We start from the raw sequence: 519,863 nt of genomic DNA on the forward strand, positions 1-519,863 counted from the left end.
TCATATGTTTTCATCCCCAAATGCTATTTGAGTGTAACCACATGAGCGACTCTAAGGAAAAAACACCCAGTCAACCTACGGAATGATCACAGATAGTAACGATTGTTTTAGCCCACCATGGTATAGCTTGCTGCACAGCCATAGCTACCGGGAACATACTTTCCTACCATTCCCTCCCTTGCTCTCTCCACTCCAGTCACACAGACCTACTTACTATTCTTCTGACATGCCAAACACATTACTACCTGCGGTTCTTCACACCTGCTTTCCCTGTATGTGGCATGTACTTCCTCTGGATATCCACATGGATTTAAAGCTCTGCTCAAACATCAGAGAGAGCTTCCCTGATGAATTTATTTAAAATAGCACCCCATTGCTGTCTCTTACCAAGCTTTGTTTTTCTTCTAAGCATTTACCACCACCTAACATATTTTAGACTCATTTATTATTTGTCTCCTACTAACAAAATGAAAAATTTGCAAGAACAGTGAGACTGCCAGTTTTCACTTGTAGCTCTTTCTTTCACTGCCTGGAGCACTTCCTGGTATATCCTAGGTATTTAATATACATTGGTTAAATGAATAAGTGATATTCCATAGGCGAAGCACTTCCTCTGCATTACACTAGTATGCAGAGAAAAGAAGAAAAGAAAAAAATGTAGGGTCAGGGAGGAGACAAAGAGGCAATCACGTAAAGAAGGTCTATTTCTAGGGCGCCTGGGTGCTCAGTCGGTCGGGCAACCGACTTTGGCTCAGGTCATGATCTCGCAGTCCGTGAGTTTGAGCCCTGCATTGGGCTCTGTGCTGACAGCTTGGAGCCTAGAGCCTGCTCAGATCCTGTGTCTCCCTCTCTCTCTGCCCCTCACCCACTCACACTCTGTCTCACTCTCCTTCAAAAATAAATAAACATTAAGAAGAAGGAGGAGGAGGAGGTCTACTTCTTTGCAAATTCTGACCCAGATGTTCCTCTTTCTTTTGGGCCTTTGCTACTGGGGCTATTATAAATTTCTGTCCATTGCCTCAGTCAACCTGAGGTGAAAATGTCACTATGCATAAACATGAGTTGCTACCTGCATATAAGACAGTCCAAATTCAAATGCATGTTTGCTATATATTCACAGAGACAAATATAGATTCCTAGCAGGTGTTGGAGGCCTAGGCAATTTGTGGGAAAGACTGAGAAAAGTTCAGTGTCAGGGTCTGTCTCCAATGAGACCTCCACAAAAGATGATACTGTAATACTTTTTTTAAAAAGTACAGTTCTGAGGTCTCCTGTGTTCAAACCCTGACGTTGCTCCTTATAGCTATTTGACCTTTAACAAACAATCCTTGTGAGCCTCACCTTCTTCATCTGTAAAACACATCCCATGTGGCCTACAAGATAAAAGCATGGGTTTTATAGTTACACTGACCACAGTTTCAGTCTTGCCCAAACTCTTCCTTAACCACTCAACTTCTTAGTTTTCTCTTAGGTGAAATGGGAACAAGACATTTTCAGAAAGCTAGCATGAGGATCATACGAGATCAGAAATGTAACATAATGGTAGCTAGCACTTATGGAACATTTAGTTACCATTATATTACATTCCTGATCTCATAAAATCTTCTGTTCTAAACACCACCAATCTTATTAGGTAGGTACTAATACTATCCCGTGCCCCAAATCACAGAGCTAACAAGTACAAATGGAGTGGGATTTAAACACAGGCAGACCTAACTCCAGAGCTAAGCCCTTAAACACTCCATTCTATCGCTTCTCTGCATGCTTAGAGCACTATCTAGCACATAGTACACTCTTCAAAAAAAAAAAATTACTATTTTAACTACTGCTAAGGCTATGTATCATCATCATGATCCTCATGAACAACATTCTCATTATCATGTTAATGTCTAGGCACTATTTTCTTGTCCATAGAAGAAAACTCCAGACTCCTGCCTCTGATAAGTCCAAAGTTGGCAGGATGTCCCTACCTGTTCAGTTATAAACCCAGAAACTGAGCAGAACTCCTCAGTGACCCTGAATATGAGCAGATGGGTAAAAGCAGAGCTGTTGCAGTGATATGTTGTCAGTGGGGCGTATTAGCTCCATAGAACCACTTGTGCACATCTCTTCCCAACTCTGTAATTACCTTGGTAGCTGGAAACTGGCCACGATGGGGATGCTCACACCACAAAAGTCAGCAAACACAAGAAATCAAGGCTTTGTTTTTCCCCACAGAGAGCTGGTCGTTAAACATTTGCCTGCACATCACTGCTTTGAAGTCAGATAGGCGTGAGTCTGAATCCTCATGCAATCAAGTGGGATCTCAAGAAAATTACTTAACTTCTCTGAGCCTTACTTTCCTCACATCTTCAACAGAAATGATAGCTCTCTACTGGATTGTTGTGAAGTGTAAATAAAGTACTATTTGTAAAATTCTTGGGAGAACACATGGCACTTAGTAGGTGTTCCCTAAGTGACAGCAGTTATATTAGTTTTATTATTTGCATTGCATTAAATAAAAGTGGACAGCAAAGACCATGATATAAATAAGAATATACAAGTACCAGCTTAGCAGACACGTACTTCACCAGAGTTGGTCTCACCCTTCCCGAAACCATCCTCATCACATCCCAATTCAAGAGATCTGAACTTAAGTGCTTCCTACTCCCTGCTCAAATAACGCGTTCTCATTTGGATCCATTTCTCACGTTACAAGCCCCTGCCCACACCATTCAGTCAGGGTCAGGGTGAACCTTACCTAATTAGTGGCATAATCAAAACAAATATTGTTTCATTTCCCCATGACATGATTAATTCCCATATGCTTCAAGGTTGGGCCTGCTCTTGATGAGTAACCAGAGAGAAAATCACAAAATCACCAACCATTTGAGCTGGAAAATAATTGTGGACTCCTCTTATCCACTTTGCAGATGGAGAGATTGAGTAGGTAGGTGACTTGCCCTCTAGAAATATGTGGCTCCACATCATAAATTTCTTGTAATTTGTAAGAGGCAAATGATGCAAAGGGGATAGTCAAAGGCTTAGTGACCCCTTCAACTCAATCACCAAGGCCTACCCAACCACCCCTCCACTGACACTGCTGGGTTTCAGTATATCAAATTTCATACCACAGAAATTTAAAGGTTTAATGACATCATTTATTCTCCAGTAGAACCACTGCGTTTTACTGAATTCAACAGTTTCAGATCTAGAAGGACCAAGTCTACCGCCCAGCTCATTCTTTGAAAACTTTTTTTTTTGTTTATTTATTTTTGAGCGAGACAGAGCATGAGCAGGGGAGAGGAAGAGACAGAGGGCGACACAGAGAATTCAAAGCAGCTCCAGGCTCTGAGCTGTTAGCACAGAGCTCGATGAGGGGCTTAAACCGTGAGATCATGACCTGAGCCGAAGTTGGCCACTTAACCGACTGAGCCACCCAGGGACCTCTCATTCTTTGAAAACTTTAAGAGCTATATAAATTGAAGGACACCCAACTGCTCTGAATGCTCATAGACTCTCAAGATGTCTAAGCCTTTTCATGCTGCAGCTCCTTAGAGACAATCATTTGTATTAGCATATTAGAGGCTCTAAGAAGAGGCTCACAGTTCAGACAACTTTTAAAATTATTAATCAGATGTTTATTTTTAATTAGCCCAATGTTTTCCAAGTTTTTAATTGTTGTTACTACAGAACTTTTGTACTGAATATCTATAAATCTCAGAGAATATTCAGTATAAGGCCAATTTGATAAAAGCTAATTTAGTCTATCCGTTCAAGTTTAGAAAAGAAACTCAGGTTCTAGATAAAGATCCAGCTCTTCCACCTCCCACTTCTTGCCATGGCCACTCCTTACTGACCCCTTGGTATGCAAATAGGATAGGTCTGGGCTGGGTGACTTCACTGAGGACCTACTCTAGCCAATCACTGAATGAACAAATGAGTGGATGAATGGGTAGATGATAAAAGAAGGGAATAGATGAGGTGAAAGAGTAAAAGAACAAATGAAGAACCAGAAAAATTAATGAGTAAGTACATAAGTAAATGAGAAGGCTGGCCTTCCATTGTGCCATGATTCATGTAGTAATGGCTTCCCCCTAGCAAATGGCACCATACCTTGTTATCACTCACAGGCAATGCATAAGAATATATATATATATGTATATATATATATATATATATACATATATATATATATACACACACACACACACACACACATATGTTCTTACATATATATATATATATATATATATATATATATATATATATATATATATATATTCTTATGCAATGCCTGTGATATATATGTGTGTGTGTATGTATGTATATATATCATATATGCCTTCCTGTTTTTCTTTCTACAGAGGGAGTATAAATTTTACCCTGACGATGGAGAGACAAAGAAGAATGTAAACAGGAGAGGAACATGGTCATATTTATGTTTTAGAAGTACCACTCAAGGGGAAAGAGTTTGATGGGAGCTTCTTGTGTGACCCTCCCCAGTGGAACTGAGAGTAAGCCATTTATTAGTCTTTGCCTCTCCTTCATCTTACCAAAAGAAATCATCAGAACATCTTGAAAAGTAGTGACAATATTAGAACTATCTTAGCAGTGTGGAGTTTGCTTCCACTACCACTTTCACTAATTTCACCTCTTCCTGGCTTTGAAACCTAATAGAGGCGGTAATACTGGAGACATCCACCATTTGGCTTACTTTTCTAGGACTTTCAAATGTAGGTGAGGACAGTACTGGAGAGCTCTTGGGAAGTAAACCCTGGGAGCATGATTTACTAAAACTGACTAACTACATCCCTGACTTATCCTTAGTAGATGCTCAATACTGAATCTGAGCAGTGAAAATTTTAAGACCATTTTATGACCCCCAAAAAACTGCAGAAAATGGGGGGGGGGAGGGGAAGTTATGCTTACTAGTATATGATGTTAGCAACAGACTCAAGGTTGTCTGGTGCCCTGCACAGTGCCTGGCACATAAGAGGTACTCAACAAATAACAGTTGACTATTCGGCACTGAGTTTATAAAGGAAGCAGATTCATTCATGTACTTAGTAAGTGTATACTAAATGCCAACTATGTGCTAGCACATGTTCTGGGTCCTGGGGATACTTCAGTGAGTAAACAAAGCCCCCACCTTCATGAAACTTTCATTTAAGTCAGGTGTGACAAAATTCCATAATGTTAGAGTCAGAAGTTACCTTACAGATAATACAGTTCAACTCTTTCATTGTTTAGATATGGAAATTCAGATCCAGACAGGAGAAAGAAATTCCCCCCAAGATCACCAAACAAGTTAGTAGCCAAACTGAAATTTAAGCATCAATTTCCTGACCGTAAATACATTTAGTGCTTACCCACTCACAACAGTCTGCCTAGGTTAAGGTGGTTCCAGAATGTCTGACATCATGATCTTAAAGAGAAGTCATGGTACCATAAATCACTGTTAATTCATAAAGACATAAATAGTATAGTCCTGGCCCCAGTTTAGCATCTAAATATCCTTAACAATCTCATGTCTTGGCCAATGTTTCCAGTGTACTAGAGTAAATTAATTACTACTACTTTAAGAAAACAAACTCAGTTAACCAGAGATCTGGGATTACCAAAATCAGCAAAAACAGACAGAAAGAGGACTGCCATTTTGTGTTCTTTTCAAAAAGGTGACCAGAAAATAGGAAGTGGATAAGGGCATGGGTTTTGGAATCAAACCATTTTGAATCCCAATCCTGCCTCCAAATAGCTATATAACCATAGGAAACTCACACTCACTAAGTAAACTTACACTCAATTTCCCCACTTGTAAAATGAATTCTCATAGAACTTTTATATGAATTCTATGAAATAATATATGTAGAATATAATAAGGGCTAAAAAAGTGGTCATTCCTTATACCTCCCCACACCTCTTCTTTTGATTGCCAATTTCTCTACTTTAAGACTTGTCAGTGAACTAGAAAATGTTCAAACACTAGTTTTGTAAAACATAAAAATGTAATAGTCCTAAAAAGTCTGAGGAAAATGCCCCTAAACTCATGGCATACACAACAGGCCTGGAATTTAGATTCTTTCATTTGGTGGAGTTTTCATATTTTCAGCCTTTGGTCAGACTTAAATTCCAGGGGGACTACCTCGTCTGATACTTTGGCACCTTCCCTAGTCACAGTTGGAAGCCAGAAGTATAGAAATGAGTAAAATGGAAAAATAATGAAAAACAAGAGTCAATCAAATCTTTTCATTTTTTCTTATTCCTTTAGTAGGATTTAAAAAAAAAATCTTTCAGTCAAAGCTTGGGATCAAGTTTTAGCTCTGCAAAGCTTTTTCCCATGCTTTGATTTAGTAGGGGCTCCTCCTGCCCCATGCTGGCCACATTTTTGAAACCCAAGAGCTCCTTTTGCAGGTAATATCTTATCATCACAGTGATTCTTGTGACTAATTATCTGGTTATGTTCTTTGGAAAGATATATCCATACAAGTCTTGCTAGAGCTGAGAAAAAACAAAGTTTTTGGTTTTCATCAATGTCCTCTGCTTTAATGTTGGTACCAACACAACCACGTGAAAGAGGCAGCCATCTGAATATATACTGCAATAAGCATCAAGATTTTTCAACATCCCTCAAACAAACCGTGTATCTGCAGTTTAATTTCCTTACCATTTAGAAGAGGAGATCACCCTCTCCCATCACACCAGTATCCCTTCCCCAGGCCCCATGCCTGAAGGAAATCACATTTTCTCGTTGGCAGAATCAAAGACACGAAGAGATGTTAATGAGGGAGCTGGACATACACAAGAATTCCAGCTCTTGTGTGCTCCAGAAAATGAACTGATAAAACTCTGATAGGGATACTTGCTAACTGTGGGTTGACATTAACAAAGGAAGAGTAACAAACCTAAATTTAAGGAAAGTAAAAAGAATACTAACAGCATCAGTTAAGGGTTGGGGTGTCCACTCATGGCTGTGCTCTAAGTCCCGTGTACCTTGTCAGAGTCTCCTCCCCACTAGACCTCACCGAGTGATCTCTGGAAAATGAGGGAGCAGTGGACCAGATGGGCGCTAGGGGCCCTCTTAGATCTGATACTCTGTGAGTGGATGAAACAACTTGATGTCCACCACAGGACTCTGGGAGCTGAGCAGTGCTGACAAGTCAGATGGTGCCAAAAGACCATCCATGTGGAGATCATCAGTAGAGTAGTGGATGGGCCAAGATGTAACAGTATATCTCCCCAATTTGCATAATAGTGAGAAAGGAGAACAGGAGGCATTGGAACCACTCGGAGCGCATTGCCACTTTGGAATGTTTTATTCACTACGGAATGTGCTTTCTCCTCCTTGTTCAAAATAGCTATCAGAATGCCTAATTGAAAGATTTTTCTAAGCCCAGTCATGAACATATTTAAAATCCCAGAAGCTAAATTTGGAGGAGGGGGGGGAAATGTGTTTTAAGTAAGCTCTTTGCCTAACATGGGGCTTGAACTCACAACCCTCAGATCAGGAGTCTCATGTTCTATTGACTGAACCAGCCAGGCTCTCCCCTCCAAAAAAATTTTTTTAATTAGAAATCCAACAAAGGAGCAGGTAAAGCATCTCTGGAAAAAAGGGTCACAGCATCAAGCACCAAATGTTGACACTCATAAATGGAAACCAAGAGGAATCAACACAACCCCCAGCTCCCACAGATAGGTACATAGTCCCTAAAATAAAGGTCAGAGATCATAAAGAATAAGAAGGAGGCCATTCATCCTTCATGAAGGTATTAAAAGTGACACAGTAGAGTAGACCTAAAAATGGTCATTTTATTATGGACCTCTGGCTATGATAAAAGTCAGTGTGGAAAAATGAAGAATGCTGCTTTATTTACAAAGGATAAAATCTTCAAAAATTGAATTGAACTTCAGTTTCTTCATCTGTAAACTGGGAATAAGGATACTCCCTGTTTCATGGTAATAGAACTTTTTAGTTGAATTAAGTTTTAGGCAGCATCTCCCTGAAATGCAGAGTATGCTATTTGATGTGATACATGTATAACATCATGATAAAATCCAAGGGTGAAGGGATAAATGATACAGGGGCCCCATTTCCATGAGGACAATGATCAACCCTAAAATTACAGAGACTTAATTAAGGTCATATAATTAAGTGCCTACAGTCTTTCTTCAGGGGACCATAAAATGCTCCCTGTATAAACTTTCTCAATATGATTCCTAAGGCATCTTTGGAATTAGAAGAGAAATAGAAAAGGTATTGTAGTTCTTCATGAATAGGTTAAATCTAGTCTAGCTTAAAGGTTAGACAGACGCCCTCTCACCACCTCTATTTCCAACCAGTTTCTGTTTTAAACACCATGATGAAGATGGGAAACCCACTGGGACTCATGAGCCTCCAAGATCATCAAGCTCAATGCCAAATGCAAATACACTGAGTCCCAGTGGAACTACATTTACTGAGTTCCAAGCTGCACGTCAGGCCCAAAGCTGAACTCAAGCAGAGCATGGTATCCACACCTGTGCTCACCAACTTTAGAGAAGTCAGATATACAATTAAGGAAAATTCAGTAAGGAATATTCTAGAACAATTCCATCTGAAGCAGTCAGAGACAGGGTTACAGAAGGGGTGCCATTTGGGTTATCAAGCAGAGAAGGGAGTAAGAACATCTCAAACAAAAGGAATATCTTGAGCAAAGGCTCAGAGGGGTAAAGGAGCATGGGAACCTGTTCAGTTTCTTGCTTGAAAAAACAGTGAGTCGTCTGGAGGCAAAGACTGTGGAGGATGCAACTAGAGATGTTGGCAAGATCCAAGTCATAAAGGGCCACCCTGTGTGCCAAGGCAAGGAGCTTGGCCTTTGTCCAATAGCCATGGGGAGCCATTGAGAGCTTTCAGACATGGGCTTTAACAGAGCTCCTTCTGGGATACTGTAAAGGCAGATTGTTGGGGGAGATACTAAAGGCAAGGAGGCAAGTTAGGAGGAGTTTTATTGCTATTTTTGTGTGGAACATCTGTTCTGAAAGCAACAATAGAGGACTAAGTCATGTGGCTTAATAACTTTCCACGTGGGCTACTGTGAGGGCTGTTTAGCACCAGATGAGCAGACACATTGAAGAGTCAGGACACAGTAGCATGTGGGAGGCCAGCAGTACAGAATGGTGGTGTTAGAGGGAGAAAGATCCAATAAAAAACCCAGTTCTACAACTTATCAGTTGTAAAACACTGGGAAACTCAGCAAACTTCATGGAGCCAAAGGTTCCTCATGTGTAAGACGGCAATCATAATACCAACCTGGCCAGTCGGTTGTGAGCTAGATGCACACAAGGTCCCTGGCAGAGCATCAGGCACAGAGCAGGTCTTCTATAAGTAGTAGCTGCCATTATTACAGTGGAAAAGCCTTTGGCCAAGATTATTCTCAGAAAAGATCCATTCACCAAGACAGAGGCTTCTTCTGCTGAGCACCAGTAACCAAAGCAAACAGAGCAGTGGGGACGAACACAGAGTTCTTACCTACACAAGAGGCTCAGGTGTCCCTTGCAAAGGAAAGCAAAAACCAGCCTGAGTCTAACAAGCCCATACACACTGATCAGAGCTGCCTATTCTCAGCAGCCCTGGGCACATTCCCATGTAACCTGGTTTGACAAGCTGTACTGGCCCAGTGCCCAGCTTGCAGTCAGAATCTACCAGGCCCAGGGATTATTCGATAATCTCTCTCTCTCTAAGAGGGTAGTTATGGTGCAGAATGGAGGCATCAGTATTTGTTTTAAGCACATATGCATCATTCCTTGATTTCCTATCTCACCTAGAGGCTAAATTACTTCTTCTAGAGAGCAAAAGCACCACCTTCATGGCCCAAAGCTCTGAACATAGCTTCCACAATTAGCACAGCTAATTTACCATCCAGGAACAGTTTTGGTTCTAGAATTATGGCTCATGGTTGCAGATATTCTGATATTCCCAGTTCAGACAGTACTGAGATTCCTGCTCCAAACCTCTTGCTTGGAAAATAAGGGCATTCATGGATGAAGATATTGCTCATTGTCAATTATGATCTCTCCTATCCTTTGACTCTTGTCTTCTCACTTGCAAACACTCTGGAACTTTTGCATGCCCCCATTTCTGAACTGTCTCCTTCCATCTACCACTGTATGTTGCTCAAAGTACCCCACACCCACTGCTGCATCTCACCTGGTAGTCACCCTTCAGCCTCTGGAAACGCCTTTCTGCCTTCCCCATGAAACTGAAATGTTCTGGGCAAGTCACTAGTGACCTTTACAAATCCAACAGGATCTCATTCTACTTGGCCCACTTCAGCATTCTCCACTGTAACCACTGGACACTTGTGAAAAGCTGTCCCTCTTTTGGCTACCTAGCACTCCTCCCACTCTCCTGCCCACCCCCACGCCACTCCCTCCCTCCCACCACCCACCCCCCAGCTCACATTGGCTGACTCTTCTTCCTCTGCCCAACTCTGAGTGCGGGCTTTCTGAGTTTTTTCCCAGGGCCCCTTCTCTTTCCATACGCCCCTCCTCCTAGGAGATACCACAGCAGCCCACCATGGTTCCAGATGCTTCCTACTTCCATAGAACACAGAATCTTCTTTGACTCTAGCTCAACTCTCTCTCTCCTGAGTCAAAAACAGCAAAGCCAACCCCATCATGGAATCCTTGCAGGACCTGTTTGTCCTACATTGGCCTCAAATATTGCTGTCCAAATCGAAACTTCCCTCATCTGCTGATGCTTGTGGCCTTGTTGATGGCACCACCATCCTCTCCAGCCAAGATAGAAAGCTCAGACACTCTTGACTTCTCCTCCTATTTTATTCCACTGTTACTGAGCTGCATCAGTCCTTTCCCTCCTTCCTAACTGCCCCAGCCCCTGGCCAAGAACTCCTGTCTGGGCTTTTGCCTTCACTTCATAACCAGTCTTCCCGCTTCCTTCTTCTTCCTGTCCAGAGGTTCCTCCTCACTGCCATCTTTATAAAGCACAGAGAATATTACCTTCGGGGCAAAAACCCTCACTGCACCCACTGCCACACCATCTCCTTAGCATGGGACCCAACACGCCTCCACAATATAGTAAGAACATACATTTGGGGTTTCTCTCTCCTACTAGATCATAAATTCCTCAATGGCCACAAGTGCTCCTCCGTGGCTGAGTGCCAAACAGCCTGAGCCACAGTAGATGCTCAATACACACTAGGAGAAATGAATGAATTGTCAGGCTGTCAGTATTCCCGGCTTATCCAGCCTTGCTCTCTAAAATCAAAATATCCTTCTCTGATTCTTTTAGGATTAAGAACTCCTTCCGAGAAGTTATGTAAAGTATACCCAAGTATCCCAAATTTTTTAGGAGTGCTGAATGCCCTACCTTAACTTTCTATAGCATTGAGCTGCTTAGAATTGGTTATTTATCCATATCAGGAAAAAAGAAAAACTCTTCTCATTGTGTATTGTGGAAAATAAAAATAATTTTCATGAAAAAAATTTTTTTTTTTTTACTTTAACTTGTTTTAACAGCCAGGGTCCAAACTGAAGAAATAAGAAATCACTCTACTTACTCTACACTCTACAGACAGAATCCAATTAAAGTAATTGATTCTTTAATAATCCAAATGATGGAGAAATTGAGACATTTAAGCAGATGAGGTGAGGTGAGCCAGGAAGCAAGAAGTTGCTACCACTTCCAGGCTAGACTAACAAAAGGGAACTGGGGCCAGTCACCTAGCAGAAGCTGGAGCCTTGGCAGGTGCAGATTTATCATGAAGCTAACGAGGCTTATGCTTTGGGACTTCTTGCCCTCCTGCATCCCTTCTAAGGCTCTAGATCTAATTTTGTATTCTTTTTCCTTAAAAGGGTCCCCCAAATTGTATAAACTTCAGTCTTCACAAAACCTAGATCCTCCACAAACCATGGGGGAAATATTACCACCACTAGAGATGCTGCCCAAGGCTGAGATGGGGAGAAACCCCCTAGATTTTCCTTTCTGTCCACTTTCCAATATCCTGCCAGTACTTCCCATTGGCCAAACTCAGCCACGAGCCAACTTGCATGCAAGCCTGGGAAACACAGACTTTAGGGTCAGCCACCCTATAATATGGAGCAAAGCAGGGAAGGGCAAGGAGTAGATGTGAGAGCAAACAATCCAAGGATTGGCATTTCAGCCTCATTGAGGCTCCCTTTGGTATCCAGTATTAAGGCTGAATAATGGCATACAGAATTGTAAGGGTGTTACCAAGAAATTGCTAAATGACTCTCTCCCAAAGTGTCCTACACGACAATGTATACACAACATACCTGTATCTGCCTTCCAGCCCTGCAGACTCTGAAATTCAATCTTGCATCATCTTACTAAAAGTAGTCCGATTTCAGGAGGACAACTCACACTAACCAAGCTTATGGAAGCTTGAAGCATAAACCTAAAAACTAATATGCCTATATATAAGAATATCCCTGTAATGTGGAGCAGCAGCATGCTTGTATTGACAAAATTAGTTCAATTCTTTTGCTCACTATAGCACACAATTATTGACTATTAACACGCATGGCAGTTAAGCAATATGGATACAAATTAATAATACCCAGCCCCTCCCCATAGGGGCCTGGTGATGAATTTATGGTAACACCATAGACAAATATAGATTGAAAAGAAATTAAAATTCTTATTGAGCACAGACCCACAGCCAGTCTAGTTCACATGATTTGAACACATAATAACATGAGGCTCTGACGGATACAGATGTCGGTCTCTAACCATAGATACAGATCTGGCAGGGAGACTGTACAGAGTTGTTTGTCAGAGCACAGACTCCTCTGGAGAGAGAGCCCGTTTCCATCCCCGACTCAGTTTTTCTATGTCCCACACTGACCACCACCTCTTCTGAGGGGCACGTAAATGCAATATGCCATTCATTTGGTTACGATCAGGTTCAACAGACCTCAGAGACGTTCACTCACACTGGGGCAGACTTCTGAACCATTCTTGCTCTTTGAGAATCTCATAAAAGCTTCAGACTCTCTCTGAAATCCATATACAGTAAAACCTTGGATTGCAAGTAACTCCTGCGAGTGTTCCATAAGACAAGCAAATATATTTTAACTTGACAAATGAGCGTTGTCTTGCAATACAAGTAGTATGTGACAGAGGATGTCACATGATCACAACTGAGCCAATGCTTCTTGAAATTCGCTTTGATATACGAGTGCTTTGGATTACAAGCATTTTCCTGAACGAATTATGCTCGCAAACCAAGCTTTTACTGTACATACAAATTTTGTATATGCTTTCAGAGGGTTCTTTGACTGCATCACCTTCAGTTCTTTTTCCCTAGAGCAGGGCTTGTCAACCTCAGCAATACTAGCACTTTAGATTAAGTAAAGCTCTGTTTGGGGATCTGTCCTATCCATTCTAGGATGCTTAGCAGTGTCCCCAGCCTCTACACACTATATGCAAGTAGCCTACACCCCACCAGTTGTGACAACCAAAAACGTCTCCAGACAATGTTAAATGTTCCCTGGGGGGGAGGGGGGGGGAGGGGGCAAAACTGTCCCAATTGAGAACTACTGCTCTAGAGAGACATTCGCTGCCTCAGCTCTTACTCCATGAACAATGCATGGAGGGTCCAGCTCTAAGAGTAGCCAGCCCCCTGGCACCTGCTCTGTCTAGACTTTAGGCTATCAGTCAGTTCAGCAGACAAGTTACTTTAGAAAGAAGAATGTTTAAAAGCTTCTGAATTCTGGTTCTACCAATGTATATAAGTGTCTGCATGTGGATCAGGGTTGGGAGGGAACTTAAAAACATGCGGTCAGGTTATTTACCAGGATGGAGAGATTTTAAGCTTATTTTGTTTGTTTATTTCCATTTGAGGGGAAAAGAAAAACCATCACTATTGATGTGCATGCATTTACAAAACATGAGATGACTATATCCATTAGCCAATTAATCTAGAGTCCACCTGAAGCTGCTCGTGGTCTTTAGCCATCTGGAGAAGCTCCACATGTTTCTGGTATAGCTGGCATTATTGTCCCTTCTAAAGGATTAGAAACCTGCAGCCCATGCCAATTCTCAAGGCCACCTATAGCCCTTAAAAGATGGCAAAGAAGTCATCATTCCTCCCACCCCATCCCCAACTCAGACTGAGGATTTGGCGTGGGCCAGACACTATGATTTATGTACATCAAATCATTTAAATCTTACAACAAGCTAGAAAAGTAGGTACTGTTGTCCCCACTTTAGAAAAGGACTGAGCCTCAGAGAGGTTTAGTAGGTTGCTTAGAGTCGCATAGCCAGTAAGTGGCAGAGCTGGAATTAAAACCTAGTTCCTCTGACACTAAAACCAATGTTCTTTTCCTGACATTGTCATGTGTCTGGTCCAGTTGCAGATTTTAGCTAAGATTATTTAAGACAGGAAGAAGCGGCCTTTGTGACATGTATGAAAATTAAGACAAACAGCTCAACTCTTTCACTTCAATGGGGAAATGCATCAAAAACAGATATTTGACATCAAATCAACATAACTCCTGATTGACATAATATTTTTGTAAATATCTGAACTCAGAGCGTTGTTGGCTGTCATCTTCAGACTCCCAGTCTTCCCATAATACAGGCAGCTACATGCAGTGCTGAGGGAAGGCAGAAGCCCAAGAATTCCGACTTGGAGGGCTTTTCCTCTACCCCGATCTCCTCATCAACAACTACAAGTCGCTGGCTCTGAGCAGGAAAACATTCATTAGCTTTTAGTTACCAATTCAAACCAGGGACCTCCTCATTCTGCCCACACAACTCCAGAGGAAGTCTGGGACAGGAAGAGAGAGACCAGATTGATGGGGCTAATCCAAAACACAAATAATGTATTTCGTCCCAAATATGTTGAAAAAAACACTTGAAGCCAGGGTGTAATAATAGGTTTTCCTAGTAAGACTGCTTCCATAGAGTTACAAGTGCCCCTTGATTATACTTCTAAGAATATCGAGTCTGGATTTCTTCCTTCCTTTCCTTTTTCTCTTGCTTTCCTTCCTTCCTTCTTTCCTCCCCCAACAGTCACATCCTGACCTCCTCCTTTGCACTAGCCCCTATGCTGGGAACTGGGGGTACTGCGAGGAATAAAACTCACACCCTGTCTTAAAACCTAGTGGAAAAGACTGGCAAATATTCCCAAGGGAGTATGACAGGCACTGGGATGAAGAGAGTTGTGCTACTGCCCCTTCAAAAAGACAGAAACATTCAATACAGTGTGGGGAAATCATTTGTTTGTTTGAAACACTGGAGGTCAGCATCAAAAGAAGCATCTTGGAAGGTATGATATTTGTGCACAACACTGCAACTCTGGGCCTCAAAACTTGTTAGGAAAACATGCCTTTGATAGAATCCTTAAATATTCTATGGTACAAAAATCCTAATAAAAAAGAGATGAGAACAAAGCTATTTTCTTTTTCCTTTAGAGAGCAGAGTGGGAAAGGATAAAGACTATGGTTGATAAGTTATGCTGCTCTTATTCATTACATTCATTAATATTTTATTGTTTTAATTTTCAAATTACTTTTGAATTCATTATCTTAATTTTGCCTTACAACAACCCTAAGAGACAGATCTTATTATTTCCATTGCACTGGTAAAAAAATGGAGGGTCAGAGAGGTTAAGTGGCTCTCTTAAGGGCTCGCAGGTAGCCGAAAGAAGAATGGTTCTCTCAAATTCACCTCTGTCAGCCCATGTCCTGTCCTCTAGACTGCAATGCCTCCATGCGTGCCATGAGTCCTGGGAAAGGAGTAATGTTATTCAACTACAGTCTCCTAGGCATCACACGTGGAGTGGAAGGTGTGTTCAAGAGGCTCTGGGGTGTTGAGAAGACAGTAAAGTGAGTTTTAATGGAAAAGATTGTTCTACTTATAGCGGCTCCAAAAAAAAATGATTCACTCTTCAGGCCTGACATGTTTTGAGAGACAGACATGCCTGTAAATTTGGCCAGACTCGTGGGTGCCAGATGATAATTGACAAAGACCCTAGGGCTTGGCGATCAAGCCAGGACTTCCTCATGTTCTTCACTGGGCTCTCCAGGGGCCAAGTGCAGTGCACAATTAAGTCAGCTGGTTGCAGAGGGGAAGAGATGGGTCATTTTCTCTATGGAGACGTTTTCTTCTTGGCAAGATGCAGAATGACACACTTCAGGCAGCAGGAAGATCATTTCCATAAAAGCCAGCAAGGAGGGAGGGAAATCGCACAGTTACTGAAAGACAAACAAAGCCCAAATACCATAAACAGAGTATGGAGTTCCCAACCAGAGGCACAATTATCTCTTACCTCAAACTTGGACAGGGCTCAAGTGAGCATTATAAGAGATTTTCTCATGCACATGAGTAATTGCCCCACTCATTAAAATGTTATAGATGAGCCTCACTTGGAAAGCAACAAAGTGTGAATTCCAGTGGAGGACCTGGAGGAGGTTTAAAAGGGCCCAAGGAAGTCCTAGCAGAAAGTTTCAAGACAGCCCAACAATCTTCTCGGAGACAATACTGTGACCACAGTGAGAAGAAAGATACAAGGAAGAACAGATATCATTCATATGAACATCAATAGATGCCTGCCATTTTACTACCTTCTATTTAATGAAAACACAAATTCGTAAGTAAACATGAGATTATTTATGTCCATTGCAATGAAGGAAAATGCACTTGTCAGTTTTACTCAGTGTTTATTTAATCACTTGGGACTCTTCTTGGACCAAAGTCGAGACCTGTTAGAAAGAACTGATCGGATGGGTAACAATGTAATTTAAGGAAAATGCAATTCACATGGGATTTAATGGCATGTCAGAAGACCACACTGATATCCTTAACCCACAAGATTTGGGGTACCATCTTCTCATCGTAGATGTCTTCATGATATGTCAAGGCTGCTAGCCACCCAAGAAGTGCACAGACATGAATTTCAGTCTTAGAAGCTCTACTGCAATAGCTCAATAGATCATATCATTAGCTGATCCTGGAATTTTAAATAACCAGATTTGAATCTTTAACTCTACATATCATCCTGTAAACACTGTGACTTTGTTGATAATAGTAACACTCACCAAGATAAAGAGTAAAAAGGAGAGGGGGAAACAAAAATTAATGAGTTTAATATAAGACCTGCTGAACCTGAGACACCTACAAGACATTTCCAGGTGGGACGCATACCAATCCCATAGACAACTGATTACCAACATTTTAAACAGTAGAAACACAAAGAACACAGTCAAAAATTAGAGATGACAAACTTCTCTCTGCTTTCATGTGTGAATGTGCTACTTGATTCCTGCTTCCTTGCTGTTATATGTGTCATTTGTCATCAGATGTAGTAAGTTTACTCCTTTGGATTGCAGCACAAAGACTTCTGAGTTGGAGCAAGCGTACTCCCTGGAAAATTTTAGGCATGTGACACAGACTCACCTTGTCCTTAAAGGGCTAAACAAAGTAAATATTATAAAAAGGTAACACATCTCCATGGGATTTGGTAGGATAAGGGACATCCATTCAGTTACTTTGTATAAAGGACCAATGACCTTTACCAACCATGACAACTCACCTGAATATACACCAAGTATACCAGGACAACCCTGAAAATACAACAGAATGCCCACAAGTGATGAATATCTTTCCAGATCACAGATGGTTCTATTTTGCTTTTTATGATGTTTCTTCTGATTATAAAGTAATATATGTCCATTGTGTCATGTTTGGCAAATGTAAAAAGAACAACAAGAAAACAAAAATCACCTTCAACCATACCAGAGATAACCACTTTTAATAATTGGCTGTATTTCCTCCCTGTTGATTTCTACTCATTATAAACATATGTACTTGGGGGTATATGACACCATTCTGTACATAACATTTTATACCATTTTTTCTTCTTAGCATTATATATTGAATATTATCCCATGATAGTAAATATTTTAATAACATGATTTTTATTGGCTAAATAACACCTTATGATAGGAGTATATCATAACTAATGTAACCGACTTTTCAGGAATGGAAATTTGGTTTGTTTCCAGTTTTTTGTTGGTAAAAATAACAAAATTTTAAAAATCCTCCTCCTTAAATATGGTTATGCTCCTGTATTGGTTGGATGCAGACATGATGGCAGATGCAAAGGGAGTTTTATGACAAGAATATTTATAAAGTAATTGGTGGGTTTAAGGGAAACCAACAAAGATGGTGAGGCAAAAAGGCACAGAGCCAAGACACAATGGGGAAGCCACCACTAGTCAGGCTTAAATAAGCAAAGACGGGAGAGGGTGTTCTGGAGCTACTAGAACCCAGTTAGGTCTGCAGCAGGATGAAGAGCCACAGGACAGGGGATGTTGCCTTGGGTGAGGAAGGCAGCCACTCCCAAACCATGTCCCAGGAGGGAGGGAACACGGAGGGTAGCCTACTACCCTCTTTCCACTTGCTCTCTGACTGCCTTGGCTTCCCAAGAGCAGAATCCAGCAAGCAGACAGAGGGCTAAGGAGCTGAGTTGATGTCATCCATTGAGTTCAACCTCCCTGGGCAGAGAGCAGGGTGAGAAAGGTGTTGGACGTAATCAGAGAGACAAACAGAGAATATCCAGCTAAACATTTTTGCTTATCCCTTTCTAAGTTAGAGACATGAGTCCTATGAAGGTTTAAAATAGAGGCTATGTGGACAGTACCTCTGAAGTTTCACTCTCTGAGTTCCAGATGGCTACAGAGCAGCCCAGCTTGTCTATGTTTGTGCCAAGTCTAGGACTGGGTCAACCCCTCCTCCAAACTTTATTCTGCTGCATCCTCTGAGGAGCCTTTTTGTGTGTGTGCAAAAAGGTGTTTTTATTGAAGCAGGGGAATGGGATCGTGGGCAGGGAGAGCAACCTCGGAACCATGAGGAGAGACTATATACTGTGGAGTTGGGGGAGGTAAAGTCCAGGGGAAGTTTCCAGTGAGTTAGTTAGTTGGTTAGTTCGTTATGTATTTTTAATTTTACTTTTTTTTTTTTAACTTACATCCAAATTAGTTAGCATATAGTGCAACAATGATTTCAGGAGTAGATTCCTTAGTGCCCCTTACCTCTGAGGAGCCTTCTACTACTTGGTCCCTGAGCCAGAGTTTACTGGGACAGCCAGTATATTAGCACATTCAGGAAGTTCTGGAATTAAGCTTGCTGCCTACGTCATTTATACAATGCATCTACGGGCGATCCCTATCACAATTACACAATTATTACACAACTAATAAGTTGATATGACTGAGCTTCTTGCCTGGGTCCCAATTTTTAGTTAATATTCTGTTATAGAGTGGAGCCCTTCTCTTAACACTGGCTACGGGGCTCTGGAAAACAGTGTGGAAGTTCCTCAAAAAATTAAAAATGGAACTACCCTATGACCCAGCAATAGCATTGCTAGGAATTTACCTAAGGAATACAGGAGTGCTGGTGCATAGGTGCACATGTACCCCAATGTTTACAGCAGCATTTTCAACAATAGCCAAATTATGGAAAGAACCTAAATGTCCATCAACTGACGAATGGGTAAAGAAGATGTGGTTTATATATACAATGGAATACTACTTGGCAATGAGAAAGAATGAAATCTGGCATTTGCAGCAACGTGGATGGAACTGGAGGGTATTATGCTAAATGAAATAAGTCAGTCAGAGAAAGACAGATACCATATGTTTTTACTCTTATGTGGATCCTGAGTAACTTAACAGAAGACCATGGGGGAGGGGAAGGGAAAAAAAGTTACAAACAGAGAAGGAGGGAGGCAAACCATAAGAGATTCTTGAATACAGAGAACAAACTGAGGGTTGATGGGGGGGGCGGAGAGGGGAAAGTGGGTGATGGGCATTGAGGAGGGCACTTGTTGGGATGAGCACTGGGTGTTATATGGAAACCAATTTGACAATAAATTATATTAAAAATTTTTGGAATAAAGAAAAAACAAAACACTGGCTACTGGTCTGTGGCCTTGACGTTCTGCCTAATTTTGGCCAGCATCATCTTCCTGGAGGCTGGTGCCTGCTTCCTTTCTAAGCAGTTGGCTGATGTCCTGTCCCAAAATCAACAGACCATCTATAACCATAGCTGTGCCCATGAACTGAGTAAAATCACTACTTGCTACAAATACTTGCTGTCACGCTCTGCTGTCAGATTGAATACCTTTGGCTGTAAGTTTAGCCCAGATGGAAGCAAGTTTAAATTATTTTTAGGTAATGTGTTTGGGGTCAGTCCTACAGTCTGGTTATGATTCTAGACATAGCCCAACAGAGCCTGAATCTTCTTCCCACTGAGGTCCCATTATGTCTTGTAGTTGATTGTGCAATAACTGGTTAAACCCTAAGGTTTACTGTGAGAAAAGACAGTAAAAATCCAGGTTTTGGCTGCTGACTTTTGGTAATGACATCACCTCCCTTATATGGCCTCTAACCCTCAGGTTCAGCAAATGGGGTTTGAAGGTTCTGCTTTAGGACCTGGCAAGTAATTTGGAAAACTATCTTCCCCAATGCAGAAAAATACTTCATTTTTCTTGTCTGATCTACAGCAATGAACTCTTTTCCTGGTTCCTTGGCCATGAAATATGCCTCCTATATTATTATAGGAAGATTTGCCTCCTTGGGGTCTACATCCTGATTGCCTTTGAAGTCAGCAACATCAGAAGTTAATTCCAAGCAGGTCTTCTAGGTCCTGTGCATGGTTTGGTACTTTATAAATTGCATTAGAGGTTAGTTTAAGCTCTTGCAGCCCAACAGACATTGTACTGTGTGCCTCTATTTCTTTGTCTCTTTATTTCCAACAGTACACGTTCAAGTCCTGTCTTTGTTTTGTCAGGTGGGTCCCATTAAAATCTTGTATTAAACTTCGCCTCTTTTGAAGTCCCAGACCTCATCCATCTGTTTTGTTTTTTTTAATGATTTTGTTTAGAATTTTTTCAAAGTTAATGGAAATGTTTGAGGGATGGAAAGTCTGGTTAATTGATCTTTCAGTTAACTGAAGGTTATTGTCAGCCAATATTTTTAGATTTTTGTGTTTCATTTCATCTCACTTCAAATATTGCTCCTGTTTGTTTCAGCTACCCATCCTCCACTGACCAAATTCCCAAATTTCTCTCTTTCTTAAATCCTATTTTGGGGCACCTGGGTGGCTCAGTCGGTTGGGTGTCCGACTTTGGCTCGGGTCACGATCTCATGGTTCATGAGTTCAAGCCCTGCGTCAGGCTCTGTGCTGACAGCTCAGAGCCTGGAGCCTGCTTCAGATTCTGTGTCTCCCTCTCTTTCTGCCCCTCCCCCGCTCACAGTCTGTCTGTCTCTCTCTGTCAAAAATAAATAAACATTTTAAAAAATCCTATTTTGGTCCCTTCTGCTCCCAAAATTGGGATTAAATTCCCAGAAATTAGGCTCCATGGGGACTGGTTGAGGAAAGTAAACTATAGAAGAGATGCAAACAAGGGAGGGCCCCAGAAAGAATATATGCCCAAACTTGTGAATCAAACCTGATAATCATAGACCATATATAAGCATCAAATCTAAAAGTGTATGACTAAGATTATAAAGAAATAGCAAGAGTTTAAGGCCAAAGACAATGGATCATAGAGAAAGCAAATGGAAATGACAGCAAAAAGGACTCCAAAATATCGCTCCAAACACTGATGGGTATTTGACCATCCTTCCCAGGATGCTTCTCAAAGGTCAACTTGTACAAACAACAACAAAACTCAGGCTTGCCGAATGTACTGAGAAACAACCCTTTTCTCACAAAAGGCATTGTTAGGCAATGCCCTTTACTACTATACTTTATTTAGGAAATGCCAATTCCAGCATTGTTGCTTAAAAAGAAATGTTTAACTACCATTGAAAGAAACTTTTGGTAAGTTCCTAAAAAGATGAGGCAGTGATGGAGATTATTAGCTCCAGCATTTGAAGGTTGGATAGCAAGGATGGTTATACCCAATTTATGACAATAATTTACTGAGTTCAATGAGACAGACCCCTGAATCAATACTAAACATGAACAAAAGTATACCCTACCCTAAACTGGGAATGAAGTAATTTAAAAATAGTGATGGTAAATTCACATTGTCTGGGGGATGCTTAAAGCATTATGAGGGAACTGTCAGGGTGTTGTGCAAATAGGAAAATGCATATTCAGTTCCAACATCACAGAAAGAAAGTTTAACCAAAGGAATTTTAAGACGTCAATGTGATCAGAACAGAGAGAATCCAGCCACCAAAGGGGGAAAAAAATTGAGGGTGGAAAGGCAAAAGCAAACTTCATGAAGACGTTCAAGGTTAACAAGATGAAAGGGAGGGGGTTGAGGGGGTGGATTACACAGACGATGGGGATTAAGGAGAGCACTTGTTGTGAGGAGCATGGAAAGCTGTACGCAAGTGCTGAATCACTATTTTGTACACCTGAAATTAATATTACACTGTATGTTAACTAACTGGAATTTAAATAAAAACTTTTTTAAAAAAAGATAAAATGACTCTGAACCCAAATGGTACAGACTAGGTTGGTGAAACTAATCAATCTGGGACATGTTGGAGGAAAATTCAGATGAAACCAGAATGATCTCCTAAGCAACTTCAGGGCAAAAGAATCAAATGCATATTGGAACCTCTGGGTTCTTTGAAGTATATTGGTTGTACTGGGTATTTATGTACTGTCCTTATTTTAGAATGAAAGTTAAAGCACTGTCAACAAGCCTTTTTGTCTTCTTCATAAAGCACCACTCTGAGTATCTTTTATATACAGATACTTGAGCAGGACACACCTGGCTAAGATCACTGAGATTCCGGTGCTCAGAAAAGAGTAAAACCAGATAAAGAACACTCATTATAAATCTCTTAAGACTCTTATTTGTAAATTAGTTAAATAAATTCTGTTTCAAGAGGGAAAATCAAGAGATAAACATCCCTTCTTCCAGATGCTATGAGCAGTTAGAAGAACACATTCTCTCCTCTATTCTTTCTAGATTGCCGGGAAATACAACCAGATGATCTTGGTCTTGACAAATACAAGTACCCCTATGTGCACTTATCCACAAACCTGGGCACAAGTGTGATCACATGTTTATGTCCCCAGTTAATTGTTTGAGCTCCATCTGCACTGGTTAGTACTAGTCCCACACCTACCACCATAGGGATCCATACCCATCATTCCCTTTCTTTCCCAGTGATCAACCCCAGAAGACTGGGCAGGCTTTTCATGGAAACACTCAAAAACCACACAAAATCATATTACATTCCTTATTCCTAGACAGCCTTGTGAGGAAGGCTACCTATTTCTAAGTCGTATTTCTCTAGTAATTGTAGTATCAACCCTTCTAGAGAGACTACTCACAATGACTCACTACAGGGGAAAAAAACAAAAACACAAATAATCTCTTGAATGACCTCCTTTAAACACAACTCTGATTATGCCACTCAGCTTAAAAAGCTTCAGTATCTCTCGAGTATCTACAGAATACAGTTCAAGATATTAACTTGACCTACAAATTCTTCTACAGTCAAATCCCTATCTTTTCAATGACACATTCTGCCACTCAGCCATAAGAAGTCTTCAGCCATGCTGATCTTGCAGGGCTTCAGGAAAGAAGAGGCTTTCTCATGCCTCTGTGTTTTTCTACTTGGTGTTCCTTCTCAATAAAATGCCTCACCATCACCTCCTACACCACTACCATCTTCTGCTTCTTCTCGAACTGAAAAATATATATTCATCCTTCAAGGCTGACCTAAACATCAGCTTAGGAAGTCCTTCCTGGTCATCGGAGGCAAAATCTACACGATACGCAACTATTACACAATTCAGTATTGTATTTATTCTGTTTGTTGTAAGTGCCACAGTTTTTAATATTGTGTAACTGAAGGCCTGTGGAATGCCTGATACAAAGACTACATTCCATTAGTATTTGGGGAAGTGAAAGGATTTTGGAAATATGACATATAAAAAAGAGGTAAAGAAAGTGGGCCTAAAGAACACTCAAGGAAGATATAAAAGCTATTAGTAATACAAACAATAACCTCAGGTAGGTTACCATTTATTTGGGTGTCTGGTATGTGTTGGGCACCATACTAGCTACTTCAGGAACATTTCATTTAATATTCTACAAGTCCCCTGTGAAAGCAATATGTTTATCAACCTCATCCCCATCTCAGAGAGGTAGAAGAAATTACTCAAAATCAGTTTACCAGTAGCATGGCCAGCATTCAAAGCTGGGTGCCTACTGCCAAAGTCCAATCCCTTCACACTATGTAGCATCCTGACCCACATCCTGATGTTAAGATCATTAGTCTTCACCCCTTTTTTCTGCTTTGTAATTAGCTGGTCTTAGATAAGTCATTTCCCCTCTATCTGGATCTCTTGACCCCTCCTTTCTTAAAACCCTCTCCTTGAGAACGGACTGAGGGTTGGTCGGGGTGTGGGAGAGGGGAGAGTGGGTGATGGGCATTGAGGAGGGCACTTGTTGGGATGAGCACTGGGTGTTGTATGGAAACCAATTTGACAATAAATTATATTTTAAAAAAATAAAAATAAAAAAATAAAATAAAAATAAAAACCCTCTCTTACCGCAGAAATGCAATCTATCACAAGTTTTACTTCTACCTCCTGAGTGTGTCTCAAATCTGACCACTCCTCTCCATCCACTACCAAAACCTTAATCCTCTCACCCTTGTCTCTCACCTAAATGTGTGCAGTAAGTTCTTCATTCATCACTGGTGTCCACACCCACTCAGACTGGCCTCCAATTCAAGAATTGCACTATAGCCCAATTGACCCTTAAAAACACAAGCTTATCATGGCTCCCCATTTAGCCCTCAGATAAAGACCAAATCCTTACCATGGCACAAAAGACTCTGGCCCCTACTCGAGTTTCATCCCACCTATCTCCCCACTGTTCCCTGAGCTCCAGCCTTTCATTGTCTCAAACTCCTGCCCTCCTTATTCACAGCCTTTGCAGATGCTGTTCCTCAACCTAAAAGGCTCCTCCCTGCCCTCATCCGCTCTCCACTCTTTTGACCATCTTAGGGATAGCTTCACTCGGGATGCTTTCCCTGACCCCCAAATCAGACAGGCCCCCATTAGATATCTTCACTGTCTACTCTTTATTTCCTCCATAGCATTTATCAGGGTGTTGCTAAATGACATACTGCTGTGATAATTTAACCAGTATCTGTCTGTCTTCCTCACAGGCTGTAACCTCCAGGACAGCAACGTCCAAGTCCACTTTTATTCCTGGGTCCCCATGGTCTGGGGCTTGCCAAAGAATAAGCACACAACAAATTATTTGTTAAATGAACGTTGAAAAAAATGTATGTCAGTTTCCTTATCTGAACAATGAGAAGATTCAACCATGTGATCTCTAAGTTCCCTCCAGCCAGGAGAGCCAACTTCTTAGGACACTAAATCACATTCCTTATTGTGCTGGAAGTCCTAATCAGACCAAGATGGAGGTAGATTTTAGCTCAACAGAACAAAGTGCTTTCTAATAAGAGAAACAACCCAGCAATGCAAGAAGTTTCTGCATAGAGGAATGAAGCTAATCAATTAATAGTTACTTGACCCTCTGCCAGGGATGGTATAGTAATAAGTCCTGTGTCCATTGAGAATGAGAGGAAATGATTTCAACATCTCTTTTAACTCAGAGCCTGTGACTTTGTACCTGTGTGAAATAATCAGACCCAACTCTAAATCCCAGGTGATTAAACAGTAAGATCTTTAAGATTAAATAATAAAATTATATAACCAACCAGGTGACTGAATGGTAAGATATTTTATATGCAAGATCCACATATATTAAAATGAGATTTTTAACCCCAAAGGGAATTTAATTTTTAACCTTTTATCTTAATATATAGTAAACCACCTTGGACATTTGGTAAAAATACAAATTCTCAGACTCCCAATCTGTAGATTTTGATTCATCAAGTCTGGCTATTTTTAATAAGAGCATCCAAGTGATTCAGGTAAGTAAGAAAATTCTTGCATAATGAAAAGAGCTCTGAGCTTGAAGTTAGAAAACTGAGGTTCTAGTCAGAGTTGATGGCTAATTAGCTCTAGGACCCATGTGATCTTTCTAGGTCCCATGACATTAGTATCATCTTGGAAAGAGGAGCGATATTTTTAAATGGCCTAACATGAATTGGCATGGAAGCTGATTCTTAATGATATCATATGCTATATTGATCCTAATTTCACTACCTCTGCAAAGGATTCAAAAGCCCTTGTCTCAAAACCTTAGAATGAATCCATTTAATGTTTTGTCTCCTTCATAGAATGGAGGCATATTTTGCTTCCCTCAAAAATTATGAGAATTTTGGCAAAGATAAATTCAGCCACCTCAGTGACCAACTGTCAAAACAAGGTTTCAGGATTTCAAAAGCTTCTCCCCACAAATGAGCCTCTTAGAACAGATGTGGGATTATAAATGACATCCATCTAAGGTAAAAACCTGCCTTTGTTTTCCCTTCCATTCGCTCTTATTTTGTTCAAGACACTACCACCTTTGGAAAATGCATTTGAAAAGTATTATTAAAGTAGGAATGCAAGAGCCTACCAAAATCATCTTTTTCTGCTTCTATCCTGGAAATTTTTACATTTGATACGCTTTGGAACATTTGAAGGGAATAGTTGGCACTTTTCTCGAAAAGCGTAGACATTGGGAATTCAAGCCTCCTATCAGAGTCCACAATCTTAGCTAAGTTTCATTCATTCTCCCAAGCTTTCATTAACCTCAAGACATGTGGTTCGTTTCTACAGGTGGAGAAGTAATTTTGACATGGCCCCAAACTTCAAGGAGCTTATACTCTAGCACAGCTTCACTCATTGGAACTTTGTGCAATAATGGAAATATTCAATATCTGCACTATCCAACACAGTAAACATTATAGCCAAATGTAATTATTGAACATTTAAAATGTGGCTGGGGAATGGAAATTTTATTGAATTTTAATTAATTTAGTTTTAAATGTAAAGAGTCACATATGTCTGGTAGCTACCAGTTCTAGAATAAAAACAGATACTAGAAGAAGAAAAAGAAGAAGAAGGAGAGGAGAAAGAAAGAGGAGAAGAAGGAGGAGGAAAATGATAAAGAATAGAGTATGCAGAGTATAAGAGTATAATAGGCTACTGATTATCAATCATGGGATGACTAACTTTTCACTGAAATATTTGAGGGTAGGAGTGAAGGTGTTTAGAAGAAGATGAAGAGTGAAGATTTCATTTGAAGAGTAAGGGGTGTTCACCAGATAGAAATAAGGAGAAGGAGCCTTAAAAAAAAAAAAAAAGGAGGAGCCTTTGGGATAGAAGTCACAACCTCATAGAAGCTTGAAAGCATACAATGGGTTTTTAGGATAATGGCTTGCTTTGGTTGAATCACCACATACTTGGGGAAGAGAGAGTGAGAAGGGAGGGCTAATCATGGGACATGACTGGGATGGGGCCAAATCACAAAGGGCATGATGTATAGTTCCGAGGAGTGTGGGCTTTGTCCATAAGCAAACATTTCTCTTGGGTATACTCTAAAGCTTTCCAGTGGTGGTTGATTTGCTTGTTGCTTGTTTGTTTTCCCAGGGATGGAACAAGAACTGGTGTTTTCATTGTCTTTAACTTCCTGCTTGGGCTTCATGCTTGTATTTTCTCATTGCACAACATTTTTGGTTTCTATTTTCACAATGCCCCAGAAAAACATAAATAGCAAAGTTAAGTTTAATTCAGCTGTAGTCTCTTTACTTGTCACAAACAACTACTTCAACCTAACCTTTCCAGGCTACGCATGAACCTCATTTTTCCAGTAGGCACTATCATGCTTGCAGACCTGCCAGGAGCCACCAAAAAGGCTCCAGCTGCTGAGAAATAAAGTGTTCCAGCTCTTTGCAATGTGTAGAAATTAAAGAAATTTATGCAAGGTTCAGTCAAAAATAGCACAACTCTGGAATGACCTGGGAAAGTAAGGGAACAGGACAATGGTCTATGATCCACTGAAGTCTCAGGAAGACTGGATAGTCACTTTTAGATCAGCACTGAAACATTGTTATTTATCAATTACAAAAACAAACAACAAAAAAAACCTACCACCCTTTATTAAGCATCAACTCTGTGTCAAGGCAGTATGCCGAGTACTTTGCCTACAGTATCCCATGTAGTCCTCCTAATACTCTGCAAGCTAAGTCTTCTTATCCCTAGCTCACCTGTAAATAAGGTGAAGCTCAGAAACACTGGATATCATGTTATTTGTCCACAGTCACACAGCAAGTAACCGACAATGTCAGGCTCAAACCCAGGGTAGGCCATGTGTGACTTCTGCTACTGAGAGGCACTGCTGTTACACAACTGGTGAGGCAAGTCAAACTGAAGGCATTCCCACCTCCTCCACTTACCCTGCCTGGTGATCATGGCTAAATCCCTTGACATTTTGGCCTCTGTTATTTCACCCATAACATGGGGATAATGAGATCATCACTTCAATTCTTAAAGGTATTAAAAAAAAAAAGTTCTGAAAATTTACTTTTAAGTGGGAGGTATTTGGAAGTCACTCAATCATCAAAACAACACACGCCAAGCACTTATAATTTACAGAGCCCTCAGCCAAGACCTAAGGATATTAAAGGAATATGAAGACCTCAAGAAACTTTCCACTTAGCAGTTAAAAATCACAACGTTTATAACATGCCACTCACCCAGACAGGAATAATAGTCTTTCCCAAACTTCAGTAAAGCAGTAAGGGGTACTCATCCAGGTTGCCCACTCCTGGCACTAGGATCTTTAAGGTTTTAGGCAGAGACACATAACAAGTACAGGGACCTATACTTGTCTGATGCCCTCCATTTAGCCTCCTTGCTAAGTTAATCATACTATCCAATCTTTCTGTAAAACATATGGACAGACACCTAAAGCACACAGAATAGACAGCAGACTACTCCCCCAAGCCCTCCACCAGTCTGATGTTGGCTTACAAAGAGTCATCTGGATATGCATCCAAGTGCATTTATGCCAATTGTACTTACCAGTAAAATGACATAATTTAATTATTTTTGGAATCTAATAAAATCTGAATGTATAAAGAGTTGCTTTTATTGAAGGAAACTATCAACAAAACTAAAAGGCAGCCTGAGGAATGGAAGAAGATATTTACAAATGACATATTGGATAAAAAGTTAGTTTCCAAAATCTATAAAGAACTTACCAAACTCAATACCAAAAAAAACAAATAACCCCGGTGAAAAATTGGCAGAAGACCTGAATAGACACTTTTCCAAAGAAGACATCCAGGTGGCTGACACATGAAAAAATGCCCAACAACAGTCATCATCAGGGAAATGCAAATCAAAACCACAATGAGATACCACCTCACACCTGTCAGAATGGCTAAAATTAACAACACAAGAAACAAGAGGTGTTGGCAAGGATGCAGAGAAAGGGGAACCCTCTTGCACTATTGGTGGGAATGCAAACTGGTGCAGCCACTCTGGAGAACAGCATAGAGGTTCCTCAAAAAGTTAAAAATGGAACTACTCCATGATCCAGCAATTGCACTGCTAGGTATTTACCCAATAGATACAAAAATACAGATTCGAAGGGGCACATGCAACCCAATGTTTATAGCAGCGCTATCAACAATAGCCAAGCTATAGAGGAGCCCAAATATCCATTGATTGATGAATAGATAAAGAAGATATGGTATACATATACATTGGAATATTACTCAGCCCTCAAAAAGAACAAAGTCTTGCTATTTGCAATGACATGGATGGAGCTAGAGTGTATTATGTTAAGTGAAATAAGTCAGCAGAGAAAGACAAATACCATATGATTTCACTCATATCTGGAATTTAAGAAACCAAACAGATGAACATATGGGATGGGGAAAAAGAGAGAGGGAAACAAACCAAGAGAGACTCTTACAGATAGAGAATAAACTGAGGGTTGATGGAGGGAGGTGGGTGGCTAGATGGGTGATGGGTATTAAGGAGGGCACTTGTTATGATGAGCACTGGGTGCTATATGTAAGTGATGAATCACTAAATTCTACTGAAACCAATATTGCACTGTATGTTAACTAGAATTTAAATAAAACTTTGAAAAAGAGCTACTTTTATGAAAAACTATTTGAATACTTTGAAAAGACTCAATATGGATGAGTCACTAAGTAAATGGCTTTGGAAATAGGTGTGGGGAAGATAACAATAATTGGAGTAAAAATCATAAAGTCTAGAAAGGTATTACACCCAAGTTGCTTCACAAATGTTTTTAAGTTCTTACTCCACATTAAAGAAAGCAGAAGTCCAATTATAGATTGTGCATCATGGCTATGGTTTATGGAAGAAAAATGACTACAGTCAGTGAACCACCCCCCCCCCCAAAAAAAGTTCTGGCCCAACATCAAAAGACTGGCAAAGGCATGTACATGTATGTTGTCTACATTAAAATAAAGTGTTTATGGTATACATGTATCATTTTATCCCCACTTTAACCAACTTGTCAAAAACACCAATCAACTGCTGGTCCCAATCATATCTGATAAGAGGGCTTCTACTGTATTACAAGAGCAGAGCTGTTTTGTTTCATTTTGTTTTTTCAGATTATAGTTTTATGAAGAGGCAAGATTTTTGTTGAGTATGGCCAAGCCTATGCTCTGAAATGAGCTACATTTGGTTGCTCTATTATGGGACATATAATAGGTCCTGATTTCAGTCCCCAAGGCCCTTGCATGTGGCTGGGGAAAATCCCCACCCAGACTGGCTCCAGGGACATCACAGTGTCTAGATCACTGTGCCCTGCAGGTCTAGATGCTCTTTGGTGTCAGCTCTCTGGCTGACATAGATTGTTTCTTTCACTTGATTTGACCTAGGTTGGAGAAGTGTTGTTTTTTTTTTTTTTTTTTTAATCTCTAGGACCATCATTTCTAAATCTTATTGCTAATACTCTTGATCAAATTACTGATTCTTTACAATTGATTTCTATGATGGCAGCAGTTCCCTCTAAATTGCTGTAAGAAATGCTGGCAGCATGTTTCACTCCAAAGTGGCCCCTAATGAGCAATGAATGAACTGTTTCTACTTGGCAAATATTAAACTATTCCATAGGTTTTCATATCCACACATATCTAAGGACTACGTCCTAGTTACTTACTGAGCTATGAAAGATTACTAAAATTGGGCTTTAAATTAATACATTACTAATTAATACGTTACTAAATTAATACATTACTGAACTCTTCAGTTCAGCGGTTACCAAAGAAGTCTGGCTATTTCCACAAAATACAAAGCTCTTATTGTCTGTGTACAATCTCCAATGACTGGAATTCTAGCAATTTTCAGAAAGAATGCATTGTTCCCAAAGCTTTATCATTGGGGTCTTAGGTCAAATATGGTCTTCAGTTCCCTCTGCTCTTATTCTAACTAACAGATGTATAGAACGGCTATTAGGTTTTATTTCCGCTGTTAGGTTCTTGAGAAACCGATTGCACTGTTACCATTTTGACTATTTTCATGAAGATTTACTGTTGATGTCAAGCAAAGTTTTTGAGGATCACTGCTAAGCTTGTTAATCAGAATGGCTGAGGGAAGCTATAGCCAGCTCTGTGTCTCTCTGACCTGGGAATTCTATATTCTTGTCCTTTTAGCAGCTGCCATCTCTCCGTCCTCACCAGTGTTCTCTACACTGTGGATGGTGTGGGAGCTCAATCCTCTTTTGCTTCAAAAATTCCTTTCCTACTCAGAGTCTAAATTTAAAAAAAAAAAATCCTCATTTACAGCTCCATAATATTTCCTGGGTCACACCATTAAATATCTCTTCAACAGCCATTACACTTAAGAACACCATACTCTGTATCTCATGGTCTGTGTGTATATAAACAAAAATTGCCATACCCTGCAAAATTTTTAACTGAGATTAATTTTACTATTGTCTTTTCATAGACAGATTTTCTTATTGAAACAGCACACTCAGCAATTCTCTCCACGCCTTTAGTCTCCTTTGACCTGAGACCATCCCCACTAAACTACCATATTTGATCATTTCGCTCTCCTGCTACAAATAGAAGTAGATAAGGGGTTCCTGGGTGGGTCAATCAGTTAAGCACTCAACTTCGGCTCAGATCTCACAGTTCATGAGTTCAAACCCCACATTGGCCTCGGCACTGAAAGTGCGGAGGCTACCTGGGATTCTGTCTCTCTCCCTTCCTCTCTGCTCACTCGCTCACTCTGTCTGTCTCTCTCAAAATAAACAAACTTAAAACAATAGAAATAGATAAGTTAAGTAATGTATTTTATATGTGTATCTGCTATAAACAGATTAAAGTTTAAGTTTTTTTAGTCCAGAATTCATGCATCCATGATGTAAACCCAATCAAATATTCTCACTTAACTTTCCCCATTCTTACTTTACTAATCTCACTTTACTCACTTTACTAGGGAAAGTAAATAAAGACTACTTATATTAATTTTAATAAAATTATAAATTTTAATAAAATAATAATTATCTTTATTTTAATAAAATCGAACGGCTCCTAGCACCTGATTTTAAGATGTCCTTCCTGCCTTGCTTTTGGTGATCCATCTGAGAGCCCTTTCCCCTGTTGTGTGTGGGCTCCCATCCTACCAAATCTTCAAAGTTAGTCTTAAGGCTAACTCCTATAAGAAACTTATCCAAATTATTGTAAGCAGGAAGTAGTCTTTCTTGTCAACTCCTAATGATGCAATCCCTGACCAGTCCCCTAAACTCTGCACTTTCAGCCTGGCATCTCAATTCACTGCATCTGTCCTTTGGACTGCAAGCTTCTTTTAATTTTTGTTCAAGTTTTTATTTAAATTCCAGTTAGTTAACATACAAATATCTTTGTTGTTTTTTATTTTATTTTATTTTTTTTTAAAGTAGGCTCTACGCCCAATGTAGGACTTCAGCTCATGATCCTGGGACTGAGTCACATGCTCCAGGGGTGCCTGGGTGGCTCAGTCAGTTAAGCATCTGACTTCGGCTCAGGTCATGATCTCATCGGCTTGTGAGTTCGAGCCCCGCATCGAACTCCACACTGACATTGCAGAGCCTGCTTGGGATGCTCTCTCTCCTCTCTCTCTCCTCTCTCTGCCCCTCCCCCATTTGTGTGCACACTCTCTCTCCCAAAATAAATAAATAAACTTAAAAAAAAAAAAGAGTCACATGCTCCACCAACTAAGCCAGACAGGTGCACACGCACGTACACACACACACACACACACACCCTGCAAGCTTCCTGAGGACAGGATTTGTGTGGTGTTTAGCTTCTTATCTTCTGTTGTATCTGCCACTGGGTCTTACAAATAGTAAGCAGTCAGTAAATGAGAAAATGAATGAATGAATCAATTCAATCAACCAATCAATCAATCAATCCAACAAATGTCTAACTAATGGTTCTCTCCTACTATAGCTTCGTTTCTTGACGTTTACTCTTGGATGAACTGACCTTGCTAAGAGTATACAAGGCAGGGCTAAGCAGATTAGCAGAAACTCTCTCTCCTGCCCTTGAGGCAGAGGAGTACAGCCTGACTGCAGGGCAGAGCGAGAACACAAAGTTGTGCCAAGGAAATCCTTCCCACCTACACCTGCAAAGGAAGAAAGGCAGGATTTTATCTGACCTCAGGACCTCACCCTCACACAGGGTGACCATATAATCTGTATCCCAAGTTTCTGACAGTGAAAGAAAGGTTTATTAATGATTATTCTGAGACAATAGGTATGACCCGGGACTGTCCCAAGCAAAAAGGACAAAGGATCACCCCACACTTGGGTACGTTTCATCACCTATGAAGTTGGGATAATAAAACTAACTCAGAGTTTTTCCCACAAGATGAAATGTGACCATGAAAGTCAAGCACATAGTGTGACGTCTGGCACACAAATGGCAGTCAGTAAACAACTGCTCCCTCCCCCACTTCTTAATAAAAGCACTTTATCTTACATATCATTTTTTCTATTCACTGACCTATATAATCTGCTCAATGAACCTTTGTACTAACCAAAGGAGACACCATCATCACCTTTCACTGGGAAGCATGCTGACACACAGGTCAAATGAGTCTCCACTAGAGCCTCAGGTCTTTCACGATGCAGCCAGGACTTACACCCAGGCATATCTGTCTCCAAACTGAAACTCTTTCTACTGCAACACTCAGGCTTTATAAGCGTCACAGATCAAATCTGACTGGGCACCTTGTGACATGTGGCTGAAATCAAGGCACAATGGGCAGAGGGCTCAGAAAAGGACAACCAGATATCCACACTCTTCTCAGTCCTAGGGGAGACCGAGATTCCAGCCCAGAAACACTGGTTTCATCAGCCTCATCCTTTCCAGAAGGAGAATTTCCTGGCTCTGTCATAAGATGTCACACTACATCTCAGAGGTGGCTGCATCGTAGCAGAGGGTGGGAATACACCCCCACTGGTCTAGACAGATTAGGAGCCCAAGATTGATCAGGGAATGGTAATAATTTGGCAGGAGGCAGTTTTCTGGTAGGTTTAACAAGCATGCAAAAACATCAGTTATGTGTACACATCCATAAGCATCCTGGCTCAAGACCAACTGCTCACTTCTGTTCCCAAATGAGACAAAACAATTAGAAAAGCCAGGTATTATCCCTTCTGTTCACACTTCACTTCCAAAAGACAAATGAGAATTTGTCTAACTCATATATTATTCCTTATCTTTATGTTCTTATGTGAACATTTGTCTGATCTTAATTCCCATGAGTGGTACAAACCTTATTAAAGTCCAACCCAATTTATCAATGAATATTTCCTACTTCACAGAGAAGAGGAAAGACTTTCAACACTAGTGCCATATGCCCCTCCTCCTCTAAATTTAAATATAAGAGTACTCATGCTGGGGTGCCTGGTGGCTCAGTTGACTGAGTGTTGGACTGTTGATTTCGCTCAGGTCATGATCTCAGAGTTGTGGGATTGAGCCCTGCACCGGGCTCACACACTGAGTGTGGAGGCTGTTTAAGATTCTCTCTCTCTCTCTCTCTCTCTCTCTCTGTCCCCCTCCTCCCACTCATACAAGTGCATGTGTGCACTCTCTCTCTCCAAAATAAAAATAGAAAACAAAGTACTCATGCTTTCTTATTTCCTTTGCTTGTTTGTCCATCTCCTCACCTCCAGAGCTAGCCCATTGCCCTCTGGACCAGAATTCTTCCAGGACTGTGCTCCATCTGCCATCCCCTCTAATACCTGTTCTCAATTACTTCCACTCTGGCTTCTTCTCCTCAGCCTACAAATAAGCATATGTCTTAGAGATCCCTAAAAACAAACAAACAAACTCTCATTTGCCCCTTCTGGTACCCATCTTGCCTCTTGATTATTCCCTTCACCAAATATATTGACATTGTAATTTACATTAGTTCTGTCTACTAGCTCAATTATCATTCATCTCCAAAGCATTACAATATGGCTACCTTAAAGACTCCACTGAAACATCACCATTGAAACACAGTTTGACAATAAAAACCAATACCTCACTAGCAGCATGAATAAACTTGTCAAATACAATACTCTCGCTTACTTCTTTTTCTCCTTCCTTCAGCATTACAGTCAGAGGCATAGGGGTTATCCTTAGAGTGTTCTCATCACCCCCCACAGCCATCAATCACAAATCTTGTATGAAAAGAACCCCTCAAGGAGAATGAAAGAGTCTGGGTCCCAGCCTAGGACTTGCTACCAATTTATGATTTTATTAGCCACTGACATATCCAAGTCTCAGAATCCTCCACTGTGCAAGTGAGAATTAAGAGGGAGTAAGTTCAACCCAACCTTTGGGTACAATCCACCTGAGTCATGGCCTTCGAGGCCCAATTTGCCTACTGGGTGTCCAAGGACTGTTTACTTTGGAGCCTCATTCCCCTCTAAACACTGTCCATCTCACTTCTCCCTACAATTCTTTTTAATTATTGATAGCACAACTGAATCCACCCATTGTGCTCCCCACAGCCCCAGTTCTGAATGTTCTCAATTGGCTAAGAACTAAGGTTTCCATTTCATCAAAGCATGTTTTCTTTAACAATTCAATTATCGTTGCATTACTGAGCCCTTGTTCTGCTATGGATGAGCGAAATCATAACATTGAGCAGTTTCCCAATGAAGAGCCAAAAAAAAGGCAAAGGAAGTAATATCTGATGACATCCGGTGATTGAGAAGAAACTAAACAACTTCAGAAACTACATTCAGTCAAGACCTGGCACCAAGCTGCAGCTGAACCAAGGTCCAGGTTTCTAGCCACTTATCTTACCTAGCTAGAAGGAGGAGAGATGGCGAACATGGGGCCAATTCCATTTAGATCAGCTTGTATTCATCACACCAGACACTGGGCTTGGTATCAGGCAATGTGATTGGGGAATATAAAGATGAAAAGACATAATCCTTGTTACCAGAGCCTTTACAGCCAAAGAACCAAAAATCCATCTTTTCTTTTGGCAGGTAAGAGTCAGTACATTGGAGCAACAAGGGTTTTGGTCTCAAGCAGACCTGGTTCTGAATTCTGGTAACTCCATTACTTAGTCATGGGTGTTGAAGCAAGTTATTTAACCCCTCTACACCTCACTTTTGCCACCTGTAAAATGGGTTTAATACCTTACAGGCTTGTTAAGAGAGTTAGAGTTAACATTACAAAAAAAAAAAAAAAAAAAAACAGGCTTCTTGGCACAAGGGAAGTGCCATACAAACGATAACAATCAATAGTACTAGTAGGAAAGTAGTCACTTTCTAGGTGTATGAGATGAAACAAATTACTCTGCATCTCCTACCCTCAGCATGTTTAACTTCAAAAGGAGCTAACAGAACCTAGCCCACAGAATTCTGTGCAGGCAAAATTATATAATGCACATGAAATTATACAATAAGCTATAAAATATCAAGGCCCTATAAAATGCTGTCATTGGTGACAAAAATAGGGTAAGGAGTAAGGAAATTCCAATCTCACAGTCTCATGGGTCATTTTCTCTTGTAGCAAAAGCTAATTTTTATTTTCTAAACAAACATTCATATGCCAGTCAACATGCGCCAGTCATCATCCTAGTGGCTCATAATAATAATCTCTCTGGTCTTCAAAATAAACCTTTGAGGGTAGGTCCTTTTACCATCTCCATTTTGAGATGAAGAAACAGAACCTTGAAGAAGCTAAGGGGACACCTGGGTGGCTCAGTTGGTTAAGCATTCGACTCTTGATTTCAACTCAGGACATGATCTCACAGTTCATGAGTTCGAGCCTCACATCAGGCTCTGCACTGACAGCATGGAACCTGCTTTGGATTCTCTGTCTCCCTTTCTCTCTGCCCCTCTCCTGCTCATACTTTCTCTCTCAAAAATAAACATTTTTTAAAAGGGTTTTTTAATAATAAAGAATCTAAAAATAACTCACCCAAGGTTGTATGGATGGTGGGCACTCTTACATACTATGCTTTACTGATAACTGAACTGTCTCTAAAACCCACACTGTGCCTACAGTGAAATGTTCAAATTTGGGGCTCCGAAGCAAATTTCCCCCAAAGGATCTGAAAGCTAGCTACATGGTCCTGTTCTACGCCTCAATTTCCTTCTTCTATAAAATTCCAGAGAAATGTTAACTGCTTCTGCCTGTGGCATGCTGGTTTGTTACTGGTTTTGGTTTGGTTTGGGGTTTGTTTGGTTTTTTTTGTTTTTTTTTTTTTTTGATTTTTTTTTATTTTTGAAGGAGAGAGAGAGAGACATAGCGTGAGCTGGGGAGGGGCAGAGAGAGAGGGAAACACAGAATCCAAAGTGGGCTCCAGGCTCCGAGCTGTCAGCACAGAGCCCAACGTGGGGCTCAAACTCACAAGCCGTGAGATCATGACATGAGCCGAAGTCAGATGCTTAACCGACTGAGCCACCCAGGCGTCCCTGTGGTAGACTGGTTTTTGAAGATTAAATCATACAAACCAATAACATTGCCATCTAGCTTCATCATGCTAATGAAGAAGTTTCCTACATATTTCCTATTAATTGCTATTAATTCTTATGAACTACTTGGTCAGTAGAGAGAGCATTTTGAAAAGTGCAATGATGATCAACAACAACAACAGAAATAGTACAGACACAGGCAAGGGGCATAAGTTCCATTAGTGTCAATAAAGAATACAATAACCCAGCTATGTGAAGGCAGCTGTATGATGCAGGAAGCTCAGTTTCATCATCCCCACTGGAAGAAGAGTTTCCCCAGCCTTCAAGTCTCCATAAAGCTGCTGGTAATAGTACTTGACTGAACCGCCCTTCAAGATATTCCCACTGGCATTCCTATTCATGGGCTAAGACCCACTATGGCCCTCTCTACTGTTCTGCAGACTCTGGCTCCACGTCTGCCTGCTCACCCATGCAGAGAATTGGCAAAACTAGCCCACCTACCCTAAGTCTGGGGTAGGGGAAGGTCAATTTCAGGTACATCACTCTTACCTGAAGTCTCTTCCTGAGGTAGTTAGGGAATGAGTCCTATTTTGTAGCTGAGGAAACCAAGCATCTTCAGAATGGAGTGACCAAGAAGATTGACCAGCAAGGTATGGTGGAAGAGTACAGTCTTGTCCCCCAACATACCAAGACCAAATTCTGCCTGCACTTTGGTTCAAAGTAGGAACTTAGAGAGATGACCTGTATAGGCGACCTCCATAAACCTGATTCCTTACTTGCAGAATATAAAGCATATCAGCCTTCACACAGGGTTGTTGTGAAGGTTGAAATAAGATAATGCATATAAAAGTCCTAGCATTGTATCCAGCACATAATAAGCCCCCACAAAAATGTTATTTTCCTCCTTATTTCTTTCCCCAAATCATGTTATTTGGGAAACAGCTGAAGAAGTATAAGGGCTTTTCAGTCCGGAAAAATGAATCCTCAGAAAAGAACAGAAAGATGGCAAGCAGAGGAGAGGATAGAACAGGAATAGTTTTAGGTAGTTCTCAAAAGACAACTAAAATTGGATGGATAAAAGTTCGGGGTTGGGGTTGAGAGTAAGGATGAGGGTGATATAAAAGGTGACTCACTGTAACAGAGGACTTCCTGGTATTCAGCTGCCCTGAGAGTTTTCTGAGAAAAATCATCCTTCATCTACAAGTTATGACCTTATGAGTAATTTTGTTCATTAGCATTAACAGAAAAATCTGATTACTTCAAAAGGAAAACTTAAAACTCTTCTGCAAGCATAAGAGGCACTAAGAATCAATGCAAAGACACAGTATAAGCCTGCATGCAGATGGTCTCTTTCCCAAATGCTTCACAAAAGACTGTTCTAATTAAAGGGCATGCTTTTGCCTTTCAAGAGAGACAAAGATCTCTAGGAATCTGTGCGAGATTGAGAATCCCAAGCAGACTCGTACTGTCAGCACAGAGCTGGACGCAGGGCTCAAACTCGAGAACTGTGAGATGAAGCCCTGAGCCGAAACCAAGAATCGGGCACTTAACCAACTAAGCCAGCCAGGTGCCCCTACTTCTGTCCATTTTCAAAATCAATTGCAACTTCCTTGGCAAAGATGGCAATTACTTCCTAAAATCTGTTCTCCTCCCATCTCCTCAGTAAATGCAAAACCCTGAATTCCTGAACTTATTCAGAGCAGCCATAGAGTCCGTTAAAGAATTTATTTCCCAGACTTCCTTAAAGGTAGATATGGCCTTGTGACTAAGGCTGACCAATAAAACTTAAGAACTGTGTGGTACTTCAGCAAGTTTCCTTAAAAGGAAGAAGAAAAGTCCTTCTGTCCTCCCTCCTTCCCGCTTTTGGAATATAACAGGTGGAGCTCCAGCCACAATCTTGGACTGTAAATACAAGGGTTGGGATGGACATGCTGTAAGCTGGAATAGTCCAAACTCCTGAGGACTCTGTGCGGCTGCCATACCATCACTGGGCAACATACTCCCAGACTTCATTTATGCAAGAAAATAAACCCTTAACGGGGCACCTGGGTGGCTCAGTCAGTAAGCGTCCGACTTTGGCTCAGGCCATGATCTCGCAGTTTGTGGGTTTGAGGCCTGCGTCAGACTCTGTGCTGACAGCCTGGAGCCTGCTTCAGATTTTGTGTATTTCTCGCTCTCTGCCCCTCCCCCACTCATGCTCTGTCTCTCTCTGCCTCTCAAAAATAAATAAACATTAAAATAAAACTTAAGGGGCGCCTGGGGGGCTCAGTCAGTTAAGCATCTGACTTGGGCTCAGGTTATGATCTCGCGGTTCATGAATTCCAGCCCTGTGTTGGGCTCTGTGCTGACAGCTCAGAGCCTGGAGCCTGCTTTGGATTCTGTGTCTCCCTCTCTCTCTGCCCCTCCCCCACTCATGCTCTCGCGCTCTCTCTCTCTCTCTCTCTCAAAAATAAATAAACATTTAAAAAAAAAAACCTTGGATGTTTGAAATATTTCATAGGGTCTCTGCTAATCCTAAAGGATCCTGCTCCTAAGCCCATTCTAGTTTTTCTGGTTGTAACAACCAAATATCCTGTGACTCACAGAGCTGCCTCTAACACGTAAGTCTGGACAAACAGACAAACTTCCCATGAATAATTAGTACCTTGATACCTTAATCACAAAGCTAACGCTTTCTGCAAGGCTACCTTTTGACTTTTACAGTTTTTTAAATATTTTTCTCTAACAAAACCTACCCATTAACCCTCTTCTGACCCCTATTCAAGGGCTGCCATTTTACTTTCAGAACACAGCTTAGCAAGGTGTTTGCCATCACATTCAATGCTATCTCTAGTTCAAATCCCCTCCCTTCTCTATTTACCCACCTCAGCACTGTTTCTAGTTGGAAAATCTCACAAATAACCAGTTGACACTTGCTTCTGATTCTGGGGCTCCCCCCAGAAAATGCCACAGTTCTTGGATGGAGAGTCATCATGAGAGTGACTCAATCCAAATTCTAAAGCAAACTTCTCCTGCCACAGGACCAAACTTGATGGGAATTTGGGGTGTTGGTCTGACGTACCAACTCCAGGAACGTGACTTTTTACTCAGGCCTAATCACTAACATCACACATAAGACACCAAAATAATTTTATGATGTTCCCAGCTATTTATGGTGAGGTGTAGTAAGTGACATTTCACAAAATGTCTGTCCTACATCTTCGTGTTTGACTTTGTTTTTAAACTGAAGCTGCAGAAGACATTTCATGTGCTGGGCAGCTCACATACCTACAGACTCCCATGTGATTTGTGGGTATGCTTTTTCACTTGAGTATAAATCCATATAAGGTCTTCTTTGCTTTCTAAAAGTCAGAAAACTGTCTCACTCACAGAATCTCTAAAGAACAATTCTGACTCTAGTTACCACATTCCATCTGGTATGTGTTTACCTGCCTGTTGGCTTCCCTCCGCTCTGTCCCCACCCACCGTTCTGCCCCAACCCCACACTCTCAGACCACAAGAGCCCTCAGAGGAGGAAGTCACCTTTTGCCATCTCTATGATATGTGCACAGTAGGAGTTCAACTCACATTATTTGCTTATAAGTTTTTTACTTGAGAAATAATATAAAGATTAAAAAGTTAACCTAGTTAGAAGATTACATATACCGTATTTTTATTACATATAAATATAAAATTAATCTAAAGTGCTAGGAAACCTCTGATATAAAATCTTCCAGAAAATCCCACCTCATTTGAGGAAAGAACACACACACACACACACACACACACACACACACGCATACACACCCTTCTATGAATTTCATTTTATCTTTTTTTTTTTTAACATTTTCTCTTTCACAAACTCACTTTTGCTTCCTTAACTCTTATCAGTAGAAATGTGGAGGTCAAGCTACACTCAAATAAGAATGAGTCCTCCTTAGGCTCCTTCCCTAGAGAGGGCAGGAGGGCACCGGGGATAAGGGGCGACAAATGATGATTGTGTCACAGTCAGACTCCTTCCTCATAAGTTAAGGAAGACTTTACTTAGGACTTTTAAAAACAAATGGGAACTCAAGAGAAAGGCACCTCATCCTATAAAATAAATTGTGGACTGTTCATTATGTCCTTAAGCATAAATACCAGAAAACAAGCTGCAAATAATTTACCAGGCAAGCCACACTGTGGCTCCAGTATTAACTATCAATCTCTCCTTATTAAAAAATTGATGGAGTCCTTATCTAGCCCTGGCTTTGCTCCTCCACTTCTGTTGAGTTCTGCACCTTTTCATCTGCTGACCTCCCTCTTTGCCCCATGCTGGTATACTTCCAGAGAGTCTACCTCCTTACAGGAGAGCTGACAGAGACCTTACAAAAAACTCTGTCTCCTGTCTGCAGTGGTATGCGGTTTAGTCTTTCTCTCGTGCATGTGCTCTCTTTCCTTCTTTCTTTTTAGTAACTCAGTAATTCTGTCATAACATTTTCTGGGCTCCTCTATATCAATCCCTCCCCGAACCACAGCCTGGAAATTTCTCCAGGCAGTAAACTGGGACATTCACAGGGTTCACCTCATTTGTTCCTCATCTCTTAGGGATCAAAGATACTTCATTGCCTAATGTCCAGTATCTTGAAACTGTTGTTTCAGACATTTGTTGTTTCAGACAAATCTGGTTTGGGATGGTTATTTAGGGAAGATGTAGCTAGACTTTTTCCTCCACCTTGATGAGAAGCAAAAGTCCTGTGTTTACTTTAAAAATCAAATCTCAAACAAGATAAAACTAAACAAATAAACTACACGTTTGATTGATTGACAGACGGACGAGCAGACAGATAGAACTGAGATCAGATAAACTTGCCAAGATATCTTTAGAACATATTTTGATATTAATTTGGGCAAATAACTACTAGGTCCTTTCTTGCTTGAAAACAACTTCCTTCTTAAACACAACAAAGCATCACTTGTTTAACAAAGTAAATCATCCTTAAGTCTGTTGTGCTCCAGCTGACAGCCAACATTCAACCATCTTTTCCAACCAAAGAAAGTCACAAACATCCTCACCAAGTCCAAAATGTAATCACACACTGTGTGATTATCTAACCTATCCCTCCTCCGCCTCCTCCTCATTCTTTGAGATGCTTTTTGTGCTTCTCCTGGGTGTTCCCTCTCCTTGGCAGAGAATAACCATTTCTAAGACTGATTGTAAGGGTGAGTTTTGTGCTCCTTGGTTTTTGGTTTTGTTCTGTTTTTCCTTTCAGGTTTTTACTCAGAAAATATTTTTTTATTGTCCTACCTTTGCTTGTGTTCTGGCTCTATTTGAACAGTAATGATGTGTTTGTTTTTTTTTTTTATTTTATTTATTTTGGGAAAGAGCATGCACACATGAGCAGGGGAGGGGCAGAGAGAGACAGAAAGACAGAGGAATACCATGCAGGCTCCCTCGATGTCAGCATGAAGCTTGAGGAGGGACTTGATCCCACAAACCATGAGATCATCACCTGAGCTGAAATCAAGATCTGGACGCTCAACCAAATGAACCACCCTAGCACCCCAGTAATGATGTCTTAATTGTATTAATATGAAATCTCTTTTGCACAGAGGAGTGGAAATATCGGCCACTCTATTAATCCTATGATCCCAGCTCTCCTTTTCCTGCACCCTACTCCTTCAGAGGTCTTATACTGCTTCCTTCTCCAGCTAATTGTCCTTATCGACCTCCGGTTGATTTCTGAGCTTCTTGGCTCTAGGATGGCTCAGGAAACCTCTAAATCCCCAAGACGGTAAATGGGCTCAAAAAGAGTAGAGAACCAAGGACACAGGAGTAGAGCTGTAACAAAAGGCTGGGCCTTTGTTGTTCTACTTTGAGTCACCCAAAGTTCAACATTTAAATTAGTCTATACTCCTGCTACAGGACTTTTAGTTTTAAAACTAGACAGTCCCTTGGGGTGCCTGGGTGGCTCAGTCTGTTGAGTGTTGATTTCAGCTCAGGTCATGATCCCAGGGTCATGGGATCAAGCCCCATGTTGAGCCTCAGCTTAGAGCCTGTTTAGGATTCTCTCTCTCCCTTTGCCCCTCTCCCCTACTCATGCTCTCTCTCACTCTCTAAAATGTTTATAAATATATACATACACACACACACACACACACACACTCACACACACACTAGATAGTCCCATGTACATGAGGATGTTAGTCTATCTAGCACTTTCTGGTTGAATGCCATGTCACTTCTGGTTCACCCTAACAATTAGCCCCAGCTATGAGAGGATATAAAAAGATGATCAAGGCAAAAGATTAATCACAATCATGTTCAAACTGAATATCCCCAATCACTGATTCTCCAAGTATTGCTACTTGAATGCATAATATGACAGTTTGGCAAACATTTCAAATGTCTTTAAGCATATTTATCTTTTTTTTTTTTTGAAATATCCCACAGGTTTATTCCATTTCATTTTTAAATATTACACCTTTCCTTCCAAGATTTTAAGAGAGAAATTTTGGAGCCACTTTAATGGCCAATGTGATGAAACACTTAAAAACTTATCATCCAAATTCCAAACATTTTTTGCTTTGTGCCAAACATAGCATAAATCCTTTGTGGAGAAAAATACCAACATGTACACATATATTACTTAGAAAAGTGTTTATATGCTTGTATGTACATATGTTTGTATGTTAGAAGTTTTCCAAATAACATTTATGTACTTGTTGGTATTTTTCTCCAGAAAAGATCTATGTTTGGCTATGATTTTATTTTTTGAACAGTGTAAAGTGTGTTTAATTCATTTCAACTAACCTATTTTTGCCACTTACGTTCTTCCAACTAATCCTCTATTACTGGTTACTTCATTTTTCCAATGAACCACCTATTATCATACACACAGGTTATTTCAGCTCTTCTTTGTCACAGAGAAGCATGGGAAGTACAAAACCATCCTCCTTGTGCACCAATATTAGACTTCTTTGAAAAAATTATGATTGTAAAATTTTCATTTTTTATTAAATCATCATTGCAGCTACCTCATCATACTGGCAAAGTCTTCTACACCAAACTGATTTGGCAAAATGTTTTTAACTATATCATCCAGAATTCTGAAGTATGAGTTACACACTCATTTTGAGGAGGAAACTGGAGACTGGACAAAGGGCTTAGAGAGGGAAAGAATAGAGATGTGTTGAGATGACTGTTTCTTTAAAGCCATCTGAATTTACTGAGGATGTGAGGGACCATGGCCATTACAGAGAAGTTTCCACAATCTCACACCCCCCACCTCCACCCACCCCTTTCCAGACAGCATCCCAATTTAAACGGACAACATTCTGTCCCCCAACACCCTAAAGACTTAGAACATCTACTTCTCATTTTTATATTAAAAGTTTACATATCCCAAACATTCTCCTTTATATGGCAGTACCCATTTGATAAGTTATGAAGCTTTTAGCTGCCTGTACCCTGACTCAAACTGGCTCAAGCAATATGGAAATTGGGTATCTCACATAACAAAGTCCAGAAGTCATGCAGACTTCTGGGCTCCATGATTCAATGCCAGGTCTGTGCCATCAAAAGCTTCCTTCGTCTCCCTACTCTGGAGCCTCAGCATATCAAATTTGTGCAGAGATTGCCTGACTGCATGGTTGAAAACTGGCTGCCAACAGCAACCAGGCACATTTCCATGTGCATACCCAAAGAAAGAGAAGGAGAGGGTTGGTCTCCCAGTCATGGAATAGAAAGCTTCCATTTAGTCTGTTGTGGCCAATTTAAGACACACATTCTACCCAGAACCAATAACAGTTGCCGGGAAAATGCTGTGTGCTGATAGACCTAGACTCAGAGTAATTGTTTTACCCCCTGAGCTGGGAAAGTGGAAACTAAACAAAATCAGGATTCTCTTAGGAAAAAACAAGAGGCACAAACCAACTGGATCTAATATACCCATGCTGCATTTTCCTTACATGATCCCTTCATTCCATGTTGAGTAAATTACCCAGTCAGCTGCTGACTCTCTACCTCTCTGGGTTTTATAGTTGAATTATAGTATGGTGGTGAACAACTCTGGAATCCCAAGGTCATGGTTCACCCTCTGGTTCTGCCTCTTTCTTCCTTCGTGAAGCTTTATAAGCTTTAGAAAATTATTTGATCTCTCCATGCTTATTTCCACTACTGTAAAATGGATAGTCATCATTCCTATTTTGTGGAGCAGTTATATAGATTCCGTAAGAAAGTCCATGCAGTACCTTACATAAAGTGATGGCTTAGCAAATGTTAGTTTTTCTTGCTAATATGAATATGTTAATTAGATGGTAATCAATCTTTCCAGGGGTTCTCTAAGCATGGTCCCCGAACCAGCAGCATGAGTATCACCTGGTAACTTACAGAAATGCAAATGTTCAGGATTCACAGCAGACCAACTAAATCAGAAACTCTGGGTGTGGGGTCCAGCGGCTGAGTCTTAACATGCTCTACTGGTGATTTTGAAGCATACTCAAGTTTGAGAATGATGGCTCTACACCATCTCTACCTCCAGCTACACCATTTGCACAAAGTGCACCCACCCTTTGCACAAAGTGCTTCCCAATAAATCTACACCATTTGCACAAAGTGCTTCCCAATAAATCTTCACTCTTGGTTTTCTGTCTCCCCGCTAAACTCCTTCCACTATATCTCTATATTCAAGGTTCAGCCCAAACATTACCTTACACTGATGTTACCTCTGCCAGGAATGTTCTTCCTCTAAATGTTTGCAGGGCTTAGTCCTTCTCATTTCTGAGGCCTCAGATCAAATGGTTTCTTTAGAGAAACTTCCCCAGACCACTGAGTCTAAAGTAGCCAGAGTCTCCCCATCACATGACACTCTTCTATTGTTTCCACAGCACTTATGACTAAAGGAATTTGTTATTTATTTGTTTATTAATTAAGTGGTCTCCCACTCACTATGACATAAAAGCAATAAAGGCAGGGGCCTTGTCTACTCACCACTACCTAGATCCTTAGCACCTAGAATAGAGCCTGAAAAGTAGTAGTAGTCACTCAATAAATATTTGTTGTATGAATGAATAAACAAAATGACAGTAAGCTTTCTGTAACACCAACATAAGGGCTGAGCTAGGTCAGGGTTATCACATGACTGAAGTCATCACGTTATGATGCTAACCAGTAGATGCAGAAGTGTCTCTTCTGAGGTCAAAGAATTACAGGTTCCACAAGGTACAGAGAAGGTCACCAGTTCCTTCCCTTCTCCGTGTAGGCAAGTAGGAAACGAGCCAGACAGTTGTATTTATTCTTATCTGTAAACCTATTCAAACCTTTCCTCATGGTCTTGGAGGTTTATTTGTTTAATTACCCTGACAACCCAGAAAGTTCTTCTGCCTCCACATTAAGCCCTATTTCCTGACATTCTGATGTTTCTGGAGACGGAGAGCAATTTGTCCATCCCTACCTCATAATAACCCCTCGTGGCTGTAAAGCGAGTAATGAAATCAATCCTCAGCTTTCTCTTTTCCAAAATGAGTGACTCCAACTCCCTTCAGTGCTCCTCCAAGGGCCCATTTAAAAATGTCTGATGCTATTCTGTGGAGCCTCACCAGATTTTTCCTATTATTTATAAAATGAGGACATTCAAACTGGGAGCAATGATAAGACAGACTTTGAATGTTTCTTCTTCATCAAATTAGAGGTGTGTGCAAACTCTGCCCTGCAGTGACAAAATCTGGAAATACCTATGGCACGGGTTCAAGTCCCCACTTAGCCACTTATAAGCCCTATGCTTTACACACATTGTTTAACCTTTCTGATCCCTATTTTGATCCCTCTAAACTGGGATTCTTACTCTTCAAGATTTTTGTGACAATCACATGAGAAGATGAACATATTAAGTGTGTAAAATGTGAAGTGCTTCACAAGCATAAGCAATTGTTCAAAGACAGAGTGCATGGAGCACCTGGCTGGCTCAATCGGTTAAGGGTCCAACTTCAGCTCAGGTCATGATCTCATTGTTCTTGGGCTCGAGCCCAACATCCAGCTCTGTGCTAACAGCGCAAAGCCTGCTTCAGATCTTCTGTCTCCCCCTCTCTCTACCCCTCCCCCACATGCACTCTCTCTCTTTCTCTCTCTCTCCTCTCTCAAAAATAAACATTTTTAAAATATTTTTAAAAATTCTTTAAAAAAGAACGTTTTCATTTCTCTCTAAAGTCAATGGATGCAGAGGTTGCTATCAATAAATTCTATTGTATATCAAGAAAGAAAAGGTACCGGATCTAAGAGAGAACACTAACCTCATCCCCATTAGCTCTTTCAAGGATCCACTTAAGATAAAACCAGTAGCCATGCTCACAAGTTCCTTTAGTTCATTATCAGAGTGCCACATGCTATTTTTTACTTTCACTGAAAGACCAGCTGCATGGGACTTGTTAGAAAGAGTTCTCTTACATATTAAGAAGTATCAGAATAAACAGTTTTATTTGCAAACAGTCTATTCTCCTATTTAGAAAACAGATTCTTCATCATGGCAAATGCTTTGGCTGTGAGAATGTACCAGCTACAGGGAAAAGAATGACTAACGGCCTCAGCTGCCACACTGAAATCCATCACTTCTTTGTGCTAAGGCCACACGTCCCACAAGCTCCTCCCAGGCAATCACTGAGCTCAACAGGGAGAGCTTGGCTACCGCATTCAGAAAGACAGGCAGTTCCTATACACCAACAATGAAGCAACAGAAAGAGAAATCAAGGAATCGATCCCATTTACAATTGCACCAAAACCCATAAAATACCTAGGAATAAATCTAACCAAAGAGGTGAAAAATCTATACACTGAAAACTATAGGAAGCTTATGAAAGAAACTGAGGAAGACACAAAAAAATGGAAAAAGATTCCATGCTCCTGGATAGGAAGAACAAATATTGTTAAAATGTCAATACTACCCAAAGCAATCTACATATTCAATGCAATCCCTATCAAAATAACCCCAGCATTCTTCACAGAGCCAGATCAAACAATCCTAAAATTTGTATGGAACCAGAAAAGACCTGGAATGGCCAAAGCGATCTTGAAAAAGAAAAACTAAGCAGGAGGCATCACAATCCCAGACTTCAAGCTATACTACAAAGCTGTAGTCATCAAGACAGTATGGTACTGGCACAAGAACAGACACTCAGATCAATGGAACACAATAATGAACCCAGACATGGACCCACAAACGTATGGCCAACTAATCTTTGACAAAGCGGGAAAGAATATCCAATGGAATAAAGACAGTCTCTTCAGCAAGTGGTGCTGGGAAAACTGGACAGCGACACGCAGAAGAATGAACCTGGACCACTTTCTTACACCATACACAAACATAAACTCAAAATGGATGAAAAACCTAAATGTAAAGCAGGAAGCCATCAATCCTTGAGGAGAAAGTAGGCAGAAATCTCTTTGATTTTGGCCGCAGCAACTTCTTACTCAACACGTCTCCAGAGGCAAGGGAAACAAAAGCAAAAATAAACTACTGGGACCTCATCAAAATAAAAAGCTTCTGCACAGTGAAGGAAATAATCAGCAAAACTAAAAGGCAACTGACAGAATGAGAGAAGATATTTGCAAACGACATATCAGATAAAGGGTTAGTATCCAAAATCTATAAAGAACTTATCAAACTCAACACCCAAAAAACAAATAATCCAGTGAAGAAATGGGCAAAGACATGCATAGACACTTCTCCAAAGAAGACATCCAGAGGGCCAACCGACACATGAAAACATGCTCCACATCACTCAACATCAGGGAAATACACATCAAAACCACAATGAGATACCACCTTACACCTGTCAGAATGGCTAACATTAGCAACTCAGGCAACAACAGATGTTGGCAAGGATGCAGAGAAAGAGGATCTCTTTTGCATTGTTGGTAGGAATGCAAGCTGGTGCAGCCACTCTGGAAAACAGGATGGAGGGTCCTCAAAAAACTAAAAACAGAACTACCTTACAACCAGCAACTGCACTACCAGGTACTTATCCAAGGGATACAGGTGTGCTGTTTCAAAGGGACACCTGCACCCCCCATGTTTATAGCAGCACTATCAACAATAGCCAAAGTATGGAAAGAGCCCAAATGTCCATTGATGGATGAATGGATAAAGAAGATGTGGTATATATATACACAATGGAGTATTACTCAGCAATCAAAAAGAATGAAATTTTGCCATTTGCAACTATGTGGATGGAACTGGAGGGTATTATGCTAAGTGAAATTAGAGAAAGACAAATATCTTGAGATTCATTCATATGAGGGCTTTAAGAGACAAAACAGATGAACATAAGGGAAGGGAAACAAAAATAATATAAAAACAGGGAGGGGGACAAAACATAAGATACTCATAAATATGGAGAACAAACAGAGGGTTACTGGAGGGGGTGCAGGAGGGGGGATGGGCTAAATGGTAAATGGGTAAGGGGCACTAAGGAATCTACTCCTGAAATCATTGTTGCACTATATGTTAACTAATTAGGATGTAAATTTAAAAAATAAAATAAATAAAAAATAAAATAAGCATTAAGCATAGAGGAAAAAAAAAAGAAATAGAAAGGCCAGAAAGTTAGTGTAGGCAGTATACTTTTTTTCTAAAAATTGCTTTGTTTAATTTAATGAAATCTGGTTGGAGTTGAACAGAAAAGAATAAGGTATTTTTCCAAAGATTACTAACAATGGTGTAATGTTGGCATATGAGTACAGATAGTCTTAAAAGTACTTCAATTTTAAGATTTTATTTTCAACAATCAGCTGATTATACCTACCTAGTTATTTAAAGTCAATGCTTTTTATTTGTGACAGTGCCCTGGAACCAACATCATAACTAACATAACAATACCTCATTGTTTTTTATAAACACAGTATCTGACTTAAAAAAAAAAAAAAAAAAAAAAAGACAGACATGCAGGATTCCTCTAATTGACTGACTTTGGTTCAAGGTTGTCCCCCATTGCCAAACCTTCCTTGAATGGCACAGCTTCCACCAAATGACCCCACCTCTCTACTTCCCTCACGCAGACCTCCATCGCCATCTGACAGCTCTGTCCACTTCTATAGCTCCCACCCCATTTTGTCTCACAAGTTTTTTACCTAATAAAGCCTTTGGAATCTTTCTTAGAGGCTCCAGACTAGCATTGTAAACAAAACAAAACAATAGTTTTCAGAGAACTTTTGCATCTAAATCACATCTATTCCTTATAAACATCCAATAAATTACACAAAAGGGAAATTGTAGTCCCCACTGTTTGGATGAAGAAATGGGTTAAGTGACTTGACCAAGATCAATTACCTCATTTTTTTCAGTAGATTCTCTATTTGCTGAAAAGAAAGGACTTTCAGAAAAGGATTTGGAATTTGCTTTCCCTTTTGATTATTTTCCTACTTAAACAAAAGCACCCATAATTTATTAAGCAGATATTATGTAAGTGTTTCACACATATTCCACTGTTCATTTAATCCTTACAACTCAAGGAGGTAGGTACTTTTCCCTTTACACATGTGAGGAAACAGCTCCAGGAAGTAATCTCTGCTCAGTGTCACTCACCTATTTAGTAGAGGACCCAGGACGAGACCCTGAGTCTAAATCTAGTGCTATTAGCACAAATAATAATACCTCATATCTGTGGAGCATTTTACTAAGTACATCTATATGCATTAGGAAGTGGGATGGGCACCCAGTGGTAATTCTCCCTGCAGAGGTCTAGACAAGACAAGAGCTAGGAAAGGAGCAGGTGGTGATAGGAGCTGACAAGGTACAGGCAAAGGTGAGGATGATTAACCTTCTCTCAACAGCTTTATCTCAGGTTTCGAAACAGTCATTTCTGACCATCTCTACTCAAGGGCCCTATTTCAAAGAAAGTATGGAGCAGGGAGCAAGTTTTTATTCAAGAAACTGCTAGCAAATATTTTCCCAAGTAACTATCCTAAAATCATTAGGAGATTGAACCCAGCTCCTTCCCACCTACCAGCCATTTGATGGGGAAGAAAGCATTAGTCACTCAAGTTCTCCATGATCCAATTCTTAGCCTCTTCTCTGGCTTCATCTCCCCTCATACTCTCTTTCACTTGACGCTTAACTACAACAGCCTCCAAAGCATGCAGTTACACACCTCTGTACATTCGGCCATGCAGTTCACTGTCTAGTTCACCCTTCCTACTCTTTCTCCAGCTAACTCTTACTCATTCTTCAACAACTCAGCTCAGCCACCACATGGCATGGTCCTGACCTCTCCTAACTCCCCCTCTTGCCCTTGTTTGCTGTCATACCACCATCTGTGTTCAGATCCATTACTGTACCAAATTCTTTCATGCATTCACACTTATTTCCTCAGTGCCAGCAGAGTTGTTCCTTTTTATCCTCCAAATCTTTGTTTGAATGCTGCCTTCTTACAGGTACTTTCCATCTCTACCTCTAGAATTATCATTATCTTCTCCCACTGTTTCCCAATCATTTTCTTCATTGCTATTTCAGAATTTTATAATTAAGGGTATTTATTTATTCATTGATTTGTTTCTTATTTAAATCTTGAATTTGGTGAAATCACATTCTCAACTCCTCAGGCTACTTGAGAGCAAGGATCCAGGCTTATTAAATTGTATCCTTCCAGGATGTTAGGTGCACTAGTATATCTTCAAAGTTGTTGAATAAATGAATGAATAAGAAAAGTTCAGAAAGCACATAAAAGGACAGGGATTTACAAAATAGCAGAGTTTTGGGGTACCTGACTGGTTCAGTCGGTGGAGCATGTGACTCTTGATCTCGGGATTGTGGGTTCAAGCCCCACACTGGGTGTAGAGATTACATAAAAAAATTAAATATTTTTTAAAAATAGGAGAGATTTATAAAAAATGAAATATTACTGTTAGTTTCCATAATTACTTATGTTGTGGGAGCCCTAAGTGTTTTATAAATATTAACTTATACTTTATTCACAGGAAGAACTCATTATCTCTAACTTATAAGCAAAGGAAATAAAGCCAAGTAAAGTGACTTTTCCAAAAGCAATATAATGAGTTAAACAAGGATATTGGTCTTAACTCCAACTATCTTTATTTTATACCCTGTCTCGTTCCCAAAGGATTTGAGATGGCTTTGAAAGACACATAGAGTTACACAATTTAGAGTGTCCACAAAAACAAAACAAGCCAGTTGCTCAGGCAAAGCACAACTATTTCTGGTATAAGGACTGAAAGAAACTTCTCCCTTGAGTCCTCACAAAGGGTAGCAAACCACATCCTCAAATACATCCTCTTTGACATACAGCAGTGGGGCTCACAAGGTTGTTTGCTAGCATTTCTCAGTGTGGGCTGATGGCACAAGGCCAAAGCTCAGATCCATGCAGCAATTCTCCAAGAAGCCAAATCAAGACAGGCCAGGTGTGCAATTCTCCAATGGTCTTAATCCAAAAAGGACATCTGGAGATTCTGGAGGAATCATTTAACTACACACTCTTCATATGCTGGGTTCTGTGAATTTTACTTCTCATGGGAAAACTTCTAATAAATAATAAGTAATAGTGAATTGGAAGTGACAAGCATCCAGATCGCAGTCAACATTGTGGAACTATGGAGAGTTCCATAGGATTTATCAGTCAGATGACCTTTGGAAGTATATATTAGCTAGAGTGTAGGTTCAGCTGCTGTAACAAAGAGGCTCCAATATACAGTGACTTAGATAATACTAAAGTTTATTTCTCTGTGAGGTAACAGTAGTCTAGGTACAGAGGGATCATCCAAGGTAAGTGGGCAGCTTTGCTCCACAGAGTTATGTAGAGACCCAGGCTGGGAGTATGCCCCTACCATCTTCAACAAGCAGCTTTCTCTTAATCCAGGGCTGCTTCTCTGGTTGTCACCATTTTAAAGCCAAAGGAAAGAAATGAAGAGAGTAGAAGGCTAGCAGCTTCCCTATAAAAATGTGACCTAAAAGTTCCACATATCAATTCTGTTTGCATCCCATTGACCAAAATTTAGTGATATGGACAAACCTAGGTGCAAAGGAGACGGAGTGAAATTTCCTTGGGCAGACTCATATCTGCCTAAAACTCAAGGAGAATAATATTACTTCCAGGAAGAATGGAAGAGTGGATAAGGGAAACCATATAATTCTGCAAAGGGAATTCACATCTGCTTAAACAAAATTATCCCCGCATTAAAGGCCAGTGTACTACTTGTCAGAGGAAAATACAGATAGACACCTATTACAGATTCAAGTTTTCTGCATTCACGTGTTCTGTCCAGTACACAGACAATGAAGGATTGAGACCCCAAAGTTCTACATCACATACATGATTATGCTCATTTTATCCAGGAAAAAATTCAAAGTTGTTTTTAAATGCCAACTACGATCATAAAAGAATCAACAGGGCCTCTGTATAATATCAGGTACTAAGAAATGTCATTTCCTTGCTCACTACCTCCAAGGTAAACTAGATGCAATTTACCAATTACAAGGTAAGTGAAGGTAAACAATAAGATGACAATTGTATAGAATTCTTAACACTACGGTGGTCAAATGCCAGAGAACTTTTATCAAAATTCAGGAAATTGGTTTTGGAATAGTTGATATTCAGTGATCTTTTCCTAGCAAGCCGTAGATGACACATCAGTTTGCCTTGTTGAGGTTTTCTTACTTTGAAAGAATAAAAATCCATGATGCAATCAGGATATTGTTATTCTCTCTGTCAAGGGAAGTAGAAAGCATATGTCCTGTCACCCAAGTGGGATGTCACATTATCACCATAAGGTTTATAAAAATGGGGCAGCAGGGGTTCCTGGGTGACTCCGTTGGTTAAGCATCCAACTTGGGCTCAGGTCATGATCTCATGGTTTGTGGGTTCGAGTCCCTCATTGGGCTCTGTGCTGACAGCTTGGAGCCTGCAGCCTGCTTCAGATATGTGTCTCCCTCACTCTCTGCCCCTGCCCCTCCCCCACTCATGCTCTGTTTCTCTCTGTCTTAAGAATAAACATAAAAAATTTAAAAAAAATTTTTTGAACGTTTATTATTTTTGAGAGAGAGAGAGAGAGGCAGAGCATGAGCGGGGGAGGGGCAGAGAGAGAGGGAGACACAGAACCTGAAGCAGGCTCCAGGCTCCAAGCACAGAGCCCAACGCGGGGCTCAAACTCACAAGCCATGAGATCATGACCTGAGCTGAAGTCAGACGCTCAGCCAACTGAGCCACCCAGGCGCCCCGACATAAAAAATTTTTTAAATAAAATGGGGCAGCAGGATATATCACTTACCCATGAAAAATCATCTCCTCCCTCAGTTCCTCTCTCTGCTGACTTACATGGTAGTATTAAGGTTTAGATTCTATAGGAGTATTAGTCCACTGGGGACACAGATTTTTCTCCCACAAGCAATTCTTTCTCCATGAGGTAAAAGTGTAAGAAAAATTCAATGAAAGGTAAAACTCTTAGTTTGTTCTAATTTTCTCCACAAGGTAGTAAAGAATATAATGTTGTCAACAGTGTTTAAAGCTGACCCACTCCTCAGGTAATAGACTGGTCAAAGACATCACATGTACACTTTGTCAGAAGCAAACAGGTATTATAGACATCAGGTTGGTAAACATATAGGCCTATAGTTTGGAATGAGTAGGTGGTTGCCCTATTGAAGATGGAGGGGACTACAAACTACCAGTTGGCATGCTTCTAAGTATACTCTGATTACTAGAACAAACAGCCATTGTCAACCGTGAATAATATGCCTTAAGCATCAGTCAATGTCCTTCCAGCTACGATTTCCTCAAATGTGATGTGTCCATATGGACATACATATGTATATGTATGTGTAAAGAATGATGAGCCCAACAGAGCTAGGTTCTCTTCAAGCGCAATTGGATAAGAGAAGAAAGAAAAGGGCTAACGTCTGTTTAGTACCTCTTTGTGCCAGGGATACTACTATATCCTTTTCTTTGTGTTTACATTTATTTCTCACAAGTATGCTGTGAGGTAGGGATTACTATCATCATCTTAGAGATAAAGAACCTGAATCAGAGACATGTGAAATGATCTGCTCAATGTCACATAATTCATGCACAGAGAAGCTGAAGTTCAACCCAGTCTGACTGCACAATACAAGCTCTTCCAAATAAACCACACTGCTGATCTGAGATTCCATTTATTCCCCACTTACTCTAGGCACCACAACGTTAACCAGAAATGGGGCTTCAGTCTACCCAGTTCATGTAGTGGCACCTAAAAGGGAATTTTAATTCCACCAGAATTTTGCTAATAGGCTCTATGAGAATAAAGACCTTATCTATCTTATTTACTGCTATATACGTCACTTAAAATGGTGCCTGTAACCTCCCCTCAAAAGGTGTTTTTTTAAAATGAATAAATGAGACTATTAACTTCCTTATAACAAGAATAGCATACTATATCTAGAGAAGTCTCAGTGTCTTTACCTATAATTGTATGTATCTCAGCTTGGATCTCTTTAATATGAGAAGACTTTCTGCAATGAATTTCATAAAATTCAATAACTATTTCTATTATCATCAAACTGTCATTTATTGAACATTTGCTATGTTCCTGTTATTGTTCTAGCTACTTACATGCATTATCCCATTTAATCTCACAATAACTCTACAAAGGATATGCCTTTTTCATTCATGAGAAAGTTTAGGTTTAAAATAATTCAGTAACTCAGGGGCGCCTGGGTGGCTCAGTTGGTTAAGGGTCCAACTTTAGCTCAGGTCATGATCTCACGGTTCATGGGTTCTAGCCATGCGTCTGGCTCTGTGCTGGCAGCTCAGAGCCCGGAGCCTGCTTCGGGTTCTTTGTCTCCCTCTCTCTTTGCCCCTCCCCCCGCTCACACTCTGTCCATCTGTCTGTCTGTCTCTCTCTCAGAAATCAATAAACATTAAAAAAATTGTTAAATGATTCAGTATTCAACAGGACTTGACCCAAAACTGCCCAATCCAAAGACCAGCAGGGGAATGAGAAGTTGTAACATCTAAAGCAGATAATGTTTTAAAACTTCCACTTCTATACAACAAAATTATTTCCAATAATTACCACAAAAGAATCACCATTTTCTTCGGTCTTTGGTTTTAAAACAATTCATTCAAAAGAAGAATACATTTCGATTTTAGACCTTATTATTCAAGGTCTGTAGGATATTTCACATATCCATTAGAACTTGCACTTGCCAGGGTCGCCTGGGTGGCTCAGTCAGTTAAGTGTCCCACTTCAGCTCCGGTCATGATCTCATGGTTTGTGAGTTCAAGCCCGCGTCCAGCTCTGTGCTGACAGCTCAAAGCCTGGAGCCTGCTTCAGATTCTGTGTCTCCCTCTCTCTCTGCCTCTCCCCCACTCACATTCTGTGTCTGTCTCTCTCTCTCAAAACTAAAAACATAAAAAAAAAAGTTAATAAAAAGAACTTGCACTTACCAAACAAAATATTTTACCTCGCAGTTCATATGTGGTCTGTTTTAAATTTTAAGCACAAATAAAATCCCTAAGTGGTCATATAAGCTACAGAATAATGTAACTTAAATCCTGTTTCTTCATCTTCATAATCACTGTGCCATCACTGTTAATTTCAAATCTTCAGTTTAAATACAGGACTAGATGTGCTACACTGGAGATGCAAAGTGCACATGAAAGGAGCAGTAAAAATTCCAAACCACTATGAACTGATTCTCAGAACCAACACATGTAGCTGAGTCCACATGTTCTCAGTGAGCACCATTTATATAACTTGGAGTTTTCTGAATTAACTTCCATGTAGAAGACAATGCTCATTAAAAGATAAAATATAAAAATGAGCTCTGGGAAGCTTACATGTATATTAGTAATAGTTACCCTAGTAATTATTCTAAAACTTAGAACAAAAGATTTTTTCGAAGTGTATTTTATCACGGGCATCATTGACAATCACGAGAGTATGTAATGATTAAAAGCAAACCCACTTTTAGTGCTTTCCATCATTGGGTTTTTTTTAAATGTTTATTTAGTTATTAAGAGGTGGGGGGCAGGGGGAGAGGCAGAAAGAGAGAGAGAGAAAGACAGAAGAATCTCAACCAGGCTCCACATTCAGCCCAGAGCCCAACGTGGGGCTCGATCTCATAAATCATAAGATCATGACCTGAGCCGAAATCAAGAATCACTCTACAAACTGAGCCCACCCAGGTATCCCATCGCTATTTTAAAATTCTCTATAGGTAATACACCTCAAGTCACCTGCTTCTGAGGCTGACCCCTCCCAGTGCCACCTACCTTAGTAAGCCACTCCCCAAAACTGCTCTCTGTCTCCCAGTCACCTTTATACTCACTATGTATTACTGGAGTTCAATTATGCTCTTTCCTATTCATCCTTTAAATCCATGCAAATCTCTGCAGGGTAGGAAAACCAGTTCTTCTTCAACACAGAACCCCACGAAGACCTCCCTGCTTTTAGAAGAAAAGAAGAGCTCCTAGTCCCAGCTTTCTTCAAGACCCACCTGTTATTCAGTAAAGCTCCCTGTTGCATTGCTTCCACTGCACCACTTAGAAAAAACTGCCCCCTTGCAGCCACTAAAGTGACAAACTGCCTTCTTTCCTGTATTTGTCAGTGTCCTGCTGTCTGTTCACGCCCTCTTACTTGTAAATTATGTGCATAAACTAGCACAATCTGGAAAAGTGGCAAAATCATTACAGTCACTGTTTATTTGGTAAAAACAAGATCATAATCTTTAATGTCCCTTTCCAATTTCTGAACATATCCAAGAATCCCTTTTAAAAGAGAGCCTGAAATAAAACACCAAATGGACTATAAATTGAGGGAGGGGAATAAGAGATTTAGAATAATTCTGATTAAGTCCAAAATATTTTATGGAAAAAAAAAAAACATTTTGCTTAATTACTTTTTGTGTATTTGTACAGTGTTATTTATATATGCCACATACGTTAGAAAAAATTCTTAGTGTTTATATGATTTCAATAAATATTTCAGAATGAATGAGTTTGTAAAATAGCTATCATTTATACTGAGTTAGAATATTTTGTCATCTGTGGCTATATCTCCTAAAATGATTCACCTAAACTGCAGCCAAATTATTTGTCCTCAGGGAAATTTAATCTCTTGACAATTCTTCTTTACTAATCTTTGTTAATCCCTATAATAAAGTGAGATAGTTAATAATGGGTCATTAACTTCCTTATTTTGGTAATGGTGATATTGAGACATGGTGACAGGGAATAACTCCCTTGAATGCCTCAGGGTGGGTGACAAGAAAGGAGGTGAGGGTAGATCCCAGAGACTTGCTGTCACCAACTAGGAATAAAGCTCCAAGAAGAGTTACGGAATCTCAGGGGTGGAAGGTACCTCAAAGACCATCTCCGACCTTTGTGACACCAGCCTCAGCCAATACTGTGTCCCCACTTGAGCCTTCAGCCTCTCTGAAGTTATCAATACCTCCAAGAACAGTGAGCTCACCACCTCCTGAGTTGAACCCTCCTACTTTGAGACATCTGTGACTATTAAAAAATTCTTCCTCGTATTGAGCTGAACTTTATCACCTGATATCTACTACTCATTGTTCTAAGGCTGAACAGGTCTACTCTCTCTTCTGCTTGACCTACCTTCAAAAATATTAAGGCCACAAGCATTTCACAGTCGATTGATCCAGTTCAACCAGTCCTTGTGGGACGTGGTCTCAAGCCCTCTCACAACCCAAGTCAGCTGCCTTGTACTAACTTGTCCATACAGGAGGGAAGCCTTTGTGGCCACAGGCATATCTCCTGTAAAACTGGACTTTGCTCATTCATCCTTGCTCTTTGTTTCTTTACTCAGAAGTGAAGAAAACACATGACATCATAAACTTTCTGCTCTAAATCATTCCAACCATGCCAACTTTCAAATCTGTTTTCTAGCAACTAAAGTGATCTTGTGGTTAAGATCCACTGATTTAGACAATGTCCTGCAGAGCATAAAATATAATGTGGCTCCTCAGATAGTAAAGGGTGGAACTCCAGTCAGAGGTCACTGCCTTACTAATGAGAAGGGAAGAATTTTCTTTCCTTAAAAAAAACATTTTATGTGACTATTTATAGAATAAATAATCTTAGAGTAATGGTAATGAAAATGAAAATGAAAATGAAAATGAATAAATATACCTAGAATTTCATCAATCACCAAAAATTCCTTTTCACTTTTCTATTTTGCCCACCAATTCTTTCCCACATGCATAAATATATTTACATTTTCATAAGCATGGTGTAAATTCAATTTTGGATCCAGCATGTTAAATCTAACATAAGTTTCATTCATATCACTTCATGGTCTTGTTATTGTAATGATGCACCTTGTATCATTATAATGAGTATATCTCTCAGTATAGATAGTAATTTACTTAACTCATTCTCTGTTATAATACATTTTAAGTGATTTCCAAAATATTTTTATTACAAACAACAATGCCACAAACTTCTTAATGCTAATAGCTTTGTCATCCCTTAGACGAAGTATCATTGTCTCCATTTACAGATTACTAGACCAAAAGACGTAAGCATTTTATGGCTCAAAAAATAGTCTGACAATGAAAACTTTTTTTTTTCATGGACTCGTTAGTCCTATGAGGTAAGAATATCTATCCTTTACTGGGCGTCCAGTATGCACATAACCCTCTGAGGAATTTAAGAAGAGACTTCAGTTTAACCCTCAGTGGAACTAAAAAGGAAGGCTTTGCTTTATCCTGATGGTAGGAATGAGGCTTACAGAAATTATGCAATCTGTCCAAGGTCATTTAGCTAGAAACAGCGAGAGACGGTATCATCAATTTAGAGATTGAGGGTTTGAACCCAAATCTTTCTGGCATTAAAACACATGTTCTCTGAACCTCAATTTGTTCATCTGTAAAATATTTAGTTCATCTGAACTAAATATTCTCTCAAAGCTGTCCAGGTTGAAGTAGGTTTCTGACAGCTTCAGATCACCATGACCCTTTCTGAGCATTAAAACAGAAATTTCCCTCATGGATTATGTGGGAGCTGTTTTAGCACTTCTTTGCGTATAAAAGATGCTGACAGCAGGTACTTTCAACTGAAGCTACCTCATTAGCAGTGGCAGCTCCAGTGTTACCTTCATATCAATAACTCTGATAATGATTGTTTATATTATGTGAATTCCCTCCTTGGATTATTTGAAAATTTTGCAATTTTCCTCAGTCTCTATTAAGTCTCTTGACAAAAAGTACTTCATTTTTTGAAACATACCTACACCATCCTCCTAATTCTACTAGGAACTTACTTTTGGTTTGGTTTGGTTTCTAAATGCTCTCCTGTCATCAAAATAAGTTTTATTTATGTTTAAGTATATACACCTATGGATACTACATAGCATTTACTCTTTAATCACTTGAGGTAATAATCTATATGACGAGATTTTTTTTCTCAGTGCAATCTGTAATCTCAGATTATATGGTTTGGAGGAACAGACTCCCTATCTTTGTAACTTTAGCTGTGGTTGACCATTCATCCTATGTCACACAGCCCATGTATTTAAAACCCATACTCTTACCACCATCCCAAATTCTCTTCCTGGGTAAACTGCCACTCACCAGAAGTATCCAGAAATGACAGGAATGACCATCAGTCCAATAAATGAGAGAGGGAATAGCAGGACAAGTATTTCACATATTACAGGGTTCAATAAACTCTGGTTAAACTGACAAAAAGTGGAAGTTCCAACTCTTTGGACCCCTTTGGTCCCTTTCAATCTAAAGTTTCCCTAGTCATTGCTACATGTATTTTCAATCTACAATTAACAGTACTGGGTTTTTTTGATAACTGTACATGTCACAAGCAAGGTGTTAAATCTGGTGTTTTGAAACAGATCAGAGAAGATATACAAAGCCAGGTGAGGGGCAGAAGATGGGGACATGGAGCACATTCCCATCCTACCTTTAAGCTCACTTCTACCTGCTTTCTTTTTTTTATTTATTTTTTAATGTTTATTTATTTTTGAGAGACAGAGCATGAGCGGGGGAGGAGCAGAGACAGAGGGAGACACAGAATCTGAAGAAACTCCAGGCTCCAAGCTGTCAGCACAGAGCCCGACATGGGGCTCAAACCCACGAACCACGAGATCATGACCTGAGCCAAAGTCGGACGCTTAAACGACTGAGCCACTCAGGCTCCCCTACCTTCTTTCCTTTCCTGAAGAATCCACTGGCTGAGGCAGAGGGTGTTCAGACTGCGAGGGAAGCAGGCCAGGGAATGGAGTAGGGGGAGCAGGAAATGAAAATGCCTGTGTATTTGCTTAAGCCAAACATAAACCAGGTATGCAATATCTTTGCATAACCCTGTTGCTAATAAATTCATAAGCAGTCAGATTGCATGTGGGATCCTGCAAAATAATAGTACAACAGAGACAGTTCTTGCCCTCAAGGGGGTCCTGCTCTGAATTATACAAAAATAGTGCAAACCTGGACTAGAGAGCATAATTTATACCTGCCAGGATATGGAGACAAACTTAAGTGTTCATCAATAAATGAATGAATGAAGAAGATGTGGTATATGTGTGTGTAAACAGACACAGACAGACAGACAGACAGACAGACAGACACACACACACACACACACACACACACACACACAGAGGAATATTACGCAGCCATAAAAAAAGTATGAGATCTTACCATTTGTGACAGAACGGATGGACCTAGAAGATATTATGCTAAGTGAAATAAGCCATACTGAAAAAGACAAATACCATATGATTTCATTCATATGTGGAAACTTAAAAAAAAAATAAATAAATAAAAAGCAGAAGACCTATAAATATAGAGAAAAAACTGATGGCTTCCAGAAGCAAGGGGGTGGGAGAGGGAAAAAATGGGTGAAAGGGAGTGGGAGATACAGGCTTCTAGTTATGGAATAAATAAGTCACAAGAATAAAAGGTACATCCTAGAAAATATAGTCAGTGGCATTTAATAGCATGGCATGAAGACAGATCGTTACACTTGTGGTGAGTAGAGCATAATGGATAGAGATGTGAAATCACGATGTTGTACACCTGACACTGATGTAACACTGTGTGTCAACTATACTCACATTTAAAAACATTTAAGTAACTAATTAATTAACTAAAAGTGGGTTCGAGAGGCAAGCCTGGCCAGGTAAACAAGAGGAGGTGTCCATGACTGGGAAAACAACATTCAGGAAGCCCAGGGTCTGCCCCTGAAAGTGTGGAATTCCCCAAACTTGAACCCAGCCCTATCTGACTCCCATCCATAAAACAGAACTAACTTTAACCACGAGGCAAGATTGTGGTGACTGAGAATTAGGTGAGATAAAGTACAGAGAAAGAGCTCCATGAATTATGAAGAAATAAGCAAATATAAACTAGAATACAGTCTGAAGCTTGGAAGCAGAATTCCCATGAAAATGTCATGTTCAGTCTATGGATTGATAATCCTCACACCTGTCCTGTGAACTCTATGTTAACATTCATTACACATCTACCTACATGCCACCCACATGTACATGAAGTAACTTCAATCCTTCTAAAAACCTGCCAGGTAACTACCATTATTATCAATTTACAGAAAAGAAAACATGATCTGATGAAGATGATAATAGATTTAGAATTTGTTTCGCTATCTAATCATCTTTCCATAATTTTCTTAGTCTGTTTTAGTATTTCTTTCAGCATATTTCCACCAGAAAGTCGAGTTTGGGTATCAATAGCCTAGCCCCAATCAATAATCTACTTTATTTCATTAGCTCATTTAGGTAACATTTATAGAATCCCTACCAGATGTCAGGGATTGTCCCAGGTACTGCAGTTACTGTGTTAAACAGAAAAGAGAAGAACTCTGCTTTTTCCACAGATCATATTCTAGATGAAGAAGACAGCTGATAAATAACTAAACACATACATCAATACTGTTATCACATATTGACAGGTGCTCTGAAAAACATTTAAATGGACATTTGAACAACGACTAAGTGAACAAACAAAACTGTCATTTACTCTATTAAAAATTTTAATACAGATACCATATGTTTTCACTCTTATGTGGATCCTGAGAAACTTAACAGAAGACCATGGGGGAGGGGAAGGAAAAAAAAAGTTAGGGAGGGAGCCAAACCATAAGAGACTCTTAAAAACTGAGAATAAACTGAGGCTTGATGGAAGATGGGAGGGAAGGGAAAGTGGGTGATGGGCACTGAGGAGGGCACCTGTTGGGATTAGCACTGGGCGTTGTATGGAAACTGATTTGACAATAAATTTCATATTAAAAAATTTTATATTATCCCCAACAACAAAAACCATAAAATGGAGTCTGTATACTGCCATCCATCTTATTCTCCTGCCACAGACAAATGATCCATGGGCCAAGACAAAAGCTCCCAATATGAGAGGGAGACAAACACTATTCATGAACATCTTGAGGAAGTGTCCTACAAAACCCATATGGATTCTTGGCTAATGATTCTTAGTTTATTACCATCAAAATTTATTCTGGATTGGTTAATTACATTGTAACCAAAATATGTACTACAATCCTATGACTTTCTAATGATCAGAATAAACTCCAAAACATCAAGCATAGCTCCTGGGGTATGACATATGCAAATCTTTCTGGTATATTGCCCAAGATAATGTGACTAGTGCCTTCAACAAAAATAATTCAACTTCCTCATTTTAAAAAGCACTCTCAATAAGTAACCCTCATTGACAGTTTACTACTCCCTGGGTGGAGAAGTAAAACAGCAAAAGCATAATATTTGGAGATTAGTACCTAGTTTAAGACATATCTCTGCTACTTCCTGGGTGAGTCATCTTCTATAAGCTACTTATGCTCTCTGAGACTCTGTTTCCTCATCTGTAAAATGAGAATAGTAAGACCTATCAATCAACATTTTTGTAAGGATTAAGTAAAAGAATGTGTATCCACACACATTATAAAGGGCAAAACATCATATATGGGGTTATGAGTATTCCTGGGGAGCCCTGCTACAACCCAGATAAGATATGTGTCAATCTGGGAGCCTGAGCAATTATTTATAAATTTTTTTCATCATGAGAAAACAGATGATTTAGGCCTTCTAATATTAAAATGTGTAGCAGAAATGGGAATGCCTTATCTGAGCTCTGCTATGGCACTGCTACTCTGGGCACCTCAATGCCAAGTTAGGTGCTATAACAATCATCATAAGCACTGAGCAAATATTTCATTTATCTCCTAATTCTTTCATTAATTTCCCATCCATCATTAGACATCATACATTCATTCAACAAGTCTACTGTGAGCCCAGTACTGTGCTGGAAACTGTTCAATGGCTGGGTTCACAGTGCAGGAAGTAGATCAGTCAGTGATCCCACTGTACTGTGATGAGGGCAATAGCAACTATTATAACAACTATAAAAGTTAACTCTGTGGCTAAAATGAACAAATCAGGAGACTACAGATGCTGGCGAGGATGTGGAGAAACGGGAACCCTCTTGCACTATTGGTGGGAATACAAACTGGTGCAGCCATTCTGGAAAACAGTGTGGAAGTTCCTCAAAAAATTAAAAATAGATCTACCCTGTGACCCAGCAATAGCACTGCTAGGAATTTACCCAAGGGATACAGGAGTGCTGACGCATAGGGGCACTTGTACCCCAATGTTTATAGCAGCACTTTCAACAATAGCCAAATTATGGAAAGAGCCTAAATGTCCATCAATTGATGAATGGATAAAGATGTGGTTTATATATACAATGGAATACTACTTGACAATGAGAAAGAATGAAATCTGGCTATTTGTAGCAATGTGGATGGAACTGGAGGGTATTATGCTAAGTGAAATACGGCAGAGAAAGACAGACACCATATGTTTTCACTCAAATGTGGATCCTGAGAAACTTAACAGAAGACCATGGGGGAGTGGAAGGGGGGAAAAAAAAGGTTAGAGGGAGGAAGGTAAACCCTAAGAAACTCTTAAATACTGAGAACAAACTGAGGGTTGATGGGGGGTGGGAGAGAGGGGAAAGTGGGTGATGGGCATTGAGGAGGGCACCTGTTGGGATAAACACTGGGTGTCGTATGGAAACAAATTTGACTATATATATAGAGTCAAATTGGTTTCCATCCAATTTGACACTATATATATATATAGTTAACTCTGTTGATCAGGCTTCTGATTGTAAGCAGCAAATACCAACTCTGCCTTATTTAAGTAGAAAAATGATTTATTGGGAGGGAGGAGGGGAATTAACTCACAGAATTTTTGAGAAACTTGGAGAACCAGATGCTGAAAATGAGCAGGAACTAAGAGAGGCTACACAATGGGACCACAGCCAAAATCCCACCACAGGAAAGATCCACTGAGGACACAGTGGCTGGTCCTGTTTCCACAGCCACTCTGGAAAACGCTGCTGCCAAGTTCAACAGGATAAATTCTCAGGCAGTGCACTAACTCTACTCATCAGGCTAGGGAACCTGATGAACCAAGCCCAGGTCCTGGGTCCCAATGGAGAGGAAAAAGCAGCAGTTGGCTTTTCAGCTTTAAAGGTGGATGCAGATGGATACATCTGCAAGACTTCCTGAGACTCATTCTGAGAAAATCCTCCTAATGTAAGGATGGGTTTCAGATGCCAGGCAGCCAAATGTTTACTGAGAACTTCCAATGTGCCAGATACTGGGTTAAGCCACTTACATGCAACACCTCATTTAATCCTCACAGTTGTCCTATAAGACAGGTACTTTACGATCAAACTTTACTGATAAACTGAGACCTAGCAAGAGGAAGAAACCTGCAAAGTTGTACAGCTAATAAGGGGGAGAACCCTGACTCAGACTTGATTTTTGAGAACTGCTCTATATAACAAAGAGAGAAAGAAGTACAAAGGTTCTCAAGGATCACAGACAAGAAGTTCCTGAATTGGACTGGGAAGTGAGGAAAGGCACCCCAGAAGAAGAGGGGCTGTAATCAGATTTAATAGATAAGTTGGAAGGTGTGTGAGAACCTAGGGTAGGGGCTCTGTGAGTTAACAGTCCCCAAGGATATGGAACAACCTATGGAAAGAAAAAGTGGCATGAAACAAATTCAGATATTTTGGAACCAAAGGTCGTTTTTTATGCAGTACAGTTAAGGACAAAAGTACAACAGGAGGGGGTGTAAATGGCAAATATGCTGCCCCAACTTCAGGCATGCTTGTCCCTAGAATAGAATGCCAGAAGAGATTCCAGGTCATTCCATTATTAAAGAGAGCCCATATCTAAATTCAGGCATTAGAGAATGACACTGAAATTGTTTAATGCCTTTGTCTTCACTGAGAAAGCAGAGAGAATGACATGAGCAAAACATCCTGTCAACTCTCAGCACCATTTTCCTAAGGTGATCCTACCATCCCAACCCTACAATCCACAGAGCAAGGGATTTTCCAGGGACAGTAGGAATTCCAAAAAGAGAGTGCTCAACTTAGAGTGATCCTTGGGTCATGATCCAAGTATTTGCTGAGAGTGATCAGTGACCAACTCCTGACAAGTCTGGCCAAGGTCAGGATTTACTGAGACCGTCTACCAGGCAAGATCAGCAAGAAGCAATGTTTAATGCCTTATTCACTCAGTCCAGGCCATTGCCCCAAAGTCTCATCTCACAATTAGCACTAGCACAAACTCAGTGGGTAGACGTGACTAGTTCAAGGGTGCTTTGTCAGATTAAATTTTTAAGCACTTCACTTTATCCACAGAAAGTTATGTCTTTAATTTTATGTAGGAGTATATATCAGCAACTGGCAAATGTTCCCCCAAATCCATTCTTTTCTTCTTCTATTTAGTATTAGAACATGCACATACATGCCACACACACCTCTACTCTGAGGTTTAGCAGAATACATACACAGTCCACCAGAAATGTATTTCCCAGACTCCCTTGCAGCTAGGTACACGCATGTGACTGTGTTTCCCTAATAGTGTGTAGGTCAGTAAATTTCTTGCCTTCCTGTCATTCTTTCACCCTTCCCAAAGGTTAAAACATGGACGTGCTGTTGGCAAAAAATCGACTATGAAGATAAAGACAGCATTCTAGGAGATGGTGGAATAACAATTAAAAAGGAACCCAGGTCTCTGAATGACCTCATGGAGCTGTCTAGCCATCCTGGGCCATCCATCTATAATAGACCTGTTACATGAAAGAGAAATAAGCTTCTATTTTATTTAACAGTATGTTAATAATATATATTACATATTTTAATAGTATATTTAATATATTAACATTATACATACTATATACAATAAAATATAATGCATTAATAGTATAATACAGTATATGAATATTTTTAAAATTAATATAGCATATTGACAGTATAAATAAATAATACATATTTATTTAATCCACTGTGTATTTGGGTTACTGTGATACAGCTTAGCCTTTCCTTAACTACACAGGTTTCACCTGAAGGTATAAACAGAAAGCATGTGTGTTTTTATAAGACATACAAATCTAGGTCCTAATTCTAGCTTTACCACTAATTAATCATCTACAGTCAGTTAATCACCCTAGATCTCATTTTTCTCACATTAAAAGCGCGCAAATGATATCAAATTCTCAGACTATTATAAATAAAGGACTTTGTAAGATTCTGGTACACAATGAGTGCTATCATTGCTACTACTTTTATTATCTTATTTTAGGACACTGATAAGGCCTGTTGCAAATCCCACAGTGCCCTGAGGCATCCAACTTGGAACCTTCCAAATACCTTAGCATTCTCAGGCTCCAATATCCTGTGAACAGTCAAGTTCATCTGATGGAACATGATAGGAATTCAATTAGCTGGCCCTGCACTTCATCCTACTTCTGAACATCTACAGCCTTTCAGCTTGGCACTTTGGATGTCAACTCAGTAACTAGAATGTGAGGGGCAGGCTTTGCAACTGAGAAGTAGACAGTGGGTCCACATTTACTGAACCCCTGCAGGTAGGCAGGCACTCCCTGCCCACAGTCAGTGTTTTAGTGAGAAGCTGCTCCTTTCATCTCTAGGGCATGACTGATTCCATCTCACCAATATGGCTTTTTGAGACCAGCTGAAGCGGTAAACTTGGGTCAAAAGGAGACCCATGGAAGGACTTTATCATTGGCTCTACTACCTTCTTGCATTTTATTGAAGGAGTTTCCAGATTTGCAGCATGGAGGCAGCAATTATACCCTGCAACACTAGTAGCACACCCTGGCCAAGCTGTTAATTCCATTCATGAAATTAAATCTCTGAACCATGTCAGTGCCGAGGAGAAATGAAAAACTGCCAATTCCTCAGAGTTCTTCAAGTATGCTCATATTGTGTGAAGCATGAGCAGTAAAAAGTCCTCTCAAGGACTCCCTCATTCACCCACTCCCACAGAAGTAGCAGACTCTGCCATCTAGAACCCTATGTCTATCAGGCTTTATTTTTTTAACCACTTTATTAAGGTATGATTGACATATAAAAAGTCATACATATTTAACATATACAACTTGATGAGTTTGGAGATAAGTATAAACGCATGATGTAAGCCTTTAGAAGGAACAAATTCTCCTCAGCTCATAAATCTCAGGTAACATCCTAACTGAAATTAATTTTTTCTTTAGACTGCAGAGAAGCCAATTGTGTCTGCTCCTACGCCAGGATAGATATAATAGCTCATTGTTTGCCATTGGTTCTCCAGATTCGATTTATGTTGCCTACTGTTGGCCAACATTGTAAGTAAAACTTCCTTGAGCTCATTGCTAGAAAATACTGTACTGGGTATCAGGACCCAGGCAAGGCTATGGGCAAGATTTCAACAAAGATTCAACAGCCTTTACTGCTGAAAACACTATTCTGATTGAATCCACTCTATATTGCTGAAGCATGAAATACTGTGAGTTTACAAAGAAACAAAACCCCAAATGCTAAACCACTGCAGCCTCTGGCATGCATAGCAGCACCCTTTCAGTTTGCCATTCCCTTCCTGTTTCTATTTCTCTTTTATACATAAAAAGATCCCTGGTGCCATTTTCCCTAGGTCATCCCCAGGAGCTTCATAAGGCAGGAATGAGGCCGTCACACTGACAGTGAAGGAAGTCAGCTCCAGCACTTGCCCGAGGTCACCTGGAAGGTAAGTGGTAAAGTCATGATCTCGCTGTTCACCATCCAAAGTGCCCAGGGTGCTGGGTGTTTTCACTGCTGCAGCTGACAGGTTATCTGTCATGTTTCTCCTTGGCTCATTCACTTTCAAGGCCCAGAACTACACCAGTGCTCATGTTGAGACCTCATTGACAGTGGCAAAACACACACACGTGCGCACGCAGGCACACACCCACACCCACACAAGTCCTTCCATGCAAAGGGTGAGAAATGTCAGTTCCCAAGAAAGGAGAAACTTATTGCACAAAACTCAGCTATCCCCAGAGTTGTGCATGCCGGGAGGTCAGAGGCCAGGAGTGTTCTCAGGAAAGTATGTGTTCTGTGTGGAATGCCTGAACTTGCCGGTTCTCAGGGAAGCTGGACTTCTACCAAGGAGAGTTTTGCCCTGACTCTTGATAACTGTCAGCACATCTCACAGAGACAGGAACTCCTGAGACACAGATGCCAAGCAGCCGGGAACCATTAAGAATAAAACTTGAGCTGCCGAAGGAAACTGGAAACTACGTGATTCCTCTTCTCCAGGTTGCAACCTGCAGACTTTAAGAATGATGTCCCATTTGGGGCGCCTGGGTGGCTCAGTCGGTTAAGCATCCGACTTCAGCTCAGGTCAAGATCTCACGGTTCGTGGGTTCAAGCCCCGCATCGAGCTCTGTGCCTGGAGCCTGTTTCGGATTCTGTGTCTCCCTCTCTCTCTGCCCCTCCCCCACTCACGCTCTGTCTCCCTCTGTCTCAAAAATAAATAAACATTTAAAAAAAAAATGACGTGCCGTTTGTTGTGGATCTGCTCTGGGCCTGGCTCTTAGCACACTTGACTCACTGAGGCCGGACAGTATAGTACAAGGTGTTTCAACCAAGACACTACTAGCATTTTGAACCAGATCATTCTTTGTTGTGGGGGCTGTCTCATGCACTCTGGGATGCTCAGCAGCATCCGTGCCCTCCATGCACTAGGTGCCAGTAGCACTTCTTCTCGCCACTTGTGACAACCCAGATTGTCTCCAGGCATTGCCAAACATCCCCTCAGAGGCACAGTCACCCCAAGGTTAAGAACCACTACTACAGTAGCTAATTCTGTTCACTGTGGAATCAGACAGCCAGAATCCAAATCCTAACACTCTTTCCCTGTTTATCAGGTAACCTGAGAAAATTCCATAGCTTCTCTGTCCCTCAGTGTTTTTTTAAATTTTTTTTTAATGTTTATTTATTTTTGAGACAGAGAGAGACAGAGCATGAGCAGGGAAGGGGCAGAGAGAAAGGGAGACACAGAATCCAAAGCAGACTCCAGGCTCTGAGCTGTCAGCACCGAGCCCGATGCGGGGCTTGAACCCACGAACTGTGAGATCATGACCCGAGCCAAAGTCGGATGCTTAACCGACTGAGCCACCCAGGTGCCCCATGTCCTTCAGTGTTCTTAACCAAAAAGACAGTTGGCATTAATACCCACACATAGTGGTCAAGAAGATTAAATGAGACGTCCCACATGAAGCTTGTATAATCAGGCCTGGCACAGAGAAAGCCAACATTAAGATACACATTTATCATCCTCATTTTTCAGAAAAGGAGAGTGAGGCTCAGAGAAGTGACTGAGAGATCACACAGCCAGCAAGCAGCCCAGCTGGGATGCCAACACAGAACCATGTGATTCTTCACAAGCTCAGTAGCCATCAAGCGGGCTGCTACCATACAGCGGGTCCTGTTCTGGGCTCTGTAGATAAAGCACAAATAAGAGATGATCCCTGAGTTCAAGAAACTCCAAATCCAGCAAAAGAGACAGGCAATTTCACTAATGCCTATTGTAGGCCATGGTAGAAGGGCAGGAAAGTGCAGGAGTTGTTCTTGTGCAGAGGTGAGGCACCCGACTCAGCTCAGGTCGTGGGGGAGGTGACATTCAAAGGGATCCTGAAAGCCTCTAAAACTCTTTCCACTTCTCCACACTGCTTATTTCATCAGATGATAGACAGCTTTCTAGAGAGACTGCAGATATACTTCTGAAGGGTAAAGTCTGCAGTAAGTCTAGGCAGGGACACCAGCCTCCAAATATTTGTGGAAAAGGAAAGAAGCACAGAGTCTTGCTGAGACTGAGTCAGATCTCTTCCTTCAGAATTGCAGAGTGAGTCCGTTGAAAGCTGCCCCTTACCTGGAGTCAGTGCATTCTTGAGCAGCTTGGTAAGAGACGTTAGCACATCCCAGTCACCTGCACTGGGCTCTTTGCTCAATTTCAAAGACAATTAAAACTTACTCAGCATGAATGGGTAGTGATGATGAATAAGTAAAAACCCAAATTGCACGAGAGCAAGTCCTTTTCCTTAAAGAAGCTGATTGCATAAGAAGGAACCATGATCCTTGTGATAGACAAAAGGGTTTCACAAGCAGAGATATTTTAATAGCCCTATATTTCACTTAACGAGCTGACTGCTAAAGGCACACATTCATACTTCCACTCGGCTTAAACACTTGTATCAGGGCTATGTTATTGTACACCTGTATAGAACCCTATTCACTTAGACCTGTCCCATGTGATAGCCCTGAGCCCCTACTAAGAAGGTGGGGAGAGCCAAGTCCCATGGCAGACCTATGAGAACAGGATCCAAAGCCATTTCTTATCATTGATCTCTGATAGGAAAAAGACCCCACTGGCCAGTGCTATGCAAAGTGTGGTCTTTACAGCGGCAGCAGCAACAAAACCAACTGGGAGCTTCTTAGAGATGTACATTCTCAGGCTCCACCCCAGACCTACTGAATCAGAGTCTTTGGGGGTAGGAATCTATATCTCAACAAGCTCTTTACATGATTCTTATGTCAAAGTTTGAGAACCCATGTCACAGACCATCTTCCCTTCACCTGCCCCTTTATTAATTTATTCAACAAGTATTTATTGAATATCTACCCTTTAATAACCTTGCAACTAGATGCTGGGTATATAGTACTGAATAAAATTGGAATGGTTTTTGCACTTGCAGAATTTAAATTCTCTCCTGGGGAACAATGGGAGTTGGTGGCTACTTTTGATGAGAAACCAATAAGGAAATTAAAAACAAACTCTTATTCCTGACAGATATCCAAGTGTAGTCATATCACATCATAAACGTAAGCAGGCTAACCCAGAACAAATATGTAGTAGGCATCAGAGTTATGCTGGATGAAAAACAATGACAAAAACAACGAATGAGAATTAGGTGATCCCTACTGTCCCTTTTTACAGCCCCCTTGCCTACTCTGCACTCCATTGCCTATTACATTCCTATTTCTCCTACATGAGTCTGAGCCCCTCGAGAATGGGCCAATGTGCCACTCGCTCTGGTTTCCCCAGGACTCAGCACAGTACCTGGAACTCACTCAATATTTGCTGAATGAATGAGGAAAGGAATAAACCCCAATTAGCCTGGGAGGTTGCCCAGTGCCCTCTGTGCCCTAGGAACTCCCAAGACAGCCTGCAGCCTGCCCTCCAAGCTAGAAAAGGGCCCCCTTGCTCACCAGTGACTTGCAAGTCTACAAAAATTCTGCAAGCAGGACCCTAATTCTATTTAAAAGCTAGATCCCCACCTAGAGGGTTGTGGAGCAGAGCTTCCTTCAAGGAAGTCAAATCTCTCTGGAAGCATCTGACTCTATGCTGGAAAGCTGCAAGGGAGACTGAAAAGGGAGGGCTGGAGAGATGGGTCTCCCTGGGGAGCTGCTCCAAGGGCAAAATTAGAAATAAGCCTGGGTGGGGGGTAAGACACAGAGAAGTGCTGTTCCCTACCCAGCCTTCCTGGAAAACAGGAACAACAACCAGTTAACACTAACAGTAAGGAGCTCAGATCTCAGAGATTCCATTCAACTGGATACCCTTAGGCAAGCTCATAGTGGCAGATTTTTGCCTCATTTGGACACTTGATGGACTTAAGCCAAACTGTGTATTTACTTAGGAAGAAGAAGAATAAAACATTCAAACATACTCTTCACACTGAAATTGCATTATCCAAAAGCAAGATAAAAAACAGAGTTTCATATCATTTTTCAGCTCTCCAGGAATAAAATCCCCTCTGAGTATGTGGATGTGTGTTTAGGTTTGGATCATCCACTTTCTTAGAAGAAGAACATGATACATGAAAGTGGGAGCTTTCAAACCTAATGAAAGCAAAGATATTCAGGGGCTACAGGAGGGTTCTGAGAGAAGAATAAGAGGGTGCCAAGAGCTGACAGAGCCTCCAAAGTGGATGCCACCCGTGAGCTGCAGTTGAATGGAGGGGGCTTTCTGCTTTCCATCTTGTGCCACAGCAGGATTCTCCTCTGGCTTAAAAGAGTAGGCCGGAAGTTAATACAAGTCTTGCTCACGGCTCAGGTGTGATGACAGGGGGCCCAAGCAAGGCCTACTCTTACCCTCAGTGTGCAGAAGTTTCTAAGACAAAGCATGAGCGAACGCTTTATGGAAGGGAAAGAATGGAAGATGAGGAAAGGAAAGGCGGAAGGGTCCCCCAGCCAACCCCCGCCCCCTTAACTACTACCCGGAACAGGAGTCCCAGGTCTGAGTTCACAGCAGGGATGCTCAAGAGCGCTCTGGGAGAAAGAACCACCGGGACAGGCTAGAGATGACACCAAGGCCCAGGCAGCTCCTACAGGCTCGGGGGACTTGGGTCTCCTAAGGCAACCTAGAGGCCTCATGGGCCCAGAGCAAGTACTTAAGAACGCTTCTGCCTGTCCAGCCCCAGCCTCCCATACAGTGACTCAGGGAGGGACAGTGAACTCCTAGAACCGCGACCCCAAGGGAGAGGAAAAGGAAAAAAGACTGAGATTGAGAAAAAGAGAGTTAATGAGACCCAAAGAAAGAGAGGAGATAAACGGCAAAAGAAAAGTAAAAACAAGAGTCACTGAGGTTGACTGAACGCTGTTTCAAGAGTGTCACATATCTTAACTCATTTAATTAACTCCTTACAACATCCTCTAGTGCAGGTATTATTATTGTCCCCTATTTTATACATGAAGAAATCGAGTTTTAGAGCTAATAAATGAACCAAGATTCAAACCTAAACAGTTTAGTTCCAGAATATGAAAAGGAAAAAGAAGATAGGAAGGGACAAGAATGGGAGAAAGAAAAGGGAAAGAAAAAGAAAGAAAATCTTAACATGGAAGACGCTTCATGCGGTGGATGGATGGACGGATGCCAGGAAACAGACAGAGAAGTGCAGCAAGCCCAACATCTCACTGTTTAATCTGACCAGTGTGACTCTGAAAACTACCAGTCACTGCACAGGGCTGCTCCCAGGTTTGTCGAGCTCTCTTTCTATTCTGTCCAGAGTCTATTACTTCACAAATTTCACTCCCCCAAATCAAACATTTCCAAAAAGTAGGAACTGGCAGAACACGTATAACCTACAAGGTGGGAGTTAGTACTACCCTCCGAGGCTAGAGTCTGAAAATGTGTTCCTTCGATTATTGCACTCGGAGCAAGATAAATGGCTCAAAGGTTTTTAAGTTCCGCTCAAAAGATGGTTGCTGCGTCAGGCCTGGGTCAGGCCCCCTATCAGGCAGGACAGAAGAATGAAGAGGACTCTGGGCTCTTCAGGGGCTCAACAATTGCTTCCACAGTTGATGCAGTGAGCCCTCTATGTATACTTGGAGTAAAGCCCACATTAGCACAGAGCAGAGAACAAACTATGTTGCCTGAGAGGGTTGAGGAAAGCTTCATGTAAGTGGCATTTGTGCTAGACCTTGAAAGATGAGCTGGAGTTTCCCTGGTGAGGAAGAGGACATCAGGCAGTACCAGTAGAGGAAACCACATAAACACAGGCCTGGAGGTATGAGAGTGCAAGGAACCTTCCAGAAAACTGTAAAAAGTTCAGGACAACAAAACTACACAGGGAGGAAGTGGCAGGGAATAACCCCAGTGACAAATGTGGAGGTCTAACAATGATGAGTCTTAACTGCCTCTCTAAGTACATTAGCCTTTGAAGTCAGAGACCCTTTGAGAATCTGGCCAAACTGAATCCTTTCTCCAGAAAAGACACTCACATACAAATATAAAATTTTACATTCAGCATCACAGTGTTCTCACATCTTGGGTTAGATACCCTTGCTGTAGACAATAGGGAGCTGTAGATTGCTTTTAGCAAGACAGCAATATGATCAGATCCATGTATTAAGAGATGACAGGAGTACAGAAAGTAAAAGCTCCTATTTTAGGATCAAACACACCTGGATTTGAGACCCTGCTCTGTCCGTTACGAACCGTAAGACCTCAGGCATGTTGGGTTTAAGAAGTAGCAATTCACTTTCTCATTATAAAATGGTCATAGCTACAGTTCCTACTTCACAAGGCTGTAGGAAAGATAGAGAAAAAAAGTACTCAAGGAGCTTAGAACAGAGCCCCGAGCACAAGGTGAGCACTGGCCCCACAGAAGCTTTTTAAACAATGAACACAGTTCTGGTAAGGGAAGAAGGAGGCTGCAGGGAATGATCCAGGGAAACAAGCTCACCTACCACCCCTGGAGGCACCCAGTCCCAGACCCCAGCTCTGTGTCTACCTGGCAATATTATGCACATTTAGAATCAGTTCTGTACAAAGTAGGCCCATACTTTCTTTATGAATAGAGGGTTCCTGAGCCTCCTGAAGCCAGAAATATGGGATTGGAGAGTGACTGAGCAAAGTAACTCACTCATAGTGTTTCCAAACAGATTTCATAACCAGATTATGCCTAAGATTTAAACTTGGCAACCACAGGTCTATTCTTCAGATTGTGAAACCAATATTCACATAGCTGATGAGGCAGATTCCCAATCAAATGACACAGGTCCCATTGAAGATGCCGACCGTAGATATATCACAGGCACTTCACTCTGTCTCATTCAGCAGGGAAGGGCACAAACCATTGGAGAGAACTCTGCTTACAGAGCACAAATTGTGCCTGGCACAGAGTAGGCACTGGATAAGTATATGTTAAATGAATGAATGAAAATAAAGTTACCACTGGATTTTCCAAAGTGAAAGAGAATGTACTAGAAATGGGGACTTAGGGGGGCACCTGGGTGACTCAGTCGGTTAAGCATCCAAGTTTGGCTCAGGTCATGAGAGCACAGTTCGTGGGTTCGAGCCCCATGCTGGGCTCTGTGCTGACAGCCCAGAGCCTGCAGCCTGCTTCAGATTCTGTGTCTCCCCCTCTCTCTGTCCCTCCCCTCCTTGTGTTCTGTCTCTCAAAAATAAATGAACGTGAAAGAAAGAAAGAAAGAAAGAAAGAAAGAAAGAAAGAGAGGGAGAGAGGGAGAGAGAGAGAGAGAGGGAGGGAGGGAGGGAGGGAGAAAGAAAGAAAGAAAGAAAGAAAGAGCAAGAAAGAAGAAAGAAAGAAAGAAAGAAAGAAAGAAAGAAAGAAAGAAAGAAAGAAAGAAAGAAATGGGGCCTTAGGGTTTATCTAGCTAGTCCAGTCTCCCATTCTGCAGGCATGGAAAGGGACACTCAGAGAGGCACGGTCATGTTCCCAATGACATGACACTTATTACAAGTTGAATTGCACCCCCAAAAAGTCATATATTGAAGTCCTAACCCCCACTTCCTCAGTGCAACTGCACTTGGTTCTTTACAGAGCACATTTTAATCAAGTTAAAATGAGATCATTAGGGTGAGCCCTAATCGAATATGACTAGCATAGAGCCCTACTGAAAAAAGAAACTTTGGACCCAAGCACAGGAAGAACACCATGTAGAGATAAAGTCAGAGATTGGCTTCTACAGGCCAAAGAACGCCAAAGGTTGTCAGCAAACCACCAGAAGCCGGGTAAGAGCATGCAATAGATTCTCTCTCACGGTCCTTAGGGGAAACCAACCTTGTGACACCTTCATCTCAGACTTCCAGTCTCCAGACAGGTGAGACAATACATTTCTGTTGCTTAAGCCACTCAGTGGGTGATACTGTTACAATAGCCCTTAGCAAAGTAATACAGTGCTCTCTCTGCTACAGATCAATAGTTCTGAAGAAAATGGGAGGCCATTCAGCTGACTTTCAATAGGCAAGCCTAATATCATGCTTCTTTGTGAGACAGAAGGTCAACGAATTATAGGCTAGGGATTTGATTATTCATTCATGTGACTAATATTTCCTGAGCACACACAAAGTGCCACCATAGCACAGCTCTGTCCTTGCAGTTGGTGAGCACACACATGAGCCACGGAGGTGGACTCACACCAGGCGACTGAAACACAGCCCTGTCTGGCTCAGAGGATTCCAAGCAGCCAGGTAAAAAAACAAAAAAACAAAAAACCACTTTCACTCTATCTAGGAAAGTCAGGGAAGATTTCACTGAAATGTGACATTTGAAAAGGTCTTAAGTGAGGATGAGGAGTTTCCCAAGCAGAAAAGATGGATAAGGGCATTCTGAAAAACCAAAACCCCACAAGCAAAGATGTGGAGTCCCCACAGCAGGAGTATCTGGAGGGTGTGGCTAGAAGGGGCTCCTACATGAAGAGGAGGCAGAGGGGGCTGTCCATCACAAATGGCTGAGCTTGGGGTGTTACCCTGTACAGAGAGAACACTGGGGCCTTAAGCAGGGCGGTGATGGAATCAGACCAGTTTTCAGGATGTTCACTTTGAGGAAGGAGTCTAGAGGCCAGGAGAGCAAACAATGAGAGGCTCTTATCACCGTCTTGGTGACAGAGAAACTGCAGAGGGGATGAATGGATCCCCAGGCCAAATTAGCAGACTGTGTCGACCTAGGCTCCACAGGATATAAGGCTGCCAATAGCAGGTGACACTGGCCCATGAGGGATGGTGCCCATTGCCTTCTTCCTACCTTCACGAAAGAGAGAGGTGCCCACAGGTTGTCAGATATCACCCCTTTCTTAATTATTCGAGGAAGAAACTCATAAGGAAAACGTCCAGATTTGAGGAGCCCCCAGAAGGCAAAAGATAACGTGAGTTCTGTTCACCTTCAAAGCTCGTGCACACCCAGCTAGATCTGCCTCATCTATGGCAGGTGGTGCTCCACCAAGGGCTCTCTGCCATCCAAAGCTTCTCCAGGTCAATCTACCCTGTCAGTGCCGGGCCTCATAAAAGGAGGCAGCCCCACGCCTGCAGAAAGAAGTGCGGTGTCAGAACTCCAAGCAGGGGAGCCAGGCCCATGAGGGAGTCACGGCAGATCAGGTGGAACTGGAGTCCTCCTAGTCATATCCCACTTTGTCTTGGAGCTCAGAATCTTGGGATTCAAGGGGACTTGGCAGCCTTCTAGCCTAGTAGGCCTCTACAGCCTTCCATCAGCTGCTTGCCCAGCTCATACTTAAAATCCTCCAATAATGGGAAAGACTGGCTCTCACAATCCATTCAATCTTTAGACAGCTGTGACCCTTAAAAAGTCTCCCTTATTTTGAGCCCATGAGACCTTCCTTAATCTACCCCTGAGTGCCCCAGGAGAAAGACTTAGTGCTACTTCTGCTGGACTCTCTTCAAGCATCTGAAGATAGCACTCATACCCTACCCCCCTTCTCCTGGTTAAAGCCATGCAGTGGCTCTAGCCTCCCCCCACGGAGTGACTTTATATCCACCCTCACTCTGTTCATGCTCCTCTGAACTCATGCCAAGGCCAGATCACTTCCAGTTTATCACTTGAGGTTTTTACATTGGAAGGAATCTTATTTCAAAGAGTTCTCCTTACTTCCGGCACCCAAAATCACAATTACTTCTTCAGCATGTCACCACACCTCTGTGCATTCCGAAGACATCTCTGGTCTTTTAATATAAAATGCACAAAGGATACAGATTAGAAGACAGAAGCAGCCATGGGGAAAAAAGGAAAGTTGGGGTAAATGTGTGGAGAAAGCAAAATAAGGGTGACAAATGGGGCTGGTGGGTAGAGATGATCCCTTTTTCTCCAGTCTGCTTTTGAGTGCACACCCAGCATGTCACTGTCATTCTCTGGGAAGTTTCAAAAACGGTGAATTTAAGCATGGTGCGGGGGTGATCATAACTGGGAGTTCAGCTCTTTCATACAGAGATTTGCTTTGTTTAGCAGAAGGACACAGAGTGTTCTCAATTCTGGGGGTAAACATCCCCAGGTAGTGTGCGAGACGATCCAAATAAGAATTTTTTATTTCTGATTGATTTATCTCATGCTTTAAAATTTCTGATTTTTGCATGTGCTAAATTATATGTTATATAATTTATAAGTAAATAAATACATACATATCAGAGATGCATGCTCAATATATTTTTACTGAGGCACTCACATAATCAAAAAGGTTTAAAGAATGCTGCTCCGGGGGTGCCTGGGTGGCGCAGTCGGTTAAGCGTCCGACTTCAGCCAGGTCACAATCTCGCGGTCCGTGAGTTCGAGCCCCGCGTCAGGCTCTGGGCTGATGGCTCGGAGCCTGGAGCCTGTTTCCGATTCTGTGTCTCCCTCTCTCTCTGCCCCTCCCCCGTTCATGGTCTGTCTCTCTCTGTCCCAAAAAAATAAATAAAAAACGTTGAAAAAAAAAATTTTTTTTTTTTAAATAAAAATTAAAAAATAAAAAATAAAAAAAGAATGCTGCTCCGGATGACAGTCAGTTGGCACACAAATGCCTTCTACTGGCTTCGGGGTGGGCAGATGAGAGTATGGCTACTCACAGCAAGGCATCTGCACTGTTGTAAAAACAAGTTATTCTGCACAGGACCTGCTGACTTTTGATAGGTACATTATTAAGAGGGCGTTATTTAAGTTGCATTAATAGTAGTAGCACATCTAGAATGAGGGAGGGGGACAGTCACATTCAACCTTACTTGTCCAGACTATACCTGGAGGACTGTGTTCCATGTTGGAAGTTATATTTAAAAAAAAATAATAATAACTCCAAAATTAGAGTCCTGTCAAAGAACAGTGACAGGATATGTCAAGAACACTTGAAACCATGTTATCTGGATGGAACTGGATGGAAATCGTGTCACTGGGTAGAACTACGGGTGTCCAGCCCGGCTGGAGTGTGGGGTACCTGAGAACTGGCTTCATATTTCTTACAAGCCGTGCAGCGAAGTGAAAACAGACACAGTCTATGTGACGCGAGAGTTAAAGCCAATGGGTGGAATTACAAGGAAGAAAATTTGGGTACAGTCTACAGAAGAACGTTCTGCCATTGCTGCCCCAAGAGAGGGAGCTCCCTGTTACTAGAGACATGCAGACACATGAGGGCTGACTGCGTGTTGAAGATGCTGCAGAACAGACTGTCTTCAGAAGGATGGGTCATGTGAAACTCAAGTTTATAACAAAGTCAGTGCATAGACGACGTGTGGTCCACAGGGTAACTTTAGGTGGTACATGAACCGGTATTTTTCATTTTAATAGTTACAAGGTGATCTCACAGATATCTTTGATTTGGATGAGGCTGGATTTACTTAAGTTAGTTAATGTAAAGAAATTCATCAAGCAAAATACAGTAGGGGGAACACAAAGGCACGGCGAAATTTTTGAATGACTAAAGACAAGAAAACAATGTTGACGATGAAAGACCAAGAAAACTCTTCCCTGCCTCAAGATTCTCTGATATTCCATACTCACCCTCCAACCAGGGATCACTTTTGATTTCTGCCTTTCTCCTTCCAGCAAAGTGCAGGCCCCAAGGCTGGAGTCTCCAGATCCCTTGTGTTCATCTGGCCTCCCAGAACATCCAGTCTTGGCACCCTTCCCTTCCTCCTACCCAGCCAAATAAACCTGTCCTGGATCCTGAACAACCTGCTTTCTTATTATAAGACTAGATGAAATTGATATTTGGGCCCCTCATTTATACCTGGGCTACCCCTTCCCACTTCCATGTCAGGGAATACAGGTTTATTTTAGCAACGGTGTCCTACAGGGTGTATTTGAATCCTGAGAAAAAACTTCTGAGCCAAGAAGAGTGATCATTAAGGCAGTTTTGAAGGCAATGATTTTTAGTCAGAAACAGCCTTAGGACCGCCTCTCCTCCCAATTATGTGCTTAAAATGACATTAGAATCATGCATTCAGCTCTTCAGTTCAGAAAGCATTTTCCACATCCATTTTTCATCCAATACTTACAACAGCCTGACAAGGTATGGGTTATGGTGATTATCCCCATTTTGGGAAAAGGAAATTGAGGCACAGAAAGGTTGCTTAATTTACTCAAGGCCACACAGCTTTCAAACCCACACCCAAATCCTCTTACTCCAAATCCGAAACTCAAATCACTATACCACACTGCCCTCCAGTGTCCCAGAAGAGAGATTCTAGACCATCTACAAAGGCAACAAGAGCAACTGCCATTCTTACATTCTCAACAAAAAAGGGCCCTTTTTAGTTTTTATGCACTATCCGGATTGTGATGTGGGTGGTTAGCCTCAGAATGATTCTGCCATAGCTCACTTCTGCCCCTCAAAGAGCCAAGAAATTTCCACATCTGCTTAATATATGTGACCGATATCTACCTGTCCCCTAGGATGGTTCTAAATGGACTAACATAAACAAAATGTCGGGTATACAATAGAGACACAAGAACTGCATGCTGGGTCTGTTGGCACTCCTTTTCTACCTGAGATTCTGGTTAGAAAAAGCGGTGGGAAACAACTAGCTAAACCTATAAACTAGACTAGAACCGAAACCCAATTTCCAGATCACACATTTCCATTTGAACTAAATGCATGCCTTTTCTTGTTTGGCCTGCAGGAACTTTATAAAATGAATCATTTCAGCAAAATGCATCTTCATATTAGGGAAGGCAGAAACCCAGGAATCTTGGGGGAAAGGCAAAAAATGGATACTATTAAATTCCACTGACTTGGTGCACAGGGTGTCTTAAGCATATTTTTACCATGTGTCCCAGACTTTCCAAGATGGTCCTTATTTCAGATGCTCTGTACCTTGCTCAGACCACGTGGTGCACACTGTGCCAGGCCACATGACTCAATCTGGGGTTAGAAAAAAATGGTCAGTGTCAGTGTATGCCAGACCACAGCCCTCTGGGTGCTCACAGTCTAGAAGAAAGAACATAGAGAAAGAAAAGACCAGTGTGTGAAATAACGCTGTGGGGAAGGGAACTGAGGGATGTCAGCAATTCAGAGCACACCGGAAAAGTCAGAGAAGGCTTCAGAAGGAAGGGGCATTCAGCTTGGATCCTGAAAGTTGACTAGGAATTCACCTGTGGAGAAGAGGTAAAAATGTACCCATCTGCACCCGCGCTCTGCCTGCAATCCTTCGCCCCCACCAGGCGCAAAACTTCCACTCCTTATCTGACCCTGTTGGCTCACATTTCCCACCCATCCCCTAAAATGGCCCCACCCCCCTTTCTTCCCCTCTGATTCCAATCCAACCTATGCCTCCTCCCTCCTCCACATCTTGCTTTCACCATGAATCACAAGGCCCACTCAGATCTTCTTTCCCTCCGAAAGACTCAAAATGGCTTCTTCATGTAAGTCTCTTCCTCCACCCCCAGTCCTCTGTCCTCATAGGACAGCAAAGTGAGGAAAATGCTAGACCCAACAGAGAACAGAGTGTGGAGGTGCTACTGGCTCGTGATTCATGATTCAACAGAGATGAGTGAGAGGCTGTGGTGGGTGTGGGAGCAGTGAAGGCACAAAGAGAAGGAGAAGGATTAATTGAATCAAGCCAAGCTCAACCTTGAAGATCCTGGTTTGGTTTGTTCCCAAAATAGGGTTGAGCTTATGGCTGGTTCCTACTTGTTAGTAACCAGTCCACCCATCCCTTCTCTTAAGTCCTTGTTCATTAATCTTCTTAAAGAAAGCAACTTGACTGTTGGGTTTACTGGCTGTGTGTCAAAAACCTGTTCTTCCACTCAGAGATCTCAAAGGTGAAATGTGCATATAGAAATCTTCAGAAAACTTCCACATAGTAGGAAAATCATTCTATTCTCCCCACCCAGCGTTGTGAGGATCCCACCCATGCTGGTGAAGACCCATAGGCTTAAGCACCAAGAAGCTGCATTTACTTAACTCATTCACTCGTTCATTTATTCATTTATTTTAAAAATATGTATTGACTGTGATCTAGACATGAACTAGATATTGTGAATATAAGCAACAATGAACAAATCAGGTGTGGTCTCTGTCCTCATACAATGACGAGGAAGTTAGATGCACAAATAACTGCAACATATTGTAATCAGTGGTGTAATAGAGACCCTAAGAGCATGCATTGGGAATTACCAAAGGGATTAAAGATATTTTCACAGAGAAAGTAATATCTGCGGTCTCTTTGAGGTCAAGGACTGTGTCCTACTCATCACTGTGCCCCCCCAGCCCCCAGGCATAGCACAGGGTTTTGCTCATCAGAGGTGCTCATAGATGTGTGCCAAATAAATAATCAAGATCTCAATGAGTAGGAGTCACTAGACAAAAAAAAGAGAAAGGAGGTGCATTACAGGAGGAGGGAACCATGATGAAAAGGCTCAATGCATGGGCCTTTGGGGGAAGGACAAGTATTTCAGTATGGGTGTGGCATTGCTAACAGCAAAAGATGAGGCTGGAGAAGGAAGCTGGGCTCAAACTGGGAAATGCTCAGTATGCCATGCAAAGCAGCTAGAACTTCACCGAAGGAACAAGGGGTACATTTATTGGTGTGGGCTCACCATGGTAGATCCATGTGGACATACTTTCTCAATTAAAAACACTATGTCTTGGACTCCAATAAATTGCAGGGGCTTTTCTTTAACAATGAAAGCGTTCATTTGGTAACTTGTGGCCTAGCCCAGGGAGCAAATGCTTCAGGATTTCAATCCAAGTCTGCCCAGTGTCTGTCCATCATCCTGATCTCTCTTACCCAGAGGCCCCCTTTACACCGAGGGCCCAAATCCTCCACCTTATCCTTCAAATGTATCAAAAGTGTCCCTGCTGACTGGCTGCTGCTCCTCTGAATCAGAGCGAGCAGCAGAGATGGAGAGCAAGAGCCAGAGAGACATGTGAATGCTCCCAGGCGTCCCAGTAAGAGCCCCAGTAAGTACACTAAGGCATTAATTACAAATCAGTGTTCTCTAACACTTCAGCCATAAACCAAAACAAAACAAAATGCAAGGATGCTCAGTTTCCCTTTTCTCTTTATACTTTTTAGACAAAACTCATCTGTGTATGTGCATGTGTGTATATATGTGGGGGGAGAGAGAGAGAGAGAGAGAGTGCCACCAGAAAACCTGGGTACAATCCTAGCTCTCCAGCTCACTATGAGACATCAATCAAGTCACTTAAAGTCTATGACTCTCAGTGACATCATCTATGAATGATAATAATGCACTCTCATAGTTACTAGGGGACTGACAGACAAGAAATCTCTAAAGCCTCTGTCAAGGGGTCTGATGCTTAGGACATACCAACACATTTCACGCCTCTCTCGGACTCCCTACTCCTCCCAGTAGAGAAGTACATTATGCCAGATTTACAGGGCTCGGTGTTGCTTCTCTCATAACCTCAGGCTGCAGGAACCCTAAAAGGAAAACCTCGGGGCACCTGGGTGGCTCAGTCGGTTAAGCGCTAGACTTTGGTTCAGGTCATGATCTCATGGTTCATGAGTTCAAGCCCCGCATCGGGCTCTGTGCTGACACAGCTCAGAACCTGGAGCCTGCTTTGAATTCTGTGCCTCCCTCTCTCTCTGCTCCTGCCCTGCTCACACTCTGTCTCTGTCTCTCAGAAAGGGAATAAACGTTAAAAATATATATATTTAAAAAGAAAAAAAAAAGGAAAATCTCACTACTATTTGCTTTACCAGATAGTGATGTGTCATTTCCTAGTGACTGGGGACTGGTGTATCGATAACCAGGAAAATGATACACGTCAAGTCTGTGCTCTTTAGCTGGGTGCACAGGGCCGCCGTATTCTTTCTCTCCCCTTTGTAACCCCCTTTGTAACGCTCCCTTTGGGAGCGTCAGCTCCCACCTCACCCAGCCCACACTTACACTCCTAGGGCTTGTAGACACTGCATGTACATATGTGCCCCGCTGTTCCTTGCATGGTGCTTTCACCTGGGAACGCCCTTCCCACATTGCCCCTGCCGGACTGGATCCTCATCACTCAAATCTCAACTCAGGTGTCGTCTCCTTAAGAAGCATCATGTGAGCTCCTAGATCAAAACAAGACCCCCTTCCCCATGCTCCTTTCACACCTTATGTTCTCTAACCCATCACACACCCCAACACACTGAAAAATCTCTTGTTTTGAGTCTGTCTCCCCAAATAACCTTCAAGACCCTCCAAAACAGAAGCCATGACTTACGTTTCATTTTATCAGCGCATCTCACAGAAATGGGGACAGAGTGACCATACTGCAGAGAGTCATTAAAAGGAGCTGGCAATAAGCATAAAAGGAGTCTTGGAACATCGCTTCCTTGAATGCCCTATTAACTAACCTCTAGCTTCCAAAGGTGACTCCCCTTTCTCCCCCAGTAAACCATATCTCCCTGTATTCGTGCCCTTATATAGTCCTTTCCCCTTGAATCTGGGCTGGCCCTGGGTCTCACTTTGGACTAGCAGAATACAGAGACAGTACCTCTGTCTAACTTCCGAGGCTAGGTCATAAGAAGCCTGGCAACTTCCACGTGGGTTTCTTACAATACTCACTCTAGGCCAGTGGTTCTCAGCCCACGGCAGTTTTGCTTCCCAGATGACAACTGGCAATGTCTAGAGACATTCTTCATTGTCACAAATTGGCAGGGGGAAGAAGGGTTGCTACTAGCATCTAATGGATAGGGGCTGGGAATGTTGCTAACCATCCTACAGTGTGAAGAAAACACCCCACAACAAAATGGCCCAAAATGAGTAGTGCCAAGTCAGAGAAATCCTGCTCTAAGGGAAGCCAGATGCCGTGTAAGAAGTTCTATCCCCTCAGACCGCCACGCCAGAAGTCCCAACTAGTGTAGACAGAGTGCGATCCCGACAGCCTCTAACTACTCCAGCCATGTAGCACAGGTACCAGAAGTAATCTGAAGGGCCAACCCACTCAAGTCCCAGTCCCACTCTCAGTTGAGTCCAGCCCCAGCCACTTTCAGGGGACAGCCACATGAGACACCCCAAATGAAAGGCAGGCCACACACTGAAACACAGTAACATATTGTTTTTGGGGGGCAGGGGGTGGTTTGTTGCACAGCAAAAGTCACGAAAGCACCTGGACTCTGATGTTTCTGTGGCTCCTGCCTTTCCCACATCTCTCACTCCTCTTCCTCCTATTCCGAAGTCTGGGATGGGAAGTCTTCTCACAAAAGTCAGTCAGCTGTTTCCTCAGATGTTTTAGAGATACCCTGCTAGTTGCTTAGATCCTACCATCTGGGGCAGTGGGAATCCTGTAGCACTTTGTAAATGAGGAGCTGGGGCCATTTTCGTTTTACTGGGAACATTCTCCCTGGGAAAAAGGAGACAGGAAAAGTCAGGCTGCTCACATGACAGGTCTCAGGGACAGCACTGACCAAGGTGCGAAGATTCTGCCGGAGAAACAAGAGCGAGCTCTGGCTGAGAATTAGAGTCAGTATAAGGGGAATCTGTGTATAATATAAGGACACACACTGGTGTCCTTGGCTTCCAAACCACACTAATCTACCACCCAATTCAATTCAATTCAATTCAGCAAGCATTTGTTAAATACCTGCTGTGTGCAGAAATTAAGCTTACTCCCATTGGAAGATTCAGAGGTAATGATCTAGTTCCCACATAAAGGGGTTAATATTTCAGTCAAAGGGACTAACATATCAACAGCAAGCTCTAAAACAAAATGACAGGGGTACCTGGGTGGCTGAGTCGGTTAAGTGTCCAACTTCGGCTCGGGTCATGATCTCATGGTTCATGAGTTCGAGCCCCATGTTGGGCTCTGTGCTGATAGTTCAGAGCCTGGAGCCTGCTTCAGATTCTCTCTTTCTGTCTGCCTGTCTGTCTGTCTGTCTGTCTCTCTGCCCCTCCCCGCTCACGCTCTGTTTCTCTCTCTCAAAAAGTACATAAACATTAAAAAAAAATTTTTTAATGACAAAACAAAATCAATGTTCAAGCGAGGTGCCAGCAGGTGAAGGGACTATGGGTTTACACTACTATTTTAATGAAGGGACACTCATGCACCCCACCGTTTGCCAAGCACCCACTATATTCTAGGCACAACACTGCCACCAAAATCCAGCAGTCAGAGGGTGATGACCCAAGGTAAACTTGCAATTCACACTTTCAGAACAGTATGAGGTCCTGGGCATTTAGTAAACAAAGAGCTGTGAAAAGGGTGAGATATTCCAAAAATTAACAAATGACAAGTTGATTTGTATCTCTCTGTTGAGATTCTAAATCTGAGAATGACTCACAAATCTCATACTATCTGTTGCATTTTAAAGATTAAGAAGAATAATCTTTTTGAGAAAGTGGGGGGCAGGGAACCAGTATTTGAAATGTTCCATTTCTCGTGTTCCTCATCTTTCAAAATGTGTGATTCTAAACAAGATGTTCAAGGCCACACTTTCAAAATGGAGGGTGGGCTCCCCTCCAGAAACATGACGGGCACGGAAAGGGAGGAGGAGAATGTCAACTGGGATGGGCTGAGTCATACAGCTACAATGACAAACAGCCATGACTCTCATTGGCTATTAACAACAGGATTTATTTCTTGTTTACCCAGCTTGTCCAGCCCAGTCCAGTAGAAGAACTTGGCTCACCAGTCATATGGTGACCCAGCTAGCTGATGGAGGCCTTCCTTCCTGCCCACGCTTCTACCTCTCCACAGCAAAGCAATGTGGCAAACTGCACACTTGGCCACTACTGATAGATGTCCTTGGTCAAGCTAGTCACATGGTTGGTCACACTTCCGACAGGGACATGCAGTCCTACTATATGCCTTGAAGGGAGAATAACCAGAAATAGTTGATGAACAGCACTGGTAGCTATCATCAAGAGTCATAAATTCAGAGGCGCACCGCACCTTCCCAGAACATCAGTTCTACTGAAAGACTGATCATTCAAAACACTGACTGAACATTAAAACAGACATAGATATGTAATGGGCTGAAGTTCAAAACATGTACAAATTTTCAAGTTAAAATACAAATTTGGAAGGGAATTCAGGCTTCTGGATTCTTAAGACTACAATCTCCAAATTCCCCTCAGTCACTATACTTAGCCATTTTTAGGGGTTCTGTGGAAAAAAAAAATTAAGAAGCGCTAGCTTAGCATAAATATTCCATTTGAAGAAAATGGAAGAAATAGATGCTTTGGAGCACTCAAGATAGGCACTGGGCAATGTTCTAGATTTCTTGACAGTTTAGGCAGAAAGAAAACACAGAGACATCACTCATTTTTTTGGCAACAGAAAGCAAACATATCCACGGACAGAGGTAGGTGTTTTTTCTGGGAATGCACTATATGGGTAATGAAGCCATCTCCAACTGCCATGTGTAAAAGAATAGAAATGCTATTCTTGCATCAACTGCTAACAACTAAAGGAATCACATCAAAGATGAGTCAGTGAAAGTTGGTTGCTCTCTGTGGATCAGACCTAATTGAGAGGTAGGCTTGAGGGGATCTTAAAAGATCAACAATCGCTACACATATCGAGTGCTTATAATGTGCACTGTTTGAGGCCACTATGTGTAATAGCTAACTAAATCCTCAAAACACCCTATGCAGTAGGTGCTATTATTATCTCCATTTTACAGGTAAGGAAATGGAGGCACAGAGACATTTAGATGCCCAAAGTCACAGAGCTCAGAAGCAGTGAAACTGGATTCTAACTCAGGCAGTCTGACTTCAAACTCTCATTCTTACATATCAAACAACTCCACCTCAACTTGATTGATTTTAGCCCATTGGGCATCTTCTGTATTCGGTGAGTTCTGGACAAGTGTTGGAACTCACTCAGCTCCTTATTAAGTTACCCAAGTGGGAACAGGACAAACCGGTTGTGCTATCAATTACAGCAGTCAGTGGGCTTTTACATCTTAATGATCCCAGGGAAACCCTGCCCCCTCCAAGGACACTTCTGGACCAGATTCCCCTTCTGCCCATGCCCAAAGCAGTACAAGTCAGGCGGCCTAGCATGGACATCCAAGGCCAATGTGATTTTTCTGGAGGGAGATTTACGTTTTCTCCAGCTCACTTCCCAGTGATTGATGGAGACCCCAAAGCTCCCACACTACACTAAATGGAAGAGATGACCTCAGCATGGAAACATTTTAGAGGCTATAATGCCAGCTACCCACCCTTTCCGTTAGAGAACTGAGAGAAGTGAACAGAATATAGCCCTAGGAATGCTCTTTACTTTAAAAAGAAGGAAAAACCCACCTTTTTAATTGGAGTTCTTATAAGAGGCTAGCTTCAGAATATCTTCCTTTTATTTGGGATACACTGACCAAGCGTCTAGTACGTGCCAAGTCCGTGCTATATAATGTCCCCACTACCATCACCACCACCATGATCATCCCTGCCCCCAAAAAAGTCCAGAAACTGTACCAGAATCTGTACTTGCTGTCTATTTAATCCCAAACTGACAGTCAGCCGCTGGAATTGAATGAACTGTAACAGGGATAGTGGTGACCATCAGCACTGGGTCAGAAAAGACCCAGAGGGATCAGTAATGTGAGTCTCAGCCCTGTCAGAGGCAGGCAATATATCTATAAGCCCGCTGGAAACAGCACTGAGTATGGAAACAGTGAATCTGAACCAGGATCACGTACTCAGCGGCCATGGGTTAAACCTTGAGAGTAGAGAGACTCTAGTGAACTGGGAAGCACATGTCCCATCTACAGGCATTCCCACTCCCTATCTTCTTTCTTGACAAAAAATAGGCAGCCCAAACAAAACATGTGTTGAGGCAGAACCGATCTGTGAGCTGCCCACTGGTGATTGCTGGTGCTGAGTTCCACTTAAGGTGCCAGCTCTTTGGGCTGCAGGGGGGCTGGCCATGGAGCTTCTCTGAAGTTTGACTTCCTTATCACTCAATGAAAAAAATAATTCAAAGGGGTTATGTGAAGAATTCAATAATGATAATAAAGTCCCTCACATCCACTCAATTTTGAGCTCCTAGTGACTTTTCCACCACTAGCTTGTGACATTAGTTCTGGCACATTATAGGATACTGCATAAATTTTGAATGAATGAAATGCATACCTCTTGTGTGCCAAACATTGCCCTAGATGCTGTACAACTATCTCATTAAAAAGAAAGAGGTTCAGGAGCACCTGGGTGGGTCAGTCGGTTAAGTGTCCACCTTCAGCTCAGGTCATGATTTCACAGTCCATGAGTTTGAGCCCAACGTCTGGCTCTGTGCTGACAGCTCGGAGCCTGAGGCCTGCTTCGGATTCTGTGTCTCCCTCCTTCCCCCTGAGCCCTCTCTCTCTCTCTGCCCCTCCCCAGCTCATGCTCTGTCTCTGTCTCAAAAGTAAATAAATGTTAAAAAAATAATTTTTTAAAGGGGTTCAAATGCAATCCTGTTGGTCATACACCCATGTCTTCCAGTACCATTCCTTGTCTCTTTTTCACCACACATGCAGCCCGTTCTTTAAAATGGGAGTGGGTTTTTAGGCAGGAATTGGCTAAGAGGGAAATGAGGCTGGGGATCATGTCTTATTTTAATTAGCTTGATTGGAAGGGACTTTCCTGTCCTTGTACCAATTTCATTGCTAGCTTCCCTCACTTATTCATTTATTTGCCTCAAACTCTCTAAGCCCCTATTTTGTGCTGGGCCCCATGCTGGGCCAAAGGACAAAGAGGCAGTGCCGTCCATCCTGCCCTCCAGGCACTCACCTTTCAGGGTGCTGAATTTGTAGTACTCTAGACAAGAACACTACAGCCTATACCAAGCCTCCAAATTACAGCAATGTTCTAAGGAGCAGCTGTGGTTTTATTTTTTATTTCCTCAGCACACCCGTCTCTCCACATTTAGTTGATATGCTCTAAAGAACAGGCCCTGACACCTGGGGGTATGTTTTTGAGAAATGTGTGGACCATATGCATACCTAACATGCAACAGGGCCATGGAGAAATTGGTACAATGCGGCTTGGCACCAGCCAGTTTTGTTTTTTTTTTTAATTCCTTAACATCTTGCCTACAAATTGCATCCTCAAGCACTTCAGAGAGTTGAATAACCCCCAAATGCTTATAGCTTATTTCATTATGCTTTATTTGGGGCTTTAAAGGAGGGGGGGACCAGAGAATGTCAGGAACAGTTTAGCAGCATCAGGGCTGATTAGGTTGAAGAGCATTCAAAGAAATTTATTTCTGTATTCCTTTTGTTACCAAGATCATGTGTTTCGCTGAAAGCGATCTTGTGATTGCCTCACAAGTATGCTTCCTAACCTCTCATGAGCCCATTAGCCATTGCTTGGCTGCCTTTTATTAATTTTTTAAAAAGAAAAGGGGGCAGGGGGAAAGACTAAAGAGCACTTAAGGCAGCAGCCAGAGTGAAACAGGCCATGCTCTGGGAATGAGGAAACCTAGCTTCTAGGCCCCTCTATCACTCCTAAGCTGAGTGAGCTCAAGCCACCCATTGCACTTCTCTGGCCTTCAGTTGCCTCCTTTGTTTAAATGCAACAGAAGTGATGATGTCCATCTCTGTGGGCCTGTACTGCTTACAAAGTCCTGCTATATGCATGGTCTCAGGGGCATCAAGTCAGGCCTGGCATGGAATCCCTGCTCAAACTTGTGAGCTATGTGGCCTCAGACAAGTTAACTAACCTCTCTGAATTTCAGTTTCCTTGTAAAATAGGGAAAGAAACAGAAGAGTAGGTGTAAGTCTCAAATTAAACAGGGGATCAAAATTTCTCATTAAAAAGTTATATAAGCATTTAGACTCAACCCTCCTTTGGCCCCGCCTCCCTCTCCACTACCTTCACCAACATTTCCCCAGCTGCTCCACACAAACAAGTGCATGATACAGGTAAAAACAGTGTTCTGTGATGCAAGGACAGCTTTCAGACAAGTCTCTTACCATCTACTTTCAGCCCAATTGCTTTCCTCAATTCCTTATATATAGCAGCTGCCACTTTGAGTTATGCAAATGTTGTCATAATCATCCTCCTCCTCTTCATCATCACCATCCACTGTATGATGCACACAATTGTTCTGGACTCTCATGACTTTGTGATGTAAAGACACCTTTCAATAATAGCCACAGGGAGGTTGTAACTCAGGTGGGTTATAATAGGATATAGCATTCCAATAAATAGCTAACATCAACGTAGTCATTCACCAGAACTTCCACATGCGTTCATTATCCCACTTGAACCTCATAACAGCGTCATGTTATGTTTTATTTTGTTACGCCCATTTTACAAGTAATGAAACAAATTCAGAGAGACGAAGTGACTTGCTCCAAGTCACACAGGTAGTAAGTAACAGATTGCAGATGGAAGCCTAGGTTTTTTGACTCTGTGTCTGGTAACTTTCCACTTTCCCACTCTTCCTCTGACACCACCCAGAGGGCCATACTGCAGACACCTGCCCTAGCTCTGCTTCCAAAAGCCACCCTCACTTGAGGTGGGGGATCCCACACACCTAGCACTTTGCTTCCCTTCCCAGGAAAAGTAAGAGAGGGAAGGAAGGGGATGGTTCTAGCTAGAAGGTTTCTGCCTGCTCTTCCCCCTTAATTTTTTTTCTTGTGACCACTTAAAACAGCTTTTTGGCCTACACTGGCAGAATGGCCCTAACATTTATACATATGAAAGCTTTTTGCTTCCTACTTGTTTTTTTTAAGAGTGGTGTGTTTCTCTTTAGACCAACTTCTGAAGCTAGGCCCAAGGCCATTTTACTCTTCGCTGTCAGACACATGATTCGTCTATACTTCTCACTTTCCAAAACTCAATGGCCACAACCTGGGCAAAAAACTCATAAACCCTCATCAATTTTTTATATTGCTATCGGGAACCAAAATTGCTACTAGGATCACTGGAAAGGCCGTTTTAAACAATGCTGTTCATAAGGAAAGGAAGGAGCCAATTTACTGAGCCCCATCCCCTGTAAGAAGCCATCCCTGTAAGAGGCCATCCATCCTCACAACATTAGAGAAAGAGACCATTACCCCATTTTACAGATGAGGAGAATCACTCAGAGAAGCTTGCCCAGAGTCTCACAGGGAGAGGGACGCAGAAGTAGAAGCCAAACTTGAGTCCAAAACTTAAGCTTTCAGCTGCAGCGCACGGATGCACACTGGTTCTGTGACCTGGGTTAGGTGCTTTCCCCAAAGGCCTCTCCATTTTTAGCTGGTTATACCTAAGGGCAGAAGGAAGGACTCTGTTTCCTGGTAAAGGTAGTTTAGGTAAATTAAGAACTGGGGAGGAGAAAGGATGAGAGAGGTCAAGGAAACCACAGAAATCTCACTAGATCAAGACATAAATACCATGTAGAAGGAACAGTAGAGATTAAACTGAAGAAGGGATAAAGAAAAGACCCGAGGAGCGGCTTGTCTCCAGCCCCTCTGAGAAGCATACTCATCACTCCTACTGCAACTCCTGCTGCTGAGCAGAAGTGGGGGACAATGGCCAGCAAGCCCCACCCTGCTAGATTTGCTCAGGATCTGCCCTCCTTCCCACTACCTTGAATGTAAAACTCACTGTCTGCCCTCCTCCCGGCCCAGCCTTCCAAGGGCATGTGTTACAAGAAGAGGTTGATTTAGTTGGTCTTTTATAATGTTTTCATCCACAGAGATGCCCTGGAAAGCATCCTGTGCTCCCTGTATCCCTTGTACCTCTGAGAGATTACCTCTAATGGGATTCATGAAAAGATACATCTCTTGGTAATGCATCCTCCCAGTTTGTAAAAAGTTATCACTGTTTTACTATGTCTTGCAAAACTTCCACACAGTACTTTCTAAGCACCAGCTCTATTCCAGGCATTATGTTTTTAGGCACAATTTCATTTTAACCCTGTCATAAATGTATTAGTAGTAGTAGTGTTATTCTCCTTTTACAGATGAGATAAATGCACCTTAGAGACTGTGACTCACCTGAGGTCCTCCAAGTAATACAAAAACTCTACTTTGGGTCTTGCAGGTCTAATATCCTTTCCAATATCACTGTGGCTTTCCTGGAGTCAGCTGAGAGAAAAGGACCTTATTCAAAGGTATAACACTGTCTCATGCTACAGACTTATGTAAATGATAATGACTGTATTGGTCTGGGTCATCTGAGAAGTAGGTTCCAAGATGGGATCAAATGCCCCAGAAATGTATTATGAGAAACAGCTGTGAAAAAAGATGGCAAGGGAGTCCAAGGAGGCAGGGAGAGCTGTCTAACCATGATATCGGCCTGACCCTGAGTGGAGAAGATAGGGAAAGAAGGAAAGAAGGAAAGCGGGATAGAAGTATCTCAGACTGCCACTCGGCCCTAAGGAAAGTTTGATCATGCCACTGGGGGAACTCCTCAGGCCAAGTGCCTATCAGAGAGTACCCTATTGCACAGGAACAGGCCTCTGTCAGTATCTCTACCAGGCTCCTCACTTGCCAAGAGTAACTGTGAGAAGAGTGGCTTTGGCCCGAATACAGTGATAAACTTCAGAGCAGCTGGGGGACTGATCAGTCATACTCCCTACAGTCAGAGAGGTACATTCTCATAACTGCCATGGTAATTTTGTACAGAATCAAGTGAAAACATTTAGAGATCTTTTGAAACACTTGTTTTGTGAGGCACTTGAAAGGCCAGGCCAATAGACAAATTACAAAGGTTCATAATGGCCGACAGACCCTAAAGTGATCTCCAATTCCTAGTGTTCACACTCATACATAATCCCCTTCATGAGTATGAGCAGGATCTGTGACTTGCTTCTCACCAATAGAATATAGCAAAGATAAGATGTCACTCCCACAATTACACTGCATTACATAAAACTGTCTCTCCAGAGTCTCTTTTGTCCTACTGGCCCTGAACAAATAAGCTGCTATGTTGTAAACTCCCAAATAGGCCATGTGGTAGGGAACTGTAGGCAGCCTATAGAACCAAGGCCCTCAGCTCCTACAGGCCACAAGGAAATGAACTGTGTCAACAACTTGATCTCGTTACCAAATTCTTCCCCAGTTGGGCTTCCAAATGAGAATGCAGTCCAATAAAAACTCTGACTGCAGTTTTATAAAACTCTGAACTGGATAAGCCAGAGTCAGACAGGTAAGCCACATACACTTGAGATAATAAATGTATGTTTTTTAAACCACTAAGTTTGTGGTAATTTGTGACACAGCAGGACCTAATTAATACAGTCATAAACGTACTTTTAAGTTAGGCACTGTTCTAGGCACAGTTGTCCTAACAGCTTGATTAGGCCCAGTCCTAGGTGGGGACAGTGGGAAGTGAACTAAACAAACATAATGGTTATACCTAAAATACAATATAATTTGCAAAATGTCATAATAGACCTATAAACAGATTTCTGAGTGTGTTCAGTTATAGAAGCAATTATTTCTGCCCTAGAAAGCTAGAGAAAGCCTTATAAATACAACATCTGAACTCTGAAGTACGTTCTAACACAGTGAAATTGTTTCACATTCACAGAAAATTCTACACTTTGGGTTAAAAGGATAGCATCTTTGACATGATGGATGTTCTCTTTTTTTTAATGGCCATTTAAACTCTAAGAGAAGTAGCTTCTCCATCATGGAAGAATGCCATGATTAGGAATATTTTTATATTGGACTTTCTCCTATATACTTCCCTAGCTTAGCAAAAGACACACCTGTGCCTCCCTCCCACATAGGGTGTGAAAGAATTGCTTGTGCTCAACACCCAGAGGAATAAAACAGCTGTTGACCACGTCACTGAGGAGGTTTCCCTCACCAAACTGCCAGTCTCCATGGCAACTGCCAGCTACAGCCTACAAACAGTTACCTCGATTGCATTACACATCCCTGCAGAACTCCCACAGAGGTAATTTTTGTTGATGTCTTGGTCACCATGGTTTCAGTTCTCACCATGATATTAGGTGTTCTCTAAGCATGTGTGTGCATGCATGTATATATATTAATGTGTGTAATGAAGCTTAATGCATACTGCCCTTTGCTCTTGGTGGAAGCCAAAACACGCTTGAGGAGTGACTAGTGTAATCTTTGTGATGAAAATGACATAGTAATCCTTACCCCAGTAAAAGGTCTGTGGTTGCTCACAGGATCAGCTGAAAAATTCCTTCAGACTGACTGATGGGAATACACTATGACTGGGTCTCCCTAGAGGAGAGTACATCTGCAGGCACTAAAACTACTTTTTAATTTTGGACTTGTTAGAGAATAACTCACAATTGATGGGTCATTTCAACTAAGATTCCAAAGACAGTTAACTTTGGATTGGAAATTAGTGTGTATATTCATGATATTTGCTGTAAAGGACATTTATAGTCTCAACAGTGCCACCATCTCATCCAGAATATCAGAAGCATGAACAAAAGAGAGTTATCATTGGAATTATTTCTAAATGCCACATTTATATTTCTGTTCTGATGCTGTGGAACCTGCACCACTGTGATATGGGAGCCATCAGTGCTTCTCAAACTTTAAGGCGAATGTAAATCACCCTGAATATCTTATGAAAATGCATTCTGGTTCACAGGGTGAGACTGGGGATTTGGTAGTTCTACCATGCCCCCAAGTAATGCTGGTGATGTTGTTCCCTGGACCACTGCTGCAAGGCTCCCAGGAGTCCTCATTGTGCCTGGAGCATATAAGGATTATAGTGAGGATTCTTAGTAATGACCATTTATGTAAAATGCCACAGGGCACCTGGGTGGCTTAGTCGGTTAAGCGCCGGACTTCGGCTCAGGTCACGATCTCGTGGTCTGTGAGTTCAAGCCCTGTGTCAGGCTCTGTGCTGACAGCTCTGAGCCTGAAGTCTGCTTTGGATTCTGCATCTCTGTCTCTCTCTGCCTCTCCCCCACTCATCTTCTGTCTCTCTCTTTCTCTATCTCAAAAATGAGTAAACATTAAAAAAAATTTTTCTTAATGCCACAAGGCACCTTACATGGAATAGGTACTCAACAAGTGTTTCTCTCCTCTGCAAAGTGTTTCTATTCTCATTAGGTCACAGGATTGTCCCAACAATCTTGCAAAGTAGTTGGGGCAGAAACTGGGTGTAATCCTCATTTCAAGGACAAGGAAACCGAAGTTTAGGGAGTTGAAATTAATTTGCCTAAACTTACAGAGTGAATGGGACAGAGGCAGGAATTAAACCATGATCTTTTAATTCTCAGTCTTGTGTTCTTTCCATCACACCATCCTGAGAGCCTACATGTCCACGTTAGGAATGTCACTTAATTGATTCAAGATGAAGACCATCCCATTATATTTTTGAAAGCTAGAAAAAACCCTCAAATCAAAACCTGGCAGACACTCCTCTCAAAAACTCTATAAACCGATCTCAAAAACATAGAAGCAAAACTCCTAAATAAAATATTATCAAATCAAATCCAGCCGTGCATTTGAAGAAGAATACAGAATGAGTAAGTAGAGTTTATTCCAGGAATGTAGGATAGTTTAATATGAAGAAATCTATTAACATAATTCATCACATCTCTAGGTCAAAGGAGAAAAACCATATGATCATTGTAAAAGATGCCAAAAAGACATTTAATAAAATTCAACAGTCATTCAAGATTTTTAAAACAACAACAACAACAACAACAACCAACTGGGAATGAAACTTACTTTTTTAACATGAGAAAACTTACTTTTTTAACTGGCTGAAACTACCAGCCAGTAATCTACTTAACTGGGAAACACTCAGAATGAGATATAACTGCCAACCCTCACTCCTATTTTTAACCTTGTTTTAGAAGTTTTAATCAATGCAATAAGACAGGAAAAATAAATAAGAGGTAGAAATAGTTGGACGGAGAAAATCAGGTTATAATTATTTTCAGATGCTAAGATTTTCCTCCCAGAAAAAATCAAGAAAATTTATTTTAGAACCACTAAAAGAAGTTCAGAGGGATCAGCAATAACCAGGTAGAAAAGAGGATTTTTAAAAAGATCTCAATCAATATAAGGAACCAAAAAAATTAAAATATCACTAACACACTTAAGTAGTTATTCCTTAAACTTAAGAATTTTATAATCAGGCACACATAGACAAAGATTCAGGTAAATGGAGAGAAATCTCCTACGCCTAGATGGGAAGTCAGACTTTATAAAGGTAGTAAGCCTTCACATTAATTTACAAACTTACTACTTTTTCAATCAAAATTACAATGGTATTCTTGGAACTTGAGAAAGTAATTTCTAATTCAGCTAGAAAAATAAATGCATGAGAACCATCGAGAAAATATTGAAAAAGAAGAATAATGTGGCTTAACTTGCTCTACCAGCTTTTAAAATATACTATAAACCTACAACAAATAAAATATTGCTGTACAGGTGCCAAAAAAGAAAGATAGATCAAAGAAGCAGAATAGAAAGTTCAGGAATGGTTCCAAGTATAACTATACGAGAATTTATTAAATGACAAAGATAGCATTTATGTTCCATGGGATATTTGGTTGAACTAATGCATTAACTCTGTAAAGGCAAATTAAGTCACAATTTTACTTACATCATAGTCCAAAATAAACTAGAGTTGGACTCCAGAGTTAATGTGTTTAAATCATAAAATAAAGAGAAAAATATATGTATGTATATATACATATATTCCTCTTAAATATAACAACAAAGTCAGAAAATTTAAAGGGAGATATGGATATATTGAACCATCTGAAAATAAAGAACTTTCATACTATAGAGTGGGGAAAAAAATCAAATGATACAATACAAAACTTAAAATATATATGTTAGGTAAGGAATAACTTTAATACATTAAAGAGATTTTATAACACAATGATATAAAGACTAGCCCTCATTATAAAAATGGGGAAACAATATGAGTCAGTTTCCAACAGAAGTACAATTGATAAATATATGAACAAATGTTCAACTTTACTATTATTCAAAACCACTCACAAGTTCAAGATGGGGTATACCTCACATAAAGTTATCAAAGACTATAACTCACTGAGGGTGTTTGGATATTCACACTCTTCTACACTGCTCAGAACACAAATTAATACACACTTTTAGAGGCAAATAGCAATATATATCAGAAATCTTCAAATGGGTGTACTCTTTAATCTTCAACCAAGCAATTCTACCTGTACAGATTCATTCCTCCTTTCCCCTAAAAAAGTATAAAATACATGCTCAGAGGACATATGCACAGGAATATATTTTATAACATTATTTATAATAGAAAATAATCAGTGCTTTACAATAGGGAATTAAGTCAATTATGGTAAATGTATTCAATGGGCTATAATGAAGCTACTGATTCATTAAATCAGTCTACATAATTACCTGACAAAATGTTCAGAATATATTACTAAAGGAAAAAGCTAGGTATGAAATAGTATACATTGTTTGACAACATTTTTATAAAATACAGAAGCACAGAAAAAAAAATGGATATGCTTACAGTGATTATCTTAAAGTGATTGGATAATAGGTGATCTGTTTTTTTCTCCATTTGCTTTTCTGTATTTTGCTATTCAGGCACATCAAGCATGAGTTGCTTTTGTAATAACCACAAAAATCGTGTGTGAAGTATTTTGTATGTATATTACAGAGGCAACTGGAAGCCAGTGTTTAATTCTAAGAAGTGGAGTGACACAGGCTAAGTGAGGCTTAGGGAAATTTGTTTTCACTGCTGAGAGTGAGTTAGCTCAGAGGATTGAGAACTTGAAAAGAGGGCGATGTTCATCTGAACTTGGCTGTCAACTGCAGGGTAAGATCTTGAGGGCACAGCCTGCAGATGGTTACCAGGTTGGAACAGGTGAAATTTGAGGAAGCCCATTGGAAGTGAATCACCAGGAAAAAGTGACACAGAAATAAAGATGTGGTCACCTGTGGGGAGAGAGGGTGGGGTGGGCCCTAAGGACAAAAGGCTGGTGATGCAAATATAGCCACAGTAAAGTAGATGTGCATGGATGTAGAGGTGGGTCATCTTAATGAGGACACAACCATACAAGGTAGATCCTGAACATGAGGAAGTTCAGGGCAGAAGCTTTGCTGAGATAGAGGCTCAGAGTTTCTCTAAAACACTTCTTCCCACGTGAATAATTCTTTACCATTTACAAAAGCTGCTCTCTCATCTGATTCCCACAGGTGACCTGGTGAGACAGACATGACAGTCATCACTCCAATTGTACAGACGAGTGAGTGGAGACTGTCTTAATCAGTTTACCCAAGCCTCTGTGAACTGGTAGAATCAGGACCAGCCTGTCTTCAAATCCATTATTCTTTCACATACATCATGCTGTTTTGCTATAAATATAGGGAGTAGTTGAAATTACATAAGCATATGAATTTGCAAAAAAAAAAAAATGTGAAAGGTGGACAAAATAGGGCTCTAAAAGTTAGCAGGCACCAAAGAGAGTGTAATTATACAAATGAGTAAGAACTAAAAAGACTTAGGCTTTACAATGTAGTAGGATTTACCAGGACTTACAGTGGTGAGAATAGAAAGTAGGAATGGATTTATTCATTCTATAAACAATCCTCAAATCTGTCAGGGTAGTCTAGATTATAATATGATAAAAAAAACTCAGGATCTCAGTGTCTTAAAACAATAAATGTTTCTTTCTGGTTCATAGTACAAGTTGATCAGAGGATGTCAGAAAAGCTCTCTGCTCAACAAAAATCACTCAGGAAACCTGAGCCCAGGAAGCTCAGCAAGAAGCCAGCATCTTCAGTCATTGCTCCAGAAGGAAGAAAAAACACCAACAATTAAGTGCTTTGAGATAGAAGTGACATGCATCACTCCTGGCTGCAACCCATTGGCCAGAAGTGGCCACATGCCCCACCCAGCCACAGGGCCAGGAATCTGGAGAACCACAAAGACATGGTGAGCAGCACTCATGAACAGCAGGGCTACAAAACACCTGTGCTCAACAACAGGAAAAGTGCCACAATTTATTGAGCTCAAGGGTATCCCAATGAGGACCTTGACAGGTAAAGGCAGGCAGAAATGGGAAAGTCTATCTAAGAAAAGAAGAGACCATTTTATTGATTTCTAATAATAATACAAATTAGTGAAATAATTTGAAAGAAGATTGCCTCTTGGGGCACCTGGGTGGCTCAGTCGGTTAAGCATCTGACTTCGGCTCAGGTCATGATCTTACAGTCCGTGAGTTCAAGCCCTGTGTCGGGCTCTGTGCTGGCAGCTCAGGGCCTGGAGCCTGTTTCGGATTCTGTGTCTCCCTCTCTCTGCCCCTCCCCCGCTCATGCTCTGTCTCTCTCTGTCTCAAAAATAAATAAACGTTAAAAAAAATGTTTTTTGAGGGGCGCCTGGGTGGCTCAGTCGGTTGGGCGTCCAACTTCAGCTCAGGTCATGATCTCACAGTCCATGAGTGTGAGCCTCGCGTCAGGCTCTGCGCTGTCAGTTCAGAGTCTGGAACCTGCTTTGGATTCTGTGTCTCCCTCTCTCTCTGCCCCTCCCCCACTCACGCTCTGTCTCTACCAAAAAAATGAATAAACGTTAAAAAATAAAAAAAAAATTTTTTTTTGAAAGAAGGTTGCTTCTCTTTGCTAAATGGCAGGACTTAAAATAATAAAATCCTGGTTCTTCATCTTCTAGCACGAAAGTGAGGAAGGATATCAGAAGAGAACTGAGGGTCGAAAACAAATCAGTAACTGAGTTGTAAACAGCCAGTCAGTCAATGTTCATTTTAAAAGCATCCACTGCATACAGAGCATTATTCTAAAACCAGCCCCCATATTCAGCACACAGTGCTACACCACTCCACCCACACAGGGCAAATAGTTTTACTCATGGATGTTGAGGAACCAGAATCCTTCCTCTCCCCCAGGTGAAACTATTTGGTGCTTCTGGTAAACTGTTCAATATACTTGGCTTGGAGTTGCAGGAAGATGCATTCAGCAAATTATTGAATTCAAATTTTAACTTTAAGTTATTTACCATGTAAACTAATGATAATAATGGCCTCAGCTCACAAGGCTGCTGTAAAAAGGTGAAGTGTGAAAAAGCTTAACACGTAGTAGGTATTCAATAAAAGCTCTTTTCCTTGCTTTAATATAGCATCTCCAATTTTAGAATATCTGCCACAGGCAAGATTCCAGATGTGCAAAGCATGTTTATGACCTCAGATTTCATTTTACAAGACTTATATCTGGACCTTGTATAGTAACTTCGATAGAGAAGGTGTTAGATTTTTTTTCTCACGTAATTTCTTTTGCATATTGTACCTCCTTCAAAGGCCAAATAGCTAGTTATAAAGTAACCCCTTCTAGAGGTTTGCCTCATATCATGTGACAATTAGACAGCTCAAGAATAAAGTTCAAACATAATTCAGCTAGTGATGAGTTTGAGGGATTTGTCAGTTGACCAAACATGAACACCAGGAAAACTGACAGCCTGTTAGTGATGCACAGGCCTCTCCTTTGAGCCAGGTTAGGAACAAAAGCATTTGCCATAAGGACCTAATTTATCATTGGAAAAGATAGCAAATATGTTATTAATGAACGAATAAATCACTCTCAGGCAAGCAATGACTTCATTTTCTCTCGGGGGTGCTCAGCATAATATTTTTCCTGCAAACAGTACCCTTAGGCAAGCTCACAAGAGTCTTACAGGAGAGGCCAGAATGCATCTCTCTGCAGACCTCAAGCACTGCGCTGTGAGCAGAGCAGCAAATGCCCAATGCCCTAAAGTGCAACGCCCTATCTGTTGGCAGAGCAGTCTGCCACAGACTGAATGTTTGTGTCCCCCCAAAATCCGTATGTTAAATCCTAACACCCAATGTGTTAGTACTTGGAGATGAGGCCTTTTGGAGGTGACTAGTTTATGAGGGTGAAGCCCTCATGAACTGGATTAGTGCCGTTATAAAAGAGACTACAGAGAACATCCTTGGCCCTTCTGCCATGTTAAAACACAGCAAGACAACAGCCATCTACGAACCAGGAAGCAGGCTCTCACCAGACACTGAATCTATTGGTGCCTTGATCTTGACTTACAGCCTCCAGAACCATGAGAAATAAAACTGTTGTTTATAAGCCACCCAGTCTATTGTGTTCTGCAATAGCAGTCTAAACAGAATAAGATATTGTCCATCCTAGTGAGGCATGGTCTGAAGATCAATCTCTTCTCCTGGACCTTTGGCTTCTAATTGTGCGAAAAACTAGCCAAAATATGGATGACCACATACTGCATTGTGCATGGACTTCCTAGGAAATACAAACCCTCAGTGACTGAATCAGAGATTGCAGAGAGAGCAGAAGCAAGCAAGGAGAGGGAGATAAGAGAATAGAGAGAAGGAGAGGAAGGCAGCTGGGACAGGGAGAAGGGACATCACAGGAAGATCCTCTGACAGAAGGATACCATGAAATGGACAAATGAGTCACAGTGAAACTGCTACTAAAGATCTGGTAGTAAGGGCAACAGTGTGAGACATCCAAGGGCAGAGGACAAATGTGGGATATGGCAGTACCAGACCATCCCGCAATTCAAACTTGGCTGTGGTACTTTGGAAAAATCACTTAGCTTCTTGGAGCCTCTGCTTCCTCTTATGTAAAACAGGGATATTGTTTGTTCGTCTCAGAGGGTTGGAATGAAGATTAAATTAGATGGTATAAATGAAACCACAGGCAAAATAAATACCAGTCATTATGATTATTATGACAGTTTCACTTGCTCTTTCATTAATTATTCACTGGGTGCCTTCTATATGCTAAGCCTTATGCTTGGTGCCAGTGACACAATGACGAATACGTTAAAAATAACAAATAAAACCCTAGCATCTAAGAGCTCTAAATCTAGAGGAGCAGACAGGAAATATTGCAGAAATATTACAATTCTAGGATCAGTAAGGTTTTTTTTTTCTGTTAAGAGCAAAATGTAAATATTCTAGGCTCTACAGAAACTACTCTGTAGATATAGGCTAAGAGCAATCATAGACAATATGCAAATGAACGAATGTGGACCATGTTCCCAAAAAAGTTGGCAGGAGGCAAGGACAAAAACGTAAGCAGGACTGGATTTTGCAGGGCCTTCGAGGCCATGATAAGGGCTTGGATTTTATCCTACCAGGGATAGGACAAAATAACCCTTCCCCATTGTGTACTGTGGCACTGTCCCAAGTCTGTTCTTGAGGAACTGAAGATGTTGAGGAGGGTCATCAGAAAGTTTCCCGTGTCCTCTGAATCTCCATCCTGGATATTTTCAATATACATGTTAAAAGCTCTCAGAGGGGCGCCTGGGTGGCTTGGTCGATTAAGCATCGGACTTCGGCTCAGGTCATGATCTCACGGTCCATGAGTTCGAGCCCCGCGTCGGGCTCTGTGCTGACAGCTTGGAGCCTGGAGCCTGCTTCCGATTCTGTGTCTCCCTCTCTCTCTGACCCTACCCCATTCGTGCTCTGTCTCTCTCTGTCTCAAAAATAAATAAACGTTAAAAAAAAATGTTTATAAAAAAAAAAAAATAAAAAAAAAAAAAAAATAAAAGCTCTCAGAGTTCTCACCAAAAAAAAAAAAAATCCACTTAATTTTATGAAACTTTTCACATTCACATTTGCTTGATCAGAGAAGTCTCTTTTCCAAAGAACACCAAACACAACCCCCTGGACCCAATGTTCTGTGATAGAAACACTTTGGGAAGCACCAGGCAATGAGTCAAAAGCAGACCTTAGCAGCACATTCACAGCCATGATCTGCCTCCTGACTCCTTCTCTGTCCTCACTGTCAGCTGTACCTAAACACTCTAGACTCTACCAACACCAAAACACTTATTGTTTCCTATGGATACCATGCTGTTTCATGCCTCCTTACATTTACATGCTCTGTTCAACATGACTGGAAAGTTCTCATCTTTCTTGTCTACCTGCTGAACTAATAGATCTTAAAATCCAGCTCAACACTGTCCTCGTTTGTAAAGTCCTGAACAACATCTCTCCCTGAACCCACCCTGCCTTCCACAAGACACATGCACATATGCAAACATGTACACCTGCATGCAACAGGCATACACACATATGCATGAATGTACATGCACACATGTACAAAAACACACACAAATAAGGGCACTATTCCCTTCTCCATGTAACTTCATATCTTGTGCTTGATTCTGCTACTGTCCATATTATATTATATTGTAAGACTCCACCTGCTTATGCTCTCTATTAATAAAGACTGTTCCAGTGGCTTCTCAGTACTAGACACTATGCAGCTGATGTTTAAGTGGATAAATTCATTCATTCATTCACTCATTTCATCTGTGGAAAAGCATAATATGCATTTCACCACTACTGAGGTCCTAATTCCCTCATTCTTCTGTGGGAAGGTAAAGGTTATTTAACTGGGGGGTAAAAACAAGGTAACATAAGAAGGCATTTCTAGTCTTTGATCCTATGTTGAAAGACACAGGCTTCATTAACTTAATTTCAGGTATAGCACATGCAATTGCAGCATTTTAGTGAACTGACCTCCCTTGCTATCCTTGTCGCCAGTTAAGTGCATGAGAGACCATCATCAAGAAGAGAATCGGATGTATCCCTGCCTCCCCACCATTCAATACCAAAGTCAGACTGAGTGAAGAGCAGCAGGACGTATGTCTCATGACGATGAAGACCACAGCTTCTCAAGCTTGAATGGGCATCAAAATTACCTGGAGGGCTTGTCAAAAACATGTGTTGCTAGGCCCCACCCTAAAGTGACTGGGTAGGTCTTGGGTGGGCCTAAGAATCTGCATTTCTAGCAGTTCCCAAGGGATGATGGTGCTGCTGGTCCAGGCAACACACTTGGACAACTACTGATCCATGGTTCACTGACAACTTCCCAATGCCGCAACTGTACTAGCAATATAAATGGGCACACTGCCTGACTGCTCTTCTCAGGGAGATGGCAAAGAGGACCAACACTAGATTTAGATTCCAAAGACCAGCCTTGTGACAACTGGCCAATCAAAGAACCTCAGCAACTTAGCTTCTTCCATCAAAAAATGGCAATTATAAGCCCATCACTGCCTACCCTCACTGGTTTGCTAGGGGAATGTAATGGAAAAATGACCTACAAATGTCTATATCCTAGAAATTCAGAGGAAGAGTTCAAAGATGAATTTCTCCACATTAATCAAAAAGGTTTTCATACATGAGCACATAGACATACAATTTTAGCCACTGATGTGTTCGTTTGTTTCTTTTTATTGTTAAATATTATTCACAGTATAGATAGATGTGCCATGGAATTTAACCATTTGCTCATTGCATGAGACACCATTTTTTTTTAAACATGGCTTTAGGTCTCATATTCAGGTCTTTAATCCATTTTGAGTTAATTTTTGTGTATAGTGTAAGAAAGTGGTCTAGTTTCATTCTTTTGTATGTTGATGTCAAGTTTCACTCACATGTGGAATTTAAAAAACCAAACAAAACAAAACAAAGGAAAAAAGAGACAGGCAAAAAAAAAAAAAAACAAAAACAAAAAAAACCAGCCTCTTAAATACTGAAAACAAATTGGAGGTTGACAGTGGGGAGATGGGTAGGGGGATGGGTAAAATAGATACAGAGCATTAAGAGTACACTCAATGTGATGAGCACTGAGTGATGTATAGAATTGTTGAATCATCATATTGTACACCTGAAACTAATACAGTGTATCTTATTATATTTCAATTAAAAACTTGAAAATTTTTAAAAAGACATGGATGGTAAGAGATTTCGAGTAGTATTCAGGAAACAATGAACATTTTTAAACTTATTCTATCTTGTTCCAAAAATTATTTAAGACAGGGACAAAGAGTAGATCCATTTGGTTAGAAGAAGGGGTTCATCTAAAGAAGAGGTTAGCAAATGTTTCATAAAAGGTCAAACAGTAAATATTTCTAATTTTGTGGACCATACAGTCTCTGTCACAACTTCAGTTCTGCTGCACAAAAGTCACCATAGATAACACGTAAATGAATGAGAATGACTCGGTTCCAGTAAAACTTTATTTACAAAAACAGGCCCCAGGACTTAGTTTGTTGATCTCTATTTAGAGGAATCATGGAAGGTATAGTTGAAAGGGCAGGTTGGGATTGTAATAATCCAAAATGTCAATGAATTTAGAGTTTCTTTGGTGAACATTCAGAAGTTCCCAGAGACTTTTTTGAGCAGGTATTTGATGGAGAGAGGAACATTTTAGTCACAATCAGAGTGAAATGCTTGGAAGATTAATCTGGTAATGACAGATAAAGTTAATTCAAGGTGTGAGAACGGGAAAAATGGAAGAAGGAAAGAAGTTAAGTGACTACTGCAAAAGTCCAAGCTAAGAATAAAAAGGGCCTGAATGGGGCTGGTGTAATTGGACATAAGAGGAAAGGATGGAAATAAAATAAACTTAATTTTTTTTAAGTTTATTTATGTATTTTGAGAGAGAGAGAGAGAGAGAGAGAGAGAGAGAGAGAGAGAGAGAATATCCCAAGCAGGCTCTACACTGCCAGCACAGAGCCCAACGCAGTGCTCAGTCTCAGGAACCGTGAAATCATGACCCTAGCTGAAACCAAGAGTCGGACACTCAGCTGACTGAGCCACCCTGATACCCCATAAATAAACTTTAAAGAGAAGAACTGACAGACTTTGAAAATTGACTTAGATACCATGGCAAGGGAGACAGAGAAAACAAAAAATAACTCAGAGTTTTAAGTACACACTTTGGAATGAAGCAGACCTGAGTTTGAATTGTTTGTTCCAACATTTACTGAGCAAGTTATAAAATTTCAGTTTCAGTTCCCTCATCTGTAAAAGGAGTAAGAGCAGTGCCTCAGAATGCAGTTGGGCAGATGGAATAAAAATAATGCCAGTAAATCCCCTAGCACCATAACTAATATTTAGCTACTATTCATTAAAGGGCAGCGACCATGACATTGATTATACCAAAAGATCATTCTCCAATCCCCACCCCATTCTAGTAACAATTTTGTCACCAAATTTTTTCATTTTAAGTATCAAGAGCATTGCATGGTATCCCATTGTGTGTAGGTTCCATAGCTCCTGAGCCAAAGTCAGACACTCAACTGACTGAGCCATCCAGGCACCCTGAAGTTTCCATAGTTTAACCAATCCTCCATTTTTAGACATCTTGTTTCCACTATTTTGCTGTTTTTTAAATCATTTAGGATATTTTCAACTCCAAGGGACATAAACAATCCAAATCAAAATATTTTTTTTTAAATAAAGGAAATAGGTTGGGGAAAAAAGAACGCTTCAGTGGAAAAAGGAACAAATCTTGTCAATTGTCTCCTGTTAATTCTCCCACCTCCCTGTATGGATTATATTACCCTTGGAATACAACATTCAACTTTCTTAATTGCAAAGACTCCAAATAATGGGGCTATATCAAAGGCCACAGGCAAAAAGAACTTCTCTTAACAAAGCTAGATTTTCCTCCCTTTCTGCATTCAGATGGGCCACCTTCAGCTCAACTTGTCCCTTTCTTGTAGAATCCTACTGAAGACAGAATTATGCCACCCATGTTAACACCTGAGTTACTCCTATCACACCGCCCCCGCCCCATACTATATCTCTGAAGGCATACAGTCAAGATTCTAAAGTGAGAGGTTAAGAGGTTAAGAAAAAGCTTTGCGGTGATATAACAAGAGTCACCAACTTCTCAACCAGAAAAAATTGGGTCATCTTAGCCCAAGACTCTTTCTCCATGATTTGGCCATTTCTACATTTTAGGTCACTTACAGTCCACTCCTGGTACCAAATTATGGATCAGAAAGTGTTGCGAATAACAATAAAAACAAAAACAAAAGAAGAGCGCCACTCAAAATAACTTAAATGTGCATTATTTCACACAGCAAGAATAACTGAGTTGAAGCAACTCCTTTATTGGTTAATTTGACATTTATATACAGGCTCATCATCTATCTTTCTCAGTTCATCACTTGCCTATTTATGTCCTGTATCCATTCAATTGTGATATTTGACTTTTTCTTTTGATTTGTAAAAGTCCTTTATATATTAAGAATTTCAACTATTTTTGCTATCACACATGTTGAAAACATTTTCCCACTTTGATAGCTCCTTTTCAACTTTGTGATATTTTTGATATACAGAAGTTCATACTTTTGTTCATATATTATAAAGTTATCAATCTGTTTTCTTCAGAGTTGTATATTTAGTTTATTTGCTTAGAAAGCCCCTTCCTAAGACTGAATAACTCTTATATTTTCTTCTAAAATATTCATGGTTTAATAACATAGAAATATTTAAGTCCATCTGAAATTTATTTTGGTGCTAAGTGTAAGACAGGAATTTATTTATTTATTTTTTCCTAAACGGTAGCTAGTTATCCCAAAACACCTTTTAGGGTACATTCCCTTTCTCCTCTGGAATTCATGGTCACCAATATATACACTAAATTACTATGTAAAGTGTTTAGCCTCTTTTTTTTTTTTTTTTTTTTTTTTTTTTTTTTTTAGTTTTTTAAATCTTTTTATTTATTTTTGAGAGAGAAAAAGAGAGAGACAGAGCCTGAGCAGGGGAGGGGCAGAGAGAGAGGGAGACACAGAATCCAAAGCAGGCTCCATCCAGGCTCCAATCTGTCAGCACAGAGCCTGACTCGGGGCCCAAACTCACAGAGCACGAGATCACAACCTGAGCCAAAGTCAGACACTTAACTGACTGAGCCACCCAGGCGCCCCAGTGAATTTAGCCTCTTGAGCTCCCATTCCATTTCTTTCATCTGTCAGCCTATTCATGGGCCACTGTCACTATTTTCATTGTTGTAGCATGATAGTTTGTTTGCTACAAGGCATGGAAATTCCCTACACATATCTCTTCTTTTTGAGAAGACTCTTTAAAAAAAAAAAAGAAAAGGTTAACAAATATAGAAGCTTACTGCAGGACACTGAGACATTAGATGAATGGAATAGAAATACCTACATATCATTTTGAGAATCATCCATGATCTGAATTTAAAAATCACTACAAGATTGTCAACATCATGATGCTTTCTCTCTTTTTTTTTTAATTTTTTTTAACATTTATTTTTGAGAGAAAGAAAGAGAGCACAAGTGGGGGAGCCACACAGAGAGAGAGAGAGAGAGAGAGAGAGAGAGAGAGAGAGAGAGAGAGAAACACAGAATCCCAAGAAGGCTCCAGGTTCTGAGCTGTCAGCATAGAGCCTGACACGGGACTGGAACCCACAAACAGCAAGATCATGACCTGAGCCAAAGTTGGACACTCAACCAACTGAGCCACCCAGGCACCCCATCATGCTTTCTTTTTATTTCTTCTTTTTGTTTTTTTTTCTCTTTTTCAATTTCATACTTCTCAATTTCTTCAGGATTTAAAATCTTGAGGGTTGATCTCATCTCATGACAACCAGTTCAATGTTTTTGTCACCAGACTGAACCACTTCCAGGAAAGCCCTGATAACCAGTATAATGATCAGGTCATCCCTCTCTATGGCTTCATCAGTGTAATTGGTCTCTAGAAACTCATGCAGGGGGCACCTGGGTGGCTCAGTCGGTTAACTACTGGACTCTTGATTTCCGGTCAGGTCCTTATCTCACAGTTCCTAGGTTCAAGCCCCACCCCCTTCAGGCTCTCTGCTGTCAGTACGGATCCTACTTGGGATTCATTCTCTTTCTCTCTTTCTCTCTCTCTCTCTCAAAATAAATAAATAAACATTTAAAAAAGAAAAAGAAACTCACATATAGACTTGGAACCCCAACCTATGGCATTGGCTTTCCAGGCATGGTATGTCCCTGCGGGTCAGTCTGATACAGCCTGAAGATGCCACCAAAGTCGAAACCCACAATAAGAGCAGAGATGCCTAAAGGCCTGTGCCCATTGCTCTGTGTGCAGTGTTGCTTCAGGCTGGCCATGTAGCAGGTCATTGTATTCCACGGTGACTGGGTCCTCCATGGTCAGTCAGCCGGTGACTCTGGCATTCCACCCCGGCCCTGTTGATGACCATCCTCAGATCGGCAGTGAACCCTGCAAGTACCACGCAGACACTGTCATCCAACGCACAGATCTTGCACATGGTTCTCTCATCCTACAGTTTGGCCACTGACTTCTTCTCCATGCCCAGAACAACAACGTCCTTTCCTCACGGGCCAACCGCAGTCGAGCCCCTCTTCATGGCCTCCTGTGCATACTCCACTTGGAAGAGGTGACAGTAGGACAAGAAGACGGTGATGACATGGTCGTAGCTCAGGTTGGTGGCTTGGAGGCGGGCCTGGGCAAAGCGCACACTCACGGCCACACGGCCCGAGGTTCACAATGCCTCTGAGAAGACTCTTGGCTGATTGGAATTTTTTTCTCTCAGATGATCTTTGCCTTTGTTTTTGTCAGGCTACCCTCCCCCCAAACTGTGGTTTGGTTGTAATAGAAATAAATGTTGACATTAATTATGGAGAGAAATGGAATTTTTATAATATTGAGTCTTTCCACCCTGAAACATCTTCATCAACCCATTTATCTAGTTGTCTTTAGGAATTCCCTGTGAAGTTTTATAGTTTTCTTCATATGATATACATATACATATACATATACATATACATATACATATACATGTATTTCTTAATTTCCAGGGCTTGGGGGTAAGGGGTAGTCTTATAGTATTATTATAGTCTTATTGTTGTTATTATAAGATATTTTCTATCATCTTATTCATAATTATTTTCTAGTTGGCTGTATTTTGTATGTCCAACTTAACTAAACTCATTAGGACTCTTGATTTTTCTAAGACTCTTAATTTTTCAGGTGATTGTTATTGACTCTGCAGGTAGGTAATCTGATCCTTTGCAACTAGTATTTCCAATATTATGTCTGGTTTTTTCCCATTTTATTATGTTGAACAGAATTGAATTTTCAGGAAAATGTAATATATTAGTGACAGCAACCATCTTAATACCTTGCTGTTAATGTTAATAGGAATGCTTCAAATATTAGGATAAAGCATATGAAATTGCCATTTTCCAGCCCCCATTCCACCCCCCCAAAAATCAAGTGTCAGCAATTTCCTATCTTTCAATCTATTATTTGGCCATTTGGTGAATTTCAAATAGGAATTCATATTGATTAAACAAAAATTTTTGAGTGCCTTCAGTGTGACAGACATGGAATTAAGCCGTGGGGATGTAACTCTAAGCGAGACAAACACAGTTTCTGCCATCTTGGAGTTAATATTACTATGGGAAAAAGCAGATATAGTTCAGCTAACCAAAAAAAAAAAAAAAAATTAACGAACCAATTAAAATAGTGAAAAAGCTGAGAGGAATTATGTGCTAGGAAGTGGAGCAAGGGCACAGCTCAGACAGGATCAGTCCTTTTAAGGTGGGACACTGAAGCTGAGAGCCAAAGCCTGAGACACAGCCACCCACACGACGAGCTCTGAGGATCAGTCCGGGCAGAGACAGCTAAGAACAGGCTCTGAAAGGAAACTTGGCTGGTGAGTTCCTGAATCTATGGTCATGTGGCCAGAACGCCACAAAGTGGGTCCCCAAGCCACAGGCCAAGCCTGAGCTGGTGACGGTGCGAACAGAGTTTTTTTTTTTTTTTTTTTTTTTTTAATATATGAAATTTACTGTCAAATTGGTTTCCAAATTATGGAAAGAGCCTAAATGTCCATCAACTGATGAATGGATAAAGAAATTGTGGTTTATATACACAACGAACAGAGTTTTGAACTGAATGTGGATTAAGATTTACGTTTGGAATGGGCTGTTAATTGAAAATTAGATCTCTTTCACTGATAGAAGTGACAAGCAAGTGACAGGATCTGTTCCGAGTTGGTACACGGGGTGGGAGAAGGGGTGTGATGGAGCACCTTCAGAGGCACTGGTGAGAGAGATAAATAAAACCTGATAGTACCCTACTGCATTCAGTCATCCTATAAACCAGTTCCACAGGCTGCAGAGGCAAGCTGAGGATACATCTGTGTAGGTGTTGAACTTCATTTGCAAACCAAAAGGAAGCAGTAATGCTTTCTGAGCAAAGGCTTGATTCTCCAAAATCAGAGAAAGGATCACAGGACCCTAAGACAGAAGAGGAACAGGGATGTGCCTCTCTGTGGCTCTCACCTGTGGCTGGGCCTGCATTATTTGTACATCTTTTAAAATCCAGCAAAAAGTTCCAATGAAACAAATTTTCACAGCTACCCCCCAGGCCAGAAAGTTACATAAAAGTTGTTCCACTCGCCTGTTGTCATATTTCAGAAAAGATGAACAAGTTGTATGTGAAGCTGGATGAAAGACCAGTGGCAGAGAAAAGCCAGAGCTGGGTTCCAGCCAAGTCTATAAAGACAAGGGAAAATTCTGGAGGGTAAAGCTAATATGACAATGGGCATTCTAGCAGGTAGGTAAGGCATAAGCATAGGGTCCAAAGGAGTAAGGCTCAGTAAACGGTGGGAGTCCTAGAGGAACATACATATGGTATGGTTAGGAAGAGGCAGAGTGTGACAAGGGTCAGGGGACACTTGAAAGCCCAGGATTTAGTGGTTGATACTATATGGCAGAAGTGGCAATGAGAGGTCATCACATCCCTGTCCCCAGGAGGCAACTGGGTCCCAGGCCAGATCAAGGCTCTAGACCTTGCAACAGGCTTATATGACCAGACAGCTCATTTGATCCAGAATATACAACACAAAAAGAATATCCAAGGGGCTGAGGGTGTTTACTCGGGTCCAAAGGGATCTAAGGCCTGGGCAGAGGCCAGTTGAAAGAAGGAAAGTCAATGAGTATAGCGTGGGAGAAGGTAACAAAGCAGAGGCAAGGCAGGGACAGGGTCTATTTGGCCTCACAGGACTTTCTAGGCCTGATGACAGCAGCCATCCAACCTCACCCCTTTCCCTCTCCTTGAGGAGGCTCTCCTCTCCCTCACAGCCTTTCCCTGCTTATGCCTGGGCATGTTAAAACTCTGACGTGAGTTACTGGAAACGTAACTTGCTACTTGCATGTAACGATGTAACAAAAGAACAAGGAAACACTGTGAGCGTCACAGGAGAGACTCAGGACCAATGGGCCACTGGTCGCCACGGTAACCACAATCAAAACAAGGATTCCAGCTTTCCTGAAGCCCTTGTTTAATGATGATTGTGTTACAGAGAGAGAGTAACTAATCCCACAGTGCATTATAAACAGAGTTGCTAGTATCCAACATCATCAATGACGGAGAAAAATAACTTCTAACTGGACAAAGTACATTTCTCAGGGTTTATGTGCATCTCATGCCAAAAACAAAACAAAGCAAAACCACCAACCCATGGAGGGAATCTCAGCTCAGCTTGAAATCATTGTTTTATCCTTGTGTCCTTTTTTTTCTTTTCCACCCCAGTTTTCAGAGAGAGATACCTTCCTGAACTCCTAAGAAACATGATACATTTGCTTATAAACCCAAACATGCATATCCCTACCCCTATGGGTAAAAAGGACAGAAATGTAATGATTACTATGAAATACTCGCATTTAGAGTGGATTTAATAAGTTTTTTTTATGTGATCAGGGCAATACATAATCCAGGCTTATCTCTTTGAAGCAGATTGTTCCTTTCTAAATGCCTGATGCAAATGTGAAACACAACCTTCCCTCTCCTTTCCTAGCTTCCCTCTCCCCTGGCTGGGAACCTCTTAAGGCCCACTGCTGCCACCCACTGGTTGGGAAGCCAATACACAGCTTCCCTGGCTTTGGATTTCTTAGTCTCTCTGAGGCCGCCCCGCAAAACCACTGCGACCCTTGGATGGGGTACAAGTTCACCAATCTCTCTTCTCTGTTTCAAAGCCTGTTCCACTTTGCATCTACCATACAGCTCTCATAACAAGAGAACACTCTGGATAAGTGAAAATAAGCACATAGGGAAGCCAACTTCAGTTTTCTTTTCCACTCTGACTCATCATTTGGGCCAAAGGCCCAATACCAACTTACTCTAGTTCCCATGTCTCATTTATATTTGCATGGAGAGTCTGATAAGGTGCTGATTAGGCGATGAATTGACTGCCTGATAGTCAGGTATCTATCCCTGGACCAATCAGCTCTGGCCAGGGGTAAGGGTTATCTTGTACTAATATGGCTGTCCAGTCTGTCCCCAGAGGCCATTCCCAAAGAACGGAGGTGAAGTAGGGTTCTCAGAAAACCACATTCTTTAACAGGCTCTGAAGCAACTTAACCTTCAGCTGTCATGCTCTTTCATTGTGTGTGCTATTCTCTTGACTTTAACATGGAAGTGGTATCATACACAGAGTTGTAATAAGTGCCTTTCCTTGGTGGCTGCACCGTTTTCTGGTATATAACCACAAGCAATGACCTAGCCCCTCTGACCTTCCTTTTTTTTTTTTTTTTTTCACCTTTAAAATGAATCTGCCCCATGAGATTTTCATGGGGATTTAAAAGAAAAAAGATCACATATGTAAACTACTCAGCATGGAGCGTGGCACAAAGTCAATGCAAAATTAACATCAGATGCTATTATCCCCATCATCACTACATCATCACCATCATCGAGTCAGGAAGGCCATTTTCAGAGTTTCAAGTTGAACATTAAATTTACTCCCAGTCAACTTCAGCCTCCCCATCCTATTTATTACACCAAAAATAATCAGCTGGTCATGAATTCAAATGCTTGCAATTACTACCCAGGATATGAGTCTTCCCATCCAGCATGGTAAATGGAACAGATAAAGTCAGTTCTGACCAAATTTTACCAGAAACTGGATAGGCCAAAGAGTAGAAGGACATCATGTGAGATGAGGAAAAAGAAGCACATTCTCCAGCTTTATGAATTCCTGGATGCTAGAACAGGATTCCTCAGAATGATGTGAAACTAAATAATCAGCAAAGATGAAATTTTTAAGGTAATCTGATCCAGTGCCAAGAAGTTTATTTGGGAGGAAAATATTCCCTAAGAGCTGAAGGATGTTTCAAAGGGCTCATCAGTAAACCTTCAAAAAAAGAGGCTCCTTGTTGGGACTTTGTGAGTCTGGATGACTTTGCAAAGCAATATGGTGTGGCCACACCCTCAAGATCCTAAAGACCCAATAATTGGGAAAGGAATATATGGCCAAAGATACTTAGCACCTTACTTTTAGTTGCACCTTGTGGAAAGAACTTTGCCTGCAAATGCAATTGTATAACATCTCAAAGGAGCTTACAGTCTACATCAGAGCAGGAACAGTGCAGGTGAGAATGGGAAGACACATAGGCCAGGCCACTGCCCTGGATCTTGGAGAACAGACTCTTCAATATACCAGCTCAGAAACCCTGGGCAAGTAACCCACCCTCTATGTAACTGGGGAGAACTGAATCAGATCAATGATTTTCAAGTTTCGCCACCTGGCCCTACAGTCCCTCTATAAATTCAGAAGCCGTTGCAGGTTTGGGAGGAAAGATAAGGAGTGCAAGTAAGACTGAGCCTCGGGTTCCCACCACTACCATTATAATGACTTCAGCTAGACAATCTCTGCCCTTTTGATGATCCAGATAAGATTCTGTTAAGAAAAATCCTTCATGTTTCTTAAGAAAAAAAAAAAACTACGTGATTTCCAAACCCATTCTAGTTCTAACAGTCTATGGTTTCAGATGGAGGGAACGGGATTGCTTCACGAAGAGGCTGGAATGGAGGGTTGACATGAGATCACAAAGAGCCTTGCACACCATGCTAGGGCATTTTTGCTCCACCCAGTGGGGAGCCATGAAAGGGGAACAATACGACCAGGTCACTATGTTCGCAGAGTGCCCTGAAGACTTGGATGAGCGGAGTATGCACTGAGAGTTGGTTGGCAGTGTTCCAACACCATCCAAACAGAAAGTAGTTCATCAGTGTTTTATCAGAGAGGTGAAAAATAGGAAAGAAAAATGGATGGGACAGAGGCCAGCATCCTCCATCCTGTTTGGGGTTTTTTTGTCTTCTAACTCCATTCCCATCCTCAAAAAGCTGAGTAAAAATGACTCTTTTCACTTGCCAACAATGTTACTGACCAATCCCCTTACACAAGATGAGCACAATGACACCATGGTAAGGGGCGTGTCATCTTCAGCTACTTAACAAAGGCCAGGACACTGTTCCCCAACCAGATCATGTCAATGGTTGGCCACCTTGTTCAACTTCCCCATGACCCACATGCTCCCAAGCTCCCAGCTATGCAGCTGCACATCCCGAATCAGCTTTGAAGAGGGACTTCCAGAATGTCTCTGTCCCAGCAGCTTCCTAGCTCACCATATCTGCTCCATCAGGGCAGGGAATCCCCACAGATGTCCTAGTGGGCTTGTTGAAGACAGAAAAGCCATATCCAGGCCTGTGATTTACGATGTGGCATGAACTGAACACTCTTCTCATGTTCTTGAGTCCAACACAAATGAGCAAAAGCAGATATGTAAAGCTGGCGCTAAGAGAATATGCTACACCTTTAAAAACACCTCAGCTGTCTGGCAACCTGCTGTGGAGGGCTCACTGGGAAGCAGGACACCATTCCCTTGACTGTAGCTATGAACCTGGTTCTGGAAAGAGCTGTCAGCCCACACCCCCGGCACCAGGCTTCTCCTATCATTCCCACCAGGTTGCCTAGCCCTTGCCAGGGTGTATACACATGCTATTCCTCTGCCAGGAACACCCTTCCCCCAGATTCTTTTTAGGTGTTCATAAATTCAAATCATTTTTGAGCTAATTCAACAGAGTAATGAATAACAACTTCTTCCTGCAATCCATCTTCTTGAAATCAACTTTGTTTCATACGTTAGCAACGAAATTTTGGAACCAGAGAATTGAAATGCAGAATTTTCAATAGTTATCAAGTCCAATCCATGCATTTTGAATTTGAAGAAATAGACCCAGACAGGGGAAATGACTTTTCTAAAGTCACACAAGAATAACCAACACTAACAGATATTAATGCTAGGGGCTATGCTAAGTGCTTCACACACATTAGCACATTTAATCTCACAATGTCCCTCTGAGGTAGGTGCTATTTATTACTAGCCTCATGAGAAAACTGAAAGGGGAAAGGACTAATCCAAGTTATATAAGCTTGATGATATCAGATGAAATTCTAGATGGGTGACCCCTGGGGGATGGGCAGGGAGACAGAGAGAAAAGGTGAGTGGAGGATGGTCTCCATGAGTAAGCCAATCAACTTCTCCTCTCTGAATTTCAGTTACTAAATCTGTGAATTGAAGATAATTTTCTTAACTGCAAAGCACTATGCAAATGAAAGAGAAAAGGGTGTTTTTACAAAGTGAAAAGAGGATTTATTGTTATTTTCTACTTAAAAGACATTCTTATGTTGAAAAATAATAAAATACTACAGAAAGAAAAACATGAGGAAAATAAACATTATCCATTCCATTATCCAGAGATTATTAGCATCTTAATGTTAATACAAGAAATCTGTTTGTGTTTATATGTGTGCATATAATTATTAATAAATGGGATCATACTCTTCATGCTGTCTTGTGATCTATTCTTTTCACTCAAGTTATACCTGGTGAAAAATCAAGAGAATTTTATTTTCAGGAGGCCATTCTTCTGAGCTTAGATCAGCCCTGTGAGAAGAACCAGGTGGTTTACTTATCATCCTCTTGATGGCTTATGCAACTGGTCCTCAGAGGCAGCATCATCACCCATAGGGCCCTTGGTCCTGCACAGAGGCCAGGGGAACACATGAGAGCTGCAAGCCATCCTGCTCCAATCCAGAGGCCAGGGGAACACATGAGAGCTTCAATCACCTGCTCCAGGCGAGCCCCCTGGCACAGCTACAACATCCAGGGAAGAGGGCCCTTGTGTGATTTCCATAATGGCACTGTGTGCGCTGGTGTCTGCGTAGGGTTGACTCTAGCCATGCAGACCCTGGATCCAGAGAGCCTGCTTCTGACAACACTGAAGCCAGCAAGGGCAAGCACAGTCAGCGCCATCCATCTGCCCCGTCTGTGCCAGATCTATGCCCCATGCCCCAGAGCACAGGGTCAAACCACAGCATGCGAAGAACAGGCTCTGAGAATGGGTGCTAAGTCAGTTCTGCTCTATGGATGGAGTGCTCACAGTGGTTTCATTCTTTTCCTCTAAACAAATTTTAGGAAAATATCCAAATGATAGGAAATTGAGCAAAGCCTCAGCCCAAATGCTTGTTCATGTACCACCTGGGAGAACCAGGAGGTTCTGAGTCCAGTTTCCCTTTAGGCTGTCTCTGGTGGTCTCTATATTTATCCAAAGTTCACTGAACTAAAGCAGTTGCAGGGTGAATTCATTTTCTATTACAGCACAATAAGTTACCCAAAAATTTAGCAGCTAAAAATGACAAGCATTTCATATCTCAAAGTTTCTGTGGGTCAGGAATCTTGAGCACAGCTTTAGCAGGACACTTGGAGTTCAAGGTTGCTCATGAAGTTGCTGCTAAGCTGTCAGCCAGGGCTGCAGTTGTCTCAGAGTGTAACTGGGACTAGAGAATCTGCTTTTAAGTTCACCCACATGGCTGTTGGCATGCTTCGGTTCTTTGCCAAATGGGCCTCTCCATTGGGCTGCCTCATAACATGGCAGCTCACTTCCCCCAGCACCAGGGAAGCTGGCAGCGGGGTGCGGGAGAGGAGAGGGAAAAAGGAGAAAAGGGAGGGGGGTGGGAGGGAGACAAGAGTGGATACGGTCTTTTGGGTTTGGGTTGGGTTTTTTAGAGAGAGAGAGTGAAGTGAGAGACGAGCAGATGACAGAGGGAAAGAGAGAGACTCTTAAGCAGGCTCCTCAGTCAGCTCAGAGCCCAATGTGGAGCTCGATCCTATGACTCTGGGATCACGTTCTGAGCTGAAATCAAGAGTCAGATGCTCAACAGACTGAGCCATTCAGGCACCCCAAGTCTGTTTATAACCTAATCTGAGGAATGACCTCATATCACTTTTGCAGTATTCTATTCAGTAGATCCAGCCCATACTAAAGGGAAGGGAATTACAGAAATGCACCACCCTCCATCCTCTTGTCTGGAACATAGATATAATAGCTAGATTCTGCCAGTCACCTTGGCTGGTGAGGATGAGGGCCACACCCTAGAGATGGTGGATCAGAAAACAGGAAGGAGAAGCCTGAGTCCCTGATGACTTCACCACATCATCATTGCCTCTTACTCAAGAGATAAAACTTTAAGTGTTGAAGCCATTCTTGACTTGAGGGTTTGTGTTTGTTTTTTGTTTTTGTTTTTTTTCACATGCAGGTGAGTGTAATCTTATCTGAGCTAGGTTGAGCTAGCACTAACCTCAATTAAGGGTTCACATTCAACCAGAATATACATCTTTTAAAGAGGAACATCTAAACTCAGGTAAAGTTTTCACCCAACATCACCCAGCTAGAGACTGACAGGAATGAGACCCAAACTCCTGGTCTCTACATTTACCCAAGCTGGTTCTGAGTGTCCCCAAAATTTGTTGAACACTCAAAGCTCTGTTTGGGATGTTCCTGGCAGCTGGAAAGGTTCTGATTTCCCTCAGGCTATGTATTTGTACCAGAACATTCTCTGCTCTGTTTCTCTGCTTACCAAGTAAACAAGTGAAATAGAAGAGGGAAAATATTTTGGACGAATTGATGATTTGCAGTTCAAACACTTTTGTCTTATGCACACTCAAGCTGGTAGCCATGGAAACCCTCATTTCATTTCCTCAGCCTCTTTGAGCACCATTCCCTCTTTTGGAGCCCAGAAGTTAGCAGCAGCTATAGATTAAGTATGTTTCACAGAGGACCAAGGTGGCATAATTTTTCAAAGAACTTTGGTACACATGTCCATAACCTGGAAATGATCATGTTTTCATTACAGAGTTGTCTCAGATGGCTTGTCTCTTTAGAAAGAGCCTTCCACCCCACTTGCCAGAAGAACTGTCAACAGAGCCATTCAAGACAGAATCATTGTAGGTGTAATGTTAAGTATTTTATGTTGCAGAAGACATGCTTAACATCCTTGTCCAGAAACATCCCTTGCTCCAGGACTGGCTATGCTCAGTACCTGCTGAAGGACTGGGCCTAAGCTGCCATATTTGAACTGTGTGATTCCTGCTTCCTGCGTCCATGGTCTCAAGCTTGTCCCTTGACCCTGGGGAAGCCAATGTATTAGTTAAGAATCTTTCTCTTGAGGGGCGCCTGGGTGACACAGTCAGTTAAGCATCTGACTTCAGCTCAGGTCATGATCTCACAGTTCATAAGTTCAATCCCTGCACTGGGGTCTGTGCTGAGAGCTCAGAGCCTAGAGCCTGCTTCAGATTCTGTGTCTCCCTCGCTCTCCGCCCCTCCCCCACTTGCACTCTGTCTCTCTCTCAAAAATAAACAAACATTTAAAAATTTAAAAAAAGAATCTTTCTCTTGAGAACTTGAAATTAAAGATGCAGAGACTGGCATTAATTGATCAGTAGCAGTTAAATTAAAAGGTTATGTAGCTTTAGAGCTGGAACTACCATTCTTGCCTAGTACATAAGAAGAAGAAAAAAGAAACAGTCTACAAAGAAGAGGGAGATAGGCTTAGGTAGAAAAAAAAAGGAAAATAACTCATGTGGCCCTAGAAAAAGAAAGTAGCCACTTCAATTCCTTCTTCTTTCATTGACTTATAATTGACATACATTGTATTAATTTCAGGTGTACAACATAGTGATTTTATGTTTTTATATATTATGAAATGATCACCTTGAGAAGTCCAGTTACCACCTGTCCCTATTCAAAGTTATTACAATATTATTGACTGTACACCCTACCCCTACATAATATCACCCTACGTAATATCCCTGTGACTTATTTTATAAGTGGAAGTTTGTACCTCTTAACCCCTGTCATCTATTCTACTTGTTACTCCATCCCCCACCTCCACCACTGCTGGCAATCACCAGTTTGTTCTCTGTATTTATGCGCCTGTTTCTGTTTCATTTTGTTTATTCATTTGTTCTGTTTTTTAGATTCCCATATAAGTGAAATCACACAGTATCTGTCTTTCTTTGCCTTATTTCACTCAGCATAATAACTCTAGGTCCATCCACATTGTCACAAATGACAAGATTTCATTCTTCTTTATGGCTGAGAAATATTCCATCGTGTGTATGTGTGTGTGTGTGTGTATGTATGCGTGTGTGTACATCTTTTTTTAAATCTATTCTATTGATGGACACTTAGATTGCTTCCATATCTTGGCTATCATAAATAATACTGCAATGAACATAGGAGCACATATACCTTTTCAATTAATGTTTTTGTTTTCCTCAGATAAATACCCAGAAGTAGAATTGCTGGATCATATGGTAGTTCTAGTTTTCATTTTGGGGGGAGCCTCCATACCATAGGGACTTCACCAATTTCCACTCCTACCAACAGAGCACAAGCCACCTCAATTTTTAATAGCTTCCCAGTTCCCAGCTCCAATTTTCACAGGCAAGGCTATGCTCCATTCCTGTGTCATGCTTCAGGACTCATTCAGGGCTTAGAGTCTGAATGGCTTTTTGCTCCTTGCCACAATGATGCACCTTCACCTTACAAATCTTTTCCACCTATATTATCTTGTTTGCCCTTCCTCAAATCCCGGAAGACCAGGAGACCAGGAATGATTACCCTCACTCTTCTTTTGCAGTTAGGGAAACTAAGGCCCAAAGAGGGGAGGGAAGTTTTCTAAGATTACTAATCCAGCCAGCTATAAAGGACAGAATTTGAACTCAGGTCTTCTGACTCAAAGTGTGGTGTTTTTCCCACTATATCACGTGATCAAGAAAAACAGAAATTGAGAGTAAATTTTACTAGAACTCCTGTAATTCTCTTGGACACTCAAGGAAGAGACAAGTAGATGTGGATCCTCAATGGCGAAAGAAGCAAAATCATGAAGCTGGTTTTATTTTAATCATTTCCGTTTACCTCTTGAACTGCAAATTCAACTGCCTAAAGGACCAGGCTGGTAAAGAGAAAAGAGTAAAACAAACCAGTGTGTTACAGTTGGGAATGGTGGAGACTGGAGCAAACTACAGAGCTCATGACCAACTTACAAAGGTCAGCTGCTACTCAACTTCAGCTGTGTGGGAAGGCAGATTTTATATTACCAGATCTTCTCAAGTTCTATGAGAACCTAGAAATCTGACTTTTTCTAATTGTTAGTGTAATTTCTAATCTGAAATTTCCTAATTGTTAAAACATGTGTCAGCCAAACAAATTACACACATGCTGGCTAGATACTGCCCTTGTGTTGCCAGTTTGCCACCTCTGCTCTGGATTGCAAGCCTTTGAGGACAAGACCTTGCACTATTATTCATCTTTACATCTCTAATACCAAGCACAGAGGAGGCACTCAGGTAAGTTGATTAATTCAATGGATTAGATGAAAAGCATGTCGTCCTGGTCTCTATTCAGATGATGGCCCCTCAGAGAGGTCTTCGCTCACAACCTATGGTTATCCCCCATTATCCACTCTCTATTTTTTCTATGAAAAAGACCTCTGAGTATTATCCAGGCATGGAATGAAGTCTGGAATAAAGAAAACATCTGCTCGGTCTTTCTTGCAGCTACGTGTGGCCATGTGACTAATATCTGACCAAAATAACGAAAATAGAGATAATGTGCACAACTTCCAGGAAATACCTTCAAGACAGGGCCATGTCCTTCTCTTTCCCTTTCCTCCAGATGTGACGGCTGGAGCTGAAGCGGCCATGTAAAACCACGATGTGCAAGCTATATATTGAGGATGGTGGAACAAGGGGATAAAGAGCTGGACTCTTTGATTTTGCACGAGAAAAAAAAATTGTATACTTCTACCTTGTTCAATCTATTGTTTTAGGGGGTTTCTAAAAGGACAAATCCTCCTTCTCTATCCTCTCCTCCTGCTTTATTTTTATTGAACACTTAACATACCTAACATAATAACATATATCTTTTATTTATTATTTTTGTTCTGTACTAGATTATAAGCTCCCTGAGGGCAGGGGCTTTGTTTTGCTTACAGTTGTTTCCTCAGTGTTTAGAAGAGTGCCTGACATATGGTAGGTGCTTAAAAAATAATTGTTGAATGTATAAATGAAGTGGATTAGATTGGATTAACAGTGAAACTGAATTAAATGACAACCTAAACCCAGTTTCGTACCAGCCACCATCACCCAGATTTGTTCAATACTGCCAACAAATTACCCCAAAGGTTTTGGTCAAATGCTAAAGAGGGGGAAAACCTTCAGCAACACAAAGGACTGCTCCCAAAGTTACAAAGATTATGAAAAAGGGGGAAAAAATCCAAAAACACATTTCCACTTCCAAAAGCAGCACTTTAACAACAGCTGCCCCATTTCTGCTCTGTGACAGCCAGACCCCAGGTCCAGGCAGGGCTCCAGGGCAGCTGCAGCGTGAGAAAGCACACACTCTCAGTCCAGCACTGCTGGAGCCACTCAGTATACTAAGTTCAAGACTGGCCTCCTCGATTCTAAATAACATATATTTTTAATTGTTTAAGCCACATTCCAAAAGGGGAGTGCTGCCTCCCATGTAGGAAGATAAGCCTCTACTCAAAAAAGGAAGCTGCTAAGCAAGGCCTGGCTCAGCCAAGTGAAAGCCCAGGAGACTTGACCCAGACCACCAAGGAAGGTGGCAAGGCCCAAGGCCCTGTGTGGCTCCTTCTCAAAGCAGTAGCAGTGACTTTCCTAATTAACAGAGCAAGTCTCCGGGGAGCTGAGGAACTCCCCTGCCCCCACTTCCAGAAGAGGTAGGAAGACCAGTTAAAAAGATCCAAACTCACAACACTGGTTCAAAGGCCCAGGCCTAGAGCTGGGGGCCAGAGCCTGGACCTTTCCTGAAAGAACACTTGGGGTGGAACAAGGGGGTGGGGGAAAGAAAGACTGTGTGTGCTAAAATGCCACATTATATACTCAAAATAAACACCTGGCAGAACACCTCCACATCTGGAGCACGTCACAAGACTCAATTACATTTGGCCAGGCCAAGTGCCCCACAGCTGTTACAGACTATAGATGGATAATTAAAAACAGCAGGTTGCCATGGCACAAAATTGGTCGCTGCTGAACGAGTTGTGTGTTTGTCTTTAGAGCTGAAGTACTAGAAGTGAGTTATGTCTTTGGGGGACAGGAAGGTGATTTCTCAAGACACCCAAATGAGAGGAAATAAAGGATAAAAGGTACTAACCTATTAAGCACCTCCCTTGTGCCAGGCGCCACAAGTGTAGTTTTTCCTTTAATCCACACCACAATCCTAAAAATAGGAGTTATAAACCCCTTTCTCTAGACAAGTGATGGAGACTCGGTGACATGCCCAAGAGTCCCAGAGCAGAGCCAAGTGGCCAGGCCAGCATTCAACTCAGGTCTGACTCCAAAGCTGTCCTCTTTTCCTTCTATCACCAGATCACTAGTCTAGACCCAAAAATGCAAATGTTGCCAGATTATGCCTGGGCAAAGAATGCCAATGAACCCAGGGTCACGTGGGTAACTTAGTTAAATGTATGACTCTTGATTTCAGCTCAGGTCATGAGATCGAGCCTCACATCAGGCTCTATGCTGGGCATGGAGCCTGCTTGGGATCCTCTCTCTCTCTCTCTCTCTCTCTCTCTCTCACTCACTCAATAAATATTTAAAAAAAAAAAAAAAAAGAATGCCAATGAGACCATAGACATGAGTAAAGTGCTGGTCCCCTAAATCATTTGCTGCAAAAGGATAATCTTTGAACACACACACACACACACACACACACACACATTATATGTTAATCATCTGGTAAAGAAGGGGCCTCAGGCTTTGTGAAAATCAGCAAATTGTTCTTTAACCAAAATGTGAAGGCTTTAGAAGATGGTGTATGATTGCAGGAGTGCAAGGGGCAGGACCAAGAAGGGGCTCTGGCATTCAGGATCAAAGTGCATGTATGGCTAAACATGGGGATAATTCATGAGGCCATATGCAGCAGCATGAGGTGAAAGAAGGAGTCTCAATGACTCTACTCTCTCTAGCTACACTCCATCAGCCAGATCATTATTAGGCCTCTGACCCTGAACCTCTTCAGTGTGTTGGATTGGGTCTCCAAAAAGATACATCCACATTAACTCCCTAAAACTTGTGAATGTTGTCTTATTTGAGAAAAGGGTCTTTGCAGATATAAGTACACTAAGAATCCTGAATTATGTGGCTGGGCCTGAAATCCAATGACAAGTATCCTTATAAGAAAAACGCAAAGACCGGGGGCCACCTGGGTGGCTCAGTTGGTTAAGCATCCAACTTCAGCTCAGGTCATGATCTCAAGGTTCGTGAGTTCGAACACCACATCGGGCTCTCTGCTGTCAGCATGGAGCCCGCTTCAGATCCTCTGTTCCCCTCTCTCTCTGGCCCTCCCCCCTCATGTTTGTTCTCCCTCTCTCTCTCTCTCAAAAATAAATAGATATTTTTTTTAAAAAGGCAAAGGGAGATTTGAAACATAAAGAAGAGAAGGCAATGTGAAGGCAGAGGCAGAGACTGTAGTAAGGCAGCTACAAGGTATGACAACAGCCACCAGAAGCTGGAAGCAGCAAAGAAGAAATTGTCCCCTAGAGCCTTTGGAGGAAGCGTAACCCTGCCAACACTTGAATTTCAGACTTCTGGCTCACAGAATGGTAAGGGAGTACATTTCTATTGCTTTAAGCCATCCAGTTGTTTGGTAATTTGTTACATCAGTCCTAGGAACTCTGTTCAAAGTTTCCGCTCTGTTCCAGTAGGGCAGGGTGACCACACAAGGGCACACAAGCAAGTTCTTCACTCTGACCACCATAGAGTGTCCACCAGTTTCCTCTTCTCCTGTTGTGTCACCCTCTATCAGTGCTTGGGCCTCTGTTGAGTGGCAACTCACATAACTGTGCCTCCTACCACCTCACTGCCAGCATCCACCAGCAAGGGCCTGGTGAATCATGGCAAAGGCTTTGTCCCTTGATGCTCCCAAAGCCACCAGCCCTGCTTAATGCTGTTGCAAATACTTCTGCAACTGTGATCCCCCATTAAAGCCCCTGATGCTGACACCTAACAAAGCTGCTGGTGCCACCTACCATGGGAGAGCCTCGGGAAAATCACCCAATGGTGCCTGAACACCTGGTATCAGCCTCAACAGGATTCTTCCTCCCTAGGGGCACAGGGGAAACTAATAAGTCCAAGGTAAGCCCCCTTCTTTTAAGATATCTGCATGTCTACATAAAAGGAAAGGGGATGCCATCCACTAAATCCACACAAAGACATCTTCTGGTGTCAGAAGAATGCTGTTTGCTCTTCTGAAATGTTAGTCTCCCAAAATAGATGAAAGAAAAACAGGTCCCCATGTCCCAAATGAGGCAAAACAGTCTAATTGAATTTCACCTTGAGTCTGCAAATTCCACACCAAAGCAAATAATAAAAAGCATCAGAGGAGTGCCTGGGTGGCTCAGCTGGTTAAGCATCTGACTGGTTTTGGCTCAGGTCATGATCTCACAGTCTGTGAGTTCAAGCCCCTCATCGGGCTCCGTGCTGGAAAAGCGGAGCCTGCTTGGGATTCTCTCTCTCTCTCTCTGCCCCACCCCTGCTCATGCTCTCTCTCTCTCTCAAAATAAATAAATAAACTTAAAATGAGGGAGGGGGGTCAGAGGAGGCCCCTCTCTTTGCTGCTGGAGGGCAGCCTTGGCCAGGAGAGACTTGGCAATGAGGACAGCCCCTTTCTCTTGCTCAGCTCTGGGGCCTGGGACCACTCAGGCAATTGAAGACCCTCCACTGTCAAGCAGGGTATTGCTTGAGCATTGAATTTGATAGTGAATTAAACCTGAGTGAGACTCTTTACCAACCTATCTTCAGTGGCCCAAAATTTCCATCCCATCCACATTCAGCAAAACACAAGAGTCAGGCCCAGAGAAAGGGGGTATCCCTGCGTTGGGAAGACCCTAAAAAGACACCACAGTGCTCCAGCTTAAGACTCTACCTCTACCCACTGATGTCAGTCACTGAGCCAAGACCCTTACTAAGATAACCAGCAACCTGTGCTGCCCACTGCCAAGTGAAAGAATCTCTCTCTCCTACTCTCATGCCACATACTATTGCATTGATCCTCAAGTTACATGGCCTTGGACTTAGCATCATAGAATTATTTTATTTTAACTGACTTACTGAAATATAATTGATATGCTAAAAAACCTGCATGCTTAATGTATATAATTTGATAAGTTTGGGCATGTGCATACACCTGTGATGCTATCATCATAATCAAGGTAATAAATATATTCATCACCTCCAAAAGTTTCTTTGTGTTCCTTTCTGTGGGTGTGGTAAGAATGCTTACCATGAGATCTACCCTCTTAACAAATGTTCAAGTGGTACAGTAAAGTATAGGCACTAAGCTGTACAGATTTCTAGAACTTACTCATCTTGCAGAGCTGAAACTTTATACCTATTGAGCAATGACTCACCTCTGCTTCTCTCTGCTTCTATGACTTTGACTAATGTAGATAACTCATATAAGTGGAATCACACAGTATTTGTCCTTCTGGAACTGGCTCATTTCACCTAGCATAATGTCCTCCGGGTTTATCCATTTGTCACAAATGGTAGGATTCCCTTCTTTTTTAAGGCTGAATAATATTGTATATATTCACCACATCTTCTTTCTTCAGTTATGATCAAATAAAATTTTAATTTTTTATCCTCACACTTAAGAGGTTATCTGATTGGCCACCAGTTTCCCAATCTTAGCACTGGTTACTAGCTTACAAATCTTAAGGTAAATTCTTCTCATTCACCTAACGTTCAATTACCATCAGTTTTAATACACACCAGTGCATATACCATGACTGACTACTCTGCATGAAAGTCAGGATTCTACAGATCCCATGGAGTCGTGGGACAGAACCTGGAGCCTCCACCTTTTATGTGAACATCAGTGGTCCTGTGGAGACCAAGACAATTTTGCCTGGGGTAAGTAGGAATTATTTTCACTTGTAAGAGAACCCTCTTGCAATGGGTTTATTCAATTCTCCTGAAAATGGTGGCATTATTCCTCCTGAAGCAGCAGTTAACATAAATGGAATTATCGGATTCAACCTAAAAAGGTACACCGTATCTTCTTTATCCATCCATCAATGGACATTTGGGTTGTTTCCATACCTTGGCTATTATAAATAATGCTGCAGTGAACATGAGAGTGTGGATATCTCTTTGAGACCCTGATTCCAACACAAAATGATTTTTATACCAAAGAGAAAAGAACTACTCTTACACATAGCACTCTCTTCTCAGGACCACTACAGGAATCCACAAGGGCTGATGCTGAAGAGAAATCTAACTGAGAGCAGGATAAGAGTCGCCCCTGCCCTCAAGGCCTGGACCAAGCTATGAACCTGACTCCTTCTCCCCTTGGATGAACTTTATACAGGAGGCTCCATGGTAGATAATGAAAATAGATGACTGTGGCGCACACCCCCCAACTCTCTATCCAGCTTTGGATCTAGTGGGTTACTTGCCACACAAGTTCTGAACAGCCCCATACAGTCTGTACATGAAAACAGGAAACTCATCCTCAATTCTGAGAGCCCTTTTCTTCTAACTAAAGGTATTAAGAGGCTGTATTTCTTAAGTACCTGCTACATGCCATCCATGTCATAGACATTACCTCATTCCCTCATTACCAGCCATGTAGGATAGGTTTTATTCCTATTCTACCCACTTCTGCTGTGACCCATCCTCTTATTGGGGACAAGATTGCAGGCAGCCTAAAACAGAACATGAAAAATATTATGGCCGATAAACATTAGCTGCTGTAACAAGTCCTGGGCAGGGTGTGTCACAGGCTAGAAGTTTTCATGCTTTCTCAAAACACGAAGCCCACAAATTAGAGGGCACCCAGCCCTGACCATCACGTCAGCATCCGCTTCCCTGAACTCTTTTCTTTAATAACCAAGCTATTTTTCCTGAGGAGAGAACTCTTTGAATCCAACACAAAAGCTGAGTCTGGCACGTTCTATGAGCATTTAAGACTCAGCAACCACATGACTGATGGGGTGGGGAGGGGGACGCGGAGGATGATAAGTGAGAACTCACGGGTGTTGAAAGTTTAGCAAGGCTTTGCAGCCAGATCTCAAACCAAAATAATAATACTCAGGTTCTGGGTATTTGTTTAAAAGTTTGAAGCAGTTCCAGTTAGAATGCAGAGAGACTAAAGAGGCTATCAGACCCAGCGTAACAACAAGACCAAACCAGGTATACTACAAAATCATGGTTTCTTAGAAACACATCAGAGGGCCAATGATATAAAGAAACCCAAATGAACTAAATTCCAGAAAGTGGCAAACTTTCCCTGGGGGAGAAGAGAGAGATCTACTATAGGTAAGAAGAGACAGCAGCTGAACATTAATGAACTGTTAATGTCTAGGTGTACAGTACAATAGTGGATCAGAATTCCAGGGGTGTCAGTCACAGGAGAAGTCCGACCCCATCAACCAGTTCCTTGCCCCAAGTCTTCCCCACGTGCATGGGGATGGCTTCTAACAGCTTGAAGTATAGCAGAATTTCTGAGAAAGATCCCTTCGAGCAGCAGAGAGACTTGCCTAGTACAAGGCAGGGACCTACTGACAGCTGAGGGTGGGACCAGAAGAAGTGAGGAACATTCCTCACAGCCACTCTAGAACTTCACCAAGTGCTCAGCAGTGGCCTTCCAAAAAAATGGAGGCAGTCAAAATATCTAGGAATGAATCTAGTGAAAAACGCACAAGATCTCCACACTGAAAACTACAAAGCACTGCTTAGAATAACTGAAGCCTTAAATATGTGAATATCAGATTCACGGATTGAAAGAGGCAATTGTGTTGGGTATCCATACCTCCAAACTGATGTATAAATAAAAAGAAATCCCAACCAAAATCCTAGCTGTCAAGGTGATTCTAAAATGTATCCGGAGGGGCGCTTGGATGGCTCAGTCGGTTAAGCATCTCACTCTTGATTTCGGCTCAGGTCATGATCTCACGGTTTGGGAGGTCAAGCCCCACATCGTGCTCTGTGCTAACAGCCCAGAGCCTGCTTGGGATTCTCTCTGTCTTCTCTCTCTGCCCCTCCCCTGCTCATGCTCACTCGCTCTCTCTCTCTCTCTCTCTCTCTCTCAAAATAAATAAATAAACTTTATAAAATGTATATGGAAGGCAGAAGTCCTAAGAATGGCCAAAACAATCTTTAAAAACCGAAGCAAAGTGAGAAGGTTCCCACTATCTGATTTCAGGGCTCACTAGAAAGTTATCGCAATCAAAATAGTGTAGTACTGGCATTAAACAAGTAGATCAATGGAACAAAATAAAGAATTCAGAAATAGACCCACACAGAGTCTCAACTGATTTTTTTACCAAGGTACCAGATCAATTCAATGAGAAAAGTCTTTTTCAACAAATGGTGCTGACACACTGGATATCCATGCAGGAAAAAATGAGTATATAAAGAGCCCTTACAATGTAACAATAAGAAAACAACCCAAAGGGGCCCTGGGTAGCTCAGTCTGTTAAGCATCTGACTCTTGGTTTCGGCTCAGGTCATAATCTCACGGTTCATGGGTTCGAGCCCCACAGGCTACACACCCGCTGAGCCCGCTTGGGATTCTCTTTCTCTCCTTTTCTCTCTGTCCCTCCCAGCTTGCATTCACACTCTCGCTCTCTCTAAAAATAAACTTAAAAAAAAAAAAATTAAAATGAGCAAAAAACTTAAATATTTCACAAAAACAAATATACAAATGGCAAATAAGCATAAAAAAAGAAACTTAATACAGTTAGTTATCAGATAAATACAAATTAAAATCACAAGGAGACCTGTACACCCTTCACAAAAACCAACTGAAAATGGACCATAGACTTAAAGGTAAAATGAAAAACTATAAAACTCCTAGAAGGTAACATGGGAAAAAATCTAGATGACCATGGGCATGGTGATGCCACAGACATGGACAAAGACCACATACATATTTTTTATTGTAAATCACAGTATCACGGGGGACTTCAGGGGTTCCATTAACTCCCTGAAGTTGTGTGCAGAATATTGTATAATATACATACTTGGAGCAGGATGGGAGGGTGTCCTTAGCTTTCATCATATTTCCAAAGACGCTTGGGACCTTTTTGAAAGCGGTTTAGGATAAACACTCCAGCCTCTATACTGTCTCCCTTGACAATTTCCCATGACTTAAACTCTTTGCTACATTCTAGTGATTCTCATACTGTGTAATCTAGGACAAGTTACTTAACCTCACTAAGGCCTTCATCTTTAAAATGAGAGATAATAGGTGTGCCTGGCTTGCTCGGTTGGTAGAGCATGCAACTCTTGATCTCAGGGTCATGAGTCCAAGCCCCACATTGGGCAGAGCTTACTTTAAAAAAAAAGAGAGAGAGAGAGAGAGATAAGCTAATAAAATCTGTCACACAGGATTGTTGTGAGAATTGAATGACATAATTATATAAGCAACTGGATGCACACCTGCTCTGTAATAGACGAGGGGTCAGCTAACTTTTTCTGTACAGAGCCAGATAGCCCACATCATTCCCTTGAGAAACATTCTTTTATGCCTTTACATCCTACCTCTAACTACCTCTGACTTCAAAATCCCTCTTCAGAGCCTCACTTCCAGCATCTCTAACCTCCTGCAGGGAAACTTCACTTGAATATTCTCAGAAACACACCAACAATGGAAATAACCATTGCTCTTATCAGCTAAATAGTTCTCACTAAACCTAACACCCAACCTGTATGCATGCCCCAGACATGTCAGCACTCTCATGCTTTTCTGCTTCTCAGGCAAATCCCCCTCTGCTTCCCTTCCACCATCTGCCAACAGCTGCCAACCAGCTGTTGAACTCTCTTACCCTTCAAGACCCCAGTCAAAGGTCACCACTTCTCATACAATTTCCCAACACCCATCCCACTAACCAGCAGCAGCAACCCTGGGAGATGGACTGGGCCGTTATGTACTGTGTTATGGTTATTTGTGTACATATCTGCCTCTCCAAGAAGAATGTGAGCTCCTTAAGGGCAATATTTTTTAAGTCAAAATTAATGCTGAAATTAAGCCAAATTAATGAAAACTTAGTATGACAGGGCCAGTATCAGAGAGAGGCAGTTGAAGTAAGTCATGCAAGTTCTGAGTCAGATCCTGTCTTTATTTCAAATTTTGTACATCATGGATTTTTTGCATTAATGTTGATTTTTTTAAATATTGCATTAAAATATTATTTATCCTGATTACTGAGTTTGTTGATGCCCCTTTAAATTTAAACCTAAGGTGAGTGCCTCACTCTCCTCACTCTTGTCCTGACCCTAAATTAGTAACCAGCAGCTTTGAGATTCAAATCCAGGTTTCTCTGATTCCAAAGCCATACTTCCAAAGCCAAAAAGGACCAGACAATATTTAACCTCTCAAGGAGTTCACAGCAACAAGTAGACAGAAGAAGTGACACTGGGGCGACCAGGGGTGTGACTACAAGGGGCTGTGCACAGAAGAGTGAGTGGCTAATCTTGCTTGAACCCATCAGGGAAGAATCCATGAAAAAGGAAAGGCTGGAACATAAGGGGTTTCCCTGATAAGGATTACTCTGCTTTCCTGAGAAGGCAGCAGCCTCTACAGTAAATTTTGGACAACTTTTCATCTCTGTACAAATTATAATGGTCTTTTACCTTCTGTGTTTCCCCACTGATTGAGTGACACACAATAGATGCTCAGTAAGTGGGGGTGGAATGCATGAGTAGACAGACCAATGAACGAATGGCAATGGCTGTAATACTGAAGCTTCCCCATCTCCATGCACACTGAGGGAGCACCCAGGTTCCAAGCACCAGGGACATTTGTGGACAGACAACAGGGGCAATCCTGCCAACATCTTTCCTGAGAGGCATACTGAGAGACTGTCTGATCCCAGGGGCCTCACCTGGGGACTGAGATGCCTGGGCAAGTACACACACGTGGACCCACACAATGGTGCCTTTCAGCACTGCGTGGAATGTGCCCCTGGACAGCATGTGCTAGAAAGAGCCTCCAGTGTCCACTGGGCAGACAAATGGCACTGGCCCGGGAAAATTCTAGCTCTGTGCCCACAGCAATAAAAATACCATCCCCAGCCACAGTGGGCAGGGCTGGAGATACACCAAGGGAGGAGGTGGCACGTGATGAGGGTTGAATAAGACACCACTGTCAGACCAAACCACAGCAGAGGACAAACGCAGGAGTCAGCACTTCTTCCTGGAAGAAGGCAGCCCAGGTCTAAAGAGAGTGTGATGCTCCACATAATAAATACTTGAACAACTAGCGCACTTTCCTCATCTATTAAATGGGGGGTAAAATTTCCCACCTGGTTATAAGAATGAAAAGAGTTTAGGGAGAAAAATTCATTCCACAGTGCTTGGCAGATAGTAAGTATCTTATAAATATTAGTTCTATTTTCAATCTACCTTCCCCATCAGTCTAATTATACAACGGTTTCCTCAGAGCTAAAAGTAACAGCTATATGGAAAAATACAGCAAAACTCACTTGTGCTGCTTAATGGAGCTCTAATATAAGACCCAGCCCAGCCATTTATTGACTGCTACCTTCTGCAATTGACCAGATCTCTCAACTCTGTTTCTTCATCCATGTAGTGGGGATAATAACAGTGGTGGGGACTGACGGCTCTTTGAAAGGCATAAAATTCATTCCAAGTCTGCTCATTCACATAATGATTGGGTCCACGCTTTTGAGCCTCCTGTGGGTCTGGTGCTATGTGTTCATTGCTCATGTGGAGCTGCAACAATTCTCTGAGGTTGAAACAATTCAGACAGGTAAAGCAATGTTCAAGATGCCCAAGAAGCAAGGGGCAGAGCTAGATTTGAATCCCGGATGTGTCTGACTCCAAAGCCTCAGTTTATTCCATGACCGGTAAGTAACTCACATGTTGAACAAGGCAGCAAGTTCTGTATTTGTAACAGTAAAAAGCAGTAATTTTTAAAGCCCTGCCCAGTGAGTCACAAAGGAGACGATATTTGAGCTTAGTCTTTAGAGGTGACGCTGTTGGAGCCTCCAGCCCAGCAAACCTTGGCCTGATCCACATGCCCACCCTCCAGCTGCTGTGTTAGCTGGTAAGGACTCACAGGCTCACACTCTCCAGAGAACTACCTGCAGCAGACAGAAGTCGCGTGGCCTGACAGAGCCTGAGACAGAGCCCCTCCCCCCCCACAAAAACCAGCACCAACCCCCAGTCAATGCCTGATTCAAAGTAGAAAAGGCTGGCCCCTTGCTTCAGGGGTGCTCTTCATGCCCAGAGCTGCCTGTGGGATCAGACCGAGGCAAGAGTTCAGGTGAAATACCCTCTTTGATTGGCTCCATCTCTGCCTTATTCCGTTAGCCTCACCTCCTTACAGGATTTTCTTCCGAGAGCACTCCCTCGACAAACCACATGCAAAACTATCCCCATCTTAGGCTCTGCTTCAAGGAAACTGACCCGAGACAGTCTTAGGAATGAGTGGCAATGTGTTTTAACTGAGAAAAAAAGGAAAGGACGTTTCAGGAAGATGGAGTGTCTTCAATAAAAAATTATAAAGCCCCTGATTTGTGTCAGGCACAGCAGTATGGCTGAGAGAAGGATAATACACAATCGAAAACGCTCCCAGCTTCAAGGGGGAAGAAGGGTTCACAGAGTTCTGTCAGAATAGAGGAATTTTGTGAGGAAAGAGGTACTCAGGATTGCACTTGAGAAAGACACCCCTTGTCCTAGCAGGTCCGTGGGAGATGAGTCAGATTGGAAGAGGGAGGGATTAGAGGGAGGCAGGAAGACTGGATATGAGATGGTGTTATCATCCAAATGACTTAATTAGAGTGAGGACACAGACTCGAAGAGAAAAGAGGATAACATTCAGGCAAAAACAAGTAACTAAAAACGTGAAACACTTATTAATATTTTTCAAACTTGAATGTAATCTGTTCCTGATGACTTTCCCTCTCTCCAATGAGTGTTTATTCTAGGGCTCAGGGATGTAAACGATTGCAAATCCAGCTCATCTGGAAGCCCCTGGGTGCAGGGCTGGGTGCTGCTCCCTGTCCTCGAAGTATCCACAGTGTGGTGGACATGAGACCACAGGACAGCTGCCACCAAGCCAGCAATAGCCTTTTCCTTTTAATGTCAGTCCTCCCCAGGCCCCATTTGTAATACTTCTCATGTAATGGACTCTAATTCAATGGGTCATTGATAAATAATGTGATTTGGGCAAGACCAGAGAGTCCTGACAATGCAGTGTTTTTATAAAGGCTGCTGCAGTTTGAAAAGGGGTTCAAACATCCGAAAGACCTGGAATCAAATCCTAGTGCTGCCTCTTGCTGGCTTCTTGCTGTAGGCAAATACTTTAACCTCTTTGGGCTTCATTTTCTCATCTGAAAGTTGAGGACTATAAAAATGTATCTTTAGAAGTATTTGAGAGAATTCAATAGGACAAGAGAAATAATGTGCTTAGGACAATGCCCAGCTCAAAGTAGATGCTCAACAAGTGTTAGTAATTTTATTACTATTTTTTCAGTCCTGCTTTAGTCATTTCCACATGTGGACCAAGGGGAGATGTTGATCTCCAGCCAGCTTCCTCATCTGACCTTTCATCTCCTGATTTGCCAATCACTATGTCACTTGAAGAGCTACTGTCGAAAACAGATGCCATCATGTGCCATGAGAGCTGGTATGTGGTTTCAGTACAATTATTGGCTCAGGAGGCTCAAGTGGCATCTGAAAAATGCATAAGAAATATGTATCCTGGCGCAACACTCTGAGAAGCAAACCTTTGTTCTCTCCGTCACTTTACTCTCAAAGCAAGAGGTGACATCTGTCCATCCTCCACATGCCTGGGATGCCAGAAAGCCGCAGCCAATGGGTGGTGCCCCACGATGGAAGGGCCCAGTGTCTCAGCTGTACCCAGAGGCCAAGAACTTGGGAGAATGGGGCAATCACCTACCCAATCACCCTGAAAGACCTCCTCCAGGTCTGCTGCAAGGAAAGACAGAAACTGAGGAGGCCATTACTGCATCCCCCTACTCCAATCAGGATTCTAAGATATGAAGCCTCAATATCTCTGCTAGTTTAGCTCAAGAAAGTGGACATATGAAAGCTCAGGGCCATGGGCCATTGTCCTAAATTCCAGAAGGTCCTAAGGATTGCATTCATTGCCATTAATAGAACAGGTCACACCATGAAGTAATGGGCTGCCCATTGAAGAAAGAATGCAAATACTTTCTGGGATATTACTAAGAATATATGCAATCCCTATCAAAACTCCAATGGCATTTTTCAGAAAGAGAAAAAATAATCCTAAAACTTGTATGGAACCACAAAAGACCCTGAATAGCCAAAGCAATCTTGAAAAAGAACAAAGCTGGAGGCATCATTCTCCCTGATTTCAAGTTATATTATAAAGCTATAGTAATTAGAACAGTAATAGAAACACGACACATAGACACATAAATTAATGGAACAGAATAGAGTCCAGAAATAAATCCATGCATATATGCTCAATTAATTTATGACAGAGGAGCCAAGGGCATACAATGGGAAAAGGATAGTCTCTTCAATAAATGGTGTTGGGAAAACTGAAGAGCCACATTTAAAAAAATGAAACTCGATCACTAGCTTACACCATACACAAAAATTAACTCAAAATGGGGGTGCCTGAGTGGCTCAGTCGGTTGAGCATCCAACTTCAGCTCAGGTCATGATCTCGCACTTCGCGAGTTCAAGTCCCGCGTTGGGTTCTGTGCTGACAACTTGGAGCCTGGAGCCTGCTTCGGATTCTGTGTGTGTCTCTCTCTCCGCCCCTCCCCTGATCACACTCCATCTCTTTCTCTCTCAAAAATGAATAAACGTTGAAAAAAAAATTTTTTAATTAACTCAAAATGGATTAAAGATAGGAAACCATAAAACTCCTAGAAGAAAACATGGGTGGTAAGCTCCTTGACATCTGCCTTGGTGATAAGTTTTTGAACCTGAAACCAAAAGCAAAAATCAACAGGTGGGACTATATCGAACTAAAAAGCTTCTCCACAGCAAAAGAAACCATCAACAAAATGAAAAGGCAACTTACTTAATGGAAGAAAATGTCTGCAAATCATATATACATGAAAAGGGGCTAATATATAAAATATATAAAGAACCCATACAACTCAATAGCAAAATAACAAACAACCCAATTTAAAAATGTGCAGAAGATCTGAACAGACACTTTTCCAAAGAAGACATACAGATGGCCAACAGTACATAAAAAGACATGCAACACCATTAATTATCAGGGAAATACAAATCAAAACCAAAAGGAGGTATCATCTCACATCTGTTAGAATGACTATTCTCAAAAAGACAAGAAATGACAAGTGCTGGTGAGGATGTTGAAAAAGGGAAATGTGGTATACTTTTGGTGGAAATGTAAATTGGTGCAGCTACCGTGGAAAGGAATATGGAGGTTCCTTAAAAAATTAAAAACAGAACTACCATATGATCTAGCAATTCCACCTCTGGGTATTTATCCAAAGAAAATGAAAACACTAACTCAAAAAAATACCACCATGTTCATTGCATTATGTACAATATCCAAGATATGGAGACAACCTAAGTGTCTATCTGTAAATGAATGCGTAAAGAAGATGCAGTGTATGTGTATATATAGAATATTACTTGGCATAAAAAAGAATGAGATCTTGCCATTTGTGACAACACGGATGGACCCAGAGGCTATTATGCTAAGTGAAATAAGTCAGACAAAGAAAGACAAACACCATATGAGATCACTATATATGTGATCTAAAAAACAAAACAAATTAATAAACAAACTAAAAGAGCAGAAACAGGCCTACAAATACAGAGAACAACCTGATGGTTGCAAGGGGGAGGGCTGGATGGGTAAAACTGGTAAGGGGAGTGGCAGGTATAGGTTTCCAGTTATGGGATGAAGAAGTCACAGGGATGAAAGGTACAGCATAGGGAATGTCGTCAATGGTTTGGATAATAGTGCTGTATGGTGACAGCTACATTTGTGGTGAGCATAGAATAAGGTATAGAATTGTCAAATCACTATGTTGTACACCTGAAACTAATGTAACATTGTGTGTCAGGGAAAAGAAAAGGGAGGGAAAGGCCACATTATGAAGTAGTGAATTACCCATTGAGGGGGTACTCAGTACTTCCTGAAATATCATTGAGAAAAGGATCACATTCTGAGAAAGAATCTCTTTCTTCTCAGCGCACCTGGGTGGCTCAGTCAGTTAAGCGGCTGACTCTTGATTTCGGCTCAGGTCACGATCTCACATGTGTGAATTCAAGCCCCGTGTCAGGCTCCACACTACCAATGCAGAGTCTACTTGGGATTGATTCTCTCTCTCTCTCTCTCTCTCTCTCTCTCTCTCTCTCTCTCTCTGTCTGTCCCTCCCCTGCTCATGTGTGCATTCTCTGTCTCAAAATAAATAAATAAAAACTTTTAAAAAAAGAATCTCTTTCTTCTCAAAGAGCTGATGTTTTCTAGCTCCCTAAAGTGTGTGTGGTAAGTCACAAAAGGAATTCTAGAATCACAGTAAGGTGAAGGCTAAATCCTGTATTTCACTGACTACTGTAATTCCAGCCAAATTTTCTTCAATACCCCAGGGCAGGCTAGTTTGAGGCAAACATTTTGATGCAGGGTGGATCGGTGGGAGGAAAAACTCACATTTAGAGAGCAAGCTCACATTCCCAAATGTTTGCTTGTACCTAGGCAAGAGCACCAAAATGGGTACAAGGTGGTGTCACAGGGCAGAAAGAGTATGAGCTGAGACTCAGGGGCCTTTTCCTAGTCTCAGCTCTTACATCAGCACTGGGTAAACTTTGCCTGTTCTAGCCCTTTTTGGACTTAGTTTCTTTCACCATAAAATAAGGCAATTGGACTACATTATTTTTTCCCAAACGTTCTTCATGTGAGCCCGTCATCACTGTTTTCCATATCAACATATGCCACATAGTAATTTTTGTGATATCTACATCATCTGCATTATTTATGTATTTGGCTAAAATTGCCTCACTTCCTTACTTTTGTCTTCCTTGAAATTGATTTTAAAAGAAAACTTGATAGAATTACTGTGAACGGAAACCACTATCACTTGCCAGAACAGAAGGCAGCCATAAAAATAAATACAATGAAAAGAGAACAATGCTTTTAATTATCTCTGGGAAGTGTTGTCTGTTGAGGTCTGGCTGCCTGAGATCTCCCATCTCTGAAGCAGGGAGATTCATAAATTGTAAAGAGGTGTTAAGGACATCCCAGCACCCACTTGAGACTTTCCCTCGACTAATCAAAAAAGATGGAAAGAAACGTAAATGAGAATAAGTTCTCACTTCAGGACTTGATATTAATGTCCTGTCTTTATCACCTAAATGATCTCAATATTCCTGTGGTTTAGGAAACAATTGATAATTTCTAAGGTCTTCTCCCACACTGATATTTCATTAAAGCCCTACTGTAGAGCAAGGATGATCATAATTAGTGGAAAATTTGAGTTACACACTATTCTGAGAGAAATTACTTTCAACATCCAAACAAACACTGTCAGAACACTTTCCAATTAGAAGGACCTTGATTGTATATCAATTAGCAGATAGAAACCATTCATAATTTGCCTGGTCATCATTACTTTCAAATAAACACTTAAATGATTTGGCAATACCTAAAAAGTAATTCAGCCCCTTAAGTAATTTAAACACTACTCCCCCCAAAATCTTGTTTATATTATCAATGTGCTTAATGAAGCATTTTGTCAGGCAGTATGCAAAGATAAATTTAACCAGAGCCTATGTCATCAAATTAACACAACTTCCAAATTAGTAAAGTTCAGATGAATCCTGACATCAGGGAGATTGTTACAAAAACAAAACACCAATGGATGTTTTGGCTGTATTTTCATTAGGATGAATTCATTAAATAGATTCACAGTGCAAAAGTTTCATTATAGGACTCTCCGAGGCACTTACCTCCTTGAAACTTTTTTAATGTGACAATACTAGTCTTATTTGGAGACATATAAAATAAGAGAGGGCAAAGTGCCTCAAATGTCTCTGAATAGTCTTAGAATAATTGATTTGTTTAGCCTCTGGACTTAGATTATTCACTAACCTCAGTTCTTTTCTTTCCTAAAAGCATTTGCCTTTTTGCTTTTGCTAATTCGTTATGTGATCTTGGGCAAGTTCCTTTCCTTTTCTGGAATTAATTTCCAATATTTAAGGAAAAAGGGAGGGGGATATTGGACTAGAGCAGAAGTCAGCAAACTTTTCCTGTAAATGTTCAGATAGTAAATATTTTCAGCTTTCTACACCATATGGTCTCTGTTGCAACTACTCACTCAGCCTTTGTAGCAAGAAAGCAGCCACAGGCAATATGTAAACAAATGAGTGTGGCTGTGTCCCAATATAACTTTATTTACAAAAACAGGTGCTGGACCGGATTTGCCTCACTGGCCTATAGTTTGCCTTTCCTAGACTAGAGGACCTCTAACTTCTAGCCCTGATACTGCCTTTCTCTTAAAGGGAAGGAAGTTGCCCAAGGTCTTTCATTTGACAGAGCCAGGATTAAAACCAAGGTCTCCGAATTTTCAGTTGAAGGATTATTCCTTCATAGCAGACTATCTACCCAACCAAGAAACCTATAGCTAGAAGTCAAAGTATCATGTGCCTTTATGGAGAATGCAAGAATTTACCATTTCAGGCATAATTAGTTTAAAATTACTTTAGCAGGAAGTCATTAGGTTCCACAATTAAGGTGGCATTAACTTTTCCCCAGTCCCCGAAAATTGACCAGATTGGAAGAGAAAACTTCAAGAAGGATGTTGAGGGAACAGATTTCAACATTCATCGAAGTCCCACAGTGAAAACGAAACTATTTCCTCTTCACCCAACACTTGAATAGTATTATATGGTTTATAACAAAGCACTTCCCTATATGTTATTTGATTTCATGTTCACAGTATCTCTGTGAGATGGGACTCATTGCTCAAAAGAAACTGAATCACTGCACTATGGTCACTTAGTAAGTGACAGCAGAGTCCAGAAACAATGGTCTATGCCATAGCCACCATTCATTCATTCATTCATTTAAACAACAAATATTTACCAGGCAATCGATAAGGCAGGAGATAGGCTGTTAAAAGAAACAACATTCTCTTAGCCCTCATGGAGTTCACAGTCCAGTAGGGATAAGAGACAACAAACAGAAAAAGAAACCATTAACTAAGTCATTACAAACAGTGACAGATGCTAAAAAGAAAAACATGGTGAGGTCACAATGGTGCTAAATAGTGGGATCATGATTAGAACTCAGGCTGGGTGATTGCAAAGCCATGCCTACCCTCTCAGTGTCATTCCAGTGGAATATCACAAATCCAGTTCTGCCCTACAGAGAAGGCCTCCCACCCTGCATTGGTCCCTCAGGAGCTGAGGGTCCTGTGGAAATCATAGCTCTGCTCAAAATGAATACAGCAGCCATCTAAGCTACTCAAGGAAGACTCTCAGTCCCAAAAGCTCCAGGCTCTATCTACCCGTCAGGGTCGCCATCTGTCCATCATAGTCTCCACCAGGAGCCCCCAGCCAGTCAGGTTAGCTAAGCACTTCCCAGCCCAGTGTTCCCTTTGTTATCTTCCCATTCTACAGACAAGGACTCTAAGGCTCAGAGAGCTGAAATGGCCAGCTTGGAGATGACACACATGGGAGGTGGTGTGGAGTCCTAATTCAAACACTAATTAGCCTGATTGAAAATCCACAATTTTGGCCTCTCATTAGGTTGCTTCTCCTTAAGAACAGAAAACATTTGGTGTAGGCATTTTAGAGACTTCAAATTTTAATGGATAGGATAGGATAGGATAGGATAGGACAGGATAGGACAGGATAAGGGTAGGGGTCGGGGTCAAGGTCAGGGTCAGGGTCAGGTAGAGAAGAACAGAACAGAGTATTTTCCCTCAGATAACACAAAAATTAGGCAAATTGAGAAGCTGTAGTTTAATAAATTATACTATTTTTCCCCCTTTTCCACTTCACTTTCTAACCTTTCGTTCCATCCACCTATCCATAAAGGTGCTCTTGTGGACCTCCCTAGAGATGCTTAAAGACTTAACTGAATACCATTTCAGTCATTTGCAGACTCTCAAAAGAAATTCTATTAGAACCACTATTTATTGAATACCACTATAAGCTAGGCACTATGCAAGGTATTTTCCTAATATTGTCTCATTTAATCTTTGCGAAAACTCTACTAGGTGGGCAACATCAGTCCTATTGTAGACAAGGAAACTGAGGCCCAGAAAATTAGGTTCCCACAGACACAGAGAAAAGGCCAGAACCGGGATTAGACCCTGGACCTAACTCTAAAGCTGTCAGGCTGCCTCTCAAGAAATGAAAGTGGATTACTTCACAGGGAGTGGCTGTAACCTGGTCCTTACCCAGGTGCCCCTCCGGAACAGCATCTGGTGATCCACCTGGGAAAGCTGTGCACCAGTGCCACTCAAAGTGTGCCCCACCCCCAACCACAAGCAGCATCACCTGGGGGCTGGGTAGAAATCACATTCTCAGGCCCCACCTAGGCCTACTGAATCAGAATATGTGGGGACAGGGCCCAGGACTTTGTGTTGGCAAGCGCTCCCGAGTGATTCGAGCACCCATCAAAAACTGAGAACTTTTGCCGTATATGGCATCTCTGTACCACCAGTGGCAACTAGCACTGTTAGCCAGCCACAGATTGAAAAGATTAGACATGGAAAAGGGATGCATCTCCCTCCAAGGATGCAAGTCCCTAGTGGAATGGGGAACTGAACCCAGAAAGCCTCACTCAAGGTTCTGTTCCCACACTTAGGAACCCATCCATCCTCTGCAGTGAGAAAGAAATGAGGCTGAAACAAACAGGCAAATTAGAATGTTGTATGGCGAAGCCAGTCCCGCCCTAGGAAACTTTGGGCCCTATTTTGCTTGCCCTCACTGCACCCTGAGCTCACCAGGGGAATTCTATGTCTGGTCAATTAGAGAATCTAAACCTCCCAACAAACCAGGGCTTGCTTTTCTCTCTGTGGTTCCTTATTGTTCGTTTGCGTGCTTTCTCACAGTAGATACTGGAAACAAAAGTACTCTTCTCAGTTTCCATCTTGGCAGTCCTTTGGCTTTTGAGTTTGTTGATTGCCTTGGGACTGATGCTACAAAGTATGGATTACAGATGCTTGAAGAATATTTATTAACTCCAAGGGAGGAAAAAAGTTGTGAAATAAAGTAGTTATTTCAATCCATTTTTACTGCTAATAATGTCTTGCCTCATTTTTCTTAAATCCACCTTAAATGTGTGGTCAAAAATTATCTGACTTCACTTCATTTTGGAAACATCTTAACGTTGGAAAGCGATGGCCCATAATCGCAGCACGTTAACATAATTATTTTCATTTTTGCCCATTCCATTTCAGGCCTTGTTTTCATATTCATATACAATTTTGCATGGTGGTAATTACACAGTAGAAGTGATATTTAAGTCTTGTTTTTCTCCTGGTTAAAGTTTCAGCATATGTGAGTTTATGTATTATCTTCATGAGGATCATTTTAAATTTCTGGACAATGGACTCATGAGTTGGCAGGCCACTTCAGCATGCCACAATGAGTCAGGAAGTATTTATTGCATTCCTACTGTGTGCCAGCTGTAATTCCAGGTCCCCAGGAATCTACCAGTGAACAAGATAAGGTCCCTGCTCTCAAGACCGCAGCAGCACACAACTCCAGGGGATGTCACTTATACCCCTGTGTATTTGAGTGACATCCCCAAAGTGCAGTGCACAGCCTGTATGGGTCACAGTGGGGAGCTGCTTCCTTGGGGCAGATTCCTTTATCCCTTTAGGGGGTAGGTGAATGGAACTAAGGGCCAGGAGCAGGCTTAGGAATATACATATCTTCACTGCTAGTTGCTATATATTACCAAACTGTTCTCCTAAGACACTGTGCTGATTTTCACTGCTACTGGTAAACAAAAAATGTGTTGTTTTCAACAGAAACTCATCAGCATTGTCAACTTTTTGTTTTTCAAAAATTTACCAATTGAGTTAGTTCACAATCACCCCTGAAGAGAAACTATGAATTTAAATATTCATGCTCCCTGGTGATTATATTCTTACCTTCAGATGCTTACTTTAGTACCTAAGATGACCCTGTCAGATGATGAAGGCCTAAGTTAAAATGGGACATTGATACGTACGAACACTCTTCCTAGAGTTAAAGGCAGAAGAAGGCTTTTTCACTGACTTTAAGTGTTCTCTGTGGGTTAACCCTTGTGTTGAACGTGAGAAGGAAGGCGAAAGCATGGACAGCCTCCTCTAACAATCCTGACCATCTCCTTCACTCTGAGACACAGCATACTTCTCCTCAGGAGCTGGCTCTCTCCTCCCCCATCACTGGCTCCTCCATGACCTTCTCCATGCCCTCAGGAGCCTCTACCCAGCCCAGACACCTCCTCTTTGGCCAGGTCTTCCCTGACCCCTGTCTGGAAGACAGGGCTGGATGCTCCCCACACCTCCCTCCTTGCTGGGGAAGGCTTCAACTGAAGCTCTTTGCTCAAGGTATAGTCAACTTACCGTCTCAGCTGGGTCTTCTCCATCAGACCACGGAGGCTAGGACCTGTCCTTGGCCTCCAAGTGTCCCCAGAAGTGATATATACCTGGCTCACGATGGATGCTCAACAGATGTCTGCATGGCCCAATGAAGCAAAAGGGTCAGAAAGAGGATAAATATTCTGGCAGATTGAAAACAGAAGAAGCCATGGCTACCAGTTTGACACTATCCTTGGCAATCTGGCCCTTCAGGAATTCCCAGTGAACTCATGATTCTCACTTCCCTTCTTTCAGAAGCTCAGGGACATCAGCAATTAGTAGGTCTTGTTTATTTTCCCCCACATAAGCCCAATCACTCTTTTCTTTTTATGTCCAGTTATCCCTAACTCAGACTCTGTTGCTGCTCACTTAAGTTCTTCAAGTTCTCACATTATCCTGCCTCAGTTTTTTAACTCTACCTAATCCCCCAATTCAGGATAGAAAAGGATTTTTCACTGCCTTTGGGCTTCAAAATGAAATAAATAAAAATAGTCTCATATTCCATGGACACCTTATAGTAATCCCCCCTTCTCAATCCTCAAACCAACCCTGGGCAGTGGGTGGTTTTACAATCTCATTTCACAGGAAGGGAAGTGAGCCTCAAAGAGGTTAAGCTACCTGCCTGAACTCACTCAGCCAGTAAACAGCAGGCAGGATTTAAACCCCACACAGGCTCTGTTCCGAGTTGTGGGTTCTTTCCTCTCTACTCCCACTGCAGTCAACCCCAAATGCCTCACATGTGTCAGAAAACTGAGCTCTTTTCCTGGGTTGGCCCCTTACTTCCATGAGAATACTCATAACCATTGCCTTCACATGGCATGTTGCCCTGCTTAGCAAATGGAAGTAAATGTTGATGTTGTCCCAACGTCACAGGACTATAAAAAGGAGAATCACGGGCCTCAAAGCCAAGCAGGGGAGCTAGAGTGTTTGATGTATTCTTGTGTTGCTCATCAGAACAGCTTGTTCCAAGGCATAACGTCTACTTTGAGAAAGCCCCAACATGGCTCCAAGGGTTAGGTTGCTACAACACCCATAAATCACAGTGACATTCAGATTTACAACATCTCTGCCTGCTCTTCATAACCAGAATTCACACACCCCAGGTGAGTTGGAGAGCTGTGCTTGTGAGCATGTCATCTAGACTTGAAAGTGGAAAAATGTCAGCATTGGAAGTATATTAGAAAATACTCAGCCCAATCCTCATGTTTTACCCGGGAAGAAACTAAAGCCTAAAGTCCTAACTCTACTCTGACCCTCAATCTCCTTTTCTGAGGGCAGCTTAGACTCACTCCTCCATGAAGGCTCTTCCTAACCCACTATCTCTGTGGTCAACAGGCTCCATTGAGGCTCAAACCCCGTTCTTTTGACTGGAAGTGCACTGCTAAAGCTCAAGGAGCACAGCCAGAGACAATAAACAAAAATGGAGCTGAGACGCTTCTTCTAAAGGCAGGAAAGAGGAGCCACAGCACAGTTGGGGCCACAGGTGGGCATCTTTGATGGCATAAAAGATAATGGAAAAAGGCCAATTTCACTTCCCTTCCCATAAACAGTCCAAACTATCAGACCAAGACACAAGGCATTGGTCAAGGGTATTAAGTCTACGCAGAACAAAATGAAGGCTACACTTTGGATAGCCAGCTAACAAGGCTGGTCCCTCACATGGAAATGAGCAAAACACAAAAAGGATTCAACATTTTACTAGCTAGCACCACTATCTTAATGTAATGACAATAATTTGAATAGGAAAGGAACACAGGAGCAGGCATTCATCAACTCTTAAATAATAAACGTAAAGTTACAGAAGTTGAAATGCAGAAGTTGAATTACTACTGGCTTTGAATAGGAAGAGAGCCAAAAAAAAATTAATCATGGAGCTCACACGCCTCCTAGTGGCATTTCTAGGGATTACTGCCAGGGAAGGCTTCCTCTTCATCCACTTGGAGCCATCGGCCAGGAGTCACTGTGACATGGTCACTGGATATCAGTTGAGAGCCTTCCACATTCCGGGCTCTGGGATATGTGCCTTCATATATCTAGTCTCACTGATGCTCACACCAGATGACGATCACTAGGTTCATTTTATAGACAATGAAGAAGCTCAAAAAGTTTAAATCACTTGTCCAAAGTTACCAAGCTAGTAAGGATTCCAACTAAGATCTGGGGAATTCCCAGTACAGGACTCCTTCCTCAACATCACACTGAGTACAAAGTGTTGAGGACACAGAGATGAATAGGATCCAGCCCCTGCTGGGCTGTTTGATCTTACTGTGTTCCCATATTTTAACTAGGCAGGCCGGCTCATATTAAATAATCAGACACAAAGTCCTAAGTGCAGTTCGCACAGAGGCAGGAACTGAGTGAGGGCAGTCAATGTGCTCAGGGAGCCCAGCCCTCCCCTACTCCAGGGCGTCCCAGATGAGAAACCAGGTGGAGCAGGGAGCTGGTGCATGAACTTCTCTGCTTATTAATGTTCATGGCTTGAAGAACAGCCTCCCTTCAGTCTGACATCTGGGTAAGAAACGAGGCCCTGGGCTGAGTAACTGTAAAAACAGACATCATTAACCAGCCTCAACCTTCAAACGCTCCAAGTCAAGGCAGAGTCAAAAGAGAGTTAACAAGGCTTCCAATTTGTCTTTTACAGGGTTTGACATGTCAAGTCAAGGAAGATAGGAACCCTGTGGGAACTTGGTGCAGAGAAAGTCAGGCTATTATTTCGGCTTGTTGATAAGAGTGACAGGTTAAGAAATGACCATGGCCAAAGAAGACCTGGGCATCTATTTTCGCAAGGTACCAGAGTGCCATTTTCTGCCTGGCAGTAGTAGCAAACCATCCCACAAGAGAGAAAAACAGTCACAGATTTCTTCAGGTGCTAGCTAGCCTTCCCTCACACATACATTACTTACACTGGGGATGGGGGAAGTTCTTCTTTTGTTGATGCTTATAAATACATTTTATAGAAATAACATCATACTTTGGACACTATTTTGCGAGTTTTTTTTTTTTTAACCTATGTTGCAAATAATTTCTCATATTACTTAAATATCCCTCTCCCTCATTTTCTGGTAATTGCCGAGAGTTCCAATTTGTAGATATAATTAATCTTAAAGTATATAATTATTTCTAAGTAGAAAAATAAATTCATGTGGCTTCAAATTTTTATTACAAAAATGTTTTGTAAAAATCCCTAAAGCTATTAAGTCTTTGCTACATTTTCATTCTCTACATTTAAATCTATGTGTGATTCTTTTTTCCAAATATTTAGCCATGTAAGATAGAGGTGTCAGATCTGGGTTCAAATCTCAACTCTGCAATGTACAAACTGGGGACTTCGGGCTGGGCAGTGACTGCACTTTAAAGCATCTGACTCATTCCCTTGTCTGTAATGAGTAATGATAGTGCATGCCTTCTGCAGCAAGATATAAATAAATAATGGATAATGCTCAATAAATGTTAGCTATTTGTACTTTTCCCTAATTAATTCAAAATACTACCTTTATCCCACTCCAGCTCTGTATACCTACTTGTGTTTTTTTCTGAGGTTTCTATTCTGTTCCATTTCTCTGATTACTTTTGCACCTGTATTATACTGTTTTAGTTACTTTATAATTGGTTTCAATAAAGCTGGGGTATGCCTCTCCTTGGTATTCTTCTTTTTCATATGTTTCTGAGCTTTTCTCACATTATTCTCCCAACGTATTTGAGAACCATTTTTGCCAAGTTCAAAAGGCAGCTTTTATTCTGTAATCACAATTAAAGTTATGGCCCTCTTTTTAACAGAAAATCCTCAAATCAAGTAATCAGAGACTATCTCATTTACTCCATTCTTTCATGCCTCTCTATAACATGTTATAGTTTTTTCACACAAGCCCTGCATATTTCTCAGATTTATTCCTTTTTTAAAACCTTTTTCTATTGCTATTGTGTTTGGGACCTGGACCTTCATGCCATTATATTTTCTAGCTCTTTTTGCTGGTGTTCATCCATTCATATATGCACTCAAAAATATCCATGAAACTCTTACTAAGAGCCAGGCACTGGATGAAGGGCTTAGGATACATTTGTGAATTAAACACTCACACTCTCTCTCTCTCTCCCTCCCTCTCTCATACACACACACACACACACACACACACACACACACACACACACACACACCTGCCTTGTGAAGCTTACATTCTAGTGTCAGGGAGACAGAAAATAAAAACAAACATGATCAACGTGGGTAATATATTTTAGGACATTAAGTACTATAAGGGGGAGAAAAGGCAGAGTAAGAGGAATCAGTTGTTTTGGGTAGAGCACAATTCTAACTTGGGTGGTTACAGTAAGCTTCATTGATGTGTCTGTGAGAGAAGATGCAAAGCAAGTGAGGTAGAGCTACCCAGGGCAGTGTTCTAAACAGAAGTTGCGGCCAGTGCAAAGGCCCTGAGTGGTGCGCATGGCCAGCATGGAAAAGCAAGGAAACAATGTAAATAGCAAAGCCAGAGATTTTTATATAGTGCTTTGAGGATATGACTCAGTACCCACACCATCAGTGAAATCTTGGAAAAGGCAGCACGCACAAAGACATACTTTGGCCTCAACAGTCTTAGTTTCTTAGGAAGCACCACCATCCACACCTGGATTAAATCTTAATGACTCTGAACCAAAGACCCCTCTCTCTTAGCCCTAGAACCCAACATTGCTCAGTGTGGATGCCATTGGTGTTTGGGGCAGAACAATTCTCCATTGTGCAGGACTACTCATGTACTGCGTACTGTGGGACAATTAGAATCCCTATGCCCTGCCTGTTAAATGCCCACAACACCCACAATTGTCATTGTGACAATCAGTGTAACCCCAAACATTTTCCAAATACCTCCCAGCTGAGAACCCCATGTGGTCCTAGTCAGGAACCATTATCTTAGGCAAATCTTGGTATCACAGTTTTGCTGACTTATTCATGAAAAGGCATACCATGTTGGTGACTCAATGGGGAGCCCAGCGCTTCATGTACCAGCCACGTTTGCAGGAAAACTGACGTGATGCTTTGAAAAATGATGTTTAGAGTAGTGAAGAAACTTGTTGAAGGTGACACAGCTGGTAAGTGAAAGAATCGAGACATAAGCCCAGATCTTCTGGCTCCTTTTACACACATATAGCTAAACTGTCAGCAATTCTATATTCACTCAGCTTATTTCATACTCAATAAAACCTTTTCACATAAAGAGGGAGACAAAGGGTAAAAATAGACCTAATCCTATGTAATTTAACATTATTAATAATACAGCATTAATAACAGCTAATGGTTATTAAGGGTGTAATGCCAGGTACTGTGCTAACCAGCTTCCCTGTACTTCTTACTTACACTTCTACATTATAGTATAGTTATAGCCACTCTTTCAAAATTTAGGGAAATAAGCTTAGAAAAGTAACTTTCTGTCACTCAGAAAGGCAGAGGTGGGGTTTGATATCCACAGCTAAACCCTTAACTATGAGACTACACACATTCAAATACTCATGCTTCCTTAATGTTTCTACAGAAGCAATTAATAAATTGTACAGGAATACTATATTATGTTATATATTATATATTATATTATGTTCTAATAGGCTTTCTTAAGAAATTCCAATCCAAAGTCTCTTTTTAAAAAGTTTTCTCTACAACAAATCAACCAGTCCAAACAACAGAAAACCAGAGTAGTGTCTAAAAGCTAATTTACTGGGGTGCCTGGGTAGCTCAGTCAGTTAAGCATCCAACTCAGCTCAGGTCATGATCTCACGGTTCATAGGTTTGAGCCCCACATAAGGCTCCGTGCTGACAGCTCAGAGCCTGGAGCCTGCTTTGGATTCTGTGTCTCCCTCTCTCTCTGCCCCTCCCCTACTTGCACTCTCTTTCTCTCAAAAATAAACTTTAACAAAGTTTTAAAAAATAAAAATAAAAGCTAAATTATCCACTAATTATCATTAGGAAAGTGTGTGGTTGAATTTATGAGCACTTGAGAGTCAATGGTTGCCTTTTGCTAACTTTTAGGTTATAAGTTATTTTTAAAAGCAAATCAAACTTAAAGCTTTTTATATGTCAAGCCATAGAGGTTTCACAGATGTCAAGTGGGTTTTGATGAACACTGCGGATGAGCTGTACTATGAATCAGTGCCATATGCTTTACACTTCCCTAGAAACACTGTACATCTGGATCTTAACAACAAGGGACAATGGCTTGCCAATATCCATCACTTTTTGCCAAACTGACAATATTTGAAAAAATCTTAAACCACACTAAAAGAGATCGGAATTCACCGTTTTCTACTAAGCCATTCAAGACACTTAACAGCTGGACTAAATCATAAAATATAAAATGTTCAAGTGAAAAAGTCACAGGAGAAACAGTTTGGGAGTTATTAAGTGCCAAAGGGACTTGAAAGATCACTTGGTCCAATCTTATCTCAACATTTTATGCATAAGGGAAATTATTTTTTAAATGCTTATGTGATTATTGTTTTTTTTAAATGATTACATAACTTGTTAGCAGCAAAACTGAGATTGCTTAATATGTTTATCTGTTTGTTCATGTATTTGTAATTTTAACCCCCAAAACATTCCCAAAAAAATAGGATTAAAACATAAAGATAACATTTGGTAAAGAGAGAGAGGGAAATAAATGTATCAAAAGCCATAGCTAACAGGGTTAAGAGTTACTATAATAAAACATTACATTTAGGGGTGCCTGGGTGGCTCAGTAGGTTGAGCTTCCAACTGTTGATTTCAGCTCAGGTCATAAACTCACAGTCATGGGATTGAGCCCCATATTGGGTTCCACACTAGGCACGGAGCCTGCTTGGGATTCTCTCTCTCCCTCCCTCTCTCTGTCCCTCCCCTGCTTGCACACGCACACTCTCTCTCTCTCTCTCTCTCAAATAAATAAATAAATAAATAACCATTACATTTAACTTCAGCTATTTATACCATCCAAAGCCAAAAAAAAAGAGGTTATTGATTCTTACTGCCTTATAAAGAAGACTGATTGATTACCCTTTTCAGGCAAAATAAGCATCTTCCTATCTTCCTGATACTAATTTCTGGAAGGAATTTATCATTTGACACTTCATATGAGGGACACTGAAAATCATTCCTAATAGCATTCTCCACATTGATTCTACTAAAGATATACAGATCTCTTCCAATGATCACTTTTCATATTGACCATGAATGAAAGTCAAGGGCATGACATTAAACTATTACTTGCTGATGCTTTTTCCTTGCAGGTGGCTGAGTTAATGCAATCCAGGTATGCATGTTGATGCTGATTGGCCTTTACTGCTACGATGATAGAGCTTAGAGCACAGAGATGAATGGAAGAAATGTCATTCATATTTACTTCCTCAAACTGCAACAGCCCTGGCCTAGTGCTATACAAGGACTGGATCAGTTTTCACTGAGATACACTCCGTGAAGTGAGACCCAAAAGTGTAGTGACTCCTTTACTGGTTGACAAGATTTGTACCTTTTGGTGGCTATGTTTAACAAAATGTGAACATGAAAGTGACAAAAGATTTTGAAAACTCCTGACACTGTGGTACTAATGTTCAGTAATCATCCCTAGTGAATCCAGCCTCCCTTAGGCAGTTCCCCTCCCATTCTGACTCCAGGCTCGGCCATGTAACTTGCTTTGACCAATGAGATTTGTCCTCAGGTCACCATATGCAGAAGCCCAGGCTAACTTACTGGGGAATGAGAGTCCATATGGAGAAGAGCTGTCCCAGCTGAACAACCGGTTTGCCAGCCACCGGACACATGAGTGACGTCATCCTACACCACTCAGCTCCAGCCAACTGGTCAGAACAGCTGACTACAGTCAACCACCAATTCATTAACAATAATAAAATGGTTGCTGTTGTTTTAAGCCATTAAGTTTTGGGGTGGTATTTCTACAGCAATGTAAACTGAAGCAAACACCCATTACAAGCAAATTCTGAGAGAGATTTGAAAATATACTGGTCATCTTAATCTCTAGGTTGAGCGGTCCTATTCCCCCAGTTTACAAGTGAATGATATGTCCCCATAATGTGTGGAAGTGCTGTACAGAACTCAAATGCATTATCCCATGGAAACTCTGACCTAGATGATGATGGAGTTCTTAGGCTGGTCCAAAAAGGTATATTTAACCAATATGAGATATTGTTTAAGAAATACATTAAGGTATAAAAATATTTAAGTAATTCTTATAATTAAAGTAGAAAGTGCAATTGAACAAGCAAATCTAAAACATGAATAATGGTGTTTGACAAAAATAAGGTCATTTTCAGATGTTTTCGTAATTACTTAAGCCAGTGGTTTCTGTGGTAAGCAGGATCCTATGTGGCTGTCAGTGATCCCCCACATCCTGGTATTCATGTCATTGTGGAATCCATTCCCTCTGTAGCATTGGCTGGACCTAGTGACTTGCTTCTAATGAATAGAATATGGCAAAGTGAGGGCACGTCACTTCCATGATTAGGTTGCAAAAGACTGATTTCCATCTTGCTGGTCTCTATTGCCTTCTCAACTCGCACACTTTGATGAAGCAAGCCGCCATATTAGAAAGGCTCACATGACAAGGCAATGAGGGTGGTCTTTGCCTAATAGCCATAAAAAACTGAAGCTCTCAATCCAACAGCCTATGAGAGACTGAATTCTGCCAAAAACAATGTGAGTGATCTTAAAAGCAAAGCCTTCCTCAATAGACTGATGAAATGAGATCACAGCCCCAGATAACACCTTGAGAGCAGTCTTTTGAGAGATCCTAAAGCAGGGGGCTAGGTAATCCATCCTTAAAAAGTATATTACTTTAATCTGCTAAATTTTAAATGTAAGGTAATTTGTTACAGAGCAATAGATTACACAGTTTGGCCTCCAAACCTGTATAAACATCAGAATCACATGGGGAGTTTTTGTGGGTTTTAGTCATAATTGAATTTTAAAATGTTATTTGTTTTTTTAAATTTTCTAAGTAAAAACATCCTAATTATTTAATTTTTTTTCCTAAAAAACCCACTTTCCTCTCCAAAAATAACCACTCTTACCAATTTGGAGTATATCCTTCCACATTTTTTAATGTAATTACATATTATATAATAGTATCGTACCATACACATTGTTCACCATCTTGTGCTTTTCACATAACACTGTCTTAGATACCTTTCCATGTTGGCAAACATAGATCTATCACATTTATTTTTAACTTCTTCAGAGTATTCCATAAAATGAATGAACCATTAATTCATTTAATCATTTCCCTACCAAGAAACACTTGTGGTTTTTTATTATAAATAATGCTTTAGTAAATATTCTCAAACATGCCTCTTTGTTCATACATCCAAATAAAGGATAAACACATTTTTTATTCTAACAGATTTGGCCAAAATGTTCTCCAAAAGGGCTGCATCAATAATCACTTATTGATGCAAAACATTAGTACATAATATTATATAATTACCATTAACATAATAGTATATAATAATATAAATTTCCCTTCACCTTTATCAATAATAGATATTATAAGTATTTGTTATTCTTGTCAATCTGATGGATGAAAAATGTTATTTCACTTTTAATCATGTTTTATTACAATCTAGTAACACTAAAGCAAAAGCATATGGATTTCATTTTCCCACACACAAATGAATCATGACCATAAGTATATTATACATGCCTCTAGGACTTAGGGAGTTTTTTATATTTATGGATAAAATAAAAAGAGAGATTTTTTTTTTGGGGTAACTGACATGTGTTAGAAGATACAGAAGAAGGAAAAGGATTATTTTTAAAAATGGGTACAGGGGTGCCTGGATGGCTCAGTTGGTTAAGCATCTGACTTCAGCTCAGGTCATGATCTCATGGTTCATGAGTTCAAGTCCCACATCAGGCTCTGTGCTGACAGCTCAGAGCCTGGGGCCTGCTTCAGATTCTGTGTCTCCCTCTCTCTGCCTCTCATCCTCTCACACTCGCTCGCTCTCTCGCTCTCTCTCAAAAGTAAATAAACATTAAAAAAAAATTTTTAATTAAAAATGGGTACAGAAGTAAACCATGGACACTAGGAGGAGAATGAGGTATTTGGCTAGGGGGGCAAATGAGGTGAAGGCGCAATGACAACCCACCAAGTGTTAAGAGTCAAACCGGTCAGCTTGGGAGGAGGACGGTGTTGGCCTGGGAAAGATATTTGTTAACTCAGGTGTTTAAAACTGTGGACTTTGAAAATGCCTATATTTGTTTCTTGGGTCTATACTTGTCTGTATCAGTGATCCTTGAACTGATTCCTCTGAAGAAACTATGTGCTCAACTAAAGCCTAGCAAGAGCAACTTTTTTTTTCGATCATCTGAAGGAAGGATGAAATATAGTATTTCTAATATCACAGCAGTTCTTCAAGGTACCTGCTATTCTCCTCAATTTACAGATGGGGCAACTGAGATTCAGTAACTTCGTCCAATTTTACAGTCAATAACTAGCAGAGCAAACGCATGAACCCAAGGATGTCTGGTACCAACACCCTCATTTTTTCCACCAGGCTCTGCTGTCTCCAGTCAGAAAAACGTGGCCCTGATGCTGGTGTTTCTTCGTTCATGCCATTACCTTGGGAATACCATCGGATTTCCCCCTCTTTGGAAGAAAGAGGTAAATCAGATCATATATGGGGTTTCTTCCAAATCTAACATTATTTGACTCATTTACTATCTCCTGGATTACAACGTTGAATTAGGACTGTATAGAGAGAAAGCTTTCATCTGGAGACTAATTTTGTACCACAAATGTGCCTTTTACAGATACAGTTCCAGGAAGATATTTCTTGCTGCTAAAGGAGAAGGAAATCCTAAGTTTGGGTATGGGAATCGGAGCAGGACACAGAGGCAGCTCCAAGAGACTGTTCCAGGAAGCAGGAAGTTTTTAGAAGACTCTGACATTCAGTATGATGAAACATGGTTTGGTCAAGCTTACATAAGAGAAAAAGAAGAGGAGAAGGGAAGAACAAAAGAGCTATTTTTTTTTTTTTTGAAACTCTGATGAAAACTCACTTAATTACATTCATTTTGATAAAGTCAGTTTTTCAATTACTATTATCTACTGGGAACCATTTCCTAGAATGACTATGAAGTCTCCCCTTATGCAAAATTGGAAACTGGAAATTAAGAATGAGAAAATGACACTGTTTTCTGTGACAAAAAAGAGAGCCACAGTTCATCTCTTTTAATGTGACAATTTTTTCTCATTATAATAACAGCATATATACATTATAGAAAATTGAAAATGGACAAAAATTAAAGATATAATCCTACCACTTGATCGTATACACGTGTTCCCCTTTATTTTCATATGCACATGTTTTTAAAACAAAGTTGGGATTCTAGCATACATGCAGAGTTGCACTTGCATTTTTTAATTCAATACTATAAAAAGAGCATTTTCTCAAGTCATTAGAAATTCTTCAGGAATGCCTGGGGGCTTCAGTCAGTTAAGCATCTGACTTCAGCCCAGGTCATGATCTCACAGTTCATGAGTTCAAGCCCCACAATGGGCTTCTGCTGTCAGTGCAGAGCCCACTTCGGATCCTCTCTCTCTCTCTCTCTCTCTCTCTGTCTCTTTCTCTCTCTCTCTCTCTCTCTCTGCCCCTCCCCTGCTCATGTTCTCCCCCTCCCTCTCAAAAAATGAATAAACATTAAAAAAAATTATAAAGAAGTTCTTCAAAAATAGCATTTTTTAAAAATTTTTTTTTTTAACATTTATTTATTTTTGAGACAGAGACAGACAGAGCATGAATGGGGGAGGGGCAGAGAGAGAGGGAGACACAGAATCGGAAGCAGGCTCCAGGCTCTGAGCCATGAGCCCAGAGCCTGACACGGGGCTCGAACTCACGGACCGCGAGATCGTGACCTGAGCTGAAGTCGGACGCTCAACCGACTGAGCCACCCAGGCGCCCCCAAAAATAGCATTTTTAATGGCTGTAGGATATCGTGCATTTTGAGCGTGCCATGATTTACTGAATAATTCTCCTGCTGGGGGGCGGAAGACAACATACCCACATGTCTAACAAATGACAGAAGCCAGATAACTCTGGCATTTTGTGTTCTTGTTACCTCTTTGATATGTAACAAACTACCCCAAAACTTAGTGACTTAAAACAATGCAACATTTATTTCTTTCATGAATCTGCAACTTGGGTAGGACTTGGTGATGGCAGGTTGTATCAACAGGGTAGGGTCAACAGCTGAGGGCTCATCTCATTTCATCTGAAGGCTCTCTCATTTAATGTCTGGCAATTGAAGCTGCCTGTTAGGTGAGACCTGAACCGGTCCTATCAGCTCAAGTACCCACACATGGCTGCTCCTTGTGGCCTGCGCCTCCCTACAACATGGCGGCTTGGGTTCCAAGAAGTTGTATGGCCTTTCCAAACCTAGCCTGAGAAGTCATGTAGCAACCCCTCTGGCATGTCCCATTAGTTAGAAGTGAGTCTAAAGGGAAGCCCATATTCAAAAGTAGTTTAGGCTCCACCTTTGGAAGGGTGGTGTCAAATAAACTGTAAACTTGTTTTAAAACCACCATTTTCGATACTACCACAAAAGCTTCATATTAGAGTCCTTTCTGGAAGCCAAACCTCCTAGCCCAGGGAGTGTACATTCCTCTCCTTCTCAGCCCAGGCCAGACTTTAAGGCTTCCTGGAGGAGAGATCTGAGGACTTCACAGATAGGGTTGTGTTAGAGTTAACCATGGCTCTTGAATCCAAAGCTAGAAAGCAGGAAGGATCTTGCCTCAAAGTATAAGCTTCTCCTTCTCTTGCCCCATACTAAAGACCTGTCACCCAGCAAAGCTCTAGGATTTTAGTTCCCACTCTTCCAGAAGCTTCTTCCAGTCCTATCAAGTTAGATTCATGGGCCCAACTTCTGGGGCACCAATAACAGAACTTAAACCATATGCTCACAAGGGCATTATGCTTAGGGAAATAAGTCAGACTGAGAAAGACAAATACCTTGTGATTTCACTCATATGGGGACTCTAAAAAAATAAAATATACGAACAAAAAACAGAAGCAGTTTTTGAAGTCCTATAAATACAAAGAACAAACTGATGGAAGGGGGTGGAGGCATGGGCAAAATGGGTAAAAGGGAATGGGAGATATAGGCTTCCAGTTTTGGAATGAATAAATCACAGGAATAAAAGGCACAGCCTAGGGAATAGTCAATATGATAATAGCATCGTATGGTGATAGACAGTAGCTACACTAGTGGTGAGCACAGCATAACTATACAGATGCTGAATCACTGTTATACACCCAAAACTAATACCACATTATGTGTCAACCAAACTCATATAAAAAAAAGTTTTAAGTCAGAAAACACAATAAACTAAAACGAAAAAGACAAAAAAAAAAAAACCACCATAATCTCATGCCCCCCAGTTTGCTGAGACCCCTCTTCACCCACGTAGCCTTCATATGGTCCCAGGCCTCACCACACCCATGATCTAAGTCAACTCAGGCCAGCAAAACTGTCTTCTGCAACCTCTCCTTCTTCTCCACCAAAGGACTGGTAAGGCTGGCTAAGCCAAGTCTGATCCCTGGGACAGGCTCTGCACATGCAGTTCTTCCTTCTAGAGCTTTCAGATTACTATCATAGCCAGCAACCCCTCCCAGGGACTGGTGCAGGAACCATATCTCTTCTCATTCCCCTCCCTACAAGCACACAGGTAGACTAAGAAAGCCCTCTGACTCAGAGTGGTATTGAATGAGGAAATGCCCATCACTTTGGATAAGTTACAACTCCCCACCCCACACCCTTTTCCCCAAGATTTCAGGCTTTATGAGGGGCCCAAGTGGTGGTTCTGAAGACAGCAGATTAGGGCAGGGTGTGTGACCAGCAGGTCTAGTGAGAAGGACACAAATCTGGGGCAGGAGGCAGCTGACAGGAGTTAGGAGAATAGGCCAGGGGAAGTAGGTGACACAGGCTGAGGGGAAGAGGAATAGGAACACTTTACAGAGAAGCTGAAATCTGAGGTGCACTCTGAAGGAGGAATAGGAAATACCACATCAGAGTAATTACCTTTCATAATCCCAGTTTGCCTATGAATGGCCAATCTGCTTTGAACTATGCTAATAGTCTTTGGTCTCACTCATTTTAAAGCCTCTTCATCTTGGGACAGGGTCATTGTGAAATACACCTCTAAAACGTAAGCAATATAACTGGGAATTCAAACTTACAAATCCATTTGCCACAGATGATCTTTCCTAGCCAAAAAAGGAAAACATTTTCTCTGAGCAGGTGACATCACAAAACAACTCTTGATTGAACGCTCTGGAAAGGAGAACTATTCCCCCACATTACCTTTCTATATCTCTCAGTTACAAAGAAAGTTTTACCAATAGGTCTCTGATTCTAGTAAAGGAAATCTTCAGAATATTATTTCTGGATGATTATATTTTAGGTCAACTCCTTCATCCATGAGCCTGGTGAAGCTTTTTTCTTTGAACCTGGAAATCACCATCCCCTCCCTTTTGTTTCCCCCTGCTAAGTTTCAAGAGTTTAAGACTTCGTGGTTTGGATTTCATTCCAAGTTCACAGTGTGCAGAGAGGGGCCCGGTGGGAGCATAAGTTGGCAAAATAGATCTCTGTTCCTGAAATTAAGCAACTGTTACAAACATCTGAGCTTCCACACTGGTGCTGTTGAAAGGGCATTTTCATATCACAAGTGGAGACTTCCCTGCTGGGCAGTGGGAGGAGAGGAGAGATCTGGGGATGACCAGATGAGAGACCCAGATGAAACCTTTTCATCCCCAGAACCTTTTTATCCACACCCCACCACCCCTAACCTCTTTAGATTTGCTGGGCCTGTCATTTGAGACTAAGTCATATAGACAAATTCAAAGTTCACTCAGGGACGTGGGTAAGAAAACAAAACACACATTCTTCTCACCAAAGTCTTTTCCCAGACTCTGGGATATTGCCTGGCACACAGTAGGCATCCAACAAAGTTTATGAAAGGAAGGAAAAAGAAGGTAGGAAGGGAGGGAGGGAGGGAGGGAGGAATGGAGGAAGGGAGGAGGAAGGAAAGGAAAAAGACAAAACAGAGGGCCAGAGGAAGGGAGAGAAGAGATAAAGGAAGAAGCAGGGAGAAAAGAGATTTTGAAATGATTTTGAATAAATGCTTATATATTCACACTCACTGTGTTTTCTAATAAATGAGTTATAAATGAAGTTGAGGACTTATGCAGCACACACTGTGCTAAACTTCATTACACACACTAAAACCATGAGAGACAAAAACCATTATTAACCCCAGTTTACAAATGAGAAAACTAAGGTTAGAGAGACTAAGTAACTTGTCAAAAATCCCACACCTAATGAGTGAGAGGCCAGAATTTGGACTTAGATCTGATAAGAGTCTGACTGATTAATTCCTACCTTCCTTCCTTCCTTTTCTTTCCTCTGCTATACCTCCTCAAGACACCAGAATGCTTTGTTTCTCTTTTCTTCACTCTTTTAAAGCATGGTGACCACCTCACGGGCACACACGTGTAAGCCTTATTAGCAATAAGCAATCACATGGCTCAAAGAGTTCATACACCAGAATCCAAGGTTTCCCATCTCATAGGCTAGGTGGGCTGACAAAGAGTCAGTCTGGCTCGTGCATGTCAAAACTGAGGGAGTAGCACTCTACACAAAAGAAATAGTATTGTGAAGTTCTTAAAGCAGGAAGAAATCTTTCAGGAACTGAGAGCACCCAGTGTGACTCTAGTGACATGGACAGTGAGACCAGTGGGAGCCAGGGGCCACCATCATAAAGATCCAACTCAGAATGCAAAAGGAGATGGCACAAAAAGAGACACTCAGTTCAGTGGAACAGAATAGAGAGCCCAGAAATGGACCCACAAACGTATGGCCAATGAATCTTTGACAAAGCAGGAAAGAATATCCAATGGAATAAAGACAGTCTCTTCAGCAAGTGGTGCTGGGAAAACTGGACAGCGACATGCAGAAGAATGAACCTGGACCACTTTCTTACACCATACACAAACATAAACTCAAAATGGATGAAAGACCCCAATGTAAGGCAGGAAGCCATCAAAATCCTCGAGTAAAAAGCAGGCAAAAACCTCTTTGATCTTGGCCGCAGCAACTTCTTACTCAACACGTCTCCGGAGGCAAGGGAAACAAAAGCAAAAATGAACTACCGGGACCTCATCAAAATAAAAAGCTTCTGCACAGCGAAGGAAACAATCAGCAAAACTAAAAGGCAACCAACGGAATGGGAGAAGATATTTGCAAATGACGTATCAGATAAAGGGTTAGTATCCAAAATCCATAAAGAACTTATCAAACTCAACACCCAAAAAACAAATAATCCAGTGAAGAAATGGGCAAAAGACATGAATAGACACTTCTCCAAAGAAGACATCCAGAGGGCCAACCGACACATGAAAACATGCTCCACATCACTCATCATCAGGGAAATACACATCAAAACCACAATGAGATACCACCTTACACCTATCAGAATGGCTAGCATTAACAACTCAGGCAACAACAGATGTTGGCGAGGATGTGGAGAGAGAGGATCTCTTTTGCACTGCTGGTGGGAATGCAAACTGGTGCAGCCACTCTGGAAAACAGTATGGAGGTTCCTCAAAAAATTAAAAATGGAACTACCCTACGACCCCACAATTGCATTACTAGGTATTTATCCAAGGGATACAGGTATGCTTATTTGAAGGGACACATGCACCCCAATGTTTATAGCAGCTCCGTATTGAGCATGGAGCCTGCTTGGGATTCCCTCCCTCTGCCCCTCTCCCCAGTGCTCGCTCTCCCCCCCTCCATCTCTCTCAAATAAAAAAAAAAATTTTAATAAATTTTTTTTTTTTTTTTCAAAATAAGAAAGGCATTCCAGGCAGAGAGCACAGCATGGAAAAAAGCATGGAAGCATAAAACAGCATATTTCCTTTAGGAAACTCACCAAAGTTTTTTAAAAAGGGAGCATAGGGCCAGGGTGGGAGTCAGAGAAAAAGTAGTGGGGAGGAGGATCAGGGGCTAGGGTCCAGCACAAGCCCACAAAGACCTTGTATGTCATCTTGCAGGGATTGTACTTTTCCTGAGGGAATGGGAAGCCATGGAAAATTATTGAGCAGGGGGACTTTCCTTTTAAAATGATCACACTTGATGAGAAGGGAGAAACACTGAGGGTCAATTAGAAGGGAAAAATATAGACTACCGATCTCTAATCTAAGCGATCGGAGATCCTCCAGCCATTACAATCCACTTTTGAGCAGCTGCCCTCAGTCCATGGCATCTCACAAAGGCTTATTAGCTCAGAGCAGTCTTCTCAGTCCTACTAGAAGCCAAAGATCCCTGGGGAGGAAACCATAAAGGAGCTCTGGTGAAAACCCAACTGAGAAGAAATCTCAGAGTCCTGTATGGCTTCTACTCAGTAAGCTCCTCCCAAAGCAGCTCTGCTGTTGGCAAAGCCCCTCCAGGCTTATCCCCTGGGATCCTCTTCTGCATCCCTGAGGTTGCTCATTTCCGGCCCTCTCCATGCTCTTCACGAGGCTCAGTATGGTGTGGCAGAAAGAACACAATTTTGCCCAGGAGACTAATGACCTAGATTCCAAAGTCCCAGTTCCAAACTTATTAACTACTCTCCATCCCTGGGCCTCGGTTTCCCTGTTTATACTCCCGCCTCCCTCAAAGAGAATAGATGAGAAAGAGCTTTATAGAATATCAAGCTCCATTAAAGGAGAAGAAATCTACTACCCGCATCAGAAAGTTTTTGTACTGGATTTTAAATCTGCCTGATGCAGAGTTGTTTTTTTCAGCCCACAGCATGGGTGCTCAAAAAGGACCATGCTATAGAGACTATGGATTTTTCCAGAAGAACAGTTGTGAATCATGGGCTCACCATAGTTGTTCTGATGCTTCCCCTTCATTTAACAGTCCAGACCACTTAAGTCTCACAAGAAGAAGGAATAGACTCAAGTCATTTCCTCCAGATCCCTTGGAATTTAGGGGACTGTCCCTTCTTCCAGTGCCAAGGACTCAGCTGTAGAGAGAGAATCCTGCCATCCTAAGTCAGAGATGAGCCAAAGGCTATTCTGCAAAGGGAGGTCGGCTTCCTTGCAAGAAGGAAACCAGGGCCTGAGTACAAGTAGGCATTGTCTGCCCCCTGGGGTCTGGCAGGAAGGAGTCTGAGCGGGCACAGGAGTGGGCTGAAGGCTCTGGCAGCATGGGCAGCAGCCTCTGTGGTGGGGAGGGAGGCACGGAGTTGTGTGTGAGAGCTGGGCTTACAATGTAGGCATTGTTCCCTCCCCGCACTACATCTGCTCCCCTAAGGGTGGAGGGCAGAGAAGAATGGAGTTGGGGAGCATCTGCCAGGGCCCGGGGAGAGAACTGTGCACTGCTCATTTAGAGGAAAGGGAACTATTGAGCAGGGCCCACCCATAAGCAGACCTGGCAAAGGTTAGAGATGCATCAGAAAAGTACTGACTTCCTCTGCCACAGCTTTCTCCCCACCTCAGTCTCTTTGATCCTTTCTCTTAGTTCTGTCATTTCATACCGTGCTGTGCTTTGCGTACTGTGGTAATTTATTTATTTTACTTTTTAGTATCTAAGCATTTCTTTTGCACACTTCAGAATATCCCTAAGTATCTTTTAATATATTAGGTCTATTATATTGACCTTTAAAATCATAAAATTCAATTCAGGTAAGTTTGCCCTCAAATCTGCATATACTCATTGTCACTGATGATTCTATCTTCTGAAAAAGAACTTGGTGATATGGAACAAAAAGAATAAAAATGTCTATCCTCTTTCAACTAACTCATCTAAGTATGCTATGTGCTAATACTTACGATTATCTCATTAATGCTCCTCAAAATCCCATGAGGTATGAATTAGTATAAGTCAAGTTTACAGGTGAGAAAACTGTAAATCATTGACATGCAGTAATTTGCACAAGATCACACTGGTAGTAGATCAAAGATCAATCCTAGGTCTCTGACTCTAAACCCAGTGTTTCTTCCTGAGCTAGCCTTCCCACATCACCCAGTAATCCCACTCTGGGGATTTTTGCTGAGGAATTTTGCATTTTGATTATAAAATCAAATATAAAAAAATGTTCACTGAATTACTGAAAATGAGAGCAAAAATTGGAAACAATCTAAACATCCAATTATAGAATAAATTAAGCAAACTGTGGCAAATCCACTAGAAACACTGTCACTCAACCATGAGAAATGAAAAATGCCACAGATTATAGAAACATAGAAACTTTCCATAACTGAAAAATGTGTGTGTGTATCATTTTGCACACAACTGTGCAAAAGTTTACCTATGTAAAGATGGACAGGCAGAAAGTCAAAGTGAAAGTATTATTTACAGGGAAATACAATTCTGACTATATATTTTTTTTCTTTACAGGTGTTTTTTTTCTTTACAGGTGTTGTTGATTAACAATGAACAGGTAATTTTGCTTCATAGAAATAAACATAAAATGAAAAGTTTCTTCAAACTAAGATTTTTTTTTCACTTTCACACTCATAGAAGATCTTTTATAATTTATCACTTTCTTTTGGAACCTTAGCATATATCAAAATCAGGCTGTAGTTGCCGCTGCCTTCGACCACATTAATGGTGCTATAAACAATCCTTTGGCATTCAACCACTCTGGAAAAAGAGGGGTGAAAACAGCGGAAAGCAACTGGAACCCTGCCATAGCTTCTGGACAGACAGGGGACTCCTATGGAAAGGTGCCTGCTCATTCACAGGGTCATTTGCTCTCAGGGCCTCAGCTATTCCCAGTCCGTAAACATTCTGAGACTTCCAGTGTTTCAACTGGGGACCATTTTGGTCCCAAGGAGTTGATGGGGGGTAGGAGGGAGGGGAGGGTGGGTGATGGGTATTGAGGAGGGCACCTGTTGGGATGAGCATTGGGTGTTGTATGGAAACTAATTTGACAACAAATTTTAAAAAAAAAAAATTTTAATTTAAAAATTTTTTTAATTTTTAAAAAGGAGCAAGAATTTTGGTCACAAGGAGCAAGAATCCACTTAGACTAGCTCAAAGTATGTGGGAGTTGATTATAAGATTACTAGTGACACTTTCAAAGCACCCCAGCCTCATGGGACTATGGGAGCCATGGAACCCGGAGCTTATCTCTGCTCCTTGCTTCTCTTCTCTCCTCCCTCTCCCTCTCTTCTCTCTTTTCCTCTCTGTACCTCTCCCTCTCTGTCTCCAGCCTGGATCCTTCTCCTCATTCAACAATTCACAGGAGATGCAACCCTAGTCACACACCCCTGATACCAGCATTTTCCTCTTTCTCAACCCAGCTTCCTCTGTTCTCCCCTCCCCACCCATAGGACCTCAGACAAAAATCAGGTTCTCTCACAAAAAACAGGGTACCAGTCTGATGAGAACAAGGATTTAGCAGAAGAGTGCTCAGTGCAAACCCCAAAGGGGAGGTGATGGTCAAGGAGGCTGATGCAAGAACACTATCCTGTCAGAAGAAACCAAGACTGGGTAAAAAGTCAGGAGTTGAGAAAAAAACCCAGGGCAACAATCTAGAGGACAGAAAAAGAATATCCTCAAAGTCAACAGAAAAAGGAGTAAGTCAGTAAATGTGAACAGGGTCACAGTTAAGTCAATGTGACAGTGCTTCCACGTGTTAGCCCAGGCTGTGCGGTGCTGGGGCATACCATAGGGTGCCAAGTGCCAGCTCAGACTTCAGGGGAAATCAGGGAGTTAAGAGGTAAAAGCAATAAAAAAGAGACCATGGGTATTTGTTAGACATCATCAAATGACCAAACACAACAAAACTAGCGGGTACAAAACCTGGCTCAGCCACTAATTTGCCAAGTGATCTTGAGTAAATCATTCTCCTCTTTGGGTCTCAGTTTCCCCATCTATAATGTGAAGATATTGGACTAAAGAACTCTTAAGGTCCCTAAAGCAATGACCCTTGAGGCAGTGGTGTGCTAATGTCAGCTCCTACCAGATCATGAGAACCAACTATTCAATTTGGAGGAACTTTGTGGCTTGTTAAACACAGCTGTTATAAAAAATTAAATAATATACATTAACAGTTAAATAAATGATATTAAAACCCAACAGTAAAAAAATTCAAATTTTACTGTTATCTATGCTGGAGCCAGTAAAGTTTTTCTGCAAAGGGACAAATACTAAATACTTTAGGTTGTGAGAGTCACAGATAGTCTCTGTCATATATTGTTTTTTTTAACAATGCTTTAAAAAATTAAAAACCAATCTTAGCTCACAGGCTGCACAATAACAGGCCATGTGTCAGATGTGGCCTACGGGCCATCACTTGCCAATCACTGATCTATGATCTTGAGGTTACTTACACCTATTTCGCTCATATGGTGGAGACGCTATGTAATTGTGTGCTATTGCATGTCTCTGTCCAACTCCGTTTTCAGTGATCTCACATAAGTAGCTTAAAATGAGCTATGATGATGGGACAGCTGGGTGGCTCAGTCAGCTGGGCGTCCGACTTCGGGTCAGGTCATGATCTCACGGTTTGTGAGTTTGAGCCCCACATCGGGCTCTGTGCTGACAGCTCAGAGCTTGGAGCCTGCTTTGGATTCTGCATCTCCCTCTCTCTCTGTCCCTCCCCAACTTGTGTTCTCTCTCTCTCTCAAAAATAAACATTTTAAAAAATCTTTTTAATCAGCTATGGTGAAAGTATCTATACTACAGAAATGGATAAACACTGCAAATCAGGGCTCCTCTTCCCAGAGAGCCGGTCAGTAAACGTTTACCATGGGGCGCCTGGGTGGCGCAGTCGGTTAAGCGTCCAACTTCAGCCAGGTCACGATCTCGCGGTCCGTGAGTTCGAGCCCCGCGTCAGGCTCTGGGCTGATGGCTCGGAGCCTGGAGCCTGTTTCCGATTCTGTGTCTCCCTCTCTCTCTGCCCCTCCCCCGTTCATGCTCTGTCTCTCTCTGTCCCAAAAATAAATAAAAAACGTTGAAAAAAAAATTAAAAAAAAAAAAAAAAAAAAAAACGTTTACCAGCACACCACTGCCTTGAGGTCACTACGGGAAAGAATCATAGAAAACTGGGGCACCTGGGTGGCTCAATCTGTTAAGCATCTGACTTCGACTCAGGTCATGATCTCGCAGTCCGTGAGTTCGAGCCCCGCGTCGGGCTCTGTGCTGACAGCTCGGAGCCTGGAGCCTGCTTCGGATTCTCTGTCTCCCTCTCTCTCTGCCCCTCCCCCGCTCATGCTCTGTCTCTCTCACTTTCAAAAATGAATAAATGCTAAAAAAAAAAAAAAAGAAAAAGAATCATAGAAAACTGATGTGCTTTACCAATTCACCCAGAAATGCTGACAGAGAAGCAAAATGTAAAGGAAAAATGCAGTCCACGGCGTCAGAGGAAAAGAAAGACAGGAACACACAGCCAGGTATGTCTGGTCATGGCTTAATTAACAGGTGGTCTTTTATGACCACCCTCAGAATTCAGGCTTCTTTTCTGTGACTGAGACGTATCCTATTTTTCTCTTCTCTCACTTTGAAAACACTATTTCTGGCTTTGCTGCTGCCCCAGACAGTAACAAAGCAGCTGAGGTCTGCCCAGAAGTTGCCGGGGACAGACAGCATACAAAGGGTTCATGGCTGTGAGGGAGACAAGCAAATGCCATAAAGAAAGGCAGTTTTGTGTAGAGCAGCCACCTCTGCTATTCTGGTACGGATTTGGGGCTTCTCTTAAAATAGAACAATAAACGTGCAGGTCTAGACTAAGCAGCAATTTTGGTTTTAGGGAAAGCTGATACCCAGCAGGATGAGGATAACCCCGAGAAAGTTTGTTTTCAGCAATTTGGGCTCAATTAACCAGGAAAAGTGCCTGGCAAGGAACAAAACACAACCCAAACCAGGAGGATGCCTTCAGGGCATTTATGAGATGACCCTCCTACAAATTCCCTGACTGTAAACTCTTTCTTTGGGGAAATGAAGTGTAGCCTTAACAGTTTTAGAAGAAATTGTTTCTGTGACCTATTCCTCTCTCCAAGTCCCAGGAAAATCCACCCTGAACATGTATACTACCTCTCACCCTCCTGCTCTGCTTCTCCTAGCTGGTCATAAGGAAAACTAATAGAAACCAGAAAAAAGTGGTATCTTTCCCCAAATCCCAGTTCCCTAGTTCAAACAGCACAAAATACTGGGTAAATGGAGGGGTGGAGAAAGCAAGGTTTGATAGGGGAGGTGAATGAAGACAGTCATGGTTAGAGATAGTTGCATGGACAAAGGGACCCTAGAAGTGACCCTTGAAGAAACAGGCAGAGCATAAAAGGAAAAAGCATTTCAGACAAAGGCAATGGAGCAGGTAAATGCAAAACATGGTTGTTATATTAAAAGGTATTCAAGGTCCCACACCTAGAAACAGCTTCTCAGTGTTTCCTCAAAATCTCTGTCTGGTTCAGCCTACTCACCTCTACTGCAGCCTCCATTGTGTCCATCAGGCTGACCCATAAGTCCTACAAGGTGTCCACCTCTGGCCCCTGGGCCTTCAGCTGCTGTTCATACACAAGTGTGCCTGACACCCACATCGGTTCTTCAGCCCTCTCACAGGTGGGCATCAGTATGAGTGTGGTCAGGGGCTATAGCAGGGCCACGGGTATATAGAACATCACAGCTGTCTCAGTAAAACAGAGCCTGCTGAGCCCATTTAAGCTGGGAGTAGACTCCAACACCCAGGCCGTGCCCACTCAGGATAAGGAGCAGATCAAGAGCCAAGATAACAACTCCACAAAACAATTCCTTTATCAACAAAGTGTAGAACCTAGAGCAGCAGAAGCAGATTACAGAGACCAAGTGGAGTCTCTCACAGGACCAGAAAATGGCTCAGAGCAACATGAACAACATGTTCAAGAGCTGCATCAACAGCCTTGGGCAGCAGCTGAACACAGTAGCCCAGAAGAAGCTGAAGCTGGAGACAGAACCTGGCAACATTCAGGGGCTGGTGGAGTACGTCACGAATAAGCATAAGGAAGAGATCAAAGAGAGATCAAAGAGCTTGCAGAGATGGAGAATGAATTTGTCCTTGTCAAAAAGGCTGGGGACGAAGCTTACATGAATAAGGCAAATTTGGAGTCCCACCTGGAGTGGCTCCCCAACAAGATTGACTCCCTAAGACCGCTGTATGAAGAGGAAAACCAAGAGCCTCAGTCGCAGATCTCTGACACCTCCATGGTCCTCTTCATGGGCAACGGCCACTCCCTGGACCAGAAGGCATCAACACGGAGGTCAAGGCCCAGTACAAGGAGATTACTAACCATAGCCAGGCGAAGGCTGAGACCACGTACCAGGTCAAGTACAAGGAACTGCAGACACTGGCTGGGAAGCACGGGGATAACCCCTATCATACAAAGATGGAGATTTCTGAGATGAATAGGAACATCAGACAATTCCATGCTTAGATCTAGACCCTCAAAGGCCAAAAAGGGCTTCCCTGAAGGCCTCCATCACTGAGGCTGAGCAGTGCGGGTAGCTTGTCATTAAGGACACCAATGCCAAGCTGGCTGAGCTGGAGGCTGCCCTGCAGCAAGCCAAGAAGGACATGGTATGGACAGGATCCAGGTACTGCATGAGTACCAGGAGCTCATGAACATCAAGCTGTCCCTGAACATCAAGATCTGCTTGAGGGTGAGGAGAGCTGGATGGAATCTGAGATGCAGAACATGAGGATCCATACAAAGATGACGAGCAGATACTCAGGTAGGCTGAGCTCAGTCTATCCCCATAGACTCACGAGCCCTGGCCTCAACTATAGCCTGAGCTCCTTTCAGTCCAGCTTCAGCTCTGGCAGGGACTCCAGCTCCTTCCGCTGCTCAGCTACTCCAAAGCCATGGTTGGGAAGAAGATCAAGAACTGGAATGGGAAGCTGGTGTCTAAGTCACCTGATGTCTTATCCAAGTGAGCAGTCACTGATGTTCCCCCTCCCCCAGTCACCCTTCCCCTGTGGCTGCCACAGGAGAGCCTTTGGGGGAATGTGCAGGGGAGTGACTAGGAACAGGAGACCCACCTGAGGCTCAGCCCCAGTCCTCATTCTACCCTTAGGAGTAGTCTACTGCCTGGGTATCTTCTCTTGCCCATGCCCCTAACTAAAAGTCAATTCAAGTGTCTTTTCTTAAAGAAAGATTCAGCTGGCTCTGCAAAAAAAAAAAAAAAAAAAAAAAAATCTCAAACTCATTAGTCATGAAAGAAGTTCAAATTAAAACCCACAGTGAGGTAGAAAGCCACGAGAGAACATACCTCCTATCCCAACAATGAGAGAAAACCAAACAATCTATAAAATCATAACTCCCCTTGAGCCCATGACAAGGCAATCAGGAGATCTGAATTCCTAAGAATGACAAACCCTGCCACACAGACACAGTACACAAGAACTGTTCCACCTTTGCCAGAGCCTCTTTGGAGCAAGAGGGTAAGAAGAAAAGAGCTAGCATTACAAAAAATTCTTAAGAGCAAAGTGTGTGTTGGCACGAAGTTAAGAATCCACGGGAACCTCAGACACAAGAGAAATTCATGTTCCCAAGCTCTTTTCCGCAATCTCTACCAGGTACTCAGAAAAAAGACTGAGGCAGGCAGGACAGCTGAGAGAGAGTCCTCACTGGCCTGCAGGCATGAAACACTGTCCATTTTCCAGAACTTTCTCTCATAAGAAGTCAAAACCTTCTAGGCTTTGTTTGAAGTCAAAACCACTAGGGAAGGAGTAGACAGGCTAAGATCCTCTGTCTGCAGAAGGGATAGGAACACAGCCATCTGCCTCTGGGAAGTGGGAAACCTCTCTATCCCAATGGTAACCCCTGCACTGAGTAACAAGCAACAGCACTCTCCTGCTGGGGGAAAGAGCAGAAAACTCTCTTGCAACCAGTCCTCAATGATGAGCTGCCACTACACACCCCACCAGAATGACTACAATTAATTAAACTGATGCCAAAAACTGGCAAGGAGGCAGAACAACAGGAACTCCCCTATGCTGCTGGGAAGGATGTAAACTGGTGCAACCACTTTGGAAACAGATTTGGCTGTACCAACGAAAGCTACACATGTGTATAGCCTATGACTCAGCAACTCCACTTCTAGGTAGTAATCTAAGTGAAATGAGTACAGATGTGAGCCAAAAGGCATATAAAAGAGCATTCATGGCAGACCTATTTGAAATAAACAAAACCATAAATAACCCAATAATCATCAATAGTACCATGTATAAATGGTATAATTACAGTTTTTTCACACATTAGTACAGCAATACACGGCTACCTGCAACATGAATAAATCTAATCAAAATGTTGAACAAAAGAAGCTAGTTAAGATGAATCTATGAATTCATTTATTTGAAGTTTAAAAACAGGAAAAAACAATGGAATAGAAATCAGATAGCAATTATCCTTTGGAGGGTACTAAATGAACAGGAGGAGGAGGAGGGAGGCTTCTGGAATCCTGCTGATGTTTTACTGCTTGATCTAGTTCTGGTTATATGAGTGGCTTCATGTTATAAAACTTCATTATGCTGTAGGGGTGCCTGGGTGGCTCAGTCAGTTGAGTGTCCAACTTTGGCTCAGGTCATCATCTCGTGGTCCGTGAGTTCAAGTCCCACGTCGGGCTCTGTGCTGACAGCTCAGAGCCTGGAGCCTGCTTCTGATTCTGTGTCTCCCTCTCTCTCTGACCCTCCCCCGTTCATGCTCTGCCTGTCTCAAAAATAAATAAACGTTAAAAAAAATTTTTCTTTAAAAACTTTTAAAAATTCATTAAGCTGTACCTTTGTGATTTGACCCCTTTTCCATTTGAATGTTACACTTCAATTAAAAAGAAAAGTTTTGGGTTCCGGGGTGGCTCAGTCGGTTAAGTGTCTGACTCTTGATTTACATTCAGGTCATGATCTCACATTTCCTGAGATCCAGTCCCACATCAGGCTCCAAGCTGGATCCTGCCTGGGATTCTTTCTCCTGCTCTCTCTGCCCCTCCCCCACTCACATATATTCTCTTTCTCAAATAAATAAACATTTTTAAAAAGAAACAAAATTTTACTTTAAAGAAAAGTGATTGGTATGGGAAATGTTGAACAGGTCAGCCTTGCTGAAGTGGTGAGAGAAGACTGAAGGCAGGGGAGCACGGAGCCAGAGCATGAAGGGCCTTGAATGACAGACCAAAGGGTTTATCCTTTGTTCCACAGACAGTGCCACCAATTGTTTTGTGTTGGTTTTTTTTTTTTTTTTGAGATAACTATAGATTCATATGTAGTTGTAAGAAACAATATATATAAATCCAATATATCCTTCATCCAGTTTCCCCCAATGTTGACAACTCTCAACCTATAGCACAGAGTCACAATTAAGAAGTTAGCATTGACATGATCCACCCACCTATCCAAATTCCAGCACATACACGCACTCGTGTGTACATGTTTAGCTCTGTGCAATTTTATCACATGTGTATATATTCATGTGGCTACCACCACAGTCAAGATACAAACTAACTCCCACCACAAGAATCCCCCGTACTGTCCTTTTGTGGAATGGTTAAACGAACAGCGGTGCATGTATACCATTGGACACTACTCAGCAGTAAAAAGGGATAAACTATTGATACACAGAAAATTATGCTCAGTGAAAAAGCCTACCTCAAAATGGTTACAGATGATACGGTTCCATTTACACAACATTCTTGAAATGACAAAATGACAGAGATGGATAGTGGTTGGTTGCCAGGGGGTAGGGACAGGGGTTGGGAGGGAAGTGGCTATAAAAAGGTAGCATTGCAGGTTTTTGAACAGAGGAGTGATATGAATAGCACAGACCAGAGAATCTGGCTCATTCTAAGGGCCTCAACTCTGAGTTTCCAAGACTTAATCCTCCCACCCTTCACCTATACCACCCCAATCCCGGCCCTACTGCCCACCCCCCCCCCCCTCAGTATCTGCCTCTTGTTGCTTTAATACCTAGTTAATTAGCAGTGGTTTGGGTTTTGATTAAAAGGTCCTGTTGACAACAGATCCTCCCCACTGGCAACCCAATAGTTTCATCTGCCCAGTCAGTTCAGGCACTAACCCCTTTTTTGTTCTCCTGTAGACCTCCTAGAGGAGCTCAGAGTCCTTGGATATACTTAGTGCATTAGCTGTCTTATGAATTTGCAAGGCTGTTTTGGGTTATTTCCCCCTCTTGCTCCTGTTTTTTCCCTGAATATTATTCTATTAAACTGTTTTAAAAAACAAATATGTTGCTGAGGGGGGCTGGGAGGGGTGGTTAGTATGACATTTCTCTGTTATTTTGAAATGAGACCCATAGGAAGCCTCCAGGCACATGGTAAAGTCAGACATAATCCAGTTAGTTACAAAGCAGGATTAAAGGAGCTGATGATCTCGCACGAAAAGGCAACTCCCTTACACACTAATGGATGGCACACTGTCCCCAGAAGCCAAATAAGGAGAGAAAGTGCATTTCACAAACACAATCAGGGAGAAAATCTATTCCCCATAGAGAGGCACACCAGGAACAACCAACCACTAAGTAGAACTTGAACTCTGCTTCAACACTGTGAGTCAGTCCTTCTGGCTCATCCTGCTGGGGAGGCCTTCCCTGAAGTAAGGAAACAACTTAAGATATCAGGAGGGAAGGGCTGCTTAGAGGAGGACATGTGAGCTGGGTCTAAAGGCTGAGTAGTTTCCCAGGTAGTAAACGCGGAGTAGAGGGCAGTATACCAGACAAAGGGAACAGCATGAGGAAAGGTACAGGCTTGGAGTAGACTGATGTGACAGGAAGTATGGCACACAGAGGGAAGTAGGGAAAGTAGAGGCAAGAAAAGTGAGGTAGCCACCGGATCAAGAAAGATCAGAAAGGAAATTGGCCTTTAAGTGATGGGCAAGCAGCACAAGTTTTAAAAACAGAGGTATGGGGGCGCCTGGGTGGCTCAGTCGGTTAAGCGTCCGACTTCAACTCAGGTTACGATCTCGTGGTCTGTGAGTTTGAGCCCCGCGTCAGGCTCTGGGCTGATGGCTCGGAGCCTGGAGCCTGCTTCCGATTCTGTGTCTCCTTCTCTCTCTGCCCCTCCCCCACTCATGCTCTGTCTCTCTCTGTCTCAAAAAATAAACGTTAAAAAAAAAAAAAAAACAGAGGTATGACTCAGTACTTTAGAAAGATTACTCAAATGGCCCCATGCAAGCAGATAAATTACAGGGGTGAGATTCTGGTCTGAGAGATAAGTTAGGAGCCCACTGCCTTTCCTCATTCTCCTCTCAAAGACTGAGCTAAAGAAATGATCCAACTTCCCATGAAATTTACATGTTAAGGTGGTTTGACTGCAAGAACGATCTTTTCTTGTTGGGACACAACTTGTCAAAACAAGGATCAGGGTTTTGTTGATTGATAAAAAAGAAAAAAAAAAGCATTGAACATTATTTACAAGGAGTAGGGGCTCCCAGCTCAAGGCTGAAAGATTCAGGCCTTCCTGGGCATGTATGGTGAACCATCAGTAAGCTACAGAGCCACCCTGAGAAAGACCTACTGCTGTATCCAGTCTGGAGAGTCAGGATGTCTGGACACAGCTGGCAAATGGGAAGTGGCTGACAGCTATCTGCATGGAGATAGGCTAAGGAGCTTCCTCAGAAGGAACATATTTTAAGTAGGCTTCACGCCCATCATGGAGCCCAACACAGGGCTTGAACTCACAACCCTGAGATCAAGATCTGAGCTCAGATCAAACGTCGGACACTCAACTGACTGGCACCCCAGGTACCCCACGAACATATCTTAAGGGAAGAAAAATCCTGTTAAGTTGTAGGAAACTCCTAAGGATGGGAAAATTCTGACCTCAGCCAGGTATCTGTCCTTCTAATTTGTCTCTTGACTCAGCCCAGTGGGATCGTGTCAGACTCTTCTGACAAGCAAAAGGCTGTAAATAAACAAGCACCTTGGAGCTCAGGCACCTCTGGTTGGGGACCCTCTAACAGAGCGGAACAGAAGTAAAGAAGCCAGTCCTCCTCCATACACTGCTGGCAACTGAGGGCTGCGGGCAGCAGCCAGGGAAGAACTGCAGGAAAAGCCACAGCCATCTACACACTGGCACAGAACGGTGTCCCTGGCAGTGCCTCCCTTATAGCAGAGGTGTACACCACAGGAATGCTCACACCCTGCAGAGTCCGCCGTGGTAGCACAGCATGAACACTGAAAGCAGTGCATATACAGTGAACTCATCAGAAACATACCCTAAAGGGTGGCAAGGCCCAGATGGAGCCTCTGCACAGGCAGTGGGGGGGCCAAAGTAGGTTAATTTGCAAACCAGTGTGAAGGCATGACGACCTCACCAAAGTAAGTGCTCATTTGTCAAGTTCTGAATGAGTGTTCATACAAGAAAATATTAATACTTGTGGGACAGTCTAATGTTAAAGCAGAAAACTTCACGAGGGTGGGAAGAAAACAATCTGACGTATCGCCTCTGTACATAACAGCTCTGAAGGGCAGATGTTTGTGTAACAACTTCCCCAGTGTTCCTACTGTTTCCGGTTATGTAAGTACCCCCCACTATCTCTGTTATTTCCCTACATCCCTTCTCAGAAATCAACCCATCCTATATTCAAATGTTTAGGTAACTTGGGATTTTTCAAGCACATCGTCATGATGAAATCCTGGAATATAAAATGTCAAAACCAGGGCCCTGGACAAGATAACAGGAGGAGCTCTTGTTTAATGGGTTGCCATGGTGAAAGGAGGGAGGTTGATGGAATTGAAAAAAAAAACCTAGGAGAATTATTGTAGTGTGTGAGGTTATAACATATTTGTGAAAGTCCCTATATCTGAGTTGGGCTTGGACTAGGATAAGTGCCCTCCTTGGATGTGGTGAACACTATGTAATCAGTAAAATATCCAAAGATTTTCCTGCTAAGACTCTCTGCTCCAAGTTACTTTGGGATCCTAAGAGCCCAACTTACTGATAGATGGAGCTTGGACAGCAGTTATAATCAAAGTGTGGCTTCCTTTCCCATCCCAAGCGGAGAGTCATATTACAAACAGATAGCTCAAATATTGCTGTGCTAAATCAACAAACTGGTACAAACTGGCCTTCTTTCTGCTGCTCAAACATGCCAAGTTCTTCTTGCCTTCTCAATTGTTCTCCTCTTTTATGAGAACACTCTGAACCTGTATCTTTGCACGGCTGCCTATTTAGCACGAAGGTCTCAACTCAAAAGTCACCGCATGAAGGAATGAAGGTACTCCTAGGATATTGGCAATGTTCTATTTCTTGGCCTGAGTGTTAGTTAATAGGTTGTGTTCACTGTGCAGAATTTCATCAAGGTGTCCACGTTGACGTGTACATATTTTTGCATGTATGTTATACTTCAATGAAAGTTTATTTTATAAAATAAGTCACCTCCTCTGAGAAGCCTTCCCTGACCATCCCATGCTCCCCACCCTCTGACTCTCATGTTAGCCTTATTTATTGTCTTCATGATACTATAATTATCTCAAATTAACTTGTCTATGTTTATGTTTACTTATTGATTTTCTGTCTCCTTCTCTTGAATATAAGCACCAAGAGAGATCAAGGACAATATCTGTCTTGTTCCATGCTGTATCTCTATTGTTTATAACAGTGCCTGGCAAAGAGTAATCAAGAAAGAATGAATACATGATTAAATGGATAGCAGTTTTCCCCCAGCCCTGTTGTGAATTATCTGCATACTTGGAATGTTTCTGAATAAAGAATGAAGATGTCTCCTTTTGTGAGTCACAGAAACCAAGGATTCTCAAGGTCTTTGAGAACATATTACACTCTGGTCAGTGAAGGATCATCCATTTCTTCTATTCCTAGCGGAGCAGCAAAGACTCTGCCCTGAAACTCCTGAGTCCTGGGACCCCCTGCAGGACGTGTGATCTCCCTAAGCTATGTATACTCACACCTCGTGTATACAGTGGTGAAAATATCCTTACCTCAGTGGAAGTTGTGAAAATTAAGTGAGAAAATTAAAAAAAAAAAAAACCTTTTAAAATAATTTTAATAGAAATACAAAACTATTTTTAAACAGACTATTATCAATATTATTATCTTGAGAATAATTCAAGGAACGGCTCTGCCTTCCGTAGAATTCACTTACTTTTTTTTCTTTATAGTTTGAGCTCCCCCTAAGATAGGCAAGGCATTATGAGGGGTTCAAAGATGACTGGGTCTCATTCCATGGAGCTCAACTACCAAATTACATGGAGAAGGTCAAGCAGTTGTATACAGAGTTTGTTGTGAATTTCTCCTCTATCTTGGGGTCCCTGTTACCACCACTGTTTTTTCATAGATTTGTTCTTCCATTCTTTCATACATTCATTCAACAAACATCTATGAAGAACTTTCACATGTCAGGCATCAGGCCAGGTGCTAGAATCACACTCATGCACTGAAACAGAGGCGGTACATGTCCTCGCGAAGTTAGCACAGAGTGATGCAGTGTGGTGTAGGTACTTTTAGTTCTTTTGCTTCAGGGTACTTCACACAGGGAATGGGAGCAGGAAAGTCTCCCCTCCAGTTTCTCGTTCTTCTTTCTCTGTTACAGCAATTGCAACTTGGACTAGCCACATTTCATGTGCTCAATAGCCACACCAGCTCATGGCCATCTTATTGGACATTGCAGCTCTAGATCCTTGCCACTCCAAGTGTGGCCCACTAACCAGCTACATCTGTACCTCTGGGGGCTCATCAGAAATGTCAGATCTCATTTATTTTTAGATGGTAGTAAGAATAGATGGAAACAAAAAGGAATTTCCTTCTTTCTGTGCCTTAGAAAAACGTGTGCTTGTGTGTCTACGAAAAAATAAAAAACAAGGGCACCTAGATGGCTCAGTCAGTTAAGCATCCGACTATTGATTTTGACTCAGGTCATGCATGATCTCACAGTTCATGAGTTCAAGCCCCATGTTGGGCTCCGTGCTGACAGTGTGAAGCCTGCTTGGGGTTCTCTTTCTCTGCCTATCTGCACCCTCCCCCTCTCAAAATAAATAAACTTAAAAATAAAAAAAGAAATAAAATTAAAAACAAACAAACAAACAAAAAACAGTGGCAGCCTGCAAGAAAGCATGAAAGAATTTTCTAGGACACTGGTCACATTCTGTTTCTTAATCTGAGTACTCATTACGTGAGTAGATTCCATTTATAAAATTTTGAGCTAAACACTCATGATTTTTATGTTTTCCTATATGTAATTATACTTTAACAAATAAGCTTTCCTAGTATGTGGCAAATCTGGCTATATCTCCACTGGCTACAATAAAGAACACCTACATTCCTCGCGTGTGTCTCCTGTACTCTCACACTATAGCCACACTCAGAATATGTCTGCCGCCAGGTGTGTATGGCTTTTTCCCCACACCAATCAGCTCTTTGACACCAGTTGGGTGTCCTACAATTTAACTCAATTCTGACACTACCTGGAGAGATAGTGTCAGATCCCACAGATTAAGGGCTCAGCCCCACAAAACTGTCCCCCAACCACCACCACCACCACTTCAGATGTCAATAGGAAGCCCAGTTTGTTACCTGTGCTTCTGACCAATGGGCTCTACCCATTCCTCAGGTTCAATTATTTGCTACAACAGCTCGCAGGACTCAGGGAAACACCAGCTTACTACATAATAAAAGATATAATAAAGAATACAGATGAACAGCCAGATGAAGAGATACTTAGGGGCAGATTTGGGGACTTCTGTCCCCATGGAGTTGGGTGTGGGACCCTCAATATGTAGATATGTTCACTAATCTTGAAGTTCTCCAAACCCCATACTTCTGCGATTTTTATGGAGACTTCATCACATAAGTATAACTAATCGTTAACTTCATGTTCAGTCACTTTCCCCTCTCTGGAAAATAGGGGGCGGAGCTGAAAATTCCAACCATCTAACCATGGCTTGGTGTTTCTGGAAACCAGAACCCATCCAGGAGCCCACTGAGAGTCATCTCTTTAAAACAAAAAATACTGCTATTACCCAGGAAACTATAAGGGATTTAGGGGCTCTGTGTCAGGAATCAGGGTCAAAGACCAAATATTAGAAACAAAGATACTCCTAGTGCACTTATCATTCGGGAAATTAAACAGGTTTGATTTAACATATTTTTTCTATTATTTCACAGCTACTAATAAAAAATACATAAGACAAGCTTCTACAAGATGCCCCTAATTGCTGATATTTTTAATTGGACAGTCAAAAGATTCCCCATTGGCTATAAGACTGACCTAATGGAAATTACCTATTTTGCCAATCAATTCAAATTTCTATTTTTCTGTCACTGTGGAGAACTGCTTACATCCTTATTTAGGTAGAAAGTTCCTGATTACAATTCTCTTGTGTTAAAATAATTTGTTAACCCTGGTTCCTGCTATAATATACATGATACAGACACATAACCAGAGTACAGAGAAGTCAAATATTTTCACTTATTTATAGGCACTGATTCTCTCATTCAGAGCAAAACCATATGCACAAAGTTCATAAACAATCAGAACTGAATAAATGAAACGTGAGGCTAGTTAATTAACTTGGAAATTGATTTATCCCTCAGAATGGCCGAAAGTTTATAAGGTTCTCATCAAAGCTTTAAGACATGAATCAATTAGGTACATTAATAAAACTTCCTACTACTGGTATCAGTTCAATTCTACACATATGTGCCCTTGGTTGTGCTTATCTGGTTATTAAAATAACTACAATAAGTCCAATGTCATAGCTCTGCCCTACAGAGCCAGCTTACCAGGCAATCCTGCATGCCAAAAGTCAGTTGAACTTCAAATAACTAATGGTAAGCATGATTAGTATTAACCGGGTTTTAGTAAAACAATATGAAATGACTCATTTCCTGATATTAAAAAAAAGTTATTTATTTATACATTTCTCCCTATTTCTACATTCTATGTGTTTTCCCGAAATACTTCCAAATGAACTAAAATTAAATGTGTGCTTTTACATTTCCTGTGGAAAACAACTAGAGAAGTCTTTGGAAATCGCCTGAAATTTCACCAATTCCTTCAAAGCCTTCCCAAGAATCAAAGAAACTTCTGGAAATTTTTAAATAAATCAATGCGTGCTTTGTTTTTCTAACCACTGGCTCAGAGTCTGTGGATCTTTTCTCCAAATGGGCTAATCATATCACAGGTACCAATAACCACAACACCTAAAAAACAAACAAACAAACAAACAAACAAAAACAAAACAAAACAAAAAACCCAAGTCAGTTCCTTCTGAAGGGAATGGAGAAAACAGTAAGCCCCCAACTGTATTTGCTCTAGCACTAGCAGCCAAGTAAGACACCAGGACCATGTCCATAGGTGTTTGATGCACTTGAAGAACTACAACATTAGATTATAGTTTCCAGGGAAACGCAATAGCTGTAGCAAGCACCTCTTCTTTCACCCTTCTCAATGGCCCTTTTCCTGCAAATGAGGTGAAAATCACATTGAATTGTGTTTTGAACATATGAGAAGAACTTGGTAAGACAGGAGAAATGCTTTAAAAAGCAAGGAGGAGGCAAACAGAGATCTGAGGGGACCACTTTCCAGGGATTAGAGCTGCATTTCCAGATCTTGACCAGTGGTTGGGATCCCCTTCCAGGTACAGAGTGAGTAAACCCCACTCCTGACCTCAGAGAGGAATTGTCAGGAGAATAAGGGAGAGTGCTGCCTCCACAGAGGTTTCTGCAGGTTCTAAATCCAATGCCTACAAGTAACATATGTGTGTATTAGGTCAAGTTAAAGAGAAAAAGGAGTGGAAAGTAGGCTAGAAAATGTGCCCTTCCTAAAGGTATTTTAAAATATTCATTTACAAAAAGAACTCTATACAGAAAATCTTCCTATCCCACATCCAAATTCCCCTCCTTTCTTACCAATAGAACTCAATTTTTATTAAGGGCAGAAATGACCCACTTAAAGACTACATTTCCCAGCCTTCCTTGCAGCTAAATGTGGTCATGTGACTATATTCTGGGCAAAGAGATAAGTTCTACTGGCAAAGAGGAGGAAAGGAGTGGCTGATGAGAGAACCAAAAGTATTTGCCTCAGTCCCCAGCCTCAAGGAACCTACATAAACTGAGGAAGACAGACAGGTGCATAACACAAGTCATAATGTGTATTATATTCTATTGTGTACAAGAGGATATAGGGATCCCAAGTAGAAATTACTCATTCAAATGCTGAGGGTATTTTCCTAGTGTTACATAAACAAATGGATTTTAGAGCAATGCCTTGTTACCAGCTGTGTGACTTTCAGCAAATGGTCTACCTCTCTGAGCCTAGGACATCTCATATTTGAATGGAAAAATATATCCCACCTCCCAGAAATACTATGGGGATTCAGTGAGGTTAGTCGTTTAAAGTATTCAGTATGGCAAAAATCATATGGTAAATAATCTAAACCTGACATGCCCCATCCCATTTTTTTTTTTTTCACATACTTTGAGAACTAAATGCCATTTTTCAGGGCCAAAGAAGTTCAATGGGGAGAAGGATGAGGTCTGATCATCTGTTTATCTGCTTTCATTCATAGGACAATTTGATTAACCATTCACTTGCACAGGAATCTTAGCTTCTGCCCTCTCACTGAAACCAGATCTTGTTTGGAAAAGTGGGAACTTCTTCTCCAGTAATAAAATAGTCACTGACATAGTGTCACTCATGCCCATCTGAGATGCTGGAGCTGTTCTTGCCCCGTCATGATGCCAAACATGCCAAGTAGGACCAGGGAGTAGGGAGCAGGGAAGCAGGGTGTTCAAGAGCTTTGCAGTCTGTTTTTATGTATGTAGCAAGTGTCTCATACATCACTGTCTTGGTTTATGAGAAAAACTTGGCCAGAAAAATCATCTGTGATCTTCGGGGAATTAGACAGTGAGGGAATAAAACCAGGTTATTGAGCATGGAGTAAATTGTCTCTATCTGTAGTTTTCCTCCTACACCCTCAAATTACAGGCATGTTTTCATAGGGAAAAACACAAAAAGCCTCCCTCCAGGACTGTCCAGTGTGGGATTCAAGAATCCAGCAAGGACCAATCAAGCCAACCCCCACATTTGTATATTTCACTCTGACAATCATAAACCAGCTTTCAAAAACCAATTTCAGGCTACTGTATATCAGCTCAACAACATCATGGTGGCACCACCTGTCAGCCAACAACGATTTCAGCAGCATCACCTTCTCTGTCCTAAAGAAGGGTCTGTGCCTTGCATGAATAGTTTATTCCAGTGACTTAGTGATTTCTTTACATGTTGAGTTGGCAGCAATCTCTCTGCTCCCATCAGGGCTGCTGCACTGCCTTCGGGATCCCCCCAACACACATACATCCACTGTTCCAACTACAGCATTGCTGCACTGCTCTGCTTTACTTATTGGGCATGTACATAAGGTTTCATTTGAAAAAATGTTAAAAATCCAAAGTTAAAATTTTTAAGAAGCATTGTTTTCTTTACCCTTAAGGTTTTGAAAAATGGACAATGGGAAAAAATGAAAATATTAACACTGTTGTTAAAAACTGTGGGATTTACAAACAGTATTTTGAGAAAAATGAGGGCACTTATTAGGGGTGCTAAATCTGTCAAGTCTTTAGCCATAGTGGTACATTTGGCCAGTTAACTGTGTTTTCAACCATGAAAATTAAAAAGCATATATGAAATGTCAGAAAGATAGCATCAAAGATTGTGGCTAAAAGACAAGGTATAGGAAACCAGAGTCAAGACCAGAAGCAGAACTCAGGATTTGACTAGATTGCCGGGCTGCCCTGCAGAATTTATCAAAAAAAGCCCAGCGCTTGCTGGCAGAACCAGTTCCTGACGTTAAAACAGAACCAGAAGAGAGCAACGCCCATTATTTTCATGCGGTCACTGCTGGCCCCCAGGATTCCTCCTTCGAGGGAAGGACTTTTAAATTTAAACTATTCCTTCCAAAAGAATACCTGACAGCAGCCCCTAAAGTACATTTCAGGACCAAAATTTATCATCCTAATGTAGAGTAGTTGGGAAGAATATGTTTAAGATATCTTGAAGGATAAATGGTCCTCAGCACTGCAGATCCACACAGTTCTGCTATGGATCCAGGCTTTGTTAAGTGCTCCCAATCCAGATGATCCATTAGCAAATGATGCAGCGGAGCAGTGGAAGACCAACAAAGCCCAAGCCATAGAAACAGTTAGAGCATGGACTAGGCTATATGCTATAAATAATATTTAAAATCGATCTGATCATGAAGTGTGCATCCCTTCTCCTAATCTGACAAGACTTACTCCTTTTCTGTTTGCATTTAATGGATACAGTCTTATACAGAATAAAAGCTCAGACATTTCAGTCCTTTGGTGATTAATGCACAATAGCAAATCTATGTCTTGTCCTGATTCACTGTTGTAAAGCATAAGCAAAGGCTAGAGGTACCATCAGGATTGCTGTGGCCCCTCTCTGCTTTTATTCATTTCCTCCACTATGGGTTAAGTATAAAGCACCGTGAATGAAGGTAGTTGTCAGAGCTAACTGCAAGGGTGTGGGTGTTTTTCTTTAATATTTTTTTGAGGGGGATAGGTAGTTTTATTTTAATCTTATGGGCTCCTTTCCCCCCTTTTATATGGTGATCTAATTGCATTTAGTTAAAAGCAGCTAACCAGTTCTTTAGAATATGCTCTCTAGCCAAGTCTAACTTTATTTAGATGTGGGAGATGGACAAGCTTGACTGCTTGAACCAAAATGGTAACATTAAACAAACACCACAGCCCTCACTAATAACACTGTGGCTTTGCTGTCAAGTGTAGAATCCTCCCTTCAAAAAAAAACTTGTGACCATTTTGTATGGCTTATCTGGAAACTTCTGTAAAATATTTTTTGTTATTAAAAAAAAAAAAAAGAAAGACAAGGTATATAATGGGAAAAGGACAAACTCTTCAATAAATGACATTGGAAAAACTGGGCAGCCACATGTAAAAGAATGAAACTGGACTTCTACCTTACACTGCACTCAAAAATTAACTCAAAATGGATTAGACTTGAATATAAGACCTAACATCACAAAATTCCTATAAGAAAACATGGGCATAACGTTAGTCTTGGCAACAATTTTTTTAACCTGACAGCAAAAGCAACAAAAGCAAAACTAAGCAAATGGGACTATATCAAACTAAAAAGTTTCTGCACAGCAAAGAAACACCAACAAAATTAAAGGCAACTAATGAACGGGAGACAATATTTGCAAATTATATATGCAATAATAGCTTAATATCCAAAACACATAAAGAACTCATACAACTCAATAGCAAAAAAATTTCAATTTAAAAAATGGGCATAAGATCTAAATAGACATTTTTACAGAGAAGACATATACTTGGCCAACAGGTACATGATGAGGTACTAAACATCACTCATCATCAGGGAAATGCAAATCAAAACACAATGAGCTATCACCTCACACCTGTTAGAATGGCTATTGTCAAAATGGAAGAAATAAGTGTTGGTGAGGATGTGGAAAAAGGAGGGAACCCTCTCACACAGTTGGTGGGAATGTAAACTGGTGTACCCACTGTGGAAAACAGCATGGAGGTTCCTCAAAAAATTAAAAACAGAACTACCATATGATCTAGCAACCCCACTTCTGGTTACGTATCTGAAGGAAACAAAAACACTAATTCAAAAAGATATCTGCATCCCCATGTTCACTGCAGCATTATTTACAGTAGCCAAGCAAGATATGGAAACAACCTAAGTATCTATCAATGGGTGAATAAATAAAGAAAACGTGACATGTGTGTGCAGATATAAATACAGATACAATAGAATATTATTCAGCCATAAAAAAGAATGAAATCTTGTCATTTGCGACAATATGAATGGACCTTGAGGGCATTATGTTATCTGAAATAAGTCAGAGAGAGAAAGACAAATACTTTATAATCTCATTTACATATGAAATAGATTATTTAAAAAAAAATAGATACAGAGAACAGATTGGTGGTTGCCAGAGGCAGGGGGTGCGGAATGGGCAAAATAGGTGAAGGTCAAAAGATACAAACTCCCAGTTATAAATAAATAAATCATGGGGATGTGATGTACAGCATGGTGACTACAGTTAATAATACTATACTACAGGGGCGCCTGGCTGGCTCAGTCGGTGAAGTGTCCGACTTCAGCTCAGGTTATGATCTCACCGTTTCTGGGTTCGAGCCCCACGTTGGGCACTGTGCTGACAGCTCAAAGCCTGGCACCTGCTTCAGATTCTGTGTGTGTGTCTCTCTCTCTCTGACCCTCCTCTACTCATGCACTGTCTCTCAAAAATAAACATTAAAAAAATGTTTTTAATAATAATACTACATTACATATTTGAAGTTGTTAAAACAATAAATCTTAGGGGCATCTGGGTGGCTCAGTCAGTTAAGCATTGACTCTTCATTTCGGCTTGGGTCATGATCTCCTTGATCTTGGGTTCAAGCCCCACATCAGGCTTGGTGCTGACAGTGCAGAGCCTGTTTGAGATTCTCTCTCTCCCTCTCTCTCTGCCCCTCCCCTGCTCAGGCTCTCTCTCTGAAAATAAATAAATAAACTTAAAAGTTCTCATCACAAGAAAAAAATTTACAACTATGTGTGGTGATGGATGTTAACTAGACTTATTGTGGTGATCATTTCACAACATATACAAACACTGAATCAAAATAAAATAAAAGACAAGAAATTACTTTCGACTTACATTTCAGCTACTGGGTTTACAGTCCTCACCTTATATAGCTCTGTTTTGGGTGTGTTGAACTTTCACATAAGCTTTCAGGAATGTAGATATGTATAAAAGGATTACCTGCAATCTAGCTTTTTCCACAGCTATGTGCAATCATGTTCTGCACAGTGGAACACTCCAAGCAAATAGCCAAGCCAGCACAGACCCAGATGGAGGCTCGCCAGGAAACACCAAAACCAAGCATGGGTAGAATTAGATAGAACCAGCTGGAGGCCAGGTCAAAGTGGAGTCCAAGTCCACCAGCTCGGGAAGCCTTGAGGACAGGAAGGAGAGTTAGGAGGCTACTCCTGCCAGACTGGCTGCTGGGACTAAGCACAAGATTGTTCAGAAAGTCTGAACAAACCTCAGTGAGCACCCACAAGAGTGTCTGCTTGTTTGGAAGGAACAGTAATTAGCCAGTGCCTAATATACAGAATAGGTTGCTCCAGAGATTCTTCATTTGAGAGAAAATGTGAAATGTGAACTATAATTTGCACTAGTCTGGTCTGGAGATACCTAGTCAAGAAAACACAAATGTTCTTTCATAGCTAATTCTAGAGCAATGCTGTCCAAGAAATACTATGCAAGCCACACACATAGTTTTAAATTTTCTAGTAGCCACATTTAAAAGTAAAAAGAAACAAATGAAATTAATTTTAAATACTATATTTTAACCCAATATATCCAAAGTATTATCATTTCAAAATTTAATCAATATAAAAACTATTAAAAAGATGTTTTACATTACATCTGTTGTACTAAGTCTTCAAAATCTGATGTATTTTTTACACTTCCAGCACATCTCAATATGACTGCTAAATTTTCATTGGAAATACTTATCTGTATTTAGATCATAAAGTTCACAGCTGAAAAAAAAAAGAGATTCACACACCCAAATTGTTTCAGATATACTTACAAGTTTTCCAGTAACTAAAACTGAGCTTTAGTTTCTAAAATTAAATTCATTAAAACTGCCCAAAATTTAAAAATTCAGCTCCTCAGTAATATCAGCCACACTTACAGTAGTCAGTAGACATATGTGGCTAGCAGCTCCAAAAATGAAAAGCATAATTCTAGACAATCAAACTGCATGTCTGTTTATTTTCACAACAAAACCACCACTGAATGTCTACTCCAGAATAGACAGTAACAAAATGCTTTGCTTTTGAAGAATGCTTTGAGATTTATAAATTGTTATATAAACCCAATGGCATATGACGGGTGGTGCATGGGCTTTGACACAAAAAAATATTTGAGCTCAAATTCCAGCTCTGACACCTCCTATTTAACTCTTCACATCATCCTTGTACAGCCTCAGTTTCCATGTATGTAGAAGGGGATTGATATTATATGCCCCATCAAGCTCATCAAGTTGATCTGAAGATCAAATAAGATGATATGTGGAAAAATGATTACAAGTTATATAGGTGTTACTTATTATTATTGTAACTATATGAAGTAGGTATCATCCTCATTTTATAATAAGGAAACTCAATCTTGGGAATTTAATTAAATAACCCAAAGCCACGTAGCCAGTACACTGCTGAGCAAGGACCCAAAACTGTTATCTTCTAGCTCTAAAGCAAATACTTTTTCCACCATTGGTACCACAGAGGCCTCATATAAAATCTAGACACTCAACTCCAAGCTGAGGATACTTAGAGGTTAAGTAGAGAAATGTGAATCAAGAAATTAGGATTCAATATGGCAAAAGATGATTTTTAAAGGTGAAAAAAGTTCAACATGCTCTAAAAAGAAATACTGACCATGAAAGGAATGACCAGTTTCATCACACAAAGTTTGAAAGACTGGTTTACCAAATTATTTCCCAAAACTGTCAGAAAAAAACCCAAAGATCTCTCAAGTGTTTTGAAATATAGATGGCTATTTGTCCCTTAAAGAAACTATCAGCTCCTAAGGAGACTGACTCATTTCTTCAAAAGGTACAGAACCTTTGGGGAATCAGAATCAAAAAACATTTCTAAACCTACTAACACTTTCAAAGACAACTATTGTTTGAAACCTAAGGTTTAAATAGTAAAAGGATTGCTTCTTTTAACAATGTGAGAATCTTCCCTGCTTTAGTTTACTGCATCGATTTACCTTCAAGTCAAAGGTGATGTGTTACGGAAAAATCTCTCCGTGAAAGCAGACAATTGTTCAGTTAACAACAAAGTGTCTATCTTCCAGAGGCCAGGCATCACGTGGAGTCCTAGCAGGAGAGGAAGCAACACATGATAAATAATAAAACCCAGTCCCTCTTCCCACAACCCCAATCTCAGTTGATGTCCTTGCATCTTAGTTGATGAAAAAAGTGAAACACCAGGAGACAAGCACCCAATGCTCTCACCCCAAAATCTACCATCTTTCCTACAGCTAAACCCATACATTCTGCCTTCCTTCCAGTTGCAGTGGATGAAGTCAGAAATAGCAAAGGCAAGACCTCTACCTTAATTTTGCCTTCCCAGTCTCACATGAGTACATCTGATAGGTGGAAACTGAATTACATCCAGATCTCTAATGACAAACAAACCAATGATCATTTTTTTTTCTCACATCCCACATATAAAGCAGAAAATTCTGATGATTCCACCTTCAAAATATATTCTGAATCCAACTATCTCTCACCTCGTCTACCAACAGATATCATCCTAGTCGAAACCACCATCATCTCCACCCAGATACCAAGAGCCTCCTAAGTGGGATCCTGATTCCAATTACACTCGCTCACAATCTCGTCTCCAAACAGCAGCCAGCATGATTTTAAAAACCAAATCAGGGGCGCCTGGGTGGCTCAGTCAGTTAAGCGTCCGACTTCAGCTCAGGTCACAATCTCATGGTCCGTGGGTTCGAGCCCCGCGTCGGGCTCTGGGCTGATGGCTCAGAGCCTGGAGCCTGCTTCCGATTCTGTGTCTCACTCTCTCTCTGCCCCTCCCCCATTCATGCTCTGTCTCTCTCTGTCTCAAAAATAAATAAAGGTTAAAAAAAAAAAATTAAAAAAAATAAAATAAAAAAAATAAAAAAACAAATCATACCATTCCATGCCTCTGCCCTCAACTCTGCAATGGCTTCCATAGCCTCTGACACCAAGAAAGGAAGGGAGGGAATGGCCATGCTTTCCAAGAGAAACACAGGAAGAGCAAAAGCATGACATCTACCTCACTCTTGCCTTCCAAATCTTAGGTAAGTGCAAGTGACTGGTGGAAACTAAATTACATCTAGAACTCAAACTGCAAGGGGAAACAGTAGCCTCTTACTATAGGAAGGTCCTGGAAAAAGAGGCTGGAATATATATTAAGGCCAATAGACCATGTGCCCACAATGTTCATTGCAGCAGCATTTACAAGAGCAATCGATAAGTAGAAAGCAAACTAAAAGCCCAAAAGTAAAAGGTTGGCAAAATAAAGTATACTATATCCAGGGTAATAAAAATAACATGCTAATTTTTGAGGGACATTTTACCAATGAAGTGAAAAATCTTACAATATATCATTTACCAAGATAAAATCTTGTCAAAAAGTAGTGCATTCAATCTGATCTCACTTTTGGGGACAACTGGGTAAATTTAAATATGGCCTATATATTATTTTTAAAGATATTATAATGGTATTTTGATCATTAGGAGATTTGATCATGTAGGAGAATTCCTTGTTCTTAAGAGATGAATTCCCAAGTGTCATGAATTTTTCAATTACTTTCAAATAATTCAGAATAAAAACATACAGAGAGAGAATTTTAACAACTGATGAATCTAGGAAAATGACATTCGACATTCATTGTGCTACTTACTCTTTTACTTTTCTGTTGGTTCACAATTTCTCAAAATAAAAATTCAGGGAGAAAACTGCTGGCGAACAAAGGCTAGTTTGTAAGGCTGCTTGAGTTCAAGCTGTTTCCTTTGCTCATGCCACATCTTAAAAAAAATTCTGTGCTCTCAGATTGCATGTATACAATGTTGTCATCTCCAGTAACCCAATATGGGTTTAGGCTGCTCTTTCTTCCTGTTCCCATTCTTGTACTAGGCTCTGAGAAACTGCAACTGTTCCAGGGAACAACTCACACACACACACACACACACACACACACACAGGGAGAACGTATAGCAAATACATCACTAGAACTCCTACCAGACCAATGGCAGTCATAACTCTAGGTACTCTTTTCTGCTGAACTCATTATGCCTCAGAATCCTTCTCAACACAGCTCTCCAAGTAACCTTGATTACTGCATGGAAGCTGGTGAGATAATACCTTCGCCATTCATTTATTAAATAGACTACTTCAGCAAAACCTTAAGAAACTATGATTTTCATGAGGGGGGTCTCAGAGGCAGCTGTGCAAAAAAGAGCTCAAAACCTGGAACTGGCGATAAAAGATGTGGTATCCATACACAAGGAAATGTTATTCAGCCATGAGAAAGCAGGATATCCTGCCTTCACTTTTAACTCAGAATAAAAGTCAATGTTCTTAGAATGCCTACACGATCTAGCCCCTAATCTTTTTCAAACCTCATCTCCTACCACTCCCACTTGCTTGCCTTAATCAGGCTACACTGGGCTCCTTGCTTTTTGTCAAACATGCTAAACACTCTTCCAACTCAAGACTTTTCTACTTGCTGTTCCTTAGGCCTGGAATTCTCGTCCGCTTTTAGGTTTCTGCTCAAACACCCTTTATCAGAAGAGCTTCCCCTAATTGCCTGATATAAATAACAACTCCATCTTCCTTCTTCCCCTCACCCTCCTCTCCTATTCCTGAACTCCCTCTCTTCCTCTTTTCACTATTTATATCCATTCACTTAGAGCCACACATTTATTTGCTTCTTTATTGTTTGCCTTCCTCTACCAGCATGTCAGCAATCCAAGGCTATAACTGTACTTTGTCCACCACTGTAGGCACTCAGTATTTTCTGAGTGAATAAATAATTTACATTAAAGTGTTTATGTGCCTGGCTGGTTCAGTGGGCTAAGCATCCGACTTCAGCTCAGGTCATGATCTCGCAGTTTGTGGGTTCACGCCCCGTGTCAGATTCTGTGCTGACAGCTCAGCCTGGAGACCTGCTTCAGATTCTGTGTCTCCCTCTCTCTCTGCTCCTCCTCTGCTTACACTCTGTCTGTCTCTCTCTCAAAAATAAATAAATATTAAATAATAATAATAATAAAGTACCTATCTGAGCTCCTAACCTACAATCTTTTTATATATATTTTTAAAGATCTTCCATGGCCCCTTGTAACATCTGTAAACAAATTCTGAAACGGAGAATAGCTGGCCCAATGCAGCCACCTCCTGACTGCTTTCAGGCCTACCTCCCCTTCTTCTTATCTCTCAACAGGAACACAACCCCTTCTCACCATAGGAGCCTTTCCAGAAAGAAAGATGGGGGTGGGGGCGTCTCTCCTTGAGAACTGTGGCTGCACATCAGGACTTGACTCTGACACATGCAGGCACCAGGACCAGATTCAGGGCTCTCCAGGCCTCTGTTCTGACCGCCAGACAAGAATGTCTGTCTCTGTTAATTTGACTTAAGCTCTGTTTAATTACTAACTTGGTAGTTTCTGCTCTCTGCTTAGCTGCTTGTCAAGTATGTGGCACTTTTGATAATTTAAGGGTTGGAATTTAGTCTATTTTTGCAATTGAAAATCAGCCTGGAGCCAGAGTTTCCCTTTTATTCAGAAAGACGAAACAGATGGCACATCAAAAGCGGGCATTCTGTAATTTTGTCTTTTCTGATACATTAAAAGCAGGCCTTTGCACACTGGCTGCTTGGTGTCCTTTGGAAACCTCTACTGGGCCTGTAAACATGAAGCCTAGTGCTTTCATATCATTCATTTTTGTCTTTCTGTGCCCAGCTTAGCCCAAAAAATTGCCCAGCAATGTCAGGAAGCCACACTGAGAGGCACCCTCAGGGGTGCCCAGACACCATTAGGACTAACAGCAAGCACCTGAGTTCCAGGACTGCCCCCCACCCCGCGCCCCCCCCCGCCACAGCCTCTGAGCTCAATGACTTGAAGGCTTACCTAAGATAATTTTAGCTGGATGGATGACTTGTACAGCATTTGTTCATTCAAACCAGCATTTATTTGCTTACTCATAGATATCAGGCACAAGGGTTACACAAGTGAGAAGATGTGCTCCCTGTCCCCAGGGAGCACTCCGGCTGATGAGAAGGCAGGGAGGGAAAGAGACCATCTGGGTCTGTATGACTATTGGAACCAAGGTGTGCAGAAAGCAGGAAACATAGAGATAACAGGGAGTCAGCCTATTTAGGGATGGGTAGGTATGTACTTGATTCAGGAAGCAGGTTCAGGACAGACAGGATAGCACCTGTAAAGCCTGAGACAGCCCACACAGTGTAGGAAAAGGAAAGTTCAGCGTAGGCTATGTGTAAAGGGCGAGTGAGACTGAGGTGGGTGTGGAGGCTGGGAGGAAAAGGTGGGGGTGGATGGGTAAAAATAAAGAAAGTAAGGCTTGACCTGTTAGGTTAAGGACAAATGGAAAAACTTGAAGTCACTTAGTAAAATGGGCATAACAGAAACATTAGCTAACAATTTTGAGCTCTTATTAACCACTTTTAAACTCCTTCCTGCTTGAATCTATGGGGTTCAGAGACAATAAGTTACTTGCCCAAGATAATTTAGCTGGGAAGAGGTAAGGATGGGAATTTCAAGGCAATGTGCAGGCTCCAGAGCCCAGTCTTTAGCCATCACACTAATATTTGCCAGGGTTCTACAAATATTAAATGAGCTAACAGATATGAAAGGATTCTGCAAACTGCAAAGTACTGCCCAAATGTAGCCACTGGTGTTTATTAGTTCTGTTACAAGCATCCCAAATGGGAGGTCTTCCTTCTTCATTAATACTTGGCAGTATTCTGAGCATCTGAGCATCTTCTCCCAGCTCAGAGTAGCAAGCAAGAAAGGCCCTAAGAGACAGAAATCACTCCGGATGAAAAGAAAGGAAGTCTGGGCTTTCATGAGTCAGTCACACTGAAGGATGGAAGAATGACAAAATCAAACGAAGCAGCTCTTCTGAAAGCTTAGCCTGTGCTGGCACCTACTGGTGCCCATAGTAGATGTGCCAGCTTCAACAAGGATTTATCCCATGGAGGGCAAATGCCCCAGGGCAGCTGAATGTGTGAACAGGGTGGTAGGGGGAGTAGGGGAAGAATTGCAGTGAGGCTAAAAGGCACCGGGAGACTTCTTTTCTTACCTGAAATGTTGCTGCGCATTTATGAAAACACTTCAGCCTGGAAGTCACTAATCATAACCACTACTAAGAAACTCCTACGGGTGTGCACTGCTCTGAGTGTTTTACACCCCACCCCCCCCGACCCAAAGAGCAGCACTGCCAGCCCCACCAGCTCTGTAAATCACCCTCCTTGTTCTAGAAATGCAGACAGCTCCAAAAGGTGACTTGATTTGACAAGGACCGCATGACTCATAAATGGTGATCCTCATTCAGGATCAAAGTTTTATTTAATTCATACTCTTTTTACAGAACCAGGTTGTTTCCCCAAAACTTAAGTCCAAAGCCTAATTCTCCCAGTTGCCTGCTATGTCTGAGATCCCGGCCCTATCAATTCACCACTGGGAGTTTTGTTCTGATTGATTGATGGGTTTGTCCTTGCATTATTCCAGAGGAAGTTTAACATCTTAAATCCTTTTTTTTTTTTTCTTCAATATGGGGAGAAACTCCTCCCATTGTGTTTGTAGAGATCCTGGAAAGGGGATTAGGTCAGAAACAGAAATAACATTGTAACCTTCAAAACCTGAGGACCTGCTACCTCATAAAATAGATGCTTGAACTTCATGCCTCCAAAGAGAAATGGGAATTCTAAGGTGCCCCCTCAAATGGTTTCCAAACTTGCCAAGCATGGAAACCTCTGCCCTAGGTCATTTACCAGTTAATACTCACACCCTGGAAAATTCCCTTCACCCTGAGTGTCTCCAATCAAAAATCTAGATAACTCATTTTCTAGTGCTCAGTAGAAATTTAAAGAAAACAAAGATACTAGGTTGGACCATATGAAGTTACCAATATTTGACTATTTTTTGACTTACAAGAAAATACATAGCAAATTGATAGGGCTCAACATAATTGATGCAGGTTTTCAAAAAGACCGTTCTTTTATCACTGCAAAAGGATTGACAAGCCCATCCTGGGCCAAACATCGGCAGACAGGCACAAGAATCACCTGGACAATGTTTAAAATGAGCATTCCCGGGCCTACCCCCATAGTCAGTACTGGAGTTGGGCTAGGGTAGTTCAGGAATTTGCCTTCTTAAAAGGCATCCCAGGCATCCCAAGGCACAGAGATTGCTCTAAAGAAAACTCCCATGGAGCATTTCTAAACTGGAAGAATATTCTGTTCCCAAGTACTCAGAAGATAGCACCCCAAGATACTGTACTTCTCCAAGAGCATCCTTAATCTGCTTGCAGACAGGCCAGTTTGAGGACTTCTGCTGTAATAAGTAGGCAAAAGCCTGATGACAGTCTCAAATCCTTCTTCCACAACTTTCCAGCTGGGAGAAGTCTTTTGAGTGCCCAGTTTTTTCGTTTTAATGACCCATGCCTCCTTTTGTTGTTGCTGTTTTTTTTTTTGTTTATTTTGTTTTGCTGCCTGAAATTAATGATTATTGCAAGGGGATCTAGACCACTCTTTAAACAGCAGTGTTTGGGTAATGTGCCCAGCCCCCATCTCTCTACCATCCAGGAGAGAATTACTGCGGCTCCACTTGTTGGCTTAGAGACTATTTATTCCCATCTTCCACATCGCAGATTCAAACCAAAGCCTCATTATTTCCACTATGTTTGTTTTGCTGCAGAATGGTAACATTTACATGGAAATGGGTCTTTTTCTCTATCCTATAATTTGGATTGTTTAGTTTTCCTTTTTGGACTCCTTTGAAGCTGCTGAAGAAAGAAGTCCGCAGGAATCTGGAGAAAGGAAGAGAGTGGGCTACAGGGGGCGGAGTAGGCGGCAATGTTGTCTGCTTCTCTGTCTCCTCGGTCCCCCACCACCACTTCCTAGCTGGACTACGCTACCTCCTTCCTGTTTCTGCTCTTCTGCCTCCCACAGCCAGGCCAAAACAGGTTAGCATTTAGGGCTGGAGCTCCGGCTTTAACACTGACTTGATAATGGGCCTTGAACAAGTCACCTTTCTTCTCTCAAGGCCTCTCTTCCCATGTGAATAGTGAAGGTGTCTAACCAGATGACCTCTGTATTCAATTACTTTCCCAAGCCCATTGGGCTGTCCCTCATTCTGCTGTGAGGTAACCAAAAAATAAGCCCTTTACTAGCCATATGACTTTGGGCAAGTTATTTAACCCCTCTGATAGACCATCAAAGTGAGTCACACCATTCCCTTATCCATTCACAATTTAGAAAAAAAAGTGGATTCTTAAAACTTTTTTATTATTTATTTTTGAGAGAGAGCGAGACAGAGTGCAAGTGGGGGAGGAACAGAGAGAGAGGGAGACACAGAATCCGAGATGAGATCCAGGCTCTGAGCTGTCAGCACAGAGCCCGACATGGGGCTTGAACTCACAGACCGCAAGATCATGACCTGAGCCGAAGTTGGACGCTTAACTGACTGAGCCACCCAGGCACCCAAAAAGTGGATTCTTTATACCCAAGCCATGAAAAAAACACCCAATCCATGTCCCCTCAGATGTCCCTGAGTTCCGAAGATTATGCCATTACTGCCTAAGATTTTCCAAAGACTTTCCAAGGCTTTGAATCCTCTCTCATAACCCAAACACACCAACCACCCCTACTACCACACCCACCAGCCCCAGTGGGCTGCTAATTTCTGCTCCCCTCTCCCCTTTATTTCTGGCTAGAGGGTTCTATGAAAAATGTATTTCCCCTTCTAGACAGGTATTCTAGAGAAGAACTTGCATATGTCCACAATAAGGAATACAGAAGGATGCTCACTGGAAGCTTGTTCAATGTAATGAATAGAGAACAAAGGTCCATCAACTTAAATAACATGGTAAGCAACTCATTTAACAGAGTACTATGTAGCAATTCAAGAATGAGGCAGATCTATGAGTACTAATATGAGTAGACAGACAAGATATGCTGTTGAATAAAAGAAGAAGCCATAGACTGGTATGGACAGTATGATATCTTATATGTAAAAAAAAAAAACAAAAAAACAAAAAAACTGTACATATTCTAAGGGTATATATATGTATATAAACAAACACACACACACACACACACACACACACACACACACACACGGTACAGACATAGAAAAGATTTAGAACAATGTATAAGAAACTGATAACACTGTTCACCTCCAAGGAAGGGATGGTCAAGGGGACTTCAGACTGTGAAATGTTTTAATATTTTTACTCAAAAAATCTTATATTACTTAAGAAATTTAAAATAATTTGAAATAATACAGCCCCTAGGTATATGATAATAGCACAAAGGATGGGGTAAAGGAAAAAATATCTTGTTGTAAGGTTCTTACACTATACATGAAGTGGTATAATATTATTTGAAGATGAGCATTTTTTGAAGATGAATATTTTAAAATGTGTAAATTAAAGATGAATATTTTAAATCTTATGATATGCACTGTAAAAAAAAAATTAAAAGAGGTTTAACAAGACAAGAGTTAAGAGAAAACAGAATCATAAATAATCCAAAAGCAAGTTGGCAAAGGAGGAGAAAGGAACAAAGAACAAACAGAACAAAGAGTAAACAGCTGACAGGATTTAAATCCTGTAGATTTAAATATAACCATATCGGGAGCCTGGGTGGCTCCATCAGTTAAGCGTCAACTCTTGATTCAGCTCAGGTCACGATCTCATGGTTCTTGAGTTAGAGCACCACGTGGGGCTCCAAGTGTGGAGCCTGCTTGGGATTCTCTCTCTCTCTCTCTCTCTCTCTCTCTACCCCTCTCTCTACCCCTCCCTCTCACAAAATAAATAAGCTTAAAATTTTTTAATAAAAAATAAATACATAAATAAAACCATATCAATAATAGCAATGTTAAATGGCCTATGCACCTCAATTAAAAGACAGAGATTATAAAAATCTCTGGATAAAAATCTTGGATAAAAAAGCAAGACACCATGATACGTGGTGTACAAGAAATTTACCTTCAAGATGAAGACATAACTAGGTTAAAAGTTTAAAAGAAGCAAAAAGATATACCATGCAAACACTAATGCAAAGAAAGCTGGGGTGCCTTTGTAAAGATCAGACAAAGTGCACTTCAGAACAGGAGTATTACCACATATAGAGAGTCATTAGATAATAATAAAGGATACAATTCACCAGCAAGACGTAAGAATCCTAACTGTATTATATCTAACAGTGGAGCTTCAGCTGACATTAAGCAAAAATTGACGGAGCCCAGAGGAGACACAAATAACTCCATGACTAGAGTTGGACACTTCAACAATGCTCCCTCAGTAATAAAGGAAGTGAAAAAAAATTAGGAAGGACACAGAAGACATGAAAAACACTATAAACTAACTTGACCTAATGTTTATTGAGAACTCTAGCCAACAAATAGCAGAATACATATTCTTTCCAAGTACACATGAAACAGTCACCAAGATAGAACATACACTGTTCATAAAACAAACCTCAAGTTTAAAATATTGAAATTATACAAAGTATGTTCTCACCATAATGGAATCAAATTAGAAATCAAAATAGAAAAGTATTTGGAAAAATCCCCAAAATTTGAAAATTAAAAACATACTTCTAAATTACTCAAAGAAAAAGCCAAGTAAGAAATTTAAAAAATAGGGTGCCTAGATGGCTCAGTCGGTTCGGTGTCCAACTGTTGATTTCAGCTCAGGTCATGATCTCACGGTTCATGGGTTCAAGCTCCATGGAGGACTCCTTACTGATATACTAACAGCATGGAGCCTGCTTGGGATTCTCTCTTTCTTGGTTTCTCTCTGCCCCTCCCCCGCTCCCACACTTGCATTCTTGCACTCACTCACTCTCAAAAATAAACTTTGAAAAAAAGAAATTTAAATAACAATCTCAATTGAAAATAAATACAAAGTATCAAAATTTATGGGCTACAGATAAATCAGAATATATAAGGAGATTTGTAACATTAAACATGTATAATGAAAATAGCCATGCAAACATGGTAAACATTCCTAAAACCCACCAGACTTTCTCTAAGAAGTGTGGCAAACGCCAACAAAATAACACAGTACAAGAAAGGCAAGGATTGTCATGTGTCCAGGGGAAGCAGTGCTAGGACAGGAGGCAAAGTGACTGTGGCAAGCAGAGTAAGCCAATTTTCCACAAAAAGGTTAACACGACAAAGAAGATTATACTGAGGCTAGAATGCATTGAGCCCAGCTATGGATCTAAAAGAAAGCTGCCTATTAGGAACTGCAGGCATTTTGAACTAGGAAGAGATAACAAGAGAAAAGGCTAAATGATCGTTATTATAAAGACAATACAATCTTGAGGTTATGTTCACTTAAAAAAAATTATATTAAGGGAAAAATGGTCTCAAATTAGTGATCTAATAAGTATTACCTGAAGAAATAGGAAAAGGAAAGAGAAGGAAGCAAACAGAAGGAAGAACATAATTAAAATATGAGCAGAAATCTATCAAATAAAAAACAAAAATAAGAAAATCAAAGAAACCAAAAGCTATTTCTCTGCAAAGAAAATGACAATAAACCTCTAGTCAGCCTGATCACAAAAGACACAATTACCAATATCAAAAATGAAATAAGGAACATCACCAGATCTACTAACATTAAAAGAAAAATAAGAAAATATTATGAACTATGACAATAAATTCAACAACTTATATGAAATAGGCAAATTCCTTAAAAAAAAATAATAAAGCCTATGACCTACTGTAGTAGACAGTGAGAATTCTAGTATTTATCTGCCTAAGGCACTCCAAGTAGAAAAATCATAATGAGTAAAGATGTGGAAACACTGAAAAAAACAGGCGTTTATTACCGGAGTAAAAAAATGCAGAGTAGAGAGTGACAAAAGAAGCTAAAAAAGTAGAGATCAGCAAATAGAGGATAAGTTAGAAACAGAGATTAGCTAAGAGGCTACTGCATAGTTTGGTGACAGATGATGAAGGTCTGAACTACCAGGGGGGGAGTAAGAACTGAAAGGAGATTAAAATCTGAGAAATATTTAGCAGATAGTTGCTAAATATTGGTGACTAAACGTGGGAAGAATGAAGGAGGTGGAGCATAGAAAGCCTCACCTGTTTCTGGTGTGGTGACCAGGTGCTACCAATTGATACTGGGACTAGGATAGCAAGGGCGGTGATGGCAGAGGAAGATGATAAGCTAAATTTATGGATTTTAGGTTTGGAGCACCTGTGGGAAACCAAGGTGGGGAATGTTTAGCAAGCATCGGGATGTATAAATTTGAAGCAAAAGGGAAAAGTCAGCATTGAAATAACTTACTTGATGGGTAGATATCTCACCTAAGGAGACCATAAGAAAAGAAGAGAAATGGCTCAAGGGTAGAATCCTGGATTAGAAAATCATCTGAAATTCACAGGGCGCCTGGGTGGCTCAGTTGGTTGAGCAACCGACTCGGGCTCAGGTCATGATCTCACCGTTCATCAGTCTGATCCCCACATCCGGCTCTGTGCTGACAGCTCAGAGCCTGGAGCCTGCTTCAGATTCTGTGTCTCCCTCTCTCTCTGCCCCTCCCCAGCTTGTGCTCTCTCCCTCTCAAATATACATAAACATTAAAAAATAATAATAATAAAGAAAAGAAAAGAAAAAAGAAAGAAAAAATCATAACTTCTGGAAAAGCTTTGTGATTTTTTGGAATAACAGTTCAGAACCAAGTGCAATTATGCACAAAATGTATAATATCAAAAACTTAGAACAAACCTGAATATCAAAGAAAAAATAGGCTGAGCTAATATGGAACATATTTAAAATGATGTTTACGAACAGTACATAACAATGCCGAAATTGCTTACGATAAAACGTTAAATGTTTTCCCACCTTTCACAAATAATATACGTATGTATATTATTTAAACACTGAAAATAGGCATAGCAAAGTCTGGAAAGAAATGCAACACGTGTTAGCATTAAATGTTTGGGGTCGAGCCTATGAGCACGACTATTACGGGGTAATCCGTATCTTGTAAACTTGCTAGATAACACTCATGCAAGAAAACCTGTCCAAAAGAAGAAACGCAGCGTTTGCTCCCATCTCTGGCGACGACCATCACACCCGGAGACCCCGACGCTGAGAGCCCCCCCACCAAAGCAAGGCTGGAGTAGAAGCCTACCTGAGTCGTGGAAGCAACTCCACGCGCTGTGCTGGAGGCCTGCGCCGCGCGGTAGGACCTGGGACTCCGGAGTCTGCACGGGCTTCCGTCTCTGCCACTCAGGGGTGACCTCGTGCCTCCACCGTCAGGTTGCGCTGAGGGCCTTCCCCTCGGCGCTCTCGCGAGCCATCGCCCGGCCTTGCTAGAGGCGCCCGGGCCTTCCTGGCAGCTTTCCAGAAAACAGTTTCCAGCGCTGGCCGGGCACCCTCGGTGGATACTGGTCGTGGGGGAGCGTGAGACGCTGGCCTCGCCAAGCCCCCGCGGCAGCTGCAGCACCAGCTGTGGGCCAGCCGGAACCCGACGTTGAACAAGGTAGCTGTGGGCCAGCCGGAACCCGGCGTTGAACAAGGCTCTGCGGCTCCTTCCACTTCTTCCACCCCTGCGGCGGCCTCACTAGGCGGGTGTGCATAGCGCTCCAGCCCCTGGGACCATGACACTGGAACCTGGGCCCAGGGACCTGCCGGGCAGCCAGGGCAGTGCGGCCTCAACAGGCAGCAGTCAGTGAGGCTGATGGAGGTGACCTGCGCCGAGCTCCCGCAGAGAGGGCGGCAGGCGCTCAGGGCCTCTTGAGGCCTCTCCGGGCCTTCGTAGGCCGACCCGGGCCCGTGCGGCCCCAATGTAATGCCCTGCGGGCTGAGGTGAGGGACTGCTGGTGAAGCCCCGCAGGCAGAGCGGGAAGGCCCCATCCTAACCCGGTCCGTGAGGGGGAAGCCCCAGCTTTTCCTTCCCGACTCAACATCCTGAAGGGAAGCCAGGCTGACCACCCCCTGAAAGCGTGAAGAGAGCCCCAAGCGGGCCCCGCCCCAGACTTCGGCCCCGCCCCTGACGTGGCCCCGCCCTGGCGTGGCCCCGCCCCGGGATGCAGCCCCGCCCCCAGAGGCTTCCTCCAATCTCCGTCGTCAATTCCCTCACGGTTATTGACCGTTACCTGGGTGTGACACACAGGCCAGCAGTGAGGGAGAGAGAGAAGGCCCCCCAGGGAAGCTCAGAGAAGAGGGAAGGTCGCCCAGAGTTGCAACATAGTGCAACAAGAGTTGTGATGATGAAAGTGAAGACACCCATCCTTCTTTGGGAGGGTCAAGGAAGGCCTCCCGGAAGGACCCCTCCTTCACACAGCAGTAAGGAAGAAGGAAGTGAGGGTGGGATGCAACCCTTTAGAAGATCTGATGACGAAAGGCTCCCATGGGAAGGCTTGCGGTACCTTTCAGGAGCAGGCCACACAGCAAAATGTGTTGAGGAGGTGTTGAGGAGGAGGCTTGAGGAAAATGAAGGAGGTCTGATAGAGTTTTGAGCAGTTTGAGGGGAAGGAGACTCAAGAACCAATGATGTAAACTCGACAAGGGCAGGGAGTTTTGTCTTTCTCACTGATGTGTCCCAAATGCTTGTAACAATGACTGTGATACTTTACCCAGACCCCTCTGGTTTCAATTTGGATATGGACAACGCACAGGTGATGGAGTTTTGGGAAGCAACCTACTTGCCCTTAGCCTGTGTCCCAGGACAAAGCCGCTGAAACAGCATCTCGTCCTTTGTTCCCAAGTGATGTTTTGTACTTTATTCCAGCTGGGGCAAAAACTATGGGTCTTGTTCATTAGGGTGTCACCTAAGTCCCTGGGCTGGGAGGGTGACTGCTTGGATTGGTATGTCCCCAAGTCCTACCTCCTTTCTTTGATGCATGTATGTTTTGGATATCCTAAGGGCCCTCTCATCCTTTGGGGCTACATTCTTTTTCTGGCTTTTCCTTGGGGCCTGAAGCTTATGGACACAGGGCTTCTGCTGACCCAGGCTGCTCCAGAGCTGGGGATGCTTTGACCTTGACTATCTCCCTCAACTGTTTAATCCTTGAAAGAATTCCAATTCATTCCTAAATTTATCTCCATTATCATATTCCTAAAGTGGAAACTCAACTTAGAGAAGGTACCCTCCTTCTTTGGTAAGTTCTTCCTCTCTAGAACTTTCCTCCAAGGGTGGGGGGAAAGGTCTGGGGATTGGTTATCTGCATTTGGGCTGCAGGAGGAGGGCATTAGAGACTAAGTAAGAGAAAGTGGTGAGGGACAACGGTCAAAGGACAGGAGAGTAGCCAACTTGCTGTGCAGAGTAAGGACCTCAGAAGAACTAGCTACGTTTCTGCTGCAGGGTCTCTGAAGGTTTGGGGATTTGTAAGTTCCTACAGATTATGCAATTTCTCTAGTTCACCTTCACATATCCAGAAGAGTCAGAGGGCTATGGAACAGCAAGTGACACTAAGGGAATCACAGAACAATGGAGTTGGTAATGTGTCCTCTGTTGTTTTAGAAATGATCCCCTCCTTAAGAAAGGGGCGCCTGGGTGGCTCAGCCGGTTAAGCATCTGACTTCGGCTCTGGTCATGATCTCACAGCTCGTGGGTTCGAGCCCTGCGTTGGGCTCTGTGCTGACAGCTTAGAGCCTGGAGCCTACTTTGGATTCTGTGTCTCCCTCTCTCTCTGGCCCTCCCCTGCTCATGCTCTGTCTCTCTGTCTCAAAAATAAATAAATATTAAAAAAAAAAGTTTTTAAAGAAATGATCCCCTCCTCTTTGTCCTCCCAAATCTGGAAATCTGTACTCTTTGTGACTTGTACCTCCAGGAGCTTCTGGACAGTAGAGCTGAGGAAAGCATGTCTACCTGCATCTACATATCTGGTTACAGGATCTACCCAGAGATAGAACCTGATGGACAAAGAGAAAAAAACTCCTGCTGGAAATCACAGTATGAGAAGGTAGGGAGAAACAAGTCCTCAGCAGACACCTGCCACCAGAAGGTGGAAATGAGCAAGTGTTTCGAGCAATCAATGCTTGAGGTTGTTGCAACAGAAGAGGCCAGACAGAAGGGGGTTTTCTGAAGATGAGCTCTCTGGGACAGTGCTCAGTAAGACTGAAATCAAGCCAAAAACCAACACTGTCAGAGTCCAGCAATGGTGGGGTAGAGACAGTTGGTGGAGGGGGCTGACAGGCAAATGAATCAGTGGGATTCATGGAGTGAATGGAATGAGGTATTGGTGAGAAATGGGAAGCTGAGGTCCTTACAAAGAGGGTAGCATCATACGAAGAGGTGGGATCTGGTTGCATAAGAGGGTCTAGTAGTTCTGTGTGTTCCAGAGGAGAGGAGAAAGGGTAAATGAGGGGAGTAGAAGACGGTCTGTTACGATTGTAGCTCCAGAGGCAAAAAGGGATCTGGTGCCCAGTGATGAGACTGAATAAGGGAGCCTGGGGTCAAATGGAAGCAGAGGGATCTTGGGGGAAAAAATGAGGAAACTGGTTTGTGGGGATGAAGGAAGGATAGTGAAAGATGAGGTGAGACTAAGGCAAGGAGGATTCCCAGGCAGAGGAGATAAAGCCATCATTGGAGTGGTAAAAGAGAGGATTGAGAATTTGGGAGAGCCTCTGGCGGCAGTAATAGGGGGAAAGCAGGGATGAGGGAGTGGGGCCCACTGTGAAGGGCAGAGCACAGAGAGAAGGAAACAGGCTCTGTGGGAGCAGAGTCAGACACGAGCTAGGGAGGTGCAAGGGTTGACAGGATTCTGTAGGGTCCTGGGAAGGGAGGCTGATAAATAGGTCAGAAGCGAATGGGCTCAGAGGCACCTGGGTGGCTCAGTTGGTTAGGTGTCTCACTTTGGATCAGGTCATGATCTCACAGCTCTGTGAGTTCGAGCCCCACATCAGGCTCTGTGCCACCAGCTCCGAGCCTGGAGCCTGCTTTGGATTCTGTGTCTCCCTCTCTCTCTGCCCCTCCCCTGCTCACATGCTGTCTCTCTGTCTCTCAAAAATAAAACATTAAAAAAAAAATGTTTAAAAAAAAACAGTGAATGGGCTCAGCCTGAAGGGCTGGTAATGGGTTTTCTGGAAGGTCTGGTAAAAGAGTGGAGGCCAGAGTTAAAGACAACTCAGGAAGAGGAGCCGAAGGAACAAAGGGGACACTGACAGAGCAGCATCTTTCACAGGCCTGCTAAAAACAGAAGGTCACCCTCCACACGGATGCCTTCCCAACCCTCCCTGCCCAGGTCTTGACCCAGCAGTTACTGACACAGAATAGGAACAAGAGGGTCTGGAGAGGGTAAGGGCCCCTAAGGCATACTGCCCCTGCCCATTAGAACATCCTATACCCATGATACATGTACTTCCCTCACTTTGCTTTTATGAAAGACCTACATTACTACCTGTTTTCAGTACCCGAAAGAATTCCAAAGAGAATTTTTGCTTTTACCATCAAAAGGTGAAGAGTGAAAATAGCATTCAGCGTTTGTGTTGCAGTTATAGAGGCAGGCCTCACCCCAAGCAGTAGCAGTGGCAGTGAGAGCGACCCCACCAAGGTCCTTCCCCAGGAACTACACTCAGCATCTCAGCCTCCAGCCACCAGAGCTCTGAACTATGTCTGTGAGCATCTGTGCTCTATCTCAATTTATTCTGTGCCTCCCTTAGCAAGATGTGCCCTAAGGTATCAGAAAAGCCTAAGAAGTTTTTTTTTTTTGGGGGGGGGGGGGAAGGTGGGAACATTCAAAATAATTTCTAGAAATGGTAATGTTTGCTTTATGCTATTTTTTTCTTCTTTGGCTTATGAAAGTTTTCATAGGAACACACTAGTTTTGGATAGTGGAGAAAGCTGTACACCTTTTATAAACCTCATCCCAAGACTTGCTTTCTCATTCTGTTCCCCGTGGGTTCCTCCTTCAGGAACAACCGCAGGCATCACTGGGGCCCCAAAATTGCACAGCCCATCTTAAGAAGTGGGGAAACAGTGGGGCGCCTGGGTGGCGCAGTCGGTTAAGCGTCCGACTTCAGCCAGGTCACGATCTCGCGGTCCGTGAGTTCGAGCCCCGCGTCAGGCTCTGGGCTGATGGCTCGGAGCCTGGAGCCTGTTTCCGATTCTGTGTCTCCCTCTCTCTCTGCCCCTCCCCCGTTCATGCTCTGTCTCTCTCTGTCCCAAAAATAAATAAAAAACGTTGAAAAAAAAAAATTTTTAAAGAAGTGGGGAAACAGAAAAGAAGGGAAGAGATTAATCACTTCCAGAAAAAGTCCCATGCCACCACAGCTTCCTTCTGGCAAGTTCTACAGGCTGGTAAAACAAGAGACTGAGTTACATGTTGAGAAAGTGAAAATTAGTTTGGCCTGAGACACTGAAAACCCACCATGTCATTCATCAAGCTGGGAAAACAGACACAGAACACAGATAAAACCAGCTGCAAAATTAGCAGAAAATTCTATTTCTCCCAAGGAAACACTGCAGCTGTAAAGTGTCCTAATGACACTCAGTAGCATGACTATTACTTTGTTACTAAGAAATCTTGCTTTCTAAAATCATAGTTTATCAGAAACTTCATTTTTGAAATAATTTCAGTAAGAACAAAACATCCTACTGTTGCCTACAGGATCTAACTCACTTTGACACAGAGCAACTGCCTTGATATCCAACCCAGGTACAGATTCAAGATAGGGGTTCAGGGGTATAACATTCTACATCTATCTTAATTTGTAGTTTCTAAGAAAAGGAGACCTTGTGTCCCATTTCACCATCCAGACCTGATGTTATCCCTTTTACATACAGCCCTCCTTCGCTTTAACTTATCAAAATACTGTTTCATATCAATTTCAGGGGCGCTGGCGGTTAAGCGTCTGACTTCAACTCAGGTCATGATCTCACAATTCGTGAGTTTGGGCCCCGCATCAGGTTCTGTTCTGACAGCTCAGAGCCTGGAACCTGCTTTGGATTCTGTGTCTTCTTCTCTCTCTGCCCCTTTCCACTCATTTTCTCTCTCTCTCTCTCTCTCTCACTCTCAAAAATAAATAAATGTTTAAAAAAAATAAATTTCACCTAAATGCCATCCCTCCTTAAAACTGCATCATAATTTTTCCCTTTCTTGGTGGCACATGCCATGGTTCCTATGTCACCTCCCTCGTTGCAACAAGCCAATAAACCTGACTTTGTCAACTATAAGTTTGTTCCTGGTGTCCTGATTAGGACACCTGAAGGTTCTCTTGATACTTGGTCAATACCCTCCCTACTAAGCTTTGGCCTCCTTAACTCAGTACTAATGTGCATATCTGAGACTCCTTGAATCTCAAGACATTGAAGGTCTCTTTGTCTCTGATTGTGTGATTTTACACTGAATTTAGATTCCGATATCAAAGGACCAAAGATACAACCAGTTTAATATTTGTCTGCTAGAATTTTTGGTTTCTGGTCAGACCTGAGTGTCCCCTGGTGAAGTTTGACTTTTAACACCATCTTCTCTGCCTTATGTTTGTCCACCAGCTTCTGTTTGTCTATGAGAACTTTCTCCAGTCTTCTCTGGGTATGAGAAATTGGCTTTGAAAGATCTCTCCACACAGAGCCAGGTGGCTGCTGATTTCCCAGGTCAGCAAGTAGAAGCAGCCTAACCTTAGGGCTGAGGACTTAAAACACAAGTGATATTTTACCTCTGAACAACAGTCAAAAAATCTCTCATGGGCTTGTCTGCTAATAAGTCTGTGCTAGCACCTGGCATAACTTCACCGAGGATAAATTAGAATTATAGTGGCCACTAGGGGAACTTTGACATGAACAGGAATGTTCATTTGAGAAATGCCTAAGGCAAAAAGGGAACAGAAACTCTCAGGAGATTGTATAACTGGTCTAAAAGAGAGAGATCACTGTGATTAATGTAGATTTCCCCTCTGTTTCCATTCTGTAGGGATTAATAAACACTGGCTTTTAATTGTATGGCTTGATAAAATTGTCAAGGGCTTGAGTTACTGTTTAAACCTATAATGACTTTCTCTTTTGGGTCTATGTATATATGAAACAGGTTTTCCTGCATCTAAACTTTCTCCCTTCTCCTTACAGAGAAAAGATAACCTTTTTTTAAAATATTTATTTATTTTTTGAGAGAGAGACAGAGCGTGAGTGGGGGAGGAGGAGAGAGAGAGGGAGACACAGAATCCAAAGCAGGCTCCAGGCTCTGTGCAGTCAGCACAGAGCCCGACGCAGGGCTCAAACCCATGAACCGTGAGATCATGACCTCAGCCGAAGTCAAACACTTAACAGACTGAGCCACCCAGGCGCCCCGAAAAGATAACCTTTTACATTGATAATTTCATATTTGTCTAAAGCTACCTCTTACTTTTTTTTAAAGTTTATTTATTTATCAGAGAGAGAGAGAGAGAGAGGAAGCAGGGGAGGGGCAGAGAGAGAGAAGAGAGAAAAAATCCCAAGCAGGCTCCACACTGCCATCAGGGAGCCCAATGCAGGGCTCTAACTCACTAACCACAAGATCATGACCTGAGCAGAAGTCAAACATTTAACCAACCGAGCCACCCAGGCACCCCACTCACTTTGTTGTTGGTCTGTCCCTCTGTTTTTCCCCAACTTGGGAATTTTTAAAGATCAATTGCTCAGACAAAAAAAAATCATGGTCATTATTTTGCATACTATATAGTCAAAAATGTCAAAGAATAAAGAAAATAAAAATGTCAGTAAACTATTTTGCATTATAAAATGTAGACAAATGTAAATAGTAGCCTTCATACTATAGCTATGAGAGATCTTAGCTTCAATATAAGAGCTTTTAAATTTTTGTTTAAGTTTATTTATTTTTGACAGAGACAGAGTGTGAGCATGAGCTGGGGAGGGGCAGAGAGAGAGGGAGACACAGAATCCGAAACAGGCTTCAGGATCCGAGCTGTCAGCACAGAGCCTGATGCAGGGCTCGAACTCACAAACTGTGAGATCATGACCTGGACCAAAGTCAGATGCTCAACCGACTGAGCCACCCAGGTGCCCCTAATATAAGAGCTTCTAATTATGACTTTAAGATTACTCAAATTTTGTTTCATGAATACAAAGTTTATAAAGTGTATTTTTTAAAGTATCCTGTAATTGTCTCATAAATAAATTTTGGATAAATTAGAATGAGTTAATCATATTGATTAGAGACAATATATGCCTATATTGCCTTGTGGGTTTTTTTTTTTAATGTTTATTTATTTTGAGAGAGAGATAAAGCATGAGCAGGGAAGGGACAGAGAGAGAGGGAGAGTGAGAATCCCAATCAGGCTCCATGCTCAGCATGGATCCCAACTCACAGCTTGATCTCACAACTCTGAGATCATGACCTCAGCCAAAATCAAGAGTGGCATGCTTAACTGACTGAGCCACCCAGGCGCCCTTGCCTTGGTTTTATTATATAAAGTTATTGCCCTGGTTTTATTATATAAGATTAATGCTAAGACAGTATTCTAGTTTATATAAAACTAAGATTAAAACTTCAAGATTTAAACCTTCTAAATTTTGTATGTTGGTTTTATGGGACAAGAAAAGAATCACGGTTGAAGCAAACTTTTCAAGATTACAAAATATAAAATTGTGTTTAAGTAAAATCATAGGACAGATGTCTTTTAAAGGGTTCTGATCTTATAAAATTCGTACAATACTATGAATCATAAGGATTTAATGTTTTAACTAAAATTATAATTTCCATATACTTAATTAAAATGTTAAGACTTTAGAAAATGTTGAATTACTTGATATATAATATTTGGATACCTGAACAGTTTCTAAGCTTTGAAATATATGTGTAATATATATAATAGTTTTAATTTATCCTTATTCACATACATTATATAAGGACTATAGATTAATAGAATGTATAAATGTTTAAAGATTTTATTTTTTTTAAAGTAATCTTTACAACCAACATGGGGCTCAAACTCACAACCCTGAGACCAAGAATCACACACTCTACTGACTGAGCCAGCCAGGTGCCCCTTAGATAAATTATATTTTAAGATTAAAGTTAACTTTATTATACATACATATTTATGTATGTCTACATATACATACAGAGGTACATTAATAAACTTTAATTCTATAAATGACAAAACGATAATTTCAAGGATATATTCAATGTTAATTGATTTATTCACAGAAAAGGCTTCTAAATCTCTTACTGCAAATTATAACATAGACAATACACAAAAAGAATAAAATTCGTGTTTTCTTTCCATAAAATGACCTCAGTTATTTTGTGCCTAGATAAGAGTTTTCTTTTGAATCACCAAAATATTCTATTAACTCTCTGTCCTAGCATTCTTTTGAGTAATAACACAAATTTCCTTACTTTTTTAAGTTACTACGTCAGATCTCAAAGAAAGAATGCAGTCAAACCTCCGTGAGAAGGACCTTACTAGGTACTGTTAACAACTAACACAACAGGGAACCCATGCCTCCCAAGTCAAAAGGCATAAGCCGCACGAAATCCCTGGGAGGCTGTCCTGAGACCTCACACAGAGAAATCTGAGGAATCATTCCAGAACAGATAACAGCAGGAAGTTGCACCTCCCACCCAAGACCATTGGGACCGCACTGGTAACCACAGGAAGTGCCACCTTCCCTCAAGATCCACCAGACAAGACCACCAGAGCCACCCGCTGCGGTGCTTTAACCTGCACGTGCTTTTGCTCTTTTCCTTTGTTCTTTCCTCTCTGCAAAGTTAAGGTTTCAGTTGTTAACACTTCTTGTCTGTTAACCAGGATACCTCCAAGGTCTTTATCTTTAACACTCTTTGTTTGTTTGTTTGTTTGTTTACCTTAGTCACTCCTCGCTAAGAGTCCAGTGCCCGGCTACAACATGCAATTAATTACACTGTCTGTTGGGTTTGTACTTACTTTCCTTCGGTGCCATCCGACTTCCTTTGCTAGAAGTATCATGGAATTAATCAAATGATTTCCTAGGTGATAAGACTCAACCAAGAAGGGATCTAGGGATGGACAATATTGTTAACAGGTCAAACAACTAGAATTCTAAAATTCCCTGTCATGTCATACATAGAAAGCAAGTATGGGTTCCTAAACAAAACAATGCTCAGAAAATTAGCATTGTGAAAATTAGCTGTTCCACGCAAATTTTCACAAAAAGAAAGCCAGTGGTGGTGGTAAAATAAGTGACAAGTAGGAGTTTCGAGAAAATAGGACACAAGGAGGGGGAAAAGATGGTAAGAGTTCACTGAGGGGAGATAGGCTCCAAAAAGGTACTCGGGCAAAGAGGCAACAGAGGGAAATATTCCTCTGGAGAGTCCACAGACTATATTCCCTATATTCCCTATAGGTTTCTGAGCCAGTATCAATCCCAGGCTGCACTGGGCCCTGTCACTGCATAAGTCATCCTAGGAAGAGGGATACAGGAAAGAGGGGAGAGAGATTCATCTCCGGTTCACCAGAAAAGCTCGTCCTGTGCTTCATTAGGTTCTTTCAGTCATCCTCTCCAATGTGAGAATCCAAGAGCTTGGGTTACTTGTGGTGAAGAGAGGAGCAAAGTGATATTTTAGGAGGCCGAGTGGAATGATCCTTTGGGGCAGACTCTTGGGGGACTAAGACTCTGAAAGCAACAAAATTAACACACAAGATAGAATAGGCCATGACAATAATAGGAAGGCCTTTCACAGACATTATCTCATGGGATCCTCACAACAACCCTGTGAGGTATGGAGACCAGATGATACCTCAGAGGAGGAACCTGAACCTTGGGAAGTCAGACAGCTTGTCCAAAATCAGGATCTGGGGTTTCTGCCTCCAAAACCAGTAGTGTTTCCAATATATCTCACGTGGCCCTCCCCATGGCAGAACAGGGAATCCTTGTTGTGAACCTCCCCTCTAAGAGTTCTGTTTTCTAATGGGAATTGCTCTAGGAACTGCCATCCGCAGAGATTGTGGACCTGGGTCCTCATGGACAGGTGAGATTAAGGTAGACGATACAAAACCTTGCCTTTTAATGCTAGACCTTTGTTCCTCTTTCTGACTGTGCACTGATCTTAAGAGACTACAGTGAGTGGCTAGGACCAAATTTTCACGCTCTTCTCTCTAGATTAGCTGCAGACATTCATTATTCATTATTCACGGATAATCTGATTTTCTAAATTATTAGAGCTCTGTTAGTCACTTTAAAGTGAATAGAATATTGTCCACTTTTCCTTCTACAAAAATTTCAAAAAGGGTTTTCTGTAGGTCAATCTCAACTATTTTTCAGTCCCTATCCTCTTCAGGTAAAGGACACAAATTGCCCAGAACAGAAAGTTCATGTGTATTCCTTCACATCGGACTTGACCCTGATGACAGAGCTTGGGTTCCAGCATCTGATTTGAGGCTTTCAAAGGCGAGGAGCACTATTCTCCATATCAGCCCCAACACAAAGGGAGGCCCTGGCCCAGAGATACCGGAGTTGGAATCACGACTGATGAATAGAGTTGAGGGACTCTGTCCTCCACAGGTACCCCGAACACTCTTTATAATCCAGTCTATGGCAGGTGACTCACTGTTATTAGGGTTCTATAGGAGCCCTCTATCATCCCAGATAGAGGGACTGTGAGCTTCAGATATAAATCCCAGTTCCCACTCCTATGCCTGTCCTGTGCCCTGTGATGACATTCTAGCCTTTCCTGAGAGTTTCCATCTCAGGTGGCTCTCTGTATCAACATAATTGGTGTAGAAAAGTAGGAAGAGGAGAAGATTCCTCTCTGCTGGGGACTGGCCCTAAGGTTCCTTTGCCATATTGATGTGTCTGTTTTTCCTAAATGTTGGTAAAATTTGCTTTCTCTGTAAATAGTAGAGAAATAGAAAAAGGAATCCCATACTCACAGAAAATATAAAATGGAATTAGTGCCCCAACGCTCATTGAGAAAGTATCTGAAAGCAGAGTTTATCTGAAGTGCACAGAAGCCTCAAACAACTGAGTGCTGAGAAAATGTACTGTAGACTAGAGTTCTAGGTCCCCACCATGGAGTTATGGAAAAGTGACAGTGTTTTCGATGTGGGAGAGGGTCCTTAAAGAGGAAGGTGAATCCACAATCCCTCTCCACAGCATCCAGCCTAGTAGAACCCTTCACTCCTCCCCAGCCTTCTAGATCCTTCCATCCTTCTCTGGGCCTTAGTATTTTTCCAACTCCATCCTTTTTTCATATCACAGATATACTTATGCCTCCTACAACCCAGATATTATCTGAGTTGTCCCCCTTGGTCACCTCAGCTTTGATCCTACCAATTACCAATTATATAGCCTTTGAAAATGTGAAGTTGTTCCAGGAGTTTTTACTAACTCCCAGGAACTTAACTTCTCAAGATTTCCTGTTCTCAATTCCAGATTCCTAGCCAGCATTAATCCAGACATAGGATACAACTCCGCCTTTATGTTTACCCAAAAGTGTCCACTTTCACATAAAGCATTAGTGAGCAATGTAGCCTTTACAAAATGATGATGAAGAGGACTGGGCAGACCTCACCCCTGGCAAACAATTTTAAAATCCCCAACTGCTATAAACACTGACTTATTTCCTTACCTGAAACAGTCTTAGCCCGGGGCACCTAGTCCTTTCCTACCCATGTGATGAGGCTTTGCCAAAACTGTCAGCAAAAACAAGAACGAAGGATAGATCCTCAGTTAACAGTGCTACTGGGATACTGTTGCTTTTAGGTACTTTCAGTGAACAGAGAAAGTAAAAGAATCTAAACCTTGAGTTCGTATTAATATATCAAATTTAACACAGGATTTTTACTTTAATTTCTTACATGTATCTCCTTTCTCCCATAGTGAAAAGTTTGGATCTTAACATTAACATTCTTATTTGTCCTTTCCTAATATATAAATTATATATTTCAAAATTATCATGCAAATATTACTCCTAATAATAAAACTACTGCGTGAAGTCTGAAATTATTTGCAATTCTTTTTTCATTAGAATATACCTCACCAGGAATGTATACCAGAAGAACATGTTCCAGGATGACTAGAAATAATTCTTTCCTCTGTCTGGTTATGTAACCAATTTGATAAAGAGTTAAGGTTATTAATTTCAATTAATTTTCAATTTTAGGGTTAGCATTCTTTTTCCTGATTTTAGTCTTCAGAAAAAAACAAAACGTTTACTTAGTTCAAAAGTCAAAAGTAAACTATACTTAGAGAAGTCTCACTTCCAACCCTTTCCTTTGATTCATCAACCAAGACATACAGATGATAACATAGCTTGGATTTCTTCCCTCAGGATGTAGAAGGGATATGAAGAAAGGCAAGAGAAGAAAGTAGAAAGACTATGGTTCAAATCCCCTACTGTTTGAAGGTGGGCATTTCCTATGCCTTTGAGACTTGATTTCTTCACATGAAAATGGGAAATGCAATACCCATCTAGAAATAATCTACAGATTAGATGAGGTAACATGTGAAATGCCTGGTCCACAGTAAATGCTCAAAACGTGAGAGCACTACTCAGTATAAAAAGATCAATGGGACTTTGAAATGTTAGACCAACTTGTCACCTAATTTTGGCATCTTTAAAAATCCTTCTACATAATATAGAAATAATAATAATGTATGCTAACAGTCTGGAACAGAGGTCAGAAGACTAAACAAAAACCTATATTTGAAGAGAAATAAAAGTAACTTTTTTTTTTCCAAAACAAAAACACCAGACTTGTCTGGATGGCAGTGGTGAGGTAGACTAACAAGAAAAGACATAAAAAGAAAACTCAGACTATGACTATGTTAGGGACTGAATATTTGTGTCCCCCTCAAAATTTATGCCAAAACCTTACCCACCCTTGCAGTGTATAGTATTAGGAAGTAGGGCCTTCAGGAGGTAAATAGGATTAGATGAAGTCATCAGGGTACAGCCCTCATCCGAACCCGAACCCGAACCCTAACCCTAACCCTAATCCTAACCCTAACCAGAGCTTACTTCTGGTCTCTTTTCCCCCATGTGAGGACACAGCTGGAAGAGAGCCCTCTATGAACCAGGAAGCAGGCTCTGACCAGGCACCCAATCTGCTAGCACCTCGATCTTGGACTTCCCAGCCTCTAGAACTGGGAGAAATAAATGTTGTTTAAGCCACCCAGGCTATGGTCTTTGTGTTACAATAGCCCAAACAGACTTAAGGCTTTTTGAAATAATACAGAAGCCAAACAAACATCTGTGATAGCACTACATGAAAGGGAAATAAAATCCTTAGAAAATGAAAAACTCAGACTGCGTCAAAAAATGAAACCACACTCTAGGCTGTCTGTCTATAAACTACATGCCTAAAATAGAGACTCAGAAAAATTGGAAAAGCCAAGAGACCTCATAAAACAATAAAAGAATAAAAGCAGCTTAGTAAAAAAAAAAAAATTTCACAAAATCATGAGTTTCTAAAATTCTACTTAGGGACTTAAAGGAGAGAAAATTTATTTTTGGAGAGGAAGATACACGTTATTTTAGGATGGAAAGATACAAGATTATGAAGATATCTGTTTTCCCTAAATCTATATATCATTACAATTATAATGAAAACACCAACATGATTTGTGGCGGTTTGTGTCAAATATTACCAAAATTAATATAAAAAGAAGAAAGTCATAATACAGTCAGAGATATTCTGAAAAATAATAGTAATAAAGGGGGAGGGTGAAAGTGGCCCAAAGATATTAAAACATTTTAATAAAGTTAAAGTAAATAAAGCAGTATGGGGATGCCTGGGTGGCTCAGGCAGTTGAGCATCCAACTCTTGATCTCGGCTCAGGTCATGGTCCTGTGGTTTGTGGGATTGAGCCCTATGTCGGGCTCTCAGCGGACAGCATGGAGCCTGCTCGGGATTCTCTCTCTTCCTCACTCTCTGCCCCTCCCCCATGTTTGCTCTCTCTCAAAAATAAATAAACATTTTAAAAAATAAATTAATTAAAAAGTATGGTATTGACACAAATATACAGGAATGTGGATGTGAATGGTCCATAAATTATCCCAAATGTGTATGGAAATTTAGCATCTTATAAAGGTGGTATGGCAAATCAGGGAGAAAAGATGGGATATTCAACAAAGTTGGGGCAATTGCTTAGCTGTTTGGGTGGAAAAACTGGCTATAACTCTCGCCTTAAATATGCATATATTTTTTTAAACATAAAAAGATCTATAAGATTATCATCTTGGAATGGGAAAAGCATTACTATGTTTGAAAAAAATATTTTTTATCTTTATTTATTTTTGAGAGAGAGAGAGAGAGCCGTGGAGGGGGACAGAGGATCCAAAGTGGGCTCTGCACTGAGAACAGAGAGCCCAATGAGGGGCTTGAACTCACAAACAGTGAGATCATGACCTGAGCTGAAGTCAGACACTTAACCAACTGAGCGACCCAGGCGCTCCGAAAAACATATTTTAAAAAGCATAATAGTAGAGGATGGTTTTTATAATAAATCCAAAGAACACATAAATGTATAAATTCCACAGCATAAGCATTCTCATCCCTTCACACTCACTCCATGGAAGCGGGCACAGGTAAAAATCAGGTGCATCTGGAAAGGCATTTTAAAGCATAACCTGAAACCCAGAAATCTTAAAGAGAAAAGACTGATTTGTAGTTCAATATAAACGGGTTTAATATTTCTGTATTAAAACAAAAGGTAAAAACACAGTGGAAAACAAATGACACACTGGGAAAAATCAGAGCTCAAATGATAAAGAATATATTTGATGCCACATTCTTACAAACCAATCAGTAAAAGGATTAATTCACAGGAGTTCGCACAGAACTATATATGAAAAGCTCTTCAACTCATTTGTGAAACATAAAATCCAACAACAATGAGGGTATCTTTTCCTCCCATGAGAATAGCAAAGGTAATGGAAATTTAAACCAACATATTTTTCCGTACCTGCATTAAAATAATACTGGGACCTGCATATTTTCTATTGCTATGTTAAACAATATTGAGAACAAGCAAAACTAATGTAGCTATTCAATCCAGGAAATGCTTTACTCCTAAAGATTACAATACAAAACAACTAAAATTATTTACTCTTCAGGACTAACTATTGTTCATCAAGTCTTGCTGCAAGATCTTCACTTTGTTTTGTCCACTGATCCAAAGCTATTACATCACAAACTAACAATCCCAATCAATTTCCCACCTTGCAAGATCTGGCTAAGTTTGTTCTTCCCTGGGTACTTTCTCACAGCCCTAGAGGTACTGGCTGCTCCCTACATTTGCTATTTCTATATTCTTTAGAATTCTCTTTCTTATCTGTTAATCACCTTTTACTCGTTAACAGTTCTTTACAAATTCTTTATAAATTTGTTCAAATTACCAGTGTGACTTAAGCGCCTAACTACATGCCAACTGGTGTGCCTACAAACCACGCAGGTGAGGGCCAATATTTGTTTGTTATGCTACCCTAACAAATTATCACCAATGTAGGAACTTAAAACAGCACAAATGTATTACCTTATAGGTCTGCAGGTCAGGCGTCCAGTATGGATCTCACACTAGACTAATCGAAATGTCATGAGGCTGCATTTCTCTCTGGAAGCTTTAGCTCAAAATCTGTTTCCTGTTCATTGGGTTTTGGGCATAATTCAGCTAGTTCCTTGTGGTTGTAGTACTGAGGTACCCATTTCTTTGCCGGCTATCAACTGAGAATCATTCCCAGCGTCCAGGGGCTATCACATTCCTTGGCTTGGGGCCCCCTTCCTCATCTTCAAAATCAGTAATGGAGGGCTCAGCTCTTCCCTCCCTTTTTCCATCTTATCTCTCTAACCCAGCCAGTAAAAGTTCTCCATATTAGTGATTCTGTGATTGGATTGGGCCCACCCAGCTAATCCAGGATAATCTCCCCATCTTTTATTTTTATTTTTTTATTACTTATTATTTTTTGTTTTATAAAGCATGAGCAGAGGAGAGGGGCAGAGAGAGAGAGGGAGAGAAAGAATCTCAGCAGGCTCCATGCTCAGCATGGAGTCCAATGTGGGGCATGATCCCATGACCCTGGAATCATGACCTGAGCTGAAATCAAGAATTGGATGTTCAACTGACTTAGCCTCACAGGTGCTCCTCTGCATCTTTTAATCACATCTGTAAATCTCTTCTATCATGTAAGGTGATAGTCACAGATTCTTGGAATTAGGGAATGGACATCTTTGGGAAGACCATTATTCTGCCTATCACATTCAAAATTTAATTCATCTCCCCATCTCAAAACCAACTTTTCTTCTTGTGTTCCCTACCTTAGCACCAATATTCACCCACTTGCCCAAGTCAGAAATCTATATTTATCTCCATAACCTGCACTCGTCTCTCCTTCTCTATTGTTACTACCTTTGTGTTACCACCCTCATTCATCTATGAGTTACATCAACAACCTCCTGCTTCCAACAGTCTCCCTGAGTCCAGACTTGTTTTCTGAGAATTCATTCACATTGCAACCAGAGGGTTCAAAGTAGTTAGCTCAGGCTACTATAACAAAATCTCATAGACTGGATGGCTTAACCGAAAGAAATGTAGTTTTCAGAGTTCTGGAGGCTAGAAGTGGAGATGCCAGCATGGTTGATTTCTGGTGAGAACTCTTTCCCTGGCTTGTAGAAGTCCATCATCTTTTTTTTTTTTTAATTTTTTTAACATTTATTCATTTTTGAAAGGCAGAGAGAGACAGAGTGCAAATGGGGGAGGGGCAGAGAGAGAGGGAGACACAGAAACAGAACAGGCCCAGGCTCTGAGCTATCAGCACAGAGCCCGACGCAGGGCTCGAACTCACGGACCGCGAGATCATGAGCTGAGCCGAAGTCGGCCACATAACCAAGTGAGCCACGCAGGTGCCCCAATAGAAGGCCACCATCTTGCTGTGTCCTCACATGATAGAAAGAGAGAGTAAGAGCAAGCTGTCTGGGGTCTTTTCTTATACAGACACTTATCCCATCATAAGGGCCCCATGACATCATGACCTCACCAAAAACCTAATTCCTAATTATCTCCCAAAGGCCTCATCTCCAAATCCAGGGTTAGGGCTTCAAAATATGAATTTGGGGGAGGGACACAATTCAGTTGATAACAGAGCTTTTCCCCAAAAAGCAAATACCTTTCTTACAATCTTTCTATGCCCCCCTGTGCTTTTAGCATAAAGTCCAATTAGCTTGACTTTCAAGATCCTGTATCATCTGTCTCTACCTACCCCATCTTACACCAGTCCCTCACATACTCTAGTTAACTGACCTTCTCTGCCACCTGGAATGTGTTGCATTCTTTCTTGCCTCTGGGCCTCTGCTTTTGGTGCTCCCCTCTGCCTGTTTTGGCTAGATCCCAATTTTTTGCTTCTTCAGGGAGGCTTCTCTGACAGTCTGGGCAGTTCCTGGTCTAGGTCTGGTGCTCCTCCAAGGTATTCCCATTGCACCGTGTATTTCCACTTGCCCCACTGCCTGTTATTCTCTGCCTTTCCTATTAGCTATCAGCTCCAAAAAAGAGGTATTATCTTTTTTGTTCAACATTATACTCCAAATGTCTAGCTCATGAATTTGTATATGGTAGCATATAATACATGTTTGTGTATATTTGGACAGATGGTTGGAAGGTTGGATGGATGGATGGATGGATGGATGGATGGATAGATGGATGGATGGATGGATGGATGGATGGATGGATGGATGGAAAGGTGGATGGATAAACGTGCTGAATTTGAGGTAACTGTTGGGAATCCAGGTAGGGCCATGCAGTAGACAGGTACATGGCATGGAGTTCAGGAGAGAAGTCCAGGCTACAGAGAAGCCAAGTTCATCCAATAACACATCATCAGCTTTCTCTTAGAAATGTATACTTTGAAAAGAGTCAAGAGTACTGTGCCAGATCCTAGTTTCAAGGGTATTTATCTTTATCGCCTGGGATAATCTTTCTTACCACAGCCCCCTGGTATTCATGGTCCTGAACTTATTACTCACCATGAGCTGTTTCCCAGCTACCTTATTGTAACATTACACTTTGAAGAAGTTACCCTCATTTTACAGGTGTGGAAATAGAGGCCATGAGGGTTACCCTCCACAGTGATTTTCAAGGATTATAATCAGTGTTATGGATCCTATGAATTGCTCCTTCCACCTCCATTCCATCCTCCTTCTGGATCCACAGTAATCAATACCTTGGCTACCAGATACATGTGACTCTTCAAAATTAAGTTTAAATTATTTTAATTAAAACAAAATAAAAATTTAAGTTTACTTCCTCAATTGCCTAGCCACATTTCAAGTGTTCAGTTGCCACATCCAGCAACTGTATTGGACAGTACAGATGAAGAACAACACTTCCTTCATCACAGAAAGCTCTACTGGACCATGTAGATCTAAAGTGCCTTCCTGTATGGCAGAGATCAGAAAGCTAAAACTATACTTCCCACACTCCTTTGCAGGTTCTGGATGCAAATATTGTTTACCAATTAGATATGCTTATAGGAGTCTGATGAGGCGAAAATAAGATATACATGGGGCACCTGTCTGATTCAGTCTGTAGAGCATGCAACTCTTGATCTCAGGGTTGTGAGTTCAGGCCCCACATTGGTCATAGAGCATACTTAAAAAAAAAAAAAAAGATAAACACAACCACGAAGACACCAAGATTTTCTGCAGCAGCACACTAGCGCCTGTTTAGCTTTCTATGTGTCAAGGTGGCCATGGCATTGGCATTGGCCTTGCCAGCAGTGTCAGCAGCTTTGTGATGCCCACTTCCTTATCCCAGCTCAAAGCTCCAGTGTAAGTTCTTGAACTCAAGTTCTTAAGGCTTAAGAAATGGTAGTTTTCCAGGTGCGTCATTTCCGGAGTGTTCTATATACCTAGAGGCCCAGAACCAGAGCCAGTTCCCCCAACACTCATCACTATTTTGGTAAGCAAAATTTGATAAGATTTAACATATTAAAATGTCTTCCTGCTTAAAATATTCAGAATGGACACCAAATTTTGATTGATGTGGAACAAAGCAGATTTACAGCATAGCTCTTGTGTTTCCAGATCACTCCTTTGCTTTCCAAACTCCATAAATGCAATCCAGTCTTCTAGCAATTGAACTAGGTAGCTATGTACTTAACTGCCTTTTGAAATTGTTCCCCCACTTCACTCTCTTCTAAGATATTACTTATGCCTTTCCCTATGAAACTTAATCTGTCTGCAAAAGGGGTGCCTAGCTGGCTTAGTCAGTTAAGCGACTGACTTCAGCTCAGGTCATGATCTCACGGTTCTTGAGTTTGAACACCGTGTCTATCTCCTCACTGACAATGCAGAGCCTACTTCAGATTCTCTGGCTCCCTCTCTCTCTGCCCCTCCCCCACTCAGACTCTTCTCTCCCCCCAAAAATAAATAAATAAACATTAAAAATTGTTTAATATTTTCTTATTTTTATTTCTTATTTACTTATTTTTTTATTTTGAGAGAGAGAGAGAGAGAGAGAGAGAGAGAGAGCGCACAAAATGGGGAGGGGAAGAGAGAGAGAGGGAGACACAGAATTCGAAGCAAGTTCCAGGCTCCAAGCTGTCAACACAGACCCCAATGCGGGGCTTGAACTCACAGACCATGAAATCATGACCCGAGCCAAAGTTGGATGCTTAACCAACTGAGCCACCCAGGTGTTCCTAAACATTAAAAAATTTTAGAAAGAAATGTGTGGTCAATAAGATACTAATTCTTTGACCTGATCCAAGCATGCTTATAGACTACAAGTGCATTATAAGAAAATACACTGAACAGAAAGCAATTTTTTCTAAGTCCACCCTACTGAATGGCATAGATTTTCTTAGATAACAAGCATATTAGCGTGAATTCGTTCAATCAGGTTGCGTTCTAATTTATTCCTTTGTGAAATGAGCTAGACTAAGGAGTTGGGGGATTTGGCTGAAATGTAGGGGAGGTGGCGATTTGTAGGGCAGACAGGCCAGAAGCCTAGGGCAGAGTGGGCATGAGGCATCCGGTCATTGGAGAACCATCATCACTATCATGACTCTCTTTCCTTGCTCTCTAGACCCACAACTCAGACTATGAGTTATAAAGGTGTCTGGGAGCTAGCCTGGGTATGTGTCACCATGAATCACATTGATTCTATGGAAAAATATGGTCTCAGTTCCAAACAACTGGAATGTAAATGAATTGTCAGATCACTTTTCTAAATTGGGTACAGCTTGTTTCAGTTTCCTGCCAGCCTCTACCTGTATGAAACAACCAAGCCCTTTCTATTTATGAACTTAAGACTTTAAAACTACCAAAGCATAGTGAGCACCTATTTTCAAAAACATATTCTGGCTTATGGGGGGTGGGGCAAAGCATGCTACAGAGCAAAGCTCCTGGACCCTGGAGTCACAGAGACCCAAGTTCAAATCATCTTCCCATGATGTTTAACTGTATGATCTTGAGCAAGTTACTGCCATGTTCTGAGTCTCAGGTTTCTCGGCCAGAAGATGGGAGAAAACCCTATTCACAGGATTATTATAAGGGTTATATGAAACAGCTGATTTGCTTACTCAGGAAACTGTCAGAAAAGGAAAAGTGATGGACAATAGCCTACAGAGAAATTCCATGCCCAGTCTAGTAATTTTCCAAAAGGGAGGGACGTCTACCTGCTCTGGCCTAGAGTCCTTCCAGTTTTGCTCAAAATATCACCCATTTCCTATTGTGCTCGCCCCAATCAAGTCAGAGAAAAGGATAAACTTCTGTGTCCAAAAGACCCCCAAAATATAATAGTTTAAAGAAGATGGAGATTTCTGTCACTAATGGCCCTGAGGTCCAGGTTGGCAAGGAGCTTTTCTCTATGTGGCCATTCAGGAATCCGGGCTCTCTTCATCCTACTGCTCTGCCATCACCCGTCACGGGCATTATCCTTGTCTGCATGGACAAGGCTGGGTCACAGGCACATTCATGTCCAGCTCAAGGGATGAGGAGAGGGAAAGCTGCTGAGGACATCTGTTTTAAGCTGAAGATGACCCAGAAGTCGCATGTAACACCTCCATTCACACCTCGTTGGCCTGAATTTAGTCACATGGCCACACTTAGCTGCAAGAGAGGCTGCTAAATGCAGTCTCCAACTGCACAGCCATGTCCCCAGCTGCAAATCTTATCAAAGTAGAGAAATGTTTCGCTAAACCACTATCATTCTCTGCCACAGCCTTCCTTCTGCTTTACTCTTCTTCAACAACACTTGACTTGTTCTTGGTCTAGCTGTGAAGCTTTACCATTTACTAAATTGGAGCTCGGCTAGGGGAAACTTCCTTAATGTCCTTGGACCCTCTGGTGAGATTACAATTGCCCATTTGGGCTCTCTAACTCTGATGAAAAACTGGGGCCCAAAGAGGGAGCCATGGGAGCTCAGACCAGGGACAGGGCTCTTCCCAAAGCACCACCCAGCTGTTTTCTGAAGACACGATTTTTGAGGTGTGGGGCCTTTTCCTCCAGTGTGGTGAGAGATTCTGGCTTGCCTGTTCCTGGAGGTGACTCATTCCCGCTTTTTGTAGAGACAGCACAATCACATTGTTTCTGCAAAAAGTATGCTCCTGTGGCACCCACAGACATGTCCATTCCCCTTTAAGCGATTCTTAAAGGATTAAAAAGTACACATCGTGAAGGCTTCAGGTGTGCCAAGCTGCACGTAGCTCAACTAGAAGATCGAGTGGTGTGGAGAGAGTGCTGCACCAAATGCTGGGGAATCTCACAATGGTCTCAGCTCCTGTATTCATCAGCTACATATCCTTGGGCAAGCTGCTTCTCAACCTGGGCCTCTATTTTCTCATCTTAAAAAAATTGACCAGGGGCGCCTGGGTGGCTCACTCGGTTAAGCGGCTCAGGTCACGATCTCACTGTCCGTGGGTTCGAGCCCGGCGTCGGGCTCTGTGCTGACTGCTCAGAGCCTGGAGCCTGTTTCAGATTCTGTGTCTCCCTCTCTCTCTGACCCTCCCCCCGTTCATGCTCTGTCTCTCTCTGTCTCAAAAATAAATAAATGTTAAAAAAATTTTTTTTTTTTTAAATTGACCAGATCATTTTTAGACTCCTGTTCCAATCCCCCAGTTGTCCATGACCTTTTCTTGCCTGTTTCTTATTTGGAACACCTCAGCAGTAACTGAAGAGAAAAGATACCTCTTTGCTTCTCATTCATTTATCCTATGTCAATTACTCAATGTGTGAAAATCCAAGGTTTCCAAAGAGACTAACTCCGTACACTTCCTGGGGACTGGGACCCAGGGCTCATAGTTGTTTGGGCCAGTCTCAGCCAGATGTCAAAGGAGTTTTGACATAGTGTTGACTATTGTCCCCATAATCCAAGTCTGCAGAGAGACTGAGGTAGACAGCAGGCATTGAGAGACATGAACAATGTATGCAATGGTTGAAGTAGTATTTCTCTTCTTAAGCTAAGACTCTGTGGACACACCCCAAAACAAGAGATGTCCTGAGGCATAAATCCTTGTCTCTAAGGGTGAAAATGCCCAAAGCCATGGCTGTCCAAAAAACCCACTCTAAGTGGACAAAAGAAAGAATGAAATGTAAATGGGAGCACCTTTTTCAGGCTCTTACAATAGGTTACCACAATTTCTAGTTTTTCTCCTTTTCTTAAAAATAAGTTGAGCAGATGGCATGTTTGGTTGGGGGAAATCAAAAGGCACAAAAAGCTGTAAAGTAAAAAGTGAGTTTTCCTCCTACTGTGTCCAGGGATCTCTGTTCTCAGCGGATCCCTCCTTTCACAGACAGCACATGTCCCCATACACACATAAATGTGGCGTTGCAATTTTGGGGGCTCTTCATAGTTTTTATGGAATTTCCTTAGTGAATGTAAATCACATTAAACATTTAAAATATCTCTGTGCCGGGGATGCTTGGGTGGCTCAGTCAGTTGAGTACCTGACTCTGGATTTCAGTTCAGGTCATGATCTCACAGTTTGTAAATTCAAGCCCCTTGTCAGGCTCTGCACTGGCTGTACGGAGCCTACTGGGATTCTCTATCTCACTCTCTCTCTTCCCCTCCCTGCTCACTCTCGCTCTCTCTCTCAAAAATAAATAGACATTAAAAAAATCTGTGTGCTGGCGAGGATGCGGAGAAAGTGGATCTCTTTTGCATTGTTGGTGGCAATGCAAGCTGGTGCAGCCACTCTGGAAAACAGTATGGAGGTTCCTCAAAAAACTAAAAATAGAACTACCCTACGACCCAGCAATTGCACTACTAGGCATTTATCCAAGGGTACAGGTGTGCTATTTCGAAGAGACACATGCACCCCCATGTTTATAGCAGCACTATCAACAACAGCCAAAGTATGGAAAGAGCCCAAATGTCCATCGACGGATGAATGGATAAAGAAGATATGGTATATATATACAATGGAGTATTACACGGCAGTCAAAAAGAATGAAATCTTGCCATTTGCAACTACGTGGATGGAACTGGAGGATATTATGCTAAGTGAAATTAGAGAAAAACAAAAATTATATGACTTCACTCATATGAGGACTTTAAGAGACAAAACAGACGAACATAAGGGAAGGGAAACAAAAATAATATAAAAACGGGGAGGGGGACAAAACCGAAGAGCCTCACAAATATGGAGAACAAACTGAGGGTTGCGGGAGGGGTTGTGGGACGGGGGATGGGCTAAATGGGTAAGGGGCACTAAGGAATCTACTCCTGAAATCACTGTTTCACTATATGCTAACTAATTCGGATATAAATTTTTAAAAAATAAAAAATTAAATTTAAAAAAATGGAAAAAATATTAAAAAAAAAATCTGTGTGCTGCAAGTAGAACATCAGCGAGGCCGCCCTTGGCTGATTTCATTCATGCCCTTGGCTTTCCTCACCTCCAGTCTGTAATCTTCTAAGCGCTACCCTTGACCCTGCTCTGTTCCTTGAGCCTGCATTTGGGTTCCAGCCACATCTCTCCACCTGGAGAGGGCACCACAAACACAGGTGCACGTGGAATTGGTCACCTTCCCCCAAACCTACTCTTCACCTCTTCCCAGGCTCCAGCTTTTCCCACTCACCCCCACTAGGAATGCTTGCTCTGCTCCTCCGGTCAGTTGATTATAGTCACTTGAACCTCTGGAAAGTCCCTTCCTCTTCCTCATCTTTCCACTGTCCTAGTTGATTTCACCATCACTCTCACTGGAGCAGATACACATACAACATTTACTCTGTGCCAGGCACTGTCGTAAGTGTTTTACACATATAAACCCATTTCACTCCCACAACCACCTTACAGGGGACATGCTATTATTGTCCCCATCTTATAAACGAGAAAAATAAGATCAAAATGATAAGAAACGCCATTCCCTAAACTCACCAGACTCTATCGTGCCTCCTTTGACTAGATTTCCTGTGGCCTCTTCTACCTTCCAGACCCAAGTTAGTCATTACTTCTTCCAGAAAATCTTCCCAGAGCCCCCACTATTATCTTGATAGTTTCAGACTTTTAGTCTATCTTCCTCCATGCAAAATACTGCCAGATGAAGTTTCATAAGACGTATTTATACTGACAAATCCTTGTTTGTTGAAATTCCAACTTAGCTGGGCATCCTTATCATTAACTTGCTAAATCTGGCAACCCTACCCCCCTGAAACCATAAGCGACTTCACAGCAGGGCTTATTCATCTTCATGTCCCATTGATCTCCTCCCTCCCCCAGCCCAGGGGCTGGCACAGAGCCTGGGCCAGTTCACCATGCTGAATGAAAGTTAGATGCTCAGTGAATGGTTGACTCTGCCACGGTATTTTTTACTAACCTTCCTGTGAGAAATCACATATCTCTTATACACCCCCCTCACCAATGCACCAGAAGCAGGGCTATGTGCACAATAACTAATTTCAACATGTCTCTGAGCCTCACTTTTCTCATCTATAAAGAATAATGGTTAACACCCACGCACCCCTCTTTCTTCTAGGCTACTTATAAGGATAGAAGGTCACAAGGAAGGTGCTTTGTAACTGAAAAAAGCTGCACAGTTGTTAAACATGACTACTAGTACCAACATCAGCATTTCTAACCTAGTGCTAGAGAAATACAAAGCCTGTATCTAATTTGATTTTTCAATAGTTTTAAGTACTGAAAGCTACTAATTGCCTCCTAAGGAATAGCATGGCATTTGGCAACCTATGAACCAGGATGACATAAAACTTCAGATGCAGAGGGAGAAAGAATTGAGAAGGTAAGAAAAGCGAGGTATTCCCTCTTAGCCAGGCAGAGGGGAACAAGGAGAGCAGAGGGGAATATCCGTTGGAGACAGGAGCAGACACGGCCTCGATAATGCCCCAGGAGATGCCCCTGTGGAAACCCCAATCTACAACGACTCAGGCCAACGCCAGGAAGCTCACCTGAGATTATCAGATGGTTTTCCATGTACTTTGTAACCATTTCATGGGTTTGGGAAAATAAGACCCAAGAATGGTGCAATGCCATGTCCAGCTTCTTCACGGCTGATGCATCCTCTGGTTAGGACTGAATCTGGCCATTTCTCCAACTTGGGTCAGTCAGTAGGAAGGTTCCTTCTTGGTTTCAAAAGGAAAAAAGGAACAGGCTGCAAAAATATTCTCCTGATCAGTCTTTACCTTCCCCTTCCCTAATTTCTGAAGATTCATCTGGTAAATTGCTTTCAATCTATTTAACCAGAACTTTAAAAACTTACTTGGGAACCACCACATAAAACCAGAGACTAACATGGATGGAAAAACATCCTTAGAGGTAGAAAGATGGTGGCTGATTCATACAAAACTTCAAATTCATGTTAGAGCATTAGAAAAACTGCCAGGTGGCCAATAGTGAGACTGATCCCTTGTTCCAAATCCATCTAAGAGGTGGAAGACCTTGAATTACTTAGTCTCTATTTATACACACGCAGCTGGTCAATCAAGTAACTATCTTAATCCAAAAAGCACACCAGTGATCAAGACATTTCCAGTTGCATATGTGGACTTTTTAACATAAATCTGCCTCAGTTCTCCAATATACTGGAACTGATCTCTCTTAGACTTAGGTTGACAAATGTTCCAGTAGCTTAATTAATTATATTTATAACCAGCACACAAAAAGATGGTAGTTTCCTTCTCCTTTACATTGGTATTCTTTTCATTTTGTGGAAGTCTGATGTCAGAGTCAGCTGGCTTTTCTGTGCTGCATGCATTTTTTAACTTCCTTTGTAATCAAACACAGGCATTAAGAGAGATTTAACATTCACTAATGAGATGTCACATGTCCTAGCCTGTTCTTCTCCCCAGTGGCCTCTGTCTTCTGGCTACCTGTCAGGCAAAAATCATTTGGGAACCAGGTGCTTTCTTATTCTCAACTCCTGTGTGTCCCTCTCACACTTAGCTTCATCTATATTGGCAAAATGAAGTAAAGAATTCAGACTATTAACCAGATAATTCAACCAAAATTGTCCTTACAGGAATTTTATTCATTTGTGTCTCTTGGAAGTGAAAGTAGGAGCTGACTTTTTCACCTAAATTACCTTGATAATCACTTCTGTTGGCAAACCCATGACCAGGGGAGTTTTGCTGCAACAGAATCTGTTTATACTCCTGACACCAAGAGTGTTATTATTTATCCCTAAGAGCCTCATGCTCCTTCTCTCTGCAAAATCAGAATCACAATTCCTACATTGTCAGGTTGTTGCTGAGATTAAATGAGACTATTAATATAAGAACTGCTGCATGCAGGAGGTATTCTGTGCATATTTAAACACACATACATTTGCATCTAGGTACAACACACATTGCACATTGACCAGAACATGTATTTTGCACGATACAATTTATGAAATACTTACCTACATTTTCTCCTCAATCTTTGGAAAAGCACTGGGAAGTAAGGACAGGCAGCCACTATTATACAAATGAAGAGCCAGAGGTTAAATGAGGTTAAATGGCTTTCCCAAGACCACCCAACTGGTCTGAGTTGTTGGTCTGTGTAACCCATGACCTCTCCACTGCCTCTCCACTGATACTCCATGCTCCACACAGCTGGCTAAAGTATTGGTTCTCAAACTTGGTTGCGCACTGGAACCACCTGGAAAACTTAGAAATTAACACTAATACCTGACCCCACCCACAGAGATTTTGATTTAATTGGTCTAAGTAAAGCCTGGGGGGGGGGGGGGGCGCCTGGGTGGCTCAGTCGGTTAAGCGGCCGACTTCATCTCAGGTCATGATCTCGCGGTCCATGAGTTCAAGTCCCGCGTCAGGCTCTGTGCTGACAGCTCAGAGCCTGGAGCCTGTTTCAGATTCTGTGTCTCCCTCTCTCTGACCCTCCCCCATTCATGCTCTGTCTCTCTCTGTCTCAAAAAGAAATAAACGTTAAAAATAAATAAATAAATAAATAAAGTAAAGCCTGGGCATGAGGATATACTTTTTTCTCAGTCTATCTCTTCATTTTTTTTTAATGTTTATCTACTTTTGAGAGAGAGAGAGACAGAGTGCAAGTGGAGGAGGAGCAGAGAGAGAAGGAGACACAGGATCTGAAGCAGGCTCCAGGCTCTGAGCTGTCAGCACAGAGCCCAACGCAGGGCTTGAACTCAAACCGCGAGATCATAACCTGAGCCGAAGTTGGCCGCTTAACTGACTGAGCCACCCAGGCGCCCCTATCTCTACATTTTCAATTCAATTTTTTATTGTGAGATCAGTGTAGATTCACGTGCAGTGTGAGCAATAATAGAGGTGGATCCCATGTACCTTTTAGCCAACTTCCCCCAATAGTAACACCTTGCAGAACTGTAGCATAATACCCACAAACATAATACTGGCATTTGTATAGTCAACATACAGAAGAGTTTCACCCCCACAACAACCTCTTGAATTTCCTTCTATAGCCACACACAACTCCCTCAACCAACCTATCCTTAACCCCTGTCATAATCACTAATATGTTCTCCATTTCTATCATTTTATCATTTCAAGAATGTCAATTATATGGAATCATACAGTATGTAACCATGTAGGATTGGCTTTTTGCACTCAGCAAAACTCCCTGCAGATTCATCCCAAGTTGTTTCATGTTTGAATAGTTCATTTTTTCTTTAATTGCTGAGTAGTACTCCATGGTATACATGTGCCGGTTTACTTCTTAACCATTGAAAGACATCTGAGTCGTCTCCGGTTTCTATTATGAATAGAGTTGTTATGAACATTTGTGTACAGGTTTTTGTGTGAAGGTGAATTTGTGTATCTTTGAGATAAATGTCAAAGTACAGTTCCTAGGTGGTATGGCACTTGCATGTTTAGTTTTATAGGAACCTGCACAACGATTTTCTGGAGTGTACCATTTTACATTTCCATCAGCAATGCATGAGCAATCAAGTTTCTCACCTTCACCAGCTTTGGCATTGACACAATTTTTTCTTAAAAGCCAATCTGACAGATGTGTGATAGTTCTTCTTGTGATTTTAATTTGCATATATTTCCCTAATGGCTAGTGATGTTGAATATCTTTTCATGTGGTTATCTACCAATTGCATGTCATTTTTATGTATTTTATCATTTTTATGGTATCATTTGAAATATGTTTATGCCTTATGTCTGTTTTTTAATTGGATTGCTTTTAACTGTTCAGTTTTGAGAATTCTTTATATATTCTAGATACTAGTCCTTTCCTGGATATATGGTTTGCAAAAACTTTCTTCTGATCTACAGATTGTCTTTTGTTTTATTTTTTTAAATTAACAGATTTTTTAATTAAGTTATTTTTAAACAGGTTTAGATTTGTAGAAAAACGAGCAGAGAGCACAGAAAGTTTCCACATACCACCCCCCCCATCCACCCATCCATTTTCCCTATTACATTTTGCATTTAGAGTGGCATATTTCTTATAATTGATGAACCAATATTGACACACTTTATTTAGCTAAGGTCCATAGTTTTTATTGCTGAATAATGTTCTGGTGTATAGATGTACCACCATTTATCTATTAACCTATCTAAGGACATCCCAGTTCCTTCCAGTTTGGGGCAATTATGAATAGAGCTGCTATATTTGTGTGTAGGTTTTTATGTAGATGTAAAATTTTCATTCAATTGGGCAAATATCTAGGAGTGTGATTGTTAGATCATATGATAAGAATATGTTTAGCTTAATAAACAACAATAATAACAACATAAACCCCAGCCAAATGGCTTTTCAAAGTGAATGCACCATTTTGTACCTTGTATATCGTGTTGAATACCTTTTCATATGCTTATTTCCATCTGTGTATCTTCTTTGGTGAAGTGTTCATTCAAACCTTTTGCCTGTTTTTAGTTGGGTTGTTTTTTGATTGCTGTGTTTTAAGAGTTCTTTAGATACAAATCCTTTATCAGATATATGTTTTGCAAATATTTTCTCCCATTCTGAGTCCTGTCTTTCAATTCTCTTAACAATTTCTTTCACAGAGCAGAAGTTTTTCATTTTAATACAGTTACCAACTCAATAGTTTCTCTCATGGACTGTGTTGGTGTTATATCTGAAATTCCATCACCAAGCTGAAGGTCACCTAGCTTTTCTCCTATGTTGTCTTCTAGAAGTTCTGTAAGTTTGTGTCCTACGTTTAGGTCTATGATCCATTTTGAGTTAAATTTTATGGAAGGTAAAGTCTGTGTCTAGATTCTCTCTCTCTCTTTTTTTTTTTTTTTTGTGCAAAAGGATTTCCAATTGTTCCAGCTCCATTTATTAAAAAGGTTATCTTTTCTCTATTGAATTGCCTTTATTCTTTTGTCAACAATTGACTATATTTGTATGGATCTATTCTGGAGCTCTCTGTATTGTTTCCATTGATCTATTTGTCTATTCTTTCACCAATACCACACTGTCTTGATTATAAGTAAGTCCTTGAATCAGATAGTGTCGGTCTTCAAATTGTCTTTCTTCTTCCTCGTTGTTGTGGTGGCTATTTTGAGACTTTTGTTTTTCCATATAAACTTTAGAATCAGCTTGGCAATATCCACAAATCACTTGCCTCCAAGTGGAGGTGGAAGATTAGCTCCTCGAGGGGCCGCATAACCACCAGAGAAGGAGGAGGAGGAAGAGGAGGAGGACGGAGGTAAGTGCCAGCTAGCCCCACCTCTCATCACTTTATTCCACTTCACTGCTGCTGGGTGGGGCTGAAGGTACGACTTAACACTGGATGCACCAACACTATCCCACTGGGGGAATCGGAGCATGGCAATCACAGGTGGGGACCAGAGGGTGGGGTGGGAGATCAACTCCTCATTCAGCCCCATTGAAACCCATTCTAAGTGTGTTTCCTTAGACTCTGTGTTTGTCTACTCGGCATCTAATCATCACAGGGCCAATTACATTAACTATATTTTCTTTAGAGATCTTGCAGAGTTCTGGAAAGGAAGAACAAAAAAGTCAAGACCTAGCAAGTAGAAATTAAGGAGCCTTGGAGCAGTACCTACAGCACACCTTTCCCCAGGTCCCTGCTCCATGCGAGACACAAGCCTGCACCAGGACTCAAAGGTGGAAGAGACACAGGCTGCCCTTTCCACCAAGTTGTGCAGACAAAGGAGGGCAACGCAGACCTGCAAGGGCCACAGCAGCACAAAGGGGCGCAGGGAGCAAGTGCCCTGCTTGGGTGTGTCAGGGAACGCCTTCCAGAGAAGTGGACATTGGGCTGTGCCTTTGAGGGAGACTAGAGTTTAGATAGGTAACAAGAAGCATTATGACCCAAAGGAGCAGCATCTCAGACACCCAGCACCTTTGGCTTGTCCCACCTATGCCATAGTTCCTGATTTACTTCTGAACATTTACATTGTACTTAGTGTGACCCCACGCACTGTTGAGAAGCTTCTTTACCAGGCCCCAGGGGAACCTCTCACTTGCAGATTCTGAGGGGCTTCCCCAGATCTACCAATTCAGTCCAGGAGGATGGTCCACACCAGTTTTGTTGTTTGGTTTTTTGGGGGAACTAGCTCCCTAGACAATTCTGCCCACCATGCCTCGTGCACTCTCCTGCTCCCTGCTGTAAATAAACTCTCGGTGGTGGAGGGGACCCTGATTTGTAACATCTGCTGATTTCTGTGGGGGCCAATACTCCCACCCTGCCCAATTCAAGCTATCATCACAACAACTTAACAAATGGCTTGGAAATGGGCTCTCACAAGCCATTTTAAGAGCTAGCTCCAGCATAACCAATGGTCCACACTCCCTCTTCCCCATGGTCAAGAACCCCTACATTTCAGGAAAATGTAGGATCAAACAAAAAACCCACCTAACGTCAAGTAGAACATCATTAATAGTTTGTATTGTAATAAAATTAATCACTTAAACCCATCTTCTGCAGATAAGTCTTACAGCAGACTTGGTAATTAACACTAGGGGAAAAGAGATCAGGCTGCCCAGACAGGCAATGACGAGGACAGGCCACTTGCCACATCTAAATAGTAGCATTTCACTACATGATGTCACTCTAATACTTGCTTATTTATGTCTCTGGCAACCTCAGGCATTCTTAACTTTTATACCTCAAGTTGAGTATGAAATTATATCACATGTGTTGATCGTTACTTGAAAACGATTTTTATGTCAATCTTTTTTCGTGGTTAAAGAAATTGGTAATTTGCAGGAAGGTAGGAGACGAAGGCAAAGAGGCATTTTGGAATCACAAGACTTTGATTTAGCACAAGACTGATTTATCAGGCAGCTGAACTGGGGCACGATTTTTAGCCTCACCAGGCCACAGTGTCCTCTTCTGTAAAATGGGGAAAATACTTGTAACTTCTACCTACCAGACTGAGAGTAAGTCATTTCAGTAGGCATGTACTAAGCACCCACCCTGTGCTGTGCCCTGCACTGGGCTTGCAGAAAACAAAGATGAGGAAGTCAAACTTCCTGCCCTTGAGGAGCTCCAACTTCAACCTCGGGGACAAATATCTAAACCAGAGAATACAGCACAATGGCCAGTAGACACTCTTAGGTTTCTGCACTTCAGCCTTACTGTTTCCTGACACTCTCTAAAATCTTGATAAAAGTTCTTCCCGTGTAGTAGCCTTTTTGTTGGTAAATAAATGAAGTGTTGGTCTTAAAATTTCAATTATAAGAGCCCTTTCTAATCCCAGCCCCTCCTCCACACAAACTGCCCTGGAGGAACACCACTCACTATTCAGAAGGAAACAGGCAGAATGTTCCCAGTTGCAAGTGGCCGATACACACACTGATGAGTCACCAGGAGGCTGAATGCATCGGCTCCTGGAAACACCGTCTGACAGTAGAGGGAGCTCTAGGCTCTGTTTCATTCTGATGTCACTTACCATCAGGGCACCAGCTACCCGAGTTCCATGCTCCCTGATGGGTCAGCTTCAAGTTGGCTTCTTGGTAAGAAACGTTGCCACAGCAGTTCTAGGCCATACCAATCCCATGTCAACCTTCCCAGTGAAAGGCCTGTGCCTCAGCTCCAGCACACTAAGGTCACGTGCTCGCTCCTGGCCCACCGTTGCAGCCAGGCAGATGGTGGCTCTGTGACTGGCTTAGTCCCTTGGCTCTGGAGAGGGAGTCAGCCTGGGGCCACGTGTGATGCCCATGCAGAAACTGGAAGTTGTGGGATAGGACTGAGGCGGAACTGAAGGCATCAACTGTTGATTCCACGAAGTGTGGCTTGTGCTCTGGGGGAGGAACAAGGGGATGCAGGCCAAGTTCATGACCTGCTCTTAACCCACACTCCTCCTCTCTGTACCAGCACTGCCCTCACAGAAAGAGCTCTTCAGTGTTTTGCCTGTGAACGTCACACTTAGAGGCTGACCATTCTGCTCACCCCTCTACCTGCAGGGAGAGGGAGGGGGACTGTGCTCTCAGAGACCATCAGTTCTCATCCCCTCCCCTATCCCACTGTGTCCCACAAACTTCACTTTTAGATCTCCCCTACTTGGCATTTCCAAGTCCCCAAACCCTACTTGTTCTGCAGGACAGGAAAGTCACCTTCCCCTACTGGGAGCCTCTTGCAAGCTTCAGACTGCAACCTTCCTGCCCTGCATCCGCTTTCCTCCTTCTAGAATCAGGCAGACATCTCTGGCCTCCTGCAGTGTCTCTACCATCCTCATCTGCAGTGGGATTCTACATCTGTATTCTTCCACTGTCACGCAGTCTTACGAGGGAGAGGAAATAAACACACGTTTGGTTGGTCATTTTAGGCAGGAAGTCACTGATCCATATTTTTCCACCAAAATTAAATGTTGTGTCTGTGACTGGCTTGAACAAATTCATGTCAAGTATTAAGTGATTAGTGTTTGTACAGCCTCTGGCACACAGGGATGACTTTGGAGGAGATAACCAGGCAGCAAGGGCAGCGAAGCTATAACTGGAGACGGAAGTTGCTGAGGGTGTGGGGAGCAAGGAGCTGATGGGGGTCAGGGGCTAGACACAGGCGTGGTGTCTGGACGTCTTCAAGATCAAATGTGCAAGAGGGTTGCCGTTCAGTGCTAGCTTTCTGCCTGTGACTTGGGGCACGTCACTTTCCTGTTTCCTTGTCCAATCTCATCAGGATTTTAGGATTAGTATTTGTCAAAGGTATTTTGGGTGCAAGCGATAGAAATGAATGCTGGCTAATTAAGCAAAAGATGTTGCAGCAGCAGGTATGCATGAAGAGATCAGGGTGGTAGAGACTTGGGCGACCTGAAGAATGTGAGCCCCACTGAAAGAATTCGCATTCAGGAAAACACACATACACTGTGCCTGCCAAACAAAATGTGCCTACTGGCATCATCAACCTACTGGCCCCCAGTCTGCATCTCTCTCTACAGGAAGAGCCCAAGTGCCTGCACAGCACCAAGGCCTGCCAGTCCCAAGAGGACTCAAACCCCAGGCTAGAAACCCAATTCTGGGCAATGGGGAAGGACTAAATGGCAAGGCATCGGGTAAGAAAGACCATATCTGGTTCTTTCACCAGTCCACAGCCTCCAGCACAGGCCCAGGACAGACACAGTCTCATGGACCACCCAAAATCAGGACTCTGTCTAAGGTAAGAGGCGGCTCAGGGAAAGTTAAGTAGCCCATCAGATTACACAGCTCACCAGTGTCCGAGCCCACAGACAGCAGAAGGGGGCAGGGAAATAGGCAGGAGCCACCCTCTTGTAGCTGGACATTCATCCCTCAACTGAAATCTCACAACACTCACCCTCAGTCTTGAAGCCAAGTGGTCACCCCACCTAGCCCTTCTTCATTTACAGCTTTCCAATACACCACCTCCACCTTCCCACCCCAGAAACACTGAGCTCAGGCCTCATCTCCCTACCAACATGGGTGACCACCCAATCTCCCACTGGCTGTGTGCAATCCCAAGGGAAGGGCCACATTCTGGTCATTCCGTCTCCAGCTCTGGGCTCCATCCACAGTAGGTGCTTGGTAAGTGCTTAATGGTTGCTAACCATGAAGAACCATTGCTCTAGACTCCCCGCCCCCCACCATCCCCCTTGGCCAATTCATGTTGGAAACTTAATGTCCAAGATTAACAGTATGAGGTGGGCCTTTGGGAAGTGACTAGGTCTGAGGGCAGCCATCATGAATGGGATCAGTGCCTTTATAAAAGGCCTCAGAGATTTCCCTAATCCCTTCCACCATATGAGAACACAGCAAGATGTGGGCAGTCTGCAACCCTGAAGAGGGCTTTCTCCAGAACATAGCCATGCTGGCACCCCAATCTTGGACTTAGAGCGTCCAGAAATAAACTTCTATTGTTTACAAGCCACCTGGTCTATGATATTTTGTTATAGCAGCCCACCCTAAAGCAATGATGTTTGCCCTTCTGGAAACAATCATAACCCAGGTCAGAAAACTTGGGCTCAACCATTGACACAGGCACCTCCCTCCTGGTCCTGTTTCCCCATGTCTACAGCAGGGAGAGAATCACATGATTTCTAAAGGGCTTTCTGGTTTTTCTAGATTCAGTGGCTTTGCTCTGTGAGTGCAAAAGTAGCTTCAGTTTTGGCTGGGGTTGGTAGGGAAATGGCCCCTCACAATCAGAAGATACATGCCCATGGTCTACGCCCCTGAAAAGGGCAGGCAGTGAGGGGTTAGAGAGCGAGCCTGGGAGATCAAGCAAGGATGAAGCTGTGTGCAGCAGCAGGAAGATGTGACCATCAGGGCCAGAAACAGGACACCTGGCTAAGCCTCCCACCCCCACCGGACAACGGGTCCCAAGCTAGTCCCTTAATATGAGCCTTTGTTTGCCTCTTGGCCCACAAACAAGCAGTATGTCGCTGAGCTGTGTTTTGAGCTCCAAGGAGCTAAGGGAACACACTGGGCTCTGAGACGATGTCGCCTTCATGCTGGGGGTTCAGGGGGATGGGTCAGTGAGGCACAGCCCCCTGCCCCACTGCCCACCTGCTACTCTTGACCCAGCAGAGCCAAAGGTGCTGAGATTTCTAAGCCCAAATCCCCACCACCTGCTGTCAGACTAGAGCAAGAAATCCAGACCACACAAGAACCAGTGCACGTTAAAGTTTTATGTGAAATTCTGTAAATGTGTATAGAGTGGCCGGAGGCCATCTGACCGCCAGGCCTCGCCTACCAGGGCACCGCCGCTCAGCACTTGCTGTAGATGGCTGCCCCGCCCCGCTCCTCAAACTCTTCCTTGCTGACCCACAGCTGCTGGAAGGCCTGCAGGGAGGCCAGGATGGAGCCGCCAGTCCACACGGAGGTCTTCCTCTCAGGAGCAGCGGCCACTGCAGGGCTGTCCCCGGGGCAGAGGAGGCTCAGCTCCCTCTGGAAGCGCTCGGGGAAGCCTTCCAACATGGTGCAGCCACCACACAGCAGCACGTTGGCGGCCATCTCCTCCTTGAAGCCCGCCTCCTGGCAGTGGTCCAGGCAGGCGGCGGTGAGCGCAGGGAGGCCCGGCTGGTTGCTGCCCACCAGGGTGGGCTTAAAGAGCATCTCGGAGCACTGGAAGCGTTCTTGGCCGATGGTGATGAGCTGGCCGTCGGGGAGCTCGTAGTCCACGCGCACCTCCTCCAGGCCCAGGCCGAGCTCTTGCTCAGGCACGAGTGCCGAGTAGCAGCACTTCTTCTTGATGTGCTCGATGATGTGCAGGTGGTCGTCCGTGAACTTGTGGCCGGCCTCGTTGAGCAGCTGCAGCAGGTAGTTGGTGAGGTCGCTCCCGGCATAGTCGGCACGGCCCGTCAGGCCCGGAAGCACGTCTCCTTCCGAGATGGGCACCACGTGCGAGACGCCGTGCCCACTCTCCACGACCAGGCCTGAGGTCTTGCCGTACGAGTAGATGGACAGCAGTGACTGGGACGTCACGTGCATGGCAGGGATGCCAAAGGTCTCGAACATGAGCTCCGCGTACTTCTCCCGGTTGCTGCTGGGGCTGAGCGGGGGGTCAGAGACCAGCACGGCATGCTCTTCGGGGGGGATCTTCATGGCCGTGTGGAAGACGTACTCCCAGATGCTCTGTACGCAGTCCCAGTCCACCACGATGCCATACTTGAGCGGGTTCATCAGCTTCAGGGGCGCCTCCATGTTGAGCAGCTCGTGGCCCACGTAGGTGTCCTTGCGGGTGTCGCCAGCATCGGCGGCCTCTGAGTAGCGCTTGCCCACAGTGGAGGAGATGAAGTAGGTGGGCCTCGGCTCCCCCGCGTAGCCACACTTACAGTACTGCGAGCCCAGGTCAACGATGAGTGCCTTGATCTTGCGCACTTTCTTGGGCTTCAACTTCAGCTGAGTGGCTGACCCAGTCTCCCGGATGCCAGCATCAGGACCCGGCTGTGTTCCTGCCTCTCCAGGATCACCCTGAGCCGTGCCCACCACGGGCACGGGGCCGGGGCTGCTCCTCGTCGCCATCTGCCTTCTTTGCTCACCTTTCTCACATCCACATCCTAGAGCTCCGTGGGGAGAAATAAGAGGGTCCGCCTCCAGCAGTGCCTTGGTAACCCCTGAGGATTGTGATGTCACTGAGGGCTGATCCATTCTGGCAGCCCAGGGAGGGCTTGGCCTTGGCAGGCCCTTGATCTGTCACCCCCACCACCATCTACCTAACTCAGCTTGTCTCCAAGACAGAGCAGGCAGCCAGCAGTTGTAGAAATCCAAGCACACTGGGGTCTTAGGCTTCTGTGCCTTCCCCTTACGTCCCTAATGCCCTGCCCACTGACTGAACACCTCTTCCTCCTCTGCTTCCTGGCTTGGAGGGTGATAAGTATTTGAGCTCCTACAGTAAGCCAGGCACAGTATCAGGTACCTCACATATGTTACTACACAGAATCCTGAGGCAGGGCAGAGCTGAGGAAATGAAGGCTCAGAATTTAAATGATTTGCCCAAAAGCAAATAGCTCTTCAAAAGTGTGTATTTTCTCTCAAGTTCACTTAACTCTAGTTCACCAGGTCTTAAAGAGTATAAGGGTCTCAACAGTACTTTGGTCCCTTCATTCAACATTTATTGGGGCTTGTGGCAGGTCCAGCCCAGTGCAGCCTGCCGGCGACAGAAGACAGAACCCTGGCTACAGCAGTGTCCAGTCTAGATGGGACAGAATGGACAGAGAGGTTTGCAAGTGGAAGTTTATTGGGAGAACAAAAGTATACGAGGAAGGAGTGGTTACTGAAGGAAGGGAGTAGCAGGTTCTCCAGAGAAGTGATGCTAAGTCGACCGCTAATGGGTATGTGGGTATTTGTCAAGTAGCTAGGAGGAGGGACGGGCATCCCAAGCAGAGAGCACAGCCTGAGCAAAGGCTTGGGGTGATGTGGGAGGACATGGTGGGAAGGTTCCACTTAATAGTTAAGTGTCTGGAAAAACAGATGGGGCTAGAGAGGTCATGGAGCCAACTAGGTTGGGCCTCAAATGCTGGGAGTAAGAGTTTGGGGTAAATGGAGGAGAGTATGCTAAGCTAAATCAGTCAACCAGAGAAAGACAAGTAACACATGATTATACTCATATGTGGAATTTGAGAAGCAAAACATGAACATAGGGGAAGGGAAGGAAAACTAAGATAAAAACAGAGAGTGAAGCAAACCATAATAGACTCATAAACACAGAGAACAAACTAAGGGTTGCTGGAGGGGAGGTGGGGGAGGGATGGGCTAAATGGGTGACTGACATTAAGGAGGGCACGTGTTGGGATGAGTTCTACTCCTGAAACCAATACTACACTGTAAGTTGATTCACTTGAATTTAAATAAATAAATTTAAAAAATAAATGGAGGACCAATAGGGAACCAATGAAGACTTTAAGCAGCGGGTGGTCAGTTCAGACTTCTGGAAAATTTGAAAAAGACTTGTGTTTAGCTGTAATGTAGAGAGGGGCAAGACTCTGAGACCTGAAACACCACTGAAGATATTCTTGTAAGACTTGAAGGTGATCTAAGCCAGGCTGTGACAGTGTGGAAGAGAAGGAGGAACAGGTTCTACAGAAGTTTAGAAGGTAGAATCTCATCTACTTGGTTGGTTCCCCAACTATCCTCACTTCAACCCAAGCTCTTATTCTAGCATTTGAGGCCTTCTCTCATTACTCCTGTGACATTTTTAACCCCAAACACTGCATTTATGTCAGATAATTAAACTAGATGTGGGGAGTGAGGGAGAGGGATGAATCCCTCACCTGTGCCAAAGCAAAAGATCCACAGTGTCTGTCATCCACAACAGACGAATTCATTAGATTTCCATAGGACCCTCCACCCCAAACTCTCTTCCCTCAAAAAACAAAAACAAAAACAAACTCCTCCAGGTAATTCATAAGAAACACTGTGCTTTGGCATTTTCTTTACTAGATTCTTTCTTTCCTTCTGTAGCTGTTAAAATTACAGGGGCCTAGTTCACATTTCTTTTAAATATTAAGGGTGTGCGGAATCCCAAAAACCAGAGCAAGCATACCAGCTTGGGGAAAAATGTGTTTCTTGGTCTCATCTTCCCAGTTTTCCTTTTCCACTACAGGAGAGCCTCAGGTTGCTTTCAAGAAGGGTTACCTCATGGTTTTCTAGCCTTGGGCTAGAGGAGCAAAAGTAGGTGAGAAAATGTGGCCCAAGATAGTTTGAGCAATACAGGGTGCCTCTAACCTTGAGGGACCTCACCAGAGACCCCAGGGAGCCCACAAGTACCTTAGATGGCTAGTGACAAGTATGGGGGCTTGTGCATGCCACGGACTGTAGGTTTTGGGTGCAGTGTGCCAACAGTCTCCATATTCTCCCATCATCAATATCATTAACTGTGTCCTGACCCCAAGAGAAGGAACACAAGAGAGAGGGGGGCGGGGTACATAGAAGCTAAGGGAAAAGGATTTCACTTACGAAAGAGCATTCAAGCATGCAAAATCCTGAGAAGTGAAATAAAAGGAGTAAAAAATGTCCAGCAACTTTAGCCTGAAGGATGTGGTGTGGACCCTGAGAGTCCCTGTGCTCTTGGGCTTTACAAACAAGATGGGACAACTGGCTTTAAGCCAGCACAGCACCTCTCCCACCCCTAGTGAAAGAAGGAGCTAAGAAGGGGCGAGTATGGGCAGTGGGGGAGGGGTGTGTGAAACAGCCTGTCAGGCTATAGTCTCTCAGTGAAGTAGGAAGAAAGGTCAGGTAACAGGGTGAATAATGGCTCCCAAAAGATGTCCATATCTTAATCCCTGGAATCTGTGAATGTTAGCTTTCATGATAAAAGGGACTTTGCAGATGTGAGTTAAGGAGTTTGAGATAGATTACCCTACATCATCTGACTGGGCAGAAAGCAATCACAAGGATTTTCCTAAGAGGCAGAAAGGAGGGTCAGGTCCCAGAAGATGTGACAACAGAAGAAGTCAGAGAGGCCTTGAAGTTGAAGGGGTTACAGGCCAAGGAATGCAGGTGGCCTCTAGGAGCTGGAAAAAGCAGGGAAACGATTACTGCCTAGGACCTTGGGAAGGAATGTGGCCATACTGATGGGGTGATTTTAGCTGAGACTGATTGTGGACTTCTCATCTCCAGAACTGTAGATAATAAATTTGTGTTTTAAGCCACTAAATTTGTGGTAATTTGTTACAGTGGCCATAGAAAACTGTAAGCACATGCTCTTAGAGAAATCCAGGGCAATAAAAACGTGCTAAGCAGGGGCGCCGGGGTGGCTCAGTTGGTTGAGCATCTGACTTCAGCTCAGGTCATGATCTCATGGCTGGTGAGTTCAAGCCCCGCGCTGGGCTCTGTGCTGACAGCTTAAAGCCTGGAGCCTGCTTCGGATTCTGTGTCTCCCTCTCTGAGCCTTCCCCACTTATGTTCTGTCTCTGAACAATGAATAAACCTTAAGAAAAAAAATTTTTTTTAAATGCTATGCAGCTGCAGATCTGTCAGAATTCAAGAGGAGGGTTGCAAAGGAAAAACAGGTCATTCTAAATTAAATATGCCTTTGGTTATCACACATTCTTTTGATATGATGTCAAACAATCCAAGTTGGCCATGCAAATCCCTACTGAACAGCAGAGGCAAGTAAACAACTTTTCAGGCAGCCAGGTGTACAGAAAAGCACTTTCCTATCCCGAAATTCAACACCATCTCATCCTCTACCCACCGAACCAAGAAGTTGAGACTTTGTCTTTGAGAGGACACCCTGACTGCTCCCATCAGCAGTCACAAGACTGGACTTGGTCCTTTTCTTCTCTCACACCCCTCAGGGAGCCAACAGCACCCCCAGCAACCTCCTTAAAAAGTAGGCCCACCATTGTAATAACTGCTCTTTTATGAAAAGTATGGGACTACATAACAAAAAGCTGGGTTCGGGATGCTTTCTCAGTGACCGGTGTCAGCACCAATGTGCCCAGCTTCAGAGATGGCACGTGAGATGGTGGCCATGCAGCTTCAGAGACACATTGTGGGTCTCGTCAAGGTGTGTCCACACCACACCCCTGGGAAGTAGTCAGAGTTGGGAGAGCTTGGCCACCGCTGGATGGACATCCATGGGTGAGCTCCACACCCTAGAGCCTCAGTGTTCTCTTCAGTGCAATTCTGCACGGTCCAATCTCGCTGCCAACCTGCATGGAGTATGTGCACAGATATGGGCCTAAAAATTATTCTTCTGCAGGCTGTCCTGAGAAACAAGGGAGACAGAAGTGCTCAGTCACCAGAGCAGCAATTAGTCCTGCTAAATAAACTGGGTAGTGTCCACAGTGCTCAAAACTCCCTAGTGCTTTCTGATCTCACGCAGAGTCAGAACCAAAGTCCTAGTCATGGCCCAAGAGGATGGATGTGGGCTGCTCACCCTTCCCGCCCCTCCTCCCCCCTCATAGTTTTCCTTGCTCTCCCCACTCGGCCACGTGGGTCTGGGGATCCTTTAACTCAGGGGCCAGCAAACTTTTTCTATATGGGCCTGATAGTAAAAATTTGCACTTTTGTGGGCCATGCAGTCTTTGTGGCAATGAGTCCAATTCTGTGGTGGTAGCACAAAAGCAGCCATAGACAAGATGTAAATGAGCATGTGTTTAAATAAAAGTTTATTTACCAAAACAGGCAGGCCCTAGTTTGCTGACCCCTTCTCTCACTCATCAGTCACAGCTGCACCCCCATCATCTGCACCTGCTGCTCCCCATATGCAGGATGTACACGTGGCACCCAGCGTCCCTCACCTCCTCAGGTCTTCATTCAAGTGTCACCCTCTCAGGGACCTCTGCCCAGGCACATTAACACAGCCACCTTCCCCAATCTCTTTCTCTGCTTTTTCTCTTTTTGCCCTTAACATTTTCTGTCATCTCTTTGTTTTGGCTATTGTCTATCTCTTCCCAACCCCCAGTGACTAGAACGTAAACTCTACAAGGGCAGAGATTGTTTTTTTTCTCCACGGCTGCCTTTTATTCCCAGCTGCTTTGCCCATTGCAAGTGATCAATAAATAACCGGTTGGCTAAATCAGGTTTATTACAAAATCTAGAAAAAGGTAAGTCACCTCTGAAACAAGTCCACCCCAACATGGGACACAGGTTCCCGGCATCTAGAAAACCCAAGTCACCAGATTATGTCATAATCAGTGATGTCATTGCTGGGAAATTCTCAAGTTGCCATCTGATATAAGCCTTTCAGGCCTTGAAGCCTGTGGGATTGAGGAACTTTCTGAGAGCAAATGGCTCTTGATAGCATGTGGGCTCCACAGGCAGCAGTCATCGGGGACGGGCCTGCCAAGAGAGTATGTGAACAGGTCTCCCCACAGACACACATCCTCCAGACTGCCTCCTTAAAGGATGGCCCGGCAAAGCGGGCAGTGTGGGTCCGCTGCAACTGTTCAGAGCCAGAAGAACCTACTAACTCAAGAACGGTTAAGGACAAACCCAAGGCAGAGGTGACCAAAGCAGTGGTTGTGGACCTCGGCACTGGCTACTGCAAATGTGGCTTTGCAGGGCTGCCAAAGCCCACCCATAACATCTCCACAACAGTGGGGAAGCCCTACATGGAGACGGCTAAAACTGGGGACAATCGCAAGGAGACATTCGTGGGGCGGGAGCTCATCAATCCAGAGGTTCGTCTCAAGCTACTTAATCCTCTGCGACATGGCATCATCGTGGACTGGGATTCCGTGCAAGATATCTGGGAATATCTCTTCCATCAAGAGATGAAGATCGCCCCGGAGGAGCATGCGGTCTTGGTTTCAGACCCACCCCTGAGCCCACACACCAACAGGGAGAAGTACGCTGAAATGCTGTTTGAAACGTTCAACACTCCTGCAATGCACATCGCCTACCAATCCCGCCTGTCCATGTACTCCTATGGAAGGACCTCAGGCCTAGTGGTGGAAGTTGGCCACGGCGTGTCCTACGTGGTCCCCATCTATGAGGGTTATCCCTTGCCCAGCATCACCGGACGGCTGGACTATGCGGGTTCTGACCTGACGGCCTACTTGATGGGCCTGATGAATAACTCGGGGAAACGCTTCACCGAGGACCAGATAGGCATTGTGGAGGACATTAAGAAGAAATGCTGCTTTGTGGCCCTGGACCCCATCGAAGAGAAGAAAATCCCTGCCACTGAGCATACAATCCAGTACATACTGCCTGATGGGAAGGAGATACAGCTGTGCCAGGAAAGGTTCCTCTGCTCAGAGATGTTCTTTAAGCCTTCTCTGATCAAGTCCATGCAGCTGGGGCTTCACACCCAGACAGTGTCTTGCCTTAACAAGTGTGACATTGCCCTCAAACGCGATCTCATGGGGAACATCCTGCTCTGCGGGGGGAGCACTATGCTCAGTGGATTCCCTAACCGGCTGCAGAAGGAGCTGAGCAGCATGTGTCCCAATGACAGCCCCCAGGTAAATGTGTTGCCCGAAAGAGACACTGCAGTATGGACGGGCGGCTCCATCCTGGCATCGCTTCAGGGCTTCCAACCGCTGTGGGTCCACCGCTTTGAGTACCAGGAACACGGGCCTTTCTTCCTGTACAGAAGGTGCTTCTGAACTCTGATAAAGCATGGTTGCCATGCATCCGCTTTGCTGAGTGAGCGCCCGCCATACACACAGAGAGCTGAGCCCGCATGTTTGTTCCCGTAGTATTAAACAATCCTCGTGTTCCCTCCACAGTGTTTCTCTATTTCCTGACTTAGTAATAAGAACAACTTCACAATATGCAGCATGGACCTTAAAATATACTTTTGTCACACAAGAGTGGGAGGGGTGGTGACACAACAAAGACATGTATTATGTGCTGCCTGCTTAAACATTCCTGACAAACAACTAGCTCTAACATTATTCTGTCCCTTTTGTGTATTCCCTTTTAGGAGCTATCTCATTGTTAAATCTGCTCAGGAGGGGCATGTGATGAAGAGAGAGGAGACAGTATGTTAGGGCATGTAAGAACAGTTCTTTTGGTAAACACCAATAGGAAGTATGCTATAATGGCTCAACTTCCCATAGAGCAGCAGAATACATATCATGCTTCGTGGAGGCTTGTAAAGAGCTGATGAGGGTGTCTGATCCCTGCGCTAACTGTACTTCTAGTTCTGACCGTGAGTCATGCCTCAATACCAGTTCTTATCAAGCCACCATGGTGGCTGCTTGCTGAAACCTGCCATATTATGAGCAAGATATGCGTGTGTGTCTGAAGGGGATAGCTATTCAGCTGTTCATCTCCTACTAGATGGGATTCCTCATCAACCTGTAGGATATACAGTTAGAATCTGGGATGGGCGAGGATAGAGGCTGCCAGTTCTGGGGCTAAGGGTATGGGTTTATAGGAACCTTCCCTATGCTGGTCATTCTAACACAACTGAGGAGCCAGAAGGAACGCACAGCCCTCAGAACCAGAGAAGCCCTTCCAGGGCCCAGGCACGTTCTGTGGTGGTCCTGTGGGGTCAGTTTGTAAATGGAACACAGATTTTTTGGAATAGTCCCCAGTACATTCTCTGCCCTGTCTAAACCTCAGCATCTGAACACTGGCAGGGAGCAGCATCAAATAGAAGGAAATGGGCTTTGAACTCTGTGATTTAAAACTGATTTCACTACCACCTAACTCTGATCTGAGTCTACTTACCTATAATATTGAATTCAAATGCCTACTTCACACAACTGATGTACAAAACAGAGATAAACACTCAAATACTAGAATTTGGCCTCTGGGAGATGACCACAAGAGCTAGCTAGAATTACCTTGCAGACTTCTAGCTCTTACACAGGAGCCCCAAAGTCTTAACCATGCTTCTTAGTCATATGTACACCCAAAAGTACACATTCAAGCACTCACAGGAGAGGTACGACATCTCTACAATCCCCAGGGAAAAGCCCTACAGAGCCATCTTCATAGTATCTGCCTTGAAAGACCTGATCCAGGCACAGCTGACTGGCACCAGCAAGCTGGAGTAGAGAGGGAAAGACAACACAGAAGGGCATGTGGAGTTCCTACAGTTGACCAAGGATGACTAAACCTTATCCTGAAGTATCAAAGGATCACCTAGAAGTTGGGTACATTGACTTGAGAGAGAAGTTTAAGATCTTATTAACCTCAGTTTCTGCCCAAACCACTCTTAACATTCCATGAACACTACTGGGCAGATTGAAATCTGTTTAATTCCTCCAGCAGGGGTGGTAAAACCTATGGGCTCCACCTAGGAATATTTTTTTGTTTGTTTTTTGAAAGAGAGAGTGTCTGCGTGCAAGTGGGGGAGGGGCAGACGAAGAGAGGAGGAGGGGGGAGAGAGACAGAGAAAGAGAGAATCTTCAGCAGGCTCCATGTGAGATCATGAAGGACCAAAGCCAAAATCGAGTCAGATGTCCAACCGACTGAGCCACCCAGGTGCCCCAGAATAATATTTTAAAATCTAGAAAATAAAATGGGATTACAGAGAAAACCAATCATATGTCTTTAAATCCCTTAAGTATCTATGATCCCCAAGTCAAGGATCCCCAAAAAGGTGAGTCTTGATGAAGGGGAAGCATGGGAGGTGGCTCTGGAGGGAATCTTCAGGCCATGGTAGGCCTAAATGTTCTGCTGCACTTTAATATGGAAACATTCCAGAGACACCTGGGTGGCTCAGTCAGTTAAGCACCCAACTCTTGACTTCAGCTCAGGTTACGATCTCATGGTTTGTGAGATCGAACCCTACATTGGGCTCCACAGTGATAGCATGGCACCTGCTTGGGGTTCTCTCTGTTCTCCTCCCCCTCTCATTCTGCAAGCTCTCTCTCAAAATAAATAAACCTGAAAAAAAAAAAATGAACAAATACCAAAAAAAGGAAAAACACCAATATAAAGCTGAACAACTACTTATCTTTTCAAAACAGTATGAATTCTCACTTGATCCTTACACAATTCCCCTTGTAGGAAAGAAAGCCATCCTCACCAAAAAATAAAATAAAATAATAATAATAAAAATTAATTAATTAATTAATTAAAAATGAGAGAGAGAGTGCTATGAATAGTTTTGGTAACTACATGAAAGTCATCTTAGCCTAGTGGTTCTCAACTGGAGGCAATTTTGACCCCCAGGGGACATTTGGCAATGTCTAAAAATATGTCTGGTTACCAGAACAGGAGTGGGGGTGTATACAGTGCCGGCATCTAGTGGGTAGAGGCCAGGGTTATTGCGAAACATCCTATAATGCACAGGATAACTCCCTCCAACGAAGAATGATATGACCCAAAATGTCAATAGTGCTAAGGTACACAATAGTGCCAATGGGCACACAAGGTTGGAGGAAAGCAAGATTCAGTGAGCTTAAGTATCTTTGGGGTAGGGACAGGGGAAAATGGGTGATGGGCATTGGAGAGGGCACTTGTTGGGGTGAGCACTGGAAGTTGTACGTAAGCGATGAACCATGGGAATCTACTCCAAAAACCAAAAGCACACTGTACACACACTGTATGTTAGCCAATCTGACAATAAATTATATTTAAAAAAAAGTCTTTGTCCAAGGGCACTAAGATGGGTGGACCCAAGGCCTTGTTCTTTCCTGTATACCAGAAGAACATCTGTTGGCCTTAAAATGTGGGGGACTTCAGAGCCAATAAGATTAATGGTGGAGTAGGCATGAGGCACAGGCAAGGGCTCAGGGAGCGTAGAAAACACAGAAATCAAGAGCAGGTCTTCAGTGTCCCCAAATATCACTGTATTAGCTTTGACTGGTCTACAGCATCTCGGGAGATTAATGGTTACCTAGCTTAAGATGTTCAGGTTCCCCTCACCTCAGTTACTAACAAATACAACAGACAAGGAAGGACAGCCAGAAACTCCCAAGGGCTTGTCCAGGTGGTACTTCTAGTGAAGCACAGAAGTTTATGGACAAAAAAAACAGGAGGCAAAAAAAACAGCTGACTTTGTTCCCCAAACTGATAATCACCTTAAATTACTAAGACTCATCAGTTTTACTCATTTAAAAAAACAAAATAAAAACCTTCAATGATGGCTATGAATAAAAGGTGAGCATGTGTGTGTACATACACAAATATGTGTGAATGTATGTATGTGTAGACATGTACAGAAAATGAATTTACTTAAAAATATGCGGCAGTACTAAGAAACTACACCAAGCTACATTCATAAACACATAATGAAAATATTACCTCCTGCCTCAGTTTTTAAAAAAAAATTTTTTTTTTAATGCTTATTTATTTTTGAGACAGAGAGAGACAGAGCATGAATGGGGGAGGGTCAGAGAGAGGGAGACACAGAATCCAAAATAGGCTCCAGGCTCCGAGCTGTCAGCACAGAGCCCGACACGGGGCTCGAACTCACAGACTTCGAGATCGTGACCTGAGCCAAAGTCGGCCGCTCAACCGACTGAGCCACCCAGGTGCCCCCTGCCCCAGTTTTTTTAAAGTATAAATTTAAAATGGACTTTGATTGTAGGAGACAGTCCTCTGCAAGTTGCCTCTTGATGTCTAGAGCATCCAAGCAAAGCTTAATCAATGGAACCAACAAAGTAACTGAGGTTTTTTTAGCTTATTGCAGCATGAACTTGTTTTGGGACAGAGTCCAAATTTGGGGGAAGAGTTATATATTCTTTTCTAGAACCCTGACAGAACCCTTCCCCCAAATCGTGTGTTCATCACTTCTAGGAGTTTCTCCTCCTCCCATACACTGCACTTTTCCCATAAATTCTTCCTGGACTCTGCCTTCAATTCAGAAGGTCTGCTCCAGCCTGCTGCTTCTCCAAATGAACAAAATTCCATCTTGCTCACAGGAAAGAGATAGCAATTGATAGTAACTTATATTCACACAAATTCTTTCTTGCTGCTTCAATACATTATCTTAAGGGAACTGAACATCCATAAAATGTCAGACCATTACCAATCCACTTCTATTTCCAAGCACTTGTATTTCCAATGCATCAGGCATGGATGGCTTCTCTATTATCCATAGCAAGAGCACTACATTGTATTAAGATGTCATCTAAGTTACTATGTTCATTTACCCAGGACAAAGAGTAGTCACAAAGCACTTTCAGCCTTTCAGTGTGGAGCACTCAATTATAGCAAATCCATTATGGGCAGAAGTCAAAAAGTACATTTCTACAAGGCAGGAGATATCTTTTTTTAATGTTACTTTGTGAAAATTTTCAGACACACAGGAAAGCTTAATTACACCAGCAAACACACCTAGATTCTATAGTCAACATCATGCTACTCAGGGGCCATCTTTCATTACAATTCTGGGCATATCCACATTCCGAGGACCGAAGGCAGCATTCTCAGTTCATGTGTAGTCATGAAGGTCTTGTTCTGGTACTAAAAGCATGGAAGAAAATTTTAACCTTACCCAAACATCAGCCACAAAACTGCTGTCTAAATGAACTGAGCTTTTTCTAGATTTACCCAAAAGAAAACATCCTCACTTTTTCCAAAGAAAATAACTAAAAGACAGAGATGAGTGAAGCACCATAAAGAAAAATAAATGAAATGGCCTAGACACCGACAGAAAAAACCTTTTAGTTAAAAGTAGCAATTATTTGGAGAAAAAGGAGTAACTTACAACTGTGTACACTGCTCACCATACCAAATGTGCCTGATACTGTTACAGAAATTCTAATCTGTTCCAGCTCTGACACTACTAACTCTCTAACAGAAAATTCACAGGCAGTAAAGAGAGTCCCCGTAACCACTGTAGTGACAGGAGCTCAATGCAGTTGTAACCAACTAGAAGCACATAACCTGGTAAGACATTACAAGATAACAGCTGTCAGCATAGGAACACTGAGAATTTCAAAGGATATATTTAGCTTTATATTCTGCTTTAGTTCAAGGTGAAGAAGTCATTTAAGTGATTGTCACTACATGTTGATAGAACAGCCACGTTGTGTATATATATAATGCTCTCCTCCAGGTACATAACACAATTTAAAAACATTATTTTCTTTTCCTCACACTTTTGAGGGAGAAGCCATGAAACATTATTCCCAATTAACTGAGGCACAAATCAATTATGTGACTTGTCTAAGGTCCCAAAATGAATCAGACTTGTAGCTAGGTATGAGAGCCAATCTTTTGATTACCATAAATACCAAAAATATGCTCTCACACAGCACTAAACCAAAGAACAGTAATTTGTACAAACTGATGCTACATTGGTTAAAGCTTAAAGTTTTGCTAATGATTAAATTAGGCACAAAATAACATAAAATGGAACTGCTTGGTGTCTGCTTAGGTCTGCTGTATACAGCAGCTCTCTACAATGCTAAGGTAGGTTATTGTCTTACTCTTCCCAGTTCCCAACAGCCAGGCCTCAAGGAGTGAGGAGCGGAAGGAAAACAGTCTCTCTGGGGTCCTCCTAACTGGGGTCAGTCACTCTAGAAGGCTCAGTTTCCACGGGGTTCTTTTGTTGATCTTTGGGGGTATCAAAAGCTCAGCATCTAAAAGAAAGGAAAGGGAAACTGTGACAGACACACTCTCTTGTTGCTGGTTGCTGAGGCAGGAACTCTAGCCCAAAAGTAGACGACTGGGCTTTGCGGCTACAAGATAAACATCAGACCAGAGCTAATGTCTGTTACCCTTGCAACCTTCAGTTAGAAGAAACACAGCCTAGAGGCCCTGCCCCAAGAAGAGGAATTTCCATTTCAGGCATGTGGAAGGATATAAGAAAAAATGTCCACTGAGTGATTCAAAGTAGAAGTATGTTCTAGATTTTGAATGGGAGAGGGTGGTGGTAGTGGTTACAAGGCTGTATATGATCATTAAATCTCATCACACTGTATACCTAAGATCTGTACATTCCTCTATCTACAAAATTTACCTCAATTATAAGAGTAAAAAAAAAAAGTGGTGGCATGTTATTCGGTAAATAAAGTTAATCAAGAGAAAATATTTTATGACCAAAAAAATTCTACAAACATACTGATCAATAAAAATGTCCTTACTTAAAAAAAAAAAAAAAAATGTCCTTACTTTTAGAAAAAAGCAAATGGAAGAGGGAAAGATGGTTGGGGTAAAATTATGACTGTTAGCTCAAACTATAAAACTCCCAGACCCTCTTTCTTTTTTTAATACTTTATTTTTTAAGCAATCTCTCCATTCAACGTGAGGGTCGAACCCACAACCCCGAGATCAAGAGTCACACACTCCACCCAGGCCCTCTTTCAGTTAGATTTGTGGTAGCAAGAGATATCTATAGGTAGCAGAGATGTGAGAAAATATGTACATATAAAGGTGTTCTTTCTCAGCACTATTCGTAATAAAGTGCCAACAAAAGTACACCTGTATATATGAGCCACACAGACATTAAAAATTATTTTCAGGAATATTTAACACGAGGGGGACCTGGGTGGCTCAGTCAGTTAAGTATCTGACTCTTGGTTTTAGCTCACGGTTCATGAGCTCAAGCCCTGCATGAGTGCAGAGTCTGCGTGGGATTCTCTTGCTGCCCCTCCTTCCCACTCCCCCCACCCCCCACCCCCCACCAAATAAATCAACTTAAAAAAAATAACATTTAACATGAGAGAAATGCTCAAAATAAAATGTGTTTAAAAACATGATTGCCATATTACACATAAATACATGTACTAGAAATTATCAAATTTTAATATTCTTTGACATAATTTTCTGTACAATCCAGATTTTCACGACTATTCACATCAGTTTGATAATTTCATGTACAACTAGTGTTTTCTACTCCCCCAAAGAGCGATACAAATAAAAATACCATAGGAGGTTTTCCTTATTTTAGGAGACTGATACTGGAAATTCATTATCAGCAAGGCCCATCATTCCATGTGAGATAGTTGATTAAACCTTAAATGAGACAATCTTTTTTACAAAAACATTACAAAATACTCTATTTTATTAAAAAATTAGACGCAACTACGTTTGATTTCTATACTGAACTAAGAATACCAAGTATTGACTTTTTGGCAGGAAAACATAATTGTTCGGCAAACTGTATAAGGACAAGACATGACATCTTTTACCTTTCCACATTTGAATTTCACAGCTACAAGAGTTATTTTTACAAAAATACTTTGAGAGTTTTATCAATTTTTCCAAGACTTTTCTTAATTTTTTGATTGTCAAATCATTCTCATTTGGAACACTTACTTTGTTATATCAATTGTAACTAATAAGCCCAATTCAGCTATGAAGATTCAAGCACTTCTCTGATAACATTTTAATCCATTTTACGAAATTCTACATTTTTGTAAGACTTGTAACTGATCTGTATGATAACACATTGTAAGCATAAAAGAGACAATGCCCATCAAGTCCTGGATCCCAGCAGCAGGAAGTGTGAGTGTGCTTAAACTCCCCTTAGCTGGGGGAGGGGCAGTTGAGGAATATTTGCATGGGACTAATTTTGTCAGTAGTTCCTCTGCCTATTTTTAGATTATGAGACCCTCTCTTTCCCTACACTATCTTGTAATACCCACAAGGACGTTGATAATACTTATGTACTCAGATAACGAGCCTGAGAATATTACTGTCTTTAAGGCTGAGCTGGAAAATGAGAGTGCTCTTTGATAAAGCCACCAAACTACTCTAAAGAAAGCAGTTGACTAGACTTGACTGGAAGGTCAGCATCTGGCCAGGAATGAGGACAGCGGGGCACAAATCACAACTGGATTGGACAAAGTATAAACTGAACAATTACTAAGCTGCCTCAAGTCTAAGATGAATTTTTAGCATCTCAGAAATAAGTGTATGCTTTGGGACTGGTAACAAAAGCAGCCTGTCAGCCTTCAAGAAGAAGGGGAGCTAGGAATACAGTAGTTACTGTCCAGATATAGGAGTTGAGCTGGGATGGAACGTAGTTAATTTATTCCTGGCAGCAACATAAGCTGTTAAAATTAAACTTAATGCGAAACCTCAAAGGCTACTTCAAATGTCATCAGAATGCTAGTATAGAATAGCATTTAAATGGAAAAAATTCAGAATGTTGTTGCCCGTCATATGCTGGAAAATGCAAACCACAGTAGCAAAAACTACCAATTATTTCAGAATAGGTCACTGATGTTTGAAAGCTAAGAGGATGTTGGTATGCTTGACTGATCCACCTGAAGGGTAAATACTCAGGTACCAAACTGATGTGTCAAAAGTTTCTAACCAAATAAAAGAAGAAAGGCTTTAGGGCTTTTAACTTTAAGGGCTGTGCAATCTAATCAGGAATCATCTCCCCCACCAACAACACAAAACAAAACATTTTAGGAATTAGGAAATGCAAATAAAATGCTAGCATTCTTTGGGTTTGCTTTCAAAGTTTAGTGTCAATCCTGAAGATGATTAAAAAGGTTCAGTTCTTAAGTAACGACTATGAAAACGTCCCCAAGATGCAATGCATAACTACCAACAGCCAAAAATGATAATTCAGAAGAGTCATTAAAATATATGGACTATGTAGACTCAGACTTCAACTGTGATGTGCCTGTATGGACAAGTGTATGCCAGGGTATAGACAAGATGATATCAAGATAATTTTTTAAAAAAGTTGTATGTTTAATGTCATGTTGGATTCCCTACCCCTCGGGTTGCTCTTACTAGAAACACTAAACCGATTTTACTAAAGATATAGTCCTAAAATTGAAAGAAAATTGTAGTCAATACCCTGTCTCTCCTCATACTGCTGATCATCTTAACACAGAAAAATACTCCTCTGCTTAGTTCTGTGATAATCTGGAGAAAAAAATACTAACCAAGAACAGGAACTGCAGTCTTCTGTTGTTGGTAAGCGGCCATGATACTATTGGCAGTAGCATTGGGACCTAGAACCTAAGGAGAAAGTAGAACAGCAAAGATCATTTTATACTTCCCGTGACCGCAAATACCGAAGGCCGCATCTCTGCTAGCAGTGAGGAGCTTGTCGTTTTCATAGTATCAAGCGCAGTGATTCTCTTTTCCTTCTGATTTTACTTTGCCAGTTTTCCCACTCTCAACTCAGACCTCCACATCTCCTTTCTTCCAGAAGACACGGTGATGAGGAGGGGAAAACAAAAAAGAAAATCTCAACAATATACTCCTGGTCCTTTCCAAATAAGCAAACCACACACTGCGGGGAGGAGTAGAGTACAAGAGGCTACAGAATACACAGACCATGAGGGGCGCCTGAGTGGCTCAGTCGGTTACGCGTCCGACTTAGGCTCAGGTCATGATCTCGCGGGTTTTGAGTTTGAGCCCTGTGTCCAGCTCTGTGCTGGCGGCTCAGAACCTGGAGCCTGCTTCAGATTCTGTGTGTCTCCCTCTCTCTGTCCCTCCCATGCTCATGCTCTCTCAGTAATAAATAAATGTTAAAAAAAATTTTTTTTAAATAAAAAAAAGAACAGACCATCAAATCGCATTCAAAGATTTGTGAGAATTTTTATATTAAAACAAAAGTGCATATCACGGATGCACGTGTGTAAACTCTGCACACATGTTCAAGGTAAAACAAGAGACATCACAGGAATTCCACACCTGTATGAGCCTCAGTGGGCACATGCCAGTCCCTCTGCTTTGGCTTCACTTGGTTCAGCGTGCACACCCTCGGGGGCACTGTCTCAGCAACAATGTCAATGTCATGCTCAAAGCACCTCCATGTGACTCATGTATCCTGCACATATGCCATTACCATACTTTACCAAGCAAAGCAAAACAATTTTCTGCTCATTTTCCCTAGAAGACTCTTAAAGCCCGTGTCTCAGAAATTAATAGGATCTGAATAAAAAAGGGTAGGGGAGGACATGAGGAGGTTCTATACATTGTTAAGCTTCAAAACCAGTACAGATTTGAAGATGATCACATTTCTTCTAGGCAATACTTCTTTTAGTAAATTCAAGTATTTGTGGGGTGCTGATTCTCAACTGCTTTTATTTTTATGGTACACTACATGCACCTATATCTGCCCTCTTACCTAACCTTCAGAATATTCCAGTGAGGCGTATAGGGAAGTATATTCCCATTTACAACTGAGGAAATCAAGGCCCAGTAAAGCTACATGTTTCTAATCAGTGAGCTGAATACCAATTTCTCTTCCGGCTTCAAAACCACCCTTCCCTACAGTGCTTGTGATGCTGAGAGCCTGAGAAAACATTCGCCTTTGCACCTGGCTCACGATGCTCTGACCATAGCAGACACCAGAGGGACAGTGCAAGACTGGAGGAAGAAGGAATGTGTTGGGGCGTCTGGGTGGCTCAGTCAGTTAAGCATCCAACTTTGGCTCAGGTCATGATCTCACAGTTCGTGGGTTTGAGCCCTGCATCAGGCTCTGTGCTGACAGCTCAGAACCGGGAGCCTGCTTCATATTCTGTGTCTCCCTCTCTCCCTGCCCCTCCCCTGCTTGCTCTCTCTCTCTCAAAAAAAAACAAAGAAAGAAAAAGAAGGAATGTGCTCCTTCATTCACTTGCTTTCATGCAATGGCAGCTCTTTACCCTGGCAGTGGCTGTTCATTCCGGTTTATTTCTCTACACTTAGAGCCACTGCGCTCCCTCAGAAGTATCAGCACCAGCTGCCTGGCACCCTCTTCTCAGAGGGAGGAGAGCCAGCTTCGTGGGGTCCCATCTCCAAACTTCTAAACTGCTGTAATCCCAAACTCTTCTTTTGTTCCCTCGAAGTTACCATCTCGAGTTCCTTCTCTGAGCTCCCATTTTGGCTCTTCAGTTCTCCAATACCTGTTCAACCAGTTCCATGTATTAAATTCTCTCTGTTAAAATAACAGCTGTGGTGGTTTTCCTTAATGGATCATGCCGTCAACAGCAGCCTTTCTGAATCAAAACAGAAACTTAACAACAGGCCTGAGGTGTGAGAGACTGAGCAGAGGTATAACCAACATATGGTAATACATGAGAGTTCTTGATAGGACACAACTGCCTTAAATGTAAGTAGCAAAGCTCCTCATGAGAACAGAGTAGAAGTGACAAGTCAAATTTTCCATGAAACAAAAGAGAAAGCAATTGTTTGGGTTACTTTAAGAACCTCTGATCCCACCCAAAGTCTGAACAGGGAGGTGAAGAGGCTAACTCTGGCCCTGGCTTCCCCCTTCCCCACCCTGATCTCACTGAAGGCAGGGGGCAACAGTCTGAATTGCCCTTCTTCTCCACAACAACTGCTTCATGCACAAAGGAGAAATAAAAGCAAACTTAACCTAGGCCAAGGTGTACCTGAATAGAAGATCTTCTTACTGACAGCTTAAACATAAGCCTAAGATAATTTAACTATGGTATGTTGTGTTTCTAATATAATATGAAAGAAAATCTTTTGCTTCGACTTTTAAGAGATTGTGTGAATGTAATAACCTTGAAAATGATTTTTTAAAAATGCACATTCTGTCTCTGAAGGAAACTTACCGTCGTAGCTGAATTCTGCTGGTGGGTGAGAGTCCAAATTTCTGGAAGTGACCTTTCCATTAGCTGGAGAGTATCTTCAAAGGCCTTCTGTAATTCCCTTCCTTGCTCATCAAACTCAAACAGAAAGAGCACCTTTAAAATCTGGTATACTTCATCTAGAGAGAAGAAATTTGAGAAAGTGGTAACTTGGGTCCCCAACTCCATTGCTAGAATCAACCTAGTTTCTTTCCCAATTAAGAAATATTTAATATCACACTACAGCTGCCATCTCCCACATTTTCTTCCTTCTTCCCAAATGCTGGAATAATTCAACATATCTACTATAAAAAGAAAAAGGGACACACTGGGGCTCAAGCAGGAAGCAGTGTCTTCTCAATCCTTTACTCTAGTTTCAGCGCTAATGTCTCCCGGGCCGGGTGCATGGAGGCCAATAGAGGAAGGCTCCTATGTCACCAGCTGAGAGTGGTTCAGGAATGTGCCCTGACAAGATGCGTCCTTCCCGCTGCCAGTTTTTGTCTTTCTTCAAGTTGGGAAAATTGCATCTTAATGTTTATTAAAGTCTGTGCTATCCATTTACTTTTTTGTGTGGCAAGAATCATTAGTATTGAGAATATACCTTTCAATTTTTCAGTGCTCTGTACGATTTCATTCAGTGCCTCCAAAAGGGCCAGATCCTCTAGTGGACTCCCTTCTTTGAGGCTATGCTTCTTCCGCTCCGCTTTGCGGCGATTCTTAGACGATCGCCTGTTAGAAATCAGAAAGAGGTTATAAATCTTGTGCTGCACAGATTAAAATGAATGTACCTGTTGGCCACCAACTTTCGAGGAACCCAGAGAGTCTACAGATGGTATGTATTTTTGGGGGAAAATGGTGATGAGGTGTTTAAATGACGCCTAAAATAAAATTGGGAGAAGCAAATCTTACAGGCAGGAAGTAATAAGGAAAACCCTAAAAGGTAGTATCTGGCCTTAAAATTTTGATTAAAATACAGAGTAAAATGAGGTTGTATCTGATCATAAGAGAGAGAACAACAAAGAGAAGAACAACAAACTTGAACTTTCTAACAAAATGTAAATTCAAAGGCAACAAAGTAAAATTTTAATCAGGGGACATACGAGAGCCTGAGTGGCTCAGTCAGTTAAGCGTCCAACTCTCAGTTTCGGCTCAGGTCATGATCTCATGGTTTCGTGGGTTTGAGCCACTGTCAGGTCACTAACAGTGCAGAGCCTGCTTAAGATTATCTGTCTCCCTCTCTTTCTACCCCTCCCCTACTCATGCTGTCTGTTTCTCTCAAAATATCAATCAATCAATCAGGGGACATAGACATAGCACGCTGAATTTGAATGCAATAAAATGAGTCCTGTATCTTTCCTGCTCAGAGGTCTTTAATTATGCCACCTGTCTCTCACCCTGACTCTTCAAAGTCCAGTTTCTAGTTACTTCTCTAGGAATTTCTGATCACCCCACATAACCTCAAAAATCTCCATTCTGAATTCATAAAGTATGATTCACTTCGAATACACAATATGCATTGTTTTATGCTTCCCAAGGGTGACTATAGAGCACTTATAAACCCAGAGCTCCTTAAAAGTTTTTGCTAACATCCACTACAACTAGCATCTGGGTGTTCTGACCAGCTGCTACACTTGAAGTATGATGACTTATTTTATGTTTATAACCTCTTCCAATCCTGACTTTGAACTGAAGATGCCTGAATATTTTTTCTTTATCATCTTTTAATTTTTTTTAGTGCTTACACATTATGGTCACCTAGTATTTGTTAAACAAATGAAATCAAATGTCATAAAAACTGAGTTCCCGGTGTAAGAGCCTTGTGGGCATGAGCAAACGCACAGTCCATGAAGAATCAGCAGAAAACATTTCAACACCAAGTCTAATTTCTTAGATATGCAGGGAGAGTCCTTGCATAACTATATCATGGCCCTGCACTGTCCTCCTGATGAAAAACTGACCTACTTACTTGCTCTTTCTCCACACACCCAGGGCATGGTCAAAACGCTGAATAAACATGATACATACGCTGATATCCTCGAGTTGCTATGGGAATATCTGCCGCTCATGTCACTGCCACTCAGGACACTGCTAGTTTCAGAGAAGAGGTCTGACTCTTGACCCTGGGGCACCTCATCATCTAGAAAAGTAGAATCAGATGCAGAATGAAAACTCCCTGCTAATGTGAGTTTACTTTTAGTGGGGTAAGTGGACTGTGGTTAACCAGGGCATACCTGAGGATGGATGACAATTATCATAAAGTAGATCTCAAAGTGAAATGAGAGAATATTAGTTATTATTAGCATATACAGTACCAAACTAGTTATTTTTTCTTTCTTTTTTTTTTCAAAGCAAAGGAACCTCTGGAGACAAGGTGGCTCATTTTGTGAAACAGAGAAGTCGGCTACTCTGCTTGGTGGGGGTGGAGGGCACATGCAGCAGAGCTCTTTCCATTCATGCTTGGTCCTGCCCCTCAGCCCTCCCCTACACGCACAAACACAGGCACACACAGCCCCTAAGGGGTTTCACAGAGGCCTCACATGTCCCCCAGCACAGAAATCATATTGCAGAAGGCACAACAAGCAGCTAAGACAAGGTGTGACGTGTCCCCACCGCACCCAAGCGCCAATGCCGTCATGCAGACACTCACCCAGGTTCACCTGCTGTGCTTGCTCCTTGAGCTCTCGAACCACCAATAAACGTTGTTTATGGCGACAGAATGTGGCTGTCTGAGACTCCAGAAGTGCCACATAATTCTTCTGGGCTAGGAGTGCAGATGGAAAATAATTTGAGGATATTTAAGCAGAAAAAAAAGAACTAGAGGAGGGCAGTGAGGAAGTTAGAATTTAACAAAAAGAAAACAAGTTACTAGGTTTTCCAAGTAAGATTTTTTCCTTAATGAGAAGTAACCTACATCATTTTCAGAGAATGAGCCAGACATTGAGACTTCAGCTCTTAGTGTTCATCAACATCATCCTGGAACATTTGCTACCACTAAATTGATAAAATCACCTGAAGAAAGACTAGGTAACTAACCCAAGAGAGGACTAGCAAAGAAAAGGAGTATACAAGGAAGTTGTTAACAAACACAAACAGTCACTGAACTGCTTCCTGAACATAGGTATGAGGCCCATGCAGACGAACTGTCAGTATTTTTCTAAGTGCTCAATAGGGGACAAAATCCAAGTTTAAGAGCTGGCTAGATGGATTGCTGGAGGGCCAGGACGGAAGCTTTCAGTAACCAGGTAGAGATACCTACGTGAACGATAAGAAAAGAATCCTCCCATGGTGTTAATGGGGAGGGGGAGGGGGATGCAGGCAGGGTAAACATGTGAATATATATATACATGTCAGAAAGGCCAGATCTTACTCACAGGGCAGACTGTGCTGAAATTGGAGGGCTTAGAACCAAACCCCACTCCCAGAAATTTATGTTAGCCAAACTGATGCCTTTCTTTCCCATTTTGCTTTTAAGGAGTCACAGTGACCATCTGAGTATTCTAGAACTGGTAAAACTCATCTGTTCAATGTACAAACATACCCTTCACTTAGATTTACCAATTGTTAACATTTTGCCCTATTTTTTTGGCTTCCTGTTTCTCTCCATTCGTACACACAACTACTATTTTTATGGAACGTTTTGAGAGTAGGTTGCAGATACGATCCTTCCCTCCTAAATACCTCAGCATAGCTCTCTTAAGAATAAGGACATTATCGGGGCATCCAGGTAGGGCTCAGTCGGTTAAGCGTCCAACTCTTGGTTTCAGCTCAGGTCATGATCTCACAGTTTGTGAGTCTGAGCCCGGCGTTGGGCTCTGTGCACAGCATGGAGTCTGCTTGGGATTCTCTCTCTCCCTCTCTCTGCCCCAGCCCTGCTTGTGCATGTTCTCTTTCTCTCTCAAAATGAATAAACTTTAAAAAAAAAAGAATAAAGGACACTAATATGACCACAATACAATTATTAAATGCAAGAAACTGGCCCCTGACAAAATACTATTATTATCTAATGTCTAGTTCATATTCAAGTTTACCAACTATTTCCAAATATGAAGATTCTTAATCATATCTTATCACGTGTTTTTAACATTCAAGTATTTTCTATACTACCATTTAACAGTTCAGCATGCTTAAAAATCCTGGTCAGAAGAAAGTATTACACCCAGTGGACAGTTTTGATCACCTCTATGTAACACCTGATTAAAGGATGTCCTAACAAAGTAAGTACTGTTATCTCGCTCTTCCACACCTCCACACTTCCAAATGTGGAATTCTAAGATGTAACCCTTACCTTCTAGAATGGAAGGCTTTACATTGGTTTCTATAATATCTGGTCTGTTGTATTTGTATACCTAAAAGGAAAAATACAGTAATCTCAGGCAAGAAAACTGCAAATCACTGGAGAGTTAAGATACTTGGAAGGAAATGGATCACTTTCAGAGGTCACCAGGATATTTTCAAGAGTAGTAGGCCTCTAATGAATATTTAATTCACTTCAGTAAAGACCAGTAATATTTCACATTTTAAAAGTTGATTAATTCAAAACATCAAGAATACATTTTTAAAATGGCTTTAAAAATACTATTTACCCTTAGACCAAGAACCTAAACTATTTTTACTTAATTTCACTAGCCTCAGAAGACCAGGGATTCTAGCTGACCCTTCTCCCCGCACTCTTGCTCTAAGCACCTAACATAGTGATGATTTTTAAAGTTTTTCTTACCAGTCTCAGAGCTTCTTCCCAGGCAGCTCCTTCTAATAACAAGAGCACAGCTTCTTCATAATCCTGACAAGGCAAAACCAAGGAAGATTACAGGTAAATGGAGCAGGCCCGTCAGATGCCACCATGACAAACTGCCGACAGAGTGGCCTCTCTGCCCTTCCAGCCCCTTCCAGCCCAGTCCCTAGTAGCATGTCTGGCCCAGAGTACCTGCTCAATAAATAAATACTGATGCAAAAGACAAAGGAGTGAGGGGCGGTGTGGATTCTGGAAATAACCACAAAACACATGGTATCATCTCCCTATCTCCCTGAGCATCAAAACCACCAGAGTGCCCATCGCCCCAGCTACACTACCCAGTTTGAGTCAGCAGGTTTGGGAGGGCTCCAGAATAAACAAGTTCACACTTCAAATAAATGGCAAACTAGAATAGTAAACTTCTAATCTTTTTACTCTTTGATGTTTTTTTCCCCAACTTTTATTTTTAAAAACTTCAAACCTACAGGGAACTGAAAAATGTGTGTAATAATGAGTGCAATAAACACCCACATATCCTAAGTCTTCAAACATTTTTGATGCTTGTAGCCTTACCAGTAAAAAATTGTGAGCACATACCGCAGTATGTACTTAAGGTACTTATGAAGTATATAAAACAAAATATTTTTATATGTACAATTCATGTTTATGTTTTTACTGTTGAAGTTTAGTTGACCTACAATGTTATATGAGTTTCAGGTGTACAACAGAGTGATTTGATAGTTCTATACATTACTCAATGCTCACCACGGTTAAGGACAGTCATATCTATCACCACACATTATATTATTGATTATATTCCTCATGCTATACTTTTTTCTTTTCCGTGACTTATAACTAGAAGTTTGTGAAACTGGAAATGAGTGAAATAAAACACATTTTAAACAGATGAAATATTTAAGACAACTGGCTGGGTTTCCTCTAGTAATCACTGTCATAAGAAGAGGGGGGATGGGTATACATTAGATTGAAAGAGATTTAAGGGACATAAGATGCATAACGCAATACATGACCCTAGACTGGAACCTATTTTGGATCAATCTACTGTAAACAATTTCGGAACCACTGAGGGAACTTGAATTTTAATCGTTAGGTAAATAAAATGTGCTAACATGGAAAGATGAAGATCATAACCAAACAAAGCAAATTTAAAAACACCACAAACAGTGTAATTTCATTTTGGTTAAAAGGTATGTGTGTGTTTGTGTAGAGAGAAAGCGCACTCTAAGAAGAATCAGAAATAGGAGGGAAGAACAGCAATCTTCTGGGTGGTAGGAACGACGTTTTTTATTTCCTTGTATCTACTTTCAGCATTTTAAACAATCTAAATATATGCATACTACTATATTTTTAATTAAAATTATTAAAAATAAGTATTTTCTTCCCAGATCCAATGCATATGCCGCATGAATAGGCCTATACCACAGGTATAGCAGGACACAGCAGGAGGATGTGTTGCCTGACTCAGGAAGAGAGAGAGAGAAAAAGAGAAAGCTGTTTACCAAGGTGACAACCACACGACAGTCACTTTAAAGTGTACAACTAGATGGCATTTGCTGTACTCACAATGTTATGTAACTACCAACACTTTTTTACATCACCCCATAAAGACATTCCCATTTCCTACTCTTTACCTCCCCTGGTAACCTCTAATGTACTCTTTCTCTGGATTTGCCCCCTTGGGATATATAATAGAAACCATACAATAGGTGATCTTTTGCGCCTGGCTTCTTTCAGTTAGCAGAATGTTTTCAAGATTTATCCAAGTTGTAGCATGTATCAGTTCTTTGATCTTTTTAAATTAATTTTTGATTATAATAAAATATATACGACATACATTTTACCATTTTCACCACTTTTTGCTGTAAAGTCCAGTAGCATTAAACAAATTCACACTGTTGTGAAACCATCACCACCATCCATCTCCAGAACGTTTTTCATCTTGCAAAACTGAACCTCTATACCCATGAAACAGTAACTTCCCCTGCTCCTCTCCCCCAGCTTCTGGCAACCATCATTCGACTTTCTGTCTCTATGACTCTGACTACACTAGGTACCTCGTAGAAGTAGAATCCTACCATATTTGTCCTTTTATATCTGATTTATTTCACTTAGCATAATGTTGTCAAGGTTTACCCAAATTGAACCATCCATCGGTTTTTCATTCCTTTTTATGACTGAATAATATCCTACTGTGTGTGTATAAATGTTGTGAACATGTATCTCACGATTTATCCATTTATCTGTCATTGATGGACATTTGGGTTGTTTCTTCCTTTTGGTTATTATAAATAAAGCTGTTACGAACATTTGCATACAAATTTCTTTGTGGACATACGTTTCCATTTCTCCAGAGTATATACTTAGCAGTGGAACTGTTGGGTTATATGGTAATCTATGTTTAACTTTTTAAGGAACCAACAAACTTTTCTACAGCGGCTGTGCCATTTTACATTCTCACCAGCAATGTACAAAAGAGTTCTATTTCTCTACATACTTCCAACTTAATGCATTGTTTTTGATTAAAGCTATTCTAGTGAGTTTCATGGTTTTGATTTGCATTTCCTTAATGAACAATGATGCTAAACATCTTTTTAAGTGCTTGCTTGTTGGCCATTTGTAAATTTTCTTCAGAGAAGTATCTATTCAAGTCTTTTGGCCATTTTTAAAATGGGTTGTCTTTTTGTTGTTAAGTTATAAGAGTTCTTTATGCATTCTGGACACAAGAAAACTATAAACCAAAATCCCTCATAGACAAATACAAAAATCCTCAAGAAAATTTTAGGAAATTGAAATCACCAGTAATGAATAAGGGTAATACATTACGAGCAAGATGGGTTTAACCCAGAGATGCAAGATTAATTTAACATTCAAAAATCAATGTAATTCACCCTGGCACTGGTCTCAAACAAAAATACCTTAACTGACATTGTACTTGAAAAATTCAATATCCGTTCACCATAAAAACTCTCAGAACCAAGACTAGAAGGGAATTTCCTCAACCCAAGAGAGCAAGAACTGGCAAATTTTTCTGTAAAAGGCTAGACAACAAATATTTCAGGCTTCGTGAGCTAGACCATCTGTGTCACAACCCCTCAACTCTGGTTGTTACAAAAGCAGCCACAGAAAATATATAAACAAATAGGTGTGGCTACATTCCAATAAAACTTTAGTCGTAAAAATAGGTGGCCAGCTAGATTTGGCCCACAGGCTACAGTCTGTCAACTCCAAAAGCCCTACCGGGTTCTCACATCTATTAAAAACAGCAGCACAGGGGCGCCTGGGTGGATCAGTCGGTTAAGCGTCCGACTTCAGCTCAGGTCATGATCTCATAGTTTGTGAGTTCAAGCCCCACGTCGGGCTCTGTGCTGACAGCTCAGAGCCTGGAGCCTGCTTCGGATTCTGCGTCTCCCTCTCTCTCTGACCCTCCCCTGCTCATGCTCTGTCTCTGTCTCAAAAATAAATAAAACATTTAAAAAAATATATTAAAAAAAAAAAACAAACAGCAGCACACATCAAACTTAATGCTGAAAGACCGAATCCCCCCTAATATCAGGAGAAAGGCAAGGTGTCTTATCACTTCTATTCAACGTTGTACTGGAAGTTCGATTAATGCAGTAAGGCTAGAAAAAATATAAAGGCATACAAACTGAAAAGAAAGAAACTGTCTTTATTCACAGAAGCCATGCTCATTAACATAGGAAATCTTATAAAATTTACCCCAGTGTTCCTAGAACTAAAAAATAAGTTCAGCAAGGTTGTAGGATATATAAAGCCAAAAAGCCAAAACAAAACGATAAACTATATTTGTTTACTAGCAACAAGAAATTGGGAAGTGGGGGAAAAATACTAGTCAAGTCTTAAGATGACCCCAGCTCTGGCCAACACCTTGACTGCAGCCTTGTGCAAGACCCTGAGCCAGAGGCCCTAACTAAGCCCCACCCAGATTCTTGACCCCTAGAAACAAATAACGAGTGTTTGTCATTTTAAGCTAAGTTTTGGGGTAATTTGTTATGCATCCCCTGATATGTGATACATCCAGTGTGGGTGAGTACTCACTAAGGCACTCACACATCACTTGTGGGAACACAAGTGATGGAAGCTCTGCAGCTCCTTATAAAGTCGCGCATCCACTCCCCACGTGACCAGCATTCCCACTCAGGTATTCACTCAAGTGAAACGAAAACATCTGTCGTCATGAAGACTGGTACCAGATTGCTCACAGCCACTTTATTCTAACTTTAAAGTGAAAACAATCCAAATGTACATCAACTTGTGGATGAATCCACAAATTACGACCTGTTCTTACAACAAAATACCATTAGGCAAAATAAAAAGGAATGCACAGATACACATGACATAACGTGGACGAATATCAAAAGCATTATGATTTCCAGTTCCCAGTCCAACACACAAGGAACCTGGAAGAAATCATCCATCCTAACAAGTAAAAACCTGAACAAACTGAAAATCAACAATTCTCCTTAGACTGGAGAACCGAGGTCATAGGGCAAACTGCTGCCCCTAAAATTGGAGAAACAGACAGGCAGACACTGAGAATTACGACTTGGCAGAACAGAACAGAGACTCACAAGTAGCAATCTCTATCAGAACCAGTACTGGGGTGGGAACATCTAAAGTGTAAGTGACCAATGGCTGAAGGATCACTGCGGACGAGGCTGGAGGTGAAAACTCTATGGACATCCAGGCTCAGGGAAGCTCCTACACTTCTGTGAGTTTTTACCTCCACGAGCCCTACCAGGGTCTCACAGTGAGTATCAGATAGATTCTCCTGCTTCTGGCAAAAACAAAAATGATGTCATTTTGAATATAACCAGAGCACGCTGCTCTTAACAAGATCAAGAGAAACTATTTTGCCAGAACCTAACTAAAGTGGAATTTATCAGGGAGGGAAGAGAAATAAAACTCCAGCTCCCCCTGGCCTTCCTGTCCTACCTAAGGAGTGAAAAATCTAAGAGGTACCGGTGAAGTCCAGGGACACAGGCTCAATAAAAGACTGAGACTTAATCATAGGGCTGCAGAACACTTCTACCCTCACACCTTATCAGAACATCACTAAAAGCCTACTTACTGGATTTCCTTTTACCTAGGACATCATGGCAGGCTTTCTACAGAAGATTACAAAAAGGACAAAAAACAGTCTGAAGTGCCAGAGGAAGCATCAGAACAAGACTCAGATAGGGCAGGGATACTGAAATTATGAGGCCAGGAATTTAAAGTGAGTATGATGACACCTGAAACTATTATGACACCACATGTTAGTTATATTTCAATTAGAAAAAGCAAATAAAAGAAAAGAACGATTAGTATGTTAAAGGCTCTAATGGGACAGTCGACAACATGCAGGAACAGATGGGTAATGTAGCAGAACGATGGAAACTCTAAGAAAGAATCAAAAAGAAATGTTAGAAAACAAAAGCATTATGTGAGTGAAAGAAGCCAGACTAAAAAACCACATACCAGATGGTTCCATTTACATAAAATTCTAGAAGAAGCAAAACTGTAATGATAGAAAGCATAGCAGTGGTTGGTAAGAGAGTACCGAGAGCAGAGGGAGAAGACTGACTGCAAAGGGGAAGAGAACTTTTCGGGGTGCTGGCAATGTTCTGTTATGGTGGCTGTAGTAGCACTACATGGCTGTAAGCGTTTGTCACAACTCATCCAATTGTTAATTTAAAATTGGTAAATTTTATTATATGTAAAGTATATCCAATTAAAAATATACAAGTTATAAGTGCATAAATTAAGTACAAATATGAATTAAAATCTTCCTTTACAGAGGGGGAAAAAAGATGGTGGCATCTTATCCATTCAATTAACCACCTTAGGTAGTATATCTTTCTACTCTAGCCTCGTTATTACGCATAGTTTATTCGTTGATGTTTTCAGCTCAATCATCCAACATAATTTCTTGCAAGGATCTAATGATATCAAATTTTACTGATCTTCTCTCACTCACCCTTATTACATGAAAGACATTCAGGTATTTTAAAAGCACAATTATGTTATACAAATGTGCCCACTAGTAACGACTGTAAAAAATAACACTCTCTTGTCAAAGGCCAAAACTCTAGAAGGCAGTAATCCCTGGCGTCAACTGCGCACCTACGTCCTGTTAGTCCAGGGCCAGTATCAATGCATAGTTTTATTACTTTCATAATAAATTCTATAATTCTATCAAAAGCTGGTATAGGTATTCATCTTTATAATCTGCTAGAAAATTGGATCCCATCAGGCTGTCTGAGATAAAAAGACACTTCCAACAGACAGAACGGTTGTAAAGGCCAAAAAAAAGTATCTGAAGTTTAATCTCTTTGTTTTAGAATGGTCCTTTCTCACTGTTTGTACTTGGCAAGTTCACATAAAAAGCACAACTCCCTGCAGATTTAATTTAGTACTTTCTGTCAGGGTCAAACCACTAGTGCCTCACAGAGGTAGTACCTCACTACCTCACAGAACTTACTATTTAGAGAACTAATTATTTAGAGGCCTATTAAATTTAGATTTCTAAGTCAGATCAGCAAGATGGAAGACCTGCAGAGCAAACACTGTCTCTGGACTTCCTAATTACCCTGAGTTCCTTTAATTTTCCTGATCAGTGAAGTACAACTGGCAAGACCTTGCTTGTTGGTTGGGTGGTTTAAGAAGGGGGGAACTGAGAGGCACCTGGGTGGCTCAGTTAGTTGAGCGTCCAACTCTTTGATATTGGCTCAGGTCAAGATCCCAGGGTAGTGGGATCGAGTCCTGCGCCTGGCTCCATGCAAGAGTGTGGAGTCTGCTTAAGATGCTCTCTCCCTCTTTCTTTCGCTCTCCTTCTGTCCCTCCCCTGCTTGCGTGTGCGTGAGCTTGTGCTCGTTAAAAAAACAAAAAAGAAGGGAGGAACTGAGAGGTTACCTGGGCGTACTGTTCCAAGACTGTGGCTGCATCACCATGTTTCCTCTGCTCAACCAGCTTTCCTGCAAAGATAATAAACATCTGACCACAGTTGGCTTGCTAAGAACAGGATTACCAGAGCTCACATTGAAATGGTTTCTGCAGGTACTTTTTGAACAAAAATGGCCCCCTTACAAATTGGAGACTGAGCTCTACAGCAGACATCCAAACAGAACTGCTTTAAAACAGCATTTTCCAAAGTTCTCCCTAAGAGTGTTCCGTAGAATAATAAAAGGCAATACCAGAAAACAACAACATTCGCAGGTCAAGTAAGTTTGTGAAGCACTAGGTCAAACAAAGCTACACAGATTCCTTTGCTTGAGTGGTTCACTAATGTATCTGTATTATGTATCAAACGGCATATGTTGTGAACTTGTCAGGAAGTAGGCAGGAATACCATGGAGTCCTATCTTAAATGGCAGTTACGATCTAAATTTAGCAGAAAATGTGAAAATGATGTATAGTCAAAATTAGCCATGAGAAAAGCTTACAAAGGCACACATATGGGAGACTGACCTAACATCTCTCCCTCATCCATTTCTTCCTCAAATAGGAAGAGACTGCTAATCTTTGGTTGAGCACTAAGATGAAGGCAGCTGGCTCAGGGGTCATGCAGTGTCTTTAGATCCTCGAGTGACTCAGCACAGTTGAGAGAATCCTGCTGTAAGAAGCATCCAGAACCTGAAGCTGACTTCGGGGCTGGCAGATTCATGTCTCCCATCTCATTCAAACTCCCGTGCATATCATCCCTGACAAAAACAGGTAAAATCATCTCCACAATTTAAACAGCTATCTTTCTTTTCTTGCGTAAACTGCCTAAGTTCAAGGGTACATAAAGTGACTCTACCTTATAAAATTTCTCAAAAATCTTTGACCATCACCTCCCCTCACCTTTTTTTTTTGCTAAACATCTGGCAGAACTTGGTGTATACCATAAAACAAGACAAATAGCAAGCTCAAGTTGTAAAGAATGTAAGAGAAGATAGCAGGTACTAAAAACAGAACTGGAAGGTATAAACAAACTACCAAAACCTGTTTCTAAAGCAGAAGTAACAGTGGAGTCACAAAGAATACCTAACAGGCCTAATATAGAGAATTCTCAAAAACTAAAAAGAGTTCACCATGGAAATTAAGAGGGCTTAGAAGAGCCTGCAGATCTAATTACCAGAAAAAAAAATACAAATAACTAAGGAAAATATGCACATATATTTTACAGGATTTAATCTGGAATTTTTTCAGGACTACGTATTTTTTGAAACAACAGTATTTTTAAAACTCTAAAAAGGACAGGGGGGAAATATACCGGTCCCTTACTTCAAGCACAGCTGAGAGGACAGAGTCCCTGTTCACCTCTTCTCCCAAGCGGTCCTGAAGCTCTCCCTGACTCAAACAAGTTACACTCTGATAGAGCCTCCCCGCTGGATCAGACAACCCCTAGACCCCGACGCAGCTAAACTGCCTTTGCATTCAGAACGCTTATACATTTAGCCTCTTCTTTCATTTCTGAAAAATGCTATTCTTTTCCCAAAGATCTACCATTTATAACTGAAGGGCCCCACCCCAAAACTCACGTTCGCCTTCTCCTAGGGCCCATGGCTGTGCAGTTACTCTGTGCTAGGTGTGCCGTGTGATGTAAGCTTTGGCAAATGAGATGGAACAGAAGTAATGGTGTAACTTCGAGATCATTTACAACTTAAAGCATTCTCCTACGGCTCTAGCTTTCTCCCCTTCCTGAGGACTGCGATACAGAGGTGGAGAAAATCCAGCTACAACCATCCGTCTGAGATGACAGAGCCACACAATGGAAGAACTTCTCAGTCCTCACGTGAGAGAAGACAGAAGCTTTCTCTATTACGCCACTGCATTTGGGGGACTCACTGTAGCAGTGAGACTATCTCAAGGTATGCTGCTCTAAATTTACTTGCAAAATTGCCAAAGAAAGGGAGAAACAAAAAACCTCTGGGGAAGTTCTCATTTTGGAGAGCCTAAACCGCCGTGTTTACCTGCCAGAGTTCTGCTGAGGCCAGCCAGCTGGTCTTTGGTCCAGTTAAGTTGGGCTGCCATGCAGAGAGCTTGCTGCCAGCTGCCACTGGCCAGAAAGGCACTGAGAGCTTTCTCATGGGCACCACAGCGGGCAAACACGAGCCCTGCTGGCTCGTAGAGGTGCTCCTGTGTCAGGTGTTCCCCATAAGCAATGCTGATCTCCTGTGGTAAGAGGAGACATTGGGTTGGTAAGGAAAGGTGACAGTCATTTTTTAACCTCCAATGGAGGCTGCTTCAGTTACTACATTTGAAAATCTCTTGAATTACTTATGAAAATCCTGTAGTTAATCAGTAAATTCAATCATTCTTCCACTGAAAACCTTACTGAGGATGTGTCATGTGTTCACTCAACAAGTAATTACGGCGTACTATTCATGGCAGTGGGAATCACATGGCGATGCAAAAAATAAAAACAAGCGAAACACCAAATACTAACAAAACCACCACCAAGTTCCCGCTCTTGTGGTGACAGGGAATGGACTTATAAACACAATATAGCCAGTGACATAGTGCTAAAGGGACAGAGAGTGAAGGCAGTTGTTATTTTGGAGGGCTGTGAGGAGAATATGCTACATAAAGGGTTACAGGAAGAGTATTCCAGACTGACGGCTACAGAAGGCACCATGGCCAAGAGGCAGGAATGTGTATGGAATACCCAGGAAGGAATAGCAAGAAGGCTGGTGTGGCTGGACAAGAGACAGCACCAGAGGGAGGAAGAGACAATGAAAATAAAAGCAAAGAGGCAGCCACTGGCCAAATTCTCTATCCTGGGCTCCACGCAGGTAGGGACACAAAGAGGAATACAACACAAAGCCACCACCTTTAAGCAACCCATGGTCAGTTGGGGAGACAAATCGGTGTGTCAGCGGTTTGTTACGTACCACCACTGACTTGAGAAGGTGCTCTGGAGTTCGGCGTGGGGCACCTCGTCCCGGAACAGCTTTGTCACAGAGGAGACCCAAGAGTTGAAAGACAAGTGGGGCTAAAGAAAGGAGCAGGGAGAGGCCTGGAAGAGGCAGCCGATGCTAATGAAACAGGCAGGAGCCAGATCATAGAGACACAGGCAATTTGCACACGGCCTGAGGGTGGCAAGGACGAGGAGTGGTCACTGGCACAGGCTCCGGGCTCAGACAGCCTGGGCTCCGCATCCCAGCTCAGCGGCCTCATACTCCAGCTCCTGAGGCAAGTTGTTTCCACATCTGTTTATCCTATCAGGTTGTTGTGACACTCATACAATTCATTTAACAAAGTATCTGGCATATAAGAAAACTAAATGGGGGGCGCCTGGGTGGCTCAGTCAGGTAAGCATCCGACTTCAGCTCAGGTCACGATCTCGCGGTCCGTGAGTTCAAGCCCCACGTCGGGCTCTGGGCTGATGGCTCAGAGCCTGGAGCCTGCTTCCGATTCTGTGTCTCCCTCTCTATCTGCCCCTCCCCCGTTCATGCTCTGTCTCTGTCTCAAAAATAAATAAACATTAAAAAAAATTTAAAAAAAAGAAAAAAAAGAAAACTAAATGGATGTTTGTTTAGACAAACAACCAAACTTTATCCCTTTATCCTAAACCACTTGAGAAAGATCTACACGCTTGGGGATGATCAGTCATGTGGTCGCAAGGCTGGGCTGGAGCAAGGAGTGGGAAGTAAGCAGGAAACCCTATTGAGAAGCTGCCGCTCATCAAGCAGAATTCATGATGAGAAATGGGAGACAATTCCTAGGCTTCCAGCCTGGGCAACTTCTTCAGAACAGGAGCAGGTCAGGGCCATTCTCCCAGATAAGAGTTCATGATAAGGCTAACTTATTTCACGATAAACCTTGAAACCAAGGATGGTGTTACAGACTCAGGATCCTTACACCCTTTCCAGCTAAGTCACATCACCAAAAGAGCCTCATTTCACACACCACTCACCTTGTATTGCTGCGAGTCTGATGGAAATAACTTCAGAGCTTCCTTATACAAGTTTTTATCTTTTATTAAGTTTAAGCATTCTGGGAAGTATTCGGGTCCTGAGGAGTGAGATTCATGCACACACAAATTTAGGACTTTGGAAGCATAATGAGTTTCATTTACACCAGTGGTCCCTAAACAAAGTCTACAAGGGACCTTTATAGACCTGCAGAATCAGAGTATCAGGAGAACAGAATCCAAGAATTTTAATTTTAGCAAAGCACCATGGCAGATGTGAGGTATGACAAGCACTGGTTCGGATGAAAGTTCTACTCAAAAGGAATTCTTCATACACGACCCCTGATAAATGACCATCTAACCTTGTGTTTTCTCAACTGCCTTCATTGGAATCCTCTGGGGAGCTTATCAGCCATACAGACGCCTGAGTCCTATCCCAGCCCAGCTCAATCAGATTGTTGAAGGAAGCTTAATAACACCCAAACAACTTCCTTATCCTCATCTTAGCTCTCGGGAAAGAGCCACAACTGCTGAAGCCAGCAGCTCCAGCATGGGACAGGGAGTGTGTCCTAACTATGAGTGTGTCCTTCTGGGAGCTGCCAGTGGGTATGGCCACTCACTCCAGACAAGCCACGCTTCCCACAGGTGTCTGTAAACACCGTGGGAGAAGAGTGCACTATCAACCAATTTTCGTTCCGAGATACTGAAATGAATTTAGGACGTGATCATCCTTAACCCCAAACGGATCTGCTCTATATTTTTAGTTAGGGAGCTCCTCCAGTTCATTAAAATTCATTTGCTTTGCTTTCAGCTTCTTAGAACATATGATAAAATAAGGTGCACACAGGTAACCGTGTTTCGGTTTCAGGAGTGGAAACTGACATCCATCTACGTTTATGTCTAAACTGACGCTTTAACTTATACCCTGCCTAGCTCCAAAGAAGATCTGAAGCAGAAATAAACATACTAATCCTCACACTTACCACATTTGCTGAGGTGCCCAATGGCTTTTTCATATCGCTTCAAGTATTTATCTATGGTGAACCGCTGATAATTGGTTTCCATTTTCTTAAGTGTATTAAGAAATGGCAGATATTCTTTGGGATCCTAAAAAAACAAAAACCAAAAACCTAACAGGTCAGACCTTTACTGCTTATAATTACATTTACTTATAACAATACAAATGATATACAATAATTGTAACAATCAATAAACCCAAAGCTACAAAATTTTTAAAATATGTACTATGCTGATATATTAATTACATACTGTATAATGAAACTACATAAAACAAGTTTTGGCAAAAATGCTTTAAAATACTGGCATTATTTGTTTTCATTCAGAATAATGAAGATGAATTCTCATATAGTCTCACAACAACCATTTATTTCCTAAGCTAATAAGGAAAACAAAGTTCCAATCCAGAAGATATTCAACAAATGCATCCAACTTCTCTGGAAGTGGAAGGTACTTGGAGCTCTTTGCATGACATTTCATGCCCTCCGTCTTCAAGTTTTAAAACAAAGGTAAAACTGTACTGAGTTAAACACAAAACTCTAAGGACCTGCCAACCAAGATTTTATTAGCACTGACTGTCTGCAGCTTTGTACTATGCCCTGAAAATTGTTTTTTTTTTTTTTTTTTCTAAAGAACAGATGCTCCCTGTTCTTAATGTAATTTCACTGGGCAGATAGGATAAATATACATTAAGTATACAAAAAAAGACCAGAGAAAAAAATAAATACTCATGCATGTGATAAAAAGCACAACTACAGGCCGAAGTATTTAATCAACAAACACTTAGGAAGAATTCACTATGTACAAAAAATACAACAAACCCCTAACCTCAGGAAACCTATAAGCTAGGAGAGGAGCTAGAATGATACACAGGGAGGGGCAGGCACTGGGTGCAGTCGAAGCACATGAGGCCCATCTCATCTAGTCCCTGGGTGGTGGGGAGGGAGGCAAGAATGGATTACTGGGAAGATGCTACCCTGGCATCCTTTGCCTTAGGTGAGTGAGAATTATCCTGGTGAATGGAAGGGTGAGAGTGGTGAAAGCCCACAGGCCCACGGGAAGCAGAAGTAATGCTACCTGCAAAGCTAAGTAGTGGCTGTGGGGACAAAAGCACTGCCTCCCCTCTGCAGGCTGAGAAAAAAGAACAACATCAAGAGATGAGCATGAGCATAGACACCAGACCTGGGTGGGGGACAAGGGGGTGTTAAGCAGTATTACGGCTTGTAAACTCTATCCTACAGCAATGGGCAGAGCCCATGAAGCATTATAAGCAAAACAATGAAAGAGCAAAATTTCCTTTCAGCAAAGATCACTCTGGCAAGAGCAAAGAGAGGAGTGACAGGATGAAACTAAGACTGCAAAAAACAGGTTAAAAAATGTATAGGGGCACCTAGGTGGCTCAGTCGGTTAAGTGTCTGACTTCAGCACAGGTCACGATCTTGCTGTTTCCGAGTTTGAGCCCTGCATCAAGCTCCGTACTGACAGCTCAGAGCTTGGAGCCTGCTTCGGATTCTGTGTTTCCCTCTCTTTTTTCTGCCCCTCCACTATTCAATGCTGTCTCTCTCTCTCTCAAAAATAAATAAACATTAAAAAAAAAATTTGTTTTTTAAATGTATAAACCAGGGGTGCCCCAACTTTTCTACTATAGCATGCTAAGGTGGGACAAGAGGCCTCAAACCTTTCCATTCTGCATGTTCCCACTTTCCACTGGGAAAAACAGCTACATAACAAGGAACTGGATTGTAATAGGAGTCATTTGCTATATTCCCTTTGTAAGAGGAGACTTTGTTCACATACATGACCATAATCTTAAAGATAATGAAGTAACTTAATTCACTTGTTCAACCTAGCATTCAAAACACTTTGATAAAGGGTCCCTGGGTGGCTCAGTCCGTTAAGCGTCCGACTTCAGCTCAGGTCCCGATCTCGCGGTCCGTGAGTTCGAGCCCCGCGTCGGGCTGTGGGCTGATGGCTCAGAGCCTGGAGCCTGCTTTCGATTCTATGTCTCCCTCTCTCTCTGCCCCTCCCCCGTTCATGCTCTGTCTCTCTCTGTCTCAAAAATAAATAAACATTAAAAAAAAAACTTTTAAAAATAAAAAAAAATAACAAAAAAACAAAACACTTTGATAAGCCCAGAACTGACAGAGAATGAGGCTTAGAAGCGTGAGCCCTACAAACTCACAGATCTGCCTCTAGGCCTGTACATGCAGTGTTAACATCAGACAAGATACTGCAGTATCAGGGACAGACAGGGTTTCATACCACCATGATAACAAAAATAAGAACCAAAAGGATGTTAAAGTGGAAGCTCCACATACCTTCTGTGACTTCTCAGCTACCATGAGGACCAAATCAAAGTCATACGTCCCAAGAGAATGATCATATAATTCATTAACGTCTACCAGAAGCAGCAAATACTTCAGGGCTTCTTCAGCACTCACAGCATCGGGAACAGGCGAAGCACTGCCTGTCATGTCAGTGTGTAAGAAAACAAGACCGATCAAAGCCATTTGGGAATAAACCCGTGCATCTAGCAACATAACCGAAAAGACAAAGTAACAAAATTTCTTGGCCGAACTGAACACCATATGACTTCTTTTGTATATGCTTTGTAGGACAGCGCTCAAAGAAACTGACACAGGTCTTCAAATGTCCAATAAGCCACATATTAAATCTGTGATGTGGCACTGAACCTGGTCAGTGAGATCTCCACAAGACTGGAAGTCTGGTGACACTCGGGGCCCTGTTAAACACTCTCCATGAAAGGGTCTCTACCTTGAAGCTCGTGTACCTTCTGCAGCACAATTTCCAGTTCTGGGGTTGTTTTCTTCACATGAGAGGTGAGTATCGACAAGCAGTACCTGAGGTAGTGAGTGAAGAACGCCAGAATGAGCAGAGTGAAGGAAGGACATTCTCAGTCCCTGCGTAAGGACAATAGCACACTTCTGGGCCTCAAAAGACGCCAACTAATGATAGCACACATACTTGTGAGGGTTTATGCTCTCCATGGCTGCTCTCAGAGCATCGCAGATAAGGTCTACTTTTTTCCCATCAGGATCCTTGGACAGCTGGGCAGTGCTGGTAACCGGAGGAGGATACATGGTCTTTGTAACATCTTCTTCCCTAAGAACAGGTCATTAAAAGGTCACTAAGTGAACATGTGTCCTAGCTATCAAATGACTACCACATACTGGGACATGCTGATGAGGTAATAAAAATGGCTTTTGGAGAACAGTTTCATTATATTCACATTAGGTGAAAAATGAAGAAACAAACTGAGCAATGAAAACGTGTCCCAAAAACCGTGTACAGTGATATATTCACATTAGCCCCTAACTGGGAACAGACCAGGTGCCCCACTACAGAGGAACAAATAAACAAATTGTAGTATATTTACACTATAGCACACTATGTGAATGAACCCGTGATACCAGCAAAAACACGGGTTTCTTTCATGGTAACATGCCGAGTGAAAGCAGCTTAATTTACAAAGAAAAGCAAATACTATCTGATTCCACTTACATTTAAGTTCTCCGACAGGCAAAATTGATCTACGGTGACAATCTCCAAACAATGGTTGCCAAGGAGGTAGGGAATGGGACTAACAAGAGGTTTGGAAGAACTTTCTGAGGTGAAGGAAATGTTCTCTATCTTGACAGGTTTGGGCTACATGGAAGTACACACTGGTCAAAACTGCCTAGACAGTACACTTATGGTCTGTACATTTCATCACACATGAATCTGACCTGCTGGGGGGGGACCCTGTACACGGAGAACGCACTCTAATCAGTGTTACACAAAGTGGAATACTGAGACATAAAGTGGACTGATATCTACAATTAACTTAAAATTTGCCTCAGGGTGCCTAGGTGGCTCAGTTGGTTAAGTATTCGACTTCGGCTGACGTCATGATCTTGCGGTTCACGAGTCTGAGCCCCACACTGGGCTCTGTGCTGACAGCTCAGCCTGGAACCTGCTTTGGATTCTGTGTCTCCCTCTCTCTCTCTGCCCCTCCCCTGCTCATGCCTGCTCTCTCTCTCTCAGAAATAAGTAAAAACATTAAAAGAAATTTTTTTTAATTTGCCTTAAAAAAGGTGAATGATGGATGGACAGATTGTAGATCATGATAAAGCAAATATAGCAAAATACCAACTGCAGAATCTAGGTGGGGGTATAGGATGCTCGCTGGACGTCTCAACTTTTCTTGTACGTTTAGAATTTTTTAAATTGGAAAAAAGTCATTGCAGAAAAACACACCATTTGACTTCAATTTCATATACACCTAAAAATAGTCAATTATAATTCTAAAGGACACACTTTTGAGTCTGAGTTTTAAATAGGCTATTTTTAAAAAAAAGGAAAAAGAGTAAATATCTACTGTAAGTGGCATGTTAGACTTATAATGATTAAAAAATACCAAACAGAAGGTTAATTTTTTTCCTGTAGCTATTTATGTTTTATTTCCAAAATGAGATAAATAATGGATATGATACTCACAAATTATTCAAAATACTTACTTCAATTCTGTGAAAAACAAATTGATATGATTTACAGAATCTATCTGTCTTATGAAGGTTTCCACATTTTCAAGAAATACCTACCAAAGAGAAAAAAAAGGACAAAAAATTTTAGTTCCAATCACATCAGTTCAAGTCTCAGCTAAGCTAGAGTTAATATCAGATTCAGAAATTTACCTTCGGGTTATGGTCATGGATCAGATTGAGATTAATTCTCAATTTTCTCATGCATTCAAATGCTTCTTTAAACATAAGTCTGTGAAGAGACATAATGAATAGACATGTCATTTTACAAAGATTAATAACCTTCCTGGATCCAACATGTTTTCATTATGATACAAACCAGTTATAATTAGATTACAGTCCAAATGCCAAACAACTACCACTGGACTTCCGCTCTCAATTCACAGAATGAAAAATGAGGTACCAGCTTCACTTACCTTCTTCACTTAGTCCCCATGGCAGTCTGAGGACTACTTCCCCACATACACATTGATAGACAATCATCATAGAACTCAGGTCTACTTTCTCTTTTAGCACAATGTTAGTAAAGGTCTTTCTAATATAAAGTTTTCCCAAAATAACTCAGACAATGGATCATTTCCTTCACAATAGTGTCTCAGGCATTTGTGGGTCAAAGGCCCCTCTGTACATCTGCCCAAAGCCTTAGGCCTTCTGCCTGAATAAATACACAAAGACAGTTTGGTGCACGATTTCCCTGGGTTCACGGGCCATCTAAAACCCATGTGGACCTCCTCAGGCTAGGAAACCCTGTCTTGTATGATGAGTCTCACGATTCTTCCTACTAGGAATATTTATTGCACCACATAATATTAAAATCAAAGTGTGGGGGAAAAAAGCCTCTGAGAATCTGAAGACGTGTAATTTCATACTTTCATGTTTTAAAAACTTTAATAGAATACATATTATGTTCACATATAAGTCATAACAACAAACAAACTAGTCATATACATGGTTCTTACTTGTCCAGCCACTTCCGAATCTGAGCTAAAACCAGAGCTCGATGATGAACAACTTCTAAGTTTCCCCTTGGCATCTTAAAATAAATAAATCAGAACAGTAATGTTTTTAACTTAACAGAAAAAATTTATTTTTTTTTTTTTAATTTTTTTTTTTTTTTTCAACGTTTTTTTTTTTATTTATTTTTGGGACAGAGAGAGACAGAGCATGAACGGGGGAGGGGCAGAGAGAGAGGGAGACACAGAATCGGAAACAGGCTCCAGGCTCCGAGCCATCAGCCCAGAGCCTGACGCGGGGCTCAAACTCACGGACCGCGAGATCGTGACCTGGCTGAAGTCGGACGCTTAACCGACTGCGCCACCCAGGCGCCCCAACTTAACAGAAAAAATTTAAATACCCAGGATATACCATTTCACCTAACTAAACTCTTCACAGAGAACTACCACAATACTATAAAATGCACACACTTCCAGCAGAATCTAGTTGTGCTCAGTATTTATTTTGACTTCCAAGAGAAGCTTCCCTTTTACCCATGCTGGGCACAACCTGTATCAACAACCTTTGTATAAAGCTAACAGAGAATTCAGCAAGGAATGGCCTATAGTAAATTGTTACAAGTGTAAGAGTATCTAAAACACAACCAGAAACACAGCCAGAAAAATGAGCTTACCTGTAATATAAGCTTGGTGTCCTGGGGCACAACGGTGACAATACGTGAACCCCTCTCCACCTTCCGCAGAGATTCCCCTTTAGACACGTGGTTGTTGCTCAGACCTGCATGTAATGCTAAAGACACCACTGGCTAAGCCATGAGAATCACCGTCATGACAAGTCACTTTCCATTTACTGCAGTTGAAACTGAACATATTCTCCAAACTAGAAGAGAGCAATTAACAACCACACCCCTTTGCTCTCCCACTCAACCACAAAACCGGTAGCCTTCCTAACAAACAACCTTATCCCTGGAACTTGCCCTCTCTTTCACAGAGTCCTCGTGCATATTCACATACACAGCTTCTCAAATGATTTAGAAAACACAGGGAGGACTGGGCAGCTTCTCTATGCACATTATCAGTACACTATAATCACATCTGTGAAAGATTCCCAGTTTTCAAGTTGGAAGCAAAGAAAACAAGGGGAAGTCTTCTAGAATAAGGAAAACACACAAACAGTAGGGGGAAGGGATACGTGGAATTCAAGAAAAAATGGGACAGTTTCCTACAAACCACTAGATAGAGTCTTTCAGATATACGATGGAGGGTGGCCACAGTGAGCAAAGGAAGATCACAAAGAAGTGACAGCCGGTTGTATGTACATGGTAACTCAAAGTACAACACTGGATTAGTTATATACTCCTGAGAGCAGTTTTGTTTAATTTTACAATGTTCTGGTTGAGGAAAGACCTCCTTCATTGGAAGTCTTTGCTAACTGGCATAGAATACTGAACTGAGACACTATGTTGTGATTAGGGGCCAAGTAGAGAACTCTAAAGGTCTGCTCACAGTCTAGGACTCTATGATAAAAAGCCAAAGTAAGTGGTGAACTTTAAAGTCATCAAGGCTTCAAAGGGCAGAAGATATTAGAAAAGGGACTATTTCCTAATTTATACACTGAACACTTACTGTTAAATGAAGCATCTCTCAAGCAAAAACACAGGCAGGTATGGGAATGGGTTGTCAACAACAAGAATTCACCATATACAGCAAATGATGTGATATTTGAAGCAACCTACAATAAGGCAAAGGGGAAAGTTAGCTGTATTTCTTGGAGCCGACAGTAAAAAGGATCCTGCACCAAACCCAGCCTTGATACCTCAGTGTCACTGATGAAAAAGCGGCACCTGTCAGTGAGACCAAGGACACATTCCTGCAAAGAAACAAAATTGAAATTACAAACAATTCTAACCCAACTAGTTAAACCTGATTTGTCTATCACATAGTTCTATTGCCCTGTGGCTTCACCTCTAAGTCCGAGTCATCAAGACTGAATACAGACACCTGAGATGGTGACTACAGACTGAATACAGACACCTGGCTCAGGGCAAAGTGGAGCAGCATGCCATTCAATCCATCAGCAAGCCCCATATTCCCATCTGCTACATGTGTCTCGACTAGATTCCTTTCTGCTTGTCACCACCTCCTCTCCAACAGTCCGTCCACTCTCGGCCCATTCCTACCTACTCTCCACTGGGCAACCAGAATAACCTTTCAGAGCATGAAGCAGATCGTACCATTCCCTGATTAAAAACAGCAACAGTTTTCCAATCTTTGTAAAATAAACAAACCCACACTCCTTCCCACAGCCTATCACAAAGGTCCAGCCACACTGCTTCCACTCGGTTCCCTGAATAAGCTGGGCTCTTTCCAAGTTCAAGGTGCATGCAGTTCCTTCTCCCTGGAACACTCTCCCTTTCCCAGGGACAGAGACTTCTTTCCCTTCATACCTTGGCACGTAACCCATGTCAGAGACGCTTTCCTGTACCATCTTCTAATTAGCCCCCCAAACCACACCCTGATCATTTCCTTCATTCTCTTATCAGAGGGGATAGTCATACCTACATTGATAGATTACAAATTCCAGAAGAGCAGGGATTAGTTGGCTGTTTTGTTCTGTAACCACTGTATCCTATCATCTGCCATAATTATAGACATTCCAATATTTGATGAATCACAACCCACTGAACACTATTTTCGAGATTACATTTCTGTTGTCCCCAAACAGCATTTAATAAAACTAACTCTGAATTATCTACACAACAGGGCATAAAAGTCTGCCAACTGCATTTTTCTATCTTTTAATTCATACCCCCAAGGAAAGGAATCAGCTAACTCCTACACGTCAGACAATCTCTTAATTCCATTTCATAGATGAAGAAGCTGAGGCTCAGGTACTTCTCACTGTTGCCCTGAGAGTAAGTGGAGACTTTTACCTAATGCCATCAGTTCCTGGGCCACTGTTCTAAGTGGTAAGTTTTTCTGCCCTGTGTTCACTTACCTCTCCACCAATCATGGCCAATTCAGTCTGTGTGCAAGGATAAGGAAACCGAACAGGAAATCCACTAGGGTTCTTCCATGGTTCAACAGCCAGAGAGGGTGACTCTGCAGGATGGGCAGCTGAGGTTTACAAAGAGTTGGTATGCTCACTGTAAAACACTGTCACATCAATACTTGCTGGAACACTTAACATGCAATTTGGATCACTTTCCAAGTGTATTTTGGAAACTCATACAATACTCCAGTCCATTACAGGAGAACACAGAGGGAGAATATACCTGCCAATTCCACTCTACAGCTTTGGGTTTTCCAGGATAGTTAAAAGACCTAACAGTCAATGGAGCACTGACAAGAAACTCACAAGTACACATTCTCAAGAATTAAACATTTATCATAAACACGCTTTCCTAACATTCTGATACTCACCCCAAAGGTACTTAAGCATTTGGCCACCAGCCAGCTGCAGTGCTACTGACTTGGTCTTGGAACTGCAACACAGACTGATTATGACTCCATCCACTGCCACAGATGAACTGACAAAAAAAGGGGAATGGGGATGTGAACAGACTACTTGATTCTCAAAAGTAGTAGCATTTCACTCATTTTGCAGAATGAAAAAAGAAGTAATTTCCCTTTGGGCTGCACTGCCTATTTCAATACAATATATACATAATACATACACACAATGATAAATACTGCAAGCAGGGGCCCACATAAATTACCTGTCACACGACACTGTTTTCCACAATGCCAATAAGCTAGGTGTCTACACTGTGAGGTCATCACTCCCACCTGGCAGCAACTTAACACAACTTATAACAACTTAATCGCCTTCACTGGACATGCATGGTATCATTTCTGTCTCCTTAAAATATACACTGCCTTAAATAAAGCAGTGAATCTGTAGAAAAATGAGTATACTCAATATCTCTTATTGCTATCATATTCATTCATGACAGTCTGTGGGTCTTCATTAAAGGGAAGAGGAGAATCTGTTACTATCATTATGTATTTTCCCGCGTCGATGAACAGAAAATAGACATGTCTGGACAGAAGCAGAAGAGAACAATAAAACCAAATGTTGCTGATGCTAACATTTATTCAAAGAGTTTTTAGCCAATCTACGAAAAACTCAAAATGCCCCAAATTTTGTGAGGATAAATGATCTGTGACTGGGTTACGAGAAGAGATTCTGGGGTGAGAATGAATGGGACTGGATACAGGCTCTACCTGCATGATCCCAAGCAAGTTACTTAACTGCTCAATGCCTCAGTGGTCTCGGCTGTAAAACACGGGTGCTAATGATACACACTTCGAAGAGGTAATGTCATAAGTGAGTTACTGTAGGTAAAGCACTTAAAAGAGTATCTTTTGCAAAATACAAGCTACAATAAATGTAAGCTATTAAGACCTGTAAGCTGATTGAGGAACTTTATATTCCCTAATGACAGTAATATTTTGTATGAAGAGAATAGCCTTTTTTTGAGAAACAGAAGTCAAACCAGCACAAATATATTTTAAATGACTTCTCATTTCCATACAACAAATGAGATGACCTAGCTTTTCCTTCTATGAGCTAATGATAAAGAATTTCAGGGGCGCCTGGGTGGCTCAGTTGGTTGAGTATTCGACTCCTCATTTTGGCTCAGCTCATGATCTCACAGTCATGAGATCCAGCCCCTGCACTGACAGCACAGAGTCTTGGAAGTCTCTCTGTTTTTCCCCAACGAGCATGTGCACTCTCTCTCAAAATAAATAAAAGTTTTTTAAAAAATTTCAAATTTGGAGAAGCAGAAATTTGTACCATTTAGGTATTTCTGATGTAAAGTGCCTTGTTTTTTATTACCTTATTTTTGTTAAGTTTTTATTTCAATTCTAGTGTAGGTAACATAGTGTTGTATTCGTTTCTGGTGTACAATGTAGTGACTGAACAATTCCATCCATCACCCAGCTCTCATCACAACAAATACTCTCCTTAATCCCTTTCACCTATTTCACCATCCCTCCCATTTGCTCTGCTTTTTAAAAGTAAGCTCCTGGCTACCTATGAGTGTTGCATATAGCTAGAACATATCTTTTATCCGGACATATTCATAAAAAGCTTTTTAAAAATATGAAGCACTTTGAGTCAAAGGTTAGGAGTTAATGACTACCTTATGTTTTGTGTATACTGTAAGGAGAGGTTCCTAATTTTGCAACAAGGGTTTCCAGAATTAAAATCTAACCAGGAGACCCTGAATTACAAATGAGTCTGAGGAATAATATCAATTTAGGCTTATTGTGCCAAGTTTTGACGCTGGAAGCCTGAGGATTCTTGGAGCTGTCAAGGCAACACCATCGACCTCACAACAGGGCTTGCGTTACAGAAAACAGCACCCATTAAATGAAACCTGTTTTGAGACCGAGATGCAGTCTGGAATCGAAGCAAAACTCAGGGGCCAGGAAGCAGTGAAATTTAGCAAAGAAAAACAGACACTCTCTAATAGTAAATGCAGTCAAGCACCAAAAAGAACATATAGATGAGGAAGCCAGAAGAAGCATCTTAAAGTCACTATATCAAATGAAGCACACAGATATAGACCGAGACTGGGTGGCTTGGTAGGGTAAGCATCCAACTTACCCTCAGGTCATGATCTCACAACTGGTGAGTTCCAGCCCGACGTCAGGCTCTGCTGTTAGCACAGAGCCTGCTTCGGATCCTGTCCCCTTTGCTCTCTGCCCTTCCCCAGCTTGCATGTGCACATGCACTCTCTCTCTCTCAAAAATATATAAAAATGTTAAAAAAAATTTATCGCATCTTACAAAAGGTTCTGCCCCATCTATTGGTATTTGCCCTATGTTTCACCACTTCTTGATACATATTAAGGTTTATATTTTGACATGACTCAAAACGACACTTAACCCCCTTGCTAAGTATATTTAACAAAGTTACTGCCCTTAACCTCATCCCCCAGAAGTCAGAAAAAGTCCTATACTCAGAAAAGACACAAACATAACTCTGTGTGATAACAGGGAAGTGCTACAATACCTAATACTGAGCTGTCCATGCTCATCATCCGTCACAGAAGGCATCACAGTCAGATGGTGAATGACAGACTGCGGGCTGGAGTGACTGTGGCTTACAGCCAGGAAAACATCTTCCTGAATCCAGGTGAGAAGGCTGAGCTTCAATGGGTTTACTTCTTGATCTTCACCATTCTCAAACTGAATTCTGTTTTAATATTGAAGAATATCCAAGACACAAATAAAACTTTAATATCACTGAGATTTTTCTAAATGAAGGAAGAATGAACCACCTGCTCACAGTCAACTAATTTGGAACGACAAAACCTGAAGTAATGCCAAATATTACAAAATCCAAACAGTACAAAATCCAAACATAATTATGTCTCCCTGGCTTAAGAATGTTTCTCGGGGCACCTGGGTGGCTCAGTCTTAGCATCCGACTTCGGCTCAGGTCATGATCTCACGGTCCATGAGTTCAAGCCCTGCACCGGGCTCTGTGCTGACAGCTCAGAGCCTGGAGCCTGCTTCAGATTCTGTGTGTGCCCCTCTCTCTGACCCTCCCCCAATCATGCTCTGCCTCTCTCTGTCTCAAAAATAAATAAACGTTAAAAAAAAAAATTTTTTTTTAAATGTTTTTCTATTTACTTAGATTTCTTATATTGAGATCTTTATATTGAAAAGAATACTTCAGGAAACTGACTACACAAGAAAATTACCTGCCCTAGGCCCTAGAGTAACAAACCCCAGAGGTTGTCCACTGCCACCACTTATTAGCATTCAAACAGGCTCCAGCAGATATCTGGGTCTCAGTAGAGTGCGTTGTTTTTAAGTATTTCACATCAAAACGACTAATTAGCCTGAAAGATGGTATCTTGGCTTCTAACACCTTCCTCCTGTAGCATAATACATCAGAGCAGAGCACGTTTTTGCCACATCAGGCAAGAACTCGTAATGGCTACTTATCCTGCCTTTTAGCTAAAGTGGCAAGTCCTCAGCACGCACTGAAGAAGCTGGATCACTACCCTGCTCTTCGCACCCAACCAGCTCTCCCTGGACTCAGCCCCTCCACTGTGTTCTTCCCCACACAGGGGCCTTCCCACCTCTGGTTCCCACCAACACGTTTCTGCCCACCATAGCCAATGTTCCTGGTCCATCTCTGCCAGTCCTAGCCAGATCTGTTCTTTAAGGACCAAGTATTCAAGTCCTTCATAAAATCTTCTAAATGACGTGGAGCTATCCTTCACTCAATTTTTAAAAATGATACTATATTCTAAATTGTCACACTGGGGCACCTGGGTGGCTCAGTCGGTTAAGTGTCCAACTTCAGCTCAGGTCATGATCTCATGGTTTATGAGTTCGAGCCCCGCATCCAGCTCTGTGCTGACAGCTGGGAGCCTGGAGCCTGCTTCAGATTCTGTGTCTCCCTCTCTCTCTGCCTCTACCCACTCAGCCTCTGTCTCTGTCTCAAAAATAAATAAACATTAAAAAATTTTTTTAATAAAAATAAAAAAATAAATTGTCTCACACTTCCAAGTTTGCCTTAAATCTGCCCTCAATGGTTTCAATTCTGTGAAATGAAACAACCCACATAAATGTTCTTCGAAAATGACTAAGCGTTATACAGACAGCCCCCACATTATACACATTTATTAAACATATTGCATATATTTAAGAGAAATATTACTTATTAAATTCAGCTACTTATTTTAGCCTGTTTATTATTCCTATTAACTTACAAATAAATCGTCTCAGGAGGCAGTATTTAGTAATTCAGAACATGGGCTTATCAAATAGAATAATCAAATCCTGGATTCTCACAGAAGTGGTATTATAATTAATAACTGGCTTCAGGGTCATCTTACAATGTCTACAGTGTACCTGAGATACTGAGTTATACCCAATCATTTATATTACTGTTTCAGCGGGAAAATGCATTCTGATTTGCAACCCAGGAGACTCAAAACACAGCAACCCCAAGTTCTGGAGTGCAGGATGCGACAAAGACAGAGACCGCATTCAGTCTGCCGTGTGGTAACAACATGGGCCCCCTCAGGTATGTAGGCATATGCAGCTTGGCCTTATCATCCTCATCTCCACCTTTACCGTGTGGTTTTCCCTGCCGAGCCAAGGGCTGTGAGAGGAAGTGGGTTCTAAGCCAGCTAAAAGCTTGGCTCCACAGTCACCCATTAGCATATGGCATTCAGATATCCAGGTAACTGACTTCCCGAACCAGGCTGAAAAACCAGAGCCCAGGGGTTCAATCTACTTGTTCCACTCAGCTACAGGCACAGGTTAGTAAGAGTAGGCTGAATTTAGAACTAAATGCTGTTCTCCGTGGTCCAAGGTAATTAAGAACAACATACTTGTATCTCTTTTCCAGATGAGGTGTTCCAAGAGAAACTTTAAATCCATTTCCACCCACAGCTCCCAGTTTCACCGTAGGGTCCACACTTGGACTATCACCTACAAAACAAAAATGCAGACACTATCATAGTAAACAACACACATTTTCCCTGGTACTAAGGGTACTGAATCCTCATTTAATAGGTTCTAGAAGGTAATCCACTTTAGCAATAAAGCATTCTAGAAATAACCACATCTCAACCTCTTTCTTAAATCTCTGCATACCTTTCAGGCTGGGGATTCAGGACGCTTTGAAAACAAGGCTATAGTATCACGTGCCAGTGTAATTTACAGCATGCCACTGAACTCACAAATAAAAAAATCAAGACAGCAAATAGAAGCTGGCAGCAATGGGACTGTGGAAGGGCAAGTGGATTAGAAGCTAGAACACCTAAGCTAAGGTCCTTGTCCACTCTTTCTCAAGCAAACTGCAAACATGCTGGCATTCTCTTCCCTCCCCGACAGAACAGAAAAACCCCAGCTCTGACACCACTCATAGGAAGGCTGTGAGATCAACTGCAAGTATGTGAAAAAGGCTATGAAAACTGTAAAATGTGATCAAGATGCATTAAGATACTACGCTACTTCCAGGGTTGAATGTTACTGTTAAATAACTAACTTTTCAAGTTCAACAAGCAAAACGAATTGCTTTTATAAGCCAGAGTAGGATTAACCCCTTCCCATTCCAAACCCCACAAGCCAATTAGATATCATCATAATAATGACATTAATCACAAACTTCACAATTTTTAAAAACACTGGCAAGGCACCACCAAGGCAACACCATAGTATAATCTGCTTTTGTGCAGAAGGAACTTGGTTCAGAATATCTTGGTAACAGTTTTTGAACATACCACATTTATACACAGAAATCTGGTTATTGGCATCTAGGACTGCGAGGTCATTACTCTTCTGGGGGTGTGCAGAGAACATGACTTGATTCACAGGGTGTGGGAGCAGCAGCCGGTAGGTGCACATGGGAGGTGGAACTACACTCTGCCGGAAGACCGTCACCAGTACCCTGCCTGTGTGTGAGAAAGAAGACGAGATTAGGTAAGTGGATGTGTCCTTTGTAAAGTAAGCATCTGACAGCACAGCACCACTATCTAATAATGCTGGTAGAAAATACACAGCAGTTTCTAAAAATGTTTGGTGCTTTTATCATAAATAAACTTAAACACAGTACACAAGGAAAACTGAGTGTGTAACCTTCAGGCATGGAGCAGTCCAACTCTTGCAAACGAGGGCCAGGTGGCCAAGAGTTCTAGCTTGAAACCCGGGCCTGCAACCAAGCCAATGAACCGAGGGAATGATTCCCTTCCAAATCCTTGAAACATTTCCCTACATGTTTTCAATAATAAGACATACCTGATTAAGTCCTCTGTACAGAGCATATGATTGTAAAATCAGTATTAGGACCACTGATTACAACAAATTAGAACTAATTAGAACAAAATTAGCACACCACCGCACATCATAATCTTAGCAACGAGTTTTCCTTTACGTTACCAGCGGTAAGTACACTGTCTATTGAAGTAACCCCTTCTTGCTCCAATTTCCTCCCCCTCATCAAACAAAATACACCAACCAATCCTCATACTAGACAGATGTCTGTGACTTGAATTGAACATATTGGAGATTATATAATTAACAAATATTGTACCAAATAACAAAGCAACCCACGTGGAGTGGTGCAAGGATCAGTGTAAATCTGTGTCAGAGCAAAAAGGTAAGACTGACACACCCAATGCCACAAGATTACTGTTGTCGTCCTCTGTACCTGAAGTCAAAATGTTCAACGTCTTCAGAGGCCAGATAAGTAAATTCGTGAAGACCATGGATGGAGTTGGGCTGGGCAGGGGTAAGGATGAGGAGGAAGGATTATGGTTCTCAGGAGAATACAAGCCCCCACTGGGGGCATTCCCATCCAATCAAAACAACAAATAACTAAAAATAAACCAAACAACCAAAGCACCAAACAAATCAAAATTCTCCAGTTTTAGTCAAACCATGACATCTACACGAACAGACTCAGAACCCCCTACAGGCTCATGGACACGCTTTCCAGCTCCTTACTTCCATCAATGACAGCCACATTTGCCATGTCGCTCGAATTATCTCCTGAGCTCCGGTCAGTCGTCCAGTGCCAATCATAGCAGAGGTAATGCCAGCCCTGACAGAGAACATGCAGCCGGTACGGGGTCACCAGGTCCCACATCAGAGACACCAGCTTGCTCTTCCCACAGGTGCTGAAGGGCAGACTTTGCTTGAGATACCAGTGGTAGTTCCCAACAGTCCAGAGCTGCACTGCAAGGGGGAGATGAGATGAAGGCCATCAGGCTGGAGGACCAGACTTCATGCCACTTGCTAGATGGGGAAGAATTTTTTCTTTTTCAAATGACCTTTCCTGCTCACCCTCTTCATTAAAATCATAATACTAACAATAATAACTGTCAAAAAGTAGTTTTCCATGGGGATAAGCTAAGGTCAGAAGCACACATGTTCAGTTTCCCTCTACTTTCAAACTTTAGGATCATGAGGACAGAAAGGTACTAGGACAACAGTGCTTTACTGAGTTGTTTTTTCATAAAGATTTAGAAAGGAGAAAATTTGGCAGTTAGATTAAAAGTATTAAAACACTCAATCCTGGATGTGAGGGCGATCTGGCTGTGACATCCGTCACCCCATTGATTGCCAGGGTTGATTCAGCTGATCTGGCTGGCTCCAGTGTCCCCTTCCTCCCTCACCACTCCATGTGTGTCCCTCCCAAAGCTGCGCACTCCAAGAGGACGACCTTCCCTGATAGAGGAGGACCGTTCTTCAGTCAAGGGTGTACGAGTAGCTGCACTCCCCTGCTAGAACCTCCAACAAGCTCTCAAGGTCCATTTGTAGGAGAACGTAGGGTAGTCAAGGTTCTAAGACTCCAGACTAACAGAAGACCATGGGGGAGGGGAAGGGGGAAAAAAAAGTTACAGAGAGGGAGGGAGGCAAACCATAAGAGACTCTTAAATACTGAGAACAAACTAAGGGTTGATGGGGCGTGGGGGACAGGGGAAAGTGTGTGATGGGCACTGAGGAGGGCATCTGTTGGGATGAACACTGGGTGTTGTATGGAAACCAATTTGACAATGAATTATATTTAATAAAAAAATAAAAATAAAAAATAAACCACTCAATCCAAATGCACTAGATTACTATCACTATGCTGTTTTAGGCTCAAGACACTTATTATTTTCTTCCAGGCGCTTTACGTGCAGTTATGTCCACGGCTATCTGGTATTAAGCATGATTCAGCTATCCAAAGATCAGTACTCATCCTTTATCAGCAATTATCCCTTCCAACATCTGTTAAAAGAATAAGACCTAATCCTGGGGTGGGAAGGAAATGGGGGGATGTTGGTTAAAGAGCACAAACCTTCAGTTATAACTTCAGGGGACCTAACAGACAGCATGGTCACCATAGTTAACGATCTGTATTGCGTACCTGAAAGTTGCTATGAGAGTAGGTCTTAAATGTTCTCACCTTAACAACAACCAAAATGGGAATTACGTGAAGTGAATGAAGCATGTTAACCAACTTTACTATGGTAAACATTTCACAATATATATGTGTATCAAATCATCACAGTATACATCTTGAACTTACACAATGTTGTAATAGCAATTAAATCTCAATAAAGCTCGGGGGAAAAGACCCGATCATGTTGAAACCAACCTTTATTAAAGAGAAAACACATATAAACAAATACCTTAACTGTATTAAGGAATTTCTTTTCTTTAAACATCTCCCTGCTCTTTTTTTTTTAATTTTTTTGTTTGTTTGTTTTGTTTATTTGGGAGACAGAGAGAACAGAGAAGGCAGAGAGAGGGGGAAAGAGAGAATCCCAAGCAGGCTCTGTGATATCAGCGCAGAGCTCGATGCAGGGCCTGAACTCACAAACCATGAGATTATCACATGAGCCGAAACCTAGTCTGACACTTAACGGACTGAGCCACCCAGGCAGCCCTCTCCCTGCTAATTCTTAATTAACCTAGCAACCACAGCGAATGTAACCTAGTTCTCTAATTAAGCTATTAGAACACTTCTACCTATCTGTGGGTTGCTAAGTTAGACCACGTACTCATGCTCTATAAGGACAGATGATGTGACTTCTTGTGCAACACTTTTGTCCTGAGCGTATCACAGCACCAGCCCTTGACACCCTGGCTCAAAACTGGTTCTCAACTCTGGCTGCACATTAACAATTGCCTGGGAGCTTTTTAAAAATTTTTTAATGTTTATTTATTTTTGAGACAGAGCACAAGCAGGAAGGGGCAGAGAGGGAAGGAGACACAGAATCTGAAGCAGGCTCCAGGCTCTGAGCTGTCAGCACAGAGCCTGATGCAGGACTCAAACTCATGAACCATGAGATCATGACCTGAGTCGAGATCAGACACTTAACTGACTGAGCCACCCAGGTGCCCCTATTTTTTAATTAAGTACTGATGTATGGTCCCCATTCTAATTTTTTTTTTTTTTTTAACGTTTATTTATTTTTGAGACAGAGAGAGACAGAGCATGAACGGGGGAGGGTCAGAGAGAGAGGGAGACACAGAATCTGAAACAGGCTCTGGGCTCTGAGTTGTCAGCACAGAGCCCGACGCGGGGCTCAAACTCATGGACCGTGAGATCATGACCTGAGCCGAAGTCGGACGCTTAACCGACTGAGCCACCCAGGCGCCCTGGGTCCCCATTCTAACACACTGACTCCAACTCTGAGATGAGGCCTGGATAGTAATTTTTTTCTAACGGAGCAGCCAGCATTGAGGTTTGTGTCATGAATGAATGAATAAATGAGCTTTTAAATAATATTCCAGTTAAAGAAAAAGTTCTGTTGATTAAAAGTTTGGAAGCCACTTAAAAAATAAGTGAATGCTTTATGAACAAAACGATTCGGTGCATTGCTGTTGATATGAAAAAATTACAAAACTTTCAACGCCTAATAGCATGAGATTTAATAAGGTGTGGCACAAATACCATACAGCAATTTAAAATTACGCTGATGGGTATGTGAAATGGAAACGTGTTTGTGACTTAGTAAAAACAAGTTATAAAACCACACGTATCATGTCTATATACTTAACAAAAATGAGATCACAGCCATACCAATACACGCACATAAAATATGGAACACAAGAAAATTTTAACAGTGCTCATTACTGAGCAAAAGAATTATGGAATAACTTTTGTTTCTTCTCTTTACTTTCTAATGTTTTCACATATTACACACACACCGAAAAACACATATTTACGATGTGATCTACAGTTAAAAAGGCATACAGACGACTCTTACTTATATCTAATGCCATTTGTCTTTCGCTGCTACAGTTTTCCTTTGGCTAGCACTTTAACTTCCTGCATAACACCATCCATGCAGAGAAAGCAATGACTTGTGATGGTTAATTTTACATGTCAACTTGGCTAGGCTATGCTGTCTAGCCATTTGATCAAACACTAGTCTAGATGTTGCTGGAAAGTATTTTGTAGATGTGATCACGCTTTAAAATCAACTGACTTTAAAAACAAAAGATTATTTCGTGGGTAGCTCTCATGCAAAGAGTTATGGCCTTAAGAGTTTATGGCCTTAAGAGCAAACACTGAGGTTTCCCAGAGAAGGAATTCTTCCTCCAGACTGTAACACAGAACCTGCCCGAGTTTCCAGACTGCATGCCTGTCCTTACAGATTTGGGACTCAAGACTGCAACATCAACTCTTGTATTTCCAACCTGCCAGCCTGTCCCCCGAGTCTAATGTCTACAGAAAACCCTGACTGATACCTGACTAAAATTCATAAATAATCAAAACCAAACCACTCCCTCATCTCCACCTACCCCCTCAGTTATCTCTGATTCCACTACAGGACTAAGTAGAAGGGGTAAAGGCAACTCCACAGCCTACTTTCAATTACATTTCATGTGGCATAAAGCTGAGATACTAGTGCTGTCTTACCATAGGTTTTTAGAGTGCAATTTTCTTCCCTCTGAAGGTCCTCCAGCCAAACTGCAAGCACAGTGGAATCTGCATTCCAGAACAGGCCGTTTACCTAGTAGGGAAAAAAGACATGTCACTGGCCTTTAACTATGTACATATTTCATAATCTTTACGAGAGCTAAATTCCCTGTTCTCACAAACCAAACACTTGAGCTGATCCCTAGCAATAAATTATAAACCTACAGAATCAGTATGAACATACAAAATCAGTATGAACCTACAGAACCTACAAATCTACGTAATAGATCATTATATGCAGGGGACTTTAAAAAAAATGCACTGTGGTTAAAAATTTAAGAGACTTAACAACCAAAAAGAGAGAGAGAGAGAGAGACAGAGAGAGAGAGAGACAGAGACAGAGACTTAACAACCAAATGCAAGTCAACAGTCTTAGACAATCAGGGAAATTTGAATATGGACTAGGTATTAGGTACTACTAAGGAATTATTACTAATTTTGTAAGGTGTGATCATGGATTTCTGGCTATACAAAGAAAAGTATTTTCTTACCTGTTAGAAATGGATATTAAAAATACAATTTCTAAAATTAAAACCCCAGGAAACAAAAATGTGTGAGTGTATGCATGCGTGCGTGTGTGTATGTGTGTGTGTGTGTGTGTTTAGGCTAGAAAGGGGTGATTGGATGAAAACAGCTCTGCAAAATGCTAGTATCTGTTGAAAGTAAGGACATGGGAGTTCATTAAAGTCCTCTCTCAACCTTTAGCTTAAGTTCTTAATTTAAATGTAACATAATTGTATTTATTTTTTTAACATTTATTTATTTTTGACAAAGAGACAGCGTGAGCAGGCGAGGGGCAGAGAGAGAGAGGGAGACAGAATATGAAGCAGACTCCAGGTTCTGAGCTGTCAGCACAGAGCCTGATTGGGGGGGAGGGAGGTGCTCAAACTCACGAATCACAAGATCATGACCTGAGCTGAAGTCAGACGCTTAACTGAGCCACCCAGGTGCCCCATAAATGTAACATAATTTTAAATCATTTTTATGTTTACATAATTAAAGATCACCATTCAGTGTTTCTGCTTCAGTAAAAATCCTAATGGTACACAAGTGGCTTAAGGTTTAAATGTTATCAATGAAAAGTATCTATCATTGGAAGCATTATGTTTTTGTCCAAATAAACAATACTAATTAGGATTTCTATTTCTATGTTTTAACTAGAGTAAGAAGACTGCCGTTTCTTTGTAAAACATCCTTCAAAACAAAAAATTCAGTTATAAGAAGCCACTATTTTTATTACTATCTACTCTGGAGCTTCTGTTTTATACACCCACATCAGACAGAAACCTCTACAGCTGAGGAAAGTCCCCTAAATTTGATGGTGAAACAACTCAGGCACTTACCTTAACCTCATCTTTGAGGAAAGGAAGTGTAAAATGTCCATGAAGAAGGCCGTTTTTCTCAAAAAACACAATATCCTGCTGACTGGGTTTCTCTTGTGTGGATGCAATCAAACTACCTGAGGGCCTTAACGCAAACATTGAGTGTCAAAATGTCCAAAAGTGCAGCCAACTGCTAAGAACAAGACGAAAGTCAGAGAAACGATTTTTCCAACAGAAAACCTCTACCCAAGGAAGGTTTAAAGCCCACGTGACTCTTGGCAAGCAGTTCACATTAGTGACGTACTCCACCTGCCCAGGGAATAGAGTGCCTCTTCGTGATTTGCTCAAAGGCTCCATCTGTCCCCCAAGACTACAGATTTAGACTGCACCAGTGTGACTTTTTAAAAAACCAATGCATTATTTAAACTATTCTATTCTAAATATTACATCCCATAAAAACATAATGTATTTCTCCTTCTATCTATGACTTCAGCAACTATGCCATGCTCAGACAGGTATTTAAGACTTCTCAGCCTGGGGCGCCTGGGTGGCGCAGTCGGTTAAGCGTCCGACTTCAGCCAGGTCACGATCTCGCGGTCCGTGAGTTCGAGCCCCGCGTCGGGCTCTGGGCTGATGGCTCGGAGCCTGGAGCCTGTTTCCGATTCTGTGTCTCCCTCTCTCTCTGCCCCTCCCCCGTTCATGCTCTGTCTCTCTCTGTCCCAAAAATAAATAAAAAACATTGAAAAAAAAAAATTAAAAAAAAAAAAAAAAAAAAAAAGACTTCTCAGCCTACTTAAAACATCCCAGTCACCTCATCCTGTTCGTATCTGTCTCTATAGCTTTAACTTCAATACCTTTCTCTCTTTGCTCTGTCATCCAATTGTCACTCAAATACAGGTGGGAAAAAGATGTCTGAAACTCAGAGACCTAGGGGTTTGGCATATAACAGATGCTACTGAGACAGAGGAGACACTTCTGTCTTTAACCAGGGCAGTTGCGGACACTAAGCAAGAAGTTTACTGGGCCCAGATCCAGCCTGCATGTTCCTCAGCAAACAGAACCCTCTGGCCTAAGAGCTTGCGGCTTGTGCTGAGAAAAAAGCCCTTTTCCTAATTTTCACCAAAGCTCCACTGCCCCTGAGAGCTTTGCAGACTGTGACTTCCCTTCTAAGCACCATTTTCTGTTATACACAAGGATTTCATACAGAAGCTCCCTATAAGCTGTAAAATGTGTATATCTTGGAATGACATCTGTGAAGAAGCTGTGAATCTACTATTCAAATTGAATTCAGACTTCAGAAAAACTACAAAGAGAGAGATATGGGCCTACAGCCAAATGAGTAAAAGTTAATATCCTTTTGTGTTATATAAACGCCTGTACCCAACAGGTATCACCACCCCTACCCCAGTTCCAAAATATTCGCTGAGGAAGAAGTTACAAGGTTTCTTCTCCCACTCACTTCCAAGCCAGAGCTGGTCCCAGTCCTGCCACAGGCTCACTGGTGGACTGTAAAGCAAACTCTCGGTTCCATACCCTCACTTTCCGGGCTCCTGGGTGGCAGGTAGAGTTAAAATAAAGAAACAGACACACTTAAAATGTTGTCAAGTCAAGTCAGAACTGTTCCAACATCTTGTTAATAAAAACTGCCATGGTTTTACGAAGCTAATTAGATTAATCTTGTTAAGAATTTGTACCCACAAGTAGGAGGCTGGAGCAGATGACCTCAAAGAATTCTTTTAGTTCTTAGCTCTAAATTCACTTAAAATCTAAAGCAGCACCTCATATGTATAATTTTAAAAAGCCTAAGAAGAAAACCTTCTTGAACTTAATAATAAAATAAAAAATATTTTCTTTAACTGCAATTTATTTCCATACCTGTCTCTGGGCAAACAACACTCACAGCAAAAAACTGGCCGTCACCACGCCAGGTCACTTGTGGTCTATGGTCATCCCAGGGCAAAGCCAACTCGTACTAAAGAGAGGAAGAAACACAAGTGTTACTGGGGGACTTAAATGGCCCCAAATCAAACAAGCCCCAGACTATTAAAGTTAAATCTTTTACATGACATTTAAGCTATCTAGAAAACCAACTTCATAGAATCCTCAGGTCCTCTTCTAGAAGGCTTCTCAGACCCAGAAATCATCAAGAAACCAAGAAACCAAAACAAAATCCATCTTCACACATAAAAAAAGCGGCCTCCAAGCACAGCAACAGAGGAAAAGAGCTGCAGATCTGATATTAAACATAATGAACTGAGGAATCTACTGGGTAACTACGGTAAGGAAAATAGATGTTCTGTTTATCTAAATGTAAAGGGGTAGAGTTCTGGTTATCTGATTACTGTATAAGCTTTACAACAGTGCAGAGACAAGTTAAAAAGATGAGAGGAAGGTAGGAAGAGAAAAATCAGAGGCAATAAAGCCAGCAGCAATGATGCAAACACGGAAGAGTTCTGTGTTCCGCAGTACAGGAGCAAGAAAGGGCTCTAGCACCACTTATATCCCAGTCCTGAAGGTCTTGAAGTCTTGAAGGCAGAGGCCAAATTTGCAGGCTAGGGGACAAAAGATCACCTGAGCAATCATTATCACACTCCCGTGACAGGGGGCAGCAGAATGGCAGGAGCACCACACTCCGCACAGCGGGGAATACACAAGGCAGCCTAACAAGACATATTCTCAATTGGCAAAGAACACAAACCCTTCCCCTAGTGAAAGGCTGAGATGAAATAGGAGTCACACGGATTGTAGCCAGCAATCAGTAAAGATGGAAAATGTAAATGACAAGCGGCGCATTATTGATCCGCCTGTCCCACGGAGCTCATGGAAACGTCTACATGGATACAAGTAATATGCTTTTCTATTTGCTCAGCCCAAATCTTGGGATCATTCTTTCTTCTCATTCCACATTTAATCCATTATCAATAACTCTGATAGTTCTACCTTCAAAATGTATTCAGAAAAAAGGAAAAAAATGTATTCAGAGAAAAGGAAAACAGAGTTTCATCCAAAGGGAAAAATCAGAAAAAGTACCTAACTTACGTATGTAGGAAAAATATAAAAACATACATAAGAATGATCTACAGTGAATGCAGGATAGCAGCTCTTTCTGGGGAGGAAAGGAAGAGTATCTGGGAGGGATACACAAAATACTTCATTTCTATCTGTGATGATATATTTTTTAAACTGAGTATTAGTTATAATTATTCTTACGCTGAAAAAAAAAATACAAAGCAACTTGGCAATAAGAAAGGAAAAGGGGTCTTTCTAGAATGACTCATTCCGAGGGCTCTAAAGTTTCAGTTTTACTAAAGCAGAAGAGCTCTATCCATTATCAGCCTCTAACAGGACACCTAAGAGCTCCCGGTAGTTGGCAAAACTTGTATTTGTTCCAGTCAAGGTTGTTTCCATCAGACCAATCTTACCATTTGCACCTGAAAGGCCGCTTGCCGACCTTCTGATCCATGGAACTGCGTCTCCTTCCTGCCCCATCCCACAGTGATAAACTTGCCTAGAAAGCAATTGATAGAGAACAGGCAAGACAATCAATAAGCTACATGGAATGAAATAAAAACAGTTCCACTGCTATTCTTCATTAAGTAGGTCACTGGCAATTACTTGGGTCCTCTGAGACCTCTCAATAAACTGACTAGCACTCAATATTTGAAAACCAATGTTCCATATCATACACAGCAGTGATTTTTGAAGAATCTGAAATGGTCTTATTTTGGAAAGCACTTCACTGTCATCTCATATATTCTAAATTCCCTCAAGGACAGTCAACAATCCCACTTCACAAGTAAGAATGAAACATGAAGAATTTACGAGATACATCCATGGATAAGAACATTAAACTCAACACAAGAGCTAGGAATAAAATTCTGATTATAATTATTTGGTCAACTAAATGTATCCAACCTTCCACCAATCAGTGGTGGTGGGGACTGTAGATTAAGGAATTCACTCCTCACATAGATAGAAAATGAGACCCTCTAAATTTGGCAGAAGCCAAAATTGGAACACAGGCTGTCCACCTTCCAGCCTAAGGTTCTCTCTAAATCACAATGTTTCTCTTGCATAAAGTATGCAGTCAGGTGCTGAAATAATGCAACCCTCTGTTCCAGTAGGCGGGATCAGGCATCCGCCTGCAACAGGTACTACTGACATGTCTCTGGAAGCATCAGGCAGATCCAGGACCCAATACTTCCCTCCTGCCATTGATTCTGACGAAGCAGAGCTGTTCGTAATTTTTTTTTTTAAATATGAAATTTATTGTCAAATTGGTTTCCACACAACACCCAGTGCTCATCCCAACAGGTACCCTCCTCAATACCCATCACCCACCCTCCCGTCCCTCCCACCCCCCATCAACCCTGTTTGTTCTCAGTTTTTAAGAGTCTCTTATGGTTTGGTTCCCTCCGTCTCTAACCTCTTTTTTTTTTTGTTTTTCCTTCCCCTCCCCCTCGTAATTTCTATATATTACAGGTCAGCATGACCAATTCCTGTGTGCTCTGCATGGGTACATGGGAGTACTACAATACCACACCTTGCATCTGTCTATGAACAGCAATGCTTACCCTGGTGCACAGCCCTGTGCTTCTATCTGAGAGTTTCCAGAGATGTAAAGGACCAACGAATGAAGCAAAAGAACTTTTCCAATGGGATCAGACAATAAGTGATGGGGTGAGAGCAGGGATCAGTAAACTACAGCCTGTATCTACATTTACAAATAAATTTTTATTGAAACACAGCCATGCCCATTCTTTTATGTATTGTCTGTAACTGCTTTCACGCTAAAACAGCAGAGGTGAGTAACTACAACAGAGGCCATGTGGCCTGCAAAGCTGAAAATAACTGCTATCCCGCCCTTCACAGAACAAGTTTGTCAACCCCTGGGTTACAGGGAAAATATCTATTCACCACAATCACAGAGTGATGAGACAAATATATGTCTAAGACCTACGACCCTGACTTGGACCCCCTCTCCCTTGACTTACACTCTACTATTAAGTTTCTTCTAAAAAAGTCAGTGGGATTAGCCAGGCCCAGTGCACTTTGTCATCCAAAGGTGTGCTGGTTACTCCCTCTGTGGCTGTCCTCAAAAAGGATGCCCAGGAGTCCCACCCTAGATCCTAGACTCTTCCAGCACCACACCTGCTCCTGAGTAAGTTTACCTCCTCCCAAGACTGTAAAGATTCCCTACATGCCACTGACTCCCAATCCACATCTCTGACCTCTCCTGAGCTTCAACCCCTTATATTTGCCTACTCCACATGGTGATCCCACATGGCCCTTAAATAAATCCAGAACAGAACTCACCATCTACCGCTTACAAGTCAGCACTTCCCTACCTTCCCTCTCAGTTACTGGCATCTTTATTCCCATCACCTGAGCTTCTGACTGGAGCCCCACTAAACTCTTTCCTCCTCACCTTACATACCCAAACCCGTTTATTTCACATTCTAACTACTATTTCTAATTGGTGAAGACAGGAGGGGAATCATGTATACGTATTCCAAAAACATTTCTCAGATAATTCTAAAAACGTATCCCCGTCCTCCCCGAAAATCAAATTTTTCCTGAATTCATTCCACCTTTCGGCCCCACATTCACCTTCCTTATCTCTTACCCGTTTCTTTTACTACCCCTATCTGATCACCCTGTCTCCAGTCTCTTCCCTCTCTACCAATCAACCAATAAATCCGGCATCATCAAAACCTGTCCAAATTTAATCAAAATCTATCCTGTCTATTTCAATTCACACTCATGTCCTGCCAGCAGCAATACAACAGTACTCACGGCTGCCTGAGTAAGCCATGTCGTGTCTATGAAGCATCCATGCCTGGGAATGGATGAATTTCCTTGCTTACACCACACCCCTACCCTCAACTGTCACCTACCCCACACCAATTTAGCCAAGACTCAGCTCAAGCCAGCCTTCTCAAGTCCTCCCTCTCCATTGCTCCCTTCCCCTCACACTACCCTAATACCTACACATGTTATTATGGAACTCCTTAAAGGAAAATCTGAATTATCCACACCACCAAACACACTGCTGTGTTCACAGTACCTACTCAAAAATTATCTCTGAATAAATTATTTTTGAATAAACAAATGAGTAGCAACTTTCTAAATGACTTCTCAGAGTTGGGAGAACAAGAAGGCATGAGGTCAGTAATCAGTAAAAGTTAAAATCCCTTCTCCCCCATCCCTTTCCTCAACCAGGCCATCTACCTGGTGCCTTTGTGATGGCCAGAGCTTCCTATACTCAATAAACATCTCCTCTCTTCTCCCCTTTCAATACTCCCACACATCAGCTACATCTTAGGAAGAAAACAATCTGATGGTTCCCATGAAAATGGAGATTCGGGTCCAATCAGTAGGAACAAAGAAATCGGCCTTCTATCCCACCTCTCTTGTTTTTGCCCCAAAACTGTACCCCAGAAATGCTCGCTTTATTTTTGCTAGCACAGTTCCTTTCATTGAAGCCCCAGCCTAAGCCTGCCCTGAGGTTTGGTAACAACTATGCAGGTGACATTAAGCAGATTTCTATTCCCCAGGTTACTGGCAACCTGAACTCTCAGAGCCGCAAACACCGGAGGAATGCCTTGTATGGTCTGGAAAGGGCTAAAGGACCTGGGCTACCAGACACTGATGCATGAAGCTTCACCTTTCATAGTTCTTTGGGTTTCTGAAAATGATCAAACCTGAGAGGAACTTCAGGTCACAAAATGTTTCAAAGAAAGCTATACTCACTTTCACCAAAATCATCCTGGTGGATCTTCTGTTCCATGATGGGCTCAAAGTCTTTTGTCATCATAATTAGGGTCTGTTGACCTTGGGTGGGCACAAACAAGAATGATTTTGTTTTCACATAACAAATGTGCTATTTCATAAGTATCTACAGCACTGGAAGCTACAGGGCTGGAGTGGAGGAGTTTAGAGTGAGAACAGGAAAGGCACAATTCGCTCAAAATATTTTGACTCTCATTTGAAGGAAAAAAAACAACAAAACAGCTCTGCCTGCCTAGGTAAGTTACCTGGTGCTTATTCTCAACTGTTTATGAAAGCTAACATGAAAGTCCACCAGCCCTCCTCCACTAACTTCACACTTCACCAAGGTTATCTCTTCAAATACATACCTCATCAGGGGTGCCAATTTACAGAAGCTCATCTAGAATGAACAGACTCAAAGGGGAAAAAAAGTAGTTTTCAAGAGCTTCTGAAGAGGTCCTGAAAGAGCTGGAAGAGCAGTCTTTAGAATCTGTTTAATAACAATTCTTGCTCTTGGAATAGATTAAATATTGCTGACAATTTTACTGTGGACCTCAGAGATTTTCCAAGTTTTAGGACTGTTTCTCATTTCCAAAAATTGAAACAGTTATGAGAAATAATTTTTTAAAACAATATACTAAGAGGTGAAGTTTAAGTCAAAAAGAACAAATTCCCTCTAGATTATAACGATGCTATCACTGTTCAAAGAAATTTTCTGAATAAGTACCCCAAAACTTAAGCCTTTAAGGTATTATGAGTCCCGTTTTATAAAAGTCAGAGCGAGAGACCAGGGACAAGCTTACCTGTAGCAAGAAGCACCAGTTCTTGGTCAGGACTCCAACTCATGACGGAGATGCCACTGGCCACACTCCCCACACATTCCAGCTGCCATCAGTAGACAAAAGTGAGCTTTAGAAATACAGCTAACATATAGCTACAGTATAGCTACAGCCAGGCCAACAACTTTTTGTCAAGAAATACATAATGCAAAGACTCTCATTTGCAAAATGCTTAAATATTATGGCTCCTGATTTTTTCAACTTCTACACAAAACACGTGGCTTGAGGCTGCTGGAGATTTCCTCCTCACTGGACCCTTCCACTTACCTGGCATGTGCTGAGATTGCAGAGTATGACATCTCCGGAGGCTGTGGCCACACACACAGACTCCTGATCCAGCAAGTCCTGAATGCCAACAATGCAGCCACTTCCGTCCTCTGGAAGAAAGCCTTCCGCCACTAAAGAAATTTCATTTTTCACCTTTCACCAAAACAAACACATTAGCAAGTTAGGCCAATAGACTTTCAAGACCAATTCATAACATTTCCAAAAATAAATGACTTTTTGATGCTTCTTTTCTAATATAAAAGTTTTCAAAATTTTTTTTTTCTAGATTAAAATCCAAACCTTCATTTGAGAAATATTACAACCCTACAATCTTTAACAACAAAACAAATAGTTCGTGGGGATGCCTGGCTGGCTCAGTCAGTGGAACACGTGACTCTTAAATCTCAGGGTTGTAGATTCAAGCCCCATGCTGGGGATAGAGACTGCTTAAAAATAACACGAAAAAAAAAAAAAAAAAAGGTAGTTTATGGGACTTTTTGCCAAACAAATACTAAACAAAAGCAAGAAGCCTGGTCTCAAAAAATGCCCAATAAAATATAAAGCTAGTAACTATGGTTTTCTGAAATTTCTATAGTATAGGGGAAAAGAACTAAGAATGTAATTACCTAAAATACATAAGTAGCAAAATATAGTTAAGGGAAGATATCAGAATCAACTCAAAGAGCTTTTAAATTTGCAATTTTCATTTGCATTCCCAGTTGTGATCCACTGTTATAAACAGTATTTACATGATAGAAGGGGTAAAAAGTAGAGCACCCACACAAAATATAACGTCAGAGTTTTGCCAACTTACATTTGAAACACAAGTAGAGTTAAAGGCAGGTTACTATTCAAGTAATATCTAATATGACATCAATATTAAGGCAATGGGAATATTCATTTAGGAGGATACAAATTCAGTAAGATTTAAAATAAGGATTATGGGGGAAGTAAGTTTGGAAAAAGTAACTTACTTCTCTTGTGACAGGGTCTATTTCTATCAGTCCATGGTCTGAGCCAATGAGCACTGTCCTCTGTTCAGTTCGGAGAGAAAAGCACTGAGGTTTCCCTGGAGCCTGAATATCCCTGAACTCCAGGGTCCGAAGTAACTTTAGATTTCTCATGATGAAGCAATTCCTGAAAGTACAAATATCTCTTGATGAAGAATTCTTACTCTGAGAGAAAGGAACTGCTTAATAGTGACAAATGACACTCAAATTAAGCAAAATGATATAGGGGCAGGGACATGGTAGTTAGAATAACCAAGAAAAAAAGAAAAAGACCTAATCCGAACCCACAGAGGGTTGTGGTCACAACCTCACCAACTCATTTTGTTTACTTATGGTCTACAAACGGAGGTTCTGAAATCTACTTTATGTTTTTACCCTTTGGGAGAGGCAAGATCCTCAACTTTAAAATTTTTCTTCAAAAAGATTTAACATCAGTTATTCCTCAGGAAAGTTGAAAAGATCAAAATAAATAAGAAAACATCTTATTTTTGCATATTTGAGTATCTTTATAACCTGACTGATTTATAAAATCAGGGGTGTCTGGGTGGCTCAGTTTGTTGAGCGTCCAATCATGATCTCAAAGCTCATAGATTAAGCCCCACGTCAGGTTCTGTGATGACAGCGTGGAACCTGCTTGGGATTCTCTCCCTCTCTCCCTGCCTCTCCCCCCGTTGCACACTCTCTCTCTGTCTCAAAATAAACATTTAAAAAATAATAAAATAAAATCATATAAAAATCAGTATACATATCCTATCAGTTGAATAAAATCTAGAATAAAATGGCTTTAATATTACCAGGTAAATTTCTTTGTAAACTAGTTTTCCATGTTCATTTAAAAAATAAATACTGATATTTTTTAATAAAAGTATATACTGTTCTCAGAGAGGGAAAAAAGGCACTATGATATTACGGCACTCACAATGACCAATAAATATTGAGGAGCTTGTTAACTTGATATAACTACTTCACATAATTTGGCTTTCCTGGCCTGGTTTTTATCAGTGCAATAGAAAAGGTGAAAAAAGAATGATAAATAGGAAACCTACTCTGGTCTGGCAAAATCAAACCTGCTTAAATATATAACATTAGCTAAGAGAAAAAAACAAATGAATTTTAACATACTGGATATTTATATTCAGATACCTTTAAAGTTTATACAGTTTATAACTGGAAGTCCCTAATTTATGTTAGGGGTAGCAACATACAGACCACAATGGCCTTATTATCACCTTAATTTTATTATCACCTTAATCCAAGATGAATTCTCTCATCTTGCATTTCATACATACGACAATGCAAGAATAAAGACGAGTTCATCTTCATACTACTACAGCACATAATGGTAAGTGTAATATGAAAGTACAACATGTAATGTGGGTTAAGAGGAAGGCAAGACCATACATCACATGGTGGGAGTGAGGAAGAAAATCAAGGCCAACAATGGTTTTGTAAGCTTTGGTGACATTTATATTCAAGAGCTTCTGGAAATTATTTGAACTGATATTACATCATGTAGGTTTTTAATTTAGATCTAACTCTAGATAGAAAGCTTGGTTTTTCAAGAAATTTAAAAATTACATATCTTTATCTTTAAACATCATACAGATGACCACTGACACAGATCTGAAAGGATGGCTAGATGTGAGATGAGAGAATGCCTGGCTACAGAGGAGTAAGCGAGGGATAGAGAAGGAAGAAAAGAGAACAGATGGGCAAAGGGGTCCAATGTAGAGTCTCCAGTGTGTCTTTGATGCCAGTTTATCTAATAATCACGCTGTTACTGTCCCTATTATCAGATCATCAAATGTCTTCCTATGCCTCCTGTGACCTTGGACTCTATTAACCAAAAACCTGTATATCCCTGGGGTCGAGAGACCCCAGGATAAGAATATGGAGGATTGAGACGGAAAGAGCTGAAGACTTTTTCCTGTTATCTTGCTACACCAGTCACTGTCGTCCCAGCAATGGGCCTCCATCCTTGAGGGGCCCTTGGTCCCAGTCCCTGGCACTCCCAGCACCAACCTCATCAGCCCCACTCCAAACAACACGAGCACTAACCCGGCAGTCTCTCTCCAGACACTGAAATCCAGAACACAGGACTCTTCTGAATTTCGGAGTCATCAACACCTGAAGTCAGAGTCCAGTTTTACGATGCCTCTCCTCCAAGATTAGGTCATGATAACTCCATCTTCCCTTGTTTTGAACCTAAGCCCTAAGCTAAGTGTTACAGCTACTTTCATCAGTTCACATTTTATGTTACCTCACTGCTTTCTTTTGCTTCTTATTCCTCAAATAGCTACTTAACCAATTCTTCATGCTAAATTCAGTTGAAATATTGTGTGGTTTCTACTTTCCTGATTGGACCCTGCGTGACAAACATAGCAAACAACTGGAGTTCTCAAGTCACAGAGCTTCCAAAATCACCGACAAAGGTGAGCTATTAATTTACCTCGCACCAACCCAACCCTTCTAAGCTCAAAAAACTTCTTTAACTTTTCATACCCATCATCCTCTATGAAATTTCTGGCAACTCCTCCAGTCTTTCGCCTCTTGGCTAATTATTGTGCCCATGACTACAAGTACCAGGCAGCTCACAAATGTGCTGACTAGATCTAAATGTCTCGCTCTGACCGTCCCCAAAGTGAACAACGAACCCACATCTTCAACCTTCTGCTATTATCACCAGGATGTCTCACAAGCACATCAAACACAACCTGGAAATCGAAGTACTGCTATTATCCTATTCAAGTGAGTTCCTCCTGCTTGAGGACATGGCATTTCTGTTCTCTCTGTCCCCCAAGATGAAAACAGTCTTTCCCTCCTTTTTGCTCATATTTAATATTAAACTATTCACTGGTTAGCTCTGTTGCTGTCAATACAGTTTCAATTCTTTGCACAATATCTAATTAATCCCATGACCCGGTTTGTGGCCTACACAAACACCTACTAAGCTCTTGGTAAGTGCTAGGATCTGAAGACAAGAGAGGACTCTGTCACTGCCTACAAAGAGGTCACAGTTTAAAGAGAGAGAGGACCACATAATATACCACATTAGGTCGAGAAGCGCAGGGGGCACCTCCACGAAAAAAGATGCCAGAAGCAGCGCGCAACACAAATCCAATTCACTAACAGTCGCACATTAACTGATTCGCTTTATTTGGTGCATTAATTGTTCAGCGGTATTGTCCCCTCCTGCAAGGAATCCGGAGGCTGGTCAATGTGCCGACCGGGGAGCAACACGTCTTCCCCAGCATGCCGCTTGCCGCAGACCCCGGATGGCGCTGATGGCAAGTCTCCAAAAAGAGAATTTAAGGGCAAAGGTTATCACGCCATACTCCACTCCCGGGTTTCCTGCAGCAGGGAGAGTTTGCACGCTCGGGGGTCCTCTTCATCAGGACATCCCTTGAGGACACGCCAGGTTCCGTGCCCGCCCGGAGTGAGTCGTTCGAATGCTCACCTGCGCCGCGCTGCGAGGAACCGCAAACAGCGGTGCTCTGCCCTCGCCTCCTCAGCCACGCGCAGCCTGCCCTTCCGGAGCCCGCCCGGGGCTGCACACACGCCCCTCTCGGCCCGCGGCTCTCCAGCTTTCGGGACGCGAATTGGGCCCCCGGGCCGCTGGACCCCCGGGAGGAGTGGCTGGAGAAGGGTCGAAGGGACAACCCGTAACACTGCAAAGAGCGTGCGAAGCAGACGGGACACACCAACAGCGGCGCGGGAGTGACGTCACGAGGAGGCGGAGGCGTGGCCGGCCTTCTCCGTAGCCCCGGCAAGGTAGGGTGGGGAGCTGTGCCTCCCCTCCGCCTCTGTCCCTCTGCCCTCCCGCCCACACTACTATATTCGGTCCCCAATTTGACGTCTGACTTCAAAGCACCGTACTGAGAAGCTTCGGTGGCGGAATCTACCGGGCCAGGAGAGCAGCACGCGTGCGCACGCCGTGACCCGCGCGCCGGAAGTACGTCCTCGCCTCGGGCGAACAAAGAGGAAGTGCTCGGGTCCCGGAAAGCGGGGGTAGTGGCGACCGTGGTCGCCATGGCTACCGAGCCCGGGGCAGAGGGACCCGCAGTGCCTTCGCTCGTGGATCGTTACTTCACTCGTTGGTACAAAGCCGGTAAGAGGGGAATGATGTAGGTCTCTGTTCGGCCGCATTGGCCTGATGTTGTAGGGACGGTGGTGACAGATCATAAGCCACGGGCGCGCGCCCCGGTGCTTCCTCGCCACGTCTGGAGGAACTGGATCTCTCTGTTCTCTTCTAGACGGAAGGAATGGCAATTGCAGACTCAGGGCCCTGAGATACAGCCGGGCGCACTCTGGGGCTGGCGATGCAGTGCGAGTTCAAGGGTGGGTCGCTTGCGATAAGATACTAGTCTAAGGTTAGGTCCCCACCAAGGAAGGGAGGGGCTGGATTGCATTCGCCGTGAGGGCCTGAAAAGCTTCGAGGGGCTCGATCCTATAGCAGTGGCCATACACACAATGATTTAAATGAGGTCGAAAACTATAATAGACGCAGGGATGGAGAGAAGAGGTGGGTTCGAATAGAGGCATTTGGAAAGCAGAATCTAACAGTTTTACTAAAAGTTGCCAGTACCATACACGTATCAGTTGGAGGTAGGTATCCTGTTGTACTGCTTTGTGTACGCAGTACATATCAGTGGTGCGAGCATCGTTGAGGACTCTTCTCTAGGCCCTACTTGCTCCCTTTCATTCAGGGATAATAGGTGTACTCATTTTTTTAAATATTGTGGTATATAATTTTGTAGCCAAACTGAGGTGTTTCCCAGAATCTGAGACTTTCAGAGCTAACATCAAGACCGTCTTGGGTAGATCAGAAAGAGTTGGTCACTCTAAAATTGACTAACAAAACATATGCTACTGTATTATATAAAGAATGCATTGCTAATGGCACTTTTTCTAATAGAAATAATGAGTGTACTCATTTTAAATATCCATCTATCTATCTATCTATATATAAATGTTTATTTTTGAGTGAGTGAGAGAGAATGAATGGGGGAGGGCCAGAGAGGGAGGGAGACACAATCCGAAGCAGGCTCCAGGCTCTGAGCTGTCAGCACAGAGGACATGTAGGGCTCAAACCCACAGACCGTGAAATCGTGAGCTGAGCCAAAGTCCGATGCTTAACCAACTAAGTCACTCAGGCGTCCCCGAGTGTACTCATTTTCAAGTGAGGATGGAGCAAAGAGGTAGCAAACACTTTAATATATTTTTTTCAATATATGAAATTTATTGTCAAATTGGTTTCCATCACAATCACTTTAATATTGAATGAATGATTCTTTCTGGGCCAGGTCCCTTTAAATACTTTACAGGAAGCCTTTATGTATATCTTTTTGGGTAAGAAAGGGATACCAAGGATCAGTATGTGTTCAATCTTCAGAATTACCTGTACAAACCAAAGAAAGTACCACACAGTGGGAGTAAATGCCGACCCACCAATGAACAGTCATTCATTCTTCTAGATGTCAAAGGCAAACCCTGTGAGGACCACTGTATACTACAGCACTCCAATCGGTAAGCAAATTGGGAATTTTAAATTATAAAAAAAAGTTTCTGGTATTGTAGCCTGGTATGGTCTTGGATTGAACAAATGGTCATTAAATGATTATCTAACACTATGTTGAAATGGCATTTATTATAAGAGTTGGGCTGACAAGAATGAGCCTTTCAGTGTCTACTCCAAACAAACTTGGTTAACCAAACATCCAAATGGAGGACCCTCATGGGGAGGGCATGCCTTCCTTCTCATCAACCTCAGTGCTACCTAATGACTTTAAAGCTCTTCTTTTTTCTGGGAAGGAAATTCAGTCTCACTTATCCCCCCCCCCCGCTCTTTTTTTAACTTTTTAAAATATTTATTTATTTTTGAGACAGAGGGAGACAGAACGTGAGTGGGGGAGGGGCAGAGAGAGAGAGGGAGACACAGAATCTAAAACAGGCTCCAAGCTCTGAGCTGTCAGCACAGAGCCCAATGCGGGGCTCGAACCCACGAACCATGAGATCATGACCTGAGCCGAAGTCGGACGTTTAACCGACTGAGCCAGCCAGGCGCCCCCTCACTTCTCCTCTTTTATTATTGCCTTCCCGTCTTAGTTAAGTTCCAGCAGTAGCCAGAGGAAAATGGGGGAAAACAATAGTGTGAGTAGGAGTACTGTGTCGTATGAGGAAGAATTCTTCCAAACAATAACACAGCACCACATTTTTGCTCCTTACAGCATATGTGTCATCACATTGGCAGAATCTCATCCAGTTCTTCAAAGTGGAAAAACAATCAAAAGCATTTCCTATCAAATCAGCACCAACTGTAGTAGACTTCAGAACAAGGTCTCTGGGAAATTTAAGCGGGTACGTTCCTGTAATTGTCCACTTAAATCTTCAATGTCATAGTAGTGACAGATCCAGTCAGTCTTAGAATCCAGGGATATGTGCTCAGCATACTTCCCTGACAGTTTGATGTGCTAATTTTAAGAATACCTTAACCTTAAAGAAATTCTTAGACCAAAAAATGAGGTATTTCAGGAGGAAAAGGATTTGTCATATTTTCGGTTTTGTGCCACCATTCCTGTCACTCCCAGGGTGGAGGATGGAGAAGGCGGACCTTTGAAAGGACAACTTTAATACCAATATAACAAGATATTTTTGTCTCTTCTAGTTTTATGAAGCCAGCATCTTGAGTTGTCTAAAACTTAGGTGACCAACTCTTCTTTAACATGTATTTTCAAATATAAATTTAAAAATATCCTGAGATAGTGGGGAAAAAAGTCTGAAAAAAAAAAACCAGTATTTGCTCCTCACCATTTTCCATTCTTTCATCTTTGCCAATTTGATACAGATCCAGTCACCTTAGCACCTTGTAGCACCACACAGTGCTCAGTTGTAATGTTCTCTCTACCCTCTACAACTCTAGGCAGGGTGGACACATTTTATTAAAAGAGAGCATCACACCAAGGACAATTCAGTAACATACTGAAGTCTCCTGACATAGCTACAGGATAGGAAAGTTTCAGTGGATGATTTAGCTCCTTCATTTTCTGACTTGATACTAAGAGTTTCTGCTAATTACCCTCATCGTTCTAGGAGACCCTGTCTATACTCCCCTTTGTAGGCCTGAAATTCCCTAATAACATACCTTACAAGTATTAATTTTTCCTTGCTCACGAAGCACATGGACTTAGAAAAGCACGAACCTTTCTTAAAAAATAAAGTCTGCAAATTACAAGTATAACAGCTAGTGCTTGTGAGGTTCCTATGATAAATCTTTGTCCAAAATAGTAACACTATTGTTACTGTTGAAGAATAGAGAAGTACCTAAATGTGGAACCCACTACAGATAAGATGTGATTGAATCTCAGCACTGCCAATCGTTGATTCTCCCAAGGGAGGTGATACAAAAGGGGTCAAAACATTTCTGCTCTTTTAATACAGACCCAGTGATGGACACACCCTCAGGGACAAATCCTCAGCCCTCCTCGGGAAGTGAGGAGTCACACTGACTAGTATTTTGAAATGAAATACCCACGTGTGGAGGACTAAAGCCAGTTGTGGTAGCGTCTGTGTGCTATCTAATGTTTTGAGTGGTAGAGAGGTCATGGAGAATAGCATCTTGACCTCAAATACCCATGTTCACTGTAGGAAAAATTTCTGGGAAAATGAGCAACATGTGAGACATGCATGCAGGGGTTCCCCATGAGCTTCCTTGTAGATATTTGTCAGAACCTCCCCCAGACACACCCATATAGTGGAGTGTACATGAAACAACAGCCATGCCTTAACCTTCCAACAGATGAATGTCAAAACGCAGTATTCTGGGTTACAGGATAATGGGTAAACTATTCTTATTTGCTATTTAAAACTTTTTTCTTTTTCTAAACTTTCCTCAAAGTGAATTCTTTTTAATTAGAAAAATATAACTGCTTCAAGCAGTGTTAGTAATTAACCCTAATAAAGAAGTTCCTTTATCTAGTAAGTTCTAATATAAAAAATAAGTTAGGTCTTAATGAAAGTAACTTTGTATAATATTACTGTCATACTCTGTCATGTTGAATTTTACATTATTGCTTATTGATGGATTTTCTTACACTTTTGAAATCTTTACGTGGCCATGTGTAACTTTCTCATTTACAGTTGATAAAATACATTCTTTTTTTTTTTTTTAAGTTTTTTTTTTCTTTTTTTCTTTTGTTAATTTACATCCAAGTTAGTTAGCATATAGTGCAACAATGATTTCAGGGGTAGATTCCTTAATGCCCCTTACCCATTTAGCCCATCCCCCCCTTCCACAAACCCTCCAGTAACCCTCTGTTTGTTCTCCATATTTAAGAGTCTCTTATGTTTTGTCCCTTCTGTGTTTTTATATTATTTTTGTTTCCCTTCCCTTATGTTCATTTGTTTTGTATCTTAAATTCCTCATTCCAGTCATATGATATCTGTCTTTCTCTAGTTTCGCTTAGCATAATATCCTCTAGTTCCATCCAAGTAGTTGCAAATGGCGAGATTCCATTCTTTTTGATTGCCGAGTAATACTCCATTGTATATATATACATCTTCTTTATCCATTCATCCAGCGATGGACATTTGGGCTCTTTCCATATTTTGGCTAATGTTGATAGTCATGTGTCCCTTCGAAACAGCACACCTGTATCCCCTGGATAAATGCCTAGCAGTGCAATTGCTGGGTCGTAGGGTAGTTCTATTTTTAGTTTTGTGAGGAACCTCCATACTGTTAAAGTTGATAAAATATATTCTTAATCTTTAAAGTACACTTTACCTCAGGTGTCTTAGTCTGCTCTTTCCCCTAGAGCCTACGATTATAGCTGCCCTATAGTAGGCACTTACATAAATGTTTGAATAAATGAATATTTTTTTCTGTACTAAAGTCATTTTTATTTAAAACACTAGCTCCAGGAATATATTCTAACACTGAGGGCTGCCTCTCAAAGGAAAGTGAACACATACGCTACTTAATAACTTCTTCCCTTTTATTATCAGGGGGCACAGTTTCTAACAGAGCTTGCACCTCTGTGTAAGATTTACTGCTCAGATGGAGAAGAATACACCATATCTAGGTGAGTTACTTTTTAACCACAATTTAGAAGAAACAAGGGAGGTAATATTTTTCTTCAAAACAGTTTTTTTTTTAAATAGCTGTGTCAGAGGACGGTTGATGGAAGTGAATGAAAACATTCTCCATAAGCCATCTATTCTACAAGAGAAGGTAAACTGGGGAGAAAAAAGTATGATCCCATCCACATACTTTTTACCTGATTTTACACATCTGACAGTACTAAATCTTCTATTTCCTTTCTAGCCATCCACTGAAGGCTACATTGCAGTTGTGCTGCCCAAATTTGAAGAAAGTAAGAGCATAACAGATGGGTTACTGACACAAAAACAGTATGAAGAAGTCGTGGTGAGGCGCATCACTGCCACGACAGCCACATCATGAGGACCGCAAAGGAGTAACACACAGCACAGCATGCGCACACTTCCCTGGCCTGAGCGATCAGAGCTCTCAAGACCCAGCACGTGTGAAGCATGCTTCACACCCAGCCATCCACAGACACGTCTCATCTTAAAACTTAACCTACTTTCCTGTCTTTGTCTTGTCTAACAAGCCTCAGTTCCTGTTTGGTCCTCTGTCCTGCCCACGTACTCACTCAATTCTCCTTTTGCTTTTACGTAACAATCGTCAAGCAAGGGATGTTTTTTTTGGTTTTCTTTTTATTGGATTAAAAACAAACAAACAAAAGCACTTTGAGGAAAATTTGGACAAGACACCTATGTTTTAAGTAGCAAAGTAAAAATAATTTACCCGTCATCCTGTAACCCGTTGGTGAATACTACATTTTGACACACTTCTGTTTGAAATGTTATGGCATGATCATTGTTTTTGCCTCAATTTTCCCTCCGTTTGAAGGTAAACAATTGGGCCTTTTTACTGAATCTTTGTCTGACGGACGCTACCAAAAATGCTAGTGCCGCCCCTTCAGCCCCAGCTCTTCTTCCTCTAGGTTGTAGGGGAGAGGCAGAGTGTAGACTATACCCCCTCTGCCCCTTACACCTCTGGGGTGGCCTTCCTCTCTGCAACCAAATCGAATGGAACACTGTGGCTTTCCTAAACGACGGAATCAGGAAGAGGCTCTCCTAGCGGGAAAGTGCGCTGATACAGTGTTGTAGTCGCTCAGTCTCACGCTCTAGCTACGGGGTAGCCGGCCAAGAGGTTGCTGTAACCCCAAGACACACATGCCTTTGCATGGAACAAAAACCTTTACATCATCTAAACTAAAAACAAAACTGAATAATGGCTTAAGATTGTGTCTTTATTTACACTAAATTTCAAATAAAAGGGCTTCTTAAATTGTAATTTTTTCTTCAGCGCTGCAATATGTGTACATTTAAAGATCTCTGTAAATAAAACAAGATTTAATTTAATACAGAAGAAATCACCTTACTTGTGAACTCCTTTGCATGCTCAGGTTTCTCTTCAGATCGCATAAACCTTTCGCCTTTTACTTGTGAATTCCTTTGGTTTTGGATCCTCATGCTGTTGAAGTCATGAGTCATCCCTTCCTCACCCCACCTGAACTTAGCAGAATATTCTCATTTCAGGAACGTAAAAGTATTCTGTAAATCTACAAGTTATTTTTGACTCACAAGAAAAACTTCTTGACTTGAGTGCCAGCATGACTATCCCCTAAATATATGCACCAGACACAATATAGGTAGTAACTCTACAAACACCTACGTCAATGGTGCCGTGAGCTGAAAATCTAAGCACAAACGAGCAGATCCCCATTTTGAGTAGCTGAAGACACCATAAAACAAAGATACTAAAGACAGTAAATAGTAATTGTGTGTGTGTGTGTGTGTATACACACTGTATGTATGTATGTAATATACACATATGTATTTTACATATAACATTACCTCACACTGTTCTCCCATTACTTCCCTTGTAGTTTTCAAGAATATTTTGGTTTCAGGGCATAAAAACCATGCTTGATAATTTTATACAGGGCACTGACCAAGCTGAATGTATCCCATTTTCTCCTGAAGGCTTACAGTAAGTTTAGTTTCCTTCGATAAAATAGCAACTAATTGGTAGTACTGTGGTTCTTCAGGATCTTGTGAATATTGATTGTGATGGATGACCCAGATAACGATCATCAGACAAGCTTATATAACTACCACCATTTGGCAACTGACGTGTCCTATCAGATTTCAAAATGAATTTCAAAGCACTGGGATATAAGCACTATCAAAAGAGTTCAAAATGAAGTTTACCATAAGGACAGAACATATAAACCAGATCCTTCAATCAAAACCCCACACCAAACAAAAACAAGAAAAGCTTTAAACCCTAAAATTAAAAAGATGTAAAATGTTTGTTTGTTTGTTTTATAATGAACATTCCAAAGGCACATATACAAAATGAACGATTATTCAGAATTTATTTTAAAACCTCTCGGTTCCATTACTCTCATGTTTTCCATTCCATCAGTCAGCACAGAAAAGGATAGTTCAAAGACTATTTTTTTACACCAGTAAGATGGGCTTAGGATTCCAGCTAATATTGAAGCAGACTGGCCAGCTATGGTGGAAGGAGAAGTGAGAGCCATCTCCTAGTGAGCTCCTATAGGATTCCGTGGAGTGAGCTCCATGACCCTGCGTTTGGGAATGAGGGAGGGACACATGCAGCCCAAGAGACACCTGTGCTATGAAATGCGTGTTAGAGAACAAATGTATGCTCGTAGCATGGATGATCTGTGACAGGACAGCAAAGAGGCCAGTCACAATCGGTGCACAGAGCAATTGAAGAATCCACAGATTTAAGGAAACCCCTGGGTTCACCCAGTCGACTATATGTTTTCTGCTGAAAATTAATGTTCTAGATGGTAAGCTTAAATAAAAAGAGAAAAGAGGAGATTAAGGTATTTTAGGCCAAAGGTGAGCACATATTCAAAGCAGCTTCTTTGGATTAAACTGTCATTAAGACAGTTGGGATATTTGGTTTGACTTTCAAGAATGTTGTTAGTGGCAATGTGCCATTTTAAATTCACACCACAATTAGGAATCTAGAAACTACCATGGCATTTATTAGTTGTCAAAAGCTTCACAATCACTTTCATGATCAGAAAATAAAGCAAGATTTCATCACTGTTTTCTTTATAAAATCATTGAATTTCTGAAAATAAAAAGGATCATTTGCTTTTTTAAAATATCAGCTTTGCCACATGCAGTTCCAGAGATCTGCCCCCAAAAGCTTCTCAAGTTTTACCATCCATGGAGTCTTTATTGGTAACTGAGACCCATCTGTTGTTTTCCATCTGAAGCTGGAAAGAGTGAAGGCAATTAGTTTCTCCTTTGCTTTTACAATAAAAATTACAACATTAAATAGTAACTATTTCTTTTGCATTTTCCTTGAAACTAGTTTTAAAATGTGATTTTCAGACAGAAAAATTATCTTACCTTCTTCAGCAGTTTATAGCAAAGCGAGAGAAGTTGGACCAAAATAGCCATCATGGATCTTGTCTTCGTAATACACTTATCAACCTATAATGACAACAGCCAAGCAAATCAGCTTCTAGAAGGAGTACTTCAGAAGACTGTGTCACTGATTTACTTTTAAACTGATAACATTTCATTATTATAGAAATCTAAAGGATCTCAAAAGTCATAAGGATTAGGGCACAGGAGCTGACCTGACGCCCCAGAATACAAGTGCAGGACTGCCATCAGGATTCATGCCTATTTCATGGAGACCCAAGGAAGAGTGGATGGAAAATCAACCAGTTCTATTTCGAGTTGTTTAGGTGCTTTTTAAAACACTCCAAATAGTGGCAGTGAACCCCCTACTTTGTAACTTCTGGCACTCTGCTTTGTTTGCAGAGGCTTAAATTCTCCGAGACAAACAACAGGAGCCCCTACTCTGAGGAATTTGGGCCCTGGTTAGACATGTGATGACATCAGGATTTAAGGGTAGCTGCTCAGTGTTGTGAAATTAATTATGTCCAAAAAGCTAATTTAGTGAACCTACTGCTCCCCGGAGTCTGTTATAACTACAGATGATAAATGACTCTTAGAATCAAAGCCTGAAAAATGGAAGTAAACTGCCCTTCTGTGGGTAATAACACTCTTTGAAAAATGGGCTAGAAGCAAACCTGGTTAAGTGTGAAAGTTTCTCAAGCGTCTCCCTGAATAACCAACTCTGCCTTTTACCTTTAGAAACACTTGATTTTGCAAAGGTGTCTTAGTTATTGTCTGGAGCTGGTGGCATAAAGGACTTAGTTTGTTTATTTCCAGGAGAAGCATAAGCTTGTCATCATCTTTCAGCTGAAAAATAATTCAGGAAGTTATAATAACTTCAATAAAAATCGTCATCTTTTAAACCCTAAATACCCTTATACCTTAATAATATGCCCCCACAGTGGGTATTCACATCACCACTATCACCAAGCAGGCAGATCTGTTGCATTACCTGTTTTGAGAAAACTTGTACGTTTGAAGCAAGCTTTAAGCCCTCTTCAGCAAAAACCTAGTGGAAAGAAAAAGTATCACTACTTAGATGTATATCTTATGGATAGTTCATAAGAAATATACTCATGGCTAATTGTCATAGCTGTCATGGAACTCCTGAAGTTTTTCTTCTACCCAGGAAACACAAGTGTTCAACTGTATTCAGAAGATTTCCCAGACCTGATGCAGAATCAATCCCTGGAGACTCTCCTCTGCACCTGGAAACCTCCAGTTGCTCTGGAGGGCCATACAGACACATGATACTTAACCATACAAATTATGTCCAGGCTCCCAGAAGGATCTGGAGCTCATCTTATAATACCCCAACTATAAAAAGGTGATGAATTGTAGAACATGAGATCAAAAGGGTTAGGACTTTCCAACTTCCAGCTAAGCAAGATAAAATTTGTCACCTGTACACATTCCTTAACCAGCCATTTGAGAGGACCGGTTCAGATCGGTTCTTGAGTATTCACCATGCATTTTATAGTTAAATGAGTTGAACAGGATGATGGCAAAGAACAGTGAAAAATAAGGTTGGACAGATAAGATTAGGAATATTTAGGATGATTATTTTTAAATGGTAACAGAATGTTTCAGAGTAAGAGACACCAGGGGAGAAAAGGGTGGGAGACTTAGCTTTAGGTGGCAGCAGATGAGAACAGGGCAAATGTGAGGGTGGTTTGTGAAGAAAAGTAACAAGCCTTGGTAATGAATTAGATAAAGAACATAAAGAGAAGGCAATACTTTCAGGGTTAACCTTAACCCTTTATCCAACAGCCTTAGCACCTTGCTATCATTGGATGAACTGATCTCAAGGTCAAAAATCCTTCACTCCCTTCCTTGTCCTTTAAAAGGGAAACCAGTGAGTTTTATACCTAGATCCTAACCAAACAGAATGACTCACTTACCCATACATCCCTCATTATCCCACATTACCACTTTCTGTTTACATCTCTTCCCTTCTGGCCCACAAACCTCTCGGGAGCAAGATCCATGTCTGTCTCCTGGAGTATCGTGGTTTTACAACCAACTTAAAGCCGATGACTTTCAAATCTCTCTCCATTCTTGAACGATCCTGACACCAGTCTTTTATATACTACTTGAACAAAACAGAATGCTTGATTTCCAACCTCTAAATCTGGTTTTCTCCCTCAGTGTTCCCTAGCTAAGTAAATGGCAATACCATTTACCCTGTTAGTCAAACCCAAAACCTTTAAAACCAAAGTCAGATCCTGCCACTCAGGATCAAAACCCTCAATGGGTTTTCCATCATACTTGGAAAATAAAAGTTAAAGTTCTTCCAGTGGCTACAGAGATGCCATACTTTACCACTTTCCTTCTGGCTCATTCCATTGCATCCACACTTGCCTCCTTATTGTTCTTCAGATCCCTCCAGCCTACTCCAACATCTCAGGGCCTTTGCACTTGCTCTGTTTGCCTGAAATATTCTATCCCCAGATAACCACCCTGCTCACTCTCTCACTTCATTAATTACTCAAATGTTACCCCCTTAGAGGTCTTTTCTTGTCACCCTCCTATCACCTCTTTTTGTCTTTTATAATTTTATCTCTAAATGCTTATATATGGACATTGTGTACTTAACTCTCTACTGTCTACCTCCTCCCACTAGAATGTATGCTGCAGGGCAGAGGGCACAGTGGCTTTGTTTTGTTCTCTTTTCTCCAAACAGCACTTATCCCCAGGATCTGACACACAGTACAAGTTCAATAAATATTTGATGAACATTTCACGTCCACCAGTTAGTAGTCAATTCAACAGACATTGGTTTAATGAATAAGCTCACACAGGAAGAAGGTGGCAAGTAGACCTTTTGCAGTGAAATATCCCTTGTGGTATGGTAGGACTTCGAATGGATATGAGCCAAACTGAACAGAATGAATCCAGAATTTATTAAAACTGTTTTAAGGGGAATAGCTCATTTATAGTTGACTTTACAAAAAATACATACAAGAAATGTTCCGACTCTGATGATGATCACCCTCCCAAGGTGAAATCCCTTTCCTGACGGGGCTCAGGTGGCAGCACACGGGAATACCAAAGGAAACCATCAAAGGTGATAGAAACTGCACATTTCAAATGCAAGAACGCCCTTCGTTCCAGAAAAGCAAACAAACTAATGTGAGAGTTAGGGAAAGTAATCTAGCAACCCACTTGCCAATCTAAAGCCTCTACGTGAAGGAGGGGAATTTGAGATGGGCCTATGTGGACTTCCACAGATACACAGAGGCACAAGGGTGGGTGCGAGAATGTCTGTCTCTTCCTGAATGCCTTAACTCAGCAGGGATGTGAAAGGGAAGAAGGAAAACTGTACCAAGCACTCTCTGTCTCAGGCATATGACAAATGCTTTCTCATGTGTTGTTCTCATGCAATCAATATCATTCATCCAATCCATTAATGAAGAGGCCAAAAAGCCATTCAGGAAAGCGTGCAGGATATGCATCTGCTAACAAGATATTTTCACCTCCTTAGGAAAACCTAGAATTACTGTTATTGCACATACTGTCAGCAAAGCCCATTCTGCTATATCCCGATAATATTTGAGTTTTACTCAGCAAGATAACCAAAAACGCTCCACAAAATGCTATTGTGAGCCCTCTACTTTTTCACTTTTCTCTACACATGTGTGTGCACAGGTAAGCATACAAACGTGACATGGTAAATCATTTAGAAAACCCAGTTATTACCCACTTTTAGCCCAGAATTAAATTAGTAGCATAAAATGGAAATAAAACATACCTCTAGTTGATGAATTAAATCCTGGGAAGTTTTCAGTGGCCCCTCTCCTCTGAAATAAAATGAATTATCAAGGAGGTCTAAGAAAAAGTTACTGCCTGAAATTTGGTTGTATAATATAAAACTTTTAGAGCATTTTGAGTATTAATAGATCCCAAATTTTGAAGAAGAATATTGAACAGACTAATAATACTGTGACTTTATTCTTAAACAACTTTAATATTTAACTATTACTTCTTAGGGCACTTTAAAATTTTTCAGTGAACTTTATATATGTTAATTTTATAATGTAAAGGAACTTAACACTGACAAGTAATATTTAAATTTTATTTTTCCTTTTTAACCTTTTTCATTTTGCTTCATAAATTAAATACATGAGATATGACAACATGTCTTAACCAAAAGGCCTTTGTTACATAATGGAAAGAGGATCAGACCAAAACTCAAAAAATTCTCATTTTTAATTCTAAAACTTTGATAAGGCATGTCATTTAAGTTTCAATGCTGAGTATATAAAATAGTCATAATAATATTTGTGCTACCACTCTCATCAGAATAGGGAACATCAGATTGAAAACTACAAATGAAAAGCAAATCACAGCAAAGTGAACAACAGAATGCATTAAGAAGAGCAGTAGACTGGCATGAATCACAGGAAATCTATTAACCAATTCTACCCTTAACATCTGTAAGATGGTGAACAAATTATTCCTGTTCTCTGATAAATTGTTGTGCTGATCAAATGAAATTATGAAGCAGAAACCACTTAAAAACCTATAAGGCACTTTTAAGTTTGAAATTTTTTTAAACTATAAGGTACCAAAAAATCTTAAATATATAAATTATCAAGAAAGAGGGGTGCCTGGCTGGCTGAGTTGGTAGAGTATGCAACTCTCGATCTTGGGATTGTAAATTCGAGCCCCATATTGAGTGTAGAGATTACTTAAAAATAAAACCTTTAAAATCATCAAGAAATATGAATAATCATCTATAAATTACTAAGAAATTCTGTAAATTGTTAAGATAACAATAGCCTGAGGAAAAGCTATAAAACTACCCAGGAAAACTGTAAAACTGGATCCTGTGAAGGCTAACAGGTGAGTCTCAGAAACAAGCAACTACATGAGGTCGGTAAACCACAGGTATTAAGGGAAAACAAAACAAAACCAAAATTTGTTGGGGAAAGACAGATACACTGAGTGTGTGGGCAGAAAGCAAAGCCAGTATGAGATTTGACCACAGATAAACCACCAAGATGTGTCAAATGGCACCAGGTGTCACCCATTATGGAAAACCCATTTTTTCCCTGAACTCAGCATTCCTGTGCAATCACTACATCTAGTAACAAGTCCCATTCCACAGAGCTTTAGTGATCCCCACCCCTCATAATGCAGCCACTCATGCTTCCCTCTCTCTATGGGATGCATGTCATACACTATCCTCACTCTGAAACAAAAAAATGCTGACCATATCATCCTGAAATATCCTGAAACAAGAAACAAGAACTAAAAGAGACAGTTAAAAACTTAACAAAGGAGCCACCTGAGTGGCTCAGTCGGTTGAGCATCCGACTCTTTTAATTTTGGCTCAGGTCATAATCTCATGGTCGCGAGACTGAGCTCCACATCTGGCCCTGTGCTGAGCGTGAAGCCTGCCTAAAATTTTCTCCCTCTCTCTCCCTCTGTCCCTCCCTAGCTTACAAGCATGTTTTCTCTCTCTCTCAAAACATACACACATACATACATAAAACCTTTAAAAAAATTCTGATGAATTCTCTGTTTAGGATGATTTTATGTGTCAAACTACATTCACTTAGTAAAGATATTTCTCTAGTTTTCACCGATCAAAAAAAAAAAAAAAAAGATTTTGTTTAAAGATCTGCTGATTTTTATCACCATGAGGAAACTAGCATGATTGCAGCCAAATGTCAAGATCTTTGTTATCTCTGCCAATCTGTGCACATTTGGTGCGGGCAAACGAAGGAGTTCCATTGTACTTTCTTCTGCACACTTGACTCATCTGATTTTTGAAAGACAGGAACTAAGAAAAAAAGGCCATAATTGTGTTAGGAAGACTCAATCCCAGGAGAAGCTTGCTAAAAACAAGAACAAAAGAAGGAAACCACCAAAGAGGAAAGGTCACCAAAGCTGGAAAGTACAGTAAAGTATTAACAGATGACTGCTAAACAGAGGCAAAATTACTCAACTCCTATCATTTCTCCCTCACCCTCCAGAATACTCTATCTTGAAAAGCTAGAAGATTTCATCAACAGGGAAATGAATGTTTCTTCCTCACTCTGATCTTCCTTCCACGCAAAGGAATCTTCACTAGCACAACATCCCTCACTTCTCTCAGCTCTCCCACTTATTCCATCCTGTAGAAGTGTGTGGACTTTTCAGTTTTTTGGTGACTTTGCAAAAATAAGTTGGACATGTAGCCCTCTCCTTTCTCCTTTTTCTCTTGGAAGTAAAGATGCCTTTGGGAGACACCTGCTCTTCCAGGTGTTCAGAGACACATTCTGTCCCTACGAAGTACAATTTCTTAATTCTAGAGATCATTTTAAAAGCTACTTGCTTGTGGACATAAACAACATTATCCAATAATAGCTTTATCAATATAAATGTTACTGGCCCCTATCTGCCATTCTTTTGCTTATGTTTTCATTTTGTTCAGAACTTGGGTGGGAAAAAGGGTGCTGTTTATTGAACCCCAATGTCCATAGAGTAGTGGAGATCCTATTTTAATTGAGCTTAAGACTCCAGACCAAATGGATTACATTCCAGAATACTGTAACAACTTATAGATGTGGCCCACTGCTGATAATATTTTCAAAATCAAAATGAGTAGAAGACCCAAATATTTTTCAGGTTTCTAAAAATAAAAAAGACAGATTTCAGAAAGTTAGTGAAAAGTTTGAAGTCATTTTTGAGAAAATTCTAGAACAGATTATTGACCAGATAACTGACGAATGTTTAGCAACATAAATTACTATACCATATGTATAGCTTGTTGTGGAAGATTGTGGAATGTGATCAACATGGACTTCAATGAGGCATGTGATCAAGACTCTTGTAATGTGGACAAGACAGAGAAGGTAGGCCTTGTAACAGTGAAGTTAGGGAAATACTCTGCTATGAATACTGATTCCTGGAGATCTGGCCCCCCATTGAGGTGGTAGGCCTCATGGTTGGAGTCTTTGATCTGTATTATCTAATCAAGTACCAATCACTTACATAAAGAGTTAAAAGGCAGGTTTTCTAAACTTATTGATGCTGGCTAGGAGAAACAGATACATAGAATGACAAAAAGCAGAATGCAAAATTATTTCAAAATTATGAAAAGGACACAAACCTGAAAGAGGATATCTTCTAAATCTAAATCCTAATTAAATAAATGCCTTCTTGTTGCATTCACTTAATTATAAGAACTTATGGTCTTTTTTTAACCATATATTGGAAGTTGACTTTAACCTGTCAATGATTTAACATGAGTTTTTCTTTACACCGGATACTATCAAATTGATTTAAAAGGATCAAAACATCACTATATTTACCTAGTAAATAAATATAGAGAATAGGCCATACTGGACATGTTCCGCCCATTTCGAACAATCTCATTTTCCTGATCCTCCCATTTCTTGATCTCACAGTTGGCATCAGAGGTAAGCAAACCCAGCTTAAGTCCAAGCTTTGCTATCTTGGCTTGCTCCTATAAAATACACGTTTTCATCACCACAATATTGTCATTATTAATGTAAATGGAAGTTTAGAAGTAAGACTGTTAAAAGGAAAAGGTCTTACCTCAGAGTCAGGCTTGTCTGCCTTTAATGATTTCAGGTTTGCATTATTCTTCTGTGACAATGAAAAGATTAAGACATCTTAAAAAACAGTACAGTTATGGTGAGGAAATACAGTAGTAATAGAAAGCATAACAAAGTACCTGTAATAAAATTTTAATTTGAACATTTTCAGAACAAACTTAAGCTACATTAAAGCACGTTGAAACAAACTAATTGCAAACACTCTCCTAGCATGTGGGTTCAGCTTTGAATAGGTAGTTAGTTAGAAAGCCGAGGCCAGGGAAAGCAGATCATGCCCCAGAAGGACTTAAGGACCTGTGCACCTTGTCAGAGTCCAGGTATTATATCTCCAAACATTCCTGGCCCCTCTGTTGAGTTATTCTTATGAAATGATGTCATAAACTGAGCCACTATATGTAGTTTTCCATATACTCCTATTGTTATGATTCTGGAGTTCAGTTCCTTTAACCAATTTGTCCTATGAGGGCTAATTTTGGCCCCCAAGTGCCATTGACATCCCAGTTCTTAATCCTTTACCCCAGGTCCTATAGGAGATTATACTTAGAATTTAGCACTTCATATTTCAATCAACATGTTTGCTGGGCCACTATTTTTGAAATGGTAATTTTTTCTATGTAAGCTATATGGAACTCAGAATATAGTTCCCCTAAGGTGAAAATATTGTAGTCAGGTTATCAGGCTAGCCCACAGATGCCTATTTACATAAGTAGAAACCACCACCAATAGCAATGTTTCTTTGTAACATATATGCAGAAGCTCTTAGGAGACAGCAGCCTAGGTTGGCCATTCCCCCACTCTGAGGTCTGGTAGGAGCTCCCCTAGTTGGGCCACAATGGCTGGGGCTAGTGAACAGAAAGGTGCAGGAGAGGCTGGGAGCCCTTTTTTTTTTCCTTTTAACATATACTTAAACTATAAACACACACACACACACACACACACACACACACACACACACACACATTGAGTAGATGTACACAAAGCATAAATTATAACAGAATAAAACAAAATACCCTAACCCCCTTAGCTAAAGAAAAAGATCATCACCAATACTTTTGAGGCATATGTGTACCTCCTCATTTTTTGTTTCTCTTATTATTACCATGACTTGATCCTTCTGACCAGCTATTCTGTCAGGAGTTTCACTGCAGAACACTCAAGAGCCTTAACTTTTCCCTTTTGTTTTCTGTCTCATGGTTTATACTTGCTCATTTAACATAGCCCTTTTGAGATTTTCTAATGCTGCTTACTATAGAAGAAATGGGACAGAAAATGAAAACAGAGAAACCATAAAGTTGCACACATGTACAAATACAAGCTGCCTCTTATGTTCACTGGAAAATACAGATGATCTGTGATCTCTGGCCCTTCCTTGTACAGTCACATCATGTGCATCTTCCTCCTTAGTCTGATAGACTAAAACGCAACTGATAGAGCATTTAAAAAAGAATGCCCTGAAAGTTTTTAGATTTTATTTAGAATTTTACACCCTGTCTCATTCTTTTAAATTTAGTTGTGTTTTCATCATTTTTTACTTTTACAAGTTATTTTTATTAGAGTGTTTAATGAAGACTGAAAGGGAACGCCTGAAAAGGTACAGAAACCATCTTAATGCATGTAACCAAGCGGGCCACCTAGTGGACACTATTTTGGAACACAGTCAGACGCATCAGTTTCAAATATATACAATTCGAATTTTGAATAAAACATTCCAAAATGTACAAAACTCTTTTACTTACCATTGGCCTTGGAAGTGAAAGGTAGCCATACTTCTCTCCTACAAATAACACATACAACTTAAAACAAATTTTCTATTAGCATATTTTCTATTATTCACATTTAATTTTTAAAATATTAAATAGGAATGCTAGTACATTAGTTTTGATAATTTAGTCTATTAATTAAATGTGTCTCAGAAACAAAATTGTAATTTGATTGGTGAACATGAAGATTGTCAACAGTTGTATCCCTAAGGTACCTGGTTGGACAATCTCTACCTCTCCCAATGTAATGGCAGAAAGGCAAAATATCTCAGTGATAATTACTTAAATTGACAACAAGCTTCATTCACAGTGAAATCTTTTACAGTAGCTTGTCTCTAATGAAACCAGATTCTTCTTTTCTCAGTATGAGTTATCAGTGCTTACTTGCTTTTCTGCGAGCATCAAAGCAAATCATTTACAGCTCACTTCATAAAGTATTCCTCTAGTCAGAGAGCAACTCTAGTGCATAAGATAGAAAGATGAAATAAACCAAATAACAGTATCTTCGCTGTGAATTAACACATGGCAGGAAGCACAGTAACTATAGAAAGTAAGGTACTGTATAATGCCCGCTTCATCCCTGTGCTTTCCTCTTTCAAACTTCTGGATCATGTATAAAGTCAGATTGCAATAGATGGTAGATTTTTTTTTTAAGCTTAGTTTGTTATATCTGAGGAAAGAATTTACAAGATTTGAACAGTAATTACTTCCTGATTTCAAGGAATGAAGTTTTGTAATATATGAATGTAATATATATATGTAATATATGAATGAATATATGTAATATATGAATGAAGCTGTAATATATTAGGTAGAACCATGTGAAATTGCTGATATTCAACCACTTTGAAATACAAAAATAGCAATTTCATATAGTTTCACCTAATAAAAGTAAATACAATGTCAGAGTACTAAGTCACACACTTTCTTATAGAACAACTGTTACATGAACAAGGTGAGCCTGCTCATAACATGTTTACATCTTCATCTGGAACTGTGCTGTTGAATATGGAATCCACTGGCCATGTGACTAGTGAGCAACTGAAATATGACCAGTCTCAAAGGAGATGTGCTTTAAAATATAAAATACATATTGAAGGGGCATCTGGGTGGCTCAGTCGGTTAAGTGTCTGACTTCGGCTCAGGTCATGACCGCACGGTGTGTGAGTTCAAGCCCTGCATCAGGCTCTGCACTGGATCCTCTGTCTCCCTCTCTCTCCACCCCTCCCCCACTCTCATGCACACTCTCGCTCTCTCAAAAATATTTTAAAAACTAAATAAAATACATATTGGATTTTGAAGACTTAATATAATGGGAGAAAATGTAAAAGACCTCATTAATACTTTTTAAGTACTGATTATAAACTGAAACAGTATTTTGGACACATTGGATTAAATAAAAAATATTAAAATGAATTTCACCGGATTCTTTTGAAAATTTTCATGTGCCTCCTATAAAATTTTAAATTACATATGTGGCTCACGTTATACTTCTATTGAACAGTGCTGATCTAGAAAACGAACTGTCATTATGGGTCAGCCATTGGTACTTAGGATATGTTTTATGATTCAAATAATTTGTTTGTAATATCAGAATTGTAAGGGAATTTTATTAATGGTGTTCTGTTCTCAGAATTGAGAGAGAGAAATAAAACTTAAAGAAGACATTATTCCATGCCTTTTCGCCCAGCCCTGATATAAAAAGTGCCTGAATTAGGTGTGAATAGAAGACTTTAAGTCATTTAGAACCTCAAAATTCACCATTTATCTTAATTCAAAGTCCAAATCCTGTCCATAATATCCCTAAAAAGGTGGTCTTAATAAGCTACAGAAATAAGCATAATCATTACTTAACATAATTAGCTTAGGTGTGAGCAGTCTTGTATTATTATCTACTCTTATGCTCCTCCATAGTGCCCATATCCCTGAAATGTTCACCTTTACTCTCCAAGAGGAAAAAAAAGCGAACTATATTAATCTCTTATCTCTCCAAGAAACAACAGAGTTAAAGAAACCAGAAGGCACGGAGAAATAAATGCAATGAAACAAAGAGCCTTTATATAATCTGGTTTGCTATTCACCAATTAATTAACTGGCACTTCCAGTCCCTGAGGGTGTCTTATAGGCATTTGTTTTGCTCCCTATTTCCATCATTCAGTTGGACTAAGAATGGTTTGCATATTTGAGGAAAATTGCAAAACTGACCATTCTTCAAATAGTTTTTCCCCATAATGCTATTCAGGTAAGGTTGTCCCTCATTCCCCCAGTTCCAATATAAGCCAAGTTAAGTTGATAATAATACAAAAAAAAAAAAAAAAAAGAAAGAAAAAAGTTAATAAAGATACCAAAAATCATTAATCTGAATCATTTTATATTAACTTTATAGTTGTTTTTTCCATACAAGTCTAATTACTGCCATTGATTCTAAGCAGAGCAAATGTATTGACTCAGTTATGTTTAGCTATTACATCAAATTAAAGAAGTGGCATAAGCAATTTGTATCTCTGATGAAAACATTAGACAAAACAATTTTTATCTTCCGAATGCAAACATTAGAAGTCACTGGAAAAACAGGAATGTTTATGGGGAAAACATACTTGATGTTTGATTTATAAAATGGTTTTCAAAGAACTGTTTTCACAGAGGTATCGTAAGTTTAATACTAAATCAACACGACCTAAATCAAACAATAATACCTAAATCAACCTAAATACCAACAATACTTAAATCAACACGACAGCTGTTGTCTTTACTTCTCACTTTAACCTCCAGATAAACGAAGTTCACAATTCAGCTCAAAAGCCCCTCTCATCTTATGGGAGTACCAAAATGATTTCTTTTGAAAACCTAATTGAGAAATGCTGCTCTCATTTTCAATACCCAGAACTTTTCTGCATCTCTACAAACTAAAGCTAATATCCCAAGGACAGAAAAGCCTCATTATTTCACTAGAGATGGGCTATGTTATTCCCTATTAGAAGTTCCTACAATTAGCTCTTTTGATTCTGGAAGGAGTTCTACGTGGCATGACCAGAATGACCACGTCCCCAGACCCACTTAAAATGAATGGCTAAGTACTGAAGGAAAGGCGATTATTAGGTAACCACAGGAGTAGGACTGGGGTATTCTAATCCAAACCCAGTTGTCATCCTCAAACTTTCCCTCATCTCTGCATTCAATTAATCACCAAATCCTACCAATATTACTTATAAAGTTTTTCTTAAATCAGTCCTCTTATCTATCTCCATTTCTATTATTATCACCTCATTATCTCTTGTCTGATGGACCACTGCCTTGATTCGAACTCCATGTCCCCCAGACAAGCTCATATTGTTCCCCCTTCTATGCTCCCTATTTCACTGAACAGCACCTTATGTATCCAATCTGCCAAGTGACATGGTAAGTGCAGAGCTATGGAACAGGGCTGCTAGGTGCATCCCTATAACCTGAAGCCCAGTCATATTAATTCTAAGATGGTTCAAACAGAACAAGAGAAATTCAGCTTCCTTAAAGGAGAGGTAGAGTCTACAGACTATGAGAGAAGTGTCCTTTTCACATTTAGGTACCTAGAATAAGCTCAAATTCTAAATGCTGTAATTATATATTCAGCACTAAGGGAAAGTAGAATCTTCCTGATTGGGTCCCTTCCAAAAAGAAGACCATGGCTTCCCAGGGGGTTTGGGTAAGAAGGCAGAAATGGATGAAGATAGAAAGGCAGTAAGGCAACTATCGATTTTTGAGTTCTTAAAACATCCCAGGAGGCCCTATTGTGCAATTTGAGTGTCTCACGGTAAGGGGGACAATGACCTAGCTCTGAGACTGACTTCAAGTATGAGAACACTAAAGTCTCTTCTCATTGCTTACCATGTTGTGTGCTACTTAATTGGTTGGTGAAACGATACTTGCAACATATCTGATAATTTTTCTAGTAATGAGAGTCAAGATATTCAGAGCAGAACAAAGGTAGCTAGAATACGGCAAAGGCTTTTCAATAATAGCTGTAACGTGAGTTACAACAGTAGCAGAGAGAAATGAGGATCTGAAGAATACACTCTGTCCTTTTAGGGAAGCAGTGGACAGGTGCAAGGTAACAGGCAGGCTTGTCATAATAACCGTACAGCACAGGAAAAACAACACTGTGACACTGGACTCAGTCCAGCCAATAATGGCTAACCCAGAACTGGACTTCTTTGTCAGAAAAGCTATTCTTATGAGCTTAGTGATAAAAGTCAGGACAAAGAAAGGCAGTACAAGAAATCAACCAACTCTATCTCAATTAATTCCACATAAGGATCCTTCTGAACAGCAAGATACTTTACCAGTAAACAATGGATGGAGTATTGATTAAAGGCAACAGAATTTCCCATCTAAAGAAGAATTTCTGTTCAGCCCTAAGGAAGTTAAGGTTTTCCAAGGACAGGTTACCCACATCTAAAGAAGAAACTGTTTACATAACATCCAGCTTAAGAGGAAAAGAAACCATAATTGACTATGTAGTCCAAAAATAAGTGTAGGATTTTCCTGTTTCAACTCTGGTCTATCTGTAGTGGATGCTAGTGCTGAGAAAGGCAGGGAAGCCACTTTTCTTCGTTTCCTAAACAAGTCCTATGCCTAAATTATCATTCCTCTTTCAATGTGGATCAATTATATCACGTTACCTGTTAATATATGAAACTTGCCTCACATAAAAATCCATGTGCCTATTAATGCTTTATAAAAGCATCAAAATGATAAGCCATTTAGACTATCACAGAAATCTTTAAATGTAGAAGCATGGCAAACATTTATTATACTTTACAAATTACGCTCTATTTACAAAGTCTATCATTTCCTGATTTTTAAAAACAAATCAGCAATTATCCTAAATACATATTTTTTAAAATATGAAATGTTTAAATGTGCAACTCAATAAAAATAAGTATGTAATTTGATGTTACTGTGACTTAAATGACATTTTATTAAAAAAAAAAAAAAACAAGCATGCTTGACACTAACAGAAGCCATTCAAAGGGAAAAAAGTACATGACAAGACGTAAACATAAGAGGATACACCATACAATGGGAAAGAAACAAAACTCCCAGTTGTTATTAGAATAAAGAGGATGCCTTCCTATACATTGTGCAGTGCTATTCTACATGTTGTAGAAATACCAATGAACTTACCCACCACAGGAAATATTCCAAGATTATGCAGTCATCAGAGAAAGAGATTCCATCCAAGTGGAAGGAAAGCAATTCAAAAATCAAATAACTACATTCATTTCATTATGAAGTTAGTAGAATTAAATCAGAGAATAACTGTATTACAGAAGAGCTTTTATACTAAAACTAAAAAACAATTCAGGTAAAATATAAAATGACTGGATTTCAATCAGAAAACTAGAATATTAACATTTCAATGAAATCTACAACACTGTTGTACAATAAATTATACTGCTTAGATGCTATAATAAAGGACAGACAACACCGTCCCAATTTTTCTGTGGGAGATATGTTACTATAAAAATAACCCATTGGGTGATAACAAGATAATTCATCTTGTAACTGAGGTTTGACATTAAAAAACTAACAGAATTAATTACAATAATAATGTGTTTAAATATGTGGATAGTTTCTCACCTCGTCTTCCTTCGAAAACATCATTGATTTCTCTTAGCAGTGTTGATATGTCACTAATTTGGGATTCCCAAGCTTCACAAAAGACATCTAGGTTTTCTTTAGCAATTTTACTAGACGGATGCAATGTCAATGTTTCAGCAGCAGAAATTATCTAATGAAACACAACAGACACAGGTGTGCATTTCAGACTCTTAGTTCTTAGAATCATGCTGGAGACCAAACTTAAGTCTGTGCTGTTCAACTCAACAAACAACTATGAAATGATTTCCACACGTAAGCTCCATGTTGGCCAATGTGGAGACCCACAGAACAAAACTCACTGTTTCTTCTAAGCTGATCCACAAATAAATAGGATGCACGATTCTACACAAGCATTTGTTCAGGGAGCAGTGACCTTTATTTCAGGAAAACTGGGTCAACGAAGTTGCTTCCATCGCAGAATTCAAAGAGTTATCTACACAGACTACAAAGAGTGGACTGTGCACTGTAGGTACAAGAGATGGGGGAGTAGTCGTGGCAGCAACAACAGTCACAGGGGTAGTGGTAATGGTGGCAGCAGCAGCACTGGTATCAGGAGCGGTAGGGGTAGTAATAGTGATGATGACAGTAGTAGTAATAACGGCAGCAGCAGCAGCGGCAGCGGCAGGTGGGTAGTATTACTGGTAGTGGCAGGCGTAGTAACGTATACACACATCTATGAGTACGTGGCAGGTACGTTCTTGAGATGCTCTTTTAGGTGCTTGATATACATTAGTATTGATCTTCAGAAACACACAAACAGAATACTGGCTATCCTTCCCAAATACACATTATTCCCGTTATACAGCTAGAGAAACCGAGGCTCAGAGATACCAAGTAACTAATATATGACTATTCATTCACCTACTATGTGCCAGGTACTGTACCCATGTTCCAGGAGCTGGGGAAACAGCTGTGAATGAAACGGATAAATTTGTCTGTCTTCATGGGGCTCACATTATGAGGGAGACAGACAATAAAAAACATACAAGTAAGTGTTAAGATATTTCAGCGATGATAAATTGTATGTATGACAATAAAGGGTAAGAGAGATAGAGGGTGTTAGAAGGTCACCGAAAAGGAGGCATGTAAAAACAAAGAACTGAAGAAGTCAAGGAGGCCGTGAGGGAATCTAGGGCAAGTCATTTGGGATGAGCTGGGAACACTTCTAGTATGTTCAGGGAACAGCCAGCAGGCCAGTGTGACTAGACTGACATGATAAACAGGAAGGTCACCAGTGGCCATGTGATGAGGAACATACACAGTAAGGACTGGACTTTACTGTGAGATAGGAAGTCACTGAAGAGCTTTCAGAAGACTGATATGATCCATGTCATGCTCCCTCTAAGGGAATTAGAGCTACAAGCTCCTCCTGGTTTGGCACAGTCCCACGGGCACAGGGCTTGACAAGTAGGTGGCAGCTTCAGGAGCATAACAAGGTTCCCCATCTTCAGGGAAGGTGGGTACATGGGCGTGCCAGAGAACCACGGGCTAGATTTCAGCAGGAGTGCCCTCTTGACCAGGGCACTATATATATATATATATATATATATATATATATATATATATATGTGTGTGTGTGTGTGTGTGTATTTTTTTTTTTTTAATTAGAGAGAGAGAGAGAGAGAGAGAGGGAGAGAGGGAGGGAGAGAGGCAGAGGGAGAAAGAGAATAGGGGGTGGAGAGAATCTTAAGCAGGCTCCACACTCAGTGTGGAGCCCAATCCTACAACCCTGGGAGCATGACCTGAGCTGGAATCAAGAGTCAGATGCTCAGGGCACCTGGGTGGCTCAGTCGGTTAAGCATTTGACATCAGCTCAGGTCATGATCTCGAGGTTCGTGGGTTCGAGCCCCTCATCAGGCTCTACGCTGACAGCTTAGAGCCTGCTTTAGATTCTGTGTCTCCCCCTCTTTCTGTGCATTCCCCCCGCAATCCATGCTCTGTCTCTCTCTCTTTCTCTCTCAAAAATAAATAAATATTAAAAAAAAAATTTTTAAGAGTCAGACGCTCAACTGACTGAGCCATCCAGACACCTCTAGGATCTGACATTTTAAAAGAACTATAAAAATGACATAGCTAAAGTAGAGATGTCCAGAAATAAATATAAATTATCCCAGACACATGCTCTAATTCTTTACATGATCCCTTTGTGAAACAGATAGCAAAGACTAGGAGTAAAAGCTGAGGCTGTGGGAAGAAAAAGACTTCTCAAGTCAGAAGTTGACAACAGGCTTGATCACTGCCCTGCAGAAGAAAGTACGGTGGTCCCTGATATTCCTGCTGCAGTAAAAACAGTAAGCAGAGAATTACAGCCAAGTAGCAAGCAGGGCTTGAGGGTAACAAGAGCTGACGGCACATGGCAGAAGAGTCAAAACTTTCAATTCCACTGAAATACATTTATAGCCAAGGTGAGCAGGATGAATCTCAAGTGGACAAGCAAATATTAAAGCCTTGGTTTTTCCTAATAAACAGAGATCCTCTGGTTATAATAAAATGTTCAGCTGATGATCATTGCTAAGGGTCACTCATGTAGTTTCTGCTTCCATAATAAGCCTTTGACACTATTCTCTACAGGGAAGCTTATTGTCCTTCTAACGTCCATTCATCACGGTTCTGCTAGAGGACACACGTCACCACTGTCTCTAAGTCACTTGCACTGTTCTCAACTATAAATCCAAGGGCTCTACATCTACCATCAAACACAGGAGTTAGGAGTAAGTCCTTGGTTGACCATGATAAATGAAATAAGAACTCCTGGTAAATTGTATTTTAGAACTTAGACCTAAAAAAGAAATGAAGTTCTGGCCCTCACTTTTCTCTTTAACTTGACAGGGACAGTATTAAATGGGGTATCAATTTTTAAAAAGCCTCTTGGAAATTATAAACACAAAGAAATATTTCAGAAAAGTCAGAAAAAAATAATTCCCAACTCTTCCAAACAAGCACAAGAACTTTCATTTCCACATATTCCTATGAACATTTTCATAGCAGGATTATAGTAAGTATACAAATCTGTATCCTGCTTTTATCATCTAACATTTTAACAAAACACTTTTAAATGTTGCTAATTCTAGTTGTCATAATTATTATTTTAAGGTCATAATGTATTATTTGCCTGACTTCAGATAGTTATTTTGCTTCCAACTGGATCTTATTGTAAGTAATGCTGTAACATTGCTTTAGTTTTTGTTTTTCTAATTTGCTTATGTCCTAGGAATCCTAGGTCAAAACACGTAAATAATTTTATGGCTTGGTCCATAATAGTAACTTACTTCTTTAAAAGATTTTATTTTTTAATGTTTATTTATTTTTGAGAGAGAGAGACAGAGACAGAGTATGAGTGGGGAAGAGGCAGAGAGAAAGGGAAACACAGAATCTAAGCAGGCTCCAGGCTCTGAGCTGTCAGCACAGAACCTGACACGGGGTTCGAATTCACGGACTGTGATATCATGACCTGAGTCGAAGTTGGATGCTTAACCAACTGAGCCATCCAGTCACCCCTAAAAGATTTTATTTTTTTAAGTAATCTCTACATCCGATGCAGGGCTTGAACCCACAACCCTGAGACCAAGAGCCACACTCTCCGCCAAATGAGTGAGCCACAGTCACCCCGGTAACTTACTTTTCAAATGTGTCATAACAACCTTCATTGTAAACAGCTTCTTGAAAATAAATATAAACTAGGACATCAATTAAATGGGCCGATCTCCAGTTTTGCAGATAAGTAGCTAACCCAAGGCAATGTAATCTCTGTTCAGGCACGCTATCTATGAAAACTCCATTACCTTCGTTACTCTCAATAGATTTGGCTTCTAGTTATGCAGAACCATGCACATCTTCCTTCCACAACGTTTGTTATGACACTCAGACAAGACATAATATAAAGCAATGATCTGCTATTAATCATACCTGTTGGCCAGTCACCTGAAATGTCTCCTCTGCATGTACACAGGTTATTTCAAGAGGTTCTGTCCCAGATATATGACGCAACAATCGACAGGCCTACGAGAAAACATTTCGATAGTTCAACTTCCACATTCTCATTCTTCACAATACAGGTTTTCATTTTATAATTAGGAAAGAAAACAAAGCCTTACACATAAACTTATTAAAACCTTATTAAATTAAATCTTATTAAAAATCAAGTTGTACATTACTGAGAAGATTATTATAACACTATATTGGTTACCAATAAATTTTCTAGGAATAAAGCAGGAACCAATAAGGGTAGAGCATATTGTCTCTTTGTCTCTATTTCTTATCTGATAATGGCAAGTGGGAACAGAATACTAGAACCGGGACGAATCTTTGAAAGGATCTCGTAGTAAGTACCCACACATTGTATGTATGAAGAAACTTAGAGTAGTGACTTGCCCAAGATCCCTCAGCTACACTATGTCAAGCTATACGTTCTGTCTACCAAGAAACAACACTTCTCCTCAGGGTCAATTAATTAACACACCTTTCACTGGAGATAACACTGGATTAGGCAAGGCTGATGTAGTGAGAACCTTATCAGAGAAAATTATTGCAAATCTTGAGACTTAAGACACAAAGCATTTTTTCCACTAAAAAAATTGCTGCAGGATTCCTATAAATGCCGACTTTGTTTACAGTCATAATATTTGGTTTATAAACATAACAGCACTGGGGTGGGGAAAATTAAGTGAAGGTGATCAAAAGGTACAAATCTCCAGCTATAAGATAAATAAGTTCTGGGGATATAATATATAAGTCTATAGTTAAAAGTACTGTTTTGTGTATTTGAAAGTTGCTAAGATCTTAGAAGTTCCCATCACAAGGAAGAATTTTCTGTAACTATCTGAGGTGACAGATGTTAAGTAAATTTACTGTGGTGATCATTTCATAGTGTATACATATATGAAATCATTATGGTGTACACTTTAAACTTATGACACTGACATATGTGGTCTACAGCTATGTTTGGCCCACGGGAAGCCCCAGCAATAGACCAGCAGGAATGAAAGGAGTAAGAGCCTTTACTCTCCCGCTCTTTCCTTGCAAGGTTGCCTCGGCCTGTTTCTGTGTCTAGTCCTGAAATCGAACCTCTCAAGGTAGCTTTCTGGAAGACTCTGTGTCCGTCCAGCCTCCAGGAACCACTCATTCCCCCTGTTAATTTGGGCCAGGGAGCAACACCAGCTCTACTGTCACTAACCCCAATTACTGCACTGCCATGGTCCCCCCACACCCTGTCTATGCAGTTGTGAATAGCTCCTTTATTAAAGCCTTTTACATGATCCTAATTCAAGTATGCCATCTCTTTTGGCTGAGACCCCACAGATTCAAATGCAAACAAATCATACAACGTATCTCCATTACTCTACTCCACAGCCTAATCTCTCTGAGAGAATAAAGACAAGATTAATAATAAGTGCATCTGTGGGTTCCAGCATTCTTTGTTTGGTTTTAGAGGCCGGACTGTTGTTAGAACAGATCAACATTATACCTTTAAAACTGCAAAGAAGATGGAGGAAATGCCCATATAAAGTTAACCAAAAGCTGTTAATATTCCCTGATGATAGTACAACTATCATGAAGCCATAATGATTCTAACAAACGAACCTATTACTCACCTCAACAAGCTGCTCTTTCTGTTCAGAGAGTTTACAGGCATATTCAGCCAAACCTTCTAAATTTCCTTCTACTCCAGTAAGTTTTAATGCTTTTAGAACCACATGATCAGCATGGTATTTTAACAGATCTGCTGCCAGCTGAGTTGCTGTACTGTGAAGCTGCAGATGTGGGGGGTGAAGGGTAATGAAAGAAAGACAACAAACAAGAAGGTTCTGTAATCACGCACCTCACAAGCATTTAAAAACGAAAAAGCAATCTCACTTGATCCACTGAGAGGAAAGTGCCAAGTTTCTTGTGGTAATAGTAGAAGCTGTATAGCACTGGCAGCTTGTAAGTTCTACCAGGGTGGGAGTGACACCGACATCTTTGAGTCCCCAATGTTGGCAGTGATGCTGTGTGTAGAAGATGGACTGCTCGGCCCGTGCAGAGTGGCCGGTCCCTATTTCACCCTGCCATTAACCAGCTCTTTCTCACGCAGCTTTTCTCTTACTTAAAAAAATGCTTCTGCTCCTCTAAAAGTTAGTTAGGAATAGAACAGTTCCTTATTAAGAGGACGGTATTCAGAGTACTAAGAGGAAAATCAAATGGCAGTTCATGATGATTAGTGTTTGTTAGTCATAGACTTTTAAAAAGGTATTGATGTGAGATTCAGTCAGTTAGGTATTCAACACAACTTTTTTAAATGCTCAGACCATGGCAGACACTGTATTAGAGGCTGGACATACATGACAAGTAGGATACAACTCCTTCCCTCAGGGGGTTACAGCTTCTCTGTAGTTCTATCCAGAACTTTACTCCCCAACTCTTGGGTCACAGGAGAAATGACAGACAAAGGGTAACCAAAACCCCAAGGCTGTCTTTGACTTGGATTGGATTTTAAGCATAGCTCACTCTCAGCAGGTATCTTTGGGTCCTATAACTCCAAAATCTTTTCATTCTGCCTTTTGTCTTTAAAAAAAAAAAATGATGTGATGGGTTATTCTGGGGTTCTCCAGGAAGAGATCATTTTTATTAACACTGTCCTAAGGAAAATCTGACTTTGAACTAAGCCCATTGATTTTTTTTTTCCTGGAAGTAATCCAACGTCATTTCAGACTATAGGACATTTACAAAATTAACAATAGAGTAGTCTGCATTCACGCTACCAAGTGAGAATAATTACAGTCAGAAACAAAGACATTAAAATGTACTTTCCTTTGGAAACTAAATGCCACATAAGAATTTGAAAATATTCTATTTAACCATCAGGGCCTTAGAGAATACCTAATGCCAGCCCTTTATTTTACAGCCTATGAAACAGGTCCTTAGGGACCAAGTGACTTGCCCACAATCACGTAAATCTGATAAGTGGGTCTAGAGATAACTTATTACCAACCATAAGGGAGAAAGGACAAACAAACTGGAAGTTCCGCTCTGTGCAACGAACCGACAATAGCTCTACAGACATGATCTGCCTTCCTCCTTCTGAAAATTCTTCCAGGTTGATGTTGTTACACCCATTTCAGAGGTAAGGAAAATGAAGCTGGTAGAAAGCCACTCAGTCTATCAGCAAAGGATTTTATTCTCTTACTGATAGTCAAGTTTTAACAGTAATTTAGCTAAAATTGAATAGGCTGGAAAAAAAATGGATAGACTTTTTTTAAACCAAAATAACCCACAACATCCTTCTATGTTTAACAGGATGTAAAAATGAAGGTTCCAATAGAAGTCAGTACCAAGTAAGATGTGAAACAAATCATCATACATGTAATTTCTAAAACCCAGTTTCATTCCCTTGAACCCTTGACTCTGCAGAAGTGTAAACGAATAAAGGAATTAGAGATAAGGAAGCTCTGTTTGGAGAGTGGACAGGTGCCTACTGAATGCCACCTCCAGGCAACCCCCAAAGTAGATGGAGCCGCGTGACATGGGAGTTTCAGTGAAGGGCTGAGGGTCTCACAGGAGGGGCTCTGAAGAACACACTCAAGCATCCCTGAGAGACAAAGTCAGCTTGAAACAGAGCCCAAAGCATCCTGTAAAGGCGCCAGTTCCAAAGAACTTTCCACCTCCCCACTTTCCCTCTTCTGGCCCTGAGCCACACTTGGCAAAGATCAGGAACAGAAGCTAGATAAAGGGGGGATGAAGAGAATGAAAAGAGACCAGAGACCACACCTGTCCCAAAAGCCCTAGGTGGGGCTGGGGAACAGGGGCTAAGTCCTACAATCAAATGAATATCAAAGTAGCGATTAATATATTGGATAAAACATTCTCATTTTTGAACTGAGACTGTGTCTCAGGACCTAAGCCACGAACCGGCAAACTCACTCTATAAAGGGTCAGGTAGCAAATATTTTAGGCACAATTTCAACTGCAACCACCTAACTCTGTTGTTGTAGTGAAAAAACAGTAGACAACATGTAAGCACACAGGCAGGACTATGTCTCCCAAAATTTTATTTACAAAAGACAACCTGGTCATAGTTGGCAAACATCTGATTTTAAGAGACTTGCAATTACCTGAGAGTGATCAAGTAAGTCACAGGATGGTCAAGTTTTCATTCAGGAAGCAGGGAAATCTCAATGTTTTAAAAATCAATGTTTTTAAAAATCAATTTTATTAAGGTTATAGTTTATATGCAGCAAAATATACCAAGGATGCTGTTTGATAAGTTTTAACAAACACATCTATATTGTGGTGGTGGTTACCACTGCAACCAATATTTGCATTTCCATTACCCCAAAAAGTTCCTCCCCAACTTCTGGCCCCAGGCAGCCACTGATCTGGTTTCTGTCACTATAAATTAGTATTGCCTTTTCTAGAATTTCTTCTAAATGGAATTACACACACACACACACACACACACACACACACACACACACACACGCTCTTTATGTCTGACCTCTTCATGTTATGTTTTAGTGATTCACCCATATTATTACCTGTATTGATACTGTTCCTTTTTGTTGAATAGTATTTGTTATAGTTATACCAAAATTCATTTATCGATTCCTCTGTTGATAGAAATTTAGACTGTTTCCAGTTTGGGGCTATTATAAATAAAGCTGCTGTGAACATCCATGTACAAGCTTTGACAATGATGGCACTAATTAAATGGTGGCTTCCAAATGGAAACCCATTTTCTGGGCACATAGACATACTAATACTAATGCATCACATACATACCATACAACATGAAAATTAGCGAAGAATTAAAAGAGGCTAGGTTTCGAACTATACTTACTTCTTTCTTAAGTTCATTGAGACTGTGGCTGATTTTCAATACAGAGAGTTCTAGCTCTTCAGCAATACTTTTTGTTTTCTTGCTTTGCTAATAATAGAAAAATATATATATAGTGTTACTTCATCTTTTTATCTAGTCATTCCAATTTTACTTGAACTATAAATTACAATAACTGTTTAATATCATTCTGTGAATTATAGAAAAAGTAGATTTAAAAAATTCACCTGTTTATGGCTGGAATGGAAAATAAAATTTTACCTATTTAGTTACATTTTCCCATTCTGACTATAAAAAGATTAATTTTTAAAATCTAAGTCTTTAATAAATTTATCATGTCTAAAATGAATCAATTTTATCTTCTGCCTTGAATGCTCATCTCTTCACTCTTAACAGAGTTAAAAATTAAAATCCTATTTACCTTCAAGTCTCTACATAAATGTCTCTTTCTCAGAAAGGCTTTTTCAGTTCACACAATCTAAATTAGGCCGTCTTCTTTTCCATTCTAATCTTCTAAGTAATCATCCTTGCTTGCAATTACATAGTTAACTGTTTTGTTTGTTTCTTTCTTTCAAGCCTATCTTCCCCCACTAGGCCTTGGTAAATTCCACAAAGGCTGGGATTACATTTATTTTAGTCACCAATGAATACACAATACCTAGCACAGCAAATGGAAGGTAGTAGGTACTCATTTCTTTGAATAAATAAATTGTTAAATGTCACCTATCTTCAAGAAGTCTTATTTATTTATTTTATTTTAGAGAGAGACAGAGAGCGTGAGAGGGGCAGAGGGAGAGGGGCAGAGAGGGAGGGGGGAGAGAGAGACAGAGGGAGAGAGAGAGAATTTGAAGCAAGCTCCATGCTCAGCACAGCGCCCGATGCAGGGCTCCATCCCACAACCCAGGGATCATGACCTGAGCCAAAATCAAAAGTTGGACACTCAGCCAACTAAGCCACCCAGGCAGCCCAAGAGGTCTTCTTAATTCTTCTCCCTAAATATAAATTTGCCCTCCTTCAATTCCATGCAAAACATGGTCTGTACCTCTGTTGGGCACTTACAAAACTTTCTGTACTTATCTTACCCCTTCCCACATTTTTCTACATTGCAAAATTCTTGCAGGCAAAGATTTTATCTTATTCATCTTTAGATTTCCAGTGCCTGGCATATAAAAGGCACTCAGTAACAAGTGCTGAAAAAAATGAATGGATGAACAATACATCTGGCATGCAGAACCAGTGATCGGAGTGCTTGTGAAATATGGGAAAGGTGTTAATTGCAAATTTAAGTATTGATAGACTTGGATTCCCAACAGAGAGAGCACTTCCTCAAAGAAACTCTTTATATTGACTTTTGGGTTTAAAATTTAACACTGAAGCAATCTATAGTTTAGATTCGATATCACAGAGGTATTTCAAACTAACCATAAAACATTGCTTTTAGCCCTGACACCACTCTACTCTAGGTTAATTTCCCTGTTAATAGGAGCATTTGCACTGTCATGATGCCAAGGAATGTAAGAGAAAACCTTGATTTATGTCTACTCTGCATTGATAAACCAATCTTTACAAGAAAGTCAACTGCTGCTTCACTCTCTGTGCTCATCCTTCTTCATCTTTACTGCCAAAACTTTTGTTCATGGCTTTCAGATTTGTCCCATCTATGCTGTATGTTATACACCATGGTAAATACTTTTTTTGACATACCCTAGGTCTAAGAAACGAACAAGTGGTGCCAGAGCTGAGTCTCAGGCCTCCACCTTTCAATTCTGTAACCACTCTCTACAAGAGTCTGGATACACACTTTCTGTGTTGTCCCACTCTGTCCATCTTTTTTTTTTTTTTTTTTTTTAATTCTAAGTAAACTCTACACTATGTATGGGGCTCGAATTCATAGCACGAGACCAAATGTCACAAGCTCTACCGACTGAGCCAGCCACGTGCCCCCAACTCTGTCCATCTTTACCATTCTAGTCCACATAGCCTCCCAGGCTTTATGCACACCAGCAGTCTAACCTTCGAATGGTTGCTCACCAATCTCTGACCAGGAATTGGGGCAAGGGTGAAAAATCTTTCACTTGCTAGTGGATCTACCCTTGTCTTCACTGCTTCTAGACCTCAATAAGTTTTCTAAATTGTCGTCTCTATAAATCAGCTGTCCTCAGAGTTAAGAACTGTGCACGTGTGAATGGCTCTGGCAGTAAGACTCGGGTCCCAAGAACTTGTAGGTGGGGGTCTACCCCTCTGCTCTTCACTCTGAAGCATTTTGGGGAGGAATTTTCCAGAGGTGCATTTGGTGGACACGGGGGGGACTATGGGATGAACTCGTGATAGTGATGGTGGTGCAGAATCCAGGCTGGCCAGCATGGAAACTGAGAAACAACAGGCCCAGAAATGTCAAATACTGTGAGCACTGGATGGGAGGGGCACTTTGGCCAAGGGGTGGGGAGAAAAGACAGGAGATACCCTTGTCCCGTTCCAGGCCACAGTCATACTCCTGGTGATTATGTTAGCTTCCACAGTGCTCAGAGCTTTAGGGAAAAGCTAACGTATACGATTCACTTGGACGAAAAGAAGTTCTTACACTTTGAATCCACACAGAAATCAACTGCCGCAGTTCCAGCCTCGCCTGAGTGGACAGTTCCAAGATGCGCTCCCTGTGCTCATGGCTGGTGTAGGCAGAATCAGTAAAGTCCTCTGTGCGCTCCAAGATGACTTCCAAAGTCGCAGAAAGATTCTCTTTTGACTGAAAATAAAGATTCTCCCGAAGAGCTTCAATGTTCATCTGAGAACAAAAAGGATACACATCTATGAGTCAATATTCCCACCGAACCAAATGGGCTGTAATTTCTAGCAGTGCCCAGAGAGACACTAGCCATTTCTTCGCCGGTCTGAGGGCTCAGGGGAAATACAACCTCTAGTGATGACTCTGTTCTCCAGTACACATTGCTCAGGAGCCACCAGCGGCCATGCAGAGACTCACTGCGATGGCTGTTAACACAACATTCCTAGGAGATCAGTAAACACTAAGGCAGAAAAAGCATTATCGTGTAGCAACTGGTAGGAAAAACGAATCAGCTTGCAGGTAGAGAATGTGCATCTGAGAAAATGCTGAGGCCAAGTCCTGGAAGATGCTACATCCAAATACTAACTTGTGCTGAGCCCAGGGGGAAAGGGTGTGGAGGGTGTGGGAATGGCAAGGGCTGGGAAAGGCATCAGTTTTTCCTTTCTCAATTCAGCCAAACTCTCCTAGGCGCCCAATCTATCTCTACATTTTGTCTTATGTCCCCAACAGCACCTCCCTGACCAAAACATTCCCCATCATTCTCTACCTGTATAATCTTTATAAAATGGAAAGTCTCTGATATTGCCACCTCCCTCTAATTGACATCTCACCACCTCTAAAATTAAGCCCAAATTTCTACTGCATAACACAAAATCCGCTAGGGTCTTGACTTTATAGATGTTTCTGATAGTCTGTCTCACCACCCCCCGACTTCCCAAACAACCTGTCACTTCAGCCATCCTGTGCTCAGAGTTTCCTAAATATGCGACTGACACATGCTCACTGGCACAGTCTTTCTCTCTCAGCTTTCTACTGCCATTCTGCCACTCCAGCGGCATTTAACCTCTGGTCCATGAGATGTGTCGCAGAAACAACTTGGGCCAAGAGGTGATCCATGGTGATGACCATGACTGCAGTCATAATGAATGTGCTGATAAGGATAGCTTACACTTGTTTAGCACTTTAAAGTCCTTTCATAAATATAGTTTCCAGATAATCCTTACATCTGACCCATTTTCACATGACCCATGGAAATACCCAGATTTGGAAATGCTGTGGGTGGGGAAGAGGGGGCTTGCTTTTCCTTCTCCTCTTGGCCCAGGTTGTCTCCAGTAACTACTCCATCCTAGGTAAACAGTATTTTTTTCTTTTAAGCTAGGAAAGAACATGGATAAAAGTGACATATGGAATTAACAATAAGCCTCTGAGATCTAGAATTTAAACAGGATTACAACATAAAAATCAGTCATGTTGACCACACACCATTTACGTTTAAGATTTTTGATTCTCCCTTTTGAGAAAACATATATATGCTTTTAATAGCAACTTAGGGCCGCCTGGGTGGCTCAGTCGGTTAAGCATCCGACTTTGGCTCAGGTCATGATTTCGTGGTTGGTGGGTTCAAGCCCTGTGTTGGGCTCTGTGCTAACAGCTTGGAGCCTGGAGCCTGCTTCAGATTCTGTGTCTCCCTCTCTCTCTGCCCCACTCCTGTTCATGCTCTCTCTCTCAGAAATAGATAAACTTTAAAAAAATTTAAGAAAAATAGCAACTTAGTTTTTTCAAAAGCTATTCATTTACATGGTTTCATAAGATTTGTCCACACTCACAGTACTGAGCATAGTAATGCAGCTTCCTGCTACAGATGATACTCTCCATCAGAAAAGAAGGTAAGACGCCAAAGAGATACCCACTGGCCGTGAGACGGAGTCGCTCCAGAATGCCTGGCGGTGAAGCGGCAGCCAGAGCAGCTGGCAGCAACCACAGGCACAGCACTGCCAAGTTAACCCGGAGCCGAAGTATGGCACCAAGAGGCAAAAGACCTAGCTCTGGCCCTGTTTGTTTCCCTAATTATCGTGTAACCCTTAACAAGATGTCTCCTCCCCCCCTACCCCCCGCCCCTTCAGCCTTTATAAAAAGAGCAATAAAAACTCTAAGAGAATGACTGATCTTTGTAGCTTCTTTCCCCTCGGAAAGAGAGGGCAGGACAGGCAGCAAACTCACAGGTATAACCTGAAAGGTCACGGACTGTGGGATTCGCAAGTCCTGGTTTAAAGAGGGGCTCGGCCACTTACTAGCTTTCCTCCTCAAAAAACATGACGATAATAAAACCCACCTAAAAGGGAAGTTAGAGATTATATTAGATAATTTAATGAAGAGAATGGCCCCTAAAAATAACTGTTCTTTCCATGCCTTTCTTTCACCCCATGTTCCTACTTAGACCTCCACGCAATTAAAAAGATGAAAGAATTCCATCCTCGTTGCAGCCCTTAGCCTATCAGACGACTTCCGAGGGCCAGAAGAGAGGGGGGTCAGAGAGGGGGTTGTGCTCGATGATGTCCTAGGCCCCCCTGATGCAGCCCCTGCTCTTCCACAGAGAGCGACTTCACCACCTCTCTGACTTCCCCTGAGAAGTTCTGCCCCAAAATGGCGGGGACTCTGGGTCACACTGCCCGGTTTCAAATCCGAACTCTGGCACTTCTAGCTGGCAAATTACTTAATCTCTGTTTCCCAGTCTCCTCAACAGTATAATGGGGATAATAATAACTGTAGTTCTTATGAGGATTTTACAGGCACATACATTTAAAGCATTCCAACAGGACTGGCACAGAGTAAGTGCTCAGTAATACATGTTAGCATGTATTAGTGTTCATTTAGAAATTTTAATTAATGGGGCGGTGGCCCTGTTGGTAAGCATTAGACCCTTGATTTTGGCTGAGGTCACGATTTCACAGTTTATGAGTTGGAGCCCTGTGTCGGGCTCTGCACTGACAAATCAGAGCCTGCTTGAGATTCTGTCTCTTTCCCTCTCTCTGCCCCTCCCCCACCTGCACACATGCACACACGCTCTCTCTCAAAATAAACTTAAACAATTTTTTTTAAATTAACATTAATACTATTAGTACAGTCTCAAAGTATCAACCCTAGAGCCCAGGGAAGAGTAGAGATTCCAGCAGAAATGATTTGCTGTCGGTCACCATCCACGGATAGAACAGCACTAACTCAAAAAACTGCGAACGCCCTTCTAAACAGAGGATAGGAGTCTCCCACTGAACCGGACAGCCACACGGGGCCAGAGTAGTGACCATAACCAAGACCAGTGTTCTTTGTATAAACTACGCCACACCAGATGTTACTGAACATTAAGTTTATACAGAGTGGCACTGTCTGAAAGGAAAAATATCTACTTTTGTGAAGCGTCTATTCTAAAACAGCATGCCAAGATACGGATACTATATCTAACGATGTTCCTTTGACACGGAAGAAAAAAAAAAAAAGAAAATACACTCTCTCGATTCTTACCTTGAATTCTTTAATTCCAGTAAAAATACTGACAGATGACATGTCAGTCTCTCCACTTGGTTTGCAGTCAGTCACGATTTCAATCACCTTATCTAATGCCACCTTCATTCGGTCAAATACTCCTTCTTTGTTTTTATGCGCTGATTCGCAGTTGGGATGCCTGAGACAGGTCTTCAAAACAATTGCAAGTTTTTAAGACATGGCCCATACCATAATACATAAAATCTTACAGAGAACACGTCATGCTAATAAAAATGGTTCTTTACCAAAATCTCCTGGGTCCCTGGCTCACCCAGCTGCTTCTCCTCACTACAAGTGGAAGCAGGATGAGTAAAAAGCGATAGCAAGGTTAAGTGAAAAAGGCACAGTGCAAAACTGTATCTTTATACTTCAGTAAGTTTACTTAAAATTTGGGGGGGAAAAACTATCTTTATCATGATTAAAACTATTTTAAAATGTTGCCTTACGTGTGCAAAAACTAAAAAAGAATGAGGAAAAATGAACAAATGTTGCATGACTGTGGAGGCATCTTTGGTTTTTAAAAAATGAGAATGAAAACTCCTCATGGGCCTAGATGTGAACAGGGCCTTCCAAGTGGGCTCCAGTGGACTTTGTGGCTTCACTAATCCTAGGCTAGAGTGAATATTCTGAGCAGAAAAGGCAGTTCTAAATAAACTGCTAACGAGCTGTTTACTAGTTCGTTCTTGAATTGTACCAATTTGCTGGCCAGCTGCTGTTTGGAATTACAAGCGCTCAATTCACAATTTTGTTAAAAGGAGAATAAGGAATTAAAGGTATGAATTGACAGAATAAACAAATTAAAGGCTGAATTAGTACTCCACTGTTACTCAACAGATTCTAACTCGCCTAGCTTTTTCAAGAGCACGTGTGCTGGCTCCCCAATGAGACTGGCAAACCCTGCAGAGGCAGTGACAGTGTGTGACAGGCCCGAGTCACAGCACCCAATACACCATCTTCCGCTCGGCTGCTCACTCAAAGCTGACTCACGGATTAACTGCTGTTTGGAACTGGGGAAGGAAGTTAGCATTCTTGCTAAAGAATAACAGATTTGACTGCTGTGGCCTATGTTCTGATTTATCACTCTGATCTTTCTAAAAATGTAAAATACGTAAGTTAGATGCGTTTAATCAGGTAAAACAAAAGTGTTCCTACCTTTGAGGCTGTGAGAAGCATCATTGTACACTTTTCAAGAACTGCCCTTGCTGCTGCCATTTTTGCCTTTTTCTTCTCATCTTTCAGATCCTAAAAATGAAATAAAATCATTGAACAGTCTAGGATCCTATAAACAATCCGATTTCTTGGAAAATCATTTATTCAACGATAACAAGACTCAGCCAACTAACATTGTTTAAAAGGTGACAAAGTGAAAAAAAAACCAGGATAAAGTTTTATAAAATGTCACCACTTTGGTCTAAATACATCAACACGATGTGTGGGAAGAAACAGCTGCCCCTACTGAGGACAGCAGAGCCAGGGACTGAGACCGAGGGGGGTGCTGCCTCGCGGCTCACGCTCTGGTGGCCTGCATGCCAGACATTCTCATGCCTATGTGGACATGCCTCTCTCCTGACCGGAAACAACCATCCTATCCTTTACTCAATTAACAGTTGCTTATTAATCAAGTATTTATGGGCTAATATTTCCTTCCAAATAGATACTTAGAAGTCACCTCTTTCAGAGACCATGTCTGATTAATCCCCTCCAAGTATTTATTCATCTCAAACAGAGTTTTATTTGTCCTAAACTTAACCAATATGCTGCTCTGAAATATTCTTAAGACGTTTCTTGGGCATAGAGTTTCTTCCAAGTAGATTATAAAGTCTGAAGCAGGCACTGTGTTTTGAATTTTTTTCTTTTAGTTTCTCTTCATAGAGCCCTTGATAGAACGTGTGCTATCACAGAAAGTACCTAAATATTGTGATCAAATCTAGAACCAAATACTCTCATAATACTTTGGTCACGACCATCTAAATCAGAGGTCAGCAGTCATTTTTAATAAAAGGCCAGACAATAAACTTTTTAGGTTTTCTGGGTCAAATCGTCTCTGAAACAACTACTTAATTCTGCCATCATAGTATGAAAGCCACCTCTAGACAATATATCGACTAACATGGCTATGTCCCAATAAAACTTTACTTATGGTCACTGAAATCTGAATTACACAAAAATTTCACCTGTCATATTAGTGTTTTCATTTGTGACTTGTAAGTCATACATGAACCACATATTGTATGGTGATAACAAATGATAAAAGAAAATGGCATCTCAATCTGTTAGAAGGCTGGTCCACAGGACACAAGAGAGGCCTCCAGAAAATCCAGATGGTCCAAGAAACACTAAGTTAAGCGTACAATCCAGCCTGTCACTTTCCAGGCCAATATGCTTCTTCTAACTTCAGCTACAACCAGGATTGTACATGCCCAACGTGACACCCTATGTGACTATACCAAAACATCTCAAGAAGAGGTCATTATATATTCAACCTGCTAATAAGATGAACTCATGCAAGAATACCCCAACAAAGAAAAGTCAACCCTAGATACAACATGCTCTTCCACCTCCCTAAATTTATGAGCTTATAGTCTAAATTGGGGAACAGACCTATAAGAACTAATATCATGGTGTAGGCTGAAAATTACAGGCTCCAAAATCAGACATAACAGAGTTGAATCTGCTAGAAGAGTGACCTTGGGAAAGTTTATTATCATCTCAGGTTCTGTTTCCTCAGGTGTAAAACAGTAATAACAATACCTACCTTGCAGGAATGTTTTCAAAATTAAATGAGATCATGTACATTAAGTACCTAATACATAGCTAATGCAGATAAACAATGCTTGAGTTATTACTAGTGATCTAATGTAGAAAACTTACAGAAACAGATCAGAGCAGAATAATATATAACAAGTTACAGAAAGAATTAACAAGATATACAACAAAATACTATCAGAATATATATGATGACTCAATTTATTTGTCTGAGCCTGGGTAGATGGTAAAATGTAGTTTCACAGAAGAGGGAATATTAGATTTGAGCCGTAAAGGCAAGTATGACCTTTCTTAGTGTGTGTAGTGAGAACATATTTAACAGTTGTATGTATGCAAAAAACAAAACAAAACAAAACAAAAAAAAAACCCACAAAAACAAAAAACCATGCAGATTTATTTACTTTATCCTGGCTCTTTTATGAAAGGCTTTCAACAGCAAGGTTACAAGTTTAATAAGCAAAGAAACCAACCCAAATGATCACAAAGATCACACCTCCATCCAAATTAAAAAGTATGCATGTATTTGAAGATTTTTGAATGTGGTAAATACATACATTTTGTCTATCACCAGTTAGATGTGCAAACTCCACCATTTCATTTCCAAATTGACTGAATATTTGGACAAACTCTTGAAAGCTATTCACTTTCTCCAGTCTTTCCATAGTTGCAAGAACCTGCAAAACAGAATATTTTATTGTCATGTGTAGATGTGAAAGAGACTGAGATGTCGAGGCTGAGTACACAGGGAAAAGGAGAAACTCTGAATTCTAGGGGAAAGCTAAGGAGGAGAAGGCAGGAAAGGAAGAGCCCAGAGCAGTAGTGAAGCAGACCCAAAGGTTAACATCATCTAGTGAATGATTTGTCTTTAGGATGGGAAGACTTGGTGTTACTCTGAAAGTTAAAAGGAAAAAGAGTACAAGAAATGCCTCAATAGACAGAGGAGATCATTCATGTAGCAAAGTCTGGAGAAGGTGGAAGTGTCCTTCCAGCAGGATGGAGGTCATCAAATCTTCAGAGAACTAGGGAGCGAGGGAGGAAAAAGACGACACACAGAAGCCTCGAGGTTCAGTGAACCAGAACCCAGGAACCCCATTCTTCCCAAGAAGTGGAAGAAGTGGAAGGAAGGTCACCTACACTGTGAGGAGTGGAAAGGGAATTGTGGCACTTCGAGCGCAGGAAAACGGTTTGGATGAATCAGGAATTGCCTGTGTCGAATAAATCAGTTGCCAAGAGGCTTTGGGAAGCTGGGGTGAAAGAAGCGAGAAATCTCTAGCAGAGCCAACAGACAATGTTAGGTGTTTTCTTGATATTAGAAGTAAAGTAAGTAAATGTGAAACATATTTTCAAATCCCTTTCTCTAAAATAACACCACTGGATTAGCTTTCGTCAGACTAAGATAGGTAAAGAAAACACAGATATCCTGTGTTTACTTTTTTAAACTGAGGATGTGATGGATGTTTGGTGTGTTAATCTGCCCTGGCAGCTCAGGAAGTGCAGGCGCCTAGGACAGATAAGGCCGATGGCCGCCACTGCGTGGACACTCTTATCTTTCACAGACAGGAAGGTTTTCTCTTGTCCCTCTGGCACTGCCAGGTCTACCTCTCCAAATTCTTTTTCTTTTGAAACTCACACTCTGATTCACTCAACAGTCCTCTGGTAGTTTTGTCCTCAAACTTAACTAAGACAACCTCTTCCCTGGCAGACTCCCCTCCTCCTTGCCTAGGGAATCATCCAGGGAAAGAAGTGACTGTACATGCCCTGGCCTCCCAGATGATGGAGGAGCACAACCATTAGCTGAAGAGACTGGAAAAGTTCTAGGCTGGGAGAGTTTAAATTTATTCTGTAAGCCTTATGATTATCCATTGTCTCTAGGGATACTGCATACAGAAATTTTGTAGAAATTTGGATAATTGTGGTTTCAGATGACTGAATTTTTTTTCTTAAGCTCATAAATTATTATCCTCTGACTCTGAAAAAAAAGATACTGAGGAATTTGGTATTTTTATCAACTATGTTTCCACTACATATGTTGTCATGGTGCTTGGCTTTTCTTCCTGAATTTGTACACATGAAAAGCTTTAACGAATAAGCTTAAACAAGTAGATAATGGTTTTCTGAGAAGAAATATTATTTGCATCTATAAGTTTAGACCCAGAACACACATTGTTTAGGACTTATAGGTACAGAACAAATACCACTTTTAAGCTATAGACAAGTAGAGTTATGAACATTAAAACTGACAAGCATTGCCAAATTACCTGTAATTAACCTAAAAGATACTTTTTGAACAACCCTGAAAGTCACAAGTATAGAAACACAGGAAAGACAAGTACCTTATTTCTTGATGTTATTATCTGCTTAATGACTACTCGGTCTGCCAGCAACAACACTTTTGTCACTGAAGAAAGAAGTAATCTTGCAGCCTTTATAACGCCTGTTTTATCCGTAAAAATTGTGATCTGGCCATCAGATTCTGGGTGATTCAAGCTGCTAATATCTGTAAGTGCTGCAATTGTTTCTCCTAACAAGAAAGGCAAGGGTGAAAAGTTAAATTGGGAATAAGATGCACTTAAATTAAAATCTAGACTTTACTCTTGAAGAGAGATCATGCTCAACAGTTAGACATTGGCTTTGGAGTTTAATTTCAAGAAGAAGAAATAGCTACTCTTTGATGAACACAAGGATTATCATATGAGGCTCCTGAATGACAAAATAATGAACTTTGAGAACTTTGAAAAATTTGTTGCCTTCACCAAGTTTGAAAAATATATTAACTTTTGTTTCCAGTGGTATAGCCAACTACATGATCTAAAAAGCCTCCTGCTCTGGGGCGCCTGGGTAGCTCAGTCGGTTAAGCATCTGACCATGGCTCAGGTCGTGATCTCCTGGTTCGTGGGTTCGAGCCCTGCATCAGGCTCTGTGCTGACAGCTTGGAGCCTAAAGCCTGCTTTGGATTCTTTGTCTCCTCTCTCTCTGCCCCTCCCCTGCTCACGTGTTTTCTCTCTCAAAAATCAATAAACATTAAAAAAACAAAATAAGAAGAAGGGGGGCGCTCTGTGCTGACAGCTCGGAACCTGGAGCCTGCTTCAGATTCTGTGTCTCCCTCTCTCTCTGCCCCTACCCCATTCATATTCTCTCTCTCTCTCTCTCAAAAATGAATAAACATAAAAAAAAAAAAGTTAAGGGGTGCCTGGGTGGCTCAGTCAATTGAGTGTCTGACTTCAGCTCAGCTCGATCTCACAGTTTGTGAGTTCGAACCCACATTGGGTTTTGTGCTGACAGCTGAGCCCGGAGCCTGCTTCAGATTCTGTGTCTCCTTCTCTGTCCCTTCCCGGCTCACACTCTGTCTGTCTCTCTGTCTCAAAAATAAGTAAACATTAAAAAAAAGTTTTAAAAAAGTTAAAAAAAAGAATGAGAACCCAAAGCAGAGCAGTAAGCAGCTGCCACGGCTTTGGCCAGGGGTGAGGAGACAGAGGTGTACCGGGGTAAGGGGTAGGGGTCACTGCACATCTCCATACCCTGAAGGGGCTAGGGTTTTTATGAACACCTACGGAAAGAAGACAAAGCTTTGTGCCCCTTGGGAGGCATCTTCAGTGAAAAGGGGGCGTAGAAAAATGATCCACTGGCAAAGGGAAATAACAATCTAGTTTATCTGTTGGGCACCTGGGCTCTGCATGGGAAAACAATGAAAGCATCTATCCTGAGAACTCAAACCACAGGCTGACCCTGAGACCTGCTGTTTGAATTTATACTTCTTACGATGCCTAGCATACCATGCCCATTGTACCAAATAAACTTCCAACCTTCTAGAAAAAGTCTGTTCTTCACTATCAAAATGTTGCCATCAAAATGCTTTGATTTCTATAATAGCAATTATGCATCAATAAAACAATACAAATATATGTTCTCCTTAAAAATGAAACCAGGCTATAATTTCTTCCAAACTTTATGGTTTAACCTAACAATTTAAAAAAAATAAACTTTCCATCATCTTGCAATGTTCAAGATAATTTTTTACATCCTAAGTAAACCTCAGTGCATAATAGATTGATTTTCTCACAAAAGCCCCCTTGTCAATATCATTACATACATCCAATAAAGTATCTGCCCATAGGTTAATGATACTGAATAAAAGTACCTGAACTTTCACGGACAGGTCATAGGGTGTGACAGAATGAAATCAAGATTTAGGATGAGTCTGGTGAAAGCACCTGGACTAGAAAGGAGAGACTCAAAGTTAGGGTGCTAATGAGGCAGCTATGTCATCGGTGGGTATGAAGTAGTAAGGATCTTGCAAGGATGGCAGCCATGGGAATATAAAAAAGATGATTTGAGAGATGCCAAGGAAAGAAAATATAAAATTCGTACCTGAACAGTGATAAGAAAGGAAAGAGAAATGAAAAAAAAAAAAAAAAAAAAAAGGCTTCAAGTTTGTGAACCTAAATCATTTTTTTTTAATCAGAAAGAAGGTCACAGAAAGGGGTATGATAAATTTACTTTCAGACAACAGGAATCTGAAACAACACAGGAAAACCCAAAGGATAAGCCACTAGATAGGTATTGGTTACGTATCATGACAACAGCTGAAACTCTACTAATAAGAGGAAGTCTGTGGTAGCCAGCCTCCAAGATGGCTCCCAAAGTTCCCCACCTCCTGGAATCTACATCTTTGTGTGGTTTCCTCCCACATCACACCAGGGTTGGTAGGGTAGAATCGATGGTTTGTCACCTCCAAGATTAGGTTTTTAAAGACACTAAGGTAGCCATCTTGGTTGCTCTCGCTCACTCTCTCTGTCTGAGGGAAGCCAACTACCATGTTGTAAGTAGCCATTCCTACAAAGAGGCATAGATAAGGTGAAACTGAGGCCTCTGGCCAAAGCCAACAAAGAAGTAAAGCCTGCCAAAAATCGAAAGAGGAAAGCAATAGATCCTGCGGTCCAGTCAAGCTTTCAGATAGCTACAGGCCCAACAGACACCTTGAGTACAACCTCATGAGAGACAGTGACCCAGACCCAGCTGGCTAAGCCACTCTCTGACTTCTGACCTTCAGAAACTATGTGAGGTAATAAATGTGGTTTTAAGTTGCTAGGTTTGGGTTAATTTGTTACACAATAGGTTACTAATACAGTTTACATAGCAAAATATACAGAGGAATAGAAAGGTTAGAATTAAACTTTTATGTACACAAAAAGGGGGCAAGAGGATTAGTATCAGTTTGCAATAATTTAGAGGACAAAAATGTTTCCTCTCTACCTCTGGAAAATGTTACTTTTTCCTACAGCTCTCAATCCTCAAAGATACTACATATGAGCCTGCACATATGGTATTATATAACTTTTCCTTTTTCTGACTAAACCCAGGCATTAAACTCCTAACTACGTGGGATGGTAACATTTGGTTAGCTCCACCAACATGGTCAAATTCTTCCTTAACATTATAAAGCTGTTCAAAGTGTAGACTGTTCAGAAATTAGCTTTCTGAAAAAGTCACAGAGCTGTCCTTTTAGCTTCGTGGTTGCCATTTTTAACTTGTATATGTAATTACTGTTGTGTCTTAATGTGAAAATCCAAAGTCGGTTAAATACAAATATTTATTGAGCTCCCACATAAAATATAAAACCTGACTAAGTAGACAAGTAAAAATATTGGAGGAGGGGCACAAATTGGGTGGAGTCTAAAATTATAAACTTCTAGTTACCAAATAAATAAGTTATGGGATGTGATACACAGCGTGGCAGCTATAGTTAATACTGTATTGCGCATTTTTGAAAATATTGCTTATTTTTAAGAGACTAAATCTTAAAAATTCTCATCACAATTTTTTTTTAACTATATCTGATGACAGATATTAACTAGACTTACTGTGTGAGTATTTCACAATGTAGTTGACCCTTAAACAACGTGGGTTTGAATGCTGTGGGCCCATTTACATGCAGATTTTTTTTCAGTAAAAACAGTACAGTATTACAAATGTATTTTCTCTTCCTTATGACTTTCTTAATATTTTTTTTCTCTAGCTTCCTTTATTGTAAGAATACAGTAATAACACGCAAAATAGGTGTTAACCAACTGTTTATGTTATCGGTAAGGCTTATGGGCAACAGTAAGCTATCAGTTAAGTTTTTGGGGAGTCAAAGTTATACATCAATTTCCAACTGCACAGGGGGTCAGTACCCCTAATCCCTGCGTTGTCTAAAGTCAACTGTATGTACAAATATTGAGTCACTATGCTGTACACCAAAACGAACTTAACTTTATATGTCAATTATACCTCAATTTTAAAAAAGGGTAAAAACACAGTGCAAGAACTCAACAGAGGAGGGGCCCCTGGCTGGCTCAGTCAGTGGAGCATGCGACTCTTAATCCTGCAGGTCATAAGTTCAAGCCCCATGTTGGGTGTAGAGATTACTTTAAAAAAAAAAAATCTTAAAAAAAAAAAAAAAAGAACTCAAAAGAAGAAAGAAAAAGGAAAAACAGTAATAAGTATAACAACTAATACTTATCGAGTACTTTCTGTGAGCCAAATGCATACATGCATTATATCAAAACACTTCTGTAAACACTAACATCACCCCTATTTTATTGATGAGAAAACTGAGGTTTAAAAAAGTTTAATAGCTTGCTCAATATCACACTGGTATCAAGTAAAAAGCTGGGACTAAAATCCAGGCAGTCTGACTCCAAAGTCCTAGTTCTTTATCACTACTTTACATTATTCCCCTCAAATAAATATTAAATTGTTCAGAGGAGAAATTGATTACTATGGGCGGAGTGGACCAGAAACATTTCAGGAGTGATTCAAGTTAAGTCTTAAATTTGTGCATGTTAAGAGAAATTAGGGCTTCCATATATACAACTCCAGGAGGCGCCATTCTCATTCTCTTACCAGAGTGACATAAGAGGTAGTTCTCAAGAGGGGAAAGGCAACTTCCAAATGAAAAGAGACAACAGGCAGAGCCCATGACAACAGATGGCTTCTGAAAGATTCCTGTATGGAGCCGCCTGGGCTTAGAGTTACTCACAGAGAGCCACAGTCTACAGGAGTGCGGGTCGGTGGACCATGTCCTCTTTTCTCACCATACACTGAGCACAGTGACATCCTACAAAGCCCATAAGGTGAGTAGGACCCAGCTTGCCCTTTCATTAAAAAAACTCTATTCAAAACGTATTCAAAAACCTAATTAAGGGTTGCCATAAAAAAACAGTAATATGTAGACCATCTCTACATTTTCTGTTGAATTGTCCACTGCATTATGTAATGTCTGTTGTATAAGTGCCCACACAATAATTTAGTGCCAGGAAAAAAGTTGCTCTCCTCTTGACGAGCTGGTCTGTTTCCTTTCAACAAACAATGAGAATTATATAACCCTTTCTTTTCCACATTTTTGTCTTGCCTTTCAGGATTTTCAAAGATAAATTTCATGCTTAATTAAAGTAACAGTGTTGGCCAAACTTTACAGAATATTTATTTTCATCTCCTATTATAACGGGTTTATTAAACATATATCTTTTATTGTAAGCTATTTCAAATCCTCTTTAAAATGTAGGCAAAATACAAGTTATAAATACAATGAGGCCATCCCTCCTTCCCCACTTAAAGTTTATTCGCTATCACAGTGAATGGCTAGAAATTCAAGAGTCAACTCAGAATCCTCCCTTTCTTTTAGCTAATAACAAAGTTCTAGCTATTTAACCACCTTAATATTTTGCACGCCCTCCCTGCTCTTTATTATCTCTAAGACATTGCCTTGGCTTAGCATGGTTTACTGTAGAAGCTTCCATAGTAATTTCCCTCCCTGTGTCTGAACTCTCTCAGTCAACCCTCTTTGTTCATTTCCTCCATACTACCAGAAAGACAAACTATGTCTCTCATCTGGCTGAAATTTCCTCAGTCTGTCATCTACAGAGTAATACCTGAAGTCATTCATAGAACACACAGGACCATATATGACCTGGTTGGCCCCTCCATATTTACTTGGCCTTATCTCACCCAGATGACCCTCTAAATATACCTGCTCCTCCCACAGTAAACAGCACCACCATTTCCCTAGCTGTTCATGCTCCAAACCTTGGAGTTATCCAAACCTTGGCGTTATCTCTCAAAAATAAACACTAAAAAAATAAAATAAATGTGTATTTATTTTTGAGAGAGAGAAAGAGAGAGAGAGAGACAGACAGACAGACGGAGGGACAGAGAGAGAGGGAGACACAGAATTTGGAACAGGCTCCAGGCTCTGAGGTGTCAGCACAGAGCCTGACGCAGGGCTTGAACTCACGAGCTGTGAGATCACGACCTGGGCCGAAATCGGATGCTCAACCGACTGAGCCACCCAGGCACCCCACCAGTGACCTTTTTAAAATATGAGATTATGCCACCACCCTGTATGAAACCTTCCATTAGGCTTCCTATTATACTTAGAACACAGTCCAAAGTTCCTATCTCTGCCTAGAAGGACATACCTATTCTCACTCTTCTCCTTTCCAGAAATACCATTCTTTCAGATATTCATTCATTCATGTAGCTGTGGCCCTCATTTTTCAGTCTCTGCAACAATGTTACTTCCTTAGAGGATTTCCTGACTCTCTACCTTAGTAGTTCTCAACTGGGGGCCATTTAGACCCCAAAAAGACATTTGACAAGGTCTGGAATGTTACAAGATTTGGTGTCACAGTGGGAGAAGAGAGAATCTACTGGCTTCTAATAGGTAGAAGCTAGGGATTCTGGTAAATACTTTATAATGTACAGGACAGCCCCCACCACCAACAAAGAATTATCAACAAATAATTATCTGGCCCCAAATGTCACAGTATCAAAGTTGAGAAAAGCTGTCCTCTGTAAAACATACCTCCTCTGGTCTCCTAACCCTTACTCTGCTTTATTTATTCATGAATAATAATTATATATCTATTCATTTGTTTCTGGTCTCCCTCACTAGAATGAAAGCTCCATGAGGGTAGACATTTGACTGATGTACACACAGCTATTTCCCAATGGCCTAAAAGAAAGCCTGGCATATAGCCAGCACTCACTAAATATTTATTGAAAGAAAAAATGGAAAAATTATACTTCAACAAGGCTGAACTATTTGTATCCATCAAAATACCCCAGGTTCTCTCAGGCTTCTGTGCCACCAGCTATAGAGAACTGTGGAACTTCATAAAATTTGTAGTCACTATGATTTGTCTGCTATAGAGCATAGGAATACACTATTTTTTTCTTGAAGATTTTATTTTTCAGTGATCTCTACACCCAACATGGGGCTCAAACTTACAACCCCGAGCATGCTAATTTGCTCCTTGAGGACAGAGACTATGCCCCACATTCCTCTGTATCTCTGGCATTTCAATGGCTAATGGCAAGAATGGAAGGCCATCTCCCTACCCAGTGAAAGAATTCAGTGTGTCAGATTTAGGACTTGAGCCAAGAGAAGTTCCATATTTCTGGAAGCTAATCCAGAATCTATAGGAATCTATAATCACAGGGCTAAAGCACAGAACATATTTTTGCTCAAAATAAGACAATAATCTGTCATGATATCCAAAGCAATAAAATTGGTATAAAAAAGCTTTAATATCAATATCACATACCTGCTTGTTTAGCTTCAATACAGGCAATAGTTATTTCTTCTTTCAAGTCCCAGTTTTCATTGGCTATAGCTTCCCCTACTTTAACAAATCTTCCAACTGCCAAGTTGACGGCTTGTCCTACACGCTGAATTGCTTGCAGAGTTTTATCAGACTTTTTGGTATTATCTTTATGATTAATAAGCGTGGTGATCTAAAAATAGAAGAAGATAAAAGCATTTGCTTAAAATTTATCTCAATATCTTTTAAAACTATATCACAAAGGCCAAGAAAATTAAACCCAGAATACTGGATTAAGCCTGGCATATGGCTATGGAAACCAATTTGACAATAAATTTCATATATTAAAAAAAAAAAAAAAAAAGCCTGGCATATGGCAACAGTCTTTGGCCTAGTAGACTAAATTGACGGCTTTAATGCTTCAACCCAGAGACAACCAGTAAAGCATCCTGCATCCCTCCTCAAGACAATGTTTCTTTCTTTCTTTTTCTTTTTTTTTTTTTTTTTAACGTTTATTTATTTTTGAGACAGAGAGAGACAGAGCATGAACGGGGGAGGGGCAGAGAGAGAGGGAGACACAGAATCGGAAGCAGGCTCCAGGCTCTGGGCCATCAGCCCAGAGCCCGACGCGGGGCACGAACCCACGGACCGCGAGATCGTGACCTGAGCTGAAGTCGGACGCTTAACCCACTGAGCCACCCAGGCGCCCCTCAAGACAATGTTTCTATTAATAACAATCCCAAGTTTACCTGATGATGGTTATCTGGGACATATAGTTCCAGAAGCCCTCCAGGTATTCCAACAAATCTTAAAGACAGAAGAAAAGTAGGAAAGGGAGGCTCATTACACTCAAAAACAAAACAAAACAAACACCTCACAAAAAACCAAAGCACTTCTTAGTGCTTACGGCACAGTAGAGATCTAATTTCCTCGACTATGGCTCGAGCTGCTGCGAGAGTAGAGACGACATTCCATTCCACTGCCTAGCAGTGTATAGGTTGCACAAAATGGTATGCATGCCATACATGCTTACTGAATTAGCCAGACATTGTAGAATGACCGCTGTAATCTATGTTTTATACTTCTCTAAGTGTTGTTGTAGACCCAAAGTACATTACATACCAAGAGTTTTAATACCTGATTCCAGGCCCTGAAGTAAAATATAGAAGGTGACAAGTTAAGCTTGTTGAAACAAATATAAATCCTCAAAATGTCCTAGAAAACTAGTACGTGAACTATACCGACATATCAAAATATTTAAAGAATGTTACATGAAAACTATGGATCTTAAATAGTACATGTCCATTGAATATAACTGTGAAATGATTTATATAAGTGCATTAACAAATACCAGAATACAGAACTAAGAGAAGAGGAATGGCTCTTTGAGAAACTTTACAGGTTATGGTACTAATAGTTTAGAATCAGGAAGGCCTGGGTTTGAGCCTTGGCTCTGCCACTACTAGCTAAATGACTTCGGGAAATTTACTTAATCTCTCCAAATTTCCTCACCTATATTATTTTTCAAATTTTGAATGTTTCCTAGATGCCAGGTCCTAAGGATGCATCAGTGAACAAGACTAACACAATCCTGCCCTTGTTCAGTTTACAGTCTATCAGAATAACAAAATATATAAAATAAATTTATACATAATTTATAAAATCATATAAAATATATTTGTTGCACATCTACCATATACCAAATAAAATTTTAGGCAATGATGAAAAAGCAATGTAAATCAAAGAAAAGACCCAAACTCTCATGGAGCTTACATTCAAGTGGGAGGGAGGACAGATGATAATCAAAAAGTTAAACAAACAAAAATAACGCAAACACTATACAAAATATTAACATAGTATAATACGATAGAAGTATTTTTGTAGCTATCTCAGATTAGTTGATCCTCCTTCTATGAGGAAGTGATATTTAAACTAAGATCTAAATGATATAAAGTAGTCAAGTTGGCAAACATCAGGGGACAAAGCATTCTAGGGAGAAGAAATAATTGTTGAGGGGGGGAAGAGAGAAAGGGAGAGAGAGAGAGAAAGGGAGAGGGAGAGGGAGGCGAAGAAGGGGGAGGAGAGAGAGAGCGAGAGGGAAGGAGAAGGGAAGCCCATCTTGTTCAAAGAATGAGGTAAGGCCAGAAGTAAAGAACAGTGACAAGAAGGCAAGTAGAAAACCAAAATCCAGCAGGTGGGCAGGGACCAGCCATGAAAGGCTATGTATTATTTTATTCTAAATATGACTGGCAGCCACTGAAGGGTTTCTAAACAGGAAAGTGGTATGATCTCTGCAGTGATTTTTAAATGTGTCCACAAATTCTTTGATATTTCTCCTTTCAAGAGGCAGAGACTCATTTCTGTCCCCTGAAGTATGAACTGAACTTAGTGACTTACTTCTAATGAATAAAGTGGAAGCAATGGCATACTTCTGAGAGTAGATCATAAAACACATTTTACCTTCCACCTCCCTCTCTCTCTCCCTCTCAATCTCAGATCAATCACTGCCAGACAAAAACAGCTACCATATTGTGAAGGACACTCTCGCAACTCGATGGAGATACCCACATGGGAAGAAACTGAGACTTCCGGCCAAAAGATAGTGAAAAACTGAGGCCTCCTGCCAACAGTGAGAAGAATGAACATGGAAACAGATTCTCCGGCCTCAGTCATGCCTTCAGATTACGGTGGGCCCAGCCAACGTCTGGATTTCAATTTCACAAAAGACCATCCAGAACCATGAGGCAAACCATCCCAGAATTCTTGACTCACAGAAACTGAGATGATAAATATTTATTTATTGTTTTAAGGCAGTAAATTTGGGGTAATTTGTTATGTATCAATAGATAATACATATTTTGGTATCTCGAATGTGGCAATGCGGTAACAAACCTAAATGTGGAAGTGGCTTTGCCATCAGACTGTGGAAGTTGAATGGACTTTGAGGAGTTAGTAAAAGCTAGTGAGTATTGAATACACTTTGCAGAAGTTCCTCAAGGAAGCGATGGGTAAAAGCTTAAAGTCATAAAAAAATCTTATTGAAAAGTGGAGAAAAGAAGATCTTTGTTATGTGGTGTCAGAAAATCACCCCCAGGAATGTGTCAATTAGAGAATAAACCTAATGAACTGGGTGATCTAGCTAAGGAGATTTCAAGACAAATTTTGAAGGTGCCACTTAGCTTCTTGCTTAAAATGTAAAAATGTAAGAAGAGATACAGAAGCGAAAGGAAACACTGTTAAATAAAAAGAAGCCAGGACTTGCTGGATGTGAAAATTCCTTGCTTCTCCAAAAGGCAAATGATGCTAAAATTAAGAACGGCTTCCAGGCAAAAACAAAATCTAGGGCACTGTCAGGAAGCAAGGTCTAAAGATGAAGCTGAGAGTGTGACTGTAAAATTTTATGTTAAGATCTCAGGAAGATTCAAGGTGATGTTCCAGAGATCCATTCACTTAAACAACAGGTCTCTGAGAAGCTTTAAGAGTATTGTCCCTCAGGAGTCCCAGCAGAAGCCCAAGTTAGAGCAGGGCTTATCATAAAGAGACTTGTGGGTATGGTTTGTCTAATTAAGTTAGCCCAATAAGATTCACAGGAGACTCGCAAAATTTTGAGGATAATTAGGTCAAGAGACATGGACTGAAGGAGACAGATCAGTACAATTAGGTCAAGAGACATGGACTGAAGGAGATAGATCACTACAAAATGAAGAGTTTTTTGCATCCCCAAGCTTCCATCGGCAGGGAGCAGGCTGAGAAACCATGCAGATATAAATATGGGCTCCCTTTCATGAGTGAGGATGACTCAGAGCAGTGCTAATGGCCATGAAGAAACATTCCCAGGCTTCATGTCTTCATCAAGGTACCATTAACCTGTGTTTGGGTGGGTTTCAGAATACTGTGAACCAGTGGCTCCTAGTTTTCCCATTTCAAACAGAAAAATATGGCTGTTATCCTATGCTTACTTCCTGTTTTATTTTGTTTTTAGTTGTTGTTTTAACAAAAATATCCATAGTGGTTATCCTCTGCCTATCCCACCACTAAAAGTTGTGTGCTTGGGAGCAGCTAACTTGTCACTTTAGTTCATAGGTCTTTAGATCAAATGGAACTATACTCAAGGAGCTACACCTAAGGAACTCTGCATATAAGAAGTCTCATCTGAATCAGATTTAGATGCCAAAATCTTTAATTTCCAGCTATGCCATAAAGGGATGAGACTTTGGGGAGGCCTGGGGGTGCGGGGGAAGAAATGGGAAGAAAAGTAAACAATCTGTGGCCAGAGGGTAGAATGTAGTGATTTTAAAATATGTCCAAAAATTCTTTGCTATTCCTGACTTTAAGAGGTAGAGCCTCAATCCCCTCTCCTTGAGTGTGGGCTGAACTTGGTGAATTACTTCTGACTAATAAATCAAGCAGAAGTGACAGTGTGGTACTTTTGAGAGAGGTCATAAAGGCACTCTGGTTTCAATCTTTCTCTCTCTCTCTCTCTCTCTGAGATTATTCCCTCTAGAGGAGGCCAGTTGCCATGTCATGAAGACATCTGACCAGCCTGATGCAAAGTCCAACATGACAAACAACTGAGTGAGGCGTCCAACCAACAGCTAGCAAGAGTCTGAAGTCTCCTGCCTACAGACATGTGAGTAATCTAAAAGCAGGCAGGATTTTTCTTGTTTCTTGAGATAGGCCTGGATTGCAATGTATTTTCCTCTCAGGACTGCCTTCGCTGCATTCCAAAGCATATGGATTGTTGTCTTCTCATTTTCATTTGTTTCCATTTATTTTTTAATTTCTTCTCTAACTGCCTGGTTGACCCATTCGTTCTTTAGTAGGGTGTTCTTTAACCTCCATGCTTTTGGGGGTTTTCCAGACTTTTTCCTGTGGTTGATTTCAAGTTTCATAGCATTGTGGTCTGAAAGTGTGCATGGTATGATCTCAATTCTTGTATACTTATGAAGGGCTGTTTTGTGACCCAGTATCTGACCTATCTTGGAGAATGTTCTATGGGCACTCGAGAAGAAAGTATATTCTGTTGCTTTGGGATGCAGAGTTTTAAACATATTTGTCAAATCCATCTGATCCAATGTATCATTCAGGGCCCTTATTTCTTTATTGATCCTATGTCTAGATGATCTATCCATTGCTGTAAGTGGGGTATTAAAGTCCCCTGCAATTACCACATTCTTATCAGTAAGGTTGCTTATGTTTGTGATGGTTTTATATATTTGGGGGCTCCCATATTTGGCGCATAGACATTTATAATTGTTATAATTCTAATTTATAATCTTCCTGATGGATAGACCCTGTAATTATTATATATTGCCCTTCTTCATCTCTTGTTACAGCCTTTAATTTAAAAACTAGTTTGTCTGATATAAGTACGGCTACTCCAGCTTTCTTTTGACTTCCAGTAGCATGACAGATAGTTGTTCTCCATCCCCTCACTCTCAATCTGAAGGTGTCCTTGGGTCTAAAATGAGTCTCTTGTAGACAGAAAATAGATGGGTCTTGTTTTTTTTATCCATTCTGATACCCTATGTCTTTTGGTTGGAGCATTTAGTCCATTGACATTCAGTGTTATTATTGAAAGATATGGGCTTAGAGTCATTGTGATATCTGTAGGTTTCATGCTTGTAGTGATGTCTCTGGTACTTTGAGGTCCTTGCAACATTTCACTCACAGAATCCCCCTTAGGATCTAACAGCACACCTAAAGGAAATAGAAGCAGAACAGCAAAGACACCCCAAACCCAGTAGAAGAAGAGAAATAATAAAGATCAGAGCAGAAATAAACAATATAGAATTTAAAAAAAACTGTAGAGCAGATCAACGAAACCAAGAGGTGGTTTTTTTGAAAAAGTAAACAAAATTGATAAACCTCTAGCCAGGCTTCTCAAAAAGAAAAGGGAGATGACCCAAATAGATAAAATCATGAATGAAAATGCAATTATTACAACAATCCCTCAGAAATACAAGCAATTATCAGGGAATACTATGAAAAATTATATGCCAACAAACTGTACAACCTGGAAGAAATGGACAAATTCCTAAGCACCCACATACATCCAAAACTCAAACAGGAAGAAGTAGAAAACTTGAACAGACCCATAACCAGGGAAGAAATTGGGTCAGTTATCAAAAATATCCCAACAAATAAGAGTCCAGGACCAGATGGCTTCCCTGGGGAATTCTACCAGACATTTAAAGCAGAGATAATACCTATCCTTCTCAAGCTGTTTCAAAAAGTAGAAAGGGAAGGAAAACTTTCAGACTCATTCTATGAAGCCAGCATTACTTTGATTCCTAAACCAGACAGAGACCCAGCAAAAAAATTCTCAATAAGATACTAGCAAATCAAAATCAACAGCATATAAAAAGAATTGTTCACCATGATCAAGTGGGATTCATTCCTGGGCTGCAGAGCTGGTTCAACATTCGCAAATCAATCAATGTGATACATCACATTAATAAAAGAAAGGAAAAGAACCATATTATCCTGTCAATAGATGCAGAAAAAGCATTTGACAAAATTCTGCATTCTTTCTTAATAAAAACCCTTGAGAAATTCAGGATAGAAGGAACATACTTAAACATCATAAAAGCCATTTAGGAAAAGCCCAAGCTAATATCATCCTCAATGGGGAAAAACGGAGAGCTTTCCCCCTGAGATCAGGAACACGACAGGGATGTCCACTCTCACCACTGTTGTTTAGCATAGTGTTGGAAGTTCTAGCATCAGCAATCAGACAACAAAAGGAAATCAAAGGCATCAAAATTGGCAAAGATGAAGTCAAGCTTTCACTCTTTACAGATGACATGATATTACACATGGAAAACCCAACAGACTCCACCAAAAGTCTGCTAGAACTGACAGGTGAATTCAGCAAAGTCGCAGGATACAAAATCAATGTACAGAAATCAGGTGCATTCTTATACACTAATAATGAAGCAACAGAAAGACAAATAAAGAAACTGATCCCAATCACAACTGCACCAAGAAGCATAAAATACCTAGGAATAAACCTAGCCAAAGATGTAAAAGATCTGTATGCTGAAAACTATAGAAAGCTTATGAAGGAGATATAAAGAAATGGAAAAACATTCCGTGCTCATGGATTGGAAGAATAAATATTGTTAAAATGTCCATACTACCCAAAGCTATCTACACATTCAATGTAATCCCAATCAAAATTGCACCAGCATTCTTCTCGAAGCTAGAACAAGCAATCCTAAAATTTGTATGGAACCACAAAAGACCCCGAATAGCCAAAGTGATATTGAAGAAGAACACCAAAGTGGGAGACATCACAATCCCAGACTTTAGCCTCTACTACAAAGCTGTAATCATCAAGACAGCACGTATTGGCACAAAAACAGACACACAGACCAATGGAATAGAACAGAGACTCCAGAATTGGACCCACAAAAGTATGGCTAACTCATCTTTGACAAAGCAGGAAAGAACATCCAATGGAAAAAAGACAGTCTCTTTAGCAAATGGTGCTGGGAGAACTGGACAGCAACTGGACAGAAGAATGAAACTAGACCACTTTCTTGCACCATACACAAAAATAAACTCAAAATAAATAAAGGTGGAAGACCTAAATGTGAGACAGGAAATCATCAAAACCCTAGAGGAGAAAGCAGGAAAAAACCTCTCTGACCTCAGCCGCAGCAATTTCTTACTTGACACATCTCCAAAGGCAAGGGAATTAAAAGCAAAAAAGAACTATTGGGACCTCAGGAAGATAAAAAACTTCTGCACTGCAAGGGAAACAATCAACAAAACTAAAAGGCAACCAATGGAATGGGAAAAGTAATATTGAAGAATTGACATATCAGACAAAGGGCTAGTATCCAAAATCTATAAAGAACTCACCAAACTCCACACCCGAAAAACAAATAATCCAGTGAAGAAATGGGCAGAAAACATAGACACTTCTCGAAAGAAGACATCCAGATGGCCAACAGGCACATGAAAAGATGCTCAACGTCACTCTTCATCAGGGAAATACAAATCAAAACCACACTAATATACCACCTCACGCCAGTCAGAATGGCTAAAATGAACAAATCAGGAGACTACAGATGCTGGTGAGGATGTGGAGAAACGGGAATCCTCTTGCACTGTTGGTGGGAATGCAAACTGGTGCAGCCGCCCTGGAAAACAGTGTGGAGATTCCTCAAAAAATTAAAAATAGATCTACCCTATGACCTAGCAATAGTACTGCTAGGAATTTACCCAAGGGATACAGGAGTGCTGATGCATAGGGGCACTTGTACCCCAATGTTTATAGCAGCACTTATCAACAATAGCCAAACTATAGAAAGAGCCTAAATATCCATCAACTGATGAATGGATAAAGAAATTGTGGTTTATATACACAATGGAATATTACTTGGCAACGAGAAAGAATAAAATATGGCGTTTTGTAGCAACGTGGATGGAACTGGAGAGTGTTATGCTAAGTGAAATAAGTCATACAGAGAAAGACAGATACCATATATTTTCACTCTTATGTGGATCCTGAGAAACTTAACAGAAGACCATGGGGGAGAGGAAGAAAAAAAAAGAGAGGGAGGGAGACAAACCATAAGAGACCCTTAAATTTTTTTTAATGTTTTTATTTATTTTTGAGACAGAGAGAGACAGAGCATGAGCAGGGGAGGGGCAGAGAGAGAGGGAGACACAGGCTCCAGGCTCTGAGCTGTCAGCACAGAGCCTGACACGGGGCTCGAACTCACGGACTATGAGATCATGACCTGAGCTGAAGTCAGACACTTAACCAACTGAGCCACCCAGGCACCCCAAGAGACTCTTAAAAACTGAGAATAAACTGAGGGTTGGTGGGGGGTGAGAGGGAGGGACGGTGGGTGATGGGCATTGAGGAGGGCACCTGTTGGGATGAGCACTGGGTGTTGTATGGAAACCAATTTGACAATAAATTTCATATTAAAAATAATAAAAAAATAAATAAAAGCAGGCAGGTAAGCCACTCACAAATTCCTGAAACACAGAATCTAAGATAATAAATGTTTGTTTTAAACCATGAAGTTTGAGGTAGTCTATTTTGCAATGGTAAGTAACTAACACAATTTCAAATGTATGTTATTTTAAAAGAACACTCTCTTCGGGGAAAAGAGTGGATTGATAAAGTGGCAAAATCAGAAGGGGGAAGACCAGTTAGGAAACTGTTGCAATAGTCCAGGTAAAAGATGATGCTGACTTGAAACAAGGTGACAATAGTCAAGATGAAGGAAAACAGGTAAACTGGATTGCTTGATGGATTAGACTGGTGTTGTCAAAGATGACCCCTAATTTGTAGTAGAAGAAACAGGGCGCACTGGCATAACACTAACATCTCTACGTGGCAGGCACAAACAATCTAAATTAATCCTCACAATCTTAGCATGTAAGCACTACTTTATCCCCTTTTTACGGATAAGGCAACTGACACTAAAAGATGGTTGTTTAAGGTCTCACAGCTATTAAGAGGTAAAGCCACGATTCACAGTCAATTTGATTCAAAGGCATATTTTATTCTTCCAGTTTTACTGAGATTAACTTACATGTAAGTGATGAGTAGATCCATATATATATTGCAAATGATTCCACAATAAACTGCAAATGTTTCCACAACAGAGTTAGCTAAAACATCTACTACCTTTCATATATTTTTTGTGTGTGGTGGTGGTGATAAGAACATTTAAGGTCTACTCTTTCAACAACTTTTAAGTATTTAATACAAAGTTGTTAACTATAGTCATCATACTGTACATTAGATCCCCAGAATTTATTCATCTTGTAGCTGGAAATTTGCACCCTTTGGCCAACATCTCCTCATTTCCCCCACCACACAGGCCCTCACAACCATCATTCTACTCTCTGTTTCTGTGGGTTTGACCTCTGTAGATTCCTCATATAAGTGAGATCATTTGGTATTTGCCTTCTCTGATGTATTTCATTTCACTTAGCATAATGCTTTCAAGGTCCACCCATGTTGTAACAAATGCCCAGATTTCCTTCTTTCTCATGGCTGAATAATATCCCATTGTAAATTTATACCACATCTTCTCCATCTATTTATCAATAGGATACTGAGATTGTTTCCATCTCTCTGCTATTGTGAATAATACTGCAATGAATATGGGAGGGCAGATCTCTCTTCAAGATCCTGATTTCATTTCCTTAGGATATATACCCAAAAGTGGGATTGCTGAGTCATATGATAGTTCTATTTAAATTTTTTTGTGGAACCTTCATGCTGTTTTCCAAAGTGGCTGTATCAACTTACATTCTCATCAACAATGCACAAGGCTTCTCTTTTCTCCACATCTTCACCAACACTTTGTTTTCTTGTATTTTTGATAATAGCCAATCTAAGTCAGGTGATATCTCATTGTGGTTTTGATCTGCATTTCTTTGATGATTAGTGATGTTGAGCGTATTTTCATACATCTGTTGGCCATTTGTGTGTCTTCTTTAAAAAACTGTTCAGTTCCTCTGCCCATTTTTAAATCAGATTTTTTTTTTTTTTTTTTTGCCATGAAGTGGTATGAGCTCCCTATTTAATATTAAAGATACTAACCCCATGGGCATTGAGGAGGGCACCTGTTGGGATGAGCACTGGGCGTTGTATGGAAACCAATTTGACAATAAATTATATGTAATATAAAAAAAAAAGATACTAACCTCTTATCAGATAGATGGCTTACCAATATTTTATCCCATTCGGTAGGTGTCTTCTCACTTTGTTGGTTGTTTCTTTTGCTGTGCAGAAGGTTTTTAGTTTGATATAGTCTCACTTGCTAGTTTTTGCTCTTGTTACTTGTATTCTTAGTGTCATATCCAAAAATCATTGCCAAGACCAAAGTCAAGGAGATTTTTCTCTCTTTTCTTCTAGGGGTTTTACAGTTTCAAGTCTTACATTTAAGTCTTTGATCCATATCCAGCTAATTTTGTGAGTGGTGTTAAGAAAGGGGTCTAATTTCATTCTTTTGGATGTAATTATCCAGTTTTCCCAACACATTTTTAAAAATATATTCTTTTAATGTTTATTTTTTGAGAGAGAGAGAGAGAGAGAGAGAGAGAGAGAGAGAGAGAGAGACAGCCTGAGCAGGAGAGGGGCAGAGAGAGAATAAGACACAGTATCCAAAGCAGGCTCCAGGCTCTAGGCTGTCGGCACAGAGCCCAACACAGGGCTCGAACTTGTAAACCACGAGATAATGACCTGAGCTAAAGTCAGGTGCTTAACCTACTGAGCCACTCAGGCACCCCAACCCAACAACATTTATTGAAGAAACTATCCTTTCCCCATTGTACTCTTGGCTCCCTTGTCAAATACTAATTTACCATATATGCATGGGTTTATTTCTGGTCTCTTGATTCTGTTCCATTAGACAATGAATCTGTTTTCATGTCAGCATCATATAATTACTATAGCTTCGTAGTATAATTTGAAATCAGGAAGTGGGATACCTCTAGCTTTGTCCTTCTTTCCCAAGATTGCTTTAGCTAGTTGGGGTATTTTGTGCTTCCATACAAATTTTAGAATTTTCTATTTCTGTGGGGGGAAATGCCATTGGAATTATGACAGGGATTTCACTGAACCTATAGATGGTTTTAGGTGTTATGAACATTTTAATAATATTAATTCTTCAGATCCATGAACATGGGATATCTTTCCATTTATGTGTCTCCTTCAATTTCTTTCATCAAAGTCCTAGAGTTTTCGGTCTATAGATCTTTCACCTCCTTGGTTAAATTTGATGCTACTGTAAATGGAATTGTTTTATTTCATTTTCAAATATTTTATTATCAGTGTATAGAAACACAACTGATTTCTGCATGCTGATTTTTTATCCTGCAACTTTACTGAATTCATTTATTAGTTTTATGGGTGTGTGTGTGTGTGTGTGTGTATGTGTGTGTGTGTGTGTGGTCTTTAGGAGTCTTTGGTCCTATTCCACACCTGATAAACACTAAGGAATTCTTAGTACAACCTAAAGAACAGAGGACTTAACCACCATTGGCTCTTCCAAACAACTAACTTGGACAAGCCTCTGGAGTGGACAGGAGTTTAAGTTGTGTTTATTACCAAAAGTTTTAAATTTTCAATTATAAAGAAAAGACCTGCAATTAGGCTAAAATGCCAACTCTTGTTCAGTTCTGAAACACACGTTGCTTTCATTTCCAGCATCCTACCCAGTGCAAAATTAGGTGTGGCTACCTTCCTTTTACTTGAAGCAGTCTAGAAAATGTTTAATCCAAATAGAGGTGTGCATTTAAAACTGACATTTACAGAAGCCAAGTCAATTTATAAAATTCTTTATTAAAAGGTCGATTTATGTCCTTATTCTCAAACTTTTTAAAAAGGAGGCCCAAAAAAGTTATACATGTTGACTGTTTTTTAAAAATGAGAAATATAGGAAAGACTGAAGAAACAAAAAATTACCCATAATCACACTACCCTGTGAGCATTTTGCCATAATTTTTCTCAGTCTTGTTTTATATATCTACACACCTAAACACACAGTTTTACAAAACTGAGATAAAAGTTCAATTTCCTTGTCATATGAAAAATAAGAGTAGCTAACATTTAACACTAAGGCACTATCCTATGTGTTTTATATGTATTAATTCATTCAATGTTTACATCTCTATGAGGTGAATACTATTATTATCCTCATTTTATAGATAAAGAATCTGAACTTAGAAGAAGTAAAGAATTCACCCAAGGTCACAGAAGGAGAAAGTTGCCTACACTTTTAGTAACCGTATTGCTTCTGTCCACCCAGGAGTATGATAAAGACCAGAGGAAAGATAGCTGGTGAGAGTGCCTTGTAAAATACAGTGCCAAATAAAATTTCAGCTATTATTCTGCAAAGCCAGGAGGCATATTTTTAAATTGGGAGTCACAACCTGAAGTTGCCCTCATACCAGAGTCGAGAGAACGCCTGAGTGAACCGGAAAAAAGAGGGCAGAAAGGCAGCCCATGGGGAAGAAAGAGATCTGACATATTGAAGAATTCTGCGTGGAATAAAAGAAAGAACTAGTGCTTACTTGATACCTTCTAACAAAGGGTGTCAACAAGTACCAATCTCCAACAAAGTATATCCTAGCAGTTAAAAGCACAAACTCTGGCTTACTTTGCCTGGGTTTGAAACCTGGCTGTATCATGTGACCATGTGGCAAGTCATCTAGCTTTCTACAAGTCCATGTTCTTGTCTGTAAAAACAGGAATAATAATAGTACATTTCACAAGGTCATTGTGGGGAATACATTACTAAATTAAAGAAAGTATTTAGAATAGTGTCTGGTATATAGTAAGCACTACATAATTGTTAGGTATTACACAGCTGACATTTCTAGAATCTCTATTTCCTCATGTTTATGATGTCATTCTTATTTTCTATAATAGCTGACAGTAATCTCTTCATTGAACTGGATTTTCTTAGTTTACTTTTTTTCTTTTTTTTTAAGTTTATTTATATTTATTTTGAGAGAGACTGAGAGCAAGCGAGAGGGTGGGTAAGGGGCAGTGAGAGAGGGAGAGAGACTTCCAAGCAGGTTTTGCACTGCTAGCACAGAGCCCAATGCAAGGCTCAAACTCACGAACTGTGAGATCATGACCTGAGCCGAAACCAAGAGTCAGATGCTTAACCAACTGAGCCACCCAGGCACTTAGTTTAGTTATTTTATGGGGAAGCCAGAAAGCAAGTGAAGACCAGGAAGAAAAAAAATTGGTAGCAGCCCAGATAAAAGAACAATGGCTTAATTCTATGGGCCTGAAATTAAGGGAACCAACCCAGTACAGAGAAGTTCATCTCTTGGCTTAACTCAGTAGTGAGTTCTTAAAATTATTAGATATAAAAATTAGGGGTGCCTGGCTGGCTCATTCAGTAAAGTATGTGACTCTTGATCTCAGGGTCGTGAGTTCAAGCCCCACATTGGCACAAAGCCTACTTTGAAATAAAATAAATTAAATTAAAAAATAAATTCGCTAATCAGCTATAGAAACCAAAATGGAAGAAAACACACCAAATCATGGGAGGTACTTTAAAAGAAGTAGAACTTACTTTATATGTTTTACCTTTGCAAAACAAAAAAACCAAAAACACACACACATATTCATATACATAAATCAGCAAAGAGGGCCTCATATGTACTCTATTCATCTTCAATTATTGAGAGAAGGATCCTGAAAAGTCTCCAGGACAATACAGAGAGAAATGGAAAGACAGGGTGAGCTATCTTAGAAATTCGAAGGGTCTGTCCAATGGTGAATGCAGTAAATCTATCACAGACAGGAAAAGACTAGTGGGTGGTAGAATAACATTCCACACTAGGGTGGAGTATGTGGCAGATATCCCTGTTCCCTTCCTTGGATAAAAACATTTTAAGACTGGGAGTGGGGGTTTTGACAGGAAGAATAAAGTGATTATTAAAGAAGGTGGGGAGTTGCTCTGAAAAAATGTGTTTGGGACCTAGCCCAGGGCTTTTTAAAGAACTATCTGATTTAGAAAATATCTAACAAATGAGTATATATATAAGATATATATGTATGGTACAAAGACATGGGAAGACACATATGCAACCAGCATTACTTAAGACAACATTACCAGTACCTCTGACAATCCACATGCCTTGAGGGCCCCTCCGTTTCCACACCCCCCACCTCCCTCTCCCCAGAAGAAACCACTGTCCTGATTTTGTGCTCATCTTTTCCTTGCTATAACTACTGCACAGATGTTATATCCCTAATGATATATGGTTTCATTTTGCCTGTTTTTGAGCCTTCAGTATTTTTTACTGATAATTATAGCTGTGGTTCATTCATTTCACTGCTGCATAGTACCTTACTGTATGAACATAGCACAACTTATTTAAACATCCTATTGTTAAAAGAATTTAGGCAGTTTCCAGTTTGGGGCCATTAAAAGTAAACAAACAAACAAACAAGAAACTGTCAACATTGCAATCCATGGCTAGCACACATTCAGGAGTTTCTCTAAGCGTATGGATTTTGGAGAATTGCTGGGCCATAGGTACTATCCACCTTCAACTTCAGATGACATTGAACTGTCTTCCAAAGTGATTTACTACTGACATTCCCATTGGCTCCACATGCCTCACCAATACTTGTTCTCATTGTGGTCATAATTTGTACTTCACTGGTTTCTGATGAAATTGAACATCTTTTAACATATCTTTCAGCCATCAGTTTCCTCTTCTGTGGTAAAGATTTTTTTACCAATCTTTATTAGGTAATCTTTCTGTTTTTGATTCATTGCAATCCTTGATTTATTCTGGGTACTACCAATCATTCACTGGTGATTTGTGTTGCAGCCACATTCTTCCACTTTATGGCTTATCCTTTCAGTTTTGATAAACAGAGGTTCTTCGTTCTAAAGGAGTCAAATTTATCAACCTTTGCTTAGAATTTTTACTCAATCACTTCCCAGCATGAGGTGGTAAAGATACTGCCCAGTTGTTTTTCCCCTAAAACTGTTACATGTTTTCACTTTCATATTGATGTCCTTAATCCATCTGGAATTGATGTTTGTATATGGTGTGAGACAGGGATCCAAAGTCATGTGTTACTGGATAACCAATTGTCTTAGCCCAATTTTTTAAAAGTTTTTCCTTTCCCTACAGACCAGCAGTGCCAATTCTGTGACTTCTCAATTTTCCACATATATGTGGATCTGTTTCTAGGTTCTCTATTCCCTTTCACTGGTCTATTGTCTTAATTATGAGAGCTTTATAATGTCTTGAAATCTTCCCACTTTGTTTCTCTTCTGGCTATTCTTGGCTCTTTGTTCTTTTATATTAATGTTATAATTACTTTTTATCAAATTCTGTTCAAAAATCCTGTTGAAATTTTCACTGGAATTGTGTTAAATTTATAGATTAAAGGTGAAAATATTGAGTCAATCTAGTCATGAACACGGCACTTCATTCCATTTACTTTGGCTTTCAAAAAATTTTTTAAAATCTTTTCCTAAGGCTTGGCCATGTATGTGTGTGTGTGTGTGTGTGTGTGTGTGTGTGTGTTTGTATATATATATATATACATATATATATATATATATATATATATATATATATATATATATATATATATATCCATTCTCCTAGGAACCTCATTTTTATTCTAACAGGCTTCTTTTAGAATTACTTTTTTGTTATTAGAGAAATTCAGTTGACTTTAGTATACTACATTCAGTGAACTTACGAAGCCTCCTAATTTTTATGATTTATCTGTAGACTCTTGAGTTTTCTATGTAGATAATTTTATCAAAACAAGAGCTTTGTTTTTTCCTTCTGTATCTTTACACCTTTCACTTCTTATCTCATTGCACTGGTTAGGATTTCCAGCACAGTGCTGACTAAAAGCTGCAATAGCACACATCTCTCCTCTTGTTTCTAGTTTTAAAGGAAATGTCTGTTTTAAATTTGACTTGTTGCTATAATTTTAACTGTAGGTTTTCTGTGGATACTCTCTATAAGGAAGTTTTCTTTTATTACTAGTTTGCTAAGTGCTTTTTATCATGATTATAAGTTGCATTTAATTGAATGCTCTTTCTGTATCTACTAATAAGAACATATATCTTTTGTAATATGTGAATGCAGAAAATTATATACATTTATCTAATACTGACTCAACCTTGCATTCCTAGAATAAGGCCAGTAAGCCAGAACTTTGTAGTTGGAGAGTCGGAAGGGGTTGGATGATATCAGAATAGAAACTATATGCTTAAAACTCACTAAATTTTGTGAGTCTTGTTCACCTCAAGACCTTGTCTCCTCTCTGGCACTGTTCACGAATCATCCATGCCTCCTCTGAGGAACATTTACTATTGATGTTGCTAATTTGACACTAAGCATGTGCTAATATATACAGATCCTGTCTCCCAACATGACTACAAGTCCCTCCAGGAGCAGCTAGTAAGTATACAATAAATGCTTACTTAAATATTCTTGGGGATAAAATGGTGAAACATGAGTTGGATAATAATGCAGCATCCTTAGAAAATGAGACTCTGGACCTGAATTTCTAGAGACCTGCAGTGTTAATCAGCTAATACTCACTGAAACTTAAAAAATCACTCTAAATTTTACTCCATACTCCCCTGCTTTGTTAACAGTATTTTTGGCCATGCTTTATTCATTTGGTTTTGAGCAAATTCAACTTTTACTTATTGAGTACAGTCAATCATCAGGAATGTCACTTAGGGTACTGTGCTAAAGATAAGGCTGTGGATACATCACATGTGGGATGCAGAACCTCAGCTATGACCCTGAATCAATCTTTAACAAGGAAGAAAAAAATTTAAAAAGCTTGCATTTTTCCCCCCTGTGGCATTGACCTGTAGTTAACTCTCAGCAGCAATTCACAGGATTCACACATTCACACATTTCCTCCTCCACTCCACCCTCTTTCATTCCAGAATTACACAATGCAGAACTGCAGAACCGATACATTTTTAACAGGGTTACTGTGAAAAGTTACCGTTTCTCCAAATCACAACTACTTTCCACCTTGCTTTTCCACGGTGGACTCTCTTCCCTGTACCTACCACTAGCTGACCTCATCACTGTTTCTGGTCTCTAGAGAGAACACAGCATATGGTGTAGCTAAGGGCGCTGAATCTGGAACCAGGGTGCCTGGGTTCAAATGCCAGTTTGACATTTACAGTTCAAAGTCCCAGGGGAAGTTACTTAGCCTCACTATTCCTCAGTTTCCTCTCCCATATAGTGAGAATAAACACATATCTACCTCATAAGATTGCTATGAGAATGAAAGGAATTAATATTTACAAAGTGCTTAAAACATGGCCTAACACATCACACACGTTTTGTTAAGTACGTGGATCAAATACTATCAAGCTGAACTCCAACCGCTCTCTTATCTCTCTCCTAAAACTGCTCCCCTAGTTCTCATTTTGGGTTGTGGTTGTACTGGTGGCATTCTTTGGGGGAGGAGGGCAGTGCAGACATCATTAACCGATCCTAACCTTCCTTCCCGGTGGTCAGGGCCTCTACCAGACAAGGAAGGGAAGAGGAAGGAGCAGTGTCAGCTGTATTCATTCACTGTTGGCTTAGCCAGGCTAAAAGTGAGCACAGGTAAAGAAAACGGAGCTGTTTATTTAATCAGCATAACAGGAATCTAGAGACACGTGTGACTGCTATTTTTAAATATGTGGAGGGCTGGGATGGAGAAGAGACAGCATTTAAAATTCTAGGGAACAGCTACAGGCGCCCCATCACTGAACATGTTGAAGCAGGAGCCTGGTGACCAGGTGCAAAGGATGCTGTAAGAAAGAATTTTTTTTTTTTTTTTTTTTTTTTTAATTTAGAGTCAGATAACCTTTAGGATTCCCAGTGCTTCTAAAGTCTTGGCAATAGCAGCGTGAGTCATCAAGACGTTACAATCTAGTTGTGAGTCACACATCGCCAACGCGCTCCTGAAGGCACAGAATTCTTCCCTCTCCACGGAGCCTGGCACATTTCAACAAGATCTAGGTGAGGAATTCTAGCCCTCAGGCTGCGTAGAACTCGGCTCCCAGGAACAAAAAGTTCTCTAAAACTCGGCGCGTCAATTAGCTGATTCCGGGCTTGTGTTATGACCAACGAATACAATAAAGCATACATCCCAGACGGGATTTGGGGCAAAAAGATGTGCATCCGGATCAACTATCAGACAGTGCTTCACCTCACTCCAACGAGGCCAGACAAAGGGCGCCTGAAGCGAGCCGGCAGGTTAAGGGGCAGGGGCAGGCAGGGTGGCCCGGGGTGCCCGGGAGCCCAGCGAGCAGACACGCGCAGGGAAGGGGACAAAGGCCTCGGGGAGCGCACGCCGGACTTGGAGGCCGGCAGGAATGCCCCAGCCGGAGCGGCCGGCAGTCGCGGGGTGCACTGGGGATGCAAACGTGGGGGGCCTCCGGGGAGCCGGGGATGGGGGAGGGCTTCGCGGGCCCGGGGGGAGGGGCAGGGCTAGCCGAGCGGGTCCCGTGGGGCAGGCCGGGCGGCGCACCTGCCTGCCGGGCTCTCGGGTCGGCGGGGGGCTCCCCGCCCCTCAGCCCAGGCGGCCTCCCCGCCGGATTTCGGATGGTCGGGACCAACGCCGCCGCCGCGGCCGAGGCGGGCCCCCAAGCCTCAGACGGGCCGCCCGACCCGACGCCGCAGTCCCGGTGCGGAATGTGGGGCAGCGGCTGCCTCCCGCCGGGCCCGACCCGGCCCCGGGGCCGTGCGAGCGGCCGCCGCCATCGCGGCCGCGGCCGGAGGGAGACGAGGGGCGGCTCCGGATGCCACTTTACCTGAGAGACCAGCGGGAGCAGCGTCTGCTCCACCGAGCGAGTTTTGATCTCGAGTCCCGAGTCGAAGGCGAAGCCCGACGGGCCGGCGCCGCCGACGCCGGCCGGGCCCAAAGAGGCGGCCATAGCGCTCGGCCCGTCGCGCAGCCGGGACACCGCGCCACTGCGGGCCCGCCGCCCGCCAGCCAGCACGCCCGCGGCGGCGGCAATGCACCCGCGCCGCCCCGAGGCCCCGCCCCCGCGGGGGCCACGCCCCCCGGAGGCCACGCCCCCGCGCGCTCGGGTCTAGGGTTCGCCCTCTCGCCCTGCGAGAGGGTCAGTCTCTGTCCCCCTTCCCCGCCCCGTCTCTCTCTCTCTCTCTCTCTCTCTCTCTCTCTCTCTCTCTCTCTCTCTCTCTCTCTCTCTCTCTCTCTCTCTCTCGCCAGGGCTGATTAAACCAGACACCTGCCAGGCTCCCACGGCCACGTGGCCTCTTACCGAGGCAAGGACAATCGTCCCTAGCAAAGCGTTTCGTCCTCCTGATAGGTGACTGGTTCTAACTCCGATTCCCACGATGACTTATGGAAGCTGAGCTAACTGGTAGAGCAGAACCACAGTCAGGTGCGTAGGAAGGGTCTTCTACCCTGAGACAGGAATTCTACCGGTAAAGCGTCTTTCTGGAGCTTCTCCGGAAGGTCCCATTTCCCCCTGCTCCCCTTCTGACCCTTTCTCATAATTTGGGCTCGATTGAGCATGAAACATATGATGATGCAGTCTTAAGGAGTACCTGGGTACTTGGCAAGGAGACAGTGATTTGGGTATCTTTCAGGCTACTTTTCAAAAGGAAATTAACTAGAGCATATGGGAAGCTTCATCTACTGTTCAACACTTTTACATTTTAAAACTACTTTTCAGAATTACTTTTCCTAGGGCTACGCCAGAGCAGTTTCCTAATAGCTGTTTATTGACTGAAAAGATCGGTCAGCTCAGTTGGTTGAGGCTCTGACTCTTGATTTTGGTTCGGGTTGTGATCCCAGGATCATGAGATCAAGCCCCATGTGGGGCTCTGGGCTGAGCCTGGACCCTGCTTAAGATACTCTCTCTCCCTCTCTTCCTCCCTCCCCCTTCCCCCTGCCCTTCTCCCCTACTTGTGGGTGCTCTCTCAAAAAAAAAAAAAAAAAAGACCATTAGTGTATATTCCTGGTTAAACTCACTTAAAGGTAAAGCTATCCGGGAGCCCCCGCATGATCAGATGGGAGGGAGGGCTGAACACCCCTTTCCTCAGGAGTTCCAGAAGCAAAGCCAAAAAGGCAGCTGTCAGAAACACACCCAGTGAAGGGGTCCTAGGCTCAAGCAATAGACTGAGAAGCATGGAGAAATATTTGTGAACTAGCCTATCTGCCAATAAGCAACTAGCAGAGTAGAAAATAATCCGAGGCTGGTGAGTCCACCCTTTCACTTTTGCCAGGATCATTTCTCCATCGATGTCAGATTGATGAGCAGAATACCACCAGCCCCAAGTGTCAGAGGCTCCTTCGCAAGCACTTGTTGAAATGTGCTTCCCATGTGGGGGTTCAACTCCATCTGCCAGTGCTGCACGTTTATCTTTGCTGTTGAAGATAGCCATTAACATGGGCTTGTTTTCTTCATGCAAAATGTGCAGTTCCTTTAACCAGCTTTTCCTCGGATTCTTACTCCCCAGCCACTTACCTTACCAGGCCACCTTCACGAGTGCACTGAGGGCTCCAGCCTCAGCGTTGGACCTTTTCACCTCTTTAAGGTGCCCAGCATCCACTCTCCAGACACATCTTCCCTTATGTAAGTTGCCCATATTACATAAAAATTCAGTGTAGGCATTGGTGCCAAAGGAAAATATTTAAGGCCTAAGTAAGAGACAGATGTATTCGTGAAAGTTTCACTTCACTGAAGATCAAATTTCTCAACAGAAATGAGACTAAGTTTACCACCTGATTCATTTAACACTAGTAATTTTATTTCAAAATATAAATATTTCACATGTACAAAGAAGTTACATCAGTAGGTTGTCAAAGCAAGTTAAAGCTAAGAAGTAGGCTCTGTGTGAGAATAAAGAATATGTATTGTATTTGAACAAACTCTTTTTGCCTTCAAACCATCTCTACTTTGCCTGAGAATGCAGAGATGATACCTTTCCAAAAGTTAAATAGGCAATTACAACTATACACCCAGTCTTGGTTTTAAAATCAAATGGTATCTGAAATATCCTCCAGTCACCCAAACAAGGGGCACTACAAAGGACAGAAAAAGGATCTTCTTTGGGATAGCTATAATAAGAGTTACACTTTCTGGGCCACTGCAAAAAAAAAAAAAAAAAGAAATAGGATTTGATAATAAGCCAACATGTTATTTGAAGATTCACTTCCACACCTTTCATTTTAAGATATAAAGCAAGAATTAAAATAAGAAACCAGGTGTGGAGGAAAGAACTCTGGACTTGGAGTCAGAAGTTCTGCAAGTGAATTCTGGCTCCATAATTTTGTGGTATAAACTTAAGGGAAAAATCACAAAAAAAAACCTTTCTGAGCCTCCAATGCCTCATTCAATAATACTTAACACCTGCCTATCTCACAGGGTTGTTATGAAAGCAGTCTGAAAACTATAAAGTGACATACAAAAGCATTATTAAAATGTAATATCAATACACCACCACTATATTTGCACATTAATAGATTCTTGAAAAACTTGCAAAACTAAACACAAATACTGATTTTACACACCATAATAGGTGGAAAAGAATCTCTATACTTTATGTATAGCTCTGAACAGCAAATATGTTTTCTTTCTGGTATCTCATTAAACTCTGAGATTTATTACAGTTTACATGGAACCATGGTAATAGATTTACCATTCAGGGTTTCCATTAAGGATGTCTCCTAAAAGAGCTGTAAACTTCCTCGAAAGCCATGTTTCCCAAAGGACAAGAAGTCCTTGGAGAAGCTCTGCTAAGAGGGGGAGGGCAGGGGAGCAGTTTAAGGTCAAGTAAGTCTAGTAAAGTCTTTGTCCCCTCATAAATTCACAATATTTAACAGCAGGTTTAAAAACTCTAGGAAGTCCCACCGAAAGGAAACAAACTCAGAATTCCTCAATTTTAATTGACCATAGAGTCCCTTCCCTTCATATACACTTCTTATAACATCTAATAACATCCCTTGGAACTACTGCCATAAGGAACACGTTTTTCCAAAAGCTGCTCAACCAAAAGGGAAAGGGAAGAGAAGTAGAACATGGGCTAAGAGAAAAACAAAACAAAACAAAACAAAACACTGGGGGCACCTGGGTGACTCAGTAGGTTAAGGGTCTGACTTCAGCTTAGGTCATGATCTCACAGTTTGTGGGTTCGAGCCCTGCATCGGGCTCTCTGCTGTCTGTGCAGAGCCTGCGTGGAATTCTGTCTCCCTCTCTCTCTGCCCCTCCCCACTCACTCTCTGAAAAGTAAATAAACATTAAAAAAAAGAGAGACAAAAGAACCGCATTCTACTCAGAATTGTTACTAGCTCTGTGCTAGAAAAGCCTATGGATTTTTCTCCCCTAGAAAAATGACAGGATCACCTAATTATAGAAGGCCCATTCTGGCACAGAATTTTTATGACTCTAGTAGAGAGAACATCTTGATTTACAATTCTTTTGATTATTTTTAAACTGTCAAAAAATAACTGCTCAGTGGTTTCAGTTACCATGTGCATATTTTTGCAGGTCCTCAATTAATGAATATATTTTGATGGCAATTGTGTAAGGACAAAAAATGAATAAAAAATCAAGTACTTGGGGGCACCTGGGTGGCTCAGTCGGTTAAGCGTCCGACTTCGGCTCAGGTCATGATCTCGCAGTCCATGGGTTCGAGCCCCGCGTCGAGCTCTGTGCTGACAGCTCAGAGCCTGGAGCCTGTTTCAGATTCTGTGTCTCCCTCTTTCTCTGACCCTCCCCTGTTCATGCTCTCTCTCTCTCTGTCTCAAAAATAAATGTTAAAAAAATAAAAATAAAAATAAAATAAAGTACTTGCTCTTAGCTGGAACTAACACTTGGAAATATACTGCCATAGGCTATTTCCAATGTGAAATGCCTACTATAATACTCTTGTAAGGGTCTCGAAAGACCAAGAGAGGAAACTGCCAGTCAGGACCAGAGGATGGGAAGTTATGAAGGGGTTTTTCCTATAAACCCTGAGGTTGAGAGCCCTGGATAGCTCACTAAAATTCCTTTGCTCTAATCAAACCCTTCATGGCCTGAATCTCTGAGTATCTCTTGCCCAGTAGTGACACATCCTGAAGCACTAAATGCAACCAATGTGGGAACTAGGGGTAGGATTAGGGTCACAATGGGTATTTAAGACCAACATTAGCCAGAGGACCTCAGCTGCAAGCCCTTTAGCCACCCTTTAACTGGAATATGCAGCTGCTATTTCCAAAGGTTCTGAGTTTAAATACAGCAAGCCTCCATTACACTTCTTGACCTTGTCAAGAGTCCGTCTACACCAGTGTCACAAGTCACAGGAAAATTCTGCCAGCTAACTACCTCTAATGGAAGAGAGTGTTAGGAATCCTCACAAATTTAAACATAAATAAGACTTGTATCTCAGGCAGTCTGACAAGAGATCACTTCCAGGAACAGAGAATGTGACAGGAATTTTGGAACCGAAGAAGAATTTATAGGGCATGGAGTTTATGCTAAAAACCCTATACCTTATTCTTTCTCAGAAAAGAGAGGAGCACATCTGTGTGGAGACTTTCATTTTCTCCCATCCCCTGATTTGGTTTACAACTGAACTAGTGAATATGAACTTAAAACTAATCTTTAATGAAGCTATAAAATAAATGTAAGACATTGTGGTAAGATTTCTGGATCCGTTTTTACAGAAGCCACTTCATCAATGCACTGTCCGCTCCTAGGGAGACTTTTTCTGGGACAAACCCTAACTGAGAATCGGGGACACGTCATTTCTGAGACCAGAGCTCGAGACTCGCCCCTTTTCACACCACGTGATCTGTGTCCTGTGAAACTTCTGTAAACCCTCTTCACTATATCCAAAGAGATGTGTTTCTCTGTTTGGGGGTTCCAGGAAGACGTCCTAGAGCTGGCTGACTTTCTGAGTCATTACGCGGTCGCTGGAGCACTGGGGCAGTTCCAGTCTCCTGATGAGGACTGTGTAGCACTCTGGGGGTACCTCTGCTCCTGATATTTCAGGTGATATGATGTCATTGTCAATTTTGGCAGCTCTAAAATCTTGTCTTAGGGCTCTAAGTTCCCTTCTTTGATCCTGGTATTTATACCAGTAATTATGACCAGCAACAGCCACACATTAGCTCAAGGTTAGTTTTTTCCGTAACACTTCATACAGCTAAAAACACTTTAGAGGAACATAATTTGTATATGCAGATGAAACTCACTGTGTATATAATACTTCTCTCTTTTGACTATGTGCCAACTATAGCTATAAACTTAACCAGCATACAATTAACAAAAACAAATATGATTTCTTTAAGCCTTTTAATGCAAAAATTTCAATTTTAGTAACGCACATGATGTGGCCAAGATTCAAGGTGAGAGAAGGGCTTCTTATGATTGCCTGTGGCACCCCGTACAGTACTTGGCATGGGAACCAGAGCTGGCAAACTCTTGACAAGTTTTCCTGAACAAATGACTGAAGAAAAGCAGAAGTCAGTTAGTGGCCAAAGGAACACTCAGTGTAACATCAGATTGTGACAGTAAAAATAAGAGACCTGCATGTAGTCTAGTGTATAAAGTCAAGCCCTCACAGTAGCCTCTTTCCTAGATGGACCTAATTTCTTAAGTAATATCAGAATAAATTTAAGCTAATTATTATTAACTATGCTTTAGGGAGACAATGTTTTAGAAAAAAAAAAAAAAAAAAAAAAAAAAGACTTCCACCTTCGTTTTCCAAAGGGAGGTCTTTGATACTTAGGAACCCTTTCTCCTCCATATTCCCTTGGGGACAGATAAAGAGCCTAATGATTGCATTATACAGTGGAAAGGGCACAGAGCTAAGAGCCAGGTTCCAGTCCCAGCCTTGTCATTAACTGTAGGACAAACACTAGGAAAACTGTGGAAGATACTGGAAGAAATGTTACAGTACAGCACGGTCTGCAGACTATCAAGTCAGAAAGATTTGAGGTAAAAATCTTACTAAATTTTTCTGAACCTTAGTTTCCCCGTCTGTATGAAACAGTTCTAAAATAATATAAAGCTACATGAAAGCTGATGGGGAGTGGCTGTGAAAAAATATGCGCAAAACGACTTGTAAGATATAAAGCGCTATGCTGGTTATTGTGATATCTGAGATACTTAAAAAAGTCATAATTCAACAAGCCTTCATCTAGAGTCTTATGTGCAAGGCACTGTGCTAAGTGATGGAAAAATACTACATAAATGTAACATTCTACTGCTAATAAGTAACTAATTGGCAGAATTTCAAATAAGCAAACAGGGATACATTCAACAACTCAGAGAACTGCTACTCCTGAGATTTTTCACTTAAAGTATCTGGAAAGAAAAACTGAACCACAATGTGAATTCTGTCATACTGTTACCATTAATAGCAGCTTAATCAGTATTTTACTTCAAAGTGGTCAACCAAGTTTTAGAAAGTTGGTCATAGTGTAATGGTGGATGGAAGGAAGAGAAGGGGGGGTGGGGGGGGCAGAGACAGTCTTTCTGTGTCTCCTATGGCTGTAACACACAACTAACTGACATTCAAATAAGCCACCCCGTCTTACACTTAAGATTTGTTCTTTCTTACAAAGGGGACCATACACGGTGGAAGAAGGGAAGACGACTCCTTTTTCCTGCTCAAGAAACTGCAAATTCAAAAGTGAAAACCCTCTTCATTAAAAAGTGACGACCATAGAAAAGTTTAAGAACAGATTCCTTAAAGCAGGAGAAAATTACACTGTAAATACTTTTAACAGCAGGTAGTTTAGGGCTCTTGAAATAACTTTATAAATACATATTATAATAATATAGATAACCAAAGTGGGAAACTTCAAGCCATGGTACCAGTGTATAAATCGAAACTCTTCAAGCCATCCTAGCAACAATTAAGTGAGCAAACCACAATTCTGAGCTCTAAAGCCGTGCTTTAAAATGGAAAGCACCCCACAGCGAGCTCTCTCTTGTCCAGGCATTCTGTAGGGAAGGCCAGGAGGGTTCTGCTTCTTTTCCGGGCTCTGCTTGCTAGGCACGGATGAAAGGACAGAAGGCCACAGCTGAGCTGAACTCACTATCAAGACGGAGCCTCCTACAGAAATCACTGCGGGGGAAACCATGTCAGTCTACTGAAGATTTCAGATCCTCAGAAATATCATGAAAAGTCCTGAAGGAGAAAAGAGGAGAACGATTAGTTCTGCTTTTGGAAAAGGGATGGGGGGGGGGGGGAATAAAACCAAAGAGATACATGAAAAAACAAAACAAAACAAAACCAAAACAGTATCCAACCAGTAGTTAGTTACCATAGAACAATATCTTATTTTTATAACCGGAGAGCCCTGACGAGGTCAGACAGTCACTATTTTTTGCTAGGACTTTCACTGAGTATTACTTCAAAGTCTGCTAGTTATCTCTGTTTTTGGTAACAAGAACTCTAGTTTGTTGCTGGGTCCATGGTCTCCCTTCCAAGATGATTTCCCCAGACTCCTAATATCTGGTCTGGCTGGATGTGGCCTGCTACATATCCAAGGTGCTGACCTCAGGACTGCTGTAGCTAGCTCACCTCTGCTCCATCATTTACATGCCCAGGCTAGAAGGATGTCACCCAGTCAGGTCTGTATCTGCAGTAGCCAGGTCAGAGTTTATCAATGATGTGCTCAAGAACCCATCTTACACGAAAAGACCTCATGCCAAGGCTGGCAGAACAGGATTCAAGACTAAATGTTTGTGGGACAGTCATACGAGCCCCAGACTGCCTACCTCTGGCTTCTTTTGCCTAAGAAATAAACCTTTGGCTCACAGTTCTAAGTCACTGTTATTTTGAGTTCTGTTGACGGTGGGGTTTCTCGCTTTTTGTTTTTCTGCTTACATACAGTCAAATCTATCTTAAATGATAAAGAGACAAAGCACACATGTATCACCCTTTCAGGCACAAGTGATGTTGCTCCTTTACAACATAATCACCAACTAGGAACTCAGAAAAATAGTTAAGTTAAAATGTTTACATTTTTCAGAACAATTCTCAAGTCTCCAAGTTATATCAATTTGCAGCCACATCACTGTAATATGTTGAACCGTCTTAGTTTATCCGTCGAATAAAGCCCATTTTATTTTCATACCTATAACCAAGTGTTGGTTACTGTAAACAGATTACTCAATGTTCTCATTACAAATGGACCCAAAGTAGACTGTAAGGAAACTATTCCAAAAAATTCAGAGACCAATTCAGTTGTAGAAACAAAAGATGACAAGAAGTTGTCATTGGGTGCAGATACATAAAGCAAATAATCTGAACTTCGGCTTCAGTTCCACATTCATGCCACCTCTCTTACCCCTTTTGCCTTATTCCTTTGTTTTCTCAATGTTCTTTTCACACAATGAGGAGGGCCAGCGGGGTGGAGCAGAGGTAAAGACTAACACTCTAGCACGAGCTACGAAGTACTTCAGAATCAAGAGGGCACAGGTAGAATCTTAGAGAAGAGAGATTACATTCAAGGATGCTCTGTTATCTCCAGGCTGCCTCACCGGTGGGCGCCCTAACCCCTCATCCCTCCAACACGCACCCCTAACTAGCACAGCTCCGCTTCCAAAGGAACAGCTCTGAGGAGTGGACAAGCTTCCAGGCTATGGCTTTGAAAGGGTTTGCATGTGTCGTGGCCAAACTCACAATGTTAAATATATGCTGGCAGGTCAAAAAATTGGAATGAATTTTGTTTCCTTAAATATTTTTTACACTCTGAATGAAATCCCCCAAAACAAAGATTTATATACACACAGATTTTATATGTGTTACTATCTCTCCGCACATCAAATTGGGGTTTCTCAACAGCAGCACCATCAACATTTCTGTGCACTATTCAGATGTTTAGCACCATTGCTGCCTCTATCTGAACTTGTGACAATCAAAATGTCTCTATACATTGTCAAGTATCTCCTGATGGGAGCAAAACTCATGCCCCCCCCCCCCCCCCCGCCCACCCCCCCAACCACTGCCCCTAGCTGACTATGTGTCTATTTTTCACAATCTCACCTAAATTTGTGTTCCTACATTTGCGTACAGTTGTCTACAAGCTGTCTCAGATGACATGAATTTCATAAATAGTACTCAATTTAGGGACCCCTGGAAAATCTTTAAAACCAATAACCCAAAACTGGCCAATATTAAAAGGCAATATGCAACAAACAGGTTTCTAAATTCATCCTGTGACATCTTTTCACATTTCTAAGATACCTGCAAATTTGAATCTCTGTTCAACTCCTCTAAATTGTGAATGGAAATTTCTGCCTCAGGGCAAAGATGCATGAAATAAGATTAAGAGTGTGGTTGGCCTGGTGACTGCTTTCTGTTGACAAGTAAGCTTAGCTGTAACCTTGAAATTTATACCTACTATTCAGTTCAGCCCTCAGGCCAAGAAGGCCTCCAAAAGGACCCAGAAAAAAGAAAACAAAGTGAAGCAAGCTGAGAAAAGTTATCTACAGTTTTCTAACTCAACATTCTATCTTCTCTAGATGTTTTGAGTGGTGATGGTAGGGGAGTGTGTGCGTGAGGGTAGGGGGTAGAAGCCTACAGAACACTGATATTCAACAAACCTGTATATCTCGGAAAACAAACTCTCTAATCTAGCAACAAAGAAATGATTTATTTCGGTCCTCATTGAGAGGCGTTGAGCTAACTAATCAGCAGGGCTCATTAAACTTGAACTTCCTAGAGTAGGAAGAAACAAAGGGAGAATACTGCATTGACAGTATTTCTAGAAGAGTCCTACTCAATCATCTAAATACAATATTCTTTTCCAAACCATAAGGATCATTATGCTAAGAACTACAGTGGTGGGGGCGCCTGGGTGGCTCAGTCAGTTAAGTGTCTGACTCTGGATTTTTCGCTCAGATCATGATCTCAAGGTTCGTGAGACAGAGCCCTGAGTCAGGCTCTGCACTGACAGTACAGAGCCTGCTTGGGATACTCTCTCTCCCTCCCTCTCTGCCCCTCCCCTGCTTGTGCAATCTTTCTCTCAAAATAAACAAACTTAAAAAAAAAAAAAAAAAAAAAACTACAGTGGTAAGATTTCTCATATAAGAGCAAGAAATGCAGAACAGGACATGTGCCTGGAGGGACAGAGACTGCTATTAACATTTTACAGGTCCTTTAATGGCAATGGAGACTGTGTGGTGTGATTTCTCATTTACAATCCCTGGCTCCTTGAAAATGTTTCTGAATCTTCCTCCCTCAAAGTTTCAGTGAGATTTTTAAAAATTCCTTTATGTAAATGTTTAAACTTGTTCTGATTTAACATCTCAAGAGCTGTTGACTCCTTTCTTCCTAGAAGTACAGAATAAATTTTGGACATTTAAAAATAAAAAGCTTTAACTGACTTAGTTGGCCTGGCATAGCTGAGTGTCTATTTCCTAAACTCTCACTTAGCACACAGGTACACAATCGTGTGACAGAGCACATGTCATCACTATTATGCACATCCCTTCCTTTCCAACTAATTTGGAACACAGCTCTAAGGCTGGGCTTCACTGTGTTCCATCTTTCTTTATCAGCCTCAAGGTGATATTGCAAAAATCTTTTTATCTGATCTGTTCTTGGTTTCACTAACCTATGAATTCACCAAATGTTCACTGGGCATTTTCTATGTGCCGGACGTCATGCTAAGAATGGTAAAAGGGTGGCAAACAGATGAGACATAGGGCCTACTTTGAGAAAGTTTCCTGGCGACTAGGAAAGACAATTAATTAAACCTACACAAATATAATGTGTGTTAAGTTCCAAGAGGATAAGTACAAGATGCTGTGGGGTGAGGAGACCATGAAGCAGGGACATCTTACCTAGCCCAGAGAGTTCTGGCAATGTTTCTCAGAAGAAGAGTACTCTGAGGACAGGCCACGGTACCGGGCTTGGCTGGAAAGGGTGTGGTATTCTTTACAAAGAGGGAAAACATGTGCAAAGATGACAATGACTTCAGAGAACTAAAACAAGTTCAGTATGGCAGTGGAGAGGGAGAAGAGTCTACAGATATAGACAGAAGGCAGGAAGGAAGTCTGATGGGCCAACCTAAAGTCCCCACTCTATCTTGAAGGCCATGGAAGCTACTGTGGGAATTTTATCAGTAGACATACATAACATGTATGCCTCAGAAAAACCAGAGAGGCGGGGCACCTGGGTGGCTCAGGAGGCTAAGCGTCCGACTTCACCTCAGGTCATGATCTCGCAGCTCATGAGTTCGAGCCTTCCGTCGGGCTCTGTGCTAACAGCTTGGAGCCTGGAGCCTGCTTCGGATTCTGTGTCTCCCTGTCTCTCTGCCCCTCCCCTGCTTGCACTCTCTCTCTCTCTCAAAAATAAAAAAAAATTATTAAAAAAAAAGAAGAAGAAAGGAAAACCAGAGAGGCTGCACTACAGAGCAGAGTGCAGGGACCAGTGGAGAGGCTACTGAGTAAGCCCAGCACTGGGTGATACCACTGGAAATACAGAGGAATGAGAGGATTCAGGATGTTTTCAAGTGACAAAAGCAAAGGAGAGGCACCAGTGAACAGAGCGTGAGCCAAGTACGTCCCTTCCCTCCTTCAATTCTCTTTCTTTCCTCGTCAGCCCAAACTAGCATGACAGGGAGTGAGGGGCACTCCAGCTGATATTCTGAACGTTAACGTAAAGGTCTGTGGCAGTGGTGATACTTTTTGGAGAACACCTTCGTAGCTCATTTTGCAAAGACAAGGAAAAAAAAAAAACTTCTTGTTCTGTAAAGTTGGACGCGTTAAACCTTAGTTTAATTACTAAATGATTTCTTTTACAACACGACACTCATTTTTGATTTAACTTCGGAAATTAAACTATGAAAGATATTCACACTCTGATTAAAAGAATGCTTCTGAAAACAGCAATGGGCTACTAATAACTCCTGCTAGTGAAAGATTAAGTTGAGTTCCTAAAGGACCACATTCCAGCGTCGCACTCCGTACTGTCATGATGTGACAGAGGGAAGGAAAACCTTAATACAGAGAACAGCATTCCTGGAGGAGTCCCTGGGATATGTTCCTACTTCCTTCTTGCAGGTTTTGCTGCTCAGTTTTTGGTAGGAGTAAAATATATCAAAGCAAATCTGAATATCCTGTCTAAAAGTCAAGGAAGTACTGTAAGACACATGACTGCAGGAGAGTTTTTGCCCTCCCCCACACCTCCCAGACAGACCCAGTGTCGACAGAGAACAGAGGAGGTGATGTGCTCGAATTACTGAATCAAGGCAAAATAGTTGGGAGCCTTACACTGTGCGGTGTCTGTGACATCCACCCCCATCATACTGCAAACACCACTATCAACACTGAAGATCAAAGAAAGGGGGCCCTCCCCCCTTCGTTCTTCCTTAGGTGGATAGTTGTCGATCCGTCTGAAGACAGATGGGAGTACACAGAAGCAGTCTCGCAGATGGGTACCGTCAGCTGCCATGGCCTGCCTCTGCAAACAGAAGGTATGTCTGCCTAATGAAATGTCACCATCCAGCCTCTGCTATCGCACCGCAGCAAGCCTGCTGTGTCTGAGGCCCTGAGAGAACGCCAGTGTGGCAGCAGCTCAGACAGCAAGAACAAACATGTCAGGATCAGGTCATGCAGGATCTTGCAAGCCACGTCAAGGACTTTGATCTTCCTCCTAAAACCAACGGGAGGCCATTTTTGGTAAGTGAGTATTGTGATCAGATACGCTTGCGTTTGAAAGAGAACAAGTGAGCTGCAGTGTGAAGGAACTAGAGAACCGTGAGAGAGGAGGCTGGGAGACTGGTTAGAGACCACGATGACCACACAGTCCGGGTGAGAAACGCAGCAGCTGCGCCCAGGTCAGACCAGGGGCATGGCCACAAAAATGGCCTCCCGTTGGTTTTAGGAGGAAGATCAAAGTCCTTGACGTGGCTTGCAAGACCCTACATGATCTGATCCTGACATGTTTCCTCGTGCTGTCTGAGCTGCTGCCATACAGGCGTTCTCTCAGGGCCTCAGACACAGAAGAAGAAGAGATCTGAGGGAAAGGAGACAGGACTTGGTAAGGGTGGTGACTGAGGAGACGGGGAGCAGGAAGAATGACCACAAACTGACATATGGAAGTGGAGTATAGCATTCCCCGAGGTAGGAAACGGGAACATTTGTTCTGGTGGAAGGGTGGAGGATGGCTCAAGAAGGAAGAGAAAGATCATTGGTTCAAAGGTACCAGCTCACCTGCTTTTTAGCTATGTGACTAGGGGCAAGCTAACCTCTCTAAGTCTTGATTCCCTCATCTATAAAACATGGAAACCTACAGCTCCTAACCTCATATGTGAACACTGGACAGATTAAATAAAATCACACACGTAAAGTTTTACCACAGAACTTCATCCCAGCAAGTGTCAGCAGAGGTGATGTTTGCTACTGTTTAAGGTCTCCTTTAGACTTCCCACTGAAGGGTGAGGTTTGGAATTCATGTTTCCTTCAGGCCCTCTCAAAACCCTATTAAAATGCCAGTAAAGGTAATTTTTTTAAGGCATAAATTTATCTGGAAAAAAAAATTTTAAGAGAATACAAGAGGTAAGAGCAATAAACCTTTAAAGCATATTTATTTATTTTTAATGTTTGTTTATTTATTTTGAGAGGGAGAGAGAGAGAGAAAGAGAATCCCAAGCAGGTTCCATGCTGTCGGCACAGAGCCCGATGAGGGATTCAATTCCATAAACCGAAGATCATGACCTGAGCTGAAAAGCAAGAGTCGGGAAGCTTTGACTGAGCCATCCAGGTGCCCCAAGAGCAATAAACTTTTAGAAGATGGAAAGCAGGTGGGACAACTGCTCTGACCCAGCATACCCTAAAAGCTGATCCTAGACCAGTAGTGGAAAAAGCCAGGAAACTATTTGACTTATTCCATAAAATCTCTCATGAGGCTCAGGAACTGGTGATACCAAGTAAACTTCCGGAAGTGGTGTTAGGTGGGGCTAAATACAGCAGAACTGTCTTCAAGTCTGTTTAAAAAGCAGCACGACTCCACTGCTCCAATATCCTCACCTACCTCCACCTGGCCAACCAACTGCCCCTATCACTGGCAGAAAATGCTTGGGATTCTGTCTCTCCTTCTCTCTGTCCTTCCCCTGCTTGTGCTCTCTCTCTCTCTCTCAAAAATAAGTAAATAAACTTAAAAAATAAGAAAAGGATTAAAAAAATTAATCAAAAGCAGAGCATACTGGGTGGGCCACACCTATTCAGGCAAACTCTTTAAAAAGGAGTCTTAGGGGCACCGGGGTGGCTCAGTCGGTTAAGCGTCCAACTTCGGCTCAGGTCATGATCTCACGGTCTGTGAGTTCGAGCCCTGCGTCGGGCTCTCTGCTGACAGCTCGGAGCCTGGAGCCGGCTTCTGATTCTGTGTCTCCCTCTCTCTCTGGCCCTCCCCTGTTCATGCTCTGTCTCTCTGTGTCTCAAAAATAAACAAACATTGGAAAAAAAATTTAAAAAAAATAAAAAGGAGTCTTAGTGGTCAGAAAGAGAAGCCAGGAAAATGCTCTTCTGTTGGCCTCGAAGACGCAAACAGCCATGTTAGGAAACTGCCTATGGATAGCTGCCAAGTCTCAGTTCTACACCTGCAAGAAAATGAACTCTGCCAACAAGAAGCAAGCTTGAAACCCAGCCCAGGGATGAAACCCCAGCTCCAGCTGACACCTTGACCGCAGCCCTGTCAGAGCCGAAGCAGACAATTCGGCCACCCTGTGCCCGGACTGCCAACCCATGAAAACTTTAATATAATAAATGTATGTTGTTTTAAGCCACTAACTTAGTGGTAATTTACTATGCATCACACACACACACACACACACACACACACACACACTAATAAATACCTGAATCCTAAAAAGGTAGATTTTACCTATGTAAATAACACCTCAATAAACCAGTCTGAAAAAAAAAAATGTGGTAAGAATGGAAATCTCTATGGAGGGATTGGAAAATAAAGTTGAAGAAATCACCCAGAAAATGGAAGCAAAGAATCAGAAATGGAAAAACAGCAGAGATAAGAAAATTAGATGACCAGTGAATAAGACTCAACATCAAAATAAGTTTCTGAAAGGGCGAGAAGGAAATCACAGATCAAATAATTCAAGAAAAACTTTAGGACTACAGAACATAAGTTTCCAATTTTAAAGGTCTCATCCAGCACCAATCCGAACACCAACAAAAAAAAGTAAAATAAAATAAGAGCATCCTATCGGTTTTCAAATAAATTACAAAGAACCAGGAATCAGAATGGCTTCAGACTTTTAACAACCATGGAAGCCAGAACACAATGAAGAAATAGACAGAAAGTCTAAAGGTAAAAATTTTCAAACATAAAATTCTAAACCGAGGCAAGCTATTAAGTACAGCCTTAAGAGAAAACTTTCCAGTCCTATATCATCACCAAAACTCATTTCCTATGCATTCTTTCCCAAAAATCTATAGGAGGCTGTGCTCCAACAAAAAGGAAATAAATCAGGAAAGAAAATGATATGGGAAATTATACAGGAAGTAAGCATTCCAACACAGGGGAGAACTGAGGGAATGACAGCTGATAGCTGAAGAGTAGGCGAAAGGGCAGCCGGCATCCACTGGAGCAGATGAGAAGGCTCCAGCAGAGACTTTACCAGGAAGAAAAAGCTCGTAGCATACTCATTGCAACTAATATCCTGAGCGAGGAGATGCAAACAGCCGGCACATAGCTTGAGGCTAGTTAGGAGTACTCAGAAAACAAAGTCAACAAAAAACAGGACCTTTATAACGCAAAGAAAAGCAAAAAGTTGTATAAAGTAAGGAAATACAGAATATACAAGAAGGTTCAAACAGGAATATAATTTACGGTCATAATAATTTAAGGGCCAAATACTGATCAAACCAGTATCACGGTTCAATAGTGGGAGGGTGGTGGTAAAAGAGCTAATTTTTCACCTTCTAACTGGGAAATAAAAAGAAAATGCCTATTCATGAAAAAAAATCAAGAAATAAAGATTCTATTTCAAGATATGGAGAAAAAAATCAAATCAAAAAAGTCAAAAAGTGGTTCTTCTCAGAGAAGAAGGGAAAGGGAAAAGGCAAAGGATATTTTTCGCAACAAGCTTTGTAGAAATTTTTGACCTTTTCAGCTACACGTATACGTAATTTCTAAGGAAAAAAAAAAGATGAAGACTATAAAAGCCCTCACGCTATATTTTTCAACCCCCACTTCACCTAAGTGACAACATACTGCCTTCAAAAGGGAGAAGGGGAAAGAGGTCATTTGTCTCTGGAAGAATTTATATTAGTTTCTTTTGTTTCACCTTAAAAACCAACTCCTGCTTTACTAACTTTGAATCACTGTAAGTTTTTCTAAAATAACAGCAAAACCCAAATGTCCATCAACTGGTGAATGAATAAAGAAGATGTGGGGGCACCTGGGTGGCTCAGTCAGTTGAGCGTCCGACTTCGGCTCAGGTCATGATCTCATGGTTCATGGGTTTGAGTACCACATCGGGTTCTATGCTGACAGCTCAGAGCCTGGAGCCTACTTTGGATTCTGTGTCTCCCTCTCTCTCTGCCCCTCTCCCACTCACGCTTTGTCTCTCAAAAATAAAAAAAAAAAAACATTAAAAAAATTGTTTTAAAAAGATGTGACACTTTGTCTCTCAAAAATAAACAGTAAAAAAATTTTTTTAAAGATGCGGTGTGTATATATGTGTGTGCGTGCACATGCACACAGATGCACACACACAATGGAATACTACGCAGCAATGAAAAAGAATTTTCACTGGAAAATTCACTGGAATTCACCCTTCACTGGAGGGTATTATGCTAAGTGAAATAAGTCAGTCAGAGAAAGACACACATCCTATGTTTTCACTCATTTGTGGAATTTGACAAATTTAACAGAAGACCATAGGGGAAGGGAAAGAAAAGTAAGTTACAAACAGAGAGGAGGCAAACTGTAAGAGACTCTTACATACAGAGAACTAAGGGTGGGGGGTGGGGAAAATGGGTGATGGGCATTGAGGAGGGCACTCATTGGGATGAGCGCTAGGTGTTGTATATAAGTGATGAATCACAGGAATCTACTCCCAAAGCCAGACTACACTGTATACACTGTATATACTTAATTACTCACGTTTAAAAACATAAATAAATAAAATAACAGCAAAATATTGATCAACCAATGTTCTCTCTGTTTTTTGTATGGACACCCAAGGAGTAGGGTTCCAGTTATCATGTGCTCTTTATTGCTTTCAAGCAACTGTCCACTGGTTTCTCAGGTATCCACATACTTGCCTGTAAGAGGCAAAGGCAGAAATGGGTATCATAGTGTCACCACCTTCAAAATGGCTTTTGTTACAACTGCGTAAGTGCCTCTCCTTTTATTCTTTTTAAGGAAATGGATTTTTTCCCTGCCATCAAGTAGGTGCCTTGCATTAGCTAAAATGGCCCTCTAACCAACTGGGTCTAATTCAGAAACTATATTCTACCTGTTCTGAGTTAAAGGACCACGTCTTCTTCACAACATACAACACAACACAAAATGAGCAGAACCAGGTCTCTAAAGAATTTTAAATAAAAAGATAGTTTCAGTAAATATTTTTTCAGAATCAACTTGTTAATGACTCCTCGATTACACTAGAACACCTAATGGCAGGAAAAAAATATTTTCCAGTTGAGAATAAGAAGGACAATGTAGTATAGTCTCTGAAAAGTTAAAATCCTATATTCTGAGACTTCTTACTTTTTTGCACTGTTAAAAGTTTACCTTACCTTTTGGTTGTTAACATGTGATTTCTGGTACATACACAAAGAAAAACTGCTTAACAAGTATTCACTAAAGTTAAACGAGCTGTGCACTTCGCCCTTCCTCTTCTTGGTATATACACAAATGAAGTACACATGTCTATCAGGACACACGTACTACAAGACAGGTTCAGAATAGAAACTGGAAGCTACGCAAATGTCCATCAATACTGCAATGAATAAATTGTGGTCTATTCGTATACTGGAATACCAGGTGGCAATAATAAAGAATGACCTTGACGTGCAACAATGTGGGTGGATGCCATAGACACAGTGGTGAGCAAAAGATGCCTGACTCCCAAATACTTAGGACATGACTCCTTTTACGTGAAGTTCAAAAACAGGCAAAGCCAATCTAAGGTGACAGTGGTCAGATTATAAGCAGAGAAGGGGTCTGACTGAGAGGGTGTAGTGGTCAGATTATAAGCAGAGAAGGGGTCCGACTGAGAGGTTGTATGGGGAAGGCTTTTGGAGTAAATACTCTGTATCTTAATACTCTATATCTTAATACCCATGCTTATATGGGTATACGTATATGAAAAAAATCATCCCATCAAGTTGTATATTTTTTTTTTCAACGTTTTTTGTTTTTTTTTTTTTTTTTATTTTTGGGACAGAGAGAGACAGAGCATGAACGGGGGAGGGGCAGAGAGAGAGGGAGACACAGAATCGGAAACAGGCTCCAGGCTCCGAGCCATCAGCCCAGAGCCTGACGCGGGGCTCGAACTCACGGACCGCGAGATCGTGACCTGGCTGAAGTCGGCCGCCCAACCGACTGAGCCACCCAGGCGCCCCTCAAGTTGTATATTTAAGATGTGCATCTCAGCTCATGTAAGACATGCCTGAATAAAAAGGTTTTTGTTTTGTTTTGTTTTTTAACTGCACCTGGGTGGCTCAGTTGGCTAATTGTCAACTCTTGATCTTGGCTCAGGTCGTGATCTCAGTTTGTCAGATGAGGACTCAGTGTAGGGCTCTGTGCTGACAGCACGGAGCCTGCTTGAGATTCTTTCTCTCCCCCTCTCTCTGCCCCTCCCCGGCTTGTGCTCTCAAATAAAAATAAACTTTAAAAATAATTTTTTTAAATTTTGACACAATCAGGGGAAAATTTTAAATTACAATTTACATTACATTATAATTTATCTTAAGGTATGTTGGTGACAGAAGACAGCAATTATGAGTTCAATGTCTGTCTGTACATGCAAAATAAGTTATAACTCCATACTGGTGCACTCAAAAACTTCTCCCCCAACTTTTTAATGTGAATGTTTATTTATTTATTTTGAGATAGAGCAGGGGAAGGGCAGAGAGAGAGAGAATCCCAAGTAGGCTTTGCATCTTCAGCACACAGCCCAATGTGGGGTTCAATCTTCTGAACCATGAGATCCTAAGCTGAAACCAAGAGTCAGATGCTTAACTGAATGAGCCATCCGGGGGCCCCTCCAACTTTTTCATTTGAAAAAGTGTAAACCTAAAGAAAAATCAAAAGACTGGTGCAATTAGCAACCATATATCCTTCATCTAGATTCACCAATTGTTAACATGTTGTTCTAGTTACTATTAGTGTTGGCTGAACTATTTGAAAATAAGTTGCAGACATCTTGACATCTCACCCCTTGAGGATATTCTGCTATACAACCAGAGTGTCATTAATCATCCCTATGAAATTAAACACTGATACAATAATACTGTTTAATATATAGCTCATATTCAGATTTCTCTAATTGTTCCAGAAATGTTCTTTATAGATTCTCCCCATCACTAATCCAAAGTCCTATCATTGATTACAGCACTGCATTTGGTTGTCCTATTTCCTGACTCTCTTTTAATCGGGTACACCATGTCCAAGTGGGTTTGTTAATTTTTTAATCTATTTTTGGTCTTTCATGACATGAACCATTCTGTCCCAATTTTGTTTTTAAGTTTTCCTGGTATCTGAAACCCAAATGTCTGCAAACAAATGGTTTCTCTTTCCTTAGTGTCTTCTACAATCTTAAGCAGAGCATGCACACTGAAATACCTATATGCTGACAGACTATTGGGGTGAAAAACTATAGAGACAGGATAGTTCAGTTTCACACACAATTCATGATCATTCTGCTTTAACTCACCGCTGAGTCTGAGCAGGCCATGGGGTCTGGTTTGGCGTGGGCACTGAATTCGTGGGACTCACTAGCATGGCACTGTAGATATTGGAAGCGACCACGAGTATGCAGAGAAGTATGGGCCCAATGATTGCTCCTTCCAGGCCTAAGTAGTACGCCCCACCAGCCACTGCCAAGCCTGTCAAGTAAGGATGCCCACCTCTGGAATAAAGAGCATACAGGTTAGCTCATGGTTTTTTACACACATAAACTTTGGAGTCAATCTGAAACATATCTCTAACACAATGTTCATTCCTAACATATAAGGCCATTGATTGCATGACCAGTTTTATTTAGAGTACATCAGTGCAGGTAACTAAACATCGGTTGTAATAATAATGAGAGCCAAACAGTTTCTTACCTAGGTAACAAGTACAACATTTTCCTTTTTCTAAGGTCCCACAATGGAAGGAGTTAAGTCAGACTGTTAACAGGTATCCTACACCCCTCACACAGCTGCCTGGCCTAGGTGAGTGTTGACTGAGGAATCGTTGCTAAGTCACTTGTTAAGTTAACTTCCATCAAGGATAGTTAAGTGGGCACAATGCAGTGTGTAATTCAAATAATTATGCTTTTTATAAGATAATATAACAGCACCCATGATATGCATAAGTTAGACTTGGGGCAACCTTCTAAAATAGTTATTAAACACAGGTAATGCTAAAAGGCCTCATGAGGAAACTATCCGTCACAAAGCCCAAGATTCTATTTCACAGGAGAGTCCTAATTGCCTTCCAGCTTATCACAGTATCACTTACATAAGTGGTATACAGTAAGGCAGATCACAGCAGCACGGCATACTGATAACAGTAACAAATGACCAAGGACATAAGAAGGACTTGGAAATAAGGTATGTTCTATTTCTAGTTTTCAAACACAGATGACTTGAACAATTTACTGAGGGGCAAATAGCTGACACTCTGGAATAATGTTCTGTTCTGAATTATATTACAATTCAATAAATAACATTTAACGTGAGCTAGTCTTCAGAAAACCAATACAGTATATTCATAAACTATCTTCCTCATTCAAAAAAAATTGGGGGGAAAATTTTAGGGCAATATTCCACATATGCTACATAAGTAAGCTTTTCCCCTAAATGATACATCAAAAACTTATTCTCTCAAAAATGCTTAACAGTTAAAAAAGAAAAAAGTGTGGAAGCTTTTAAATTAAGGCTTCCTTTATTTAAAAACTAAAGCAATTTACACAAAATCCTTATTTCCTGATGATGCTGGTTAAATATGTGACTTTATTAAGATAAAGTCACATAAATTTTAAATTCTAGCTAGAAACATCAATAAAAAATTTATAGCAAAGTTTAGAGAAATGAAATCATTTAACCATAAATCACATAACTACTCTTACTATTTAAATTTCAACTGTTAAGTACTAGTTAACCATACTCTGATGTCCTCCTTTGGTCTTTCATTTTCTCTTTCAAGTTTTAGACATAAAAGTGCCACTAAGGCTGGCATATGCAGTTGTTGATTTCCTTTTGCTTGGGAAGTCTAGGCCTTCAGTTATATACCATTTGTTTCTGCTTTAACTTACTAGAGAGAAAACAAGGTGGCAATTTGTCCCTATATAATTTCAAATTAACTGAAGGTCACTCTTTCCATGAACACTTACTGCGACAGTAAGTTTTACTTGCAGAAAATTTACTATATTACCTATTATGATAGTTTCAGTACGCGTATTCTGAACTGGGGTAGCTGATTAGAGATCAGCATGTGGTCACATCCTAGATTCTAACAAGCAATGAGAATATGGATACATGACTAAATGAGAATTGGCTTGATTTACTTAGTGCAATTTTGAAAAGAGGTACCAAAATCTATAAAAACAGGTATTTATTTATTATACAGTCAGTGTTTGGATTCTGTCTTAAATTTAACCTGTATTCATCATAGAACCATACTATATTATCTTAAGTAAAGAGAACTCTGCTTATCAGACATTAACTTGATGAGATTTGGTTGCACATGGATCCTCAGACATACAATTTAATAATGTTTTTCTCCAAGAGCAAAGTAGTTCTGAAAATAACCACTAATTCATTATTGTACTTACAGCTATTTATGTACATCTAGTAATATTTCTTTCCTAGATTAATGTCACTAAAACAGAAGATTATACATAATTTTGTGTTAACCCAGGGTCTCATACATTTTAAATACTTATGTAATAAGAAAATAGCATACCTTGAAAATGGTATTAATTATATTACATTAAATTTTGATTCTATCAGTGGGATCACGAAAGACTACTTCACAGAAAAATCCTACCACGTGTCCCTTTTCCCATCCCCAAAAGAAAAACAAAACAAAACAAAACAAACAACTCTCCTTAAAAAAAAGGTCACATAAATCCCTGGATAGGATTCACCAACAACTTGAGAAGTTCTATGGGTACTTACCCTGATATATCAGAGTAGATGGCAGTGTCTACAAAGTATGTTGGCAAGAGATGAAAAACCAGCAGTAAGATGGCTTTGCACCCTAAGCCTTGTGTGAGCCACAGGTCTAGAACGGCAGGTATTGCCGCCCAGTATGTCCCCAGAAATGGCACCGCTCCGAGGATTGCTGCTAACGCTAATAAGAAATTGAAAGAAGAGCAACTGAACACCACATTAAAAGAGTGACAGAACAACAGACCTCACAACTGGTTCCTCCTACTTAAAAGTTTACACCAAAACAAGGGAAATAAATACAAACTCAAATTTTAGCCCATGATAATGCCCTGTGTAACTGAATCTGCTAGTTAAACGGAGGTCTGATACCTTACATCTTAAAACCCGATGCTGAAAATCTTTCTAAAGTGTGTGTGTCTACATCCTGGGTTTCTTCTTAAGCAACAAAATTCTAGTATCCTGCAGTTGTTGTTGTCTCTTTTTTTCCTCCGAGAGAGAGAGAGAGAGAGAGAGAGAGAGAGAGAGAGAGAGAAAGAGAAAGAGCACATGCATGAGCAGGGTAGGGGCAAAGGGACAGAGAGGGCAGGAGACACAGAATCTTACACAGGCTCCATGCCTAGCACAGAGCCCCACGTGAGGCTTGATTTCACGAAGTTGGGGCTCAAGTTCATGACCATGAGATCTTAAGCTGAGCTGAAATCAAGAGTCAGATGTTGAACCGACTGAGCCACCCAGGTGCCCCCTGCAGTTGTTATTCTGAATCAATGGTTAGTTCATATACAGTCCTATAATGTAACTGTAAAGCACTGGTCCAAATTTGTACAGGGTCCAAAGGCAAATTAAAAATTAGTTTCTAAACCTCAGAGAGGAACGTATAATCTTCACCTTGCTTCTAATAAAAGTGAAATGTAATCTAAACAAAAACAAGAACAAAAGCCCTGCTAGTTGAAGGAGGTTACTTCAAGTTCACCCCCTTCCAGAGCTGTATGCCCACTCTCTCTCATCTGGTTCCCCTCCAGAGGAAAAGTCAGGCAGATATGGATTCTAGTTCTGGTCCTACCACTAACCAGGTATGTGACCTTGGAAAATTTTTGGTTTCTCACCTACACAACAGGAACACTACCTACCCTGCCTGCCTCACAAGATCATTATAAAACAATGACCTCCATGTGTTGTCAGGCTGCTTGCATGTCAAAGAGTGGCTTAGCCAAGACTGAAGTAGGAAAGAACATGAATGAACTTGGGGATGTAAAGAAGAGTGTGTGGACAAAAGGGGGAAATGGTAGAGGGCAGACAAGCAGCCACAGAAATAAAGGAAAAGTGGAAGGAGAGGAGCAGAAATAATGCAGAGGAAAAAGTAAAAGATGGTTATTGAACCATCAAGGTGCTTATGGAATGAGGGCATTATCAGAATAGATCCTAAGAGGTATGGAGACAGCTTATGTGCCCTCAGAGGCATTTGTCTTGCCCCTGGGACAGTATCCTTCATGGAACAGAGCTATTCGACCAACTCATTGCTCCCTATCAGTTCAATTCAAACATTTACTGAGTGCCAATTATTACTGAGTACCAAGTATTTACTGAGTACTGTGTGCTGTGCTAAGTGCTAGGACATTCACTCATTTATCAAGTACTTCTGCAGTGCTTTCTTTCTTTTTGTTTTTTAATGTTTTATTTATTTTTGGAACAAAGAGCATAAGCAGGGGAGGGGCAGACAGAGAGGGAGACACAGAATCTGAAGCAGGCTCCGGGCTCCCAGCTATCAGCACAGAGCCCGATGCAGGGCTTGAACTCAAGACGGACTGTGAGATCATGACCTGAGCTGAAGTCGGAGGCTTAATCAACTGAGCCACCCAGGTGCCCCTTATGCAGTGCTTTCTAAGTGCTGGGTATCATTCTAGCTACTGGAGATACAGCATAAATAAACATTACAAATCATACTTCTGCTCCTAATCTAGACTAGATTACATCTCAAAATTTAGTGTTTTAAATTTGAGGAAGATGACATTTCCCAACATATGTAAAATGGCTTCATTTTCCTTAAATAGAGGACAGGGGAAGTTAGGATACTATTGTTACCTGATGGTATGAAGACAATATTGATGCCAAATATAGTATGAGTCAGCCAAGTGTACAATCCGTAGAAGCCAGCCATTTTGAGGGAAGCATCAAACACCCCTCTAGAATACCCAAAGATAAAAGGGAAAGTAAATAAACACAGTATCACATTGCGATGCAAAAACGGAAGTTGTTCCAGGCCTCTGGCTACTTCATTCCAAATCTGATAACAACTTCAATTTTTCCAATGGCCTGAGAATGCCCTTTGCATTTTATTTCAAAGAAACATAAAGCCTTTATTTTAAAACCCCAGAACAAGTTTAGTAAATTTCTCTGATGAAAAAAATAACTGAAATGAAACACCTTAAAATACCCTGCTCGCTGAAATAATTAATCAACTTTTCACCTCTGAAGCACATCTTCCACCACCAAAATAAATGGAAAACAAAAAGTAAGTATGACTCTCTTATTTCTGAGGACATAAACTCTAAGAAATCGGTGGCCAACCCTCCCCTTTGAAGACAAGTGCAAGAGAATTTAACCTGCATTTCATGGGTCTTCTCCTATTAACAAAGTTTTCCCACATTCCTTCAACTCTGCAACCAAGCCTACAGAGTAACTTCTACAAATGCTATCAAAGAATGCAGGTTATTGGGAGAGAATTTATGGAAGAAAAAAAAAAATCTTATTACCTCCCAAGTAAAATGAGAGAGGAAAACACAAAAGGGGTAAAAACAGATCCACATAGTTGGTGATTAGTAGGAACAAAGTACATGAAAATCTGCAATTGCAGGTGCTTCAGCTTTGGTTTCCAGCTGGAAGATTAAGGTAGTGTTGTGTGAAGAGTAATAAGGAACTGCTCAGAGAGAACACAAAGGCAGCAAACCATAAGTTTATGATGCCAAAGGTATCATAAAATTACAAAACCAGGACTCTGGGGGGTACAGGGGAAGCAGGGTCATATACTCATGAGAGAAGGAAAAGCTGTCTATAATTAAAAAAAATCAGGGAACGTGGCAGCAAAGGGGACACTGTACCCACAAAAGGAAACGATAAGCTTTTCCAAAGCATTCCAAGAGATGTGCTGTAAGAGCAAAGCCAACCTAGTGATTCAGTCATTGTAACAGGGTTCTGACACATGGATTTGGTGACACGGTGGCTCCCCAAATTGTGAAACCTTCTTCGTCATCCTGACCAGCAGCTCTCACTCAAGAATATGGGGTTGCCATGTGCCTTCTGACAAAAAGATGCAGATTAAAGTTGTATCAAAAAGACCGAGAGGAAGGGAGAGAGCCCAGAGGAAACAGAAAAGACCTGAACTGAATAGGCGACGGAGGAAAAAGAGAAACTAGCAGAGCTTCAGGTTTTAAACCTGAGGGGGAGAGAATGGCAGTGTCTCAAAGACGTGGAAAAGCCCAGAATGAGCGAAGACACGGGAGATAAGGGAATACATTTGGTTTGGGCAATGGTAAGAAATAAGGATGATGAAAATACCCTTGAGGTAGCTGGAAATAAAAGACAAAGTCAATGGAGAACTTGGGACAAAAACTTTGAGATGTGCCAGAAGAGATGAATCATAGGAAAGGAGAAGATATCCCCAGGGGCAAACCTAGAGAAAATGGGGCAATGGGCTGCGTTCCCACAGGGGACCTAAGGACAAAAATACACCAGCCAAAGAGATCATGAAATCACTTCTGCAGTAGGCAGAAAAGTCACTAGAGTGTAGTATTCCAAGAGACCAAAGGAGAAAGAAGCTTTTGAGAAAGAGGGGATGATATTAAGGTCAAATACCCCAGGGAGATTAATAAGAATAACGTCTAAGGAAAAAAAGTACAGAATTGGAACAGAACTGGGGAGGTCAATGACAAAAGATAGATGTTTTCACCAACCTTAATGTTATTCAAAAATTTTTTCACCAACCTCATGTTATTCAAAAACTCTTAAGCCAAAATGAAGTTGACATCAAAGGTGCAACAAAATATTGCAACTGAATCTCCCCCTCTGGGTGGCACGGAGGCAAAACTCAATCCAAAAAGGACCACTTCTAGGAAACAGCACACAATCGCCCTTCTTCTTTACCTCTGGGAATACTCATTGCTGTAACATTCTCACTAAGGCAACTCGCAAGTAATTTTGTGGATCCTAAATGCATCCCATGCTGTTTACAGTTACTAAACATTTTCATGTAACCCAATGAAGGATGAAAAGGCAAGGCATTCCCCTCTATCTTATTACTTATGATCTGGTACACAAGGTTTTTATAAAACAGCAAAGAAAAATCCCCTAACAATTTACTAGTAGACAGAATTTTTTTTAGCTCCATCAAATTCCTAGCATTTTTTTCTTTTTTAATCAGCTTTACTGAACTATAATTTACAAACAATAAAATTCAACAAATTTTGGCAAATGTGTACAGTTGTGTAACCATCATCACAATCAAGATATAGACCACTTCCGTCACCCCAAAACGTTCCCTCATGCCCTTTGACAGTCTATCGCTCCCTGAATCCTGATCCCTGACATCAACTAGATATGCTTTCTGCCACAATGGTTTTGCCTTTTCTAGAATTTCATATGAACATAATCATACATTATGCAGTTTTTTTATTTTTTTAAACATTTATTTATTTTTGACAGACAGAGAGAGACAGAGCATGAGCAGGAGAGGGGCAGAGAGAGGGAGACACAGAATCCGAAGCAGGCTCCAGGCTCTGAGCTGTCAGCACAGAGCCGGACGCGGGGGCTCGAACCCACGAACCGGGGAGATCATGACCTGAGTCGAAGTCGGACGCTTAATGGATTGAGCCACCCAGGCACCCCACATTATGCAGCTTTTTAAAAAATTGTGGTAAAATATACATACCAAGCAATTTGCCATTTAACCATTTCTAAGTGTATAGTTCAGGAGTGTCGAGGACATTCACACTTTCATTATGTAGCTTTTGTGTTGGGTTTCTTTAATCTCGTTCAATATTTTGAGATTCACCCACATGGTTATCAGCACTTTGTTCCTCTTTAACTGCTGAGTAGTCCATTACTTGGATATAGCACAATTAGATTATGTAATCACCAGCTGATGGACATTTGGGTTTTTCCAGTTTGGAGCTACTGTGAATAATGTTGCTATGAACACTTGAGCAGAAGTCTTTGCATGGACATACACCTTCACTGCGTTTCAGTAAATACCTAGGAATGGAGATGCTGGGTCATACGGTATGTTTTAATTTTATAAGAAACACCAGCAATTCCTTTCATTTCTCAATTAAAAGAAAGTGTAGAGTCCATGGTCAATCAGCCAGAAGTCACTGCCTGCTATATTACGCCACATCTCCTCAGGATGTGAGGCTAAATTTAATATTTATAGTATTATGGGGGTGGATACTGGCAGAAAGAGCAATTCAGCTCGTGAAAAGCTAAATGACAATGCATCTGAAGCCCCTACTAAGTGACCCAGTGGTACACTAGGTGCCCAATAAACAGTAACTATTTTTGGTGCTATGGTATTTACTATTTCCTGAGATCAGTATGTTTCATTGATGCCCAGAGTATTTTTTTTTTAATTTTTTTTTTTTAACATTTATTTATTTTTGAGACAGAGAGAGACAGAGCATGAACGGGGGAGGGGCAGAGAGAGAGGGAGACACAGAATCTGAAACAGGCTCCAGGCTCTGAGCTGTCAGCACAGTGCCCGACGCGGGGCTTGAACTCACGGACTGCGAGATCATGACCCGAGCTGAAGTCGGCCGCTTAACCGACTGAGCCACCCAGGCTCAGAGTATTCTGATGATGAAGATTCTAGAAAGTTGCAGTGCAAGAGCTGAGTGTTCCTGAAATAAGAAGGTAAGGTCAAGAGACACTAATGTTTGCTAAGTACCCCATGTGGTAAACTGAGTAACAGCCCCATAAAAATGTCTACATCCATGCCCAGGCCCTATGAATATGTTACCTTATTTGGCAAATGGGACTTTGCAGATGTGACTGAGCTAAGTAAGCATTGTGAGATCAAGGTGATTATCCTGGATTACTGGATTGGCACAATGTAATTACAGAAGTCCTTATAAGAGGGAGGTGGCTGATATAAGACAGAGGTGATGGATGCACAAATTGTGAATATATTAAAACCACTGAATTGTATACTTTAAAATGGTTAAAATGGTGAATTTCATGTGTATGCATTTTATCTCAGTAAAAAAAAAAAAATTATAAAAAGAGGGATGTAGGAGAGTCAGAGTTACAGAAGGAGACATGAGGACAAAAGCAGAGGTCAGAGAGAAGGAGACATTTGAAGACACTACATTGCCAGCTTTGAACATGAAAGACCACAAGCCAAGGAGTGCAGGCAGCCTCCAGAGGCTGGAAAGGGCAAAGAAACCAATTCTCCCATAAAGCTTCCAGAAAGAACGCAGGCCTGCTGAGAGTCTAATTTTAGGCCTTTTGACCTCTAGAACTGTCAGATAAAAAAAATCTATGTGGTTTAAGCCACTAAGCTTATGGTAATGTTAGAGCTACAATCAGAAACTAACACAATCCAGTATGAGCCAAGCACTGCGTTACATGCTTTGTCTATGTCGTTCCATTGACTCCTTGCTAGTGCCTCTGATTCATCCGGAAAAGAGACACTTGGGGCACTTGGGTGGCTCAGTCAGTTAAACATTCGACTCTTGGTTTTGGCTCAGGTCATGAACTCCCAGTTTGTGGGTTTGAGCACCATGTCAGGCTCTATAAGGAGCCTGCTTGGGATTCATTCTTTCTTTCTCCCTCTGCTCCCTTCCCCACTTGTGCACACTCTCTCTCTCAAATAAACTTTAAAAAGAGAGAGAGAGAGAGAGAGAGAGAGAGAGAGACAGAGACAGAGAGAGACAGAGACAGACTGACTCTTGGTCAAAAATCAGGTAAATCTGTTAAAATCTTTTCTCTAAAAAAGAAAAAGAAGAAGAAAGTTCAAAATGAGGGTGAGGGTGGGAGGAATGGTACTGAGCCAGTCACAGTTAAAAGGCAAGAAAACTCTTCTGGGAATTGTTGGATCGGTGTACTAGATCACTCTGGTACACTAACTCCAAATCCAGTCACCCAACTCACTAAAGATCAAGATGTTGGATGAAGATGTATTTTTGGTATCCAGATTCCTATTCTATATTACGAAGATATTCACCTGCAGGCCAAACATGTACTTAATGGTCCTCAAGGCCAAGAGACCACCAAGAGAAGCCTGGGCAGCTGCATGACACCTGCATCTGGCTCTGGCCAGGGCCATTATTCGATAGTGGCTATCCTAGCTGACCACTTCCAAAAGGGGACTAAGGCTCAGTATACCCATCCCGAAGCAAACTGGGGTCCTAATCACCGTATTAGAGTGAAACGTTCTGGAAAATAGAAGTAGAACATGGGGAAAGGGGAGAGGAACAGAGCAGCAATGAAAGATGCAACAGGCCACATGTGGCGGCCACAATGTGTGTGTCTGTGCCTTGCTGGTGCAACGCTACGTAGAACTCTATGACCCACTCCGCACCCAACGCACTGGCTTTTAGTCAGGTGGATGCCTATCGTGGGAGCTAGTACATCCGAGTGATCTAGTGCACAGATCCAACAATTACAAGAGGGTCGTTATTGCCTTTTCACTTGGGAATAACTCAGGCCCTCATTTTTTATTCTTTTTCCAGCCTTCATGAAAAAAAAAAAACATGAACTACACTCCCAGTTTCAAAGATTTTCTTGATTTCTGACCAGCGGACTCTTTCCTGGGTGAATGAGGGGACCAGACAGGGGATCAATGAAATAATACATGCAAAATGTGTAAGTCAGGGTTTGGCACAGTGGGTGCTCAGCATATGTCAGTGTAGAGGATGGACAAAAGAAGGGACAGAAGTGAAGGCCATTGGCCTGGAGGTTAGGAGACTGCTCAGAGAAGGAACATATGAATGAAACGTAAGAGTGTTGAGGAAGCAGTCAAGAACGCGCTCATAAATGAGAAACATTAGTGAAGGCAAACAGGACATGGATTCGGCAGGAACAACAGGGCAACGGGGCCACAAGAGCTCTGGCTCTGTCACCCACTGCTCTGGAATCCCATTCTGTCACTGATTAGTGTGGCATGATCTTCAAAACTGTACAACTTCTCTGAGCTTCACTCTTCCTAACTGTCAAATAGAGACAACATTTAACTTCATAATGTTGGCATTACGGCAAGCATTCACTTCATAACGGTATGATGGACATTAACACTGCAACTCAAGTGGTAGGCTTAGTGACTGGTGCACAGTAAGCATGCAATTAAGTTGGTGCTTTCAGAGAATTGTGTCACTATTACCAGGTAGCATTGTAGTAAGGCTAAAAATAACGCACGTGGTAACTTTCTCTTTTCTCCTGGCGGTTTTTGGAAGAAAACCAATCTTTGCTAAAGGGGTGCAGGGTACGGCAAAGCTGAGACTGAAAGCAGCATACCACAAAGTTTTAGACTTAAGTTTTTTAAATTATAAGGTACCGATGAAGCTACCGGAGCAAAAATCCAAAATACTGAGTGTATAATCACTCATCTCTCAGGTTCTTTGGAACCTGAAATTCAGAGACTGGGAATTGTTCATTTTCATAATCTAACACAACTTCATTTGACACATAATTAATGGTATACACAATACAGTTTGAACGGGTTACCAGAAATCACTAGTTTAATCAATGCGGGCGTATTTATTCCTTATAATCATACCAATGAAAGATCATTCTCTCATTTCATTCACTCAATGATGTCAATCCATTAATCAACACTTTTTAGATATTCAAATTCAGTAAGCATTCTTCTATCTTGCCATCCAGGAAAGACACTATGATATACTTCACCAAATCTCTTGTAAAAATCACAAAAGCTCTGGCTTGTGGCATTTTTCTAAGGGTGGTTACATATGACCCGTGCCAGGTGAATGCATGGTGCCACTGGAAATTACCCTTCCCTTTGTAACTATTCACAACCATATGATCAAGCATCTACTATGGAAATTTACAGGAAAATCTGCATCAAATTCATCAGGCTATAATAGGTATGTAACATTAGTCTTCCTCTACTGTCTACTTCAATCTTCTCTCTTGAATAGAGTGTTTGCCTGTGCTCAGTCTTCTGGGACCTCTGTTTTTCCAGTGATTCTTCAAAACTCATTGACATTATTCTCCAACTGCATCTCCAGGCTTTCCCAGCACTCAGCAATTTAACAGAATCAAATTCAGAAGACACTGGATGCTCTTTTCTTCCCATGTTTTGGTAGCTCAGTTGAGCTGGCTTAGCAGGTCTGATGTAGCTCAAGGGATGGGACTGACACCAGCCACAGAGGTGGAAGCTCCCCGCTTTCTAACAAGGTCGCATCCTCATTCAGAAAGCTTCCACCATTAGACAGTCCTATCTATTATACACAGAGCCATAAAGGGCAGGGTTCCCTTCAACTGGAAGGCAGGCTACAGGGCATCCAATCCAACGGGGGTCCCTAAACATACCTCTCTGTGAATAAAAATTCCAAATTCATTCACAATCAGTCTTTGAATTTCCCCTAATAAACACTATTGTGCATTTATACTGTACGGTACTAAAGATGTGTGTCCATGCCTCGTTTATACAACTGTATGAATGATCCTTAAACAACACATTTGAACTACACTAGTCCACTTACATGCGGATTTTTTTTTTTTGATATGGTATTGAAAATGTATTTTCAGGGCACCTGGGTGGCTCAGTCAGTTAAGCATCCAACTCTTGGTTTGGGTTCAGGTCATGATCTGAGCTTTGTGGGTGCAAGCCCCACATCAGGCTCTGTGGCTCTGTGCTGGCAGCATGGAGCCTGCTTGGGATTCCCTCTCTCTCCCTCTCTCTGCCCCTCCCCCACTCACACTGTCTCTCTCTCTCTCTCTCTCTCTCTCTCAAAATAAATAAACTTAAAAAAATGTATTTTCTCTTATGATTCTCTTAATAACATATTCTTTTCTCTGGCTTACTAAACTAAGAATACAGTATACAATAAGAACAACATACAAAGTATGCTTTAACTGACTGCTTATAAGTAAGGTTTCTAGTCAACAGTAAGCTATTAGCAGTTAACTTTCCGGAGAGTCAAAAGTCCTATGTGGATTTTTGGCAGTGTAGGGCGCTGGTGTCTCCTAACCCCCACATTATTCAGGAGTCAACTGTATATCTAACTTCTCTGCACCAGGGGCTTGAACTGGTTTCAAGTGCCTGGTTAAGATTTAGTTCTTAACCAGCTCTCTCCTCACTCTTTACAAACTTTAAGATGAAACTGTTAACTCTTACAAGTTTGCTAATACTTTCCTTCAACTCTTAGCCCACTCTCAATTCTGACCAAAGGGGTGTTCTTGGGAAGAGAGATGACGAGGAAGCTTAAAAAAAAGAAAAGAAAAATGGGTTTGTTGTTACTTTTCTAAAAGGAGAAAACTGGCCAGACAACCCAGGATTTGATCAGATGATCTGCTTTTGCTGGAATGCGATTTGAAGCAAGGAGGGGGTTGGGGAGAATGATAAGCCACAGTCAAGGAGCTCTATGCCCTCAGAGGACACAGGACTCTAAACCAATAGACAGGTAGCGTTCACGTGTCTAAGTAAGAAGAAAGGAAAGAATCCAAAATCAAATTCTGCCTGCTCCCAACATTTCATTACACTGGTTCTACCCTCTTTTCTTTCTAAAGGTCAACTAGGAAGGCTATCAGATTATTGTTCCCTCAGGCAACAACAACAACAAGCGTCACCTTACCAATGTTCTGTACTGCCCCTCAAGAGAAGGCCAGGCAGTAGAGAGGGCAGGCCGGCTTCCAGAAACACAGCATATAAAATTACCAATCGGACATAGTATCCCCCAGCTCTTTTCATTACTACCTAACCTCTCTTGAAAAGTTACATCTCCCTCCCTTTCCGGGGTCATCTGTCCCAGAGACCCAGCTCCACACATTAAAAAGCACAGAAACCTGGTTGAGACTGGATTTCCCTGTTCCAGAAGGGAAAGTCACGCTGTACGCACAGACCTAGCATGCTGCTGAGAAGCACAGGGAGAAGCCGCTTCTGCGGAAACCTTCCATCCCCACTGGGAAAAACAGTGAGTCACAGTCACACACAGAAGGGTACAACAGTGGCGTCACATTAAATCATCTGGAATCCTTGGCAGTAGAAATATTAATTCAATGTTTTTATATCATTACTACATGGTTTTGTGTCTTTGACAGTGCCTGCTGATAATGGATGCTTACTCTAATTAAAAAGTGAACAGTATATAGGCAAATAGCAAACATTTGTATCTCAACACTAGTTCTATTATAAGGCTATTAAAATTAATTTAGCAATTCTTTAAAGCATCACAATGAGAAACTAAATTCAAGACAAAGTTTCTTAAGGTCACTCCCTTGGAAACTTGATGTAAAGGTTTAGAATTATTAGACCAATCTTTAATCAAGTAGGTTAAAAAGGCATTCTTTTTTACTGAGTTGGTTATTATTTAAGAACTCCAGCTAATATGATTTTCCCAAATATGCATAAGAGATTGTGTCACTCTATTCCAGTGTTAGGAGAGCTATCTCTTCGAATAAATGAAAATACACTCTTACAGCTTTAAACTCTTCCTTACACATTTTAATTTAAACAAATGTTTATAACCTTAGATTCATGAGAATTTCTTTGCAACGAATATTTGTTTAAAGTCAAAAATGGAAATACGGAATTACGGAATGATCAGCACTGATTTTTTTTTTTTTTTTTTTTTTTTTTACCCAATACCTTTAATTCTCCATAGTTGGAGGGATAGAGGTGAAAAGTACATTCATTTTCCAAATAAAAAAAAAAAAACTCAGTACATACATTCTCCCATCTAATTCATAAGTAAGACTCCCACCCACTGGCACTGAAAACCTGTAATCCCACAAGCAAGAGCCATACCCGTGTGCATGCACTCATGTGAAAATATCACACACACTAAATTGCACTGAGGCCGTGACAACATGCAACTTAGTAATGTGCAATATCTCCACCAGAGCAAGCAGAATGGGAGCATCGGGGAAGAAGGATGTGATGCAAACATTCAGGACACGACATGCTCTAAAGGGACAAAAATGGTTTGGGGGTAGGGGGTGCATGCCACTAACTGAAAAATTCATGAAACGAAAACCCAAATGAACACACAAACATATTCAATTTAGAAGAACACTTATTCAGATCTGAGAATCCTGAGGTTCAACAATTCAACGAGACGGTGATCATCAAGTAGCCACATATTTCATAAAGCAAAGCTTCAAAAGCCAAGACACTGCCACTGCCTGGTCATGCAGTTAACTCCCAATTTCAAGTCTACTTTTAACTTATCGATGGATCATATAAAATGAGTTGAACGATTTCCACTTGACTGCAACACTGATGATGACTAATGATTGATCTTTATAAAATCTGAGATCACTGATAATTTGTAGACTGAAGTGCCCTCTGAGGACCGTATAATAACATTTTCATAAACACTTGTTTAATATTTTTCCTCTTAAAATCTTTGTCCGTGAAGAAACATATTCCATCTTGAACACAATCCTTCAGAATGAAAAATGTGACAAAAGCTCTTAAAACTAGAACTTACTATTATCTTACATATGTGAGAAGGTTCTACAGAGGCATCTCTATAAAACCTATACATTCCAGGTCTTGCATTTGACCCAGGAAAGAAAGAGACAATAAGCACGGAGACTGCTAAAAATCGTCTGGAGTTATAATCTTTAATTTACATAACTTGATATAGCCGTGGTTACACAAATGGACCAGATAAATTAACTAGTCTGCACTGTAGTTTTCAATTTTGAGAGCCATTAAGATTACAGTTCTGGTACTGAGGGTTTAAACTTTTTCCTATATTAAAAACATGATAAAATACGGGGCGCCTGGGTGGCTCAGTCGGTTAAGCGGCCGACTTCGGCTCAGGTCATGATCTCGCGGTCCGTGAGTTCGAGCCCCACGTCGGGCTCTGTGCTGACCGCTCAGAGCCTGGAGCCTGTTTCAGATTCTGTGTCTCCCTCTCTCTGCCCCTCCCCTGTTCATGCTCTTCTCTCCCTGTCTCAAAAATAAATAAAACGTTAAAAAAAAAATTAAAAAAAAAAAAAAGACACGATAAAATAAATGGGTTTTGTACTAGTATGCTTTGGAACCAAGACATGGGCTACTGTTACAGCGCATACTTAGTCTGTACAATCCCAAGAAAATAAGGCAAATCTAATTTGTAAAAAGGCATTTATTTCTTATCTCTGTAGATGACCACACTCTTTCTAACCTCAAATGCCCTTGTGGGCCAAAGACCTGAATTTTTAGCCGCCAGCCTCATGTGACTATTCAGTCTTAACAGTACCACAAAGTTAAGTCATCATCTTCTGCCTCAACCAGCTCCTCCTGGAAGAAGGCATTGTGGTATACCGGAAGGATGTGTGTTTTCAATCAGCTGGACCGACATGCAAGTCACAGCTCTGCTTACCAACTCCAAGCAACGATGACATTAAAGTATTAAGTTTAAAACAAAGGAGTTGGCATATTTGTATGAAAACAAAAGTGACTCAATGCCAGACAGACAGAGGACAGTTGACCAGCGGTTCACTCTAAGAAAGCCGAACAAGAGAAAACTCAAGAACTGTGATTTAAAAACAGAAAAGCTTTTGTGAGAATAACAGTCAGTGCTAATAACGATTACTTCAGGAAAATGAAGTATCAGCTTTCTTGAAGTTCTTAATGGGACAAGGTAGATATTTTTCTGTAAGGCTTGGCTTAAGTTACACTGACTGAAAGGGTTCTGTCAGCCTTTGATAGGGTTGATTCACTAGTTTCATCCTACTGGGAAGATTGGAGGTTATTTTTCTTTCTGGTCGAGTTATTTACACAAACTTCTTTAAGCCAGACAGATGTCACTTAAATAAACTAACGTGAATTTATTGCTAAGAGTTTTCAGCATTTTATTTACTCAATAAAGATGATAACCAATGGTCGTGCAGGCTTAAAAGGAATGCTAAAGCCAGCAAGTGACTTCCCTGAAGATAGCTTCACCCTGAAAACTGTTACAGTAGATGATGCACTCCCAAACTTGGAATCTTTACATAGATGGCCCCATGGGGATACCCAAGAGCACCAGAGAGGATAAGGGCATTTTTAAAATTCTACCTGATGGCTAATAAAGGAAGCAAGATATTGAAGACTTTACCCAGGCCTTGCTAGTAGGAAAAAGAAAGAAAAGCCACCAAACTTTCTAGGAAGAATATATTTCAAGAACATGTGTGTTATTTGAATGTAACTAAGGTTTTTCAGAGACCAAAATGGTATCCTCAACCAGTTATTAAATAAACACAATGAAGAAATAAGCCAAGATCAGTCAGAGAATTATCCAGTCAAATCAAGATTTCTGTGGAAGACTAGTTCAAAGCAATGCTATTTTTTATAATAATTTTTTCATGTTTTATTTTATTTATTCTTGAGAGAGAGAGAGAGTGAGCGCACACAAGACAGCAGAGGAGGGGCAGAGAGTGAGGGAGACAGGGAATCCCAAGCAGACTCCGCACTGTCAGTGCAGAGCCTGATGAAGGGCTCAAACTCAAACTGTGAGATCATGAGCTCAGCGGAGATCAAGAGTTGGATGCTTAACCAACCGACTGAGCCTCCCAGGTGCCCCCAAGCAATGCTATTTCTTAAAAATAAGTAGAAACATAAATGCCAACCAATGATTCACTATTCAAAATAAGTTTAAGAACACCTGGCTGACAACTTATTACAAAAAGAAACTCTAACGGATGATATGAGGATTTAATTTGGGTATAGCTATTCATAAGCAGTAAAAATGTAGTAGAACTCTAACAAGTCCCAAGCAATAAGAGGAAAGGGTAGGGAAGGAGCGGAGCTAGGTTTGAGCTGCAAAAGGCCTTTCCCTACCTGAAATGACAAAGAGGAAAAAGGAGGGCAGAAGCCAGTGACTTGGAAAGAGCGTATGAAGAAAAAAAAGTTGAGGAATCATCTCATTCAAAAGCCCAGCCTGCAATACATGGACCCCAGAAGACATGGGAAGTTTCTGGCCAGAACCTGTGATGCACATCCAGCCCATGACTTAAAAATAACCAAAATCTTTGCATTTCCAGTTTCCAGGCTAACTTCACGCAAAGGGCACAGAGCCCAGCTGCAGAGGGAGAGAGGAAGAAATAGAAAGACTATTTATTCTTCTCCCGGGACAAAGCTGCAGTTCCTGAGCTCTAAGAGAAGGGGGAGGTGCATGCGTGGTACAAGAGGGGTTTCTCCCCAGCAAGCGACATGAGCTGCAGCGGGAGCAAGAGCCTGCACGGGGTGAGGGGGCTGTAGCTCACAGGGCTGACAGCAGGATACCGAAACTGAATTTTTCTTCTTATCGAAACTTGCGCTGCTCACATTATTCTCTCAAAAGGAAATTAAAAATTTTGAAAATACCAGGGTCCGTCACTAGTTTTGCACTGATTATTAGAAAGGCTCAAGACTGAAACAGGCTTCTCACAGAAAGCAGTGTCTAAAGGAAATAAGAATAGCATAAATCTTATCCCTACCTGATAGCTTCTTCCACAGACTGGCCAATAATATTAGAAGAAGGACCTGGCTGAGATAGTGGTGTCAGGCTTATCACCCACTTCACTGGCTTGTAGTACTCATCACTGGAACTTAATAGATAAAATAGTGTGGTCAGGAAAATTATCTGCAAAACAAAGGACAGTATCTCCTAAAAAATCACATTTGGAAACTACAGGAAGGAAACACAAATGGAACCAAGAAAACGCTTCACTGCAGAAGGAGAGGTAACATGCTCTTATCTACATGTACATACCAGAGATAGCACAAAATTGAGAAGGGCCGTCCCGCTGTAGAAGAGGATGGTCAGGAGGGTGGTGACCGTGGTGAAAAGCAGGCTCACGTTTCGGCTCATGACAATCCACAGAGACTCTAAGATCTGATGAAGAGGGAAAGCTGAACCATTAGAACTAATCCTGAGGAAAGAAGTTCCGACAGCTATCTACTCTGCTTTCAATACAAGAGCGTTAGTACCAGAAAGTGAAAAGACAAGAACGGAGTAGTATTTTATGGGTGGGGGGGGAAATACGTTATCATCTGAAAACACTTGAACGTTGAATAGTAAGGAAAATGGTTAAGAAAATCACAGTGAATCTAGCTCCAAATCATATCAGGTAGCCATTAAAGATATGCGTATCATAACACAGAAAAACATTTTATGACATAATTATAAATTGAAAACGGGGCATCTGGGTGGCTCAGTTGGTTAAGCTTCCAACTTTGGCTCAGGTCATGATCTCACAGTTCGTGGGTTTGAGCCCCACATTGGGCTCTGTGCTGATAGCTTGGAGCCTGGAGCCTGCTTTCAGATTCTGTGTCTCCTTCTCTCTCTCTGCCCTTCCCCCACTCATGCTCTGTCTCTCTCCCCAAAATAAACATTAAAAAATCATAATTAAAAAAAGTAAAACATAGGAAACAAAAATTTTATATATAGCATGATTTTAACTATGTAAAAATGATATGTGTAGAAAAAAAACCTACAGGAGAATATGCCAGAATGCAACCTGTATAGGATCATTAGTGCAGACATGAACATTCTAGTATTTGTCTTATTAGCTGCCTCCCCTCTTGCCATCTCCAACTTAGATTCACCTACAAATACAAAAGTATCACTTCGATGATTTCACTAAAATCACAATAAATAGGATAGGGTCAAGGGCAGAGCTCTACAGCTGACTATCTTTCTTCAGATAGACGATGACCCTACTGAATTCCTTTGATCCATCACCTGTAAATTCACTAGAATCAGTTATTAAAACGGTCACTAATATATGCTAAATGCTACTATAATACACGTTAAACACTACTAGAAGAAGATGTACAATAACTGTGGCACACCTAGATGTTTTCATTTCCTATTTTCTCGGGAACTTAAATTCCCTCTTGACAATATCTGTCCCGTGAGAGAAGCAGTGCAGAGGATACCAAGTTCATTTTAAAGACAGACAAACTGAAGCTCAGAGATGTTTTAAAATTTGCCCAAGGGCCTTGGAGCTAATAATTGGAACTAGAGCTGGGACCAGAACTCTAACGTCTGGTTTTATTTTGGTGTGCCCTTTCCAAAACAGCAGCTCTGTTTTTTGTCATATGTGCAAGTTACACCATCTGTTCTATGAAAGGCCTATCCATTCCTTTCCTATCTCAAATGTATCATTTATAAAGGCGTATTTTGTTGTCCCCGGCATTTCTTGCAAACCTCAGCTCAGTCTTCACAGGAGAGCCTTTGCAGGCTGGTTTCATTTACAATAACTCCTTACATAAAATCTTCAAAATGCCTTGCAATGCCTACAAAAATATGCATGACTGACCATTTGACCTTGTGGGACAAAGAATGGATGAATAATACCACTGATTCCAAGAAACAAACCAACAATACCCTTATTTGTGATTTTTACATGCATTCTTTTGGGGCTTCTGGCATTCTGGAATTTTTATTAAAAAAGTTTTTAAATAGTTTCTGGGTCACCCTGATAGGAAATACTCTGTGACAATTCTTAAGAAATTAACTGAAGACATTAATTGTAGACTGGTAGTCTCCAACAACAATCAAGTAACATTTCTGTGTACCCAAGGGGATTAGGAAGAAAGGTTCAGACCATGAGAGCTATCGGATATTACAAGAATATAGGCAGAAATAAAAAATCCGATCAAGGGTTGACTTCAACGCATTAAGATTTTTTTTCTGATGAGACAGGTAGTGACGTTAAAGAATGTGATTTTTTTTAATACTTTATAAGAAAATGTGTTGATATTTAGAGGATGTACAGAAAATCAGTGAACCAATAGTCTAAATGACCAGTGCATATTACAAAAGCATGTAAGAGTAAAAGACCCATTTCTATTCAAGACAGATCAATGGACTTCCATGTAAGGCAGTACAAAAAAAGTTTATATGGATATGGTTTCAAATTCCAAACTGCAATTAACATTTAAAAAGTACCATTTGTTGAGTTTTGGTGTAGTATCAAAGAATAGCCACAATTATCTGAAAAGGCTATTAAAAGACTCCCCTCTTTTCCAACTACGTATCTGTATGAGGCTGGATTTTCCTCAGATACTTCGATCAAAACAATGTATTCCAATAGACTGAATGCAGAAGCAGGTATGAGAATCCAGACATTAAAGAGATTTGCAAAAAAGTAAAAGAAAGTCACTCTTCTCACTGAGTCATTTTTTGTTTTGGAAAATGGTTATTTTGCAGATGCAAAAAATGTGTTAATATATAATGTTATTTTTTGTGAACTGATAAATATTTTAAAGTTCTCAGGTTTAACTGCTAATACAATAATAATCCATAGAACCCACGTGAACAAACAAAAACTCTGGAATCCTCAGACCAAGAAGTTTGACAACCACTGGACTAGAGAAAACAGATTATCAAACACATAAACTCTTAGAACTGAAGGACATGAATTTCTAGATTTAACTCCACACTATGATAGCTGTATTAGGTGAGTGGGAAGAAGGGCAAGTGTGAGTGCAGGGATTGGGGGAGGAACCGAAAGAGCTGTAAGAAAACCCCACAGGTGACAGAAGAGAGCACTGAGGGACTTCAAAGTCACATCCTTATCTTCATCTTCCAAATTAGGAAGCCAAAAGATAATACCTAAAATTACAAAACCAAGAAAGACCAGTATAAATATTATTTTGGAAATTTAGAGATAAATACCAGAGAAAGCTAAAAGAATTGACAGCTGTTTCCAGAAAACGAGACTGAAGTGGAGAAGCACAAAGCAGGGCACTGTCATTTTTTTACTGAAAATCTTATTAAACTATTATTGACTCTCTGCTATGGTCATCTATTAATAGTTTGATAAAAATTAAATTAAAAAAAAAATCTAGCATTGCGGGGCACCTGGATGGCTCAACCAGTACAGGGTGCAACTCTTGATCTCAGGGTTGAGTCTGAGCCCCACACTGGTTGTAGAGATTACTTAAAATCTTTAAAAAAAAAAAAAAAGAAAAAAAAAATCTAGCATTGCAAACCTCAACTTTTGTTAAACTGATGAAAGTCACCAGTCCATTCACAAGAAAATCCTCTCATCTCTGTGAAAAGCCACATGCCAGGACACTTTATAAAACACACTGTTGAACCAAGAGTGGTTGTTAAAACTTCAGCAATGCTACAAGCTGTTCCTTGCTGCCTTCGACCGACCGTTAGGCAAACAAGGCAGAGGTGGGTGGAACATGGTGGGAAAATGGGTGGTAAACAACAAGCTGAGCCTTTGAAGGACATCCAATCTCTCTAATGTAAGTGGAACCAGATTTCTATCTGCCAAAGACTTCGCGCACCAGAAAGGCCGATCTCTCTCTAGTGGTCCAGCGACATTCTAGTCAGCCTAAGGGACAGATACCTATCTCAGAATCTGAGAGCCCACAACACTTCACATATGCTTCCTGATTCAGCATTTCTCGGTTACTCTTCAACCACAGAGAAGGCACCAGGGGAGCTACTCCTGAGGCCTATGGTCTTTAGACATCTTCCTAGTGCATTTAGAACTCTCAAAATGGCAAATGTTGTGGCATTAAAAACAAGGTAACTAAAGGCCTCTAAGTGTGCACAGAAAACTGGAAATTAGAATTTCTATTTTTATTTCTAAGTCCAGTTTAACTAAAAATTCTATTTCTTACCGAAAGAAATGTCTCAATGTTCTCGTGAACAAAGGAAACGATATCCTGCCAGTCCAGGATGTCTCCCAGCCAGCTATTCTGACGATTTATATGCATCTTGTGTCCTTTGTGCCTTCCAGAATGCGTTACATTCTATGGAATAAAACGGTTCAGACATGAAATCTCCAAAAGCATAAGAAGTATAAATACTCTATTTTGTTTTATGTCCACGTGAGCACTTGAGTAGTTACTCAAAGGTGAAAAACTTTGCATTATTTAAGAAATCAGCTAAGAACTCTACCTAAAGACATACAATATGAAATACATTTTTTCTTCTTCTTTAGATACCTTCTAGATACCACCTGTCAGCTGAGCTCAAGCACTTCCTTTTTAATACATTTATGAACAACCTTCATTTCTCAATACATACTGACTGTACACCAACACAACATTTACTTTCTTTTTTTCCTCTTTTTAGCCCCTCTACCTTTTGGGGGGTCCCGATTTTTGCTTTTTTCTTCCTTTCCTCATCCCACTCCCCTAATTATTAACCTTCCATACAAGATAAAGAAAGCAAGGGGGAGAGAGGAATATAAAGTACATTAAAAACTAAAACAATGTTACATGTCATTTATATCTCAACAAAATGGGGGATAAATGAAAAAGAAACAAAAATGGGGAGAAAAATCTAACTCATCCATATGGAAGAGAAATACATTGACAAGAATGCAGGAATAATTAAATTTGAAAGAGATATGAATAAACAAAATGACTACTGAGGTTAAAATTCAGAAACATAAGTAGGTTCTTAACATTTTGTTTCTGTTCTGACACTTTTGCTAACATCGTAGTGATATATCAACCTTCATTATGCAATGAAGACATTAGGTGTTAGGAAAGAAAGCAACATACTTACCTACTTACAAACCTATGCTTCTAAAACACTGACTTCCCTGGGCCATACAATGAAGCTCAAAAGGGGTGAGGCATAGAAAAAAAGCTGTTTGTAAGCACAAGTCCCAGAGTCAGCAGAAAAAATAGATATAACCTTTCCAATTGACCAGTTCTTCAGCAGATTACTGCCTAGGGATTCCCCAATTAGTTCTAACCTCCAGTCTTTGAAACTCACAAAAACCAGCCGGCTTCCCTCAATTCATCCCAGGAGTGAAAACAGGTCACTATGCAACCAACTCAAATTTGAAATTGAGCTTTCCTCCCTTCTACCCCAAGTTAAAAGGATGATATATACATGCTCTTCTCCTTACCATCAACCCTGTCAAAATTTACCACCTTATCTCATTCTCTACCTCCTTCCCCACTGGATAGTCATCTTCCACAGCACAGCCCCTGAGGGTCCACAGGCACTGCCAACGCAGTATACAGTATGGTCCCATACAACCAGCTGCTTTTCAAAATCATCGTTTTTAAATTTAGTGGTAAATGGTATTATTTTCTGCCAGAAATTCTGAAGAGTGTATCAGCACAAGTAGCAGGTAAGGGTGATTAAAAATATACATCTCCAAACTTCTGGATCTATTTTCCTTCCTCAAAGAGACAAGTTCTTAATGTCTAGAGCTCTACTATCTAAACCAGTAGCCACTATGTACATGTGGCTATCAGCACTTCAAATGTGGCTAGTCCAAAAACTGAGATGTGGTATTAGTACAAAATACATATCAGATTTCCAAGACTTATAGGAAAAAAAAAAAAAAAAGGCTATAAAATATTGCATTAAGATTTTTCTTCCACTGCTTATATACTGAAACAATAATATATTGGGTATAGTGATGTAAGTGAAATATTTTTAAAATTAATGTCACCTTAGTTTTAGCTTTTTATTGTGGCCATTAAAAAATTAACATTATATCTGTGGTTTATGTTACATTTCAACTGTACAGAGATGAGATGCTGTTGAAAATAATGAACAGAGGAGGGGTGCCTGCGTGGCTCACGCAGTGAGCATCTGACTTCGGGCTAAGGTCATGATCTCACAGTTTGGGAGTTCAAGCCCTCCATTGGGCTCGTTGCTGTCTGGGCAGAGCCTGCTTCAGATCCTCTGACTCCCATCTCTTCCCCTCTCCCACTTGCTTGCTCTCTCAAAAATAAAGTATTTTTTAAAAGTAAAACAATGAACAGAGGATGGAATACAATACAGCACAGTGACAGGTGGGTTCTGCCATGGAGATTAACCATCAACTCAAGCTGACTTTTAGTGACCTGAGGTTTAAGACCCTGTAGCTTCCAAATTTCAATAAGTGACATCCAATGTTAATATCTATCTAGTCAATATGTATCTAGTCAATGAATCTGTAAAATAAAAGGACTTTATAAGTTTAAAATCGAAATCATCTAATAACTTACCTTTACAAACCAAGAATGATACAATCTGTCCCAAAGTTCTAGTACTTGCTTTTCAATTACAGCAGTATTGTTCACCTTATCTCCCAGAATTTTATGAAGCTGGAAGAAATAGATATAATCTGGTTTAATATCTCAGGCAACAATCCAGTAAAATTAATTCATGCTGGGTCTTTATATTTGTTCCAAATCAAACTAAAATGTTCCAGACTATTTAATTGCCTCTAGCCATCTTATAATCTTTCCTTAAACTCTGTACTCTTCAATATTCCCAGCAAATTTCCTTGCTTTTTTTGGCTTTTTGCTTTCCTCTATTTCTGGGTCTCTAAGAGAGCCACCTCAGGTTGTAAGAGAAAGGTACATGTGAAGCCATGATCACTGACTTAGCAAATCTTATCTGGCCAGAGACAAATATGTTGCATGTGACCCAAGTGTTTATCCATTACACAGAAATCTCATGTTACATTTATCACTGGTGTAAGAATTACCACAGAACTTCAAGTAAAATTTTAGGACCTTAGCTATAAACACAAATATTTCCCATAGTTTGCTAAGAGGCATCAGGTCTCAGAGTTATGACTGATGATGAGACTGGCTTCAGGGTTTGTGGGAATCAAGTACAGTGAGACAAGATAACTTTGAGGAAAGTTATTCATTATAATAAGCCACATTTTTGTTATTAAAACCATAACATAGGGGTGTGTGGGTGGCTCAGTTGGTTGAGCGTCCAACTCTTGATTTTGGTTCAGGTCATGATCTCAGGGTCATGAGATGGAGCCATGTATTGGGCTCCATGCTGAGTGTGGAGACTGCTTAAGATTCTCTCTCCCCCCACCTCTGCCCCCCACCCCTGCTTGCACACTCTAAAAACAAACAATAGCATAATAGTAAAAACATTTTTTAAAAGATAAACACTGATTTGTAGTCCCACTTCCTTACCACAAATGCTTCCATTATTCTATATCCTCTGCGACTTTTTGTGTTTATAAACATAATTTAGAATTTTTCATCACTTCATCACTTTCATCCTTACTTTTAATGGTTCCATATTAGTTTTGTTGTTTTTTTTTTTTAAGATTTTATTTTTCAGTAATCTCTATGCCCAAGGTGGGGCACAAACTCACAACCCCAAGATCAAGAGTTGCACACTCTACCTTAAGTTCTGATATTAGTTTATCATTACCCAATCATAGGATATGGAGATGGTTCCCAATTTTTAATGTCACAAATAACACTGCAATGAATGTCCTTATACACAACTTTTTTTTTCTTATTACTAATAGCATGATAAATGTATAGGAATCAAAGGAAATAGGCACTTTAATGGCTCTTGCTATGCACTGTCTTCCATAGGGAGTATACCAATTAACATTTTCCAACATTGTAGGAATAAACCAGTTTTCCCAAAGCCTTATGGATTGATAAATTTTTAGATAATTTAATAGCTGTGAAATTGTAACCAAATACTTTTCTTCTTCAGGTACAATAGTGACCACTTTTCTGTGTTGGTTTTCAATGAGTATTTTCTTTTGTGTGGCCTACCCACACCTTTTGCTTACTTGATGCTGTCCTTACAGATATCTGAACCAGTTTTTAGACTTATCTGATACAAACATATCTGCCCAATGTTTTCCTCTATACTTTATTCATAAACCAAACACAAATTAGTAAATATAACAGAAGCCATTATCTTCGTATAGCATTTTACAACTTACAAATGGTTTTCACCTACATTACGTGATCATTACAACAACCCCAAGGGTTAGGTCAGAAAAAGGTCTTTATCACCTTTGTTCTTTCAAGATGAGAAAACAGATTTAGGAAGAACCTACGACAGGCCCAAGTCAGGCAGCTAACTGGTAGAGGCAGGATGAAAAACTCTCTAGTACTCTTTCAACTACAGCATATATAACCTATGAACAAAAAACACCTAACACAGCAAATTGTCCAAAATAACTAAAAGCCACAATTAGCCCTGGTCTTCTTTTAATTACTTTAAATTTGTCTTTTGGGTATCATGACTGCCAGATACTCACAGACTGCCTAGTACCAGTTCCTTCTGTCCCTCTACTCTCAGTTTCTGAGACACCACCCCCCCCCACCCTTTAACCAGAAGAGCCCCCAGTCTAGGCTGTCCGCATAGCGGCATTCACCACAATAAAGCACTATCTCAAACTGGCATCCACTTCAGCACAGCTCAACAGTAAACAACTCTACAATCACCAAAGCACAGCTATTATTGGTGGTGTCTGAGATGCTCTTTGCAGACGAAAGACAGTGAAGCACTAAGAGCCGTCAGAATGCCATTTGAATGCTGGGTAACTTAAGGTGAATAACCTCACCTATAAAATGGGGATGGTAAGTCAGTGGGCAGTTGTCTGTTCTCACTTTGCTTGGAATCTTAACAGCCATTTGCCACAGGCTGACCAAGTCTTTCTGGAAACATCTTCTCTCAGCCTCTAAGATAAACACAGGCTGTTCCCTCCCACCTCACAGACTACTCCTCCTCCACCTTCTCTGCTGGCTTGCTTCTGTGACCTTCAAAAGCTGCTCTAAGAACCTATCTTTGGTCCCCTTCTATATGTACTTTCTCCTTAGGCCATGTCATGGGATACATTGTGTCCCTCCTAAATCCTAACCCCCCCCCCCACCCTATACCTTAGAATGTGACTGTATTTGGAAATAAGGTCTTTAAAGAGGTAATCAAATTAAAATGATGTCATTAGGGTGGGCCCTAATCCAACAGGATCAGTGTCCTTATAAATTTAAAAAAAAAAAATTTTTTTTAATGTTTATTTATTTTTGAGACAGAGAGACAGAAAGAGTAGGGGAGGGGCAGAGAGAGAGGGAGACACAGAATCTGAAACAGGCTCCAGGCTCTGAGCTGTCAGCACAGAGCCCGATGCAGGACTTGAACTCACAAACCATGAGATCATGACCTGAGCTGAAGTCAGTCACCTAACTGACTGAGCCACCCAGGCACCCCTGATCAGTGTCCTTACAAAAAGAGGAGATTAGGAGACAGACACACACAGACAGAAGACCATGTGAAGAAGACACAGGCATCTACAAGCCAAGGAGGGAGGCCCCATAAGAAACCAATCCCACCAACACCTTGATCTTGAACTCCCAGCCTGCAGAACTGTAAGAAAATAAATTTCTGTTGTCTGAGCACCCAGTCTGTGATACTCTGTCATGGCAGCCTTATCATACTAATACAGTTCACCTCCACCGATGGGCAGAGTAACAGGTAGAGTGAGTCTGACAACATTCAAACTTCCACCTACAGCCCAGATCTCTCCCCTGAGCCCCAGCTACATATGTCCAAATGCCTTTTCTGATATCTCGACTTAGAAATCTGACAGGGATCTCAAACTTCGCACGCCCCAAACAGAATTAGAGCTCGATCTATCTGTAACCCGCCTGACCCCCCACAACCTCCAAGATCTGTTCATCTCAGTAAAAGGCACAGCTACCCTTCCAGTCAGGCGAACCAAAAACTTCTTTCCCTTTCATTCCATACCCAATCCATGAGTAATTCCTGTCATAACCACCTCAGAAATACAAGTTAAATGTGACCATTTCTCTCAATTCCCACTTCAACCATCCTAGTCAAAAGTTCTCAAAATCTCCTCTAGGCTGTTGGAATAGTATTCCTTTAGCCAGGGGCCTGCCTTCTCCATTCCTGCCTATCTCTCCATCAAGGAGCCAAAATGAGCTTTGAATATCCTAAATCAGGTCACATCCCTTTCTGGTTTTAAATCTATATTTACCTTTATAACAAAAATAAAATCCCAACTTCTTGTTATGACCTATGGCTAGTTTTGTTACCACATCCCCTGTTCCAGCCACGTTGGCCTTCTTTCTTTCCTTAAACCAGTCTTGCTCCAATATCAGAGCCTGTGAATTTTCTATGCCCGCAACTTGAAACTTTCTTTTCCCAGATCTCCAGTGTTAGTGAAAAGATCACCTTCTCAGAGACATTCTGTGGCATTCCAGCTAAAGTATCACCCCAGGTCATTCTCTACCATGTTACCTGATCACAGCACTTTTCCATCTGAAACGGTTACCTGTTGACATGTTTCATGTCTACCCCCGCTCACCAGAGTAAGCTCCAGGAGGGTGGTAACTCTTTCTGGTCTCCTGCTTTCCCCCAGCACTTAGGACAGTGCCTGGCACATTTGTGGACTGGCTGTTACTTTCTTCATTCTAGTCATAGTCGAGAAGGGACAGAGAAAACCCATTCATGACTTATTCTCCTGCTGCCTCCAGGTACAAATTTCGGAAAAAAATTATGAGGCAGGAAGGTTAGCTCAAACAAGGATGCTGAATGAAGAAAGTAAGCTGGATTTGAGAAAACAGCAAACTAGCAGGCCTTGGTAAAACCCAAATAATGCATAGAGGATACAGGAGATAAGGCTGACAACATAGACATGGGGAAGGAAGATAGGAACCTTCTCTGCTCATACCTAAACACACCCCAAAAAAACTTTCTTCCCTTTCTGAGCATGACCTTTTTCCCTAGCTTCAGACCCTTCCACACTTTTGCTCCTGAGACCCAATTCTTACATGATTCTTAGCTGGATAAGATCTGAGCTTATTAGAAAAGCTACCCCTAGAGGGGAAGGGGAAAAAAAAAAAAAGGAAAAAAAAAAAAAAAAAGAGGTTAGAGTGGGAGAGAGCCAAAGCATAAGAGACTCTTAAAAACTGGGAACAAACTGAGGGTTGATGGGGGGTGGGAGGGAGAGGAGGGTGGGTGATGGGTATTGAGGAGGGCACCTTTTGGGATGAGCACTGGGTGTTGTATGGAAACCAATTTGACAATAAATTTCATATGTTGAAAAAAAAATTCATAAAACGAAATAAAAAATAAAAAAAAAGCTACCCCTATAATTTCAATGGTTCTTTTTTTTTAAACAACCTTATTGAGATAATTCACACACCTTACAATTCACCCACCTAAGTGTAGTAATTCAATATTTCTTGTAGTATATTCAAACTTACACAACCATTACCACAAGCAATTTTGAAACATTTTCCTTACCCCAAAAGGAAACGCCATACTTCTTAGCAGTCACTCCACCATTTCCCCCAATCTTCCCTACCCATGGAAACCACTACTCTACTGTCTCTATAGATAGGCCTCTTCTGGATGTTTCGTACAAATGGAATCATACGTATGTGTTCTTTTATGACTGCTTTCAACTGGCATAATGTTTTCAAGGTTCACCTATATTGTAGAATGTATCAGTGCTTCCTTCCTTTTTATGGCAGGTAATCGTATATAGATACACCACATTTTATTTGTCCATTCGTCAGTCAATACACATTCAATGGCTGGTTTTAGATATTACCCTCATGTCTTCTCAATCAGGACCATGAGTATGTTACCATCTTTGTTAGCAATACTCTTCTCTCTTCCGCTGTCTTTCCTTTTAGAGTCTCGAACAAAAGGTTTCAAACTTATCTTTTCTCTAAGTAATTTCTAAGGAACATTCTCCAGCTTTCCCCAAGTAGGTAGATTTTCAGAATACAAATTATATGCCAAAACAAATATATAAGCCAAAAAATTAAATACTATGCTTTCAGCAGAGTAAGTCAGCCAATATATTTCTAGAGGTCTAAGAGGCTTCTGCAATGGCTGGATCTTCTTCTGATAGTTATGAGATCTATACCAATAGACTTATCTTTCACTTATTCACCAAATATTTTTTAAAGACTTCCATGTGGCATTTGATTTGGTTACCTGGTTAACCAAATTCAAATTTAGGATATTCAAAGCTCATTTGGTTACCTGGTTACCTCAAGAAAATCAGTAACACAGATCTTTCTCTTAACTTTTTACTCAACAATAATTCCATCCTTAGGTTAGATTACTATACACAGGTAGACAGTGTAATTTCCAAGATAATTTTTTTTTGAGACTTCGTTCTTGAATTTTGAACAAGGAATCACATACCAATACTTTTTTTCTGGGCACACATCTAACTGCAACAAACCTTGTTAATCCCTAGATGATCCTAATTACTTCAATCTATTAAAACTCCAAATTACCGTCCTTCTCATAGGCACTATTGGGGGGTAGAGAATAAAAGGATATCCCAAATTTGTCCCATGGAGTCTAACCCTTACCTGCAATAACCGTGCCTTTTCCTCTATCCTTCATTTCCTTCCACAAACCTTCAGATAGACTAATCTCCTCAAGCAGACTCCTGTCTCCACATCTTGGCTCACAAAAACACTCCCTAAAATACACTCTTCCTTCTCTTTATTCATCTAAGATATATCATTCCTTCAGCGTTTCTCTCAAGTGCCATGTTAAAGCACCTAACCCAGTTTTGGGCATGAACTTCTAGCATGCTATAGTAGAAACAACAAGGGATTTAGAATTAATCTTCAGTTTGAAACTAAGTCTGCAGTTCACAACGTGACACTGGGAATTTACTTAGACTTGCTAAGCCTGTTTCCTCCTCTGTAAACTGGGTAAAATAATTCAGACTACTGCAAATTTCTTGGAAAGATGAAAAGAAAAAAACTAGAAATGCCAACCACAGTCACCAGCAGATAATATTTAATATTTGCTAACAACGTTTTCTTCTCCACAAAGCCTTATTTGACCAATCTTAATGACCATTATTTGTGCATCAGGACAGAATGAATATCTACCTTGAACAAGAAGCAAAGGACAAATCTCTCTGTTCAGGCTACTAGCACTATTTTTTTTTTTTTTAATGTTTTTATTTTTTTTTTTTTTTGAGACAGAGAGAGACACAGCATGAGCAGGGAAGGGGCAGAGAGAGAGGGAGACACAGAATCTGAAGCAGGCTCCAGGCTCCAAGCTGTAAGCACAGAGCCTGACACAGGGCTCGAACTCACGGACTATGAGATCATGACCTGAGCTGAAGTCGGACACTTAACTGACTGAGCCATCCAGGCGCCCCATTAGCACTATTAAATACAATCATCCAGAAAGTTTAATTTCATTGTACATTTCTTGTTGTCTAGTAGATTTAAGCCTATTTCAAAAACAAACTGTTCTAAACAGAATCTCCATTTATACTTTATTAAAGCAGTAAGTCCTACCAATGAAGAACCTACAAAGAGAAAGCCACAAAGAGAGGCTCTTCCCTTACCTTGTGGGTTATCCACTCTCTTCCATACTGATAAACGTTGTTAGCTGCAGAATTGAGGGCTCTTTGGACTACTTGAGCTTCAGGAAGCCAACTAATTTAAAAGAAAAAAGAAAAAATTTAAAACTAGCACATTTTTAGTGTACTGCACCAATTAACTCTTGGAATTCAATGTATTTAAACAATCATTAACTGACAAATTATTGATCAGTTATCACACATGGCTACAAATGAATCATATGTAGGAAGCCTTGACTTCCGACCCTAATGCTTATTTCTACCATTTAAGATTCCCTTCAAGCTTTCCTTAGCTATTAGACCCACTCTCCCCCACAAACTCCCTTTCATTCTGCTCTGTCCATACATGTTATCTGCCTTATTCAGCACCAGCAGAAGTGGTTCTGGGACACTGGGATAGTCAGTACCTGGGCAGAGGTTCTCAATGTGTGGTCCATGGACCAGCAGCATCAGAACTGCTTGGAAACCTGCTAGATATGCAAATTCTTGGGCTCAATTCCAGATCTACTGAAAAAGAAACTGGGCAGGGGCCCAGCAATCTGTACCTTAACAAGCCCTAAAAATGGTTCTCATACATGCTGAAGTTTGAGAACCACTGGTCTAAGAATGTGAAAAACTCAGAAAGAAAACAAGAAAATTAAGAGGGCGAATCATTGTTTTCAATTTCGTACTCACTGGAGATCTTTTTAAGATATGAGGACCTCCTGAGCAGCGTTTCAGCTATACAAGGAGCTCCATCTACAAGCTTTACTCCTTGTGCTTTGAGGGACAGACTCCTCACTTTCCTGTTAACTACCCAGGCTGCATCATCTGCCTTAATCAAGAATATGTTACATATACTCAATGTTTCCTCAACAAGAAATGTCTTCATATATTCTTTAAATTGTACCTCAAGAGATTGTTTACTAGAGATGTTGACATTCACAAACATAATAGTCCTGATCTCAACTATACATGAGTGATGCCCAAAGGCCAAGGCAAGCAGTAACTAAGTACTTTCCTGAGGCCTAAATATGACACACATCACAAAGCTGGCTTATGGGAAAGACTCAAATAGTGAGTCAAGTCAAATCTGCAATGTTCACAACTCACAGCAGTTTTATATACTTGTAGTAATTTATATAGTAAATCAGAAGTGGTAACTTGCATGTGTGTGCGTGTGCGTGTGTGTGTGTGTGTGAGAGAGAGAGAGAGAAAGATGGTCATAAACAGAAAAACAACTGCCACTACAGCCACAAAGTAATGATGCCTAGGACAGCAATGATCTTTAATGAGAGAAAAAGCATTCTGGATACATTAGAAAGTGGAATGTCAGGGCGCCTGGGTGGCTCGGTCAGTTAAGCATCTGACTCAGTTCAGGTCGTGATCTCACAGTTTGTGGGTTCGGGCCCCACATCGGGCTCTGTGCTGACACCTCAAAGCCTGGAGCGAGCTTCCGATTCTGTGTCTCCTTCTCTTTCTGCCCCTTCCCCACTTGTGCTCAGTCTCTCAAAAATATATAAATGTTAAAAGAAAATTAAAAAAAAAAAAAGTGGAACGTCAAATTAGTAATGGTTTCAACCTTTAATATTAACCAGTTCTTCCTATACTCCAAATAAAATATTTGTGAAACTTTTGGCAAATTCTCAACTATTTCTCAGCAAGTAGGACAAAACTTGCTATAATTGTATTTCTCAGCAGGTAGGACAAAAAGAGATGATTACAAATATAATAATCTAAGTATGTGAACAGGAAACTGGGATCTTTAAACACAGATGGGATTTGGAAGAAATTAAGTACCTTTTAAATTATCCTAGTATTTACAGTTCATCAGTGCTCTGAAGGGAGCTGAATGTTTTCAATTAACTGGTAGTACACTTCATGGGGAAAATTATAACCTGTAGTGTTTTGTTTTTTTAATGTTTGTTTATTCTTGAGAGAGAGGCAGACAGAAACAGAGTGTGAGTAGGGGAGGGTCAGAGAGAGAGGGAGACACAGAATCCCAAGCAGGCTCCAGGCTCTGAGCTGTCAGCACAGAGCCCAACGCAGGGCTCGAACTCACAAACTGCGAGATCATGACCCGAGCCCAAGTCGGATGCTTAACCGACTGAGCCACCCAGGTGCCCCATAACCTGTAGTGTTAAAGTAGGAAGATTGACAGAAGTATTTGAATAGATCCTTAATAACTAACAAGCATCTATAAGGCCTGATAAACTCTTGCTGGCTACTGTGAAAACACTTTGCCAACGTCATCACACAGGTGTCCTAAGAGCGCCAGATGAGAGGAGAGCTGATGTGAGGCTAAGTCAAAGGTCTTGGCTCCATCCAGACCTCCTCACAATGAGCGCCCTGTAGGAGACACAGGGCCAGAAACACCTGAGCAACTCTGGCTGAGACAAACTGGGATGTGCTTTGGTCTTATTATCAACCAGAACCAATCACTAATTCTACTACACTATAAGTCAAGAGGGATCAGTCAGGAGAAACCACGTTCCTAGAAATTGGATTGGCCTACCCTCATCTTCCTGGGGAGAGGTTAATCTCTATCACAGTGTGACTTACCAAAAGAACAGCCCCATTAAAAACAACTTAGCTTAGCCTGGGGGATTCCTCCCAAGTAAGGGAAGGCTAAATCACATTCAGTACCATTTTAATGCCATCTCCTGAGGAGGGTCATGAGAATCAACAGGCTTGAGACTAGTTAATAGAAAACAAGAAATGGGCTCCAAGTGAACAAAATTGTTCAAGACAAGAATAAAGATGTGCTCCAATTTCATTTTCTATGAAGCTCTGTGAAGATGACCCTACCCTGCCTATGTCATTTATCCACCAGCTCACAAAACATACTCATGGGAAGTCGAGGTACCTACGTAGGGTATATAAAACGTGCATCACATTGGAAGACAGCATATCTAACCAGTTCTTAACTGTATCTCTCCCACTAGATATATCTACGTGAATTTTCCACAAAGTCAACTGCCATCTTCAGGACAGGAATCCACTGAGTACTGAGATTGCAAGAACCATTAGTATTCATTCATGTCTACCTCCATTAATCTGTCGCAAAAGAATCAGACTTCCCACAGATGATCAAAGCCTAAACAGCTTTTAATTCCTTCCATCTTCCTGCTTGGAATATTACACAGCAATAAAAGGGAACACGCTAATGATACCTACAATGTCTTCAATGAACTTCAACAGAATTATGAGTAGTGAACTTTGTTCACTACCAATCTTTCAATCTCACAAGGTTACATACACTATGATTTGATCTATGTATCAATAATGAAACAACAATATTATAGATACAGAGAACAGATTATTGGTTGCCAAGCGTTAGGGATATGTTAAACGAGAAGGTAGAGGGTAGGTGTGGCTATAAAGGGGTGGCATGAGGAAGCCTGTGGTTATGGAACAGTTCTGTTCTTGATGGTCTTGATAGCTTATAGGAAGCTACACATATGATAAAATTGTAAACACACATATACACAAATGCATGTAAAACTAGGAAAATGTCCATTTCCTAGTTTCGTTATTGTATCATAGTCATGCAAGATGTCAACATTAGAGGAGGTGGGCTGAAGAGTCCATGGACCTCCCTATAGCTTTCTTTGCCATGCCTGGTGAATCTAGAATTATTACAAAATTTAAAAATAAAAACAACCAACTTTCTAAACTGCTCTGATCTGGGGCTCCCCAGATTGTGTGTGCCTTCAATACAGTAGCAGCGACAGTCCTACTGCCATTGAAAACCAGTATAGAGGGGCTCTGGGCTTATTTCCATTACAGGAGAATGACCGCCGAAAAAGAGGAGCCCTTGAGATATTAACGCTGCCTGATTTTTAACTTCACTCCAGATCACTCTCCTGAACTAAACACCAACACAGCCAATGGTCTTCCAGATGCCTCTGCCTACCATAGGCACCTCAAACACAAAAGATAAAAAAAGGAAGCAAATTCTTTTTCCCACCGTATCGGCTCCTCTATTTCCTATCTAGGTGAATCTACCATCATCAACCAACTTTCAAAGCTAGAAACAAAAGTCATGCTAGATTTCTTCCAACTATATCCAGTTGACCACCAACCAACCTCCTTAAGATCTTACTAACCCTATTCATTTCCATTACAAATGTTCACAATTAAGGACTTCATCAACTCTCATCTAATTCTAAACGGCTCAAATCTTGTATGCTGTGCATCTTTTCTCATAGTATAGAGGGAAAGACTATTCTAGAATGAAATCTGATTATGCCACTTCTCTTCTTCTGTCCTTAATTAAGATAATAAACATTATCTATCACCTTCAAAAGTTTCCTTGTGCATCTACGTACTCCCTTCCTGGGGCCCACCCCTATCCACAGACACCACTGATCTTTCTGTCACTATGGATTAGTTTGCATTTCCTAGAACTTAGCATAAATGGAATCATACTGTATCAGTTGTTGGTTTTTTGGGGTTTTTTGTTTTTTTTATTTTCTGCCTGACTTCTTTCACTCAGCATACTTATTCTGAGATCTATCCATGCTGCTGCATGTACAGTTTATTGTCACTGAATGCTAAGTGAAATGCTATTCCTTTCTACGGATATACTGCAATTGGTAACTAACCAGGAATATTAAGGACAAGCACTTTGAGTGTGAAATACATTTTGAAAGATGTCCTTTTTAAGGATATTCAAATATGATTCTAAACCAAGTTCAAGAAACGTCCTTTGCAGGTTTTACATAAAGGAATAAAGTCAATTCAAAGTAGAAAAGCAAGTGAAATCTCAATTTGCAATCCCAAAACTGGCAGAGTACTTCCTACTTACATTAGTGACTACTTTGAAGGTATTAAAAAAAAAAAAAAAAAAGGCCATACAGTTTGTCAATCAAATTCAACAGGATGACATAAAACCCTTGTCACAGAAGCCAAATTAAACAAGTAAAAAAGAGACCCTATCTAAGACAGGGGTTGGCAAATGTTATCTGTAAAAATATTTCAGGCTTTTCGGGACATAAAATCTGTATCACGACTACTCAATTCTACCTGTTCTTGCACCCCCCCTCCCCCAAACAACCACAGACAACATGTAAATGAATGGGTATGGGTGTGTTCCAATAAAACAGGTGGCTAGATCTGGCCCTGAGCCAGACTGCCTACCCTGCCTCCAAAATGACACAATGTGAAAACACTACTGACCCTGCCACTGGGGGATTATCTCCAATTCTGTAACCTTTGATTCTGCTTCCTCATCTGTGAAATGGGGATAGCCTCTTCAACCTCCTCAGTCACTGTGATGAACACCTACATATAAGTGTAGGTGAAAGGCCTTTGCAAATCATATACATGTTGTAAACTATAAATCTCAATACAAAGTCATTTACCATAAACTGTTCCCAAAATCGTACACACTTCCCTCTCCCACCATCCCCCAATACATGCTGTTCTGATGCAAAAACAACAACATTCATCAAAGCTTTGGCGAACTCCATCTTTTCTCTTCCAACATAGATACATCAATGAAGATAAGATCGTTTTGTGCAGATACTGAACGTAGGCCATTCATTTCTATTTTGCCAAAATAATACTCTTACTTTGCCCACTCAGGGTGATTTGCTAGAGTCTCATTAATCAAATTGCTTGTGACTTCAATCATGTGCACACTCTCTTGATGCACCTGTATTACGGATAGGAGAGAAAAACAATCTCAATAAAAAATAAGCCCAATTTAACATTTATTTTTCCACACTATTATTGGAACAATGCTTTTAGAGTTAAATAATTACACATCTTAGTTTCAATTAATTTAGAAACCTGTACTGAACAGCCGTTATACATAATGTCCTATGACACTCACTATGGGAAACAAAAAGTACATAAAAGCTCCCTACCTTCAAGAAGCTCAACAACTTAGGAAAAACAACATGTGAATAGGTACATACAAATATTTATACATATACACAAGACAAATACATAAATATATTAATTTCACACACGTGTGTGTATAGTACATATAAGCAATATCAACACTGCATGAACAGTGCTTATGGAATTATGAAACAGTGTGAGACATACAAACAAGCAAATAAAGAACTTAGCAAGGTTTTTGAGGGGGGCGGGGAGGGAAGCCAGCTGAAACTGTATCTCAGAAGTTACCTTGCTCAATAACCAAAAAATGAGACAGACAAAATGGAACAAGCCAGCCTTAGAGAATATGCTCTATATTTTACTATTTTCAAATTGGGCATACCAGGCAGTTTGCCCTGGTGAGTATTCCGTGCTCACTCGACAACAACATCATCCTGCTGTTGTCACTTCACATTGACTAACGGTGTTTTTCAAGCCTTTTCGATTCTTAATTTTCTATCTACTTATTCTCTCAGTTACCACAAGAAGAGTATTACTGAATCCCTAACCATAATCACTGGTTTGTCCATTTCTCCTTTAATTCTGACTATTTTGCTTCACCTTCTATTTAGCTCTACCTTTAGGAATACACACGTTTTAAAACTGGTAAATCCTACTGCAGTGTTACCTCTTCTATCGTTATGACAAGTCCTTATTTCTTACTTACCTTCAGTAATGTTTGTTTAAACTATCTGCTCTTACATTAATATAATCACCCTACAAACCTTACGTTTACAGTGTGAGTGGTGGGTGTAACTTTTTTCATCTTTTTACTATCAAACTTTTTAGGGCTCTGAACTTAAAGGGTATCATTTACAGATACCACTTAGCTGGAGCTTGCTATTTTATATCCAGTCTGAAAATCTCTGCCATTTAATTGCTTCATATTTAATATATGCATTGATATGATTGGATTCAGTCTGCCATTGTGCGATTTGTCTTCTGTTTCATCCCTACTGGTATTCTTTTACTGCCTTCTTTTGTGTTAAGCAACATTTTTTAGTATACCATTTCAGTTCCTCCAAAATTTGTTAGTGGTTGCTATTTACCTTAAGCTTATCTTAAGCTTAAGCTTACCACATCTTTAATTCATCATAGATCACCTCAAGTTAATGCTGACTTCCAATAAAATATTTATAAGAACTCCATACCACTATGGTTGTTTCCCAGTCTTCTTCTTTGTGCTATGGTTATACATACATAGTCCATCTATGTGTATTATAAACTCTACAATACAGTGTTAAAACTTTTAAATAGTCCTGTTATTTGAACAAACTGAAAAAGGGTGGGGGATATAATTTTTATATATATGCACATATCTACCAAATGCTCTTCATTCCTCCCTTTGGACATAAGTTATTTCTAGAGTCATTTCTCTTCAGTCTGAAGGAATTCCTTCAGCGTTCTTTAAAGTGCAGGTGTGCTATTAACAAATTCTCGGTTTTGGTTATCTAGAAATATTTTTATTTTGCCTGTACTTTTAAAGAATAGTTTCATTGATTATAAAATTCTTGACTGACCAGTTGTTTTTTTTCCCCAAAACTGAATATATCATTCCAATGTCTTGTGGTATGCATGGTTTATTATAGGAAGTCATTGTTTTGTTGTTCTCCTGTGTGTGATACATAATTTTTCTCTTGCTTCATTAAAGATTTTTTTCTCTTTGGCTTTCGGTGACTATGATCTGTCTAGGTATGGTTTGTTTTGTATGTATTTGTTTTATATGCATTTATTCCACTCAGGGTTTGTTCAGCTTCTTGGCTATTTTAATGTTTTTCATCAAACTTGAAAAGTTTTTGACCATAATTTCTTTTTTAATTTTTTTAACGTAGGCCATAATTTCTTCAAATATTTTTTACGCTCTTTCTTTCACTTTCTGGGATGTCAATTACGTATCTGTTAGAATCTGTGATATTGTCCTACAAATCTTTGTCTCTCCTCATCCACTATTTGACAAATATTGTGCCAGATTGGATACCTTCTATTCATCTTTTTCCAAATTCACTCATTGTTTTCTTTCTGGATCCCAAATCTGCTGTTAAACCTATCTAGTAAATTTTTCACTAGTTATTGCTCTCTTCAGCTCTAGGATTTCTATTTGGTTCTGTTTTATAGTCTCCATTTCTCTGTTGAGCATCTGCATTTGTTTACATATTATTAACATACTTTACTTCTTTTGATATATTTATATATAGATACGTACATATATATATGCAGATCTATTTATAATATCTGCTTTAAAATGTTTACTAAATCCAACATCTGAGCCACTTAAATATCCACTTCTTTGACTGTTTTTTTTTTTTTTTTTTTTTCCTCCCCAGGTCATACTTTTCTGTTTCTTTGTGTGTCTAATAATTTTGGGTTAGAAATTAGACATTTAAAAAAATGCATTGTAGAAACTCTGGATTTTGTTTTGTTTTTCTGAGAGCTGTTGTTTTCTTTCAGTAAGGAATTAACTTATTTACAGTCAAACCGCAAAATCTGCCTTCCCTGTCATTGATGTCTCTGCTCAGTGTTTTCATCTTATTATTTTTTTAAAGCCTAAAACCTTCCCCTGAACCTGCACAGCTTAGCAGTTAGCAAACGATTTTGGCAGAAATCATGCCCAGATATTTCACGATAGGAATCTTCATCCCCTGCAGTCTGAGATGTATGAGAATTGAGAAATGCAACCAAAGGCATAATCAATCTGCAAATCTCTCCAGACTTTCAATGTTCACAGGACTCCATGGGGTCTCCCATATACCAGTCTAGGATGCATGGTTTATTAATGCTCTTATTATTAAGTTCTTCATGGCTCTCTTGCTTCCGGAATCTCCCCCCTTTAATTTACAGCTACTCTGTTGTCAGCCCCAAGTCAAGTCTACCACCTCCATGGGAAAAGCTACAGGCTTCTGCTGTCCAAGCTAGGCAGGATAAGAATATCTCCAAGCAAGAAAACCACAAACTATCTGTTTTAATAGATGCAGTAACAGTTTTTCATGAGCAAATACTCCTCAAACTGTTGCATAATGGTTTTCCAATGCCCTGGTATGGTGTTTTTAATAATTTTATACTGTTTTATTCTTGCTTTCGATGGAAAGGAACTACCTGACATTGCTGCTCTGCTACTACCCCAAGATGAAGCCAAAAAGGATTTTCTGACTAATTGGATGTGGATACAAAAGGGAAGTAGTCAAGGATGACTCTGGGGCTTTTCACCTAAGCAAGTGGGATGGAGTAGTCATTTACACTGAAATAGACTATGAGGAAGAGAACAGATAAGCAAGGGAAGATCTGAAATTCGGTGTTTGACATACTACATTTGAAATGGCTATTAGACATTAAAGTGGATATCCTCATGGTGTTTTAGAGAATAATCCCTTTATTGGCTGGGAGAAAAGACTAGATAACCAGTAAGTTTCCTTCAAAAACTCAGTTTGCATGAGTCCTAGACCACAAAGAAGTGGTTCGGTAATAAATGTTATCAAAGTTCAGGAAAGTAAAAGCTCACTGAAGCATGGGTTGAACAAAGAAAAAGGACTTTAAAAAAAATGAACATAATTGAGATAAGCAGGCAAGAAGACCCCATGCAAAGAAATACAAAAGGGAAAGAAGAGCAGGAGAGAGGAAAAAGGAAAACGGAAGATCATACTGGTGTAAAATTTCTCTAGGAGCTAGAATAGGAAAAAAGAATATATAATGGCAGGTTCAGGCAAAATAAAAACAAAAAAGGTCTTTAAAAAGTCTATACAGTCTCTATAAGTGACTATACATGATTCATATCCAAAGAACAGATAAGAACTACACAGAAACTGAAACAAATATGGAGAGCGCAGGCTGTTAGGAGCAAATGGTAAGACTGAGGACATACTGAGGCTGAGAACGACTGAGAACAGGACTTCCAAGTGGTAACTGACACAGCAGGAAACAATGCAATGCTTTAGTAAAGTCTGCATATCAGATTATCCATTGATAACGTTTACTACCATACCTCTACAGCACTATATGAAAAAAAAATGTTTTTATTTTTATTTTTTTAATGTGTTTATTTTTGAGAGAGAGAGAGAGAGAGAGCGCGCGCACGCGCGCGCGCGCTCAGGGGGAGGGGAGAGAGAAAGGAAGACACAGAATCTGAAGCAGGCTCCAGGCTCTGAGCTGTCAGCACAGAGCCTAACAGGGTGCTCAAACCCACAAAGCATAAGATCATGACCTGAGCCAAAGTCAGACCCTCAACCCACTGAGCCACCCAGGCACACCTATATGAAAATTTTTCATGTCCATGATTTCACATAAACTTCACAACTCCTAGAAAAACAACATAGCAAAACCTAGGATGAGAAGTTCAGTGGATTTCAGATAAAGATTAAGATACAGAATAAACATTTGTTTTAAAAGTCAGGAAGATGTATCAAATATAGAGAAAATTTTAGTCGCACTTTGGAGAATGGTTTTCTTAGATGAAAGAAGGGTGTTAAACCCTGAATGTCTGTAGACTCCCAAAATTCTTATGTCCAAATCTTAACCTCCAATATGATGGTTAAGAGATAGGGCCTTTGGGGGGCTCCTGGGTGGCTCAGTTGGTTAAGCAACCGACTTCGGCTCAGGTCATGATCTCACAGTTTGTGAGTTCAAGCCCTGCGTCAGGCTCTGTGCTGACAGCTCAGAGCCTGGAGCCTACTTCAGATTCTGGGTCTCCCCTTCTCTCTACCCCTCCCCTGCTCACACTCTGTGTCTCTCTCTCAATAATAAACGTTTAAAAAAAAAAGAGAGAGAGAGACAGGACCTTTGGGAAGTAATGAGGTTGTGAAGGTGGAGCCCTCATGATGGGATTAGTGCCGTTAGAAGAGACACAAGAGAACCAGAAAGAGGCCCTTTGCCAAGAACTTGACCATACTGGCACCCTGATCTGGGACTCCCAGCCTCCAGAACTGTGAGACATAAATGTCTGTTGTTTAAGCCACCCAGTCTGTGATGTTCTAATAGTCCAAACTAAGAAGAAAAAGAGGAATTGTAAGCTAGAAAGTAAGAAATAAAGATTACATGGTAGGGGCACCTGGGTGGCTCAGTCAGTTGAGCGTCCAACTTCAGCTCAGGTCATGATCTCACAGCTTGTGAGTTCAAGCTCCATGTCGGGCTCTGTGCTAACAGCTCAGAGCCTGGAGCCTGCTTCAGATTCTGTGTCTCCCTCTCTCTCTGCCTCTGTCTCTCTCTCTCTCAAAGATAAATAAACGTTAAAAAAAAAATTAAAAGAAAACAAAAAAGATTCCATGGTAAATTAGTAGAAAGACTGATGAGACAAGAAGGGAAGGAACTAATCAAGAAATTCTGATCTAGGAAACAAAAAACTAATGAATTTAGGAGTCATGAGACCAGATCATAGTTCTCCTTTTGAAAGAAGAAGCCACTTATTCTTCAGTATCAGTTTTTTCATCTGTACTTACTTCTGAGGATTTTGATAACAAAATTTAAATGCACATAAAAAAAATAAAAGTTAGGCAAATTCATGACAAAATTACTAATACAAAAATCTTAAATAATTTAATTGTTAAATATATTTATAAGCAAAGTAAATTTTCCATGCTGGCTTCTGCCAACTTCTTCTGCATACTACAATTATAACAATTAAGAGTTTATTAATGGCAATAGTAATTGTTATACTCTACCTTTGCAGTCAGGAGTAGGGCTAAAAGAAGGGTTCCTATCACTAATAAAAATATGATGAAAATGCTAATTATTTTGTCTAACATCTTCTCCAACCAGATGATCATCTGTACAGAAATGAAAAAGAGAATTACTTATCTTTCAAGCACAACTTAATAAAAATGCATATGTATTCAAACATTATTAAGACAAAATAGGATATTCAGCATTGCAAATCAAACTATGGCATAACGATTAAAGCAGTGAAAGCCATAAGCAACTTCAGAAAATTAACGGCATTGATTACCATTGTTATATAAAGAATTTATTATCATCATATCTAAGAAATGGCAGTTAATTTGAACATAACCTGTATTTATGTTTGAATTCTCACACAGTGGTATATTTATATTTCAAATTGTAATTTAGAATCTGGTAAATATTCTAAATGAAATTTTAAAAAAAGATCTCGGGGTACCTAGGTGGTTCAATCCATTAAGCGTCCAACTTTTGATTTTGGCCCAGGTCAAGATCTCACAATTTCAGTTCAAGCCCCCACGGAGCCTGCTTGGGATTCTCCCTCTCTTTGCCCCTCCCTCACTCACACGCTTTCTGTCTCTCTCAAAATAAACTTTGAAAAATATACATTCTAGGGGCACATGGGTGGCTCAGTTAAGCATCTGACTTGGGCTCAGGTCATGATCTCATGGTTTGTGGGTTCAAGCCCCGCGTCGGGCTCTGTGCTGACAGCTCAGAGCCTGGAGCCTGCTTCAGATTCTGTGTCTTCCTTTCTCTCTGTCCCTCTCCTGCTCGTGCTCTCTTTCAAAAATAAACATTTAAAAAAAATTCTTTTAATATTCTAAAGGAAATAATGGTAATATATTAGCTGACCTCAAATCTCATGAAATTTTACTAACAATTAGCAAATAAAGATAGCTTTAGAAAAAGTATGCCTCTTATAAAACAGGTATGTCCTAAATGACACAAGATGAAAGAGAAGCAAATTAAAGTGGAAATTATATTCAAAATATTTTTCCTTTTGGGGCACCTGGGTGGCTCAGTCGGTTGTGTCCGACTTCACTCAGGTCACGATCTCGCAGTCCATGAGTTCGAGCCCCGCGTCAGGCTCTGGGCTGATGGCTCAGAGCCTGGAGCCTGCTTCAGATTCTGTGTCTCCCCCTCTCTCTGCCCCTCCCTGTTCATGCTCTGTCTCTCTCTGTCTCAAAAATAAATAAAACCATTAAAAAAAATTAATAAAAAAAATATTTTTCCTTTTGATGCCACTGGGGTTACAAAAACAGTAATAATAAAAATCTAATGTTAAGGTCATGATAAATATCAACTTCAGAATATTACGAGGGTGGCTGGGAAGGGAGAGTTAGGAGGTGGATGTACAATCAGGGAGGTCACAAAATGGGCTTTAATTATACAGGTAATGTTTTATCAGGCTGGAGGACAGACTCAATGTTCTCTACATCTTTTTGTATTTGAGAGACTTCATAACCAAATACTTTTTAAATCTGATATTCCGCTTGACATTTCCATTCTTTTTAAAACATAAGCTTTAGGACAAATGGACTATAAATAAAAACTAATCATTAATGTAATGGTTATCCCTTAATAATTAAATTATGCTCTCCCTAACTGCTACTTGACATTCCATTTTGAATATAACTTCTCTCATCTTTCACAATCACAAATAACCCTATATCAAAAACAAAATTTTTGTTTTCAGAATATATAATAGTTCTGATAGATATCTAGAATTCCTGCCATGCAAAGCTGGCATTTAACATTTCAAAAGGCCAATCATTTACATTGATGGCTGCTGAAACCACACTGGGCCCTCAACCCCTACAAGAGCTACAGCATTGAGGAGGAAGTGAGTTCTAATTTAAATCTGAATTATGCTCTCCAGTGAGTTAAACACTCAAGAGCAAAGAATGGTAGTTAAAAACAAAACATGACTTCTAAAACATCTGTTTTCCATTCCATGCAATAAGCTTGCATCCCTTTATCTTCCATGATGGATACTGTCACTAATAAATCAATGCTGCAGTGAACTCAAAGATAAAAAGTTCAACTTTTATCTTGACCATTACAGCTTCAAACAGCAGTTAATTTTCAGTGCATGCTACCAAAGCATCAAAGACAATGTAGAGATTAAAAAAGTAGTAACACATTTCTAAGATATGGAAGGTCAGATGTCATATTTGAATGTACATTCTAAAATCAATGAAACTGAAAAGTTTCACAATCAGAAACCAATTCTACACATAGTTCTTGAGACAGCTTCTGATGAAAGAGCTAGTGCTAGGATTCCTCCCTGTAGTTCCCAAGCCTGGCAGTGCATGGCACATGGTAAAAGCTCAAATACAGATTTAAAGAGCCAAGCATAAATAATTTCAGAATTAAGACCAGATTTGTATTCACAAATAACAATTTCTGAAAATAACTTCGGAGTCCCAATTTTTTTAAAAAATGTCTATTCTGAAATATGTTTTAATGTAAATGATGCTTTATTTAGAAAGTGTATCTAAATTTGTATCTGGGTATTTCTAACATAAAACATGAGATATTCACAAACAAATTATGTATATCAGCATTACAAAATCAAACTTTATGTTTTTAAACCAGGGTAGAATTTTCCTATCACAAGCCATTTACCTAAGGGTTGGAAAAAATCCACACTAAGAGTCATCTAAATGAAAATTTATATTGCAAAGGTAACAGTGAGGGTTAGATGTTTCATTCAAAATTTAAAATAAATAACACCATTTAAGATGCTCAATACGTTAAGCTAAAAAAGACAGGGTGGGGGGAAAGTGTCTATTCATATTATGGCCAGTTAAAATAAGGTTAAAGAAAAAACAGGATAAAAAGGGAGAGAGGTAAAAAGAGAGGGAGAGAGGAGTGGGAAAGAGACAGAGAAAGTATTAAAAAGTAAAGGGAGATTAAAAAAAAAGTCAAATGGGAGGAAAAAAATGTGTGGCCAGGGGGTGTTGGTGCATAGAATGAAGGACCAATAAAAAGGAAACAATAAAGTGGACAGAAAACTCAGATGGAGGAAAAGAATGCCTGGAGTGAATGGACGAAAACTCTCAAGGAAACAGCAACTCAGACACAGAAAGAGAAACATGGGCAAAAGATGGTATGGAGAAGAGGACGGAGGAGAGAATCCCTAAAGAAATGCCAGAGGCACTGTCCCAGGAGGCAGAACTGGTCCTGGGCTCAGCTTTGGGCAGTGGAAGCCACAGCACCTGTTATCACTGCCACCAGCTGTCATTACTGCCTACCCAATGAAATCACTCAGTCCCTGATATTTCCCCAGTCTTCCACATTCTGAGAAATTATTTTAGTTTTTAAATTTATTTTCTTAAAGGGGAAGAGGAGTCATCTTAAAATGACATTCTGAGTGTTTCAAGTGTGAATAAAGGGAATGCTCTTTTTTTTTTTTTTAATTTAGAGATGTCAGTAAATGTACGGTTATACTCCAAGACTCTGAAAATTCCAAAGTAGCTTTATTTATGTAGCAAGCCTATTAAGAAAGTATCGTTCCACTGCTGAGTTTTCCTATTTCATTATTCTGGGCCTGTAGGCTTTTATTTCACTTTTTTTAACCAAATTCTGGTTGAGGTTTAGTGCAAATAATCAATACTACAAAATAAAACAAGCCCTGGGAAATAGGTTGTGTTTCAACTACCATAGATGTGTTCTCTCTCACCCTCACTTCTCTTGAATTCGTTTCCTAATTCACCCAACTTGAACTTGAAATACTAAATACCCAGTGTTTCAAATTTTCTGGCCGTGGATGTATTGTAATAAAACAGACATCAACTTACGTATGTGCTTTCCTCAAACATATAGCCTCAGAACTTAAAGCACTTACTCCTGCTCAACACCAATGTTTTATCTATGCTACACCACATCATCAAAGAAAAGGAAAACGTCACATGATCTCTTAGGAACCTTTTATAACTGAAGTCACCACTAGTTAGCTATGAGTTAGACTTCTAAATTAGGTAATCTAATTCATGTAGTCACCAAAGGTTAAATCAAATTGAATCTAATGATTTTAACTCTACTTCCTCTCATCCCTTGAGGACAATTTAATTTCAATATACACAAGCTGGAGAAGTGTTTAAAACCACCTACTTTGCTCAAAATGAGAAAATGTGACTTCCGTTTGCAGCACTATCATTTGCCAAGGATTTAACTCATTTAATCATATTAGTTTTGCAGGAAATGGAGGTATAGACAGCAGCATATATGTTGGGGGGTAGTTTATAAGTGTATTTATTTATTTTACACACTGTTTGTTACACACGTTTAGGCATTGTCAAGTCTCCCCTTTCTTCTACAACTGAAAGAATGAAATCCTGGGGCACCTGAGCGGCTCAGTCGCTTAAGCGTCCAACTCTTGATCTCGGATCAGGTCATGATCTCAGGATTTGTGAGTTCAAGCCCCGCATCGGGCTCTGTGCTGAAAGCAGAGTCTGCTTGGGATCCTCTGCTTGGAATTCATTCATTCTTTCATTCTTTCTTTTTTCTTTCTTTCTTTTCTTTTTCTTTCTTTCTTTCTCTCTTTCTTTCTCTCTCTCTCTCTCCCCCTCCTTCCCTCCCCCCTCCCCTGCTCACTCTAATAAACATTAAAAAAAAATTTTTAAAAAGAAGGAAATCCTAATCTCTACACTCAAAAATGTCACCTTGATCTATTTCCAACAAGTACATCTTTCTTAAGACCTGTTCTAATATTTCCAGTTAAAATTTTAGGGTCTTATTGTGTTTAAACACAATACGCATAAATGTCATCTCTTGCTATCTGTCCCAGAGATTTGATGAATTTAAGTCTAGAACTACTACATGTGGACATGTCAGAGGTACAGCATTAATTTATCTAGATTAGCCTTTATCAAAGTTATTAAAAATGTAACCTATTCCATGCATATCATGTGAAGCATTTACCATACATACAATCTCATACCTTGGGAAATACATGAAATTAGATGTCACAGGCCATGACCACAATCTTTTTTAAGTTAAAAATGAAATTCTGGAATACTAGTTATATTAAAAAAAAAAAAGACACTCTATAAAATTACCAGCCAAGTGAATCAAATATTCTCACACATCAAAGAAGAATAGAGTTACCAGGCTGGGCCACATTACAGAGCCGAAAAGGAATGGCAATCACTTATAGTGGACAAAAGGACTACAAGACAGAACTTCTTACACACACCAAGGCAAGGAGACAGCATCCATGTATCCTAAAATAAATAGCTTTGGGTGTTTAGCAAACTGTACTGTGGCAGTATTAATGCTTCACGACCTTCCATAGCTTATTAATTTGAACTTTTAGAAGCATAAACTAAGTTTGACATATGGACAGAAACAGAATGAGAATAGAGATAAAGGGGGAATTCAGTAGTAAAAACCAACATCCATGTGTTCATTTACCTTCTTATTTAGCCAGTGCCAGAGCTTGAGGACAGGGGGTAAGGTAAGAAAGAAAAGATAAGAACAGTGGAATATCATTAGAGAATGCAATAATAGTATGAAAAGAAAAGAAAGTCACCGAGAATATGAGGAGGAAATAATCCCAGACCAAAAACAAACAAAAAAAAGAAAACAAAAAACTAGAAAAATAACTGTAATGCATTAACAAAGCTTTAAAATCAAGTGAATAAAATATTCCTTTAAGATATACAATGACAGAAATAAACACAAGCTTTGTTGGCAATTCAACATTAAAAATACATAAAATAACCTGAATGCTTGTCAGCTTAAACAGTCACACCAAATTCCAAAGATCACAGGAATAATTAAGATTCTTTCGCATATCATGCACCAAAAGGATTTTTAGTCTCTGTATAAATTAATTCACGTTCATATACTATGTGTTCACTGAACTTCTAGCTTTATAGTATTAATTATTTCATCTTTTTTAAACAGTAAAACATTCCAGGGCTCATCTGGAACAGTGAACACCTGGCCATCTAAGATTCTGTTAATATTGGGTATATTTCCTTCCATCTCAATTGCTTAAGCACACATCTTTCTACTTTCTGTAACATCCTTTCTTTCACCTAACAGTCACCTCATCTAAACCTCACAATATTTAGCACTGTAATAACTAATGCTAGTTGGTAAACACAGGATCTAAAAATCACTAAACATAAGATTTACGGCATTATTAGTGATCCAGAAAGTACAAAGGCTAAAAAGCATAATTTCATCAGAGTAAATGTAAATGCTGTTTGCAGAGTTTTGACTAAAAGTACACTCGATGCATGTTTAAAAATACACTTCAAACAATCTCCTATAGAGGAATATTTTTAAAAACACTGTACGATCAATTAAAATTTAACAGAAATATGAAAGAGATGTATTCCCCAAAGCAGCAGCCCATGTATATTATTATACTAAATAAAACATAATTATGGTATCAGTTATAATTAAACAAATATTCAGTTTTGATAGCCATTTGGTAGGTTTTATTATACAAAACCACAAACCCTAGTTTGATTCATTTTACTGTCTCCCTTCCTTTGTAAGAGGAACAAACTGACATACAAATTTGAATAAAAAATGACAAGTTTTCACAAGGCTGCTCCATAGAAAGTACTTTTGATGCCCCTGGAACTTCAGTTGACACAACTGTAGAGTTTTCTTGAGTAAAGGGTTCCAAATACAAGTACCTGGGGTTCTGAAAACAAGATTTAGTGTCTATCCCTTCTGACAGTGCTAAGGCTTTCAAAAATTAACTGAAATAGGAGTCATCCTCTTTAAACAGTTTGAAGGACTGTATCTGTGCTAGTAAGACAAAGCTTCACCCCGATACCAGGAAGATGTGATCAATATGTTAAAATCTGTGAGAAGTCTTTGAGTCTTTCTTATTTAAAAAGTTGAAAAAAGAAACAAATAGGCAAATCACAAAAGTAAAATATTAATAGCCAATAAGCAACCTCATTTTTAATTTTTAAAATTTCAAATTAAAACACTGAAATCCTTCTTTTTCTGAAATAAAAAGGACTTTTTGTTACATTATAATATCTAGTATCGGCAAGAGCTCGGGAAATGGGCATTCTCATAGGTTACACTGGTGGCAAACTTTCTGGAAGACAGAAAGACAATACAACACATAAGGAAACATATCCCCCTGCATCTCTGTTGACCCAGGAGACTTTACTACGGGTTTAAAAGATTTATTTCCTTCCACCTCACAAGAACTCCAGTTACTATTCTCATCCTTATCTATGCTGGTTTCACCTAACAGTATTTCTCAACCCGAAGTTATGGATGGACCCGCTCAAAGATTTCCGAGCCTCTGTGAGGAAGTCCAACTCACATGGCACACCACCCACGAAGGCCTCAATTCTGTCTCACCCGACTCTCCAGCCTCACCTCTCCGCATATTCCAGCCATGACTGTTTCCTTGGTGTTCCCTAAGAAGTCATGCTGTGGCCATCTCGACCTGTGCACTGCTCCATCCACCTGTTCTTCTTGCCCTGTCAACCTAATAAACCCCTACTTGCGCTTCAAAATCTGCTATGGCATCACCTCTTCTGCAAAACCTCCCTTCTCCCACTACCTCACCAACAGTGAGTCCTTTCTTGATCAGTATGACCACTGTATCCTGTACATGCATTCCCCCCTCTCACACTCACACACACACACACACACACACACACACACACACACACACACAAATTACAACCACAGCTATCACTTACACAAAGCTTACTGTATACCAGGCGCTGATCTAGGAACACACTTAACCCTCACAGCCATTCCATGAGGTGCATTCTATTGTATTTATTGTATCAATAAGAAAACCAAGCCACAGAAAGGTTAAGAAACTCATTCAAGGTCACATAGCTAGTGAGTAGAATAACCGGGATCTGAAACCAGTGTGGAATCAGGGTCCATGCTCTCAACCACTGCCTCCGAATTTTAATGGATTGCTGTCTCTCCACTAAACAGGGCTGCTGCACCCAGTTTTCTGTGATTCACTAGATTTTCCTGAGGACTTATTAGTACATTATTTGACCTGTGGGAATTACCCCAGAAATACTCACTGCACTGAGGAGGCATTACCTGGCAATATAATTTTAGGCAAGTCACTTAGTCCCTCTAAATTTCAATTTGGTCCTTATAAAATGAGGGAGTTGAACAAGATGTTCTAGAACATCCTTTTCTCCCACTTTTAAGAGGGAAAACTACTTACATAATACTTAAACTAAATCTATCCTATACTTACATAAGGCGTAATTCTCAACTTTAAATCTCATCACAGATTTAGATGTTAAATGTGTTATCAACAATCCCAGTATGAACACCAAATACCAGGAAATGGAGTATGTGTATTATAAACTCCATCAAAACAGCCCAAGGTCTTAAAATACAATACCTTGCTATCAACTTTTAACAAGAATTTTCCAAGCCCAATAACCGGCCATGGTGCGAGAGCCTCCTGCCGCTCCTTGAGGAAGTGCTCAGCCACCTGCCACCACACGCGGCAGCGTTTCGCCAGGAAGTCCACGACTCCAAAGTGAATGACAAGCTTTTTGAGGATCCAGACTATAACGAAGAAAAGCATACAAAGCCAAAATCAGAACATGAGAAAGGTCCTTTCTCATACAAAGAACATACAAAGTCAGAACATGAGAAGGTCCTTTAATTTCACGTGACCTTTCAAAAAACAGTGAAGCTAATATTAAATAAAGACCAATTAAGGGGAAAAAAAGGCAAGGGGGAGAGATAAAAGTTCATGGTATTCCAAACAGACAGAATTAGGGACAATAACTTTTCATACAAGCCTCATCTGCCCATACATTACCTTCGTGGTGAAATCTGAATCTTTGAAGGAGCCATGGATTCTTTCATAGCCCGTATAAACGTAAAACACTGATCATGAAGATTTAGGGGACTACAATCTTGGCCCCTTGCCCCTCACCCTTCTTGGGTAAAGAATACTAACCCCTGACATGTCCTAATTTCCTTAGCTATTATCACTGCTCTTGCCAAATGTGATTCTTTTCCTTGGATGTTTAATGTTTAGTGACCCGAAGGGTAAAAGGTATTCCATTCGCATCATGATTTTACACCAGTGTGCTGTACTCCGATTTCTCTACCTGATGCTGCTCTGTACATCTGCATCTCTTAGCAGAGTTCAGCGGAGAAGCAGAGTGGGCTTAAGCAGGGCTGTTACAAGTGGCCCCCAGGCTGTGCACCGCACAACTTCTGCACAGACCACTCACAGAGCACAGTATGAAGGTACCCCTCCACTCTGGGCAGCAAGGGGGCCCTGCAAGCAGACGTTAAGCTTCCTGTTAAAAGCCAACTAAGAAAGTGGTGGGGCCAGAAGGAAGAGCTACTCATCTGTGGGGGGCAGGGGCCTTGAAGTCTGGACTCTGGATAATTGATCTCAACTACTATAATTTCCCTAACTCCAGAGATTTCTGTCTCCTTAGCCCTGGCCTTGCAATCTAATGATTCACAGTTTACTCTTTTGAACCATGAGCTCAGTGTTACATATCAGTTCAACAACTTCATCATTAACATTTTTAAATCTCTAAAGAAGTCCTAGGAAAGCTCCTAGGGCTCTAGAATAAGCCCAGAGTAATTATAGGCTGTGGAAAATGTTCTGGGGGCCACCTGCTTACAGCCTGCTCTCTCAAGGACATGTCAAATTCCTATAATGGCCTGAAGGTTAAGAAATGACTAGGACAAATGGAACTCCTACTAACAAATTTTAAAGAAAAGGGGTTCCAACAGCACCTGATACCATTTGGCAGCATAAAATAAATCATCTGGCAAAACCAAAAAAGTATGGAGCAATCCAGAAGAGCAATTTAAACGATTCCACTAAGCTTTTCTATGAATTCCTTAATAGAAACCATGGCTATAGTACATACCCTGTGGCTTGCTTAATGACAACTGTGTCTTACTCCAACTGCCAAACAGAAGTTCTGTTTGAGGATGCAAGAAGCAGAAACAAACTTCAACCTCTTATATTCTATGTTCCCTAAGGAAAGGCACTAAATAGTGTTCTGGTCATAACAAATCTTTAATAAAAGGGGTGGGGGCGGGGGGGGGCAGTGCCTGGGTGGCTCAGTCAGTTAAGCATCTGACTCTTGGTTTCGGCTCAGGTCATGATCTCACACTTCATGGGTTCAAGCCCCACATCAGGCTCCCCATTGATAGCACACAGTCTGCTTGGGATTCTCTCTCTCCCTTTCTCTCTGCCCCTCCCCTGCTTGCAACTCTCTCTCAAAATAAATAAATAAACTTAAAAAAAATAAAAATAAAATAAAAAATAAAATTTTAAAAACTGTCCAAGTTAATGAGAATAATAAGTTTTAAAACTAATGATCTAGAAGGCAAATGGTCCAATGAGTTTAGATTTTTAAACTGCGGTGGAAAACAGGCTTCCAAAAATCAAATTTTATTTAAATCAATAGTGAAAAACTTTGATAAAGGATAAAGAACTAATCAAATGTAGGAGGTATCTGGATGTCAGGTTCCTAAGCATCAATTCAGGACTTAATAAACTTGGCCAAGCTTCTGACTGTGGTAAGAGGTAAGCCCAAACAATCAAGAAGGTACGAAATAAACAAACTCTTCAATAATGCACCTGAGTCACTTACTTTTCCAGTCTTAGAAGATGCCTTTAAATATACAATTGTTTTAGTTTTAAAAGAGGGTAGCATTATCTCAAACACTAAAATCCAAAAGTTAGGGGCGCCTGGATGGCTCAGTCGGTTGAGCGTCCGACTTCAGCTCAGGTCATGATCTCACGGTCGGTGAGTTCCAGCCCCACACTGGGCTCGCTGCTGTCAGCACAGAGCCTGCTTGGGAGCCTCCGTCCCCTTCTCTCTGCCCCTCCCCCACTCACTCACTCTCTCAAAAATAAATAAACGTTTACAAAAATAAAAATAAGATAAATAAATCAAATAAAATCCCAAAGTTAAAGAAAAAAGGTCTTCGGAGACAAGACCCTAAGCGAGCAACTACCTGCGACAGGCACCGGCAGCAACTGTACAATCCACAGGTTCAACCAGAGCTGGACACCAACGATGGCCCACACGAGCGACACGAAGTAGATGTCACTGGTCTTCTTCTTCCTGAGAAATGTTCCCATTTCAGCCCTCTGTCTACCCAGAGTAGGGGAGGGGGAAGAAGGTGAAGGAGATGAGGACAGTGGTGCGGGGGGTTCTCCTGTGTCCATGGTTTCTGAGGAGGAGGAAGAAAGTTACCACCATATTAGTCCACATTAGTTGACAGTCCCACGGAGCAACTTGCTAAGCTACTCTGTTTCAAGCCTGCAAATGGCCTCTGATAGTGTGATCAAAGTGGGTTAAAGAAGAAAAAGAATCTGGACGTGCCTGCATGTGCACTGAAAAGTGTGTGGAGAGTTACACTACTGACCATATTTAAATCTAGGGAAATTAAGTTTGTTAGGGGGTGGGGCTGGGGATGGGGAATTTTTTACTCTTTATACACTTCACGCTGTTCAAGGTTTAATGTCGTCTATTTCATGTATTCATCTATGAATCATTTAAATGCAAAACTAAGGAAAAACATGACAAAATAGCTAAAAATTATAATTAGCCCATGGAAACTACTTCAACTGTATAAAGCAACAAATATTAACATACCGAAGTCCTACATTTAAAAACTTCTCTTTTAACATAATTTTATTAGATCTATAATATTTCTGATGCAACATGGCTTTTCAGTGTCATTCGACTAAAATGGAGCCAACTGCTCTTACAAGAAGAACCCAGGGCTTTGAAACATGTCTTTCTCTCAGAATGAGAAATAAAACAGTGACAGATTGCTGGGGGTGAGGATTCAAGTAATGGTGATCACACTGAATTATTTCACATAAGGCACTGTTTTCTAACAAAGCAACTATTAAGTTACATTTTACCATAGGGTTATATTTTTCTGTTTCCTAGTTTTACCAAAATATACCACATGCCTCAGAAATCATAGAACTCTTAAAGCAATATTACTCAGTATATGCCATGATGATGGAAATTATAAAGACCCTACAATTTGCATTTTGCCTTCCAGAAAAAAAAGTTAATGACAAAAGTAGACTGTTTGGAGCACCTAGATGGCTCAGTTGGTTAAGCATTGGACTCCTGATTTGGTCATGATCTCATAGTTCATGAGTTTGAGCCCCACATCGGGCTCTATGCTGATGGCGCAGAGCCTACTTAGGATTCTCTCTCCCCCTCTCTCTCGGTGTCCCTCCCCCGCATGCTCATGTGCACTCTCTTAAAATAATAAACATTAAAAAAGTAGATATTTCATAAAGTCTAGAAAATAGAGGAAAGAAACAAGAACACTCATAACCCCAACCCCCTATTTGTCCCAGTCTTTACATAGTTGTATGTAGTTATACCACATTCCACTTACCCTTTCACACTTTCTTCCTTCAGTTGAATGTCACTTCTAGGGGAGCTAAGACCTTGTCTGTCTTGTTCTCCCTCTGCTGAACAGCACATAGGATAGTACCTGATGCTCACTAAATAGTGGACACTCACTAAATAATGCTCAAAGACAGCCTTCCCTGTGATTTCATAAAGTTCATAAGAAACTACATAGTAGCACTCTGATGGTTATATCATAATCTTCTTAGTGTTTCTTATAATGTTCAATGTTTATCTGTGAGTAAACTGTTACTACTGATATACTAGCATCGTGGTAAGTCAGCCCATCTTATCAGAGGTAACATTCTATCCTGAGGTTTGGGGCTAAAGCCCAAGCTAGTTATAATACGCTTCTGTTTGACTTTGCTCTTTGAGAATCTTTCTAATCTGGAAACTTCATGCTGGTAAGTGTGGTAGATACTCAGAAGAATAATAAGTCCCTAACCAAAACATTATCCCCTCTTCATTTTGGAAACATAACTCAATGTGCAATAAAAATATGTTTTCCTGCTACCCCAAATGCTTTTTTCTTAGCTGATCTCTCCTTTTAAGACTTTTCTAAAGTCCGCTCTTCAGGAAGAGCTCACCAAAAATATTCCTTAACTCCAAAGCCCCTAGCACTAATAAACTTCTTGGCACAGAGATGGCCTTTTACATTTCTGAACTCTGTGGGAGTACAGTATGACTTTAAAGCTGATATAAATCTACCAGCTGATCTTGCAGGAGCATGGTATCCAGAATAAGCAGACAGGTTGGTTTCAGGGGAAACAGTCAATGTATTAGCAGCACAAGACATGCAAAGCAAACTTTGAGAAGCAAGAAATGCCAGAGAAATGGGAGAACTGTAAGACAGAAAATAAAAACCAAAAGAAAAAGTTGGATCAACAACGAAAGCAATGTAAAGAATTAGAACAAAACCAGAACAATGGAGAACGGATGGCTACAGAAATGGAAAATAAGGACAGGATTAAGTGCAGAAAATAATGGAAAACGTAGAAGAGGCACAGAGAAAAGGGAAATAATATGAAGGGAAAGTGAGAAGGAGTAACAAAAGAAAAATTAAAAGAAAAGCATTTTTCTTAAAAAAAGGGAAAAGATGAAGATTCAAGAAAAGAAACAAAAAAGGTAAAATTAAAAGCATGAAAAAAGTGGTATGTGAGAACAAAGATGAAAGGAGGAAAAAGTATAAAAATAGAAATCAGAGGAAAATGAAGGACTAGTAAATAGCATTCTGTGATGCTCATGTCCTTAAGTTTATACTTTATGTGTATATGTCAATTTCCAGAATTGTATTTGAAAACATCCCTTCAGTCACCTGCAGGCTGGTCGGAGGGCTGGTCATCGGCACTTGATTCATACCCTGTGATGGAGATGGCCAAGGTTGCCAGAGTAGAAGCTGCCATGGAGATAACCTGCCCTGGTAACTCCGCTCCTGTAAAACAAGCACGTGTTTGCAAAACTTTCTAAAACCAAGTGGGAAATAACTGCTACAAACTGAAACATAGTACTAAATTTTCAAAAGCAATACAACAAAATGGTTATTATTGACCCACTGGACCAGGGGTTCTTCACCAAGGGAGAATGCTTTAGAATCAACAGGAAAGTCTGCTAAACATTTGGTTCCTGGACTCTGCTTATCAGTCACTGGTGCATGCAGCTGAGAGTGGATATATAAACGTGGAGTCCCGCTCTCTTACTTTTTAACTTCACAATCTGAATGCACATTGAAAAACACTGCCACACCAAGTCTGTGAGCTTCCTGAATGCAGACTGTGACTGTCTTACTCTCCTTTGTATCACTAGCTCCTAATACGGTATGAAACAGCCAACACTCAGTGCTCTTGATAACTGCATTCCATGAATGCATAGGCAAACGTCTGGGTACTATGCAAAATCATATAGCTCTATAAATTACATAATTCAATACAGGCAAAATCCACCACTGAAAATCTAAAATAATCTTATTACTCTGTTTCATTTTATATGTTCCCATGTTAAATTCCTAATACATAGTACACCAAGCTTAATCATTTGCACTAAAGTCAAATAAAACATTTACTGGCCAATGAGGTCTGTCTGTCAACTGTCAGTCTTTAATCTACTATGGCACACAACAGATGAGCTCATACAATACCAGGTTCTAGCATGTTCTCCTCCTCCTAGAGACTAGAAAGCTATTGTATTTCTTAGACTCCCTTGCAGCTAAGGTCCCATGTGAAATGCAGTTTCCACCAATAAGGCACACCTATCAAGACCCAGAAGACCAAAGTGAGACTCACTGGAATTTGGACGCTCTCAAGTCAAACAGTCATGCAGGCATATGGTTTTTCTGTCAAAACTTAGCAGAAGTCTAAAAGCAATGCTACCTGATCTTAACTTTGCGGCAGGTAGCAGCAGCCATGGGACTTCTACTCAAATAGTCCTTTGGTGTCACTGAGCACTTTTCCTGTTTGCAATGCTTCTGCCTGTGACACATCTAAGTTTGTTTAACTGTCTGGTCTTCCCCGAAATTCTATATGTAAAAATGCTATATGCTAATCAACACCTCTTTCCATTTAGACTAGCTAGTGCAGATTCTGTTGTCTACAACTAAGAATACTAACACTCACCAAATCATACACCCACACTCACGGAGATGGGACCTTACTCTGGGTAGGTCAATACACAGTGTGACAGCACAGAATTCTGCCAAGCCAGTGAAAACAGCCATGGCCATTCAGAAAACTCCAAATGAGCTCCACCTACTTAGCAAATCCCAGGCTGGCCATCTCCCAGAGACAAGTAGGCCAGGCCCTAAGATGGCTCTTTGGTGGACTGAACCATGAGGATCAAGAGCATTCGCCTTACTCAACCATACCCTATCCTTCCTCTGATAAATGTCTCTGTGATCTGACAAGAGGTTTATCTTCAGACGATCAAAGAGCAAGTCAAACTCCTGATCTAGGAAGAGAACAAGATATCTGGATTGGGACTTATTCCCCTGGCCTAAGGATCTAAATTGTTTCTTAGATACCAAGAAGGGAACAAAGAGGGAAAGACAGCATCTTTCATGTCTTACACATTCTCACTATTCACTGAATTGGATGCTGAGGATAAAGACACAGACCCTGCCCCTGTGGAGCCTGGTGGAAGAGACACATAGGGATTGAAGATCCACATGGGAAAAAAAAAATTCTTACCACAGTTGGGGATAATTTGTTAATTCACCTTACCAAAAAAAAAAAAAACGCACACAAATGTGAATGTACACCAACTATAATGACTGCTGTAAAGGAAACACACTAGCTATTTTATGAACTCCTAGTGGAAGAAATCTTAGTCTGGAGAATCAGGAACATCTTCTCTTTAAGAAATAAAAATAATGATATACAAAGGATGAGAAGGAATTGATCAAAGGAATGTAAATAATATTTGGGGAGAAGAAGTGAGTAGGAAGGCCACTGAGTGAAGACACTGGCATGTTAAAGACAGTGTAAGAAGGTCAGTGTGTCTGGAACACAGACAGCCAGTGGGAAAGTGGTATTGAGTAAACAAGGCTGGACGTGTTGAGCCAGATGATCCAAGTCATAGAAGACCATAGGAAGTACTTTAGTCTTTATTCTAAAAGGTGTAGGAAAGTACTGAGGAGTTTTAAACAGGAAATGATCATGTTTTTACTGAAATTTAATTGAGATACTTACAGCTTTACATGCAGTTATAAGAAATAATAGAGAGAGACCCTGTGTACCCTTTATCCAGTTTCCCCCAATGGTAACATCTTGCAAAACCGTAGTACAATATCACAGTAAAGATATCGGCATGGATACAAGATACAGAACAGTGTCATCAGTGCAAGGATCTCTCATGTTGCCCTTTCATAACCACACTCACCTTCCCAGTCCATAAATAAATGATCAGCTTTGAAATATAAAAAGAATCATTTTTGCTGTTTGGTCAAGAGCAAATTGGGAGGGACCAAGAGTGGGTACAGGGAGAGAAGTTACTGCAACACTGCAGGCAAGACATGATGACAGCATGCTCTGCAGCAGTTTAAAGGGGAGATGTTGGAAAAGTGGCTGCATTTAAGACATGGAGTGGTCAAAGTGGACCAGACTTGATGATGAACCCATAAAGGTAATGAAGGAGATGACGTGTCAAAGATAACAACCCCCAAGTTTCCAGATTATGGTTAGATAGATAACCATAGGGAAATACCATGTCAACAACCAGGGAGGGGAAATGGAGGAAAATTTTGGACATTTTAGGTATTTTTTTTAGAATTCTACATAGAAGTTTCAAAAATAAACTGATTACACCAGAGACAAGTCAGGATTTCACTTCTTGTGCAGCTAGGAGAGATTTCTCAGGCTCCACTCAAGAGCAAAGGAAGGGAATACATGATTAATAGCCTGGGACAGCAGAGTAGAGAAAGAAAAGAAAAATGCTTCCGGTAAAATTTTAAAAAGCGAAGTTTTCTTTCTTACATAAGATTAAAGACTACTCTGGAAAACAGTATGGAGGTTCCTCAAACAATTAAAAACAGAACAACCCTATGACCCAGCAATTGCACTACGAGGTATTTATCCAAGGGATACAGGTATGCTGTTTCAAAGAGGCACATGCACCCCAGTGTTTATAGCAGCACTATCAACAATAGCCAAAGTATGGAAAGAGCCCAAATGTCCATCGACGGATGAATGGATAAAGATGTGGTACATATATATAATGGAGTATTACTCGGCAATCAAAAAGAATGAAATCTTGCCATTTGCAACTACGTGGATGGAACTAGAGGGTATTATGCTAAGTGAAATTAGTCAAAGAAAGACAAATATCATATGACTTCACTCATATGAGGACTTTAAGACACAGATGAACATAAGGGAAGGGAAGCAAAAGTAATATAAAAACAAGGAGGGGGACAAAACATAAGAGACTAAACATAGAGAACAGAGGGTTACTGGAGGGATTGTGGGAGGGGTGATGGGCTAAATGGGTAAGGGGTTTACTGTTGAAAAAAAAAAATTAAAGACTAGTCAAGGGTCCTAAATTACTAAACCTACCTCTTCACAAATTATTTAATGAAGTAGTGACTCATCTTTGAGAGAGCCTGAAAAATAAGTCCTTTGTTTTAAGTAGCTCCAAAGTAACAATTTTATAGATCCTCAAATATGGATTCTCAGTTTGGCTGTAGTTTGACTTACATTTCTAAACCCCCGTTAAGTCCTCATTCACTAAACAGGTGACTAGGCTACATGCTAAGAGACTGAGACCCAAGCCCCAACCTCAGTCTAATATTTAGTCTACCAGTTATGATTCAGTATAAAAACTAATGTAAAGACAAGTGTAGCATATTTGGGGAGCACAGAAGATGGCAACCTAATCCATGCTTGGGAGGTCAGGGAAGGGTCTCCAAAGATGCTACTTAACAGGAATGGTAAAAGATGCCACCCTTTAAATCCATTTAAATATGTTAGCCACTGGGTGGTTCAGATGGTTAAGTGTCTGACTCTTAATTTCAGCTCAGGTCATAATCTTACAGTTCATGGGTTCAAGCCCCGCATCAGGCTCTGCACTGACAGTGAGGAGCCTGCTTGAGATTCTCTCTCTCTCCCTCCCTCTCTGCCCCGCTCGTGCTCTCTCGCGCGCGTGCTCTCTCTCTCTCTCTCAAAAATAAACAAACATTAAAAAAAAAAATATGTTAGCCATATTAAAACAAAACAAAACAGAACCAGTCTATCTTGGAGGGGAAAAAGAGGTTTATGTCTTAGAGGGCAGCAGGAGAAAAATTTTTCAGAAAGACAAAAAAGCAAGTGTAAAAGCACAAAGGCAAGAAAAAAACACCAAGTGCTGTTCAAAGAACTCTTAAGAAGTCTGATAAGGCCAGGACATAAGGTACAATGAGAAGAGCGGAGAGATACCAGGATGCAGAGGGAGAACGGAGGGTCTCATGTTTACTCTGCACAGAGGCAGCACGATCAGTACAACTCAGTGTTTGGGAGCACAGGTAAGGAAACAAGACTGCTCACATTCAAATCCCAGATCTACTCCTTACTAGCTAGATGACCATTGGCGAGTTACTTAAAATCCAGGTGCCTCGGGGCGCCTGGATGGCTCAGTCAGTTGAGCATCCGACTTCAGCTCAGGTCATGATCTCACAGTCTGTGAGTTCGAGCCCCATATCGAGCTCTGTGCTGATGGCTCAGAGCCTGGAGCCTGCTTCCGATTCTGTGTCTCCCTCTCTCTCTGCCCCTTCCCTGCTCATGCTCTGTCTCTCTCTGTCTCAAAAATAAATAAAAACATTAAGAAAAAAAATTAAAAAAAAAAAAATCCAGGTGCCTCAGTCCCCTCATGTATGAAATGGGGCTTCTCTAAATTCTGATTTCATATGAGAATTAAGTGAAACAGTACATATGAAATATTCAGAACAATACCTCGTATGCAAGACTCACTCAGTAAATGTTAGCTATCACCACCACCTATTTCAAAGCCTTTGGCTTTGGCAGAATAAACTATAAGCATAAGCCACTAACACTTGTGCAGTATTCATCTGTGCCTCTCATCCCCTTTCTACTTCATATTATGGCCATTTCCCTAAATGTCTTATGCTCCTAGCACACATCTTCAGATATTTATGCAGAATATAGGCACTGAAAGACTTGAGGAAAAGTTAAGGCCAGTAAATTAAACCCTCACACCTTAAAGACCCTGTCTCCAACTTGCTGATATCACTAAAACAATGCAAGAAATATTCAGTGAACCATAGCTAAACCAATGAAAACTATGCAGCATTATCCTAGTTAATACACAAATTAATTTGGCAAATTTTTAGAGGGCCTGAAACTTGACAAAGGAATGAAGGGAGTAGCAAGCAGGAAAAATCCAAAAAGCGTATTTGAAAGTTATTGATGTAAGATTTGGCAACTGCTCTTACTTATCAAACAGGCACTTCAATGACTTCTGTCTTAGTGATATCCTCCTGAGCTTCAAAAACCCCAAGGGTTCTGGCAGAAATGATAAACCAAATGCAAGAACGCCAGGACTGAGAATCTAGGCAAAGTCATGGTATTGGAAAAAACCCCAGCTAAAAATAGGCATACAGACAAGGGAACATAATCTTGGGACCGAAGAACTGTAACCTAAAAAAGGAAAGAACATCCAAGGTTTCAAGTGTCCATCTACCCAGGGACAGGGCCAGCATCAAGGGAGGCCCAAATAACAGGGATCTACACAAGTCCAAACAAGCAGGCCGCCAACAGCCTAGCACTAGGGGACAGAAACTCACGGTCTGGCACAGTAGAAACAGATCACATGTTCTGACAGATTAACAGATCTGTTAATACGGCTAACTCAACAATAGGCAGAATAACGTTTTCAATAAACAGAGGATAATTCGTTTTGAAAATGCTCTAAATAAGGAGATACTCAATCTACTTAGTTCTCTCTCACAGTGACAGTGGCAGTTGCCAGAAATACATCCAGTGATGCCTACTGGAAAGAGGCTGTGCATACCAAGTAAAATCTCCCCAGCACGTAAAGCTCCCTTTGAAGAAGGCTTCTGTTTCCGTTGCTAATGTGGGAAATACACCTCCCTCTCAGTGGCTTCTAGCATCACTTCATTACGCTACTGGTCAGTAGCAAGGGCTTGGATATGGACCAGTCGAAGTTTCCCTAGGCCTGTTTGACTGTGTCAGATAGGGCAGTAGCAGATGAGCAGTAAGAAGTCTACTTTGTTCCTTTTCTTTTTCCAATTTAGCCTCAACTGAACCAAACTTGTTCACTCACGTTGCATGTTATTGCAAAATGATGAAGGCAACCACCAAGACTTCCCTGCCAAGGCATTTCTGATTTTTTTTATAAACAATCACCAGTGTTGGGAGGAACAGATCCAGCTGTACTTGCTCATGCTTCTCAGACTGTGGGTCCAGCGTATTAAAGATACACCTGATGCTTGTTTGCCTACCTTTGGAAAAAGCACTTCTTAGTGTAAATTTACTCAGAGTAAATGGCTGAGTCTATGTTTCTTCATCTGTAAAATAAGTAGAAGTACTAATCCCACTGATTACTAAGAAAATTAAGTAAGAGGGATGCCTGGGTGGCTCAGTCGGTTAAGCGTCCAACTCTTGATTTCTGCTCAGGTCACGATCTCGCGGTTCGTGGGTTCAAGCCCCACATCAGGCTCCATGCTGACAGCGCAGAGCCTGCTTGGGATTTTCTCTCTTCCTCTCTCTCTACCCCTCCCCTCTTTGCACACGCACGTGCGCTCTCTCTCAAAATAAGTAGAAAGAAAACTTAGAAAAAGAAAATTAAATAAGAGCATGTTTAAAGAGCTCGGCAGGGCCTCGCCCATGTTGCTATTATTAACAATAAAGCAAGGCCAAGGGCACTCACACTGAAGCTGGATTCCAGGTTTCTACCAAGTGAGACATCTAGGATCCAGGAAGCAGAGTAGCTAGTCCCTGCACTTGTGGGAGGCAAACAAGGCCCATGCGTAAGACAGAGGAGCTCAGTCAGTTGAGCGTCAGACTTTGGCTCAGGTCATGATCTCAGTTTGTAAGTTTGAGTGCCACATAAGCTCACTGCTGTCAGCGCAGAGCCCACTTAAGATCCTCTGTCCCCCTCTCTCTCTACCCTCCCCACTCAGGCTCGCTCTCAAAAATAAATGTTACAAAAAAAAAAAAAAAAGACTAAGAACCATAAAACAACTGAGTACAAGAGGGATCAGCAGTCACTACACCTTTTCCGGATGACTGATGCTTGTTCAAAGAGCCTGGTGAAGGGAAAGAGCACCGGGGTCCTTGACCCTAAGCTTTCATTCTTAGCTCCACCGGTCACCTGTGTGACTGTGGCAAATCACTTAACCTCTAGAATTAAAGGTCTTCATCAGCAAAATGGACATATCTACTTTACAAGGATCTTTTTTTGGAGGGGTGGCAGGGAGAGGAGGAGTGTTTGTGGATTAAAAAAGTACATTTTAAAACACAGTTGACACTTAATATTTTTTCCATACATTATCTTGATGTTCCAGAAAATACCAAGTAAGAGCTCCCAAGGCCTATGAGAAAATCACTGAGGAAGGCCCCTGGGCTCAGAAAGAACAGCTGAAACTCCACAATGATCCACAAGAAGACTCTACCAGATCTAGGAACTAAACAAACTTCATGCTTTGAAATCTGAGCAAATCCAAAGGATTAATTGTGTGAATCCACTGAATCATAGGTCATAAAAGCTTCTACAACAGTGAGAGTCAAAGCTCAAAAGACACAGAGAAAGATGCCTACATAGGTGCCTAGGAACAAGTACAAGTTGTACAACAGGACGATGGAAGTGATCAGTGAGGAATAAATGCACGTACCACCCTGGTGGAGCACTAAAGCATTCCTGTACCTAACTATAGTACAGTGACATCTACAGGAGGGAACTGGCTGTAATAAAAGGGAAAGGCTGTCTTAATTTGGATTAGATGTTTTGAGTTCTGATGCCTAAAAGAAACAAGGTTCTAGGGGCAAGAGGAAAAACAAATACTCAAATTAAGAGAAAAAAAATGTTTAAAAGATTTATTTTATGATGAAGATTACCTAGACTAGCAGTCTATAAAAAGGATTCTAGATCAAGAATAATCTATTCTGGGGGTGTCTGGGTGGCTCAGTGGTTAAGTATCCGACTTTTGGTTTCGGCTCAGGTCATGATCTCACAGCTTCCAGAGTTCGAGCCCCATGTCGGGCTCTGTACTGATAGCATGGCGCCTGCTTGGGATTCTCTTTCTCTCTGCCCCTCCCCTGCTCACATGCATCTCTCTCAAAATAAATAAACTTTAAAAAATTAAAAAAGAAATGAATATTCTGAAATAGGCTAGAATAAAAGTAAACAAAACAAGAAAACCCAACATTTCTAAATCTGCTCTCAACATATGTTCTGTGTCCCTGTGATTTCCTTCCTTGTAATAGTCTAGAATACAAATACCAGAAATCTGCCGGGCATGCCAGCACATCCCCATGCTGGGTTTATGGCTGATAATAATAATCAAACATGGCCTTCTTTTTCCCACAGCTCAAAACTTGGTCTTAGAACCCTGTCTGCATGGCTCCCTGAGCTGCCTTCACCAGCTGATGAGAATTTACACCTAAGAGAAAACCTATTTGAAACCACCGCTTTAACCTAGATTATTCATAACTTACAACGAAGTACTTACTTGGCCCTGTACAAAAGCAGTCAAAAGGAGAAAACTGTCCTTAAGAAGTGAAAAATAGAACTACCATAAGATCCAGAAATTCCACTTGAGTGTATTTATCCAAAGAAAACAGAAACACTATAAAATGTTTAGTTTAATCTAAAGAAAACATCTAATCCAAATTAAGACACAGAAAAGATCTATATGACCCCATGTTCATTACAGCATTACTTAAAATCCTCAAGATATGGAAACAACCTAAGTGTCCATCAGTGCATGAATGGATAAAGAAAATGTGGTATACGTACAGAATGGAATATTACTCAGCGAAAGAAAGAAAGAAAGAAAGAAAGAAAGAAAGAAAGAAAGAAAGAAAGAAAGAAAAAGAAATCTTAGATGGACTTCAAGGGCATTATGCTAAGCTAAATAAGTCAGACAAAGAAAGACAAATACCATATGATCTCACTTATATGAGGAAATGTTACTTACACACACACACACACACACACACACACACACACACACACACACAAGCTTGGTGGCCAGAGTTGGGAGAAGGAAATAGGAAAAATGGGTGAAGGGAGTCAAAAGGTATATGCTTTGTTATAAGTCACAGAGATGTAATACACAGCATGGTGTCTAGAGCTAATAATGCTGTATTGCATATTTGAGAGTTGCTAAGAATAGATCTTAAAAGTTCTCATCACAGGAAAAAAAAACTTTTTTGTAACTACACAAGGTGATGGATGTTAACTAGATTAATATAATCACTTCACAATGTACTATTCAAACATTGAATCATTACATTGTACACCTGAAATTGATACAATGTTATATGTCAAATACATCTCAAGTAAAAAGGTAAATAAGGATAGAAAGACAAGAAAAGAGAACTGATTTCCAGAAAAACAAAAAAAGGAAACCATCCTGGGGTAAGCGGTGAGGGGTGAGGGATAAGCCAAGCTCTATAAACCATTGCTATTAGCAGAAAGGGGAGGGAGGAAGGGAGATAAAGTTACCCAGAGGAACAAGTGGTGAACACCAAGCTTCATACAGTAGTTGTCAAAACAGAAGTTTACTTCTACTGGTCTGATATATAACCACAGAGACTAATAGATTGTGACCAGGAAGATTGGGCGAATAAAGAAAACTGGAAAAAAAACAAAAAAAATCTCTCCTATTTTCCACTCTCAGAGAGAGATGGTTTCCAGACAAAAAAACAAAAAACAAAAAACAAAAAAACAAAGAGCAATTTAATTAAACACACACACACACACACACACACACACACACACACACACACGGGGCCTGGGTGGCTCAGTTGGTTGAGCAGTCAACTATTGATTTTGGCCTACGTCATGATCCCAGGGTTGTGGAATCAAGCCCCACGTCAGGCTCTGCACGCGGAGCATGGAGTCTGCTTGGGATCCTCTCTCTCTCTCCCTCCCTCTCTTTCTCTCTCCCTCTCTCTCTCTCTCCCGCCTTCCCTCCCTCCCTCTCTCCTGCTTGTACTATCTAAAAATTAAAATTAAAAAAATCTTAAAAAAAGGAAAAAACCACAGACATACACACACACACACACAAAATATAACGTAGCTATACACATACACAAGGATGCCACAAATAGCCTTGTGATTAGCATAAAATGAAGATGCTAAAAATGTTTTAGAAGTGTATTTGACATAGAAAGGTGCTCATGACATAAGATTTAAAATGTAGATTACAAAATAGAATGTTCAGTATAATCCAATTTTCTTGTGTTTTAAATTCTGAAGGCATAAAAGTCTTAAGGCATTAGTAAACATTTAGATGCATAATGGGATTTTGAGTAATTTTTATTTTCTTCTTTTTGTTTCTCTGTAGTATTCTCTAATTTAACTATACAAAATGATATCTAAGAAATTAATTTTTTTCTTTTAACAATCTGCTGCAATTAATTAGTAATTTGCTTTTTCTTGATGTATAACCATCAGAAAGAAGTAACATCGGTTGCTGTAGAAACCGTGTGCTGCTCAGATTTACCTCTCCAGCCATAGCTGTTTCCATGCGGATGGATAAGGAGAAGTCCAGTCTGATCGATGATGTGCAGACCATTAATATCCAGCCACCCTATGCTCCATCTTACAGCTCATTAGAAACCTCTATCTTTAGAGGCACCTGGGTGGCTCAGTCGGTTGGGCGTCTGACTTCGGCTCAGGTCATGATCTCACAGTCTGTGAGTTCGAGCCCCACATCAGGCTCTGAGCTACAGAGCCTGGAGCCTGCTTCAGATTCTGTCTCCCTCTCTCTCTGTCACTCCCCCGCTCGCATTCTGTCTCTCTCTCAAAAATAAAATAAAAACATGGGAATGCAAGCTGGTGCAGCCACTCTGGAAAACAGGATGGAGGTTCCTCAAAAAACTAAAAATAGAACTACCCTATGACCCAGCAACTGCACTACTAGGCATTTATCCACGGGATACAAGTGTGCTGTTTCAAAGGGACACATGCACCCCCATGTTTATAGCAGCACTATCAACAATAGCCAAAGCAAGGAAAGAGCCCAAGTGTCCATCGATGGATGAATGGATAAAGAAGATGTGGTATATATATATATATATATATACATACATACACATACATACATATACACAATGGAGTATTACTCAGCAGTCAAAAAGAATGAAATGTTGCCATTTGCAACTACATGGATGGAACTGGAGGCTATTATGCTAAGTGAAATTAGTCAGTCAGAGAAAGACAAAAATCACATGACTTCCCTCATATGAGGACTTTAAGAGACAAAACAGATGAACATAAGGGAAGGGAAACAAAAATAATATAAAAACAGGGAGGGGGACAAAACAGAAGAGACTCATAAATATGGAGAACAAATAGAGGGTTACTGGAGGGGGTGTGGGAGAGGGGATGGGCTAAATGGGTAAGGGGCACTAAGGAATCTACTCCTGAAATCATTGTTGCACTATATGCTAACTAATTTGGATGTGAATTTTAAAAAATTAAAAATAAAATTAAAAAAAATTATAAAATAAATAAAATAAAATAAAGTAAAAACATTAAAAAAAAAAAAAGAAAGAAACCTGTATCTTTAACAAACTGTTTTTTGATATAAATCACTTGCAACCATAGAATCTCAAAAATAATCTTTAAAAGAAAATGGTGTATTCAACATTGTACTGGAAGTTCCAGCCAGAGCAACGAAGCAAAAAAGGGAAAAAAAAAAAAAAAAAAAAAAAAAAAAAAAAAAGCACCTAAATTAGAAATAAAAGTATCTTTATTCACAGATGATTCTCTTACATATGCACGATCCTAAAGTAACCACAAAAAATTATTAAAGCTTATGAATAAATTCAACAAAGTTACAGGACACAAGATCAACAGGACACAAGATCAAACTTTACTCATGATCTTGGATTTGGCAATGGTTTCTTTTAGACAGAATACCCACCAAAGCACAAGCAACAGAAAAACTGGAAAACTCACAAATTTGTGGAAATTAAATGGTAGAATTCTCATTAACCACTGTGTCAAAGAAGAAATCAAAAAGGAAATCAAAGAGTATCTTGACCCAAAGAAAACAGAAACACAACCAATGATATTTATGGGACAGAAAAACAGTTCTAAGAGGACAGTTTAGAGTGATAAATGCCTACATTAAGAAAAAAGATCTCGGGGCGCCTGGGTGGCTCAGTCGGTTAAGCGTCCGACTTCGGCTCAGGTCATGATCTCGCAGTCCGTGAGTTCGAGCCCCACATCAGGCTCTGGGCTGACAGCCCAGAGCCTGGAGCCTGCTTCGGATTCTGTGTCTCCCTCTCTCTCTGGCCCTCTCCTGCTCACACTCTGTCTCACTCTCTCTCTTAAAAATAAATAAACATTAAAAAAATTTAAAAAAAAAGAAAAAAGATCTCAGGGCGTCTGGGTGGCACCGTCGGTTAAGCGTCCGACTCTTTATCTCCACTCAGGTCACGATCTCGGCGTTCATGAGTTCAAGCCCCACACTGGGCTCTGTGCTGATGGTGCACAGTCTGCTTGGGATTCTGTCTCTCCTTCTCTCCGACCCTCCCCCACTTGTGATCTCTCTTTCAAAATAAATAAACTTAAGAAAAAAGTTTTCTAAACAAAAAAGATTTCAAATAAATGACCTAACTTTATAGTTAGCTGTGAGTACAGGGTTTCCTCCTGGGGTGATGAAAAGATCTTGAAACTAGACAGAAGTAACGGTTACATAACATTGTGAATATACTAAATGCCACCTTAAAAAAGTTAATGGTTAATTTCATATTATATGAATTATACCTTTAAAAATACAAAAAAAAACCTTTTTTTTAAAAGGCAGGGGAAGGGAAGTGGGGCACTGTCTTAAAACCTAAAATATTTTAGGGGCGCCTGGGTGGCTCAGTCGGTTAAGTGTCTGACCCGATCTCAGCTCAGGTCTTGATCTTAGAATTCAAGCCACATGTGGGGCTCCACGCTATATGTGAAGCCTACTTTAAAAACAAAAACCTAAAATATTATAAACAAGTTTATTTTCTATTCAGAAAATACAGATTTTTAAACAGATGTTAAGCAGTTTCATCTTTGCATGTTTTTAAAATAAAGCTACTTTCTCAAACACTTAAGAGTAATATTAATAGAATGTTCCATTTCTTACCAGAAGACTCTTTTCCATTCTGTTTTTCATAGAGGGTGCCCACAGACATCAGGAAAACAATAACCAGGAATACTGGAATTCTCCATGAACCCGCCAGGGATGCTGAAAATTATCAAGAGTTAACATTTTTAGTTGAAAACCTAGCACACATCTTTAAAAGAGTTAGTAAACTGACATAACAATTTGCCATAGAGGACATTAACAAAATTGTTTCACAGGGAAATTTTTTTTTTTTTTAAAGGCCCTAAGAGAGATGAAGCCTCAATTCAGGGTTTGTCTCGGTTAAAACCAGCTCTGCTGAGGCCCCTCGTCTAAAATTGGGTATGTGCCAGGGGAGCTTGGGTGGCTCAGTTGGTTGAGCGTCCAACTTCGGCTCAGGTCATGATCTCATGGTTTGGGAGTTTGAGCCCCGCATTGGGCTCTGTGCTGACAGCTCACAGCCTGGACCCTGCTTCGGATTCTGTGTCTCCCTCTCTCTCTGCCTCTCCCCTGTTTGTACTCTCTCTCAAAAATAAACACTAAAAATATTTAAAAAAATAAATAAAATTGGGTATGTGCCAGCCTCCCCTTAACGGGCTCATATCACCTGAGGAATCAAGTCCATTCTAATGCACACCTAGGATTTAAGACCATCCTGAACTCAAATCTTCCATTTAACCTCAAAATTACCTGCATCAGTTATGGAACATAAAGTCATGGAGCCTGGTTTCATTTCCTGAAAATACCACTGGGTGTGAACTCCATCTCTCAAGAGAGGGTGAAATGGCCCAGAACAGCACTGCAAAAAGCTTCAATGTATCCTCAGTTTAAAAGGCCAAAATGCTAACAAGCGCCAAGGACCAGGTACCTACCCACAGGCATTTGCGTTTCCCTGAGTAAATCTAGAGCCTCCTGAACTGCTGCCTCCTCCTCTGCCTTCCCCAAATTCAAAATGAGTCACATCGGACATTAGGGGATCTTGCTAATACACTCCTCTAGGATTCCAAATCAGCAAAGCTAGAAAGCAATGCTTTGTTCCACATCAGTCTCTAAGCAAAGAAATACTTTCAATCAGCTCTGGTGTTTTATTTTTAACTGTAAGTAGCTCTAAAAACTACTTTAAGTAGGCTAACTACTGCTCTAGGTTACTGAATTTTGTTTTTAAATTAGAACCTAATGTTCCCTAAGTCTTAACTTGGAGATAAGAGTCCCTGAAAAAAATCACTCTATAACATCCTAGCAGCCATTCAGCTAACAGTAAAGAGTCCCAAATACCAGGAAACTCATTCTTTTGAGCAGCTGACACTAATCGTCTTTACGTTGAACAGATTTGTCTCCCTGAAGCTACTCCTTGCTCTGACATCTCTCCCCCATAGGTAGAGAGATCTGTTTAAACCACTCTTTCACAGGACAGTCCTTCAAATAGGCTTCCATATTTTATTTTCTCCTTCCCTCCTCTTCCTCCCCACTCGTGTAGCCCAGTCCCCTTCTCTTACCCGGCGTAAATACCTCTGGTTCCTGTAACTGTTTCTCACACACTTAACTGCTTATCTATATCCTCCTGAAGTATGACACTCATAAATGGCCATGACACTGTAAGTGTGCTTTACTTTTTAAGATATATTTATTTTCAAAGGACCTTTTGAAAATGAACATTCAATATAATCAAAAGATAGACATGTTACAACATCTTTATTAAAGACTAAAGAAAGAATAAAGCAGAACATGTTCTAAAGATTATTTTAAAGAATGTTAAATGCAACACACAACACTACAAAAAAATTCACTTCAATTCAATCAGCCTCTGCTGATCTTAAGCTAGACTTTCTTAGAGAAAGGGACCCACCTAAATGAAAAAGCAGTATAATCCAGACAGGAATTGAAACTGCTCTCAAGTAGCGTTCAGTGCTTGCATTCCACTTGAATGAGACAGCCAACACATAGCCAACTACCAGTGTCCAGATCTTAAATAAATGAAATACAGACACAGTTGTTAATATACACACATGAAAATAAACATACATTCGTACAAAATCTGCAAACATCTATACAGCATGAGAGCTGTGGATATAACACAGATAGGATGGAGGTGGTGGTGCTAAATGACATGTGTGTAGATCTTCTTCTGTTTAAACGAATCAAGTTTTGAAATAAACAAGCATTTGAAATCCAGCATATATGGTTATATTATTTCAATAGTCTTGGGGCACCTGGCTGGCTCAGTTGGTGCAGCATGTGATTCTTGATCCCGGGTTGCAAGTCCCAGCCCCATATTGGGTGTAGAGATTACTTAAAAATAAAATCTTAAGGGCACTGGGTGGCTCTGTCAGTTAAGCATCCAACTTCAGCTCAGGTCATGATCTCATGGTGAGTTCAAGCTCCACATCTGGCACTCTGCTGTCAGAACGGAGCCTGCTTCGGATCCTCTGCCCCACCCCACCCCCCACCCCCCACCCCCGCTTGCCCCTCCCCTGCTCGCGCTCTCGCTTTCTCAAAAATAAACATTCAAAAAAATAAAAAATAAAAATAAAATCTTAAAAGGCAAAAAATCTTAACCAAAAAAAAAAAAAAAAAAAACCACAAAGTTTTAAGATACTTTAAAGTTCAAAACTATTTGATGCATAAAGATACTTAAGATAAAATATTCAATTTTTAAGCCATGGACTTAAATCAAGAGCTTAAGTCATGGAATTCTTCGAGTTTGCTCTATAGATGAATATTTAGAAAAGTACAGCAACAAAAAAGAAAGCTTTCCCAAAACAATCGGGTTAAAAGATTCCATCACAGTCTATGAAATACGTTGTTAACTGTGAGAATTTTTTTTAAAGCTAGCAAGAAGGCAGCCAGCTGAAGTGTGACCCCTGAAGTAATCTAGGTAAGAGATGGTTAAACCTAATCCAGAGTTATGTGGACAGCTGAAGAAGTGTAGCTGAAAAAAAATATTACCAGAGGAAGAGACAGAGAGAGTTGAGAACAGAGGAACCACCAGGGTCCCCCTCTCAGTTTTCCCTACACCAAAACTAAATGACTCTAGCACTTGGAAACACCTGCACAGCCCACACAGAAACTCTATTAATATTTACAAAAGATGGAAAACAGGGGCGCCTGGGTGGCGCAGTCGGTTAAGCGTCCGACTTCAGCCAGGTCACGATCTCGCGGTCCGTGAGTTTGAGCCCCGCGTCGGGCTCTGGGCTGATGGCTCGGAGCCTGGAGCCTGTTTCCGATTCTGTGTCTCCCTCTCTCTCTGCCCCTCCCCGTTCATGCTCTGTCTCTCTCTGTCTGTCCCAAAAATAAATAAAAAACGTTGAAAAAAAAAAAATAAAAAAATAAAAAAAAATAAAAAAAAAAAAAGATGGAAAACAATGTGAGCATCATAAACCTATTAAAATAACCTGAACCCTGGGGGCGGGGGGGGGGGGGGCAAATTAAAGCAAAAAAAAAAAAAAAAGAACTTTAAGTTCCAATTCAGAGAATGAAGAAAAAGGAACTGATGTGATTACTACAAAAGACAGAAAAAAAAAAAAAAAAAAAAAACCATCTCCTACTTTATTTGGGTTGTATCAATCAATAAAAACAGTCTTCTGGGGGAGCCTGGGTGGCTCAGTTGGTTAAGCATCCCACTTGATTTCAGCTCAGGTCATGATCTCATTGTTCCTGGGATCGAGCCCCACGTCAGGCTCTGTGCTGACCAGTGCGGAACCTGCTTGGGATTCTCTCTCCCTCTCTGCCCCTCCCCTCTACTGTATAAATAAATAAAACAAAAAAATAATAGTCTTCTGGTCTTAAAAATGTTTTTAGCTTCTGACCTTAGACTTCAGCTTTGGAACCTTACTAAATAATAATAAATTCTGAAAAAGTCTCTATAATGTAAAGAAGCTCATCAGAGTAAAATTTAGGATAGTGAAAAGTGAATAACCCAAAAGTTCAACTGGGAAGTAACTACAGAGGATTCACTCAATAAAATGTTATTCAACCATTACAGTGTTAGTTTTTTTTAAACAAAAACTATAGAGTTAAAAACACTCTTAAGATATGCTTAAAGAAAAAGCAAAATATAAAAAACACATGTGACATGATTATAGCTACTGCATGGTGGGAGGAAAAGTAAATGTACTAAGAAGTTAGTAATTGTATTTGGGTGATAAGATTCTGGTTTTCCTTTTCCTTTTTCTGTATCTTCCAAAGTGCCTTTAATGAGCACAAATTCTTTTATAATGAAAAGGATATTTCTTCAAGCAACTCTATTAGATGAAACATTCAAGAGATCTTAAGCCCCAGCTATATGAGCACATGGGAAGTGGAACTACAGCTGCATCAAAACAGTTCAAGCTTGCAGAACCACACAAATTTAACCTGGGAATTCAGAGAATTTGAAGCAGGGCTGTAGAGCTCAGAATGAAATCAGAGTATAATAATAGCACACTTGCATACCAAATCGTTAAAAAATGATCCTCAGCAAACGGTCAGTCTTCGGTGCGCACAGGGGTAATCAGCCCCACGCCATGAAACATTGAGTCAGTAATTCAGGTAAGAGACTAGAAAGCATATTAATTGAATTCACAGATTACACAAAATTGGCAACAGTCAATAAAAACGGAGATGACTATAATGATTCAAAAAGATATCCTGAAGCTAGAACAATGGCTAATTCAAAAAAGATTAAATTTAATAGAAAGATACAAAAATCTGCTCTTAGGTTCAAACTCACCTGCAAAGTACTGAATGGGAAGAGGATGGCTAGGCTACTTTTCAGTTCAGTGTGAGTCAGGAGTATAAATAGTGTGAGTGCCTATTAATAATGCTCATATCAGGAAAAATGATTGTTGCAATGACTTCTGCACTATCAAAACCACAGCCATAACATTCAGACTGGGAAAGGAAATAGAAATCACCACATAGGAGATACAAACTATAGTTGGGGGGCGGGGGTAAAAAACTGCTCCATTTAGGAAAAAAAAAGAAGAAAATATGAGGATTTGATAGCTATCTTCAAACAGCTGGGAAAAAGTCATCGGGAGAGGCATTCGCCTTAACCCCTGGGGTCCTGAGAGCAGAAACAATAGGTGGGAATCAGGAAACACCACACTGCAGCTCAACATGAGGATACATTTTTCTAACAAACTATAGCTGTCTAAAAATGGAATATTTTGTGTGAGCAAAAGCTGACCATAAGTCAGGGATAACAAAGCACAAGAACCTGCTTTCAGAGATTAAGCCTCTGATGGTTTTTAAACTGACTTCTAGTAAGTTTGTTTCTTACCTGTACTCATAAGGAATCAGTATCACCTACGGGGAGAGAAAAGAGACTGCATACTTCAGAGGGAGACTCATGGTCTAAAGAGAAGCACATGTTTTCACCTAGTAAACCTGAAACCCACTGATAGCCTTATTTCAGTTTAAAACACCCACTTATTAAATACACTCCCCAATTCTACTTCTAGGAACTTGGTTTACGGAAGTTCCTAGTTTGGTTTATAGAAGTTCCATATACTGTGCACACAGATCTGAAAATGTTCACTGCGGCTGCAAAAAATATTTTAAAAAATAACCTAAATGTCATTTTGTAAAGGACTCTTTAAATAATGGTACCTCCAGAAACTGGAACAATTTTTCAGACTTTCAGAGGTATGATGAATATCTACATTCAATGACAGTATAAATGCACACGTGTGTAAATCTGTATTGGTGAAAATACACTCAGCCCAAATGTTTAAAAATAGTATCTCTGGATAGTTGGATTTCAGGGGGCAATTTGCTTCTTTCTGCTTTCCTTCAAGTGTTGAATTTTCTAAAAGTATTTTCATCTTTATAAACAGCACGTTTTTTGAGGTTTTTTTTTAAAGATTTTTTTTTTTAAGTTTATCTATTTTGAGAGAGAGAAAGTATAAGCAGGGGAGAGCCAGAGAGGAGGAGAGAGAGAGAATCCCAAACAGGCTCTACACTGACAGCACAGGGCCCAATGCAGAGCTCAATCCCACAAACCATTCGTTGAGATCATGACCTAAGCTGAAATCAAGAGTCAGATGCTTAACTGACTGAGACACCCAGGCACTCTGCAAACGTTTTGAACTTAAAAAACCTCTTTTGGGGAGCCTGGGTGGCTCAATGGGTTAAGCGTCCGACTTTGGCTCAGGTCATGATCTCGCGGTTTGTGGGTTCGAGCCCCACATCAGGCTATGTGCTGTCCATCCAGAGCCTGGAGCCTGCTTTGGATTCTGTTTCCCTCTCTCTCTGCCCCTCCCCCACTCACACTCTGTCTCTCAAAAAATGAATAAACGTTAAAAAAAAATTAAAAAAAAAAAAAAAAAAAACCTCTTTTGACCTATGGATATTTTTCCCCCAGTATTCTGAAGCGTCTCCTCAGAAAAGATTCACAGGATATTATTAGCTCAAAAAGTATGACCATTTATAAACACTTTATAGATTTCTTATTAAACCGTTATGATTACATAAATTACCAATGTTTGAAAAATGCTTATCAGATTATCCTAACATATTCAGAGCTACAATATTTTCTAAAAGACATCTGGAAAAAAAAATTTTTTTATACTATAGTACTATTAAAAAGAAAGCTGTTCTAGAAGTGCTAACAAGGAAAGATATGTATAATACAAAGATAAATGAAAGAGCAAGGTGCAAAATTGTATATATATGTTACCCCATTTTTGTTTTGAAAAACAAATGCCCCATACTTTATATGTTCATATAAGCACACAAAGAAATTTTGGTTATTCATCAGTTAACAATAGTAACATGTCACCCTGTGGGAATGGTGGCAAAGAAACTATTCACTTTACCATACAGACTTCTATGTTGCTTAAGTTGTTTTTTATATAACATGTTTTACTTGAACCAATTTTTGAAACTGCTAAATATTCTTTAAAATAAATTCACCAAAAATAAGGATTTTGTACTTTCAAATTACAAATATAATTTCTAGTATGGATTTCTAAAAGTCTGTCTTTAAGAGTTTTATATTTGTCTCTCCGCTTAGCATCTGAACAATCCTGTTCAAGTATGAATTTGCTTCCAGCTATGGAGGAAATCAATGAACCACAGTTTATATATAAGAGGGCATACTTTCTCAAATGTGTGTTCTTTAAAACAATGTATCCTTTTCAAAATACACATTTAATACTCACTTTAAAGCACCAATGTGTGCTCAATACCACATAAAATGTCTCATAAAAACTGGCAACATTTATTTAGCACTACAAACTAATAATCACATTTTCCTTTCATCAGGCTTATTAACCACATAGGCTTTTCTGATAAAATACTAAGTGCATAAAACATAAGTAGACTTTGCCTTTTAGACGGTTTTATTTATTGCCATGTGGGCACTAACCGGAAAAACAACTGGGCTTGCTTCTGTTGCACGTTTTTGCAAAAACAGTTTCCCAAGTCTTTCACAGCGAGAACAACTTCCCAGCAGCAGCCCCTGATGCATAATCCCAACTGCACAAATGTACAAATCTCAATCAGTGATTGCTTCAGCTATTTCTCCTTTAAAACAACTTTATCCCAATTTGAAAACTATTCTCTTTTGTGGTGTGGCAACTTAGAGTCAAGTATCTTTTATAATCAGCGTCTTTGAGAAAGAACCTAAGCACTGGCAACTTTCCTCCTTACTGATGCCAGGCAAGCAAAAGCACACCTAGACAAGGGTTCAGAAGTGGAAGGGAGTGGGCCCGGCTGGCTGGCTAAGAGCCTCTTGGGCAGTACCGCCAAACACTTGGGAACCGTGCAAGGAAGCTGAGAAATCATGGAAGCCAACCCTGCGCTTCACACAGCTGGAGTGGAGTAGCCCATAGAAGAGCCCTGGCCGGTCAAAGGTCACAGAACAAGCTATTGACAGAGCTCAGTTGAGAATTTACAGTCTCGGGGCACCTGGCTGGCTCAGTCAAAAGGGCATGGGACTCTTGATCTCAGGGTCATGAGTCTGAGCCCCACACTGGGGAGATTACTTATGAAAAAAAAAAATTAAATAAGTAGAATTTACGGTCTTCTCACCTTCTGCCACTATTCTTTCTACCTCATACTTCTTTATAAAGTAAAATGGAAACAATGGGATCAGAAACCGTGGAAGAAATCAAATCTATTACTATCACACAAAAACTATAGAGGGTCTCCAAATCTTCTAACATGTATGGACTAAGTAAGAGGGACAGGAAGATCAAAACACTCCCAGCAAAGAAGAAGGGGTAGGGGAGGAGAGGGAATTTGCTTTTCAGTTTTATCTTGATAACTCTACATCATGGGAAGACGCCAAGGGCTCCAAGGACTGTGTCATGGGTGAGCTTGGTGCAACAGGTGATTTTTTTTTTTTTTTTTAAGTGCTTAGAAATCACTTCTGAAGTCCCTACAAAATTCTAATATATTTCAAACTGTTTAAAAGAATTATTCACACCATAAATGCTTCGTCTTTCACTTGCAAGCAGAATAGGGTGTTAAGAGACTGAAGAAACCCAAAAATGAGGTGAAGAGGAACAGAACTAGAAGGATAAATTGGCAACAAAGGAGAACACAGGTATGGAAGCCACTAGAGAGGAAAACTGTACAGGACTTGGAAATCGCTGAACAGATACAAAGATAAAAGAAGAAAGTGATGACCAAGGTTTCTAGAAGACTAGAGTCCAAGGGTCTTTGGGGGAACATGTGTGGTTAGTCCAGTCCTGATATTCTTCTATATTTTTCCCCAAATAACTAAAATCAGTTTCTATTCTAAAAAGTTAAACTAAAACATTTAAACACAACAAAGTAGGGGCGCCTGGGTGGCTCAGTCAGTTGTGTCCGACTTCAGCTCAGGTCATGATCTCGCGGTGAGTTTGAGCCCCATGTCGGGCTCTGTGCTGACAGCTCAGAGCCTGGAGCCTGCTTCAGATTCTGTGTCTCCCTCTCTCTCTGCCCCTCCCCGCTCATGCTCTCTCTGTCAAAAATAAATAAAACATTATAAAAATTTTTTAAATAAAATAAAAATAAACACAACAAAGTAGGGGGAAACTTTTAAAAATTCTTATCAAAGGTTACTAAGAGTTTTGCTGACAAAAGAATTTTGCTGATTGGGCTGCTGAACCATTTACTGTCGGAATGAACAGATCAATCTCTAAACCAGTCTTTACACCAATGAAATCCCTCATTCTTCACAGGATAATTGTAAGTAGAAAACAACACCCATGAAAGCACCTGATACAGTGCCTGGCATGTGATAGATGCTCAAAAGTTGGATCTTAAAGGTATGAAATGTTGGCTCCCCAAAACGTAGATTTGCTTAAATGTAACTTTTCTCCCTCCCTTTCCTATCTATGTCTCTCTTCAGCAGCAGGTTCAAATTTACAAGTTGTCTAGAAAATATGGACTCTTTCTCTATACCAAGACAGCTCTGTGTGGGCTCACAGAACCACACCGACTGTGAACTCTGAGACAGGAAAGTTACAGAGTGGGTTCCTTGCCCAGTCACACGACGTTCCTTCGCTTCAGGTCAGGCCTTAATCTGCCCTTTTGGCGGAGAGCTGAGGACTCCCTGTCTCTGCTTCCCAAGTACACCTCTCCCCCATCTACCCGCCCACCCCTAAGAGTTGCTGCAAGAAACCACAACTTCAAGCCTTGTTTCTCTCAAATTCAGATCAACCTAGGGGACCCACTGGTTCAATTTAAGCCCCTCTACCACTCCTATGCACTTCTAGTTAAGTCATACTCTCTTTTACAATAGTTTTGTTTTCCTCCACTCTTTTCCTGTGCCCCCATCACTGTAGCCAAACAGCTCTTGCAAGCCTTTTAAAAATCACTAATCGGGGGCGCCTGGGTGGCTCAGTGGGTTAAACATCAACTCTTGATGTCGGCTCAGGTCTTGCTCTCATGGCTCATGAGACAGAGCTCCAGGGCCGGGCTCTGTGCTGACAACAAGGAGTCTCTTAGGATTCTCTCTCCTTTTCTATCTGCCCCTCCCCCTGAGCGCTCTCTCTCTCCCTCTCTCTCAAAATAAATCAACAACAAAAATCATTAATTGGCTAGATCTTCCTCCCGCCTTCTAGCCAAATTAATATTGGCCCTTACCCCTCTTCCATTCATTCACAACTCATACAAGGGTATTCGAGTAAAGTACAAAAATGAGGGTTTCTCCACTGTAAAAAAGATATTCAGAACTACATACATTCAGCTACAGGCACTTCTTCACTGGTACTCAATTCCGCATCTCATTTTTCACTGAGAGTAACTGGCAGAAATGCCCCACTTTCCACTAATCTTGTCAATTTATCCATATATTCAACTTCTTAGTATAGTATGACATTACGTTATTTATACGTTAGATCTTTCACTTTCCAATTTCCTATAGTTTCGTGGATATGCTATTTGGTCTTGCCCACAGTAATGTACACTAAATTGCAGTATCAACAGTCAAAATGTCAGCAGAAACTGTACATGCGTCTGCCTTTGACAAGACTGAATTTCTTGAGGGTAGGAATCAGGTCACAGTATTTATATTTCTTAACAGCATATAATATTCGGTCTTATATGAGGCAGTCAACTGAACTGTGAAACAAGAAAGAGCACGGAAGGTATAAATAACAGGGTAAAGGAGATGAAGCATACTCTGGATTTCTTCACAAGTTATGTGACTTTGGGACGATCACATTCTCTGTGCCTCAGAAGCCTCTCCTGAGAAGTGGCAGGCATCTGGCAGTAAAAAAACTCCAGGATCACTCCCCACCTGACAATCCAGCAAGCCCCAGGAGTTCAAAGGTCATTCCACATCTCTCTTTTCTACAACTGAAATAGCCCAGGCCACTTGGAGGCCAAAGCTGGTCTGATCACTTAGCAGTTGCACACACAGACAGCATCCCAAATATGGATGAGGTGCTCCCCAGTATCTTGCTGGCCCATAATGGGTTGGTAATGACGTGTCTGTCTGCCATCTCCATGAGAACATGTTCATGTATGATTCCATGACCTTGAAGACAAAGCCTGCATCTTACTCGTTTTAAACCCCTACAAACCCTAGCATCCATCAACACGTTCAATCCCCTTTTAATGGAAACTGAGAGGTGGTAGTGACAGAACAAGAGAATACAGGAGTTCTGGAATCAATTATCACTCCACCAGTAACCTCAAAACTTTGTTTCACACATAAGGGGTATCATTTTGCAACTTGATGTCAAGGTGCACTGAACACTGACAAAAGCAAAGAAAATTATTTTTAAATGGTAGTTTATTGAAATATTCACCTGTTTTTAATAGCCCTCAGTTAAATAGTTGAGAATTAACTGGTCTAGAATCTAGTCTGAGTTAGGAAATGTGCCACTAGATTATCTTTGAAATCCTTTCCAATTCTAAAGCTCCCAAATTTTCTATGAATAAGCGCAGGGCGATCCAAGAAGCAAATCTACCTCTTCTTTACTCAGTCTGCTTAAGTAATCCAGGCGGGAGGCAAGGTACTCTGGTACAGCAGTCCCTCCACAAGTGGTTCCCAAGAAGTCGAGTGTGGCGTGGGAGCAGGCCCAGGTGCCTCACACCAAGTATACTCGAAAGCTCCTGAACTCAGAAGCAGCAACGGCCTTTGAAGCAAACTTCGTCTTATGACTTGAGAAACTTGAGTCAATCCGTCCCTTCTTTGTCCCTAACTAGCCCTAACCTGGTAAGTAGTCACTTCTCCCATCTGCAGGATGACAAGCTGGACTAGGATCTCTAAGGTCCCTTCCAGCTGATATCCAGAAAAGTCTCCCGTGAGAACTAAAGATGGTCGGACCCCACCCCCACCGCCCCGCACTCTGCCCAGGGGTAAATTCAAGTCCACCCGCCCATGCTCAAGTCAACCTGAAAAGCGGAACTGCGATTCCCAAACTAGGGACACAACCACCTTAGAGTATCAAAATGGGGGCGGGGACAGGACAGCTGTTTCAAACCACACCCGCCCTCTCTTTGGAAGGAAGTGGGCCAAGTTCCTTAGGTGCACGGGAAGGAGGGCGGAGACTTCTGACGGTCCCTGCATAGTGAGGAGGAGCTGCAGGATGGCACCCTCGGGAGCAGGGGTGCCCTGGGCCCACGGACCGTGTCCGAGTGGCCGCTCACTCACCCACAGGCTGCTGAAGTAGTCCAGCCCGCGGCAGATGAGCGCGCCGGCGTGCGCCAGCAGCACCTGCACGCCCAGGTAGCTGCCGAGGCAGTAGAGGCCGTAGAGGAGCGGGCCGCCGGCGCCCAGCAGCAGCAGCAGGCGGCGGCGGCGCAGCGCCTGCTCGCCCAGGGCCTCAACGCCGTAGTCGGCGAAGCAGAGCGGCAGCAGCAGCGCGGCCAGCACGATGGGCGTGTGCGCGCGGTGCAGGCGCTGCAGCCAGTGGCGGCCCAGGCGCGTCAGCGAGCTCTTGAAGGGGTGCAGGAAGGTGCCGCACAGCACGGCCCACAGCAGTGGCCGCAGGAAGGCCTCCAGGATGAAGTAGACGAGCACGGCGGCGCCGCAGCACAGGCACACGAACAGCACGGCCCCCGTGTTGTAGAAGGCCTGCTTGATGGGCTTGTCGAAGCGCAGCGCCAGCGCCGGCGTCCTAGGGGTCTCCCCGCAGCTGGCCCCGCTTCCCGGCCCGACCGCGCGCGGGACCCGCGGCGCCCGACCCGGGGAGCCCCGTGGGCTGGGCGCCTCGGCAGGGCGGCCGTCGTCGGCCATGGTGCCTCTGCTGCCGCCGCCAAGAGGCGGTACTGGAAAGCCGAGCGAGAGTCGCGGGAAAGAGGTAAAGGCGCTCTGCGCGCAGCATTATGGACGTTGTAGTTCCTAGCTGGCCACTGAGCGCCTACAGGCCCCATGGGGAACTACAATTCCCAGAGGGTGTGGAAAGTGTTCTTTCTCCCCCAATTTCCTCCGCCCATTGGTCCCTGCAGATGCAGGTAACAGGTTTCTGAGCTCATCATCTGCGGAGAGAGAAAAAAAAAGTTCCTCACCCATTGGTTAAAGTTAACTTTTCAAGGGGCGGAATTCCAAGAGGCACTACGTTCACAGTTTGAAAATCCAGGCTGTACATTAGAATCCCAGGGTGGAGGAGCACTTGTACAAGACGATCCCCACATTCAATTTTATTGGTTTATTTAAGAAGCAAAGTGCTTGCTCTGGTGTAGGACTTTAAATAGCAGGGGCACCTGGCTGGCTCAGTTCATTAAGCATCTGACTCCATTTCGGCTCAGGTCATGATCTCAATGGGGTAATGGAGGCTGCATCAGGTTTTGGGTCAGGTTTTGCGCTGACGGCTCAGGTCCTACCTGGGATTCTCTCTCTCTGTTCCTCCCCTGCTCGTTCTCTCCCTCTCTCTCTCTCTCTCTCTCTCTCTCTCTCTCTCTCTCTCTCTCTCTCCCTCCTTCAAAATAAATAGACATTTTTTTTTTTTTTTTTTTTTCCTAGCGACTACCGGGATGCACCTGGGTGGCTCAGTCAGTTAAGCGTCCAACTTCAGCTCAGGTCATGATCTCACAGTTTGTGGGTTCGAGCCCTGCGTGGGGCTCTGTGCTGACAGCTCAGAGCCTTGAGCCTGCTTTGGATTCTGTGTCTCCCTCTTTCTCTGCCCCTGCCCTGCTCATGCTCTGTCTCTGTCTCAAAAATAAATAAAACATTAAAAATTTTTTTTAATAAATAGCGATTACTGTATGTCAGACCCTGTTCTAAGTGCCTCATTCACTGAATCCTTAGAACAATCCTACAGAGAACATGGTGTTATTATCCCCACTTTACAAAAAGGAAAACTGAGGCACAGAGAAGTTAAGTACCTAGCCAAGGTCACACAGCTACTAAGTAGTAAAGGCATAATTCAAACTCAGAATCTGGCTCCTAAGTCAATTGTTTTACCTACTATGCTAACTGGTGTGACAAGTGATCTTTGGCATGTTTTTTAAAGCTCCTCAGTGGACTGTAATGTACAGCTACTGTTGCCATTGGGGTAGGTGTCAGTGAGCGAGCTATCTGAATTCGTAAAAGAGCCCTAGACCAGAGTCCCAAACTGCCACTATTTCTTTTTGAGACCTAGGGTCAGGTCGCTTGAGGCCCCAACCCCAATTTCCCCTCTGTCACATGGAAATGATAATAACAGAAGCTCTTGTCTCAGAAAAGAAAAAGAGGAAGCTCCAGGGGAGTGCAAAGTGCTTCTGTTATTATGTTGGAAAGGTCCTGGGATCCAAGCCTACTAACACCTCAAACAACACCTAAAAACAACATTTTTGTTAAAAGGAGATGAAAGAGGGGAGGGCAGAAGGAAGGAAAAAGAAAAAAGAAAAAAAGAGCAAGCAGGCAGGCTTTACTGAGTACCCAATCTGTGATTGCTTTGAAACCCTGCAAGTTACCCTTTTTCAGTTTTCAATAAGTTTTCATATTAATTTAAACATAATTAAAAAAAAATTTTTAATGTTTATTTATTTTGGAGAGAGAGAGAAAGACAGAACACAAGCGGGTGAGGGGCAGAGAGAGAGGGAGACACAGAATCTGAAGCAGGCTCCAGGCTCTGAGCTGTCAGCACAGAGCCCGACGTGGGGCTTGAACCCACAAACCGTGAGATCATGACCTGAGCCGAAGCCAGACACCCAACCGACTGAGCCACCCAGGTGCCCCAATTTAAACAGAATTTTTGTTTCTCTTCTAAAGTACACAGGACAAATGTCATTATCCACAGGTTTCAGATGAAGAAACTGTTGCTTACTAAGGGTTGGAGGCAAGGGGATTCAGAGCATAAAGTAAAAGAAAAAATAATTCCTTTCCACCCCATTTTTTTTTTAGGTTTCAGGTCACAGCTCTTGTTTTTCAAGTGGTCTTTGGACTTTGACTCTGTAAATATATTGCTTCAGTGGTCTTATATTTGCTTTACTTCTTTACTTTGTCTAGAGCTGCTGAGACTATGGTTGCAATCATGGCCACATTTGCTTTCGGTGCCTGTTTTACACTGACCCCAAGCTCTTATTTATATTGCAATAAAGCCTTAGCCTCCCTCCCAAAAAGTCCTCGGTAATGAGTAGGGAATCCCAAAGAGGGTACCTTACAAATGCCCAGAGCCATGAGTCCACCACCAACCACCCTATATCCACCCTGCTGCCCACACCGCTGCCTGACTCCAGTTCCTATCATAGAATTGCCAGTGCCTATGTCACTATTCCCAGATCCTGGATACTCCCAAACTTCTAATCCTCAGAGTGCCAAAGAGCTGGGTTCCACTCAGAGATGGGGAGGAAGTCCCTCTCCCTGACTTGCCCACCCTGTGCCCTTTTGTGACCCAAACCCTAAACCGGGCAACTTGTACTCAGTGAATTGTATCTCTTTCCATGAAGAGTTCCTTCCATGTCTGGCCTTCTGTCCTCTAGCCACAGGGGCTCAGAACCTACCCAAAAAAGTAGGTGAGGTAACAAAGACCAAGCATCCTCTGTCCTCCTCCAACCGAAGACTCAGCTCTCTTCCTCTGGTTAGGAAAAAAAAAAAAAAAAAAGTTCCATTTTACCAAAGTAAGGTTGCCTAAACTGTTTGGGGCCCCAGCTCAGCAAATCAAAAATCAAAAATCCCCTGTCATGGTGTTCTGCTTCCAAGTCGCAGCAAAAGGCAAAATGCTGACTATTTCAAAACTGTTCTAATAGCCAAAGCAATAGAACTGACAAGTGTCCAATAGAATTTCCAGTCAAGAATGGAATTCTGACAGAAATGATGGCTGCAGCACTGGAAACGAACTAGACTAACATTTATATGGTCTAATGTAAGGCTGGGTTCCCACAGAATTTTGCTCACCATGCTATGGCTGTACTTAGCACTCTATGGTCAAAGTTAAGCGGTTTACATGGGTTTGCTTCATCTCTGTGTCCCCAGCACCAGACACAGCGTATGACATTCATAGTACAAAGCAGAAGCTCAGGGTTTGCTGAGCAAGTGCATGAGCAGTAGCCTTTCAAAAAGCCTGTTTGTGCTTCCTTCAGGAAATGCTACTGAAACGCTGAGAATGTTTCTGCTGGGCATTCTTGTGGTTGAGAGCAGAGACAAATTAAAATACTGAGGTGTAGGACCCACAAACTAAATTTGAGAAGGGTACGCACAGTCCGCCCGATCCTCTAGCTCATAGGATGTATGCTTTTAGGCCTCTCCTCCAAATCACAAGGCTACTTGAGTTTTCTTTGTTGGCCCCGCTCCAACCGCCTCAGGCAAGAACAGCCTCCACGGACATCTAGGATACAGTGGAAGTAAAATGGACTCGGGAGTGGATCAAGCTGCCTTTGACCTTCCTGTTGCAGAACCCATCAATTCCCTGATCATTTAAACCAGTTTTAGTCGGGTTTCACATTTCTTGCAACAGAAAGCTTTCTGGCAGAGAAAATAATACCTATATCATTGGCTGCTGTGGGGATTTGCGAAATAAGAGTGTGTCTAAAGCAGCAGCATAGTGCTTGGGATATGGTGAGAATCTGACAGTGGTCCTCAGGGTGACAAAGCAGCTCTCTTGCAGCCAAAGAGGTAGCTCTTAAACAACAATTAATGTCCACAGACTCCCTGCCCCTTCCCCAAGGTATCGAGATAAAAGCCCCAGAGATAAAGCAAACACAGGTGGGAGAGGATTCTCCAGGGCATTGCATCTTGGAGTTCTCCAAGTGTCTCTACAAACATTTGCTGAATTGTGCTGAGCACTTGCTGTGCACAAAATCCAGTGCCTACAATGGAGTGTGTATGAACGAACAAAGGAAACAAAAGAGACAAACCAATAGACTCTTTAACTGTAGAGAACAGATGGTTACCAAAGGGGGGGGGGAGGGAGAGGGGAACTAGGTGAAGGGGATTAAGAGTACACTTATCTTAATGAGCACCCAGTAATATAGAGAATTGAATCACTATATGGTCACCTGAAAGTAATTTAACACTGTGTTAACTCTACTGGAATTAAAAAATAAGCAAAACAAAAAACCATGCAGTGTGTAAGTCATGTATCAAGTGGTATGTATGCACGGTGGAGGAGGAGAGATCATGTGAAAAAGTAATCAAACAGACATGCATTCAAATTCCAAATAGGAATTACCACTTTTCTTTGCTAAGTCCAAGGCAGACATTGCTAATCAGCCACTGATCTCTTTCTCCCTGAGCCTAACATAGCCTCAAGATCCTTGGGGCACCCAGGCGACTCAGTCGGTTGAGTGTCTGACTTCGGCTCAGGTCGTGATCTCGCAGTTTGCAAGTTCGAGCCCCACACCGGGTTCTGTTGTCAGCACACAGCCCACCTTGGATCCTCTGTCCCCCTCTCTCTGTCTTGTGCTCTCTCTCAAAAAATAAGTAAACTTTACAAATAAATATATTTGAAAACTCCTCAGCAGAACATTGTAGAGAACCACTATCAACTAAACAAAGTAGGCACAAAAGATGAAATTTACTTGCCTTCCCTATCATGGATGTCTGATACTAGATAAAACTGGCAGGCTAAAAAGGTAGATAACTGTTTTAGGAAGCTTAGGAAGGGGGTGCCTGAGTGGTTCGGTTGGTTAAGTGTCCGACTCCGGCTCAGGTCATGATCTCACCAGTTTGTGAGTTTGAGCCCCACACAGGGCTCTTGGCTGTCAGCACGGAGTCTGCTTCAGATCCTCTGTCCCCCTCTCTCTCTACCCCTCCCCTGTTTGCCTGTGCACTCTCAAACATAAAATAAACATTGTTTAGAAAGTTAATTAGTGCATATGTGAGAAATTACTAAGAGATTAAAAAAAATCTCAGTGGCTGAAGAACAAATATTGCAAACCATCCCTAACTACACCCCCCCCCCTTCCCAATCTGGGACACATGACCCCACTTACTGCATGGGTCTTGCCAGTTCCCTGAGTAAAGTGTAGCCTTTCCTGCCTCTAGGCTCCCGTCCTTCAGGTCTGTGCCTTCCAGCTTCAGCCAATCTTCCATGCCACGTCAACAAAGATAATCTTACTAGTTAATGAAAGGATTAGTGAAGAGATTATCAAATTGATTCAGCAAACTCAACTGAGGCCCATGTACCCAGGAGAGAACCAGGTGAGTAAGAAGCTTGGGCAGTTCTTTTGGGAAACACCCCCCCACCCCAACACACACACCCCCTCTAAAAAAATTTTTAAGTCTGCAACCAAGATAGCGTACTCTTCTAGGGTAGGAGGAAGGTGGGTTGGGAAGATGGGTGAATTTTGTGATTAACAATTCTGTGCTGAAAGCCAGAGTGCCTATCCTGAAAGTGGTTGGTCTTAGGTGTCCTCAGTTGGGACTCTGCGTCTTTACGGGTCAGACATATTTTTTCTGGAATGGTTGAGTTTGAGAATTATGGATCAGGATTTGGAATGCTTAGCCTGCCCCTTCCTTGGCTCTACTCCTAACAATACACTCAAACGAAGGCTGAGGCCACCCAGGGTATAAACACCCACCCTTTGGGTAAATCAGAGTAAGAATGAAAACCAGAAGATGCTTGATGCATTTCAAATTGGCCAAACTAATCCTTCTTTATTTATAAGTAAACTATTGGCATTTGAGAATCAAAGTGTCACTTGTTTGTATGTTCTTGGCAACACATGGTGATGTCACTGAAGCCTCTGGGCGGTCTCTCTCTGCCCTCCTGCTCCACTCAATTCTCTACATTGAAGCCAGAGTGACCTTTCTCAAATACAATCTGATCCCATCAAGGCCTCCTTAACTCTGGGAAGAGTCCAACCTCTTTACTATGCCTCCCAAGGTCCTCTGTGATGGGGCCACACTCACCTTTACTCCCCACTCCCTGCCTCATCCTTTATCCCTCAGCACTGTGGTGGAATGCATAATGGCCACGTCCTAACCCCTACAACCTGTTAGGTGTGCTGCCTTCCATGGTAAGAGGAACTTTGCAGATGTGATTAAAGATTTTGAGAAGGGAGTTTATCCTGGGTTATACAGGTAGAGTCTAAGTGTAATCTTAAATATCTTTATCAGACTGAGGGAGAGAGATGAGGCTACGTAAGGAGAAGCAATCTGACCTAGGATGCAGAGAAATTGGAGTGGTGAGGCCACAGGCCAAGGAATGCCCACAGCTACCAGAAGCTGGAAGAGGCAAGGAAGGATCCTCTCCCCTGGATTTCCCAGAAGAAATCAGCCCTGCCATCATCTTGATTTTAGCTCCATAAGATTCAGTTCAGACTTCTGGCCTCCGGACTTGCAAGAGAACACATTTCAGTCATTTTAAGACTAAATATATGGTAATTTGTTACAGAAGCAATGGGAAACTCATACAAACCTTGTCCAATGGCAGTGGTTCCCGAACACATCCTGCTGGCCTTTCTTCTGGAGTTGCTCTCTTTTTTCCTGGGGATGTCTCTCCCATACCTTTTGCCTGCTTTACTCCTACCCCTTCCTTAAGATTCAGCTTTAGGCCCAGTGCCTACTCTCCTGGTTGCCCCAGGCTGGGTGAGGGTCTCTACTCCAGGTTTGCACCACACCTGAGTACATCCTTCCCACCGCAGTCACCGATAGGTATTATCATGGTATTTATGTGTCTGTCTCCCCACTAAGCTGTGCACCTCTTAGGGGCAGAAGTCAAAAGCTGTTCTTCCTGCAGTCCCCTCTGTTTCATGTCTAGCACAGGAACTGGCACATAAGAATCCCCAAGAAGTGTTGAAGGAACGAATGAACAAGTGGTCAAAGCTTCTTGACCTCCCAGATTCAGGTGACTTTGACATCCACTCCACTTCTGCTATCTGTTCTTGCAGCTTATCCCCTGGCCCTTGCCCCTGGCACTGAGCCCTAAGGAAATCCCAAGTCAAACATCAGCCAGGAGCAGGTCTGACAGATGAACTATCCACTGAGTATCCTGCAAAATAAATACCACAGGGAACACCTAGAATACCAAGAAATAACGAAATACTGTACCGTATTTGTTTTCTTGGGGGGTGAAGATCAGCCTGTAGTGCAGAATGTGGTAATGCCTAATTCTTTCTTAAAGTGACATTCCTTGAGCTTCTCAATCGAGCCCCCATAGCACTGACCACTCAGCTACTACTTTCTGCAATTCCCATACCTCCATAATGATTCAGGAGACTCTACTACTAAACTCTAACTATTCCTAACATATAATACGATTTAGCTCCCAGTAAGACCCATAACTGAAATTCTGAGAGCTAGTTTTGTGCTACAACGGATTAATACTGTATACCTGAAATGGGGTCATAGGCCTCCATTTACTATTTGATAAAGGTATTAAGCTGAAGCTATGAACACAATTTTGTTCTGCAAACTGTTTCTCTAGAAGGACTTTTACCTGACTACTGCCACATGACTTTACTCTTTGTCAGACAAGACAGGCTGCCAATCTTCTCCAAGGTCTACGAATTCAGGAAGACTTTACTAATGGAAAGCATGTAAAACAAACCACAGAAAACCAAAAACAGACCACAGCAAAGCAATACGGAATTACAAACTAACTTTAATTACATCAACAGGAAGAATTTCAAACCATGTTGAGAATTTATAGTTTAAAGTTTAAATCTGGCTAATGTATCCTAACTGTGACATCATTCTCAAAGGTGAAAGTATTTGAGATGGCAAATGGACAGAATAATCATTTAGGTAGCATCTAGGAATATTGCTACAATTACTTTACATAAATAGAAATCCATGTCTTTATTAGTAAGGTTTCACGTCTTGGAGTAAAAATTCACATAGGACAGGCTTATAAATATACATAAATCTCAAAATCAATAACAATTGAACATTAGGTACACAATTATTACAAAACAAATATAACCCATCGGTGTCTATTTAAAGGCATAGTTTTTTACAAAATAGTATTTGTAGACAGTCTCAAAAAAGTATATGAATACTCCTGGAGCCAGACTATTCCAGCTTGTCAGCATGTCTGTGGGAATAAGGCAAGTGGGGAAGCTGCACTCACTCTTCCAGATGGCAGGACATCGTATGTGATGAAACGGTAACTACTCCAGTGACCCGGGTGAATGCCACAACACCCGCTGCACCCCATGACCCTCGGGAATCGCTTACCCTCCAGAAGAAGGACCTTAACAGCTATTTGCCTAATGGCAAATATCCTGGGGGGGGGGGGGGGGAGGGAGAACTGAAAACAATCCAGCATCAGTGTATTTTACAAGAAAAATCTCAAAGAGCCTGAGGAATCACGTCAATTTTCAGTCTCCAGACATACTTAAAATCACATTAGCATAGCCTCTACTTTGTGACAAGGAACTTCTACTCAAGTCGTTTGTTAAGTATAAAAACAAAGAAGTCCAACTTGAAACTAAATACCTGAATAGGGACTCTAAATACAAATCAGGCACAGGCTGTATCAACATGCCATTTACTCCGTTAACGTTAGCTTTAGTTTCTTAACTAAACATATAGAAAAGTCAAACTCAACAATGATACGTTATATATTTTTAACAATTCATAGAATGTTGAGTGGTGGAGGCAAGGCTTAAAAAAAGGAATTCTTTCTACAAACTAAATTCCTATAAACTAAAGGGTAGTTTTGCCTGCAATCTGCACAATGTTTTTTATCTCTTGGGTTTTACAGTGTTCAAGAGATCAGAAACAGGAACAATCCTGACAAAGACCTTCACATGGGTATGGCATGTAAATATAGAGATTTATGTATATCTTATCATGTATGTACAAATATATATACAAACACACTGAGATTAATCCAACTGTTCACTAAACATAACCAATTCTGTTTAGAGAACAAGGATATACACTTATATACAATTATATACAACAAAGTATACACATCTCAGCATCTGGCCTAGTACAGGGGCTCCCGAACATTTTTCCATTAGGATACACAAAGGAGAGGCTATAGTCATGTGTGTAAAACTCTCCCCTGGGTGTAACAGATTTAGATAACCCTTGAAAAGAAATCTACAGGGAAATAAATTATTCTTAAACACTGTAATCCCCACCATGAAGAGCAATGCAACAGTAAAAGTCATTCATGATTTCCACAGCTCAGAGTATTTAAAACTGCTGCTCACTCAGTTCTGAATTTACTGCAACAGAGCTGAGGAGTGGAAACGGAGACTGCAAAGCCTAAAATCTTTACCATCTGGCCCTTTACAGAAAAAGTATGCAGACCCCAGGCTAGAGCCAAGAAGGACACACAACCTCAGGGGTAACATCTTGGAAACACAAAATCCAGAATATAGGTGGTAAACTTAATTACAGAAGTTGTAGGAAAAACTATCTGGGATGAAAAACCTATCCTGAGTGGTCCCGACTTTCCGATTTCCTTAACAACAAAAGCCAGCTTAAGATCATTAAATATGGCTCCTGCATTTCGTTTTTGAAATCATGGTTATAAATTCAGCTTTGAGACTACAGTGGCACAATAAAAGGGCACTGGGTTCCAAACAAGAAGACCTGAGGTTTTAGGTAAATCACTTCTAAAAATTAACTAAGACAAATACATTCTTCCAGTATTGTCCAATCTGTACATTAAAAAAAAAAAAAAAAAACTATTAAAAGCGCTAAAATGACTGATAAAACAAAGACTAAATGTTTTTAAGAAGGAAGTTGAAATAAACCGTACCCCTTTCCCCAAATAGAACTATAAAAGTCCTTTATTGTGAATCAGTAAAGAGAGGAAAAAGCACCTACCTAATTTGAGTGTGGAGAGTGGGTTCCATTTAATAAATGTGTAGGATAATGTGGGTTAATCCACATTAAGTGCTTAGAACAGCACTAAATACATTTAGCTGTTATTATTCTCTTCAGGAATTTTATAAAAAAAACTGGTTAGGCATCTCCCCTGTGACAAGTAGTATGCTGGAAAATGGGAATATAGAGATAAAATAGAAATTTATTTTTGTAATAGGTAAGAATAAATGAAATTGAAGTCTACAGAATTTTAATTTCAGTGTGCCTATAATGATTCTGTGAAATGACAGTGCAATGCCGTTCCGCATCCCTGGTCTGTGAATTCTTATTTGTGAACAACCATTATTGTTAAAAATATCCACTAAGTTTCACTGTAGGATAAAATAGCATGGCTAGTAACCATCTTCCTATTTGTGTTTCAGAAGTTCAGTGTTCACTAAAGAAATGGTTTATGGTTTGATCACAAGTGGGAGCATACAAAAATGTTGGCTGGCCAGTTTGGCACCGTATACGAAATATAAGCCTCTGAACCAACCAAACTTGGCACAGAAGTACAGTCATTTACTTATTCTGTTGAACAATGTTTGCTGAGCGCCTACTGTGTAGCAGTGCCTGTTACAATGATGAGGAACAAGAAATGGTCCCTGCACCAGGGAGCTAGCAAGGGTGAGCAAGAGTTTGAAGTGCAATGAGTAATACGATGGGGAAGCCCAGTGTGCTGTGGGAGCACACAGCGGGGACCAAAACCTATCTAGTCCAGGGGAGTGGAGGAAGAACAATTGAAGCCGTGACGTGAAACATAAGTAGGAGTTCAGCAAGCACAGAAGTGTAAGATGTCTGGGCACAGGCAACACCATGAGAGGTGAGTGAGAGCAAAAGATGATTTTGGAGGTAATCAAAATGGTTTGCAAAAAAAATAAATAAATAAAAAATAAATGGTTTGCATTGTACCCTGGTGGCAGTAAGAAGTCAGAGAACGTTCTAAGCACAAATATGCAAAACTGGTCATCAAAGTAAAATAATTTGTGGAAAAATTAGCTTGACTTGAAATTAAGCAGAAGGAAAATCCGTTAATTTATTCATTCCCTGCCTGCTACAGAGGCTAGCCAGTCTCTCTTTAGTCTCAATCTATTTATAGCCGAAATACTATATACATGAGCATGAAGTATAAAAATATTTGCCTTCTTATATACAAGGTCGGTGCCTGCCTACTCCGTATCCTTACTACTAAACAACAGCTACAACTTAAAAGGTGTGCACAGGCCATCCTCAGCTGGAAGCAAGCAGAGGGCTTAGTTCTGTCCGAGGCAATCACAGTGAGGTGGAGCCACAGACTTGAACGAGATGACCTGAGTTTGAAGCCTACACCCAACTCTTTCGCTCACTAAATGTCATTTAATCTCTCTACATCTGCAAGAGGATTATTTCCCTAACATTCCTCAGATGCACCTGGTAAACCATGTCACAGAATCTCAATGTTTTCCTTATTTTTTGTGCAGTTCCAGAATTCGAAAGCTTTCTCCCCAGGTGGACTTTCACCTTGATGTGAATTCCAAGGATGGCATTAGAAATCACAGTCTCCAGTCTTGTTTAATCACAAAATCCACAAAGTTGGAGCCAGCTCTAAAGCAACAAGGGGCGGGGATGCAAACCAGAGGACTCCAAAATTCTACAATGCAAATCCATCAGCAATTAACTATATCCATAGACTCTTTTCCTCTGAATGGGCTGTTAGCAGAGACATTTGGAACAAAGGAACATTTGGGTTCCTTTGAAAAAACAGAATGCATTAAGTCTAGGAATTATTATAAATTATGCTGACTGCTGGTCCAATTTACAAGTCTGAATACTTTGAATGGATAACTCCAGATGAATTCACTTTAGGGGTCATTTCCCATTTTCTAATTAAAGAAAAATGTCATCTTAAAAAGTTTCTACTCCAAATCTCCACAATCTTCAAAAATGTTGATTTATTTTCAAAATGCCTTTCATTTTTATTAAGATGCTTTGCCTATTATAATACATATTTAATCATACACCCAGTGGATGTCAACTCTTGACAATACAATTAGCTGTAACCACGGATGAATACCTTAATTTATAAAATACAGTGATAGAAGAGTCCAAATTCTAATCACTAAGAATGCCCATATTTTATCATTAATATAGTTGTACATCTTCAGGTACACTCACAGTTCCTTTTCTAACCTTTCCAAACAGCAATAAAAATATTTTCTTGTAACTATTCACTGATTGAGAAGAAATTGCAAGTAAATACGAACCATTTTCTTATCATGGTAACCTTTCCCTTTCTCCCCATCAGCTGTATAAATATCCAAACACATTTATGGAAATTTGAAACTTCTTCTGCCCAAAAGGCTGGTCGTGAACCAGGACCATCCAGTGAAGTTCTCTTTAGTAATGCTTCAGGTAACTCTATTGAGCTGTAGTCGGAAGAGTAAAGGTTGTTTAGAGACCCTGTGCCTAGCTCTTTCTCTACCTTGTTATGTGTTATCTGACCAAGTAGCCACATGGCATGGGTGTCACCAAAAAGGCAGCTTTCTTCAACTTCAAATCTCATTCAATACGCTGGCACTAATAAGTTTCATCAAGCCAACTCAGAGATGGTATGAAAGCTGAAAGAAGAAAACACATTTGAAAGTGCTTAGAAAAATTTTAAGTAACTACTTTCCAAAAGTATGGGATCAATATTAAACAATCTTCTTTGATTAGAAAAGAAGCTTGCTCTTTCCTCCAAAAAGCTGAAATCATAGAAGTCTTTTTTTAAATAATAAAAACTAAAATTATACTGCATACTCTTTAGAAATATATTATACTAAAGACTTAATAATCCATTTAATATGTTGGCTTTGCAGCTGTGGTTAAGGAGTTCCCATCAACAGGTAGAAGGTCAGGGCAACAATGAGAAGCAAACAAAATGGAGAAGAGAAGGTTTGATAGGCAGCCGATGGCATAAAAATGTCTTCATACTTGTAAATACTGACAACACGCTCTGAAGTCGGTGGTGAGTCTATATCATGTCGGGTGATAGAGCCTTTAGGAAAGAAAGCAAAAGGAAGGGGGTAGTCAAAAAAAGCGCACAGATTTAAAATGATGTATGCAAACAACAGAAAAACTAGACAAGTCTTTCACATTGAATACATAAGCGGGGATTATAAAGATCTGGAATCACGTATTAGAATCATCAGAATTCTCCATAATGTTTGTACATACACAGAAATAGAAAGAACATAAAAAGTAGCTAAATTTACCCCAAAAGGCTGGCTTTCATGAATCCACACCCCCCTACCAGAACAATACTATTGATCTATTGCACCCCACTTTGTTGCTTCTTAGCACTGTATGAATGCCTACTTACAAGGTGTCTGATGAGTTTTATCTTACTAATACCAAATGAAAAACCGTATTTTGATTTTAAGCAGCAAGAGCTACTATTTTTTCCCTCAAACAGATCTTTTATATAATGGATCATCAACAACTCCTGATCATGTCATACTTGCTTACAGATGGAAGTCTCTTTCATTGTCTGTGGTACAGGAAGTGGTGGCCTGCCCGGGCCAGACCAGAGAGTGTGCGGTGTGCTATGTGTGCATCTGTATGTCTGACAGGCAGAGTGAGGTGGAATAGTAGAGAAAGTAGGAGGATTCAGATACCAAACAAGTGTTTGGACTGGAGACTTTTTTTTTTTTTAATCTGGTGAGACGTGTAAAGAGAGGAAGGCTGTGTGTATGGGATGCTTAATAAGCTGAAATTGATTCAAAGTGCCTGACCTCCTGAATAAGTCACATGGACCTCGGGTTAAGGAGACTACAGGCATGTGAGTTCAATACAAAGGCCTCCTTAGAAATAGGGCTCAGAGGGGTGCCTGGGTGGCTCAGTCGGTTAAGTGGCCGACTTCAGTCAGGTCATGATCTCATGGTCCGTGAGTTCGAGCCCCGCGTCAGGCTGTGGGCTGATGGCTCAGATCCTGGAGCCTGCTTCTGATTCTGTGCCTCCCTCTCTCTCTGCCCCTCCCCCATTCATGCTCTGTCTCTCTCTCTCTGTCTCAAAAATAAATAAAAAAATTTTAAAAAAATGGGGCTCAGAGTGTTTTTTATTTTTTTTAAGACAGAGAGAGACAGAGCATGAATGGGGGAGGGTCAGAGAGAGAGGGAGACACAGAATCCGAAACAGGCTCCAGGCTCTGAGCGGTCAGCACAGAGCCCAACGTGGGGCTCGAACTCACGGACCGCGAGATCGTGACCTGAGCTGAAGTCGGAGGCTTAACCGACTGAGCCACCCAGGCGCCCCAGAGTGAGTGTTTTTTAAAGTCCCATCTGGCAGGGAAGCCCAACAAATTTGACACATTAATTGCCTGCTCCAGGGTCCGTGCTGGCTCCTGTCAACACAAATTCAAACTCCTCAGATTGGCATGGAGATTTTTCATTTTTTCTTAATAAAAAAAAATTTTTAATGTTTATTTTTGAGAGAGCGTGGGTGGGGGAGGGGACAGGGAGAGAGGTAGACAGAGAGCCCAAAGTTGGCTCCTCGCTGTCAGCACAAAGCCCGATGTGGGGCTCGAACCCACTCACCATAAGATCACGACCTGAGCTGGAATTGGACGCTTAACTGACAGAGCCACCCAGGCGCCCTGGGAAATTTTTCTTTCAGCAGATCCCATCACCTCTCCCACCTAACCTACCTCCCTCATTGGTCACATATGATGGGCTCCAAGGTTTAACCATGCACCTCCACATCAGGCTTCCCTTGAGGGAAACCTAATCCTATATCCCCTTCAAGCCTTAGCTTAAAGTGTATCCCCTCTGAGAGACTTTAAGAGTGTATAAGATATGATCAATAGAGAGTAATTTAATCCACAGAAGGTGCTCCAGAAACAGGAAAAGCACAAGCCCATATATGGGGTAGGAATATGTCTGTTCTGTTTGAGGACAGAGACAAGAACAATTGTCCTGAGAGGGCTAATCAGGCAACGTGGGATCAGACTTGAGGAGGGCTTAGAATGTTAGGCTATTATTCCATTTACGCTAGATGATGACTTTCCAAAGCACAGCACTTTCCAACTTGTAAAGGAGTTTCAAATACTTGTTTTCTCTTAATGCTTACAATGATCCTAGCAGGTTGGTATTATCATCATCCCCATTTTAGATACAAAGAAATTGGAGTTCAGAATTTAGATAAAGGCTGGGTACAGCTACCAAGAGGGAGAACCCACACTCAAATCTAAAGTTTTAGTTTTCAAATGCTATCATTTTAAATGAGTTCATTTCTCCAGGCTAAGATATAATTTATTTCCATGAGTACTGAAAGTTCTCAAAGATATAACTGCAGACCCATTGTTGGTATCATGGGAAATAAGCAAACGGGGAAGGTGTCACAAATCTGCAGGCATCCAAATGATTTCCCAATTAGAAACAGGCAAAAAAAAAAGGTATAAACTCTCCAGACTAATCAATGGAAACAACTCGAAGAAGAAGATTAGGCAACAGAGAGTTGACAAGCACACAGTACAGAAAGATGCAATTAATTGCTAGGAGCCAGAATGAGTTCTCCTACAAGCACCATGAACAACTAACTCACTTTCGTTTTTAGGCCGTTAGGCTTGATCAGCCAGGAGGAAGGCTGAAGACACCATGCAACGTGATTTTGGCAGCCTCCAAAAGGTCTCATGATATCCTTGGGTCTTTGTGGGGGATCTGTTGAAGAGCCTTGCCACCCAGAGTGAGGTCATCAATGGACCAGCATCCACTGAGAAGTTTGTTAGAAACACAGAATCTTGGGTCCCACTCTAGACCTACTGAAACTGCATTTTAATGACAGAGCCAGGCAATTCCTGTACATATTAAAATCTGAGGAGCAATGGGCTAAATTATAGGATAATCTGGTGGGTTTGTGACCACCAGAACAGTCATAAAGTGAACACTAATGAGACGCTTGGTGTCAATCTCTAGAGAAGTCTCAAGATGTCCTTTCCTGTTCAGTATTTTTTACATTTAGAACATAGGAGCTAAGAGTACTCACTGACTTTGGAGTCAGACAGACCTAGGACGGAATTTTAGTTCCTCCATTAATTGTTGTATAGCCTTGACCAAGTTCCTTAATCTCTCCAAAATGAGGATGATAATATCTATACCTTTCAAGGATGTGGTGAGGAGTAAATGAGAATGTTGTGAGAATTTAATACAGCACATACCCCCACATATAGCAGATATATGATCTGTTCCATTAAGCACACAGCTCATCATAAATTACCTTGTACTGTGCTAGCTACGTATGTGTATTAGTTGTCCATTTGTATGTCTGTGTATTTAAGTCCACTACAACTTCCTGAAGGCAGGATCATATCTCCTTTTTCTGTTGTATCATCCAAAGGGCTTATCACTCTCTTGCCCAAAAAATAATGAACACAAGCAAAGCAGTGTCTGGTGTTTAAACGGGATGCCGAAGTGTGAGCTTACCCTGAATGGCTGGACCCCAAGCAAACAGATAATACCAACTCAAATGCAGATCGACAATTGTTTCATCTCTGGGAACGTTCACAGGGCGTTTAAATCTGCAGGTGACCCGATTGTTTTCAAAGACTCCTTCTTCATCTCTGGCAGGGTTTCTCTGAATCTCTTTTGCCCACTGGCCTACATTATAGAAGTGCTGTATGCGGACCCTGCCATTGTCATCATGGACACAGGCCATGACGTCATCACCACCCTAACATGAAAAACAATGGGGGAAGAAGTCAAAGGTGTGTCTTTCACAAACTTTTCTGCTAGAAGGAAATTTCACTCAGATATATCCATTTCATTACCTCTGTAATTTGAAATCCCGCCCAGAGAAACCTATTTTTTTATTAAAAAAGCTTTAACCAAGTGAGTGAAGTTAGCATTACAATAACTGACATCAAATGCCTCCTTATGTGATGTTCAAAGAATACATCTCCAGCTATTTAGTATTCCTGCTGACAACACAAAAGTAACCTAATCATGAGGAAACAATCAAACAAACCCAAACTGAGACTTCTACAAAAAATGATTACAAAAACTATTACAAAAATACTTATAATCTTCACAAGGACTGATGTCATGAAAGACCAAAAAAAGAAAAAAAAGGCTACGAATTGATTTCAAAATAAAGAAATGCATGACAACTAATAGTGTTCGTAGACAGAATCCTAAGTCATAAAATAAAACTTTCTATAAAGGATAGTATTGCGACAATGGACAACACTGGAAAATGGGCTGTATATTTGAAAATACTATCATATTAGTGTTTAACTTCCTGAATTTAATAAATAGATTTAATCTCCAAAGTTTCCAGAAAATAATAAAAATAATATAGCAAGTACCAGCAGCAACAGCAGGGTAGTGAGATAAAGCACGTGTGGAAAAGTGACATCATTTGTTAAAAAAAAAAAAAAAAGAAAAAAGTTTGGAAGTAGACAGTGGTGATGATTGTATACTGTGAATATAATTGATGCCACTGAAATGTACATTTTACAATGGCTAAAAATGGCAGACTTTATGTTATGTACATTTCACCACAATAAACAAGTTACTTGGTGAATCTGGGTGAAGCAAATGTGTTGCACTATCCTTACAGATTGTCTGTACCTTTAAAGTTTTAAAAAACAGGTCCAAAAAATGGGTGGCTCAGTCAGTAGAGCATGAGACTATTGATCTCAGTGTTGTGAGTTTGAGCCCCATACAGGATGTAGAAATTACTTAAAAATAAAATCTTTAGCGGCACCTGGGTGGCTCAGTTGGTTGAGCGTCCGACTCTTAATTTTGGCTCAGGTCGTGATCCCAGGGTTGTGGGACTGAGCCCCATGTTGGGCTCTGCATTGACCATGCAGCCTGCTTAGGATTCTCTCTTTCGTTCTGTCCCTCCCCCGTTCTCTCCCTCTCTCCCTCTCTTAAATAAACATTAAAACATACACACACACACACACACACACACACACACACACCCCAAATCTGAGCACTTCTCACCACTCCCACTGTTCTAACCCTGTCTGAGCTGGCCTTCTCTCATTGTAGAAGCCTCACAACAGGTCAGCTGAAGAGAATAAGGTGGCTCCTATTGATAGAACAGCAGCATGTGCAGAGGTACAGAGGCCCAAGAAAGTCTGGCTGTTGGAAAGCACCCTGGCATAGTGAAATGGCAAATGATAGTGTTACAGAGGAAGGAGGGGAAGAACACAGCAGAGGCACAGAGAGAAGCACAGGTAAGAGACAGACAACTGCCTGGGATCCTGATGCCCTGCCTGTTCCTGGTCCTGGCTTCTGGTCTTTCTCAGGTCCAGATGTGTTCTTGCCCATGTGTACTATGGAGGAATGAATTGTTGGACTCAATTATTCAATCCCCAGTACTAGTATTACAAACCCACACTTTCAAGGGGCCTCTTGGTAAGATAAGTGAACTCCCCTGTCCCTTCATTCTGGGCTTCACAGTGTGACTTACTCTGGGCATTGAAATGTTAGCAGATGTGATGTAAGCAGAGGTTGGAAATAAGTTTGGATGGATCATGCCTTTCTGCCTCTGCCAAGAAAACAACATGCCTTGGTAGCTGCTGGTTCCAGAATGATTAGAGAAAACCTGAATCCAACCCACGGACAGGAGCCAAGCCCAGCTGAGCCCTAGCCAAATCACACACATGTGAACGAGAAATAATGCTTATAAACGGTGTAGTTTTGGAGACGCTTCTTGCAATATTATTGCCGTAACAACTAATAAATGCGGGTACCACAAGATACCCTGTATTCTCATAACCAACCCTTTCTTTTGTTTGAGCCAGCTTGAAATTTTTTTTTAACTTTCAATCAGAGAGCCATAACTAATATAGTCATTATTATGCTTTGATCAATTTATTTGCTTTGCTTTGAAAAAGGAAATCAAATGCTAGAAATTCACTTCTCACATTTAACAGTGGCATGGGAACCTAGAGAAACAAAACCATGCCCATTCTCTAAAATCTAAAGTAGCACAGCAAACTGAAGGAAAAAAAAAATCACCTTTTATCATGATTCGCATCTTACCATTTTCTTGTCTGAAGAGAATCCAACTGCTACCCAACCATCTGTGTCGGCGCTCAGTTCAAATTCCACATCAGCCCCTATCATCCGGTAGCTAAGGAAGTAGTCACAAGTCTCTGCATTACAGCCCGGTTTGCCATATCTATAGGACATATCAAAACATATCACTACTTCTTCAGCTACTTATTCATAAATACATTAAGAAGTCATCAATGTATCAGGCACACCTCAGCAAGATTATCAGATAAATTAGATCTTTGCTACCAGGGATCTCAAAACCAGTTTCACTCAGGAGAGAACACAGAGAGGATCTAACTGCTCCTTTTTATACACATACATCCTGAGGGACCAGAGATGGGAAGGGGCTTCCACAGTGAGTCAGTAGGGCCTCCACTCCCAGCCAGTATTCTCGACATTATATTAGAGCTTCTCAGAGACTAGTTATTACTGAATTATTTCTGAATCCCTTCCAGAGGAAAAAAAAAATCTGAGTTAATAAACTGTCTTTGTTAATTAAATGTATACCAGTTCTTCTTTACTTACAAATTCCCATACAACTAAACTAACAAAAATTTACAAATGAAATATAAGTTAAGCTACAGAACCAGGAACATTCAAATTCCCAGCATTCGTGCAATAGATAATGCAGTGTTACTGAAGGTGGATTTTGCTTACCTGCATAGGGGTATATTTGACTATACTGTGCAGGGTCTCTTGGTTGAACATGCTCTTACCACCACCACTAAACACAATTCCACTAAACACAATTCCACATTCCTCCACTTTTATCTATTTGAACCGCTGCAAAACCCTTATACGTACAATACACCAAATGGATACCTCATCTGGTATTCACTGAGCACGAATGCATCAATATTTATAAAATCTGCGCTCTGTCAGGCTACCTGATGCTAACACAATTACAAATTTAGACACCAGAATATAGGGCAGTATAAACTGGTTATCCAGATAGTCAGATTATGCAGACATTAATCTTTTTAAGGAGCACTATTGAAATGGAAACGCAAATTTAAACTTTCTTACAGAAGACGTGTGGACCCTTTAAGAATCTGAAAGCCCTAGTTGAGGAACATCATTTTTACACCATTTTCACAATAGCAGAAAACTAGCAACGGGTGAGACCACAGAAGCTCAGGTGGGAGGCATGTGAAGAAACAGGGCACAAGGCTGTCAAGTGCTGACTGAGGAGGCAGGGAACACGCCACAAGGCTGGCAGGTACCCTGAGTAGGTGGGAAGAGATGTAAATTTCAAGACAACATGGAATGGGCTGAAAATGCTGAACGGGGGTAAGGAAAGCTAAAGGAGAAATGAATGTGCCAGAAAACAAGTCACCCTGAAGCCAGCAGGTACTGAAATTCCTTCCCTCCTCAAAAATGTCACCCATTGGGGCGCCTGGTGGCTCAGTCGGTTAAGCGGCCGACTTCGGCTCAGGTCATGATCTCGCGGTCCGTGAGTTCGAGCCCCGCGTCGGGCTCTGTGCTGACAGCTCAGAGCCTGGAGCCTGTTTCAGATTCTGTGTCTCCCTCTCTCTCTGACCCTCCCCCATTCATGCTCTGTCTCCCTCTGTATCAAAAATAAATAAACATTAAAAAAAAAATGTCACCCATCACTAGGCTTAATATTGCTGGCCATGTTCCTCAATAATAGTATTATTTGGATTCTTAAAAATTCCTTAGAAATACCTTTGTAATCCAAAGAAAACTCAAAACCCCTTTATTCAATTTTTTCTCCTTGAGCACTGAAGAAAAGAAAAGAAAAAAAAAAATTCAGAACTTCCAGTGCAGTGGCCATCACAACCTTTACTCAAGGACAATTTATCCTAGGAAATAACAAATTCAAAGAGGAGGAGGCTTTTCCAACAATGTGGAGCTGTCTGGATGGGAGGTTCACTGTCTGTATTGGTGTTTGCTAGCTCCCATCATGTCTTGATAGAACACTACTAATAATCACAGAGGGACTCACTAAACCTAAGATAACCAGCTATAATAATCAGTGTTTAATGACTATTTAGTATCACCCAGATATTCCTAAGTCATGAGTCTTTACTTGAAAAGGAACTGGAGGTCTTAGATGTCTATCATTGTCTGTCCCGCTCACAGCCTAATAAGACATAGCCTGTGCCACGATTCTTTTTCATATAGCCAACTGGTTAGGAGTCAATACCTGGGCCAATGGCAGTATGGTCATAAGTGAAAAGCCAGGTCAGAGCGTTCCAGTGCCAAGTAGCATTCTAGAGTTTACGGCGTCTAAGACCGAAAACTGGGGTGCCCACCAGAAACAGGCCACATCCCTGCTGAAGCTGTGAGGGGGTGCAGGCCCTGATTAGAATAACCTGTATGCAATTTAAATACTACCTTGAGAAGTAAATCAGTGTCTTAGCCTTAAAGATATCCAACTCGCAGATCTACCAACCTAAAGCATCCCTTAGTCTTTCCACAGTCATCCACTTTGATTTTGGCAAATGGATCCACGGGAGGAGCAGTAGGGAAAGGGTAACCTAGACGGTGAGAATAAACAATGGTTAGAAAATCCAGTGACAGCTTTTCCAAGGAGACGTTTTTCTTTTTAATATATTGACTATTTTCCATCACACGTGTCTAGAAAGGCTTCAGGTCTCAGAAAAGGGCTTTAAGCCTAATCACCCTCTTCATGATGGTAGGATGCACAGTACACATCTTTGACACAGTCTTGCATGTTAACTGAGGATATGTGGCCTTTCCCTCATTTTATAGGCAAGGAACCTGAGTCAGGGGGTGGCATAATTCCATGTAACCACTGGCTCACCACAGTCTCTGGGAGTGTGAAAATCAGTTTTCATGCAGCACATGTGCTCGAAGAGAAAAAAAAATCAACAATGAAATATATATTTGATGGTACAGGTTTTCCTTTCCATTTATATCTATACACAATAGTAGGATTTTCCCCTTTCTCTGAACTTCCATTCCTCATTAAGCTGTATAGGACATTTTCATATCTCACTAAATTCTTCGAACAACACCGTTTCTAACAGCTGAGTATCTTTCTTGCAAGATGACTTAACATCATAATGCATTCAACCACACACTGAAGGGCAGCCCTACATTACGCTTCCAGTCTGTGACAGCAAGATTTTTTTCCTTGGCTGTTAACTCCAGGCACACAGGAACCATGTGTGATTCATCTTGTGTTCTCTGTCCAGCATAGTGCTTGGCATTGGATGGTGACCACATGATTGTCAAATAAATAAAATCACCCACAGACATTAAGAAATGTAAATAAATATAAACTTGAGGCTTTGTTTACTTTGTTCCATCAGGTTATGCCTTATTAAAAAAGCCACCAGGGAGCCTGGGTGGCTCAGTCGGTTAAGCATCCGACTTTGGCACAGGTCATGATCTCATGGTTTGCGAGTTCAAGCCCCCTGTTGGGCTCTGTGCTGACAGCTCAGAGCCCGGATCCTGCTTCAGATTCTGTGTCTCCCTCTCTCTCTGCCCCTTGCCTGCTCACACTGTCTGTCTGTCTGTCTGTCTCTCTCTCTCTGTCAAAAATAAACATTAAAAAATAAATAAATAAAAATAAAATTAAAAAGCCACCAGGCCACACTTTCTTGGCACACATCTGTACACCATGGACAGTTCATTTCTACTACCCTAGATCTTGAGCACATGCTAAAATACAGCCCTAGCTTTTTGCCATCTTTAAGCAATTGAGCCAAATGCATCAGTTTTTCCACTTTTATGCTTATTTTATGCTCAGTCCTAAATCTATTTTGGTACTATAGACTGAGACCTGCCTTAGATGAGGTGGTTTTATTTTTTTCTCTTAACATTTTATTGAGCAACCGCTTAATGCTACAAACTATGTTAAGCATCTGCATATATGTTCTTCTTATTTCTCACTACAATGCTGAGGTTATTTTTTTCTCAGAATACAATACAATGACTACTTACATTTTAAAAATTCTATAGGTAACCGGGACGCCTGGGTGCTCAGTCAGTTAAGCAACTGACTCTTGATTTTGGTTCAGGTCACGATCTCACGTTTGTGAGACAGAACTCTGTGCTGGGCATGGAAGCTGCTTAGGATTCTCTTTCCCTCTCTCTTTCTGCCCCTTCCCTGCTTGCACACACGCTCTCCTTCTCTCTCAAAAAAAGTTACTAATAAAAAATAAAAATTCTATAAGTAACTGAAAAAGACAATCTCTTATAATGCTGCTTCTCAGTTTCTCCATATTTTTTTCCTACTTCCTAGCATCTAGAATAATACACTGGCATTATTTCCAGCTCAATAAATGCCAATTATTATTACTATTGGATTATTAAGTTTTGTAAAATACACAGAACCAATATTATTGGGTAAGATCATTTCTAGAAGAATGGGTTTCTTAGTTCTAAATAAGAGCAAGTTTTGAAACAAAACTCACTTATAAATGTACCAAACTACTTTATTACTGTTGGCAAAATGGCTTCTCAGGGCTTTTCTAGCACTGATTTCCTATTATCTTATATGCTTCTAAAACTTGAAATGAGAACTTCTTTTGTCAAATGCATTTGGGCACATTTTTCTCTTGTTTTGTAAGATGTTGTATAATAATTTGGTTTTTGTCCCTGGTCCCTGGGAAGAGAGGGCTCTAAATCTTTGGGATTCCCTAGCAGGACTGTCTTTGCTATTCATGAGCCCCTTGGGATCACATGATTGGGGTTGGTTACCAGAGGGACCAATCAGGTGATTCGAGGTTTGGGGCTGTAAGACAGCCCCATCCCCAGGGAGGGGTAGGAGGTTGGAGACTGTGTTCAATTATGTAGCCAGTGACTAAATAAATCATGCCTATGTAATAAGACCCCAGTAGAAACCCTGGACACTGAAACTCAGTGCCACTTCCTGGTGGGTGAACAAACTAATATTCAGGAGAGTGACAAGGCCTGATTTCGAAAGAGGGCACAGAAACTGCATTTGGGAGACTCCCAGACTTCACCCTGTGTGTCTTCACCAGCTGTTCCTGAACTGTACCCTTCAGTGTAAGTATAGCACTTTCCTGAACTCTGTGAAACATTCCAGTGAGTTACAGAACCTGAGGGGGTTTGTGGGTAGCCAGCTGATCTAACGTGAGGGCAGTCTTGTTATGGAGCACCCCATTTAAACTGTGTACTCACGCTGGGTTATCTGCACCAGAAATTAATTTCACTAGATTAGTTGGGGTTGGCAGAGCAATATTAAGCACAGCAATATTACAATTTTTTCCTTGAATTTAAATAATCTATTTGGCATAAAATAAGTTTGGACTGTGTGCCAGTATTTAAGCTTTGGTCTCTGAGCTACAACCCAGCCTTCTATAGCCAACTTTATGATGGGCTAGTACTCTGCAAACCACATTTCTCCTTTGCCAGCTGGCTAGACTCTGTCAAAAGGAAACACTGGAGGGAGGCTGGGAGGTAGGAGGAAGGAAAGAAGACCACTCCTTCCAGTTGACTTGTTGTCCACTACACAAGTCCTCAGTGATTCTACTTCGTCATTGTGGTGACAGATGGTTTCACCTTTTCCAGCTTCTTTCTAGACTCCCATAACCAGCCTCATCATGCCTTCAAAGGAACCATCAGCAGCTGTGCAGAAAGCCCTGTTCTCAGAGGCTGGGCTGCATTTCTGGGGATGGTCTCTTGTCTGAGCTTCTAGGTTCTTACAGTCTCAAGCCTTTCTCTTTGCCCCCACCCCTCCTACCACCCCAGGCCCAGGGCTGGTGGCTGCTTCCTGCAGTTACTGTCTCTGTGCTCCTTTTTGCTTCTCCAGTCCCCCAATACCTACTTAGATAATTCCCAGGCTGGGCATCCTGTTAAAAAAAAAAAAAGGCTTAAATATGGTTTCTGTCTCTCTTTCTGATTGGATCCTGATAGAGACTAAATGGATTAATCCTTGAATACCAACTCAATGTATCTGTAAAGACTGTACCTTATTAGCTGTTATCATCTTGATAACTAGCTAGATAATAGTGTTGCTCAATAGGACATTTTACATGCACTGTACAATTTTACTGGAAAATCATTTTGATTGTAGAATTTTAAGCACATAGGTACACCAAATTAAACTGATGGTATTTCTTTGTTTATGGAACATTCTTATCAGTCTATGCAAAGCCCATCTTAATATTTTCCCTAATCCATTCCTAACACCATTTTCCTCCCCATCTTAGACACTTGGTGTAGTGTATTTCATGTATATCCTTCAGCAAAGGCTGGAGGTTTTCACAAAATGAGAACTCTGACATACATATCTTAAAAAAGCAATATTTTACTTGATAAATTGAAAGCACACATTAGTAATAATGGGTACCCGCCAACATGGAGTTGGGGGGTAAGCTTCTCATCTCTTCATAGGGGATGGGCATGCCTGCCCAGGGTAAGGTCCTGCCTTGTTGCAAAAATTCTTTCATATTCCCAACGACACCATCCTGAAAGTCTTGCATGATTACATTATAAATTAATCTCTAAAGTGCCTTCAGCTGAACCTGGATCTAAAGTTGAGGTTCCAGGGCCAATTTTTCACTATGCCAACAGCGCTGTCCTGCCATGCTGTCCACAGCTGCACTGCACTGACCATTCCATGGCCATGCACAAGGTCTGGAAGCCCCCAAGCAGAGCAGACTGTCAAGGGCCCACCCAACCTACCAACCACTGTCCACATGTTTATTTTTACATATGTGTGCTCTGGAAAAATAGATAGCTTGTGTATGCTTTTAACCCGCATAAATGACACTGTGTGTTAAATCTCATTCTGTTTATTATTTCCCTTTGGAAGTCCATCCCTATATGTCAATGTGAGACCTGTTATCACTCCTGACTGAGTAGCATTCCATGATGTACATATAATGGCATTTTCTGAAATAACCTCCGAAGTTTAGACACTGAAATTGCCTTCAGTGTTTGCTTTGTCAAATAATGAAGGAGACGAACTTTCTTACGTGTGTTTCTTGTAGACATATGCAAGAGGTTTTTGTTTTGTTTTAATAAACCATGGAGAGCAATGATTGGGTCCCACCTGTAATTCCACAAAGTTCAATGAGATGAGTATTCGGACTGGGAGCACCAGTTTACAATCCCATCCATAATGCACAAGGTCCCTGTTTCCTCACACCTTTGCCTGTACCTGATGCCATCCAACATTCTCAGGATTTTAATCTGTATTTTCCTAAGTACTAATGGGGTTAAATGTTTCCTCATATCTGTATCAGCTACTTGGGTTTCCTCCTCTATGATGTGTATATGTGCAAATATCTTTGCCTTTTTTTTTTAACCTTGGTTTTCAGTATTTCTTGTGGACTTTGTGTGTATTCCAGATTATCAGTTTGCTGTTTTCACACGCATTTCTTTCCTTCTCGTCTGTCACCAATCTTACTTTTTTTCTCTGACAGTCTTCCTTGGGCCAAAATCTTTAAATTTGATGTAGTTGAGGAAATAATTTTTCTTCTTTTGATTTGTGCTTTTAGAGTCTTGTCTAAGACATTAGCCTCCATTCTAAGGATAGGAAGAGATTTATTTCCCCACACGATTATTTATTGACTTTGTGGTACTGCCTTTCACATTTAGACCTGACCCATTTGGAATTTATTTTTTTATACGATGTGAGGTAAGAAAACAGTTTTATTTTTCTCCCTACATTGAATCAATTTTTCTCAACACCATTTATTAAATAATTCATCTTTCCCCTAGCAACTTATGATGACACCTTTAATAATTTACTGGTTCTCATACGAACATAGGTCTATTTCTGGACTTTCTGCTTTGTTTTTAGATTATCTGACTGTTCCTGAGCCAGGACCACACTATATGAATTACTAGGCTTTGTAACGTATCTCAGCAATTCACAGAACTTGATTCTTCCATGTAAAGGATACATCCTAATTTGTCAATTTCTCTTCCCAAATACTGCTGGGCTCTTGTCTGGAATTGCATTAAATGGATAGGTGAATAGGGGGAGAACTGACATCTTTATAATACCAAGTTACTCCTTACAAGATCATGGTATATTTCCCATTTATTCCTATCCTTTGTATATCTTAATAGGTCAAAAGTTTTCTCTACACAGGACCAGGGCATTCTTTGTTAGGCAGAATTTGACATTATACAGATTTTTGTTGCTATTTTAAATAATATCTTGATTTCTTTGACATTTTCTAGCTTATTGTTGCTAAAGAAGAGAGCCTTTGGTTTACATAGGCTGATCTTGTTTATGGTGACCTCATTGCATTCTCTTGATTTATAGATGTTTGTTCTTTCTGATTTTCTATGTAAATACTCATATCAAGAGAGAGAAAACATATATTCACACAAAAACCTGTACACAGATGTTCACGGCAGCATGATTCATAATAGCCAAAAATGGGAAATAACCCAGATATGTATCAATTGATGAATATTTGTGGTTTCCATTCTTGTCTAATTCACAGACACTGTCTGTTTCTTTTCTGCAATCCCTTGAGCCTGTTTTGCCATACTCCACTGGGTGGTTAATGGCTTCTGGTTTGCTATTTATTGCTTCTAATTGACTGCTTGGCTCACAGCCTCAGGTATTAATTTAGTACTTGATTCCTTGAAGTTTTAACCAGAAGCTGTCTGTTCAAGTCTGAGAACTACTGCACCAGCCTCTTTCTCTTTCTGAACTGCCTGAATCATCATTTCTGCTTATCAGAGTCATAATGAAGTAAAAATGTCAAGGGACTTTCTATAACGTAAAATATGTAAAGCTCCACACACATGAGAACACCCATTTAGCAAAGCCTTCATCGTGGCACTCCACCATGCAGGAACCTTCAGTTGCCAACTATTCCATCGATCCCGAGCCCCTTTCCTCAGGTTTGCCCACAAAAATACCTCATTCAGCCTGTCCCACTCTATTTCCTAGTGCAGGTCAACAGGGACCCTCTGCTTCACCAACAGGCTGTGGACACCCTGCACCACCTTATCCATAAAGTCAATCAAGAAACCTACATAGTTCTCTGCTACTTTCTAGCTGTGAGTTAACTAACATATTTAAATTTTCTGTGGGTCACTTTCCTTAACTCTGAAGTGGGGCTAAGAGTAGCGTCTCAGTCAGAGGGTTGCTGTAAGATTTAAAGTTAACATGGAGGGGCACCTGGGTGGCTCAGTCGGTTCAGCGTCCGACTTCAGCTCAGGTCATGATCTCACGGTTCATGAGTTCAAGCCCTGCATCGGGCTCTGTGCTGACAGCTCAGAGCCTGGAGCCTGTTTCCGATTCTGTGTCTCCCTCTCTCTGTCCCTCTCTCTGTCCCTCTCCCCCCCACGCTCTGTCTCTTTCTCTCAAAAATAAATAAACGTTAAAAAAAATTTTTTAAGTTAATATGGATAAGGGACTTAAGGCAATACCTGGCACACAGTAAGCACTTATTAAAAGTTAGCTCCAATTAGTGTTATTATCAGACTACATTAATGGAGGATATGTAGTTAGATCATATGTAGATTATTTACCTTTAAAGAACTTCCAGATTGGTAGGGTGATGAGCAAAGGATCCACATACAATACATGGTACAGGTAGGAAGAATATAGGCAGATGAAGGAATTTGTGCCCTTTTCCCTGAGCTCTGTCCTCTCTACTGTCTTACTAGTTCTTACCAAGTAGGAAAAACTGTGGTCAGAATTCAATGGTCAGAAACTCATTGATTGGGCCACATTTTACAAGTGGTCACATCACTATGCCTTAAAGATAAGCAACCATGCATATGTTTCCTCTTTTCCTTCCAAGGCAGGGCAAGCCAGCTACCACTATTCATATGGCTGGCAGTAAGACTTTAGGACCTGCAGATCTTTCTGGCAACGAGACGAGAGCAGGAGGCTTTACTTGGGACTTAACGCTAAGCTAACAACACCCAACTAAGTTTTTTCAGAGAACCCTCAGAATAGGATTTTTGTCCATAATCATGAGGTGATCTGTTTTACATTCTGTTGTTCTGCACATATAGATTCTACCTTAAGAACCTCAAGAGGAAAGGGTATGAGTGGTAGAATTCAAGCACCAAGGCCCTATCGAAACTCCTGATCACAGAGAATAAAAAGGGTCAATGGTAGGGTTAGATTGTATGATACGAAAGAATATCCTCACTCGGTGGCAGAGGGTGGGAGAAGGAGAAAATCATGGAAGGCTCCCTGAAAGAGGTGGCAGTGGAGGAGTTAGGAATGTAAGGATTAGTTGTATAGGCTAAGGCCATGGGAATCCCTACGAATTCTGAGAACTAGCATAATAAAACCAAAACAAATTAAATTTAAAAAATGAACAGTTAGGAGGCAATTAAAGATCCCAAATCAGCCAGTTTTCAGCCTCTGGCTTTGGGGGTCTTGGACTATCTGGACACTGGAGAAATGGTTTCTAGACAAGGTTTCAGTGACTCCTCCATCCCCATTATTCTCATTGCCTTTTTCTGATTTCACACTACCAGGTCATGTTTTCATTGAAAACTCAGTTAGTTGGCTACTTTGAACCAGAGAAGAGAGTACCCTGCAGAGAGGAAACAGGAAGCCCCATCACTAGATTTGTACTGATAGGAAGAGTAGTTTACAGGCACTATTTCTAGGTCTTCACTTGTCACTTCCTTCAAAATCAATCAGCAACCCCCCCCCCCCTTCCTTCTCCACTGAATTCATCCCAGGAAAATTCACCTCTCATTTCCTGAATCCATCAACTATCTTGCACCTTCATGCTATGGGGCCCCACGACAGCATGGGACACTGCTTCCTGACATCTTCTTTCCCTTCGCTTTCGGGCTTAGGACATCCACCTGGGACATTTCCTGCTTCTGCTTCTCCCTCTCAGGCAGTCCCCAAAGGCAAGGTCACTGGTTATTTCGAGGGATCTTGCGAAAGCCTGTATTCAGGACCCATAGGGCTAAAACCGAGGCCCAGAGATTTCTGGTGGAGGTGCTGCCCCTGAGAGGCTCAGCCCACAAATGTCCCCACTAGCACCCGCCAGATGGCTGTAGGACTGCATCTGAAGATGCGCGAGACTACTGGAGAGAGAAGAAGACAGTGAAAGCCCAGGGTGAGCAAAGGGGAGGAGTAAGAGATGGCTGTAAAATGAAACTGGGCCAAACAGAAAACTCCAGATAAAGGAGTTGAAGCTTCATCTAATGAGCAGGTTGGAACCATCACGGATTTCTGGGGGTTAGAGCCAAGCTTCAGGCTGTATGTGCAGAATGGGTGACAAAGGGAAGCAGACAAAGTAGGGATGTCTACACACATCGCATGCCCTGCTGCCCCTGTGGGGTCACCTCACCTAAAAGCCCTTCCTTTTCTGTCTCACCAAAGTCTTTCATGCTTCCTAGCTCAACTCTAGAAAATCTTCCTTGTGGCCTTAGCTGCCTGATTGATGTCTATGTTCATAAACCGTCTGGACTCTACAATTTCATTCCCTCTGTATATACAAACTGACACACAGCGTCTGCCCCTGCTCTCCTCCATTTGTGCCCAGTGAGAATATGAGCTCTCGTGTGCCATGTGTGAGTCACCTGGCAGTGTGCTGGGCTGACTACCAACAGAATAAATATGTATTAGATGCTTTCAGAAACAGATGGGCTTTGAAATGTTTATTCTTTTCCAGAGTGATAGATGCTGCTTCCGCTTGCCATCCTCCCACTGCCCCTCTCTCTCCTTCCCCGCCCCCCCCCTCGGCCATATGGCTGCCCAGGTAGAAGACTACATTTCCCAGCCTCTCTTGCAGCTAGGTCATGTAATTACGTTCTTGCCGAAGGAACGTGAGCAGCAGTCATCTGTGCAAGCAGCCTGAAAGGTAACTGCTTGTCCCAAACCTCCTCTCTTTCTCCTTTCCTCAAGCTTGAACGAGGACATGCAAGAAACCCAACTTCTACCACACCGATGAGGACAAAGCTTTGCTGGAAGGTGGAACAAGATGGAAGGGGCATAGGTTGTTGAATGTCCTTATGGAACAGAGCTGTCCCACCTGCCCAGACCAGTCAGACTCATGTGAGGAAAAAAACAAAGTTATCTTACTTAAGCCACTATATGTAGGTGTCTCTGTTTTAGCACCTGAACCTCTACCCAACTATTTCCCCAAATCCATTCTTTCCATTTTGATACAATAATTCCATTTTTTTAACTGGGCATCTTACTTCTCAGCTAAAAGGCCACCTTTCCCAGCCTCCTTTGAATTTGCATGTGACCACATGACTAAACTGTGGCCAATGAAGGTAATCAGTGACCTTCTTCCCACTTCTTCCTTCCCACTGCCTAGAAAGTGAATGTAATGGCTGGAGATCAAGCAGCCATTTGGGACCATGAAGTTACATGCTAAGAATCGTGAAGAAACAGAAGACCAGAATCCAGTGTCTCTGATGAGCACAGAGCTTCCGATACCAGCCCAGATTGCCTACTTCTAGATTTCTTCACATGACAGAGATACTTCTATCTTATTGAAGCTATTAGTGAGTGCTTGTTGTATGCAGCTGAACCGAATCCTACATAGCAAACATACCCAGCATCATATCAGTTGCAGGGACATTTCAACCCCAATTTTATTCTTGCATATCCCTCTTAGCAGAAGAAAAGGAAAATCACTACTTTCTAAATTGCAGCAGTTAAGAGGCCAGTTTCTATTTCTTCTGCACAGAATCAGCTTGGCTTTTGTGTTCACTGAAGCAACACCACAGGGAGGTCTCTGGCTGACAAACCCCCTAGTCTCTGGGCCCAGCAGCCCCCAACAATGGTGGCTCACACTAGGGGACCCTAACGTGTGTGGTAACAGAAAAGAACTGGGACGAAAGTGGGGAAGGAGCTATGCCCCAGCTCTGATGGCAGGGCAGTGAGCAGGGACAGAATGCCGGTAGGTTGGGGCCCTAGTCACCGCAAATTTAGGTCAATACAAATAGGGAGAAAATAAGGCATCACTTTAAACTGTGATTTCTGCTCCCCACCAGCTTCCCTGCTCTCACACACCCCAGGCCAGATGGCGGCCTCCTCCCCTACCACCCGTTACCCCAACCTCGGACAGAGAAAAGTGGAAGCCACCCGCTGAGAACTGGGGAGCCTAGGCTGAGCCCCACCGGTCCGCAGCCTCGCCTCGCAGACCTCTGCTGACCACCTCCCTCTCCTGGCCTGTAAAGCAGGAGGCGGGTGGAAGGGGCTGATGGCTCTTCGTGTGCCTCATGCAGGCCGGCGGGGGTCTGAGTAGTGCACTCCCCACCCCGGTCCCCGCGGTCCCAGAGCTGCCTCCATTCGCATCCTTACCAAATCGCCCCTCCGGTCCCGCTCCCGCCGCCCCCTCGGTCCCCCACCCCCACCCCCACCCCGCGTCTCCCAGCCGCAGCCCCTCACCCTCCTCGGACAGGTAGCGCAGGTCGTAGAACTCCCCGGCGAAGGTGCCGTAGGAGGAGTCGTGGCGCGGCACCGCCTCGTCTGCACCGGCGTCCCCCCGCGCTCGGCCCCGGGGTCCCCGGCCCCCAGGGCCCGCGCCGTCGTCCGCGGGGCTGGCGGCGCAGGTGGCGGGCCCGGCCAGCAGCAGCAAGACCAGCGGCACCCAGGCCCCCGGGCGCTGCCGGGGCGGCTGTGCCATCGCTGCGCACGGATCCCGAAGCCAGGCCGCTCCGGCCGCAGCGGGGGCGCCGCGGGCGCCGGGCCGGGACTGCGCAGCCGCTGCCGCCGCCAGCACGCGCCCGCCCCCGCCCGCATCCCGCGCAGCAGCGCGGCCGCGCTCCCCGCCAGCCTCCTCGCGCCCCGCTCTTCGCTCTGCGCATCCTCCAGCGGGCGCGAAGCCTTGGTCCTGCCTCCTAGCATCTCCTCCCGGCTCGGACCCTCTCCACGCAGCTTGTCTTCCTCCACCCTTTATTCCAGTCTCCCCATCTCCCCTTCCTCCCTCCACGAATCCCCAACCCCCACCACACACACAGATTTGGCCCTTCTAGACCCTTGCTTCTGTGCGGTCCGCGGGTGTGCAGCATGGGCATCCCAGAAAGCTCGCTAGCATCACCAATCCCAAGCCTCACCGCAGAATCATGAGTCAGGATGTGCGTTTTACCAAGATCCCCAGAGAGCTCAGTGCACATCCAAATTTTAGAAGTGCTCCCCGGAGAGTGTACCTTGGACACACCTTGCCAGAATTCCTGCCTTCCCCCATCATCTTGTTCCAGACTTTTTGTTTTATATGAAGCACTTACTATGCCCATTATTTCTTGGGATCATATCAGAAGGAAGTTAAAATAGCAGGATCCCCACTATCTAGATAGGTAAACTAAGATACTTAGAGCCAGAGCTGAAACTAGAACCCAGCTTTCGGGCCGAATTCAGGGCTTATTTTCCAGAATTTTGAAATGTGTCAACAGTGGAGACGACTGGTGCCCTTGCATAACCTAACCCCTTCAAAAGGAGGCAACTGTCAGAGTGGCTAAAATTAACAACTCAGGTAACAACAGATGTTGGTGAGGATGTGGAGAAATGGGAACCCTCTTGCACTGTTGGTGGGAATGCAAGCTGGTGCAGCTGCTCAGGAAAACAGTGTGGAGGTCTTTCAGAAAATTGAAAATAGAATTACCCTATGACCCAGCAATAGCACAACTAGGAATTTATCCAAAGGATATAGGAGTGCTGATACATAGGGGCGCATGTACCCCAATTTTATAGCAGTGCTATTAGCAATAGCCAAATTATGGGAAAAGCCCAAATGTCCATCAACTGACGAATAAAGAAGATGTGGTTTATATACACAATGGAATACTATTCGGCAATGAAAAAGAGCGAAATCTTGCCATTTGCGACAACATGGATGGAACTGGAGGGTATTATGCTAAGTGAAATAAGTCAGTCAGAGAAAGACAGATATCATATGTTTTCACTCATATGTGGAATTTGAGAAGCTTAACAGAAGACCATGGAGGAAGGGAAGGAAAATAAAATAGTTACAAACTGAGAGGGAGTTAAACCATAAGAGACTCTTAAATACAGAGAACAAACTGAGAGTTGATGGGCGGGGGAAGTGAGTGACGGGCATTGAGGAGGGCACTTGTTGGGATGAGCACTGGGTGTTGTATGCGAGTGATGAATCATGGGAATCTACTCCCAAAGCCAAGAGCACACTGTAACTCTGTATGTTAGCTAACTTGACAATAAATTATATTCAAAAACAAAACAGGCAACTGGTTTAGCCTCAGCAGGCAGCGCAGATCCTGGCAGGACTCCACCATGTGTGATGACCACACTAAATTCTCTACTTTCTCAAATCCATTCCTGCAGCTTGCAATTCCCTTGCTTGTTTACTTAGCCATTTACTCACAACTCACACTTACAACATGCCAGATCCTAGAATTTTGTGTGTGTGTGTTTTATTTTAAGTAATCGCTATGCCCCACATGAAGCTGAAACGCACTACACTCAGGTCAAGAGTCATGCTCCACCAACTGAGCCAGCCAGATACAACTAGGTCCTGGAGATCTTTTGATGGTTTTGAAGTGATAACTGCTCAACTGTTTTTGGTTAGAAAACATGGATACAATTCCTTTCATGCTGGTATTGCAGAGCCAGCATTTTTAGCCTGCTTTTTCTATTTCTTTTTATTTCATTGCATACACAAAGAAAATAATTATGGTGGCAGAAAAGCACAGAGGTTCCAAATGCAGGCCCAGAAGTCAGACTGTTGTGCAACAGTATATCAGTAACCTCCGTGAAGGCAAGGAAGCTTAGGTAAGATGACAGAGGTAATGCTCAGTAGGGTTTGGTGCTAGAGATACCATGAATGTATATGCAGAAGATTATGAAATACAAATATTCAAAAGAAACTAGTGATCTCAACCTTTTTTGGCCCAGGGTAGATGGGAGATGGGGCTCACAAAAGTACTATGTGAACCAGAGGGCAGGTGTTTGCTATTGTGTAGCAGCTGGCACGGATGGTGAGTTGTCCAACTGAAATTTAACACGTTTAGCCTGACAAGTGAATCAGGTGTAATTCATGAAAAGCTTGGGCTTTGTTAGGTCTCCCAATACACCAGTTGTTACAAGAAATAGATCAGATTTATTGCTCTGAAAAAAGATGAGGGGTGCCTGAGTGGCTCAGTTAAGTTGGTTAAGCGTCTGACTCTTGGTTTCCGCTCAGGTCATGATCTCACGGTTCGTGGGTTCGAGCCCCACTAATAGCACAGAGCCTGCTTGGGATTCTGTCTCTCCCTGTCTGTCTACACCTCCCCTGCTAGGCCCCCCGCCTCAAAATAAACAAACATTAAATAAATAAATAAATAAATAAATAAATAAATAAATAAATAAATAAAATTTAAAAGATAAGATGGGAGCATCTGGGTGGCTCAGTCCGTTAAGCGTCCGATTTGGGCTCAGGTCATGATCTCACAGCTCATGAGTTCGAGTCCCGTGTTGGGCCCTGTGCTGACCGCTCAGCCTGGAGCCTGCTTCAGATTCTGTGTCTCCCTCTCTCTCTGCCCCTCCTCCACCAAAAAATAAACAAACATTTCTGGTTTTGGAATCCAAGCTGTTATCTCTCACTTTCTTTTTTATTCCCTTCATTTTAATAACTACAATTAACAGTGATGGTGCCAGATAGAAAGCAAATACAAACCAGGTCATTCTTCCAGTAAATTGGTCTGATAAAACCATGTGGGCTTTTTGTTGTTGTTGTTGATGGGGGTCGGGGGGTGGTGTTGGAGGTGGGTTTGCAACCATAGCTTAAAATGAGGCTTGCAGGTAATCTGGATCAAGGGACCTGGAGTCCACGGACTCAACGGGGGCCACAGATAGGTTCCAGGGGTGGTGTAAGGACCTTATGATAGTGCTGGAGCATGTGATGCATGGATTTGTTTTTTTCCTAGGGAGAATACTCCTAGGTATCACTGGTCACTCAAAGTCTGCATGCGTCACCAGCACCTTGGAACCTACTCCAGCCCTCAATTCCCTACTGACTTGGCTGCTTCTTTTCATGGAGTTCTCCCCCAATCACTTAAATTACCTTTGGGATTTTTTTTTTATAATATTTGAGCCCTGGTGGGAGACCTGTTCCCTTCTTTGTTACATCCCAGGTTTTTCAGAGACCTTCTGCTCCCCGGTGATGTGAATTCGCTGAGCAGCCAAGAAATACTGTGATTTTTCAATAGTGTACATTTTCTGGGGGAGGCACGTTTCCTGGACATTTTGAGACTACTGGCTAACCAAGAGCCAGAAATTCAAATAAGAACTTACAGATGCACCTGAGTTTAATTTCATTTTCATTTTTAAAAGACAGCACTTTTATTTTCTCTTCTCATCAAAACCATTTCTCTAAAACAACTTTTTTCTTTATAAAAAGTCCCTCTCAGTGCTGCATTACAGTGTCTGACCAGTAACAGATATGCCCATTCTTCTGACCGCCTAGTATATGTGATTTTTTTTCTCCCACTTTTGGTTGTTTATGAAATACAAGTTATGATCTTGGTAGTTCCTCCAAAAGTGAAACACAGAATTGTCATATGACCCAGCTGTATTCCAATCTCAGTTATATACCCAGGAGAACTGAAAACATATGTTCATACAGAACTCGTATATGAATATTAACATTATTCATAATAGCCAAAAAGGAAAAGCAACTCAAATGTCTATCAACTGATGAATAGATAAATAAAATGTGGTACAGCCATACAATGGTATATTATTCACCCATAAAAAGGAATGAAGATTGATACATGCTACAACACGGATGAACCTTGAGAACATTGTGTTAAGTGAAAGAAGCCAGGCACGAAGGACCACATATTGTAGGATTGTATTTATATGAGATGTTCAGAATAGGCAAATCCATAGGCAGAAATCCAGAGACAGAGAGTAAATTAGTGGTTGCTAAGGAGATAGGGAGGTGGGGGGAATTGGTGGTCACTGTAGATAGGCAGTTTCTTTTTGTAACGATGGAGATGTTCTGGAATTAGTGGTGATGTTTGCACAACATTGGGAACATACAAAAAAAAATTTCAAGTTTTAAAAAAACTGAAAAAAATTTGGGGTGCATTCAGATGGAATCTTCTGAATGCTTTAGGACCTAGTTTCCCAATATTCTATGCCGTCTGCAATCCACAAACTCTGTGAACTGCAGGATTCCCAGGCCTCTTGTATTACCCCCACCCATGCCCACCAGGAGTCTGTGGCCCACAGTTTGGAGCCCTTATTCTGACATGATTATGTCAGTAAGCTGAGCCCCACCCCCGGACATAAGGTATGTGTTGTGTGACCGTATGCTGCTGTCGTTTGTTTTAAGTATATAAAAAAGGTGAAGCAATTATAGCAATTCATTTTTGTCCCTAGGAATTCACCCAACACGATGTCATCTCCTCAGGTCACCATGCCAGGCACCTGTCATTACATTTAAGTAGGCAAATAACCAGGACAACTGCTGAAACAGTGGAATCTTCTTGATTTTACTGGTTAGAGCTGAGCTGCCAAAGGTACCGGGTTTTCATACACAGTAACAGCCAACTTGTTGCGATCAGACTTCCAGTGACATCGACTTCTGAAGCATCTGTGAACCCAGGGGGATGTGGGGAGAAAAGCAGGAGACTCAGAGCCTCCTGAAAACAGCGTCCAAAAAAGCCCATGCATCCCTCCTCAGTAGCAAAGCACACCTGACACATAGGTCATACTTGGTCTCCTGGCTTCCCCAAGAACACTTCCATTCTGCCCTGGAGGTTTCCATCAGAGAGCAGGAAGTGAAGAGCAGAAGACTCAGAAAGCAGGTTAGAAGAGGAGGAGGAGGGTGCTGGATTGGCAAGAGGTTATAACCCTAGAAACAGATAGCTTCCCAGTCTTGTACAGGGACACATTTGTATCATGTGCACAAGATAAAGAACAGGTAAAGCTGTTTCAAAGTATAGCCAGGGGTCATGCAGTATGGGAGTAAAAAGTCCCAAACACCACAAATGCCCCCAGATGGCTTCACCAATAGAGCAGAAAGCAGTAAAATTCATCAGTGAAAACAGCACAATAATCCGTGAAAGGCAAAGCCAAGCCCTAGGTATTTGGATAGCTCCTGATGACATCACTGCACCACACCAAGGTACAAAAGGGGCTGATTTTTACAACGATGACCATGACTCACCAAGAAAAGGTTCAATACTCTCCAGTATACTCTGTTTACTAAGGCAGGGAAGTACGTAATGCATTTTAGAAAGAGTTCCCTCAAAAAAAAAATATTAAAATTTTAAAGTTCAGCACTTAAAGGGTTAATCCTCTGTTATCTGAATATTTGCTTACATACCTCATTTTACAACAATGCTAGTAAATGAGGCATTACTTTTTTTTTATAATCATTAGTATCAAATTATTGGCACCATTCAGTTTTAAGGATAGGGACAGGAGAGCAAACTATACAACATAAAAATACAGTTCTGATACAAATATATGAGATCAACTCCACTTAACAAGTGGTCATAAGAAATGGATGGACATTCTACACACAAGGAAATACAGCTAGTAAATCATCACGTGGAAAAGTGCTCAGCCTTGCTAGCAATTAATGAAATAAAACAACCTTTCAAGAACAACTATACACATCTATTAAACAAGCAAAAATAAATTAAAATGGCAAAACCCAATACTGGCAGAACTACTGGTAAGTAGAAATGCTTATACATTGCTGGTGGCATTATAAATCGTAGACGGATTCAAGCATTCAGAGGGAATAGGAGAGTTGAA

At 41.1% G+C, this 519,863-nt stretch overlaps 7 protein-coding genes, 1 long non-coding RNA gene and 4 pseudogenes across 12 annotated transcripts; 6 read left to right on the forward strand and 6 right to left on the reverse strand.

Annotated features, from left to right (window-relative positions):
• Positions 1 to 111,051: 111,051 nt before the first annotated feature.
• Positions 111,052 to 113,877, reverse strand: LOC122204580 (annotated as a pseudogene).
• Positions 113,878 to 113,999: 122 nt separating this feature from the next.
• LOC122204581 lies at positions 114,000 to 171,250 on the forward strand (annotated as a pseudogene).
• Positions 171,251 to 171,682: 432 nt separating this feature from the next.
• LOC122204582 lies at positions 171,683 to 184,519 on the forward strand (annotated as a pseudogene).
• A 14,639-nt stretch (positions 184,520 to 199,158) lies between these two features.
• Positions 199,159 to 199,491, forward strand: LOC122204583 (annotated as a pseudogene).
• Positions 199,492 to 202,289: 2,798 nt separating this feature from the next.
• LOC122205436 lies at positions 202,290 to 210,988 on the forward strand. Its single transcript, XR_006196050.1, has 3 exons — positions 202,290 to 202,468; positions 203,956 to 204,087; positions 210,469 to 210,988. It is a non-coding gene; the product is annotated as an uncharacterized LOC122205436 (long non-coding RNA).
• A 26,527-nt stretch (positions 210,989 to 237,515) lies between these two features.
• Positions 237,516 to 238,983, reverse strand: ACTL7B (actin like 7B). Its single transcript, XM_042911825.1, has one exon. It carries the CDS (start codon positions 238,864 to 238,866, stop codon positions 237,610 to 237,612), a length of 1,257 nt encoding a protein of 418 aa, XP_042767759.1. The 5' UTR covers positions 238,867 to 238,983; the 3' UTR covers positions 237,516 to 237,609.
• Positions 238,984 to 244,000: 5,017 nt separating this feature from the next.
• ACTL7A (actin like 7A) lies at positions 244,001 to 245,522 on the forward strand. The gene has a single exon (XM_042911826.1). The coding sequence runs from the start codon at positions 244,080 to 244,082 to the stop codon at positions 245,400 to 245,402; it is 1,323 nt and encodes a 440-aa protein (XP_042767760.1). The 5' UTR covers positions 244,001 to 244,079; the 3' UTR covers positions 245,403 to 245,522.
• A 3,727-nt stretch (positions 245,523 to 249,249) lies between these two features.
• On the reverse strand, positions 249,250 to 307,739 carry ELP1 (elongator acetyltransferase complex subunit 1). 4 transcript variants are annotated; one of them, XM_042911823.1, is made up of 37 exons: positions 307,475 to 307,739; positions 303,982 to 304,144; positions 303,008 to 303,160; positions 302,705 to 302,786; positions 301,884 to 301,964; positions 298,553 to 298,638; positions 297,006 to 297,102; positions 296,590 to 296,680; positions 295,152 to 295,275; positions 293,749 to 293,842; positions 289,836 to 290,066; positions 288,614 to 288,784; positions 287,720 to 287,819; positions 285,379 to 285,561; positions 282,777 to 282,883; positions 282,352 to 282,455; positions 281,170 to 281,223; positions 280,980 to 281,085; positions 280,028 to 280,143; positions 279,360 to 279,433; positions 278,554 to 278,632; positions 278,377 to 278,456; positions 276,845 to 276,982; positions 276,635 to 276,720; positions 276,178 to 276,326; positions 273,826 to 273,949; positions 272,846 to 272,943; positions 270,900 to 271,101; positions 268,858 to 268,919; positions 261,910 to 261,972; positions 261,478 to 261,538; positions 259,840 to 259,953; positions 259,218 to 259,329; positions 257,794 to 257,921; positions 257,178 to 257,332; positions 254,553 to 254,628; positions 249,250 to 251,285 (listed from the first exon to the last, which is right to left on the reverse strand). In XM_042911823.1, the coding sequence occupies exons 2-37, from the start codon at positions 304,129 to 304,131 to the stop codon at positions 251,218 to 251,220; spliced, it is 3,999 nt and encodes a 1,332-aa protein (XP_042767757.1). In that variant the 5' UTR covers positions 304,132 to 304,144; positions 307,475 to 307,739; the 3' UTR covers positions 249,250 to 251,217. The 4 variants fall into 4 exon arrangements, with proteins under 4 accessions (XP_042767757.1, XP_042767756.1, XP_042767753.1 ...); XM_042911822.1 differs by having other exon boundaries at positions 280,028 to 280,155; positions 282,352 to 282,470; XM_042911819.1 differs by having other exon boundaries at positions 280,028 to 280,155; positions 307,475 to 307,555.
• Positions 307,740 to 307,954: 215 nt separating this feature from the next.
• Positions 307,955 to 314,460, forward strand: ABITRAM (actin binding transcription modulator). Of its 2 annotated transcripts, XM_042911828.1 has the most exons (7): positions 308,040 to 308,125; positions 308,271 to 308,355; positions 309,492 to 309,543; positions 310,245 to 310,374; positions 313,018 to 313,094; positions 313,174 to 313,243; positions 313,337 to 314,460. In XM_042911828.1, the coding sequence occupies exons 2-7, from the start codon at positions 308,337 to 308,339 to the stop codon at positions 313,472 to 313,474; spliced, it is 486 nt and encodes a 161-aa protein (XP_042767762.1). In that variant the 5' UTR covers positions 308,040 to 308,125; positions 308,271 to 308,336; the 3' UTR covers positions 313,475 to 314,460. The 2 variants fall into 2 exon arrangements, with proteins under 2 accessions (XP_042767761.1, XP_042767762.1); XM_042911827.1 differs by lacking the exon at positions 308,271 to 308,355 and having other exon boundaries at positions 307,955 to 308,125.
• Positions 314,461 to 315,453: 993 nt separating this feature from the next.
• On the reverse strand, positions 315,454 to 378,285 carry CTNNAL1 (catenin alpha like 1). The gene is made up of 19 exons (XM_042911824.1): positions 378,098 to 378,285; positions 358,788 to 358,977; positions 351,534 to 351,721; positions 349,755 to 349,874; positions 347,587 to 347,676; positions 346,414 to 346,584; positions 342,913 to 343,113; positions 340,335 to 340,421; positions 337,114 to 337,272; positions 335,429 to 335,521; positions 331,502 to 331,652; positions 325,859 to 325,896; positions 324,103 to 324,153; positions 323,856 to 324,010; positions 320,306 to 320,354; positions 317,507 to 317,563; positions 317,248 to 317,361; positions 316,498 to 316,581; positions 315,454 to 316,361 (listed from the first exon to the last, which is right to left on the reverse strand). The coding sequence occupies exons 1-19, from the start codon at positions 378,218 to 378,220 to the stop codon at positions 316,296 to 316,298; spliced, it is 2,187 nt and encodes a 728-aa protein (XP_042767758.1). The 5' UTR covers positions 378,221 to 378,285; the 3' UTR covers positions 315,454 to 316,295.
• Positions 378,286 to 383,579: 5,294 nt separating this feature from the next.
• Positions 383,580 to 481,298, reverse strand: TMEM245 (transmembrane protein 245). Its single transcript, XM_042912380.1, has 17 exons — positions 480,657 to 481,298; positions 470,430 to 470,547; positions 468,605 to 468,706; positions 455,120 to 455,236; positions 452,378 to 452,596; positions 449,772 to 449,941; positions 441,385 to 441,489; positions 435,424 to 435,506; positions 429,854 to 429,944; positions 422,724 to 422,822; positions 420,384 to 420,515; positions 416,509 to 416,631; positions 416,234 to 416,379; positions 402,695 to 402,795; positions 400,622 to 400,796; positions 398,170 to 398,364; positions 383,580 to 385,439 (listed from the first exon to the last, which is right to left on the reverse strand). The coding sequence occupies exons 1-17, from the start codon at positions 481,239 to 481,241 to the stop codon at positions 385,394 to 385,396; spliced, it is 2,607 nt and encodes an 868-aa protein (XP_042768314.1). The 5' UTR covers positions 481,242 to 481,298; the 3' UTR covers positions 383,580 to 385,393.
• Positions 481,299 to 493,932: 12,634 nt separating this feature from the next.
• FRRS1L (ferric chelate reductase 1 like) lies at positions 493,933 to 513,780 on the reverse strand. Its single transcript, XM_042913879.1, has 5 exons — positions 513,528 to 513,780; positions 502,632 to 502,716; positions 500,201 to 500,339; positions 497,630 to 497,876; positions 493,933 to 494,208 (listed from the first exon to the last, which is right to left on the reverse strand). The coding sequence occupies exons 1-5, from the start codon at positions 513,763 to 513,765 to the stop codon at positions 494,036 to 494,038; spliced, it is 882 nt and encodes a 293-aa protein (XP_042769813.1). The 5' UTR covers positions 513,766 to 513,780; the 3' UTR covers positions 493,933 to 494,035.
• Between the last annotated feature and the right edge of the window lie 6,083 nt (positions 513,781 to 519,863).

The sequence above is a fragment of the Panthera leo genome, chromosome D4 (assembly GCF_018350215.1).
Source record: "Panthera leo isolate Ple1 chromosome D4, P.leo_Ple1_pat1.1, whole genome shotgun sequence".
In the NCBI taxonomy this organism is placed as follows: Eukaryota; Metazoa; Chordata; class Mammalia; order Carnivora; family Felidae; genus Panthera; species Panthera leo.

Bases quoted from the DNA above. Each gene is read 5' to 3' on its own strand.
- ACTL7B (XM_042911825.1), bottom strand. From the start codon at position 238,866: ATGGCGACGAGGAGCAGCCCCGGCCCCGTGCCCGTGGTGGGCACGGCT.
- ACTL7A (XM_042911826.1), top strand. From the start codon at position 244,080: ATGGCTCTTGATAGCATGTGGGCTCCACAGGCAGCAGTCATCGGGGAC.
- ELP1 (XM_042911822.1), bottom strand. From the start codon at position 304,131: ATGAGAAATCTAAAGTTACTTCGGACCCTGGAGTTCAGGGATATTCAG. The intron at 290,067-293,748 runs GTAAGACAGCAC...TCCCCCTTGCAG, and splicing joins TTGCACTCTAAAAACCTATG to TGCAGCTCTGGACTGTTGGG. The intron at 261,539-261,909 runs GTAAGAAAAACT...TTTTCCTTTTAG, and splicing joins GGGAAGAAGCTCTGAGACTG to GTATACAAATACAACAGACC.
- ABITRAM (XM_042911827.1), top strand. From the start codon at position 308,047: ATGGCTACCGAGCCCGGGGCAGAGGGACCCGCAGTGCCTTCGCTCGTG. The intron at 310,375-313,017 runs GTACGTTCCTGT...TTTTATTATCAG, and splicing joins TCTCTGGGAAATTTAAGCGG to GGGGCACAGTTTCTAACAGA. The intron at 313,095-313,173 runs GTGAGTTACTTT...TTTTTTAAATAG, and splicing joins GAAGAATACACCATATCTAG to CTGTGTCAGAGGACGGTTGA.
- CTNNAL1 (XM_042911824.1), bottom strand. From the start codon at position 378,220: ATGGCCGCCTCTTTGGGCCCGGCCGGCGTCGGCGGCGCCGGCCCGTCG. The intron at 351,722-358,787 runs GTATGTGATATT...CTTTCTTGTTAG, and splicing joins TATTGAAGCTAAACAAGCAG to GAGAAACAATTGCAGCACTT. The intron at 316,582-317,247 runs GTAAAAGGCAGA...TTGTCATTATAG, and splicing joins AAAATCAAGTGTTTCTAAAG to GTTGATAAGTGTATTACGAA.
- TMEM245 (XM_042912380.1), bottom strand. From the start codon at position 481,241: ATGGCCGACGACGGCCGCCCTGCCGAGGCGCCCAGCCCACGGGGCTCC. The intron at 420,516-422,723 runs GTAAGTTATTAG...TTTATTCCATAG, and splicing joins ATCATTCTTGGTTTGTAAAG to AATGTAACGCATTCTGGAAG. The intron at 398,365-400,621 runs GTAAGTACCCAT...TCTTTATTCCAG, and splicing joins ATCTACTCTGATATATCAGG to AGGTGGGCATCCTTACTTGA.
- FRRS1L (XM_042913879.1), bottom strand. From the start codon at position 513,765: ATGGCACAGCCGCCCCGGCAGCGCCCGGGGGCCTGGGTGCCGCTGGTC. The intron at 500,340-502,631 runs GTTGGTAGATCT...TATGTCCTATAG, and splicing joins AAGACTAAGGGATGCTTTAG to ATATGGCAAACCGGGCTGTA. The intron at 494,209-497,629 runs GTAAGCTCACAC...TCTTTCCTAAAG, and splicing joins TTGGGGTCCAGCCATTCAGG to GCTCTATCACCCGACATGAT.